This window comes from Podarcis gaigeae (assembly GCF_964106915.1).
Source record: "Podarcis gaigeae genome assembly, chromosome: 1".
NCBI classification, from domain to species: domain Eukaryota; kingdom Metazoa; phylum Chordata; class Lepidosauria; order Squamata; family Lacertidae; genus Podarcis; species Podarcis gaigeae.
The window spans coordinates 77,726,202-78,265,840 of NC_139678.1; the positions used below are offsets into that span (position 1 = coordinate 77,726,202).

The following is a 539,639-nucleotide window of genomic DNA, read 5'->3' on the forward strand; positions in this document are numbered from 1 at the left end:
GGCGCCGGAGGGATTTTTGCACCACTGCGCCGGATATGCTTAAGACGGCCCTAGCCGGCATGCAGCGGCGCAGGTCGTTGGCAAAGTTTTCTTGTGCAGTGAGGTGGCTGCTTGCCAGCAGAAGTGAAATCATTCCAGCCCTTCTTTGAGGGCGCATTTGTGGTCCTCCTGTACAGCAGCTAGACTCTCTCCTTCCAAAAAAAGAACCTATGTGCTTTCTAAAGGGCGACCAGCAGGCAAGCCACGTGGCCCGCCAAGATGCTCCTCAGAAATGAAACTTAAGTTTTCGTTGATATCATGTGATTTACAGGGACGGAAACCGCCGTATATGGTCAGGGGAGACGAGAAACGCCGGTTTCGTAATAGGGAGCGGTGTAATGCGCTCCGGCGAGGATTTTGTTTGGGAGGAAAGAAAACACTCCGTGGGGCGGGGCGCGCCCGTGCGCCCGTTCGAAAGGCGGCTGCCTCTGATTGGCCGACGCTGACGGCCTCGGAGCCATTCCGAGCCAATGAAATGCGTCCCGGCTTCTCTTATAAGCCGTCGCCGGAGGGGGCGTGAGCGTATTGATGTCGCCAGAATTCTACTACCTGCCGCGCAATAGAAAACACCTGGTAGCAGTACAGGTAACGCACCTTTATATTGGGCGTCTGGAACCGGGGGTGAGGGTCGCTGAGGTAGAGCAGCTTCAGTGCAGAGCGAGGGAGGAATGACTTGCATCATTTTCTGTCTCCCTCGTTTTAATCATAACATGCACACTTACCTGAGAGTAAGTCCCGGGGAGGTCAGTGGGATTTGCTGCTGAGTGTAGGATTGCAGCAGCGAACCTGTCGAAGGGCAGCTCATAGTTTTGCGCAGGCTTTCTAGTGTTGCTCGCGCGAGCACTGCCTCGCTCTTGAGAACCATTTATAAGGCTGTTTGGTAAACCGTATTATTTACCCCGTGGAAGCCCCCGTAGTTGAGTTTTATGCTGACATTATCTGTTGTTTGCGCGCCTGACCCGAGGAGCAGCTCCCTGCGTGCCTGCGCTGGTCGAACATATTCAAAGTTAGCATGCTCGTGCAATCCCCACCTGCCCGATGTGCACACTGTCAAATGGCTTGTAAGGACTTTCTATCTGGAGGCTACACGTGTAGGCAACTTTGGGGCAGCACGTGTTGGTCAGACGAGCACACAGTGGACAGCAGTTGCTGCTGCGATCACTGTCTTCCCCCCATCCCCAGGGGGGTAAGAAAAATTACATCTGCGCAGACATAGATGTACAGGAGTGGTAAAATAGCTCCTGGGGTGTAGGGAAAGACATACCTTCTATAGAGGAAATTCACCAAGGGTAGCCAATGCTACCCTTGGGATGTTGTTGTTGAGCTACACTACAGCTACCAGTGCCAGCCAGCACGGCCAGTGATTAGGGATAAGAGTTGTCCTGCAGTAGCACCTGGAGGGTAATGTCCTGGCTAGGCCAGAGATATTCTATGCCTCGTCCCTGGTACAGAACAGGTTGTAGGAATGAGAATCCCTGGCACAAATTAAGCCTTGCATCATGTGTACCAGCACTGATGCAGTAGTTCCCTGGTCAGACTTAAGTTGCCTTTTAAAATGCCTAGCAGTATAGGTTGCTTCTGTATTTTTGCAAGAGGGATCATAATTCCTCAGAAGAGGACATTGACACTGAACTGCAGAACTGCTGTGTCAATAGGAAGAAAATATTGCAACAGAAGTCAACCAGGACAGTGGCATGAGAATCCCTGGCACAAATTAAGCCTTGCATCATGTGTACCAGCACTGATGCAGCAAGATATCTTCATCCTAAACTGCTGAAAATGTTGTTAGGAGGTGCACTTTTGTGCAATAAGTGAGGCTGAAATGTGTGGCTATGGCTGTTTGGAAAATTACTATAAGTTTTAGGGTTGGGAGTAGTTTAGATTTTTGCAGTTCTCAAGCAGGCTGAATTAGGCAGCACATTAGTAAATGAAATGATTGCAAAGACACTGACTGTCTAGTCATAATAATAGACTATGGTGTAATGTTTTTAAGCAGATGTGAACTTTGGGGTGCATCTGTGGTGGGGGGATTTTTTAATTTTATTTTTTGCCTCAAGTGGCAAATATCCCCAGCTTGCCCTGACAGGACTCCTTTTTTGCTCTTGGACCACATTGCAGCTTTTTTTTGCCATTATATGCTTCTGCATCTAGTATGTGGGTGGGGAAGCACTTTTGTAGTGGTTCTGCTCTTATATTGCCAGATTAGTTCCATAGACCAGTGTTTCCCAACCTTGTGCCTCCAGATGTTTTTGGCCTACAACTCCCATCATCCCTGACCACTGGTCTTGCTAGCTAGGGATGATGGGAGTTGTAGGCCAAAAACATCTGGAGGCACAAGGTTGGGAAACACTGCCATAGACATTCGCTCTAAGTCCCACAGGGATCTTATTTACTCTCTCACACATGCTTCTTCACAGCTGCAGGGAATTAGGTCATCATTGGAATATGAAGGGACAGTTAATTTTATTTCTCCTTTCCATCTGAAGCAGCTGTGGAGGCTTTTCTGCCCTGGAAAGTGGCTGGGTGAGGTCAGATAAGTTGAAACTCATCGCAGACAAGAAAACGGCTGATGGTTTGATAAAGGAGAAGTAGTGCAAGTCGTTATTCTGGGTGGTGTTGGCGCACTTCCTGAAGTGCAGCACTCCTATTTTTCTCCTGAATTCTCAAGTAGATGCTGTTCAAGGATGTGTTTATCAGCCCTGATTAATATGCCAGTTGCACCTTGTATTGTAGAAGAGCAACTTTATTGTGGGAGGGGGAGTGGAAGTTCTGGTAATAATTCTGAGAGATTGTGATAGTTGCTGGTGGTTCATGTTGCTGTTATTATGGTATTTAGCCTCATAGAGGACCATCAGATTTTGCACAACCTAATGCAGAGCTTTCCAGACTTTTCATGTTGGTGACACACTTTTTAGACATGCATCATTTCACGACACAGTAATTCAGTTTTACTAGCAAACCAGAGTTGTACTAGCAAACCAGTTTTACTAGCAAACCAGAGGTTAAACTAACCCCTTTCCAGCCCTGGGAGGAGTGTGGGGAGCGTTTGCACGACATACCTACACACTGCAGCTGGCACAGTGATGTGTCGCAACACACAGTTTGGAAAGCTCTGACCTAATGAATATATCCTGTGCTAACTTGGTGGCAACTCAACCATACAGTAGCTCCGTTTTCTAACATGTAATAAAACCTATCAAAATGACCAAGTCTGCTGACATGGCTTCCACCTTTTTATTTTCTCTGGTCTGTACAGATTCTGCCTCATGATCTTCCATTAGTCCACAAGACATTAAGCAGTACAAGATTCAGTGTGTGTAGCTGTCATATTTCAACTTGCCACGAGGCATATTTAAAGACTTATTTGACTCCAGAATGGCTGCACCAGCAAATGAGAGGTGAGTGTTCTTGTGGCAATCAGAGGCATGCAGGCATGGGCGGAGAGGGAGAACTGGGTACGTGCAAACACACACTTCTACACAATAACTCCTGAAGCTGTGTTGGTTGAGTTTGTCAGCCAAAACTGACAATTCTGTCTGCTTGATATAGGATGGCATTTCACACACACACATTGCATTTATTTATTTATTTATTTAGTAGCAGCCCATATTAACTAGAACATGCTCAATCGAGTCCTACACGTTTACTTGGAAGTAAGCCAATGTGTTCAGTAGGGCTTACTAGTAGTAATTGAGTTTTGGGAATGCAGACCTTACTGCATGAGATGCCAATGACCAAACAGTAGCGCCATTGAGGGTAGCTAAAATTGAGGTAAAACTTAATATAATATGTCCAGTGTTTGTTCTGCTACACTTTTTTTGAGGTTGCTCCTTTGGTTTCTTGCTCCAGTTAGTTTTAGTTTCTCTTGAGTGTCAAAATCCACTTTATGGTGAGCCTGCGCTTTGGAGTTTGGGCTTAGCCAACTACAGCCCTCACCTGTGGTGAGTAGATATGTACAAGTTTCATGATTATTGCGCAAGAATCCAAGCGCACCTTCTTTACCCCAGCCTTGTGAGAATAATAATTAATCCAAGCAGTTTTCTCATCAATGCGAATCACCCTTATTTTCATGGTTCAAATGGTAGACAAGCTCAGGTTCAGACTGAAGTCCACATCCAACTCAACTGTTGCCCTCCAGCTGCTGATTTGTTGACCCTCTTCACTCTCACGTCTCTTAATGAATTATATTGCTGGGCTGTCCTGTCCTGGGGGTATCCAGGAAGCTGATGCTTTAAAAGTATTTTTGACATTTGTATGAGGAAAAGTGTTGACTTCCAAGACCAGAGCAACCTGTTGTTTATTAAGAAGTTGCTATGGTAATCGGCATCTGTTTTTGTGTAGGATCCATGTCTTTTTCTTTTTCCTAGAGGTCTGACACAAGTGATTTCTGGGGCCATTGTGCCACCTGTGCATCCATCATAATTGACGCTGCTGCTGCATGTTGTGGTGATATCTAGGCTACATTCCTCCAGTATTTTTGAACCTCCAGTTCAGTATTTCTCTTTGCTGTTTCAGGGGTCGTCAAAAGGTCCGTTTCTTTGACTGGTTGATCAATGAGATCAACAGTGGAAGATATAAAGAAAGCGTGGCCTGGACTGATGACACCCACACAACCTTTCGTATCCTTTGGAAGCACAATTCAAGGAAGAACCTCGTGGCAAGTGATTACAAGATTTTCCAGGTAATACTCTTGTTCTACTAAGGCTGACTTCTTGCATGTATTTGCCATGGCCAGATTCAGCTAATGGGTTGTGCCGTTTAAGAACTTTGGTAGTGCAATTGGGAAGTCCCCTCTCTCCTGCACCCCCACCAAATTGGCTCTGAGGGGGTTCAGGAGACACCAACCCCAGAACAGCACCAGGAGTGGGGAAGGAGAAGAGAGATCATTCCATCAGGCAAGCAGAATGATCTCTTTAATGCTACGTTGACTTCCTCCAACTCTCTAGTATAAAAGCCATTTCTGGCACCTTAAAAAGACTAACAAATGTATTGTGGCATAAGCTTTCACAGACTGGAGTACAATTTACTAGAGGCTGTAGCTGAATAATAAGGCAGATTCTCTTTTAGGCATGCAGGGTGCCCATTTCTGCAAACATGCAATGTACCCTGCCTCTGAATGCACCCTGCAACTGCTATAATTTCCATAGTGGTTGCACAGTCAATCCCTCTTCCTAGGGAACTTGGAATTGTAGCTCTCTGAGGGTCACCTAACAACTCTCAGTACTCTTAACAAACTACAGCTCCCAGAATTCTTTGGGGGAAGCCATGGCTGTTTAAAGAGGTATGATAGTGCTTTAAAAACGTGGTGTGAATGCGGTCTTCATCAGAATAGTTCTTTCACACTTTTCCATCTTTTCTTCTCCCATGTTTCTGTGTGGAAAGGCGTGGGCTATGGTCAGCGGAAAGTACAATGAAGGTGTACCAGACCCAGCCAGATGGAAAACCAACTTCCGCTGTGCCTTAAACAGTACAAAAAGATTTGAAGAAGTTGAATCTGAATACCCTGACTACCACGTGTACCGAATCATCCCCCGCAGCCGCAACTCTACATCGCCTGTTAATCCTCCTGCCAACACAAGTAAAGACAGAAAAGGGATGCAGGGTTAAGGGCTGCAAAACTTTCTTTAACACAAAGTGCTTGATAAATTGAAGGAAGTGTGGGCATCCACCACAGGCTTTCTTTATTCATGCTTCAAGGGAATTCCAGTGTCTGAAAAGATAGTAATCTCTTTTAAAAGGGATCAATTGTTAAATCACTCCAGGAATTGTAGGACTGAGAGGGAAATAAGGGTCTCCTAAAAACTCCGTGCGCTGTGCTGGTGCTGGCTCGCCAGAGCAGCTTCGTCACGCTGGCCACGTGACCCGGAAGTGTCTTCGGACAGCGCTGGCTCCTGGCCTCTTAAGCGAGATGAGCACGCAACCCCAGAGTCGGTCACGACTGGTCCGTACGGGCAGGGGTACCTTTACCTTTTAACAACTCTTAGCACCCTTAACAAAAGTTTCCAGGCTTCTCTGGGGAAAGCCATGACTGCTCAAAGTGGTATTATACTGCTTTAAATGTATAGTGCAGATGGGGCCATAGTTCTCTGCAACCAGGTCATGAAATTATGTATCATCTCATATTTGCATTTCATCCTGTAACTGTTGTTCACTGTGTCTTTTTTCCTGTGTGTCTCCTCTTCTCCAAGTCAATGAAAGTAACCATGAAGTTGATCAGTTGCATATGAGCCCCTGCAGTGAGGGATCCCCAGCTCTACACCAGTCTACATCCCAGGTACAATACAGTTGGGCACAATAGATTTGAGAGGGCTGTGGAACAATTTGAAAGCTATTCAGTTTGGAGCTGGTCAACGCATTGGTGTAGGACTCTAGACCAGGGAGTTTCTAATGAATAAACATCCAATAAGTAAGTCAATGTGAATGCAAAAATTATTGGTGGGTGAGGTGTGTTCCTTTTCCTGTTTCAACAACTCCTTGAGCAAGGGAGAACATTGCTGAAGAACTAATGGAAGGACAGGCATCTCAAGTGGTGGCAGACACATGAAGAGTCCCTGTCTGTAGGAATTCAGTCTGTTAGAGGCAGTTTCTCAGTCAACTTAAAGGTTTTTAAATTGATTAATTCGTAAACAGTGTTTGTTTCTTAATTTTTTCCAAATTTTACGTATATAAAAATAACAAAGATTATCCAGCAGCTTCAATATATGAACACATGTTCATGATGTTTTCATGGGAAGTGTATTGCAGCAAAACAGTTTATGGAGCTGCTGGTGATAATGATGTCATTGCCATGTGGCAGGAAAGAAGGAGATATGCCTGTCTTTGTGCTCCGGTGCACTAGCAAATAGTATTTGTGCAAAGAGTATTGGTCCCATTGCTGGCCAACTTTGTGCAGCTGATTACAGGAGTAAATCCAACAGACTTTCCAGACTTAATACGTACTGGACATTTTCACAGGGGATGGTTATGTTGCAATTAAGCACAAGCCACTTTAGCAGTGCATTCCTATGCAGGCTGACTCCATAATAGACATGCTTAGGAATGGATCCCAAATTTTGTATTTGAAAACGTACATTACTTTAAATATGTGTGAGAGACTCAAAACGATTGAAACCTTGCATATGAGAAATGCTCTTGAGGTTGTAGCTCTGAGGGAAGCTTCCCTCAGTACTAGGCATGCACAGCTGGTGTGAGGGAGCCTTTGCCCCCAGATGTTGCTGAACCACAACATCTGGCTGAACCACTGGCCATGCTGATGGGAGTTGTAGTTCAGCAACATCTGCAGGGCCAAAATGCTTCCCAATCCTGAACGTAAGACAGTTTGGAAGGCCCAGACTAGTTCTTTTCTTTGTTTGGCCTAACTTCAATTTTTGCAAATTAAAAGGCAAGGCTGTTGCTCTGAATCACAAGAGTTGAAAGACGACTGATTACTAAAAATGTTGAAAGTTCCTGGGATAAGCTGCAATAGTATCATTTCAAGATGCTGAAAACAGCATCTTTTGTATGTATGGTCGTCTTGGAGAAAACTTTATTTTTCTGGTTTACAGCAGGAGATCGATGATATTTTTAAATCCCTGTCACTGGAAAATCCATGCCCAGGTAAGCTGTCAAAACTTGAATGCTCTTTTTCTGGTTTACAAACATAAATTTGGAGTAGATGCTTAGAACATATTTTTGCTATATTTATTCATTTATCACATTTGCATTCCAACTTTCTTCAAGAGAGCATACATGGTTCTCTTCGTCCCCATGTTGTCACCCAGTGAGTTTTATAGTTGGGCAAGACTTTGAACTGTGTTGTCCTAGTCCGGTACTCTAACCACTACACCACATCGGAATGAAACATGCTACCATTGGGAAGCAAGCCTATCCCTGTAGGATCACAACACACCCAGCACAGCAATTGAAAAATATCAGTTGATATTGGAAGATCCACTGGAAGTTCTAAAAAAATGAAAACCCGCACATGAATCCCTCATCCAGCCATTTGGAATTAGGGGCTGCTCATGCAATTTTCCAAGCCTGGCATATGGCTTGCATCAAGCCATTTTGCCCACCTCATTAAAAGAAATAATGACCAGAGAAACTAGAGAGAGAGAAAGAAGCTTCACAAATGAGTGATTACTTTTGGAACTGTTTCAATAAAAGGATTTTGAATATGTATACACTTTAAGCTTTAACATGGAAACGAAAACAAACAGCATCACCACTGTGCAGTTTCCTGCTGGGCACTGGCCTTTACATATCACTTTTTAAAAAGCTTTGGCAGATGCACAGACAGTTCCCTAGCCCCTGTGGCAACTGAAAAAATCAAGGCATCCCCTTGTTCTTCTGACAAATGGGAAACCGCTACCCTATCTTGTCCAGAGAGGCGCTTTCCAGGGGCGTTTTGCTGGCAGTTGTTGGAGGTGATGCTGAACTAGATGTGACTCTGATTGGATTCAGAACGGTGCTGTTTTGGTAGCTTGCTGAAAACACATGGCAGTCATTCATGCCTTGATAATCTTACAGCTTAATTCTTGTAATGTGCTCTGTGTGGGGCTGCCTTGGGTTCAGTCCAGAAGCTGCACTTGGTGCAGAATTAGCTACTAAGCTGCTAATGGAACTTAATTGTCTGCAGTACGTAACACTTGTTTTTTAGGATTGTGCACTACTATGCTACTAGTCCTAAAAAAAAAGGACTAGTAGCATAGTAGTGCACAATCCTAAAAAAAAAAAAAAAAAGGTCTAAAGGTCGGCGGTTCGAATCCCTGCGGCGGGGTGCGCTCCTGCTGCTCGGTCCCAGCGCCTGCCAACCTAGCAGTTCGAAAGCACCTCCGGGTGCAAGTAGATAAATAGGGACCGCTTACCAGCGGGAAGGTAAACGGCGTTTCCGTGTGCGGCTCTGGCTCGCCAGAGCAGCGATGTCACGCTGGCCACGTGACCCGGAAGTGTCTCCGGACAGCGCTGGCCCCTGGCCTCTTAAGTGAGATGGGCGCACAACCCCAGAGTCTGGCAAGACTGGCCCGTACAGGCAGGGGTACCTTTACCTTTACCTTTATGCTACTAGTCCAGGTTTAAGTATTGGTCTATAAAACCTTGCCCCCTATATACAGGTGTGGTCGGGGTGGAGTGTATGCCCGCACTGCCCAGGGCGGGCACGAAGACTGCACCCCCGAGGGGGGAGGGGCGTGGAGTACACCCTTCCATGCACCACAGTTCAGGGTTGGAGATGGGCGGGGAAGCTGCTGCCCACTCTCCTCCTGCTCTCTGCCACCAAGTCAGGCCTTGCAGCAAAGGAGGGTGGGCATTGACGCCAACTCTCCTGCTATCTGCTGCCGGGTCAGATTTGACCCAGCCACAGAGCCACTACAGCTGGGTGACCAAGGAGCCACTACAGAGCCACTACAACTGGGTGACCAGAAGAGCTGCCGCTGCCAGGTTTGAGGTGTGCCACGGCCAAGGAGGGGTGGGCGGCAGCGCTGCCATCCACTCGCCTGCTCTCCTCCCCCGGGTCAGGCCCAGGGAGCGGAGCTGCACCAGCCACAGGCGGCGCAGTCAAGGCGCAGCTCCTCTAGAGTGGATTTGATAGTTGGTTTGATTTTTATGAGCTCATATTCTGGAGGGCAAGGGACACACACTGAACCTGGGGGTGGGCATACAAAAGAGATACAAAAGGATGGGGGGTTATTTATCACATACTTGGCACTGGCTTCCGTTTTGTGGGCTCTGTCAGCATATCCTCCTCCTCTAAACTTGCATGAGAAAAAGAGAGAATTTCAAAGGCGTTAAACGCTTTAAAATTAGGTCTGGTGCAGCATCCACATCAACATCGTTCTGAACCAGTATAGACTTCATCTGCCCAAATGCATCACTGCTCATGCCTGTTTTACCATCTAGATGTGCTCCAGTGGGTTTTGCAGCAAGCTGACATGGATGAAGTTTCACAAGTCTCCTGGGCCCCTGTTCCAGAACATCCTCTAGGTAGGTCTGGCTGTGGGCTTGGCAAAATCACCTTGCATCTCTTCCTCAGCCTCTGAGTCCTAAGGATGGCTACACATTTCTGTTTCTGGCTGCTGCTCAGATACTTTTAATAACAAATGTGATCTCATGCTCAGGGGCTTTAATGGGCAATATTTCGTGTGTGTATGTGATGGGGAGTGAGCCGGTGCAGATAGAACCTATATATCCCTACATCTTTCAAAATTTGTTCAAAAGGCATGGCATACAAATTTCACATTGTCTTGTGCTTAATTTGTTATAAAGGCTAGTGTGTTCTCTTGAGTTGCATTACTACTACTACTACTACTACTACTATTTTATTTATACCCCATCCATCTGGCTAGTTACTCTGGGCAGCTTCCATCATCTCCCTTCCATTGATTTGTTTCTTTTCTACCCCCAATACAGCAGGGGAAGTTGCACATACAATCCCTTGTATCGACCAAAACAGCTGCTTGCCTCTGGTGCCTGGAGTAGTGAGTGAACCACTGGCAAATAACTGTTGTAAAGTAGCAGATGGCTGGCTGGCTGCACATCCACCAAATGTGAATTCCCAGCCAATTGCCGTTCATCCACTGCAGCATCCTCAACAAAATAGACCTCCTGGGATAAATCAAGCTAACCATGTGGGTGAGTAGAGTTACTCTGCAGTCTGCATGTTTGAAATTGTTCCAAAATGAATAATTGTGCTAAAAAGAAATTTTACTGAGCTGCACAGTGGTTTTTGGAGCACTGGAGAGATTGATTCATTGGATCGCCATTTGATTCCTGGCACTTGCATATGATAAACTATTTTAAGATTTTCAGCCTGCTTGAATTAGTATCAGATGTCCAAAGCAAATATGGTAGTTCCTAATGAACAAAAAATCCAGAACGGACAAGGTGTAGCAAAGCCCCTGATTTGCTTTAGCAACAAGCAGAAGACTGTGCTTACCTCCAGACTGCCAGTAGTTTGCCCCAGGGATTCAATTGCATACCAGAAATTTAAGTTTGTGCCATTAAAGTGAATTAAAGCACTCTAGTGCAAATAATAATAATAATAATAATAATAATAATAATAATCCACTTTAAAGAGAAACCTTGACTTTTTGCAAGTAGGAAACTGAGGGGGAAATGCACTAAAAGTGTTGGGCTAAGAGGGCACCAGGTCAGCAAGGGCTGAGCTAGGGCATGCATAACATTTGTTAGAATTCCCAAGGTGTTCCTCTTCTGTGCTAGGAGAAGCCCTGTATAATAACAACTTCATTGAACACGTTTTCCTGAATGAAGAACCTCAGGGAAATGGAGTGATGAACAACCTGTCGAGAAATGACTGCCATCTGTTTCCAAACCAGCAAGCCATGGTGGAACAGAACACATTTGCACCTCCAATTGCCCCCTTTCCACTAGAGCAACCCCCCCTTCATGCTGCTCCACTGCAGAACAATGCAGGTTAGTGAATGCATTCTATTTTTGAGCAAGTCCAAAACAAATGTGGAATCATGAGGGGAGCGGGTGTAGGTCTCTGGGCAGCAAGGTCTTAAAGAAGAGGGCCAAACCTCTACAGCACTGTAGGGAATATATGCTGTTTGCTTAGCTATAGCTTATGTGCAGCAGAGCTGTACTGCTAACTGCCTTAATTTAGCCACGCGGATGATAATATAGCTTCCTTTCTGTTGGATATGATGGTTCTATCAATGTACCTGCCGCTACCACCAAATAGCATTTTTCCTCTGTCGGTGTAAGTGTTGTGCTGCGCTGCAGATGGCTTGTCAGCCTGCACCCCTTAGCAGGCATGGAGCTAGTAAGCTTCCCCCACTGGATTAAGCATGTCCTTGTCTCTTTCAGGATGTGCCCCTCTCAATCTGGATGTCTCTATCTACTACCGCGGGAAGCTGCTGCACGAAGCAGGAGTAGAATTTAATAGCTGTATGTTCACATACAACCCATCCTATGAAATTGGAGGAAACCCGCAGATACAACATGTTCTATTTCCAAACCCGGAGATCCTTCCTGATCAAAAGCAAGTTAATCATACCTTGACACTACTGAAGAATGCGGGTCTGCTGCTGTACCAGAAGAACAATAAGATCTGTGCCTGGCGAATTGGTCGATGTAAGGTCTTCTGGGCTTTCTCCAAAGAATTGGAACACACAGCACTGCGTCCTCCACCCAGGCTGTTGGGACGGGAGGAAGAAACTGACATCTTCAACTATGAAAGATTCTGTCAAGGTGATTCTCTAGGAACATGGTATTTCCTCTGTGGGCACGAAATTAAACTGTGTGTTAATGCATGACTCATTTAAAAACAGGCGCATGATGATACAGTTGTGAAACTGCTTTTGTTGAGTCATGGAGAAAACACCTGAGACAAGGGTCAGGCCCAGAGGCTTTGATTTGGAACCCTTATGTGCATTAAAACCTCCCCAGTGTCATAAAAGGCCTCCCTTAGGGAGCAGTAAGACTTTTTGCTTAGCTGTAATTTGGCCATAATACGGTATTTCAAAAGTGCTTTGTGCAATGAATGGTGTTGGGTGTTATCAGTAGCCTGTGACTTTCATCCTACCCAGGCTTTACCATTTCAGCTTTTATGGATATGAGTGAGATGAGGCTGTTATTGGGTGCAGAATGTATCATTCTCAGAATCTCTGCTCCCCACCCCTTTTTTGAAAGGAACGTTCTAGTCCACAAAGCTTCAGAACTTGGAGCAATAAGCAACAGGTATGGTGAGTTGAGGAGCATGTCTTGACACACAGTTTTGACTGCTTACTGCAAGGTACACATGGCACTAATTGTGGCCCATTTTCATTACGCCTGTCAAGCTTCTGGCAGTGCCGAAGTGAAGGAGAACAGTAATGCTGCTTAATATTTTTGGAGTGGTTTAGAGAATATGAGGCAGTTCACAATACCCTATTTTAGTAATTCTTACAGTGAGCCAATAAGGTAGGTCAGTGTTGTAGGGGCTAAGAACTGAGCATCTGACCCTAAGGTCAGGGGTGAAGAACCTCTTAGCCTGCCAGGAGGTCCCCTTTCACCCACAAGACCTTACCCTAAGCTACACCTGCCCACCCATCAGCTGACACCACATCGTCTGATGGGTGCAAAGGCAGGGTTAAATCCTGCATTGACTACACATACCTGTTCACAGCAGAGAGCAACAGCACACAGCCAGATTGAAACCAATTCAGTGAGGGGTTTGAATCACAGTCCCCTGCTTAAAACAGAGATGGCTTCCCCTATTGTATTAGCAGAGGTTACAAAGTTAACCTGCTATTCCCTCTGCTTGAGCAGGAGATCTCCACTGTTCAGTCTCCGCTGTTTTTGTTATTAAACTATGTTAACAGAACTCATCCACACTTCTGCTTGTCCCTTGCTAGGAAGCACGTGTCGGAGCAGTTTTATGCTTGACCCATACTTTCTAGGCATGGATCAGAGCAGTTTTGCCTTTGCCCCACTCCTTTCCCAGGGAATACCCGCTCTTTAGTGCTAAGTCAGAGCAAATGTCAATCCAGAGAAAATCTGGATTGCCATCTGCTCCGATTGAGTGCTAAACAGTGGGTTTCCTGTGGAAAGAGGAAGTGTGGATAAACCCACAGTTCAGACTCAGTTGTCACCTGTGTATAGAAGTCCAGTCCTACACGTTAAATCTCTATATGCTGTTGCAGTTGCAAATTGACACTTGCAAACTTGGGTGAAGAGCTTATTGATTAACTGAAAATCACTTCTGCCTATATCCTCCTGTTATTCCAAAGTTATTTTCACATAGAAGGCTTATATTGATTTCTTCTTAAACTGGCCTATAATGCAATGCAAACATGTCTAAATCTATATTGCCTAGAGCAGGGATAGCAATATGATGCTGTCAGGACTGCCGCTAGGTCCCAGCTCACAGAGGACCAACGCCCAGTGGATGTTATATACAAAAATCTTTATTAAAGTTTAGTTTCCATTTCCAAGCTCTGGGCGCGCAGCCCCACGTCTCGACGCTAGACCGGCTAAGTCCCCTCTGACTCACTGCTCCACCCACACCAGTTTAAGATTCTAGCCCGGCTCCACCTCCTACGCTGCTCTTTCCTTCGCTGGGTCTTTCTGCCCTCTGGGGTTCCCTCCTTCCTGGACTCCTCTGACGCTGAGCCTCCTGAGTCTTGCCCCTCCCTCCGGCGGGCTTTAGGACCTGGCTCCCTTCCCGGGCTCCCCGCTGTGCCGCGCTCCTGTACATTTGAACTTGGCGCGCGCGCCCAGCCGGTTACTTTCCTTCTGACCGTTTCCCCGCTTCCTGATGTGGGCGTTGCCAAACCTGACTCCTCTCCTCCCTCTGGTGGTGAGGACACTGGTCCCGACTCCTGGGACTCCCCCTCCCCACTGCGCTCTGGTGGAGAAGCTGGTCCTGATTTCCAGCTGCTGCTCAGGGACTCCCCGCTAGCCCCTTCCTCCTGGGGCTTCCCCCCTGGAGTCCCCTTCGCTCTGGCCACCGGCGCTCCCTTCTGTGAGTCCTCCGATTCGCTAGAGAGGCTTGTGGAATAACTCTGGCCACTGTCACTGCCTGCGCCCCCCTCGTACTCCTCCTCCTCACTCTCCATTTGCTCCCCCTCCTGTGTCTCTCCTTCTGAACCCCTGACAGATGCCCTCCAGATGTTACTGAACTACAGCTTCCTTCATCCCTGACCATTGGGCTGGGCTGATGAGATTTGGGAGTCCAGTATTATTAATTAACCTTCACACATGACACAAGTAGCTGTTTACCAAGACAAGTGAAAACACCTTTGCTTTTTTTATTGCCCTTTCTGTTCATGGATCCCCAAAGTGACTTAGAAGAGCCTTGGATCTTTCTCTTTTGTAACAGAACTGAGGGCTTTCCGCGATGGTCAGAGATGTTCCTCTCCTGACTACACCATCTACCTGTGCTTTGGCCAGTCCTTTGCATCTGACAAACCCAAGGAATCCAAGCTCATCTTGGTGAAGGTGAGCAGAAAGCAGTCCTCTGAAGTTAACAGTGCACAGTACTGCCTTTAGGAATAAAATGACTTTCTAGTCCACTTGTCCAGACAAAATCTGAAGGCCATTTCCACCACTGGTATGGTAGCAAAGCTGGCTTGCTTTCAGAAAAGGAACCACGGTTACTCTGGACTCCCTAGCAAGCATACCTGTGTGATGCATGTGTTCACAAGGACCTTTGGAGGCAGTGCAAAGTAATGTATCCTCCAAGTAGATTAAGGTGCTGTGCATAATTGTTGCACCTTCCCATCCCCCAAAAAAGTATTTTATTCTTGTAACAACTGTGTGAAGTGGCTTAAGCAGAATGACAAGGTTGCCCAGTGGATTTTAAAATACCATATTCCAACATTTGCCAACTTGGTGCCCTCTAGATATTTTGGACTTCTACTCACATCAGCTCCCAGCTAGAAAGCATGTGGCCAGCAGAAAACCCCTTGGACCTGTGCTTTCTTGCCATCGAACAAGTGGAAGTGTGAATGAGCACTCCATGTACTTCTAAAGAAGCAGTAGCTTGGGTTTGACCAGTCCCCTGTCTTTTAGTCCTATACCTGTTCCCCTCATGACCCTTCATATTAGTGGCTTTTGACTTAATTCAAGCTCTGATGTATTCATTAACCTACATTTTTCCTGCAACAGGGGAGTGTTCAAAACGGGTTGTTCGGTGTGCATGCACACACACTAACACGCTTCTTACTACGTCTCATTGGCTTGTTGACGGCTGGCAGACATCTCTTGTTGCACTGTCTTGTCCCCCCTCCTGGAGGGAAACCAGCTCTATTTTTAGTACCTTGATATCTGTTGGAACATAATGCTGGATCCTTGGCTCACATTCTTGTTGTTGTTGTTTAGTCGTTTAGTCGTGTCTGACTCTTCATGACCCCATGGACCACAGCACGGCAGGCACTCCTGTGCCAGGCTCACATTCTTATAAGTACCTAAAACGTAAAGGTAAAGGGACCCCTGACCATTAGGTCCAGTCACAAACGACTCTGGGGTTGCGGCGCTCATCTCGCTTTACTGGCTGAGGGAGCCGGCGTACAGCTTCCGGGTCATGTGGCCAGCATGACTAAGCTGCATCTGGCGAATCAGAGCAGTGCACGGAAACGCCATTTACCTTCCCGCTGGAGCGGTACCTATTTAACTACTTGCACTTTGACGTGCTTTCAAACTGCTAGATTGGCAGGAGCAGGGACCGAGCAATGGGAGCTCACCTTGTCATGGGGATTCGAACCGCCAACCTTCTGATCCGCAAGCCCAAGGGGCTCAGTGGTTTAGACCACAGCGCCACCTGCGTCCTTGTTAGGTACTTATAAGTACCTAGTAGGTACCAAAGGGAGATTCTTATCGCTCTGCTGTTTTTGGCTTACCTGGTTGTAGGATGGAGGCAGGTAGTGGTTTTTTAGAGGGTTGGAGATGGTCTGGGAGGGGCATCCTTCTTTTCAATCCTGCTATCTCCTTTGATCAAGCAGGTTTTGAAGGCCCCCAATCCTCTCTGCCAGAAGTGCCATTTGGAGAGGAGTGTAGACATTTGGCTCTTGAAAGAATTGCAGGCAGTCTGTCTTTTGTTTTGTTTGCTGTTGGGTGTGCATATATTTTGGGGGGTTTTGAGGACAGCTGCATAGCAAGAAGGTATCTTGGAATAAGTAGGCAAGCCTTAACGAGCTTTTTTATGTCTTGCAGTTGGTGCCGATGGTTTGTAAGCAGTGGCATGAAGACCTGCAGAGGCAAGGCTTCTCATCCTTGAACAGTGAAAACTTGAGCCTGCAACTCTCCAACAGCCTGTTTGATATGATAGAGCAGCTGACTACCATGATGGAGATGGATTAGTTCATGTTTCTTGTCAAGATTTCAAATAGTAAGACTGGAGTGTGTGGGTTTGTATGTGTGTTCACATTCGCAAGGGGTCACTTCCACATTTGGCTTGCATGAGGAGCTACAGTAAAACCCACTTTTTTGGTCTCTGTATTCTGTCACCCTGCATAACTTCTGCTTTTTATCTGAGGTTGGAACTAACAGGTGCACATCACCATAGTAGTGCACTTCATAAAGCTTTTGGGAACAGGGTTACAATCAGGGTTGAATTTGCATCCTGCCCTTCAGCCCAAAAGATTCTAGGAAGGTATGTTGCAATTATAAAATAAAAATAAAAATAAACTAACAACATAAAAGTAAATATTGGGAAACAGATCATAAAAATAACAAAGCCAAAATGGCAATCTAGCAGTGTTCCAGTTCTCAGCCAGTTATATATACACCTGACAAAACAAATGCACTGTCTGTACACCATGCTAAAAACAGGGCTGTGTGTACTCCATGCTAAACAGGGGGGGAAATCTGCACCATGAGATGCAAATTCTGTGTCCTGTAGAAATTGTGCAGGTTAATCTGATTAGCACAACTTGTTCACATTTTGCATGTCTTCATGGGTAAAGCAAGATTGCTAAAGCCCTGCTCCAAACTGCTAAAAAATATTTACCCAGCCACGTCTCTGGCTTCTAAGGGTTCATCAGGCACACTTTAAATCATCTTCATGTCAAGAAAGAGAAGGTGAAAGCTGATATTCTCAGGAAGCAGAGTTCTGAGCTCAAACCACAACCTGCAGATTTCCCCCTCTTGGATGCCTTCGACGTGCGCACAGCCCTGTTTACCATGCATCTTCAAGTGAAGGAAGATGAGTTTCTCTTCCCCCGTCTCAAAGTTGTAGCTCAGTGGTAGAGCATCTGCTTTGCATGCAGAAGGTCCCAGGTTCGATCCCTGGCATCTCAAAGTAGGACTGGGAGAGAACCATGCCTGGAACCCTGGAGAGCTGCTGCCAGTCAGTGTAGACAGTACTGAACTTGATATACAGTGTCAGACCACTGGTCTAAGGCAGCTTCTTATGTTCCTATTGCCTTTTTTTTTTACCCTTAAAAAACAACAACCCAATTACTCCTTGCCCTCCACCCAGCCCTATTGGTAATGTATTGGTAAATTGTCTGAAACCGGTATGGTGTTCAGATCATGATACCGGTTTCAGACATTTTTAGCTGGTAATCCATTGCACCAGCTGAAATTGCCTGCAGACGGCAAAGTCACAGGCAGACAGTGCCTGAGAAAGGTCTGGGTGAGCACCTTCTCATGATCTACCTGCCTGCGCCTTTGAGGAAGTCCCCCACCCCTCCAGCTTCCATGAGCCAGGCTGGTATGGGGGCTCACTCAGCTAGGAGGTGGGAGGCTTCCCATCCCCCAAACTGAGCAGTTTAACGAAGCCCCGGTGCCCCTCCCGCTCACCTGAGCGGTATGGGGGCTTCGGCTGGGCAATTTATCTCGGCTGCTTCGATACATTCCAGACACCATGATAGATCAGCATATTGTGGTATTTAGCTGCTGATATATCACAGGGATACGGGTGGCGCTGTGGGTAAAACCTCAGCGCCTAGGACTTGCCGATCACATGTTCGGCGGTTCGAATGCCTGCGGCGGGGTGTGCTCCCGTCGTTCGGTCCCAGCGCCTGCCAACCTAGCAGTTCGAAAACACCTCCGGGTGCAAGTAGATAAATAGGGACCGATTACTAGCGGGAAGGTAAACTGCGTTCCGTGTGCTGTACTGGCTCTCCAGATGCAGCTTCGTCACGCTGGCCACGTGACCCGGAAGTGTCTGCGGACAGCGCTGGCTCCCGGCCTATAGAGTGAGATGAGCGCACAACCCTAGAGTCTGGCAAGACTGGCCCGAACGGGCAGGGGTACCTTTACCTTTATATCACAGTGTTGAAAACCAGGTGTTGCCCAGCCCTAGCCCTAAGGCACAGAGTGCAAAAAGAATTCGCAATAATGGTATAGTAGTTGGGGTGGGCTGTTCCCTTCATAAGTGAACTATTCCAGTCAGTTTGGCTTGCTGGGACTGAGAAGAGCTCACAGTGTGCATTATATAAAGGGTCAACGGGGCTTTTTCTGAGTTTTTTTACTTTTCTTACCTACCTACCCACCCTCCTTACCCAGGGTGCTTCTGGGTTTGCTGCAAAAAAATAAATGCAGCCATCCAGGCACCCCACTCTTGTGTTCCTTTCCCCAGAATGCTTTTCAGTGTGATCAGAAGGTGGCAGACTGCCTGAAGGCCAAGCTTTGATTTTTAGCTTTACACTCCTCCTCTCCTTCCTGAGAGGTTTCAGATGGATACTTTAAGCTGCCTGGTAGTTTGAAGGAGGGGGAGCAAACCAGTCTTCCCAGCCCCCTTTTTTTAGGTGCAAGGAGAAGTGTTTTTAGGTATTTATGATGTATGTTTTGCCTGCTCTTGGTTTTAACTATTTGTTTAGGAGAAACTCTTTGGTGCTTTGCCTGTTTTTGAAGTGGGAAGAAGGTTCTGAGCATCTCCAATTTTCCTTTTGCAGTATAGAAATTTTGTGGTGCCCATGACAGGTTCTTAGCTTTCCATATGTGCCCCAGGGCCCCCAAAAGATATGGAACCCCTGGCTCTATGGGGTAGCAGTGTAATTTGAGAAGTGAATCTCCTGCAATCTTGGTGAGATATAGGCTCAGAGAGGTGCATGCCAGCACTGTGTGTGACACAACGAGGCATCCTGAAGTGCCCACTGATATTTATACAGAGCAGTTCTTTGATGTGGGATGATGACCTCTGTCTGTCTAGCCAATTGCACATCTCGAGGGGCAAAGCAGCTCCTCCATCCACTTACGTTTGTGTCTACAAAGGAAGTGGGTGTGTCTTCAGCTGGGCAGTTTTACCTCAAATAGTTAAGATGGTTAAGATTGTGAGGGTTGCAAGCCTAGTCATGGGCAGCTGTGTAAGACATAGCTGTGCAACAAATGTGCATTGGTTTGAACTGGTGTTCTCAGCTCTGGCAGTGTAACTCTTCTATGAGGGGCTTGGGAGCCAGGGCAGGTCTTGGTGATGACAGAAAACTTACCTTGCTATATTAGTTTAAACTGCCTTCATTTGAATAGCTCCCAGGGGGCTTCCGCACAGTTGTTTTTATCTGGAGAAGGATGTCCCACACTCTTCGCTCACTTCCAGTTTAGAGGAAGTGTGTAGCAGCAGTTCTTGATGGCTAAAATCAAGACCTGCTCTTCCCTTTTGATATGATTTGGCAGTCATGTAATAACTTTACCCTAATGTTCTTATGAAGGGAATCTTATTTAAATATCTCTGCAGTTTTGTGCCTCCTGCTTTAGGAGTTAGAGAGCTCTTGCATGGATGTGTCCTAAGATGCTCGAGGAGTGGAAAACATAAATTTAGCCTTTTGCTCTGGCCATCAGCGTCCTAAAATACAATGGGATATGACATTGCCCCAGTATAAGCAACATGGCATATGAGATGGGGTCATGAAGTGTTTGTAAGTACTATGGTGTGTGGTGGAGCAGTGAGACATTGCAGAAAAGATAGATTTTTTTCTTTCACTCTTAAGACAAGTTGCTGGCATACTATTTCATATTACGTAAGTTTTATGGGAAAGGGAAGATACTGGTCTCTGCTTCCATAGTCAGTTTGATGTCACCTGCTTTTAGTTCAGATCTGTGACAAGAGCCAGATTGCTATTCCTGCTTAATATTCAACATAGGTTTTGCATTCTGTGAAAAGATGTGAGCATGTCACTCTTACACAGGGCTGCCTTAAGCATATGTGGTGCCAGGGTGCAAAGATCCGCCCAGCGCCACCCCCACCCCCCAGTCCCAGGTACGCAGGAGGGCAGAGCTGGCCGGCCGCCTCAGCGTCTCACTGGCTGAGTCACCCCCGAACTTGCGACGCAGAGCCCATCATGGTGCTCCAACCGACGGGCAGGCTCTGCCTCGGACTCAACTCTCAGGTCCCGGACTCTCGCATTGCCGCCCCTGAGAGCCCAGCACCTGGTGCCCTGCCCCCTAGCGCCTCTGGGTAAGACGTCCCTGCACTTACAGAATCCATGTTGAACATTACCCACAACTAGTAAGCAGGATCCTATCACTGGCCACTTATGTGGACAAGTGAAATTAAAGGGACTGTAGAGGGCTCCTCAGTTTTGGAAGTGGGCTGCAGGCAGAAGTTGAATATGAAAACTCTATCCAAATCATAGCACAAAAAGCGCGCTCGTAAAATTCACAGCCCTTGAAGTGACAAAACCAAGAGCGGAGCCAGCTATAAGCAGAGCACTTGGTTGCCTACAGTGAATGAAGGGAGGGAGGATACTAATAAGATCTGGAATGAAGCCTATGCCCCTCCCAGTTATAACACTATTTTCTCTGTACAACAAAATTCCCCACAACACAAAAATCTAAAAGCTTGAAAATTCAATATGTGTTTATGGTTGTTTTTTATAGGGGAGGTGTAGGAGAGTTTGTTTCTGGCCCTCTTTATATGACATTGTTATTTATTTATTATTTTTATTATTTATATACTGCCCTTTATCAAAAGATCCCAGGAAAGTGTACATCATTAAGAAGACATTTTGCAGGGCATAGTAAGAGACAGCATAATAAAGTAATCAGAATAATATTTCAAATGTACTGTACGCAGTGCTGAATCAGAGGACTTATTTCTTGAGCAAAGAGGCACCAGCATTACTCCGTTAACTCTTGTGAAACTACACTTGTCATTGATGCAGGTATTGAATAGAGTGTACTTTTTGTCTTGCTACCTGTCCAGATCCCTTGAGAATGGGCAGCTCAAACACTCCAGCTAATGTGCTTCTGACACGCCTTAACTTTCCTGTTACAGTAATAGTGTATCTGAAAGTTCTATTGTTACTATAATTGCATTCCCTACTGTTAACATTTTTTTGTGGGAGGGGGGGTCTCTGTGAGCACTTTGGGGTCTCCCTGCCTGTTGATACCAAGCACTGTATTGTGGCACTTGCTAAAACATTATTGTGTAGACAAATTTACCTAGATGCTTAGAAAGCTGCAGGGGATTTTTAACTTTTTTAACTCGGAGGTGTTTTTTACAAAAACGTGGTATATAAATGTTATGAAACAAATAAATGATTTTTTTAAAAAAATTGCATATAATCAACTTAAAGTGAATGATGAATCATGCTGAAGAATCCCTGCAAATTGTTCTGTAACTTATGGTAGAAGTTTATTAGATTGCATACTTGTACTTCTGTTCACATATATCTGTAAATAAATTGGCATTCTACCATGGAATTTGCATTTCATTTTCAACCTATGGTGGTCAACAGTCAGTTAGAATGAAGCATTTCTAAGGTCCCACATGAACCAAACATGTCTCTGAAAATCTCTGAAAATGTTGCTGGCAATTTTTATTGCATGGTTCTTGTCATTTGTCCAGGATATTCTGCAACAAAACAGGTAAGGGATAAAGTTACAGAAGTGGCCATTTTGTTAGAAGAAGACAATTTAAAATGTGTCAGAATTATTTAATAACATCTTATGCAAGGATACTCTGGGTCCCTTCACACCATGCATTTAAAGCACCGTGGTACCTCTTTAAACCAGTCATGGGTGCTGAGGGGTTGTTAGGCGACACCTATTCCCCTCCAAAAGCTTGCAGTTTCCCATTCAATCCGTTTTACTAGGGAATTGTACTTCTGTGAGTAGAATAGGGATCTGCCTTTGAGTGTAGAGCAAGCAGAGGGGTAATCTCCAACCATAGCACTAGGGTCCTTAGAAGGATTTCCTCTCCATATTAGTACTGTCAAGATTTCTCTTTCATTATTGCAAATTGCAAATAAATATTGGGGGTGTTTTAAGCTGTGCTAATAGTCAAATAAACATGCTATATTCGGTCACTCTCTAGGAGGAGTAACCAACATGGTGCCCTCCAGCTGTGTTGGACTACAACTCCCATAATTTCTGGTAAGTGGCCTTGCTGCCTGGTGCTGGTGGGAGTTGGCATCCAGACCTCTCTGGAGGGCACTGTATTGGTTACCCTGCTCTAAGGAATTGCAGTCTGAATTTCCCTAATTGGCATAGGGAATTTTGGGGAAACACTCCAGCACTTTTGGGGAGAAAGTGATGAAGATAATATAATAATACACCTTTTAAAGCTATATGGTACACTCCAACAGGACTCATCAAGACCGCCTAGACAAAAGTATAAATCCCCAAGAACAAAGCACAGTAAACAGCAGCCCATACATACATGCATACCTGACTTTCCACGTGGACAGTGCTGGATCCAAAGGTGGCGTTGCCATAGCTGGTGACATAATACTGTGCAGGGGCCTGGGCAATGCTCCGTTCACTTGGGACTAAAACAATAACATGGTTAGTTATCCAGCTAGTAAATGTGACTACTGACTGGGTGCATATTCCCCTCCTTCATACTCTTAGTTTTGCATTACTATTTCATATTTCCAGTGGGGTTTTTTTGTGGTACTCACTGATAATCGCACACCAGTACTTCTTTCTTTTTTATGCTGCCCATGGCAGCCAATTTTTGCTGACACCCCACAGTATTTTTATTGATATAAGAGTGCCAGAAACTTTTCCTTTCTTTCATTCTTTTTAACTAAAAAAGCACTGTGTTTTATGATGCTTTGAGCAAGTAGAGGAGGCAGCCAAAGCACAAACTCTGGGCAGTATGCTAAAATGATAGCCGTAATGGAAATTATGAAGGCCTGAGGGGAGGGGAGCAAGGACACACTAGGCCAGCGGTGCCAACTTGAATAAAATATTGGGGAGGGGGACCAGGTAAACCCCTACCCAAATAATCGATCACATGACACTGTGCACACACACACACACCATGCCCATCAACTTGGGAGGGGGGCAGTCCCCTCAAATATTTTATCGGGGGGGTCCTGAAGGGACTGCAGTGCCTAGGAGTTGACATGAGTCAAGAGATGGAAAGCTCCCACCAATCACCTCCTTGCTGTACTTTGGCAAGATCCTCTGATTCAAAACACCCCATGATACTACAATACCAGCAATTACAGTAGCTCCTGTTTTGGCCACAATCCAGTGAAGATGTAAATGTGCTTAAACCCACTGAAATCAATCACTTAACTATTAGTTGTTGTCTATATCACCCTCCAACACACTCACAAAACGAAACAGAAGAAGCAACGGGTGCACTTTAGAGGGCAATACAGTCATACCTTGGTTCCAGAACAGAATCCGTTCCGGAAGTCCGTTTGACTTTTAAAACCCAAGGTGTGGCTTCCAATTGGCTGCACTCAATCAGAAGCAGCAGAAGCTGCATCAGATGTTCAGCTTCCAAAAAAAGTTTGCAAACCGGAACACTTACTTCCAGGTTTGAGGCATTCAGGAGCCAAAACGTTTGAGTCGCAAGGTGTTGGACAACCGAGGTACGACTGTACTTGACAGTCTCTCCTCAGTTCCTGCCCCACACCAGCCAGGTTTAAATGTGTCTACAGTTGAATGAAACCTGAAATCTCTGGTCTCACCTTTTGGTAACAGCAGCTCAGTTTCAAATCGAAAGGCACAAGTTCCACATGTTTTGATTTCTTCTTTGGTCCTTTGAAGAAGGGAAGGAATACAAAGGCAAGAGTAAACAGATTTTGCAATCAAAATATTTATTTATTTTTGGTAACTCTTCAACTTGAAGGATGGCGACACAAAGGCTGTGTACACACTACAGCACATTTGAAGTACATTTCCCCCCCTGAAAATAATTCTGGTTTGTTAAGTGCTGCTGGGAATTGTACCTCTGTGAACAATAAATTGTCAGTGTCCATAATTCTTTGGGTGAAAGCATGGGCTTTAGGGGTACAGTATGTACACAGCCTAAGGCAGGGAGGTGGCATCTATGACCCTCCAGATCAGATAATTGCTGGACTACAGTTTCCATCATTCCCGACAACTCACGATGCTGGCTGGCACTGATGGGAGTTGAGTTCAACTACCAGTGCACTAGAGGTTGTATTCCCACATTGGTCATACTCAAGAGTACACCCCCTGAAATTTATGCACATAACTTAGGTACATTAATTCAAATGTGCTGATTCTGAGTAAAACAATCCTAGAATGCTGGACATACAAAAGCCTATTCAAATCTCACCAAACCACTGCTAAGCTCTTGGGGGGGGGGTACACAATGACTGGTCTGACTGGCGAAATCTGCCCATTTGTGTTGAACTATAGTAGAAATGTTCCAAAAGGCTTGCAAATACCATCTTGGTAGTCAAGGTAACCCCAGACTAATTGGTGGTTGTTGCAAAAATGAGCTCGTATATATCTATATTCCCTTCCTTTGATGTACAGTGGTACCTCGGAAGTCGAACGGAATCCATTCCGTTTGACTTCCAAAACGTTCCGACTTCCAAAGCGTGGCTTCCAATTGGCTGCAGGAAGCTCCTGCAGCCAATTGGAAGCCATGGAAGCCCCATCGGACGTTCAGCTTCCAGAAGAACGTTCGGAAACCGGGAACATTCACTTCTGGTTTTCGATCGGGAGCCAAAACGTACGAGTTCCAGGGTGTTTGAGAACCAAGGTACGACTGTGTGCTAATTGGTTTGCTTTGCTGTTGTGCTTATCTGCGGATCTTGGGATGCTGGGCTCTAGGCCCAGAGGCAGGAGAAGCTCTGGAGAGCTGCCTCACCATCCAGGTGTGATGGGGTGTTCTGGGCAAACCAACCTATGCTGCTTTGTGCATGAAGGCTGCATGAACGTTTGCTTGGGTGTGGACACCCAGAGCAGAAAGAAGGAGGAACATCAATGTCCCACTTCCCCCATCTCTGTTGGACATCAGAATAGGGGAACATCAGAATAGGGGAAGGAGAGAGTGGCCTATGTGAGAATGTTTGTGGCTGGCTCAAAGGAGGCTGGCTGCTATTTCTGGAACTTGGCAGCTTTGAGAAACTTGCTGCTGGTTACACTATTCATAAAAACCTGATAGCACCTGAGAGTTTTAGCCTATCTGGTTTAAATATTTTCAAACATAAATGTTTATATTTTACATATGCCTTAGATCATGGGTAGGCAAACCTAAGGCCCAGGGGCTGGATCTGGCCCAATTGCCTTCTAAATCTGGCCCACAGATGGTCCGGGAATCAGCGTGTTTTTACATGAGTAGAATGTGTCATTTTATTTAAAATGCATCTCTGTTATTTGCGGGGCATAGGGATTTGTTCATTTTCCCCCCCAAAATATAGTCCGTCCCCCCATGAGGTTGGAAGGACAGTGGACCGGCCCCCTGCTGAAAAAGTTTGCTGACCCCTGCCTTAGATATTTTAAACATCATCTACTGATAACTTTTTTTAATGGTCAATATTGCCTATTTTATCATGAATTTAAAATATTATAGCAATATTTTTATGTTTATTTGCTTTGACATGTTTTGAAATGAATTGGTATTAAGACTGTTGTAATTATGTGTTCTTCCTTCCCCCCCCCCCTTTGCTCTTGTGTGGTATGAGTGGATTTAGACATACTTATGTGGAAAAGAGACATGCAAACTGAAAGAACAACAATAAAAAAGAACTTGCCTGGCCTATCTCACAGGGTTGTTGTGAACATAAAGAAGTATTTGAAATGAGATAACTTAACATGTTATGTGTTGCCTATGGTCTCTTTGTGGGAGAAAGAAAAGCTTGATAGATAACTTGTCTGATTTATATATTGTGCAAATTACACCCCTGAGGTCTAGCTAGAAGAATGTGAAGCCTAAAGGAAAAGAAAAAATCAAAACACAACACATCACACATCACACATCAAATAAGAGGTGATAAGAAAGATGGACAGTTAATTTGTTTCTTGATATCACTAGTGGAATATGGTGGAGCAAAACAAAATGGCCCATTGGAAATATATGAAAGTTCTTAAATTGACTTTGATGGGTACAGAGCCATCTTCCTAGTTGCTTTGAATTCAGAGCACTTTGCCTCTGGGCCAACATCAGGGCTTTGTTTGAAATACACTATGTGTGCTCAGGGTATGGCCAAAGCTACTGTAGTTGTCACTTAAACATTATGCAAATAACAAAAGGTACCTGTGTTGGCCTATAGGAAAAAAATCAAAATCCATATTAAGGCAATACCTTTATTAGGCTAACCAAAATGTGCTAAACAGTGTGCAAGATTTCAAGTTCTCCAGAAGCCTTCATCATTGAAGATGGAATTTGCTGTTTTTACTGCTGAAAAGTTAGGAAACTTCATGCTCTCAGGGCAGGGGAGCAGAGGGGTGAGATACTTACACTGTGCTTTTGTCATCCACATCTGGCCAGACAAATTCTGCAGGGCAGCCAGCTGTCCGACAAGGTGTCTTCACACAAAGATGGAGACCAGGCCACTCCTCCAAGAGTTTATTGCTGATGGAGATTATTGTCATAACAAAGTCCCACACCAACTGGAATCCTTTAAAAGACAACAGAGAAACGGAACTAAGTGGGATTTTCTGTCTAGATAGTTGGCTAAAGGGAAATGTTGACAGATGCATCTTTTTAGCCAACAGAAGTTGCCGGCAAAGCAATTTATCAGCAAAAAATAAATAAATTACCAAAAACAACAAAGCCTCCTGCAGTACCCTAAAGGCAGCAAATCTAGCTTTCATAGACTACAGTCCACTTCATCAGATGCATTAAGTGTTACCCCAACTTGCAGGCGTATTTGTACATCATTGGGGAGGAAACTGTAAACAGTGAGATCAGAAGGGAAGAAATGCAGAAAACTGCAGGCATAATTCCTTATTAAGAGAGACTGTTCACAAAACATGTGGTTAATGCAAGCATCCTGGCATCAGCAAGGGCAGAGCCACAGCACACATATAAAGTGCATTCAACCCACATTTAAACCACGTGGTTTCCCCAAAGAATCCTGGGGACTCTAGTTTCTCCCCACAGATACAATTCCCAGTATCCTTTGCAAACTACCGTTCCCAGGATTCTCTGGAGAAAGTTATGTGCTTTAAAAGGCGTGTTGGGTGTACTTTAAATGTATGGTGTGGGTCTTCCCTCAGCTAATCAACACATCATCAAATAACCCATTACGCTTATTTAATCCACAAGTGAATAGAACTGAAACCAAACAAGTCCCAAAGTTTTGCACTCGTTTTGCACTTAAAATACCCCACGTTTTGTACCACTCTCCAAACTGAGGAATTGATACAGCAAACCATGGTTCCCAGTTAACACCCAAAAACATTGTCTGATTCACTCCACACTGGTGCAAAATGCAGGGTTTGTGGTGCAAAAAGCTTGGCACTGGTTTGGATGGGACCCCAAATTTCAGGGCACGTGGTTCATGAAGCTTTCCATTGAATTACATTTAAAAGTTGATTATTATCACTTGTGGGGTTGAATTGGCACAATTTTTAATCACACTACATGTTGGCTCACCAATGCTAGGATGTTTATGTTATCAACTGCTGCCACAGTTAGTAAGGTATTTATCTTCATCTGTGCTTTTCCAAATTTCCTTTCCCCCCTGACCTCATTGTTTACAAATCCCTCCCCCCAATCATGTATAAATCTACCTGCAACTCAGGATAACACTACATGCATCTGAAACTGCCAAATTTAACCTACGCAAAAGTTTTCTGCTGTTTGTGCCTGAGTTTGGTGCTGCCACCATCGGGTCTGTGTTGGCACATCAAATCAAGCTTCAGATTAACGCCCTAAACCAAGCATGATCCCATCTGCTCCAATTTCTCATAAAAGCTTTGTGCTTGATATATGATAATGCTGGCTTTTCAGGTGAAAGACAAAGGAAGGAGATCATTTCTAACATCCAACAAAGTGAGTCAAAGTTTGTCCTTCTGTGGTACCTGCCCTCTCAGCTGGTTTTCTGCACCTGAGTTCAATGTAGCTATATCCTTTCTGGTTGTTCGCTTTGATCAGTAAAGGTTTGCCACTGCAGATGAGCAGGCATATCGCTTTTGCAACCCAGTGGGTTGAGAAGAAAGAGCAAGCTTTAACCATGAGCCTGGAAAGAGAGAAACAACAGTCAATGCCTTCAGATCCCATCATGGATGTGAACAACGGATTTCCTGGGGTGTGCAGCCAGGGAATATATGAATATACAGATAGATAGATGATAGATGATAGATAGATAGATAGATAGATAGATAGATAGATAGATAGATACTCATTCTTGGTTGTAAATGATATTGGTTTAATTTATCAAACAAACAAAAGAAACTAAAACTTAACTAAATGTAACTTTTTAAATTAAACTTTACTTAAATAATACAAACTGATCAAAAGACACACAAAATACCAAAATTTTGCTGTAGTGCAATTTTTGCTTGAAAATTTCTGTGGGAAATGTATGTATCTTTGTGGCTGCCCCAGGTTATGCAAATCATTCTAAGAGGAGGGAGGTGTTCTTGGTAAGTTCTGGCACCTTTTTTCCTAAAAAAATAGCACTTTGTTTAACTACCTTTTGAAGAATCCCTCTGGGATCTCCGGGGAAAAGTAGACATGGATATGAAGGTCTTCTTTGTGGTCTCCTCCCCACATTTTGGAAACCTCCTCACTCTGGTTGAGATAAGTGGGAAATAAGTAGTGAGTTTCCTCATGGCCTTGTGCGGCTTCCCACGGCAATCCTGGCACGAACACTCGGGCTCTTGGATTGAGCCCCTCTGTATTTCTGACCTCCAGACAGATCTCAAAGTGCTCCAGCAGGCTAAAGAGCTTCCCCTTCTGAGATCTGCTGCCCACCATTTCCTCAAAGACGTCTCTCATGCCGTCCAAGTAGAGCTGGTGTTTGAGCAAAGCTCTCATGGCCTTCTGGCACAACATGGCCTTTGACTTGAATGCCCACACCCAGTTGGCCCGGTCTCGAATGGTGGCATGTTCTGCTATCAAGATGTCCACAGCAATGCTCTCCAGCTGCTGCGTCAGGCCATACCGGACAAGAGTCTGGAAGAACAGAAGCATTATAAAAAATACAGGCATAGAAAAATTAAGCCTTAAATACGCGACAGGTAAGGCTCACACTTTCCCTAGATCAGGCGTAGCAAATACATTCTTCAGATGTTTTGGACCACAACTCCCATCAGCCCAAGCCAGCATGATCAGTAGACAGTGATGATGGGAGTTGTAGTTAAAAATATTTGAAAGCACCAAGTTGGGGAAGCCTGCCTAACCCTCTTAGCATATGCTGCAGCTATTAGGAGTCATTGAAAGAAAATGGCTTCCAGCAAAGATGTGGTTGGCAGGCGGGAATTCAGAACTGGTCTCTCTCAGTAGCTGATATGCACAGGTGAATCAACACACATGCCTAGCTAGTCCATCCCGCTGTATTATCTGCATTCCTATTGTGAGATGCAATGCCGACACTGATGCAGTGTTTCAAAGATGGCAAGGGGGGCGGGGGGGCAGACTGTTCCTATAGTCCATTCTTTGCTTTCTTTCCATAGCCTATTGATAAACCCTTTTGGAGCAAGTGGTCTCATTTAGACAGTAATGACCTGAAATCCCCATTTTGTGCTAGAACACAACCAAGAAGGTCATAAAAGTCTTGCCTTCGCCTCTACAGCTTGCAGTGTGAACATGCTGATCTGAAGGACGTGCCTGCCTTTGGAATGCAAGGGATCAGGCGTGGTGAAGATGGATTACTACTTTCCTCGATCAGGTTCAAACTAGATGTGGTTAGTGGGGACAAGAAGATGGTGGGCATAACTCCCTCCTGTAATGAGGCATTAACCACTCCCTGGACCCATCTAGCCAATTCCCACCTACTAGATTTTATAGTAGTGTATAAATAAAAGGCACAGAACATCCGTCTGTAAAGCAGTTGGCAACCTCAGGCTGAGCCTTGGCACTCTAAAGGAGTCTGTTGATCTCCTAGAAAACTTTCTGTTGTGACATGGTAAATAAATAAATGCTACACGCTTGTGTGGCACCTCCATTTTCATTCCCCTTCTAGCTAACTTCAGAGAATCAATGTCTCTACAGCATAAAGAGATCTGGTGTGGAAGCAGCCAAGGACACCTGGCACTCACTTTGAAGATGGTTATGAGAATGTCCGGGCATAGAAACACCGTGCTCTCTAGCTGCTTGACCTCTTCGTACCACACGATTAGCCCAATGCGGTGAAGGTATCTCAGGATATCCCGCAGAAGTTCTACATCAAGGTGGGTCAGGCGATACTGATGGGAAAGCTCTCTATGTAACAGACTGAGATCCATCATACCTAAAGGACCATTAGAAGAAGACTTGTTTCTAGTGACTGCAAGGGAGCCACAGAACGAAATACTTTGAGTAAGCAGGTTTGGGATCAGCCTGTCCGTAGAATGGGATGGATGGATTTGTCAAATTTGGATTCTCTCCGTTTCTCATATTTCCACCCCTAAACCCATTTATCCACATTTCCACATGACTTGGCTATTTATTTATAAATTTTGAAGAACAGCTGTCTGTCTTTCAGTTTGCGTATTGTTTCAGAAAGTGTGAATTACCGTATTTTTTTGCTCTATAAGATGCACCAGACCACAAGATGCACCTAGTTTTCGGAGGAGGAAAACAAAAAAACAAATATTCTGAATCTCAGAAGCCAGAACAGCAAGAGAGATCACTGCGCAGTGAAAGCAGCAATCCCTCTTGCTGTTCTGGCTTTTGGGATAGCTGCGCAGCCTGCATTCGCTCCGTAAGACGAACACACATTACCCTTTCCCCTTACTTTTTAGGAGGGAAAAAGTGAGTCTTATAGAGCAAAAAATATGGTAGGTAAGGTTCGCCTCTAGATGTGATCTGAAAGTCTTCCCCATACCTTTCTATAAATGATTGAAATGCTGTAGTTCTGCTGTTGGAGCAGAACTAGAGGAGGACAGTAAATACTAAAGAGGTGAGTGCTAATGAAGAATCACATCCTTACTTAAGCTGGCTCCTCCAGGTGGTTAACAACTATTTTGGAATTCATTGTAGATCTGGGAATGTGAAAATGTCCCCATAGTTTTAAATTTGAATGTTTGGGGAGTTTTCTCTGTGGTCTTGCTGCAGAAGGGGATCAGGGCCATCAACCAGTGATCATTTTATTTTATTTTATATGCTTTATGCTTGGTTCAAATGTTATTATGCTTTAATTGGATTTTTATGCTTTTACTGGATTTTTATTATGTTTAAAACAGGGGCCTGCCCAACTTTTCAGGCTGAGTGGACTATAAAAATAAGCAAATTGACCACAGAAGAGAAGCCAATATCAGCCTCCTGCTATTGTCCTGAGGGACAGCTGTCTAAGAGACTGCCTCAGAGACTTTGGTTCTCCCCCAAGCAATCTAGAGGTCATCACCCTTATTGCAAGTGTTTATGAGGAGGCTGTGATGGTGGCTGTGTATTTCAGCGAAATACACTCTGTACATAGAAAACTGCCATCTACTGAGTCTGACTATTGGTCCATCTTGCTCAGTTTTCATCTATGCTGATGATCTCCAGGGTTTCAAGGCAAGGGAGTCTTTCCCAAGAGATGCTGGGGAATGAACTGGGAACCTTCCACATGCAACGAAAGCAGATATACTACCCCAAGCGATGTCTCTTCCCAAATGTTCAGAAGGACCCTGTTCTGCATCATGACTCACCTATTCAAGGGCTAGGCTCTCGCATTTAAAAGAGGGAAGAGAGGGGAGGCGCAAAATGTCCATTCATAACAGTTACTTGCCATGCTCTGCCAACTCTTCATTTTTTTGCACAATATTCACAATTGCAGCTTCTACTTGCTTATAGATAGGGGGCAGCACTTGGATGACATTCGGGAAGACAGCTTCATTCTTGACGTGCTTCAGAATTGTGCCTTCGAGTGTTTTGATGTCCTCGTAATCCATGCAATTGACGGGAACAAGGTCCAAAACCTGGGGCAAAAAAATATACAGATGCCACAAACAAACAAACCAAAACTCCAAACAGTTTACAAGCAAGCAATAGATGCAAACGACCAAAGACTGGCATTTTGTTATTCTGGTGGGCAGTCTATGGTTTATGCATCTGGTGGCCATAGAACATGAGATTCCTACAATCAAACTAAATCTATAGATGGACATGAGATTCAGAACAGATGAAAGGAAGTATCTTATTCATAAGTGAACGGAGTCATTTGTCAGTGGTGGTTGGATGCATCCTCCCAGATCTGAAGATTTAGGCCTCAAAGAATCAACTGCTGGGGAACAATAACTTCAGGTTCCACTTGTGGGATGCCCACAGGCACAAGGCTAGCCACTACTGGAAGCAGGTCGCTGGGCATGGCCAGAGGAAAAACAGGGTGGATCAACTCATAAATTTTACCTTTGTACAGCAGGATAGCTTGTAATTCACTCACACACTGCTCTCGGTCCTGCATTCAGGCAAGTGAGAGACATTATCAAAGATCAAGGACACATTCCAGCCGGGCCGAAGCACTCGTGGAAGGTGTAAAAGTAAGGCCAGTGAGTGGTGTGGGCTGGCAAAAGGGGGATGTGCTTAGGGCAGGTCTCAATGGCCTGCAGCATTAGCTTCAAGGGCCATTGAGAGTGACCTGGTGGGACATATTTGGCCCCTAGATCGGAGGTTTCCACCCCTGGAATGAATGGACTTTTGGTCTGCTCTAGGCACCTTCTTTTGTTATTAAGGTTCAATGTCCCAGCCTCCAAAATTTCTATATACCCCCCCAACAAAGATGCTGCTTGTTCACATCCTACTTTTGACTAAGGAGTTGACAAATTGGGGGCCAGATGGCACCACTCACAAGAGAGCCATGTTACTGCCTGTGCTTTCTGACTGCTGTATGGAAAAGCACATGAATCTGACCTTTGAATAGTTTGTAAGTAAACTATTTTTAACTTCCCAAACATGTTTTCCCCCGTGTGATGGGGAAATGGGAAGTTTTGGAACTCACAAGGACATATTTTAAAGGTCCAACAGTCTATTTTTACACATTTCACTTTGCTGCATATTTTGTGATTTTAAATCTCTGCTCACCCAAGGGTACTTGTCCCAAACCTGAATCTTGGCATCCAGGGAATTTATCTACTTATCTCTTTTTATCTACTTAATTTTTCTTTCCCAACCAACACACTCTTGGGAGTTTACATTACATCATATTCTGTAATGCAGGGACTGGAAACTTGGGCCCTCTAGATGTTGTTGGACTCCTAACTCAGGTCAAGCCACAGCCATTGTAACTGATGGTCAGGGAGTTCTGTCCAACATCTGACGGGCCACAGGTTTCCCACCCCTGATGTAGGTCATCCTAAATATTCAAAATACATCACATTTTCCTCACCGTAAGGGTGCATTGCTCCATTTCCTTCAGCCTATTCCACTGGTCCACAAAGAACTCTGATTCCTCATTGTCCTCCAGGTTGGCAATGAGATGGGCTAAGGTGCTCTTTCTCTCATCCAGCATGTCCTGGATCTTGCTCATTATATCCTCTTTCTTTTCTCTAACCTCCTGCTCACAACAAACATCTATGTGAGTTCCAACGGGAAGGACCACAGAGTTGGGCACTCGCATAAAGAGGTTGTTGATCCAAAATCCAACAAGCTCCTTGAAGGAGTCATCGCTCCGCTGATACCTGAAAAAGGGAAGTTCCAGATCACTCACAGATGCTGCCCTGACATTGTGTGGGTAAACAAATTTGTTTCTCTAATATTGGTAGCTCACAAAGAGAATGAGGTCACATTCACAATATGCACTTAAAGCACATGATTTCCCCCAAAGAGTCCCGGGAACTGTGGTTTGTTGGGGTGCTGGGAATTGTAGTTCTCTGTGGTTAAAGTACAGCTCCCAATATTCTTTCAGGGAAAAATAAATGCTTTAAATATATGGCGTGGATGTGACCGGAGCTTAATACAGATATTAAGAAGTGGCCTCTGCTATGAGAAAAGTATATTCTTCTCAGCTTGCAATTGTGGCACTTGTGAAAATATCCATAAAAATAGAGTAATGATGATTATCCATAAAGGTAATATTAATTGACTGGTGGTGGCCAAGCAAAAAAGATTTCACTCAGTGAATAATGGAAAGCATGCTTTGTTGTCGTCTTTTTTTAATTTAGATTGGGTGCAATGATAAGTAGTGCACCTCAATGTCTAGCTAAGGCCTCTGCAGTAGGCTTTAGCCACCTCCAATTTAGAAGAATAGCTTGCAGTGCAAGAGCCTATGCAAGTTTGCTTGGAAGTGTTCAGTGGAGCTTACTTCCAAGTGTGCATAAGATTTAAGACTTCATTAGTTCACTGCTCTCTGATGGGCATACAGTACTAGCAGGGATAAAACTCCTGCAATTATAATGTTTCTGGCTGACAAAAAAAAGCTAACTTCATACACAGGAGTACAAATTTAGCCAAAGATAACACATTTAAATTCCATTCACTTATAAATAAGAATGTGAAGCACACATGTAAATCGACCCCGCTGGTGCCAACAGGACTTAAAAGCCACGCTCCCCTTTGCCCTCCCTTCACAAGGTAAGCAAGATGACACTTACTGCTGAAAGTTAATGACCAAGATGACCAGAGCCTGTGGGGTGATGAACATGTGGTGAGTCATATAGTATTCCAGTTGGCCAGCAAAGTCCCAGAAGAGAAAAGTGAAGCCTTGGATCTGGAACTCGCTGATCTCAATCCCAACGGTCCGCTCTTCCTCGGACATTCGAACTATTTGCCTTTGCTTCAGGCTTTTGCAAATGGTGGACTTCCCTGCTAAGGACATCCCCAGGAACATGGTCTTGACTCGCCTGTCCTCTTCCGCTCGGCTGTTTTGAAGCTGGTCAAAGTAGCTGATGATCTGCCTGAGGCCTCCTGCACAGACCTCATAGGGAGGCTCCCGAAGAGGATTCCCGCTGACCTTGAACATCTTCAGAGGCAGCTCCTTGAACATCTTCATGGGAAGCTGGCGCAGCTTGTTGTTATACAGGTAGAGCTCTTGCAAACATTTCAGCTCCAAGACCGCCAAAGGGATAGCTAGGAACAAGTTGTTGGACAGGTTGAGGTACTGGAGGCTGCTGCAACAGACTGCCAGGTCCTTGGGAAGCCTGTCTAAGCGGTTGTTGTTCAGTCGAAGATGTCTCAACTTTGGAAGGCAGGAAAAGACTCCCTCTGGGATAACACGGATTTGGTTCTGATTGAGTTCCAGCTTCTCCAGATGGACCAAGCTCCTGATTTCCTCTGGGAAGTCTATGATATCATTTTTAGACAAAACCAGCTTTTTCAGGTTGCAAAGTTTTGCAATCCCAGGGAGCTGTTTCAGCTTGTTCCGGTCTAAATTCAGGCTTTCTATGCCATTATTTTGCAGGACCTCAGGTGGAACCACTCGGAGCCTAAGTCTGGAAAGTGTCACTTCATTGGGGTAGTCTTCTTGTCCTTGATCTGATGAACAGAGGGCACAAGATACTGTGATTTATCATCAAGAAAAAGGACCATTGTTTCCAAGCGAGTAGCTTGCCAGACATTCTGCTCAAATTATTTCATGCCACACACACACATAAGTTAACGCTCCAGCTCTTAACCGTGTAATGCTAAACACTTTTACTAGGGACAAAACCTAATTGTTTAGAGAGGGAATTATTTCTGACAAACATACAGAGAATTTTTCCATACATCACTTCATCTGGAATTAACCTTTTTCTACTGTTTAGCTGACTGGTTCTGAGTATAGGAGGGTAGTTAAATTATAACCAGGTTGCTGTAACTGTATGTGCACATAAATGCAAGAGAAATTGGAGACAGGATGGGGTAGGATTTATGGTGTGCTTAAGGTCCTACATAGCCCACTCTTTTATTTTATGTTTGCATGTGTGTATGTATTTTATTTATATCCTGCCTTACCACTAAGGAGCTCAAGGTGGCAGACATGGTTTTCTTCCTCCCTACTGTATCCTCACAACAACCCTGTGAGGTAGGTTAAGACTAAGAAGCTGTGACTGGTCCAAGACCACCCAGTGAATTTTTGTATTTTCAGTCAGAAGTCATTCACACAGAGCTCGACGAATGAGGCAGGATTTAAAATATAAGTATGCCCCCCTACAACCAGCTCTCATTTCAATACAGTTCCTCCAATACTCATTTCAATACAGTTCCTCTAACCAGGCCTACTTCTGAACACATTATTTGAAAAAAGATCCACTGCGTTGAACACAAAGGGCATAATAAAAGGGACAGGAGCAGCCTGTGCTGTTGGGGGCTTCCTCTGGCCTTTTCATTGCTGCAGCTCCCGTAGCTGAGGAGTTAAGCAGCGGAGTGGAACAGGTCAGCTTTAAAACATCTTGCCTCTTCTGTCTGTCAGTGTTGCAATGAGAAGGACTGAGAAAGTTATGATTCTATGCACAGCCTGTGCCAAAACCTGAACATATGTCTCTTGGCACAGGATTACTATTTTAAAGATGGCAAGTTCTCTCTCTCATCCTAACAAATGGCAGGTAGGCCCAGCATCAGCACCCAGCACCTGACCAAGCCCTCCTCCAGCACTGCCCCTTCCATTGTTTTTCTACTCCACTCCAAGCAGCAGCAATCAGTAGGAATCAAAGCAGGTACTCACTAGATCCATGCTGGGCCATGTTGTTGTCCTGCTGCTCCCTGCTTCACAAGCCACGGCTATATCCTTCTGACGTAACCATCTGCTTTCATTTCCTCAATTCTCTCTTTCAAAAGCCTTTACCTCCTTCTTCTTCCCACAATTAATTGTGCAAGATGTGAAACTTTGTGTGGGGCAAAATTGAAGGCTCAACACAGTTAAAATCACCACAGCCGTTTCCCCAGTATATGATTGCCAGTGAAATGGGATATATACATACAAACACACACACATATATATATATATATATATATTCCTTCACTCGCAGGTGTGACTATGGCCCTTTCTTGCAGGGCTGGCCCAAGACATGTTGCTGCCTGAAGCAAAGGACAAAATGGCACACCCCTCATTTAAGGTTCTGAAGCCAAGTGGGGAGGTGGTCAAATCTTACTTCAACACCATTGAAAGGATAGCCTCCTCTGTTGCCCGAGGGCAGCAGGCTAGCACAGGGCAGGCCATGTGGGGCGTAGCAGAGGGGAATAGTTAGGAGGGGGCTCAAGAGGAACAGTTGGGGGCCTGCAACCTTTGGCCCCCAACCCAGCATCTGCCACCTGAGGCAGTTGCTTCCCTCTGCTTAAGGCCAGCCCTGCTTTCTTAGGATTGTGATGTTGCTCTCTAGAGCAGTCAAACTCCACTTTCAGTTAATAACATCCTCTTATCTGGGGTGAAAGTAGACAAAGACCCATACATGTAGCTATCTTTGTGGCCTTCAGAATGGAGGGAGAGGATCTTGTCCCCAGCGAAAGCTTTTTGGCAGGCCTAACAGACAAAACCTTGACAATGTGTTATCCTCTTGCTGATAAAGACAGACATGCAATTCATAAAGTAGTCCTTTTTGCAAAAGGTTAGAAACAAAACTGTCGCTGGGTATTATGGTGGCCATCTTATCTAATGGCTTATAGGCAGAGCCCATCATCCGTCAGTTTTCATTCAAAGTTGCTTTTGTGTTTTAATTTGTATGTTGGATACTCTTCATAGTATTGCAAATCTATAACTTGTTTCACTGTTTTAATAAAGGGCAGGTGATGAACCTACTGGTCATCCCAGTTTGGGGAGGGGTGGGGAGAAGAGAAGAGAACAATGACAGCAGATTACTTCAAACAGGTAAATCTCAAGACTGACTTGTGCATGTGAAGCCAAACCCAGATGGAAAGGTGGGGAAACGGGTGCAAGCTCACAACCTGTTTCTGATCCCCAAGTCTTGGAAACTGTATCTTTGACTACCCCCACCCCAGTCTCTGTACTTAACTAATAAATACTAATAATGATACCACAACCAAAGAACCACTATGAACCACAAACAATTCAAAATAACTTTATAAACTGTCACATTTCTCCTTTGTACATCCTTTTTGCTGCATACCTCAGGTTTGTTATTGAAAGTCTGCAAATGGTGCTTCTCTGCCTCCACTCCCCCCACCCTCCCTGTTCAGTGAAAGGCAGCTTGTTGATTGCAAAACTACTCAAAACCAGCCTTCAGCACATTATTCACAAGAGCTTCAACATAGTTCAAATCCCCTTCCACCAATTTCCACCCCCGCCCTTTCAAAATGAAGTTCCTCATTTGAGATATTTCAACAAAATGGGAAATGAATGCCAACTCTGGAGCAGTGTTTTCAGGAGTGGATTTAGAAAGGGTAGCAAACGTCTGCAACTCCCATAAGACAGAGCGAGTCAAAGTTTATCACAGAATAGGCTAGAAACACTGTGGTTCAAGTATTAAACCAAATTTCTGAGAAATCGCTAAAGAATCCACATTTCTGATAAATAAGAAGACAGTGGGAGCAAGTATACATTGCTGTACACTGCATATAAAAGTGTCTGTTTTAAACTAGAAAGACAGGTGCAGAGACCAAAGGGGGGGGCAATCAAAGCCATGAAAATTGATAGTGTGTCCTCTCCCCAACACACACATACTTTTCTTTGCCCAGCTACTCCACAAGCTGAGTGGGATCTGCTGACATTTGGCTCTTGAACTGCAGTCCAATCCATGCCCATCCCTGTGTGAGAATGGGTCACCCTGCAGGAAGGCCCGACCACGTTCGGCTGCTGAGTGGGGAGGGGTGTCTTGCAACATGCAATTGCATTATCCCTGCTTTCCTCTGCAGAAGAAGAAAATCCTTGGCTAGAAAAGCCTCCACTTGTTTCATCTTTGGGGCTTGGCCTTTTTCAGTTCCCTGTTTCAAGGGGCTCTTCTTCAGCGTCAGCCTTCTTGTGTTTCCTTATATGTTTGTACTTCTCAACATAAGCCTTCACAAGATTAGCCACTTTCACCGGGTTAATTTCACCACTTTTGCTGTGGCAGATCTAGGAAAGGTAAAAGGGGATTGAGTTAGTTTCTGTGAACCTAGCATTAAGTCACCCTGCCTTTTTTTGACTTCAAATTCACTACCTGAAAGAGAAGGAAAGTCTTGTGCCAGCAGCTAATATTCAGTTTACAGAGCATGACTTAAATGGGGCTTTTCACAGCCATTTGCCTAAGTTTAAAATAAGATATTCCCTCTCGTTACCTTTTGCACCGCCTTCCGAAGAATATCTTTGTATTCCTCCTTAGTGATTTCCCTCTTCTGGTAAAAGGGCTTAATTGCGAGTTTCACTTCTTCCACAGCCCTCTCTTGCATGTGAAGTTTCTTCATGTACTATAAAGGGCAAAAAAAGCAGTTAACCAAAAAGCTGCCTGCAAGTAGGGTTTTCAAACTAAGTTATCAGAGCAGTGGTTTTTAAATTACAGGAGGAAGATATGCTGCTTCCCCTGTGGCAGTCCTAGTTGTGATGAAATGGGGGTTGGGGATCAAGTGGGATATTCAGACATCGTATTATTTCAGGTCTCCTCAGGAAGTACAACAGGTTCAGGGAAAGCCTATTAATAAACTGCACTGTTAATTTACTGAATGCCTTGCTACAAATTACAGTGACTGTGAATAGCTTAGACCAGGTATCTTCAACCTTTTCAAATCCAGAACCCGCTTTTAACCGAAGCATACATTTAGGGACCAATTTCTTGATCTTCAACCATATATTTGCATGTTTATAGTGCTCCTGTTGCAACCCACCTAGGATCCGGCTAGGACCCACTAGCTGAACCAGTGTCTTAGGTGTATCTAAAAAGCATCAGACACATTCATAAAGGACAGGTCTATCAACAAAATAGTTTAATGTTTCACCAAAATAGTTAAATGCTCAGTGGTGATTTACTTCTAGCAACCAAGGGTTGGGGACAGCTCTCTCCATGAAGCATCTGTTGACTGTTCTGAAAAACTAGATGGTCTGATGCAGCAGAAGAATTCTTAGATTTTATGGGAGAGATCCTATGCAGTTTGAGAGTTGATGTTGTGCAAGCAGTAGCACAAGAGGTAGTAAACAAAGCTTAAATGTCACCAAGTAGAATAGTAGTTGCACTAAGACAGGCACTGGACTTGGCTGTTGTGCTGTGCTAAGAATGGGGCTCCCACGAGCGCAATGGCTGTTGTGCGAGTGTGCTGCTCCATTTGGGTTTTGCCCATGAGTTCAACTTCATCATCTTAGCGAGCCATCTACCGTATTTTTCACCCCATAAGACGCACTTTTTCCCCTCCAAAAATGAAGGGGAAATCTGGGTGCGTCCTATGGGGCGAATGCAGGCTTTCGCTGAAGCTTGGAGAGCGAGAGGGGTGGGTGCGCACTGACCCCTCTCGCTCTCCAGGCTTCAGGAAGACATCCGCAGCCTGGGCAGCCCTGGAGAAGGTCAGGCAGGGATGTCTAGGCTGCGGATAGCAGCCTGCTTCCTGGAGCGTTGGGTGCCCTGAAAGCAGAGCGCCCGGCGCTTCGGGAGCGCATCCGCAGCCTGGGCAGCCCTGCAGGAGGTCCAGCAGGGCTGTCTAGGCTGCGGATAGCAGCCTGCTTCCTGGAGCGTCGGGCGCCCTGAAAGCAGAGCGCCCGGCGCTTCGGGAGCACATCCGTAGCCCAGGCAGCCCTGCAGGAGGTCCAGCAGGGCTGTCTAGGCTGCGGATAGCAGCCTGCTTCCCGGAGCGTCGGGCGCCCTGAAAGCAGAGCGCCCGGCGCTTCAGGAGCGCATCCGCAGCCCGGGCAGCCCTGCAGGAGGTCCGGCAGGGATGTCAAGGCTGCGGATAGCAGCCTGCTTCCCGGAGCGTCGGGCGCCCTGAAAGCAGAGCGCCCTGCACGCCGGACAGACATCCGCAGCGTGGGGAGCCCTGCAGGGGTTCCCCGCAGGGCTCCCCACGCTGCGGATAGCAGCCTGCCGCCGGGCGGGCGGAGCACCCTGAAGCAGAGCGCCCCGCGCGCCGGACAGATAGCAGCCTGCCTCCCGGCGGGTGGGGCGCCCTGAAGCAGAGCGCCCCGCGCGCCGGACAGACAACCGCAGCGTGGGGAACCCTGCGGGAAACCCCTGCAGGACTCCCCACGCTGCGGATAGCAGCCTGCCTCCCGGCGGGTGGGGCGCCCTGAAGCAGAGCGCCCCACGCGCTGGACAGACATCCGCAGCATGGGGAGCCCTGCAGGGGTTCCCCGCAGGGCTCCCCACGCTGCGGATAGCAGCCTGCCGCCTGAGGCAGACATCGGCCAGCCCCACAAGCTCAGGGAGGTGCAGCGCCCTTCCTCGACCTGGTTTGGTTTCCCCGACCTGCTTTTGGGGGGGAAATAAAGGGGGGGAAATTTCCTTTATTTCCCCCCTAAAAAACTAGGTGCGTCCTATGGGACGGAGCGTCCTATGGGACGAAAAATACGGTACCTCCACTCACCTCCTCATTTTTTGATTTATCCACAGGGGACTTAGGTGCTTTGACTTTCTCCTCTGTATCTCCTGTGGAAGCTGCCTGAATTCCTGGTTCTGAAGCTGTTGCCAGATTGCCAGGCTCCGGAGTCAATCCTTGTCCCGCCACACAGCTAAGCAGAGGGAGACTCCCCTGCATGATGAACTGGACGGTGGGCTGACTAACAGGCGCATAGGGGGGCAGACTCGAGGGCAGTGGTGCTGTTAGAGGCAGGTTTTGGTTGTAAACCTGAAAAGAAAAGAAAAGGATCACAGACCACTTCTCATATCACAACATGTTCTCTACTTCTGAATGCCACTGAATACCAGTTGCCAGGAATCACAGGAGAGGACAATACTGGTGGGGCAGGTCCTGTTTTTAGGCTTCCCTGGCTGGCTACAGGGAGAAAAGGATGCTGTACTCACTGGAACACTGGCCTGATCCATCAGACTATTCTTATGTTCTGAACAAATGAGGGTGGGGATATGATCCATAGGGATTACAAGAACAGCTTTCATTTAAAGGGACACATATATTACTTTCTGCTTATTCTAAAAGGGAAAAGTTTGTTTTAAATTGTTGTAACCTATCCTGGGATCTTAGGGGGAAAGGAGGGTAATATATTAAGATAATACTGGGCTCACATCAGCCCCACTGGTGAGCAGTGGGTGGTCTTCAATAAGCATGTTTGTATGCAGTCTAATAGCTGGTTTTAAGATGTCTTTAAAAAACCCACACATATTTAATAAGCTATTGGAAATTAGAAATCACAAGCCCATTGCAAAGCAGCAGGACACAGTTTCAATTTTTAAGTAGGGGAATGCCAAAGTCAGAAAAATTATTGCAGTACATGGGCTGAATGAAATGTACTACATGTGGGTGGGGGGGGGGGAGGAGGAAGAAGACTGTTCCACAATGAAGTCAAGTTGGGGGCACAAGTTTAGAGATGGAGTGGAATGGCCTCCCATGACACTTGTCTTAAGGTGTGGGAACCAACCTGAGAGGAATCTAGATCAGGAAACATAGGCTCAGGAATCATATAATTGGTTGGAGGAGGCTCAGTTAACTGCACCTGATTTAATGTCTGGGTCAAATCCTCTGCTTTCCAGACCCCTTCTTTCGTTCTCTGCTGTTTGCAGAATGGCACCCCTGAAAGATCCCCAGGAAGAAAAGCATATCAGAACAAAACATCTAGACGATCACAGCAGATAAAAACACTTCAAGTTATCAAACTTCATGACAACCTCAGAAGAATTCAGTACAGATGGTTTAACAAGCTTCCCCAACTTCTTAAAATGAGATTTTAGTCTGCAAGCACAAACATGTCTCTAAGTTCCTAGAAATACCTAGCAAAGCTGAATTCATAGCTTAAAGCTCCTTAAAATTGGCACAATTAGTTTATGAAGTGTGATCCAGGATGAGGGTGGAAGAGTTATGCTTGTTTATAAGTTAGTTATGTTTTTAGGATGCACATACCCATGTTATATTCTTCAAACCACACATGTAACAAGTGTAACAAGAGGAATCAAGTCTCTCTTTAAATAACTCTAGCTGCTTTAGAAAGTTTTAAAGAATTCCCTGCAGTACTAAACACTGCTTAAGTACACATGCATATATGCTAGAGAGAACTCCATGGCTTACTTAACAAAAACAAGCAGTGTCTGCTATTACATAAGAAATGGTAAACCATAGTTTAAGCTTCCTCTCCAACCCCCCCAAAAAATCTTGCTTTGGAATTCTGCTTTCTGGGAAAGAGAAAACCAGTTTGCCAGGTTAGAGGTAATGGCAAAATGGATTGCCACCAAAAAAAGGCAATGTCAGAGGGCATGAAGGAAGGAGAGAGCATGCAAGGTGAACGTAAGTGCCAAACTACAGCGAAACTGCACCCCTTATTTTTAACATAACCTGAGGCTCTCATTTAGTGGGACCAATCCAACCTTGAACCATGACAAACAACTACATTCCGTCTCACTTCTAATGAGAAAAGTAGCTCCTATACTCATTGCATCGACTTTTGCCATTTTGAAGATTTACCAGGCACTTACTTGCTGCTTTGTCTGCAGTCCCTGCATCACTTTCTTCCTCTTGAAGATTCCACGTAACTCTTTTCACTGGTGCTTTAGATTTCAACACAGGACCTTGAGCTACTGCTTCCGGTTCATGTTTATTTACATCAGTGGCATTCTCACCCAATGTAAGGCCCCCGCCTTTAGCCTCTGTTGGCGTTTTGATTTCAGGCAAAACTTTAATTGGCATTGGCTCGTCATGCTCCTGTACAAGTTCCTCCTTCACTGGAAGACAGTCTGATAAAAACGGGCACACATCATCAATATATTCGTTTCTAGCTTCAGTTTCTTCCAGTTGCTCACTACTTTGGCTAGCAAGTCCTGGTGACTCATAGCCTGCTGCCAATTCCTTCCCAGTGGAAGAATCTATAGTGTCAGGTAGCACTCCAGAACTTGCAGACTCTGCCTGAGAAGTTATTACAGTTACAAGTTTCTTGCAGATTTGCTCCTTTACAATGGCCTCTTCTAAATCAACTTTCATTGCTATCTCTTTTGGAGGGCTCTCCTGTACAGGCATCAGGTCTAGATGAACATTCAGTGATTCTTGTGTTGAATCTTCCAAGTCTTGGGTCCAAGGAGGAGCATGATCAAGAGAACTGCCCAGGTTATCATCTGAGGATTTCTGGCCTTTCTGGTCCTTCTCTTGAAGAGGTAGCATTGGCATCTCTTTCGGCTTATGTTTCCTTTCTTTGGAGTGTGACCTAGGTTGCAGTTGTTTCTCCCTAGACTTAGGCCCTTTGGACTCCCGGGGTCTTGATGGTGAGGATGACCTTGATCTCCTCTTTCGCTTCTCCCGGGATCTAGATCTAGATCTCTTTCTCTCTCGGGACCTTGAGGTTCTCTCCTTCTTGTACCTGTCATGGCTTCGCTCTCTTCTGTGCTTCTTTTTCTTCATTCTCTCAGCACTGTTTGATGGGGAACATTCCCTCCCCCTTCCTCTAGTGGCAGAGTGCTTTTTCTTTTTCCGACTTTCATACAACTCAAAAGAAGAGTTGCCTGGACTACCAGATCGTGATCTAGATCTCTTGTGTTCTTTTGCCCAGGAGCTTTTTGCCCTTTTGTCTTTCGTCTTATCCTTTGCTTTCTTTTTCTTCAATCGCTCATAACTACTGGAGCGGTCACTTGAAGAATGCCGAGTCTTTGATTTAGTCCTGTGGCTTTTGCTGTATTTTTCTTCAATGGAGCGAGAAGTAGATCTGGAGCTTCTATCTCTTGAACACGTTCTTGATCTAGATCTTGATCGTGTGCTTTTGTAGTCTTTTGTAGCTGCCTTTTTTCTTTTTAATGTGTTCTGGCTTCGAGAACTGGAATTTGATGGGGATCTTGAAAAAGATCGCTTTTCCGTTTGCTCATTTTTGGGTAATATCTGTAGACTGTTTTCTCTTACGGAACTGTCCACCTCAATTTTCGCTCTAGCCTTACCTAGGTCATCTTCAAAAACTACCCTAGGACCATTCTCATCCTCCTCATTTAAGTGCTCTACATCTGTGACTTGCTTGATGGCAGAGGATGTACAGGGTAGACTTGACAATTCCTCCTCCTCAGCTTTCTCTTGTTCTGCGTCAGATACCTGCTCCACAAGCCTCTCCTTTATCATATCATCATGAGACTCTGTGTTACTTGATGGCACATCTGATGATTCGGCCCCTGATCCAAATACATTTTCCAGTGTGTAAGGGGTAATGCGGCGCACTGTTTGGAATGTCTGGACTTTTGGACTCGCTATGGATATTGTTCTGGTGATATTAGCAAGGGGCAATCTTTCCGGACTGCTATTTGTTGAGCTTGAATCAGAGCCTGTTGGATCAAAAGGATCATATATTTCACTTTTGACTGGTTTAGTCTTTTTCAGCGAAAAGAGGGGCGACGGATTCTCCTTTTGCTGTACTTTATTGTCCACAGGCCGGAAAGTATTGCAAAACCCAGGATTAGACAGTCTGCTGGAATGTCCCACATTTCCAGGGATGTTGATTTTAAAGCTCTCAAATGATGAGCTTCCAACGTTCCCCCTTGAAGGAGGAAAGGTGCAACTGGCATGGGCAGCAGCAGAGCCTCCACTTGTGTGCGCTTGTCTCTGAGGAGCACGCGACTTGCTGCTCTCCATTTTACTATCACCAGCTGGTTGGTTTGTACTCCCTTTGCCAGTCAACTGTGTTACACAGGAGCTGGGAATATCACTGTTTCGGTCACTGGCCGGCTGCAATCCCAAATGTCCACTAGTCGATTCCTTTTTAATCTTTGGTATCCTGGGGAGTTCAGAGATATCAAGCCTTTTAGGGGACAATTTCAGAGGCTGCCGCACAGGTACGGGTTTTGAGAGTGAACTCGAGTTATTGGACAATAATTTAGAAGATACAGAAAGAGGAGCCCCAGGCAGTTTAGAGCCTCCATTAAATCTGAATACTTCACCCAGTTTGGGGCCACATCTATTCAGATTTGCTAAACTCTGAGCCTGAACAGACCTTGGAGTCATTGAGTATTCAAATCTAATGGGAGCCCTTCCAGATGTAATCTGCAATGGATTCACTGCTTTGTTTGCTAGGCTTAGTGAAGAAGAGGACAAGGCGCAAGTATTTGAGACAGCAGATTTGGAGTTCGAATTCAGTTGTGAAGAAACCAAAGATTCAGCAGCAGAGCTGCCACTAACTGGAGTCCCCAGTTGGGAAGCCCCCTGCTGGGCACTTTCCTCCAAGCCTTCCTCCACTCTTGAATTGCTTGCTGAATTGTCATGCAGCAATGAGACTGAAAGAGACACGAGAAAAACCCATGAAAGTTTTCCCACTCATTTGCTTGTACTATTCTATACCGACAATAACATCCCATAATTTTAATATGAAGTAAACACGGGACAACAGAATTGGGGTTTTAGCAACTAATTAACACTATGCAAGTGAACTGTCAGCTGTGCCAGCTAGCACAATTTCCAGTATGACAGTAAGTTACACCTCCAAGTGTCAACACTTAAAAAATAAAAGGGTTGGTCATTGCACCCTAAGCTCTCTCATACTAATTCCGTATAACCTCTGATCACTTACATATATTGCTTACCAAATCAAATGTGGGCAATCAATTGGTCTATTTTATGAAATTCAGATTAATGTGATACATTCTAGAAAGCACAACAGCAGTACAATGTCAATAGTCCTATACTGTTCTCTTCTATTGCTGTGTTTTGACAAATAAACAAAATACTGATATGTCCTGATTTTGTAGCTCAGTTGGTTAGAGCGTGCTGCTGATAATGCGAAGGTTGCAGGTTCGATCACCGTAAGGGACAGTTGCATATTCCTGTAGTGCAGGAGGTTGGACTAGATAATCCTCAGGGTCCCTTCCAACTCTATGATTCTATGATACTCTATGAATAACTCTGGCTACCAATTCAAGACATACTATTACAGGCTGCAACATGGCATTTGCTTGCCTGCTGCTTGCAAGGATTATAAAGTGCTTGTGCGCATAACATGCTAACAAACTTCAGATCAGTCTAACTAAGCATTACCTGCTTTCTTTGCTGTCAACGATCCATCTCTATTAATGACGACGTCAGAACCACTCATCATAAGGAGGCTCTGTCCAGTCAGGATGCTCCCCAACAGGTCGGGCACAGGGGCTGGACCAGCTTCTGGCTCAGGTGTCAAGGCAGGAACACTCCTCCTATAAATTACACAAGGCATGCCTTCTGATTTCACACTATACAGAACTATACTGGTTACATCATAAGGAACAAAGGATCTTTGACATCCTATTAATATAGGTTTGAGAATGTAGCACATCTCCACAAACCTGAGGCAGCTACATAGGTTAAAGATGAGCCATCCCCAACCAGTCCTATTGCTACCAGTGTTTTCAGAAGAAACAGCCTACCTTGAGTTGATGGCATACAAAATAACTACAGCTAGTGGGATAAGAAAATAAATGGCCAAGTATTATTTTCTTTATAGAGGGCTGAAAATACTATGAAAAGCCTTGCTATTGGGGGTGGGGGTGGGGCGGAAACCCGGTAATATGCAGAGTTGTCTGTACTCCACAATCCAATGCAAGTGTAGAAAACCTGCAGAATCTCATTCTCATTTCGTTTAATGTTTGCACCCACTTTTCCTTCCAAAAATGAAGCCTGAAACAGCTAATATAATGAAACACATATAATATGGAAACCAAAGCAATATAAAAAATGCTGCAATAATTGTTTTCAATCCAATACTTGTCCACAGCTGGATAAGCTATGTGAACATTTACCAAGACCAGGGAGGGGGTGGGTGTTCCAACTGGTATTTCTGAAACCCAGAACCTTCAGATAACACAACATTTGTAGTACCATCTTGGCTTTCTGCCTACTACACACTTATAACATTCTCTAAGTCTGAGACAGCAAGAAAGAACATGGAGCACAATCCAGTCATAAGTTGAGCACTTGTTGATTTCAACTGGAGAACGGAACGCGTGCTTAAGAGTGCAATCCTCTGCAAATCTACTCAGAAGTAAGGCCAACTGAGTTCAATGGCATTTGCTCTCAGGTTAAGAGCATATAGAAATGGAGCCTAAATCTGCTCCACCAAAACCCAATGGCCTTAAAATGTTTTAGTCTGGCCCATCCATACCAGTGGGCAGCTGCAGTTTTGTTTTGTTTTGAATCATTTTGGTCCTGTGCACTGTGTATAAGCAGCCTGCTCAGCCTGTGTAAGTCTTTTGCAGCAGCAGTGTTTCTTTGCTTTGCTGCAGCCTAACAGATTCTTCCTGCTGCTCTTGAAGCAGTTCTTTCTTTTTTAAAAAAGCAAATTATAACAGCTTTCAATTATCCAAATGAACACAATAAAAACACCCCATCTCACCCACATTTTTATTTAAAGAGATACGAGTAGCAAAGAAATAAAGGAAAAACTCAGTGTATAGAACAAACTTCATTAGTGAAACAACTCAGCCGACCTCTGCCAAATAAAAGGTGAGTTTTATTCACACCTCTGCTTTGATACTGTGAGCTTGAGCTTTCCGCCTGCCTACTGCAAAACACGGGAGTTAAAAGAAGAGCCCCTAGTATTTCAGGTATCAGTGTCTTTGCACCCAAGAAGCTCACTAAACTCAACCATCTCATTAGAAGGTGCCCCAAAATTACAAAATGGGACTCCAAACCAGAAGACTGGAGGAAAACAATGCAGACATTCCATAAAAAAAGAAGTGAGACAAATAAGATGCTCCACTGATGTTTTGAAATGGCTCCAAAACATGTACCTCTTGTGGATTCCTAGATCCATAACTCCTTCTTCTTAGCCAAGGCCACATCTGAGAGAAAAGCTAGCTGCCTCTACACTCAACCTGCTTTGCAGCTGAGCTAACAGGCTTCACACCTATTGCAGAACCATTAACTCTGCCTGCAACTCCACACATACTAATCCTACAAACACTTACTCTCAAATAACACCAATGTTACAGAATAAGCAGAAGGACTTCTAGTCACTCTTGCTTTTCACAGTAAGCATTCTATACATCACACTTCCCTCCCATTGTTACTTTTAAAATCAAGGGCATTGTGCAATTGTCAAGAATGTGGAGAGCTAAGAAATACTGATCTAAAATATATGGAGTCACTATATATCATGCATTTAAAATGCGGCAAAGCAGTGTAACTATACCAAGTGTTGCCTGCATAATATGGAAATACGCCCACTGCTATAAGCCAAGCAGGTATAACCAGATCTGGCTGCAATTGTTCATGCTTTAGAATGCACACTGACCTGGGAGGAAGGCCTACTGAACTCAGTGAGGCTTACTTATGCGTAAGTTGCATAGGAATTCACAACTGGTCACCTCCAGGTTGGCTTACTATAATGTGCTTTTTAATGAGGCTGCTTTTGAAGACAGTTCAGACACTTCAGTTTGTCCAGAATACTGTTGCTAGGATGCTGGATGATGCAAGCCAAGTGCAGCATACCACTTGCACCTTACACTTTCTGCACTGGTTATCAATTCATTAGGATATTTATAAACCACTAGAGATCCCCGCACCACAATAATGATATAAAATAAAAACTAAATAAGTAAGAACAAATAAAGCAGTTCTAAACAACAACAAAAGACTGCCTTCTGGAAAAGCCTGTGATTTTTTTTAAAAAAAAGGTTTTTATTAAGGTTTTAAAAAGGAGTTGTATGCATTTCAACTGCAACGGGCAGCATGCTGCACAGGGCAGCTGCTACTGCATTGAAAGATTAAGTCTAAGCTGACATGAAACCAAGTTCTGATGCATGAGGTTCTACTATGTGGGCACCCATAGACAGTGCTTTTTCTTTTTTTAAGGAAAAAAATGGTGCTGGGACTAAGTTGTTACAGTAAGTGCTGCACTTTAACATTTTTTTATGGGGGGCGGTTAAGGTGCCAGTACTGTGTATCCTTGAGTCTCCCCAGAAATAAAGCACTGCCCATAGATCACCTTAGTCAACAGATAGGTATATAGGGAAGTAAGGCAATCCCTCACTTATCAGTTGTTGGCTTTTGACCTTGAAAACTCTAAACAAGCTCAAATCATAGTACATGAAGAATCACTGTTGCCCATATGAATTTTCTAGTAGAACATCTACTGAAGCCCTGCCCTGAACTCTTCTGTTAGGGAGGGGTTTTCTGGGATAGTGCCAAGAATATACAATGCCCTGCCAAAGGAAATATGTCCAGCCTATTACTGCTTTTCAAAGAGTAGTGGAGGCACATTGTCCAGCAAGATTTTTTAGGCCCACTTAAAAAAAAAAATCTGACTGTTTTCAATGGAGTTTTTTTATTGTTTACTTTTAAAATTGATGATAGCTATACTGTTTAATATATTGCTTTAAATTCCGTTGTGGTGTTGCCACCATGATCACTTCTTAGAAAGGCAAGATAGATACACAGTACTGAAATAAATAAAAAATATTAATATATTAAGTGTCCAAACTGGAATGGCCATAGCATCAGACATACATCTAAAATATGCTTTTGGTATTCCCCAGGAGCCTTATCCTGAATACACACACACAAACACCCCTTAAGCTAAGTGCTCTGAAAAGTCCAAACTGCTGCAACAAGCTACTTCCCATTTTGGAACTCCAATTTGCTTTTGCCTTACCTGTAATAACTCACCTGGAACTTGCCTTCTTTGGAAGCAAACATTTGGCTGCATTCCTGCTCTTTTGTAGATTCTCCCCTAATTCTCAATGAGCTTTGGCCCTCTTTGGCTCTAGAAAGAACATCTGTGATTTCGGCTTACGCTTTGGCTCCTAATAAAAAGGAAGCAGAAAGCTCCCTAAACCTTAAAGCATTTTTTAAAAATTTGACAGGCATGGATCCACAAGACAGAAGCTTCAGTTTTGGTAGTCTCTTGGGGAGAGGAGCAGGAATCCAGTCAAATGACCCTGTTCAAATCTGAAGTAAGGAAAATGATTCTTTTTCCTCTCAGAAAACTTAGTATGCAAACCTTGAGCTATCTCTCGGCCTAACCTTCCTCACAGGGTCATTGAGATAACAAAATGGGGCCAGGGAGAGAACCACTAAGCAACTTAGTAGTAATGAATTAATAACAAAACTAACGAAAGCGAAAAGAAATGAAACTGCTTTACATAACTGTCTCAAAAGAGCCCACAGAATTTGTGAATCATGAAATATGTCATCCATACACCCCTTCTGATGCAGTGAACAGACCCCTACGAACCATCATTTATATCGTGAACCAAAACAGACATGTGAACACAAGACAAAACAGCTGCTTCTTATCATGCTTAGTTGTAGTCTGAGTCTTCAGCCTCAGGGACAAAGCCAGGCACCAAGTTCCCATGATGCTGCCTCCCTCACTTCCTCAAAATCCACCTTTTCAAAATCCCATTCCTCAAGTCTCCATTCCCTATTGTAACTGAGCCCAATTTCATATTCTTCCCCTCTGTACCCCCGGCCTCCATCAACCCCCTTGTACCATTTTCTAGCACAACAAACTGTAAGCCCTTTGGGGCAGGGATTGGTTCCCTCATTCTTTCTAACACACCATGTAAATTTAATTTTCTTAAAGCAACAACCACAACCGAAAACAGGGCTGTGATAAAGCAGGGCTGTGATAACCTCCACCCAACGCCAAAGAAAACCCTCCAGATTACCCATGTTGAAAATCCCCTAATATTTGTCCTATTCCGTTTGTTGTCTTCCCCTTTTTCTGCTTACTCACACATTTACTCCTCCTTGCTTGGCAAATTTCCCAGTCGCCCACCCTTTCCCTCCAGTTTGTTTAGGGCTCTCCGCTCCCAACTGCAAGAGAACCTCCCAGCTCCAACATTCCACCTCATGCCCCAGTTAAAGGGAAACTGCCTCAAAACACTCTACCAGCTGGCAGATGCCTGATCTGAACTGGACATTGGGCATCCTTGAACAAAACAGACCAAAACAGGGTTCCCAGGTACTCAGCACTGTAGGCAGCAGCAATGTTAGCATGCCAAGGATCAGTAGCCCAGGACTGCATGAACCTGGCAGCCTAAGGGCTCCTTTAGAAACACATCGCTGAACATGTGGAACACTGCATGGGTAAGCTTGCTGGGCATTTTATTATTATTATTATTATTATTATTATTATTATTATTATTATTATTATTATTTTAGCATGTTTCCAAAATGAGGCCTGAATAAGCAGGGAATGGGGATAAGCATGCAGTAAGGCATTCTTCGCACAGGAGGCAAGCTCAATGGAGAGCCTCTCTCGTTAGCCCTCTCCCGTGACGGAAGCAGCAGGGATGTCTCACTGGAATAAAGGACAGCGAGAGACTCCACCCACAAGCAAATATTTCCTTCTCCACCACTACAAAAAAAATCAGGGTGAGCTAACAGTCTAAAGAAGGAATATGGATGTGCTATGTGTGAAGAAACAATTGGGCAGATGGTGCTTTTCCCTTTCCCACTCTCAGCTTCCTCCCTCAAATTTGATGACAATTTGATCTCAAGAATATGCTTGCTTAGGATTTCACGGTGGCCAGCGGAATCTCCCGCTCCCCTAATTTGACAATTTCCGACTAATTTTAGGGGTGTTTCATAAGCTTTCCTAAGAATTCCAGAGTCTTGAGTGACATTTGTTATCAAATGCTTCCCTTCCACCTGTCTGGTGGAATGAGAGAATCAAACTAGTGGGAATGAGTGTATGAGTGTGTTTGTTTGAGTGAGTGAGAGAGAGAGAGAGAGAGAGGGAGAGAGAGATGGAATATTTAGAGGTATATGGTTGCTATTTCTAATTGCTCACTGAGAGTCATCACCTTAGTAATTTTAGGAATAGTGACCTATTCAGCAAACTGAGAACTGAAAGGAAAAGATTGTAGCTTCTTCAAGCCACCTACAACTAAGACAGGATTTGAACTGTCTTTCTATCTGTCGTGGATGCTTTAGCAAAGATTCCTGCATTGCAGGGGTTTGGCCTAGATGACCCTTAGGGTCACTTCCAACTGTACAATCTTATGATTCTCCACATATACACATATGACACACACTATGCTATGGTCTGTAGCACTGAGCATGAATCCTTGAAGACTGAAGAAAGGGCTTGAGGTTTCAACGCAGTGTGCAAAACAGGAGAGACCACAGACTAGAAGAGAACTTTGTGCACCTCACTTCTCTTGCTGCTGTGTTGTATAATAAAGCAACATGTGGCTGGCCTTACCCAGGAAGCCCCATAGCGACTGGTCGAGCGACAGGACGATGTGATCTTAGTGCTGATTGAGAAAGACCTCTTCTTTTGTTGCTCACAGGTGAGGCTGAATTTACAGGAAGCTCTTCATTGCTAGGAGAGAGAAAATTTTGAAGATCACAACCAACTTCCATCTTATCTGAGCTTTGCCTATTTTCTTAAATGAAATATTCAAACTGAGAAGATCAAATTCTGTCTTCTGGTATACTATAGTTTATATACTATACTATAGTTTCTGAAATAGCAGTGAACATGGGTTAAGGAACATATAGAGTAGGCAGACTTAAAAGATTAGCTTCAACCTGAATAAGCTTTATAATCTAATTTGGATTTAGCCCCATTTTTCTTCTTTCCTGCCTATCACAGAAAAAGTCTCCATGTATTTCTGAACTGCAGTTCTTTGTTTCCTTCCCATTTGTCATATTTCATACCTGTTATAAGGATCCAGTTCAAAAGGATCTCCAAACACAGAGAGAGAGGCTGCTCCAATATCTGCTCTCATAAGGCCAAGAGAGGGTTCCATTGGTTTGTACATGGAAGGGATTGAAATGCCACGTACAGGCTTGCCAAGACGAAGGGTTTTTGCGATTCGGGAACGAGATGTCAGCTCAGTTTTCACCTGGGTAGAAGGAGAGCAGGTTAACTTTATGCTCAGAACAGGATTCCCACCAAACACTATGAAAATAGAAAACATGACTACATATCACAGAAATATGAGGGGTTGCATTCTCTACTCTGAAACCCTCTTAAAGGGGATCATAGAAAGTAGGTGAAAACCTTGGCCAGTAGGCCCGGAGACTGTCTGAGTATATGAAATAAAGTAATAATTACTCCTAAATAAATAATGCTGTATTACAAGAAAATTGTAACAATGCTCTATTACAAGAAAAGCATAAACAATAGAAAAATTTCTGCATTGGTGAAAAATCCAGGAGCATACTTTTATTTTTTTTCCCTTCCTCCGCCTTGCTCGGCGTTTGCGTCTCTTAATCCAAGTTCCAGCACTCTTTTTTCCAGCAGATGACTTGGTATGAGGTTTTTTACCTGCCGATTTCTTTCTCCGCCCTGTATTAGGTAAAATATAGAAAGATTTTGGAGTTGGAGATCAGCAAATACAGGCTCTAACCTGAATCACTTCTGCAATCTGCATGCTAAATACAATACGTTCGCAAAAGGAAAAGAAACACGTGTCAGAAACACCACAGCCTAAATTTAAAAAGACATGCCCTTCAGGAGAGAATAAATGGAGAGTATTCCAGAGGTGTTCACTCTCTGTTGACCTCTCATTTTCTGTGGCTTCAACAAACTGGGATTAAGTCAGATGGCCCTGCCGACACTGGTCAGGTTCATATGTCATGGAAAGCCATAGTCTAAAACAAACTAGTATTTATCACGAATAAGCAAAATGATTGTGCTCTCTGCTGCTTTGCACCACCTTTTTTCTCAAGCTGGGAAAAACAAGCCACCACACTTGGCTTTGGTTACACAAGAACCAGTGCTTGTGGTTTCTCTCCGACCAAACCATGAGCAAGTCAAGGTTTGTTCTTGACCTACAGCTTATTTAGAGGGTCACCAACCACAAGCACTGGTTTCACATCTAAAACTAGGTCAGCCACTCTGTGGTCTGTTTCCTATCTCCAGGTGGGGTGAAGGGAAGCAGGCACAACCGAGCAGCACACTGCTCGCTCACAGCAAACCATAGCTTATTTCAGACTATTTTTTGCTTTTATGTGTGAACAAAGCCACTGTAAAGCCACCAGAGGTTACAGACCATATGAAACTAATGGCTGGTCACTTGAATGCCTGGAGCATGTCTGGTGCAAGACCCTCCAACCCTGGCACATCTGAGGGTCCATAAAATGGCTAGTTACCTCACCAAAAGAAAATCTGTAAGGCGTTACTATGTCAAAACAAACATTTGAATCAATCCACCAGGTTCAAGTGCAGCTGCCAACTGAATATTCATTAATATGCCACACACTTGGTAGCGGCTCTGTTTTTCCCTAGAGTTATTGACAGCTACATAGGGCCTGCTGCACCCACATGAACCAGGCCATACACTTCAATCTTCAGAGAAGGCTCTGCTGCGTGTTCTGCCTTTCTTAGCTGCCTGCTGGTTTTATTGGTGCTGCTCATATTCTGGGCCTTTTGATTGTTGTTTTACGCTTGTTTATTTTGTTTAGCTGCCATGGAGGCTTCACTGTGGAGGCTAAAAGGAGGCACAGAAAGAGTTTACCAATAAATAAATGAAATCCACTGACAGCTTGAGTATTGAAACAGTTAGTGATGTCATACTGGGGGAAGCCAGGGAGACAAAGGTTCAAATCCACTGTGAGCCATGAAGCACACATGGTGATTCCTGTGCCTATCATACAGCTTCACCCTAACCTACCTCACAGAATTATTTTAAGATGAAAGGGTGGAAAGAGAGCTGTGTAAACCTCATAAAAAATTAACTAAGAACTATCACCACCATTCTTAGCAAATTACCTCCTCTTCGTTTTTTCTTGGTTGTAGTTCGAGGAGCCAGTGGTCTCTGATACACAGCTGTGCTCAGCCCTGCTGCGACTGCATCAATGGTTTCATCAAGAAGGGAAGACATAAGGTATCTTGGTACATGCTAAAAATCAAGATGGGAAATCACAATTGTTGATTTACTACAAAATTAAGGAAGTAGAAAAGCCGCCCCCGCCCCAAGCCCAGATTTCTTCCTAAATCAAACTGTCTCTTTGCTACAATTAGGAGCTTTCTCCACTCAAAATCCTCCCCTCAGAATGTGCAGTACCTGAATTCGCTGTGCAGTTGTTATGCGATTCCTGTTCACTGTTGCCCGCACACGCTCACTCTGACGTGTTCTGGCTATAGCTCGAGTTCGGACACTGGGACGTAGTCGACTGGTGGTAGGGACGACATCAGCTATGAGGGAAGCAACTTCCTCTTCACTCACATGATCTGTTTCTTAAAACAAGATCAGTTGTCAGCTGTGTTTCAACCAGCACCTGAACACCTTTCTAGAGACCTAAATCCAGGCATTCTGCTAAGCCTCCAGAACAAAACTGGCAAGGGTTCTGGAAAAAAAGAAAGCTCCTTAAATCCCTTTGCTTTAGAATTCCCCATGGACAGTGCAATGTTTTCCCTTCCAAGGCAACTACCAGATCCAAACACCAGTTTAGATAAAGAGACGGTTATGGAGCAATTTACTGTTCACACCAATGCAATGGTGTGGCTGACTCTAGGTGTAACAGGCTTGTACAATGGACATCAACATTAGCTGAAGAGGTAGTGAGATAAAAATGTTGTTTTGTTACCAGTTTTTAACACTGAATGAGTTTTCCTTCAATTAGAGCAATATTGATTGGTTTATATGGGAAAATCCTATCTCAATAAAAGTCATGTTGCATAAGCTGTGGGAAAGTCCTGTTTTCTTGAAAAACAGCTCTCTACAATACAAAGCTAAGCTACTAAAGAAAATACTTGCCAGCGTCAACAGATACAGCATTTGCTGGTGCACATGGTGGGCAGAACCATTCATCGACAGGTATCTCACTCAACGGAGGATTAAGGCATTCCATGTGGTATCTTTTAAAAAGAAAGAAAGTGTAACATGTTCTTACAGAGCAAGAGGGTGCAAAGCATGTAATATGTAGCTGGCCAGACAAACATGTTTTTTTCTCTAAGATGATACATGCAGGAGCTTCCTAACAACAGTAGCGCAGGCACTTGTAGAGACATATATAATTCTTTTGAGTGCAAAGGAAGTTCTGCAACTCTTTGAAACCTCCTCATCTCACAAGCCTGGCTGCTTATACAAATCTTCAATCATAGCATGGCTCCAAGTACCTCATGGTTCTAGAATAGCACAGCATAGGACATACATTATGATTGCTCCTATGGAGGTATCTCCCAAACAAGGCCAACTTGTGCCCTATGTTGTATTCATTGACCTTCTTCTATCCTCTTCTTATAGGCTTTGAGCGGTTCCTTCATCTAGGCACATTAAGGACCACCTCCCACTTAGCTTTAAGTAATGGGCACCTAAATAACAAAAATCCCTAGAGAAAACAAAGCAGGTTTTCTTTTGAGCCTACAATAACAAAAATTCATTTTTCTTTTATAGCACGTAAATATCTGGTGGCTGTTTTCACACCTTAAATTGTTTTATAATTTATTATTGCACACTCTGTTTTTATGGTATAAGCTACCTTATCTCAGTACTGAAGGGGAAAAAACCCTACATTTTCAAGTTCTGCCTAAGAAAAATGAAGATCTTCTAGCAACAATGATTTGCTAGCATTCCCCCCTGCAAGACGAAAAAAGGCAGCATACTCGTCAAACATGTCAACCTAGCGGGGTAGAGGGGGTGGTGAGAAGAAGAAATTATGCTATATATTTTTGTGTTTTTATATTGTGAACTGCCCTGTGATCTTCAGATGAAGGGTGGTATAGAAAATTAATAACATAAAATACAGGCAGCATACAAGAGAAAGAAGCATCTACAGGCCTAATATAGTGTGAAAGCATCAGGCAAAAGTAGCATACCCAAGGAGGGTTTTTAAAGGCAGAACTCCTTACCCATGATCACAGCCATCGCACAGCAACAGGCGATCTTCTCGGTCGCTTCGGCCACACACTTCACAAAAGGTAGGGTCCTCCTCCAGATTATCCTCCTCAGATTTTGCATTCTCAACAGGAATCTGAGCAAAGTTGCACATTTTTAGGAAGTTTTACACTATCATGTTAATAGCTACACTAAGCATAGCCACTATTGCAAACTCAATAGTGTTTGCACCTGGCCAAGCACCAGTCAACTTCATTATCCGCTTTAGTGCAATGGGGCACAACATTCCTGTTCCCCTATGCTCTCTACATAAAAGCATGCTTCACTGGTATTTCACCTGCAATACAAGCCACAATGTTCTTAGGCAAGGACTAGAAGACCCATCCCACAGAAAGCCACCATAAAGAGAGCACACACGGATTGGGCTGTGTATAGAAAGGCCCTTCTACGCATACACATATAAGCCAGATCTCTAAGTGACAGCTGTAGCCTACCCAAAAAACATTACAGTGGTGCCCTGCAAGACGAATGCCTCGCAAGACGGAAAACCTGCTAGACGAAAGGGTTTTCCGTTTTGGAGGCGCTTCGCAAAACGAATTTCCCTATGGGCTTGCTTCGCAAGACGAAAATGTCTTGCGAGTTATTCCGACTTTTTCTCCCTTCTCCCCCCCCTTTTTCTAAGCCGCTAAGCCGCTTATCAGATGATCTGCTAAGCCGCTAAGCCGCTAAAAGCCGCTAAGCCGCTAATAGCGCTAATCCGCTAAGCCGTCAATGGGCTTGCTTCGCAAGACGAAAATGTCTTGCGAGTTTTTTCGACTTTTTCCCACTTTCCCCCCTTTTTCTAAGCCGCTAAGCCGCTTATCAGCTGATCCACTAAGCCAAATAGCCGCTAAAAGCCGTTAACCCGCTAATAGCGCTAATCCGCTAAGCCGTCAATGGGCTTGCTTCGCCAGACGAAAAAACCGCTAGACGAAGAGACTCGCGGAACGGATTAATTTCGTCTTGCGAGGCACCACTGTACTTCTGAAAATCAGTGTTGGAAAAATTGCATATTCCAAAACCACAACCATTCATTCAAGTGAGCAATTCCCATCAACAGTGCCATTAAGGAAAGGTTTCAAAGCTTTAGGATGGTATCCAGGAAGGGAAAAATTGCTATGAATTACGAGTTGAAGGAGAAAGCGGACACAAAAAGTTTTACAAAAACTGCATGAAACATGGATTCTGAGTTTTAACTTTTCTTAAGTCAATGGAAAACCTACTTTCTTCAATATTTCTCCACCCAGGTGCACTCGAACACAGATAGACTTAAAAAGTTTGCGATCTACTGGACAAGAGTTGGCATTCTGCAAAAAGAAGTAGGGGATGTGTTATTTATTTGATTTCTTACCCGCCATTTACCATAAAGTACCAGAAAGGGTACAACAATAAAATATGCAATTATAAAACAATGAAAACAGCTAAAAATGAAAAATAAAAGTAATTAAAACAGTCCATACATAAAACCATTAAAAACAATACTAAGGTAAGGGGACCGCAGCAAGCACAATTTTTAGCTAAGGTAAGCCAAAATCTGCCAGATTATGCCAGAGTAGCAATTTTGGTTTTTATATTACCCAAATAACAAGACTGAGAGCAACTAATATTATTGGTATTATAGAAAAAGAGAACAAGGTAATGAACGCATGCACTTTTTAAGGTCTACTGGGTTCACATTATTACTGCAAAAACTAAATGAAGGTTGGGCTCTAGTAGTTCAGGATAATAACTAAAATGCATAATGGTAGATTCTACTGGTCTAGTTCTTCTTAGCCAGTGACTGTAAATCTGCATTATAACTTGATCCCATACAATGAATCTCTACAAAAATCACAAAGCATTTTGCACAGGATGATCTGAAAATTGCCTCAGGTCTGGTATTATTTTTATCAGGTCACATCAAATTATACTGCTTATTGCCTTTGCAAAAAAAATGTAAACAAACTGAGTAAGATAAATTATGCAACAAATTTCTCTAAAGAGTTCTTACTTTAGACCACTCGACTATACAATCCAAGCAGAAGTAATGGGCACAGTTTTCAGGCGTTCCAACAGCCTGGTCCCTGAATGTGTTGAGGCATATTGGGCAGTTTTCAGCATCTTCATCAGAGGAAGAAAGAAAGCCTCCATTAAGTTGCGGCTTTGCTTTAACCAAATGTGCTGATTGCGTAGCAGCCATTTCCATTTCCTCCTCCTCCTCTTCTTCCTCCTCCTCCTCCGAGTCTTACAAAACAATGAAATAATTCCTTAGTATTTATTTCCACATAATGCATTTTGGATTGAAGTGCCCTATGATCCTGAAGAGAAACAACAGTCAAATAGATTCCTGGAAGACCAGGAACCAGCACTCTACAGCTATCCCATCTATTTCCATGATTCAACACCAGTGGGCGCACAGTAGCCCAATGCTATATTAAAATTTCAGTTAACTAGCTGTCATCATATGTATGGCTTGCTTGATAGGAAAAACTGGTCTCACTGGTCCAGCTCTGCGCTCTCCTCTAGTGATTTTACCTGTCCTTGAATTGTGACAATACTGCTTGCTTGGATAAAAGAATGGCACACAATCACTTAGGAAACACACACCACTGGTATGCAAACCCCGGGAGAAAGCTGCCCACTAGGTAATGTGGCCTTCTGGCTGAAAAGGGTTCCCTGCACCTGGATCAAAATGTTGAGATTGAAGACCAGGGTATTCAAATTCCTGCTCACCCACAAAGCGGATGATTTCAGTCTAGGTTGTTATAACCATTCCACTCACATAGAGCATTAATGCTGCTTGAGATCTTTGGAAGAATGGAGAGATAAATATGCTAATGACGGTTTACATTCTATCTCATCGCATCTCATGTGTGAACCATGGCCCAACATGCTATGTCCAGTTAAATAGCTGCTGGAGACAACTTGATTCCATAAAATAGTAATGATCATAACATTGAGCTGTTTTTTTATCATCACCTTCTAGATCTTCATCTTCACCTTCTTCATCCTCTTCACCTCCATCTTCATCAGTATCACCTTCCTCCTCACTGCCCGTGTCATCAGAGTCCCCACTATTTCCATCACTGCTTTCTTTTGAACAAGAGGAACATAAGAGGGACAGAAAAGGGAAGAACATGAGTGCTCAGGGCCAACTATCATGTAAGGCAAAGAAAAAGCAAAGTCTTTACAAAAAAATCCAACCACCCATTAACATGTAGTACTGATGGTATTGTGCGCACCATTCCATATATCGTACGATTGTGGGGTTGTGCGTACCATTCCATATATCGGAAGTGTTTATCTCTTGCCAACATCAAGTAACTACATCTCCACCACCAGGGAGGGACTCATGAAGAAAATAATAGGCAGTAGTAGTGGCCAGTCCCCCTTATAGGAGTTTGTATTAGGAGCTATCCAAGACCATTGGTATTTAGTTTCTGTTTGCATATTACATATGCACACACAAAACTGTATAATCAGTAAATCTATACAAAAACATGGCATTGGTATCAGAAACAAAATTATTCTGAGAGTCTATCTCTATTTTTATTTTCCAACCAGAAAAGAATAGATTTCTAGTTCTCATGGCTGAAAATGTGTGTTCAGTGAGCTGCGAAATCTCAAAAACAAAAAGGAAGGGTGTGAGCAGGACTTCAAGCAAACAGGGACTGAAGCGTCATTGGCTGCATATTGTTTATCATCCCTCCACCATGCATAGCTGAAACAAAATAAAAGGCCAAACAAAGTGTGTAACATTAACAAATTCACATAGTTATTCTTATCAGGGTATTTGGTTTTCTAAGGAAAAAAAGATAGCTGTTGTTCCCTTACTTCCTCTGCTAAAAAAACCCCAATAGTTGTATTGCACCACACACTAACATGCATGAGAGTTTTAACGGCTAATGCTTGCAATAGCATTTGGCTGTGTAGGGAATTCTAGCCATCAGTGTTAGCTAAATAAGGAGCCATGTATATGAAGCTTCAGATTGCTAAACATAAGAAAATCTGGAATGATGTAAACAGCCTTCCCCAGGTTGGCACCTTGTTGCTGGAGTACAACTCCCACTCTCTTTGCCCAATGGCCATCCTGACTGAGGCTGATGGGAGCTGTAGTCCAAAACATTTGGAGGGCCTCAAGTTAGGGAAGGCAGATGGTTTCTAAAAAAGACCACCAAGTTGCTTTATGTAGAAATGTCTTAACATTTATAGAGTAAAACTGCAAACCTCACTCACATCCAAGTTTGAAGTGACTAGGAAATAAATTATGCCTATGCCTAGAGATGTACAGTTGTGAAGCCATGAAGAATATCTCCAAACACAAAACCACAGACCAGTTTTCTCTTGTAAATGCCTTAAGGTTCAGAAGCTCCAGCAGTTTTAAGAATAAGGCTCCGACTAGTTTCAGTTACCTGCGTCGCTGAAGAGCAGTGCAGTCGTTCTTTTGACTTTGCCTACTGCAGCATTCTTGTTAATGAGCTCGTCCTGACTGTCCTCATCCATTGCAGGGCATCTGGAATTGGCTCCCTAACAAGAAACAAGATTCAAATTGAAGGCAAACTTTTGCAAACGACACAAAATGCTGAATACATTGTTTTTGACTTTGTACGTGCAACCTGGACCATGTCATTCTCTGGGTGACATACAGAAAAAAATTATTATTAGGGAACATTTAAGTTACAGAAAGAGAGAGAGAGGCAGTTAAACAGGGTATATCTTTTGCAGGAGATGTGGGCAACAGTAATAATTTGTATATATTTTTGTGCGACATCATTTCCATGGTGATAGAATGACAGTTGTCAAGATAAAGGTAAAGGGACCCCTGACCATTAGGTCCAATCGTGGCCGACTCTGGGGTTGCGGCGCTCATCTCGCTTTATTGGCCGAGGGAGCCAGCGTACAGCTTCCGGGTCATGTGGCCAGCATGACTGAGCCGCTTCTGGCGAACCAGAGCAGCGCACGGAAACGTCGTTTACCTTCCCTCCGGAGCATTACCTATTTATCTACTTGAACTCTGACGTGCTTTTGAACTGCTAGGTTGGCAGGAGTTGTCAAGATAGTGGGTGTCTAAAGACAGTGAGTAGGGCAGGTCCAGTTTTACCTTGTATGTGACCAGGTCAGTCTTCTTCCACTGATTATTAAAACACTTTACAGACAACTGCACACCTGTAATGTTTTCACCACATATCAACAAGTAGAAGGCATGTCATATTTCCTAACAAGATTGGAGAACCAGTTAGGCAATAAAAATATTCTTCCAAGAAAGTCTCCTGTCCCACAATTGACCACCCCTGCCCCACAATTGAATTGGATTTGAAAACAAATTGATTCTGCCATGCTATCTGAGAGCAAGCCTGGACCTCCAAGTCATGTTTTATCTGCATCTAGGAAAAGACCAATTGCACAGAAATGTTATGCTAATACGTAGAAATATAGGATATTTATTAATCTATAATTAATTTATTTAGTAGGTGCTAATAAATATGAAATAATTTTCCCCACATCAGGCTGCAGTTACTGGAATAAAGCAAGCAATGCTGAATTTTTTAAGGGCTTCACACATGACAAACTCAATCTAGGACAGCTATGAGGATCGGTTCTGTTGGTACAGGAGTCAGTTTTGTACAGTTCGGAAACATTGTTTGTTCCTTTATTGATACTAAGCTTCAACTGGGTTGGACCTCAGCCTAACCCTATATCCAAGACTCCATTAACAGGTTGGAACACATTAACAGTCTATATGAATTGGGGCATGGGTATCTGATGGACCACCTACTTCCACATGAACCGACCCACTTACTCAAGCCCAATAGCACCTGCCTCCAGAGGTCAGAAGGGGTGGCAGACAGAGGCAGCATTTTCTGTTACGGCACCCCATTCATGGAGTGGTCATCAGTTATGGCATGTCACTGATGCAATGCTATCCCTCTGGTCTGGCACTTACACTTTTATCTTTTCCACTGCCGGGCAGACGTTTTTCTTCACCTTTCTTTAAAATAATAATAAAAAAGATTGCCTGAATTGGATTTCACCCTACTGTGCTGAGTTGTTGAGGTATTTTAACCACTATTTTGCTATTTTATTGTTTCAATGTATCTGGGGGTAGCAACACTGAAGGATGAGATTTGTAAAAGTCCTCCAAGCAAACAAAATACATACTTTATACCCGACTAGTCAGCAAACAGTGGTATCAGTCCTTCCCATGTTACCTTTTCCCTCATAGTGTGGTAGTGGCCTAAGGAGCGGCAAATCAAGTACAGTGGTACCTCGGGTTAAGTACTTAATTCGTTCCGGAGGTCCGTTCTTAACCTGAAACTGTTCTTAACCTGAAGCACCACTTTAGCTAATAGGGCCTCCTGCTGCCGCCGCACCACCAGAGCCTGATTTCTGTTCTTATCCTGAAGCAAAGTTCTTAACCCGAGGTTAGCGGAGTGTGTAACCAGAAGTGTATGTAACCTGAAGCGTATGTAACCCGAGGTACCACTGTACACACCAATAAAGCAAAATAAATACAGAAAATAAGTCTTTGGCGAGAATGCCATCAGGTGCAATGCAAGACTGTTGCACCACGCAGAAACGGGCCACTCATTTTTGAATTCTAGTACCGGTACTTATGCCTGGGATGGGGGGGAGGGGCGCTCCAAATATTTTTGGACTTCAGCTCCCAGCTTTCCCACACTACGGGGCCACTGGGAACCCAGTAACAACTGGAAGGCCGCCGGCTCCCCATCCTTGACATAGGCCACCCACCGGACTGGGAAAACAGAAAAGCGGAACGCATCTTAAAATAGAGAAGGAAGCGCGGAATTCTCCAGCGAGCAGCCCAGCGCAGCCGCCTTCCTCGCCCGTCACCGGGTCGTCGGTTCCGGGCAGCGGGTGCCTCTCAAAGACCACCATCCCGGAAATGGGCGCCACCTCCGCTCGCCCAGCCAGGCTCCCTGGTCTGGCCTGGAGGCCCCAAAGGATCCTTCCCTCCCCCCCTCCGCTCACCTGCCAGGAGGGGACCCCACAAGGCTATGTAGACCGGAACAGGAGAGGAATGCGCACGCGCACCGGCTGCTTTTTTACACCCCCCCCCCCCTTTTCCCGCAAAGGAACGCAAAGCGGAGCGCGGGGCAGGGGGAGACAGACGCCGCGTCGCAAAGCAGGACCGCTGTGAAGGCCGAGAACGCCTCCGGAGCCGACCCGGAAGGGAACGCGCAGATGTTCCGGGTTACCTGACGCGGCAGGCGGCGAGAAGGGCTGTTCCATTTCGAGGCAAAACGCGGGGGGAGCAAGGGCGGAAGAAGAGGCGAAGTAGAGCGGAAGCCCCACGGAGCTGCGGCGCAGTGTGAGCGCCCGGATTCTGCTCCAGTGCAGTGGCTGCGATGGGGCGGCGCTGTTTCGCCGGGGCGAGTTCCCGACACAGCGAAACGGTGGGCGCAACGCGGGCTCGCTGCCTGCGAAACTGCTCATCGCAGAACCGGGTCATTTTCAATCTCGGGTCTCGGGAAAGACCCTTGTTGACTTGAGATTTCTGGCTTGGGACCTCCTCAACCCGGGCATTTTTGCATTGATTCGTTGATCGAATCTATGCACCGCCTTTCATCCGAAGATCACAGGGCGGCTCAAAACATGATACACAGTGAAAATGTGTTCAAAGCATTTTCTCTCTCGCTGAGGTGTCGCCTCCTAAACTATTACTTACTGAACAGTGGAGGAACTAGAGAGGCCCCCCATCTTAGAAAATGAAACCATGCAAAGCAACTCCTCCGCTAGTGGGGATGGCCCTTTGCACGCTCTCCAGGGCGCTCTTTCGCCGCGCCTCTGTGGCAAAGCTGTCAACTTTCCCCTTTTCTTGCGAGGAATCCTATTCGGAAAAAGGGAATTTCCCTTTAAAAAAGGGAAACTTTGACAGCTATGCTCTGTGGCGACCTAGCGCCTGCACCTTGGGCAGCCCGATTTTGTGCCTGTTGGCTCAGAGGCCGACGTCAGTGGGATTTACAGATGCGGGCTTTCTCTGGTCCAAACACTTGAAGGGGGGGTTCCCTTTTGGCGACTGCAACTTGTCATGCAGGGCTGAGAAAAGGTTTGCCTGCCAAAATTCCCTCTTGAAGCCGGCAGAGTGATGGCAAATGCCGAGGTGCGGGAGCTCTTCATGCTCCCCCCCCCCCCTCCAACGACGCCCTTCTAGTACAATGCGCAAACAAAAACTAACTTTTTAACTAGTGCAGACGTTATGACTTAAATACCAATCCAGCTCTCTTTTTATCCGATCTCTTTGTTTAACATCCAATCGGACGAAGAGTTCTGGTGGACTCAGAAGCTTGCTCACCGCTTTGGCTGGCCAGAAAGGAATTTTGATTTATATAGAGATGGGGTTATTTTTAAATATATATATATATAACGCCCTGCCGTGAAATAAGTTGTCCTCCCCGCTCGCCACCTCGTCATAGCTGTCAACTTTTCCCTTTTCTTGCGAGGAATCCTATTCGGAATAAGGGAATTTCCCTTTAAAAAAAGGAAAACGTTGACAGCTATGCACCTCGTAAATTACGGGAACTGTTAACCTTACACACAGTTTAGAAGGCGGCGCATCTGCACGGGCTAAATAAACGGATATCAAGCTCGATGGAAGGCAGGGACGTGTCTGAATTTTCAACACCGTAAGGAATCAGGAATTGCAAGTCTGAGCTTTCCTTTCTTTAAAACCATTGTGTGCGCCTAGGTCACGAAAGAAGCGCCTGGCTTCTCCAGACAGAGATTCCCACGCACGTACGCATTCCTGGCTTTCTGCAAGGCCCCTTCGGAATCGGAAGCGTTGCTCTACTAACTTGGCGGGTTCCTTAAAGCAGGCTTGAAGCAAAAACGTCTGTTTGATTTGCTGAAAGTTAAAGCAGTATCCGCGTAATTCGGCTTAGTGTTGCCACTTGTGACAGCGGTCCCAAGCACGCTCACTACACAGAGTGAGACCTATTGAACTAAGCAGAGGCTTCGTGCCTCAGCACGTTCAGGATTGTGCTCTTTCAGTGGAACGTGCTTTGAATGAATCCCAACAACGTCTGTGCAGAGCGTTTCCCTCTTTTATCTGGCAGTTTTAAGAGATGGGGACCTCCGCGCTTCTGCACCAAGCGGCAGTTCCGCAGTTCTGCCGCAAGAGGTCTCTGGAGCACCCATCCCCGCCGCCGCACCCTGCAGTCGAATGCGAGCGAGCCGTGCGTGTTAAACCCCGCGGAACGGATGGGCAGGACTGCATGCCAGTATTCTCTTGCTAAAGAGTTCGGGATTATAAGGATTATACTGCTAGCGCAAGCGGGAAGCCCGGTGTTATTAATGCTCCAGCTAGCCCAGCGAGACAAAACAAAACGCGCTCGTGGAAGCGAAGAGCAAGAGCCAGACTGAGAAAGGTTAATCGCTTATTTTCGCTGCATTAAATGTGTCGTTATCCGAACGGGGAATGTAAATTCACATACAGACACACACACACAAATGCTTCCTGCAAATGCATGGAGTGCGCTTTATGGCTGCTATGGCTGACAGGGCAATCCTAACCGCGACTATTCGGAAGAAAGTCCTGATGAATGCTCTTAGGAAAAGGGGGTAGAATTGCAACCTTTGCTAGTGGCCCTCGTCGTCTCTGATTTCTTTATTTAGATCAGAGCTTTCCAAACTGCGTGTGGCGACACATTAGCGTGTTGGCTGCAGTGTGTAGGTGTGTCACGCAAACACCCTTATAAGGGGTTAGTTTAACCTCTGGTTTGCTAGTAAAACTAAATTACTGTATCACGAAATGATGTAAAACTGAATTACTGTGTCACGAAATAATACATGTCTAAAAAGTGTGTCACCAACATGAAAATTTTTGAAAGCTCTGATTTAGATTATTTGTACCTGGCTCTTCAGCCAAAAGAGCTCCCGGAGTAGCTTTGAAACAATCAATTAAAACAAGACGGTCCTTACCTGGAGACTAAAAAAAAAGGGGGGGGACACACAGGGAAAAAGGGACATGGAATGAAGAAGAAAATCACTCTGGTACAACAAATTCTTACAATGACCAGGTGGCACAGTTCAGGGGCAGGAGGTGCTGATGGAGCTGGTCTTTTGGCATCTCTCCCACTGTGGAATGGCTGCCCCTGGTGACAGGTGAGGGAGAGGAGGCCTGATGGCAGCGAACTCCACACATTTATCATGCACTGTTTGTGAAGGTCTGCCTGAAATCTCCTGCCAGTCAGTTTCATTGGGTAGTTCTAGTATAACATCCCATTCTTCTCCCCCAAAACCACTCATAATTGTATAGTCTTCCTCAAGTCCCCCACTAGTTATCTTATTTACGATTTTCCTCCGTTATGAGAACTGCCTGTTTAATCTAGGCTCTTGTTCCTGAATACAGTGGTACCTCTGGATGCGAATGGGATCCATTCCGGAGCCCCGCCCGCATCCCGAAGCGAACGCAACCCGTGTCCGCACGGGTCGCGATTCGCCACTTCCGCGCATGTGTGTGATGTCATTTTGACTGTCTGCGCATGTGCAAGCGGCAAAACCTGGAAGTAACGCACTTTGTTACTTGCAGGTCACCGCAGCGCGCAACCCAAAAATACTCATCCCAAAGCTACTTCAACGTATGACTGTACATTGATCCCCCCGCCCCATCTTACTAAGTTTACTCAGGGCCTCTGGTGAGGGACTTAAGCAAAAACTTTTGGAAGTCCAAGCATACAACCTGGGGCTTGTTGGAAGTTTTGCTTGATGCGTTGCAAGAATGCCCAAAGCAATGCATACACACCAATTCTGCATGCAATTAAAGCTACCGTTCTCAGATCATTTGCAGTGTAGTCCTTTTAAAGCCAATGTGACTACTTAAGAAAAAAACAAATAGGCCGTGCGCTTAGTACGAATTTGCACTACCACAGTAAGAATTGCACCTCCCAGTGGTACCTCTGTTACTATGTTCAGTTTAGTGACCGCTGGAAAAAATGAGCAATTGTTTCAAAAAACCCTGGGGAAATGGTAGGGTTGCCTAACTTCCACACCGTTTCAGTGCCATAGCTGTGATGTAAGTGGAAACGAAGCCAGTGAAACTTGCCATGATGGGGGAAGCTACTGCTGCTCAATTCCTGTTTGCTATGTGACAGTTTAAGCAGTTTTGTAAATAAGCCCACAAAAGTTACTAGCCTGCCCCCACCCAATGTACCAGCCTGCTGGGGTCTCACTAAGGACAGGCAGAGTGCTCCACCAGCCTCCTCACTCACCTGCACGCAATTCCTTGTCACCTATGGCTACCAGGCTAGTGCTTAAACGCAAGGCTGAGTAAAAGGCATAGTAGTTCTCTCAAGAAAATTAGAGTGGCAACTCAAGCTACCTGTGGGGACGAATCGAGACATGACCCAGAAGATAAGCAATTAGGATCTCCTGTATCTGCCCCCCCCCCCATTTAACAGCTTCATCTTTTCCCATCCAGATATTTATTTATTTTTCTATGCCACCTATTCTCCAAGGAGCTCCTTCCCATTTTATCCTCACAACAACCCTATGAGGGAGTTTAGGCACTGCAGGTGGAGACAGTGACTGGCCTAATGCCACTCAGTGACAGCTTCATGACAGAGTGGGGATTTGAACCCGGGTCTCCCAGGTCCTAGTCCAACAATTTGATCACTATAGCAGAGTTTGGGACTGCGATGCTGGTGGGGGATGGAGAGGATTATTTCCCCACCACCACCAGCTCCTGGGCAAATGTTTTCCAAATAAAATTGCTTCCCCAAGCTATTTTTGGCCTTATAGGGGAAATGTACGGGTATTTGCCCTTCCTCTACAGAATAGCAACTTGGAGGGTGGGATTTTAATTGGGAAAACAAGGGGGCGGTTATCTCCCCCTCCCATCACATTTTGGTGCGAGTACCATCTGCCCACAGTAGCTGCTGTTAATCGATGCTTAAAAAACAAACGGTCTGGGAGATCCTAACACCAAATCCCCAGGCTGCATCTGGCTGGGCCTCTAACTCCCACCCCATCCAGCAGCTGACCAGCCCTGTGAGAGTGCCTGGACTGGGAAGCTACTGGGGTGATGCAGTGGGACCAGGGAGGAGTGGGAGAGGAAGCTTCGTCTGGCAGTCTCTGTCTCCCCAATGCCTGGCCCACTGCGACCAGATCAGGTACTCCCACTCTCCACTCCTAGTCTGCAAAGGATTGGGCCTAAGCTTCCCAGAACCCTGGGAGTTTTTCTTTCCACGTGCTTCTGGGCCTGTTCTGGGGAGGGCAGGATGGTCAGCAGGCAGCATGCAACAGGACCAAGGTGGATGGAGAATAGCATGTTCTCTGGTGTGCCCTTAGGGCTGCAATCTGGTGACATGCATATGTGGCTGCAAGCTCCATTGAATTCAGTGGGGCTTACTTCTGAGTAGGCACGCAGAGAATCAGACTGACCTTTGAGTTTATCTGCAAGGAGAGGCAGTTTGTTGAAAGCATAAGATTCCCAAGGAAACTGGGAAACGTACGGAGCAATCTCTCTCCCTTATACATAACACGTACTCATGAATCATGTAGGTTTCTTGCTCAGCCTTGGGATGGAATCTTGTCAGAAACCAGGGGAGGGTAGAGAGTGCCTTTCCCTGGTAAGACTAAAAAAACCAAAGCGAAGCAAGCACGACACCAGCCTCAGCTGTCCCTTTCTAGCAACGCTGAGAATGAAACGAAGCAAAAGTAGGAAACGGCCTTTCCAGCTATAATTCATGAGACGCTGAATGTTGAGGAGGAAAACAAGGCCTCCGCTATGAATGGAAGCCCGCCCAGATGCAATCTGAAGCACTCTTTTGGAACAAAGCAGGATTTGTTGATGTTTGGGGCTGTTCTTAGCAGAGAATACAGTTCCAGGGGGGGGGGTCAGAGGAAGAGGGAAGGGGGGGCTGGAATTAGAGAAGTTAGTTTAGTGCTCCTAAACCCCAAATGCTAGTCTTTCATCTACAGCAGAGTCCCTGTGTAATCACCTGATGTTTCCTACTTGTCCTTGTGCCTGTGCCGGCACCTTGAAATGCAGAAATGTAGCAGACAAAGCTTTTCCTGGCTTGGAGAGAAGAAATCTCTACCTGTGGAATTTCAGCCTGTTGGGCTGGTTAAAAAAAAGTAGGAATACATTCAACTTCAGCTGGTAATCTCTAAATACTTCAAAGATATCTCAACCATTTTAATTCTTAAGATGCTGGAGCTGTAAAACAAGGGGAACAAAATGCCATACCCTTCAACATTTCTCCAATGAAAATAGGGACGTCCTGTTCCATAATAATAATTTTACTATTTATACCCCACACATCTTATTGGGTTGCCCCAGGACTCTGGGTAGCTTCCAACATACACAAAAACTTCATAAAACATTAAACTCTTTTAAAAAAAACCTTCCCTATACAAGATTGCCTTCAGACAGCTCTATACCTTCCAACATTTCAATGAAAATAGGGACATCCTAAGGAAAAGCAGGACATGCCGGGATCAAATCAGAAACCGGGATGGCCTCTCTAAACCAGGGACATCCCTGGAAAATAGGGACACTTGGAGGGTCTGCAGTGCTGACAAGTCAAGTCATAAAAAGCTCCTGGCAAAGTAAAACAAGGAAGATCTGACTCTGAAGTTGGTTCAGAAACTGTGGAATACTGCTGCTGTGCTTCTAAACGGGATCAGACATTACAAGCATTTATCATTCCAGTTTAAGGTCTTAATGTTGAAAGGGCTTCGAGACTTGGAGCAAAGGACCTGATTCCAAACCTGCCTTCCCATAGTCTGGAATCACTGTCAGAGCCGCCCCCCCCCCCGCCCCCATATGAAGTGCAGAGAAAAGGGCCTTTTCTGTGGTGCTGCTTCGGCCTTGGAATGATCATCTCATAAAACTTTGCCAGACACCCACTTTTCAGTGGCAAATACCACCAGGCTTTTCCTTGCTTGGTTTTATCTGGGTTATTTTGATGCTCCTTTTGTATGCTTCCTTTTTTTTTTTAGCTTATTTTTATGTATTCGTTATTTTATAGTGCTTTCATCATTTTATCGTAAGCTGATTACGTATCCAAAGAGTGTTGCATACAAAGTCATGATACAGTGGTACCTCGGGTTAAGTACTTAATTCGTTCCGGAGGTCTGTTCTTAACCTGAAACTGTTCTTAACCTGAAGCACCACTTTAGCTAATGGGGCCTCCTGCTGCCGCCGCAGCCCAATTTCTGTTCTTATCCTGAAGCAAAGTTCTTAACCTGAAGCACTATTTCTGGGTTAGCGGAGTGTGTAACCTGAAGCGTATGTAACCTGAAGCCTATGTAACCCGAGGCACCACTGTATATAAATAACTAAAACAATTCATATTGGCTTCGGTACAGCTCTAATCACATACACTGTTCTGTGACTAGTGGCCCCAGTTTAGGGGTGCATTTCCCCATCACTAAACTCATCCATCAAATTCATGCTTGAGAGAGGGAAGTCAGTGGTAGAGGTCACATTTTGCATCCAAAGCAGTGGCATAGTGTGGGGGGTGCAGGGGGGGCCGGCCGCACCGGGCGCAACATCTGGGAGTTAGGGTTAGGGGGCGCAAATCCACGGGTTAGGGGGCGCAAATCCACAGGTTAGGGGGCGCAAATTACTTGCCTTGCCCTGGGTGCTGATAACCCACGCTATGCCACTGATCCAAAGGTCCCGGGTTTAAACCTTGGCATCTCCGGATAGGGCTGGGAAATACTCCGGCCTGCAACATCGAGAAGCTCCTGGAAGCCAGTGAAGAGTAAACAATGCTGATCTAAATAAACCAAAGGTCTGACTCAGTATAAGGCAGCTTCCTAGAATAAGTGGATTAGTTGCCACTAACACTTGGGCTGTTTGACTTCTCAGGAAACACAGGAAGCTGTGAGCTTTCAGAGCCACATGATGACAAAGCATATTGCTGTGCTGAGCTGCAAGAAATGCCCGAGATCAGTGATGGCGAACCTTTTATAGACTGAGTGCCCAAACTGCAACCCAAAGCCCACTTATTTATCGCAAAGTGCCAACACGGCAATTTAACCTGAATACTGAGGCTTTAGTTTAGAAAAAACAACCCATACATAAACATATTTTGTCTTAAAAGAAAAACACAATAACAGAGCTTTGAATGACACAACTTGTAAAAGTTTGCATTAAGATGATCCAAACTAAGTAAGGAAAGCAATCCCAAGTGCTTTCATTGACTTAAAATTATTTGGCAGAGAATTCCACTTTAAGGATTCCCTGCTTTTAAGCTCCAGCCCGAGCAAGCAAGCATTTTTGGCGTGACCCTCTGAGCGTGTGCAGAGCGGTGACCCCCATCGCACTACTGTTTTCTGAATGGGCCCCACGTGCTAGCCCCGCTCCCTCGCCCAGCCCCAACTGGCCCCTACGCAGGGTGTCCGGCGTGGCCAGAGGGGGTGTAAAGCCTCAACCTCACAGCAAGAGGAGGCAGCATGCCTCTGAGCATGTGCAGAGCGCTGTGCCCTCCCCACCCACAACAGAAGCTCCCCAAGGGAAAACACGTGCCTTGGGGGTTGTGGCTCTGTTTTGCACCACCCTGACGTCCCATCCGAGGCGCTTCTACTCAGACACAAGTCCTAGGATCCACGCCCAGCCTCTGAAAACAACATGAGCGCCTGCTTGGGGATAGCGTCATGTATCCAAATGGGACCAATGCCCCACCCGGCCCTTCTCTTTGCGCCTCCCTAGCCACGAGGGCGCCTTCTCGGTCTGGGCATCCCGCGTGGAGCAGCTGAGCAAAAGGAGCCCTAAAGGCGCTGCAGCAGCCGGGCCAGTTTGGGGATTTTGGCTCTTTACTGTCCTGCTTGAGCAGCATCCGAAACTGAGGGCCCACCATAATAATTGCCAGTGCTATTTTGCAACCCACTTGAACAAAATAATAATCGCCACAATATGCTCCAGAAGCCTCTCCGCAATGGGGCGCAATGAACTCAGGCCAAAGAATAGCTGTGACCCCCATTTTGGAGAGAGCCAACACCCTGACGGGCATCACATCCCACTCCTGCTGCACAGTTTCCTGCGCCAACCCTCCACGCACATGGCGCTCTGGCCACCCAAGTTGAGCTAAGGGCTCAACGCGCCACGCTTGCCTTCTGCCGGCTCTGTGCTGGGGCGACGGCCTGCGTGCCCCCTCTGGCATGCGTGGCATAGGTTCAACCACCACTGCCCTAGATTGACACTGGTTTATCAGCAGTGATTGACTTAACTAAAAATATATTATGGGAAACATTTAGCAAGGTGCCCACATACATGTTAAAAATCATTTATACGTTATTGCTTTCTAAACAAAAAATATATGTTACAATGCTGGAAACCTGATCAAAATCTGGAGAATGTACACGAATATCTTGCTAAATAAATCGTGTTTTTAATCTGACTTAAAAGAATGAAATATAATCCAGCAATTATTTCATTTCCTCTTTGTAGTGAGAAATAAAATAATAATAATAATGATATCGTCATCTACTCTTCCTCAAAAAGCCCCAGGAGGCTACCACCACAAGTCAGAAGTGTAAGTTATCCATTTTAAGTACAGTTTGAAGACAACAACAATAAATACAATAAAGCAACCATAAAACACTAAAACATCAGAGACAGAAAAGATAAAAGACAGACCACCATCTCAATTATTTCTTGGACATTACAGCCACTGATGTCTGTGGTCCCTGACTGTAAGATATACTTTGGCTCTGACTGAAAAACACCCCATTGTCTTCACATAGAGGATTTGAATCCACTCCAGCCTCCGATGTGCTCTCCAGTGTATGGTCACGCACAGCTAAACACTGGGATAATTAGAACTACAGACACATTTCCCACGTAAAGCCAGCCATGGACTGTTCATTTTTATTGCTGAGCTGTAAAAGTGTTTCTGTGAGTCACAGAAAGGCAAATAAAGGCTCGACCAGTTTAGATTGTTAAGGGAGATCTCCACAGTAGATCGGACTGAAATTCAAAGAACACTAACTTGGAAAGCTATCCTTGTTCTCCCAGGCTTCCATCATATGATCCCAGGCCAGCCACCAAGCTCTCTGTGTGGTCTCATGCAAGTCACTCTCCCTCTCTCAGCCTTCAAACTACCTCACAAGGTCATTGTTTGGGTCAATGAGGAAAGAGCTGTCAACTATTATAAAAACTGGGGAAAGCTAAGCATGACAAATCATAAGCCTTATGTCGGGAGTGGGGGGTGGACTGGATATTTAAAAAATCATTTTGAAGCAAACTGGGATCTTGGGACTTTCAATATTTTACACAAACTATCCAAAGCCGTGATTTCCAATGCCCCCACAGGGGGGCAATTTGATTTTTAAGGAGGGCAATTTGGAAGCTTGTTTAGACCAAGTTAATGGCCTTTTAGGCTTCCTTCACGTGAACAGGAGTTCACTTTTTGAATAATAAGAATTATATGTCTTGGGGGGCAGCAGGATTTTAGAGGTGCTTAGGTGGGGCGTGGCTAAAAAAAGGTTGGGAACCACTGATCTAGAGTCTCTGTGAAAAACGGGTGTATGAAATTCTCATCACTTCTCCATTCCACTTGACACACATCAATTTTGTTATTGGATTTCAACTAATTCAGTCTGAGGAAAAGGCTGTCGCTAAGAGGCCAGTCTCATGCTTTGTATGTGGAAGGTTTCACACCCCTCAACTCCAAATGATCGAAGAGCTGGGAAAGGCTTTCCTTTGAGCTGTTGAAGAGCATCTGTCCGTCTCACTGTCTGTCTCACTTTGAGACAGTTCTGGGCTACATGAACCAAGAAGTCTACCTAATATAAGGCAGCTTTGTATGGTCCGTTTATCCTCCTTGACTTCAACTGTGGGGCAGGCTGAATATAAACTGTGCAAACGTCTAGGTGTGTCTGTGAGCTATAAACAGACGTGGTTTTATTGAAGGGCATTACCAGCAATGTGCATATATATGTGTGTGTGTGTGTGTGTGTGTGTGTGTGTGTGTAGTATAACCAGTATCTTCAGGCTCACACTGCTGTCATGTATAGGGTCAGGTTCAAGGTGCTGGCTTTGACCTTTAAAGCCCTTTGTGGCTTAGGGCCCTCGTATTTACGGGACCGCCTCTCCTGGTATGCCCTGCAGAGGACCTTAAGGTCCACGAATAACCATAGTTTAGAGGTCCCAGGTCCTAAGGAAGTCAGACTATCCTCCACCAGGGCCAGGGCCTTTTCAGTGATGGCTCCGACCTGGTAGAATACTCTGTCCCATGAGACTAGGGCCCTTCAGGATTTAACCTCCTTCCGTCAGGCCTGTAAGACAGAGCTATTCCACCTGGCGTTTAATTTGAATTCAACCTGATCTTTTATTTCCCTTCTCTTCCCTCCCCCTTCCCTTTTATGAAGATTACCCACTCTGAGACCCCACAGCTAATTCTCCCCTGGCCTCCTCGCTGGCCCAAGTAGGATTAATTCAGCCAGCTAGCCCTGGCTGATGCTTATTAGATGGATTTCCCCCAAATTGATTTTTGAACTTTGAATTTTATTGTTATTCATGTTTTTATACTGTATTTTATGCTGCTTCTACAATTAAGTGTTTTAAATTTGTTGTTAGCTGCCCTGAGCCTGGTTTTCTGAATTGGGAAGGGCGGGGTATAAATAAATAAATAAATAAATAAATAAATAAATAAATGGCCATGGAACCACCCATTAGAACAAAGTAAATCTGCAGAAAATGTTTTACTTTGATTTTTAAAAGATGGTATTTCTCCTTTCTCCAGGGAAAAACTGTACAAGAACTTCTAGAGGTATAGCAGAAAATGCAGGAAGGTACAGACAGGGATAATGACCACAATTAGTAACATAATTATCAGCCTACACGTCTCTGCATTTTATTTTATTTATTTATTTATTTTATACTGCTCTTCATCACAAGATCTCAGGGCGGTTCACAAGATAAAAATAAGGGATAAAAGCACAAATAAACAGTTAGAACAAACACGACAAAACAATAACCCCCACCTCCCACAAACACATTCAAAAGCTTTACAATTTAAAATATTTACACACAAAAAACCCCATATGTATACCTGCAATTCAAAATAACACTTCATGTATCTGATGACATGAGTGTAATATGGGAAAGCTTACATCATAATAAAATGGTTGGTCTTTAAGTTGTCTGTCACAAGTTTCTTTTGTCCACTATAATGTAATGGGTGCTATTCCTCCCATTCCGCAGGGCAAGGGAACTTCAGTTGCCCTCAAATAGTCCTTTCTCACCCTCAGACCTCTCTCCTAGGCCATTCCTCTAATTGGCCCTGCTTCACACCTGATATTTTTGCCTGGCTGGAATGTGTCCTTCAACTCCTACAATGCCTCATGCTTTGCGAATAGAGGAGGTGTGGCCAGTGGCCTACAGCATGAGAACATTTGCATTTGTTGCTCCGCCCACTTTTGACTCTAGCCCCATCCACCCCTGGCGTTTGGTCCTCAGTCTGAAAATGGTTCCCCACCCCTGCTTTTTGGGATGCTTCTCTTTTGATACCTAACTATTTGGGAGGGGCAAGTCCTTATTGGTTTCTATGGAGTTTACTCTAAGCCTCCATGTATTGCCCCATTGCTCTCAAGCATGTGGTTCAGCATGGGGCAGTAGGGAGCTACAGTTCACAGATCACCTAACTGCCGCAATCCAGTGGTAGCAGACACGGGTAAAGTGACCCACTGCTCATGAAAGAAACCGCACGACAACCTGTTCTTGTGCCTTCAGCAGCAGCCTGGGTCTGCAAAAACCAGGAAATACTTTTCACAACACAGCTAAAAACATGCATCACATGCTAATCTTTGCCACAATGGCACCTGAAAAAATGATTACCCATCACCCTTGGACAAAACCAGTTCCTTTTCTTTACTGGTATGTATTGGAAGACCTTGTGTACAAGTATTAAAACTGTGTAAACTCATGCAAAGAGATCTAAGTCTTTAGGGCTTAGTTACTGCAAATCCCTGCAAGAGACAATTAGCCTGAGTCTAATCTCATTTACAGTGGTTCTAAACCACTGTAATTCCATGACTTCATTGGTATTGCTCTGCATGTATGCCAGCAGCACTAGATTAACCAATGAGCTTACTACACTCCAGTAAAGGAGGTTAGTCCATGCTGTTTGTACACGTGCTGGTCTGCTGTGTAAGTAGACTAGAAATATTTTCAGCCTATCAAGTTGCCAACACCAGAGACAGCTTGCTCCAGTGAAATTGGCATATGAAGTAAGCAAAAAGCCACCCAAAGAAATGGAAAGCAGCAGTTTTCTAGTGCTGTTGTGGGACAGCTAGAAACACAGATTCAAGTATTACCAAGCAAAGTTAGATGGAATACCAGGAAACATGTCTTAACTGTATGAATAGGCAGGCAACATGGAACACGAGAGGCAGGGAAGTTGTAGAGCATCGCAGGTTGACGATTTTCTTTTTCTGGTTCATGTAACACCAGTGTTTGCTAAAAATCCCAAACTCTTTGAAACACTTCCTCTTGGGAGCAGAATGAATGCTCTGAAATGTACTTAATTTGGCTAATTCATTCTGGTTGCAGAACTCCACTTTCCTTGGCACTGAATCTACATTAGATTGGCAGCTAGTATGTATGCCAGTCACATCTGACATATGAAAGCAATGCTGTTTCTAAAGGCAGAAAAGGATATGTGTTAAAAGCAGCCGATTAACTGGCTCAGAGGGGCAAACATACAGCTTAAAAAGCAGTGAGCAAGTGTGGAATTAACTGAGTAATCCAGAGAGAGGGGGGTGAATGCAAAGCAGAATATGATTAGCCCTCCCTCTGTTTTTGCACAGATGCTTGTCAGAGAATAAGGGGGGGGGGTTGCCTAGTCCAGATGCTCCTATACCTTTCGGTTGCCTAAAAATATTTCACCACAGTTCCTACTGATAGGAGCGGCAACTGGTGGAATTTCCCCTTCTACACAATTCCTAAATTGATCTCTCTGGGGTCCTCTGAAAGCTCACCAGCTGAGCACCCCTAGGGCTCCTTCTGCCTTAGTGGTGGCTAGGAAAAACCCCTCACTACTATCTACCAGGGAAAGGAGCTATGGAAAGACCCAGGGTGACTGACTGAGGATGTTTGCTGAGGGTTTATTCGGGGCTGCTCATCATTAGGGGAGCGCAGGGTCCCACCAAGCACAAATGCTGAACTCTGGCAAGATGCTCCAGGTCCAACACAAACTCTAGATGCAGAGTGGGAAGAAAGAGCAAGATAGGAAAGAACTAAATGGAGGGAGGGAGCGGCAAGTTGGGGCACTGGTGAGAGGAGAGGGAGGGAAGAAAAAGGGGAAATGCGGGGGAGGGGTGTGGAAGGTGGAGAAATGGCAAAGGAGTACGGTAAATCTGGGCAGAAGTGAGTGGGGGTAGGAGGGCGATGATTGACAGGGAAACGGTAGCAGTAAGATCAATGCCTTTTTAATTGGCATCATCCCAGTGTCCCTATTCAGCATGGTCACCCGTGCCCCATTCCTATGCAGTGAGGTAAGGGGACAGTAGTCCGTAGCCATTCCCCTCCATGCCTGCATAAGTTGTGCACAAATCCCTTATGCATCGTTGCTCTTTTGGCCTGAAAGCTTCCTGCCCTGCATTCCCGTCCTCTGGACTGCAGCCTCCGCCGCCGCTATAGGCTGAGTCTCTCCTCTTATGTAACACTTTTGCCACACTGTTATTTGAGGCTGAGCCGGGAGTGAGAGCGCTGAAGGCGTTCGACACGCTCCTCCTCCCAAGGATTCTTGTTCTTAGTTGACACCAATTTTGTAAATCCCATCGTAAAATTCGGGTGGGGAGTCAGAAAGAGGTTTTACAAATTACTTGGAAGGATTGCTGTAGTAGTGCATTGTCATTGCCATTTCTGCACTTTATCCTTTGCCCATACTTGATCGAGTCATAGAATTGTAAAGTTGGAAGGGACGGCCGGGGGGCGGGCGGGATACTGCTAGCCTACATTTAACAAAAACAATTGTGTAATTAAGAAAAATATGTCAAACATAATCTATGTGCAAACATGTGCACGTGTTGTGTGTGCGTTCTAGGGCCATGCCACTAGATACCCTTTCTGGAATGCAAGAGGGAGCTTGCTATAATAACGTTTAGGCGTTATGTGATCGGCTGAGAGACCTCCATTGTCATGCAAGTCTTTTGCCCTAACTCCTGCACAAAGTGCCATGCAGTTCATAAAAGGTCACATTGTACTAAAAGTCCACCCTGAGAATTCCTGCAGTGGAAGATGATGAAACAGCATCTCAAAATCGCATCAAGGTAGACATAACGGGGCTTGAAAGCAATACATTCAGATGCCCCTTCATGTGTTCTGTGCATCACTTAAGAAAAATTCAAATGCAACTCTCCGGCTATGGTTCTATACACTTTTTAAAAAAGAAAAAAAAACTACGAAAGTGTCCTAAAGGAGCCATGCAATCCATGGACGCCAAGGAACCCAACTTGGAAGTACGAGGCTCAGGTGCACAAATGCCTTCGATTTGCACCACCACCACCCCAGGCAGCGTGCAAGATTTGTAGCGTTTGCCGCACAGTCTTGAATGTACTGTTCCCGTGCTAAAGATAAACCAGATCCCTTGGGCTTTTTGCACGCACACAAACACGCACACGCGCGCGCATCCTTTAAAGAAGCAAATGAGGTAAAAGAGCAGGGCGGGGTTTCTTTCGCTCCGTCTACCTTTTTGGAGAGGTGGAGGGGGGGATAGAGCAGGAGCGGCCGGGCTGCGCTCGAAAGAGCCTTTGAGGACAGCGCGCGCCAGCTGCAAACAGCAGCTGCCTCGGCGGCCGCGCGGGGAAACATCTCGCGGCGCGCGCCCGCCCCTGCCGGCACCGCGCGCCGCTTGGGACCCGGCCTTCTGCCGCTCCTGCGCTTGCTACGTGCGCACTGACACTGTCCTCATGGCAAAGCCCAGGCTGGGCTGTACCACTCGGCACCCCCGAGGAGGGGAGGGGCGGCCGAGGGGAGCCGAACCGCGCCAACTGAGAAAGGCGGCGGACGCGACGCCGCGGGCTCGACCCCGCCCGGCCCTTTCGCCAGCCGCGTTCCTGGAAAGGAGCCTGGCCGGCGGCAACCATTGCGGGAAAGGGAGCGGGGGGGGAGGGAGGCGGGCGGGCGGGCGGGAGGAGAGCGGCATCGACGCTCGGGCAAGTACAGTTGGTTCCTCCCTAAAGTAAGGACGTGCAGAACCGAACGCGCCGCACCCCGCGCTGTAACTCCCGGGGCAGGGCGAAGGAGGGAGCTGCCTAGCCCCGCGCGAGGAGGGGGTCTCCGCCGATTGGCGGGCGCGGCGGGAGGCGTGGCTGGCCGGCAGCCGGGCGCAGCCTCCATTGGCGGACCCGCCGCGCGACGTCACCAGCCTCGATTTGCATGTAGCCAGGGCGGGGTAGGGGAGCGAAAGAGAAGGCAGGTTGCGCGGCAGCGGCGTGGGCTGGGTAGCGCAGCGCAACGCCGGGAAGGAGAAGTTTCCGCTGCCGCTGCCTCTGCTTCGCTCGCGCTCTCCCTCCTGCCCGTGGAAAGTGGGCAGCGCAGGCTGCCGAAAGGAGCCCGAAGGAAAGTGCCCGAGGAGAGGCGGCGCCTGCGAAGTTCAGGTAAGTGGGGTAACTAGGGAGAGAGGTGGGTGCTGGGGCTTCGGGGTAGGGCTTGGTTTCCGGCTGGGTGTTTTAAGGTTGAGCAGTTAAGGGAAAGCATTAAAAAAGAGGGGGGGACAGCATTTCTTGGTTTCACTTTCAGCGTGCGGCATAGAGCATCCCCCCCCCCTTTCCCGGCCAAGTCAATTAAAAGGCGCATCCGTGCTCAGGGAAGAAATTAAGTCGTCAAAGCCAAATGTAGATGTTAGCCGAGGAACGAACGGAAGCAAGTTCGTACCAGGTCATTGACAGTCCTCGATTCCCCCCCCCCCCCAAGCTCTGGGAAAGGGCTCTGAACTTCCATTTAACTTTTTTCCTCCCCTTCTTAATATTATTTCGAAACGCTTCGTTGCCTAATGAAATTGCAGCTGATCCATTGAGGAGGAAAGAAGCAGTTTCACTTTTGTCGCAAATTAGCCAGCCGATTAATTGGTCGGCCAGGTTTCCACACTCGCTCCGCTTCAGGGTGTGCAAGGAAAGGAACGGGGCTTCTTGCTTCGTTTTGGTTTGCGATCAGTATAACTTGATTCTGAGCAGACTTGCAAAAAGGGGTTGTTGCGCTGTTCGGTTGCCTGTGCTTGTATAAACACCAAGTGGGGTGGCGGAGGATGTAACTCATATCCAGTTAAGTCAGTGGGTAAAAGTGGCGGCGGGGAATTGTCCTCCAGGTGGAAACGGAACTTCCTTATTGCTCCAACTTCTACAGCAAGATCTCTTCCTTTCTTTTCTGTGAATTAGCTGGGGGGTCTGACTGCACTGACCTGTTTCTTCCAAGTTGACATGTTGTTTTGTGTTGGGTAAGTGCAGTACAGAATTAAGCAAAAAGTGGCCAAAGGGAGAGACTTCAAAACGCTTGCAGCTGACGCCTTGCCCTGTGTTGTAGAAAGTCCCTCTGGTGTGCTCTGCATCTGTCTTGCACATGTTGGAATGGCCCAGGGGTGTTGAAACAGAAGCTTTCTGGGCTTATTTTTGTATGCGTTGAAATAAGGGAAGTAGTGTGGCCGAATATATTGGGGCTTAGGGAGTGCTGGTGGTGACTCTGCTGCTGATCTATTTCTTGTGTATTTCAGATCCATGTTGGTAGGGGCAGGGGTGGTGGTAGTGGGGTGTCTGTTGCTGACATCTTAGAAGAGCCAGCCTGCCTGTGGTTGGTCTAACTCTCCAGAAGCAGGTGAGCCACTGACTAACGCACATTGTGCTGCTAGTGCCCCCACTGTGCGTGTGACAGCGGCTAACCTGCTTTTCGGGCATCACTGTGTCTCCTTCTGCTACCTCCTGCCCCTTCCCCAAGAAGAAACAACGCATTGGAGCCTGGTGACTTCTTCCATTCTGAGTGCAGTTGGAGAAAAGAATCCTTCAAGAGCTGGACATCAACCACTAACACGTCCATGGCTGTTGCAGAAGAGCAGAGTTGACGTTTGCACACTCATGGGCATGTATGTTCCTTCCTTTGAGGATGTATGGAAGACTCAAAATAAATTGTGTTGGATCCGCTATTAAATAGGTTGTGTTTTCCCTCGGGAAGGCGTGCAATTGGCAACGACTACTTGGCTTGGACTCTCTTGGGTTTTCCCATAAAATCAATGAAGTGGAATGCATACAGAATGAAGCAGAGCGCCATGTGGGAAGATAGTAAATGTATGATGGTCAGTCTAAGGGATTGAACACCCTTGCCAAAATAAAATAAAATTATACACTTCTAAAAAGTTGCTTAGTGGAGATCGTACTGAACCATAGAATCTGCCTCCTGTCACGGTATAGTAATGAGTGAGTGAGTGAGTCAGGCAGTTGAGAAATTACAAGTGTGAGGGGCGCTCTCTGATCTTCTGAGCATCAATTGCAACCATTCTCTCTCTCCCCCCCCCCCCGCCTTCCTCAGAGATCTTTGTGGTTTCTTGCTCCTTTCTCCGCTTACTTGTCCTGTAGGTGCAGATCAGGACAGGACAAGGGGTTAAGCAATGGCCTGTAATCTCAGACACATGGACCACTTAGAAGTCCTTGGCATATGAGACCACTGCATTGCTGAAGCTGATCTGATCTAGGTCAGATGGATGAGTGACCCTCTCCCACAGAGCTATCTGTGTGCCACCTTGAATTCCATAATGGACGAAAGGCAGGATATAAATGTAGGAAAACAAACACTTACAAACCTCTCTCCTGCATGAAAGGTAGAAATGCAGTTTTTATGTGCACTGTCAGGGTTTTAAAATGATTGGCCATGCAGGAAAGTATATTTACAACTGCATTTCAATCTTCTTTCATTTTCATGAAACCTGTGAAGAGGTGTTCTACCTGAAGTGCTTTTTTGTTTTTCAGTCTGCCATTTCACATTTTTTACATTTTCCCTGCAGAAAAGTGATGGGAGGAAAAGCTTTTTCAATTTCACCAATATTGGGAACAGCTTCACCCACTCTTCCTTTCCCTGCTGCTCCATAGCTGCTGCTGCTTCAAGAAAGAGAAGAGGGGAGTTTCCTCTTCAAAAGGGCATGTGGGGGATGCATACTGATTCCCCCCCCCCCCCCCCCGAACTGTCAAGGCCCTGTTTCCCTAGAGAGCAGAGAAAAGGACAGTAAAGAAAATAGTTGAGCAAGCTCGGAGGATATCTGTGGGGTTGCATCATAGTCTAAACCAGAGCAAGGTGGAGTAGGCAAATGCCCTTGAGGGGTGTCTTCTCCCACGGCACCTGGGATGGTTATGGTATAACATTTAAAGAGGTGAAAACACAACCTGTGAATAGTGAAAATGTGGCATTAACAGGTAACTATCATTTTACCATTTGTGTCCAGTGGAAGGAATCTAGGATGGCCAAATTATTACTTTTTTATGTCTGGCTATGAAATAATTTTGCTTGAAGGAATTTTCTTGTAGGTCATTCTGTTCATGATGTAAAAACTGCCAGATTACCGTGGTTTTGTATCACTTCTGTTGGTTCTGTCTAACACTAGTTTTATGTGCAATGTTGTACAATCATTATTCTATTCCTCCTAATCACAATCTTATTAAGCAGGTCATTGCACTCCTTCCCAACTAAAATTGTGAGGGAGATACTCTTGGCAGTGATACCTAAGGAATCCATGGTGACAACTGGAATTTGGACCCAAATTTCCCTAGGTAGTCAAGCAATCCACTTTGTTGCATTGGCTCATTGTTCAGATGTGTTTATTTTCACAGTGAGGTTCCAGGAAAATGAAGGTGTAGTTACTGACAAAGCAGTATGCAAACACTAAAGGAGATGCTATATATGCCTCCCCAGCTATACAAATGTGGAACCATAAAACTGCTTCAAATATTAATTGTGTACTAGCCCAAAGAGCTATGGTAGTGCTCAACGTCCTGCTAGCATGATTTGTGGAATGTGTATTGCCAAAATAGATATGATTTCCTTACATATACTTTGCAGCTTCTGATTGTAACACAGATCTATCTACCTGGCCTCTGTAGGTTAGGTTAACAACATAGTTGCCTTAGTTTAATTCAGATGCCCAGACAGAAAGGAAAGCGATACTGACAGCTGTTGGTTGATGAATGTTCTTAGGTTGTCTTTGGTTTGTGTGCTGTGCTCCTCCAGACTCTGGAAGTGCTCCAGTACACCTTACAATGTACACCTCATTGCAATTCACTGGGTGTCTTTTTCATCAGAGAGGTTTTGAACTAAGTAAGCTAGAGGGAATTTCCTAGAGAGATGTGTCTTCTGCAGTACCAACAACATAGATGAAATGGCCAGCTTTGCTTGTTACCAATTCCCTTGACAACACACATATACTTCTGTCTTATAGGCAGGCAGGCACACTCATCCAGGCATGCTCCTCAGTTGATATACTGGAAGATCAAATAGCATGTGTGAATGAGCAATCGAAGACATGAAATAATCTTATCACCTCATTTTAAAAGAAGTCAGTGGAACTGGTTTACATATTCAGCTGTGAGTAATCAAGTGATGTATGTGAATGTGAGAACCAGCTTTAGTGATGAAACCTAGAGAAATATTCATTATGTATTAACGTGATCCTCTAAATGGAAAGTGGATGACTTCTTCTAACAAAACAGATCCATTAGCCACCAACAGTCAACTTACCTACAATTTGTTGTTCGTTCTCAACTTTAACTGTGTGTAAATTACCTATCCGATACTCCTCAAAAATACCGGTAAGCAAGATTTTATATAGCATCACATTCACTGTAAGGAAGATTTACTTTTTTCAGTGTACCCCACCAGTAAATTTCCCATTGCAATGGCTCATGAACTCGTATGCTTATCTGTAAAATGGGAATAATTATGACCTAATGCAGGTTTGTGGCAAGGCTGAATAAGAGTTTGTAAAGCATTATATAACATAAGAAATTCATCATATAATCTACTGGAAGGTTGTTGGCATTGGCAAATATCATTTGTCACTTCATCTTTGTCATATTGTTAAATCAGTAAACATTTGCAACCAAAATGTGTGTGTGTGTTACTTTTGGGGTGGAAATAGGCTTTACTATGAGCCACATTTGATAATCCTCAGTTACTCAAAATGAGCTGACCTGTAGATATGTACAGGAACAATAAGAAATATTAGTCCTCATCAAGACTATGGAATAGATCTCAAGAGGAGATAGATCTATGGAATAGATCTCAAGACCTTTAATGCTAAACAATGCAAACTCTGCACATTTCTGATGAGAAAAATCAATTTATTTGTTGTGAATCTCTTCCCCCCCCCCCCCAAACATAGGGCATGAATCTTAAATGGTAACTTTCAGGTATTTCCATTTTGATGAAGAATGTTATGGGTTAAAAGTCAAATTATCTTAATTCTTGCTTTGCTACCAGTACATACATACTGAGAATTGAGATCCATGGTCGTGCATGATTAAAACATGTAACTATGAAAGCAAAGATACCAGAATTCAAATGCAAGCTACTTAAGCAAAGTATGAAGGCTTTGCATTAAAAAAAAATACAAGATTAGATGCTCAAGTGCTGTAAAGTTTTGCTAAATATAAAATAACCAAGCACATAGGAGAACAAGTCTTGCTTACACAGCCAGCATAACTTCTGCAAGGGCGAGTCCTGTCTCACAACCGATTATAAGTTATTTGGGAGTTTTAAGTATACTGATAGCTGTTTCAGCTTGCAGAGTATACTTGGACTTTCAAAAAGACTCCTGAGGTAAGCTTAGTTGAGTAAAAAGATGCGAGGTTCTGTGATTCAAGGGGACGGAGCAATTCCCTATGAGGAAAGCATTCAGGACCTTTTAGAGAAAAGGCAAGGAAGTGGTGACTTGCATGCATGCAAGGAATTGTTCATGGCTTGGAGAAAGTGCATGAAGTCTGCCTCCTCAACACTAGAACTCGGGGACATCTCATGAATCGGAATTTTGGAAGGTTCAGGAAAGGTGATAATACCTCTCCAAGCATTGGTGGCCATCTACTTAGGTGGCTTTAAAAGAAGATTAGACGAATTCATGGAGATAAGGCTATCAATGGCTGCTAGCTACAATGGCTGTGCTGTGCCTCTAGTTTCTGAGGCAGTAAAGTTCTGAATACCAGGAGTCAGAAACCATAGGAGGGAAGAGTGGTCTTGTGCCTGGCTCCTACTTACTGGTTTCCCACAGGCATCTGGTTGGCCACCGTGAGAACAGGATACTGGATGCATCAGGCTGTTATGTTCTGATGCATAACACTATTCGATTGGAGAAATAGCCACGATGGTACTGTAGTGCTGTAAGAATTGCCAATGAAGGCCGTTTAACTTCTTAAGAATGCTTTTGACTAAGATACAGTGGTACCTCGGGTTAAGAACTTAATTTGTTCTGGAGGTCCGTTCTTAACCTGAAACTGTTCCTAACCTGAGGTACCACTTTAGCTAATGGGGCTTCCTGCTGCTGCCGTGCTGCATCCTGAAGCAAAGTTCTTAACCCGAGGTACTATTTCTGGGTTAGTGGAGTCTGTAACCTGAAGTGTCTGTAACCCGAGGTACCACTGTGCTCTGATTTATTATTCTTCCTTTTGTCATTTTGGAGAAGGCAGGTTGAGACACCCTGCCCTGCTCCTAATGTGCGCCAGAGTCTCTTGACTATGCCAGTGGGATCCTAGAAGAATGTAAATAGCATTTGGGGCTGAGAGCAGTATGTTTCTGAAGCACCGGAAGAGCACATGTTACTTTCACATCAATGTAAGCAGAGGCTTACATAATGCTTCTTAAAATCAGTTGGCAGGAAATTCCACTGGGATAGAGAACTTGCTCATCCAGAAACAGTCAGAATCTTTTGATACAGAACAAGAGCCACTGAAAAAATAATAAGGCGAATCCTAAACTCTTGTCTCCCTGCTATTAAGTGTCTGTTGCATAGGACATGCGTCCTTATGGATTTCTTGGGTTTTGAAGTTACACTGCTTGACTCATTTGCAGTACCCTAAGCATGAGACTGTTTGAGAGCAGCTTTGCTTATCTGGATGGCCTGGTGTGTGTGGGTGTGTTGACACAAGGCAGCGGCAGAGATAACAGGCTTGTATTGTGTGTTACTGAGTCTTACTTCCCTGATTGAAATGCTCTTGTTTAACTTGATTGCAAGCCATCTGCCCAAAGATGATGAGCCCTCTTGGCTAAAGCAGCACCTTCTAGTATATAAAAAACTCCTGTTTGCACATCACCTGGAAAGGTGCTGGAGTCAGCCAGGTCTCTTCCTCCTGTACTTTAGACCTTGGATTTATGTAACAGGCAATTCCTGAAAAAAGACTTGGGAAAGCTGGTTGCAAGAAACCCAACATACAGAAATTTGCACTGCTGCTACATAGTCTACCTTTTGGTTTGTCCTAGATTACACGGGAAGGCCAAGCCACATTCTTGGCTGGGGTGGGTGCTCTCTGGTCTTCCAGATGTTGCGGGACTACAACATCCATCATCCCTGCTGGCTGGCTGAGGCTGATAGAAGGCCAACAGCATCTGGAGGGCCACAGTTTCTCCTTTGATTGTGGCCTCAATTTTAACTCAGTATTTTGAGTTCTGGACCTTGCAGAAATGGCAGGTATGTAATACATGGAGGTGCCCAGCTGGCGAGGGAGGAGGATTAAGCTGGGTGAGTTGGAAAAGAACTTGAACTTGAACTTCCATTTTCAAATTTTTCTAGCTGCTGCAGGAAGAGCAAACTGGCCACCTCCACATAAAGAGCAAGCAACATCAGGCAACCACCACACTTTATAGCATGCTTGTTCTCTGTAGGGTTCTTCTCTCCCATTGGCTAGATTTCCCTCTGTGATGTGTAGGGAGATCTGTTGGCCCTCTCTTCCCCGCCCCGCCATATCTCCACATTGTGTTTAGTAATGCTGGCATAATGCGTTGCTCACTGCTTCCATGAAATGCGCAGCTTACTGCATTGTTTACTAGGAAAGCATCGAGCGCAATAGAAAGTGACTGAAGTCTGATTGAATCTGAAATAAGCTTACTAATGCTGCTAGGAACTGATGTTTACCATCTTAAAAAAACAAAACTAAAAAAACAACCAAACTGGTGACCTTACCCCTCTGGTATGACTTCATCAGCTATTGGAAATACAACATATCCACCCATGTGATGTTGCTGCTCAACTGTTCTTTGTCTAGCTGGCGGGGGGGATGCCTGATGATGCCCACAAAGAGATGATTTGAAATCCCAGCTTGGACCATGAAAGTTAAATTCTACTCTGTGTAAAGAGAGCAGCCCTTTGCTTGTTCATTAATTTTTTTTCTTTGGATAAGGAATGGCTTTTGAAGAGGAGACACCCCCCTCCATTCCCCATACTCCCTCCCTCACATACATAAAAATCTCCTCAGGCTCCATCTGTGTTCTTCCTGGTATCTTTGGGGCAGCGCAGAAGCTAAAATCAGATGCTGACTCTGTACAAATTATTAAGCTTCTTGTAGCAGGAGGGAATCCAGTTATGAAAGCAGAAGTAAACTCACCTCCTGCTGTGGCCATGATTCCTTCCGAAGGAACCCGTCAGGGGCAAGTTCGTGGCTGCACCCTGCTGGCAGCAAACAGCATCCTTACATGCTTTTGTGAAGAAATCTTGGTTCATTCCCAAAAGGGATTTAGGTGAGAAAGAAGGGGGGGGGGGAAACAAAGCAAAAATAAAATAATAAACTAAATGGCATCTAGCCATTACCCCAACTTGGTAACCTCCAGATGTTTTGGAGTATGGCTCCCATTAATCTTGACCAATGGTTGTGGTGCTGAGGGCTGATGGGGATTGGAGTCCAAAAACCACTGGAGGGGACCACTTTGCTGGCCATGGAGTTCAGTGACCACTGTGAAGCAAGTATGGTGACGGGGAGAGGACCCACGAGAGGTGTCCTTCCTGCACCACCTGCAGTTGCCAACCCAGTTTCCTTTACGCAAGGGTTCATCTTCTAGAATGCTGCAGCAGCCTTTGTACTTCCTGCTCACAAGATTTGGGAAGTTAAAGCTTGTTAGAATGGGCTATGTAGCTCACAGTTCTTTGTCAAGATATATCCGTCCACCATCCAAGGATGTCATCTTTTTGTCCAGACGTCATGTATCCCAGAGGATATATTTAGATGCCAGCTAGCTGTATGCATGATTATTTCCAGGTATGGCTGGTCAAGTGGGATCAAAATGTCTCACAGGGAAGACTCGCACATGGAATTTGCACAAGATATATATGCAGCAATGACTGCATATATAAATAGTTATTCGTTAAATAACTATGAGGTTGAATTCTCAAATATGAAGGAAGCAGAACTATCTCAAACTGGAAATTGTGGGTGTTAAAACTTGTGAGGAAATAATGTGTTAAAAAATGGGAATGATTTTCCAGAGCAAACTCCATTTGAGTCCTAACAGGAAAAGAACGATACAAGGCTTTGTCATAGTTACGTATGTGGTTGTAAATACCTATTTTACCATTGAGTTTCCAGGATGAAGAAAAGTATTAATCTGATGTTGCTTATTAGGGCCTTCACAAATCTAGGACAGGATTTTGGGGGAATTGTGTTGCTTCAGTGCTGAGTTCCAAACAGGCGGACTGTTGCTTTGCCTGAACAAATTTCCATGCTAGGAGGCATGTGGCAAGCCCCATCCCTCTTAGGAACTGTGTGACAGAAGTAGAAAGCTTGAAGCATAACCGTTCTGCAGCACTAGGCCTTTCTCGTTTTTGGCTGAGCATTCAGCCCAATACTTGGCCCAGTGTAGAAAGATGGCGGGGGCGAGGCACGTTTATCAGCTACCAGCCTTCCCACCAATAACATTTGCTAATAACAATGACTTGTAGGGGCTCTTGTGGAGTCTTGTCTCCTTTCCCTTGTGATTACTAGCACTGAACAGCCAAGGGCATTCTGCTCATGTCTAACCCAAAGCACCCTGGTTCTTAGCCTCAGTCAATTAAATCCTCTGCCTTACCAGGCTTTGAAATTTTAATCTGTGATTTGCGAGTTGCTTAAACAAGAATGGCTTGGAGCTGCTGGCCCTCTGACCCATTAATTAGACTACGGCTTCTACTGAAGTCACAAATTTTGACCAAGAGGCAAAGTGGAGAGGAGAGGCCTGTATTATGGGAAGTTCTGAACACCCGTAGAACCTTTTCAAATGTCAATGGCTTGTTCCACTGGGGTTTCTAGAATCAACAATGGATGGATTCAACTAAGGATGAGCACATCATGGACTGCAAGTAAAGTGTTGCGCTGGAGCACCTCGACTTTGGCTGCTGTGGCCGATGCCCACATGGAGAAGCACAATTGGGCTTGCTGCCACAGAATACCTCAGGAAGGAGCCAGCTGAGGCACTCAGGGCTCAGAATCTTGCTCAAGCCCTTCCTCCTCACGATCTCTTCATTTTCCACACCATGCTTAAGTAATAGTTTGTTGTACGGTGGCCAGCAATTCCTTTCCGCTGCTCTGTAGTGGTTGGGGGGGACGGGACCAGAAGCATCTCCCGTGTAGTGAGGAGGCTTCTCCTGTCAGGCATAAAACTTTAATCAGAAACAGTCATCAGCCTTGAAATGGGAACAGCAAGCTGCAGAAGTCAAATCATCAATAAAATATTAAATGGCAGAAATGTATTATTGACGCCACCTCTACGCAAAGCTCACCCCCCCCTAAAAAACCACACCCAAAGGAGGAGGAATGTAGAACATGGAGATGTTCTGCCTTTTTTGTCATAGATGTGCAGATGCTTTTAAATGAGAGCATATGCCCATTGTTCATTGGCTTTCAGGAATAATAACCATCCATCTAGCCTGCTACTGGTGTGATGAAGTGAGAGCAAGAGATTTGTGAGGCCCACCAGCTAAGGAAAGCTCTTTAACTTGACTGGTGGCATGTCACAAGAAGTACAGCTTCCTCTTTACATAAATAGCAGAGCAGAATGGCTTCAAGATGCTTGGGGCTGAAGTGTTTCTCTCTCTCTCCCTCTGCCTCTCTGCTAAGTGAAGGTATCTTGTTTAAAGGTGATACTGGGCAGAAGCAAAGCGATACTCTACATTCTGTAGAGCAGTCTTCCCTAACCAAACTGAAAGAATGAGAGGAGAGGGCTGCTGTAGAGAATTTTGGGAGTAGGGTATTTGTGGAGGTCTTTCGTGTTCTTCAATGAGATTTTCTCCTACCACTAACATTCACAAGGTAAGACTGCAGTAATGGTATCCTGGGCAAAAAAGGCCCATCTCCCTGTTGAGTGGGGTAGTCCGGCAGCAGCGAGAGCTCCCATGTGCCATTTTGGAGCCCTTGGAGTGGGTTTTTTTCTGGACTTTTGGTTCACTGATGTCCTCTTTGGGCTCTGAGGAGGGTCTCCTTGTGAGGCACAAAGACTTTCAATCTCCCTCCCGCCATTCCAGGTTAGAATTTATTTATTTATTTCCCAGCACAACTGGCAGAGACGCCTGTGCCTGTGCTGTTTCTCATGCCAGAACAGAGGTATTCAAGGGTATTTTATCCTTCTTACCATGTTTATGTGAACATATGCGTCTCTAACTTCCCCCAAACATCATGTGCAGGTGTTTCCCTGAGAAACTAAATTCCAAGTCCACCCAGAAAACTAAATATAAGTCATCTACACGCATATTCAACACTCATTTTAAGTTGCAGCAAGCCTTTAAGTCATCCCAGCATGAAGGTTGCCTACATTTCTAAAGAAATCTGTGTCCCGTCTGACCCAACACGGCAAATAAAAATGGTTTGTAGCAGAGTTAGCTGTTTGCAAACCAAATCCAATTAGCTGGCCTTTGGCACCATTAAAAATGTTGGTTTGAGGATGTGTTGCAGAATGTTCTTGTTTGTACAATGCCTCTAAAAGATAAAACAGTTTAAAAATAAATGTCAGTTTTAGACTTAGTAAAGCTTTTGCATGCATAAATTAAATGTCATAAAATATTCACTGTCAACGTACTATTGATTAGTTGTGATGAGGGGGTGGAAATAGGTGATTACCTTCAACTAATTTGTTTTAGGTATAGGAATGCAGGTTTTTGAGCGGCACAGAATTCATGAGCAGAGAACTAAGGTCTGTCAGTTTCGGGAGGGAGATTCTCTTTAGTCTTATGTGGGCTTACAGGAAAAAAATTAATACCATTTGCAGGAGACCTGAATCAGATCAGGACTATGGTACTGGGGGCACAGAATCCTTTGCAGTGCAGACCCCTACAACTGGACTCCTCAGATGCTGTGTTAGTAGCCCATTGACTTCACAAAGCGTATAGGGAAAGGGAGAAAATAATCTCTTTCATGGAGCCAAAACGGACACATCTTGCATTCTGCTTGGCCCTGGTTCTATTTTTTTTTGTACCAAATGTCATCATAAGGCACCAGCAGCCATTATTCTATGGATTTTATTAGCATATTAAACTCAACTGGCTTTGCAGCTATTCAGCTATGTTTTATAGCTAACCCACAAAATCTCCTAGACAGCAGCAAGAGTAAAATACTAAGTAGATGGCAGTAGTGTAAACACCACTTTCAGACTTCCCTGACTGAGGGAATTTCAGAAAGGCAAAATAGTAGCTATAATATCCTGAAGGGTTCATTAACAAATCCTGTCCCATAGGACAGATTTGAAGTTGATTTTACTTTCTCTAATTTAGAGGATCCCACCCACCCCCCAGGCAGGTAATGTCTATTGTGCTGCTGCCACAACAGGTTCGCAGAATCCATTTTGTCAGAAATCATTAACACTGCAGCCAGTGCTTTTTCTGGGGGTACTCAAGGATATGCAGTACTAGCACCTCCCCTCCCTCATGTTGAAAGTGTGGCACTTATTATAACAACTTCATGGTGCATACAGGGACATAGTTTTTTCTAAACAAAAAAATCACTGACTGCAGCCATCTCAAAATGCACACAATGAAGGAAAATTAGACATTGATGTGATGTTTTCTTGGAATTTCCATATTACTGGGGATAAAGCCTTCAAAAGTTAAAATAAAATAAATGGGGGGGGGGGGGACACAAAACACATGGCACATAATGTGGACTCTATCCTTGGTGGCTTATGAATACATATGAGCAGAAGCCCGTGATGTGTGCTGTTAACCATCAATACTTTCTGTGACATTCTTTACAAAGAGTTATTGAGCTTTGTTTCCCACTGCAACAGCAATGGAGCTGTAGGAGGGTACGTGTAAGACAAGACGGTTTTATTTCTAGAACAGTTTGATGGGCTGGATCGATAGTCAGGAATTGCAAGCATCTTAACTGTCTTGTGTGCAAAAGCCAAACAATGGCATCAGAAGCTGACTTGATATTGTTGGTGGAGTGGCTCAGTGGCACTGTTCTTAAAGCAATTTATCCATTTGATGTGCTTACAAAGGAGATTATTTTGTGGCCCTATTTTGAACTGGAAAACCAGTGTAAAGCACAAAGGGAAGATCCAACACATTGCAGGACACTGTGGAATTTGAATGGCTTATATTGGCCTCAAAACAATACAGGATGGAAGGGCTATGCAGACAGGAGCATGCCCAATTTGCAGTAGTTCGTACTGAGTTGTATGGTTTCAGCTGGGAGACTTTGAAGTTTTTCTCTTGCTCCTGGCACTACTGCCAGGGATGCTTACATACTTCTTCTGACCCCATTTGGTATGATACTTGCGGTGTTCATTAGAGACCATACTGTTTTCAAGTGGACATGCTAGGATTTGAGTATGGGACAAAGCTTTTTCTCTGCTACTGAGCCATGGCCCCTTCTATTTCAAGATCTTTGTTTTTTTTCCCACTGCATCTTGGTAAAAGTTGGATCTAGTAGAATTAAAATGGATCCTGCTTAATTTACATTTTGGTCTTCAATAAATTACAATCTAGAGCCATTTCACTCGGGGTTCAGGCCCAGTTTTGACACAGAAACTGCTTTGGTTGCCTGGTATGGTAACTTCTGTTGGGAGAGAGAAGGGTAATGTGTCTCTGTTAATTCTCTTTGACCTCTCAGCAGCTTTCCATACCATCAGCCATGGTATACTTCTGGAGGAAGTGGTGGTTCCCGTCCTACTTGAATGGTTGTTTCCAGAGGGTGGTGCTTGGTGAATGCTCTTTGGCCCCATTGAACCATCAATGTGGGGTTCCTCAGAGTTCATTTTTATCCTCAATCTACATGGAACTGCTGAGTGGGGTTATCCAGAGTTTTGGAGTATGCTGCCAGCAATATGTGATGACACACAGCTCTGCTTATCCTTTACATCTGCAGGTGTGGCAGTGGATATGCTGGACCATTGTGGTGCCTCTGGGTTAGATTACTGCAATGGGTTATATGTGGGGCTGACTCTGAAGATGGTTTGGAAACTTCAGTTACTGCAGAATCAGGTGGCCAGCAAGATGGTTTGAGCATATTACAGTGTACTGGCTGCCTATTAGTTTCCATGCCCAATTCTAAGTATAGGTTTTGACCTATAAAGTAATAAATGGCTCAAGACCGCTATACCTGAAGGACCGCCTCCCCCCATATAAACTGTCCCAGATTCTGCATTCATCTTCTGAGGCCCTTCTTTGTATGCCTCCTCCACATGAGATCTGGAGGGTGGCAACACAAGAATGGCCTTTTCTGTGGTGGCTCCCCATTTGTGGAATGCTCTGGCCAGAGGCTCACCTGATGCCATGTAAAGAGTGGGCTCCACTGGTGGCACTGGCATGTAGAAACAAATATTTGTGAAAATAAAAGAATTATTTGAGCAGCTGTTTAACACAGCACCATGAAATCCACCCAGACTCTCCTCCCACTGGGTTTCTGGACCTGCTATTTAGTGCACTTTTTTTTTTTTGCTTTTTAAAAATTCCTTTCATATTATTTTACTCCCTCCCAAGTAACCAAGTGAGTGCCTCCAGGTTGACAATACAATGGTACCCTCAGGTTAAGTACTTAATTCATTCCGGAGGTCCGTACTTAACCTGAAACTGTTCTTAACCTGAAGCACCACTTCAGCTAATGGGGCCTCCCGCTGCTGCCGCGCCGCCGGAGCATGATTTTTGTTCTCATTCTGAAGCAAGGTTTTTAATCTGAAGCACTATTTCTGGGTTAGCAGAGTCTGTAATCTGAAGCGTATGTAACCTGAAACATATGTAACCTGAGGTACCACTGTAATGGAGTCCAAATAGGGCCCTCGAAAACAAAAGAGCAAGCTCCAGTAACCCAAAGTGTGCCGAAGTACAAAAGGTGGCTCTATGAGGCAAAACCTCCCAAATGCAGCCCAAGCATGCTCAGGAGCCACAAAGTGTTTCTGAAAAATTAAAACTGAGTGCAGAGTGTTAATTTGTTTGCTTGTGCCCCTAACAGCAGAAAGGGCGGAGCAGTCCTCCCCACCAGAGAAGAATGGCAAATTAAACTATTGGACTATGCTGAAATGGCAAGACTGATTGGGAAGCTCAGGAACCAAAAAGACCAAAACTTTAACAAAGAATGGAAAAAAAATATATAATTTATCTTGGAGACCACTGTAAGCAGATAGAAACATTAGCAGGATTACAATAACACTTTCAATGTAGCAAGTACTATGAAGTTAATGGAGTTATATAAAATATGGTCTATTGAAAAATATGCAGTTGAAAAGGTTAATAATAGGACCCATGGAGGGGAAATTGGGAAGTCCAGAGATTTGGAGGAATTTCCAAATGTGTATGTGTATGGTTGTATTGTTATAATTTTATATTTTAAAATCAAATAAAAATTATTTCAAAAAAGAAAGGGTGGAGCAGTCCTATGGAAGGGCAAGGATCTAATGCACCTTTTTGTTGCACTTCCCACTTGTGTGTCTTCTTGCCAACATACCACTCCAACAGTGAGGCTACTTCATACATTTCTTTTGATGGGATTTAGCACCATTGTCACTAGATGATTCTACCATTTCTTCACTGCTTGGAATGCAAGCCTCATTTATTGGTTGCTGGAAAGGGCCCCCAAGAGACCACCTTTCTACTGTCATCTGTCCATCAGTCCTGGATTGCTGGAGCCATAGTAGCAGATGGAGTTCCAGTGTTGATTGACAGAGTTGGGGAGAGGATAGAATTAGGAAAGAAAAAGATGCTTAAATTTAACCATTAACGATGGCAAAGTCCTTTTGCAGAAACAGACCAACTTGATTAGATTACTTTTGAAAAAGGAGCCTGCAGAGATTATTAGCTTTGCTTTTGGGGGGGGGGGGAGAGGCACGTAATGTGCTCTGCAGGAGGAGCCTGCAGAACAGGGAGGTTGTTTAGTGGGAATGCAGTTAAACACAGCATCTGTATTTGAGCAGGGTGAACCAATGTTGATTCAAATGGCCTGCTGTCTCTTAGAACACAGAATGGTGTCAGATAAGATCACATTGCCTTCTCTGCACTGCAATACAGCTGATAGGACCTAATCTGAACCAGGGTTCTTGACAGTATAAGCCCAGAGGCGGAACTCTGAGACGGAAACATCTAAAGCAAGCAAGAGTACCTTTGAGAACGTACAGCCTGCATTTTCATCACTCTAGAATAGATCATGGGTAGGCAAATAAAGGCCCGGCGGTCAGATCTGGCCCAATTGCCTTCTAAATCCGTCCTTTGGATGGTCCAGGAATCAGCATGTTTTTACATGAGTAGAATGTGTCCTTTTATTTAAAATGCATCTCTGGGTTATTTGTGGGACGTAGGAATCCATTCATCCCCCCAAAAAAATAGTCCAGCCCCCCCACAAGATCTGAGGGACAGTGGACCACCCCCCTGCTGAAAATGTTTGCTGACCCCTGCTCTAGATAGCTACAACTATTCTACATATTCTTGAGCAGTAAGGTATTTTGGGGTAAAGGTGGCAACCTACATGGACTACTAAACAAGCCAACAGCTGTGCCTACATTTCTGGCCAACACCCTTGTTTCTGCATACTGTAGAGGCATCTATGTGTTAGAGACACATCACCATCCTTGTGCTAAAAGGAGATGAGGCTCTGGGAGTGACTGACCTGAAAAGTGCTACAGCTATGAGGTTTGTAAAAGTAACCACAATGTGTTTTGTTTTTGCAATTCATCTAGATCTAAAATCTTGCTTCTCATCCCAAGATCTTAACCGGCACCCGAATTTTATCATATATTTTTTTAGACTGGGGAAGGTAAGCCACCCCAACAAGAGGAGTGTTCTACTTTCATTCTTTTCTAACCCACCTGCAATTGTGTTAATAGATGCCACATGGCAGTGTGATCACCACTCATGCTGATAGGGATTGTTGGACGCAGGCCATTCTGCAAGTGGCAGTGCTGCAATGATATCTTACTCCTCCACTGCATTTCCAGCTCAGAGCTATAATGAAATGTGTGGATGGGCTGGTTGTGACATTCAGGTGGAGTCATCGCCCAGGAACAAGGGTGGGGAACTCTCTTTGGTACGCAAAGACACACCTTAGAGCAAAATATTTTCAGGAATTTTATTACAATTTGAAACCAGACAATGCCAGTGCATGGGATATACATTCATACAAGGATTTTTTTTCCTAATCAGAAAACAAGTCATATTTCTTATATAATACACAAAAGACATTTTAAAACAAGATCAGGGCTCCCAGAGCCATTCACAGCCTCCCACTCAAACATCCATTCAACCCTCCCATGCCAATTTGCCTCTCTTGGTTTCACAGTGAGAATGCACATCAGCTTTGGACATTATAAATACACAAAAGATGCACCTTAACTGGCCAAATAAAGAGTTCAGCAAGTAATGCTACCAATAATTGTTATTTCATTCTCTCCATCATACTCCAATACACGGCTGTTAAAAAGCAGCTTCCATCACACACTTTGAAAATTGGAGTTAAAAGTTTATCCTTTTTTTATTTGAAGACCAAATTAATGTATGTTAAATAGACTCAAACCTATACAAATGAAAGGGGTTCTATCTGGTTCCATCAATGCAACAGTCTAGGATGTTCGGTGCTACTGTCCTAGAAAATGTGGAATGTGTTTGGAAGCAACTTGGGTTTGCAACATAAAAGTGTTAGTAAAAATTCATTACTGGTTCCACTCAGACCTGGTAAAAAAATGAGCAACAGCTCTCTTTTTAAAATGTAAGCACCAAAACAACAAGGGTTTTAAAAATGTTGAAAGTATTTTCCAACTAGTTTGTAAGAAGATAGGGTTATTTTTATTGGCTGCACCTTTCACCACTGAATCTAAGGAATGTCTCTGCATTTTTTGTTCTTAATTTTGAACTTATGCAGGACAGAAGCTTTATGGGTGCAGCTTAAGTTGCAAATGGAGAAATGATAGCATTCCATCCATGTCCAAGTAATTAAGAAGATAGTAAAACAGAAGACTACATTATATTGGGAATTGTTCTATCAGACCTCTGAGGTCCCACCTAGTAGGCTGAATATTTAACAAGGTGGGTTTCTTCCACATAACTTTACATGCTTCGGCTGATTATTTGCAGTAGTATATGATCAGCCTCATAAAGGGAAGGTGTTCAACATAGCAGTTCTGAAGCTATCCTTTCTTTTCTTAGGATTCTGAATAACCAGCATCAACATGATGTGAAAATGCCACTTCATGTATGAAGCTTCTCCAGGGATGTATTGGGGGCAGGGGGAGCGGCATTCTAACTTGTATAAAGTCTCCCATTTTTATTTTTAAAGAAGTCTTAGATAAAGAGAGTGTTTAAAAAAAGCAGTTAAATTACAGCAACATACTGCATGCCCATATTGAAGTTAATGCTTCACAGTCTACTCTGATCACCCAACCAAGTCATATTAACTAACAATGCAAGAAGCTACTAACTAAGAGTGTGGGAGATGCGGGTGGGAAGAATCTTTCCCCTTTCAGCAACCAGAATGCCAATTTTTACATTGGCAATCTGACACACACACACATGCAAGCATGCATATATTAACGTACATCAATACATGCTCTCCTGCACTCTCACCTCTCACCCTCTCTCTCTCTCTCTCTCTCTCTCTCTCTCTCTCTCTCACACACACACACACACACACACACACAGAGTTTTCTACTTTCCCCAGATTAAGCTCAACAGCATGTCCTGTGTAATGTAACTTGAAAGGAAATTCCTGTTGTGAATTGTAAGGGAAAGATAAACTCATTACTGCCACTACTGCTTTGCGTTTCCCTCCTCCCTGCCCTCAAAATCCTTGAACAGGGACTCCACACCCATCTGATAAGGCCCACAACAAGCAGAGGCCAATGTACAGGAGATGTGGGGCACTGGCATAAATGTGAAAAGGGGTATAGACCTAGGGTTCTCATTTTTTAATTTATAGCAGATGCCTTGAGCATCTTAAGCCACACTTAATCGAACCTTGAGCTTACAATGTGTGTTCTCTCCGGACGACATAGAGGCTTTTGCCAAAGCAGAGGCCACTACAGGTAAGTCATTTGAAGAGCAGCATTGGGCTGATCTCATATGCAACACAAAAAAGCAGCCTTGCAGAAGCTACTTTGCAAAGGAGAAATATCAAGATACACAAACCCAGGAATTGGCCACTCAACAACAAAGGAGAACTCTCTTAGTTTGCAGTCCCCACTGGAGTAATTTCACAGTTATCAACAATTGGAAAAAATCTGGGAAAACCCGCTTGGAAAAGTTTAGTTTTGCCATATGGGCCTTGGAACAGTTTAGAACAGAGGACTACTATACATTCCTTCACCAAACTAGGCAGAGAAATATACCTGGACAGGATAAAGAGAGTCGATTCTCTTTGTGTAATAGTGGATGGTGCAATACTTGGCACGAGGCACAAATGGCAAGATACTGCTAGCACCTGAATCCCATTTTACCAGATCTGAAAGGTCCTTAGTATGAAAGGGACCTGTTGATGGCCACAAATTCTGTCTCAGGGCAACATTTCTTCATCTTTATATGTTCACCAAGAATAGAACAGTTTGTTTATCCCATTCCAACTTAAAAAAGAAAGCAAGATGTGCATCTTCACAAAATACCAAACATACAAGGTAAAAACTGCTATCATGCACACGTGGCAGCACTATAGTGCGTTGGTTCAGTCCAGTAAAGACGTCTGGCTGATAAAATACCCTTTCACTGTATGGTAGTAGCTTGCGGTATAACCTTCTGAATGGACACAGAGGACTCGTGAGTATATACTCTGGATAGTTTTGTCTCCAGCAGGTTTCACACCCTTCCAGGGCAGCTGCCATTTAGTCCTCTTGTGTGATGAAGTTTTGAAATAGAAAGGTTATATAAATTTTCAGAGAAGCCACAAACAGCATCTTCATTTTAAATGATAACAAACAGGGTAGTAGTGATAAAAAATACAACCGGTCTGTTTCTTCCAATGCGTTAAGTTCTTTTTTTAAAAAGTCTGTAAAAATATTTTGCACAACCTTCTATATCCATCCATTCATGATAAAAAGTCAAATACATGAAATAGGGTTTTATTTCTATACAGTTATACTCGCAAGGCAATCAGTCCTCCTTGGCTGGCCTTTTTACCTCCAGATGCTCTGCTTTGCTGACATGACTGCAAGACATATAAAAATAAATGAAGTGACCCCATTATGATGGCTTAGTGTTTGATAAACCAGAAGACGAAGACAGAGAGGAAGGCAGGGGTGGGGAGGGAGGATATGCTATTCCATGCAATTGCAGATTCAAACATAAATAGCGACAGATTCTTCATGAAAGCATGATCAAATTGAAATGATCACACAAGAAAATTTCAGAGGTGTACCTTACTGTAGTATCACAAAATGGGAAAGCCCACCTAATCTGTACCATAAGCATAGAAAATTAGTTTAAGTCAACAGAGAATTTCATGATCATTTGCTCCGATATTCAAAGCAAAGTATCAGCATTCTCAGAAGCCATTCTCACCATTAAAATATGCAGAACTCTCCAAGAACAGAATACCAGCTTGAGAAAACCAACTCTGATTTAATATAGCACAGCCAAGAAAATAGATAGAAAGGCTGTTGTGATGCTATAACTGTAAAGGATTCCTAGCTCTTTGTTGTGATAAGACTAAGATTCCATAGCCATCAAAAATGGTTATGGGGGTGGGAGGGAACTGCAAGCTATAGTCAAGATAATTTAAAGCCCCAAAAACTGCACCTAGATCGCTTCTGAAATAACTTCTGATCCGGCTTTTAATTTTAACCCTCTCTATAGACTCAGTCAAGAAGGTTGCCCACAAAGTGAAGGTTGCTGGGATGAGGACCACCACCACACTCTAGTGGAGCATTCCACAGGAATCCTTTTTAAAAAGAGAACCCACTCAAACAAATGGGACCTGCCCAGGACAAGTTAACAAGATATAAATCTATTTGCATAGATAAAAACGTTCAAACTGGATATTGGGCCCATCATCATTGGCCAATTAGATCACCAAACTATTATTCCATGGGTTGGGTCCTAATTCCCACAAAGTGATATCTTCACCAGCATCACCATTCAAGGGTTTAAAAACTGGTCTGGAAAGACAACGTGGACATACTGCATTACTTGCCTTGCTGTGACTCAAAGTTGCTTTGACTAAGGTCCATAGGGACAACACTGTGGAATACACGGATTGCATTACAAAACACTAAATGTTCTGTCTGTCTGTCTCTGTCTCTCTCCCTCTCTCTCATATGACACCACTTCACAGGATGTGAGTGGCAACCTTATACTTTGTGCTGGTTTTCAGCCAGGCTGTCTAAAATTACCATTTGTTTCCTTCAGAGCTAAAATAGTTCTTGGCATCCACCTGTCTTGAGAGACAATGGAGTGCACCTCTGGGGGTGAAGTCAAACCACTGCAATAGCAGCACCAAAGTGACCTCCCTAGGGCACAAGTCTGGGCAGTGTGCATGAAGATCCTGGGCTGGGGTCTGTGGGGCATTAGGGGAGGGGTAGCTCCGGTGGGGGACACATCATGCTCCTTCCAGGGTAATTTGTTCACCTTTGGTTCCCAACATGTACTCATGTGCTCACCTGTGGCTCTTAGAAGCTGTCAGCATGCAACAACAGCCATAACCCAGGAAATGGCTTCAACTGACCAGCTAAACCAGGAAGCTAAAACTGTGTCTTATTAAAACAAGGAATGGGAACTTCTGGTCCTGACGTCATATGCGGGGAACTCGATCACACAGCCGATCCATGCAGAATGCAGGGTAGAACTCACTGCTGGACAGCAAGTACAGACTAGCATTTTAAAATTGTACAGACCAGTTCTGGTGCACTTTGAAGCAAGATATTTCATATCCTCAGCATACGGGATTAAAATTTACATTTGTCAAATGAAACTAACAATGGTGGATGAAGAAAGGGGTGCAATTAATCCATCAGGGATATCCAGCCACACATTCTGTAAGAGTTTATAAAAGAGAAAAGATCCCCTTGCAATCAACTCTTTAGGAATCTAAGCTGCTAACTAAAATATGAGACATTAAAGGAATTTGGCAGAATGACCTTGGGTGAAGGACAAGCGAATTGCATATGCAGGGCTTTTGTCTTTGCTAGTGAAGTTTTAAATAGGCTTGAACTAGCAAACATCCTCAGCTGAGTAAGCAATACTGCACTGTGTAGCTAAAGCAACTGCTCCGAGACAAAATGCCATCCTGCAAGCGATCAGACTGTTACTGGTGAGTGTCTATTGATCTCTCAGCCACTGCACAGTGGAGCAGTCTTGGCCCAAGCCTATCATGTCATATGGCAGGCATAACTTCCTGTTATTCTCTGCTTACTCCCACCCTCAGCTTCTCTTCCCTTCTCTTTGGTTACTGCTGGCCCCAACATGCTACAGTTTATGGGTACCCCCTGCAAAACAACCAAGCTACTAGCTGCTGATTCAGGGAGCAGGGAGAGAGGAGGAGGAGGAGCACAGAAGGCAGGAGAGAAAAACTGAGGAGTAGAAGAAGAGTTTGTAGTAACAGCCACCTCCTTGCAGATGAAAGCTGCCCCCCACTATAGCAAGATTAGGATGTCTGGAGGACTGCTTGACAAGACCAGGTTTTCAGCACACAAGAGGCTTAGGGCAGTTCAAACATACACACCCTCAGGGTTCAAGCTGGACACCAGGGGGTTCTGAAGGTTTCGTGGATTGCCGAGGAACTGCTTGGCTGTGGCTCGGGGAGGTGAATCTGTGCTGGGCTCAAGTAGATCTAGGGAAAATAATCACGGTGACAGTTCAGTTATCCAAAAGTACAACAAAATAGCCTGAATTTTCAGGAGCAGCACTTCAATACACATTTCCTTAAGCTCAGCCTTTCTGGAGTCATACCTCCTTACATTCTTTGGGTTTCTGAACTTTGGGTATATATATGTAACTGGACTTTATGCAATGCACTGGAGTTACACCTTTGGTTTTGTTCTCCACCACCACCACCACCCTGCCCCATTTGTAGCATAATCAGTACACTGTAAGTACACACAATGCTCCCAATTCGTTAACCAGAGTTAAGAGGTCAAGAGATGGCCATGTGATTCAAGTTCCCTTTCCTGTCCAGTACATGGCAATGAATCTGAACATATGCAACTGAGTATTGCTTCCCTGTTTATCCCTCCCTCCCTTTCCTCTGTGATGAATTTCAGATAGCAAGCTGCTCAGGGCAGATACCTTCTCTCTTATACTCTGTACAAACAAACAACAACAACCAATGTTTGCATAAACTCACGCTACAGCATTACCATGGTCTGCTTCTGCTGATTTGGCTGGCTATGCAGCCATGGAAACACTGCTTACCACATAACTAAACAACAGACTGTTGTCTCCCCCCCCCCCAAAAAAAAAACACCCCACCATTATGGTAAACTTTAAAGCTGCTTAATTGGTATGTGGCAATATGCTTTCTTCTGGCAAAGGATCTCAGACTTTTTAAGGCACCCTTCCCCCTCATCAGTGGTGCCCAACATGCGTCCTGTGCTGCCACTTCTAACCCACATTTGCAGTTGGTATCTCTGCTATTTCATCCCAATTCAGCTTTCTCTGGCTGGATAAATCACTATCGATCGTGGAGTACTAGTGGACCCAATTTCTGTGACCAGGCAGGCAGGCAGGCACCAGCATTTGCCATTGATTGATTTTGTGGAAGGCCACACCTTATTCTGACACCACATCAGTGTGAAAAATCAGTAATAATTGTGTATTGGTGCAAAAAGAAAAACAACAACACCCAAGCCTGTTCCATACATGCACGCTGTCAACTTCAAGATTTTTCTTGGAAACTAGAAAAATTTATACCTGAGGTGGTGCTGCATTGTGCAGGTCATGCCAAGACAGACCCAGGGAACTACACTGCTGCAATTGCTGTCCACATTCCACAGCAAGAGCTTCCGCACAGGTGGGTCCCCCCCCCCCCAAAAAAATGAGCTGTATTCAGCTAAGTCTTACTCAGAATAGACCCACTGAAATTAATGAACCTAAGTTGGTAATGTCCATTAGAGTCAATGAGGCTGCCTGGAGGAGGGCAAGTGTTGAATATCATCCAGTTAGTTTCTCATTTAGGCTGGCCTGTATGCAGCGGCTGCAAAGTTATGGGAAGGCTAACATATCTTCAAAGACTGGGCTAGCTAGCTAAAATACCATAGGATGCTGGGCTTTGAGAATGCCAGATCTCAGTAGAACCCCTCTCTCTGCCCATGAAAGCGTAAATCTGTAGCATTTAAGATGTCACAATACTCTGTGTTGTTTTCCCCCTGAAGCTGAGATAGGCAACTAGCAGAACAGACCTCTAGTCCAGACCATTTCCCGGAGGCTGCCCACCCAGATACTATGTTAAAGGAAATATTCTTGAATAAGTGGGAAGGGGACCATATTTCAGTTGACACCATCACTGCTGTAGTTGTGGACCTTTGTAGTGCTTAACGGCTTGATGCTACCTTACCACACAAGGCAAATTCAAAATCTATATAAATGCTTTTAGACATCTACCCTGTTTAAGCTGTGTTGCACTTCTTGTAATATGTGGGAATCCAGAGTTTAACATGGAGCAAGTTCAACAATCAGAAATTGACTTTTTCCTTTCTTAAATAGTTGTGCTAAATGTCCCACTTTGAACTTCCAGTTTTTCTTCACATTCATTTTTAGGTATATTTTCAGAGGAAGCTCTACCTAGCACAGTGTTTGGATGCAAGATCCATACAGCAGAGTTCAGGCAGATGCCCAGAAACCTATCCACCTTCTCCCCCCACCCCAACTGCTATTCCCTGCTACTGCAGTATAGATTTATGGATAAGTTGTATCTGCTGTCCATTTGTTTCTCCAGCCAGATAATTTTAAAGGGAGGCTTCAAAGAAAGCCACACCAATGCATTTCCATGGGTTGCTGATTGTTTGCTGATGTCACAACTAGAGGCCAGAAAACTGGGGATATTGACATTCCCTACCAGCTTACATGAGAGGAAGCACAGTAGGAGGCCTCAACTAAAGTGAGGTCTCCTGCCTCCCCTCTCCCCCCAACTTTGCCCACCCTTTGACTTGTGTTCCAACCTCCGGTTCTCTGGTGAGCCAGCAGCTCAGAGCTGGTTTCATCCAGCTGGGGTTCCGCTTCTGATCTGGGCTGTGGGGAAGTCACCATGGCTCCTGTCTGCTGGATGAACTGCTGCAAGTTACACTGCCTCAGCTCCTTATTTAGCTCCTCCAGCTCTTGGTTCTGGGCCTGCAAGATATAGGAGGAACAGGCAGAGTGAACTTATCTTCATCTGAGATATGAAGCTGCAGAAGAAGGGCTTCTGATCCCACCCCAGCCTCCTCCAGCTCGCTTCTCTCTGCTTCTTGACCATTAGCAGAAATCTACCAGAAACTACATGAGCTGACAGGAATAATATGGTAGGTGGCTAGATATTCATTCCTGGATGCTTACACATTCCAAAAGCTTCTTTATCATGAAGTCAGCATCTGCTGGCAATCTGGTGTGGGTCTTTGTGGTGGGTGTTGGGGTGCAACTGAAGATCTATCCACCAGTTCTAGACAACTTGCTAGCAAAGCATCTAACCCCAAACAATCTCAAGCACACCCCCACCCCACTCAGGTGGCCCATTTTCCTCTTTGCTAACAGAATGACAATATTTTCTCTTCCTTCTAAATGTGGCTGAAGATGGAGACTGAAACATAAGAGCAAGATAACCCTTGTATTCTGACCGTGCTATAAAGACTGAGCATAGACTGAGAAAAGCACAGACCTGCAGACAAACAATCTATCTGATTCTCGTAATGGCTCTTGTATGTTACGGTAGTCTATTTATTTAGCTCTCAGACAGTGAGCGTGCTGCTTAATTGCTCCCACTTCATTGTGCCCTGCCTGCAGCCAGGAGAAACAAACCCACAGATGTGCATGGGCCTATTATTATTCTTACAGTTTGGAATTATTTTAATGGGTCCCCCACAAACCCATACACGATCATGTCCTTATAATCAGAGTCTGACAGAGGCAAAAGAAAAAAAAGTACAGTACAGTACACAGAATTTCCTCTACTTGGCCATAAGATGGCACCAACGTCTAGGCAACAATTAAACAAGAACCAGGAGAAGACTCGGGACTATTACTGCTGCTTAAAGCAAAGAACAGAAAAGAAGCAACAGCTGCCTGTGTTTTGAAGATGCACATAATTAACATGTTGCTATAACACCTTCAAACACAGATTTCTAATAGCTAAATTAAACTAGAAGCAAACACGAGGATACAGTACTTTGCTTTCCCCGGCAATGTTCCTGAGCAAAATCACAGTTCTGAGCTTCCCTCCTCCAAAGGCAAATAATTCTGCTTGTGTTGCTGCTGCTGCAACGGAAGTGACTAAGCTGGGTGAAACACACCTGATGTATTGAATGACATGCCTGCAGTGCAAGCAGGAAAAATCAGAGAAGTGATTCATGCAGGGATACAGCAGGCTGGTTCTGCTTTGGGCTCACAGACGACTAATTTTTATTTCAAATATTATTATTTTTACCACACAGTAGTGTGCTTGGTGCACAGTTTGCATACCCTCCATCATTTCTCTAATGAAAATAGGGATAATGATAAATAATGATAAATTATACTATTTATACCCCATACATCTCACTGGGTTGCCCCCAGCTGCTTTGGGTGGCTTCAAACATATATAAAAACAAAATACAACATTAAACATTTTAAAAACCCTTCCCAATACAGGATTGCCTTCAGACGGCTCAGGGGTTGGATAACTTCATACCCTCCAACCTTTCTCCAATGAAAATAGGGACGTCCTAAGGAAAAGCAGGACATTCCGGGATCAAATCAGAAACTGGGACAGCTTCTCTAAATCAGCGACGTCCCTAGAAAATAGGGACACTTGGAGGGTATGGAGTTTGGGGATTACTCTACAAATACAGTGGTAGCTGGTTTGATGTTGGCAAACAAGTAGCCGTTACCATTATTTAATGGTTTTATTTCTACATTTGTTCCAAAGCAATGTTCCTTTTACTGTAGGATGCTTTCAGGGTTAGATTACATGCAAATGACCATTTTGCACACTCAAAGTGTGTGCACACAAATGCCCACAAATATAATTCCTATGTAAACCAACACATCACAGTACTATGCCTGAAGGACTGCACACCTCATAACCAGGTTCAATTCATGTCTGCAAGAGTTGCAGTATAACTTTATTAGGCCCATTCTATCAATTCGGGCACAGAACAGCTTTAATTCCTTTGGGTTTGATGATCTTGCAAGATGCTAATCTCCCTCGTTCCATCCCAGCTAAACCACATGATAATCCTCATGGGAAGAGTCCTCAACTAAGTTCAACAGAAACAACCAAGAGCTTAGTGCCCCATCTCAGAACATACAACATTGTGCAAGATCATTTCCATTTGGTTGATGTAACAGCTACACATTCTATTAAGATTCCAGAACTCACCTAATCTACTGCTAAACGCCTGGAAGGGTAGAATTCTAAGGAAGTCCAAGGCTGCAAAGGAGATCCCAACACAGATTTCCTGTAGCATTTTGTCTTATGGGGATGTACTTTTTTTTGCAACTAGACCTAGTATCCTAGTCTAACAGATATACTATTAACTGATCCTTATTCTGCGCCCAAGTAATTTAAATTGCAAAACAAGTAAAAACAATGCTCAACTGCATTCTGAAAAACATTTAGAGGCCTAAAAACATGGGTATGCAATCATGCATCATGGAATGCAACCACCCATCTAGGGATCCCCTCAGAAAAAGAACATTATTGTGAAGTGCATACATACCTGAAGGCTTTGCTCTGCTTCCTCCAAGGCCTTTGCCACAGTTTCCAGGCTGCTCTCCAGGTGGGCACTCTGCTTGGCCTTAGCTTCCAGATCCCTTTTCATTTTAGCTGCCATTTCTTCTAGTTCACTCGGGCTCTGCCTCGGGGCTTCCTTGGCCCTCTTGGAAATCTCCCACTGAATTTCTCTCTCCAAGGCCTCCGTTTTCACCATAAGCTCGTGTATTTTTTGCGTGTACTCCTCCATGGTAGCCCGCAGGGTGTGGACTTTCTCCTGGCGCTCCCTTTCGCACTCCTTCTCTGAGCGCAGTTCACTCTGCCAAAAGCCTTCCTCACCCAGCTCACTCTCGTTTTGCCGAATCAGCTGCTCCAGGTGCAGGATCTCGTCCTCCTGGCAGGAGCCTCTGTTGTGTTCCCAGTGCCGGAGGTCCATTTCCAAGGCATCCCCCTGCATCTCCAGGGAGTAGAGATGCTCCTGTTGGTGCAGTATGGTCTTGAACAGTTCCTCCTTGGAAAGCAGACCCCCACTAGCACCTTCCCTCCAGCCCACGCTGTCCTTCTTGTGTTGCTTCAGCTTGTTCTTGGCAAGCAGGTCACTGGAGGCCATAGGGCCCAGGTTGAAGGTTAAGGATTTTTTGGGCTGCCTGGGCCTGGGCACTTCTGTGCCGACCAGCCTGGGTTTGATGGGCAGGCTAGCCCTGACAAACGTCCTCTCGGGTACCTGGGGAGCACTGTCTGAAGAAGGTCTCTCGGTGAGGCTGGGGCCCGTGCGCTGCAATATGAACTGCACGTCATTGGCATACTGTCCGCACTTGGCCATGGACTCCACAGGGCATTCATGTGGGAGAAGCTGCCTCTCTTTCTCACGTAGTCTTTGGATGAGAACATAGCGACCTGTTTGACCTGAGAAGAGGAACAGGCGTAAGTGGGGAGCATTTCTTCACTACAGAAACACCAATAACCCTTCCTGCCCCGTTCTAGCTGCATCACACTCACATTCCACCCTAATATCCCTCTCACAAGGACAAGTCCATTACACCAGAAGGCTAGATGTTTTTGGGGTGGGTGGATGCTGATCATTTATAAAAACTGATAGATCTGTCAACAACTTAAACAATAGGCAGTCTTGCCAGTGACCCTCAGCCCACGCAGCTCCCATTCCAAGTTGGGCCACATGTTTTTAGCTCAACATTTAACATGGAAATTCTATCCTTGAGAACTAGTTTTACCCTACTGCTCCATCAGAAAGCAGTTCTGGTTTAGAAGGTAGCTTGGACATTCACACCAATTTATCTTCTTATAACTCAAGGTTAGGCATGAACTTTATCATTTACACCTCAATGTTTACACCCACTAGGGGAGGAAGTAGGAAGCATTCCAAATGCAGCAGTTCCGCCTCCATTTGTACCCTGAGCTAGGCTTTGAGGATCATTTCCACACATGACAAGCTAGCAACATGCTTAAACCTCTTGCTAAAATAGACTCCTTTGGGAGTGATGGGGAAGATGTGCCTTTTGGGGAGTGTGGGCAGGATTCGGCTAAGTGGCCGAGCCTCACTTCTTCACTCTGGAGGGTTGGAGAAAACCCCAGAACAGTGGGGTGCTATGTGAATGGACCTCATTCCCCATTTCAAAGCCCTTTTACCGCAACACTGAATCCCATACCCTGTGTTTGATCACCTTTCAAAAATCATGAAACAACCAGTTCCACAAGTCCTCCTCTTTGACCCTGTCAATAGGTCCCCAGGCAAGGAAGCAATTAGTTTTCTCCTGGCAGCTGACAGGCTGATGACACCAGGTGGCTGGAAATCTTCTTCAGACTTTTCCTTGGACAATTGGTGCAGCCCAATTTAGTGCTTAGCGCTATCTGAGAAGTTAACCCATGCTGTCAGGTAGGCAAAGGGTCAGTCTCAACCAGAGGTGTTCTGACACTGTTTGGTTCCTACTCATACCATTTATTAATCCATTGAGGGAATGTAACCACCAAATTCTCAGAAGGGTTTTTGGAGAGATGCTTTATGTTGAGGAGCATCATATCTGTGGATTCTATCTAGTTGGAACTCCCTGACCATCCTTGCTCAGGGTATTTGCAAATAATTCAGTGTGAGACCTTTAGCTGTTTATTTCACTGTTAGTTTTGTCATTTGTTATACATTTTTGGGGGGGAACCAGAAAGGGTTCTTTATCTTCTCCCACACTTGCTATATTGCCTGCCTCCCAAGGCCTCCTCTCCTCTCCACAATCTAACATTTTAATGCACACACTTAGTATCTGGAATGACTTTGGAAGATTTATTTCAAATTCCATTAACATTTTTTCTGGCTGCAGTTCTTGGGAGCATTTTAATGCAGGAACCTAAACCCTTTTAGGCAAAGTTATCATTAGCAAGATTTTGTGAGCTCCAACAGCTTCCAGTAGTGAGTCAATAAGCTGCTAGCCCACAAGGTTTTTGCCTTAAAAGCCCTGATGATTCCTTACCAGCTCATGGAGTACTTACATAAGCTGAAACTGAAACCCTATCTTGCAGAGTCAGGACACAAGTACCCCTAAATCTAGTTAAAGGGCAAAAGTGGAGGCTAATACAAGCTTCACTTGCTGTTCCTAGCACATTTCCACATCAGAAAACACAGCGTAAGCCTGAGTACTGATCTGCCCAGAAAACAGTTAAGGGGAAAACAAACATGCAGGCTCTGAGTCATCCTTGTATGTTGCAAATGTAAATTAAGGTTGTGCTCTGACCATGTGAAATGCAGTATGACTGCTGAACGTGGGAGGTGACAAACAATACCCAAGCTTCTTGTATATGGCAGAAGGCTTCATGAACAAACACCAGAGCTGCCCAATCACTACTTTAGTGCATCACTCATTATCTACTCGGGAAAATGTGTTATGGGAATTGAAAGCCAATTGTCTCACAAAGGACTTAAAAAGACGTATGAGGATAAATGAAATGCAGAACATCCTACTATGCAGAAATAGCAACCCAACTATAATTTGAGGGAAAGGGGCATCAGATAGCATTTGTCCTCACTAGCAACTTGCACATGCACACACACTCACTCACATTTCATAAATTCCTCAGGCACATGCAGAACATTTCAGGAAAAGGCAGAGATTTCTCTTCTTTGCACTGAGTTATAGGGAAAGTTAAGAAAGAGCAGGAATTTGCAAGGGAGTACCCATATGAGAGACTGGCTCTTCAAATCTCCCTCCAACTCATTTCCCCCTTCCATGTATTCTCTGACAGTTTTTATTTGTTATATGCTCCTGCAGTGCAACTCCCCGCTCCCCAGAATTAGAAGTAAGTGCCAGGGGTCAGCAACCTTTTTCAGCCGTGGGCCAGTCCACTATCCCTCAGACCTTGTGGTGGGCCAGACTATATTTTTTTTGGGGGGGGGGGAATGAACGAATTCCTATGTCCCACAAATAACTCAGAGATGCATTTTAAATAAAAGGACACATTCTACTCATGTAAAAACACGCTGATTCCCGGACCGTCCATTGGCCAGATTGAGAAGGCGATTGGGCCGCATCCGGCCCCCGGGCCTTAGGTTGCCTACCACTGAGTAAGCCCATTTCAGGTGGAGGCTGCTTAGGAGGAATTGGCAGTGGAGAAGTGGCCAGAAGGGGTAAGCTACTCTTAATCAACCCCCTCACCACCCAAAAGCCTCTTCTACACCTGCATTAGTTCAGCAAATGTGGTTTTTGGAAGTGCGAGTTTGCTGAACAATGTATAAGCAGTGACAATATGAAGCGCTTTATTAGCTTCATTAGTGATTGTAGTGGAGCCAGCTGTCTGTCCCTATTTTCTCCTTACCCCAGTGCAAACTTGTGTCCAATCCCCCTTTACCTGTATTTCTTCCTCCCCCCATCCACCAAGCCCACTAGCTTCCCCAAATGAACCCAAGAGTGCTTAGAAGTCAAAAAAAATAATGCAAAAATACAAGAGGGAAGGAGTGAGTGGGGAAAATGGAGGGAAGGTTTATTTTTTCAGCATAAATCTGGGAAACAAGCCTACCTGTATGCCCAGACACACAAATGATTTTCACACAAAGCTTTGTAATATCCCTTCTATAAAAAAAAATGAACGTAGTGACAAAAAAGGTAGCTGGAAGCTATGCATATCAAACATGGCAACATTCATGTATCTCCCATGTATTACAAAACAATGGCCATCCTTATTAGCATAAGCTCCATTAACTTCATTTGATCTTGCTTCCAATGAAACTTGTAAAGGATTAAACTGCAAGCTTACTTTTAGACCAAGCAAGTGTAACGATTACTTACCAATGGCACGTGCCAATGCTATGACAACCTCCTGGCATGTGGTCTGTTCGGAGACACCGCATACAACCCGCTGGACACCATCCACCCAGACCTTTAGCTCCATCACCAAAACAGTAGATTAAACTTTCTGGATCATTGCAGTAGGTCTTCCCTGCAAAGATGTTTAAAGAAAGAGGAGTTTAAGCTTGCTGTCTGATTTCATTTTCTTGCTCCAGATTGCTCCAAGAGCAAAAATGCTAATTGGCTGACATTCAAGGAAGTTCTGAGGTGTCTATACCTCTTCTTCCCACCTCTCCAATTTCTAGCCCATCTGCTCCAACAGACGGTTCTAGGTTTTCTTAGAAAAAGCTTCTGGCTCAAAAAGAAATGGCAAACAATTCCCCCCCCCCCTTTTTTCAGTTTCACAGCTTCCGAGATCATCTATCCCATCTATCCAAAATGAAATACGACAGTTAGGACAGGACAATTCAGAATGCAGATGTGACATTTCACCACTCCAGATAGGTCAGCAATAGCCCCCTGCTAATCACGAACTTCAGAAACCAATAAATTTATGTAGCTAACTACAGTTTATCCTGTTCATGTTTCTGCTTGAGTTTCCAAAGATGGACTGTATGGGGTAGCTTGCATGAATGAAGAATAACAGGAGTCTAAAGCATAGTTCTGTTTTATAACAGGGTTGCCATATTTCAAAAAGTGAAAATCTGGACACAAATGTTGTTGAGCTTGGCATTGCAACAACAATCCTAACACATTGCCTAGATGTAGCCAACCAGCACGAGAAAACCTAGATGAGATCAGAGATGGTGCTCAGTTTAAGACTGTGCGGGACACAAGAGGGTAGAACTGCTACCAGAGCATCCATAAGAAATCGTACAAACATATGCGTATAGTAAATTCACCTTCTATCTGCTTTAGCTAATACAGTATTCAGATAAGCAAAGTCTGCAATCATATGATAAGCCGCAGCATATAAAGCAGCGAGGTCATACAGTTTGAATCATATGAATAGAAATACAGATCTGCATTAGGCCATGTGTCATTAATGGACTAAAACAGGTTCCTGGAGATAATAGGTTAGGCTAACCGGCTAAGAGATTAGTGAAAATTGCTTTGCCCTTTTCAAAAATTGCCTGACTGAAGTGGTATGCTGCACACACATTAATCAGCTCCTGTTCCTTCTACTTCTCACTTCATCAACATGATGAAGTCTTTTCAGAGTTATTCAAGATACATCACTTAAGTCTTTAGAGAAGCATAGTTCTGTTTATCAGGATTCCGGATAAATCAGAGGATAACTACATTTACTGTTGTATTTCTGACATGAAACTTAAATGGAGATGAATATTAACATTTGGGTAAGTCAGAGAACAAGCTATTTTATTTTAAAAGCATTTTGGAAATTGTATGTTTGTATGTTTAACCCAAAGTCTCTGCAAGTCACATTTCCTCATTTTTTAGTGGTGTGCAACAAGCCTGAAGAACGCAGCTGGCAATGCTTCAGCAGCCCAGATACCAGAGAACAAGAATGCTGCAAGTTAAATATTAAACAGTGCTAATCTGGTGTTAATCAGCTGCCTACCAGAACTATGAAAAGAATGAAGGGTTGTGGCTTACTGGCTGGATATCAGCCTCTTGGATTCCAGCCCTTCTTACAAAGTCACCTTTGGCTGACAGTGCCACACCTGAAAAATGTTCTTTTCTCCCAGCCAGAGTGAAGTGCAAAAGTACATCACCCGGAAAAAGGAAAAGAAAAGAACACCCACCCCATAATATCACTACAACATGCCAAAGAGCAGGTTAGTTTTGACATTGTTAGTGGTGCATTTCAGATTTCTCAACTCACACCTAAGATTTACATGGAGTTCTCCTTATAGTGCTAAGAGAAAAACATTAACCATTTCAGGTGTTGTTGCACAGAATAGTAGAACAAAAGAATATGAGAAAAGGAGGATCAACCATAACTTTTTTTTCAGCCCAGCACAACCCCATTTCATACATACATTCTCATGAGTCATGAAAATAAAACGTATTTTAATTTTAAAATTATACCACAACCCACGCTGGGGCTCTTCTCTTACACAAGAATCTCTGGGACTGCTAATTGTTGGGAGCTTGTCACCTTTTGCTGCATGGGGCAGATGGGGGGGGGGCGTGACAACTCCCTGATAGTCCACATTCAGAACTCAATGAGTCTGGCAATTGAATATGACTTCACCACTAGTAATATACAGTGCCCTCTACCATACTTGAAGGCAGAGACCTAACTTTGGTAGGGCAAAGGGGAAGTTGCATGGCACACAGTGCCATGCAACCTCATTGCTGTTCCCCAGCATGTTGTCTGAGGTGGTTGCCTCACTCTACCTAATAAGAGGGCTGGCCCCAAGCAAAGATTCAGTGCAGTGGGACACACAGCAATTAACCTCAACCCACCAGGGTCTTGGCTTGGCTATCTGCTTCTAGAGCAATGGGTATGGGTAGGTAGGATCAGGTAGGGTCGCTCAATCCAAGCCATGATACATCTCTGTGTCCCAGTGCTCCACCACTGGCGCTCCACCACTGGACCAAAGAACGTGTGCTCAGCACCTGCTACTATCATCAGACTGAAAACCCTAAAAGTATAGCCCATCCACATTGGCAACAAATTGCTAGAGAGTTTCAAGCAAAACATGAAGCAGGCATATGTTTTCACATCTCGGTTTTCCACAAATATGTAAACTAAACATTTCAGGAATGTTCTGTTTTTAAAAGTGTAATGCTTATATGCAGTAATTATTGAACTATTTTTTTTTTTTTTTTTTGGTAGAGATTTCCAGTATAAACATATCCCTGCCAACATTTCACAGATGAAAACTCCTGCATATTAAAGGGTGGGGCTAGGGGCTAAATCCAGCAGTGTGGCTGGGAGACAAATGGTACATGCAAACTCCAGATGACAAAAGCAGCAAGGCAAGCCAGATACAACAAGGCAAGAAAAAAGGCACGTATACTGTACTGCATTTATACTATTTAGATAGGACATACAAATAGGCTCCATTTCCCCTGTCTTCCCCGTTCCACACCCCTGCAAGCTTCAGCTGCCATTCTGACTGGCTCATCTTTTCTAACAGTTGCTATTTCATTCTCTGTCCCTCCACCTCTTCCAGGTGCAGGTATTTTCCAATCTCAGCAGGCCAGGAGAACAAAACAGACACATCTAATCTGCATTTAGTGCTGCACCTTTGAGTAGAAAGTATCAGATGAAAAGGGCGGAAATCATTTTAATATAAAAGAATACATTTTATGTCAGTTTCTCTGCCTGCATCCGTAAAAAAAAAAGTGAAAATAAATTATGATTTCTCAACAAGGATGTTTTAGTCACTAATGGGGATTTCCATTCAATCCAATTGCCTGTGTGGAAAGCGGCCATTATTTCTTCATCAGATTAAAAAACAATCCAGGAAGCAAATGCAACACAGATGCTGAAGTGATTGATCCTGTTCCAGAAACAGATGTAACTTAGAAATATTTCCATCAGTAATATTGAACTGATATTGTTTGATCTTGGTACATGCTCTGTTATAAATATTGAAAGTAGCTTCAGTTCATATTAAGTGCTTGTATCGCAGAGTTAAATACCAAATTACTAGAAGGACTTGAAAGGGATTGATTATTCATAATTTATTGTTCATGATGGCATGTCAAAACCCAATCCTGGTCTAAAATTCAGCACATAGCAGCAGCTGGCACAAACACAACTGGCTCAGCATGGCTCAACATGACTGAAGTCATCATGGGATGACTTGCAGACATCTGCCAAGGTCTAAGAGAGTTGTGCAAATGGCCCCTAATCAATAAACTTTATTTGATTACTGTATCTCTAGTTGTTGTGTTATGTATAAAAACATGCTACAAAAAGAAGGAACCAGTTCACATTTCTCTAAACCTCCATCAATTCATCACAGCTATTTCTTTTTGAAACTCAAGTCCTAGTCCTGGAAACTTCTTATGTTGGAATTTTAAGATTTTAGGTCTTTGATAATTTTGTTTTCTACCAGGTTACTGTTTTAAGAGCACTGTGCTTGAAGGCAGCTCACTTATCTGGACTTTTCCAACAAAACACATAGAATCATAGAATCACAGAACCATAGAACTGTATATTTGGAAGGGACCCCATGGGTCATCTAGTCCCATGTTGTTTTTGCTGTGTTTGCAGCACTGAAGTGACCCCTCTGGGTTGCGAGCATCGACAGTGTATATGGAGGTCCTGGGCTGCCTCGCTAATGTGATCCAAAGGAAAGCAGAGCAATATGTTTGGCACCAACTTGGCTGCAGGAGTTGCCGGAAGGAGGCATACAAGACATCGTCTAACCACCTTAGGGACTCCACTCCAGATTTGTGTAAGGTTTGCTTCTTAGCCTTTTCTTCTCCCGAAGATGTTCCACAAGGCAGTGGGTACAGATTGTTCCCCAGGATTTGCTGCCATGAATGAGTATAGCCACAAGGCAGTGGAGGTTTAGGATCAGAGTTTTCCTTCTCTTAGGCAGGCTACCTTCCCAGGTTGACGAGCCCCATCTGCCCCTCACTTCCCTGTGCAGCGCTTGCAGAAACCACCTTCTTGACCACTGGACCCACTATTGGGTCTCATCCGTTTAATCTGCTGGAGTCTGTCTTCACATGCAGGGGATAGAAAAGTCCCTAACATACCAAGGGATCAAGACCCATTGGCTACCCTCACCTGGTCAAAACCGTTACCTGGGGGTGTGGCCACTGTTGCAGATTGACAGCTTCTAGGAGCCACAGATAACAGCTGATCACAGGGACCAATGGTGGACGAACTACCCAGAAGAAGCACGATATATGCCCCACCAAAGATACCACCCCTCCCCTAACAGCCCATAATGCAATCCAGGAATCTCAGCTAAAGCATCCATGACAGATGGCCGTTCAACATTTTGCTTCAAAACTTCCAATGAAGGAGAGTCCATAACCTCCTGAGGGAAAGTTCTTTCTGATATTTAGTTGTAAGGCAATTTAGATGGTTCAGCATGTAAAACTGCTTATTGTTGAAAAATGCTTCTTTGTGTATCTGTCTTATTCATAGCAGCAAGCATGCAACATCAGTGAAGAACCGCACCACCTTATTCACTTGCAGACTCTCCAGGCAAGAGAAATACTACTTGCCACTCTTAGGGGAAATATAGCATTCTTTGCAAAATGGCCCAGCTTAAACTCTATCACAGAAATGTGACAAAACATTTAAAATTTCCTGGGATTGGTAGACTTAAATGCTGCCTCGGGCTGCATTACGGATTGGCATCAGTGGCGCCATAAGCACGCCAGCTGTTAAAGAGGTTGACATTATATGAAGTGGTGGCTTTCAGGTGCTATAATTTAGGTTTGGCTGTAAATCCTGACATGTCTGACTTAGTAACTGTGCTTATTTTTGTCTACAGATGAGGTCTAAATGTCTGGATGAAATAAGGCACTTCCTGAGAAATATAAAAAGGCAACTGTAGGGAGGAGGAGGGATGTGTGGGGCACTTATGAATCTCCCCATTCTCCCCCATTTCAAATATTTCATGAAGCTTTCAGTAAGGTGGATATTAAGCAATAAACAGGAAGCACCAATAATGAACCGCACTATGAGCTGCAGAGCACCACATAAAGTTATTTATGGTGGTTTTGCTCTTTTAAAGATGTACTTCCGTTTTATTATTTTTTAACACACTAGTGTTTCAATAACTCACTGTATGGATTCTATGGTAATACAGCTATTCTTCACAAGAGTGACTTCAGACAGTTTTGACAAGTGAAGTGAGGAGGAAGTAGTTCTATAAATCATCAGTGGCAGGGGGAAAGCTGGTGGATTTCAACGAGTAAGTAAGAATAATCCCTTTTTTGCAGTCAGATTTGACTTTTATGATGCATTTTTTAAAATGTTCTTTCAATCCTAGTACATAGCTAATATATAGTATGCAAAAAGCTTTTTAAAGCTGCACATGGTGAAGAAAGAAGTAACAGGAGGCAAGACAACTGCGACTATAAAAAGAAACATTTATTTCCTGAAGGAGTGGGGGAAGGGACAGCATCTACTAAGCAGCAACAATCAAGTAATGCACGGACCATAAAGTTGCTGGATGCTTGCTAATTCAAAATTGGGACATACATTGAAAATATCTGGTAAGTTAGTAAGGCCTAGGATATCATCTTCAGAAGTGTTATTAACTTTAACTCTACCTTTAATACCTGAAGGAGAGTCTCGGGAACCAGGAAGAGGGCCTTCTTGGTAGTGGTGCCCTCCCTGTGGAACACTCTCCCTTCAAATATCAAGGAAATAAACAACTATCTGACTTTTAGAACACATCTGAAGGCAGCCCTGTACTGGAAAGTTTTTAATCTTTGATGTTTTAGTATGTTCTGATATGTGCTGTGAGGTGCCCAGAATGGCTGGGGAAACCCAGCCAGATGGGCAGGGTATTATTATTATTATTATTACTAAGACTACGACTACTACAAGGGCAGCATTGCTGTAATATGAAAGTGCTAAGTCGCAATCTTCTGAGTGAGACTATTCACTCTTCCTTAGCAGGAACAAAGGCAACTAGATTCCCTGCTATTCCCCTCCTGAATAAATTCAATAGTACTAATCCCTTCTTTGTACTGGTAATCAAGATTTCCCAAGGGTATGATGTCTTCAAATAAGCCAATATGAATAGCCTGATATATTCAGATAACCATCTGAAGACAATTCCCATGCTCTCCTTCATATTGTTGCAAGGCACAGTATCTTGTAAATCAAGGATGCATCTTGCACACTTCAGTCTCCCTTGTTAAGTGCCCAGCTTTTAAAAGGCACCTGCATAAGTAGGTTGGGGGAGGGGGATTCCCTTAAAGGCTCCTTATCAAAGACCTGTATGTTCAGCACCACAACCTGACAGTAAGCACCCTTTTACCACAGCAGGAGGATAGCATTCTCGATATCAGCAGTATAATAAAGAATCCATAAACTCTGTAAATCATCTGCTTTCCAATAAAGTTGAAACAGCCACATTTCACAACAGTCTTCAGGCAGAGTGAACAGACTGTGCGTGGACCGCAGTTGTCAGACACAGCAGCTGAGGCCTCTTTACACAAGCAATTTTGACATTAATAATCCAATTCTTCTCCAAGACCACAAATTTAAAAGGTCTGATGCATGGGCAGACAGGCTTAATTGCAACCATGTGTGTAAAAACGGCATAGTTATTCTTTTGGTGAGTTGCACAGAGAAACAGAACCTGCAGTCAATATCTAAGGCTTTGTACTCCTAGTTAACAGGAGTCAAAGTAATCCCATGCCAGCACCCTGACTGGCCTAGGTCAGCTATAAGACTGCAGGATTCAATCATGTAAGAGCAAGTTCAGGGCGCACAATTAAAGTTTATTTGGAGTTTTTGCATAGCAAACCTGCTTCCCCTGCACGTGCACATACACAAACCAGACTTTTTTCCAATAAGGGTAAAACACTGAAAATGTGGGGTAAAACTTTCATGACACAACATCATCTAACCTCCCTGCAAACAAATTAGAATGACCACTTAATCAATTGCTGGCATCATCTAACCTCTCCACAAACTTTGAGCAAACAATTTTGGATGAATGCTCAATTAACAGGTCATCCAGAAACAACCTAAGATAAATACGTTTGCACTGCATTTGTACACAGACAGTTCTTCATCTTTATAAGGCGTTTAAGTAATATTCTTAAATCAATGAAGCTGAATGCTGGAAAGTCCAGGATAGACCAAAGATCACTCATAAGTTCTGCTCCAGTGGTGCCTACCTAGAATTCACGGGTTGAATCCAAGGAAGACGTTGCGTGAGTAAAACAGCTTCCCAAGCACAACAGAATCTCCTACACATATGAACCTCAAATGTGTTTTGGAGGGTTTTTTGGCGGCAGGCAGAACCCAGAACAGATTTAAGAGGGTGCATCAGGAGTTGTTCTGTAGTGCTTGTGAAGCTGCTCCACTTGTGCAGTGATTTAGTTTGATATGACTCGTGGTCTCTAGCATGTCTACAGTTCTAACCATTAATGGGCAGTTTTAGAAAGCTGCATACGTTTAAGTCAACTAACTTGCAAGACAGAGGGCAGAGACTGAGAATCAGCAACTTGCCCAAAGCTCCAAAAACCACTTTGAGGGTTGTTGTTGTTTTAAAAATCAAACGGCATATAAATTTTATTAAATAAATTATGACTGCTGCTCTCACCTTCTAAGTAGTAATTTTTCCTATTAAATTCTTTCATAAAATCAGATCACATCCTTATCTCACTATGGGTTTGTGAGCAGTGGGGAAAATCATCATGCAGAAGGTAGGGTTGCCATGTGTCTGGAATTTCCTGGACATATCTGAAATTCTGCAATCAGCAGCAGTGTCTGGCCAGAAGTCAGAAAAAAATGTCCAGGAAAATCTGGACATATGGCAGCCCATGGCAGCAGTTTCGTTTCTGCCAATTTCCCATTAATAAAGCTCCAAAATGAATTCCTGCCTCCATGTTTTTGCCGAAAACTGTTCCGGATTTTCACTGTTTGAAATATGACAACCCTACATAAGGAATCTATGAATTCAAAAAAGGGTAACTTGACAAGTTCAAGGTAGAAAGGAGAAAAATTATAACATTTAGTATCTGGAACATAGAGGAGTAGAAACCCCCATAGGTTTTGCCTGAGCTCTCATATGGAACAGTATGCTGGCCACAAGACCCGGAAAAACTGTCTGCGGACAAATGCCGACTCCCTCAGCCAGTAAAGCGAGATGAGTGCCGCAACCCCAGAGTTGTCCGCGACTGGACTTAACGGTCAGGGGTCCCTTTATCTAACATCTTTGTAATTTGTGGATCTTACGAAATCTATCTTAGCAAAGCTTAACAAGCTTGCCATTAAAACAACATAGTAACCAGCCCTGTCATTAAGTTACTGTCCTAAATTTGTTTTGCCAGCAGTGAAATAAAATTTAGCTGAAATATTATAATGAACTATTGCTGCTGTTTTGTCAATTAAAAAAAACAGACTAAGCATAAAATATAGTTTAAAGTTGCTTGTGCAATCTTATGAGGCAAACAAGAGGCATTTTTGTTGGTGTTAAGAAGTATTCGTATTCTGAGGAGGATCTAATTTCTCAAATTAATCTAACTTGCACAAAACAATTCAGATAGACAGCTTTTTACTTCCTCCGGCCTACTTGTCACCAGCTAATCCAGCATTTAAATCAACCTCCTCTGAGGTGCAGGTAATGTTCTTAAACAATTTTTGCACACTCAAATCAAGAACACCTACGTGTCCAGAAAGCAAAAGGAAGAGGTCATTTAGAAGTTACAAACCACTGCCTCTTACTATTTTTATTGGAGAAGTAACATAAATGGCTTGGAGAAAACCTCCACTAAACAGCACAAACACTGCAGCAAAGTGCAGCTAAGCCTTTTGTATGTTCAGGCATGAAAAAATAACACAGTCATGCCTCAGGTTAAATGTGCTTCAGGTTGAGTGTTTTCAGGTTACACTCCGCGGCAACCCAGAAGTAGCGAGGCGCCACTCGTGCATGCGCAGGCGCTCAAAATGACGTCACACACATACGTGGAAGCGGCGAATCGCGCAGTCGCAGGTTGTGTTCACTTCAGGATGCAAACGGGGCTCCGGAACGGATCCCGTTCGCATCCAGCAGTACCACTGTACATTTTTGAATGCTTGCCAAGTTTGTTCCAGGTACAGTGGTACCTCAGGTTAAGAACTTGATTTGTTCTGGAGGTCCGTTCTAAACCTGAAACTGTTCTTAACCTGAGGTACCATTTTAGCTAATGGGGCCTCCCACTGCCGCCGCACAATTTCTGTTCTCATCCTGAAGCAAAGTTCTTAACCCGAGGTACTATTTCTGAGTTAGCGGTCTGTAACCTGAAGCGTCTGTAACCCAAGGTACCACTGTATTTTTTTTTTTTTGAGGGGGGGAGAAACCCACTTGACTGCTGCTTGCTGCTGCCCTGCCCTGCTTATTTACCCTTGGCAATCATTAATCAGCAGCTCCTCTATAGTACTTTCTGCAAGTACAATGTAGGAAAAACAATTTAACCAACAGCTATGTTTCACATAGTTGTTCTTACTCCTTAATTGTGGGTGGGGGGACACCCTATATACACTGGGGAAAGGGTGCAGGGAAAGTGGTAGCTCTAATTAACTTTATGATTTAAAAGAACCACATGCCATTATATATTTTTCGTTATTTGCCCTTGTAGATTCTTAAATGGGTAGCAGCAAACAGCTACCATTAAGTACCACTAGCAAAGCTGTGCTTGCCCCCCTCTCCTCCTGCTGCACCCCCTCCCCATTTGGCTTGGGCAGTGTAGTAGGAGAACCCCCAGAACAACACGCAGGGGGAGGAAAGGGGAGATTGTTCTATCTGGCAAGCATAAACGTTTGCACTGAGGGAATAATTGTAATAGCACAATGCTGAACTTCTCCCATACCTTAAATCCTGTAAAGTAAAGCTGCAACTTAAGAGAGAATTACGAAAAATGATTACGATATGTGGCTTCCATTCTGCCTTATCCTTCCACTACCCAGAAAACTGATTAAGTTGCACAAAACGTATAGTGAATATCCAAAATTATTACAGACATGCGAGGCATTACAATAGAGTTTAGTCTGCTACCACAGTTTTCTTTTTGCTTTATCTAGATAGGGATTTTCAGAGAACTTCTAACAGGCTATTGCGGTCCCGCCTCTCCCCCCCCCCCCCCATTTCTCCCTCTCCTTTGTAACCAAAAGCAGCAGAACAATTAGAATACAAGGCCCATTAATCCCTTTGTAAGCGTGTGCAGAGTTTATCTTCAAATTTCTATCACTGGGGTTTAATTAAAAGACTCCCAAAAGGCAGGAAAAGCCATACCAACATTCCCCACATGTACATTATGTTGTGATTCTTAGCAGCAGGTCACATTGACAGCTGGATAAGGGGAAGTATTACTCAAACCAGATGAGCTAGTGTGTTTACATTTAAACAGGTTCTTACATAGATAAAAGCCTACAACCCTGCTTCAAAGAACAGGTATTTCAGGTTGCTAGGAAACATCAAGTCATCTCAGATAGGCTCTGGTGTGTGTGTTTGTGTGTTTTATAAACCACCAGATCACAGACAACACAAACCTCTTTATGTTGCCCAGCTGTGTTGCTTTCTGTTTACTTAATCCCTAATCCCTAGAGAGGTTCACCCATTATACTAATGTACTTTCCCACCTTTAAAAGGTGCACTTTAAAAGTAAATTAAAGATTATTGTCTTTTCAGATTGGTAAATACATCACACACTCCTGTTTCCGTCTTCATGGTGTGCTCAGAGATTATTATTAGACAGCACTTCTTTAAAAATACATACTGAAGAAGGATATTGCCTATACAGATTCAGGAGAGAACAACGGGTAACCTACTGTTTGAGTCTCAAAGGCAAACATGGCCCCCATCAAGATGCTTAAGATGTAGGAAATGGGCCTTTAGTGTTGCAGGACCTACCCTTTGAAACTCCCTCCAATTACTTGTCAGAAGAAGAAGAAGGTTCTCTATTGTCTTTTGGGCACCTATCAAAGAACTTCTTTTTTCAATTAGCCTTTTAAGTTAATGTTTTTATATCAGTCTGATTTGTATTGGATTTGAAAAAAGTTTCCATATATGAAATTGTTTTATATGTGTTTTTATTTTTTAGACTGCTTCAAGATGTTTCATAGGCAGTGATTCCTAAGTGGAATGGGGGGGGGGGAGCCTGCCTTATTCTGCCTGTAAAGAAAGAAAAATCTCATTGTACCATTATAACAACCCCATTATAACAAGAGTCCTTATTCTTTGAAAAAAGTTTCCATATATGAAATTGTTTTATATGTGTTTTTATTTTTTAGACTGCTTCAAGATGTTTCATAGGCAGTGATTCCTAAGTGGAATGGGGGGGGGGGGAGCCTGCCTTATTCTGCCTGTAAAGAAAGAAAAATCTCATTGTACCATTATAACAACTCCATTATAACAAGAGTCCTTATTCTGTCATGGCAAATTGACCTGCATAATTGCTAGATCCCTGGATGAGGTAGTGCCCCCCAACTGAAAAAGGTGGGCCCACCTGACAAGAACCATTGATGCCCGAGATTTGGTATGGTATACTAAATACAGTGGTACCTCGGGTTAAGTATTTAATTCGTTCCGGAGGTCCGTTCTTAACCTGAAGCACCACTTTAGCTAATAGGGCTTCCTGCTGCTGCGGCCGCGCCGCCGGAGCACGATTTCTGTTCTCATCCTGAAGCAAAGTTCTTAACCCGAGGTACTATTTCTGGGTTAGCAGAGTCTTTAACCTGAAGCGTACGTAACCTGAGGTACCACTGTATAGTATCTGGAAAGAAACTAGATCAAGAGGAAGCCTCCTGTTTCAATTTTTCTATTGTTTCCTTGCCCCGTCCCCCCTTTTTTTGAAGCCTGGGCATCTGGGCATTCCATTAACAGTTGATTTGGCTTTGAGTGGGAAGTCTCCATTATTAAGGAGACAGTTTATCATTTGGGGGAATAGCTGAGTTTGGAGAAACAATACATTTTTACAGAGTCTTCGGTTCAGGTACAGAAACCTTTTCAAAACATGATTAGAGAATACACACTAAAGCACATTCAAATCATAGTCTTCCTCACAAATAATTCCAGACGCTGTGGTTTACAAATCCCAGCAACCCATAACAAACTACAGTTCCCAGAATTCAGGACACAGTCTCAATCATTCTCTCTAATGCAAATCATCAACATATTAACACAAGAAGAGTACAAAAACTAAGGTGGCTGTGTTGATTCATTCTTGCACACATACCAGCAGCTGATAGCATAAACACCCATTCCTTAGGATCAGTATAACTGCAACCCTAGCACAGCTTCCTAGGATTAAGCTCCACTGAATTCAGTGCTGCTGAATTCTACTGCAAAGGTTCAATTTGTAAAGCCTGTTGAGCTTTAACCAAAGATTTTCACCCTTTGGTTTTTAAATTAGAAATGCAAACAATCTTTCAAAGAAATATTACCATTTAAACTAGAAACTCCATAAAAGAAAAATAAGAAAGGATCTGACCTCTGCTTATTTCCCATATTCTCTTACTTTCTTTAAGCTAATATGTCACAAAAAAAAATTTCTTCCAGTAGCACCTTAAAGACCAACTAAGTTAGTTCTTGGTATGAGCATGCACACGAAAGCTCATACCAAGAACTAACTTAGTTGGTCTTTAAGGTGCTACTGGAAGGAATTGTTTTTGTTATGTCACAAAAAGTGCCTCATCGTCAGCTTATTCACTTGCAAAAGTGAGGAAGGTCCAGTCCATTATAGCTGGGAGCTGAGACAATAGTACAATCACACCTGCTCTGAAAAAACACACCCCAGGCCTGCATCCCTTCCAAGATAACATTGCATAGGGAGGCCTGAATCTTAGCCAAGCAATATGGCAATAAGAATGGTCTGATTTTGGGTACTCCCAAAAAGTCTCTTTAAAACTATTCCAGTTTGAATTCTAGCCGATAATCTACAACTACCAATAAATTCAAGATAATTTTACTAGGCCAGGCAAAAACATCAATATGCATCCCTAATGCTGACCTTAAGAAGCCAGTGAAACAAAGGAGGCTAAATATCCCTGAACTCCATTTTTATTTGGTCTAACCTTGAGCATAGCCTTAGAGCTGGTTTTACTTTGGAAGAATTCCGGTGACAATGACATTAAGGAGAATTCCAGTCCGTCTTTTACTCTGCTGAACTGGAATTTAACATAAGCCCAACACTACAGTTCATTAGAAAAGCAAACTTCAGACGTAAACAATCCCAAAACTTGTAAAATCATATTCACGTTCACAGTGACTACACTTCTGCTGCCAGACAGCCCACTCTCGTAAAATCTATGTGCATCACGTAGCCAGTTCAGTTTAAGATAGCTGCTCAGTCATCATTTTAGCTTAATAAAAAGGCTATGGGCATGTGGCCATGACCATTTGGTGCTAAGCATAACTATTTTGAAGAGATTGTGTATAATAAAGTTAGACAGAACTGTCAAATTTTGGCTCAGCCTCCCATACAAGCAGCATTCCAGATTGCTGACGTGTAAGATAAAATGGGAGAAAGGCTTTAGCTATTTGGTTTCATTCTGCTAGAATGCAGTGTCTGGAAGTGGAATGGTTGTCAACACCAACAGCAATAGGAGGAAGCAAGTTTCATTTTGTCTGTTAACTGCAGCTTCCTTTTTTCATGAAGTGGTGTTTGGAGCCCACATCAAAGGCTTCCACAGATGGGGAAAATGTTTACACCTGAAGGCATTAATAATACCTGTGCATTCAGTTTCCAAGCAGAGCCAAAGCTAACCCCAAAATAACAGTATTCTTGTTCTGAATCCAGAAATCATGTGGGGGGGGGCATACTGGTTTGTTTGTTTTTTTGCTATGTAAGCCAATTATATCAAGAAGCACATTTTTGTTTTTCAAAATCCCAAAATATGGATACTTAGGACAGGGAGAGCTGAGACAGATGGCAAGATGGCACAATCTTCTGGATGATGTTTTCACATGGCCTCCTAATAAAATGGAAAAACAAATGGGTGTGTGCATGTGCAGTGTTCACACAAACTATGGGTAAGAAAACATATAAAAAGCATTTACTGTGATATCATTCCTATGTGAAAATTCAAAATAGCAAGATTCCCCATTTTACTGCTATCACTCCACACAAAGGACTGATGTGTTATTCAGAAGGCTTGCAATGTATAGTTTTAGCATTCTTCTGTTATTTTAGTGTTCTTGGTGTTTGCATGTATTATGCTAGTCTGTCTAAATTAATTGTTTGAATAGTCTGGTGTTTGTTATAAAATGAGGACTGAGAAATTAATAAAATGTAGGGTAGCAGCCTATCTTTCAGAATATTACATGCTTTAAAGAACAGAAATATAGATTAATTTAGTGGTAGTACCAATCAAGCCTGTGCCAGCATAGAAAATACCTTATTTATTTGCTGAGGTGCTACTGCATCCTAATACTGCTATTGGGAAAATAACTAATAATGTAGAGCGATTGTGAGCTTGACCAAGGTCTGAATTAAATTAGTTATAAAATTGGAAATTTATTTGAGAAACAGAAATTGTGTGTGTGTGTGTGTGTGTGTGTGTGTGTGTGTGTGTGTGTGTGTAAAAAAGAAATCTGCTTTTGAGCACAATTCAAAGTGTTGGTGCTGACCTTTAAAGTCCTAAATGGCCTTGGTACTGTATACCTGAAGGAGCATCTCCTCCCCCATCGTCCAGCCCGGACACTGAGGTCCAGTGCCAAGGGCCTTCTGGTGGTTCCCTCACTGCGAGAAGTAAGGTTACAGGGAACCAGGCAAAGGACCTTCTTGGTAGTGGCGCCTGTCCTGTGGAACACCCTCCCAGCAGATGTCAAGGCAATAAGCAACTATTTTACTTTTAAAAGACAACTGAAGGCGGCCCTGTTTAGGGAAGTTTTTAATGTTTGATGCTGTATTGTTTTTAATATTCGGTTGGAAGCAGCCCAGAGTGGCTGGGTAAACCCAGCCATATGGGTGGGGTATAAATAATACATTATGATTATGATAATGATGATGACGACTGAAAAGAATTATGTAAATCTAGTACAGTAATACTTTACACAGCGGAAGTATATTCACAGGGTTTTTTTTCTGCTATTGGAGACCAGGAGTTACAGTGTCCAAACCAAGATAATATGATTACCTTGGTCAGGATCCAACTCACTGGTCTGATTCACACACCACTTAAACCATAGTAAAAATCAGCTATAGTTTAAAGTGAATGAGCAGTGTGTTGGTACATGTTGCTGAAATCTCAGGTACTTCTCTACAATACCTGAGCTGCTGGAAAAAACCAAGCCACATAGTCAGATTTAACTAAACTTAACTGCTAGCACAAACATAACCCAGTCTCCTCCCCTGCCCCCTCAAATTGGTTGGAGGAGGCAGAAGAACCCCCAGAAGAGTGCGGGTGGGGGGATAGTTCCATCTGGCAAAAACAAATGCTTGTGATGGTGGAATTATCATAACAGTATGGTGCTGAATTCCTCCCATAGTCTGGTTTGTTGCGTCCTTCCAAGCCCAGGATCATGGGTTGTTTCTCTCCAGACAAACCACAAGCAGAAACAGAGGTGTGTTCTTGGTTTGCCACCTGCAGTTTGTTTGGGGAAGCAAGTCAAGGTTTTATTTTAACTATGGCTTAATGCAGAGGTAAGAATCTGTCTATGCTGTCCATGCCCTCCTTGCAATGGGTCCTGTGATGCTGTATTCTGCTTGCCAGCATAAAGGATGGAAAGGTATGTGTGGTGCCAACGTGTGTGGAAATCCTTGACATTGGCCTGGCTAAAATGAACCCTACTGTACTATTGCTCTCCCACCATTTTACTATCTTCTTGCCTTTCCTAGCAAGCACAATTTTCATCTTGCATTATTTTCTCTAATCCATTTAAGGCAACCGTTTTGGCTAACTACTATTTGGACTATTTTAAAAAGCTTGGGAAATTCAAAGCTTTATTGGATCCACAATGTACACATTTCCCACAAAGTTGTATATGTTTCTTTATCCTCCATTTAAACAACTGGGAATTATTGCATTAACTTACCCTATTTAATTATGGAAAATTTCAAAATTTGGAGAAAAGAGCTGCAATGACTAGTCTCTCTGTGTGTGGCTGATCACAAACATTTTAAATCCCCTTCCCTCTACTTCTCTTTTGTAAAACATGTCCTCATGAATGTCAACAAAATGTATGCCCTCCTGAACAGCCAGCTACAGAAAGACTGTTTACTTAAAGGCTCTATATGGAATGGACATATCTGTCCTACAAAAATTAAAATCCTAAAATCCAAAAGCTGATACCTACATTCGGCATAAAGTATGCAAACGAACCAATTTGCATAATTTCTCAATTTTATTTTGCAATTTTTACTGTTTAATTTCTCTTAAGTCTTAATTTTGCTGTATCACCCCATGAAGGATCAAAATATGCTAGAAAACTACTGCCTCAAATTGTGGTCAGCAGAAGCAGAGCACCTTTTTAAATCTTTATGTCGTTTCTTACAATATAAATAGCAATTATATAGCCACACTGAAAGGGTATTGGCTTGATTATTTCAAATTTTCATCTTGGAAAAGATTGGGAGAAACCTGTAATTTTCATGCGGCAGAAGATTAGCTGCTAAATTGACTTTCAGGGTCAACAGCCTCACAAACTCAGAAATCCACTATCTTGGCCCAGAATTGTTATGATTACATTTACTGGGGTTTTTAAAAAATGCATTTGCTAGGATCATTATTATAAATGAAACTGGCATTCTCAGTCATTTCTGTCATCAAGATTGAGCAACAGTCACACCAAAATTGCAAACCCTTCAAAATCTCTGTGCAAAACCCTCCTATACTGTATTTGCAAGCACACCGGGTAAAAAACCAGCTACAGTATGCTGCTCCAAAAGGATAAGCACAGAAGTGAGAATCTAGTTTCAACTTCAGTGTTTACTTCAATTTCCATTATTTGTTGTGGAGAGTTGGACTGTTCTGCACTGTTAATATACACATGGATAACTTTGCGGCATAAATACTTGAATTATTATCACCCCTTATGCATTTGTCGGTTTTACTGCATTCTCTGAATGAATAATATAATATAAGCAAAAGAAATATTCCTATATGTGCTCACACAGAGCAAACAGAATACAAGCTTGGCTGCTGTGGGGAAAGAGAAAGGGTGCTCCAAGAAGCATGTTAGCAGTCAGGGTTCCTCCAATCTGTCACTCCAAGAGCAACTGATTTTGTGTTGTTCAATGTATGTTGTGAACTGCCCTGAGATCTATGGATGAAGGGCGTTATATACATTTAATAAATGAATAAAAATAAAATAAATAGAAAGGCAGCAGTCCTGTTTCGCATACCATACTTAGAAGAAACAAAGGTCTACAGTTGTGAAACGGCTACTGTTGTGATTATTTTTACACTTCAAAAGTGTAGGTCCCTGTCTCAAGGATCTCACCATCTAATATGACCACAGAAGACACAGGAAAGGCAGGAGCAAATAGAATAAGAATGCAGGACTATTTGAGTTGCATTTGCTGAGTTACAGAGGTGCTTGAAAACTATCACAGCAGAATTTATTCAGAGAGTGGCTCGTGCACAAAACTTTATTTTCCACGACACCAGTTCATTCCAAACTTCCTTCTTACTGTACTTTCAAAGCAGGAGAAGCCACAGCTTGTAATGAACAAAATAAAGCTGAAACTGCTACAGTGAGTGGTTACACTATACAGAACGTTTCTTTCTGTGTAGGAGATCCAAATAAACACTGCCTTTTAAACCCCTACTGCAACTTTACCCAGCAACATAATCCAAGAAACTGATTAAATGTGCATGTACTTGTATATGCAATCTCCCATATATACACACAAACTTCCGGTTTTAAAGCTGTACTTGTCTTTTAAAGCTCAGACAGCACATGCAGATTCTGTAATGTTGCATTTGATTCAATTAGAAACAGCAGTGGCTGGGTGGACAGGTTCCATAGTCCAAATTTCTTGAGACTATATTAGATGGCAGACGATTAATAGACAAAAGGTAAGATAGTTGATTAACAAGTCTGTGTTAATTATTTGAGAAACCATCTACATTTTTTGTTGCAGTGATGTTGCATACATATGTATAAGGCCAGAAAGCAGGCTGCAAAAATGTTTCCGTACACCCTATATGTGTATATTATCATCTTGCTCATATGCTGGAAAGTCAGCATGACTCCTTTTCAGACAAAGTGTCCTTTCATTCAGCTCATGTTCACTCCAGTTTATCTGGTTACTCAAGCGGAAGGTTAATTCTACCTGGCCATTCTCTCGTGTAACAATGGCTGTTTATGTGAACACAAATAGGGCTTCAGCAGCAGATTCTGGGAAAGTTCAAAGCCAATGGAGTTGTTGTACTGCATTGGTTCCCTATACTGTATGGGTTTTTACTTTAAAAGCAGGGGTAACTTTCTTTCAATTCAGGTAATATAACAAGTAGTCATTCCGCATCCTCTTGAAGAAAAAAACAGGGCTCCTGCACCTTTAATAGTTGTGCAAAAGAGCAAATTTAATCAGGTATATCTTACATGACAAGTTCTACCTGCTGAAATCTGCTCTTCTACATCAAAGGTGTAGGAGCCCTGTCCTCTTGAACTAGTTGGATATGTTGTGGCTGAACCACAGCTCCTATTACAAGAATGTATTGGCATACTGAAGCATAATGTCACACAACTTCAATTATAAAAGGAACAGAGGTAGCCACATTTTAGAAAATGACATAATGTCTCTCTGTAATGATTCTGACAGTTGCTTAGGCCTAACTATTAAATACTTATTTCCACATTAGGAAAAGGAGTGGTATATATAATTAACAAACCAATTTTCTCAGTGCAAAACAGGCAGACCTCCATCAGCTTAGCTAAAATTCTACTATACACTTTAAGAAACGTTAGCTCCCATTTTAAACGGTGTTTCCGTGAGCTGCTCTGGTTCGCCAGAAGCGGCTTAGTCATGCTGGCCACATGACCCGGAAGCTGTACGCCGGCTCCCTCGGCCAATAAAGTGAGATGAGCGCCGCAACCCCAGTCGTCCACAAGTGGGCCTAATGATCAGGGGTCCCTTTACTTTTACCTAGAATTCTGCCTAGTTTACTGTTATAAGATGGTGCAAAGTTTTCCTAAAATTAGGCATGTTTTAAATTCCTTAACACAAAGAACACACATTTAGCTTAAGCCCAATTTGTGAAAATACCTCAGGAAAACCCCATGAAATCAGGGTAAATTAAGCTACCAGACATAATACACATCAAATGAAAATGACAAGTGAGCTGTCATAATAATTATCTACTGACTTTCACTAACATTTGTTGGCCTGATCCTGGAAGCTAGTTACATCCACAGATAGCTATTCTTCCCACGACAACCCACCAACTCTTCAACACCTCTGCTTGGGCTCCTCACATAGCGGGAAATGATGGCAGGAAGAAGAGAAAGGGCATTTATGAAAACATAGCTAATACTTGTGCCATATTTATTACTCCTGGGGATCTTATGATAAATGTATTTGGAAGAATCATACTGAGACAGAGTAGTATTGTTTTGGTAAAATAAATCAGCAGAGACAATGAGAAAACAAGGATTCAAAGGTAAAAGTATGATCCAGTGATAAAATGCACTTCGGCTATTCCAGGTGATATTGACAGGATAAACAACTACCAGAATGAGAACAGAATGAGTTGGTAATGAAAGGCTGTATGCCAAAATCCTGAATGTGCACTACCAGGAATAGTGACTCACGGGTCTGTTCTCTTCTGTGATCAGTGACATGCTAGAAACTATTTAAAGACTTTCACAAACCTTTATATAGAAGCCACTAAGCAGTGGCTGCTATGGACCACATTTGGTTCATGTGTGCAATGTTCTCTCCAGGATCAAGCTCAGGAGACCAATTTGCAGCAGAAACCAATTGCAAAATGAGGATGAGCTAGTTAGTGCCTGTGACTTCAAACCTCCCCTCCTTTCTTTGCAATTTTTTCCGTTTCAAAAAATTCATAGTTAGGATCACCCTGCAAACATGGAGGCTTCCAAATGTTGTTGGGACTCCCAACTCCTTTCAGCCCAAGCTAGAATGGCCAAAGCCCAGGGATGATGGGAGTTGCAGTCCAGTTTCAATTACCTTCTGCTTTTTGAGCCTTTCAAGAATTCATTATATGGCCCAGACAGTTACTACAACAAATCCTATGGACAAAAAAAAAAAAATGCCCCTGAGCTGTGTCTGACTAAACATCTGTATTTCTAAATGTATTAAATCTGCAAGTCACAGGTTAGATCAGAGTATCCTGCCTGCAGAGAAGGAAAGATAGAGAAGCAGCAACTCTACATTTGACTTGACCACACATACTTAATGCCCAGAAACCATAGATGGTATAAAGAAAGCTCATGACTAGTGCTCACCCATAAGAGAGATCTACTTCTGATTCCGATCAGAAATTATCTTCAAAAAGGGTTGAGAGAAGCAGCAGCTCTCAGTTTTCATGTCATCCTCTTCCTGGGGTTTGACACTGCAACATTGTGTGCCCTTGCAACAATGGGAGAGCACCATTTTATACTTGGTGGTAGGAAACTGTCTTAGCTGGAGCTCTCCATAGTTATTTTAGCAATCCCGCCATGATGCAAGTGTGTTTGAAGCCAGATCACAGTTAACTGTATGAGGACAAATGCTTTCAGTTGGAGAATCACTCCCCTCTCAATAGATAAAGATGACAAACCATCACAACCACTCAATCAGTGTCATAGCTCCTCCACTTCGGAAAGCGGTTCCACAATATCTTGCATATCATCACCCCTCTTTTATTTCCGAAACCTTGGGAAAAGTTGTCTGACTAAGACAGAGGGATGCTAGTAATAGATAACAAATATCCAGGGACTACAAGATCTCAGGTATAGTAAATGAGAATTTGTGGAGAATTGCTAAACCTCTTGAGTTTATTTCTTTCAGTTTATTCAGGTTTATTTCCTCCCTATTTATTTCAACTGAATCTACAAGACAAGGTTGTGGGTTCTGAATCTGCTGAGCCCCTGGTAGATGGGAACTGACATCCCAGTTCTTCTTTCATCTCCTTTTCCTAGTTTGTAATAAACATTCTGAATCACCCCAAGACACTCACTGAACCAGAAGCAGACCCTGCCCAGCCTGGATGGCTCCTGACTGGTAGAATTCCATTGATCTGCCAATCATTCCCCTATCTAGTCACCCTGATGGGGAGGGCTATTTACTGTGTTATGTCATCTCTTATGGATCACTAGGGAGAGGCCCTTGCATCTGGCAAGCCTGATGCTGATCTTATGTAAGTCAACGTAAGTATACAATTTAGAATTCTGTATGTTCTTTCATTAGTCTCTTTTATTGCTATCTTTTATTGCTTTTAAATACACTTTGTTAATTTAAACTCTGGGGTTGGGTGGATTTGCTTACCCACCAGATTGGCTAGGCAAGCAGGTGGAGCAGTCTTGGGATCACATGCAAGGCTTAAAAGGACAGGTAAATGGGAGGAACAGGATTGTGCCCTGATTTGCAGTGACCAGTTGTTTTCTTCCTCTCAGGTGACTAGACTACCCTCGAGTCCAGAGGTTATCCTTGACTTACTGCTATGGTGCACAGAGGAATGGCTGTAACAAAAAGGTCCTGATCTCTGTCCTCCATGTCTTAGGAAGAAAGGCTTGTCTTTTTCCAAATCCATGGGTTACAGATTAGAATGCCTAGCAGAGAGGCAGGGAAAACCCAGTGGTAATTAGCTGGAAACCACCAGTGGTCACTCAAGGCTAACTGGGATACAGAACATTTTAAAATGTGCTGTGCCCATACAGTCTTTGTCCCCCACCATCAGAAAACCTGCAACTAACCATCTGTGTTGTTTTACTTATGAGGAGACCAGAAGTCTGTTTTAATTAGAGAAGGAAAGAATAGCTAGATGGTTCTTTTTGGTTTTTTCACCTTGAAACAACACTCTGCTTTGTGCCTATTGTCATCTTCTTCCTTGTTTATTTTTTTAATAAATTTTATATAAATTGGCTGTGGGGTTCTTGGCTGTGTTAATGCAATAATCCATAGAACTGGCAATCTCCCACATGCCTACACACTGGACGCATACTAGTGGTGTGAATGAGTGTGGCCTGACCAGGGGTTGTGGGGAGCAGGCTGCTCTGATCTCTGGGATGGGAGCTAGCCCTGCTTTCCCAATAAGTTGAGAAGAATTTGCCCAGGAAGCACAGCTGTCATTTTAAACATACATGCTTTGGACTGCAAGAAATCACTTCCACCTGGGTGCAGAGGGTACTAAAGGGGAGTGTGGTGGCAGCAAACCAGGTAGCTTAATTGACAGTTGTGCAAAGAAGGCCATAAGCAGACACTCTTTGCCTCCACTTTCATTACAGTAGAAAACTTACTTGTGAATAAATTCACAAAGCACTTCCAGTCTGGCTTGCATCACAGGGTGGGTGGAATGGTGTTCATGACAATATTGCTCAAATACCACATGAAAGTTGTTGTTACTCCTGCTATTGTCCATTTAGCCTGTCTCAGCTGGAACTGTTTATTATTATCATCACACCACCATCTTTAATAGTAAGAGACGCATATTGTACAAACATAGAATATGTTTTTTAAAAAAAATACTGCTAGTCCAGAGTGTGAGTTACAATTCAGAACATTAAAAGGAGATACGATCTTGCCTTTTGAAGTACACTACCTGGAACCTAAGAGATATGCCACCATTTTCAACTCAGAGTGCGGATTGTATGATCCTGAGCAGATTTATTGTTCTGCAATTGTGTAAAGTTAGTTAAATAGGTAACAGCACTCTGGAAAAAGGGATTTCAAAACTCTATAAACAAGACAAATCCTTTAAAATAAGGAGGTATCCATCAATTCCAAGATGAGAAAAAGAAAGGTTAGAAATATCCTCCAGTTGAAACAGACCCTACATGGCAAACCAGTGAATGCAATTACAACCATTTTGGGTTTGAATCTGCACTTTGTTCTCTCCCCACTGCACCCCATGATAAAAGTTTTCATCAAATACTGTACTGGAAGCTTACAAGCTGCAGAAACTCATCTCTCAAACTCTACTCTAAACATGGTGCAGTCTTTAAATGTTATCTTTACTGAATTCAAGCCAAATACAGTACCCAAAAAACAGAAGCTGCTGTACACTTCTTCTGTCTTTTTTTGGAACTGATCAAAAACACAGGCATGGTTCTGATTCCCAAACATGTAAAAATTTGGCAAGCATTTGAACAGTGAGCAGCACTAGCAATGTATCTTTTTATTTATTTACTTTTTCCACTTTCAACAAACAAGCATAAGGACAGGGGAGGGAAAATAATGTAATCTAGTGGAAATTGCACATCTTTATCATGAATCATTCTGATAAAGTAATGAGTCAAGAAAGTAGTTTTGTGTTGCTCCATATAACTAATCTTTGCAGCAATTCTAGGAATCACAATGTTCTTGCCATTTAAGAATCAGGCAAATAAATGACTGGCTATTTCTTGCCAGGTTAAAGATAGCAGCTGTTTGGGGACCCTGAAAGCCACAGCTGACCAGGGAATAATGCTGCAACTACAATAAATTGCTTCTGAAATCTAACAGGTACAGGTGTTAAATAGTAATTTACAACCAGAAAAAGCAAGATACATAAATAAAATACCCCATTCAGCATTCTCCCCACCATTTGCCAAAAAAACGGTTCTGAATATTTGACTCATTGTTACTATTAAACCAGATTTGAAGGCCCTGGAGGGATTGGCTGCACTACAGAATTCCTTGCTGGAAAAAGGTGCACATACAGTTATTGTTTTCAAAAGTGAAATTGGGTAACTTATTAGAGGGAAATTTAAACATTATCAAACAGAATTTTAAAACACTGCCAATATATATATTGTCTGAATTGACCTCTAACAATGCTGTGGCCCACACACTGTTTTGCGCTCCCCAGGCTAACAAAGAAACTTTGTTCTAACAACCCACATTTTAGCCAGCAATGCACACATGCGCCCCTGCTACAGCAAACAAGATACAAAATCACTTGGACATAAATTTAAATATGATAATTCCGCCCTAAGGAAGAACTAGCTATAATCAATTAGTAATTAATAGCAAAGGATGAAAAGGCCACATGTCAAATCAGACTTCTCACACAGGTCAATAAAGAAATAGGACGAGGGAGAGACCCAGACTTTTTATGCCAGACTAGCAGGGTGATGGCATGGCTAGGTAAAGGTAAAGGGTAAAGGGACCCCTGGACCATTAGTTCCAGTCGTGACCGACTCTGGGGTTGCGGGGGCTCATCTCGCTTTATTGGCCAAGGGAGCCAGCGTACAGCTTCCGGGTCATGTGGCCAGCATGACTAAGCCACTTCTGGCGAACCAGAGCAGCGCACGGAAACGCCGTTTACCTTCCTGCCGGAGCAGTACCTATTTATCTACTTGCTAGGTTGGCAGGAGCTGGGACAGAGAAACGGGAGCTCACCGCGTCGCGGGGATTTGAACCGCCGACCTTCTGATTGGGAAGTCCTAGGCTCAGTGGTTTAGACCACAGCGCCACCCGCGTCCCTTGGCATGCCTACAAGGTACCAATAAGGCACCTTCTCCATGTTAGAAGGATAAGCATAATAGCTTCAGCCACTCACTAAGGCTTGATGTTTATGCAAGACTACTTGAGATGTAGTAAGCATCCAGGGCAGAAGTGAGGGAAGCAGATGACAGTGTGTCTTTCACCCTCCTCTTATGCATCTGCCTCCAGCAGTGGTTGTAGCTCTTGCGGACCCCTGCTTAAGAGCATGTGCCACTGAGCTCTGTGGTACCTCTGAGGTAAATGTGCATAGAGTCAAGCTTTCAAGGTGACAGTGTAGTTAGGCATTAGTTTTGTGGTGTGAGGTTTTTGTTTAATCGATCACTTTTAATAGTTACCATATTCCCATGTAGGGTTTTGTTTTGTAGGAACACAAATTTCACATATGTGTATTCAACAAGCCTTCAGGAACTCTTTAAGAATCATAGAGAGAGAATGTTTCTTAACAAATCCAAGTTTCATGTATGCTTGAAGGTTTTTGCTACATTTTTTCCAGTAATGGTGTGCAAACACTTTCATTAATATTCATTTACAACAAGAAGTTTTAAAATCCGTAAAAACCAACCCTTTCAGAGGACTGAACAAGTAGCCAATCATTCATTCAAGGCTGAAATATTTGGTCAGGATACTGGTGTGTTTTGCAAGTGCCCACTTTTGGGAGCAGTGTATGTTATTAATTAGTCGGGGGGGGGGTCATAAATCCTAATCAGAAAACATTCATAATGGGTCTCTCCCCACCCCCCCACCCCCGCTCAAACTGAGCCATGCCTGCAGTTAAGCAATTCAGTCTGTTATCTTTCAGAAAAACTCACAGCGTTATCTCACCCTTCACAAGCTAAGCAGCTTGTGTTCAGCTGCCAAAGTACAAATCATTGCTTCTCAGCAGGTGGTCTTTTTAAATTGAACAGAGAGGAAAGGTATCACAGAATAGCTCCGAGTAATCATGTCAATGCTGCCGTTATCAGATACATTTATTTTACCTGTGCTCTTCATACTTATGCAACAGCAACAGGGAAAGATGTTTCAAGCATAATGCATAGCACGTCTCCCATCTCCTAGGACTTGGCTTGCATTTTCCCCAAAAATAAACAAACTGGTTCTGGTCAGTGTCTACCTGTCACATTAGGGCTTAATGCTCAACTGACATTATGTTGCAATTCAACTGAGTGGAGGTAGAAGCCTATGTGCAGATCAAATGCTACACAGCTTGTTTTAATGGTGTCCAGCTATACAGCCATAACCATAGTTCTATCTATATTGGCTGATGTGTTGAATTGGCTTTTAACACCCAATCACAATCTGTTGGAGTGGGAGGGTCAGCAACTGACACCAGGTGTCAAAAACCAATCTGGACTTCATCAGCATACAAATATCAGCTCAGCTTGCAATACAACATGGTGAGAAAAAAATAATCATATGATGGCCAGAAGGACTGTGCAGATAAAACTGACATGGTAGTGCCCATCTTCACAAATATTAAAATCCTAAAGAGATTTAGTGACCACTTCAGCAGTCTAGTAATCAGACAATGAACCAACCCCTCGCATTCCCAGTTCTAAGATACCGACATAACGTCATCTATGCACAAACCTATACCAACTATCTTTACATTAAAAAGTCACTGCATTGATTCACAGCATCCCAAATACCTGATAGTGCAGCAAAACCACTTTGGATCCTAAAATAGCACTTTATCATATTATTCAGAAAGTGTTCAACAACTTTCCCACTAAGATCTCAATCTCATTACTCACCTGATGACTGCTATGTGGCTTATTATTGCAAGGTATTGGAAGACTCTAAATACATACTTGTTTGAGATATGAATCACACAACTCTGCGACTTAATATTAACTGACAAACTGACAACCCATGTCCAAGAGTCAAACAGACAAGAAAAGTCCCAGAAAAGGGTCGTAATCAACATAGTGGAATGCAATCATTTACAAGTATTCTGAGTTAAGACAATGCTCCTTTCTCTGCCTCAGCTTCCCCTTCTACACTTTGCACATCTGCCTCATCTAGCTACAAACACAGCTGCTGTCAGTATTATATCCAGATGGTGGAGTGTTACCTTGATATTTTCAAACATTATGTTATAAGCTCAGAGAAAATGTCAACATGGAACTGAAGGGAACAATTTCTTTTCCCTTAGAGGGGAGAAATATTTATCCATTATAGGGGAAGGGTGGGAAGCCAGGGATTTCGGTTCTCAATAGCCTCTTGAAACAAAAATATATTCCTCAGACAGGCGTTTAGCATAGATATACCCTCATACAATAACGGCTCTCCAGTACTGATCTTTTAACCAAATCACAACACTGCAACAAACTATTCACGGAGAGACGAAGATACTACTTCGCACACCAGGTTCCCTTCAGACATTTTGGACTACAAGTTCCATCAGCTCCAGCCATCACAGTGCTGGCTGGCATAGTCAACAGCCAGAGTCCAACAGCATGTAGGGGGCCACTTGGTCCCCATCCCTGCTGTACAGAGTGTCACCTGGTTGCCATTACTTCATACTGAAAGAAAAGCTCTTCTGCATAAATCCACAACCATTCTTATTTTCTAGTACTTCATAACTTTGAGGACTGAACACTAGCAATGAAAGAGGTTCATTGCTCTCTAGCAACATAGGCTCCAGACCCAATATTTTGAGGGTGGTAGTCAACGAAATCTTACCCACTGAAATTATGATAGTTAGCTCTGTCATGTTTATTAATTTCAATGGGTCCACTCTTGAGTAAAACGAAGTTGAATTACCACCCTTAATCACCAGTGGCAATTTGTGCTCTTGATTAGATCACTTCCATATCAGGAGCAAGGCATGCTGGTTTTGTTCCATGGGGAAAGGAAACAAACCTCTACTTTTTGGTATATCAGGAATTAAACAGTCAGCTACAACCTGAAGATCATAATTAACGTATTGTGATTTGGCAGCATACCCAAGCTACTCCCACATATTTCACTGAAGTGAAATCCTTATCTCCCTGCGCCTATTTCTCACTGAAGCATAAGGGAAAACTCACAAGAGCCAAACACGTATAACATCCAGATAAGCAAAGAAATCAATTGTTCTAATCCGATATATTTAACAGCAATCTTTTGAGATGCAAGGACTACCTTCAACATGACACCCACATTTATTTCATTTTTTTTTAAGTTTCTGTCTCCCATTTTGACTTTCATTTGAAGCAGCCTAGTCAATGACTTCTGCATCAATACTCACTTTAGCTTTTCTTTTCTTTTCCCCTAGCATGTATAAGCTCCTTTTCCTTTGGGCCTGTGTGTCATTCATAACAAATCAGCAGCTAACAAAAGTGGTGGCAGATTGACACTTCCTGAGAAAAGCAACTTTCATGGTGTCTAACATGTTTTGGAAAGGATTCCCTCTTTCACCAGGGGCTGTTCTATAAAGAGTCAGTTTTTCTCTCCTGTTTTTGTGAGAACCACATGCAGACCACACAGGGCCACTCATGAGTGACCCAGTGACTGATCACAACCCACCAGTTGACATATTTTAATAGCATCCTACCCAATTTAAAATTTAGTGTAATAGAGATTAGTGCTTCTTTTTAATGATTTAGCCCAATTCAAATCTGTATTCATGGAATGAAATGAACAACACTGTCTGTCAAATGATGACCTTAGCATGTACATTCTGCAGCAAAACATTGACAGCCATGTTTCCCAACCAAGACTCCACCTACAACTTGCTAGTTAGTTCAAGTATCTTTAATCTTTTCACACACAAGCTTTTACATAACTTATATTCCTCAGCGCACAAACCAAGTACACACACACATGCTTCTCTCCCACACCTCTACATATCCCAAATGTTGTAATTAGTAACTGCTAGTCAAAACTACAGTTTTTGGACTACAGATGTAGTGGGCACACAAATCTTGATGATGACAAAGTGTACTCAAAGCATATGCAATCAAAGAGAGCTTGCCTATTTACACCATATTCATTAATCATCAAAGGATATCTTCATATTTTTAGCAAAATAAATAATTCTAACAGTTACAGATTCTAGGGCAACATCCTGGAGCTTCATCTTTCACTTTGCTATATTCTGCAATCAGACAGTAGCCAATTTAAAATGGTATTGTTAAGTCAATACAATTCTGAGCAAATGGTTCAATATGAACAGTATGTGCATGCTAACTGAGAATGCATTCTCAACTCTGCCTTGTATGCAGATGGTAAATAAAGAAGCTTTCTCACCTCTGTCCTGTAATAGCTTTGTTATGGACTTTCATTATGAGACATACTTTGCATGTTAAGCATGCCTAGTCCCACAGAACACCACTCATCTTAAATGCTCAACTGCACTTACCGTATTTTTCGCTCTATAAGATGCACCAGACCGTAAGACGAACCTAGTTTTTGGAGGAGGAAAACAAGAAAAAAAAGATTCTGAATCTCAGAAGCCAGAACAACAAGAGGGATCGCTGCTCAGAGAAAGCAGCGATCCCTCTTGCTGTTCTGGCTTCTGGGATAGCTGTGCAGCCTGCATTCGCTCCATAAGATGCACACACATTTCCCCTTACTTTTTAGGAGGGAAAAAGTGAGTCTAATAGAGCAAAAAATACGGTAAATCCTACAAATGTCAAGAAGGCACATATACATAATGAAATAGTTTTAACAGCATTCTAAAGGAACTTAATTTTTCTAGCAACACATGTCAAGTGGTAGTTTCAATGGTAATTAAGACTGAATCCTACAATTACTTTCCTCAATTACTTCTGAGTAAACTACATTTAACATGAATATCTAACAGATACTTTGAACATCGGGGGGGGGGGAAGCATCAGAAGCCAAGGCTCAGTAATCGTAACCCTATTTACCAGAGATTAAATCCCCTGCATTCAATAGGCCTTGCTTCTGAGTAGACATGGTTAGGAATGTGTTGTGATGGCACTTAAATCCCACAACACTTCAGAGATACATATCATCAGCATTAAGCAAATCTATGTGAACTTGGAGTAGCTTTTTGCCATTAGTAAATAGACTTGGACCTACTGGCAGTCTATCAGATACAACAGATTACTGTCTTATTCCATAAGGACTTCCATTAAACATACCAAGGTAAATACATCCATCCCACAGTGGTCACTGAAAAGACTTCACCAACGCATGTTGCTCCCTTTTGTGAATCCCCATCAGAATTCTTCTCACGCACTAATCCAATCTCATGTAGAGGGGTAGTAACACTAAGGACTCAGCTACACAGCTGCAAATAAAACGTTTTAAATCTGTTGTAAAGTGCAATATACAAATGTGACACTAGATGGTGACAGTGAGTTATGCAAAATTCAATGTATTTTTCAAAAAAAAAATTATAAAAGCATTTTGATACATGCTGTGGCTTGGTCTAGACATAAAATTTCCTGTTCCTTGAGCATGACTGAAGCATATGAAAAAGGCCACATAGATACAGTGTAGCATTTTGCTATAACCTGTTAAAGATAAACTCCATATCTATTATATCTATCATACTGTTGTAATAAAAAATAGAATTACAGTGCTACCTTGGTTTACAACCATAATCCGTTCCGGAGGTCCGGTTGTAAACTAAAATAGGCTGTAACCTAAGGCGTGCTTTTGCCAATGGGGCCTCCAAAAAATGGGTTGTAATTTAAAAAAAAGAAAAAAGATTGTAATCCAAAAAAAGGGACACACACTTCTGAGTTTGACATGGTTGTAATCCAAAACGATTGTAATCCAAAACGGTTGCAAACCAAGGTACCACTGTACTGTTCCTTTAGACAAGGAGGACAAAAAATGTAAGGCATTCCCTGTTTAAGTGTTTGTACTATCAAATCAGAATATATTTTAATACCTTTTCATTCAGCAATTTCTTACAGCTTTGAGTAATCTACATACAATGTATACAACAAATTATTTAAAGATAGTATTCCTTTTCATTAGATTCTGCTTATACATTAGAAAATATTAAAGTTGGAGCCATGGTTTATCCTTTCAATATTGCATATGCCCCATATTGCCTTCTAGGCTTTTTACTTCAACTGTCTATCTTTGAACAGTGTTGTTGGATAGCTGGAGTTGGAGAGAACGTTTTGCTATAGCCTTTGTAGTACATTAGACAGTGATGCAGCCCAGAGCCATAGCTGGGAGGGGTAGCTGGGGGTTTTTTGCAGGTGATGCAGCCAGCGCCACCACTCAATACCTATGATTTCCTTATCTCAAGGAATCCTGTACTCATTTGAGTTTGAACAGTGCACATAAAACTCAACATATGGTGAGCTCTGGAATACATTCACTGCATTACCCACCTGGAACTTGCTCATCTCCATAAGGTCAGGATAGTATTTGCCTCATTTTAATTCCTTCCTTCATGCTTTTTTTTAAATTAAAATGTCTACTGCATGTTGCACTGAGGCTTTCACTGACCAAACCTTCCATAACAACCGCCAAGCCTCTTCTGGGTGATTATAATTAGAACCCAATAAGGTGCATGAGTAAATCAAATGAATCCTTTTGATGTACGCTACCTTGCTTTTGTCAACAGAAGAGTAATTTGTGTAAGGTCACAACCCAAGTCAGTAACGAAACTCCGCACAAACCCCCAGAGGGTTCCAACCCAGGGTCACATGATCCAACAATGCCACCTAATACAGGAAGTCACTTGGGGAAAGGGGTTGAGCACAGGACAAGCCCAAGGGGAGCAGCCAGATTTACACAACAGGCATAGCTGTTTATGGCAGATTCACACATGTTTACCTTATCCAGAGAATCTGCTTATAGGTATCACTTCTAAAGGGGCTTATTCTACTCCATGGACTGACTAGTGAAGCTGCTGCGTGTCTGCATCAGGAAAAGGGAAGCACATGCAAATTGGTCTCTGCTGAAAAGTCGCAAATATTACATTGTTAGCCAAGCTCTACAAGATGCCTTCCTTCTACTCTCAGTTTATTATGTCTGAAAGTCAAAGCAAATGCAAAGCAACTGGCAGTTCAGCATTGGTTGCAAAGGGATTTATTAATGCAGGGAAGTGTATAAAGTTACATAATGGAAAAGGCTGTTTGTTTCATCTCCTTAACTTTAGATGGAGCCTCGCGGAAAAGCAGAAAACCTGTTGCCAGGCTGAGTGTAAACACAACAAGTGCAATTAAAACGAAGTCTGCTGCACTGTTGGTGCCACCTGTGCCTACTCATCCTCGCCTCCTACCAATCACTTTGATAGTTGCTTGGTACAGTAAAATGTTTCTAATACAAGATGTTCTTGAGCAGATAGAGAACTGTGTTGGGGGGAAACAATTACATTTTCAGAAGAAAGGAGGAGGAGAAAATATTGCACCAAAGTCTTAAACACTGTACTTCCAAATAAGTACAGAGGATTGCAGTCTTCTAGCCTACTGTTATGCACGTTTACTGATAAGAGGTTTCTGGTACAGCTCACATGCATTCACAGACTGGTTTCTTTTTTTATAGCTGTTGATACATGCTCTGAGCCTTAGGGGTAGGGTGGGTCAAATAGCAGAGTTCAAGGAAGAGGCCACATGCTTATAAATCTAGCGCAACAAGGAACATGTATGCATAGCTGAGCCTCAGCTGACTGTAAATCACAATACATTGCGGTGCATTTGGTGGGTGTTTGCGGTTCAAGCTTCAATGGCCAATGCGTGCTTCAGTTTCAACATCGCAATGAGATCTTCTCACGGTTTGGGGGGGGTAGGAAAAAAATCAACTAACTTTACATAGGGAGAGGGAAGCCCATCCCGCCGCGCCGCCAGAAGAATTAAGCCCGCAAGGCCATATAATCTGATTTTACGGCAGGCTGAGCATCTTCTGAAAAGCCCAGGAGCCAATAGGCAAACGGCGGAGCCAGAGACTCGGTCCTCAAATATGTGCGACTCTCGGGGGCCGAAGCAAAGAGACGCGAGCAGGTTGAACAGGCTAAGCCGCTCCGCCGAAGGCTGCGAGCGAGTGGATTTTCCCCAAGGAATGGAAACGGCAGGCAGATCGCGAGGTGGCCCCACCCTCCCCCAGTAGGGGACCAGCAGGGGGAAATAAAAGTGCCGGGTGATTCGCCCAGCGGCTGAGTCCCAACTTGTGGAAGGCGCTGCCCATGGCAGGAGGGGGCCCACAATACAAAGGTCCAAGGAAACCAAGGGAGAGCGAGAGACGTTCCCGGCGACCAGCGGGAGAAAAGAAGAGGCATCTGTTGCGGCTCCCGCGAGGGAAGCGGGCGGAGGGGGGTATAATTGTGTGAAGAGGCGGGACTGGAGAGAAGGGGGTTCTGGGGCTCCAAAAGTAAAGGCAGGAGGCGGGTAAATCGCACGGGACAACACGGAAACGGTGTCCGTGTGGGAGGCAGGGAGAAAGAGCGACCCGAGAGTCCATGGCGCGCACACTCCCTTACCTGGCCGAGTCTCCGCTCGCTTAAGCCGGGACAGAAACAGCCGAGCAAATCCTCTTTCCCGAGTCCAGCCCCTCCGGCGGCGGCTGTGCGGCTTCTTTCCGCCTTCTCTCGGCGCTGGCAGAACTGCTCCTGCCTCCCGCGGCGCAAGGTCACCCGCTCCCCTCCAGTGGGCGAGCTGGCCCCTCGGTGTCGTCGTGCAGCATTCCGCTTCGCTCTTCTGGCTCCGGGTTTCGTAAAGCGCCCCCCACGGCCACGGCCCCCCGCGAGGGTTGCAGCAAGTTGCTGGCTCGCTCGCTCGCTCGCGCACTAGGAGCCTCGGCTGGCACGGCGCGCGCGCGCACTTCTCCCAGCTGAGCTCCTGGCAGAAGAAATGCGACGCTTCGCTTGGTCTCCGCAACCTGCAGCCTCGCCTCAGCGCACCGGCCCGGAGCGCCCGGCTCGCGCTCCTCCCATTGGCCAGCCCCGCCTCCCCAGCCCCGGGCTCCGCCCCGCCCCCCGCTATGCCAGGTATGGGCAGAAGTACAAGAGAGCAGCGGGGGAGAGCAGGAAGCGCCGTTTGCTCTCCTTCCGCTGCCAGCCAGCAGATTCCCAAAGTTTGGAGGAAGACGAGCTTGCGATTCTTTTTGAAATCGATATCCGTGGCAGAAGGCGGGTTTTGGAATCGTTCCCTAGCTCTAGGAGAGCTTTCCCCTGAGGCCAATCACGTTGCATCCAGAGCATTGCCAAGTTTTCCTGGGCCTTTCCCCATAGCTTTTAGGTAAACAAACACCTGACCAAAGCCAACGCTTACCTCTTCCAAGGCCACTTCGTTGGGAGTTTGGGACTCTTAACTACCTGGTGACAAATGAGGCTGCCGCTCGCACCAGGAATCCTGGCTCTACAGCACCGGCAGATCCACTTGGTAGGTTGAATCAGGAATCTGCACTTCCTTGTTCGAAGGTTTTGAAGTTATTTTCATAAGTGACTCAGCAGAAAGAATATAACAGAAGTCGGGAGCTTTCCATGGACCTAATTGGCAGGAGTCCTATTTCGGTCGGGAGGGGCTGTGCTCCCCAAGCCACAACCACCCATCCCACACCTGGTGTCCTACATGGTCAGGCATGGGGCAGGTAAAGACACCACTGCAAAAGTGTTGTTATTCGGTGACATTTAAACTTTGCATGTGCAAGCCCCACAGATTCATTCCAAAAAAATTTTGGTTGGATGTTCCACTGAAATTAGTGGGACTTTATACTTACCATAATGTATGTTTACAGTTGGGATATTAATGTTATAGTCTTAGCTTTGTCTCTATCTCAAACTGAATTACCTAATCCAGTTCCACCCCATACTCCTGCAATAAGTCATGGCAAATATTTGCCCTTGCATTAATCAGAGCTGGATCAAATCCATTTCTCATTCTTCCTCCTCTTATTGCTAGAAATTGCAATGCATTCCAGGAGCTCTAGAGTAGTACATTTAACCTAGTTTAACAAAACAAGGGCAAATTTAGTAAAAAGAGACAATGACTTGTTGAATGGCATAGGTCTGCATAGCCATAGTACTCTATATTACTAGCTACATAATTAGCTGCTAACACTTACGTATGAAGTCACCATCTTATGTGATGATAATAACAAGAGGCAGGGCTGGAAGCTGAGTTGCATATATGTTGCAGTTGTTTAATGCAGCCTTCCCTTCAGATGTTTTTGGACTCCCAACTCTCTTCACCCTGACTGTTGGCCCTGTCAGCTGGGGCCCAGTTACGTGGGCTTTCCAGGGGAAAAAAATGGTGCAAATTAGGCTATTATGTAAAGGGAACTTTTGCACTGAAAAATTCTCAGTTTGCATCAGAAAAAATCTGATATCAGAAACCACAGGAAGTGAGCTAATCTAGCATGTTTAAGTTACTTTTATTTAGCGGACAAGGTTAAAAACGTGGAAACTGCCAAACTTGCCTAATATTGGATTTGCAATTTGTGTCTGTCCATTGTTACTAATGAATGTATGAAATGGGAAAAATTCCACAGGAAAATTCAGCACTCTAAAAATTTCCACCCCAAATCACTACGGAGGCTTCTGTAAGTTGTTACCAAAACATCTGTAGAGCACCAGATTGTGAAATCTAGTGTAATCCAATCTAGTACTTGCTTACTTGGAAGTAAATCTGAGATCAATATGATATTTTGCATACTAAGTGTACTTAGGTGTGCAGTCTCACAGTACAGGATTTTTTATACAAGTGACAAATTGCAGTTAAAATACAATTAAAAAATCATCCATGAAAGCATTTATTGAAAGATATGCACAAGTTGAGCATAGTACTGTAGCCTTAGTTTTCTTCCCATTATGTTAAACAAGTGCCACCTTCACATTAGCAGCCCCAAGCACTGGACAGTGAATATAGATCCACTCCACTAGATGATGATGATTATTATTATTATATTTCCCAAAGTAACAAAAGTACATTCAGTGTCTGTTTTCAAATTGAAGAATCCTTCATACAAGTAAATTACAGTCAATTTGAAACACTTTTTGTGAAAGGGGAAAGAGAGGTGGAGGGGGGAAGGGGAAAGAGCGAGGTAGGTGAGGGAGACATTAAGCTTTCATTCTTTACATAGTATATGAGTGGCACATTTTTTTGTCAGCATCACGTGGACAGGTGTCTTATTTTTGCTGGCAGAGTAAGAGATCACAGGAGCCCAGGGTGTGGTGGGTTGTAGTTGAATGGTTGCAGTGTGTTTTGTTGATGTGTGTGAGGTGGAGGTGTTGCTGGGTTAATTTAGCCATATTGATTCATATGATGTTGGGGAGGATCAGTCACTGTCTTGTTGGCCTGTGTATGTAATAAAAAGGAGCCACGCCAAGGTGAAGGCACCTTCCTTTGTTTGTCCTTGTGATTGTTTGTTTGTTAGTTAGCTTTTCTAGTAGGGTGGTTTTCCATACAGTTTGGTACCAGTGGTCCATGGACACTCCTGATAGTTTCCTCCAGTGTCTGGTTATGACACTCCTAGCTGCTGAGAGAATGTGACTTATGAGTTCTCTGTCATGTAAGTGTGCATTATTAGTATAGTATGGCCTATGCTAGAATTGCTTCTATTACCTGTTTTGTTGTTTTGCAGATTTCTTGTAAGACGATACCCAAAAGGATTGAATTTTAGGGCATTCCCACCACATGTGGAGGTGTGTTCTCATGGTGGTGCATCCTCTCCAGAACCTAGGTGAAGTTCCTGGGTGCATCACTGCCAGCTCATGTGGTGTTAGGCAGTGGTGAAGTGGCATGCTACAGCACGAGGGGCGGAGACCAGGTGAGGGCATGGCATGGCACTCCTGGGGGTGTGGTATGCTGCCCATGGGGGTGTGGCATGCGTCCTGGGGGCATGGCGTGCTGCTTGCAGGGGCGTGGTGCCCAGCACAGTGGGGGGTGCGCGGTGCATGTCCGGGAAGCAGCTGTGATGGTACTCCCTTCCCCAATGGTGCCTGGGGCAGTGCGCTCCCCCCAGCCCCCCCCCATTCCTCTGCCAGTGGTGCTAGGTACTATCTGTAGATAAGTTTCAAAGTAAGTTCCCTCCTCTTGCCTGAGAAGGGTTTAACGGGTGGGTTAGTGCACAGTTTCGACCATTGGGTTGGGTTTATTCATACCCTATGTCGTGTTCCCATTGGTCTTTCACTCCACTAGCATTTTAAAGTAAAATATCATCATTTTTTCCCCTTTGGAGCGAGTCCCAGCTTGTTCTATTTATGGCACAAATATTGCTGGCTTTCAGTTTTGTTTAATATCACTAACAGCTTTTTAAAAGCCTCACAAGGAAAAAACAAACCAATAGTACAGATCTTTCAGTACTTCAGAGAGATTAAAGCTGCAATCCAAACTCCCTTACACTGACTGTGGGGTTCTTGGATTGAGCAGAGGCTTCCTTCTGCTCACTTCTGCCAGCTCAGCTGCATTTCCACTGGTGCAGATCTCCCATTCCTTTCAGTCTTCAAACAGGAAGGCAGGTGGAAATTGCACTAGCAGTATTCCTGCAAAGAAGAAGCCCCAAAATAGCATGGTCCGAGGGTGAGCCTGGGTTGCCCTGAGATCTGCTAGAACTAAGTTGCTGCCACAACTGGTGCTGGCTAATGTAGGAACCAATCCTGGCCTGGAGCTACCTAGGGATTGGGTCCAATCTGTCTTCCCTCCCACCCTTTTCATCACTGAGTGGCCAGGCTGTTCATGGGACACTAGCTCTGTTGCTCTGCAGAGCCTCAGAAGCAGCAGAAAATTCAAATTTCTCTGTAAGTTACAGAGTGATTGCTCTGAGAAGTCCTCAGGGCAAAGTATATAGGTCTGAAATTGTTCAGATGATACACAGTTGTTCCAGTTAAGAACATTAAGAACATTTTGGCCCATATTTGAATACTGACATGGTTTGGCATCTCATTTTCTGCTCTGGGGACTTTTTATTTCTGAGAGAAGTCGAATAAGACGTTACATGATAGAAGCTCATAAAATGATGCATGGCATGGGAAAATTAAATAGAGAAAAGTTTTTCTCCCTCTCTCATCACACTGGAACTCATGCACATCAAATGATGCTGAATGTTGGAAGATTCAGAAAAAAATCAGGACAGATAAGAGAAAGTACTTTTTCATGCAGCACATAGTTAAACTATGGAACTCACCACCCCAGGAGGCACTGATGGCCACCAATTAAGATGGCTTTAAAAGAGGTTTAGGCAAATTCATGGAGGATAAGCCTATTAAGAGCTACTAGCCAAGATGCCTATGCTCTGTTTCCACAATCAGAGGCAGTAATGCTTCTGAACACCAGTTGCAGACCTCGGGAGAAAGTGCTTGGGTCCTTTTTGGGAGTTTCCCATAGGTGTTTGGTGGACCACATTGAGAACAGGATGCTGGACTCGATCGGCCATTGGCCTGATCCAGTAGGCTCTTCTTATGCTATTACACTCTGTACCTTTAGCTGCATGCAGGAATAAATAAGCAGGTAAAGGCAGATTTTCCCAGCATGGAAATAGTGCAAAGAAGGAGAAACTATCCCTTGTTGACTTTTGCCTCTCATGCCACAGTTTAAGGCATAGAGTCTCCTGTGTCCATAAAAATAGATTACAACCCTCAGTTCCCTTTAAACAAAGCACCTCTAAAACAATGATAAATGTTAAGTTGCGCACACAACTAAGGCTAAGTATTCCATTGGCAACAGAATGACACTGTAATTGGAGTTGATGTGAGCTGACACATGGAGAGTGCTTTGCTGTAATCCTACCAGCATCTGCAAGAAAACAACCTGATATACCACCTGAGCAGCAGCTGAGACCTTTATTTTTACCTGAGTCAAAAGTACACTTCCTGAGTTTGATCCAGTTTCTATCTAAGCTAGTAGCAAAACAAGGAAGTGACTCAGTGGCCTATTCAAAGAATCAATCAGTTACTTATGCGAGTATTATTTGGATGTAATAAGCAATTATAGGATTCCCTACCACTAGAGAAAAGTCCGTTTTCAGAGCAGAAGACTTTGAACCAAACCAGGTGTGGTGAAGAATATCAGAATTCCCTTTTTTATTTTTTAAACTAAAGGGAATGAGGAGAATTGGATTAGGTGATAATGTTTAACCCCATGCTGTTTTCCTAAACCAAATTCCCCTCCCAAAGCTGTTATTTGTCCTATATGGGGAGAAAAACATACAGGTACTTGAATGGTGTTTGCATGTTTTCCCCCATGGGAGACAGAGCAGCTTTTGGGAGGGTTGATTAAAAATAGCTTAGCAGATTGTGGTTTTGCTATTGGTTTTAAGCATCTTGTGCAAATGTTATTTCCCTGATGTGGAGAAAATCTTTATCTCAGTCAACACTTCCCCCACCCTATAGACCTGCTTTGATCTGTAAAAAAGAAAAAGCTGTGGGATATCTTGATCATGGATCTCCTGTATCAAAGTGTAACTTGTAAATGTCTGCTTGATGCAATCCACTTCCTATTCTTCATTATCCCTAAATTTGGGCTTTGCGAACAGAACAGGCATTTGCAGGGAGAATTCCTAGACTTACCATCTTGCTCTAATACAGTTCAGAAATACTGTTCTTCATTTGCACTACTGCTACTTGTTTGCCAGCTTCTAAAACTACAATAGGGACGCGGGTGGCACTGTGGGTTAAACCACAGAGCCTAGGGCTTGCCGATCAGAAGGTTGGCGGTTCAAATCTCTGCGAAGGAGTGAGGTCCCGTTGCTCGGTCCCTGTTCCTGCCATCCTAGCAGTTTGAAAGCACGTCAAAGTGCAAATAGATAATTAGGTACCGCTCCAGCGGGAAGGTAAACGGCGTTTCCATGCACTGCTCTGATTCGCCAGAAGTGGCTTAGTCATGCTGGCCACATTACACAGAAGCTGTATGCCGGCTTCCTTGGCCAGTAAAGCGAGATGAGCACCGCAACCCCAGAGTCGTCCGCAACTGGACCTAATGGTCAGGGGTCCCTTTACATTTACCTTTACAACTACAATGCTTACACTCCAAAAAATACGTGCATGTGTATGAGGCAGTGACCAGCTCAGGGGCAGGGTCTCTTTTGGTTCTTTAGACCACATTGTTTATTTCCATGGAGGGAAGGAGCAAGCCTGTTTTACCAAAATTGTTTGGAATAGCCACTTGAACAAGAGAATGTCAAAATGTCAGAATGATTAAATCATTCTGGTTTATATGATTCTAGGTTGTAGATTTTTTTCCCAAGGGGAAATCCTTGCTGCACATTGATTTGGATTATAATCAAAAGGAAAAGCCAACAGGGAGTTTTTGTTGAATGCAGCAAGATAAACCTGCTTCATAAAAATAATTAAAAGCCTGTGTTTCGCTGACGATAAGGCGGTGCCATAAAACTGTCGCCTTTCTTGGCAGCAATCAACATGGGGGCTTGAAAAAATAATCTCTGTTTAGAGAACTGCCAGGAATGAAATGTGTCTACTTGATGTTTTCTAAACTCCAGTCATTTGCTAAAGCCTTTAAAGATTAGGGTTTTTAAGAAGCTGAGCCCCTGTCTCAAAAGATTTTGGGCTGGTCCTTAAATTCAGGTACGTGTATTCCGAAATCTAAATCATACAAGCTAAAGAAAGAAGCAGGTAGGGAGGCAGTAAGAACAAGCTTCGAGAAAATGCAGGATCCTTCCCACTATGGCAAAGGACTAAAATAGTTTCCCTGTCATAGCAAGTGGACAACTGTCCTCTGCTTGATCCTTTGGAAGACTGAGTGTGGTCTGCCAGTTACAACACATAAGGCTATAAGGCAAAAAAAGGACAGATTTTTTTTTCCTAGCCATTCTTTGTTATGTGTTCCTACTATTTGTTTGTTTGTTTTGTTTATATATCACCCTTCATCATAAGATCTCAGGCCGGTTCAGATACACATACTACTACTACTACTACTACTACTACTACTACTACTACTACTAAACACACACAGGTTCAGATCTACATGTTTCAAGGCTTAGAGTATCTGGGAGGAACGGCCATTAAATAGGTAAACGGCTATGAAAGGTTGAGAATTGCTCCATTTATCCTCTAGACAGATCATATATTTGATGGAGCCCTATTGGTACATTGGGTGAAAGTAGGCCGGCAGTACACTCATTTCTGCACCGATCAATATACAGTACACAAAGGGAAGTTCCAGGAGAATTCATGACGTTCTAGGAAACAGTCCCAAGTGAAGCCCACCATCTAGTCTGAGAATCACTTCCTCAAGTCAAAGTACTGTATTAGGATAGGTCACATCCACACCATACAGCACATTTAAAATGCATGGCTTTCCCCAATGAATTATGGGAACCATGCTGGGAATTGTAGTTTTGTACAATTGTAGTTTTGGCTAATCTACAATTCCCCAGATTCTTTGAGGGAAGCCATGTGATTTAGTGCAGATGTTTGGGTCTGGCTAATAGCTAAATGTGATCTCTTGGAGCCATTGGTCTTGATGGCAACTTTATGAAAGGGCAGGATACAAATATATCAGATAAATAAATAGATAACAAGCTGTGAGAGAGATTTTTCACAGACATTCTGGTAATTCAGTGAAGGAGGTGGTAGAAACTCTAGGTGGTTTTTGAAAAACAATTCTGTGCTTTGTTTCTCAGATGACTGGTTAGGCCACTTTTTCTGGGATTGCATGTCACACAAATGCAATATGCCATTTGCACTAATTAAAATAAATATATTTGCTGTGTGGGCACTGTCAGGCTTATATTATGCTTTAGGGAGCGTCTTTCCTTGTTTTAAATGCTTACGTTGCAAAATGTGTATACAATGTCACTCAACTACCTTAATTGTTCTTTTAATTAATTTTTTCTTTACTAGTTATTTTTTAAGTAACGTATGTAGCACCCTAGAAGACATCATTCTTCTTGAAAGAGAATACAGTCTAGAAATGCATTCGGATTGATCTGCGGAGAACACGAAGCCCTTTTTCACTCTCCTTACAGAACTGAACTTGAATGGGTTTAAACCTCTCTGCCCAGCCCAGCATCATGAGGAGGAGGAAAATTTCACTTTGTCTGCCCTTCAGATGTTTGATCAGAAAAACAGAGGTGGAATTTTCCTCCCCATTGCAGTACTCGGCTAGGACTGGCTTAAAGGCCAGTGCCACAATGTTACCTGCTGCAGATTCTACTGTTGCTAGCAAAGCTGGAGTGTTGGCAGGCCTTTAAAAAAGGCTTTGGAAGGCAGTTTTGGCCTACTGTATTTGTTTGTACATTTTGCATACCGCTTAATCATTCACCACCAAGTGGTGTACAGAAGACCTAATGGAGTAAGACTAAAGATGAGTTAAATCAGAATTAAATTAAGAAGCCTGCTGGAATAGAAACAAAAGTATTTGGTTAGCACCAGATGTTCAACCTCTACTGGACATTCCACAAATGTGAATGCCCACAATACTGAATGCAAAGCTCCTTGTGGATATGAGTCGTGCATCCAAGTCACGGGAAACCAAAACAAGTGACTCCAAAGACCTCAGTGACTGAGCAGGGATATAAGGGATCAGGCAGTTCCTCACATATCCCGGTCCCAAGATGCTAATACAAGAACCTGCAATCTAGCCTTGTAGTATATGGGCAGCCAGTGCAAGCACTGGAGTTATGTGGTGGTGATACCCTGTTCCTGTTAACAGTCTAGCTGCAGCATTTTACAACAACTAAAACCTGCAGACCAGGCCCAAAGATAGCCTCACATACAGCATATTTCAACAATTGAGGTTACCAATGAATGAATCATTATGGTCATTCTATCCTTGTCCAAGAATTACCGTAGTTGGTGTACCAGCCATAGCTGATAAAAAGAACTCCTAGCTACTTAGTTGAGCCACTAGAGGCGACGACAGATCCAGCAACATCCCCAAAATCCAAACCTGTTCTTTCAGAGGAAGTGCAACCCAATCCAGAACAGGCAACTGGCCAAACTCCCAGACATAAGAACCATCAACCCACAGTTCTTCCGTCTTCCCAGGATTCAAGCTCAGTTTATTGGCCCACATCCACACCACCAGTCCAACCATACAATGGTCCAGAACACTAGAAGTGGAGCTTGCTTGGCTTGCTTAGCATTATGTCTGAACCTGAACTAACCAGACTCATTTCAAACTATCCACGAACTTTACAAACCATAAACAGTAGACCAAGAACAAATCCATGTTAAAGATCGTGGATCTCTGAAGTTCAGCTGTTTAGTCCAGGTTCATACATAATGCTAAGGCAGAGGAGTCCAGAACAGACCCAATCCATAGCAGCTTCCTCCACTTACCCAACTAGCTGGGCAGGTCTCATTTCTGATTTGTTGAAGTACTGAAGGCCACACTGAAAGTTGCCACAGAATTCTGTCTGCTTCTGTCTTCCAAGGATCAGCCTAACCCAAAGATTCTCTGGAGTTAATTTCATGCAGATTAAATGCAAAGGAGAAACATATATTAAGTATGTGAATGGCTGATGGCCAGGTGGTGAAATTGGTGGTTGATTCTGTCGTACAATGAACTTCACTTCCCAGTTGTTAAGAATTATATTTGTTTATAATGCTTATTGAGTACACAAAATATGCATTGGTGGCTCTGTTATTCAGCTGATCTACAGCTAATTTAATTATCTTGCACACAAAGTGCCTGTCCTCCAAAGCATTACCTAAACATTTAAATGCTGGTACCTGGGATTCAATACATATTTGAGTCCTGGTTTAAATTAAGTTTTGCTGCCTTGTGAAAGTAAGTTTGCCTAAACAACCCTCCAAGTGGTTACTTGATCTGACATCTACAGCCACAAAGCTTCTTCTGAATTTTTAACTTTGTTGCTCCCTAGCAATGCCTTCTGGTTTATTCCATGACCCTGGTGACCTGGTGATGGACCACCTCAGCCCCACACCCTTCTTTCTCATCCCTTTGGCCTGATAATTGAGTAAACAAATCTTCTAAGGAAAGGTAGGCTCCTTCTTACTGCTACTTAAGTGTAACTGGAGCACCACAGATACTTTTCAGAGGCAGGAAGAAACTGCAGCTCTCATTGATCTTAGCAGAGAAGTGTTTGATCAGCACTTGTAAACACACACACACACACACACACACAAGCCCCAGGTGCTCATCACCTGCAGCTGCACAATGTTATCAGTAAATGGGTCCTTTTGTTCATATTTACCCACTCATTGAAGGACTAAGGGGTAAAGAATAGGATTTTAAGTACAGATTTCAAATTATTTTGCATACATCGGAACATTTTCTATTTTAAAATTGCTTTTAGTATTCCTGCCAATTCATATCTTAACTGGAATTTATCCTATTTCACTCCCCTTTCTGGGTTTTTAAAGGGTTTTTCTCTTCTTGAAAAGTAATGCATTATGTATAAGTTTATTCATCTGGACAATTAAATGCCAACATTATCTTGCTGCAAAGTTATAAATGGAAAGTTTTATGTATGTATTTATTTAAAATGTCCCTAAACATATGTCTTGAACTTGGGAATTTACTGCATGATTTGTTTAAGCTTTGAGAAACTGTGGGCAACTGACTGCAGTTTTTTCCTCACCCAGACCCCAGCAGCAGCAGAAAAAAGAAAGAAGGGGGGGAAGCAGATAAGTTACATTGTATGGTGGACTCCTGGCTGACCACACACAGAAGATATTCTCACAAGGAAGTTTCTCTTTCTGGACAGGGCTTGTATCAATGGGTGATTGTCAAAAGCTGTGCAGCATGTTGACACTGACATTCTCCTACTGGCAAAAGTCCCATGGCTGCTGCAGCCTGTTGTCAGAAGTGATAATGTTGACCCTGGGTGTTACAATGCACGTTGCAACTTGCACTCACCATGCAGCAAACTAGATGACCCCCGGGGTCCCTTCCAATGCTATGATTCCATTTTATGAAATATGGGAAGCAAAAGGCAGCCAGGTAAGAAAAATCTCACAGGTATTTTCTTTAACACCACCCTAACTGCAGAGATGCTTTCATTGCTAAAGCTCTGTAGAGCACCATGAAAATGGATGGCGTTGCATGGATAACTTTTTTTTGTTTTACATGCTCACGTTGAAAACACAAGGACTATTTCATGGTAAAAACAAAAAAAAAATTCCTTCCAGTAGCACCTTAAAGACCAACTAAGTTAGTTCTTGGTATGAGCTTTCGTGTGCATGCCCACTTCTTCAGATAGGACTTCAGATAGGACTTCGTATCTGAAGAAGTGTGCATGCACACGAAAGCTCATACCAAGAACTAACTTAGTTGGTCTTTAAGGTGCTACTGGAAGGAATTTTTTTTGTTTTGACTATGGCAGACCAACACGGCTACCTATCTGTAACTATTTCATGGTAGTCTCTACTGTAAGAAAACCCTGAGGTTTGATCCAAGAGCCGATGAAGTTACATAGAATACCATTTTCAGGTCACACATTTCTTTTGTGGAGCGATCCCATGCATGCCTAAACAAATATGTATTGCAAGGGAATCATAATGACCCCTAGACTTCTGTTGGTTTGTCCTACTTATATACTGGGATTTCTTAAAAAAAGTTATGCTTTAACAAATTGAGTGAATGGGAACCTTTTCAAAGGTTACTCTTTGGAGGCAAACTGCCATGTTGAAAGAGGGCCTAGGGCTGCAATCCTATATCCACAAACCTGTGAATAAGCACTATTGAAATCAACAGGCCTTGCTTCTAAGTATAGATGTATAGGCTGGTCATGTGAGACTTTAAGTGGAAGCATACATAGAATTGCAGTGTAAAAGGAATGCTTTACAGCGCATTTCTAACCACGTCTACACAAAAGTCAGTCCTAGTTAATTCAGTGAGGCCTACTCCTTGGTAAATGGGGTTAGGATTGCAGCCTTAGACGTTAAATGCAATAAGGTCACCACTTTCAGTGAAGCTTGTTTTCACTTAGATGTGTTTAGGATTGTAGCCTGTGCTATAAAACCAGTTTGTGAAGAAAAACAAAGCTGAAGCAACAGAGCTGGTAACAATCCACCCCCACACAGGGCCCACCAGTGTTGGTTTTTCACAGGTACCAACCAGCATGCATTCCCGCCACCCCCCTTCCTGGGACATAGCAGGATTCATTATGTTACTGAGTATGGGAATGCAAACAGCTTCAGTGTGTCTGCCTGCAAGGAAGCTGATGACCTTAGCCATCTGGATCTTTTAAGCAGTTAGCAATGCAGTCACACTAATTTAGTTAACGTTTTTAAAAGACTCTCCAGGAGAAGCTTCCTCCTTCCCAGGGGCACTGACAACAGTGACCCACTGACCCTCTCTTGTACAGCTAGGTTCAAAAGCATAAAGCTGCAGCTGTTCAGAGTTTTTCTTCCCTCCCTAGTGACAGTGTTATGGGAGGACTAGGGCTACTGGAACAGCGTTACTGTTTATCTAGCACTGACCTCTCTTCTCCAAACATGAAGAAGCCACTTCAGCACAGCACAGCACAAGCCTGTCTTGGCACTTGCTTAGATACCTTCCCTGATTCTCAAAACGCTTCTCTGCTCTCAAGTTCTAGTACCAAGTCTTGCATAAGGATAGAGTTGATAATTCAGATCCTGGGTGTGTATCCCAGAAGTGAGCCATGAGAAATGCTGCCTGTTTTGAAGCTGTACTGCGCCACAAAACATTTTACAAAAGCATGCTGTGTTGTGGTAAAGGTAAAAAGGTAAAGGGACCCCTGACCATTAGGTCCAGTCGCGCACGACTCTGGGGTTGCAGCGCTCATCTCGCTTTATTGGCCGAGGGAGCCGGCGTACAGCTTCTGGGTCATGTGGCCAGCATGACTAAGCCACTTCTGGCGAACCAGAGCAGCGCATGGAAATGGTGTTTACCTTCCCGCCGGAGCGGTACCTATTTATCTACTTGCACTTTGGCGTGCTTTCGAACTGCTAGGTTGGCAGGAGCAGGGACCGAGCAAGTCCTAGGCAAGTCCTAGGCTCTGTGGTTTAACCTACAGCGCCACCCATCTGTTGTGGTACAGTATACTGAATCCTTCTTAAGGGGCTTTTAATAGAACAGGCCTCTCATACTTGCCTAGTGTGGTTTAGTCCCATGGGCTGGGCCTAAATAACAACAACAACAACAACAACAACAACAACAACAACAACAACAACAACAACTGCTTATAAAACTTTCTGTCTCTACTGAGTGCTGACCTGAGATAGGAAAAATAAAAAAGTACTCTATCCCTGGAACCCAAAGGTAAAGAGAGAGTATTATACCATCCAACCATGGGCGTAGCCAGGATTTTTGTTAGGGGGGACCAGGACTTTTGTTGGGGGGGGGCAGAACTGATGTGATTGGTCAGTTAAGTATTTCTGTTGTTTTACTTGATCTAGGGGGGCAGCTGCCCCCCTGGCTATGTCCATGCATCCAACATTATTTGCTGCCCATGTCTTGTGCTAGTTAGTAGTATTCCAGTCCTTAAAGCTTCTGTAGCATTAATGGGCAAGTACACAGCAGTGAACCAGGAAATCTTGAAGGCCCATCTCACCTTTGCTATGAGCTCATTAAGTAGATTTAGTCAAGCCTCTTTCTCATATTCAGTCCAACTCCACCTGCAATTAAGAATAATACTGACTTAGCTTTCTGGGTTGTTGTAACTCTTGGAAAACTACTGGAGGATACTTGTCTTAGCTCTTCTAGTGTGGATGTCTGTTTTATCCTTCTCAGCCATGAGCCTATGAGTCGGTTGCAACAGCTGGAAAGCCACCTGCCATGTTGTATTGGGAACAGTGGTTCCCAACTGGTGGTACGTGTAGCCCACCCAGGGGGTCCATGGCACCACTGGGATAACAAAAAGGTATTCTTTGTTACCAAATACCAAAGTTAGTTTCAAACATGCAGTATGTGCTTAATCTTGGCAACAGAATTCCCAGACTCCACCTTTTTAAGCAGGTTGTAATTATTTACAACAGGATTCATCTAATGAGGCCCATCAGTGAAAGCAGTGCACAGAGACTTCCGCTTATGCAACAGTGCTTTTCCATCCTCACCTTCCTATGTGCCCTTGTGCTTCAAAAATTGGATGAGGGTGGAATCCTCCATAACAAAACAGGGGGGGGGGTGGAAGGGGTAGTTCCATTGGGCATCGTGATATGGAAAATTCAACACCACACAATTTTGAATTCGTTCCTGAGTTTCTAAATAGCGTCTATCATCAAAAGTCTTTTCAAAATGGTTTGCATATAACGTTTTAATATAATAAAGCACATTGTTGAAAGAGTTGTAGAAACTAAAACGGAATCTTAAAAAGTCAGCTATCTAAGATCTTAGCTCCCTTAAAGCATGAAAGAACACACAAAGTTTTTTTACCTGTCTCTGAAAACAGAAGGAGGATGTAAAATGACCTACCTACCCAGGGAAGGCATTCTCTAAATCCAGGGCCACCACAGAATAGCTCTGATCTTAGTTAATGGCAATCTAATACTGAAATAAAGAAATCATACCTGACTGATTGTAAAGTTTGGGGGGGGGTGAAATTCAGATCTGGTAGCCAATAAAGTAGTTTCAAAACTGGCACAATATTTTATGCTGCCTCTGCCTAACAACAATTGGGCACCTGCATTTAGAAGTACATAGAGCATTGTTGAACACTGACCCCAGAGAGGTTTGCTGGTGCCCTACTTTATTTTGGTGTCAGGCACAGATCTTTTTTATTTTCCAGGATGTTTTAGATGAAGTTTTAATCCTACTAGTTGTTTTATGCTGCTTCTCTAATGTTGCAGCTTTTAGCTTATTTTTGTTTGTTTACATTTTTTTAAAAGTCCTTATGTAAACTGCCCTGGGAGTGTAATTGAAGTACAGTATAAAAATATTTTAAATATTAGAGAGAACCAATCTGGAAGATGACTAAGGAATGGCATTTACCATTTAATGACATCCCTCACATGCCCTGCTCCAGGTTCCTCCTCTGTCAGGAAGTTTACCTGGGACATACCCACCTAAGGAAGGTTTACCTTCTCTCTCCTGATACTTAGATGCCATGCAATGGCTAGACTTTTACAAACTGCTTTTGGGATTCTCTCTTCGGTATTTCTTGATTTGCTGGTCCTATTTGTTTTTCTTGACACTGAATGTAATAGTTATGAAACTGTGTATTGTGAATGTTTATGTAAACAACCAAATGGTTCCAGTAATTTAAAAATACACTTATGAGAAGCATCAATACTTTTTGCAACATTAAAACAACAGCAAACAACCAAGTTCCAAAGAAATAAAATTAATTCCAGGAATAGTAGTAGTAAGAAGAAGAAGAAGAAGAAGAAGAAGAAGAAGAAGAAGAAGAAGAATTTATTATTTATACCCCGCCCATCTGGCTGGGCCTCCCCAGCCACTCTGGGCGGCTTCCATAGAAACCAAAAATACACTAAAATATCACACGTTAAAAACTTCCCTGAACAGGGCTGCCTTAAGATGTCTTCTGAATGTCAGGTAGTTGTTTATCGCTTTGACATCTCATGGGAGGGCGTTCCACAGGGCGGGCGCCACTACCGAGAAGGCCCTCTGCCTGGTTCCCTGTAGCTTTGCTTCTCACAATGAGGGAACTGCCAGAAGGCCCTCAGCGCTGGACCTCAGCGTCCGGGCAGAACGATGGGGGTGGAGACGCTCCTTCAGGTATACTGGACCGAGGCCGTTTAGGGCTTTAAAGGTCAGCACCAACACTTTGAATTGTGCTCGGAAACGTACTGGGAGCCAATGTACCGGTAGGTCTTTCAAGACTGGTGTTATATGGTCTTGGCGGCCGCCCCCAGTCACCAGTCTAGCTGCCGCATTCTGGATTAGTTGTAGTTTCCGAGTCACCTTCAAAGGTAGCCCCACGTAGAGCGCATTGCAGTAGTCCAAGTGGGAGATAACCAGAGCATGCACCACTCTAGTGAGACAGTCCGCAGGCAGATAGGGTCTCAGCCTACGTACCAGATGGAGCTGGTAAACAGCTGCCCTGGACACAGATTTGACCTGTGCTTCCATGGACAGCTGTGAGTCCAAAATGACTCCCAGGCTGCGCATCTGGTCCTTCAGGGGCACAGTTACCCATTCAGGACCAAGGAATCCTTCACACCTGCCCGCCTCCTGTCCCCCAAAAACAGTACTTCTGTCTTGTCAGGATCCAACCTCAATCTGTTAGCTGCCATCCATCCTCCAACCGCCTCCAGACATTCACACAGGACCTTCGCCGCCTTCACTGGTTCTGATTTAAAAGAGAGGTAGAGCTGGGTATCATCTGCATACTGATGAACACCCAGCCCAAACCTCCTGATGATCTCTCCCAGTGGCTGCATGTAAATGTTGAAAAGTATGGGGGAGAGGACAGAACCCTGAGGCACCCCACAAATGAGAGCCCAGGCGTCTGAACACTCATCCCCCACCACCACTTTCTGAACACGGCCCAGGAGGAAGGAGCGGAACCACTGTATGACAGTGCCCCCAGCTCCCAGCCCCTCAAGACGGTCCAGAAGGATGTTATGGTCGGTGGAATCAAACGTCGCTGAGAGATCCAGCAGAACTAGGAAACAGCTCTCACCTTTGTCCCTAGCCCGCCGGAGATCATCAACCAGTGCGACCAAGGCAGTTTCAGTCCCATGATGAGGCCTGAATCCCGACTGGAAGGGATCCAAATGGTCCGCTTCTTCCAGGCGTGCCTGGAGTTGTTCAGCAACCACTCGCTCAATCACCTTGCCCAAGAATGGACGATTTGAGACTGGGCGATAGTTGGCCATCATGGCCGCATCTAAAGGTGGTTTTTTAAGAAGCGGTTTAATAACCGCCTGAAATTAGACCCGCTGAAAAAGCCTCCCTCATGGAGGGAAGCATTCACCACCCCACGAAGTCCATCGCCCAGTCCTTCCCGGCTAGCTTTTATAAGCCAGGATGGGCAAGGATCCAGGAGACAGGTGGTTGGCTTCATTCGTCCAAGCAGCCTGTCCACATAGGATAAAAAAACACCAATATCTGATGAACTGAGGAAAATAATAAAATAAGAAAAGATGGCTTCAGAACACCCTGCTCTAAATGTAACTGTACTGTTCCTCTCCCCCTGCCCCTTTTAGCTTTAGTCTGTGCTTTGGGTGCTACAGTGATGTCATGTTTTACAGACCTAGTTAATAGTCTCTGAAATGATGGCCTACACCCTGTGTTTATGTTTGATTCATTCTTTCAAATTGCTGCATGAAAGGACAAGGTTATTATTATTTCTGTGGGAGGGGAGGTGGGGGAATTAGTTGCCTAAAGTCAACCAGACATTTGAGACAGGGTAAAGAATAGAATCTAGACCTTTTTACTTTTAAATCTACTATGATTGACCTATAGTTAGCAGCATTAGCATACCTTCTAGTCATTCAGTTCATACTTGTTTCAAGCACAAGATGGGAAGAAGCAACCTGCTCATAAGCAATTGTATTCTTGCCAACTTATTTTTAAAATGAACTACATTTTCCTATTGATGGCAGCAGCCAGGACAGGCCTGTGGCCAAGGAGTGGCCTCCCTCCTTGCCATTACATCGCTGGCCCTCTCAGCAATATATTTATTGGCTCCTTCATGTACAACCCCAACACTAATTACCACCAAAGCTAAAATGCCAATTCACATTTACTTTAAAACAGAGGCACAAGTTTCCTCTGTTCTGGTAAATGGCAGCATGAGCTGCAGTTTAGTCCATTGGATCATTTAGTTATATACACAGATCAACTCCCTTGCCTGCATGTGAGCTAGCACTGAGTTTTGTTGTTGTTGTTGTTGTTTAGTCGTTTAGTCATGTCCGACACTTCGTGACCCCATGGACCAGAGCACGCCAGGCACTCCTGTCTTCCATTGCCTCCCGCAGTTTGGTCAAACTCATGCTGGTAGGTTCGAGAACACTATCCAACCATTTCGTCCTCTGTTGTCCCCTTCTCCTTGTGCCCTCCATCTTTCCCAACATCAGGGTTTTTCCAGGGAGAGAATTGGAGCAATTCACTTGCCATCTTTGCTCTCCAGATGAGCCCCTAAAACCCATCTTCCCCATCCCTGCCTTTCTGCCACACTCTGCCATACTCCCTGACTCCAAACTGTGGCATAACTCCTTCCTATGCCTTTCAAAGACACCTAACCTAGATTATATCATCCCTTAGGGGTAGGGGATGGGCAGAGAGGTATGCTACTGCCCTCTTCACCACCCCCCCATTCAGAATATCCCAGAGTGGCCCTGTACCAAGCAGCCATGTTCTACCACTAGCTCCTATTGAGATACTCTCTTATATAGCGGTAAGTCCAAGACCTGAGCTAGGTATTGCCCTAAGGTAGGGTTGCCATATGTCCTCTTTTTCCAGGACATGTCCTCTATAACATTTCTGTTCCAGTGGACTTTTTGAATTTGCCAAAATGTCCGGAGGTATGGGAGGGGGCTACCTTATATGTTGGATACGCAGTACTAGACAACCAAGTGCAAAACATATACATAATGTGTGAGTTTTGCATGGTGCAGGAAAGGACCAAGTCCTTGTTTTTGTATATTTTGAAGGGACACTGCAGAATGTACCTGCTCCTGCACCCCCTCCCCTCCCCCCCCGCCCCAGGCACCGGCAAATGTGTCCTCTTTTTCGCTCTTCAAAATATGGCAACCCTGCGAGGCAACCCTATAATGATAGTTTTATTGTCAGAAAACTGACACCAAAATCCTAAACAGCAGAGTTGACCTAATGTCTTAGATGATATTTGAGCCTCTTACATTACAAGAGAAGAACTAAGGTCTCAATTATTAACTATGTATGGTTTTGAATTTTAAATATAACAATGAATTCTAATTTCCAGCAACTTCTTTTAAAATTGCACCAATTTTATTTTCAGATGGAGTGCAAGCATTCCGAGATGAAGCAGCTATGCTGGAAGGAGATCTCCCATTAAAAATGCAGGAGACTGTACTAAGTGAGATCATTATTTGACTGAGGTCAGTCTACTTATCTATAAAATGAGTATGATACTGATCTCACTTGTTGGGGTGCGGACAGAGAACAATGTGAAGATATTTTGAGGAGAAGCCAAAGGGTTGTTATTCTTACATTGCAAGGCAGGCTACTGATTGTTAATAATAAGCAAGCAGATGATACATAGTAGTTATTTCAGTCATATCTGATTTCTAACCCTCTGTTAATGACATTTTATCTTCTTGTTCTTTGAGAGATATGCCTTCTACCCCAACAGCTTCTTACATCCACTTTCTGGCCTGTAGTAATTTAGGGTGGAACCCTACATGCTTACCTGGGAGTAAGGCCTATTACTTTGTTCTTCTGAGTATACAAGCCCTTTGGAAGGGAACTCTGGAAGGAGACTTTCCAGCTGTTGTTAAAGCATAGCCAAGAGTCACAGATGATGGTAGTAAGAGTCCCGGCAACACGTTAGCCATTTGTGCACATTAAATTGCATGACTGACTGGTTCACAAAAAAATCATGCGCAGCACTACCCAGCAAGGAGAAGAGATCCACATTAAGGGTGTAAAATAACTTTTCCATAATCAGATTGATCACAGATGGGATGTGAAAAAGGGATGTCCATCAGCGTCATTGGGAAATGTGTCTGACTGACAGTTGATTTAGTCTGGTTTAAACACAAGACTGCACATCTTCAGTTTGAGCTGTATTGATATACCTAGCCGAGCAAGGTCTCTCTGAAGTGCCTACTGACAGAATCCAGATGTTTCTGCATGCAGAGCCAAGGAGGACAGCAGGGTCACCAACAGAGCAGGCAAGAGCTGGGGTAGAAACAAACCTGTTCAGTTTCATAATTGGGGGAGTAAGCTGGGACACATAAATCTTCTCTGCAACTCTGTCTATGAAGCTTTTGAGTTCTGCAATAAGCAACAGTCATCGCACTATAATATTGTTTAATAAGAGGCACTCTTATGTTGCTTTATTTATTGTCATTGAATTGAGGACACCAAACACTGGGAAATTTTAATTTATGACTTACCCACCTGGCCACCTGGCATGGGGGGCGGGTGCATATGCAGAAATTATCCAAGGGTGAAGATGCTAGGCCTACTTTGTTTTTTTCTTTAAAATAAAACAATTCCTGATGACTGGTGGCTATGAATTCTTGGAAGAAAAACGGCTAATTTATGTGCAACTACAGGAGATAATATACCTACTATGTTATAATGTTTTAACTAACTAAATATTTAGAATTTAGAATTCATCAAAAATTCTTAAGTTTTAGAATTCACTCTAGTGGCTAATTCTGTAAACTGTAGATCCATATTAAGGATGAAACCTCAGCTACAAGCAATAAATAAAACCTTCTAAAATCTAGAAGGACAATATTTCTGCTAAGACAGAAGCAATGTCAGGGACAGGACTAAGGGGCACCAGTATATGTCCTAGGAGCTGTGAAACAGGATTAAAGAGAAGATCTTCAATAGAGAGTGATAAAATTTATTTTTTCAGTCTTCTGTTCCTTAACTCCTCCTCCTTACTTTTAAAGCCCTAAATGGCTTGGGACCCAAATATCTGAAGTGCCTGATCACATACCAATCTTGCACATGTTGTAGTTTGTTTTGAAGTTGTGAAGAATTATTTGCTGTTTTCTTGTCTTTTGTCTTATATGTTGTATGTTGTACAACACCCCATAATCTGATATTATTATGAAGAATTATAAAAAATGTTCAAAACAACCAAGCTCTAGAGATGAGAGAAAGTGATGACAAACATGCCAGTCGAGTTGCTGTCAAATTCTGTTCCAGATAGAATCTGGCAGTGAAACAACAGTTCTATTCATGATGTAGTGGCAAAACAAACAAACTGGCACTTACTAGAATCCAGTACTGTTCTATCAAAAGACATCCATGTCATGCTAAGTGCTGCATATGTACAAGGAAGCTTCTTTACTGATGTGGCAATGTTGTGTTGGCAAAGAGGCCTGAAGTACAGGACTGAGGTGAGATTGCAGAGCTGTGCACCACACTCATTCAGGAAGGCTTTGCATGGCCTAGGATGATCTTCACTCTCACTGCACGTGTGCAGAGCCCACCAGAACACTGCATGTCAATGTTGGTAATATCATTGACCAGTTGCCAGAAGTCTCCGTGCATCTTCACTGATGCTTAGCAGTCCTTTACAGGTCCTGGAACAGTAATTCCAGAATCTTGCTGAGCTTTGGATCAAATACGGGAGTTGGTGTAGAATTAATTAGAATAAAAATCTGGTTTTGACAAAAACTTTGTCCGGTGCAGAATCTGCCTACTTGTAAGTAACATTCATAAGGTCAGATAAAGTGAAGAAGGCGGCACCAGGTGATGCCTTGATACAGAGACCAGTTATTGCTTCCAAGTACTTCAGTAAGAGGACTCAGTAAGTTGCAAAAAGACTGATTTGCTGGTCCTTTCAACAATTCTTCTTCTTCTTCTTCCTCCTCCTCCACTACTACTACTACCACTACTGCTACTCTGATCTCGCTTTACTGGCCGAGGGAGCTGACGTTTGTCCGCAGACAGTTTTTCCGGGTCATTTGGCCAGCATGACTAAGCCGCTTCTGGCGAACCAGTGCAGCGCACGGAAACGCCGTTTACCTTCCTGCTGGAGCGGTACCTATTTATCTACTTGCACTTTGATGTGCTTTCGAACTGCTAGGATGGCAGGACCTGCGACAGAGCAATGGGACCTCACTCCATCGTGGGGATTCAAACCGCTGACCTTCTGATCAGCAAGCCCAATGCTTGGTGGTTTACACCACAGCGCCACCCTCATCCTTAATGAAAGTGTAGGCACCCTGAAAATGTTTCTGGCACAGAAGATGTACTTCCTCATGAATGGAAGAGAAGAAGGGCTCTAGAGGGATCATCAGACCTGAACTCTTGTGATGAAACTGCAATGGTTTAATTATTCTCACACACTTCCAAAAGGAGCAATGTGCTGTTGCTACTCTGAGAGATGCTACATGCATTGTATTTTTTTCAGTACACACACGAAACATTCATTAACTACATACACCTAGGTGTGAACCTAATAAATATGTGCTTGCACAACTATGTAACACTCAGACAGAAGCAAGGTCAAGGAGCTAGGACTGGCAGTGGCTTCCTGCCAGCTCCAATCTAAACTACACATGACCATGGAAGATTCATGTCTTTAAACATGGATCTACCTTTTTTAAAATGTAAAGCAGGGATAAGGAAATGGAGCTGCTTAGAATCCATTTTAACAGCATTTTCCATCCAAAAGCAGCTTAATCCATCATTAACTTAAGCATCTGTCTGACAGGTAGAGTGGCTTGGGACAATTATTTTCCAGCCTTGCTGAATGCATAATATGAAAAAAAAGGATGTAATAAATACACAGCATTCATGATAGATACCCCAGGGCATAGGACAATGTTATTCTCACAAAGAGCTGGTGTTTGTCTCCCTGTTGCATTTGGATGAGCAATCAAAAGGGAAGGAACAAGCACAAGATGCCATTGCTTCCTTTTAGTCACATCTTCAAAAGCTTTTGTGCATGTATAATCAGCAAAACAAAGTAAAAGAAGAAGAAATAGGTTGGCTACGACCACGATCAGAAGGCTGATCGCCGAAGAATTGATGCTTTTGAATTATGGTGCTGGAGGAGACTCTTGCTGGAGTCCCATGGACTGCAAGAAGATCAAACGTATCCATTCTTAAGGAAATCAGCCCTGAGTGCTCACTGGAAGGACAGATTCTGAAGCTGAGGCTCCAATACTTTGGCCACCTCATGAGAAGAGAAGACTCCCTGGAAAAGACCCTGATGTTGGGAAAGATGGAGGGCACAAGGAGAAGGGGACGACGGAGGATGAGATGGTTGGACAGTGTTCTTGAAGCTACCAGCATGAGTTTGACCAAACTGTGGGAGGCAGTGGAAGACAGGAGTGCCTGGCGTGCTCTGGTCCATGGGGTCACGAAGAGTCGGACAAACGACTAAACAACAACATGACCACAATCCAGGGGGCTGTTTTAGGTGGGGAACCATTATACTCAACAGAGGAGGGCTTAGTTGTTGGCCTGTTATGAAGATTTCACTGCCTCACGGAAATCTCATTCCAGCAAAGAAGAAACATTGATTAAAATCTATAAATGCTTGAGGGGTTGCTATCTTTGTCACCTAACTCCTCCTGATCACAAGATGAAGCAGAAGACTAGTTCTTATTATAATTTCCCTTCTACAAAAGGACAACACAGGGGTGTAGAACCTTTTTGTGTTCAAGGGCCATATTCATCTCTGGGTAATCTTCCAGGGGCCATATGCCATTGGGTGGGGCCAAAAGCATATGTGAGTATATTTACATAAAATGTAAATTTTAACTTTATACCTCAGGCTAGTTCCTACACATCCACCCACCCCTCTGTGCCCTCCAGCCATGCAAGTGACAGACATTAACAGAGTTTAAGACATACTCCAGCCAGACAGAACCATTCAAGGATGGTGCAAAGCCAAGTCAGTGAGGGGTGTGGTCTGAGGACGAGTCCTGCGGGCCATCAAGAGAGACCGGGAAAGCTACATTTGGCTCCCCGTTCCTAGGATAGCAGATTTTAGATTCAGAATAAGAATTTGGGAATTAATTTATCATGAACTTTCATTTCTTCTGGAAGCCACTGGGAACGGTAATCTAAGTTTTTCCAGAAGAACTTCTCAAGCATGCTTGAGCATAGTGCAGAAGGCAAGGGAACCTGCTGGGACTTGAAGCACAGTAGAAATGGAGGTTTCAGATGCAAAAGGTGGAGTTTCCACATGGTTTTGAAGACGACTTGTTCTGCTGTTGGCACTGCATGATTACCCATGAAAGCATGAAGAAAAGATGCATTTCCTATTACAGCTGGAGCAAAATGCCATGCAGTTGTGAAGAAGCAACTGATCTCCACTCAGTTTGAATTTACTTCTGAGTAAATATGCATAGTGTCAAACCTTCAGGCCAACAATCCTATATTATCAAAACTTTAATTTGGTTTGGTGGGGGGTTGCCTTCTGTTGTACAGGTAGTTTCGCGGGTCCTCAGTTAAAACAGAAAGGCACATTTAGGCATTTTTTGCATCTGTTGAGAAAAGTGTATAGAACTATCAAAGTGAATAAAGAATGCACCCATCACATTGAAATACCCAAATAGGCATTTTGTTAAAAATAATGTATTTCAATGCATATAAAAATGCTGAAGTTCCTCTTGAATCACTTTACTCCCACTGGGATGCATATTTGGGCAAATCTGTTAGTGCAAAGGAGAATTGGCCTGGTTGTCACAGCAATGGAGACATCCTTTCTCCCTCACCCAATGTGCCAGAAGTTTATTGGAACAATGGCTGCAAACAGGAGCAGGGGGGAAAGCACGAAAAAGTGGAAGGTAAGGAATTTTTCAATAACACTTTTACATTTCCGACAAAACATCAGGAAGAACTTTCTGACAGTAAGAGCTGTTCCCCAATGGAATGGACTTGCTTGGAAGGCTGTAGATTCCCCTTCATTGGAGGTTTTTGAGCAGAGGTTGGATGGCCATCTGTCATTAATGCTTTGGTTGAGATGCCAGCATTGCAGGGGGTTGGACTAGATGACCCTTGGTACTCCTTCCAACTGCCCTTGAAAAATTAAAACAATTGGTAGCTACATTTTGTGCGCTCATTTGCTACTACTATTACAGGATTACAGTCCTGAAGTTCCAGGCTTCTCATATCTATTTCCGAGCTTGAAAAATCTATTTGCTGAAGGCAAACAGGATTGCACTGGAAGAAACCATCTATGGAATTGAGAAATAATTCCCCAGTGGAATTAAGTCCATAGCTCTTGTAGTTTGAGGCAAAGATAAGCATTGGCCAATCATCGCTTAAAGGTTTAACAATGCTTGCTTTGCTCTAAATGTGGACATAATTGCATATACTTCCATCAGATCTTCAGTGTTGCTTTCAAATATGTTATAATGTCAGTACAGTACATCTTTTTTGCTAATGTTCAATTAACCAGGTCGTCTTCAATCCACTAGTTCATCATTAGCAACTATACCCTTATCTTTCAAATCACTGCACCCTAATCAACCTTGCTACAGATTTACGCTCCCATAAATAATAAATAGCATATATCACTATTAAACTCTGTGAGAGGAAATTTACTACTACCTCTGCTCTTATTGCAGTAATTACTTGTAGGAGTAATTTATACCAACCAAACAATCTAGTGCAGTGCAGGATTGCAGATAATGATCTTCATTCCACCGGAATTAAATCAAGTTTAATTACTGATCAATAGTATTTTACTACATACATCACAAGGAAAGAAAAGTATGCAAAGGTGGTTGTACCACCTTATTTTGTTTCACATGATTCTCCACTGGTAATAGCTCACTTCACCCACAAGCACAGCATGGGGGGCAGGGGGGCCGTGAACCATGCGCCCAGCATGCAAGCGCCTGCCCATTAACGGCGGGGACTGGGTGAGTGTAGAGGGCTGTAACCAAGTCCAAGTGCATGTAACTTCCAGCAGATCCACACCACACATTTATGCACATTCAATGTACATGATTTCTGTCAGGGAATCCTGGTAACTGCAGCTTGTTAAGAGTTCTGGGAACTGTAGCTTTGTGTGTGGCAAACTACAGTTCCCACAGTTCTTGTGCGGGGAGTCACATGCTTTAAATATGTGTTGTGCTTTAAACCTATGGTGTGAATCTGCCCCTAATTAGGTATGTATTCTTTCCTTGTTTACCTCTGCCTCCATGTACCTCAATTTCCACTGTTGTTTTGCATATTGAATTTTAGATAGCAAGTTCCTCAAGGCAGGGACCTATACACTTTTATCCTGTAAAAAAACCTATGCACACTGAGTAGCCTTCAGCTGTTGGGTCATAAGTCAGGACCCAGAAGTGGGCTGCCATCTGACCAAAGTTTTATGCATCTATGTTTTTCACACCAATTTCTATTTCTTTTCTAGGCTTTGATACTGATTTCTGGCAAGGGAGGAAAGTCATGCATTATATTTGTGTGTGCAATGTCATCTAAGATGGTGGCTTTTGGACACATGTACATCAGCAGCTGGTGAAAAAGGGCTGGCTAGGCTGCATGAAGGGTGAAACAGAAAAGGGCTGAGAGAGAAAATAAGAGGAGTAAACTTAATGGTGGGTCCCATGTCAAAGCTTGGATTAAAGTTAGTAGGTATACAAAAGATTAAAGTCACTGATATATAAAACACACCCAACCCTGCTATCAGCAATGGACTTCTTCCAGAATGGTTGTACTCAACACCCAGAATTGTCCTCAGCATCTGGAAATGTACATTATAGTATTTTTCTGCGGCAAAGAGAATAAATAAAATACAGCCTGATCTATATGACATTGTAAATTAATTATCCCTGACCATCAGCCCGTGAACCAACCACCTAGAGAAGGAGCTCTGGAACCAGTCTAGGCTATTATGCTGATTACACTCATTGGAAGGGTTGCAGGTAGGCAACATTTCTGAGTGTGATGAGCAACAAGCTAAGACAGGAGAGCTGAGCAATAACTCTCCATAGGGTGATTGTCTATTCTTCTGCTATGCTTGGCTGAAAATGAAGGTTTGGTACTACAGATACTGACTGCACTCCATTACTCTCATCTTTGGAAATAATCTCAAATGTCAACTTCTACAGATGCAGGCTAACAAATTATTTGTGTACAACTTAACCTCACCCAAAACTGAGGTAACAATGAGTAACACAGGATTGCACCCTGAGGTGCAAATTCAAGCAACCAGTTGCTCAGAGCAAGGAGTGTGGAGCCAACTACAATAATTGATCTTTACATTCCAGAATAACTTCTGCACTTTTAATTTTCCCTGTTTGCAAAGGCATTGTTTTGGCTTGTCAACAACTTGCCTGAAATTCAGTAACATCACATCCTTGAAGATCTTTCTCCAAATTAACTCTCGGATTCCTACACAGCAGCAGCAGCTCCCAGCCTTTCTTTAAAGTGAGCTCCCCTCAACCAGTGGTTCCTGTTCTTGGATTAACCAAGCACCCCCACCCTCAGAACTCGCTCCTCTGCTGGCCTGAAGGGGAACAGAGGACAGCTTTGTGCTGACAGGTTTCTCTTTAGCATTAAAGGCAGGATATTTTAGAAGCAGCGTACTTCCTTATGCTGCTGTAATTTGTTTAGCAGCCCTGGATCAGCCGCGTGATAATTTCAGTTGTTCTTTTCATTACCGAGAGTAGTCTAACATAAAACAAACAAATAAAAATAAGGTGCATTTTAAAGCACCTTTAAAGGAACCCTGCCTGGGCTGTTACAAAGCCTTGTGAAAATCGTTTTAACATAGCCACATAGAAGGTCTGCTCCTCCAATTGGGAATTACCGTAATTTTGGACATGGTCATTCATTATCTTACAACTGTATGTTAGGCTGGAATACTATAAAGGCCACTTGATGTGGAAATAAAGGCCACAGTCCTGTACACATAGCCCCTCACAGAGAATACTTCTTACAGTTGGACTTGCTTCTGACTAAATATACATAGGGTTGTGCTGTTGCAACTCCTATTAAAAAGCAAAAGAACTTGTTTCCAAGGAGATGCTTAGATCAGGTTATTACAGCAAGATCCCAAGCATGCTTACTCAGAAGTAAGTGGGATGGTAGCCTTAGGGCTAAATGAGAAAAGACAGGGCAGCCACATTCATTTATTCATGTGCCCTCTTTGTTCAGATATATTAAAAAAAACATGAAATACATGTATTTGTAATGTTATGCCGAGAGCTGGTGTGGAGCAGCAAAACCATTCTCCCTCCCCTTCCTTACCTCACTCAGTTCCATTGCTCAAATGACTTTTCTTCCAACCCAGCTTTGCTACCAGATGTGAGCAAGGTGGGGGAGAAAAGTGTTTCAAGCAACAAAGTGCAGTCAGGTGACACATGGAATGGCCCCCTTACTTGCACATAGAATCATAAAATTGTAGAGTTGGAAGGGACTCCGAGGGTCATCTTGTTCAACCTCTTGCAATGCAGGATTCTCAACTTGAGAATCACTGCACATACCTTGCGTGTAAAAGAGGGGGGGAAGGGGGGACCTCCACCCTCTACTTATATGAGAATATGACAAATGCATGCATACATACATGTGGCTGCCCACATCTAGTTTCTCCCTAAGATGCTTGAGTTTCTGGCCACTGTTTTCTACCAATTCAGAGAGAGTTGATGTGTTTCAAGAGGCCAACAGAAAAAAAAGTTTATTTTTCCATATAGTTGAGCATCCAATCCTAAGCAAGCATACTTGGAAGAAAATTCAGCTGAACTCCATGTTGTAGTAGGTCAGGTGTTATTTCCAAATTCTGTACTGTATATGTGCTTCAGATTAAACTGTAACTCGAATGCCCTTAGGGAATTTCTAATGCTACATTTGAAAGACGCTAGGACCCCACTGAGAGTTAAACTGGTGTCTAAACATCTATGAAAAGCGCTAATGCACACATTTAATTTTTGACGAACAGTGAGAAAAATTCTGGAAGCAGAAACAGGGTTGTGGCACGTGTAATACAACTCCAACATAATACTTATTTTCACAGATTTTTTTATAACAGGTGCAACTCCCAAGAGTCTTGTAAAACAGCTCATATAAAAAGCAGGGATGCATTCAGCGAGGCTTTGGGAAGAATGATAACACCTCACTTGGAAATACTGCTAAGTTCACCCACACAATTATTTGCCATACAAAAAGTTTGACTAGAAATAAATAAATAACCCATTCACCCACCCCCCCAAAACAGCCAATAGGTACCTGAAGAAAGTCCTGCTGGCTGCTGTGGTCCTGTGTGCTGCTGATCTTTCTTCTGTCCGTGCTGCACTCCTCTCAGAGCCCAGGAAAGTATGGCTGATCTGCTTCTCGTTGCCACGGACACCTAGGCTTTCAAAAAAGGAGCCACTGACCAATCAGGCCTCAGGGCTAGAATGGCTCTCAGCCCTAGGTCATGTGACACGTCCGTGTCTGTCTGAGTGAAAAGCATGACAATATCCATAAGGACCAAAGGGAGCTTGTCTTTGTATGGCTCCAACGCTTTCCACCACCACCCCCAGCCGCTCCTGCAGAGCCCCTCTTGACGGGAATCCTATTTAAGCCCTGTCCCACAAAGCTGCAAGTGGGAGGGGAGGGGGGAGAAAGGGCCCACAAGAGGAGAATGGATGAGGCTGAGTCAATGCAAAGAACCTGCCTTCCACTTCCCGCAAATCTGATTTTAAAACTTTTTATCTTTTATCTGACCGTCATTTCACATCTGACTCTAACTGCTGGTTTCATGTTGAAAGTTACTGACTCAGCTAACCTGACCAGAAATTGAAGGGCACTCAGTCGAGGCCCGAGGAGGCAAGTGCCAGGGGCTTTCCACACAGCCAGTCCAAGTGTGCTCCAACTGCATCTCTTCCTTTGCACGATATTCCCTCGAGTCCCACTCACGAGGATAACAGCGCAATTTCACAGCTACAACTAGATAAGAAGATATCTGTGTGGCTGTCCACATACATCAACCCTTTATTTTAAAAAGCCAAAAAAGATGTGTGCTCCACAATGAAGCAGCGAATTATGTCAATTCCAAAAAATACAAATATTCACAAAATGGAGAGATATTGTTTAGGAGAGGAGAAAAGGTGTGGCTTCGCTAATGCTCAGCCTCCTCCCTTTCAATAATATAATTACATGAGAAGGACTACCCACAGGATTTTCTGGGCCCTGTACAAAATTTCTATCTGGCACCCCTGACCCAAATTGTTTAATTTGGAGCTCTTGGGAGAAGAAATCGGAATAACAAGTTTAGCGAGCTGCAAAAGGGATGGTGCAGGAAAGAAACCACAGTTATGTACACTAGATGGTCAGAGCCTGAGCATTCCAAGCCCCCTCACTCTCTGCTGCTAATGCATCACCATGACTACACCACAACATTGTTGTAAGAAGTTCACATACTGGCTCAGGGTTGTCATGTGGGGGGGTAGCTTTCCTACAAGTTGCAGAGCTCCATAGAGTTCCATCTCCATACATCTGTTAATTAGTGCTCCTATTGGGAGGTAGGGCCAGCCCAAGACATTTTGCAGCCTGAGGCAAATTATTATTATTATTAATTTGCTGGGTTACCCCAGCCATTCTGGGTAGCTTCCAACACAATAAAAACACAGCAAAACAGCAAACATTAAAGGTAGCATCCCGCACCCCTTGCACAGAAGCTGACTGAAAGTTGACTCTTCTTTCAAAAATGAAGATGGTATAGTTAGCTCACTGCAGTTGAAGGCAGCAGACTAGCCTAGGAAACATTTAACAGGCCTTGTGGGACACGCAATTGTTTTCCAACAGCTTTCCAATGCTCCCCTGACCTCCATGCAGCAGTTGCCTGATGGTCCTGCTTGAAGCACATAACCTCTAAATAATTCCCGCATACAAAATAAGAACCAATAAAATGTAGCTGAATTTGGCTGTGGGCAACAAGGGATGGGGCATTATGCAAACACACCAATGGCACTTGGATAACCACTTTCTATTCATCAATAATTTCAACTGCAAAAAATGCAGTGAATAGCAGAAGGGTGGAGAGGGAGAGAAACAAACTTTCCCCATATATTGCTATGTGAAGTACACAGCATAACCATATTCCCACAGCAGAAGCACAGCCTTGAAGGAAGGTTTATGGTGTGTATACAATAAACTGTGTGGGAAAGGGCCCTAGTCTCACTCAGCACAATTGAATAATGAGCAGGGGCCACCTACTGTGCATGTAGCTCCTGTATATCCACCTACAAATATTTCTGCCCCATCAGCTCCACTGCGTATAAATTATATGTTTTCTCTCTGTATCTGTCTTGCCCTTGGGACATAGAGAGCATATTGCATAACCAAACAGGTTACCTGTTGCTATGTCATATCACTCCTTCAAATAGCAAACTCAGGCTGCCAAAACAGAGTGGGGGAGGGGGAGAGAGGTACCAGCATGCTTGAGGGCATGAACATCTGCAGTAATTTTTCCAGATGACAATATCCTTTTGGAAGTGAGGCAACCCACACTGTACCTACTGCTCCAACTGTGGTCTCCCCATAGGTTATGATATAGTATAAATCATAGTATAGCTATGTTTTGATATTGGCAGTTTTGTTTTCTTTTTATCCGTTCCTTAATGATCCCTAACATGGAATTCACCATTTTTCACAGCTGGTGCACGCTGGGTTGACGTCTTCATCATGCTATCCACTATGGCCCTGAGGTCTTGTTCCTTGTGAGTCAATACCAGTTCAGATGCCAGTAATTTATATGAGAGATTTGGATTCTTTTGCCACAGTGTCCATCACTTGACATTATTGTGAAAAGATGGAGGAGGGGTTTAGAAGCAGCTGTTTTATAACCCAGACGGGGTTGTATTTCACTGTGATAATCACATCTCCACATTTGGGGGGGGGAGTTTCTAATTATCTGAATGCATATTAAATGAGAAATGTAATTCAAGCTCTTCTAATTGATGCAATGGAAAGGTGCTGACATGACAACCGAATTTGTGCCTTTGGCACAAGCCGAAGCTTTTACAGCTTTAACTAAAGGCTATGTGTGTGGCTTTTGGTTTTCGTTTTTCTAACTCTGCAAAACAAGCTACAGTGGTACCTCGGGTTACAGACGCTTCAGGTTACAGACTCCACTAACCCAGAAATAATAACTTGGATTAAGAACTTTACCTCAGGATGAGAACAGAAATCGTGCGGTGGCAGTAAGGCAGCAGCGGGAGGCCCAATTAGCTAAAGTGGTACCTCAGGTTAAGAACAGTTTCAGGTTAAGAACGGACCTCCAGAACGAATTAAGTTCTTAACCTGAGGTACCACTGTATAAGAGTCCATTGCATGCTGCACTGTTAGTGCAGCTGATTTGCTTTGGGTTTGTGTCTGAAAGCATAAGCCAGCTCATAAAGCTCTTATGTGGACCAGCTACTATATAATTAAACAGAGGCACACACGACTCTCGGGATGAATTACATTACCACTACTTGCTACTGAATTTAGTATCCTGAAAAAAACAACCATGCCTCAAATTTGTATTTAGAGCACAGTAAATCCCAGGGCATTGTAGCTTCAAATCTCCTGCTCACAGTTTTGGATTATTGCGTGTGGTTTCTGTGTATTGTGACTGTGCCGAGATCCAGCATCACATATTACGTATTCATTTACCCTGCCACTGCCACAGAGGAGAGCAAAATGGCCTTAATTATTCATTCCGAATGTGGATTTTCTTCTTGACTACGTAAATTCATTTGCAAAATGAAGTGAACCAAGAAATAATTGTGATTTACTGTGAATGCGGAGTTTCTAGCTCATCATCTTGAGCTTGTTTCTCAGATAACTTTTTAAATATTGGAGAAGTCAGAAGAGAGGTATCAGGCTTCTACTGCTCTTCAGAAGCCTCCTGTACTTCATGCAGATAAAGGCTATGAAGAAGTGTTGGAAGTGGAAGATAAACACAAGCAGGGTCAGGTTTGAGTCAGAAAACTGCATTGCAGTGGACTCCCTCCACAGAGCCAGAGCTATGGGGGTTGGGAGTGGACTAACTTTTTTTTTTGCCCCAGGCAAAGCCTCCAGAGGGGGCGCCATTGAGACTCCCAGCCTGTGTGTTGGTGTATGAAATGTGTGTGTGGGGGGGTGTTTCAAACTGAGTCTTTGACCCGGGTTAAATAAAGCCTAGTTTCGCCCCTGTGGTCCTGGAAGTGGCAATAAACAGCACACTGAGTTTGTGGCCATTTTACTTTTCTACAGTGTCCCAGAGCACTATGGGAAATAGTTGCTCCAAACTGCCTGGCATTGAGGGTCCCAGAAAGGCTTCACTTTCCCAAAGTTGGCACATGCTGACATCGGGCTTAGATTTAGGCACATACAGAGAAAGCCTTGGTTCTTTGTATAAAAGATCTCCTGTGTAAAGAGCTGAAAGCATACTCATGAGCTATGTAAATATTTCACCCAGATAAACTCAGCCTGCTTATTTTGAGTTACCATGAAAGTTCATGCAAAATCAAGAGTAATACCAGTGCCACCAATATGCATCTTCAACTCAAGCAAGTTCCCCAAGGTTCAATATTTGTTGCTACTTCCCACATAGAACTGATTACACACTGGCCCTAGCATAAGCAATATAGCAGAGAACATAGCAAGGACGTACTCTCACAGTTTAATTCACACACAATGTGAATGTTTAATGTGAATGTTTAATAAACCATAAGTTGCCTCACAGACCAGCAAACATGATATGCCTTGATTCTCCAAAGCTTGGTTTTCCAGCTGCTTGTCTCATTTATTTGTAGCCTTATGAGCAGGGAGGTGGCTCCACACAAATTGATTAGGCAAAGTTGTTGGAATCAAGCATAATACCAAACTACAGTTAAAAACAAGCCATGCTTTGTCAGCCAAAAACAAACCATGGCCGCATATCATGGTTTGCCATTAGGGAAAAAAACCATGATTAATCTGCTAGGCTAGGTTCAAACATTTAACCAAAGCATAGTTAAGCTAAACAAGCCATGGTTTGGTGTTATGTGCAAATGAGACCACTGAAATAGCATGAGGCAAACTTTGCAATATTTTAGTTCAGCATTATAGACTTTGTTTGAAAGATATTATTCCAAAAAAGAATACCAAGCAAAATTATGTAAGAACAAGGCAACTAGAGAAGTGGGACTGCGTAGATGAAGTGCATTGTACACCTCAGGTCTTGGATGTGGGCCCAGAAGTATTGATTTACTTTTTAATGTAATGCATGTTTATGTGAAGTAATTCAAAATTGTTCTATCAATGCAAGCTTGTATAATATTATTAAGCTCCAAAATTCAAGAACTCTGTCAGCTTTCTGTAGAAGATATATTATTCTGATCCAATTTATAAGTAACAAGGTTAGAATAATTAGGGTCCAAGAAAACTATTCTTGGACGTACTTTCCCTAAATTAAAACAACTCAACAGAAAAAGGCCTCCGTTCACTGTTTGCCTTGGGTTGTGGTACTGGCTTTCACCAGTGCAAAGATGTTGCACTGGTTGCATTAAAACAAGTGTATAAGGGCTGCCCCTGGATGTCTTATCGTTAGAGGCAAAACAGAAAATGCTGCACCTGCCGTGTACCCACACATCCACTGCCTGCAGCAGCGGCAATGGGCATGAGGGCAATGGACATGCAGCAGAGCAGGCGGCCAACAATTGCCAGAGGCAGTGAGCAGCATGTTGTTCAAGAACTGGATTTGCCACCGCTCTCAGCTATCTGGAACCAGCAGCCCTGAGACAACTGCCTCACCTCATGGGCAGGCTGGCCCTGCAGTGTATGTATTGCAAACACTAACCGTTTATGTAAATAGCTCTCACATGTGCCCAAAGAGTTATTTCTGAACGAACCAGCAGTAAATCACACGAAGTAAGTGAAGTGAACTCTTTATTAGTAAATCACACGAAGTAAGTGAAGTGAACTCTTTATTAGAAAACAAACCAGGATCTCCATAGGAGTATCAGGCCTAATGAGCACAGCAACTCTTCTTCAGTAGGACTTGCCCCCATTAAGCAGTTGCTAAGACTGAAGGTCCCCTCCTCCCCAAAGCGGCCTAAGTCCCCACCTTTCCAATTTGAGACTGTGCCTGTGTGCCTGTCTTTGCTCCTCCCACTTTATGACTCTCCTGGTTCTGGGAGACTGGGGAGAAGAGCTTGTCGCGGAAGAAGGGGGAGACACCCATGCCTCTTCACCAGCCTGACTCATCTCTCTGCCTCTTGACCTCCCTCATCACACTCTCCTATGGCTTTAACCTCTGATTCTGGACTGTTCACTTCACTAAGCCCTGTTAGCTCTTCAGCTTCTGACATGTCTTCCCAATCTTCTCCTCCTTCTCCCTCAGACCACTCATTGTTGTCTCACCACCAATCCCTGGGCTCTTAGCCTTCTTCCTTTGAGGGTTCCCCAGCTGCTTCCTCCCACCATTTCTCTGTGTCCAGCCAGTCCATGACAATTCTTCAGAAGGGTTTGCTGTCAGGCTTCTGTTGTTTGAGACAGCCATAGCAGTTGCAGATATACTGTGGTTTCTGGTAATGGTGGACATCTGGTTGGCAGTGTATGGGCTTCCCAAATTTTCATGCTCCTGAGTCCTCATTGTGATGCTGGGGAGAAGGAGCACACCCAGAGATGGGTCCAGGATCCCCTTCCCCAACAAATTATCATAGCACTATTCCTTCAGGTTCTACTATCACTATGCTGATCCATTATTAACTTACGAGTATCTAGAATTAGCTTGCATGCTTCCTAACAGATTTGCAATGCTGCTCTCACAGTCCTGCCCACTAGAGAAGAGTGTTGCCAAAAGGCGAATGTATTCAGAATGGAATGTCATTATTTCTTTTTCTCACATTTTCAAATACTAACACCCCCATAAAAGTCAAACCTCTCAATTTGTTGGTTGTGTGATAATGCCCTTTATCTCATTCCTAAAGGATTCCTTCCTACCATCCAGTTGATCAAAGCACACAATGCTGATCAAATAAAACATGTGCTGTTAGGAAAGCCAGTAGTCACAAACATGTTGTAAATGCTAAGTTCAGTATCTAAAATCCATACCACCCCACTTTCTCCATGTTAACTTCAAACCCCTTGAATTCTAATGGATCCTATCCTATCCTATCCTATCCTATCCTATCCTGTCCTGTCCTGTCCTGTCCTGTCCTGTCCTGTCCTGTCCTGTCCTATCCTATCCATAGCAGTGGGTCTCTTTCCCTGAAACTGTTGTCAACATTATAGCTAGTGAGCAGAAAGGTACCCAATGCAGATAGCTATATATAGCTGCAGATAAAAATGCTGTTGTGAATCGCATCCATAGCAACACACTACCATGCTGCAAAGTACAAAATCAGTAAGGTCACAAAGATTTAAAAATGGAGACTACAAGAGCTTAGGTTGGACAGTTACATGAGAAAAACTGATAGAAAAAATAAAACCACTGGATTGGATTGAGACTTATTCATGTTTAAAGTAGAGCCATTAAAATCAATGATTGGTTTACTCCAAGCATGAATGCCAGAATCCCACCCATTGGCCGCATTCAAGTGTCATAATAAACCATGGTTTATTGTGAGGGGAATGGACCATGCTCAGGCTTACACAACTCCCATTCATCCCTGCTTCTGGCACAGCTACAAGAAGGTATTCAGAAACTTTTGGGTGCATTTTTGATTAACCACAGGTTGCCATTTCATCCAGCTACAACAAACTGTAGTGTAAAAATAACAGCCTACACAACTACTCATACTGCTGGGGAAAACAATGCAGAGAAATAAGAAAAACAATCAACTACAGTGGTACCTCGGGTTACAGACGCTTCAGGTTACCCATTGCTTCAGGATGAGAACAGAAATCACGTGACAGAAGCGGGAGGCCCCATTAGCTAAAGTGATACCTCAGGTTAAGAACAGTTTCAGGTTAAGAATGGATCTCCAGAACGAATTAAGTTCTTAACTCGAGGTACCACTGTATTTTGTACATTACAAAAGCTTGCATTGCTGCTGGTCTGGAGATTATTCCTCCTTGTCACAGGCTACTGTGCAAGTACAAATTTACAAATTTGTAGCGAACAAGCGTAAAGTGGTAGTGATAGTGACTTGATATTATGTTCAGCTAGGGCCAACCTGAGATACATTAAAACATGAAAAAAGAGGAGTTTTGATTATTTTGTGTTTAAAACACACTGATCGCTATACCACCGCACAGGCTGTAAATAGCAAAGAAGATTAGAACACACTGGAACACAGAGTAGAATGAGATTAGAAATGACATTACAGGTTTAAAGGCCCTTACCTTGCCACCTGTCAAAGAGACACACACAATACCAATTCTCCCAAAAGAGTTGCAACAGACTAGAGAAACCAGTACAAGGCTCTTTTATGAGGCCAGAGACTGCAGTGCTCAGGTGGATGTGTTATTAGAACAAGAACCAGAGTTGGGAGGGTGCTAGGTTGGGTTAAAGGTTCATACTGTATATTCACAGGAGACTAAATAGATTGTAAAGTAAAAATCCAATTAGCAAGTCTAACTGTAAGAAGTTGGGCTTTGAAACAGCATCAACAAATTGTATTAGCAACCAAGGAAGGGATCAGAGCAAAAATTTGAAAAAAGCCTATTTATGCAATTGATGGATAAACAAAATGCAAACATTTTAGCTGCAAAACATTTAAGATTTTGCCTATACTTTATCTCAACTTAGTTTGTCCCCAATCATTGCCTATTTTTAGAAAATATTACAACAGGATATAAAATGTTACCCACAACCACATTTTACACACAGGCAATTAAAACAGCCCTTAAACGTTGAAAACAGTCCCCATTTCACCTTACCTTAAACAAATAAAGCAAAATATGTCATGATGCTTGGCTTTCCCTTCTCTTTGTCCAAAGTATCATCAATTCACAGTACAAAAAGTAAGTAACAGAAATGAAGGGAGCAATTATGCCCCCCACTGGATTCTCCCTCAACCCCCTACCAAGACAATATTAGTCTTATAATCAATTCCTTGGAGGGGGGTGCAAAAGCAACAAAATTCTAATTACAGGAAAGACACTTGATTTTCTTTGCTCTGCAGTCATAAGATGTCAAAATGTCTAGACAGCTTGAAAAAGAAACTTTGACACAGCACCCTTTCTTGACAGAGTGGGGGGAGGAAGAAAGATAACAAGCTTCTTACACATAAGTCATCCCTCATTACTTAAATTGAGCAGAAACATGCAAACTGGTCTGCAGCTGGAGTGAAATGGGAAGCTTGGGACATATTGAAGAATTGTCAACAGCCCATGTTATACTGATCGTGACTTATTTTATTGCTTCTAGACAGCTGTATTTCCCAATTTCAATCAATAGTGGCCTGAAGTTAGACTGCATTTGCACATGTGAACCAAATTATGCAGCAAGTAAATGCACATTCTGTGCTTTGAATAAATTTTGCAATATATTACAAAATTTGTCCAAAGTTACTGAGTTTGATCAGAACCATTAGCATGGGGAGCCTTGAAGGCTTGAATCCTGACCACAAAATATCCTATTCAAAGCCCACTTTGGTTTCCATGCATTTATGTGATTTTCTACACATTCCTTGGCAGAGAGGGGATAAAAGCACTTGGGCACTTTTTGCCTCCAGCATTTATCTCTAGCAATGATTACTATATTTAAAAAAGAAAAAGAAAGTCATCCTGCTTAAGAAGCCAAATCAAATGTCAGATTCTTTGGCAGGTCACAAGGCAGAGATGAAGAGCATGCTGAACATTTTTCTGACTGCAATTCCTAAAAGCATAGAATTCTAACAGCCAGATTTCCTTCCTTCAATAAGTAGTAGCAATAGTCAACATTTGTGAAACACTCAGATGCACTGTAAAGACTGCACTGCACAACAAGCTAAAATTATGATGCGGAAATCTGTGGTCAACAAGAGGGATTTAAACTTCTATTGTTGTACACACAAAAGCAGGTAAAGCCCCATTCAAGCTGAATGTAAATTGGATGACAAATCTCTACAAATATGCTTTTTTGTATCTTCTTCCCTAAGTCTAAAAGAAAAGGATATAAAGATAAGGAGGCTAAAAGTTAACTTTAGGTCAACAAACCCATTGAGTTTTGAGGCCAAAACAAAGTCAAGAAACACCAAAGGAAAAAGACTATAATAGATAAGTTGGAACTAACCTCCAGGGGTCATCCATTCTAACCTACTCTGTAAGGGTGGGATTCTAACTCAGGAAGCTTTAACCAGCCAGGAGGCAAGACAAATAAACCAAAAATAAAATAAAATGAGACATTAGGGAGCCAGCTGTCGTCTATTTAATGGTATGTATGTTTTTGTTTATATGTGTGTGCATGTATTTATATTTGTGTGTGCATACAAGAAAAACCCTTTTTATTAATTTGTTTAATTTTTATTTTAAACAATAAAGCCAATTTTCTCAATATCTTTATTTCTTTCTGTTTAGCTAGCACAAGTAAAAGGTTAAATACTGAGCCCCCAAAATAATCATATCTAGGTAGGCTGGGCCCATTCCTTGGTTCCATCCCTGTGTTAAACAGACTCATAATATTTCAGCCAGATAGTTCTGCCATGTAGGAGTTTCCAACTTCTGTAGAAAATTATCCTCATCTAACACTATGACTGTGTGCAAACGTAACTCTAAACCATGGTTTAGCACTATATGCAGAAGCGGAAACAAAATGCAAGTTACAACACAGGAACAATGAGAGAAAGGCAGTATCAGAGTAGTATGACCCTAAATGTCCCTTGCTAGGGATCACCAACAGGAGGGTGCTATTGCACATGTGTCCAGGAGCAGATGGCTCCTACTGCACTCCTAGTATAACTGGGAGCACCACGATCCCTGACATAGCATCATGTCCACACCAGGGACTGAGGTTCACTCCAAATAAATTATGGTGCTAAGCCAAAGCTTGTTCTTGACTTACCATTTGTGGTTTGGAACAAAACTACCCTCAACCCCCAGTTCTGATATAATACTAAGCCAGGAAGCATGGTTTGTCAGTCCCATTCCCACTAGTGGAAGAGTGAAGCAGCAACCATCTCTGTATTCATAGTAAACTATGGCTTACTGTGACATGTGAACTGGGCCTAGAAAGACTGAAAGAGATGAAGGAGTAACAAATACAAAAAAGGGAGATTTTCTATATATATACTTTCTGCTCCGTTTGAGAAGTTGGCATGTTTTATGCCTCTGCCTTTACAGACAAACTCTTAATAATTTATTGCCTTTGCTGCTTTGTCAATATGACACACTCCATTTGCAAACTCAACAAAATGATCTGTCTTGGGAACTCAGCCAACAAGTGTTTTATGAAGGCTTCAAGCAGAGAAGCCAACTCTGTTAAAACAGCATCCTGTTGATAAATCCTATCCATATAGGTAGAGAGTGTAATGTGAGCAGGAGCTAAAGTGATCAGATCCAGCTATAATAGTGTTAGAAAACCTTTGTTGTTCTTTCAAAGGTTGTGGGTTCACTTGCCATATTTTGTGGTCTAGTAGGCTTACACGATTATTTCTTTTCCATGTTACCTTCTTTGTCCCATGAATTATCAATCCATTCTGTTTGAGTCTGTGTGCCCAGAGTCTTAACATACCCTGCCTGACTTCCATCTTCACTTTGCCCTTGCCTAAACTTCTTGTGGATTTCTCCTATGTAGAATAAGTGAATGGTTACATGGTTGGTTGGTATTTAAGAACTATGTGAAAGCATTGGTGTCCCTTTCTTGGGGTGCCATGCTTCACGTTGTCAATCCACATAAGCTTGCTCACGGCATGAAGTGCTGCATATGAGAATGAACCATCAAGATTGAACTACATATGCACACTATTTCTCAATGGAATCAGTTCACATATTTTTCAGCAATGAGAAACCACAGGTGTACATATATACACAAACCAAAATCTCACTTTTGTACTCCCTTCTCCCTCTTTTCCCGTTCATTCTTTTTCTGTCGCAGTTTTCTCAATTATAATGGCATGTGTTTGTGTGGGGTATGTTGTGTTGTGCGTGGAGGAGTTAAGTGTGGAAACACAGTATGAGCAATATGTCAATACAAAGCTGATGATTTCAAGAATCCATAATCTAAACTAACATTGCTTCGTATGAAAAAGAAGTTACATACAGGGGAAATGTTCTCCTCCTTCTAAATCACTTCTGTGACTTACGGATTTTTCAGGAAGGCCCAAGATAACACCCTCCTCAATGGGTCTTTTTCCTTCTGGTCTCCCTCTCTGCATCATACTTCATTGTCTTCCACTCCTTTACTACGTTACTATGGTGACCTCAACAAAGACTTTGCTAGGCCTCTGGGGCAGAGACATAACCAACAGTACTAGGATCACAAAGTTCACCCCTAAGTGCAACAGCAGAGGAAAGATAGCCATGTGAGTTATGGGGGTTATGGGGCAGGGAGGGGATAAGCAACTATTTGATTGAGAAAACATAAGCAAGCAAACCTAGTTATTGGATCCCATTATTTTGGTGGTGGCGGTAGTGAGGAAGAATAACTGAAGAGACCATCTTGAAGTGGTGGTGCTTCCTATGTGTTACTGTGCTTGCCTTTACAACAATCCTGTAAACACAGCCAGCAGTGGTTGTTGCTCATTGGGGCTGGTGGGGCAGAAGGGCGGGACACCAGTAGGAGTAGCAGGAGCTCGAGCCAATTACAGGCAGAGAGGAATAATTCTGTTTTCATTCCTATTCTCATCCATGCTGAGTTCTACGAGGGAAACAATGGGCCTAAGGAGGAGGAAGCTGACAAGCAGTGCCACCCCCTGGGCTGGTTGTCAGTAAGAAGGCAGGCAGGCAGGCAGGCAGGCAGGCAGGCAGGCAGGCAGGCAGGCAGGCAGGCAAGGTCTTAATAATCATAGAAAAATAATCATAAAATCGTCAAGTTGAAAGGGACCACAAGGTTGGTCCTCTAGTCCAACCCCACTGCAACGCAGGCTTGCAGAGAGCAGGCTGGGGGCACAGTACCCCATTTTCCTAAACAGAAGTCTCCCTTGGGTCACTTTCCATCTCCATTTTATCCATTTAGAATAAAGGTGAGGGAAAGTGGCTTATCTAGGGCTATGCAAAAAAAGAATTTCAACCCATCTCCCAGACCAAGTGCATCAAATATCACCTGAATGTCTGAATAGGCCATCTTAAATGCAACCCCGCAAAGAGAACTTTGATTTGTTTTCAAGCACAATATTTGTAATTGAGTCAATTTACTTCACACATTTAGCTGCCAGGCATAGTGTGGGGGGAAATGTACATTCATGTGTAGACCAGCCTGTGAATGGATTTAGAGCCCACCTGGACCTGGGAAGACAATGCTGGATCTGGGAGACTTTGTACCTGCTCCATTAAGGGGAGTTCAACCCCTTCAGAACAGGCTACACAGTTAATTCCAGGACATGAGAACTACTTACTCCCAGTGTCTCTGTCTTGTCAGGATTCAGCTTTTGTTTATTATCCCTCATCCAGAACACTGGCATATTAAATCCCTGCCCAGCCTCGCATGGCTCAGAAGAGAGAAATAGCAAAGAGCGTTGTCCATGTTCTGAGGGCACCTCGCTCCAAACCCTTCTCATTATTCTCATCTTCTCACAACATTCTTTGCTTCTTTGTGATACCTGAATTGTTCTCAGTGTTTTGATAAAAGTAAATATTTAAATGCATGAATAATAAACCAAATACTACATGCTTGCTCAAAGTGTTTTGAACAAAATCTATTTCTTTTTAGTAGTTAGCTTTCCCCCCATTAACAACATATTAAATATTTTTCTGGAATGCATTGTTACAGTGTTTATTCAAGGTGTTGTAAACTTTCACTGGTCTACTGTTGCATTTCCATATATTCACAAAATTTGCCTGGTTGCTGTTGTTTGCATTCCCGTGCAATTGTCAATAAGTTCATGACTGAATATTCACACAACATAACTGGGACTGTCAGTGCTCCCACATGACAGGCAATAACAATTTATGATATTTGCTGCAATATATGCATATGGTAGTGAGTTTTATAGATGCACTCATTGTGCGTGTAATGAAAAGCGTATCAGTTCCCAAATATATTGGATAACAAACGTTTATTGTTGTATCTCTCCTCCCATTTCTTCTCAGATACACAATCTCAGATTTTTTTTACCCACACAGGGAAATTTTAGAAAAGAAATATATGTGAAACAATATCAGAAAAGGGGAGGGAAGAATGTGGATTTTGCAATAAGTGATGCATACGAAGGAGGATGGACTGCTGCCCACACATGTTCAGAGATATTTCTTGCAGAATTCACATAGATTTTGCACTCTGATACCTTGTTTGTAAGTGTATGGTCAAAACTGTAATGTTTTATGCCATCTCTCTAAGTAGGAAGCTCTCTAGAGCAATCCTTTTTTTCTGCCAAGGACCTCATTCTCTCAGGGGTAAATTGCTGGGGCCTACATGCCACCAATGGCTGGTGGTCCACAGCCAATTATTGACTGTGCCAGAGCCAAAGTATGTAGGGCATCCCCTTTTCTTTCTCACCCCTCTCTGCCATCCCACAATTCCATCCTTGCCAACTGCATGTAATTGACCATAGGCTACCCACAACAGCTCTAGATGAAGACTATAACTGGGAGAGTGACAGGACAACACACAAAGAAGAATCACACAGGGAGGGGCTTCACATGCTGCACTTTAAGGTACATACCTAGCATTTTAATCAACTATCATTAAAAGGTATGATATTAAAGTGGCTAAAAGTAGGATGGCAAAAGCATGCACGCATCATATAGGTACACTGATCAAGAAGCTAACTTTGGCCGAGGCTCTCTGTCAAGTCAAGGGCACATTAAGCAGTAAATTCAGCTTTGTTCGTATGCTATGTGTAAAATGGCTGGTGGTTGCAATTCATAGGAAGAGTAAAAGAGTAAAGAATGTTTTGATTTGCAGAGAATCTATGCTGCACAGTTATTTCTGTTTTTTCACAGGGAAAAGAAATCCAGCATGAAACAAGTCATTGTGGAAGAAGATGAAAATGAAATAGATAGGGATGCCGCTAACAGCCAGCTCGTGGGGGTAAAGGAGAAGGATTCTCCTGTCCTCAAACTCAGTGTGATGTTCAGCCCCAATCTGGACAGTGAAAGAGTTGACAGCTCCAGTCCTTCCCCTTCTCCTGTTGAATCCCTGAAGAAACAGAGTGTGTAAGCATTGTTCACAAATGGATTCCTTCATAACCTTTAGAGCAGCCTTCGCCAAATTGGTGTCCTCTGGATGTTTTGGGCTACAAGTCCTCTCAGCTCCAGCATGCAGAGCCAACGCTCAGAGACGATAAGAGTAGAGTCCAACACCATCTCAAGGGCATCTAGCTAGGGAAGGCTGCTTCGCCATTTCTTATATGTAGCTGGCACAGCACAATTTTGCTCCCATGTCATTTTTTTAGAGCCTTTTATAGACCCAAGTGAACATAAGTATCCTAACACCTGCTGGTTAGACATGAGCTTTATTCTACTGTACCCACACACCTGCAAAGGTTTTACATCGTTAACGTAAAATTGTGCAGTTTGCCATCTGAATGGCTGACACCTCAATCATGTTTGCATTTACTTTTGGGGACTGTTCCTCCACTGAAATAACGAAATCCACCCCTTCCTGGGTATATAACTGAAGTTGATGAATTGCCTCGTTCCCTTTGTCTTTTAAGAATGGGACTGTGAGGCAGCCATATGCCCTTTGTCTCATAATGGGGTAGAATAAAAAAAAGGGGCAGAATAAACAAAAGTAAACTGGGAATGATGTTTGTTGGGCTCACAAGGAGGGATGCTAACCCGAAAAGATGATGTAAAGGAAGCCGCAGTTCGTGCACCTGTGCAGCTCAGGAGCATATCTCTCTATTTAGTAGGTCCCGTTTTATCTAAACAGCTTTCTTTCCAAGCATGCACTGATGGAATTGCAGCCTCAGTAATCAAGCAGGAGAAGGAATATCAGCTGGTGTAGTTTGTCATTTTATGATGCTAGAGGAAGGCTTTGGAAATGAGAAAAACTCCCAGATTCCTTCTGCTATGCAACTACTAAACTTAACCTTACCTTTCAGAAGTTACTTGTAAAGAAGTTAGGAGTGATTGGCTTTAGCAGGGGTTTGCCTGCAAAAGCTCAGCTTCCAGCCATGCTTGTAACCTTTGGGTTGAAATGCAAAATATGCTTTCTATTTCTGAAGGTTTTTAGCAAGAGTTCAAAATTATTGGTTCTACCACCCCTTTATTTGCCTTTATCTAAGAGATAACATGGCATATTTTTGCTGTTTACACCTCCCCCCCACCTAGCAACCAAAGGCTATTGAGCACAAACAAAACCACTCAACTTGCTGTTTGTGAGATCAAGTGGAATAAATGAGAGACAGATGGAGGCAGGTAGAAAAACCTCTTAATCTTAGAAGAGCCAAGATATCATAGGAATCCCTGAATGCTGGAGCCAAAATAAGCTGACCCCTGAGTTGTGAGGAGGAGGAGTAAGAAGGAGGAAAAGAGACTGGAGGCTATCGAACAGAGGCCAGAATAGCAGGCCATCTGTAATTATTCCAACCTAGGAAGAGTCAAGATGGGCTCTGGGGAAACTGTATTGATGCAAGAACAACAAGACATTTGGGTGCATTAGACTGCAGGTGAACATCTCAAAGAATAAGGGGTGAATGCATTCATTTCAAAGCTGAATTATGGAGACTGGTTTACAGCCAACCTTCTTCCTAAGGGATAAGGAAAGAGAGGGCATTTTCGGTCATTGTGTCCCATCTGTAGAATACCCTCACCAGAAAATCCTGTCTGATGCCAACTTTGATGTAATTCCCTCCAGTCCCCTGCAAAATTATTTTTATTTGCCTGCGGCATGCAGTCTAAACTGGGTTTGATTTTGGCTTTATCTGTCTGCTGAATTCATATGGTTCTATTTCATTGCTGCTTCTGATATTTTAACTTGCTTTAATTATATACTTTTAACGTGATAGCATAAGCGCCGGTTGGGCCCTCCAATTAAAATGTTCCTCCTCAGTACCAAAAATAATCATAGACATATAAATTGGATTCCAGGGATAAAACTGAACTAGAATCCCTTCCCCTTTGACGTCTACTTTTTTGTGCAGAGGGGAGTGTATGTGTTTGAAGGAAAAGGAGGAGCATTCAACCATGCTAAAGATTCCCCACTTGCAGCCATCCAGCCCACACACAGGTTTAATATTTGGGTGAGAACCAGACCCATCTGATGGCCAGTCCTAGATACTAAGGCCCCAAAGTGGAGCAGCAGCCACATGCAAACTGTTTCCTCTAGTAGCTGGTGAACGGAATGTGTGGGCCGGGAGTGGCTAACCTGTGGTCTTCCAGATGTGGTTGGATTCCAACTCCCATCAGCTCAAGGCAGCATAGCCAAAGATCAGGGATGATGGTAGTTGTAGTTCAGCAGCATCTGGAGGATCATAGGCTCCTACACTTGATGCAGACTGAACTTTAGAGACAGTGGTTGTCAGGGACTGGGCAGAGGAGGAATGGTAGAGACTGCCTCCCCAGCCTGACCCTTCCAGAGAAGAAGACAGTTCAGAATCAGGGGTGTGAGGGAGATCACAGCTCAGAGGCAGATGAGGGGGAAAGCTGGGAAATAATGGGAGAGGAGGAGGAAGAAGCACCAGAGGGCGACAGCTGAGGGACACAGTGTCTTTAGAAAGCATTCCAGACGCCCCCTCTCCCACAACCCGGCAGGCGTTAAAAGTAGGAGAGCAGAGAGCTCAGAAGCAGAGGGCACATCTCAGCACCTGTAGTGATGACACATGATGGGAGAGAGGGAGCGGGTGGAGACTCACTCGGAGCAATGCCATTTTCCAAGAGGCTGCATTTCTAAGCCTCTCTCTGTGAATATTTAATAAAAGGCAATTTGGTAAGAAAATTTCCTTGTCATATCTATTCCTGGCAACCCACTGTTGGTGTTGGATCCTCTGATGCATGGCCGTGGTATAGAAAAGAGAAGAGTGCAAATAAAGGCTCCTCCTGGCATCCTTTTTATTGGGTATTCATGATTTATGCCCATGGTGGCATTAGGATTCGACAGATACCCGACCCCACTTTTAATGCTGTTTGTGCATGCAAACATTTTGGGGTAGACATGCTGTTCTGTAGCCACTTCCAACTCTACAGTTCTATGATTTTGTTGCACTCTAGCACAAGAGTGCCTCTCCAGGTAGCAATAATGTGTTAGCACTGGGGAAGCATAACAGAATAATGAGGAAGGGTGTGTGGATGGGCCAGTATAAATCCACCACTACTGTTCTACTGCTACATCAGAGACTTGTTTCAGAATACCAGGGAAAAACTGCACCACTCTGGCTCTAAGAGAGACGGGCAGGTAAGTAAGAATTCTGACCCATAGTTATAGATGTATTTTACTCCTCAAATGGCATGTTTGAACTGGAAACCTCCAGATAACCAGCAAAGATTTATTACGGTACAGATCCAGCAGGAGGGATAACAAAGCACTGCTTGTGGCTCACAACAAAAACTCTTATTTCACATGTCTTTAAATCACCTATGCATAACCAACCTGGAAAAATGACAGTTTCTTCGCTGGAGACAGCCAACAATTTTGCGAAAGGTTTTTGCATATAAACAGTACTTTTGCCCCACCCTCTGTTCAAGCAGGTTTCTGAAAGAATTCAAACCGGCTTAGAAAAGACAAGAAGTGGCCTTCCTTGCGGGATACATCATACAAACCATAGCATTCTGTTTCCTTTGCAGGGCAACCCATTCTCCGCAGCTGAGCCCTGACCTGATGGAAAATCCACGAACGCTGCTCATGCTGTTGCGTCAGAGGGATCTGGAAATCATGGCACTGAAAAATGCTAACCGGAGAGATCAATCGGACCGGCTTGGCTGTATTTTGCAGCAACTTGTGAAGTCAAGGCAAAAACTGCCACTTAGGAGGTGAGCAACATAAAGCTTTACAAAACTGGAGCATGTGCCTACTGAAAAGCACTTGCAAAATTACAGGTGAAAAAGAAGGGCCGTGGCTGTCAGGTAACACCTAGGGCAAGGGCTGCTTTGCTGGAAGGGGCAGGATTTATTCTGTGATGGGCAAAGGGTATTGCGCAGGTGCGCCCGTAGGAAGCAAGGTTCAACACCTTTCGCAAAGGTAGGATTAAAAACTTGATTTACAGATTAAAGTCATTTATTGAAGGTTAACATGTTGGGTGGATTCAACTAAATTGTTGCATGTGCAGAACATGGTCCACTCATGCAATGGGACTTTCTCCCTTCTCCCCATCACATCCTCTAAAGTTGCTCTGGAGGGTTGGGGAAACCACTACAACGGGTTGGAGGATACGGAGAGGAGATGGTGTGGAAGTTTACTTGTGCAAGCAGACGTCATTCCCCATGCACATACCCACCTTCCTGCTAGTGCTACGCTCTTCCAAACTTTTAAGGATACATCTCTCTAACAGATTATTGTAATGTGTAGGATCATTAAGCTGTTTCTGTATTGGGATTTTTTGAATAATTTGACACTGGCTCCATTCTGGTGTGTTGACAGACCTGTGAGATTCCCCACTACACCAGAGATGAGTTGCACATTGGTGTACAACTGAGCCACAAAAGTCACACAGTAATCTGGATGCAAGCCATTTGCAACATGAGGTGCATGGGAGGGAGAGGGGGAAGACTTCCCACCTTTGATCTGAAATGGTACAATCCACAATTACTAATTAATTAATTCATAAAATGTATATACCTACACACACACACACACACACACACACACACACACACACACCAAACTTGTAAGCGGTTTGCAAAAGGATAAAACAAGACATTAAAATTATCGGTGAAAATGGTTAAAAACAAGCATATGAAAGCATGGAAAAGATATAGTAAAATCAACACTTGCTAAAAGGAGAGAAAATGCATGTAACCTCTACATGTTGGATGGCCATTTGTCATGGATGCTTTAGCTGAGATTCCTACATTGCATGGGGATGACTAGATGACCCTTGGGGTCCCTTCTCACTCTGCAATTCTATGATTCTATATCTATATAGACTTGAACAAAGCTATTTTAAGCAGGTGGAATAAAGAGTACAGTGAAGGTGCCTGATGTCCTTAGGCAGGGAGTTCCAAAGTATAAGTGCTCCCACATTAGAATAGAATATCAATTTCTTAAGTGTGGAATGGATATTACAAGGCACCTGTAACAGTGCCAGTTCTGAATTCTACTATCCCAGTCTACTGCTTTCTTCTATGTGTGGTGTCTCAGACTCAGAGAATGGCTCTGAGTCAGAATTATGACTCATCAGACTTAGTTCCCCAGGTGAAATCCCTATTTGTCCTGTATCTTGCTACGCAGAGAACTGTCTGTGTACGAAATTTGCAAGTCTCCTCTCCAGCAGAAACAGTTACTCCTGTATTGAGTTTTCTCCTTGTTTTCAGGAGAGAGAGAGTGGAAGGGAGTGTTATACTTTTGCAATCCATCCCATGATTCACTGGACAAACAATGCCATTCTCCCTCCGCAAAGGAAGCAAGGGAAACAAAGCACCCATTCAAACCTAGTGATCCAGAACATGAATAATCTGCATGTGGCAAAGGGCAGCCACAATGCCTGTTATAAGAATAGCCTTTTTTAATGGTAGGATTCCAGGACATCTATTGTGCTATGAAACTCTGACTAAGGTCCCTTTTGATCTGGCCCATAAGAAGTAAGTCCAGCGTGGTGGTAGTATAGAATCACTAGTATCTGAAATGCTTAGCTATTAAAGCACTCTTACCTCCAGCTTTAAAAATGACTTGATCTGTAAAACATGAACAGGAGATCATACTTCTCTCTGTGCCATGATAAGCTTTGGTTACTGTTTTCTGCAGATCTGGTGCAGTTGATAGCACAGGTAATTTTTATTTTGTTTGGGTGCCAATCATAAGTCAAATGAAATAAAGTTATTTTAAAAATAAATAATGCAACCATTAGTAAACGTGCATACAGATATGCCACTCAGTGAAATCAGTTAAAAACTTTATGCTTTGCTGGGCAGAAACAGGCAAGTTCTGTTTACCATCGGGATAGCTCAGTTGGTTAGAGTGTGGTGCTGAGAATGCCAAGGTTGCAGGTTCGATCCCCATAAGGGACAGCTGCTCTGCATTGCAGAGCATTGGACTAGATGATCCTCAGGGTCCCTTCCAAATCTTATGATTCTAACACAAATGGAGTAGTCAATTGAAGAAAACCCGCCACACCAGAATGTTGTAGGCATTTTAATGTCTCCGACGAGTGACGAGGAGATTGTCATCTAAATGATGGAAGGATGGAGCTCAGGCAAGGGATCTCTTCTGGGAGGTAGTTCCCAGGATATAGCACTACCATTAAGCTCCTGCTCTGTGCTCTGACAGAGGACAGCTTCACTTTGTAAGCAGGAAGAACCAGGTATGCATATCTACTCCCATTCATCTTAATGATTCAAGGAAGTTGTACAGGAGAAGACGGTCCCTAAAGTATTTTGATAGCTAGACTGCTCTTTCTAACCATGAAAAGTTTAGAATTCATGATATATATATATATATTTTAAAAATCTGGTTTAGGCTATAAACGAACAAACAACCAGCATGGGTTGTAGTTCAGTAGCAGAGCACCTGCTCTGCACACAGAAGATTCTGGGTTCAATCCCTAGCAACTTCAGGTAGGATTAAGATTGCCCCCAGTCTGAAACCCTGGAAAGCTTCTGCCAGTCAGTGCAGAGAGTACTTGGGTAGATGCACCAATGGTCTGACTCAATATAAGGCAACTTCCTTTGTTCCGCAGTTTTTTAAAAAAAAAACCAAAAGAACACCACACCTAAAAAGTAAAAGCTCACAAAATGGGTTGGGTGTGAGGGAGTTGTGCTGCTCATCACCAGTCACGACAAAGGTACTATTCAACAGCCTCCATGACCCTTCCACAAACACATTCTATATGGTTGTTGGTAAGGGACGCGGGTGGCGCTGTGGGTTAAACCACAGAGCCTAGGACTTGCCGATCAGAAGGTTGGCGGTTCGAATCCCCACAACGGGGTGAGCTCCCGTTGCTCGGTCCCTGCTCCTGCCAACCTAGCAGTTCGAAACCACGTCAAAGTGCAAGTAGATCAATAGGTACCACTTCAGCAGAAAGGTAAACGGCATTTCCGTGCGCTGCTCTGGTTCACCAGAAGCGGCTTAGTCATGCTGGCCACATGACCTGGAAGCTGTACGCCAGCTCCCTTGGCCAATAAAGCAAGATGAGCGCCGCAACCCCAAAGTCGGTCACGACTGGACCTAATGGTCAGGGGTCCCTTTACCTTTACCTTAAGAGCACTGAATGCACCAGCTAAGGCAAGAATCGCATTTCCCAGCAACATAACTTACATTTGAGTGCTGGCTGGGGAATTGTGATAATCCATAAAACAGAAGTTCTGCTGTGAAGGAAGCCCATCAGATTTCCACACAGCAAATGTGTAACAGCCCTACATCTACTACTCCTCAAGATTGTTTTCTGGCTTTGCTTATCAATACCGTTAATCCTGCTGGTTTCCTTCTTTGCTTTTCTGAATTTAAGTTGATGCTTGAGTTTAAGCTGTGCAGTTAAGAACTGACAGCCAAGGAAGAGTTAATCTTGCCTTGAAGCAATGTTCCTATATAAATTGTAGGCTGCTATCCCACAAGGCATGACATCAGTCCTGGAGAGGGGATGTCAAGAGGAGGCAAGCCACAACCGGTGCAGGGAGCAACCAGAGCAAGGTTCTCAGAAGAGAAAATGTGCTCAGACTTCAATTTTTATCAACTTGGTATGCTCATCAGTATCAGATCAGAGAAAGGACAGGCAGGTTATATCAAACCTCACCTTGTTTATGGATCACAAGCAGCCACTCACAGCCTTTTCAATTTCAAGCAATTTCATGCAAGTGCACAATGACCTGGAACACAACCCCTGCACAAATGGGGAGTTGCCTGTATTTCAGTAGTACAAATCAAAGGTTTCCCTTTATCCTATTATATAATTCTGATTGCCATGGATTATGCTGTTGCCTTTGTCATCACTCTTCCACACGCACACACCCATTTAAATGTATTTCTAATGCTCCATTTTGTGAACGCAAACTGCTGTTTTTATTTAGTTTTTAATTATATCCTGCCATATTTAGTAGGATCTTGAGGATCCAGGGAAAACTCAGTTTCACAGGGACTTCAGTTTCAGGGCAGAATATCATTAGGGTTTCTAAGAAGAGTCTCTTCATTAAGAAGTATAGATCACAGAGCATAGGAAACTATTAGTTTCTGAGATAAGCTAATGTGTATGTTAGTGGATTTCTTTTTCTCCAAACACAGCTGAAAAATTGAAGCAAAGTTTTAATTCCGCTTGTTTGCAGGAGCCCAAAGGAAGAAGGTCTTCAAGCAGAAGTTGACCAGCTGAATGATGAGATGAAGACCATCAAGAAGAACCATGAGAAGGTGAATGAGTAACAGACACAGTAACACTGGGTGGCCTTTTTGACAGGCCAGATGTCACAAACACCTCCAAATGGCAATTTAAAGAACAAAGTAAACAAACAGCGATATTGAAAAATGGACCAGAAGATAGGCAAATCTTGCTGGGTCAGGGATCATCCTGTTGATTCCCAGGATTCCTCCTGGATTCTTTTTTTAAAAAAAATATCCAGCTTTCAGGTGGATGCTGACTGCACCTAGTAATTTGCTAATTTTTAATTTGTTAGTAAGGCCTATGTCTTTTCATGTCTATTTGAGTCAGTTCTTAAGGACTTTGCCCTGAAAATGTCAGTTCAGGAGTAGGTATCTGTGTTATATTTTCTCTAGAGACGATGGATGTAAATTTTAGATTCTATGCAATCTCCTTCAGTACACCTTTCACTCTCTTGTCAATTTAGGGTTCAATCTCCTCCCTGGCATATTTTCATAATTTCTCATGGTTGATTTTAATATTTCTGGCAATGTGCTTCCCAAATTCCTTTTTCACTTGCTTTATTGTCAACATACATTTGTTTTGCCAGAGTGTGTGCTCATTTGGGCATTACACTTACGATGGTTTTTTGTATTTCACATATTCATAAAAATAATGAGAAACAGATGTCGACGATTGTACTCTTGATCCAAAACTGCCTTTCTTTGACCTTCTAGCTCTCATTAACAGCCATGTGAGACCTATTCCAGAGTCACTTATGAAAAGGCCTTATATCTCCAATGTAAACAAGTATCAAGTGATGTATGTTGGAGCAAAAAAATATATAAATTTCAAGTAGATTCTCATGGGGTCTGAACTGGAGGAGACAGACCTGTTCTGTGAACCGCCCTGAGACCTCCGGGTATAGGGCAGTATATAAATTCAATAAATAAAAATAATTAAATAATTTTAAAAACTGGATGTATTAACACTCTGCTTTGTACACACGGTGTGGAAATTGGGCTGCATTCCTATGTTCACTTGCCTAGGTGTAAACCCTATAGAACTTGGTGAAACTTACTTCAGAATAAATATGCATAGCACCAGGCTGTTAATTGCAGGCTCCTGGCCTAGTATTTCATGAGTTTAACATCTGCTGAAATCCCAAGAATCTTTAAGCAGAAATACGACCATTTTATCTGTGATCATGCAGACTCATCTCAGTAGCTGGGAATATTAGTGAAATCAGTGGAACAAGAAAAGAAGCATTATCCTGGAATAAACTTTAAATGAGGCCTGTCTTTTGCTGGTTTTTCTATTGCTGGCAGATAATTTGGGCCTTTGCTTTTTGATAAGCCTCTAATTTCCATTATTTCTCTTGTCCATCATTCCCTTTATTTTTTTATTTTTCAAAAGGAGATAAAAGTGATGGAAGATAAACTTGCAAAGACAAAAATGCAGGTTATGTATTTGCAAAAGGCAGCAAAACCCCCCTCAAGAAAGACGGATGACGAATCAGACACCGAGTCTAGCACTTCATTGGATGAAGGGGCCAAATTAGCATGCGAGTGCTTCGAGGTAGGAGCTACAATGCATACTTTCTGATGCACTGTACTGAAAATCGGTAGAATGCAGTGTTTTTATTTTACATTTAATAATAATTAAGTCACAGAAGTATAATCATTCGGTGATATCCAGCTAAGGCATACTTGAAGTAGGCTCACAGATTTCATGGCTTCTACTGAGTGTGACTAACATCGGATATAACCCACTGCAAATATTCTTGCTGCTGCTTCTGGTTTTACAAGTTGCTGATGTAAGGCAACAGTTTTTGAAAGAGACGAAGGTGGTACGCAGAGCTGTACCTACGGGGTGCGCATAGACATTTCTTGTGTCCCACACAATTATTTATGTTCAAACAGATTTTTGAAGCAAGAAATACGTATGTAGCTCATCATCACTTCCTCCATTCCACTTCAAATTATTTTCTGTTTCCAGCCACGGGCTGAATTTTTATCCAATCCTGAACCTTATCCTACCACATGTATATTTTTCTTCGGCAAGAATGCTGCCTGTTGCCTCACTACTTTGCTGGTGTGTTGTCAGCATAGTAATTCTGAAAAATGCCGGTACATTGGGGGGGACGGGACGTGATGCTAGGACAGGGGTAGGCAACCTAAGTCCCGGGGGCCAGATGTGGCCCAATCGCCTTCTAAATCTGGCCTGCGGATGGTCTGGGAATCATTTTACATGAATAGAATGTGTCCTTTTATTTAAAATATATCTCTGGGCTATTTGTGGGGCCTGCCTGGTATTTTTACATGAGTAGAATGTGTGCTTTTATTTCAAATGCATCTCTGGGTTATTTATGGGGCATAGGAATTCGTTCATCCCCCCCCCCCCAGAATATAGTCTGGCCCACTACATGGTCTGAGGGATGGTAGACCGGCCCATGGCTGAAAAAGGTTGCTGACCCCTGAGCTATGAGGCATTTATAGCATGCAACTGGCATTTATGATGCCTAACCCTGGGGAAGAAAGGCTTTTGGAGACTGCTACAAAAAGTAATATTTTGAAGGCTTTTCGGGGTGTGTGTTTTTTAAACTGGCTCACACTGCACCATAAATCCCTTGTTTAATGCAAGTGTGTGCCTCCTGTCAATCACCAGAAGGGAGGGAGGCAATGGGAAGCAGTGGATTGGTGCAGTGTTGGTATGCTAGCTAGGGGGTTGGCTAGATGCTGGGAAAACATTTGAGGCCAGAAACAGAATACTAGACATTCTTCATGCATCAGGATTCAAATGAGATTAAACTGCATGAGCTGCAAATGGACTCACTAGCTGGTGATTTATTAGTGCAGTTAGCAGGGAAAAGTCCTGGCTGTGCTAGATGCAGAATGATATCCCAAGGAACTGGAACAGAGCTGGAAGCCACTTGCGCGCTCTCTCTCTCTCTCTCTCTCTCTCTCTCTCTCTCTCTCTCGCTCTCTCTTTTACAGTATTTCCTAATGTTCCTTTCACAACAGACCTGCCTTCCTCTATCAGCAAATGACTGTACAGTTTATATGTAAACAACTGAAGAAAATGTAGAAGAGCTAAACCACTTTTAGAAAGAAAGAAAGCACAGGACAGCAGCAGCAAGACCCAAAACTAGTCAAAACCACCATGTGACATCAGTGGTAGCAGCGTATTGACAGTTTGCACTTACGGCAAATGCCCCTCTTAAACAGCAAGCCCACGTTGCTTAAATGGCCCCCCTGGCAGGAACTCCCATGCACCCATTGGTTAGGGTGTTGGACTAGGACTTGCGAAAACAGGCTTCAAATCCCCACTCAGCCCTGAAGCTCTTGGGCCAGTCCCCATCTCTTTGCCGAACCAACCTCACTGGGTTGTTGTGAGGATGAAATGGGAAGGAGGAGAACCACGTACAGTGGTACCTCGGGTTACATACGCTTCAGGTTACATACGCTTCAGGTTACAGACTCCGCTAACCCAGAACTAGTGCTTCAGGTTAAGAACTTTGCTTCAGGATGAGAACAGAAATCATGCTCCGGTGGTGCGGCGGCAGCAGGAGGCCCCATTAGCTAAACTGGTGCTTCAGGTTAAGAACAGTTTCGGGTTAAGTACGGACCTCCAGAACGAATTAAGTACTTAACCCGAGGTACCACTGTACATCACCTTGAGATCCTTGTATATAAAGGTTGTATATAAATGTAATAAAATAATAAATGGTGGTAGCTGGGATGCCACTGAAGCTTTTCATATCAAGTGCACCACAAACCCACAAAGGAGAGTGCATGCAGTGGTGGAGCTTCATGCTCCAGCACCGGGGGGGGGGGGGAGAGACCAGGCGGGGGCGGGGCTGGGCACACCACCTGTGGGGGTGGGGCGCCCAGCACGGGTGGGGGGGACAGCTGCGATGGAACCCCACCAGGATCACATTGCCGGGGGTGGTGCGCTCCCCCCACGCTCCTCTTCCTCCGCCAGTGAGTGCATGCAGTCCCATGAGAAGGACTGAAACCAAGAAAAATATAGCTCCATCTCGGCACTCTCCTTTGTGTGTCTATTGTGAGCATCAATTAGAGATCAGGGGGCAGAACTCTTTGCCCTTCTCCCAGCCTATGACTCGCTCTTGTTGCTCATGGCTGCCTGGGCAATGCTGAGCTGTAGAAAGCTCATGTGAGAAACAGGAAAAGCTCCTGAGCCAAAGTGAAGCTTTGTCCCTCAGAGATGTCAGTAACTCAAAGCTCAGAGGAAAGCCTAAGCAGCTCCGCAATGGCAGCTTAACAGGAAAGGTTAGGAGAGGTGTGAGATTGGGTCAAAGCAATTACTTCATTATCTTGACATCATTTCAGAGAGAGAGAGAGGTGTGCACAGAGCAGCCAAGTGGCTAAGGGGAGGAGAGGGAGAGGAGAGGGAGCAGAGCGGGCGAGAGCAAACCCATATTTTACAAATCATGTGCCCAGGGACACCGCAGGCTCTTGTGCAGAGAGCCTCCAAGCTTCTTCAGAGTGCGCTGTAAAGAAAAAGACCACCACCCCAGCACCATACTTCTTAATGAGGATGATGATTCCTGGATGGAGACTTTGTAAGCCAACTTAGTAAGAGAAATGAGTTTTAAAAGATTCAGAAAAAGTCCAGAACTTACATAACTGCTTACATAAGCTGCAGCATCAAAGCAAGGCAAGAGAAGGAGGACACCTTGAGGCTGCAGCTGAGCTGAAGGGGCACTGAATAAGAGCATAAGAAGAGCCCTGCTCAAGGTTCATCAAATTCAGCATCAAATTTCATAGGCTGGCCCATGAGAAGCTTCTAAGCAGTCAAAAGAGCTGGATTCTGCATGTTCACCCTGTGCAAACCCCTCTGCCTTGCATAATCCCTTCCCTGATTTGGGGTAGCTCAGTCGGTAGAGCATGAGTCTCTCAAACTCAGGGTTGTGGGTTTGATCCCCATGTTGGGCAAACGATTCATGCATTGCAGAGGGTTGGACTAGTTGACCCTCGTGGTACCTTCTGAATCTACAGTTCTATGATTCTGTTGCTATTCATGCATTTGGGACCAAGTGTGCAGAGAGGCAGACTGCTGAATGTGTGTTGGCAATCTCCATGACCCACAACCCTCACCCTGCTGAAGGCATGCTCCTAATGCATCAATAGCATTGGAGATGGGCCTGTGTGGGGCATGAGCATGCATATCTCCACAAGACTATAATTTTTGGGTTTCTGGAGGAGGACACATTTGATAGGCTGTCTGGAATCTTGAAAAGAAGCACCTCTATCACAGCAGTCTTCTCCACCTAGTACCCTTCAAATGTTTCAGACTACAACTCCAACTATCCCGGCTGTTGGCCCTGCTTGTTAGGGCTGATGGGAATTCCAAAGCACACAAACTTTGTGAATGCCTTTCATAAGGTCAGTGCCATGAAGACAAGAGAACCCAGAAGAGTGTGAGGGCTAGATACTTGACTCCTCAAAACCCACATACAGAAACACCACCATCTAGCACATTACTATATAGTCCATCTCAGTTGAATGAAGCAGCCTCAGAAGCATACCATCTTAGTATAATAAGTTAATAAGGGTTCATAAGTATAACCGCCTTCTGAGGCAAATCCTTGTTTAATGGGTTTTCCTGAAAAATAAAGGCTGAGGGATTATGACTTGTCAAAGGGCACTTGGGTTCAACTGCTGAACTGAGCTGTGATAGGAACTCAGATCCAAGTTCAACACTTTTAACATAGTGACTGTAAGCCACATTCATTTTCACAGTTATAGTGTCTATATATCAAATCAGGGAGCTGCCTTGGTTAATATGTTGTAAAAGGGCTAAGTAGACCAATAGACTGGCTTTATGCTCTCTCTCTCTCTCTCTCTCTCTCTCTCTCTCTCTGTGTGTGTGTGTGTGTGTGTTGTGCTTGAACAGTGTTTGAACTACTCAGGTTTTGTTATGGCAGCGTGGCATCCTTCATTTTAAAAACAAAAACAGCTGCCCCACCCTGCCTGGGTTAAAACTTCTGTTATTTTCTATGTATATGCACATTAAAGTAACTTGTCCTAGAACTAACACTCTCTCACACACACTTATATCCCACTTTTCTCAATTTGTGTCTGTATCAGTACTAATACCCCTCTCTCTTTCTCAGGTGATGGCAACCCATCTTTAAAAGTACAGTACTGTTACTGTAGACCCAAGATTAATTGCAATAACTGGCCAGTAGGGGGCACTCACTGCTTGCAAAAAGTCTGATGCCTGTTTTTCTTCTCTAAAGCGAACCCATCAAAGCCCCAGATTATGCAGAGAGCTGACATATGCTATTTCACTTGTATTTTGTTTCAATATATAGCCTGCTTCATCGCAAATGATCAGAATAAAATATTTTTTAAAAAGACAAAATATAAAGTAACTGCAGTCACAAAACATCACCACTAATAAGATCCCGAGCATTTGCCAAAAATATTTGATTCTGCTCTATGATGGCTGTTGAGTCCCAGGCCTTACAGATTGGTTGCATTTACAACTGAATCAGTCTTTTCCCTCTGGCCAAGCTCTGCTAAGGCATTGCCCTTGCCTTTTCTGTCGCTTATTGTCTCCTACTACCTCTTTTGTCCCATCCTTGCTTCCCATGTGCCCCCGCCCCCATCACTGCAGAGACGTATGGCTTATCCCATTGTTCTTTTCACTCTTTTCAGTCTTAAAAGGACTGGTCTACCAGGTGGATTGAGGATTAGTCCTAGCACCTTTATACAAATATAAGGTGGAACTGGGAATACAGTATACAGCTCTGATCACACCATCTAAAAAAAAAAGAAAGAAAGAAAAAGAAAAATATATACCGTATTTTTCGCTCTATAGGAAGCACCCAACCATAGGACGCACCTTGTTTTAGAGGGGGAGAACAAGGGAAAAAAATCTCCCCCTCTCTGCTCAGTGCCCCTTCAGCGAAGCGGCAGGAGAAACGGAGCCCCTTTCATTTCTCCTCCCGCTTCGCTGAAGGGGCGCTACGCAGCTCTCCCTCTCTGCTGAAGCCAGGAGAGTCTTGCTCTCCCGGCTTCAGCAAAAGGAACCCGAAGCCTCTGAAGAAACCCTCTCGCTCTCCAGGCTTCAGCAAAAGCAACGTGAAGCCTCCAGAGTGCGAAGGGAGCACTCCCTCTGTGCTTTGGAGGCTTCATGTTGCTATCGCTGAAGCCAAGGAGCCTGCATTCACTCCATAGGACGCACACACATTTCCCCTTAATTTTTGGAGGGGGAAAAGTGCGTCCTATAGAGCGAAAAATACGGTACATTGCAGAGCTGGAAACACTACAAAATAGGGCAGCCAGAATGATCAGGGAACTAGACCACATCCTCCGAAAGGAAAGTCTAAAATGCTTGGAGCTTTTAAGATTAGAATACAAGGTGACTAAGATGGGACTTAGGAAAGATGGGACTTAGGCACACTGTGGAGAAAGTAGATGCTTTTTCTCTCCCTCCCACATCATGGTAGAGGTTTGGTCATACAGTAAAAGATGAAAGGAAGTACTTCATTGCACAATGCATAATTGATTTCTGGAGGTTGCTGCCCTAATGTGTTGTGATGGTCACTGGCTTAGATGCCTTTTAAAAGGGACTAGACAAATTCATGAAAGGCTGATCTATCAATAGCTGGAAAATGCAACAAATAAATTCTAACTTGAGGGATTGGCAGGCCCTAATAGTATCTGACTCCCCCCCCCCCCTCTTGTGTAGCTCTGGTCAGAGACAGGAACAAAGGTAACATCAGAAACAAGTGATCTACGGCTTCGGAGAATTCCAAAGCACACAAGCTTTGTGGATGCCTTTCATAAGGTCAGTGCCATGAAGACAAGAGAACCCAGAAGAGTGTGAGGGCTAGATACTTGACTCTTCAAAACCCACATACAGAAACTCTGAGATCTAGCACAATACTATATAGCCCATCTCGGTTGAATGGGGCAGCCTTAGAAGCAACCAGTACGATCTTATTAAGTGTACCATCTTAGTATAATAAGTTTGCCTGCTTAGTTTGCCTTTGTATCACACTTTGCACTTGTTATTGTTCAAGTTCCCTTATTCCAGTGAAATTCAGAGGAAGATAGACTTTTGATTAGGTGTTAATGGCTCTGAAATGAGAACAGACTGAACTATGAACCCCTAAATTTGGGATCTGCTCCAAACTAGTGCCAAACCTTTGCAGTTGTTTTGCAGCACTTGGTAGCAAAAAACCCATGTTTTGCAGCACCCCCCCCCCAACTGAGCAATTGCTACTCAAAGCTAGGGTCATAGCTATCACCCCAAAACGCAATTGCAGGAAGCACATCAAGAAATACTTCAAGCCTGGGTTCCAAGTTAATGCCAGAGTTTTGCTATTGTTTTGCAAACTTTTTGAAGTGAAACCCTCACATTTTGTCACACCCCCCAACCGTGGGTCACTGCCTTACTCAGTGTGGGTTGGGGCCATAATGGACTTACTCCCGACAAGCACTGTTTCTGGGAGAGAAATTTTGGGGTTCGTAGTAGTTATTGGTGCTGGGACAATATTTCCCTATTTTAAAATAGGACCTGACACAATGGAACCCACGGTCTGTGTATGTGCACGCGCACAATTAAGTGTATACACACATACTTCAACACAAGTAATTCCCCCCCCAGGAGCAGACAATGCCTTCAAGAGGTAATCTGGCAGTCCTACATAAGGAATATACTTCTGGGTGGTCCCTTGTTTGGGCATGGGTTTGCTTCATGGAGGGAATATAGCTTTCACTTCACAGAATTACTGTATTTTCCCATGTATAAAACGCCCCCATGTAGAAGACAATCCCTATTTTTTGAGCCCAAAATTAAGAAATAAATAATTGCAACATTCTGTGTGTAAGAAGACCCCCAATTTTAAACTTAATTTTTTTTGGGGGAAATATAGTCTTAAACACGGGAAAATACAGTATTGTTACCTTTCCTTAATCAGGTGTTTATCGGTGTCATCACTCTTCCTGCTTTTTAGTTTGGAAGTATTTCGCTGAGTGAAGAGGAAAAAGATGAAATAATCCTGAAATTAGAGAAGGCACACAATGGTGCGCTGGAGGGAAGCTCACAGGAAAGGTAATTGCAAACCACAGGCTTTCTGACAGAAAGGACCAAAAGGGGCTTGGTAGAAAAACAGCAGCCTGTCTGAGGTAAGTTGGTATCTGAATACACCTGAGAATGTAGTAGAAGCATCCAAGGCAGCCCGTCGTCCTCTGTTTATTGCTTTGCATCCTCTCAGCAGTGCTATAGGGCAGGGTCAAAGGAACCTTTTTCAAGCAGAAGGCTGCATACTTTTGGAACAGGGATAGCTCAGTCAGTAGAGCATAAGACTCTTCATCTCTGGGTCATGGGTTGGAGCCCCACATTGGGGGGTGAACTAGATGACCCTTGAGGTAAATTCCAGCCCTACAACTCTATGATTCTATGAAAAGTGAGCGGATCAACGATTCTAGCAATGAGAAGGCTAGATTCTATACACACTCGCATACCCCTCTCTGTCCTCCATCCAAGAAAGCGACAGTTCACAACATGCTGCAGCCAAAGAAAAATATGCAAGCAGTGTGAGAAGCAGGGTCAGTAGGGAGTAAGGCTGGGGAGGGGATGAGGCATGGGGAGAGTCCTGGGGGCCAGTTAGAGAGGCTTGAGGGGCACATTCACCCACTGGGTCTGAAGTTCCCCGCCTCTGTTATGGGGAAATCAGTACTTCCCTACATATTTCCTCTTGTGAGGAGGTGGAGGGGGGACACAAGCAAGGAGTTGTATAGCATGGCAGCCACCATGGATCCCCCCCCCCAACCTAGTGTCCCTGCTATGCCCCCTTTTTGAAGCTGTCAGTTTCTGTCCTCTTTAAAGTGAATGTGGGAAGTAGAGAGAGAAGATGCCTCTGCTCCAGCAGGCAGGGAGTGTGAAATATCCGTAAAGTACCACCCTGCAGAAATAGTAAATCCAGATTAAATTAGGGTGGCAGTGGGGTGGGGTGGGGTGGGATATAGGGTGACATTTTTATGAGGACGATGTCAAGTGACTGCTACAAAAAAAACTTGCACGCACAAACTGTACCAAGTCCACAGTAAACTTCCATGCGGCAAGTGCCGTGTAAAGCAGAAAAGGCTAGCAAAGTCCCTTTCCTCATGCAGCAGTCCCGCTATCTTTTTGATGAAGATGTACTCCCCACTCCAGTGCTAGAACACAAATTTTCCATTAGTTCTTTTGCAAGAACAAGCAAATAGGTTATGCACTTTGTGCCACAGCACCCCATTATGTGTGGATAGGATATCACACTGCTCCTAATGTATTGGGTATTCACCTGAATACAGCACTAAGAAGAATATGTGGGTTTGTTTGTTGAAAATTCTGGATTAGCCCAAAGGATGCATGTCAAACTCCCCACCCCCACTTTACAGTTCACCTTCTGAACCATCTTCGTTGGCTGTCCTCACCTCTCAGAAATCAGACATCTTTTCAGTGCCTGACGCCAAAATGGTAGAATCGTCTTCCTTCAATACGGCACCATCTTCAGAGAAAATGCCCGTGGGGAAAAGTAAGTTCAAATTCTTCCTCTTTAAAAATAGTCTGGCATTGGCTAGTTGATCAAAAAGTCGTACATGCAATGCATACTCAGCCACACACATGTGCAATGCACATAGGCCCAATGTAATCTAGGTTAATCTCTTGGATTGTTCCATGTATGCTAAAGCATTGACTTTACTGACAGAGCCCCTCCAGACTTGTGGGTTGGGTTTTTTCCTAATGTATTCTGTAACAGTGTCATTGCCACAATTATGACAGAATGCGAGCATCTTACACCCCTTCCTCACACAACTGATGCCCACCTGGGGTTGGCCAGTTGTGCCTCACTTAGCCATTAGTCTCCTCCACCACTTCCCTATGAGCTCACAACCCTTTCCCCAGACAAGAAGAAATCTGGGGATGCTCAATTAAATATAGGATCCCCAGAACCTAGAATAAGCCACCCTGCATCACTTACAGTTCACTCAGAGAGTAAAGCAAACCCACAGCTCCCTACATCTGCCAGTGAACAGATTAACTTTTTGGTCTTTAACAACCCCGATCCTAGACTCCTGAAGCAGGAATCCAAACATTCTAGGCGCATGTAGAATTACAAGAATCATTGATACTGGCAAACACATGCACCTCTGACCCCACTAACCAAATCACAAAGCTTTATAAAGAAGAGGAGGGGAGATGACAAATAGACAAAGCAGTTTAAAAGAAAAGAGCACTGTGGCTCAGAGCTATGTAGGTTGACCTAAGCAACAACAGGCTTCTCAGTCTACTCACAAGTAACAGAACATAGATGATCAGTTGCAGGTCCTCCCCACCTCCCCCAGGAGCAGTAAGGGACAGCATGAACCCCTGATGAAGGGGTGGGGGGTAAAGGCTTGCCTTCAACAGCTCACTCTTAAGAACTCTATACCCCACCATTTGTTGCCATTCAGTGACCAATCAGCCATGTCATGTTTTGGAGGTAAAAAGAAAATCTACACGTTTGGGGGGAATAATAGAATGCAAGGGGCAGAGGAAACTAGTTACAGTATATAGTTTAACAAATTAGTGTTAGTAAAACTAACTAGTGTTAGTTAATGCCAGTATTTCTCACCACCTCATTGAGCTTCCCCCTTTTGAGGCTATGACTACAATCCTACACACACTTACTTGAGAGTAGGTCTCACTGAACTCCATTGGGCATACTTCTGAGTGGACATTCATAGGACTGCATTGTTTATTTCCCATGTCCGTGGATGACTTTCCTGCAGTAAAATAAAACTTATGGATGAATCATCATCATGCTATAGGAGCACAATCCTGCAAACACGTAATTATGGAAGAATTAACAGAATTTCTATGTGGTGAGATTTCTCTGTAAAACAAAACACGTATTTACTCTTTAGCTATGCTATTCACCAGTGTTCTTGCAGGAACACAAACCAAAAGCCCTAAAGCTGCCACCCTATGCTCATAACCCACCCAAACAAGGCTGGCAGAGGCAACCTTCCCTTTTGCCATGACAAGAGAAAACTGTTGTAAAGCCGGCTACCAGTGGTTACTCCTTCTCTGTCCCCATGGTCTTCTAAAGCATAATAAGCACGGCTTTACCTCCAAACTTCCCTTGCCTGTCCCTGCTGACACATAAAATCTTTTCTCAAGCCCTCCATGGAATTGATAACATGGACACCATACTGAGCTGCTTGAAAGCTTGCCTTCTTTTTCCCTCCCTTTCTCCTGGCCCAGCGCCACCTAGTGGTCCTTGTGTTTATACAGCTACCTCACACCATATGTTGTTTCCTCGTCTTGCCCCTCCTTCTCTCAAGACAGTTTCCCCTTCAGGCTATGGCTCCCTAGCCTGACTTCTCCAGCCCCTTCCTTAAACTACTTTTCTCTGGGCCTTGTGTCCTTCCCTACACTTCCTGAGGGAATCTCTTCCTCAGGAGCATTATCATCTGCCCTGCCTGCGGCCTTCCCTCTGTCTCTCCTTACAGCAGTCTGATCCTAGACTCAACTCATGAACATTTGGCCTTTCACTTGTGTACAAGAAGGTGTACAACAAATAATCTTGTAGCATTTTCAAGAGTAACACATCCATAATGGCGTAAGCTTTGGGGACCACAGTCCACAATTGTATGTCATTATCTGTCTGTTAGGTTTTTAAAAATCAATTATTCCCCTCTCCTCCCCGATAACATGGCAAGCAAAACAAACTAGGGCCTAGTGCTGGCACATTCTTTCTGAGCAACTAAACTATTTTAACTTTTCATAGCACAGTGACTCAGCTAGTCGCTGAGCAGGCGTATTGATTGATTAAGTGAGGTAATTCTACTTTTCAGTTAGATAAATTATCCAATACATATGACATGGAGGTAACAGTTGTTGTTTTTTTAAAGCAACTCTACAATGTTCATAAGTTATTAAAAATTAGCATTCATGATCCTGCTTGGTACAGACGCAGGAGACTTTGGAATTCCCTCCCTAGTGAAGCTAGACTGCTTCCCGCCTTGTTGTCTTTCCCCAGCAGGGCTTTTTTGTTTCAACAGGCTTTTGGGTACGGACTGCTTTTTATGAAAGGGCTAGTTCCGTGTTGTTTTTACTGTAATTATTTGTATGGGTTTTTTATACATGTTATATATGTATATAGTTTTACTTCCATCAGTGTTTAATTGCTTTTTAATGCTTGTTCTTTTCCATGTTTTTGGCGGTTCTCATTTTTATATGTAAGCAGCCTTGTGTTCCGTCAGGGGGGAAAGGCGTGTCTAAATAAATAAACAAATATTCATAAACACAGTTAACTTATTTGTATAATGTATTTATTTATTATTGGATTTACATCCCACCTTTCAGCCAAAGCACCCAAGGCAGTTGATAAGTTGAAAACATAAAGTGATATGTAAGAAAGAACAGAGAGACTTCTCTCGGACCCACTAAGGGTCATTTCTGGAGCTAATGGCCAGTGCTCTGTGGCCTGGGCTTCCTATCTGCCTTCCCCCAGGGCACACAGGCCTTTTCTAATGCAGCTAATATCACCACAATGTAATGTCTGACTTTCAGCTACAGTGTTTTTCCCTGGAAGTTTTCATTAGTTTTCATTCATATGCCATATGAGTATATTATGTTTCAACTTTTGAAAGCTCCTTCCCTGGATCATTGGAGCCTTGCACAGTCTCGTCTCACTCTTGGACAGCTGTCAGAGGAAGAAATGCACACTCACATTTTGGCCTGCCCCTTCGTAGAAGAATGCAGGAGGTAAGTACCTTCAGAGCTCAACTCTGGTGGGAGCATTTGCTGCCATTTCTCTGTGACTCAGGAGAAGAGTGATAAGCCTCTGCCTTGCAGTTTCACTGGACGTAAGGAGAGACTCCTGCATGCTTTCTACTACTTTCCATTTTGAAGCAAACATTATTCCTTCCTCCTGGATGGTCTGCACGCTACTCCACTGTGTGTGAAATTCTCAGTAAAAGCCCAGCCAGTAAAAGACAGGGTGCACCCACCCAGTAGCAACCCAGTTCACTGCTGGTAAAGAAGATGGGGTAGGGTGAGGTGGCAGGGATGTTGGCACAGTGTGGGCACAGTGGAGGGAGTGTTTGATGGGCTCCACTTAAGTTACTGGCAGCGGCCTCTGCCATGGGAAGCCAGATGACCAATGCCAACCTATGCTGCTGTGCCCTGCTGACCACTCCTGGCTGAACCTGTGTCCACCTGTACACTGAAAGCTGTGCCCAGCGGCCACCCACCCCATCCTCTCATAGTGCAATAGTAGTTCTGCCTTCAAATGAGGAGGTAGGCTTTTTCAGAGCAGGGAGCAAAGACCTTTCTTTGCAAGTTTCACTTGGCACACTTTGAGACAACAGTGCAGAACAACAGTGAGACAATAGTGCAGAACCCACTTTCAGCTTTTTAGTGTGTTGCTGCCCAACTTCAGAGCGCTTTTTGAGGATCTGTATCATTCATCAGTTTGCCCATCCTTTTGTGTAGTGCTCCTTTTCTGAGACAATGTTCTGGGCCTACCTGCTGTCCATCACTGATCAACATGAAGGAGGCCCTCAGCAATGCAGGGTAGGGTCCACCCTTAGGCACCCTCCGCCATTCTGTCAGACAGGTGTCTGGTGGATCTGGAGCTGCCAAAGAATCGTAAGTTATAAAGACCCAGAGAAGCAAAGTTGGGAAGAAGTTGGGCTTTTCACATTATGTGGATAACGGTGTGCTTAAATCAGCTAGCTAGACTTACAAGTCCACTACAGTGGTACCTCAGGATGCGAACGGGATCCGTTCTGGAGTCCCATTCGCATCCTGAACAGAACGTAAGACGTGACTGCACGTCTGTGCATGTGCGGGTCGCCTTTAGCCGCTTCTGTGCATGCGCGTGATGTCATTTTGACCGTCTGCGCATGTGTGAGCAGCGAAACCCGGATGTAAGCGTTCTGTTACTTCCAGGTCGCCGTGGAGTACAACCCGAAAATACTTATCCTGAAGTGTATTTATCCCGAGGTATGACTGTACTAGCACCTCCACCCTCACCTTCAGCTCACAAAGCAGCAAATCTGTAACCACTTTGTGTAGTGTGCAAACATTTGCTCAACTCATGACTACATGCCCCTGCGTGAGTGTGTGCACACGCACACACACACACACACACACAGCCAACATCCTGCCAACGATCTCTTCATGTTTACCCCACAAACCTCATTGTTTAAGGAATGGCTGTTAGAATCACTTCACCTCAGATGAAGTGACTTTACCAGCACCACTTCTCTCTCACATCCACTCTAAATCCATGTGCTTTAATTACCTTCGTATGTGCCTCCCCTCCCCCCCCCCACATCTTTTTGGCTTTTAACCTCCCCAGTTGGCTTCTTATTTTTTATTGCTTTTGCCATCCTCCTGGAATATGTAATGGAAGTGGAGCGAATATGATCTCTGACAGGATGTGCTATTTTGCCTGTTCATCTGTGACACAGCTTCTTGTCAGGCTCTTCTGCTCCTCCTCCACAGACCTGGTATTCACTAGGAAACTGCAAATGGCCAATCTGCATATGGCAAATGTTTAATAATATTGGAAGTATAATAAAAATATTTCTGTTGAAGATAAACATGTATATCTGTAGTTAACCCAAGAAACTATAGCTGTTTATACCTTAAAAGCACATTCAAAGCACAGTCTTTTCCTCAAAGAATTCTGGGCACTGTAGTTTCCCCCTCACAGAGTTACAATTCACATCCACATGTTAACAAACAGCAGTGCGCAGAATTCTTTGAGGAGAAAAATGCTATTCGAATGTGCTTTGAAGGCATAGAGTGTATGTAATCTAGACTTTGTATAGATGTGGTCTCTCCCACCCCCAAATATAGTTTACCCCAGGATTGTCAGGGTGGTGCTCGTGGGTGCAGTTGCACATGCAGAGGCATTCACTGGTTCTCAGAGGCTTGCTTCCCCTGCTGAAATTAGGCTTGTGAAAAGTATTTTGTTGCAGCCAATAGAAAGATTACAGAGTGTGCTTGGCCATTGTGTGCATGTAGTGCTCATGAGAGTTTGTCCAATTTGCAAATGCACCCATGAGCAAGAAAAGGTTGGTGATCCGTGCTTTGCCCTAAATAATCCTTTTCTAATTCTATTATGTTTCCAGACAAATTCACAACTGTCTCAGCTGCTACTACTCTTGTAGCTTCAGACCGCCATTTTCCTTATACTGGAAACTAAGTGCAGTGGAACCTTGGTTTTTGAATGTAATCCATTCTGGAAGACCGTTCGACTTCTGAAACGTTCAAAAACTGAAGCATGCATTTCTGGAAGCATTTGCTTATGGAAAATTCAATACGGAAGCCGTGTGGCACATTTGACTTCTGAAAAGCGTTCGAAAACCGAAGCAGTTACTTTCAGGTTTTTGGCATTCGGAAACTGAAACCATCGACTTCCAAGATGTTCAGAAACCAAACTTCCACTGTACTTGAGTTAGAGATGACTAAGTTGGTCTGTGAGAAGACTTGTTCTCTTCACAACTGCCTGTGCTTCTCTCAGTTGACTTTTAACCCACTACCTGTCTGGATTTTCACTTTTTGAAATATGGCAGCCCTAGATACCTCCCCTCTCCCATATCTCTTACCTTACTTCTTTTGTCTGCCTTACATTTTAAGAACCCAGAAGTATTCCGTCACAGGCCCATAAGCAGCATAGCTCATACCAATTGTTTCTAAATCAGTCATACCTAACCCATCTTTTTTCTCCTCTTCCCATTTTCTTCCCCTAGATGCCATATTGGTTCAGGACCGTTAAGGATTGTGAGTGTACAAAACACAGGCAAATTTGTCCGAATCTTCAATACATTATTGAACAAGGAAATAGATTTAAGTGGCTACATCATCCAGCAGTGGGTTAAAGACTTCCCAGTGTCTATCTATCGTTTCCCGAATGGCACCATTCTGCCTGCACAGCATCACATCACAGTAAGCAGCAGGGACCTCTCCTGCTTCCAAATCCTGAGTGTGATATAGATATAGATACCGTATTTTTCCATATATAAGATGCCCCCATGTATAAGCCACCTCCTATTTTTGAGGACTAAATTTAAAGAAAATGAGGGGAGATGGCCCAAAGTTGTTGAGCTTTTTTAAGGGGGAATTGCACTTGTGCCATCACCCCAGCAGGGCCGTTGCTAGGTTGGCAAAGAAGTAGGCAGCCACTCGCCCCACGCCACTGAGGGCGGGAAGCTCCCTGGAGCATGACTGCCAACCAACTGGCTGGCAGTGCGCAGCTCCCCACCACCACCACTATCCGTGTATAGGACAACCCCAGTTTTTTTACATGATTTTTGAGTCAAAAAACCTCGTCTAATACATGGAAAAATACGGTATATAAGATATTATCTTGCTGAAGAATAATTTCATGCCACAGGTAGTCCAAAACATTTTGCTTCAAACAGATGACATCAATATGAACTGAAAGTTAGCCCACTGGATTTAAGAACTCTAAAAAGTTATTTTTGCTACAAAAAAAATCTATATCCTAAAAAAAGTTGAGTTTGAGCAAAGAAAGAAAGAGGGAATCAATTGTCTCTATCTTAAATATTTCTAAATTGTACTATGCACTTATGAGTACAAAAATATTTTTAAAAAGCAAAATGGTTGTATGGGAAGTGTTGCTGCTTTCCCAGAAACGTGTAATTCTGACCAACAAAACAGAATGTATTTCTACCAGCATTACAGGGAAATAATAGAATATATATGGGTGGAATTTAACATCGTGCTAACTTGCTCCATCAGCACAAGCATTTATGTTTGCCAGACCAGGGTTTTTTTAAAGCAGATTTCCTGACTGCACAGGAATTTAATGAGCAAAGCCAAAAGGGATTAACAAATTAATAGTAGTTTTCTGGACTGGCTCACTTACTGGATCTCCTCTTCATTCCAAATTGTCTTTCCAAGTAGCTTTTCTCCCCATGAGGTCTGCAAAAACAGGGCACCAGGCTACAGTTACAGATGAAAATGGGAGGTACTGTAGGTCATACATTAATGTTGTGTCTCATCCATTTGCACTATATTTTATAGGTGTGGGCTGCAGGGGCCAACCTAGCTCATGAGCAAGCTTCAAACATGCCACTAAGCAGGCAACATTTTTTCAGAACGGGTCCAGAATGCACGACCTGCCTCTGTGACTACCATGGCCAGGTGAATTGCTTTGTTTAATAGTCTGGAGGGGAAGGGATGTACAGTGTGTTATAATTTTCTTAGTTTTAAAAATTAAAAAGGGGGGAAAGCCCAAAAGGTTGACCATCCTAAGGTAATGATAGCCAACAGGTTAATGGGAATCGTAGGGGTTGATGGGAATCGTTGTCCAACAACACCTGCAGGGCACCACATTGGCTATCCATGACGTAGGGTGGCATTGTATCAGAGTAAACTTAAGCATAGATTTGTAATATGAAACAGTATTTGAGTGTGGTGGAGCTCATGAATATACATGAAATGGCTGTTATGCACACTGTAAACAGTGAGATGTTTATGTGAACCCAAAGTGTGCCTTGGGGTTGGTTTCTGTTGAATGAGGTCACCAAAGACCTATGGCATTTCTGTGACTTAAGGTGTTGTTTACATGGCGAGTGAAGCTGCAATTGGCTTCCCACATTCAGGGAACAGTGTATCTCTGCGTGTTTATTTTGTGTGTCAGTTATAGTACCCCTGCCCCGAAGAGAACATCATGTGCAGCCACCAAATGGCATCACAGCTTGTTTGGAGCAGAGCATTAGTAGTTATAAGCCAGCAGCTAAATATTAATGGCCACTTCTAAAATTTTGAATAAATGAATATAAACCTAAGTATGTGATCCTAGATTGAAATTTCTGGATCAACAGCTGATACACATTTATGGCTGTTGGGAATGAAGGACATGCTAAAGGACTTGCATGCCCTGAGGGGAAAGCAAAAGAGGGAATGTCTACCATCCACTTCTGAATAGATCCTGAGAGAATCCGTCCTTTTCTCATGCATTGATGTAACAAATTGTCAACTACCATGGGAGCATTGAAAAGCAGTACTGTATTATATAAATGTTGAAGTCTGGTGAATAACTTTATTTTCCTTTCACTTTCATCTTCTAAGATTATCTCACAATATAGAGGTCCTCAGCACTTCATGGCAGCTGCAGATGCCTATAGCGATAATGTGGACCTTTCAGTGGACAAATTTCCCCTCAGTGAAGATGATGAAACTTTTGAGTCCTTGCCTTCGAGGCCAGACGTAGCTTTGTCCCAACGAATTCGCAGAACTTCAGGCATCTTGGTAAACAAAAGGTAGAGATTCAATCTAGGAGTGTGCTGGTGAAAAACAGGTAGAAGGAATGGAGTACAGTCAGTATCATGCAATGGTTTGCACATAACACTAAGCCATGGTTTATTAAACCATAGCTTAGTGTTATGCATGACCCCTTTTGAGCTACTTAACTATAGTTTGCTTACTGCATACAAACCACAAGCTGAATGCATTATTTGTTATTGGCTCACAAATCCTGGTTTATTTTACATGTTTGGTGTTATATGTGAACCTAGCACCTTTCCTTAACCATGGCTTGTTTGACACTCCCTGTCTTCTATAAATTCACAAAACTAGAAAGGCATGAGGCAAGATTAGCTCAAAAACCAAACAAATGTTGGAGAAACAAGTCATGTTTCGTTTGATTGTCTGTAAGGCAACTTGTGGTTAACTCACGTTTTGTTAAACAAAGCATGGTTTAAAACAAACTATGGTTTAGTGTTAAGTGCAAATCATAACATTACTATCACACTGCTAATATCAAACTCATGCCCTCTGAAGACTGTGGCTCTGAATCTTTAGATGCCAGCACCGATTTTTAGAACAGTGCAGTCTTGAAAGGATTGATCTGCCATTTTAATTCAAAATGGCATCCAGTTGTATCCAAAGAGACGAAAACCTGCTGCATGATCTCAGGAAGCATTATGCAAAATTATGACAGAGGTGTCCAAATATGCTGCGTACAAACAACTTTCCAAAATATAAAGTAGATCTGATTGATCACTTTCAGTGCCCAGATGCACCAGTGTGAAGTGTTTGCAGCTGCCCTGCAGTTGTTTGAAATGGATAGTGTTGGTTGCAAGGAGCTGATGCTTATTCCGACTCTTTTAACAGGGTGAGCTTCCTCTTGGGTCAATCTTCTTTTTTTCCTGTTCAGGTTCCATGGACACTTTTCTTTTGATTCTGCACAAAGTAGCAAAATGCTGCTTAGTCGTGCCACAGGTATCAGGACGAAAATCAGTGATGCAAGCAGCGAAACTTCCAGCTTATATTCAGTTTCCTCAAAAAGTTTGCTTCCACTCATGGGTATGCAAGTCAACATAAGGATCTCTGTTTTAACTATATCTGTTGTTGAATATAATCTGTGTACTGCTATGTGCATTAAGGAAGAATTTTATGCTGTATTTGTCAAAATAAATAAAAAATAATTTCAGAAGCATAACTTAATTCAATGTATTCATAACTGGAACTAACTACACGTCACATGCAAATGGATGGTATGGAGCCCTGATGCCTTCTTAAAAAAAGAAAAAGGAAAAATAACTCTAGGAGGGAGTGTTTTGAGCAGAGCATCAGCAAAGATAGGTTGGTTGGTTGCTTGCTTAGCTCTTTCCTGTCCATCATTTCCCAGCTCTGTACCACCTTCTAAGCAGTTCACCACTCCCATTCCCTGCTGCTTTGGCAGACAAATGTGAAGCACAAAAAGGGTAGCTACTGAAAGAGAGAAGCATTCCCTCTTTTTGTCCTCCCTACTCTGTTCAAAATACTTCCTCCCCCCTCCAAAGTTTTATTCCTTTCAGAATGATGTTGGGCCTCCATTCGGTTTGTGTACACATACCATATAGTTAGCCCATTAGGACAATTCTACACTAGGGACCTAAATACAGTGGTACCTCGGGTTAAGAACTTAATTTGTTCGTTCTTAAGCTGAAACTGTTCTGAAGACCACTTTAGCTAATGGGGCCTCCTGCTGCCACCGCTGTGTGATTTTTGTTCTCATCCTGAAGCAAAGTTCTTAACCCGAGGTACTCTTTCTGGGTTAGTGGAGTTTGTAACCTGAAGTATATGTAACCTGAAGCGTCTGTAACCCGAGGTACCAATGTATGGGTAATAAAAATGTTTCCCCTCCCACCTAATATCCTAGAAGCTGAATGGAGGGAGGACAGAAATCTCTCAACATCTCACAAAACACAGCCTCAGGTTCATTTAGTGTAGAAGCACACTAAGAAACAATACCAATGTGCAGTGAGCAATCTAATTACAGTACCTAAATCTGTGGTCATGGGCACAGTGGCACCCTTGAGGATTTCCCCTGGTGCCCACAAAACCATTGAGCACCCTATTCACTGCCTCCCCGACATGACATGGCAAAGGTGGGTATTTCCCCCCCCCCCAAAGTACATAGAGCTGAAGGAGGAGGTTTCAAAGAGTGACACTCTTTCCTACTTTCTCGTTCAGTGCAATGTGTTTTTCATGTCTCAGACTGGCAGTGGAGCAATGAAGAGGAAGGAAAGGGGTATGAACTGGAAGACAGCAGAGGAAAAGGAAGTGGCAGGAGGCAGAATGAGAAAGTGAAGTGCCACAGGGGATGAGGGCCAGTGAATGCTGCAGTCTGGGAAGGAGATAAGGAGTGTCCCGAGGGCCACATAGAGGCACCCAGAGAGCCACATTTGGCCTCTGAGTCTGAGGTTTCCTGCCCCTGCTCTGAATCATTTAGGTCAAGGTTACCTGAAGCGCCCTTATTTTACTGTTAGATATTGTTTTCTAATTGGAAATTGTAAACAACTTCGTGGAAGAAGTTACTCAAAAAGTAGGATATACATTTTTAAATGAACAAGCATGGCTATGTCTCGCTCCCCCATCATTTGATGGTACCAAACACATGAACACGTTCTCCCCACTAACATTCCCAGTTGCTCTGTTCTTTCTGCAGTGTGTGGAATCATGTGCTAAGAAGTTAAATGGGGTGTGTGGTAAGACAGGGATAAATTGTGAGCCCTACTTGCTATTGTGTGAGTTCCAAAACACATTGTGCTCAGCAATTGCTCTGTGGGTCTAGATAAAGGTGCTCAATTGTTTATGATTCTTCTAAAGTGGGGAAGGGGTGTTTTAGACACCATCTTCAGTTTAGATTAAATTGCAAAGTGCATGTGGGGGCGAATTTTAGTGCTAATAAGGCACTCTGCTTTTATTGTTCTTTGGCAGAAAAGAATAGCAGTTCTTCAACCAGCGAGGGAGATTTTGCTTTTCAGACATGGCAGCCTCAAATTATGGAACCAGAAGCTAGAGTAAGTATGTTCTTTAGTAACAAATACATGGAGAGGTTAGTGGCCTCCCCAGAGTCGTACTGTAAATGCTGTGTAGGCACCTCTGAGCCCAAGGTTGCTGGATAATCAGACATTGGAATAAAGAAACAGGAAACAGAGGTTTCCTTCTCCAAAGCATAGTACAAGTACAACTAGCAGAAAGTGCCCAGCGCTGTCTGGGAATTCTAAGAAACCCAAACATACTGTGATTTTTAAATGGATAGTATGATTTGTGAGTTTGGCTGCTGTGCGTGCCCTCCCCCCCCCCCCCCGATGCAGGGCTCAATGCATCCAATGGTATCCAAACATAGACAAAATATACCTCTTCCACCTTAGGAAATCTCATTTGCACTTATCACACCAAATTGGATGAAGGCATGTCAAAGTCATTTTCGGTCTGCCCTCTTGATTCAAAATTGTGTCTAGCCTCCAAACATAGAGCAGAATGACCATCTCCATCTTGGAACCAAATTGGGGGTCAGTAACTTCAAATCATCCAAATTGGCATAGTTTGGACTCATGATACTAAATTGGGCAAAGTGACATCAAATTGGGCAACAATATCTTCAGGGGTGTCCACATTGGCACCGTTTGGACCCATAACCAAAACTGAGTGAAGTCACATCAAAGTCACATTTTGGTCCACTGTCTTGATTCAAAATAGCACCCAGCATCAAAACATAGATGAAGTTCGCTGCTTCCTCCCTCAGGAAATCTCATGCTGAGTTGACCAATGTCTTCAGAGGCATCCACATTGGCACAAGTTGGCCTGCCATGCCAAATTTGCTAAATAGTGAAATGATATATTCCAAGGTGTCCAAATTGGTGCAGGTTGGACACATCACACCAAAAACTGGACAATGACACACCCAAGTCACATTTCAGTCTGCCATCTTGATTCAAAATGGCAGTCGGTGGCCCAACATCAATGAAAATTGCTGCCCCCACTTCAGCAGCCCTCATGTAGAGTTTGAAATAAGCATAGTTTGGACCTGTCCCACCAAAAATTGGGCAGTCATGCCAAAGACATGTTTCAGTCTGCCAATGTCCAATCAATGGCAGCTGATGTCAAACATTGATGAAGACTGCCACCCCCACTTTAGGAACCCTCATGACAAATTTGTAAACAATATCTTGAGATGCATCGTATAGGAAACTTTCCAAAATATACAGTAGATAAATTAGTGCTAAAACAGTTTTTTAAAATAAAGAATAAAAAAGAGCACTATAGCATGTCACACCATAATAATGCTATAATGCTTTAAAAAATTTTTTAAAGCATTCTGGCCACTGGCATTTATGCAGCAGGGTTAATGGCAATGACCAGAAAGCTTCTTATTTCTTATTTTTAGACAGCATTATGGTGTTAAGCACACTAACATTATTTTTTTTGTTTGTTTTTTTAAATAGCTGGAAAAACTTTAGCTCTGGTTAAGAGATCAATTAAATAAATAAACAGGGTGATAAAAGGCACTTAACGCAAAGGTTATGGTGAATGTATGCAGAGTTTTGACAAGTTCACATGCACAATAGATCTCTGCCCATCTAATCTCCCTGCCTCTTTAAACAGCTGGAAGTAGCACCAAGGGCATGTACACCTAGTGAGACTGTGCTCTTATTTTGGGGGGGGAAACCAAAACAGACTTTCTACACTTTGAGAAATGATGGAAGAACCAAAAAGGGATGGTGTTGGATAGATTCCTCATAAAAAGGGAATGAATGAAACATAGCTTAGTATAGACTGTAGAATCATCCAGGGGTTCCTTTAAATAACAGAGTTGGAGGAGCAGGGGTTAGTTTAGCTATCTGTATAAAAGCTCCTTTGATGATTTGAAGCTTTTAGTGTATTTTTGGTATCTGTGGAAGCCGCCCAGAGTGGCTGGGAAAACCCAGCCAGATAGGCGGGGTACAAATAAATTATTGTTGTTGTTGTTGTTGTTGTTGCTGTTGTTGTTGTAGGTGGCAGACAGAGGGAGAATTTAGCTCAAGGAGAATAAGTACTTCTGTTCTGCTAACCTGCAAGGGTTGGGTGTTTTAGAAGGAACATCTGGACCTTTTCCAATCCCCATCCTTTGTTTAGCTCTAATCCAGGATAAACTGATAATATAGGCGAGTCCCAAGAGAAGGAATAGGAGAAACAGAAAGAAGAGTACATGGTGGCAGGGTGAATACCTAAGTCTCAACATTGACTCACTGGGCACTTCAGCTGGAAAGCCCTCTTTTTGTGCTAAATTGGAAATCTATTTTCTTTACCTCTTGCTTGCTTAGATACATATCAGTGTGTCTACTTAAATAACAATTTCACAGTGCGCAGCAAATCCCATTAACTCCAAAAAAGATTGAAAGAAGCAGTGGTTATTGCATAGCGTGAGGATAGCAGCGCTATAAGATGCCAGCATTTTAACTAGACCCAGGGACTGTGCTAAGGTTAATATGAGTAGAATGGGCAACGGCAGAAGGACAAAGATGCTGGCCCTTATAAACAGCCCCTGCCCCCTAAATGCCAGTGCCAGTGCCAGACTATGATTATGGAAAAGCACACAGAAAGAGCCACAGTGAATGCTGCTCATGCAAATGCAGTCCTGGAACTGTTTTACATTAAAGGGCAGGAAATATTATAAAATAAGTACATGCATGCATGCATTCTGGGTTGTAGCCAACTAAGTTTTACTCAGAGTAGACACATTGAAATCAATGGACACAAGACAGTCATGCCTCTTATCTTCAGTTGGTCAACTCTAAGTAGGACTAGCATTGGATACCTTGGGTTCACATCACGTGAGGGATCAGTTATTATTTTGTGATTACACAAGTAAAAAGTATCCTAACTGAACCCGCTATAATTTCAAGTCTTCCTACACACCTGCCACTTCCAAGTTATTAATTCATTAGGTCAGTGTTGATGACTGAAATTATGACTTGCTGTAGCATCCATCTGCAGCAGAGGAAGAGGCGCCTCCCAAAGTCTTGCACATTTTCAGGCCTTGAGTAATTTCCTTTATTTAAAGATGAGGCTTCCTGCTATTACATTCTGTCATTTATGTAGCCCCACAAGTCACATTAAAACCAATGTAAAAAAAAGCCTTGCTTGTAATGTGCCTTTTCCAGGAACCTTGAAAATTAGATGAACAGAGAGGCTGTTTGGCAGACCTTATATTAGGGAAAAAATGTTACTGCTAATCCTTAGTGGAGGAATTAAATTGCTCTGCTTCCCTGTCTCCCCATGCACAACCAGTTAGTATTTTAGTAGAATTAAGGTGGCCATTTTTTCAAAGGCAAATAAATAAATGGCATTTAGATTCCTAACTTCTAGTGAGTTAAGTGAATGTTTTTGCCTCTAGCTTGTGTCACAGATCTGTTGTGCGACTTTGACAAATATGTTCCTCTTTTCTCTGCCAAATTTGAAAAAGGATAAATCTTTATCCTCCTTTGGGCAGAGGTCTTGGATATATTTAAGAGTGGGAAAGGCTTTGATACTTTCAACACTTCCACAAAAGGGCAGATGTTAATAGATTTCACTGCCGCTAGCACATCATACATATGGAGCATTCATCCTATAATAACAGGTTATGGACTGTGCTTGCTGATTTGAGTAGTATGCTATACTAAGGTAAAGGTAAAGGACCCCTGGGCAGTTAAGTCCACTCAAAGGTGACTATGGGGTAAAGCACTCATCTCACTTCAGGCCAAAGGAGCCGGCATTTGTCCACAGACAGCTTTCCAGGTCATGTGGCCAGCATGACTAAACTGCTACTGGTGCAACGGAACACCGTGACAGAAGGACGGAAACAGCATTGCGGCGGACGTGGGTGGTGCTGTGGTCTGAACTACTGAGCCTCTTGGACTTGCCAATCAGAAGCTTGACGGTTTGAATCCCTGGGACTGGGTGAGCTTGCATTGCTCTGCCCCAGCTTCTGCCAACCTAGCAGTTCGAAGCACACCAGTGCAAGTAGATAAATGGTACTGCTGCGGCGGGAAGGGTATGCTGTACTAAAATCACATCCAGGTAACATATGTGCGCTCTCTCTCTCTCTCTCTCTGTGTGTGACAGATAGACAGACAGACAGACAGACAGGGATAATGAGGTGCAACACAAGGTTGCTTGATCTGATTCCCCCCTCTCTGTCGTGCTTGTGAAGCTCACCTTTTTCTGTTTAGATGACACACCAAAAGTCACAAAACAGACAACAATGAAACAATCACAACACCAAACAGTGCTATGCCCAAGATTTCTCTTTAGAGTTTCTATGACTGTTACGTGTAATTTAGTTTTAGTAGCAGAGTATTGGGCTTGGATAAAGTGTATAATTATATTTAACAAAGTACTGAAGGCAAACGCCAGCCACACACACCTGCTTTTAAACGCTGCTATCTTTTGGTAACAGCAGTGTCCTTTTTTCAGGAATTCAAGACTACGCTGGATACTACACTTCCCATGGTGTCCCTGATAGGACAGAGGAGTGCTCGCTCAAGATATGGCTTCAAGCATATGACTTACATGCCCACTATCACTGATCTGCACTTAAGGAGGTACTGTCCTGCTAGATGACATGCTGATGAATGTCAGCAGCAAAGGTGGTTTGCATGGCTTTAAATACACAGCACAACTCTGCAGTTTGCCTGGCATGTATCTTTGTGACTTTCCCTTCCAATTCCGAGGCAGTTCTTTGTGCCAGCATAACTATCTTGGAAGGCGTAAGACAAGAAGCACCACATTAATGGTGATGGGAAAGGAGGCAGAGAAAAGAAGTAAAGCTACATATTGCTACATAATTTGGCAGACTCCCCATTATCTTAAATTTAGCAAAGGGGTAGAATTTACCCCTAATTTTTTGAAGTATGAAGGAAAGATGCCAGGCGAGTGAAAAAACTCATGCTGAACCAGTTCAGGAGACTGCTGATAGCATCGATGCCATTAAGAACAGGAGAACTGTTTTTATGTTGTGAACCACTCTCAGGTCTATGGATAGAGGGCAGTATACAAATTTAATAAATAAAATAACTAAGTACCAGTCCATTAAGAACAATTGATCATCCAGATGGTGTCCTTTCCCCCAGCCGTGTATTGAGTTAGCAGAAGACAATAGCAAAGTTGAGAGGGGGAGGTCCCCAGGGTAACAGTGGGGCGTGATGTCAGCACAGGAGGAGAGGGCATCCTTTTGCCACAGGCATTTTGGGGTTTCTGGGAAGAAGGGGCAGGAAGTGGGCAGAACAGCAGGCTGTTAGAAAGAGACATGGGGAAGGCGCTTGGGATGCCTCTGAATCCAAGGCTGCACTGCTGGGAAGGACAAGTCCCTCTTGTGATGTAAATGCCATGAACTCTCTCTTCATCAAAACCCAGGTGTAGAATAAACCACATTTCATAAAGACACTAGTCTCCGCTGCGCCTTGATTTCCCAACAGAAACACAACCTTGGTTAAATGCCAAATCCCCTGAAATCTCTTACTATCACTTGGCAGAGATTGGGGTGGCCCAAACAATATTGTTAGTTGGCTATGGAGCAACATAAAACTCACACATTAACTGGGGACTGGGAAAATAATTTGGCATTTGGGGCAATCTAGGCATGTCTTTCAACATAGATTACCACATAAAAAGAGACAGATTGGAAGTAAGCCCAGCTGGAAGAAAACATTTGGGAGGATGGCTGCAGTACATCATGGTTTAGGTATACGATGCAGCACCTCTCTCCCATATGCTTTTTTCCTATTAAAATTAGATGTGATTGGGTAATTTTGCCCAGAATTATTGTGCTACTTGGGGGTACTGTGTGTCAGACTTGCTGGTCTCCCCCATACCAAGGGTAGCGAAAGTGGTGCCCTCTAGATGTTGCTGAATTTTAATGCCCACCATTGGCCATGATGAGGGTTGGAGTCTAACATCTGGAGTGCACCATATTGGCTACCCCTGCTCTCTCACCATTTATATACAGAGGATAATTTTAATTATGATTGCAAAGTGAGAGAGGAAGGAAGCTGACTTAAATGGTGCATGTTTTGCCAAGGCCAATTTTACACATTTTCTGGGAACGACCATTCTATGAATTTTGATTTTACTCCTACAACCCCTGCTCCATTTACTGCAGAAATGCAAGTCTTCTAAGGGTGTGAATGTCCCAAATCCTCTTATATTCTTTAAATGTTTTGGCTTCAAAGGACAAGTTGACGATATGGTGTGAACATTCTTGGTTTCAGCTCCATTATGCATTTCAAACATTCAACTAGAAAGAAATGACCTACAGATTGGGATGCTGCATAATTCATGTATTATAAATAGTCTTCCAGAAAATAATTTAAACAATTACAGTACTTAGTTTCAAAATATTCACAATAATTGTTGAAATATATCTGTCTTGAGTGCCAGTTCATACATAGCGAGATGGTTGGGAATCAACCTTGTCCACTGCAAATACATTTACAACGGACATCTGGCTTGGAGAAAACACAGCCCACCCAATTCAGGTATATCTGCATGACAGCATTCTGGATCCAATTCAGGTATATCTGTATGACAGCATTCTGGATGAGCATCAGGAGTTCCTTCCAAGTACAAAAAAAAGTGATGTGCTCAATCCCCCTCTCCCAAACTCCTTCTGAACTACTGAGTTTTTCCCTGCTAAAAAGAATAGAGAAGAATGATTTCAAGCAAGATGGAGTGTTTCTACAAGTTCGTGCCTGAATCAGGGATGTGCTTTGAAAGCGAGAATCCTGCTCAAAGCACACTCAATTCCATTCTACACAGCTTTCCCAGTCTGTTGTATGATTTCACAAGAGGGAATACGTCCCTTTGACAGCAGTTGGACACATGGAATTGGCTGCAGCTGGATACCTGAGGGAATGCTGAAGGATGGTCTGTACCTTCCTCCCACTGGATGAGTCAAAGGGGCCACCCTGGCCATGAGGCCAGGCATGCAGCTGCTGTAAACATCAGGCATACAGTCACTTGAAAGGGCTATGGCAGCACAAGCTTTCATTCCTCCTTTTGCAGAAGCTGCCAAAATGGTTGATAGGGGAGTTGCAGATTCTCCATTCGCAGCAGCAGTTTTGTTTGAGGTCAATCAAATTGTTTATTTAAACTGCTTTGCTTACCTAGGGCACTGCTGTGTTCAGAGATCGCGATGAGTCAGAGAAGCCAGCCTGTGTTGCTCATAGGAAGATGGGAAACACAGAAAGCAGCTGAAAGCGTCTGTGACTTGGCAACAACATACGCACAGCTGCTGAGGGCATTTCCTACAATTTGGGAGTCTTGCTTTGAGCCGTCATTGAGATATTTGGCTTGCTCGGCAACCTCTGCAGGGCAGCCTTGGCAGTCAGAGGGCGGACCACGTTCAGAACTGCAAGTCCCTCTGGCATTTTTGTGCATGAGCGAACAGCAGGTTGATGAGAGTTGATCATCTTGAGGAGCTTTCTATCTACAGAGGCTCTGAAAACAAGAAACACCAGAGTACAGTGAGTTGGCACAAATATGTTTCAGAGACTAGGCTAGAATTGCATAGTCACTTAAACCTCCTGCGCTGGATGCAACAAAGAGGGATAAAACCTCTTCTGTACCCCCTATGTCCCACCTCATTAGCATGGAGAACAACACACCACTCAGTTACAGAGATACAGTATATAGCATGCAGCTTGGGGGTACCTGTGGACCCATTACTGTCACTGGAAGCACAAGTGGCCTTGGTGGCACAGAGTACCTTCCATCAGCTTTGACTGGTGGCCCAGCTGCAGCCCTCTCTGGACTGGGATAGCCTTGCTTCTGTAGTCTATGATATGATAGATTACTGCAATGTGTTTTATCATACATGCGGCTACCTTTGAAGATAATTTGTAAACTGCAGCTAGTGCAGAATTCAGAACCCAGGTTGTCAACTGGGAGTAGAAGGCATACAACACTGATCCTGCCCAAAATGCATTGGCTGCCCTGCCCATTAGTTTTTAGCCTCAATTTGAAGTGCTGGTTTTCATCTACAAAGACTGATGTAACTCAGACCTCAGTACCTTAGAGACTGTCTCTCCTCATATGAGCCTATCCAGAGTCTGTGAATGTGTGGAATGTGGCAATGTGAGAACAGGTCTTTTCAGTGATGGTTATGCAATCTTCTCCCTAGGGAGATATGACAGATGCCATCATTGTTAACTTTTAGGTGCCAGCCAAAGGCATTGTTTACCCTAGCATTTGGTTCTTAACTGGGCTCATATGGCACCTAGCTGTTTTTGGTGTTTGTCATTTCGCTGGGTGGTGTAGGATTCATATCTTTATATAATACTGCAGGATGAGCACTTTGGGTAAATAATGTTGTTTTATTCTTTTGGTGTTGTTTTAAATACTTGCCTTTGTATGTTTTTTCCAACTGTGAGTTGCTTTGAGACATATGGATAAATGTAATAATAATAATAATAAGAAGAAGAATAAGAATAAGAAGAAGAAGAAGAAGAAGAAGAAGAAGAAGAAATAATAATAAGGGAGAATATGTTGCAAGAGTCAGGTGCAACTTAGCTTGAACTATAGGCTGATGTGTCTGCAAGAGGAAGAGTATATAGAGGAACCTCCAAACCTCCCAGATGCTGACCTGTTGAGACAATTTTTTCTGAAAAGCAGGGTAGATAGATAGATAGATAGATAGATAGATAGATAGATCTATTGTTAATCTATGAAAGGGAGATGTGCAGTGGACAGGTGCTGAACAGCTGAAGCTAATCTTAGATGCAAGTTGTCAATGAAGCTTCTTGGAACTCATTTTGAGAAGGATAACACCACCCAAAACAGAAAACCAAGCAGTAAGTATAAGATCAAAAGCCTGCAATCACACTCTTGAGAGAGAGAGTTAGGTATGCTTAAAACCAAAGCCAATGGGTTAAACTTTAAAGCACAGTTCATCCTGGATGTTATGAAGCAGCCTTTATGTGGATTTTGTTCCATTTGGTTTAGCAATCCTAGTGAAAGAGCTACCTAGGTATCCCAACCTGATGTTTGTTGGTCCAATTGTTGCTGGTCCTGAAACAGGTCTCTTGGTCTGCTTGCTGTCGGGGCCAAAAGTCCTATGCCTCTGACTTAAGATAGATGTATCAGATAAGGAGAAATCAGGTTTTCTGCTGAGACTCTGAACAGTAGTCTTCTCAAACACATTCTGCACTGTATCACTGTTCTGAGTTGATGAAGGCTGTGGTTTCGGTAGAACTGCCTTTTCTGAACTGTGCACTTTCAGGCGTCTAGCTCCAACAAACTCAGTTCTCACTCGCTGTATGAATGCAGGCGAGGGACTTTTTGGAGGAGAAGGTACAACAGAGCGCTTTATAATGGTGGGCAATGAATTTTCCTGGACGTGCAATGAATCTGAAATGCAAAGGGAAAGCACAGCAATTTAGAAGCAGAGCATGTAACTTCACTCCCATCCACTTGAGAGCGTAAATCAGCAAACACAGGTGCTGTAACCTTCCAACAGTTTGAGTTTGACTTCACCCCCAAAGGCGAACTCCTCCATTGTCTCCTGAGACAGACAGATGTCGACAACAACAAGAACAACAACTGTAGTTAAGAGGCTTTCATGAACTGAGGTGGGTTTAGACCAGGAACTCTTGTTCTTATTAGAATGGCCTGAATTTCCACCTATTTAGCTATGAGAGGTTTCAAAATATTAAAGGACTGATAGTATAATTCAGTGCACATTTACACAGAAATAAGTCCCACTAAATTGAATGGCACTCACTCCCTATGCAGTGTACACAGAACGTCAGTATGAGTTGAACTCTATCATTCAAGTTACAAAGATTGAATGGGAAAAGCTCTCTGTTCCACACTATACGTTCTACTTGGTACAGCTTCTAAAGAATCTTGGTATTTGTTACAAAACCCAATAGTTACTGTGGAAAGTTGGAAAGTAGGCAGGCATTCAATCATGTGAAATCAAAGGAAATCTTGATCTCCTATGGCTCGTAGTAGTTTAAATTATCAGAATTGCTTTTTCCCATGCACCTCCCTGTCATGCTCTATAACTTCTGGTCTCTGGAACTTTGCCATCACAACCTGCTTTCTCTCTCTTTCTTCCTTGCCTTCATATTCTGAAATCGGGAGGCAGGGACAAAAATATTGTAATCTGAATGCAAATAAAATGTTGATACAAGTTAGCATTATTTCTCTTCTGAGCACATACTTTGGGTCTTGTGATTCTTTTAAGCATAGGTATCTCAAATTGAAAGTTTGCTAAAATAATTACTCAAGCCAATCTGTGCTTATTTTGTTAGCCAGAAAAATCCCCATGTGTGTATCTCAGAAGAAAATGATAGGAAAGATAACTCCATGCACATATTTTTGACAGAGAAAATGGAAATTTGCCAAAGATACATACATATCACAGGAACTTTAGAACTACAAAACCTAAGGCAGGCATATAATTGCTGTTACTTGTCAGTAACAAGGGGTGCATTAATCATTTGGATAATGTACCTGATGATGATTGAGAAAGACGGGACTGGCAAGAAGAATCTGATGATGTGATTTCCATGATCTCCTCCTGAGTGGCTTCTTTCAGATCTTCATCACAGCTGTCACTCAAGCTGTAGTGTTCCTCCTCCTCACTTAAAGTTGGTGTTGTTTTTAGCTCCTGGGGAGAATTTGCCCTTTGGAGAGCTTGTAGGTGCCTGCCAGAAATTTGATGCTAGTAAGTTTGACTTTCTTCCTGCTCTATCCAAACCACATGTTCCAAAACATTAAAAAACATAATGCACTATACACCAGAATCTATAGATTTCAGATAATATAATGACCCTATCTAAGTAAGAGTAAAATACTCCATGTTACAATACTCCTTCGGAGACAAGCTTTAACCCTGGCACTGTATTCTCACAATTTTAGATGTTCAGATTTGAGCTTTGGCAAGTCTCTTTTGGGAAGAAATGCCACAAAGAGAAAGCTTCCACCAAAAACTCTTCTGAAAGCTTTGGAACTCACTTCTGGGAGCTGTTCATCTGGCTCCCTCTCATGGCATTATAGAAATGGATGGAGACTATTCCGTGCTTTTGAAAATTAGCCCCATTTTATGTGTTTTTATTTTTAGCTTTGATATGAATTTTCATAGGATGGATTCAAGAGGCTTTATTTCGTTGCTTGGTTAACTGCTTTTGGAGCAGCAGTTGTAAAGCAATTTAAAATTTTTGTGAATAAATTAACACAATTTTTAAAAAATGGGTGTGGGTGTAGGTGTGTGGTCCCATCACACAGATAGACACAGGAACTCCCCATTGCACTTTAATGCTAAATTTGAAACATAGGACAAAAACCCTGAAAGAAAGATTGATGAGATGGAGGAAAAGCCTTGCCTACACCATTCCTTCCAGACATACAGCAATCATGCTGGCACGACAATTTTCCAAGGTGAGCAGCAAAGTTGACTGACGGCAACGATGTGAGCCAAAGATGTACAGCAGGGAATTGTTCCTTGGTGCCCTCTAGATGTTTGCTGCACTATAATGCTCATTGTGCCAACTACTGGCCATTCTGGCTGGAGATGATGGGAGTTGTACCCCAACAGTTGGAGGGCTATAGGTTCCCTATTCCTGATGTACAACATAGTCTGCAGGGAATCTCTGTTAGTACAACCTTTGTTTTCCAATCTGTAAAAAGAGACTACCTCATCCGTGGGAAGAACATCTTGACTTAACAGGTGACAAATCAGTTCTGGGAACAGATTACATCAGAATTTAAGCGTGAAGGGCATTTCCTCAGAACTGCCACAAGGTGGCTTAAGTGCTTATCTTATCACAGTGAGAAGAAACAGGCAGAGAACTAAACTTTCATATGCTAATTTAGAGAACAGGATAATCTAGTGAGCAAGGGTCCTTAAAAATGGGATAGATGTGCTGGGTCACAAAAGTTTCCATAGTTCACATGCCTTAAGATTTGTGTGTGTTTAGAATGGTCAAAGAGATGCAGCACAGAGCATCTTGGAGCAGGACAGGTTTTCTGAAAAGAAGCTAAGGGTTGATATTAAAGGTAAAGGTAAAGGTACCCCTGCCCGTACGGGCCAGTCTTGACAGACTCTGGGGTTGTGCGCCCATCTCACTCAAGAGGCCAGGGGCCAGCGCTGTCCGAAGACACTTCCGGGTCACGTGGCCAGCGTGACATCGCTGCTCTGGCAAGCCAGAGCCGCACACGGAAACGCCGTTTACCTTCCCGCTAGAAAGCGGTCCCTATTTATCTACTTGCACCCAAGGGTGCTTTCGAACTGCTAGGTTGGCAGGCGCTGGGACTGAGCAACGGGAGCGCACCCCGCCGCGGGGATTCGAACCGCCGACCTTTCGATCGGCAAGCCCTAGGTGCTGAGGCATTTACCCACAGCGCCACCCGCGTCCCTCCAAGGGTTGATATCAAGGGTTGATATTACCAGCTTCTTTATTCCATTTGGCATTTTGAAATGTTTATTTAATAATTTTAATCAGAATATATATTTAAATATTTATATTCTGCCCTTCTAGTGCTTATACATCGCTGAGGGTAGATAGCAACAATTAATACTGCTATAAAATCCAATACTATTTTTAAAAAAACCCCACACAATTAAAAACAGACATGTGCAACAGATGGAACAGAAAAAGCTGGTAAAAAAAAGTCAATAAAAATCAAATACAGTAAAGTTTTGGCCAAGGCAAAATACCATGAGAAGGGGCCAACTGAGCCTCATGGGACAAAGTATTCCACTATTTAGGTACAACCCCTTAGAATTCCCTCTCTCTTATCCCCAACAACAGTACCTCCGCTACAACAGAGACATAGAGAAGGGGCTCTCCATCAGATCTTAGGCAGCACTCAGGCTTGTATAGGAGGAGGTGATCCTTAAGGTATCCTGCGCCTAGGTCATGGCCTGGACAGAAGCAAGTCAGCTTACAGATGAGTGTTCATTCCATACAGTGCTCACTGGTTGCTTTATCTGGAGAGTAGCTCACTTGACAAACTGTCTTAATAAGACTAAATTTGAACTCTTACTGGAGGTGATGCTCTTTCAGGAGTTTCAGCTCAGCGTAGATGTCATCCGTATTTACATGATCAGTTTCTTCAATGCCAAAGGGAGGTACTGCCGGCTGACTTGGTGGCTGAAACAGGTTCATTACTGTAGGCTACAACATAGGTGAAATAATGTCAGAACACATCTGCTGTTCACTATATATTTGACTGAAAACTTCTCATTTCTCCAGGACCACAGATTGTTTGTTTTTTACAAGTTAATTTTCCTCTCGCAACCATTTTCTGAGGTAAAGAATTCCTCTTATTGCGGCCAGTGCATGCGACACCACCGGGCTACTGCTGTGGAGCCACAAAAGATGGGGTGGGGTGCATAGACTGGTGGACAACTGCAGGATGAAGGAGCAGCAGGGCCAGGCAGGCTGCTTCCATGACAATTCCACCTGTTGCTTGTTTAATGGTGGTGTCCTAGCAGTGTCCTTTCCTTCATCAGCACCCATCATTATTCAAGGAACTGAGGAGAGGCAGGGCACCCTGCTGTAATTCTCCCCTCAGCAATGCCCCTATCAGCTTTCACAGTGGGCTTCCATCCTGCGCAAGGCCGCTCTGAAGCCCAGCCTGACCAAGACACAAGGTAGCTTTTATATAATAACTTGTAAAATGCCCATATTTATGAGGCAAGGTTTGTATGAAGGATGATGTCTATACTGAAGAACCAGAATATGTTATGTGTGGCAAACAAAAAACAAAAACCCACTCCATGTGTACTTCTAGGTGTTCTTTAAAATAAATAAATCAAGACTTTATGAAGTTAAAATAACTACCCAGTAGAAGATATAAAATAAAGGACTCAGAACACACTTCTATGTGTTCTGAGCACAGATACACATACCTGTTATAAACCCCTTCACTGCAACAATGGGCTTATCCACACTTTCCAGGCACAGGTCCAGACTTAAAAGTTCTGTGTCCAAGTGTTGTTGTGTTTGCCCTGGAGCTTTCCCCATTGGAGCAAACATCAATTCGGTTTTTAAGTGGATTGCCATTTGCTCCAATTGAGCTTCAGAGAGCGGGTTTTCACAGGGAAATCTCTGAAGTAAAAAAAGGACACTCAGACATGCAGCTTTAAAGTGTGGACTGCACCTGGAAGGAGAGGAGGAAACGTAACTGCGGAGAAGCCCAGCGTCTTGAAGCACAATGTTTTATTTTCTCCATTAAAGTAGACAGCAGTTTAGTGGGATGCAGTGATAGTTTAGATAGATGTCTGTCACTTCTCTATGTTCTCATGTGCTGGCATCCCACCCCACAATGGAAGGCCCTACACCGCCTTGCAGCTTGAGCTGTACAGACCTGCAATTAACTTTTTTCAAAGTTTGTTTCTTCTCATAATGGTCTTCTGCACAGTAGAAATCTATGGAATTCTATAGAACTCTTCAGCTTTTATCTCCCTAGAATTAATGACATGCTGGCTTGCCAAGAAAAAAAAAAGGGAAAAAAAAGAAATTACATATGAAAGAAAACCTACACCTAGTTTCTGTCTCCGTGCATGAAGAGCTTTGATGGGGTTCCCACAAATAACTCTGCTGACACCTGGAAAAAGAAAAGTAAGAGGGTTTGTTCCAGTTTACCATCTCACAGCCACAGAAATCCTTCTATACCGTCATCCCATTTGCTTATATACCGGTATGTTAAGGGGAATGCAAGTTGTATGGTTAATGTGCATAACAACCAGCCATTGAGCACATTCACCAAGTGTCATGGAGAATGTGTCCATAATCTTTCCATGAATAGGGAGTTGTGCACAATTCCTGGTCTTCTTCTTCTTCTTTGGCAATCACTCGTAGCCGAGTAAGATTGTCTTCCATGAACACGGTATTAACAGTGAGTCTGTAAGTGACTGTGGAGGCCAATTCTGGATCCACACATCCTTCCACAGTGGGGACATAGGTTTCCGGGCGGGAGTTGATCATGGTGAGGGTTTGCCAAGTGTGCCTTCCTCTTAGCATGTTTCTCCCTTTCGTCCGCAGTTCAAGCATCTTCAAAGTCCATGACACCTTTGGTAAAGACTGTTCTCCAACTGGAGCGCTTGCAGGCCAGTGTTTCCCATTGTTGGTGTTTATACTACATTTTTAAAGATTTGCCTTGAGAGAGTCTTTAAACCTCTTTTGTTGACCACCACAGCTTTCCATTTTTAAGTTTGGAATAGAGTAGTTGCTCAAACAACATGGCCAGTCCAATGAAGCTGATGTTGAAGAATCATTTCTTCAACACTGGTAAATTTATACATATTCTCCCAACAGGCCTTGAGAAATGTAACTGAAATTTTTTTTATATTCTTGACCACATTCTTTGGTCAATACGCATAATCTCTAAGAAACATGCATTTTTTTCCTATGTCTTGTCCAGAAGTGGGCAATTTGCATTCCCTGGATTGCTTCTGACCCACTGCATAATCTTACATGGTCTGCAATGTACTCTCCTACTGATCAGCAGAGCAGCAGGAAGGGAGAGAGTTACAGATAAAGATCAACTTTTTTCTTCAGTTTAACCCCCTTTTCACCATTCTCACTGGTTTCCCAGGCAGCTGAGCAGCATAAGCGCAGTGGGGGGGGGGGGTTTCAGGGAGAGAAAATTCTCCCACGATTCAGGTGAAAATTGGTCCCCCAAGGGAAAAGCTTAATAGCAGCATAGGATCAAGCATCATGGGAATCGCAAGGGAGTGAATATTTAGCCAGCTGAAGAAGGGTTATGAGCAGGCAAAAGAGGACTGCAAGAGAAAGAACAATGGCTGGCTGTTACACATGCTATCTGCCCATGCCCTTTAACATATTCAACAATACAGCTGGCTCATTCACTGCTTTTCATATTTAGGGAAAGGAAGTAGTAGGCTTTCCCATTTTGGTTTAACTATTGGTGCACAGCTACTGCTTCGACACCACTGAATAGCATGCAAAGGTGAGCTGAGGTGGAGATAGTAATAATGGGCAAATCTCATCTTGCTCAGCTGAAGACAACATAATAGTCAAGTGGTCTCTTTACATCTAGTAAGGCAGAAGTTTGTCTATCTGTATGGCAAGACAGCTGGGGACAAACTTACTATGACATAGTGGATCATCCTACTGAAGAGCAGCAATAATATAAAGAATGGCACCAGGTATTCCATTACCATGTGTCAAGTCACTGGCGTCATCTTCAGGCAACATCTCATCACAGATGGTAGCCTCCAGGAGGGTGCTACTACCAGAGAGCAAATGGGCGCTAAGTGGTCTTTGTGGAACCTGAGGTCGAGAAGCTGACAAGAGCTGAGTTATGGCAGGTCTCACAGCAGAGCCGGGCCTTCTTGCTAGAGGTCCTAAATAAGAATCTAAACAGGGTGATATGGGGGGGGGGGGGAATTCAGTGAGATATTGCAACACATAATAAGATGGTATAAAAGTTCAGTTTAGCAAAGCAGTGATAATGAGCAGAGCAAAGGAAATTCTTTTCTGTATTCTAAGGTAATGTTGGCGCTTGTGCGCTCTCCTGTTGGAGCCTCGAGAGTGCTAGCTTTCTTCATTGTCAGTGTCATCTTCCAGCCACCCTGGTTCTGTAGAGATGTAAATAGCTGACAGCAAGGTATAGAAAGAAGCTTAGAATGCAATTATGGAAGCAGGTATTCAGAACCAACTTTGAAATGGTAATGACTTAAATAACAGTTGAAGTTTTTTTGGATCCAGCTATGGGGTTTCCACATTTAGGTAAAATTATGGAATGGGAGTCTAGCAAAACATATACCACCAGTTCTGGTTTGGCATCAACTGGTCTCTGATTTTTTATATATATTTCAGGATGGCCCCAAACAAAATTGTCATCTATGTCATAATTTCAGCAGTGGTGTGTGTTGGTACACCATTATTGTATTTTCAAAGCTAAAATTTCTCATCATCTCCCGAAGGTCTCGTGAAAAGAGCAGGAACTGTTTAATCAAAGAACACAGCACAATACTAGGTCATTAACTTCTGAATGGAACAAAAGACAAAGTACTTTGGAGCCTTAATGAGTTATTTTGGAAATGCATTAGCATTTAAAATAAATACAGTAATAATCCATAATTTTCAGGATGTCTGACTCCTGGGAAACGAATTTCACTGCAAGCAGTATAATCAATAAACTTCAAAACTTCATCAAGAAGTCAGTATAGGTTCATTGTTCCTGTTCTGGACCAAATGGACCAAGTGGAACGCCCTCCCACCCAATGTCAAAGAGAACAACAACTACCAGACTTTTAGAAGACATCTGAAGGCAGCCCTGTTTAGGGAAGTGTTTAATGTTTGATGGATTACTGTATTTTAGTATTTTGTTGAAAGTCGCCCAGAGTGGCTGGGGAAGCCCAGCCAGGTGGGCTGGAAATAAATAAAAAAAGTAAAATAAAATAAAATAAAATAAAAATATCATCTCCCTCAGGGTAGTATTCAGCTGAACCTTGATGTTAACAGTGACAGACCAAAGTTTTCAAATGCTGTCTGCTGCTGGTGAGGTGAGGTGGACAATTTCAAACATGGCAAAGCAGCAGGTGGGAGGCTTTTGAACTCTTTCACTGCCTGCAGCTTGTTTCACTATCTCTAGCCACCTTTCCCCTAGCAAATCTTGAGAAGAAAAACAGTGTGAGAGCAGAGGGGGTGGGGAGCCGGACGTGGAGGCCTTTGAAGCTCCTTTCCCACCTACCACACAAGAGGACCCACACCTATCTCTCTCTGTCTTACAGCTGTTTAGAGTGTTCTGTGTGAAGACACACTTCTGCTGCGATCACATCTAACTCTACCCGTACACTCTTGCAAAAGCTACTGCCCATTCTTATCCCTGATAACCAGGCCTGGCTTTGGTGCATACAAGAGAGTGTACATGGATCTATGTACGTACACATTATTTCCCCCTGAAACCTTGTCCCCAGCAAAAATGGATCCTTAGGAAATAATTTGGCCTGCCTGAACAAGATGCCTCTTCAACTAAACTTCCATCTTTGATGGATTCCTTGACAAGTAGCCACTCCTTGTTCATCTTGCATGGGAAAGGAAGATCAGTTTGGTCTGCTGGTATTTCATCCAAATACTTTAAATGAGGGATGAGTTTTTTCACCTCAGCTCTGTAGTTGTAGTCTGGGACCTGAGAGGGAAAAACCCAAAGCAGAAATTTCTCAGTGTAGTCATTTCAAACACATTTTGACAAGGGAAAGGGGAGGGAAATCTGAGAAGTGGGCAGGAACCACATAAAGACACTATGAAGCCAAGTCCACTAGCTCATCTAGTCCAGGGGTGGGTAGAATGTAGACCGTAACCTATTGGTAGAGTCCTGGATTATTTACAGTAGATTTGCAAGAGTTTCTAAACCCCCCCCCTTTTTTTACCATCCCTAGTTTATCTAGGAAGGCAGGAGTGCCTGGCGTGCTCTGGTCCATGGGGTCACGAAGAGTCAGACATGACTAAACAACAAAGTTTATCTAGGCCAAACTAGCAGGCGCAGAGAGCTTGATTCTGACTAGAACTGTGGTGTGGAGACTAGAGTGTAAAATCCCTTTTCTCCATCACTTTACATCTAGATGGGCCTTACAACTAGTCTGCTGAAAAGAAGAAACCTTACAGAAAAACTAGGAGTGGGATGTTGTGTGACAGGACTAATTTGGTTAGTTCTGGTGCTGAAGAAAATCCAGGGCTGAGCACATGTTCAGAAGCACCTTTGTTCCTTAATTTTAAGTGTATGGCTGTCTGTGGTTCTCAGGGTTCTAGTAAAAAAGCAAAGTAGATCCTGCAGACCTGAACTGCACACACTCTAGATCTAGACTACAGAAGCTGCCTCTCACTCCACTTTCTATATGACCTTTTTCTTTTGCACTTTAAGATATAGGAATCTAGAACCTGGTCAGCAACTACTGGGCTACATCTACTTTCTTCCTACTAACCGATTCCTATGCAAGCTTAAGGCAAGGCAAAGTGTGATCAGCCAGAGAGGTTTTTCTAGTGTCCCCCCCTTTATGCACCTCACCTACTGCCTCCTGTGACTCAGCCATGGCCAAGCAAAGAGGGAGCAGCTGGGGTCCATAAAGGGAGGACTCCCCCAAGCCTCCTCTGCTGCACATGCTGGAGAGGAGGAGGTCAGAGTTCTTTGCTTATGACTCATCTTGTGTAGGAGAAATGACAAGCTGCATTATGAGGCATCCTTGAGATCAGGCACTAAGCTAGGACCAGATGGGAAGCCCCTAGGGACTGGACTAAGCCCCCAGGCCACAGTTGCTGGTTACTAACAGATGGCTTTAGACACATGAATTAAAACTGTATCTTCTGGAGCAGCCTTTAGATTGCATGATTCTGGGAGGGTGCATCACCCCTAGATTTTGTATAGTGTTACAAGAGAACTTCAGCAAAGTAGCAGTAGTGGTAAATATATGCACCTGGAATATTTCCCCCACTTTCAATGAACTACAAACTGCTACTCCATCTGTATAATGTCAAGACTGGCCGATGAACTTTTGGCCTATATTCTTTCCCACAATAGGGTAATGACCTAGTACAGAAGACAAAATAATCTTTTTACATAGTGCATTTGCTTTCTGTTATATGGAAGCTATAGGTTTTCCAGTCTGCAAGTCTGTAATGGTTGAGGGGTGCATCACATTACATGTACACACACACATATATGGACAGAGAGTGCTATTGAAACAGCTGTGATAGAGACCACCACATTCATCATTAGATTGTTGCTTTGGGTTTTAATGTCTGGAAGAGATGAGCTCATCTGGAAATCAAATTACACTGAGCAAACAGACAGCCTGTAGAGAGAGCTGTAAATTTAGCCGAATCAGTATATGTAATTTTATTTTTATTTTACATAGAAAGGGCCAGGCAGAATTATAAGCTATCCTTGTTTGGATGAAGTCTAGAAGATATATTTGTATTATTTCTACATTTGAAGGTGGTATGCAAATATGAAGCATGGCCTTAGATGCAACAGTGCAAGGGGGGGAAATCTCCAGCTTGCAGGTCTAATTCGGACTGCGAGGCTGTTCCTTGTAAACAACACCCACCTGCCACTCACCAGGCATCATATGGGATATAAGGTGTAGGACAGGTACCCGTGTGGCTATAAAGGAACAACCATGAGCATAAAGAGAGCTCCTGCTTGCTTTTTGATGGGGAAGACATGCTCCCAATCCATTTGTGAGTGGTGGGAGCGTGCCTTGCTTCAACAGCACAAGGAGGTTTTCATAGAAAGCGCTGCTAAAACGGAGGGAGAAAGTCTTGTTTTAGCAGTGGTTTCAATTATTTTATTTTATTTTTTTAAAAAACACCAACAACTGTCCAGTACAATACTGAACGCCAATAAATAATTATAGCTGAAACCAATTCAACTCGGCAGGCCAATAAATCTTATTTAAGCAAATGTGGCTGAGAATAAATAAGTCTTTGGGGCTCCTCTAAAGGCCTTTGTTGATGGGGCATGTGCAGTATTCCAGGAGTTAGCATGTTCCCTACTGCTGAAAAAGCCTTCTCTGTTGTGGTAGGCATGTGTCTAGGATTTTGGCTGCTGATCTTAAACTGCCACAAGCGCAATCAATACAAGACTGCCCATGCACCAGGGGAACACATTTTTGACCGTCTACGCCGCAAGGATCTTACTTACACAGTAGACCTCCATTACACAACAAATTGGCTTTGAATCTCTTGAGAATTCCAAAAGTGGCCTGCAAGAGGGATTCCTGTACTAGAAATGAACAAAACTGACATGGAGGATAGGTTCTGAACTGCAGCCACCAACAAGGGTGTTTCAGAAAGCTGTGGCCATTCTTAATATACAAACCAGGCAGCCATTATTATTTCTTTCTTTTCTGAAACATCTTCATATAAACACATCCCACTGATTTCAACAGAACTCCCTTCAAATACGCTTTGGGTTGCACAGTGCTTAAGTCAGTTGTCATTTATTTATTTATTTCATAAAATTTATAGACTGCTTGATTGTAAAAACCCGCTCTGGCCGAGCACGAGGTGATGTTCCTAGAGACAACAGCTACTTAGCTATTCACTTGGAGTGGGTAGCATTTGCCTCCCTTGGTAAGCATTCACATGGTAAACTATGCTGTGCTAAACAGTATCTTCTTGTAATCAGATTAAAACATAGATGCACGTTTTTAAACGAAATCTAAAAGCAAGCAAAGTTACCTCTGGAGAGTGTGGGCTTGGCTTCAAGCAAATAAGATTTCCTTCCACTGTAAGGGCAGACAGAGTAACACAGAGCCCCAGATACTGGATCTGACTGAGGTCCTCCACGTTGTTTCCTTCTAGGTCTAGAATCTCAAGGTGCTCCAACAGGCTAAGTTGACTTAAGTCAGCAATATTGTTATATGCTATATAGAGCTCCTAAAGGAAACCAAAGGGACCTTATCAACATGAAGTTTTAACCACTGCACATTAAGTAATGACAATGAACCCATGGCTTGCAGTTTGATATATGGCACAATACTGAACTTTAGACCCCCTCAAGACCCAGAATTGCCAAGCACAATACATGATAAATTATGATGGAAGTACCTTTTAAGTACAAGGAATGGCACTGATTTTTATCAGACCTAAAATTAATTTTTAAAAGGCTCCAGCATCAATTTAAGAAAGAAAGAAAATGAACAAGAACTTAAGGTTCTCTGCCTCATAAATGCTTCATAAAAAGAAGCTGAACATTAAGTAAACAGGGCAACTGAAGAAATATTTCAAATGTGTCCTACCTTCAAAGAGCAGCAGGAAGAGATACCATCTAAATCTGGAAGCCCACAGCGAGCCATCCAGAGGACTTGAAGATTAGACAATGCTGTTCCAAGGTCCCTTAAGGAAAGTTGACACTGTAAGTTCCAAGGGTTATGTATTCAGTTCATTTTAATATTTTTCATCTTTGGCAAAGCAATAGAGATTTGGATTGAGGGTCAAATTCACCCATTATGTTTCACAGTAGCACTCTTATATTCCAGAGCTCATACTCATGAGTAATGTAACATGTAATTTTATTACGTATATTTATTTTTAAATTGCTAAATTTATCTATATTTTGATCAGTTTTATGTCCAGTTGTTTTTAAAGACAGGTTTTATCCTTATCTTTTATGCATATTTTATATGGTTTTATGTAATAAACTATTTAGGGTTTTTGGTTAATGAAGTGGTATATAAATCTAGTTGGATAAATAAATAACAGGAGATTTACAGAAAGCACATTTCAGCTTCTGTCGCAGGGATTTCTGATGTTGCGGTTTATCCTGCTCAGGTTCAAAAGCTGATGACAACATACACTCACATTGTTTCTTCCTTGGCAGCTGGAGAGAGAAGATATTAGAGTAACCCGGCTGGAAAGAAGCTCTGCTTGGATTGGAACATGTATTGGTGTCACTGGGCCCCAGGCAATGAAGCTGGAGTAGGCAGCCCCATCACACCCACTGATTTTTTCAGAGATACAAATTCATCCATATACCCATCACACACATGCAAAACCACATATGTGCACCCAAAGACAGATACAGGATATAAGCCTGGGACAGCCAATGTGGTGCTCTCCAGATGACAACAGCGCCATTCCTTCCTAATCATTGACCATGCTGACTGGGGCTGGTGGTAGCTGGAGTGAAACATCTGGATGCACCGGTTTGGCTTCCCCTGGTGTATCCTTTTTCAGTTCTGCTCCGATTCCCCATGTGTCAAAACAATATTCTGCCCTATTAATTTTCAAACTAAGTGCCAGAGATAAATGCTATAATAAGGGTCACATATATATTAATTGATTAAAAGGAAAGTGTCAGCGATCCCAAAGTAACTGCCCACTGAGTTGGGTGTTCAACAATCCAAAACTAACTTGAATTAATTCATACCTGAGAGCTTGGCTTGGATAATTTTGCACTGCAGTATTTGAAAGTGAACCCAAAAGCTTTAAACTGAGTGTTTTCTCCAAGCAATGAAGGAATCTTTGGAGATGAAGTCATAGAAGCATAAAAGTGACTAACAACAAAATTCTATGCATGTTTACTTAGAAATCATTTCCACTGTGTTCACTTGAGCTTTCTCCCTGGTAAGTGTAGCTAGGATTGTTGTCTAAAAGGATTAGTAAAGTAAAATTGATCACTAATGATTTTCCAGAACTCAACATATCATTATGCATTGCAAAAATCCTTTTTTTACACACATCCTTCCATAGTACACATTCATAACATCCAATTCTTTGAGTTGAGGACACTTCTTGAAAACAAAGGAGAAAGCCAGTGTAGTTTGGCACAAAGTGGCATTTTGAGAGAACCACAATTTACTCAATAAATTCTTTATTCAAAACTATTGGGAATAGGTTCATTTGAGCCAAAAACTTATTGGATAGATACCAGAAGAAGGCTCCCTTTGGCTTCACCAGTTTAAACCTAAAGTAATTCCAGATGTCATGTCAAAGATCCTGAAAGAAAATAAATAGTGGTAGCCCAGCCTCAAAGCACTTCACATCAGCAACCCCCTGAAACTAATAGGAATTGCTGCCAATCACATAGAATCATAGAGTTGTAAGCGACCCTGAGGATCATCTAGTCCAATCCCAGCAATGCAGGAATATGCAGCTGTCCCATATGGGAATCAAACTTGCAACCTTGGTGTTATCAGCACCATGCTCTAACCAACTGAGCTAACTTGAAGGTCTCAAAAATGTGTCTTTTTCAAATACAGATTAAACTTTGTGGTTGCAATTCTGCTTTTGCCATGTAGTGGAGAAGGGTGTAAAGGGGCTCCTCGTAGGATTCCAGTATAACCCTCCCTCCCTTGGCATGTTGCCCCAAGCACCTTTGGCATGCTGCCCCAGCACTTTTAAGCTGATGTCTTCTACCCCTCCAAGAGCCCAGGGTCTGGCCCTCCTAAATGGAGCAGTGAGCAGGATGAGATCAGAGAATAGGTGCAAGAGGTCTCCATTTGATGTGAATGTTCTGGTGCTTTCTCAGGATCTCTATGGGAGCACTTGTGCAAATTCAGGGCTTGGCCACATTTGGCTTTAGTATGGATTGGAATCTGCTTGTCTTCTCTCATTAAATCAAAAGTCATCCACATGATATTACCTTCAATCAGCTGCAACTATGCTTATTTCCCCATCTGAATCTGAACTACCTCAATCTAGAGATACTTCAATAAGTGGTGAAACATCCAAAACAAAACCACTCCACTCCAGGGAGCAGGCAGATTGCATTGGTTTTATATAGCTGGGTCAGTTCTTGGTTCTACTAACCACCTTTCCACACCCTGTACTTCCCCTTTTAACTTTTCATTTCTTGCAGGTCTGGCACTAATCTCCTATGGCTCCTCAAATGTCTACTAATTTTCTAAATAAAATAAAATAAAAAAATCCTTCCAGTAGCACCTTAGAGACCATACCAATAGCTAACTTAGTTGGTCTCTACTACTGGAAGGAATTTTTTATTTACTTCTCTGGGAATTTTTTATTTTATTTATTTTGTTTTGTTTTGCTTCGACTACAGCAGACCAACACGGCTACCTACCTGTAACTAGTACTAATTTTCTGTTTTGTTTTAACACTGTTGAGCACAAAAGCATAAATCTGCACAAGCACTACCACAGCAGAAAACTCCATTTAATTTGCACAGATCCATGCTTCAGATTTGCCTATTTTTCTAATACACTTCTTTTCCACTAGCAATATGTGTTTGTGTTCTTCTGTTTATCAACTTTGACTACATATACATACAAATATATTTCTTATATTTGGAATTGAAGGTTTGTAATAATAAATGGAGAAGAAATAGCTGGTATCACTCCATTTTTATGGCTAACTTGTTTGATTTCCTTTTGGAAGAAGAAGAAGAAGAAGAAGAAGAAGAAGAAGAAGAAGAAGAAGAAGAAGAAGTAGTAGTTCACTTAGTATAGCTTCCAAACTATACTAAGGGATGTAAACAATGGCCTCCATGACCCTCTGCTGGGCAGTTTCTGCACATGCCCAGTTTCTGCTTGAATGGAGGGTGTGGAATAAAGAAATTAGAAGGCAGGGAGAAACAACTGGCTGAGCCGTGCTAGAGAATGAGAAAGTCTGTGGTGCCAGGGGGTGGAAAAGTCACTTTTTGCCAACCCCTTTCTGCCAGCACTTCTCTTGAGTCCATGCCAGTATAGTTTACAATGCAAGATAATTACAAGAGCTATGTTTACATTTATTACCCTTTAAAACATGAATAAAGAGAAGGGAAGATAAACTTGTACAGCACTAAAATAAAAGACTGATTCTGCAAAATCTAAAAAACACAGGGCGGTACATACTAGCAGGTACAGTACTTCCAATGTGAAAAGATAGCCATGGGAACTCCTTCAGTACAAATTAGTATTTCTAGTTTGCAGCCTCTGTACAAGTAGGCACTTTTGATCATATTGTTTAATAGTTATTAATATTCCTATGCCTAATAAGTTGTTTAGACCTCCCTCCTAACTCACATATTAATGACCATTACTTCGATTCCTGTTGTAGTGTGTTCTTGAGATGCATGAAAGATTTTTTTTGGTAAGCTTGCTGCATACATGGGCCTTTTAGCATTAAAGAATACATTTTATAATGTTAATCTATACCTGTGTCTCAAAAGTATCTTTGCCCTAAACTGAAACTTATCCTTTTGGCAATATTTCTAACAAAAGAATAATATATCATTTTTCTAGAAAATAAACAAAATAAAATAATGATTTGTAGACTGTGACCAACTTATGAAAATACATTGTATAAACTGCAAGTTTCAAGTTTCAAGCTCTGAATTCATTGTATATTTGCCAATGAGATAATAAGCAATGCAGATTAATTTACTGTCCTTAAGCCACTTTTCTCTTAGTCTGATATTGGAGGGTAATTGTCTTAGAAAACAGATAAGTGACAGACAAGAGTGAAAAACTAACTCTTTATAGATCTCATCTTTCTTGCTGAAGATTATGTTCTACTCCTCGCTGTAACTGATGACTCTTTGGACCACTGTTGCCATGGAGACGGATAAGGATGGGCAACTCTCCTGCCAGCTGCCTAATTACACTATTATCTCCCAACATTCAATTCTTTGCGTTTTCTCAACGGTTGATGATAATTGTTCCTCTCTCATTTCTGACTAAATCACTTAGAACCTACATAACCGCTGGGAGCAACGTGTTGCAGGTGCATTTCAAATTGGTTAGATATGTACGTATCTGTTTTCAGACAGACAACATCATTTGAGATACTGGGTTCCTGAATAGAAATCTGGAGGCTTTCAAACTGAGATTAGACCTCTGGTTTGCTGCAAACAGCCATATTTCTAAATATCGCAACCAAAAATGAGGGCAAGAAGGAGGAAAATATAATATCAAGTATCCATCACATTAAATCAGGTGTGGAGAACCTTTGGACCTCCAGATGCTGTTGAACTACAGCTTCCATTGGCAATGCTTGCAGGGACTGATGGGAGTTGTAGTTCAGCAATGTCTGGAAGGCCAAAGGTTCCCCACACCTGCACTGAATGGAATGGAAAATGATGAAGATATTGGATTTTTCATAAAGAAGAGAACAATCCTTACTACCAGGTTTGATGAAAACCAACCATCTGCCTGCTAAAAGTCCCAGCAGCACAATTCTTTACATTACTCAAAAGTAAAATCCACTGGATTCAATGGGAATTACTCCCATGTTTGTGGATATAGGACTGCAGCCTGATTATGGGACCAAGATGTTGCAGCAAGGGTGGGCTCTTCACATAGTTTTCAACCTCTGGGCTCTACATAAAGAGACAGGTCACATAATTTCGAAATCTGATACATAATAAGGCCATCCGAGGTGGTGGCCATCACTATGTCTTTGAGAGCAGAATTCACAGTTGAATTATGTGCCTTGTGACAAATTACTTTTGGGGGGTCTGCCCTCAATCTTCCAACATTCAGCTTTACTGGATGGTCCCGGATTCTAGTATTATGAGAAAAACTTATCTCTATCCAGTTTCTCCATACAATTCATAATCATACACACCTCTACCATGTTCCCTGGTAGAGTCCTGGTAGGACAACAAGACTCCCTTCACTCTCCAAATTTGCTCAGGAAGGTCAGGCGAACCCTCAGAACAGTGTGTGGGGAGAGGAGAGATCATTCTCTCTGGCAAGGAGAATGGTTCTCTCCGGTTTGCATTGTCAGAACGATCCATCTACTACAATGTTAGATTCCACCTCTGTACTGTATGTTTACTGGCATTCCTACCTTAGCCCTCCAGGCAAATGGCAGCCACTGTACATTAACTGATAAAGCAGTGCAAAGGTGACTCAAAACAAATAGATGGTTTTGTGATATAGTACTCTGAAAATGACAGGTCACTTAATAGTTGAGGATTACTGCATATGCCAAAAGCACAGCTACGGATGCTGCATCTAATAGAACAGCCTACGTTTTAAGAAAGTATTTATCTAGGATTTTACATATATCCTTTTACTCATCCCTGAAATTAGAAAGCAGAAGCAATTAGATTAAAAACGGTGGCTGTTAGCCAGACTAGAACGAATACCCCATTAGCTTTGAAATATAGTCCTTTTTGCCAGAATCATTAGGGAGATAAGTAACATATGTCATCATGCAAGAGTAAAAGATAGTTTTTTAACTTGCTCTCTTCAGAGAGTGTTCCATGTTTCTCCCTCAATTATTACTTCATAAATCTGATATTACTTGGCTGGAGAGAGATGGATGGAAGCAATAGAGTAAAAGCCTCATAAAATAAGTGTAAAGTAGGAAATTAACAAGGACCTAAAGCAATACCTTTTTATCACATTCTGTGTACAAAGTCTCCCTACTGACCGCACAAAAATAAGTAGGCCAACCTCTAGATATTTGAGAAATAAACACACAAATATTGAGAGACTTTGCTGCAATTGAAATGGGAAAAGCGTGGGCTCTCACCCTTGAGATAGGAGAAATAAGGTCACTTTGGTCTTGGCATTAAAAAGAGAGGATAAAGAGTGTAACAGGTTCAAAAAGGTTTTGTAGTGAGTTCCAAATATGGTTTCACACAAACACTGCCTCCTGCAGGCTGGAGAAGAAAATTTGGTGTTTCTCACAATTGCTCTCTGACAGGAAGGTTTTCAGGCCCTTGGTATAATTGTGCCTACTATCTTGTTGCCAAACTCAGCCATAAGCTCTGCTTGCTGTGTTATATGGTCACAGTAGTGCTTTCGCAATTCACCACCACATACTGTATAACAATATTGCGTGGAACGACTTACTGTCACTTGGAAAACCACGTGTGGTTCTGTTATTTACAGATCGTCAGTAGTGCTTATGTCTTTCTAAAAGGTATCGAGATATATTTGCTCTTTCCATGTGATTTTTTGAGATACAGAAATTTATTAAGATTGCAAAAGCATTCCACTTCATCCAGTAAAAAATAAAATAAAAGTAGAAACCTCACATTTTTCATTTCCAAAGCAGTGCAAAACACACTTAAACACTATGAAAATAACTTGGCCAGTGGAGTTGTAGTCAAATAACATATGGAGGGCCACAAGTTCCCTATTACTGCAATAGAACAACAGTAAGATTTTCCCTGTATATAGCAGATTCAGAACTAGCTCACTCTGGATTATTGAGAGGTGCTGCTATGGGGTAGGGACAGAGAGTAAAAGCGTACTCTGGACTTTGTGTACTATAGCTCCTTACCTCACTGACATAAGCATGCTGCTATTCAGTTTCAGTTGTTTTAGATTAGGCAGATAAGCACCTATAAGAACAGGGAAGAAAAGGAACAATTTGCAGTTTGGTAAAAGTAGTCTGTGTGTGATCCTCTTAGACATATAATGTCATAACTGAAGTGTTTTAATGGTACAGCTTATATATTTGTTCACCATAATTTCTGATTGATTCCTGTGGTGAAACGTATCTTCTCTGACTAATGCCGTATGAAGAATCCCTACCAAGAGAAGGCTTGCCTGGAAGTGATCACATACTGTCAGATTATATTTTACATCACTAGTAACTTGACATTTTAAAAGTTAACTTTGAGAACCTCTCCCTGTGTCCTACATCTGTTTCTGCTGGGAACTATTCCCCTCACCTCTCAGATTTAAAGAAGATTTGAAAGAAGGATTGTTGTTGTGGTGTGCACACTCTTCCCATTTTCACCGCTGGTCAAACAGGTTCTGCAGAATGTTGTATTTTTGTATGTGTATATATTACAGGAAGCAAAGCCTTTTCAACACTCTCCCAAGGACTCCTGCTTGTATCCAGCCAATGTTTCCTGACTTATCCATGTCCCCCTCTTTTCAGATTTATCCACAGAACCTTAGTTTGTTTGTTTTAAAAGAACTGGGTATTCAGCTAAGTTTTACTCAGAGCAGACTCACTGACTTAATGAACATGACTAAGCTGCATTAATTTCAGTGGGCCTACTCTGAGTAAAACTTAATTAAATACCACCCACTGTATTATCTAGAAATAATTCATAGTTGTGACCATTCACACTTTCAAACAAGATTTTTCTTATTCTGTATGTTACGAATCATTAGGGCCACAACATCTAGTCAAACCATTAATTAAAAACTATTAAAATTAATTAAAAACTATTAAAAATCTTTCAATTAATTAACACCCTCTAGCACTTGCAAAAACAAAGATAAGCAATAAGAGTGAAATGTTATTGGGTGTACATGTGTTCTGTATTCTTTTCTGTTCCACCCATATGCAAGTGGGGTGGGGAGTCTCCATTTTGATCTTACAATGCAGTTACGGTAGAAAATAAGATTCAAATTAATTGTCAAGTTTCTGAATCATTCAATAAGTCTTAAAGTTTTTGTAGCACAAGCATTTTCTTACTGCTGCTAATGTAGATTATTGTTATGCATAGTTTATATGAGCCCATTTCTAGGTCATAATCAGTATTACAAAGCAAATTATTACAGGATAAAGTTCTGTAAGTAATAGACTTCATGAAACAGATGCACTCAAAATGCTTTCCCCTACGTATGCATATTTAACGAAGGCTATTTTCTTTTTGTCAGAAATCTTCAAGTTCATTTTCTTTCATTAAACTGTTTCTTCACCCAGAGAAGAAGGCAGCCTCAGACAGACAATCAACTTAGTGTGCCTGCCAGCAGGCAAAAATCAAATAAATAAGGGTGTGCCACGGGTAACCTGATTTGTGGCTCTTCCATAAAGAAACCTGGTAGCATAAGGGATGAGTTTACCAACCAGTATTTTCAAATAAGAGCTCATTCAGCTTGCTTTGAATGTAAATCCTGTCAGTATTTAGAAATGAAATCTTTATAAATGCCACCTCCCTCAAGAAAAACCCCAGAAAGAAAGCTGCTCCATTTGGAACTTTTCTACCTCTTTAATATTAAAGAGATTTTCTTTAGCTCCAATGGACATAAGAACAACCTGCTGGATCAGGCCAATGGCTCATCTAGTCCAGCATCACATTCTCACAGTGACCAACCAGATGGCTGTGGGAAACCCACAAGCGGAACCTAGGTGCAACCATACGCTCCTCACTAGTGATTACCAGCAATGGACATTCAGCAGCAGTCCATCATTGACAGCCTTTCCTTCCATGAATTTGTCTAATCGTCTTTTAAAGCTAACCACTTGGTGGCCATCACTCTTTCTTGTGGGAAAGAATGCCAACATTTACCATATTTTTTGCTCTATAAGACTCACCTTTTCCCTCCTAAAAAATAAGGGAAAATGTGTGTGCGTCTTATGGAGCGAATGCAGGCTGTGCAGCTATCCCAGAAGCCAGAACAGCAAGAGGGATTGCTGCTTTCACTGCGTAGCGATCCCTCTTGCTGTTCTGGCTTCTGAGATTCAGAATCTTTTTTTTCTTGTTTTCCTCCTCCAAAAACTATGTGCGTCTTGTGGTCTGGTGCGTCTTATAGAGCGAAAAATACGGTAATTATCTGGTGTGTGTGAAGAAGTACTTGCTTTTGTTTGCTCTGAATCTTACAACATTCATCTTCATGGGATGTCCATCAGTTCTAGCATTATGAGAGAGAGAAAAGATTTCTCTATTGACTTTCTCCACACCATGAATGATTTTATGACTCCCTTTAACTCTAAACTGAAAAGCTCCATGTGTCATACCCTCTTCTCATAGGGCAGTTGCTCCATCCCCTTGATCATGTGGGTTGACTTTTCTGAACTTTTTCCAGCTCTACAATACCCTTTTTGAGATGACGCAGCCAGAACTTTGCACAGCATTCCAAATGTGGTTACACCATAGATTTGTATAATGGCATTGTGATACGGCAGTTATATTTTTAGTTCCTTTCTAATAACCCTGAGCATGGAATTTACCTTTTTCACAGCTGCAGCACAATGGGCTCTAATAAAAGGCTAAGAGGGTCTGAGCCAAAATAAAATGTTTTCTCACCAAAGTTTCCAAGGCTGTTCTCTCTTGTGTCTACATGCATCTCTAGAGCTTTCACTTGACGCAGATCATCTAGCCCAGTCAGTGTTTTCTACAACAATAAGCAAAGAGTATGAAACTTGTATCCTTTATCATAATATTCTACAAAGAAATTAGTATTCTGCTAGTAATGCAGTCCTACACAAAGGCCCCAAACTTGATGTTTAGCTTCTGTGCTAAACATCCATACAGCTTTGGCTTTCTACAGAAGGGTGGGAAATATGTAGCAATACAACAGAGAATTAGAAAGAGAAAGAAAAACAGCTGAGATGCTTGGGTAAAGTCTAAGTTTCCCAGAACTGATGGGAAGTTGGTAATGCTCAACTTGAAACCTCTTTCGAGAGACAAACAGCACAATCTTAACAGTGTTAAAATCTACTAAGAAGAAAGTTATATTGAATTCAATGAGGTTTACTCCCAGAGAAGTGTGGTTAGCATTGCAGTTTAAAATAGGAAAATATAGTCACTAGAGATAAGAAGTAGACAAAAGTTGTTTCCTTTTTTCCTTTATATGGCACCTTAGACCTGCAGTCAATGTTTAAGGCTTTGCAAGAACCATGTAGGACACCACCTATTTAGCATACCATTCTGAAGGGCTCCTAAAGCCCTCGCAGTCAACATATATATATTAATGTAAGACTTCTGCTCTATAACTAAAGAGGCAGAACTCTATTAAAAGATTAATATTAGTATAAATGTTTTTAAATGTATAAATGTTCAATTAAAAAAGAATTAACAAAGTGGAAAAAGGAAAGGGAAAGCACATAGATGGGATAGCATCTCCTCTTAGATTGCATATGTCATGCAATACAAAAGTTTCAACAGGGAACAAAATTCTCCTCCTCACATCACCTTTCTATAAAACTTCAACAACTGTCTGAAATGTTTTTCAACTGGTTCATTCTGTCTGTGGCCTCCCTGTCAAATGCATTTATCTCAACTTTGAAAAGTAATCATCTGCCAAGAAAAAAGGAAGTAATTCTGTCTTAAAAATATTAGTTACAGATAGGTAGCCGTGTTGGTCTGCCATAGTCAAAACAAAACAAAATCCTTCCAATAGCACCTTAAAGTCAGTTCTTGGTATGAGCTTTCGTGTGCATGCACACTTCTTCAGATACACTGAAACAGAAGTTTCCAGACCCTTCTATATAGTGAGAAGGTGGGGAGGGGTATTACTCAGAAGGGTGGTGGGAATGGGTGATTGGCAGATAGCTGTGATGAGCCTGTTGACGACTCTTAACGACTGCAATAGGTCTTACAGGAAGAATATTAAAAATATTAGATAGAACCCACTAACTTTAGTTTTCTGTGAAAAACAGTACAGTTAAGTGCATATCCCCAGATGCCATCAAATCTATTATTCAGAGAAAAGCATTTCTTCTATCATCTGTTTGCATATGCATATATGTGCACATTCCAGTCCTAAAAATAAATGACCACAATTTATGAAAATCAGCAATCCGGGTACTAAAAGTTAGTTACTGAACAAAATATAATTTACAATTATATTAATTGAAACACCACATTCTCAATTGTGCGTACTAATAAATCAAATTTAATAATGGAAAGTTAATGAGGGTAGGCACACTGTCATGGCTCCATGGAAAAAGGCAGGAAGCTATGCAGAGCAAAAAAATCCTAAGCACTAGAAGACTTAATAGACTCAGAATAACCAACACTTTTTCAAGCTTATTTCATAGAATCGTAGAATCATTCTACAACCATGAGGACTAGAAACTTGCTTTTTACTACAAACTTATACACTGTCCAGCACTAGCTGTTGTAGTACAATACTGACTGTATGCTCAATGCATGACTCATACTGGACTCATCTTCTGTTTTCAGAGAGGACAGAAAAAGATATAAATGCATAAGGATACGCACAAGGAAATACGCTCACTGCAGTAATAAATATGCTGAGCAAACTGGTTTGAAACTGTCTATACACTACCACACCCAAGAGTAAGTAGGATATGGACCTATAGTTTTGAAAGAGGAAAGGAAAAGTCAGGCATGCACAGCTGCAATTTTAAAATAGTGTCTTCTTTCTGAAAGGCTAACAGAGTCTTCTCCCAGCTATAAAAAATGCTAAGACTGTGTAAGTGTGTTGGTGAGAAAATGATTTCCTGCTACTGTTCCGTTAAAGAGTTCTAAACACTAAAAAGGACATAATGGAAATTTGTTTCTAATCAATTAGTTGAACAGCAGTGCTATTTTTAAACTTGAAAAAGCAAAAGGAAGTTAACAGTATGGAAGCAGCTGCTTCAACCTGAGCAACAAGAGGTCAAATAATAGTTACATTAGACTTGTTATTAAAGCGTGCTGCAAACATAGTTAGCGTTTCCTTGGCAATATTGTATATCTATATTTTAAAAATCAGGAAGCGACTGCTCCAACAATGCCCACTCAAAACTTTCAGGCCAAAGGAAAGTCCCTATTAGGCAAAAAAGAATGCAACTGTCAAAGGTAAGTACCGCATTACAAAAATCTTGACACATGAAAACTCGAAGAGTTTGAGTTGGTGCTGAAACCAAATTAGTTCTTTTCAGTGCTTTTTTTCTATTAAAAAAATGTTCAAAGGTACTCTCATTTTCCTACTCATATTGAAATACTGCCCCTCAATGAGGCCAAACTTAGATTCACAAAATGTTTAGGGGTATGCGTACCCCTGCATAGCCCTAGAAAAAAGCACTGTTTTTTATTTATTTATAATATTTCTTATCCACGCTTTATCATAACATCCCATAACAGGCCACAACAATATATTATACAACTATAAACACAGATAAAACTGTTGCTGCTATAAACAAGCAAGACCATTCTAAATGGAACAGAACAATATACATTCAACAAAATGAAATGCCTTAACTGTCAAAGACCAGGGTAAAGAGGTGTTTCTTCAGAATAGGGCAAAAGCTGTGCAATGAAGGGGCTGTTAACACTCCTGTGGGAAAGAGTTCCACAGTTTAGGAACTGCCACAGATAAAACTCCCTCCTGAACTGCAATTCCCTACACTTCTGAGAAAGGTGGAACTACCACGAGACCAAGAAGGTCAGCAGGGATGGAAACAGGCCCCAAATATTTGAAGGGCTAAATTGTTTAGGACTGAAGCCTCACCAGGCATGGGTCTTGCTGGGCTGTTTCATTTCAGACTGCAGATAGGGGATCAAACTAATTTTACTAGCTCTGTATGTAAAATGAGATGCTTTTGGGTTTTTTTAATGTAGGAGAGCATTAAACATTTCATCTCCCATCCCTGCAACAGTGAGATCAGATTGGACATTTGCTAATCTGTTACAGTATGTTGATCAGGGCAAGGACATCCTGATGGTTTTACATCCTACACTTTCCAAATAAAATGCTTTCACTCTAAAAACAATTCCTGTTTTGATAAAGATGTCAACCCTCCTACGCCTTTGCTTCTATTACATCTCTTAGTGAAATTTCACTTGATAGTCTGCTTCTCACTGACAGAGGCATGGCGTCTGAAGGGAAAAGTCTATGCGCTGAAATCCCCAAATTTCATTTAAAATCAAAGTTTCCCTTCCTTCAATTGCCACACAGAAAGAAAAGGAAATGGCCCACAAGCAGCCTTGCTGAAGCTCCTTTCGCACAGAAAGCCCTGTCTACCATTGCATGTCGCTGCCTGTTTTCTATCATCTTCATCCCATCAAAATGCAGCCTATTGTCTAGCTATCCCCCTGCCAGCAGATGTGAGCCATTTCCAGTGCACCCCAGGCCTTTCCCAGCCCTTAATTAGTAACCGAGTAAATAATGCATGCTACAACATAAAAACTCCATAGTCACAAGGGAATCCAGACTCATACCCTTTCCTACAGCACAATTATTTTACCAACACAAAACATTATTCAAATATTAACAAAATTTGAAAGTTTATCTCCTTTGCACAACACACAGGAAGCAGTGTTTTACATTGGCTCTTCTGTGGACAATGAAAGGTGGATGAAGGGATGCTTCAGGTCAGCGGTAGGTCTCAGGACCAGTCCATGCAGTTATTGCTTTTAAAACTATCAGGTAGCAACAAGCAAGCCTCAAAGAATGTGAGTGAGATGCTGGGCAAACTGCACTTACATTCAAGGTTGACAATACCATGCTAGAGGAAGCCCACTAGCATAACAAATTGAGTGATTTATATGTGCCAAATGTATGACCCATATACTGAGGCAGCTCTCTGCTTCTCTTATTCAGGGATGTTAATCATATCTGTGATGTTAGAATATAGACTGTTCTAATCCTTTTGCTATTAAACAGAAATAAGGTTACTGTAAAATAGGATCTTTTAACCCTCCTCTGTAGGATCTGATTAATACTCATGTTGGTCATATTTGTTTATGGAAGTGCCTGAGAGATAGCCAGGAGTACCAAAAGCATCTTCCAGTAGTTCAATTTAACTGGAAGTCCATCAGATATGCCACATTAATGCAATGTATATCAGCAAGCCTAATTTGATTGTTTTCATTCCAGAAATCTTATTCCAGATGCATTAAATTGGTAGCTACATACCAGTTTGTTGGGGGAAAGATATTCATTCACAAGTAGTTCTTCATCATCATCTTTAATTGATGGACTGGGATTCAGGAGACCTTGCCGACCCAAATCTGTGACCCGAACTGTAGCAGAACCTGGTCTTGAGACTCGACCTAATTTCCAGCTTAGCTCCATCCCAGAATGTCCTAAACATTAACCACAGGAAGAGAAACTTGTTTGGTTTCAGCACTTACTTCTTACATTCTTAAGTCAAAGTCTGTCTGATGCATCTAGATAGTGTGGTGTTAAAATTGCAATGACATTGAAACAGGTATAAAATATTCCACCTATACACCCTGAATTTCACATTTCATTTCACATATATGTAACTGTGATACATTACTGTTTCTGGGCAAAAAAATAAATAAATAAAATTCAACCCCCACTGTTCCTTTTAGATTATATTCACCCACAAATGCTTAGTCATTACAAGAACCAATAACAAACAAAGTTGTCAATTAATAACCATAAAAAACTATAAAACTACTATGAAAGAGTGATATTCAACCCAGAAATAAAAGTAGCACTAAAAACTTTACTTATTTAGAGAAAAATGAAAGAAATTCAACTAGTTCATTTATTTAAAAAGTAAAGGGTTTATACAGCCTCATCATGGGAACCCTGAAATTACATAACAATGTGAAAGCATAAGAAGAGCTCTGCTGGATCAGATCCATCTAGTCCAGCATACTATTTTTACAGTGTTCAAACAGATACTTATAGGAAGGCGACAAGCTGCAGCTGAGTACAATAGCAACTCTCTCCACTTGTGATTCCCAGCAACAGAGAAATAGTAGAACACAGTCCTCATGGTTAGTATTAGTTGAGAGCCCCATCCTTCATGAATTTGTCTAATTCTCTTCAAAGTCATCCAAGTTCACTCTGTCTTGTAAGAACACATTCCAAAGTTTAACTATGCACTGTATAAACTGCATGCTCTGAATCTCCCAACATCAGTTTTGCTGGAAGACCCTGCATTCTAGTCTAATGATACCCACTTCTTGCAAACCATGTAGAAATCGGACACACCTTTAATATGCAGTGTTCGAAATTCCCATGGTTCTAGGCACATTTTGCCACAGGGAATTTCATTAGTGCGAGCAGTTTCTGAGCTTGGTGCAGTACTGCGCCTAAGATTTCAGATTAAGACTGCAGAGTGGAAGGAAAGGAGGACCCTTTTCTGCCTCCCCACTTCCATCTACTCTCTGAAGCCTGGAGAATAGACCCTCTTAAGAATATTAGGGGGGTGGGCGGGGGAAGGACTAGACCATGTGGAAAATGAACATAATATTTTAGCTGCAGTTCATTCATTTTCAGCTTTGTATTCATTATAAAAAAATGCACCTAGACATTCTGTTGTTGCGCCCATAACCTAGGTTTAAGGTGCCATTTAGCTCCTAGCTTTCATATTTCAGTTTCTAACACTGCCGCATACCAGGCTGACATTTTCATGAGAAACTCAAGTGCTCTTTCCTGGTCAATCACCAGTTACCACAAATTCAAACCTATAGGGTCATAAAGTGAACTGCCCTGAGACCTCCTGGTATAGGCTGGTATATAAATTTAATAAATAATAAATATATAAATTATGAATGGGAGCAAGATCTTACCATTTTGTCTCCTGATGGGTGAAAAAGCATTGAATTTATTTAAATTGGGAGAAGTGGTAAAACAATCCTATATAACCAAATGCAATGGTGAGAATGCATTAATCACTATATGGTGCGCCTAAAGAATTAATCAACACACGAGAAATAAAATGATTTATTTCACTGCTTCCAAATACTACAGTTGCCGTGCAAAATGCCCTCTTATCTCTGAAACATGTATTAGAGCAACACTTACTTATGGTTTGACAAGAAAATCAATTCGTGGTTTAATATCTGAAGTTACGCTCCTGATTTTATACTTCCCAATATCGATCTGGAACTTGTAATTGCTTTACAACTGAATTAGCAAGCAGAACAACATTTTCAATTTTCATGCCCAGCTCCATATGTGTAAAATGCAATAAAATTAACAGTGGAGCAATTAAAAGATAGCCCAAATTAGAATCTTTTTGTGTAGCAAAACCGCTGCACAAAAGGACCACACCCATGGTAGCTTTATAGAGAGACCACTTCCCCCTTTTCATTGCAACTAGATTGCAGGCAAGAAGAGAAACATTTCAAGTGCCTAATGACCTGAGCTTCTCATGGCCAAAAAAGATCTTTCTGTCATAGGCTGTAATACAACAGTAGAACTCTTGAAACGAGTAACAGGGTTCAATGAGAGCAATTAGTAGAGTTACTGAACTGTAAAGGGGCAAAGAAGAGATTTAAGTACTGTTATTGAAAACTGCTAAACTGGTGTAGTGCCACAGATTCATTGTTAAATCTGTATGAATCTATGGAAGTGGCTTGGGCAGGGCGGAGATAGTGATGTCCTCCATCTGGGGGCAGCAGTATTGTGCTTATTGAAATGTGGCTATGGGTGAAGTGGTGGCAACAAAGATGGAGGACTTCCAGGTTGGCAGCTGCAGTTTTGAATGAGTGTGTGCAGCTGCTGGCCTGCAACCACCTTGGAGCACTCCTAATTTTGCCATCTCACCACCTTCCTTTCCCAATGAGTGCAATGCGACTGGAAGCATGCCGCCACCCACTGTGAATATGCAGTTCAATATTTTATGATATATTGGATTTTTCAATTTCAACTATACAACAGTACTTCTAAACTGCTCTTAGTTCTGACATAGGATAGACAAAATAGTAGCATCTTTTGTTGGAACGTCAAGTTGAGAAGCTGCCAACCTTTTTGGGTCGCTGGGAACATTTGGGATTCTGATAAAGTATGCCAAATGCCAGTCACATAATAGTCGCTATGAGGATACGGCATAACACAAAATGGCTGCCAGATCTAAAAGAGCAGAAAAAAGACAGGACCACAATATTGTGAGGACATGCCGCACCCCCTGCTCCCCAACAACTGGATAAAAGACCCCTACATCCATCACCACACTCACACATAAGTTCTTTGCACCTCTCCTTTGTTCAAATGGAGAAAGAGGATGAGCACTGAGTTCTGGCATCCAATTAAATGTGTTCATTTTTAAGGGGCGAGGTCAATGTAGGAGAGGCTGAGCCAGTGCAAACACAAGCTGAGCATCAAAAGCAAACAATTGCCCATGCAATGTAGATTTTTAGGGGATATTTATGGAGACCTTTTGCAGGTGCCATAGGAAATACTGGTGGGCACACAAGTGTCTGTAACCTCAGAAGTGTTGCTATAGAATCACAGAATCATAGAACTGTTGGAAGAGACCACAAGGGTCATCTAGTCACTTTGTACATACTCTGTGGTACAACTTGCTTTTTATGTTTCTTCTTTGTTTTTGTATTAGAAAAATATGATTTAGTTGTTATAGAAATCTCAGCTTAAAGTATTCAAAAATAAATAAATAAATTATACCAGCAGTTAAAATAGCATCATAAAATTATACCAGCAACAGCAAGCCAAAAACATCAGCAGAGGCTCTAACCACAACAAAGCCAAATGGAATAAGGTAAAAGCCTACTTAAAATCTGGCAAAGAGCAGGTCTCCCTAATGAGCCTATTCCATAGTTTAGGCACAATGGAAAAGGCCACTCTCTTGTTCTCCGCCAGCTCTACTTCCATAGGCCAAGGGAAGACAAGGAGAGTCTGAGAACCTGAGTGCTTGGCTTGAGCTGGTTCATAAAGGCAGAAGTGGTTGCTGAGATATGCTGTTCTCAGGTCACTTAGAGGCTTTGCAGGACAAAGCCAATACAGTGGTGCCTCGCAAGACGAAATTAATCCATTCCGCGAGTTTGCGGTTTTTTCGTCTTGCGAAGCAGGGCTATTAGCGGCTTAGCGGCTTTTAGCGGCTTTGCGGCTATTAACGGCTTAGCGGCTATTAATGGCTTAGCGGCTTTAAGAAAAAGGAAACAAACTTGCAAGAACTCGCAAGACGTTTCGTCTTGCAAAGCAAACCCATAGGGAAATTCGTCTTGCGGAACGACTAAAAAAACGGAAAACTCTTTCGTCTTGCGCGTTTTTTGTCTTGCGAGGCATTCGTCTTGCGAGGTACCACTGTACCATGAATTGAGCCCAGAAGCAAACTGAAAGTGGAACAGACTTGGCCTAATATGATCCATCCTGCTGACTCCAGGCACAAATCTGGCCACAATGTTCTCAGCCAACTGAAGTTTCCAATATTATCTTCAAGAGCAGCCCACACATAAGTGTGTTTTAGTGACTAACCTGGAAGTAACTGGAGTGTTGCACTTGTCATCCACTACAAGATTCTACAAATGAAGCATGTGAAGAACTAAAGGAGTGTAACGGATATAGCACTGTCCAGCAAGCAGGTCAGTTTGCAAGCACTCTTTCCATTTTCAGTACAAATATGTTTTCTCTCTCTCTGGTGTTAATCTGTGGAAAAAAGCAATTTATAATTGTATCAGTTTAACTATCAATCCAATTACCACCACCACCACCTCTGCACCTCAGAGTATCACGACAACTGCCAAATTTGGACATTCAAGAAATTATTGCTCTAAATGCCCTTAGACCTGAAGCTTTTTGTAAAAAAAAAAAAGCATTGATATCCAATATATTTCAATAACTTTCCCCCTTCCTCTTCCCTTCCTGAAGCTTGAAGCACATTTAAATACATAATTTGTCCACTTGACAATATAACACCCATTCTGACACATATTTCTATTAACAATCAAACTTATCCTTTCTACATTTCAGCTCCAAAATATAACTTTGATGAAAATCTTGGTACAGTGTCTAAATTAATCAATAGACTTTTGCTACAGTCCACACTCCCAGGCAATAGCAGTTGTTTAAGCACTACTAAATAAAAAGTAAGAAAATCTATGCAAGCTATAGACTGTATATAGGGTTTGGCTCCTCAGGAAGCTGTGAATGCCATTTTAAGTGTAATTTAGCAAAAAGTGCCCTGTAGCCTCTTCTGGAAAAAAAATCTTTTCACAGCTAAGATTTACTATGATGTCACCAGGAAACTGCTATTACACCAATCAGTCCCTAATGTTAAAAACTATTTTTGCCCACATTTATGTATCAGGCTGCATTCTATACAATCTAATCCTGCAATGTCAGAACTGTTATTTGAATACAATTCTAAAAGGTAAGGGAAAACAAAGGTAGGGAGGGCTTTTACGTTATGAATATCATAGTGAACTGTTTCACAAGCTGGCCCATTACTGAATATATATTTGCTGATGGCAGATGTCCTTCCTGGCTTACTCCCATCTTTAAGATCAAGGTGGGCAAGCTGCAGGCCACATTTTATGCAGCCCCAATGCTTCCTTAAACTGCCTCATTCTTCCATCACATCAGAGGTCTTTCCTCTCCATTCCTTTCCTCCTTATTTTTCCTGACTTTTAAGTGCCCCACCTATTATGTCATTTCAGAACACAGGATAGGGTTTTTTATAGATAATTGATGAGTTTTTTATTTTTTAAAAAAACCTTTTCATAGTTGTTTGGTTTCCAGAAAAGAAGTTTTCCCCACCTCACTATCAAATATCAAATTACTATGCTTCTGAATACACTCGCGCACACACCAGAATCACAAAGGAATTTTTTCACTTGCTTTCCAGAACATTAGCTATATTGGTCTGTTGTACTAAATAAATAAATAAATCCTCTGCATTTAAGAATAATCCCATCAAACACAGTGGGGCTTACTTCTGAGTAGACCTGTAAGGGATTAGGAATTTTTATTTTGAGGTAGCCAGTGAAAATTGAAACAGAGTAGTCTTTATTCTGAATTAATGTCCATCATAAGCACCAGTAATTCTGGCTCTGCCCACTCCCAGGAGATTAGCAGTCCAAGGGAATGTGGCCCTTGACAGAAAAAAGGTTGCCCATCTGTTTTAGGAGCAGTGAGGAGGAGTTCCAGGGTGAGAGAGAACAGAAGGTGGGAGAAGGTGGAGGAAGAGAAAGACTAATTGAAACTCTCTCCTGAGGGTTCCCCTCCCTGGTTTAGGCTGTAATCCTATGTACATCCTTTGTACCTGGGAATAAGCCCCTTAATAGACACTTTTAATAAACATTCACAAAAGCGGGCTGTTAGGGTTTGTTTTTGGCAGCGTAGCTCAGTCAACTAGATCAGAAAATCCAAACCCAACTTTAAAATTTGCAGAGGAAGCAGCAAAGTATTTTACATATTGCTTTAGTACATGAAAAGTACTTCACATACATTATTATCATGCTTGGGACCTAAATTGTATGGCTTTTGTTGCATGCTGAAGAGGCATCTCTTTACCCTGGCCTTTGACATCTGATATGTTTGTTTTAGGACCCACCCCATCCCTCTGGAGGCTGCCACATCCCATCCTATGTTGCTTGAAGATGTCTCCTAGCCCATCAGTGAGGCTTTTCAAGGGGCACAGTTGGTTGCAGAGGGGCAGTGCCACAGTAGGGACAGGAAATTTCCTTTTGCAAACTTCAGGTAACGTACATTAGAATCTAAGGCCAAGTCAGTCTGCAAAACATGTATGTTTAAATGCCATTATGCATTTTGCAACTTTTTCTGTTGCATTTTAGAAACAAGAAATAAAATGGTATGAGGAATAGTTTGTATAAATAATATGAAGGCAGTTGCCTCATCAGTAATGCATTTGTCCAGAATTTCCTGAATTGCATTTACCTCCAGTTATTTCTTCTTGCTGTTCATAATGGCAATGTCACCAATATGATGGCAAGTATTTATGTCAAATATGCTTTGGGCTTCAAACACAAAGCTGTTTTTTCTATCACAAGTGTTATGGTTTCTGTCTGTCTTTATCCGTTGTCTAACATTTTTGATGCTTTTGAATTATTATTCTATTTCCATTTATTTGTCATCCATTCAATCTTCTCTAAGCAAATCCACTGGTTTATTATTTATTACTGTTTATCTTCCTGATAAATTTTTCCTGCAATAAATAAAAGAGGCAAATGCTAAAAGACAGATAATTCTGTGTACAAAGGGACAGACAGCTCTGAAGGTACTGTATTTTTCGCTCTATAACACACACCCGACCATAACACTCACATAGTTTTTAGAGGAGGAAAATCCGTAGGCATGCCACCCGTAGGCATTCCCTCCATAACACGCACAGACATTTCCCCTTACTTTCTAGAAGGAAAAAAGTGAGTGTTATGGTGCAAAAAATACGGTACATCAGAAACACACAAACATTATTAAGTTATTCAAAACATATTTATCCGCTGGCATCTAATACAATTTCCCAAAAGTAAACCTATGGGTTTTTGATCACTCAGACTAACTGATGCCAAATCTAAAGTCAAAAAGGACTGTCTTAGTGACCCCAAGGAAGGATGTTTGTGCTTGCCTTACTTTTACAGCATGGCTTGTTTGCTTGAGCCATAGAATCATGGAATTGTAGAGTTGGAAGTGACTCCGAGGGTCATCAAGTCCAACCTCCTACAATGCAGGAATCTCAACTAGGTCATACATGACAAATGGTATCCAACCTCTGCTTTAAAAGTAAGGTGAGAGTCCACCACCTCTTGTGGGAGTCTATTCCACTGTCAAACAGATCTTGCTGTCAGAAAGTTCTTCTTGATGTAGCTATATGAACTGCAAGCATATATCAACTCCATCACAAACAAGAAGTAAACAATAACTTGCTTATTTGGAAGCAAGCCTTACCATTTGCAACATCCTTACTAAAAAGTATGCACACTTAAGATTCCACCTGAATCCACTTGGAATTAAACCAGTGAACTAAGCCATTTTCTCCCAAAGCAATGGATTCAAGTTACAAGAAATGACATTCCCACCTGGATAGCTCGGTCAGTAGACCATGAGACTCTTAATCTCAGGGTTAGGGGTTTGAGCCCCACGTTGGGCAAAGGGATTCCTGTATTGCAGGGGGCTGGACTAGACGACCCTCATGGGCCCTTCCAACTCTATGATTCGATCTAAACATCCTAGGCAAGCGATCAAAGGATTCTAGCCATGCAGTGTTATCCCTTGCATGTTTACTCAGAAGGAAACCCCGCTGGGTTCAATGCGGTTGCTCCCCAACAAGCATGCTAGCAGAGGACCCCCCCACAAAATAAGCATGACTACTCGGCCCCAGTAAGGATGCTCGCCGCGAATATGCAGAGTACATGTCCCTTATCAAGTCTTAGTGGCAAAGCTTCCAGGTAATACTGAAACCAAGAGTTGTTAAAACAGTGCAGGGGGCGGCGGCACCTTCTTCCTGTCCCTTCCCGCCTCTCACCCACCTGGGTGGAGTCTCTCGCCTACCGGCTTCTTGTCTCCTCGGGCTGCAAAAACCCTTTCCCTTACCCCCAGAGTAAGAGGAGCAAAGAGAGAGAAGGGGCTGCTCCCGCCAAAAAAAGCCCCAACGAAGCAGAGAGCCCTGGGTTCCCTCCGGTGCTTCCTCAGGTACTTCCAGGGATTCGCGTGAGTAACAGGGCCTTGAGTTGCCTCGGCAACGGCTCGATTTGAATACTCGTATTACATAGTCATGAGCACGGCGGGCCCCGGAGCCAGTCACCGCCTCGGGGCCGGATTGGTGGCGAGGGCGCCGCTTTGCGCGTGAGGGGGAGGAGGAGCTGCGGAGAAGGTTTGGGGGCTTCTGCCCGCCCCGAAGGTGTTGCGTGGAGGAGGTTAGCTATGGGTAGGTCACGTCTGAAGCGTGTTCCCTCGGAAGAAAGTTGCGCTGGTGCAACCGGGATAGTCCTGGTCCGGATAAGTGTGCAGTCGAGTTGCAAGCTTTAAATCGGAGGGGTTGTGTATTTGTCCTTTTTCTCCAGGAAGATCTTTCCTGCGGCCTACGAAAAGCTGATCAAGAATCTTCTGTATGGAAACCGCATGATTGAGACGATTAGGTGGGCAGTTTGGGTGCTGGGAATAGGGAGCTGTACGTTGCTTGAAGGAAATGAATGGTCTAATATGAGAGTCTGTAAAACGCGGTAAGGGAAAATCCCCACAGGCTTGTAGGAGTGCCTTTTTCCTCAATAGCAGTTGGCTATCCTGGTACACGTGCTCCAAATGTGTGGTCGTGCGTGTAAGGTTGTACTTACACTTTAGATCAAATGCACAAGCCTAAATTTACAGCCTGGAAGGTTGTACTATTATTTTCTCTCCACATATACCTACTGGGAAGCCATTCTCTATACAACATCCATTCCCTAGCATGCATTGAAGCAAGCTAGGGTATGTGTGGTTGTTTACACATACATAAATGGGTGCCTGCATGTACAAAAATGTAATACAGAAATTGACCGTGAAACCCCTATCCACAGCCTTAAAGGAGAAGAAATCTCTGAGTAAAATCACACTTTATGTTGGAACAACTCTTTCAGAGTGCTCACAAACAAGCATTAAGATATGCTTTCTTTTTCCTGCTCTTTTTCTCTGTGCGTGTTCATGCAGCCTATTAAAGAAACAGCTGTAACTTGCTAGCACAGCATCCCAGAAGAGTCATTTAGACTCTGAATTATTGCCACTGTGTAATACCACAGGGAGGTGTTTTCCAAGGGAATGCAGAAGCCTGTAAGATCTGTAGACAGTAAAGCTGTACGATGATAAAGCAAATTCCCTCTGGAGCTGCAATAGAGGACAAATTATGTCACGCTCAGATGACTGAATAAGATAGGCATGGCCTGAGAAAGCTAAAGAGCCGATTCTAAATTTCTGAAAACAATAAGATAGTGAGAGAAGATAGTGACTTGAAAATAAGAGTGTGTTTGTGTGTATATATAGCATGATTAACCAACCCAGACCCTGCAGCCATCATCTGAGGCCCTTTGTGTGCCTCCTCTGTGAGAGGTCCAGAGGACAGCAACACAAGAATGGGCCTTTTCTGTGGTGGCTCCCCACTGTCCCCATGTATGCTTGCCTGGCACCTTTATTACATATCTCTAGATAGCCTGAAACACACAACATTGCTGAGGGTGAATGGTTAAATGCTTTGTCATGTGTTCTGTGGAATGAGTGCAATGTTAGGTTAATAGATGCAGAGTGGGACTCGCATAACACCATTGTAAAATCCTTCCTAATATTACATGGATACCAAGTCTGAAATTCATATCTATATGTCTTACTTTATGGGAATCCAGCAGCCTCAGTCTCCTTCTATAATATATCATTTAGCAGGATACAGAGCAAGTGTGATGCATTTAATTCTCTTTGTGATCATATAAGCTACTCCACAAATCCCTCTGCCAGTAAGCTGTGATGATTAAAGAGCTTACTGCGGGGAAACTATAGCTAATACTTTCTTTTCTTAAATAAAAAAAGTGTTACTAATGAGTGCTGGGAAATTACTCAGTGTTAGTGCCTCAGCATCAGATGAACATCTTAGTCATACGTTTTATATGGGGCAGCAATCCAATCATTACCTGAATTGACAAAGTTCCTTTTCGTGTCAAGGAGTTTTGCTGATCAGGAGAAATTCAAAAAACATGGTTTAGAGTGTAATGGCTGCTGTGATGCATTACCTATTGCTGATCTCTTCCTTACTCACAGGAAAGAGCCTCTGGCATTATGGTCTGGATGGGAGATAGGGCAGGGTTGGGGAACCTCAAGCCTGATGGCTGAATGTGGTCCTTTGGGCCTCTCTCTGGCCCTCAAATCTTTTTCCTCAGGTCACATACTCCACTGCCCTGCTTTACATTCAGACATGAAGCTCATTGCGTGACCTTAGGCCAGTTGCTGTCTCTCAGCTTAACCAACCTCAAAGTGTTGTTGTGGGGCTTGCATGAGAAGAGTGTATGCTACTTTGAGCTCCTTGGAGAAAAAAGGTGGGATATAAATGCAATAATAAATAAGGGCATTTTTGTGCTACAGTGCAACAAAAGTGGGAGATCTCCCCCAGACAAAGGGAAGGGGGTTTGTTGTGGGGAAGGGGGATTTGGCAAGAAAAGTGAACATAGACAGGGATGGGGAGCATAGGCAGCGGAGTTGAAGGCCATTAAATGCAAGAGATGCAGAGGATCTGTTACTTTTCTATGCAGAAGTCATATATATATACAGGATAAGCATTATAACAACATTTGTGATTGGTGGGAAACATTTTAGAGGGTTCGGATGTGTTGCATAATGTGAAGTAGGCTTAAGTTAACTTGTTCCTGCCTACAAACAGTGTTTGCCCAGGACTGTGTATAGCTTTCAACATAAATCCAAGTTACACAGTTCTGCATTGCACCCTGCACCCAGCCTGCACTGCAATGAGTTGCTGTTGTTTCATCACAGTGAGTAGATTCTATGTTCACAAACAGAACATCACACAGGATTTTCCCGTGCCACATCACACCTGCTCATGAATAATTTTTTTCCCCTAACTTCTGATTAAGCCTAAATTCTTTCCAGAAGTTGGAGAAATTATTAATTGCTGGCTGCGGAGATGTGTGCTAAAAGCTCTGCACTTTACCCATCCTTGTCTCTTGTTGGTAACTAGCCTTTTAGCTTGACCCCTATCTCTGGTGCATCCTGGCAAGGGCTCTTATTGGCACAAACCTGGCTTGCTAGATGATGCAAAGCTCCAGTCTCAGCTTTACTCACCATAGCAACCTATACCTTATGATCAACATTATTCTGTTTCATGAGCTGGGTTGCCATGGCAAAGTCCTTGTATCATATTGCAAGGTGATTATAAAAGGAAGCACTTTGCTTTTCCTATAATATATATATGACAAAATGATCAATTTTGATATCTGCAGCAGATCAGCTTTTGGGCTGCTTTGAAGCAATCTGTAAAGAGTTGCTAAAAGTTTTCTTGGTAAAGTAGCCACAGGTAACATATCACACACCAAGTGGATATGTGAAAAGAAAAGGCTGGAGAGGCTGAGAGCATTTTCACACATTACAAGGAGCATTAATTCAGCTTCTTCACTCTGTACATTTTGACACTTGTAGACGTAGCTCAGTGGGGAGATGACATGTGCACACGAATCTAAATTAATGGGGGATATGCTTTTAACTTCACTGGTGAAAATAGTGTTAAGTGTTAGGGATCTGTCCCACGGAGAACCCACAGAGGGGCTGCTGGGGAATCTGATAGAGTCATGGAGATGCTAGGACCCAATCAGAAAATCAAATTATAATTTGTCATAGACCCTGCACATGCTCAGAGTAGGGCCACTTGAACAAGTCAGATGAGGACAGGAAACCTGAGCAAATCAACAAACATTTTCACAATGGTAGTGGTTGTTACTCCTGTTGTGTGGCATTCACAGTTCTGTAGAGAAGCATGTTGATCTGTGGTTGAAATACTCTGGAAGGAGTTTGTGTTCATCATGAAGTTGTTTTTATACCAGGGTAATGGCCTTGAAATAACAATCTATTGAGCTTTGATTATTTATTTATTATTACATTTATATTTATATTCCATTTACCTTTGCTCCAAGGAGTTCAAGGTGACGTTCATGGTTCTCTTCCTCCCCATTTTGTCCCCACAGCAGCCCTGTGAGGTGGGTTAGACTGAGAGATGGGTGACTGGCCCAACTTCACTCAGTGAGCTTCACGGCTGGATTTTGAAAACGATCCTTCATTAGGTTTATCAATCTGAAAGTCTTAAATTTGGTTTTAGAAAAACAGGTGGAATTCTGACAGGAATGGTTTATATAAAGTATAGAAATGGCTGGTAATTAGAACTAAAAGTAACTCTTGCTCCAATGATTTGTCTTCTAATGAAAGTTCAGACCTGCTGTTCTGTCCTAGCAACCTTGTTTGTGGTGTGTGTGTTATAGCCCTTTAAATGAGTTGACTCACACTATCAGTGTGTGTTACCATAACCAGACAATGCGAGATGTACTTATTTATTTGAATCCTTTTTGCAGTCAACGCCAATAGATCAACCAAGAGCCAGACTTGGGACATTTCTCCTTCCTCTAGAATACATTGATATTCCTCTATCCTATTCATCATCTTCCTCTTTGTCAAACATGACTAGCTAAAATAGCTATGTGTTGATGTCATTTTCCAATTGCCCTGGAGAAGTTGTGTATGGCAACCTAAATGCTCACAATAAATAGCTAGGACAAGGCTGGACTGGAATAAGAGCAAAGTGGTATGACATACATGCATGTGCTTGTGAAGAAACACCACCCTTGGCATTGCTCAGCAGAAATTTACAGCAGCATCTCTCTAAGAAAGCTCTTTGGGAAGCTGTTGTACCATTGTGACTGATTTCTAAGATAGTAAGTCCTTAATTCAGCTCTTGCCTTGGCCATGAACTCATAAGGTAGCCTGCGTTTAATCCTGTTCTCTCAGGATTCTCCAAGTGAGTTCAAAACTATTCCCTTAAAATGTTTCTTTCAAAAAAAAAATCCCTCTTTTGCCAGCATAGGAAAAGACCAGCCTTTTGGTAAGTTAAAAACTTACAAACTCTCTAAATTCATATGCTTCAGAAAAGTTGCATATGCAGTAAAACCTACCTTAATTACAAAGTGATGAAAGTTCCTAAACCATTGGTATAGGAACTGAAGAGTGGCTTGTGAGAGCCATGTGACTGAGCTGGAGCGACCAGCTCAAACCTCATTCCATGCTAAGCTTCTCAGACTCTGGGAAAATAAAGCCTTGATTACCTAACTCCTCCCAAGGTGAGGGGAAGTGGACATAGCTAAGCCTGGCAGCACAGCTTACTCTATGGTATTAACCCCTTCATGCATTAATAAGACTTAAGCATGTTGGTTATATGAGGCTGGTTATCTCACAGGCATGACCCACACTTTCTTAGCCATACTCCTGCCCTCTACAATATGGGTATAATAGTGATAGATTTTATCTGCATTGATATTAGTATAGTAAGTTTTAAAATGTTTACAGTAAAGAATAAACATTTGGGTATGGAAAGACCTTGAATGGGAAAAATCATGGACTATTGTCTTTGCTGCTTCCTCTTTTGGGGAGGCGGCGGAGGTTACAATCACAGCGACACTAAAATCCTGGATTCCAGGACTGCTTTTTTATGGGGCAGCAATTACTTCTGCACCTAGAAAGATCATCATAAAAAGCTTAAAAACAAATAAAGACAATGTCGTCTACAGGTGTTTCACTCTAGCATCCGTCTTGTTTAATTGACTAGATCTGCTTTCTTAAATGTCGATCACTGCTCTGACTTAATTAATTGGTTAAAAGACTGAAAGCGTTAAGCAGACTGGTGTATCCCAAGACTAATGAGAGTAGTGCATGCACATTTTGTCTCGTATATTGGGTTCCTCAAGTGCTAGAGACCTCCTTTTCTTTGTCTTTTCTTTAGTGAAAGCTGGGAATCTAGGGACTATGGTTTATCTAAGCATGTGTGCAGACACTGACCTCTACCCGCAGATGCCCATGTGAAATGATTTAAACATTTATCATGTGCTATAAAAATTAAATGCATGAAAGTCAAAAAGAATTTGATTTATTTGTTAAGGGCCAATTCACTTTGACCTTATTATTTTTGTTAGATTCCTAAGGGACAGTTCTGAAAACACTCTGCTTGGTTTCAGAGCGAAAAGCATGTGTCCCATCTGTGAAACATTATGGATAAATGCTGCAGGACTGTAAAAGTATATCCTTCAGCAGAGGCGTGTGTTTGTATTTTGTGGGTGGGTGTGGGTGTTTAAATCAAAACAGAATAAGGATTCCTATGGACTATTACTATTTTCCAAGAGGGTTTCAAGCACATACCAGAACTTTAGGTTTATGTAGTTAAAGTGGACTAAAGAATTCTGTCACCCTAATGCATCAAATTTTCTTTAAAAAATAATCTGGCTTCTTGCAGTTTGTAAAGTGATGGGGAAATGCATTGAAAAGTGTGGGATGAACAAATGTCTGATGAGAAGACGTTTAAGCACTCTGCAGGCATATCAGAGTGAATGCAGGATGAATCCTCATTGTAGTATAATGCCTTTGCAAGCAAATCTGAACAAATGCTCAGTAAAGACCGAATACTGTATAATATAACCTCCATGTAAGCTTTGTGCAAGCAAGTCAGGATGAATGCTCAACAAGCAGGGCATCCAGAGTGGCCTTAAAATAATTCTGTGCAAATTTGATTCAAATTTTATATTCAGACACCTAAATTCTGTAACCTGTACAAATTATGCAAACTATCAATATTTGCATGGGCTTCCTATATTTAGATAACTAACAGTGCTCTCCTGTGTGTGCCTGTTCATAAAATGCAAATCCCATTGATTTCAATGGGGCTTATTCCCAGATAAGTGTTTAATAGTATTACAGCCCAAGCTGCAGTCATATGCAAACTTACTGTATCTGAACATAAGTCTCATTGAACTCAATAGGATTTACTTCTGAGAAGTTATACACAGGATTGCACAGTAATTTTGTTAGCCTTTTGGCAGAACAAGGAAGTAAAATCAGTTCCCCAGTCCTGCCCCAGCTGCTGAGATTTTGTCAGGCATCACTCACAAACTTTCATGCCAATCTTCCCAGCCCAGAGGGTTGGAAACACACTTTGAATGAATGATGAAAGACAAGGAAAGAAAACCTGAGTTTCTCTGTGACTGAGTTCTACAACCAATGCCATATCTCATGCTCCTACGGCAATTATGCAGGATTGTGAGATATCTTTTAGTGAAAAGATTGGATTGTAAGCTCCTAGGTTGCAGTCCTATGTATAATTACCTGGGAGTGAGCCCCATTAAACACAGTGGGACTTGCTTCTGAATAGCCTTTACACTATATGAGAGCAGGGACTATCTCCTTTAAAGATACATGGTTGGTGTTGAACCAATACAGCCTGATCTGTACCAAGGACTTCAAACAGCACTGTAGTATAGTGACTGACGATGTCAGCGGTGAAGGGGTCCAGTTCAAAACCTGGTTTGGGCCACAATTTCCTTAGGTGACTTTAACCAAGCCATTACATTTTAATTTCAGTTCCTTCCTCCATCTGTAATAGAAGATAACAAGTGGAACCTCGTAAAAAAATATTCATGGATGAAGGGTTGGAATTGACTTGGTGGGAGCACATCCTCTGCAAATAACCAGCCATCCTTTACATTGCAGTCCCCTCCTCAGAATGTGAAAGGGCCCTTTCTTGAGAAGGAATTGGGCTCAGAAGATGCAGTTCACTCCACAGTTTGAAAGAAGATGTGTTATTCTGTGGCAGCTCATCGCTCCCTTAAGCTCAATATGGTCTTCCCCAAAGGTAAGGAATCCTTTTCCAGACGAAGAACCACATTCTCTTCAAGGCAATCCAGCAGCAGCTGGAAGCAAAAGCAAATGGGGCAAGAAGCAAACGTGGACAAGAGGAGCAGATTTGCCACTTAGGTTTGTATTGTCGGCTACTTTTCAGACATGCAAAAGCCAGAGATCTCTACACACACAGCCTCTCTATCTATGACGTCTTATCAGCTCAAGGAACAGAGAATCATTTCTAGAGGGTATTCTCACATCCCTTCAAAAAGAAACAAACCCAAACCCCCAAACACAACTTTCATTAAAAGCTAGTGTGGGATGTATTATTACTAGAGCCATTAAGTACAACATTTTCCTGTTGGCAAGAATGGACACACAGGGGAATGTGGCTCCAGACAGGGAGGACTTCCTGTCAAACCTGCTCTGGAGCTTCTCCCTGTGTGTGACCAGGTAGATGGGCATGACCCTTGCTGTCCAGATAAAAGGGCTGGCCATGCAACCATCTCTCTCTTGGACTCTTACTCTCCTGACTCTTAGCCAGTGCATTGCTCAACCTTCACAAAGGATGGAGCCCACAAGCAGAAAGTCTGAGATATGTAGCTCAGATTTCTTTTCACTGTAACCACAAGATAAAGCCTGCCTTCAGATTACTGCTGTGAACTGAATGTGAGTAAAATTTTATTCTTACTTTTAAAGAAGATGGTGTTGTGTTGTTATTATTTTAAGAGGGAAATAAAGGGGACGCGGGTGGTGCTGTGGTCTAAACCACAGAGCCTAGGCCTTGCTGATCAGAAGGTCGGCGGTTCGAATCCCTGCAATGGGGTGAGCTCCCGTTGCTCAGTCCCTGCTCCTGCCAACCTAGCAGTTCGAAAGCACGTCAAAGTGCAAGTAGATAAATAGGTACTGCTCCGGCGGGAAGGTAAATGGCGTTTCCGTGCACTGCTCTGGTTCTCCAGAGGTGGCTTAGTCATGCTGGCCACATGACCCGGAAGCTGTACGCCGGCTCCCTCGGCCATAAAGCAAGGTGAGGGCCGCAGCCCCAGAGTTGTCCGTGACTGGACCTAATGGTCAGGGGTCCCTTTACCTTTACCTAACAAATCATCAACTTGCTTCCAATAAGTTGCAATGGGAATGTGCTTTGCTGTTTACTCACTAGCATGAGTGAGGAGAGATAATATCAAAACCATATATCCTCTCCTACCTTCCTTACAGTCCCACAACTAGATGAAGTAAAGTACTAATTACCCTGATATATCTGTTCCACACAAAAAATAACACTAGTTTTAGAATCACAGAGCTTCACAAATTCCTGGTTCAGGGCCAAATACTTTTTAAGGGAAATTTTTGTTTGCATGATTGAGCCTTGAATAGTCACTAGGAAAGGGTCTGATGCTGTCTACTACATCAGACTCTCTGGGACTGTTTTCAAATTAGTATTAGCAGTAGTAGTCATATTTCATATTACATAGTACAGTGGTACCTCGGGTTACAGACGCTTCAGGTTACAGACTCCGCTAACCCAGAAATAGTACCTCTGGTTAAGAACTTTGCTTCAGAATGAGAACAGAAATCGTGCTCCGGTGGTGTGGCAGCAGCGGGAGGCCCTATTAGCTAAAGTGGTACCTCAGGTTAAGAACAGTTTCAGGTTAAGAACAGACCTCCAGAACAAATTAAGTTCTTAACCCGAGGTACTAATGTATTATCTTTCTGGCAAATATACTTCTGTATATTCATGCCACCTCACAAGAAATATATGCTCAGAATTTAGCAAAACCTGTGTGATGAGGTTTTGTAGTTTTAAGATCCCCTGATTTGTCGTCAGCATGCATTCCTGTAATTTGGGCATATGTGATATTTTATGCGCTCCTTAGGGATGCAAAGAGAATCACTGTGAGTAGCATGCAGGAGGGGAATCAGCTCAAGCAAGCAAATTCTGCAACCTCCCTCTCTTATTAGCAAGGCTTAGGGGAGCCCCAAAGTGACTGAACCAAACAGTCCCTACTACACTAGCTAATAAAAGAGTTTGTAAAATTATATAGAGATGAGTCTAGTGTATACTGTGAAGCTTCGGGAGTTCATTTCATAAACTGTTCCTAAATCTTTCTTATGTAGCCCTAGGAGTGTTTGTCACAGATTAAACAGCTGTTACCTCACTTGTTGTATTTTCACTAGGCTGAACTCTTGCTGATTATGAGCCCCATAAGATTTGGTTAAAGTCATTAGTTCTCTTTTGTGATTCTGTTTCACCCAATCTGGTATCTAGCAATCTGTGCCTTTGTAAATATGACTGTTGCCTTAAGACCCAGCTTTCAAAAAACAAAGCAAGTTTCTAGCTCTCATGGTTGCAAACCTATATAGGAGATCATGATGTGTCTGACAAAAGTGCCATTGTTCATTGAAGTCTTGCATGGCTATCATTTTCTATAGCCTCTAGCAATGTTCCTCTACCCAAGCATCTTTGCTGTTCATCAGATCTTTCCTTTGTAAACTACAGTAGTGCTTAAAAGAAACCAACAAACCAACAAAAACAAAGATAAAAAATGTTTAAGCATAAGTTCTACAAATCAAGCAAGTTTAGGCAAATCCAGATAATTTGCACAAAGTGGATTAATTTGCATAGGTTATTACATGTTCCCTTGGCATAGAAGGAACAAAAGCTCAAGTATGAAACCCTTACTTTCAGCCTGTAATAATTGGAATAGCCTGCAGTGTAATACTGAGGCATGATTAACAGATTATTGTACTACATCATATAATAATTACATGAAATGTGTCATATAAAAGTATAGCCTACTTTAACGTAAGAGGTTCATGGAACTCAATAAACCTTATCATGCAATAAAGTGAAGAAGGCTGGTTTGACTTTATTTCATTTGCATATATACAAAGGAATGTGGCTACCAACCATGAGCAACAGTGGCAGACTATGGACAGACACCTTCATTTAATTATTTTATTGGGTACTCTCGATGTGACTATTCATTTATATTTTGTGTGAGGATCTGTTCCATCAGTGGGTGGGAGGAAGAGTGAATTTACAGGGTGTTCCTGTTTGCACAAGACTTGAAAAAGAAACTTTTTTTTAAGGCTGCAGTTTACAGAAAGGGTGCTGTTTCCCTTTCTCCAGTACTGTACATGGGTGTAGCCAGGGGTGCAGCTGCCCCTCTAAATAAAGTAATTAAATAAAAATACTTAACTGACCAATTGTGTCGCAGATAACTTGGTTCTCCCCCCACTAACATAAAGCCTGCCCCCCCATAAATCCTGGCTATGTCTATGCTCCAGTCTCCATCTTTCTATAGCACTATGCAGATATTTTATTTGTACACAGGTTGTTGTTGTTGGTGGGTATGACTCTGCTAATCTTACCCCATTGGAGAGCCCAATGGCCATATGTTAGAAATCACATGTGCACAGGTCCGCCCCACTGCATAGCTCTCAACATGAGTGAAGCCTATACACATTGGTTTGAGTTGGCCCCTGTTGTAATGGAATGTCCAATGTATAAATTTAAACATTTGTGTTTAAGGCTCTACATGTCTTAGGCACAAAATATCTGAAAGAATGCTCTGTCACAAGAGACTAGGGCCCTGCGGGACTTGACATCTTTCCGCAGGGCCTGCAAGACAGAGCTGTTCCACCAGACCTTTGGCCAAGGCACAGCCTGACCCACCCTTTTGGTAATCCTCGCAGAACTCTAGCCCAATGGTTGCCATTAATTTGATTTCGAATTGATTTTAGAATGAATTGATTTTAGAATGCTGTATTACTTTTACTGTTGTTAGCCGCTCTGAGCCCGGCTTTGGCTGGGGAGGGCGGGATATAAATAAAATTTTATTATTTTATTATTTATTATTCCCTTTTAAGTGCTGAGATCAGCAAAGGGGGCAGTCTCTGTGGCAGCTCCTTGGTTATGGAATTCCTTCCCCAGAGGTGTGTCTGGAACCTTGCATTATATAGCTTCCATCACATGCTGAAGACACACATTTTTACCCTGGGCTTTGACATCTTAAATATGTGTTTCCAGGACCCAACTCCATTCCTGTGACTGTAATTCATTTTAATTTGTTTTTAACATTGAATTTTAACCCACCCTGGTATCTGATGTTAAAGGGTGGGTAATAAGACAACAGCAGCCTCTAATATGCTGAGGGGCTGGGGGCCAGCTAGCATGTATATAATTAGAATGTCTGCATAGGGCTTGTATGCAATTAAGAACATGTGGGAAAGGTATCGTTTTGACTTTTTGCTTCATGTGTGAAAACAAATGCAGCTGGCACTAAAATTTAAGAGCGGTGGATTCGTTATCTGGTGAACCGGGTTCGCTTCCCTGCTCCTCCACATGCAGCTGCTGGGTGACCTTGGGCTAGTCACACTTCTCTGAAGTCTCTCAGCCTCACTCACCTCACAGAGTGTTTGTTGTGGGGGAGGAAGGGAAAGGAGATTGTTAGCCGCTTTGAGACTCCTTAGGGTAGTGATAAAGCGGGATATCAAATCCAAACTCTTCTTCTTCTTAATCACTTACACCTAACAATGGTTCTCTGGCTCTCTCCAATGGCCATACTGCCCTTCTGGAACCCTGCAGCCCCCTACAGGCAGCTACAAACCGCTATCTAGGTTGTTGTCTTGCAGTGCATGCCACAATGGTTCAAGTGCACATGATACAACCGCATTGCTGAAACTAAGCATGCCTGAATCTGATCAGTTTGTCCCATGTACACTGCAATGAATTCCATGATGGAAGAGAATTGGGTATAATTTTACTGAAATAAATAATATGCTGTATAATTTTTAAAAAGTACATTGCAATTCATTATCTCTGTCCCTCAGCTGTTATAATAGTGGTCATCACTCTGCCACTCAATGTATAAAAACTGAAGCCAGTTCTTGAGTTATGACACTTTAGCGTGGCCAAAAAACAGAACAGAGGGTAGACCTTATGCAGAACAAGAGTACAGTACAATTAGTTCCCCCTAGCTGCTATGGGACAGTGTAAAGTGTTGGCAATCTGGGCCCTGGTTGAAAAGCAGAAAAATTTGACCCACACCCTGGGCACTGGGAGTAGAGGACAACTTAAGCCTCCATCCCAATGCCAGACCATCAAGTGTTAGGCTATCAACCACTTCCATGGGAAGAGAAAAAATCCGTACCTGCTACACACATTCACTGAAGCAGAGTAAGAGCAATCATGTTGCTGAGTTCTCATGATTCCGCAGGCTTAACTATCTATCTATCCATATGTACTCAACTTTAAGCGGTAGCCTGAATGCGAAGTCCATGGATGTGTAATAATGGCCTCCCTCTGCTCACACTATGACCAACTTGCTGGGCATTCTGCATATGTTTGGTGAGCATATTTACATAAACATGCTTTGAAAGAATACACCTCCCTCCGCCCTAGTGCTTTAATTTAACCACGCTTGAATGCTCACACTCAAGGTTATGGGAATTAATTCAGAATCTTATGTTTTCAGGAGTAGGGTGGAGGTTACGGCAAAACGAAAGCTTCAGGGGGGGAAAACAAACTTAAATATTGATTACTTTTGAGAATGTCCTCTAAAGAATCACTGGAACCTGCGCTTTCGTGCAGGGGAACGTTTTAATTAATTGACTTGGGCCAATATTGGGAGAACACGACGAGTTTGTAACAGACCCCTTTGTGCGACCCCCACTACGACTTTCCCCCAGGGCGGAGGCGGTCTTCCCGCGCCCTGTTTATTTCACAGCCTGGCACTCATGCCGTCCACCCCTGAGCAGGGAAAACAGACAACAGCGCAGGGACAGGCGCCCAATGGAAGCAGCAACGGCGGCGGCAGGATAAGAGAAAAGGCGGGGAGAGCGGAGAAACTGTTACGGGAAAAATCCGAGGGCTCTCTTGGACAAACAAGACACCGACCAGGGCAAGTCAGAGCAAAACAGCAGCCAGGAGGCCAGGCCACGTACAGAAAGCGGGCCTTTTGGGGTGGGGGAAGCAAACGCGGAGCCTGCTGAGTGGAGACTAAGGCGGGGGTAGCCAGGGATGGAAGGAAGCGCTTTGCTGAGCGGGAAAGGGAGAGAGCTGCACCCGGAAGAAAGGAGAGGAGGCTTCATTTGACTGGAGGAAGCGGAGAGCTCTAAAAATAAGCGTGGCAAAAGAAGAGGCAATTCCCCGCTCCCCGCTCGCGACGCCCGTTTCCTCTCCAAGCCCCTTCAGAACTCGCCGCGCGCCCAGGCCAAAGCAGTAGCAGCGCGGCCGGCAGGCGGGGCCCGGGGAGAAGGGAGCGCGGGGCGTGATTGACAGGCCCCGCAGCCCACCACGAGGTCGGAGGAGCGGAGAGGCCGCGGCGGGGGGCGCCGAGGTTCAGCCCAAGCGCCTATCGGCTGCTCCGGGAGGAGGTTGTGAGTGACGAGGGGGCGGAGAGCGAGCGGAGTTTGGGCGTGTGCTGCTCGCTGCCTGGGGCTCGCCTCGCGCGCACACACACATTGTCCAGGCTGACGACGCCGACGCCGTAGCAGCCGCCGCTCCCCGCCCTCCCGCAGCACAGAGAGCGCCTGGATGCTGGGTGCCAATGCGGGGAGGGCGCTGCAAGAAGGGGGCTCCGCCGCCACCACCGCCTAGGTGGAAAGTTCACCACTGCATCGAGCCAGCGGGGAACTGACTTGGAGCAGCCAGCCGCCTGCAGGCAAAGGGACACAAGGATCTGTGGATCTATCCCGGGGGGCTGATCCTCCCCCCATGCAAATTTTGCATCGCTCCCCACGCTGCCTTTAAAAGAAAAAAGCCCCACTGAGAAAAGCGCAGCTTTACTCTACTGTCTTTGCAAGAAAAGTAGCCTCGTGGTGGGGGGAACAGCAGACGGTGAGTAAAACCCCTTCCCGCTCCGATTTATTCTGCTCTTTTGCGGGTGGGCGGGAGTAGTGCATTCCCCGAACCGCCTTCCTCGGAAAAGTAATTTGTTGGCAGCAGCAAAAGAACAGGAAAGGCAACCGAGTGGTCTGTGGGGCGAGCGTCGCCCGTCTCTCCTCGCAGCAGCAAGCACTGCAGTGGCTCCGGCGGCGTGTCCCAGGGAGCGTGTGTGGGGAGAGCTGCAGCCTGGCGTCGCAGAGCTGGGCTTTGCCGGCCAGCAAAAAGGCGCGCTCGCCTGCCACGGACGCGCTCTCTTCCTGGAACGCAGCTGAAGCTGCTGCAGCTGTAATCCGAGTTTCCAAAGTGAGCGGGGAAGTCCAGCTCTGCGCCCCCCCCCCCCGCGCTCCCCACGGTAGCATTTTAAACGCCCAAGTATAAGAGTCGGTCAGGGACATAAGTGAGTGTGTGTGTGTGTGTGTGTGTGTCGGGGTGGGTTGTTGTCGGTAAGTTTGGGAGGCGTCCCTGGGAAAGAAGAGCCTTGAGGGAAGCGTGAGGTCATACATTCTGACAAGGAAGCAACAGTGGATGTGTGTATGTGTATTGGGAAAATGGCCTCGTGTGCGTTTCTCTCTCTCTCTCTCTCTCTCTCTCTCTCTCTCACACACACACACACACAGAATATCAGCCTGCAGTGGGGTGCGCCTGTCTCCATGTAGATGGGGAGGGCAGGGGTGACAGCATTACGTTCGAGGGTGAGGGGTGTAGCCTCTTGTATTCTTCAGGCATGTGGTTGTATTCTTCATTCTGAGGTTTCTGACTCCTCCCCTTTGTTGTTAGCCCTTCACTTGTTACTAGCTGAACCTTTCGTAAAGATGCTTGCGTATCCATGCTTTAGGGATCCCCACATAGAGATTTGCAGGTGCGTGGTGTGATGCTTGTGTGCAGCTGAAGGGGTAACGGGGCAATACTGTCACCCCCTGTCCTAGTCTAGTAGCCACCTCGTACCACAAGCTCTAAAAGCTGTGGACCTGCACATCTTGTTTGCACACAAGGAAGTAGGCGATGTGATCTCTTTCTCTCTTCGCTCCCCCTCCGCCCCAGCACAGTGTGCTTGTTGTCCTCCAGTCTGACGTGTTTGGGGCTAATGGAGGGTTAAGAATCACCTGCTTGCCTGCCTGCCTCCCTGCCTAGGTTTGCGTGGTCTCTGCTTTCTGTAAACACTTCCTGCCAGCCAAGCAAAGGGGGATATGGGAGGGGCGTTGCATCTTCCAGAAAAAAACAAAACCAGAAGCCTGCTCTGACTCTTCCTTTGCCTGCTTGTTTCCTCCTTCCAGAGTCTTTTGCTCTATGGCTTGCTTATTTATTTATTTTGCTAGGACTCTGAGTACCTCTGTGTTTGTTCTCGCATACTCTTCTGGCATCCATCTGCAATTTAGGGAGTGGTCGGAGATGATATGAAGTAAGTTTGTTCACAGCCGCAGATCTAGGTGGCTGCTGTTCTTTTGGCAAGTGCATAGATTAGCAGTGCCCCTGATTCCCTTGTTATAGTTTTGAAAGACTTTAAGGGAGGAGGGTCATGGAGGCGGCAGCAGTGAGGGGTTTTTTTTGCATAGAACGATGAGTGCTTTATATTCTTACCCCTTTGGGGACCCCTAATCCTTCCCTTTGATCCTGTGTTGCTTTCTAGCCTGTAGTAGCCTCCTAGTATGACTGTGCACTGATTGAGGAGGGGTTAACATGGCTTCCTTCCTTGCTAGTTTATGCCACTCCCAGTGCTGCAAGCTGTCACTTGAGAATAGTTGCTGGGGGACTCTGGCTCTCCGAGTTAATGGTGGGCAAAATCCCAGGAGCCTGATGGCCCAAGATCTTAGAAATTCCATGCTGTGTGCCTAGGAATGTGACCCCCCCGCAATCCTCACCACCCCAAAAAAAGAAGGGGGGAGCCCTGTGCTAAACACTAGCAGCCAGATTTTGAAATTCGCCACTGCCAAATCATTTTAAGCATGTTTCTGTCCTTGCTTGGGCTAATCAGTAATGTCAGCCTGTACTGAGCTATAGTCGGAATGAGTTTATTCCCTCTAGAAGCAGGGTGGGAGAGGTTCACATCCTGTTGTTAAAGACAAAAGTCATTCCAGACAGTGAGATCTGGCCACTGACTAAGTGTGTAGTAGCTCCCTGTGGGAGCTACTCAGAACCCACCTGTGAACTCCACCCATGGAAGCGGAAGGCACTGCTCCCTTGTGCCTTGTTGTTCTCTCTGAACACTTGACTTAATATCATTCTCATCAGTCAGGTGACCCTGTTGGTGGGAGCCTACTAATATTGGGGAATCAACAATGATTTATCATACTAAATAACAACAGTTGTAGCAGGGGGTGGAGAGAATGTAAGCTACACTAATGGCTCAAAAGCATGTGTGTCCTATTGCAGCTTCTTGTTGGAGATGGACTGATGTTTCACCCCTGTGCACTCTTCTTGGACCAAGTGGGACTTTTGAGAAAACGTGCATCGGATTGTGTTTGAATCTAGTCTAGCATTTGTGTTAATTTGGAAAAAAAATGTCCTCTCTGCTTAGGACAGTCTTTTCTCTGGAAAATAACTGATTCATGGGGAAATGGTTGAAAATAAACAGTTCAAATCACGGCTTTCTGCTTGGTGACTGAAATAATTTAAATCACCAGCAAATCAGTAATTCCTCCTGATGCTGTCAAGTGGTGCTGGTGACAAATTGCTCGGCATCACAAAGTTAGAACTTTGCCTGGGCATAGTGGCTTATTTTAAGAGAGAGAAGCTGGCTCTCACATCTATCTGAAAACCAAGTCATCTGCCCTCAAAAATTTACCTCTTATTTCTAGATGGTGACTACTAGCTGTAGTTTCTCAGATGTGAACCAACACCTTTCTATTCATGACTCTTTATCTGGATGTTGTTGTATGATGTTGTATGATGGTATGACCAAGCTGGTTCTCTCTCTGAGCCCTGGTTGAGATTAGGTCATGTACAGGCAGTGGAAGTTCTACCTTTGGTAAACAGGACTGAAAAATACAAATGGACTTTTTAATGCGGGGGGTGGTGGTGGTGGTAGGTGGGGTTGGAGTTGAGTTGAGTTGGGGAAAGCATTTTATTCTAATAACTTTGTGCATTGACACTACTTTGAGGACTGCTTCCCAGATATATAAATGTGGAAAATATGGGGGTGTGCACTTGTGGTGTAATAGGGAAGGAAATGAATTTGTCACTCTTTGCTGGCTCAAGGCTTGGAAAATGTAAGTTTCTTCACCAAGGTGGACATGATACACCATGCATGCACAAACATAAACAGTGGTTACGTGTGAGTGTGTGAATATATAGAGAGTTCATGACAAAACTTTAATAAAGAGGAACTTTTATGGAAGGCTCAATCCAGGTAACTTTCAAACAACTCATTACTTAATGATAATTTCATGTTGAAATATAATACAGTATTTTATTATTGTTATACAGGTTTGTCATATAGGATTGTTATTAATGAACAAAGAGATTGGGGTTATTTACCATACTCAGTGTCCTTTCTTGGAATCAGTCCAGGAGTCTCCTGAAATTTAATGAGGTCTTGGTATTTGCCTAGATACGTAGGGTTTCACTTCTTTTAGCCTGCACTACTGAGTGCAGAAGTGCCTGGCGTGCTCTGGTCCATGGGGTCACGAAGAGTCGGACACGACTAAACAACAACAACAACTGAGTGCATTTACTAGGTAACAACTCCCAGTTGGACTTCCTTCTGAGTAGATATGTTTAAGGATTGCACCATCATTCTTTCACTTGCTCATATTCTTTTCATCAGAGTTGTGGAGCTGCAATTATGAATCTGGACAGGAATTGAAAGTGATAGAAATATTCTCCTTGACTCTTGGTTTATCTAATAAACTTGTTGGTAGCATTACTGTTAAAAACAATTTCCCAAAGTGACATAAAAATTCTTACATTCAGGTTCTTGTTTCCTGTACCTAAGACTGCACCTATTGTTAAATATGTTATTAAGAATGTAACTGACCTATAGAAAAGATTCTATGAACTGAAAATATAGGCACTATCTGTACATTTGTTATCCAGGAAAATCTTTCAATAAAAAACAATTAAAAACATGTTATTGAAGATATGTTAGTAAAACCTGTTTGCATATGAGTAATGAATAAGCATATGTTCTATATTCATACTCTATTGCAAGTTTTCAGTGAGGAAGTAAAGTGAAAGGAAAAAGAGGGGAAATAAAAAATACTTAAAATTGTGATTACAATATGGCCCATCATCAAACCCCTTATAGTTGGTATATAGTTTCAAGTAATATTATCATCAGTCAATTTTAAATATTTTCCTAATGTAGTATTTATGCATCCTAGTACTTTCCTCCACAAATTTGTAAGTGTCAGACATTTCATAAACATGTGCTTCAAAGAAGCATTTCCCTTATTACATCTCCAGCAGCATGTTGTCGACGTAGGTAGTCCTGTTCTATACAAATGTTGTATAAAATGTAATTTATAATCTAATGACACATTTGTTACAGAAGCTAAAACATTGTCCCACTACTTAGGTAAAACAGGGTTTGTTACATTTTGAGCAATGTTAATATAAATAGGGTTTTATGGATTGTTTCTTTGTTAAAAATATAGCTGCATGGAACTGTGTACAGTACTGGGAAAGAACAAAGAACTTTAATTTCCTAAAAAAGAAAAGATGGAGGTATTTATAGTAAGCGTTGTTGACAAGTGGTCATGTTTGCAACCCTTCCTTGCTGCTTTCTTGTGCATTTTAAAACATAGGGGTGTGCATATTTTTTTTAGAACAGTGGCCTGAAGTGAACTTTCTAGTTGGTAATTAAACATCAGACATGGCTCTGAGCACTAGTTGTTGGGGTGCAAGCAACAGAGGAGGGCTGTTGGCTGTTTGCTAGCTATGTTTAGTCAGTTGTTGCTACAGTAATATTATCAGTAGCATTTGACAGTTTTACATGCCGGCAAATTGTGAAAGCAGTGTCCTAGACTGGCACGATAAAGGTCTGGAAAAGATCACCATTTCTAACTGAAGAGTAATCTAGACATTTGATTTAGAAAGTCGTCGTCCCCCCTTCATTCTTTGTTTCTGTTTGGTTCCTTTACTTTCCCCTCTTTTTCAGTATAAATTTGAATTGTCCATGAATGGAATTTCAAAGTATTTTCTGTCTTCGATTCCATACCTTTGAGGGCCTTGTCAAAAGGTGGAGGGGTGTGTCTATGTGTGGACTAAATAAACACTTGGAAGAGCTTTGTAGAACACTACTTTCAGGAACACCATTTGAATGTTTTAATTTTATATTGTTCGCCTTTATGCATCTGTAAACCAGCAATAGGCAGCCCTATCACATAAGTTAAGGACAGTTTAGATTTTGAAAGCGCCTCTAATTTTCAAACTGCTTCATAGAAATCCAAACAAAAGCCCCCCTTCTGCCTTCCTTTACAGCACTTAGTTTCTCCTCAGACATAATATTTTCTCATGCTTCTTAACTTATTTAACCCTAATGCCACTGAATTACATACTTATTTATTGATAAATGGAGTACCACTATTATACATAGGGTAAATTCCAGAGGTGTCCATCAAATTGTAATCCTCATGTGATTCTCTTAAGAAATGAATTTATGCAGTAAGGAAGTGTGGGAAATTGCAGTCAAAAATAACTGTGCATGACAGCTAGTTAGTTGCGTGGTTAAGATCATAGTTCAAGTCCTCTCAGGCTTGCCTAGATCACACCCCCTGTCCTTGGGAGGAAGGGATTGGCAAAGCAGCCTTTGTCATGCCCCCTCACTGTGGAAGGAAGTAGGGCTGGGTGATATATTGATATATCTTCCAAAACCGGTTTGAAGTTCACATCATGATAATTGTTTCATAAGATTTGAGCTGGCAATATATCACAAATCACAATGTGTGTAAGGGCTAGGCTATATCTTGTTTTCAACCATGATAACTCACCAGCTAAACACTGCAATGTTATCACCAGATAAACATTGCAATCTACCATGATGTCTGAAATAAGTATGGAACTGTACAGAGGTGAACAGGACAATATTCTGGCAATGGCTACTACTTAGAGGTCTAAAACAGATAAATGACAATGTTATCAATCATCACACACTCAGTTTCATCAGCAGGCAAGCCAAAATGCATCCCACCAGGACTTTTGGTGTAGGGCTTGGCTACCAAAGGGCGGTATTCAGGACAATCCAAAGTACAGTACGGTGATGAGTCTCTCCAAAGGCAGAGACAGTCGTGGGAGCAAATAGAAGGACTGATGGATGATAAATCTCTGCCTTTGGAAAGCTTTGATTCCTGGCCTCCTGCATAGCCTGTTGTTACAAGAGATGGAAAGGGAATCCTGGCTTCAAGAACAATGGTTGTAGGGTGTGTTTCTGGGGGTGGGAGAAAACAGGTGGAAATGACTGACTTGATTAGCATAATGCATAGGAAATAAAAGTCATTTGCAGCCTGATGGGCAATGGCCTGCCCCACCCCTTCTCTCATCTTTTGTTCCTTCAGATGAGGCCCTGACTATTTGGTTTTATCACCCTGAACAACGCTGTCGGGAAGAACACTGCTATATTTGTTTTTGTTATTGCTCATGGTTACGTGTACTGCATATATACTTGTCTAAGTACTTTTTTAAAAAAGATTTGTGGTTTCTAATACATTTAGCATTTGCATTAAAATGCAAGTTGATGCAGCCATGGAATGGTATCTTTGGAATCTCTACTATTGTGTATTCAGAGAGATGACATCATATGCTAGTTTTTACACAATAGAACTTTATATTTGAAAACTGAAGGAGTGTTGGGAAGCTACATGTATCTCGAATGTCTTTTCCTTGTCATAGCCACATGTTCTCCCCTCCTCCCACCCCCAGTCTTAGGTGCATGTATGATGTTGCCTTTTTGCAAATACAGGCTACTTCTAGGCATGTCTATTTGGAAGTAAGCCACACAGTGTTTTTAGTGGGACTTACTTCCTGATAAGTGTGCATAGGATTGCAGGCAGTGCAGTTAATAGCTTTGTAGGTGATAAAATATTCCATAGTTTCACATGTTCCCAACAAGGATTCTAGTGAACGAGATGGATGTTTGAGTGGTAAACAATGAATGCTTTGGATGGCAGGGACACTGTTAACATGAAATGTATATTGTATATCCAATACTTATGTGCATGTCGGTTTTAAAACTGTGGTTAGATAAAAATTGGAGAAAAGTCAAGCATTTTTAAATTTCACTTGCTTTAATACACTGATCCTTGTAAAATGACATTTTGATAAACTTTCAGAGAATATTGAAAGTTGCAAACCCATTTTGTCTCCTTTATATGATCCAATAATATAGAGAATACAATCCTGTTTTGTTACAGTATAGTCAACAGTGGTGGATAATTGTGTGTGTTTTCCAGTGAGAATGTGCCATATTAAATTACAGGTTTGGGAGACTATTCTCTCATATTCTGGTAACCTCCATCTTCCTCACATTGTAATTTTTATTGCTCTTGTGTGCTTTCTCTCTTCTTTCCTTTAGTGTTTCTTGAAAACCTCTTTCCTTTATTTACTTCCTTTGCTTTTAAAAATCCTATATATTTAATAATTACATGGCATTTCCTCTAGGTACAACAGAGTCAGAGAAAGTTTACCTTGGTATGGGTATAAAATGGTGATGGACTGGGGTGGATTAATTTCATGCATGCTATTCAGTTTGTTAGAGTTTTCCAAGTTAGTTGTGTGGAATCCATCAGACCTTTGTTAACATGATTGTTTCCCAATTATTATTGGAGAATGTATTGTATTGTATTTGATAAGAATCTTGTTGAATTTGCACTCCTGGTTTCAACAGTGAATGGGGAAGCTATGACCCAATAGATGTTTAACTCCCAACTCCCTTCAACCTGAGCTAGCAGGGCCAAAGTCCAGGAACAAAGGTAGTTGGAGTCCCACAATACATTGGGAGTGGAGTGAAGGGAGAGATTCCTCATACCATCAACTTCATAACCCATTGTGTAAAGCTGGACTTGTTTTGAAACTGATGGATTACCTAAGGGCTGGCCAGGATTAGTAAAAATGGAAGCTAGATACTAGTGAAGTCCTTCTAGCCGTATACAAAGAGAGGAGGGGGAGTGTATAAGCCTGAGACTTTGCTTAGCCTCTTACTAGTTCAGGCACATGTGTGTGAACCAGTCCATTGAGTGTCTACTGGGTGGCAAAGAAGGCCTAACAACTGGGACCAGGGGACAGAAATCTAAGTATCACTGTAGTGAAGTATCAGCCCTTAAGTTTTTGTTTTGCTTTTGCTAAACTCCAAGCATTTCTGTTATCTTCAATCTGTGAGCATCATTGGAACACATAAAAATTATTTTGTCTTGCGACATTTTCTCTCGGGCTGCATAAGTAAATACAGTATAGTTAACTAGGAACCAAGTCCTATTTAACTTGTTAGAACTTGATTCTATGTAAACACGTAGAGTGATATTTTACAACTCTAAAAAAAGCACATTTTAACCCCTCTTGGTCTGTTTTCTGTTGCGTCTGAATGTTGTTACTGCAGAATAGAGTTCTGAAGAGCAAGTAAATGTACATTCTACCCAATGTAGGTTTGACACTTGCAGACTTGAGCATAAACTCTTTTAAGCCTTGTGTGAAAATGGCCAAAGTGTCTATCACTTTGTCTATTCTCATGTACTGTAAGCTGAACAATTTCTGCTCACGGAAATTATGTCTTTCTCTGGGTTGAATTTGCTCCCATAAAGGCATGGAGGATGATAGATGCTTTTCTTAAGTCCTTCCTGCTGCTTAGTTGCAAAGCTTTTGAACTTTGCTTGTTGGGGATGGCAGTGGCAATTTATGCTGTTTGTTGGTGGGCTCTCAGCGTTTTAATAATATAGGCAAAAAAGTGTTGACCCTCTTTTTCCTCTTGGCAAAGATCAGTAGTGATGAAGAAACAATAAACCCTTTCAAAATGGAGACCTACGTGTGAAGTCGCTCTACTCCTAGAACCTTTATTTCTGCTTTCTGTAAGGATGCCAAGGTGTTGTAGGGGGTGAAAATGTTAGAGGCAAGTAGCACAAATCTTAAACCTGGTTACGTAGACTTTAAACAATATCTCTTCTCCTTTCACCTGGGAGAAATGGTATGATTGATTCTACCATGCTGTCAGTCTTGGCTTCAATCTACTTCAAGCATAAAATAAGCGTTTGATCTGTATGAGCATTATAGCCATGTTGCGGCTTCACTGTAAACAATACATTGGTGTAGTCACATTTTGTCTGTTTGGATATTTGCTGCTAGCAGTGTACTATATCAACCTGTGCTATATTCATTATTGACCTTAAAGGTTGGTGATGGGAAGGGTTTTTTTGGGAACATTTTGCATTGAATCCAGGTTGTTGGTACTGCTAGGATGTGTCACGTTCTGGTTCTCATTGTCTCCAAATTGCTCTATTTACTCAGAGTTGTGCATTTACCCGCACTACTACTCCAAGTTAGAACTTCGGTCACCTAACCAGGGCCTGGCACAGGAACTATCAGAATATGTGTGATGTAATCCATTGCGTGAACTCAGTCATTGCTTAAAAACAGCTGGTCTGCCATCAAACCTGAGCAGAAACAGCTGTCTGGCCTCTGCAAGTTGACCCAAATACATAACATCTCTGAGGGCCTTTGATTACTTTGTGGACTTGGTGCTGTTGAAGGATTGCACAATGGATATTGGAGTTGGGGAATGTGAAGAAATTCTCTCTGTGTATAAATGTCTGTATATGTGTGTCCTCAATGTTCTGTGGCAGTTCGAGGCTTTGTACCGTTATGTACAAACCTGTGTAGCAATAGACCTTGGTAACAAGTTCTGACAGAGAAGAGTGAGACTACCACTTTGAGATTTTATTAGGTGGAGCTTAGAACAGGTAAATTCCCTCTGATTGGCCTGGATGGGAGCAAGACAGGTAGTCAGGTTTAATTAGATGGGATTTTGACAGTTGGATGGAAAAAGGGAGTTGATTAGCACAGTGTGAGGGTTAAGACCACAGAATAGCTGAGGGGGGAAACTGACGTGTATATTCATAAACAGGGTGTTATTAACAGTTGTCCAGAGTAGATCAAGGAAGAGAGCCAGTGGCTGAGAGGCTGCTCTGGGCAAAGACCTTAAGAGTGGAAGTTTCTTTTTTAAAAAACTGGTGGTTTGGAAGCTCTTTAGCATCAGCAAAGGAGGCCTTATTTACTCCAGAGCACAAACTTTTTAATCAATGTGACTCTTCTTTCAAGTGAACTATCACTTTAGACAGAGTGACATACAAGGGAAAGATATGGAAGAGCGCATTTGCTAATGATTTGTCAGTTCTCTGCTCTTTGGACAAAAGGATTTTTTACAATCTCTTCAAAGATTTATCATTTAAGCAAATGATTAATAGGCTTGGATACAACTAGTTAGGGTACTTCAGTGTTGCTCCTGTGAGAATACAGGCATTCTGCATTGCAGGTATGCCAATCAGCTATTCCCATATTCATGAGGTCCAGTGCCGAGGGTCTTCTGGCGGTTCCCTCACCACAAGAAGTGAGGTTGCAGGGAACCAGGCAGAGGGCCTTCTCGGTGGTGGCACCTGCCCTCTGGAATGCCCTCCCATCAGATGTCAAGGAAATAAACAACTACCTGACTTTTAGAAAGCATCTGAAGGCAGCCCTGTTTAGGGAAGTTTTTAACGTTTGCTGTATTTATCGTGTTTTTAATATTCTATTGGGAGCTGCCCAGAGTGGCTGGGGAAACCCAGCCAGATGGGCGGGGTATAAATGATTAATAATAATAATAAATTATTAGACATTCACATGCCCTACGCTTAACTTTTGAGGTGAGCTTAATATTGGATAGATAAATAAATGGCAACTGCAGTTGCTAAGTATGGTATTTTTTGTTAGTCATGTGCCCTCAAATTTGCCTTTGGTATCTTGGGAGTGATTTCACTATGCATCTACTGCTAGGCATCTTTGCTAGAATCTTAAGTTCATTTCAGTAGTACTGCAACCATACACACACTGTAGAACAAGCCCAGGTTCACCTGTTAGGACCTTTGAGTGGAAGCAGACATAGGGCTGGATTGTAAAAAATACAGAGTTCAGTCCTTCCACATTGAAGTAAGTTTAAAATCTTGCAGAAAACTCACATCGTGGGGCCTGGGCAAGTAATTGGAATATGTTACTAGCAGGTAGCTGTTGAATCTGGATAATCCTGCCATTCCTCTTCTTCAACCCCCACAGTTGGCTAATAGTCTGTAGGATGAGAACAGCAATCCCTGAAGCTTTTGTGAAGCATGACTAATCACAGACTTCAGCACATACAGAGCACACCCAGGCCAACAGCCAACATCTTTCCACAGCATAATCCTGCCCCCATAGCTTTGCACGTCTTTCAGTACATTTGAGCACTCATAAAATTTCTACTTGCTGTGCTAGGTTTGTGAGAAACTGGCAAGCTGCTTTATAGAAAGGGCTGTAATGCATTTGTATGAAGGTGAAAAGAGTTTTGATGCCCACTTTTTGCTCAGTGTCTAGTTAAAAGACTTAAAGGGTGGATATACACTTAATACCCCCAGTACTTAATCATAATTGTACCTCTCTTATAGTGTGTGAATTTTGCCTGTCCTCCCCACGGTGGCATTACATATGATACAGCTGGATTGATGCTGACCACAGTTAAGGCTAACTGGTGTGCATTCTCTTCACTTATAAAATGATGTCACCCATATACACTGAGGATGGGACAGGCTGCTTTGGTTACAGCTCTGTCTATAGCCCTCTTACGTCATACAGGGTTGGGTGAGACTGCTGCCAAAAGTAAAAGGAGCAGCTCTGTAGGCACAGATAACTCCAACCAGCATTTGAAATTACCGGGCACCAGTCACATCTCCGCCTGCCTGGCTGCAGTCAGCTGGTCTGGCGGATCCTCTATCCCTGTCAAACACCTGATTTGCCCAGCAGGAAAAGACAAGTCCTTTTTTTTTTTTTTTGCTGCTGCACTGCCAGGTGAATCAGGTGTTTGGCGGGGTAGAACAGTAGCAAAAGAGCATCTTTTGCTGGCGCACTATGTTGCAGACCCCCTGATTCATTGTCTAGACATTTTGTTTTGGTGCCTACAATGGCTCCTAGCATTCTTCTCAGTTTCTAACACTGCTCCAACCTTTTCCGATAGCGAGCCTCTACAGCTGTGATAGTTGGATGTGGCCTTGCATGAAGCCTTTTCCACAGACTCCTTCCAGGGATCTTCTTGTTCTGATGTCCAAACTAATGTCCTTTTTCTTCCCCCATCTCCAGCTTGTCTGTTCCTGGACTTGTTTCTGTACAAATCTGAAATAGTATTGATGCTGCTTTCAGTCTTTAAGTTGGAGACAGGTGCCTCATTGGAGGGATCCGCTGTCGGCTTGCTTTGTGTCTGGCTCAGGTTGGTTTTTCTTCCCAAAACCTGAAAAGTTACAAACCTATTAATTTATCCACACTGTTGTAGTGTCTGGAACCAGCCCTTAGCCAGTGCGCAGGAGCCATTTTATGAAACAGAATCCATCTTAGGGTGCTGAAAATGTACAGCAGTAGCTGCACCTCATGCTCTCAAACCAATGAGATGGAAGACAAAGGTACCTATGCTATAAGACAAGGATGGGGAACCTTGGGCCCTGGGGCTGAATGCAGTCCTCCAGGCCTCTCTATCTGATTCTTGTGATTCTCCCTGGCCAAGTCACATTTCCCAGGTTTCACCCCTCACCAGTCCTATTTTTCACCATCCTTGCGTGTTTGCATGACTGGAAAGTATCACTGAACACTGATAATAACTCCTGCTTGCTTGAATGGAGGATTGACAAGGGTGTGTGAGCCTTTGTCGAAAGTTACCTATTTTTGAGAGGTAAAATCTACATGTGTTTCACCGCTCACTTTTGCATGGGGCCCCTGGAGGGTGCCCAGAAGGAATCGCAGCCCTTCAACTGAAAGAAGTTCCCAACCCTTCATAAAAGGAAATGGCTACAATATCAAAGTTTCATAGCTGTAACACAGATAGGGATTATGATATTGTGCCATCTTTATGTTCTGTAGCATTGTATTGAGAACCTACCCATTCTAGACTGGTTATGAAACCTCTAATTGCTGTCACTATGGGAAGATCCAGGGGGTGGTGCTGAGGTCTTAAATATAGGTGTAAAGTCTAGCAAGTTTTGGGGTTTGTTGGGTTGGTTTTTTTTTTTTTTTGTTCTTCTTCATGTTTGCCAGTTGTTGTGAACACTTGCAAACTAGTTTGTTTCCCCTCTCCTGCTACATTCCCTTTTGCTGTTGCGGTAGGAGAAGATCCTTGGAAGACTCTGCCACCTGCATTGATGTTTTTCCTTGTGAACAAGTCTGAGCAAATTAGCTTCACTAGCATAGCAATTTCTAAATGCATTCCTGTGGGTTTTTAATAAGACACCCTCTTTTGGGCACCTCATTGATATCATGGAACTACGAAGAGTGAACAAGAGGTGTGAGAGTATGTTGGACTTGAACTGGAGAGATCCTGTTCAGCCATGAAACTTGTTGGGTGGGGAGCAATTGAATGAAGCAAGACAATGATCTCTCTTTGTATGCATGTCTTTTTACTAAACATGTTGTATTAAGGAAATCAGTGAGGTTTTGGAACCTCTTAACCTATTTCAGGAGTTGCTGGCTTCTGCTCATGATAGCCTATATGGATTTGCTCTATGGCACTGTTTATAAACCATTACTGCTGTAAGCAAGATTTAAGGCACCAGGATTCCAAGTGTTTGCAAATTCTCATTGGAATGGCACCATCCCATAGTTACCAACATCTGGCCTGTTTTGCTACAAACTCTTTTTTTATTATTACATTCTTTTTGGATCCATTTTCCTGGACAGCAGAAGCACAAAGTGATTTACAAAATCAGTATAATACTTGAAATAACCATATGCCCAATACATAAACATTCTACCAGAAGATAGGACACCGGGTAAATAAAATATGGCAGAAGATCCATATTGGTTGTTGAATGCTTAACATTCCTGATCTTTATAGCAAATATGCAGAATAACTGAAGAGTAGGTTTCATATTTTGCTTTTGTATTGAAGTCAAATCTTATTAATATTCTTCTTCTTTGGCGACCACCCGTATCTGAGTAAGATTCTCTTCCATGACCACGGTCTTAACAGTGAGTGCATAAGTGACTGTGGACACCAGTTCTGGAGCCACACGTCCTTCCACAGTGAAGACATAGGTTTCCGGGTGGCAGTTGATCACAGTGAGGGGTTGCCAAGCATGCCTTCCTCTTAGCTCTTTTCTCCTTTTTGCCCTGAGTTCATGCTTCTTCAAAGTCCATGTTCTCCAATTGGAGTGCTCGCAGGCCAGAGTTTCCCAGTTATCAGTGCTTATGTTACATTTTTTTTATTTGCCTTGAGAGCATATTTAAACCTCTTTTGTTGTCCACCGGTATTTTGCTTTCCATTCTTGAGTTGGGAATAGAGTAGTTGCTTTGAAAGACGATAATGAGGCATCTGAACAACATGACCAGTCCAACAAAGTTGATGTTGAAGAATCATTGCTTTGACACTGGTGATCTTTGCTTCTTCCAGTACGCTGACATAAGTTCACCTCTCTTCCCAAGTGATGTGTAAAAATTTTCGGAGACACCATTGATGGAATCTGTCAAGGAGTTGGAAATGGAGTTTATAAGTGGTCCATGTTTCACAAGCATAAAGTTGGTAGTACAATAGCTTTGTAAACAAGCATTTTGGTTTCCCTGCACATGTCCTGGTCCTCAAACACTCTGCGCTTCAGTCGGAAGCAAGCTGCACTTGCAGAGTTCAGGCGATGCTGGATTTCGGCATTGGTGTCGGCCCTTGTGGAAAGATTGGAAAAGTGATTGACACTTTCCAATATCACACCATTAAGTTGGATTTGTGGTGCTGCAGAGGGGTTGTTTTTTCTTGTTGGTACACCACTTTGGTTTTTGGGATATTGAGTGATAGGCCAAGTTTTTCATAAGCTTCTATGAAGATATTTAGGATAGTTTGGAGGTCATCCTCTGAGTGTGCACACATTACAGCTTCACAGGCTGCTGATTATTGTGCCAGGCTGCTGCTGCTTCTGCCCCCCACCCCCCCAGCTGTTGTTGATCCTACCACCACCAGGCTGCTGCCACTTCTGCTGCCTAGCAGGCCTGCTGGCAGTCCCAGATTATTTGTATGCATTGTGACTCATCACCATACTTTGGATTGTCTGGAATACCACCCTTTGGTAGCCAAGCCCAAAACCAAAAGTCCTGTTGGGATGCATTTTGGCTTACCTGCTGCTGAAAGTACCCATGAAGTGATTGATAATAACATTGAAAACCAGCCCAGCCCTGGTTTTAACTTCTGCCTTGGTGAACAGCTTCTTGGGGGTGGGTAATATTTAAAAATCATTCAGTAGATAAAGTTGTTGAAGAAGATTTCATTTCTTAATCAAGACTTTGGTCCTGCGCTACCATAATCAAAAAGGTATTTGTCATAAGTGTTGTAGGAGAGTCTCTTGCTGAAATGCTATCATTGAGCACAGATGGTGATAATTCGTTGGGAGAGGAAATAAATGATACTGAAATTTTGGATCATGAGGCGAGTCGTTGCTTAGCAAATGTGTTGTTCCCAATAAAACACTTTGTGAAGTACAACTGTACTGAAGGATAGCTAATATCATACTCTGCTTTGCCATATGACTTTGATACCAAGTTTGGGTACTTAAAATCTGAATAGTCCAAACACTTTCCACAGTGCCTGAAATTGTAGAAGCCTGACACTCAGAATATCCCAGATGCACGATTCTCCTGCCATTCAATAAAGATGGAACTTAGAAAGTTATCTATAATCCAACATTTAATATCTTTCAGGGGTCATAGAGCTCTGCTAGGAAGGAGAAACAGGAAAAGAAACCTGGGGAATCACATTGAACCAACGTTTCTTTATAGCTTATGCTGAAAAGAGCACCAGCATCTTATTGAGGGGTGGTATTAAATTGTGACACTAAAATCTCTGATCCCAACTTTCCACACCTAATGGACAGTGTGTCACTATAATGCTCCCACTTCTTTCCAGCAGAGGTTGGCAGTGTTATGTCTGCTCTTGGCCACATTGCTAATACTCTAACCATCATAGTTGTCTGGAAGCACCTTGTTTTTCTAATCAGATTGTCATATTTTGCAAAAATGTTGAAGGCTGTAAACTTCAGGATTTGGAATGTAGGACAGCGTCTCACCCAGTATGGGGATAGCTTTAGAGAAAACTGAAACATAGGTTTTTAAACTGGAGTTGGGGTTGAGGAAGTGCTGTGCTCTAGAGTTCCAAGTACAGTGGTGCCTCGCAAGACGAAATTAATTCGTTCCGCAAGTCTTTTCGTCTTGCGAGTTTTTCGTCTTGCGAAGCACGGTTTCCCATAGGAATGCATTGAAAATCAATCAATGCGTTCCTATGGAAACCGCCTTCAGACCAGGTCCGGGGAAAGTCTGTCCCCCGACCTCTTCTGAAGGCGGGGGGGGGGAGTCTTTGCTTCCCCCCCTTCCCGGGACAGCGGAGACTTCTCCGCTGTCCTGGGGCGATTTTAAAATGCTGGTGGGCGGCAGCGAAGCCTTCGCTGCCGCCCGCCAGCATTTTAAAAACCCCGGGACAGCGGAGGACTTCTCCGCTGTCTGGGGCGATCTTAAAATGCTGGCGGGCGGCAGCGCTGCCGCCCGCCAGCATTTTAAAATCCCCCGGGAAGGCAGGCAGGGGGGACAAAGACTTTTGCCCCCCACCCGCCTTCAGAAGAGGTCCAGAGGGCTCTCCAAGCTGCGGATAGCAGCCTGCTGCCCCGCGCGAGGGGCAGACATTCGCAGCTTGGGGAGCCCTGCAAGACTTCCCCTGCAGGGCTCCACAAGCGGCGAATGTCTGCCCCGCGCACGGGGCGCTCTGCTTAAGAGCGCCCCTCGTGCGGGGCAGCAGGCTGCTATCCGCAGCCTAGGCAGGAAATCTTCTGAAGGCTGGGGGGAGAAGGGCTTTTCTTCCCACCGCCAGCCTTCAGAACAGCCTTCTGAATGTTGGCGGTGGGGAGGAATACCTTCTTCCCACTGCAAGTCCTCAAGACAGGTCCGGGAACAGAGGAGAAGCGCTGCGCACCTTCCCCTCTGTTCCCGGACCTGTCCTGAAGGCTTGCGGTGGGAGGAGGGCTTTCCTCCCCACTGCCAACATTCAGAATGCTGTTCTGAATGTTGGCGGTGGGGAGGAAAAACCTTCCTCCCACCGCAAGCCCCGGGAACAGAGGAGAAGCGCTGCGCACCTTCCCCTCTGTTCCCGGACCTGTCCTGAAGGCTTGTGGTGGGAGGAGGGCTTTCCTCCCCACCGCCAACATTCAGAATGCTGTTCTGAATGTTGGCGGTGGGGAGGAAAAACCCTCCTCCCACCGCAAGCCCCGGGAACAGAGGAGAAGCGCTGCGCACCTTCCCCTCTGTTCCCGGACCTGTCCTGAAGGCTTGCGGTGGGAGGAGGGCTTTCCTCCCCACCGCCAACATTCAGAATGCTGTTCTGAATGTTGGCGGTGGGGAGGAAAAACCTTTCTCCCACCGCAAGCCCCGGGAACAGAGGAGAAGCGCTGCGCACCTTCCCCTCTGTTCCCGGACCTGTCCTGAAGGCTTGCGGTGGGAGGAGGGCTTTCCTCCCCACTGCCAACATTCAGAATGCTGTTCTGAATGTTGGCGGTGGGGAGGAAAAACCCTCCTCCCACCGCAAGCCCCGGGAACAGAGGAGAAGCCCTTCGCGCCTTGTCCTCTGTTCCCAGACTTCCCACCGCAAGCCTTAGGACAGGTCCAGGAACAGAGGAGAAGGCGCGCTGCGCTTCCCCCGCTGTCCCCGGAGATTTCCCTATGGGCTTTCGTCTTGCGAAGCAAGCCCATAGGGAAATTCGTCTTGCGAAGCCGCTAAAAAATCGGAAAACCCTTTCGTCTTGCGGGTTTTTCGTTTAGCGAGGTATTCGTCTTGCGGGGCACCACTGTAGTATAGTGATGGTATGATAACTATATAGAGTCTGGTTGTGCAGAGGTTTTTTTGATCAGTAGAGAAGCAGGCAAGGAAGTGAAATGTCTTTACTCATGATGGTGTGCACATTAAATGTGCCCTGAGGCACACTTTGTCCTTTTGCCCGCCTGGAATGCGGTTGCATGTTAGCACATGCATACACACACACCTTTTTCATAAGGCGAAATCGTTTTAACATCTCTTCGTGGAAAGTATGATATGGGTTTTAATTATGTCATGATGTTACACTTTATTATCACGTGAGATGTTTAAGGATTATCAGTGCATGTCCTAAGGTTTATCTGCCAGTGTTTTGCAGTCCTTACAGCTCCTCCTCTCCAAGGAGCATGGTTCTCTCTCCATCCCCATTCATTTTATCCTAATGCAACCCTATGAGGGTAGACATATGAGATGTGTCTCTTACTGCATATGCCTGAAGGATGAAGCAGAGAAAAGGAGGACTCACAATGGACTAGCATCAGGAGCATAATAGAACTGGAATGTGCTGGTGGCTCAGTCTGTAGGGCAAGTTCATGTTAACACTCAAGAAGTGTTGATTCTTGTATACAGTACACATAAGTTTTGGAACTGTTTGCTTTCTGCACAACTTCCTGCCCCTCCTCTGTGCCCTGAATGCCCATATCCATACCTCTCTAGTACAAGAAGTGTCTTTGCAAATCCGCTACTTAGTGTGCAGTTATGTTTTTCAGCAAAAGAAAACATGTAAAACAGGCAAGCATCCAGTATACCTTCTTTTCTAAGAAGTGCTTAATATTGTTTTGCAGGAAACATTAAATTTAGATGGTTGCTCTAGGAAAAAGAGCATTTGAATGTTAAAGATATTTTTATAGGAGGGGCTGAGGTCCCTCTACCCCCCCAAAAATATTTGAGCTCCCCCCCGTTGATGGGCATTGCCCTTCAAATGGTATGCATACACCGCATCATGTAATCGATTATGCAGGGTTGGGCTTACCTCCCCCCCCCCAATATTTTAGACAGTTTGGTACCCCAAAGCAGAGACATCACCTTGCTGACAAAGGTCTGTATAGTTAAAGCTATGGTTTTCCCAGTAGTGATGTATGGAAGTGAGAACTGGACCATAAAGAAGGCTGATTGCCGAAGAATTGATGCTTTTGAATTATGGTGCTGAAGGAGACTCTTGAGAGTCCCATGGACTGCAAGAAGATCAAACATATCCATTCTGAAGGGAATCAACCCGGAGTGCTCACTGAAAGGACAGATCCTGAAGCTGAGGCTCCAATACTTTGGCCACCTCATGAGAAGAGAAGACTCCCTGGAAAAGACCCTGATGTTGGGAAAGATGGAGGGCACAAGGAGAAGGGGACGACAGAGGACGAGATGGTTGGACAGTGTTATCGAAGATACTAACATGAGTTTGACCAAACTGCGGGAGGCAGGGGAAGACAGGAGTGCCTGGTGTGCTCTGGTCCATGGGGTCACAAAGAGTCGGACACGACTAAACAACAACAACCCCTGTTATTTTTCTAACATGAAAAAAATCAGAGTTGCAAGCTGTCCCTTGTTCATTGGCTGATCTCAGTCTTGAAGATTTCTCACAATGCCCAGTTTGGGGGAGGGAGATGGAGCTCTGAGAATGGTTCACAGATGAGTGAGCTATTAAGATCACTTTCCACTCAAATAAAGTGTGCTGGCTCATAGACTTGCTGTAGCTCTTTCTGAGATCCTGGATGCTCTGCTGTGTACGGAAAGGACAGCTCAGGATGTAAACAAATGCAGTCAAGGAGTCTAGAGGCTGAATCTGAGATGGGGCCACAATGGCTCCAGCCCTGCTGCACAGACGAAAACCTGCCTATGAATTTAAAGATTTAAAGTACAGCCCTTAAGTTCAGCATATCAGATTCTGCTTAATTTATTGCCTTGTTGCCAGATTAATTAACCCATGCCTCTGCTAATGCTTCATATAGGCAGACATTAGCTGGGTTGCAGTTTAGGAGCATCTTTAGCATATCCATATTTTCTGTGTGCTTACCCTGGAAGTTTGTGCTCCAGCTGGCAAGATAAGAAAAAGTAGCTATGGCTAAGAGATGAACCTCTTATACCATGGGTCGGCAAACTAAGGCCCGTGGGCCAGATCAGGTCCAATTGCCTTCTAAATCTGGCCTGCAGATGGTCCGGGAATCGCTGCGTGGATCGCTAGCACGCACACTCTTTCCCTCTCCCTCTATCCCCCTCACGTGGCACCGCTGCCGCTCCCCCCCTTCCTCCTGGCTTCTCCCCGCCCTGCTTAGAGGAGGAAGGGGGCTGGGCTTTATTGGCGCCAGCCCCTCTCCGGAGCTCTTTCGCACGCCACTCATCGTCCCACAGCCAGCCCCTGCCACTTGCAAGACACAGAAGCTGCGGTTGGCTGAGCGTTCCTCTCAAGCGGCCGCCATTTAAAGCAGCCCCTCTCCGGAGCCCTTTCACGTGCCACTCATCATCCCTCGTTCATTTTTCCCCCTTCAAAATATGGTCCGGCCCCCCCACAAGGTCTGAGGGACAGTGGACAGGTCCCCTGCTGAAAAAGTTTGAGGACCCCTGCCTTATACAAAGCTTTGCTGTTTTCCAAAAATCTCTCACTAACCCAGGGCACACATATTTTTGTGAGACTGAACTTAAACAGTCAATTTTCATAGGAAAACAAGGTGATAAATACATTTAATTCGTTGGTGGTTCCTTCCCAATGAATGCACATTGTGTGGTAAAAGAAGTAGAATGCTTCCATTGATAGCATTCCATTTTCCTTATATATGTATAAAGAAACATAATTTCTCCAGGTGTGTTTTGGCTCTGCATTTATAAGAATAGGCAAATGAGGAAGTATTAAAGGATTTTTTTCCTTCATCGATATAGGCAGAACTGTAACACTGTCAAATGAGACTATGTGAGGATGGGCTCCTTAGTTTAGTGGTTGCTCTTTTTAAGTTGCTCGTAGTCACATACTCCTGAGGTTTCCTACAAGTGCAGATGGTTCTGGGTGCAACTTGATACTTTCTACTGCTGCAGATAGGAGAAGTTGTATCCACAGTTTCTGGGTTGCTGGGGAGCTCATCAGAAGGATGGTGACAAAGCTGGTGTATCCTGAATGCAAGAAGGATTGCATGTAAACATTTAGCTAACTGACAGATGAGACTGACCTAAAATGTCATGATTCAAGAAGTGTTCATGTAAGAATGGTGTGTGTGTGTTTCATGTCGGACAATGCCAGCAGTTCTGTTCCTTTGTAGTTTATATTATCTCTTGCTTTTGAGGGGGACTGTGTCATTTCCAAAGGATTCAGACTAGCTTAGCTTGTCAACAGAGTGAGTTGCCACCTAGATTTATATCTTATCCTGCACAGAAGGCATACATAGACAAACTCCTTAATGCCCCCCAAAGTCTCATTCTGTAGTTGAGAGATGTCAGGGCAAAGGATGGCTTTGCACCTGTGTGATTAGACCTGGCTGAAAGCACATACTACCTTTCTTACTTTCCACTGAGAAAGAAAACCCTAGATTGATTCTTGCAAAATTTTATTTATGTATTTAAATATTTATAGACTGTGCTTTCATATAAAATATTGCAAGATACTAATAAAAAGTAATTGTCTACAGCAGTTTTTTATACCTTTCAGAATATATTTTTAATGACTAAAATATTTCTTCTTTTTTAAAAAAATAAATAAATCAAAATAACCTTTGAATAGCTTCCACTTTGGAAGAACACATCTTACTCCTTTCCATGAAGAAGTTGCATGTTAAGTCAAAAAAGGCTATATACAGAATGGAACTAAAACATCTGAAAATGAGACTGCGTACACACCATACATTTGAAGTACATTATCCCCCCCCCCAAGAATCTTGGGAATTATAATTTACCCCCAGTGCTACAATTCTCAGCACCAAATAACAAGCTACAGTTCCAAGGATTATTTGGGGGAAATAATGTGCTTTAAAAATATGGTGCACACACCGTCTGAGTTTGCTTTGCAGAGAGAAAGGGTTAATTTGAATGTATGTTTCTCTTATTGAGCACTGGTCAGTTTTCAGCGGACAATATAGCATCGCTTCATGCTCTCTGACTATCAGGCTTGAATTCTGTTCACTAGTGCAAATCTAGAAGGTGGTGGTTTTGACCATCTCTGTTCCTGAAGTGAAGTCTGAAAGAGGCGGAATGAATGGAGAATGGCCCACCGGATTAGACAGAGTATCTGAAAATGGGCTTCCCAGCAGATATTAGAGCAAGAGTAGCCAATATGTCCTTAGACTACAGTTCCCATCATCCCTGACCGCTGATCCTGTTAGTTGAGGCTGATGTTGTGATCCAACAACATCTGGAGGGCACCACATTGACTATTGCAGTGCCAGAGGGAGTACATTAATATTTGTGCATTAAAAGCCTTAGCAGCTCACTGATTATTAAAACATTTATTACTGTGCATGATGTGAAAGATTGTGGTGGAGCATATAGTGTTGAACTTGAAGGACTGCAGAGAACTAGGTTCAATTCTAAGCCATGAAGTTCACAGGGTGACTTTTAGCAAGTGAAGTTGCTATCTTGTGGACTAATCTGTCTTTCAGGGTTTTGAGGATAAAACAGAATAATGCCATGTTTGCAGCCCAGAGTTTCTTGAAGAAAGGGTAGGAACCAGGTCTGACTATTTAAATAATGTGATTTAAGGCACATCAAGTTTCAATATTTCAGTGGGAGAGTTGAACATATGTTTATTTCTTGTTGATATCAGTGGAATTTTAAAGCTGCTTAACTTTGGCTGCATTATGCCCTGGGTGTGTTTTTGAAATTTACTTTGTTACTTCTGCAATCTGCCATGGGATGATGGGTCACAGCAGTGGAGGATGTTTTGAGGCAATTTGGCACAGCTGGCTTACTACATAATAAATGTACCTTTTGTTTCTCATTTTCCACATAGTCTGTCTTGCTTTCTTCAAGGATGAGATGCAGTTGTGGAGATATCTTGTGGGTAGTTCAAGCGCGTGGAAAATATTTTGTACATCAAGGCTGCTATTGCTACCTGAAATCTGGTTGCATGAGGGTCACAGGTGCCAGTTTTCTGCACATGCACACAGTATGACTAATAATGAGGAATGGCTCTTTATAATCACCCACTCCTTTTCAGAGTTTGTCTTTTAAAATAACACTTTTTTTCTGTGCTTGAGCACATCTGTCAAAATGGACCAGATTGCATTGAAGATCACTCCTTGCAGAAAAGTTGGTCTGCCCCCATCCCCCGCCATGGTCTGAAATCAATTAGATAGTTGCTGGCTTGTTGGCAACAATCATGAACATTTATGGTGATTATCTCTAGCTAGGAGCCCAGCATAATGTGGAAGAACCCGGCCTCAGTTTCTCCCATGGAAAACTGAGGGGGAGGAGTCTCCCATCCTGCTAGGTGGGAGAAACAGATTCTGTTCCTCCTCTAAGAGGAGAATTCAAAGGAAGGGGAGGGTTCAGCCTCACTTTGCACCACACTTTGACAATACTTGGAAACTGTTCATTTTTTTTTCATCACTACAGTGGTACCTTGTTTAAGAACAGCCCTGTTTACGAACTATTCAGTTTATGAACTCCACAAAACCAGAGGTAGTGTCCCGGTTTGCAAATTTTACTTCGGTTTAAGAATGGAAGCTGAACGGTGGAAGGGCACTGGCGGCGGGAGGCCTCATTAGGGAAAGTGTTCCTTGGTTTAAGAACGGACTTTGAGAACAGATTAAGTTTGAAAACCGAGGTATCACTGTACTTAGTATATCTAAAGTATGGTATGAAATGGAAAACTGACCTCTTCTTTTCCCACCTTCTTTGTGTTCTTTGGGCAGAAGTGGATCTCCGCCACTGGATATCAGACTTTTGTAACTGAAAATAAACTGTAAGAAGTACTGATTATATGTTAGGATATTATTAGAATAGTGTTGTTTCCCCAGTTAAATGGCTACTGGATGTTCCATTGGTTATAGCTTCTGATTCTTGCTTCTAGCTCATATATTTCTCCCACCACACGGCCCCCCTCCCCCTTAGTTCCATAAACACATCCCCTGTGCCCCTCTATCCTACCTTATAAAAAGGCATTATTCAGAAAAGTGCTTTGCACAACCCACTAAGGAAAATAATAACACAATAACATTCAACAGTAGCAATTAATTGCACATGTAAGTCAAAATAGTATTTAAATTGTTTAGTTTAATTAATTCGACAAAAGTGATGAACTTGATCTAATGATACCAGCTTTCCAAAATCTGATAGTCATTCACACCTCCAGCAGCTTTTGTCACCCCCATGCCTCTTAGTGCCCCCACCCGTAACCCCGCTGCTCCCCAGGAAGCTGTACCCCCCACTTTGGGAACCCCTGCTGTACTACATATTTTTCTTGCTGCTCCTTAACTCTTGAGTGGTAGCGCCAGTCCTGTGTGCCTGCCTGCTTGCAAGGCTCACTTGTGTTCCCTTTGTGACAAGGTGATGATCTGATTGGAGTAATTGGAGAGCAGTGGGCTTATCCTCAGCATGGGCATTGTGTTACCTCCATCGGAAAGGGAAGCTTAGCACTGTAGGGATGCTGTGGGTTCCAAGGAGACAGAAACAAACTGCTTTCCGTGCATATGGGGGGGCCTTTTTGTGCAAGATGGCTGTGTGTACAGCATGGATGAACATCAAAAGAGAATTCAGGATCCTAAAACCTTCCTCTGTGTGCCACTAATTAGGCCATTAATGTGACCGTTTTCCTCTGCATAAAGGAGACTGTTATGGGACTATAGGCACCGCTGTGCCAGTTGCCTCTAATGCTGATCAGTACATAATCTGCGTGAATGAAATTAATTGCTGAATCACAGCAGAGTTAAAACCAAAGTTTGAAGTGGGTTTCAGGTTGAAACAAAACCTGGTTGCCCCTGATGTAACATTCCGTCTGCATAACCACTTGATTGTGGAATTGGCATGGGAGAATTGAGCCAGGAGCACACGGCAATCTTCCAATCTCCTAACCATGAGAACGAGTGATGTTACACCTGCACAGGAGACAGGTTCCCACATATTGAAATCAGAAGTTGTCACATCCTGGAAATAATAGAGAATTAGTGAACTGCAAAATGTTGCCATGTGGGGCTTTGGCAAAGGTTGTTTAGGAGGGTATTTTTGTGTGTAGGAAGGGCTCACAACCTTTTTATCTTTCAAACCATGCAAAGAGTAGTCAGCTCATGTTCTTCTCCCCAACCCAAAACTAATTACACCATCCAGTGTTAAGATACTTACGAACAACAGGCTACACTTGATAAAAAATGTGTTGTAATAGGGATGGGCAAGAACCTTGCATATGTGTATATCCTCTTATATTGGTGGGTGTGCATATGTCTGAAATAAAAACACCACTTGGAAGTTCTAATACAAGTCATTATTTTTAATTTTACAGCTGTGCATGATTTCACATGATTTTTTCTCCCCCCCCCCAAAAAGAGGAAATGGCATGAGGCTGTTTGGAGCAGTGAGAGGGGGCATTACCGTGCTGTAGAAAGATGGGGCCAATATGAATTTGTAAAAATATTGATGCCAGGGCTTAAGCCTACCTGAGCCATGCTTATCAGTTTCAAAATCAACATCGGTGCATGAAAAGCTACAGCTTACATGTCCTTAGGAATTGTGTGCTGCATACTGGGATGAAACTGTTCTGCAATGTTATTTCACATATCTAAATCTCCCCCTTCCCATTCAGGGAAGCCTATCTTGCCTCCTCTCTCTACTGGACTTCCAATATGGCAAAGGCTTTTCTATTCTGCAGGCCAGACGTATCCTATCCTGAGGTATGGTGTTATGGCTGTATTGCTCTTAGTTTTTCAGCTGGCTGCCTGTTTTTACCATTTCTTTGAAATTGCATGTATTTGTGTTTTAACCGTTAACTACTTTGGTTTCTTTTGACAAGTAGTGTATACATATATCGTAAACTGAAATAAAACATTGCCACCACATGTTAGAAGATAGCTGTTCAGAGGTGGTGTGGTAGCTGAGGGTGTGAAATCCACAAATCAGCTCTTTCAAGAGGCTGCTTTGGCCTGCCTGTTGCAGTCAGCACTTGCCTTGTGGGGATGGATACAAGCCTGCCTTACGGAGCTGCTGTAAGGATTATGGAACTAGTGTTTATGAAGTTTTTGTAAAATTTAAAGTGCAATATAAACGTTAAGTATCATAACAGGAGTCGGCTCAGATACCGAGGTGAAGCCCTACTCAAGTGTTAAGCCCCTGGATGAGAGCAGGCACATGTCTACTTTTAAACAATTTTCTGTCCCTTCGGCAAAAAGATTTTGTTAGCAACTGTCAAGAGGTGTGATCCTCTACTCTGTTTAAGATTTGATGGCTCCCTCCACGCTGATTTGCCTTCTCAGTCCATTATATCTGTGCACAGCAGTAGGAGGCAAAGCAGTTGAAGAAGCCTGACCTTGTCCTATAACAATGAACCTGTGTGCAGAGGTAGCATTCCAGAGAAAAGGACCCTGAATAAGTAACAAGCTTGTGTTTTGTAGGTAGCAACTTTTGCAGTGGAAACATTCCAGTAGGCCTTGGAAGTTTTCCTGAAGCTGAGAAGGCAAGGAACCTCTTCTGTTATATCTATCTATCTAAAAGACTTGGTGAAAAATTAAGCTAAGATCATCATCATCATCAACAACAACAACAACAACAACAACAATCAAAGTACATAATGGAAAGTCTGTGGGATCTTGATGCCTGTGCTTCTAGGCCAGGGGCCACCTGCACTGGTCATATACCGTATTTTTCGCTCTATAAGACGCACCAGTTTTTGGAGGAGGAAAACAAGGGGGAAAAAATTCTGAATCTCAGAAGCCAGAACAGCAAGAGGGATCACTACGCAGTGAAAACAGCAATCCCTCTTGCTATTCTGGCTTCTGGGATAGCTGTGCAGCCTGCATTCGCTCCATAAGACGCACACACATTTCCCCTTACTTTTTAGGAGGGAAAAAGTGAGTCTTATAGAGCAAAAAATACGGTATTTTTGCTGAGCCTGAACAAAGATGAAAACAGGACCAGCTCCTCCCTGTGAGCAGTTCCAACCAGTGAGAGGAAATGGAAGCAGCCGTGCAACAGGCACACACAGTTTCAGATCATTAGCATTTGACCCTTTTTGTTGGCTTCTGGCAGGCAGAAGCTAGGGATGATGATGGGCTGCTTTTCTTTTTTCAATACTCAGGGTTTTAGGGGTCCCCCCCTCCATCTGCTTAGACATGACTGTTCTTTTTTTCCATAGAAGTATTGTGAAGTAGCTAAAGCTTGGGGGTGGAATCCTGCTGATAATGGCAGGGCAAATTTGAAAAACACTTTCTGCTTCTCCCTCCCCCAGATACACAGCAGAGGTTGTGAATCTTCCAGCTGGCATGGGGGGCTCCTCATTACAATGTCTCTCATTCTGAAATTGGGGAGTATCCCGTGGAGAATTAATTAGTTCCGTGTTGCCCGCTCTTCTGTGACAATTGAGCTGAGGAGAGTAGGCAGAAGGAGCAGGGATGTGGCCCCACTGAAGCCTTGCGTCAGGGATGTGGAGGTTAGGAAGAAGACAAGCATAGAAAACTGCCGTATGCTGAGTGAGACCTTTGGTCCATCTAACTCAGTGTTGTTTACACTGACCAGCAACGGCTCCAGAATTTCTGACTAGGATCTCCCTCATCCTTGCCTGAAGTTGCCAGGAATTAAGACTAGGACCTTCCATATACACAGAAGATGCTGTGCCACTGAGGTGTGGCCCTTTCCCAAATGGACCATAAACAGATGCTGTTGAACTACAGCTCCTGTCAACCTCAGCCAGTGGCCAGGGATGATGGGAGTTGTGGCCTTCCAGGTATTGCTGCAGCTTGTAAGTTTCCCATCTCGGCTTTAAGCTAACCAGAGAAGCACTGTTGCATCCCCATGACATTTGGAGTTTCTGGTAGGAAATACGAGGGGCTTTTCTCTTTGGAACCCCGGAGAATTTTCATTGAGAATGTTCTGGAAGAGTGGTGCCACCTAATGTGAGCAAGCCCCCTGCTTTATTTATTTAAAAGTGGACCTCTTAATTGTTTCTGCTTCTCTGTTGTGTCTGTAGTTTTAGTAAGTTAAATTGATATTTGTACTGTTCCTACATTTTTGTTATCAAGTTACATAAGCCGCCCTGAGGGCACTCTGGGGCCATATGGCGGGGGTATCAGTATAATAAATGATAAAGGAGAAATGGGATAAAAGGCACTTTGCTGCTGTTTTTCAGTTCTGCTACTGAGTGCCTGTGTCTGATCTTAATGCCATTAATGGAAACTTGCCATCAAAAGGCATAATGCAGAGTATCAAGAGAAAAATTGAATTGTTTTTTTCTGCCCATGGAAAATGTATGCAATTCCCATAGCGTTAAAGTAATAGTAATAGTAATTTATTATTTGTACCCCGCCCAACAAAGATTAAAAATGCATTAAAATGTCACACATTAAAAACTTCCCTGCCTTCAGATGTCTTCTAAATGTCAGGTAGGTGTTTATCTCTTTGACATCTGATGGGAGGGCGTTCCACAGGGAGGGCGCCACTACCGAGAAGGCCCTCTGCCTGGTTCCTTGTAGCTTAGCTTCTCGCAGTGAAGGAACCGCCAGAAGGCCCTCGGCGCTGGACCTCAGTATTTCCGGGCAGAACGATGGGGGTGGAAACGCTACTTCAGGTATACTGGGCAGAGGCTGTGTAGGCCTTTAAAGGTCAACACCAACACTTTGAATTGTGTTCGGAAACGTACTGCAAATTTAAAGACAATTCCTCTCAAAAATATGACATGAAAAAGAGCTGGAGAAAATGGAAGCTGTTACGAATAAGGACCAGTTCACAGAACATATCTTATCTACATATGAGCAGTCAGAATCATCTCCAGCCACATGCTTGCAATGGACAAGCATATTGTGTGACCATACAGCTGGCACCAGGTCCCTTAATTATGGCAGCACTTATTTCAGTCACTGTAGTTGTAGGAATTGCTGCTAATTCTCTCCATGATTTACCCCCTTTTTACATTGCATTACATTTGCATGAATGGTGGGGGAGGGTCGTTGCTGTTATTGATGTTAATTTTTTGTATCTTTATTTTAGATCTTATTATTTATGTGGAAATAATTCACCTTGGTTGTATATTTTTTGATATTTTGCTTATTGATTTTGACCACTTTTGTTATGCTGTAATTATGTATTTTTTCCTGTTTGTTGTAAGCCTCCTTGAGTGTGGTTTGGCCTATGGAAAGGCAGCATACAAATAAAATTATGTCTTTATGCATACAAGAAGTGATCAGGACTTGTAGCAGCAGCATCAAAAAAGTATTTTATGAATCTCCTTCCTTGTTAGTCTGTAGACCATTTAAATAAAAAATACCTTTAAAAACAATGCGAAAAACTGATAACTGAAGATAGGTGTGTGTGTTCTGTATTGTTTTTAAACCTAAGGCAGCCATGTTGAAAGCCTTGCTCCAAGTAACTATAGAGCAGGCTTCTAAAAAATTAGAATCTTCAGGGAGAAACTCTCTTGCAGTGACCTTCTGAGAATACAAGGGGTAAGATGGTCTCTCAAATAATTGGGTAATATGTAAATAATGTGAATTGGCCCCCAAAATGTCTATGAAATTGCTCAGCAATGACAGTTAATTTTCAACATTGATAATCATTCTTCATTGTTGAGAGAGAGAATTTCATCATAACGCACGAAAGAGCAAAGCAGGCATTCTGTGCTGCTAGTAGTAGCCCATTTTTTCGTGTGCGAAGTGTTTATCTAATTTTGTCTTTTTTTGCGTTGGCCATGTGAAGGGCTAAGTTAGTCCAAGACAGAGAGGGGTGGGGTTTGAAGCCTGTCCAAACTACACTCTTCATCATCTGCACTGTTCTGACAATGTATTTTAAAGCAAACTACTCAGCATTGATTTAACTGGGCCTGAATAATGAATATCCATTTCTTGCTTCGTGCCTGTGCTTCGCTTTGCCTGCTCATTGTTTATATAATTCCTTAAAAGGGCTCTAATAAGAGGGCTTTAATCCCCTTCAGGGCTTCTGGGTGGATGTTGAGGGCTGTCCGCATTCCTGTAATGGCAGCAATCTGCAACTAGCTGGGTCTTGTATCAGCAGAAGAATAGACCGTTGACCTTGACTGCCAGGTGCCTTTGCTGTAGCTGCTTTTGCTTTGCTCCAGAGGCTCTTGCGTCGTCATGCTGTGATGCTGTTAACTGTGCCATGGTGTCAAGTAGCATTAATGGCAAATAGTTGTGTTAAGGGTGGGGCTGAGGAGCTCATCCACTATTCATGTGGTTTATATCCAATTCTCTTCTCTTTCAGGCCGCTGTGTTTTGAGGGAACCCTGAACCGGGGTTGACCAGAAGATGACCGAGTACAAGCTGGTGGTAGTTGGGGCAGGAGGCGTAGGGAAAAGTGCTTTGACCATTCAGCTTATCCAGAACCATTTTGTTGATGAGTATGATCCCACGATAGAGGTAAGCAACCTGCTCGTGTTCAAAGCTAACCCATAGACATTTATTTTTTATCTCCCTCCCCCTTTAGCCTTGGTTGTCTTTGCATCCATCATGGACTCCTACAAAAGCGGTCAAATACAAAGCTTAACCCAACTTCAGAAGCAATTTATAGAAGAAAAGCAAAAGCTCTCTTTCCTTGCAGAGTGGCAGGCCCTCAATGGAATAATAAGCACAGTAGGAGAGATGCTGTGGAGGAGACACAAAGTCAATTTGAAATCAATCCTACTTGAAAGAGAATGGCTGGTAAAAAAAATATTTACAAGCCACCATGAGCTCCACCACTTTTTGAGCTTGTAGCGACTTTAATTATTGCCATGCTTTATCCTTGTGGATGAGGCACTAGCCAGAGAGTTTGCAAACCTGAGTCACCTCTGGTGAAAGTTTTGTATGTTAATTTACACATTCAATAAATTCACAAGACAGTCATTCTGAAACAGTACAACTTCAGGTTGTCAGTGGGAGATTGCAAGAGTTTTTTAATGGTCTCCATGGGAAAAATCTCTGCATGTGAGAAATCAGGGAGGGGTGTGTGTGTGTGTGTGTGTGTGTGTGTGTGTGTGTGTGTGTTTGCAGTGGCGGGTATTGTGATTGTCCCTTTCACCTGCAGCCATTGCTCTTGGCATGCTGTTCATAAAACACATATGGTTGGTTGACTGACCAAACCCAAAGAGTGCTCATCCTGGAAAAAAGTGACAAGTGGGGTTCTGCCTCAGGGTCCTATCCTGGGCCTGGTGTTGTTCAATGTCTTTATAAACGACTTGGATGAAGTTATAATTGAGGGGATGCTTAATCAGATTTGCAGATGATGCCAAACTGGGAGGGGTAGCCAATGCCACAAAAGACAGAATTGGGATTCAAGATGACCTGAACAGATTAGAGAAGCTATACCGATGGCTTCAAGTTGTAAGAAAGGAGATTCCAACTAAACATCAGGAAGAACTTTCCGATGGCAAGAGCTATTCGACAGTGGAACAGCATCCCACGAGAGATGGTGGCCTCTCCTTCCTTGGAGGTTTTTAAGCAGAGGTTGGATGCCAATCTGTCATGGATGCCTTAGTTGAGATTCTTGCATTGCAGGCGGTTGGACTCAGAGTCCCTTCCAATTCTACGGTTCTATGAGATACATACCCACACCTACTTAGGTGGAATATAAATAGCTTAAATAAATACATTTTAATATACACACCCACTCACACCTCCAAACTCTACACACACACACACACACACACACACACACACGTACATGTGTATGCTACATGTGTGCACACCTGCATATAACCTTTGGGCTTCCTTCAGCAATCTCATGTGGCGTCTGTCCCTGATTTTCCTTGCAAAGAGAGAAGTTGAAAGATTGCTTTTGCATCACCCTGCTACAGAATGTTTCCCTCCATAGCCTTGAGGGGCTCCATTTCCCTCCATAACCCAGAAGCTCTTTTTCTCCTCCCCCCCCTCCATACGTTGTCTGGGGAAGAACCATTGGGGGTACAATAAAATGGGAACAAAGAGACCTGGGAGTTGTAGTTCTTATAAATAAATTCTGCTAATGCAAAATTAAGTGAGAATTGGTGACTTGTTTGAGGCCTCTTGCATTCATTCACATTTGCTAAGGTCATTCCACCAGCATTTAAGGATTCCAAAGGTGCTTAACCAGGCATAAGCAGACTCCAGCCCTCCAGATGTTTGGGACTACAACTCCCATCATCCCTAGCTAGCAGGACCAATGGTCAGGGATGATAGTGGGAATTGTAGTCCCAAACATCTGGAGGGCCGGAGTTTGCCTATGCCTGTGCTTAACTTTCAAAGCTAAGCAGATGAGAACAAATAGAGTGAGTTTTCTGTTGTATCGACTTGGAGTTAGCAATAAGCCCAGACAACTTCCTTCCCATATACGCAATTAGATTTATTTTGTCTGTTAAGTTTTTCGGTTTTTCTCTTCATTTCCCAGACCTTAAATATGGTCCTCAAAACCTGAGACCTCATCAGCATTTTTAAGGTTCTAATTGTTCATTTAATGAGGTGTTGATATCAGTAGTGTAAAGCAGCACATTTTCAGAATTTGTACTTACAGAACTGATTTATATAGACCATCTCAGAGATGATCTCATCAGCAGACTTTCCATTCTTTACAACTTTTGGTCCTTTTGTTGTTGGGGTGGGGGGATGTATTTTTTTCTTCAGATTTCTGAACTTGGAACTTTCTTTAGCTGTCAGCATTATTAAAGTTTGCTTTTTGACTAAGAGAAACATTAAAATACTTTTCTTTTTGGTAGGGAGTTGGTTTTGCTTCCTCTGTGTCTCCCAGTTTAGCTTTCTCTTTTCTTACTTTGCTTTCATTTACTACTTGCAGTTCTTCCAGTGCAATGAAAACGTGCTGAGTAAAGCTTCTTCATATAACCCCAACCACTGCCTAGCATCAGGCATTTTGATTAGGGGAAGGAGGGAGGGAATGGGATGGGCACTGTGACACAGTCACTGACCATGTTGCTTTAAGTTCCGGTGTCACAGCAGCGTTGGGAAACTGGATCCAGCGGGTGGGTGGAACCTTTATCTCCCCTGGGGGCCAAGTTTAACATCAGGTGACATGTTTTTGCATGTGTGGGTTAGCAGCTGATTGTCTGGGCTTGCAAAGCACCTCCCTTGGAGCTGTGCAGGCCCCAACTGTCAGTTGATTGGCCACGCTTGCAAGCGCTCCTTTGGCCCAGTTGTGTCTTTACTTCTCCCACCCAAGTGTAGGGCAGGTGGTTGTGGTTTGACCAAAGCAGCCTCATGGCCCAAATTGGGGAGGCCTGGTGGTCTCAGAATATAACATCTGGTTGTAAGGCATGGGGGTGTGACTTGGCCAAAACTACCTTGTGGGCCTGATTACTTTTGCAGATCGGAGCTTCCCTCAGGGATCTTCTCTTCCTTATGAGCTCCTTGACTAGCGTGAGCTGATGTTCCCTTTTGGTTTGTTTTTAAAACATCTGTGCTCTTGCTGCGCTTCCAAGCAGTCTAATCAGTCGCAGGATTCCAAGGCAGGATTCTCCTACCATGCTGAATCCCAGTTAGTCTTTTAACTGCAAAAATGGTGGCTGAGAAGAACTGAGCTGGCCGAGAAGACAATCCAAATGCATCTGGCTAATAATGACAAAATGGACAAACTGGATACGTGTGCATGTTTACTAAAAAATAAGTCCCTTTTTGTGAATTGATACATACTCCCAGGTAACTGCATAGGATTGCAGCCTTACTCAGATATTTTTGGAATTTAAAAGTGCAGTGCTAAGGATCTGTATATGCATTGGTTCTGTTTTCCTTGTGAGAAGTTGATGTAAATGCAAACATGCAATTATTATGCAATTACATTATGATGTGAATTATGCAATTAAATTATGATGTAAATGCAAACATCTTCTACGGAAACAATTAACAGGATAAGACTATCATGTAATTAGTGATCTAGTAATATGGGATATGTCTGCAAATGATTGTCTTGTGCATTGTAGAATTGAATATTTCAGGTGCAGCTGCAGAATCCTGAGAACCTTTACTTAATTAAAAAAGGACCACATTTCTAGCCTTTTGGTTGTGAAGAATGCTTTGAAAACATGCTCATTTAGCCTGCTTACAGATTAAGGGCTGGTTGTGCAATGACTGGGAGCTAAATGTGTAAACTGTTTTATGTGGTGTGTGTAATCTGTGTTAGAAAAAGTTTCACATGAACACATCATTAGGTACTAAACCAGTTGACAGATGAATGTGCAGGTGGGAACTTGCCCTTAGAAGCCAGAAAGGGTCTGTGAAGGTTTCTATACTGTGATCTAATTGAATATCCTTTATTTTGATTGTGGGGATTGGGGTATTTTTTTGGAGAGGTTTCCTCCCCTCCCTCAAAAGTAGATGTACCCTCAGACTGAGCCACACTGAAGCAAACTGCATCTGTATACAAAGATGAGAACACAGTGCTGGAGCAACCAAAGAGACCATTTCCATTACGCTTCTGAAAAGCCATTGGGGAGGCAGCTGATACATTATTGATGGGGTTATATAAATGCCTCTCTCTCTCCCCCTCTCTCATGAAAGAGTGAGATGCCAGTCACCTTGAAAGCAGCTGGCACCAAGCCAAGCAATCACTCAATGTTCTTGGGCTTTTCAGTTATTGTTCTGTCTCCCAAGGTCCCCCTTGGAGAGTTAGTTACTAGGATGGTCACAGTGAAGCATATTTTAGGCTTGCATTGGTAGTAGTCTGGGCAGTTTCTGAATATTTAAAGAGTGGACTGTGGGATTCAGCAGCTGATTTTATATATATATATATATATACCTTTGTTTGTGTCAGAACAGTAACACTCTACTGAATTAATACGCCTACTTCTGGTTTCCAAAGGAATTTGGAGGCCCCTTCTTAATGTTTGGCTCTTTTTGGAGATCAAGCCATTCACTTCCTTGCCCCTTGGTTTTCCTCCAGGAGCAAGGGGCAGCTATGCACAGTTTACACTATTCAGATAGTTCTGGGGTAGCGAGGTATATGGTGGAAGTGTACATGTGCCTTATTCCTGGTGTTGCCTTCTTCCCTCAGTTCTAGCAAGCACAGTTTCACTTTTCAGGTTGCTAGGCAGAAAGTTGAAAACCAGAACCTCCAAGGTAGTGTACTAAAGGAGGAAAAGGAGATTGCATAGAAGCTGAATGAATTTATTTGCCTCTGACTTCACTGTGGAAGATAAGGGCGGATGAACTGTGCGTGAACTCACTTTTTCAGGGAGTCCATAGCCTTTCAAAAGTTGTCGTCACAGAAGTACCTGGCAAATTACTGTATCCCATTTAGAAGTCTTGCTCAGAACAGCTAATGCCACAAATGAGTTGGGATTGTTAAAACTGTTGGGGATTTTAGGGACAATTCTCTCAGAATTTGAGAGAAGATGGGTTCTTGGCCTTTGGGAATGGAAGGAAGCCTTTCCAGTCAGTGTATTTTATAGCCATGCAGAATGGAATGCTAGAATAGACCTGTTGGGTGTTCTCATAGGTGTGACTTAGTCATGATGTGCTGTATTGTGGATATAGGCACACAGAAAATGCTTATGCTGCACATGAACTCCATTCAGTGCTTGCCCACGATATATTTACTCACTGGCCTGTATGTGGTGTGACCACAGGAGATGATTGTGACTCTCCCTTGAGCAAAGCTGCTTTTAGAAGGATTAGTATACACTAAATACAGCTAAGAAAATAGGTGTGTTAAGGCTGGGCAGCTCTGGTGTCAAAGGCATACCTTGTCTGTCCTGAGGCAGCCCTGTCAGTTCCAAGAACAGGGCCTTGGCTGTATTAGTTGCTACTCTGGCACCAGAGGTGTCACCTCTTCAAATGTTCCTCTTTCCATTTTAAGAGACTGGCTTTAACCAGCAGGGTAATTGAATCGAAATCCACTCAGACTGAGACGGCTTCCTGACCTGTTAACACCCTCCTGCTCTTTAAATTAAAGTGTAAGAATTGCTTTTTGCTAGATAAAAAGTCCATACCCCCCTCCTGCCACCAGGAAGTTTAAAGCCAGGCCCACCAACAACCTTAGACCTGTGAGATGGTTCCTCTGGAGGAAAAGAACATAATGGCTATAGTATTATGTTCAATAAAGTCCTCCCTTTCTGCTAATTTCCCCTTTATTACTATGTGATTCTCTTTATTTTTGAAGGTACTGATGCTGGCAGGCTAACAGAATATGTCCTGCATTCCCTGGGACATTTGAGCATCCTCTTCCACAGCAATTCATGAGTTGAATTTTAAGTGGAAACAGAGCTCCTGTCCCAAAACAGGATGGCCAGTGCTGCTCAGAAGTGTCCATATGCAGAAGGGCTTAACGTGGTCATTAGGCAGACTCAGCATGGACTTAACAATGGATAGATTTTGATGGCACAGGAGTGAGATCAGATTCAAGAAGAAAGAGACTTTGATAAGAAATGAGTCTTGTGTAGGAACCTGGAGGAGGAGGTGGCAGTGGCAAGATAAAGAGAAAGCTAAAATGACCTAAATTCACCCCTCTTTAAAATTCCTGTTCACTAGATTTGGGTGAGTCCAGCAGTTGAGCAACATCTCAGTTGTGTTTTTCAGATGAGTGCCTTCTAATCTAATTGGCTGCATCAGTAGCTAGGGAAAGTAAGCTAGGACTATACATTCAAGAGCAAGGGAGGACCCCAGCTGAGATGATGTCTCAGCCCAGTGATGAAAATATCAAGTCAAGGTAACAAGCAAGTTAAGCAGCTGGGGTGGGGGGTCGGGTTGGCAGCAGAGCAAGGAGACCAGGGCATGCTACTCTTCCATTGGTTCCGTCACTAAGGAGAGGAGCAGAAGAAAAACCAAATGGTAGGATTCAGGATTGCCATAGGCGAAGTAAATGAAACACAGATAGAGGAGATACGCTGGTGCTTGCTTGATTGCTCCTCTTCTAATGCCTCTTAATTCTCCTATGCCCTCAGGATTCCTACAGAAAGCAAGTCGTCATTGATGGAGAGACCTGTTTGTTAGACATCTTGGACACAGCAGGCCAAGAAGAGTACAGTGCCATGCGAGACCAGTACATGCGGACAGGAGAAGGCTTCCTTTGTGTCTTTGCTATTAACAACACCAAGTCCTTTGAAGACATTCATCAGTACAGGTCAGTAGAAGTGAGCTGAGCAGCAGAGGGCATTGTATCATCTTCCTTTTGAAAAGGAAGACCTGGAGGGGAGGGACCACGCTGACCCCACTTTCAGATTGTGCTGTGCTACAATTCACCACTCGAAAAATGGAGCTTTTACCCGATGATCAAGTTCAGCAGCTGGCTAATAGCAGTTGTTATTATCCCAAGGAGACTGCTGATAGGGCAGGGTGAGAGCTCAGTAATGTAGCATTTTAATGTTTCTGGGGGGTTAAAAGGAGAAGCAGCTTCTCTGCTAATTAATGGAGCAGTAGTTTTCGTGAAAGGGATCTTGTGGTGTCTTAGCCTTGAGATCCATGCTTTTTCTTTCTGGCCTGCTATCTATCTATCTATCTATCTATCTATCTATCTATCTATCTATCATCTATATATATATTGGTCAGACAATGCAGATTTTGCACTAGAAAACCTGGTTCCCACATGAACTGTGCAAATTAAGCACATTAGTTTGCACAATTTATTCTGCTTCCCCCTTTCTTACTAGACTTGGGGTAGGACAAGGAACTCCTGAGCAATGAAGTTCTGTTCCCAGCTTCTGTTTAAAAGTTAACCTGCTCTTTCTCTAGGTTTCAAGATTTCAGATGGCATTGCCTATATATATTTAAGCATATTTATGCAACTATAATGGCTTCTCTTCTGCCTTGTATTTGAAACGGCTCAGAGGATCTCTTTTTCTCGATCTGGAAAGACTCTGCTATGGCAATGTTTGAGAGCTGTGACTGTAGAGTGGCAAACAGGGTCCCACTGTGCTGAGCAGGAAGAACATCGCTCAGGGTGTGAGCACAGACCCTTTGTCAACAACAGACTACAACCAGGCTCAGGGCCATACATCTCCCCAAGCCACCGGGCTGCTGTCCAGGTGCAGGATGTTTCCATGTGTCCCTAGGGAAAGAGCCAGGCCTCTGTTACTCAAACAGATGACTGCTCAACTCCCTACTTCAAAAGATGTAAACACTGAGGGACATTGACTCAAGAGATGCACGACGGCTTTTCCAAATCACTCTATCCTCAGATTCTTGATGAGTTTGCTACAAAGCATTCCTTCAAGAAATGCCTCGTGCACACGCACATAAGCACTAACCTCTTGCTCAATTCTCAGTGCTGAACATCAGAAAAACAGGGATACCTTGAGTCATTTCTGACCATAAGAAAAATACAGTGAAATACTCACTTCTATTTGCACAAATATTTTATACACATCATCCTGCATATTCCCCACTCCCCTTGTAGGTTAACAAAGCTACGCTTTTGTTTGTAAATTATTATCATTATTGTTATTGGCTGTTTGTGTCTGCTGAAAGCTCAGAACCCCAAGCATGTTTGGCAGTGGTTCTGCACTTGGGTTGATACCAGGAGACCTCTGGTATAGCTCCCTTGCTGTTCTGTCCTGGCCCCTGTTTCATTTGCCTCCTGTCCCTCCATTTTGTTCCGAAGCCCCACACCTTTCTGTGATAGGCCTGTTCCTTTTTTTTTGCATCAAGACCATGGGTTTTAATTTGTTGGCAGATGTGTGTGGATTGGTAATGTTCCTGGCATTCTTTGAGGGGTGGGGAGGGATTAGACTTGAGCTGCCTTCTGGTGTTTTTCAAATCTGCGGTTCTGCGAGTTCTCACCTTCTACCACTTCAGTGTTTGCTCAAACGCCACCAAGTTCTGCATAAACAAATATTGTGCTAAATTAAATTATGCAAGACATATTTCTCTTGGGGCACGAGGCTCTTCCAGTAGTAGCAAGATGCCTTAATGCTGAACAAACACTGCTGAAGTGTCATCGCTACTGTGGAAGAGATGTTGTAGTAAATGGCCAGTGTGAACCTTGGCCTTGATAAACTTCCTTCTGTGTAGAGAATTTGAGTTTATTTAGCCTATAACTTTTCAAAAGGGGCAGGACACAGATTGCAACCTATATATCTTCACTGTACTGTTTTTGGTGCTTGCTAAAAACTTGTTTATTTAGGCAAGGCTAGAGCGCGCAACCCCAGAGTCATCCGCGACTGGTCAGGGGTACCTTTACCTTTACCATTTTTACCCAGAGATGTAAAGTTGAGGTGTGTTTTAAGAGGCTTTTTAAAGTATACTTTAAATTCCTGGTTTTATTTACATTTTGAAATGTTTTGATCCATTTTTTTTTAACTTTTGCCTTTATAATCAACAATTTTCAGGCATATTTTATTTAAACCGCTTAGATATTTTTTATGATGAAGTGGTATACAAATTTTGTTAAATAAAATAAACGCAGTATGTAACCCTACTTGCAAAATTGGGAGGCAGAGAGTGTCTATAGCAACATTCTGCTTTGCTTCATCGTCTCTGATCAGGATCTTAAAAATGCAGAAAATGGTGGCTTTTCCTTCATTTGCTCAACTTCTGCTTTCTCCTCTGCAGGGAGCAGATCAAGAGGGTGAAGGACTCTGATGATGTCCCAATGGTATTGGTGGGAAATAAGTGTGACCTTCCAGCCCGGACTGTGGAAACCCGGCAAGCCCAGGAGCTGGCTCGGAGCTATGGGATTCCCTACATAGAGACATCGGCCAAGACTAGACAGGTATGTAGCGGGCAGGTGTGCAATTACTTTCCACCTTTGGAACGAAGAGAAGAATCCAGTCTGTACTCCCAAGAAATCGTTTTTTAATGTGTTCTTCTAGCTCTCTCCTATGAAAACTGAGCTATACCTTCAGTAGAGGATTTCTAAAGCTTTGGGCATGTGAACCAGATGGGGATTCTGCTATCCTGATATCACATCTCAGCAAGTTGCAGATTTGGTGTGTCAAATTATTGAGACTGAATGAGCGTTTGGCCCCAATTTTCAGGAAGAGCACAATTTTCATAGTGTGGCCTTCCAAGTTTAGAAGCCTGCTTTGAATGTTTTTCTGCCATTTCTCTGGCTCGGAGAAACCGTCCAGCTGTTGTGGTAATGGCAGAAAGCCCTGTCTCCCCACCCTTCTCTTCCACTCCCTTCCTGGTAGCCTGCTTACCTTCATGTGTTGTACAGAAGGATGGATGTTGGGCTTTCCTTTTCCTTTGTATAAGACTGCTGCATGATTGACAGCAGTGAGGCTGGCACGTAGCCCCACTGAGCAAACGCCACACATGTGCTGTCGGTCTCCCAGTGCTCCAGCTGCTAATTACGCAGCAGGTTGTGTGGCCTCTGCTGATGGCCCCTGAGCGCTGGGGAACATAAGTGTGAATTACAGAGGCTGGGATTGAGAATGATTTTTCCATTAAGGCGATGCTTGGATAAAGCTGGCAAGTAGCCTGGTTCAGCTACTGGCTGCAGTCTTCTAAGTGACAGCGAAGACAAGGATTCAGCCGGAGGCAGTGGTTCTCTAGGGACTCTCACTCTGCTGTTCTCTACAAGCCATTTCCTGTGCCCAAGTTTAGGCACCTATGCTCAGTTAATGGTCTCGCATTGGAGGCATGAGGTCAGATAAAGAATACACAGAAAGTGCTGCTGTGCTCATGGGAATAACCAGTGCTATTTTTCCAGAAAAAGAGGTGACAGAACTCACCTCTTGTTCTCTTACAATGGCAATGGCACCCACCTGAGAGGTGCGTTCTGGCTGGGGGCAAAAAGCACAGGGAAATAGCAGTTTGCCATATCCTTGTATGGCCTGTAGTTTATACCTGGCTCTCTCCATGTGATTACAGACCCACAGGCAGTACAGGTGTTTGTGTGAAGACATAGGTCAGTCTGTGAACCAGTCGCTGGTTGAACTGGTGTGTTACTAGTTCACAACAACAGGGTATTGTGTGTGTCCTCGATTTCTGGAATCTAACATCCATATTTCCAAGTACTCATCTATACTATAAAAGAAGTAGTGTTTTTTTCTTCACTAGTGTCCATGCATTCAGAACCAACCCCATTGACAGCAGAAAATGGATTCTCAGCAACTCTTTTGGGTGGACATTTGGTGTTGGTGAATATGTATGTGCGTGAGAGAGAGGGTTTGTTCTCAAGACACTTTGTTGCTCTCTCACAGGGAGTTGAAGATGCCTTCTATACTTTAGTGCGGGAGATCCGGCAGCACAAACTACGCAAATTGAATCCCCCAGATGAAAGTGGCCCAGGCTGCATGAATTGTAAATGTGTGATATCATGACTAAGGTAAGATGGTGGGGAAATGAACAAAGCATGTAGGGGAAATGCCCACTTCCCCAAATCATCGGCTGCAACTTAAGTGCTTGAAGAGTTCCTTTTACCTCCTGAATGGGGCAAAACCAGAAGCAATGAGCATTAAAGGCACTGTGCTGAGTTCCTCAGTCTTGTTCGCAGTTGTTCTTATTTATGAACTAGATCAGGCATCCCCAAACTCGGCCCTCCAGATGTTTTGGGACTACAGTTCCCATCATCCCTGACCATTGGTTCTATTAGCTAGGGATGGTGGGAGTTGTAGTCCCAAAACATCTGCAGGGCCGAGTTTGGGAATGCCTGAACTAGATGGTGTCCCTGAAGCATTTCGGAAGGTAGGGTGTGGCTGGTGCAGTTTGCAGCCTGTGTTTTACAGTTCTAAAAGTGTGTTTTGATCACAGTTACTGGGGGAGATGCTTCAGACTAGACTGGCTTACTGTCAAAGATGAGTATGAATATCTACATTCACTCTATGGAACTGAATGTATAATCTACCCTTCCTGTGTAGCTGAGCAGTAAGCAGAGCTTTTCCCTTCTCTATGGAAGCAGCAGCTTGTGTGTTGCTTTATATATAAAAAAACGACACTTAATTCTACTCTGCCTGAAAAAGAAGAGTGAATGGATGTCAAGTCAGTTGGGATCTCCCAGCAGACCCCATTCTTGAGCTGTACCTAGGGCAGCTATTGTTGTTTTAAAGGGGGTTTCCAGATGTGCAAATAATCCAGATGTCTGAGAGCATTTCCTCTGGCCGGGGTTGTGAGTTTGGTTGGGTGGGGGGCCATTTCCTGTTCTTTTGCTGCTGAAAGTGCACAGATGAATCCCAAACGCTCCTTAAACTGCCTGCCCTGAGAGAGATGCTACTGCCAACAGCTTGTGGGGAGGAGAAAGCCCTGTTCTTGCCAAATGTGTGTTCATTTCAACACCCCCATTCACTACCCTCGTTGTTTGTGGAATGTCAAGGTCTGGCCTTCCTGAACTCCTCTCTTTCTCTCTCTTACTAGAAAGCTGCGCCAGTGGGGAGTGCATAACTTGGCAATATGCTTATAGGTGTGGTCCCAGCTCTTTTGTGGAGGAAATGGGAGCTGGCTTTCCCGTAATTATCTGCAGTGCAAATGGGATCCAGCTTTATGTTGGACAGCATCTTTCTGAAAAAGCAAGCTGTCCCCATAAGACTTTGGAGAATTGCATAAGCAGGGGTAAAGCTACAGGAAGTGTGATGTCTAGGATTCATAAAAGGGGAGCAGTGGAGTGACAGGGTCATGCAAAAGAATAGCTTTCCAGCTATAGAAAGCTTCTTGCAAGTTTTTATCCCACCACCATAGCTCCTATCTTTACAGAAGGCGAATTCCCTTTTTTGGGTTGCCATGCTGTATGTTCATGTAGCATTTGTTTCTTGTAATCCCCTATCTTCCAGCGTTGCCTATTATGTTTAATGCTGGGAACAGTGTTTGGGCGCTGTGGCTATATTTCCTTCCTCTTTGTCCTAATGATGGCCAAAAAAAATAATTTGAGTTTGAGCCATTTCTGTCCACATGACCTGTGTCCAGCCTCATCTTATATCTGCTTTGAGAAAAGCAGCTTAACACTGAATGCTAGACCCAGAAGGATGAATATATATTATGATAGCCAGGCCTTAGCCTTCTTCATAGATAGCTCAGTTGGTAGAGCATGAGACTCTTAATCTCAGGGTCGTGGGTTCAAGCCAAAAGGATTTCCTGCATTGCAGGGGTTGGACTAGATGATCGTAATTTTCCCTTCCAATTCTGCAGTTCTATGATTCTAAGCCGCCCCACGTGTATGCAGAGTTTAAGTCTGCCTTCTGAGTTTCCAGAAGGGAGGTACTTCAAGGAAATGAGAGGGCAGCCACACATGCATTCATCTCTTCATTGCCCAACACAAAGCAGAGCTGAGATCATAGTGGACTTAAAGCCTCCTTCTGTCTTCTAGTATCAAAGTAGTAGTAGCTGTGAGACAGCAGAGCCATTCCCAGTGCTGTAACTGTGAAGGGAGCAGCAGACAGTAGCCGTCCATCCTTTGGATAGTTATTTACAAGGCTGGTGTTATGCACTAAAAACAGGTGATGGTACTGTTACTGCTAAAGCACGTGATCGAAGGCATCACAGATTGGGCCATGCATTCTCTCCAGATTTGCCTATATTGGAATCCCATGGCTAGGCCAATATCCACATGCAGCAAACACTGTATGCTCAGTGGATGGGTAAATCAGAGAACTTGGGTAATGGACTTTAAGAGTCACAGCATCATCCTGAGGATACTAAAGAGTACTGCACCCATTTTTCCTGCAAGAAATGGAACCTCAATGAGAAGTTCAGCATTACCAAATATTCTACAATTACTGACACAAACATTCTTCCTTCATATTCCTAGTTAAACATTGATACTATTTTTATACTGTTTTTTAAATTTGCTATGCTTCTTAAAACAGCACAGCTCAATGGTAGCGAAAGATGAGATAGGCATGGCCAAGTGACTGGAAATTAAAGCAGTTTTGATGCTTTCTGTGGCCAGCTGGTGTTGTAAGTTGACTGACAAAGAGTCTCCACTGTGACATCATATATAAGCCAACCTGTCACCACCAGCAGCAGGTATTGAATGTCACACATGGGAAGCTTTTAAGCCATTGCAGCCAATGCCATTCTTTTTCAAGGGAGACCATTCACACAGTCTGCCTGTAAATCATTGAGGGGCAAGACACCCTGTGTTATATACATGAACATGGGAATCTGGATTTAAATCTGGTTTAGGAAGAAACTAAATTCAGACCTCTTCCCAGAAGAGAGCCATTGCTATTAAAATGCTGGCAAAATTTAGTGAACTTCGGATTGTGTTCGTATTATTCCCTGCTGCTCTCCCATCCCACTGACCCAACCCTTCTTAGCTTCTTCGCGGTTGCTGTGTCATGTGCTTTCAAACCATGCCATGAAAAGTTGGAAGGAACTAGAGTCAGTAAAAGTGGGGGGGGGGGAGAGAGAAGAGAATTCTCTGTAGCTATTAAGTTCAACACCCCAAAATGCACTTGGCACTAAGCAATTTGCCCTGTTGTGTAGTAGGTAGCTTTTTAGCAGCTGCATGAACTTACTGCTCTACTTGTCAAGAGTCAGCTGTAACAGAGCACCATCTTCTTATTCTAAGCATTAGCTGTTTGCTGCAGAAAGGCCGCTCCATGAGTGGTAACATGCCTCAGAGTTGCTGCACCCACAGAGTCCACACCATCAAACCTCGAGAAAAGAGCACACTGGAGAAAACCGTGTCATAGAGCTGCTTTCTCCAAAGCAAACTGTCCCCCCTTTGGATTTCTCTTATTCTGCAAAGTTATTTTCTGTGTCTTTTGGCATTGTTTAAAACAGTGTGGTAGGAAGAATGCAAAGTGTCCATTTAAAGGTTCCTGAAGTGTGTTATATATTGGGAAACCATGTGTGCTTAAGGAAATGGTGAGCTGTTCTAATATCTGTCTTCTCTGCTCACCAGCTGACCAGACTGTGACTTGGAGGGATTTCCACTGTGTAGTGCAGAGACAGAGGCGACATGAAAGAAGAATCAAGTGGATTCAAGGGAAGGGGACAGATGAGATGGTGTCTGCAGGCCCCAAGAGCTCTGCACAGACTGTCTCAAAACTTCACCAAGGCCTGCAATGAACTATTTTTAATTTTTATTTTTGAAACGCTCCTCTCCTCTCCTTGCCTCCCTCCCCCTCCTGGCAACTTGTACAAAGCCACAGATGGAAGTAAATTATTGTATGATGGTCTTGACACTGGTTTCTGCATCTCTGTCCCTATTCCCGAGGATTGACTGGCATTGCCTGTTCTTCTGGAGCAGGCACTGGCAGAGGGGAGGGGGAGGCCCATGCAGATTCAGCCTCTTTGAGCTCGCCTCCTTGGCTGGGGCCAAAGCCTAGTTGGAGCTGTGGCTGTGCCCTGGCCTGTTTTTCTTTCAAGAAGCCTTTTACAGAAAGGGAGCAAATGTGGGTTGAATGGCTCCATCACTGTCAGAAAGAGAGTTAGCTGTGGCCTGCAGAAGATCATACCTCTTCAGAAAGCATTGCCAAGAAATTCCACCCACTGACACTCTGCCATTCTATAGTGGTAGGGAAACTCTCTACGGGTCTCAGCCATTTCTGGGGGTGAGGTGGGGGAAGACATATAAACATACCTCCTTTATGAATGGATTCTAAGCCAATTCTCAAACTGCTGTTCCCAGAGTTGGGTTTCATTTACCTTTGCTCCTGTTGGTTTACATTGGCATAAACATGGAAGACGGTTCCTACTCGTTGTTCTTGGCAATTGTTAATTCTCCCCTGTCCTAAAACAACCCAGTGAGTTTTCTCTGTGGAGAGTAGTACTGCCTGGTGAAAGTTCCCTTCAGGCCTGGAGTGGGGGGTGGGGGAAGAAGGGGGTGTTCCTTTGCAGCATGTCACTCCCCCCCCCCCTTTTGTGGTGTTGGGAGGACTTGTGTGTATGTGTAAATATATAAATGACTATACAGCAGCTTGTTGATTGCAACTGAAGGATGTTTGATTCTCCGTTTTAGTCGCTGTGTTTCACTGAGCCCAACTTCTGTTTCATCCATTAATTTACCTGATGGAGTTTGAAGGAGAACAGCTCTTTCTTGTCCCTTTTGTGGGGGGGGGGGGGCATTGGGAGCTGTGTTGTCTTTCTTCCCCTGGAACCATTGTGTCTTATGAAGGGGTGGGGAGGGGTGCCTAATGGACAAGAAATGGTCACTTGTTGGCTTTCTTCTTTGTTGTAAGTTTGGCCATTTCCTGAGCAGTTTTTTATGCTTGTTGCCTGTGCTGGGGCTGACTGCATTGATGTGCTTGTTGCAAATCTTGTGAACTTCCTGGAGGGGCAGCTGGTCTCTGGAGGCACAGGAGTGTGTTTCCTTGTTCCTGCTCTGACCTCTTCTTTCCTTTGCAGCCGCTGTGCCTATGCTGCTGCATGCACAGCTCAAATTCCTGCTCTTCAGGTAGCAGCTCCTCTGTATTAATGTGACTGTACCAATTATACTTGCTGTTTTGTTAAAGGTTTTGCCAGTAAGATAGTCAAGCCAGGTGCTCGGCCCTAGCTGAGCTAAGGGAAACAAGTTCCTTCCAATAATTAGGTGACTGGTGTGGATTTTTAAAGGGGGGGGGGTCGATCCAATGTTGGAGGTGTAAACGAGAACCCAAATCTAGCCTTAAATGTTATTAAAAAGTGTTGTTCTCAAAGGTGTGTTTATTTTTGAAGTTGAGTATTTGCATGTTGCATCTCGCTGGTTTGATGCCTTTTTTCTAAAGTTTGCAGAGTATTAAGTCACCTTTTTGTGCTGCATCTGAAGATAGGACTACACGCTCTCACTCTTGAAAACAAATGCTCAGAAATCTGTCCTATCTTAGTCCCACCTCCATGGTTGATCTTCTTGAACCGAGGCTGTCTTTGGGAGAGGGATAGCTGTTGCTTGGTAACAAAGATGACTCAATACAGTTGCATACTCTCTTGACAAATTATTATTATTCCTACCTTTGTGGATAACTTCTATTCTCTACAGCAGGGGCAGAGAACTTGTGGCCATCTACAGTTCCCATCAGCATGGCCAGTAGCAAATAGTTCAGCAACATGGAGAAAGCTAGTTTCCTCACCCCGTGCTACAGGTTTGTTGGATCATGCAACCTTAACAAGGCTACAAATGAACACTTGCTTGAGGCTACTACAAAAGCAGAAATGGTGAGCAGGATCTCCTATGGGGCTCTTTGCAATTACTTCTCATTATCTCAGTTTGGCATGGCATTTGGTGGGGAAAGCATCTTTGTACATAGGTCTGCTGTTATAGACTGAGATACATGGGCACATAGGTGTGTACACATACCTGGACAGCAGATAGTGGCTAGATATCCAACTACTGATTCAGAGCTGAGGACAGAGGCAGCCTCTATAGTTCTGCCATTTGTTAAACAAGCACCTGTAGCAGGGGTATGATGATGGGAGAAATAAATATGGCACAAAGCTGCTATTGTTCCTTGAATACTTTTTTTGGTTCCTTGAATACCTTTTTTACAGTGAGGTAAGCATGATGTGAGGTTGTCTAAACTGCTATATCACCACAGTCCCACCACAACAGATGTGCAGAAGGAGGCATGACTAATCTGACAAGGCGAACGTTAGTTTTGCCCTGATGGTGGTTTTCATGCAGGCAGCTGGCACCAGGATTCTGAAGACAACAAATGGGACACGGCCCTTATGCCTTCCTGTTTTCTAAAGGTCTGCTAGTACAGTACTATTCCAACCCATAATTGAAGTTTGAGGGTGAAAGAGTCCCCCGCACTTAGGGAAGAGGGGTTACTGCATGTGAATCCAAGTGAGTGACTTTTTTTCTTTATGGAACTGATGCTGGATCCCTTTAGAGAGCAGAAGAAATTCCTTTCTGTCAAGGATAGCCTGCCTTGCTCCTGAATTCAACCAAGCTGGAGAAATCCACCTAAGAGCTGGCATAGGGAACTGGCTCATTTGTTACTGCCAAGCTTCAAAAGAACCCCCTAAAAGATGAGTGAGAAAACCCACATTTAAATCTAAATCACAGGCTTGGAACAGCCGCAACCTTCATCTGTGAATTTTTCCTCCTTGCTATATGCAGTTCTAGCCTGTTATGATAGAAATGTATCTAACAGAACAGACTAATGATAGGTTGAAATTGTCCAAGCTAAAGGAAAAACATAGGTTCTACAGCTGGGCTGATGAACAGGCTTCACTATTGTTCTGTTTTCCCTGCTGTTGCGTTTAAGTTAAAAATAGGACAAAGAGCCATGCTTGGGCCTAAGTCCACTCCAGGCCCTACTTAGCAGCCATTATTCAGGACTGACTCATTGACTGATTAGCAACACAGGCAGGAACTCTTCACAAAGGGCGGGGGGAAACATTGGCTACCACTAAAAAAAAATAATTGGAGCACCAGGTTGCAAAACTCATGTGAACAACGGATGTACAAGTCTTGAGGGCCTCCAGTGCAGTTAGCACCTTCCCTCTGAACCAGTTCAGAATGTTGCTGCTGTTGTCCAAAGTCTCTTGTTCAAACTCAGTAGTGCTTAGTCTAAAAGAGAGGACTTCTCTTACCCCGCCGAAAAAAGAGGTGTGTGTACTCATGCTTATTCCAGATGTTCTGGTTTGCTTGAAAACAATATATTGCGAACTTGAAGACAAGTCATAACATGGAAAAACTATTTTAAAAATCCAAAATGTCTAAGCAGGGTGGGGTAGTGCCCTCTTGTGGCTGCAGCAGTCTCTGCCTTCATCTTCCTTTGGTAAGGGAAGTCTCTCTGCAAGTTGTCTCCTGTTCCACTTTCTATGTAAACATTTGTGAGGAGGGAGGACTGACTGGGCACAGAGAAGTTAAATTTGCACTTTGGTCCTAGCCCAGTGAGAGCATTTCTTGATCAAAGCTTAAAGGAATGAATTGTAAGGAGCACCTCTTGCTTTCAAGGGAGCTGATATGTAGGAGAACGTCATGGCACACAGTGTGCTTATTAAGAGAAGGCGAATGTAACGACACTTCCAGCTGGTTCTGCAAAAGTAGAAGCTAGCTTATTAAGCAAGCAATGCTAATTAAGTACTAGCTAAAACACTCCTGTGATACATAAAATCAGTGAGCACAGCAAGAATTCTTAAGTTATATCTTTTCATTTAAACTAGCAGGATATTTCCGTTAACCTAAACACATTCTCTGGATGTTTAGTTGCGAAGTCCCCCCCCCCTTTTTCAGCCAACTAAGACAGTAAACCTGCACCTGGAATATCCCACTTCAGCCACAAAGACAGACTTACATGCTGGAACTCCTCCATAGGAAAAAGTTGCACAGATGGAGGGAAAGATTGTAACCTAGCCTTCTTCCCAACTCCCTAGTTTCTGTGCAGTGAATTAAACCACTGGCTATGTCTGAACTGCAGACACAGCAGTGGTTGGTTGTGGCAACTAGGCCTACATTAAACTCAAAGTTTTTTTTTTAAATTACCCTATCCTTAGAACCAAATAGTCCATTCAACACAAGTATCTGATGATTGCTGTTCTGAGAATCAATAAAGATTTCAGTCTCCCCAAGCAGCTTAGTGTGTTTCAAACACCTGTGCCCTTCCTCTCAGATTGCTTCCACGTGGTTCCTCTCTCACATAGCAAGCAATTCAGAGGCGAATACCTGCTTGTGGAGCCTCCTCTGTGGTTCACACCCACACTTTAAAAAGCTGTCAGCACAAGTGGCGACAGTGTGAAGACACCCACACTGTGAGCACAGAAATGTCTCAAAGCATTTCAAAAGCAGCCTTCATCGATGGCACTTGAAATATGCAAACTTCCAAGGTTCACAAGGTGCTGCATCAGGCTGCAGAAAAAGAGCAGCAATGGCAGTGATTTTCACAGCCCATTCAGTAATATACCGTAAACATTGCAGTTGCTGTTTCCCCACTGCACTTGCATACAGTTCCAGTAACTTAAAACTGAGGGGAAAAGATATGCATTATTTAACTGATTTTGATTTTCCTCGCTTGAGACCAACATAGCAACCAATAACACCATAGGCATCTTCGAGTACCCGCATGTTGTACACATCTTTTGCATCGGCTACTATTGCCTAAGAACATTAGAGCAGACATGTATCAGACATGAGGACTATCAAGTCCAGCATCCTCTTCTCACAATGGTCAATCAGATGAATATGATGAAGAAGATAAGAGTTTGGATTTGATATCCCTCTTTATCACTGCCCCAAGGAGTCTCAAAGCGGCTAACAATCTCCTTTCCCTCCCTCCCCCACAACAAACACTCTGTGAGGTGAGTGGGGCTGAGAGACTTTAGAGAAGTGTGACTGGCCCAAGGTCACCCAGCAGCTGCATGTGGAGGAGCGGAGACGCGAACCCGGTTCACCAGATTACGAGTCTACCGCTCTTAACCACTACACCACACTGGCTCTCTTGTAGATGCCTACAAGAGACCTAGAAGCAGCACGGGAACCCAGCAGCACTCTCCACACTGCTGCTCCCCATTAAGTAGTATGCAGAGGCATAACGTCACCAATACGGGTGATAGTACACAGCTACCATGGCATTAATAGCTTTATCCTTGATGAAATTACCCAGCTCCCTTTTAAAGCCATCAGTCTTGCTGACCATTGCTAACAATACCTTGTGGTAGTGGATTCCGTTTATGTCCTTTTGTCTTGAACCTTCCCATATTCCGTTTCATTGGATGATCTCATGTTCTAGTATTAACAAGGGAGAAAAAACTTACTCACTTTCTCCCTGCCATGAATAATTTTATAGACCTTTACGTATCAGCAACAAAGAGCAAAGCTGGAATTAGCTGCTTATGGAAGAAAACACAATCCATCTGAGATGCATGTGATTGACATCTGATCTGCACTGTAGAGGGGAATAATCTGTAAAACTGAAGAATTTGCAAATTATTGCCATCCTTGTAAATTATTGCTGTACTTTAAGTAGTGTTCTACCTTTTCAGAACCAGAAGCTCAATTGTGCATTTAGGGGCCCATTCCTTTGTCTTTTTAAAGGCTATATATATGTGGTTCTGTTGTGACCCAAGTTCAGTCAGGCTGTTATGCAGCAGTGAGTCATGACCCACGACTTGCAGACAAGTTTTAGTTTATCAGGTCACAGGCCACAGCCTACAACTATTGCATATTCCTAGCGTGAAGTACTATAGAAGCAGAAAACTAGAATTTGCCTGCCATTAGCCCAGAAAGGATATTAACCATCCCAGGACACACACACACACACACACACACACACACACACACACACACACACACTACTGTCCACATGAAGGCAACTCCAAAGTTTTGGCGCCATCCCAGCAAAAGATTACCTGAAATCATTGCTCCCCAGCTACTACAGAGTGTCTCCAAGCAAAATACATCCTTAGCCAAGGGAATAGTGCTGACAAGCAGTGATCTAGCAGTGTTCCATGTTGGATACAAATATTACCTTTCAGGCTTGGCATACCTGGTGCTGCAATAGTTAGGCCAAATTTATTCTAAGTAAGATTCATAGGATGAACAATGGTGAATAACTTCTAGTTCCCCTCCTCTCCACATCTAACTTCTTCCAGCAGCCATAGGAAGAGGCCCAGTGCCCATGGGAACTCTTGGTGCTCTCTAGCTGAGTGGCTTAGCCCAGCCCAGCCCAGCCCAAGAGCTCAGCACAAGAAGGGATGTGAGAAATAAATCCACACGTGTCAAATTACAGAATCAATTTGCAGCCGTTTGTGCTAAAATTTAACTGTTATTACAACCATGTAAAACACAGCATTTGAACACTGTACAGTCCTTCTGGATCAGAATAAAAAAAGTGAATGGTTTTTGTTTTGCCCTCCCACCCGCCCAGCCCAAGCATATACATAAAAAGGCATGAAAGCAATAATACAATACACGGAGTTACAGAGGAAGCTCTCAAGAAGTGTAAACAAGAATAGCAATTAAAATGTAATAATAAAAAAGACAATGGCAGCAGAGCGATCAAAGTGCACCAAAGGACCAATCTACTGAACTGCAGAGGTTACAAGTTTCAACAATGGAAGAGTTTCCAGAACCTCCATGCTGAATTTCTGCCACATGGCTGTACTGTTTCTGCTCAAGTGTTGGATCTGATCCAACCCCTAGCTGAACATTAAAACAATACATCTTGGCTACATGCACACCATTTGGGGATTGGGGTGGGGGGGAGGGAGTATTTTCCTGAGTTCCTAAAGAAATACCGGCTCCATTCCCCTTACTTAGGAAGGCTGTAGGAGCCATTCATTGTTTGCTATAGAGCAGGTGAAGTTGCTGTTTGCCTACTTGCACAAGTAAGCGTCTTTGCACTGAATATTCCACAGCCCCCACCAAGCACACACATTATTTTCAAGGGAGATATTGTACTTGTCCTGTCTTGACTTACAGTGGGCATGCTCCTATAGCAAAAGGTGGCAAACCTGAATAGGAAATAATGGCGCCAAAAGAAAAATACCACTAGCAAACCTCTCTAGAGCTCTTTGCAACTAGACGTGGTAAATGCATTGTTGTCCAAAAGTAGGAAGCATTAAGCGTACAAAACATCATGTAAAATAGTGCCTAAACTAGATACCGTTGAAATCCAATTAGCTTTCTGCATATGGCAGCCTAGTTTGTACAAGGGCATCCCTAATATTGCTAGAATACTGGACAAAAAGTTGCTCCTTTTCTAACTCCTCACTAGTCCTCTCCAGTTAAATACCCTCTCTTACCTTTCCACATAAGATGCACTGTACTAGTCCCTCTTGCATCCTATTTGGAGTCTGTTTTACACTCTTGCATTACCTAATCCTCTCTTTTTGCTGCAGGCACCCCAGCTGAATTCTTTAGCATTCTGGTCCACTTCCATAATGTCTCAAAGGTCTTTCATCAGGAAATTTAATTGTGCTGTTAGAGCAGAATCAAATTGGTTTCCTATCTGCACGTGACACTGAATTAAAATTTAGGGTGGATAATTTCAGGCATGCGCACCAAGGTAAGCTCTCTTATGCCCCTTGTCACTCTCACATTTGCTTTGGTCCCAGTGCCATTTCCAAGAGAGAGGTTGGTCGGATTTGAGGGAATTTCGGGGGGGGGGGGATAAATAAGCAAGGGAAACCAAGTACCATGCCCTCCTTTCTACTGTTCCAGTTTGAAACATCAGCTTCCAAACTAGAATTGGAACAGGCCACTGGCAGAGAAGAATGTTTGCATGAGCTTGACAACAAAGTCCCTCAACAAAGAGATTTAGACAATAACTGCAGATAGAGAATGCTTCCACCTGGGTTTTAACATGAGAATGCTGCACACAGGGAATGTTGCACATATGAACATCAGAGATCCTACTGGGTAGGCAATGTTTATCAGTTTTTACCTGGGTGGCTGTACTGCCTAGGGAAATCGTACATTTTAAATACATCTAACATTAATTACTATTTCATCCAGGTTTTACTAATACCTGCACAACTGTTATTATCTGAATGCCTTTTCAAAGCACAATATGCACTGTGACCAACTTCTATATGTAAAGTTACATTTTACATTTCTAATGTAAATAAGACAGTTACACCTCTAAAGCATTAGAAAGATGGGTGGATAGCCTGCCTTATCCTCTAGGTCAGTGTTCCCCAACCTTGGGCCTCCAGCTGTTTTTGAACTACAATTCCCATCATCCCTGACCACTGGTCTTGCTAGCTAGGGATGATGGGAGTTGTAGTCCAAAAACAGCTGGAGGCCCAAGGTTGGGAAACACTGCTCTAGGTATCTACCTAACTTTGGGTAGGACCAGAGAGTTGATTTATACATTTTCCTAGTAACCTTACACATGGTTAATGTCTGCTGCAACTCCTCACAGAGGTCCCCCCCTTGCAGTGATCTGTGGGTTGCTCAAATTATTGGCTTGAGAAGTGTCATACCTTGAGAAGGTGATACAAAGTCTGCTCCTCTTTGGGGATTTGCCCCTTTTTAAGAAGCACGCTGGTTAAATAAAACTCTAGACTTTTTTTGGATTTTGCTGTGTTTCAAGGAGACTAGCCCAGCAAAGAATCCTGCATCTTTTGGTCAATTGCATGGAGAAAAATGACTTGTCCTCCTTGGTTCGCAGCAAATCAGGCCATGATACTGTCATTTTTAGAACTCCTTTACCCTTAACTCACATTTGTACTCCCTCCCATTGTAAGGAAAAGTTGAAAGTGTCAGAGCTTTCCTGCAAGGTCAGTTTAGTGAGTCATACATGCATTGCAATTGAAGAATGCAAACAATCTGATCAGCATATGCAATCAATATAAAGGCAAAAAGTAACCCAAGATTCTTAAGGAAGCCCTTAAGAGAAGCAGCTCATTGCCACGGGCTTATGATGGGGGGGGGGGCAGAGGGACCATGAATGCCCCAGTATGAATGAAGAGAAAAGGAAAGGCTCCAAAAGAAAGAGCTGGAAAGCCAATGGGCTGGAGGAAAGCGATTAGTTTGTAGAGTATATTTGGTCCAGAGCCTGCTCTGCTACAGTTCATTTTGTTTCAAGTGTCCCTTGGTTCCTGTGCAGTTCTTTGGGAGTTTGCAGTAGACAGGGGCACAAAAAAAGCTAGGACAACGAAACAACAACAGCCAGCTTGGTTCTGCTGCTTGAAAAAGGACATGCACACAGATAGGCACCGTGGCTCGTCATCGTACCAGTCTATTACTGAACCATACAGTGCTCCAGAAATTAAACAGCTGATTTTGAGACCACACGTATAGCACACCTGCAGCCCAGGAAACAGATGAACATTTTGAAGCCAGGAGTTGTACAATGAAGAGTGTGGCATGCATTCCTAATAATTTTTGAAAAATAATCTTAAACTTTAATTGGGCCACAGTCCTGCTCTCTGGCTGTCTGGTAGCCAAAGATCTAATTGAGGCAACATCTGCTGTTTCCACTAGGGCACAGTGCTCTAAAGCTCAGCAGGGGCCTGGAATGTCACCTTTCCTTAAGGTAACTATTGGCTGTCCTACTGCAATTAGCTAGAGCATATATTGTCCATTAGCAATTCTTTTTGTGGAAAATGTGCGTCACAAGTTCAAGGCATGTAGGTGCTAACTGGGATGTGCATTTGACAGCTGTGAAATATTTCTGGATAAGCACCTTTAAAACGAATGTATTGCATGATGACCTTAATTCTGATCGTACCTTGTTAGACTGAAAATAAAAAAAGATACAGAAATTGGAAGATCAGGCTGGTAGAATGAATACATATTTGACTAAACAGGATCCCATCTTTTTCCTATTAATCTTTGCTCCAACTACAGCAAACAGGAGTCTTGTGCGCATTGAGGGAAATCTAACCTAGATATCAACTGTTTTTCAACACTTTTCTTTCTGTTCTAGAAGCCAATGAGCAAAATGAAGACTTATCAGTCATTACCCTTGAAATACTACACTGGAACGATTGATATACACAAACATTTTTCAACAACTGTGCAGCAGTTAGGGAAGTAAAATGTAAAATTCCACACAAGCACAATCTTTGTCTTCCCCCATCGCCATTCTTCTTTTTCTTCAAGAACACTGCAAGAACTAACTAATCATTAGGCCTCACATCACCCCATGAGGTAAGAATTAAGGATTATTATTCCCTCTTCCCCATCTCACCAAAGGAAGAGGCAGACAAGAAGTTATACAAGCCCCTAAAATCATAAACAAAGCTACTGTGACATTAGAAGAATTCCTGGCTCCCAAGGCTAAACAAGTAACCTCTTCTTGTGGTTAGCAAAGGGACGTTAGGATTGCCAGCTGCAGACTGCTTGCTTTGCTCCCTCACTTCTAGATAAAAATATTAAAAAGCAATAGACCATTCAAACAAGCAACTGTGCACTATCCAGTCCTTCACTTCAAACCAGACATCTGTTTAAGGAGGCATTTCTTGGATAATCCATTGGAAAGGCTGGGGGCAAATACTGATGGACAACAGCTCTGGAAAGGAGGTCGGGCATGAAGTAAAAGCTTGTATTTGAAGAAGCAGGCCTTAGGAAAGCTCCCTTCTAAAGCTATAGTTTTTAGGACTATACACGTTCTTAAAGCACACCTTACGTTCCTAGAAAAGGCTATCTTCTAAAGCTATGTTTTCTGTCTTGGCCACTTTGCATTTTGTTGACAGACAAATGGGCAAAGAATGGCATCAAGGATCTAGGAAAGTAAAGGCTGCAGTCCTATGCACACTTACTTAGCAGTCAGCTCCAATGAACTCAGTGGGCTTATGTCTGTGTAAACATTCACAAGAATTGTGATGACTTTCCTATCATCTCCAACATGCTTTCCAGAGGGCTAGGCTGGAAATGGTATCGTTAGTGTCAATTCCACGGGACTCTTGTGGTTTGCCAACAGCCTAAGAATAACAGAGCAGTTCTAGTTTTTGCACAAGTGCACAGCTCCTCTTTACAGAAGCTTTTTTGAGTCACTTGCATGGTTGTGAGCCAGCTCACTTCCAGAATCTGCACAGGAAAAATACAGAGGGAGAGATGGGTAGACAGACCCTCCTACAGTTCTTCTGTCTGCCACAATCACCCCTCCTGGTGATGCAAGTGGTCCAAGGACATGAACCCATCCCTGGTGGGCATGGAATCCAGCCCACCACCTTGGCTTCTTTCAGAAACTACTCTTGCTCTCTATGTGCAGCACATCACACAGGTCAACTGAACAGAAAAGCATTCCTCCGCATGAAATATTTTACTAATCTTTGAGAATCCTCATCAGTGCAAACAAGTGAGGGAGCTAAAGAACAGGCATGCTGAGTCGCCTGGTTTCACTGCAAGAGAACACACACATGAACAATGTGTGCTGGATATTGCATAGATGCTGTAAAAGCTAACTTTCCTAACATGAATCATCCACTGCTTAATTTACAGGACTACACTGGCTGCTAGACTGAAACAGAAGAGCCACACCACTATTGCTACTGAAAAGATGTGCTATAGGCCCAAACCTACAGCTGAGTGGTCCGTCTGCTTCCTTAAATGACTCCTTCCACCTCCCTGGTGTTCTAATGCTCACCTTAAATTTTCAGCTGTAAGGGTTTGGAAAGAAATAGTTCAAATGGTTTTGTCAGGTTAAATCTGTTAGACATCTACTCGGGTGTGAAAGAGGAGATGAAAAGCCGGGTTCAAAAGCACATTGGGAGCTGTCTGAAGAGGAGAACCCAAATTTGTAAAGAATCCATCTACAGGCATTGTCTACTGGCCTGTATTCTAAGCTCCATCCTGAATTATTGGCATACAGTATGACTCGCAATGCAGTTGCCTCCTTAGGCTGTGCTTTCTCATTCCAAACCTCTCATGAATAAGCGCTGTGAAACCTTAATCTCCTCATTCTCAGCTCTACTAGAATGTGACTGACTTAGACATTTGCACCATTGGAGGGCAGCCAGGGTAGAAATTGTTATCTGAATGAGTTTTGAAAACCTTGGTTGGGATTTTTGGCTTTGGCCTTTGAAGGGCAGGTGAACCACTCAAAGTGTTCCGAGACTTCTGGTCACAGTCCCTGGCATCCCCACCCAGAGTTTCCATAGCTACAGGAGGAAGTGTGTCAGCATCACCTGCATCATGGCAGCTGGCTTCTGGCAAGGGCAGAGCCACTTGCTTTTTGCTTGAGAAGTCTTGCTCAGTAGCATGAGCCAAGTGAAGCGGGGTGGTAGTCTTTACTATTCTGAAGGGGCTGTGCTGCTCCTGCAGCACCGGGGATGAAGTGGGCCGGGCTTGGAAGCCTTCTGACAGCAACGGCATCTCGGAGTCCAGCTCAGATAAGATTGGCACACTGCCCCCACCAGGGTGGTTCTTGTGAGGATACAGCACCGCAAATGAAATGGGCTGGCTGTATTCGTTGGGCTGTTGCATCAAATCTACCGTTTCCCAATTTTGCCTCTGCAGATTTTCTAGCTCCCCAACTGATGCAGACTTGGGCACTGTACACTTTAACACAGGAGCACAGAGCTCAGTCTGTGGTATTAAAACTGCCAGTTTCTTAGAACCGGGCACCTGTACAGGAGATTTCTCTTCTCCATTGTCACCTTCAGACAGGTTATCATACTGAGATGCATTAGAAGGTCGCCGTTGTCCATCCTGAAATGGGAGAAGAAGAGCAGCAAGTGCTTTGGTCGGACATGGAGCAGCTGTGCTTTCTGACAAGTCACATGTTGTGGACTGGTTATGTTCTGCCATAGAAGACAAGTCTGGACTTGGAGGCTGATACAGGTGATCTGGAAGCAGCACAACATCTTCAGATAATAAATCCTCAGAGGAGCAGGTGATGCTCCCATCTTGAAGAGCTGCATCACTGCACACAGATGATGCCAACTCTGAGGTTCTTTTCTCTTCAAGAGATGGAAGCAATGGCACTTGGCAGAATATCTCCGACTCTGATACTGTCTCTGTACTATTGAGGGTGATAGACAGGTCTGCTTCTAAGGTCTGGCTCTGCAAGTGAGACTCCTCCCAGAGAGAGTTGTCCATTGGCAATCCATCTGTCTCAACTTGAAGCCGCTGGGGAGCAGCATGGTCTATATCATCTATAAAAAGACAGGGGTTATTTTCCTGTAAACTATACCTCTCTACACCACTACTCTCCAATGATTCAGCCACCTTACAGACCATCACAACATCCTGACTTTCTCCAATAACCTCAATATCATCCAGCATTATAGGACCATCCTCCAATGGGATTTCATTGGCATTTTCTTCTACTTGTTTCTCTTCCATTTCAAACTTTTGGCTTGGCTGATGATGATTCTGGAATGGATTTTGGTGCACATCAGCTGGTTCAGCTTGGATGGGTGGTCCATTGGGTTGTGGAACAGAGACTATCTCATGCATTGCCTTATTTGAATTAACTATTGTTTCGTTCAAGTAAGTCGGACTTTTATCTGGAGAAGGTTGCATTACAACATCTTTGTCATGGTTGAGGTCCCCGGCCGCCTTTTTCTGGCCGTTAGCTGCAACATTAGGCTTCACTGACACCGGATTGAGAGAGAGCTCCAGCCCCAGAGGTTTCTTGGGGAATTCTTCAGATTTTGCTGTAAAGAAAAGCCACACATTAGTTTCTTATTTTGAATCCAAGTGCAACAATGAAGGGCAGCTGAAAGAAACCCAAACTTTCTGTAGCCCAATTTAACGAGTGGTCAGGAAAGGAACAACAGCCTGTCAGTCTAGTGCATCTAATTCATATATATTCTCCCCCCCACACACACCAAATTCATGGTGATATTTGCAGCTCTCACCTTATCTGATTTAAATGGAGTTCTTTCTTTTTTTAATCCTGCATTAACATTCATGCACATATGCAAACAGCTCAAGTAGGGCTCAGAATATATTTTCAGTGACATACGTGAGAATGCCTTATACACACACAATGCCATATTTTGTAGAACGTTCCCTGTGAGGAACAACTCAAGAGCTCTGGAGATATTTAGTTTAGGGGGGGAAATATGACTAAAGGGAGGGACATGATTGAAGTTTATAAAATGATGCATGATGCATGAGGTGGAGGAAATGGAGAGATAAAATTCTCTCCCTCTCATAATACTAGAGCTAAGGGTCATCCAATCAGTAGACTCAGTTGCAGGTGAGGGCCATTGCCTCCATGCTCTGCTTCAGAGCTTCCTAGAGGCAGCTAGTTGGCTGCTGGCTACTGGGCTATTAGATGGACCTTAGGAAGAGCCCTGCTGGATCATGCTCATGTTCATACTGTACATATAACCTGACAGAGCTTTCCCCCAAAGGCTAGGAATTGCTGACACCAAGCACTCTATTTAGAACTCCTGGGCTTCTTCTAGAACCACAGTTCCTAGTGTGTTTAATGAGAACTCATATATACTCCCCTAATTGCATGCCACCACAGCACCACACCATTTTGATGTAGTGCATGGTTTGTAGTGTCCCACTATCAACAGATAAGGTCAAATACCACCCCTTCCCCACACGGAGCAAATACACTGAATCATGGGTGTGTTGGACCAATGACCATAACCATTTGAGACAGGCCCATGAACTCCTGAGCCAGACCTGAAGCAACATCATCTTGGATGTTGAAGTCACACAAAACCACATTTCTGGGTTCCTCCAACATCACACCCAAGACAAACTCGGCTGGCTTGGTCAGGGTGGGCAGTACACCAACAGAATCCCTAGTCGTGTCTCTTTGCCCCAAGATCAGATGCAGGCCCCCCAGTCCCACTTCAAGAGAGGAGAGGGGCTTCCCAATGGTGGCAAGTGAACTCTAATGGAGTACAGCAACACTTCCCCAGACCCTGCCTCTCAAGTCTTGGATTTTGAAAGGGCTTTGTGTTTGTGCTAATCGTTCCTCATCTAGCTTCTAACTGGAATTGGAGGCTAGTCCAATTGAATTCTGCTCAGACAGAGAGATGGGGAGGTGAAGGGAGTGTGCTTGGGTTCATAGCAGATGATAAAAATATTACACATATTCTGCTTACCCGGGGGTGGCAGGTCAAATTTCATTTTGCGCAGTTCAGCCATGGACGCTTGCAATTGCTCAATTACAATATCATCTTCAAAATGCAAGGAGCCAGCAATTTTTTCTTGCAGGAATTCCCTTAGATCCTCTAGGGTCATTTTCAACAAGCGTTCTGGCAGGCAGCAGAAAATGCAGCACAATAAAGATACCATGAGAGTTCAGACATATAGTTTCCACTGAATAGTGCTGATCTCAATAAAATAACAACTATCAATGCAGACAATAAAAAGGTAAAAATTGCCATGTGTGATTCATTGATACTTTACTCTTTGTATGCCTTTACATGCCTTCTATACTTACAGCTTACTCTGTCTCTAATTAATACCCTTAGATCTAGCCTGGCAAAAATTTATAGTGTTGCATAACTTCATCATTGTGGCATTTAGATTAATCAGAACCTCTTGCCTGAATAAAGCAATGTCTGGCACACTGCTGTCTGCAGCCATATGCAGAACGGTTCAGACTCAGACTCAGCATAACACCTCTAGGGGGAGTAAAGCTGCACTCTATTACCTGGTACTGTTTGCATCAGATCAGCTTCTGACAATGTTGTTTGGTCATGAAAATGCTCAATCCTCAGGAATTAAATTCTATGTGTTCAGAATAACTTCACAGAAAAGCATCTGTATTTACATATCTAATGTCAGTCATAATTTGCGTGCAGAAATCTGTTCCTTTTCATTCCGCCTTTGAGGCCAATGTAAATGAATTTTTGGCATATACATTGCTATAATACATACACAGAAATACTACATATAAACACTACATTATAACAGTGCAATGCATTTATTCTGTCCATCTTGCTCACACTGCCCACATATTCTTGTCCTGAGGATTGTGCATGAACAAATAGCTTTCTTTGCATGACCAACAGGCTGGGTTATGGCCTACCAAGTGAATGCCACTTACAAAAACTTCTAACAATGCATTACAGTAAGTGCAATGGTCTTTAGAGTGCCATCAGACTCTTCTTTGTGTGTGTGTGTTTTATAACAGACTAAAACGACTACCTCCTCTGGAATTTGTCAGAAAAGCATTTCAATATTGCCCTTCCCTTTTTTTCTTCCACATGCACATGCTCTAACAAAGAAAAGAAAAATATGTCCTAGAAGAAAAGAAACCACTTAAAACCAAATTCAGAACAGACATTTAGTTTTCTGCACACAATTTCCTTTTAACCCTTGAACATGTTCAAGATGCTAGACTTAAGGCAGTTTTTTCCCCTTGCACAAAGTAGCAGCTAGCTAAAGCCATCTGGTAACCTTTATTGACTGTCTAGACACAAGTGAGCTCCACCCAAACTGTGGTTCACTCAGACAGTTTTCACACAGATATATGGATATTCCAGCTTATTCCTTAGTGCAGCAGACACAGAATGCATTTGCAAGGCATACTATGAGGACTCCTCATAGGGTTGGCAGTTCTCGTCTGTTATACACAAGACAACCTACATGCAAAAGCAAAGTTTTGTTGAACAAATCAGATAGACAAATTTTTAAAAAATAAAATAAAAATAAAAATGGTTAAGTAATCTGAAACCTCTCTGTTCACAGCAGTGCAATGGTGGGGCTCAGCAGGCTGTGGGTCCACATATACATGCCTCTGTGATCACCCACTTGTTTTCAATGGCTCACTGCATCAATCAGATGAGTTCCTCCCCAAAACAACAAATGATTAAATATCCACAGTGGCATAGGAACGGATGGAAGAAGAGAACACTAAGACTGCACATTGGACTGCTGCACATCTAGCTAGCTGTATAGTTTATATATCTCCATTTGGTGGCTTACAGAGAACGTCACTACATGGGAGTAATATAAGTGACTTCCAGGTACACTTGGCACTCGGTCAATGCCCTAATAGTTGGGTTAATATGCAGCATAGCAGCCAAACAAGCCAGTACTACCCCTTATAAAGTAAGTTCTGTAACAGTATATAAGATTTTCCGGAACATATGTAAGAAAAGAACTGTGGTTTCGGCTTGTTTTGAGTTCATCTGACCTACAATGCATTCAGCTCCGTGTTGGTAAATATTTGGTTAACAGATCCAGCTTGAGTCACTGGATGGTGAAATGAAGAGCTTTTCTGCAGGCTCAGAAAGAGTTGAATTAGGTCATTAGTTTTCCTGCTTGCTTTCACTGTGGCTTCAAGGAAGGCCTGGAAGATGCATCACAAAATGCCACTTGCAAGAGTTGGTGTGGAAGTGCACGCTAACAGAGCCTGTGATGCAGATGAGCAACTTATCACGATACCCATTTAGTAAAGAGGCTAACCATTTAAACACGAACAAATGCAATATGAAGTCCAAGAATTGCCATTTTTATATTTGAGCCAATGAAAGGAGAACAAAATATTTTGGGAAACTGCATGATTCTTGCCCATAAAAATTGGCTCTCTTTTTATAAAGTTACATTCCCATGTTCTTAGCACCATTCAGACTGAACAGTCAAGAGAAACAACTTACTTTTATGCAACTTGAGGATAGTGTAGGCCATGGCTGTCAGAACCCTCTCTCCTTCTAGAATGTAGATATCCCATAGCCGCAGAGTTAAAGTAAATGGGGTCTGTTTATAATATTAGAAAATTTAGATGTTATACATTTGTACATAAACCACAATGCACAGCCACAGTAGCAAAATGTCCTTTATCAAATCAATACATATCTTCAAGCCAGAGTCAAGTCTATTTGTGCTTTGGTATTAATTATCTTTCCAGCAAGTAAATTCAGACAGATTTGATTCCCATTTGGGCACTTTAACGCTAAAGAGCAAATTAGTCCAACTGACAATCCTATGTATAACAGGACTTTTTGCGTACCAGTCCCATCTTAATTTAGATCACTATCCTAATTAATGAAAATACAAGCAGAATACAATATTAATTTTGATCAGACACTATCCTAATTAATGAAAATACAAGCAGAATACAATATTAATTTTGATCAGACACAAATTATATGGTGCAAGGAAAAAGGACACTGAAGTCATAAGCACGTTGAACACCTCGTTCCTCAAGACCCATACCCGGTCAATGAAGCACTGAAGGAACCACTTCGTTGTATAAATCCCTGTAGACATCTGTTCCTTGTCCTAAGGGAGAGAGCAAATGAGGAAAATGTTCACTGAGCGGAGGGTTGCAAACAATATTTCTTTTAACTCTGAAAACTGGCATTCTTGAAATATTATTGTATTTCCCCTCAAATGTTAAATGGCACAATAACCATGTACTGTATTATGTTTGAATTTGATAGCCATGTCCTGTCAGTGGCTGAATTACTCTCTCATTTTACCTTGAAAGTGCTGCCTGCTTCTAGCTTTCCTATAAAATTATCCAGATTTTTAAAAGTTCCTCATTCTGTTCAGCCATAATTGCAGAATAAATTGTTGAGATAAATGGCACATTCTCCATTAACAGGAGCAATAAAGGTTTAAAAAGGAAGTGGTGCATGATGAAAAATGTGCTTGTGAAGATGTGAACAGATGATGATACTTCAATAGCTCTATATTTAGATGGTTGTTACCCTGGACTCCATTAGGATAAAGAGTAGGGTATACAAATAAGCACACACACATAGCAAATTTTCACTTAACCACATAAATTTTTACCATGTGCTTCTTCAGCTTTGGAAAGAGTTTGCTTAAGATTGCCTCATGATGGGCTTGGAATCTCTGTAGCTTTGGGAATCCAGGAATGAAAAATCCTTGGAAGGAAAAAGGAGGAAAAGCACAGAGTCAGAAGGAATTAGAAAGAGAAAGAGCAGCACAACATCTGATCTGGGTGCAATAATGGGGACCTTTCCTAAAATGCCCAAATACCAGCAGTTCCAAGCAAGGTGAATGTCACATGTGCATATAAAACTCTAGTGTTTTGTCCATAAAACAGAGTTTTACAGTTTCATATTTGGACAAGATCTGCAACTCTGCCCATGGATGCTGTGGCAGACCAGAACATCCAAAAGCTTGAGTAATTTTTATTCTCCAAAAATACCTTGTACTTAGCCAAGGCTGCTCATAAGACTGTGATTTGAGTTTCTTTGGGCCAGGCCTTGTTCATCCCTGATAGGGTTACTGCTAGTTACAGCAGTAGAATGCAACATGGCACCACAAACTTCTAATATCACTAAAATGCAGCTGATTCCTTTAAACCCAAGTTGTTGTTTTTTAAGGAGAGCTGGAGGACTCTTTTGGTCCTCTTTACAAGCCACGACATACGCAGAGGGATCAAGGCGCTGGTCAAAGCGACCTCTCAAACTTTAATCTCCTGTTACTTACAGGATTATACAAACTACCCTCCCTTTTTCAATAAAATACAGTCTGCACAGAGATTATTCTTCTCTGCTCCTTCCCAAAGCTTCGGCATGATAAAGGAGCTTAAATGTGGCCAAGTTTCAAACAGACCAACATTTTCTGGATGCGTTGGAACAGTTGCAGTTAATAATTATATTTTGCTACATATTTAAAGCAAAGTACAAGGGCCTACCCTTGTTCCATTAAGAGACTTCTCTGTACACCAGTAGTAAATGCATATACTGGTAATGAGAGAGTTATGAGGAAAAAAGAAAGTGATGACAGCCTAATTCCCAAGTCCAGTAAATCAGAACCTATTGTAAAGTGCCCTGGGAATATGATTGAAGGATGGTACAAACGTTGGCTCCCTTGGCCATTAAAGCAAGATGAGTGCCGCAACCCCAGAGTCGTTCGCGACTAGACTTAACTGTCAGGGTTCCTTTATCTTTACCTTTTTACAATATTTATGATAAAGGAAACAAACAAACAAAATATTGCAAAGGTGGTAGGGAAGAGTAAGAGTGTTTTCAGCTGAACCTTACCATGCATTGCGTGCCTCTGATTGGTAAGTAGCTGTGCCAGTGCCCAAAAGGCATCCTCTTCGTTTAAGTACATCAGGAGGATAGCTGCAATCTGACTCATTCCTTGGCAGTAGCTCACTTCCTGAAAGATCCAAAGATGCAGACACACATTACACAAGATCAGCTTTACAGGAAAGTAGACATTACACACAAAAACAAAAGGCAACTTTCCCATAAGTACATTGAATGGGACACAAGTTTTATCCAAACTATTCAGGCAAGGGGGTGACTGGTGATCCTTGGACATGGGAGTCTGCAGTAATTTTTCCGGGGCTGCAGGCCCTTCTGGGAGCAGAGGACTGAGTAGACCTGGTCCCTGAGAAGCTTGCATGTTAGATCTACCCCTCCTATTGTTTCTCAGTGGGTAGACCTGCCATCTGCCTATGTGTAAACCAGGCATCCAAAAACATCCCCATTCACCACTGAAATTCTCCATTCTTTCCCTGGCTCACTTCAATCACTCCAGCCCTTAATCAATTGCACTGGTGTTCAAGTCAGCTTCACAGCACCCCTCTGCCCCCTCCAATAAAATCCCCAATATGCCACAATGAACTAAGCTTCAAGGTTGCCATACACTATACTTCTACCCAGCAAAATGCATGTAACGCTTGGCTGGTGTAATTCACTCTTTCCCTATTACAGTCCTGCTCCCTGCATTATAGGCATAATAATGATGGACTTTTATCTGCCTTGGCATTTGCAGAGTAATAAAAGTAATTCCTTACTTTTGCTATAAATGAATTCAGATATCACAACCATTATAGGCAGCACTGCATGAAACAGAAACACTGCACACATGCCACTTTAAATTCTTGCTGGATAGCCAATTCAAAGAATAGGACAAGCATCTTCTGTTAAAGGGGGTGGGGATGAATCTCCCCATGCTCATGGAAACAGTAAATTCTGTAGCTAATTTAAGCATATTCTCTCTTCTCTGCCCTGTGGCTGGAAGTGACTTAACTGACTGTAACAAATTGGAGTCTTCAGCTGTGAAGCTGCCACTGAATGCAGCAAAAGAAGTCACAAAGAGAATTGACCAATATCTTCCATTCAGATAGTAGGTCAGAGTCACAGAAAAGCTACTCAGAAAATATGATGATAGCAAGGCCCAAATATGCGGCTATGTCTTTCTTTGTATAAAAACAGAGCTATCACGGCACGGTTGAAATCTGCAGAATTTCCAGTTTCATGAACAACCCCCATTAATTGTTTTGGTTTTTGCTTCCAGCATCATGAATGTTGCTAGCAGCACCTGGAGTTAAAGATATGAATGCAATTTTATAAATATACCATCCAAGGAAATGATATACATTGAATCAAGTACTTTTTCTGTATTTAATGACCCTGGGCTCTTCAAGATAACCTCATTTTGCATTCCTCTCCATTTGCTTCTGCCAAATTTGTGTGTAGGTTATACATTGTCACTGTTTATTGAGCATTCATCCTGATCTGTTTGTGTGGATGTTATGTGACATCATCTGACCCTGCTGTTATCCCACAATTTTCAGTGCACTTCCCCATCATTTTTCTATGCCACTCAATACTTTCTGTACACTCATTTCTTGTACAAGAGCAGTATGTTTTGCCAGCACAGAAACTAAATTCTTATTTTAAGCTAAACAAAACATTATTGCCATATAACACTTTTCAGTTTCCTGCTGAATCTCTTAACAGCTTACCGTGTTGTAAACTGAGTAGGCTGACAGGACATGAAACAAGGCTTGTTGCCTATTAAAGAAAAAAGAAAAAAAGGATGAGTAAAAACAACAAAGAGTGGGATCTGCCCTTTTTTGGTATTTTATTTTTATTTTTTTACCAGTTAAGGTCTCATTATTTGTAGTGCTTCAGAAGAAGGATATTGTAACCGTATGAGAAACTAAGCAGTAGAACTGGCACACTGCACAATGGTAACATGTGCAGTGTGTCTCCCCATATGGAGAATGCTCTCCCAAAGGAAGCTTGCCTGGCAATTTCACCAGGCAAAATCATTCCGCTTCTCCCAGGACTTTAGCTAATTAAACAATATATGGCCCTTTAAACTGGGCAGGGGGTATTGTTTTTGTTTGTTACTATGGTGTGTATTCTTGTGCTTTTATAGTGTGAAATGCCCTGTGATCTTCGGATGAAGGGCAGTAGAGAAATTTCATTAATAAATAAATGGGTTGTGGAATCCAATGAACACACAAACAGGTTGCAATATTCTCAAGGGTGCGCTAGCAAGAGGGAGACTCTGTCCTCCTGTCAAACATTATCTCTAAACAACATCAAGATGATTCTGTAGTCTTGCCTTCCACCTTATCCACTGAAGGTTGGAACTTAACATCCTAAGCATGTTTAGGAAGAGGGAGGAATGGAGAATAGATTTGGAATGAGAAAAGGTGTGCCCCCCTCCCTCTGAAAGCAATGGGGTGATGTCTCGTTCTTCAGTAGTCTTTCATGGGGCAATATTTATTTGCTACCATTTCTTTCCTTTGCTTAAATTTTCTTGGAATCAAAATGTACTCTATTTTTTCTTAATTACTCTTACATAATCATCTCCCTGGAGACTTACTTGATCTCTGTTCATTATGTTTTACACTCTTCCTTGACATTTTCCAGGAACTAGAAGCTTTCATTAAGCACATGAAGCAGCTGGACAAAGGATCACAGATAATATATATTTAAAATAGGAGGGAAGATCCATGAGAAACTCACTTTACTCCATAGCGATCCCGGAACATGATGTGATTTCGAAAGGTGCGATTGACATCAAGGTCTATCTGCTTGATTTCTGATGAGAAACTCTTGGCTTGTTCTTTCATTTTCTGCATGAAGGAAGATGGATTAAAGCATTAAGGAAATATTTTGAAGTATCTAGAGGTATCTGAACCTCTGCTTTTACGTGGCTTAACAACATAGACAACAGAAAACACTAACTGAAGTTGATGCACATAATTTGGAATATTATAGCAGTGAGATTAGAGGTGTTACTGGTAAGGAAAATCTACTTATGTATGTGGTTTAACTAACTGTTAGAGCGGGTATAGCTAACTTTTTTGGCCAGAGGACCATATTCACCCTTGAGTAACCCTCTGGGGGCTCCATACCAGTTGTAGGTGTAGCCAGCCCACACTCTCACAAACATGAGAGTGAACCCATAAATAGCACACAGCCAATTTGTGCAGATCAGTTGAAGGGGGGACGTTAATCATCCCCTTGGCTCTCAGCAAATGTTTGGCCAGGAAGGAAGCAATTTGCATCCTTACTAGGGTGCTGGGGCTCTAGTGTGTCTATTTCCCCACTTTTTTCCCTAATGCCACCAATAATATCTTGTGGGGTCTTGGGAGAGTTAGAAAAAAATGCTCCAAGAGCCGGATCAGAACCCTGAATGCAGGATTAAAGAGTTTGACTAGGACCAGGGTTAAAATCTCCACTCAACTATTAAGTTAACTGGGTGATTTTGGGCCCGTCACTATCTCTCAACCAAACCAACCTCACAAGGTGTTTGTGAGGATAAAATGGGAAAGGGGAAAACCTTGACCTCTTTGGAGGAAATGTGGGATATAAGTGTAATAACAACTAATTAACCAAATAACTCAAAAGAGGCTTTTCTATTGTTCAGTTATCTGGGGTTATCAAGCTATGACAATATTCAAACGCAGACAAACATTCTGAAATACTTTACAGTTATCTCTTACACTAACTGTCTTGATGTAACAAAAGTCCCACCCCATAAATCTTCGCAATCTTCCCAGAGTCTTTTTCAAACTGCAGGTCACTTATGTTATTCTTTTTACTCAAGGGAACATGCTGGGAAGTTCATCATATTCTATATAAGCCAGTCTACTTGCATGCCAGACACTCCTGCTTTTCAACATAACCTTCTGTGTTTGCCCTCAAAGAAGCACATGGATAATGCATTACACTTTCATTGATGGAAGCAACACACAGATGCCCTTTGTGAAAAATCAAACTGAAGGAAATAGTCCTGAGTTGGCAAAATGGATTGCTGACAGAGAAGGAAGAGTGTGTGCACACACTTTGGTCAGACACATAAACTCCAATCTAGAGGGGCATATGGAATGTATTTTGCATAGATGAAGGCGTGCTGGATTTGGATATGAAGCTGTAGCCAAAGCAAGCATGAATCTTTCTTTCTAGTAGCAAGATGCTTAAAATAGTTTGGACGACAAAGGCCCATAGATTTTATTGGAAATCAATCCTTTCACATTCCCTTATGAAAATCTGGCTCCGACTTTCTTTGAGATCACGAAGAGCTAATTTCTGGCCTCAGGTGGCACGAAGGATGAGGAGGATTATGAAGAGCCGATTTCCTGGATTTATGTTCATGAAAAGCCTATTATACAGTGAGTCTCTTGTTTATTGCAGACCCCTCAGGAGCTTAGTTAAACTGCTTGTGACTTTTGTTTATTCTAATCACTTGCTGTGTGACATGGCTAGGTGGGAACATCCCCTGAACAGGATGCAGAGGCAATAGTTGAGATAATTCTCTTGATAACCCTGCCTCAGAAGTACAGCTGTTTTAGTTAGTGGAAGTAGTTACTGGGAAATGTTGGGATCGGTGACACGCCAGTCATATGTTCATAGGCAGCATGTAATAACTTTATACTATGCAACTATCTGGATGTTTTGAAAGAACTGATTTAGTTACGCTCTTTTGTAACCAACTGGAGTCTTATGTCCATACTTCCAAGTTCCATGGATAGGCTGACAAAACATTGTTTATGGGACTCAATGGCTCAACAAAATAAGAAACTGACAGATTCTCAAGGATGAAGCACTCTCCTCATTCCTATGTTCTGAGGAAAGAAACTGTCTGAATTATTAAACATTGCACATCAAACATTTCTGAGGACTCCAGGAAAAGAGGATGAGGGTTCTACTGAGAATTATTTGTAGACCCTGTTGTTAACTCCACTCTGGCTTCAGAGAGCATGTGGCAATCACATGTTCTCTCTGAAGTTTTGGCCCATACTAACTGTGGCATATGCATATAATTTGGGACATGACAGGGCCATTTGAATCCCCCCCCCTTCAAAATGCTTTTGCTTTTCTTAATAAACACCACTCTCATTTACAGTACAGAACTGGCTGTATAAATGGTGCCTCTGCTTTCAAAAGAAGCACCTTTGTGGCTTTTATATTATGAGACACAAGACTGGCTGTGGAAAGAACCTTGGAGAAAACATGACAGCTCAAAAAATTTCAGAAGACAGGAAATCTCTTGCATCTGTGACAAGCCTGCTTTTAGAAATGGAATTCTTCCAGTGGTGTCAGTGACAAATCATTGTTGATCAGGTGCTTACTACCATGGAAAAAATCCCTAAAACTGAGATTAAACTGAGGTAGGGAGATACTGCTAAAGCAAATACTGTTATATACACTTTTGTTTAAATGATACTTACAGTACTTAATTTATTTTTTATATATAAAAAAGGCTAAAAATCATAAATAGTATATTATTCGGGATTCAGCCGCCCATCCCCGCACACCACTAGCATTTAAAATTGTATCACCACACCCACTAACAGGATGGAACTACATTAGGCCCTCATACTATTTTGCTGTAATTTACATGATCATTCTATTTTCACAGCAGTTGGGAATCACTCAGAGCAGTGGCATAGCTCAGGTGCCCAGGGAAGTGCACACACGCCCTGTGCCCAGGTGAGCTGTCCATGGGGGCGGGGCAAGCCTCCCATTGGGTGGGGCAAGCAAATACTGTTATATACACTTTTGTTTAAATGATACTTACAGTACTTAATTTATTTTTTAAATATAAAAAAGGCTAAAAATCATAAATAGTATATGGGGGAAATCTCCAGGAAAAAACATGATAGATAAGTAAAAGTAACATATAAAATGAAGGTTGGTGTTTAGTCTGATTATTCTGTCTCTCTTCACAAGTTCCATATTATGCAGCACACAGTTCCCAATATGTTGGTCATTGATGCAGATTATGCTGTTTTTATTAAAAGGAAGAGCAGCCTAGAAATCAATGGATAGAATCCTTAGATAAACAAAACTCTGCTCGTGCAGTAGAGCTTTCCTGGTTCCTCTCCTACTACCCTTGCCTGCCCTCAAGCTGTTCCAGAGAGTCAATGAGCCCCTGGAATGGTACACAATGCGATTCAAGAGGCTACAAGAAGATAGAGGAAAACTAAGATAATTTGGTGGGGCTGCCTTGCACAAGGAAATTTCTGTTCCTGCAAGATATCTCTGGACCCAAGAATATGAATTGAATAGCTTTTTAGCAGTCAAATATACTTTGTTTCACAGAAGTGCAGATATCTTTTACAATCTTAGGTTTTCACACCCATATTTTTCATTTATCGCATACAGTCTGCGTGTTTCTCAAGACTGTGCTTTTGTATTGGGGATATGGCAGGTTTTCAGCATTAGGGTTCGCAAAGTCTTGTGTTTGGGAAATGATATTCTTCTTTCTGGGAGTGATTCATTGCCGTGTGGAATATGATTGCAAAAGTATCATGGTCATTGACTGGAGAACTTTGGTCACATACCGGTAACTAATTAGGACAATTTAGCATTTGATAAGCATTTTTAAAAAACATTTTTTCTCTCGTTCGTTCATTCATTCATTCATTTATTGGAGGGTATGCATTCTCCTATTGTACAATTATGCACGGGAGAGCTCATTTACTCTCTATCTTTTTTTAAACAGAGAAGGGAAGCATTGAACATTGTGCACACCATATTTCTGACAGTCAAATGCCTTCCTTCACTTTTGAATTAAAGTAAGTTAAAGTGCTAAAATATGAGGAAGAAAAAAGTGAGCTGAAAAACTTACTGAACTGAAAGGGGGGGGGGGGAGCAGTTGAGCAGTTGGCTCGTTAGTGTCCCACCATACCATGAACTTCTTTGTTGTATGAAACCAAATATGACTTACCTCATACTTTCCTTCATTCTCCATCTTAATGTTTTCAATATCCAGCAGGAGTGACCAGACTTGGCCTCGCACCTGGAGGGGAATCCCTTTATAAACTCTGCGGAACATCTACACAGTTTTAAAAGAAAAGTAAATTAAATTAGCACAAACTGCTGAGAGGTGTGTGTGTGTGTCTCAAATGTACCAAAACTTGTAGCAGGTTGGCAGTGCTTATGCAGATTATCTAGTAGTCATTCTGAAACGAAATGTCCCAGTCAGATATCCCTTGGGAGAAGCAGAGGGGAGGAAGTTCCACTGCACTAGCAGGACTCGTCGTGCTGACTTCAACTAGTGCAACAACTTAGTTGAATCCTGCCCGTGTGTGTACATATATATAATGGCAGTGATCTATTTAATTTTTGCTCAAGAAGCTCCAAGAATCTTGAAACAAGTGACTGTCAATTCAGCAAAGCATTTTTTTTTACTTATTCCTCCTCTCCATTTCACTCCCCTCAAATTCTCTAGGGAATAATAAGATGAATAAGGCATTCTAGAGAAGGCCAGGCCTTTAAACAAAAAACAACAAAAAAACACCAAGCATTGGCTCTTTCATTATAGACCAGCAATGGGAAAGACTCTGCAGTACAGTCACAGAAATAAGTGAGTGCTGTTATGACTAGCACCAGTGCATTAAGTTTCACTTATATTCTTTGTTGAATCATGATTGTTTTAATAAGGTACCTGAATACACAAATGTGTGCGTACGCACGCACGCACGCACGCGCACGCACACACACACACACACAAATGTAGCAGCAACGTAACACAAATTCTGTATCAGGAACAGAAGCATTTTAAGACATGTATAGAATCGTACAATTACCTCTTTTTACATAATTATTTTTACTTCTGAACAGGAAAAAGAGGAACTATGCAAAGCACTGAAGCCTTTACCAAATGCTCAGTAGAAATCCTATTCTCCCCATTCCACACCACCCAGCTTCTATGGTTTCACCAGAACTTGTTCAGATATTAAAATGCTTATTTGTGTATCCATAAAAGCTATACATTTTTCAAACAGAGAGATTTTTAGGGTACCATATTCCCCGCTCACAAAAAAATTCCATGTTTATACAGTGTGATATCTGAATACTACAGTATTCCTAACTGGACTGGAATGTACTGATTTAATGAGAAAAAGAAAATAAAAGGTATGGGGGATATTCTATGAGCATAGGAAAGATTAAGCCACAATAAATACCAGTAGATCATTAAATCAGGGTACAATGGCAGTACAAAAAATTATATGATACCCAGGATTCCAGGCCATCCCAGACTAGTTAAATTCCTTTCCACATTGCTTCAGAGATCAGTAGTAACTGCATTTTCTTGTACAATTAAGAAATCTACAGAGAACGGAGCAGATTTTTGCTATGGTTCTAAAAGTTAGATTTTTAATTAGTGCAAACCCAACAGCATGTAGAGTAAATAGCTTTCAGCACTACTTCTCTGCCAATATTTCATTTCAGAGCATTGCGGGGAGCAAGTGCCCAACAAGATAAAATTATAATGAACAAACTGCCTCTAGTTTATCTATCTGAAGTTCTCATCCACTTAAAATCAAAGTTGTAAAATGCCTCAGTGCCCTGAGAATCGCTAATCACAGAAGGGCAGCCATTTCACTTTGAAACAAACTGTTTTAGGAAACAATAATCCACCCTGAGAAAGCAATTCCCTCTTTCCCTTCGTGTTTTTCTCTGACTCTTAACGTTTTGAAATAAGGAAGGATTTCCAAAGGCAACTGAAAGGATTTGCTCTGGATATTTTATTATGTTCATATATTTTTTTTTTATTCCGTATTTTTATTGCTATCTTATTGTTGATAAATGCTTTGAGACCATTTGGTGAAAATGTAGAAGACAAATTGAAACAAACCAACCTCTGGGAGCTCAATAATTTTACATGGTATTCCAGAGCTGCTCACCTACTTCTTAGAAGAAGGTGCTTACAAGAAGGAAGCATTTTAACTTTCCTTCATTTAGGTTAGGGGCCATACACTCTTAAAAATACAGTACAACCAACTCTGCAAATAACTGCTTGCCAAATGCCACTGATCATAATCCAGGCCTCTCTCTCCCATCCTTTTCTCTGAAACCTGCAATTCAAGCAAAACTAGTGCACGTTGTTGAACAACTCTGACTAGGAGCACTGATATTTGGGCTCTTTTTCCAGCATGATAAGATGCTTTAAGGCTGGTGGACTTTTTTAAGCCTTAGGCACAGTTGACTAAATGATCCATTTTTACAATTATTATTATATTTATATCCTGCTTTTTCCCTAGTCAAGGAGACTTACACAGATAAAATAGAACAAGCTAAAAACACAGAAAAGACCATTATTAAAATGCAACCGAACACTAATTACAATGGGACAGTTGTGGCACTAAGCATTTGAGATTTCATATGTAGGGTGAATGACACAAAATGAACACTCCACCATTCCGTAATTGCTCTGTTGGGTCTAGTATGCTTCTTTCTGTAGTGAGCTAGCCATTCCCAGAATGTGCAGAGTCCTAATTCCACAACACCAAATTTGCTAATAAATTCCAATTCAATTTGAGAGTCTCCTTTTGCTTATTCTTATTCTTTAGTCTGAGTATGACAGAGCATTATTCACCACAGAATGTTACTGAACAGTCAAACTCGGCAACTGGGATAAAGTACTGCTGTACTCAGAGGCCCAAACAATCTTCTTGAAAAATGTACACACATTTCTCATTCACATAGCTGAAAGTGGCCAGAGGACAGAAACAAAGCCTTCAATGGCCTACTCAGTTTTTGGCACCACAATTGTGAAAAGAAAGGACACAATACACCCATGCTTTTCAACATTTACATGCAGCCACTGGGAGAGATCATCAGGAGGTTTGGGCTGGGCGTTCATCAGTATGCAGATGATACCCAGCTCTACCTCTCTTTTAAATCAGAACCAGTGAAGGCGGTGAAGGTCCTGTGTGAGTGGAGGTTGGAGGATGGATGGCAGCTAACAGATTGAGGTTGAATCCTGACAAGACAGAAGTACTGTTTTTGGGGGACAGGAGGCGGGCAGGTGTGGAGGATTCCCTGGTCCTGAATGGGGTAACTGTGCCCCTGAAGGACCAGGTGCGCAGCCTGGGAGTCATTTTGGACTCACAGCTGTCCATGGAGGCACAGGTCAAATCTGTATCCAGGGCAGCTGTGTACCAGCTCCATCTGGTACATAGGCTGAGACCCTATCTGCCTGCAGACTGTCTCGCCAGAGTGGTACATGCTCTGGTCATCTCCCGCTTGGACTACTGCAATGCGCTCTACGTGGGGCTACCTTTGAAGGTGACCCGGAAACTACAACTAATCCAGAATGCGGCAGCTAGACTGGTGACTGGGAGCGGCCACCGAGACCATATAACACCTGTCTTGAAAGACCTACATTGGCTCCCAGTACGTTTCCGAGCACAATTCAAAGTGTTGGTGCTGACCTTTAAAGCCCTAAACGGCCTCGGTCCAGTATATCAGAAGGAGCGTCTCCTCCCCCATCGTCTTGCCCGGACACTGAGGTCCAGCTCCGAGGGCCTTCTGGCGGTTCCCTCACTGTGAGAGGCCAAGTTACAAGGAACCAGGCAGAGGGCCTTCTCGGTAGTGTCGCCCGCCCTGTGGAACACCCTCCCATCAGATGTCAAAGCGATAAACATCTACCTGACATTCAGAAGACATCTGAAGGCAGCCCTGTTCAGGGAAGTTTTTAATATGTGACATTTCAGTGTATCTTTTATCTTTGTTGGAAGCCGCCCAGAGTGGCTGGGGAAACCCAACCAGATGTGCGAGGTACAAATAATAAATTGTTGTTGCTGTTGTTATTATTATTATTATTATTATTATTATTATTATTATTATTATTAAGTCTTCCATTTTCTTAAAATAAAGGCTAGAATAATGCTACTAAAATGTGTTACAATTCCGCACCTTTTCACTGTTTCTGTATTTTCCCCATTTTCTTAACATCTTCAGCCATTTGTCCACTCGTTCAATCTCCTGAAGTTTTTGCTGGAACAGAATTTTGAAAGTGTAGTTTAGAGGGTTTATTTCCAATTTGTGTGAGCAAGAAAGGAGGGAGAGCTAGAAATCCAAGCCATCAGAATATAGAGTCATATGGTACATGTAAGACATTAGATTTAAATATTTTAGCTTTAAACAGACAAGAAGGAATTTCCCCAACTGCATTCATTCCTTATGCTAGAAATAAGTAGGTTCCAAATAAAATTTTAGCTCATATGCTACTTTAGGGGTAGAAAACCATTAGTTCTCCAGATATTACTGGACTACAACTCCCATCATCCTTGAATATTGGCCATGTTGGCTGAAAAGGATGGGAGCTGGAGTCCAACAGGATCTAGAGAGCTTGAGGTTAGGCATTCCTGTGCTATTCCTTCAGTATTATTATCTTGAATCTCATCCAAACTGTACAACGTATGATATGGCTTAACACAATGCTGTACAGCTAGGGTTGCATAAACCTACTCTGAGCATGGCAAATGCTCTTTCATTCAACTGCAACAGCACATATGACCCACAAGCAAGATACTGAATGATTTGATGGATGATGGACTTGACCCTAAAAATGACAGGAAGAACAGAGAGTGGGGTGTTTTCCCTCAATCAATTAGGTTTGCAGATCTAATGACTACAGTGCCACACTTTCTCATCTCTAATTTATCCATAATGCCCAACCATCCTTCTAATTATTGCCAGCAAAATTTACAAGAATTCAGCAGCTGACCATTCTTCCTCAGGTCAAGCTAAGCTGCAGCAAGCAGCCTCCCAGTTTTGCATGTGAAGCTTTGGTGCTGCATTTTAGAATCTACAGAGGAAATATAATCAAACCTTCCTTGTGATGAAGTTCCATTATCTTCATAGCTGACTAAGGCCTAAACACAGTCATCTGGAAGTCTAATTGAAATCAGCAGGACTTGCTTCCAAGCAAGCGTGTTTAAGTTGGGATGAAGAGCTATTATTATTTATCCAGAGAGCTAAGATTCTTATGTTAATAATTGCAGTGTCTTTCATCACTTGCTACTGAAAAACAAACACAGCAGCAGCAGCTGCCACCTCCCCCCAATTACTCCAGAGAAGGAAAAGCTCCCAGTTCCTACCTTCTCCTCCAGAGCACTGCGGGTTGGTAGCTCATGCTCACTGAAAGATGAAAAATTCTAAATGAACCAATGCATAATGCAAGAAGTGTACAAGCAAAGTGATCCTGTACAGAAAGGAGGTCTGACAGTATGCTTCAAATGATTGGGGGGGGGACACATAGGATTGTATATAAAGTAGCACTAAGTGACTCATTCCACCAGTGCAAGGATTTCTGCTTTTGCAATGGAACATTTCACCGCTCTTCTCTCCCTTTACTGCCCAAAAATCTGTTATAGGGGCTCCTCCAACCCTCCACAGCAGATCTGGAGAGGCTACAGGGTGTGTATGAGTGAAGAAGGGAGGAAGTTCCACTGTGTAGGTGAAAATTCTTGCACTGATGGGATGCATTAGGTGGAGACTACCCATAGCAGCTTACTGGTCTACTACTTGGCTAAGGAGGTTCTTATTAACTTGACCATTTCTTTATTTCACATTTGATCAATGATGCCTGGCCCCAGAAAATGTGGAAACAGTGTCAGAAGGGAGATCTCCCTTGGGCTCCTGTTCACAGATGGATACAATACATAAAATAAAAAGCTATAAATCTGCATAAACCAGCATAATAGAGGTGGCAAAAAAGAGGGGTTAAAATGCTACCCACTCTGAACACTTGAATCCCTCTAAAGGGCAGCTGTAGAAAGCTGAAACACTGCTGCATTTCCATGCTTTTCAGAAACTGTTTACATCCTAAGTATATAATCTGTCCCGTATAAAGGAAACACAAATATTGATTTCCAAGGACCAAGCCCTCTCATAGCTTAGCTGTTCCTTATCATGGCAGGAGTTTTCATAAGCATCAAAAAGTAATTTCCTCTCTGCTTCTGACTTGCACAAGTGGACAAAAGTACTAGTAAAGGCACTTGGCTGAGGTACAGTGGTGGAGGACCCAACAATGACAGTGAAAGGGATGCAACTTCGGCCTTCAGCACTAGTTTCAGCAAAATGAAGAGCACAAGAAAAGGGGAACTTACTGCAAAAACCCAAATCTGTCAGTGACTTTGTAGAGAGTGAAGTCAGCATCTTCCCATGGATCAATCTGAGCTCCTTCCTGCCTTCCCTGTAAAGAAGGTTGCACAATAGTTTACACTATGGTGACTAACAGGTGATATCATTTTGAGAAGAAATGGAGAAAATTTATGATGCCATCTGTTCTTACGTCATTTTTACTCACCCAAGACTAGCCATGGGTTGATTTTGTGTCTTTTATAAGCTGTAAGCGTAAAGCAGGGCAGCAAAGTGTTGGGTGGGTATGAAATAATATTTGTACAATGGCAGCTGTCTTGCCTATGATATGCACTGGGCACAAATATGTTGTTTTTGGTTGCAAGTATCTCACTTCTACAATGACTGCAGTATCACTGTCCTTCTTTGCCTGTGGCTCAGCATGAAACTGGAGGGGACCATTTAAAAGATTATACATTATGGACAAGAAGGACTAAGGATGGGAAATGAAAATGTAGCACTTATAGCTTGCCTTATCATTGTGTTTTGAGACCTTGAAACCTTTACTGAAGTTTCTGCTTTCTGCAGAATGTTGGGGAAATACATGTCTGGCTGCAGAACCAGAGGGCACACAGCGAAAACAAGCTGCATAGTATATAGTCAATATACTGGGGCCAATTAATCCCTCACTTGCTAGGACCCCATGGTCCCTTCATCCCTCCAAAATGTATGAAAAACCAAATAATAAGGATGATTTAAAGATGGATGGCATTGATCAAGGGAAAATTGAATATCCCATATTGCTATTTTCTGTATCTGGTTGACTTACTGCAAGTTCCTGTGTTCTGTAGACAGTTAAGGCAAAAGAAATCTTTGGTTGGTAGCATATTAAGTGGGAGGAAAGCAAGGTTCTTACCTTCTCATACTTAGCAATGATTTCTGCCCTTTCCTCTGCTATTAAGGCATCTATATCTTTCTTCATGTCAAAGGCTGTAAGAAAAGGAAAAGGTGAACAATGACATTATAAGCAGCAGTCATAGCGGGGCGGGGAGGAGGCAAATGTGCTAATAGAAAAAGACTTCACTTACAACTAAAAGCCATAAACCCTATCCTAAAGCTAAATAACAGGCTTAAGCTGCAAAATCCCAATAAAATATATACTGAGTTCATATTGCACAACTCAAGCTTTTTGGAGAGGGAAATCATCACCAGCAAGAAAAAGACAGGCAACTAAAGGTAATTATTGCAAGAAGCAGCACCTTCAAAATCTTTCCAGGTTTTCAATCACATTTATCAAATTTTCTACAGATAGGAATATACATATAGTATTTTGATTTACAATAAAAATTATATTCCATTATATATAATAATATGCCAACTTAAGTCCACTTACAACAGTATAAAATAAACATAGCAAAAATATAAGATAACCAAAGCAACTACAAAAGCAATAAAACAACAGGAAAGGGTTGACTTGAAACTGTGATTCATACTTGTGATGACAAGGGGAATGCAACTGCAATCCTAGACACTCTCCTAATCAAACATGTTGATAATGCTTTTTAAATAGAGACAGAAAGCTACCAGTCCAGAATTGTTCAAGATAAAAACCAGAGTTAATTTATCCTGTCGTTCACTTATACCAGTCTAACTGCATGAGACGACAGCGCAACCACTGTGTTAGAATACAGACCACACCAAATTCCCATAATGCAGAGGTCAGGATTGAAGGGCAATTAAAAATAAAGAAGAATGGAGAGTGCTGAACACCTCTCTCAACTAAAATTTAGTCCTAAGCCCATTTCTTTTGGCTATTTTTCATTTTGCATGGGTTACTTATAGTCTTGGGATACCTAGGGCAAGAAAAATGTCCCTGAAGGGGTGGGTGGTACTGAAGATATATTTTAGCACCTATTCTGCATTTATGAAATCCCCTGTGCACCTTACAGGAATTTAATGGTAACCAGATACTAAAATACAAGACTGCCATCGGTTCATGAAGGAGGGTAGTGGATGCACCTCCATCTTCTGTTGGAATATCTGGCACCACTGGGGTGGGGGTGTCTTCTGATAAGACTACTCGGGCCTCTCCCAAACAACAAGCTTATCCTCTTATCCTATTTCTCCTCTCTTTCTGATTAGTCATGCCAAGAGGTCTCTGTAGGGCTCATGACAGGTACACTCCCGTATGCACAATAAATTTGGTTGGAAAAAACAGATAGTTAACATCAGGAGTAAGTTCTTCCACCTAACCCGATCCATGGAATAGGTTAAGCAGAACATTATGAAATGGCGGCCAACTCTGTATGGTACAAATGCTGCCAGGATTGTGAAGGATGACAGCTGATCACAGAACATGGAGGTGTTTCAGAACTGGTTTCAAGCCTCCGGGGGTAGACCTCCCCAGCAGAAAAAGGCATGCAAATTGGGTGAAAAACTGTAGAGCAGCAAAAACCTGGGTCTTTTTCATCACGAGATTCCACCTGCACTGAAAAAGTCCAGGAATAGCAGAAGTCTCAGCCTTTTGAGTCTCCCTTTCTTTCTTTAGAGTATACTAAGTAGGCCAGTACACAAGGTGGAAGCCCTAAATAATGGTAACCCTTTATTTAGCCTCAGCATTTATTCTGCTCTGTCAAAAGCACTAAATCTACATAAGCATTCACAGGAAATGAAACAAGTGAATGCTGCAAATGAAACACGGAAGGCCTTACCTGAGATGGTCCTTATGTCTCACGCTGCACGTCCTGAGGCTGGGGTGGCCTCTCCCTCCTTGATGCTACCTGACAGAAAACATTCCAAGTGCTCAATGTGCCTCTTTGCATCCACCTCTTCCGTCCGCAGCTGGCACGTTCAGGCAGTCCTTAGCATGGTCCCTCTCAGCCTTGCCCACCAAACTCCATAGTCAGTGAAAACTTTTCTGCTTTTTTCTACACAACTGATGATCATTGGTCAGGTTGAAAGAAATACTGCTTTTCCGTTTTATGCAGATGATCTCCTTCTTCCACTGGATTGACTGAGGGAAAATTAAAAAACAAATATAACTTTTTAAGCCTCAAAAGCTATGACCCCCCCCCCCAATAATTGAAATGCCTTCATCACAAACTAAGTTCTCATATTACTTAGAGTAAGGAAGCAGATATGTAAAATCCCAGAGCAAAAATCATGGTCACTGTGCTAGCTAAAACCATTGTTTAGTTTAGCATTATGTGTGAACCTGCACTCATGGCTTACCTCACTCTAGAATAACCATGAGGTTTCTCCTTCATTTATTCCTAATGACTTGTTTGGGGTAGACAAATCTCAAGCCTGGGTCTGCCAGTGGGTAGCCACCAATTAAGGGATTTCAGGAAGGGGCTGAATTTGTATAAGATAATATGTGCAGAAGTGTTCACAGAGACAAACTATTCCTTATGCAAAACACACTGTATGCTTTAGATAGTACATAACTTTGGGTACCTCTGATTTAGCCCAACCTAACAGCATTGTGTATTTTGTGATACCAGTTATACTTTTTGCTGAGCTAGCAAAAAAATTTATTCTGAACAGTAAATAGTTGTTCATGCTGTACTGCATTTTTTTTTAGGAGTGGAATTTTGCTGTCACTTTACAAGGCACTCATGATTAAGTTTTTAAAATGAATGAAAGAGAGAGAGGGTGAGAGAGTATGAAGCAGAGGAGTTAGTATTTCTATAGTAGCATGATGTCATTTGTCGACAATTTGCTTATGTAAGGGAGCTCAGTTTAAAGGCAACATCTGATTTTAATCAGCCTTTCATTTTCTGACATGGCCGATTGGCTCTCAAAATCAGTTGTGTTAAGCACCAGTATCTTCAGGTCATTGAGGCTTCAAAGAAATGCTATGTATCAGATACCCATAAAACTCATCAAAAAAACCCTGCCCGCCTCTCAGCAAGGCTTTGCTCATGCCAGCAGAAACGAGATGTTAGTATTCTTTAATGGGACAGATTGAGTTGGATTTCTAGATTTCTGGAAACAACTAAGAAAGAACGTAAAGAAGTAGCACACAGCACAGCACCCTAGCATAGGATGGTAATCACAACACCAGTTGTTAAACTGATTCTTTTTAACCAGTTTGATTAGAGAAGAGGGAGCAATGAGATAGAGCTATATGACAACAATCGAAATGGCATGCAATGGCCATAGATCAGTGTCTCTATAAGCAGATCTGCTGCAAGCTGGGATAGAGAGGGAAATTCAGTTCTGTTCACATTTCATGAGGACTTTTTGAAAGAAAAGAAAATCACAAACGAATGCAGAAATTTGGAGATCTGAAGATTGGAAAAATGTGAAACTGAGATATTCCTCCATCCTTAGCACCAAGGAAGTGCAAAGCAAGGGATGGAGGTATAATTTGGAATACAAAAAGTGGGAGACCAGGCAAGATGTGCTAAACTCACCCGCGCTCCTCTCAAGAGTGGGCTCCAGTACTGAAAGCAAGTCCAACTGGATAAAAGCAGTTGCAAGGGGATTATTCGGGATTCAGCCGCCCATACCCGCACACCACTAGCATTTAAAATTGTATCACCACACCCACTAACAGGATGGAACTACGTTAGGCCCTCATACTATTTTGCTGTAATTTACATGATCATTCTATTTTCACAGCAGTTGGGAATCACTCAGAGCAGTGGCATAGCTCAGGTGTCCAGGGAAGTGCACACACACCCTGTGCCCAGGTGAGCTGTCCATGGGGGCGGGGCAAGCCTCCCATTGGGTGGGGCAAGCCGGGGCAGGGTGCGCTGCGCAGAGCCTTGCCACTGCCTCCCCCTCAGCTGTAGGGCAGCTGAGGGAGAGATGGCAGGCAGGCACTAGCCCCTCACTGTGAGCCTGCAGGCGCCCGAGCCACCGTGTCACTCCCACATGCCACATGCCACAGTGTGGCAGCCACTGCTCCCCCTAGCTACGCCTCTGACTCAGAGCACACTCCTATTTGTTTTTTCTCCATGAGACTGGTGCCATTTTGGTACAAAGTGACATTTCAGCTTGAAATTGACAATTTTTTCAACTTTTAGAATGAAGAGCACATATGAAATAACTCTGTTCCACCCATGACCCCATCCACTCAAAGCATGCTCTTAGAAGGATGATTCACTACCTGTACAGTAATCCAGGCATTCACTCGGTCTTAGCAACCTGACCATGCAATGGTCAAACCTATTTGTGTTGTCAAGCAACGAAGTAGTTATAGTGCTTACTGTGGAAATGATATTTCCTGTGATCTCTATGCTAACTAAGAGTGGTGCTCAAGCTATGTCTTCAGGGTTAACCTGGCACCTTCCTAGCCTGATAGAAAATGTAACAGAATGATGGAAGCTACTTTGATTTCACATTGTCATGAAACCTGTTCTGCTTAGTGTTATATAGGTATACCCTATGGCTTGGCATAAGGCCAGTTCGACTAAATTACCGGTGACCTCCCCTTCCCACCATCCCAGATAAAAGTTTAAAATATACTTTTGGATGAGCCGTATCAGCAAAAGGAGTTGACAGAAAATAAGTGGGAGGATATTTTTGTAGTGAGCAGTAAAGACTTGATAGGACAGGTTGTACTCCCAACTCCTACTTTCTATAGACTTGATGGACAGCTTAGTGTTGCTTCTGCATGTTAGAAGTATACTTTGCTTTAGTTTAAAATGAAGAAACAAGATGTTAATAAGTAGGTGTGATACTAGCGGAGACAAACTTCTTTAAATAGAAACTAAACTCTTCAGTGTCAACATTTTCTTCCAAGACTTCTACAGCAATTCTTCATCTGCTATTTTTAGATCTTGCAGAGGATAATTAAGACAAACATTTGTTTTGCTTCAGCCTAGAACTCATCTGCCAGATGATGGAAGCTAAAGAAACAAGAGTTTCTTTTTTGGTCTTGGTTTAAAACAAACAAACAAACAAACAAAAAATCCTTTTACTTGACACATACAGTATTAAATTGTACAGACCACACCAGAAAAAGTAGACAAACTGAAGAAAAATCTTTGACGCATGCATATATTTCTTAAGCCCCTCTCTCAAGGATTTTACAAACAAATTAATCATTCTTATGTTCCATACAGGATCAAATACGTGCAGCCGTGCCTTTGGAAGTGTTTTGTACACACACAAATATGTCCTGTTCCAAAACTGCCAACCACTTTCTCCTGCATTTTATTTTCATGCTTGCCATTAAACCTGATTAAAATAGTTCCTTTAAACACCCCTGAAATCAAGAAGAAAAGCATCTGTGGCCAATTCAGTCTTGATTTGTGGTTTGTTAAACTGTGGCTTGGTGTCATGTGCAAGCCAGGCCAGTGCTGTAATATCTTGTTGTCCCTTAATCTCTCATAGAACTTGGTTAAATATGGTTGCTAACTATCTCTGCACTCTGTTTTAAACATTAAGCAGCCACAGCATGTAACCTAGTATTTCATGGCCAGAAGGGGGTAATCTTATTGGTTCTGACTGATAATTTCTTAGCCCAAACCAAACAATAACCCTCTTCTTAAAAGTCCCATAACCTGTATGTTGCATTTAAGCTGGAAATGACTTCTAATTCTGGAAAAATTCATCAGGCACACTTTAATATTACAAACAGTTTATCTTAAATCCCTGCAATGACTTTTGTATAAGGCTGCAGATCTCTGCAATCCACTGTGTCCATGGGGTTTTATGCCTTAAATTCACTTTACATAATGTCCCAGAGGTGTGTCAATTAACATTAACAGTTGGAATTTTTTCTGATGTTTATAAGTAACAACTCACATTCTGCAAATATGTTCTAAGATGTTTTTTGTTTTGTTTTCTAAATGAAAGGAAGGGATGGCTTCCTCCCCCCGCCCTTTTCTGTGGGACACTGAACACTGGAAGAGATGCTTTCTACACTTACTGGATATCAATAATTCAATAATGGTATTTAAATAAAACTGAGGGATAATGAGGTTCTGAGACTGTCTGAAGCCAAACCCTCGAGAATAGAAGCTCAAGAGAGTCCTTGAGCTGTTCTTCACAGCAGGAAGCACTGAGAAAATTAGCTGTCACCGTGCCCTGACTGAACACACATACTGCATGAGGTTTACTGGCCTGCTAACTTCCATTGATGCTCTTTCTGCTTGGCCTATATTTGTGCATGTATGAGGCACATGGTTTTTCTTTTTCATCTAACCTAAAGGCTGAGGACCAGTTATAATAGGAATTGGGAACCTGTGGTCCTCCAGATGATGTTGGATGAAAACTCCCATCAGCTTGAACCATTGGCAATACAGGCTGGGGCTGACTGTAATGTGGTTCAACAATGTGGTCTAATAACCACCTTTTATTCTTCCTGCTATTCTGTGAAGTTGGTTAAAAATATATATGTCTTTTTCAAAGTAACTACAGTGAGCTACACAGCCAAATAAGACTTTGTCCCTTTCCTTACTGAAACGCACCTCTATCTACTTGATCATACATAAATAAAATTGGCAGAATATGATCTGGTTGCAGTTTTGAACTGAGTCTTGGGGACAAACATCCTTTAGCATCTCTGCTGTTAGAGGTAGTGTGTGAGAGAGAGAGAGACAGAGGTGGGGCAGATATTTCATCCATCTCTGCAAAGAGAAATACCACATTTTCAACTTGCTTAAATGCAATATTGCCTCTCATTGGCATACTGTGGTACCTCGGGTTAAGTACTTAATTCGTTCCAGAGGTCCGTTCTTAACCTGAAACTGTACTTAACCTGAAGCACCACTTTAGCTAATGGGGCCTCCTGCTGCCGCCGCGCCGCAGGAACATGATTTCTGTTCTCATCCTGAAGCAAAGTTCTTAACCTGAAGCACTATTTCTGGGTTAGCGGAGTCTGTAACCTGAAGCGGATGTAACCTGAAGCGTATGTAACCCGAGGTACCACTGTATTCTGCTTAACAAAACATGGCTTAGTAGTCCAGGATATTGTCTCCAACATCAGTGATGCATAGCATGACTCTCCCTCTGCCCTAACCCATGACAACTCATCAGGTTTTTTTAAATTATAATAATAAATTTATTTGGTAGCTGTGCTTTCCCTGCTATGCACACCCAGTCTAGACTGATCGTCAAGGCACAATTCACTACCCCCTAAAAATCTGGATAAACAGCCGTTAAAACCCCTCCTTCCATTAGCTGTCTGAGGTCTGTGTTTCCTGCTACTGGTTCACAGACATACCACATTATGGATAAAAGGTGGCTGGGACTCAATTGATTTGTTAGAAAGAACCACACAATTGACACATGGCATAGGTATAATATGCATGATAGCCCTAAATAGGTAACACAACTGTAAAAAATAGAGTTATTTTTATTTGATTATTTCTTACCCTGAGATTTTGTAACTCATATTCATAAGAACTGGATAAAAATGAGAGTTCTGGTATCAGAAAGAAATTCAGCCACACAAAGCAAGGCACACTTATTCATACAAACAGCACCAGTCATAGAATGCCATGAAAAGTTCTTTGGTAAGGGTGGAAGAAGACAAGAAATATTTTACAGATCACAAACACATTCTCTCGTAGCTTTTGCATCAGATGAATCACTGTATATTATATATATATAATGAATAAAAAGAGAGTTAGATTAGAACAAGTGTGTGAGAAAGAAGACCAAACTTATAAAACATATTAGTGATGAGTATGAAAAAAGTAACAGCTACTGTATACTAATTAATTTGGAATGAAAATATTTAACCTTTTATATATTCACAATCTAACACACTCCAAATAATTTGCATATAATAAGAAGTATTCCATGTTTATAAAATTGCAGAATATTCAGATATTGCTATCTAAACCACACTTCCTCAACCGCGGCCCTCCAGATGCTTTGAGACTACAATTCCCATCACCCCTGACCACTGGTCCTGCTAGCTAGGGATCATGGGAGTTGTAGGCCAAAAACATCTGGAGGGCAGAGGTTAAGGAAGCCTGATCTAAACGATAAATGGTATGGCCATCTTTTATTTACAATAAATGTCTATGCTTTATTAATAAATTATATATCATATATAATTTATTAACCACACCTACATGTACTCAGCACATGAATCTCTTATCCCTTTACACATTTTGAAGAGCAGAACGTAAGGGGCACTTTTCTTTAACTAGCAGGACAGCACCATTAAACCTTGATCACTCCAAGGGGGAGGGGAAATAAGTCATGGATCTGAGAGGGGATCCCCCCCCCCGCCACTTTCCCTAGAAAAACCTGCTGTTTACTGCTGAATTGGAACAAACATCAATCAGGTTTTCTGTGGATTGATGTTTGCTCTGATTCAGCAGTAAACAGCGGGTTTTCTCAGGGAAAGAGGAGGGACACACACAAAAATCCTCTCCAACCTGTGACTTGAAATCACGGGATTTCAAATCCAACTAAAGTATGGATGGGGCCCTAAATTGAAGCATTAAGCTGTGGAAAATTAACAGCAGGAGGAAATGAAGGGAGGCAGGGAAAGAACTGAGGGTTTCTGTTGCCGTAGAAAGTCTGTCATCTGGATGCCAGTTCTCCTAATATATGAACAGCAGTTTCACCCAGTGAGAAACTATGGAGACAACCGGCCTGGAAACAAGTTACTCAGAGACCATGTTTACCCACTTCAGTAGATCTGGTGCCCAAACCTTGTAATCACACAGTGGCCAGAACTTGTGGAGCTTTTCTCTGTTGTTCGGGGTGGGTGGGTGGGTGAATGGGTGGGTGGGTGATCATCCCATCCACACCTCCTTAGGGAACTCCTGCAAACACCCATAACAATAGTACTTGCCTTTTAAACAAGCTGAATTTATAAAGGAGCTCTCAGAAATAGCATGGGAAAAACCCTATCTGTGTACTGTAGAACCTGGTAAAAATAAGGCTGTAAGAAAATATAGGGTGGTTGTTGTTCGAAGAACGTGATCACTTTGTGCTTACCTCTACTCAATTGCATTTATGGTTTAATATGGCAAATACTTAAAACATTTGGATAAATCAGAGCTTAAATGGAAAGGGGCCAGAAGAGGCTGCCCCCAACCACCCACACTGCTCTATTGACAAAGTTATGGGGAACACAAATTATCCAACACAGTGGGAGTTGTTGAGGGATTATGAGGCTTGTGGATTTACTTAACATCTTCTACCCTTTGCCCCATAATGCAAGCACTGAGACCGATCTAAATATATCATAAAAGGAAAACGCCAACTATGAAATGCAGGGACACCATGCATCTTATGCCATGGTGAAGAAGATGCCTTTAGGCAATTCTACTTGGTCACACACATAGAGTTTTAGGCAGATACCTCCCCTTCTCCAAATGTACTGCTCAAATAAAATTAGCTTGCCTCAAATTGGGAACAATTGTTTGCTTTGTAGAATATCTGTATGGACACCCTGTTCCAACTGCACACAGTATGTTATTCAACAATTAATCATCAAGGTGCTTTTTCTAGCTGAAGACAGATGTCTGAAGTTAGCTGTCTGTTGGGGGGCTGGGGAGAAACCAGGGAAGGGAAGAGTGCTCTTCTCCTTGCCTTACTCTTTAAGCATTTTGGAACTGACTGGCCAGAGAGGCATTTCCAAGGGCAGTCAATCACCAGGGCTACGTTTGTAGCTCTCTGACATGAAATAAGATTTCCTATTTAGTTTATTCACATTGTTGCCAGCTTCCAGGAACTAAAGGTGTCAAAATAGCATACTGCCTGTCACCTAAAGAGCTCCTTCAATTGCCATGGACTGGAGACAGATGCAGGGGAATTCTGCTATTTTCAGGAGGCTTTATATTATCAACAGCTACCTAACAAGTAAAGTTACTGATGATAATAGGTGAGGTTTTGCTTGGCAGCCTAAAAGGAAGCACGGGATTAAAAAAAAAAATGAGGCCCAAGAGCTGGGGACAAACTCTGTCCTTTGTGTTAGAACAAAGAGTCTAAGCTTTGAATTAGGACTGGACAGGTTTTTCTTTTAAGTTCTCCAGGCACATTAGAAAGCATCAAGGCAGGAAAACACCCATGGAGAATGAAAAAGAAAACCTCTTTTGTTCTTTTAGTACTAATAAGAATCAGCTTGGAGGAGACTTCTAAACAGAGCTACAGCTCTCAATTCTCATAGTACTTTAAAAATAAGAAAGGTGATGTCAAAGGCAAAGCAATTCCAAAGTTTTTCTGGTACAGACAAGGCTTTTAGCCTAGTTGTGTACAGTGATGCTGAGTGATCAAAATGCAAACATAAAATGTGCCACAAATGACATTCTCAAATGTTTTTAAACCCAAGACAGACTTATATTCAAGAGAAATTTAAATGTGTTGTGAACACATTTAGCTCTTATTAAAAAAAGAAAGAAGTTTGTGCATCTACAGGATACCAGTGAATACAATGCTGTGAAATGCAGCAGGCACTCTCTGGCTGCTTCTTTGCTTTCCTCTGCTCCTCCCCACTCCTCCTGTTGGGAGAACTAGGGAAGAAGTTGCAACTATCCCAGGAGGTACTTTAGTGGTGGCGGCACAGCAGTAGAGGGCAGTCTAGGGAGCTGCTTCCTCCCATTCTACCTCTTCTTCCCCCTCCTGTTGCACCTGCAAAAGGAAGTGCCCTGAAGTTACAACCTCCTCCCATCCTAGGGAAACAACTGCAGGCTGCTTTGCTCCCCAACATGGGGAATGGTGAGCAATGAGCCAACATTTGCAGCAGCAGATCAGTGATGATGTGATACAGACTCATATACTTGTTTGTTTCACTTTAAGTTATATATCCTGCCTTTCCTCCAAGGAACTCAAGCAGCACACATGGTTCGCCATCTATGCCTCACAAAAAACCTGTTACAGATAGGTAGCCGTGTTGGTCTGCCATAGTCAAAACAAAAAAAAATTCTTCCAGTAGCACCTTAAAGACCAACTAAGTTAGTTCTTGGTATAAAAAAACCTGTGAGGTGGTTTAGGCTACGACACTGTGCCTGTCTCCAAGGTCACCCAGTGAGCTTCATGGCTGAGTAGGGATTTGAACTTTGGACAACCAGTTCTAGTGCGACTTTCATGGCTTCTCACACATTCATGGCAATCTGAGCCTCTTTTAAATAAGTGCCAGTCTTGCAAAAAGTGCAGGACTTGTGTTATTACATCCAGAATCAAAAGCAGCTTTTTAAAAAAGCAACTGTACATATAAGCTGCTGGGGGGCAGGGTACATTCAAACTGGCTATTATGTGTTCTGCAATCACAGAGTGTGATTAGAAATCTCTCCATTATACAGCTCTCGACTCAAAACCAAAATTAGAATTTTGAGTCAGGAACCTGCTGTTTAATAGGACAGAACATACTGTCCTATTTCCCCCTAACTCTGCCAATGCAGTGAGGAGAGAGGAGAACCAAGGGTCTCATTCCTTATTAGGCTTACTAAGTCACAATCCAGAGATTAGTGGACAACCTTTAAATTCCCTACTGCAGTCAGCAATGAGGCAGCTGTAGTTTCTACCACCTGTTCCTCCCCAAACCCAAGCAACCATGTGGGGGCACAGCCTGCTCTACAGCACACTTGTAGTCAGGCACTTAAAAGCAAAAGGAACTTTATATCCAGGTTACTAAGTTTAAATTTCTGGTGTGAAACACAACTATTTATTTCCTTTTAAGAAACCACAAACAGAAGGTCAGGAGGACTTGCATACAAAATAAACAAATGCAACATTTAGAGTTAGTATACACACCACAAAGTTTGCAAAACTGCTTGGGCTCCTGCAAGGGACTTGGCTATGCCAATAGAATTTCTGACATTTCCCACATTGCTAACCTGATCTCCATGCCACACTGCAAACTTTTTCCAAGTTCCTTCAGTCAGGCCTCATAAGTGGTCCCTGTAGGGCTTCTAGGAAGACTGTAAGCAGCTTTACCTATACTCAACAGCAGGCTGGTCAAACTAAGGAGCAAGACCATTCTATAAAACCAGGTGGGATGTTATTTGTGTCTCAGACCACCTGATCTTGTTGGGCTCAGAAGTAGCAGTATATCTTTGAGCCAGCTATAACCATGCTGCAGAGCAGCAGGATCTGTACCTGCAAGTTTCTCTGCTACAAAAGGCAACCCATTATTAGAAAAAAAAAACAGCCATAGTCAATAACCATTCAATAACAAATATGCATCAAGTCAGCTTTCTTAGGAAAGTGGATCCACTGTTCAAGAGTGAGCTTTAATGAAAACTTAACAATACATAATATTAAGCACACAAGCAGTTACTATGGAGGCAGAGTAGCTGTATTATTAAGCACGGTTTTCCTTTCTGTTTGATGTACAACTATTTCCTGTAAAATAACCACAGACTGATAAGAACAGGGCTCATAGTTTGACAGCAAATAACATAAGAATAAAAACCAGAAGGTAATAGGAAAGGGTGGAGAGCAAGTCTACATCAAATGAATGGAGTCTGAGATCATTTATTTTTGTTCATTTACTATATCCACTTTAAGTGCCATTTAATTTTTTATACGATATTAGCACCCACATCCGCTACCCACAATCTGTTACTAGTACAACTACTACTATTTTTTATATATTTATTACATGTATATCTTACCCTTCCTCACAAAGGAGCTCAGGGCAGCAAACAAGCAATAAAACATTGTTAGAACAATTTCAATACAGATGCAGACAGGGAAATATCTCAACTTAAAAGGCTTGTTGATAAGCCTATTTATATTCATAAAATTAAACAGGAAGAATTAAACAAAAGTGTACTGAACAGAATGCCCAACATATTTATCTCAAAAGCAACCAGCGGAATTTTGATTGGGGTTGCAGGGCAAGGAGAAAAATCAACTCTGACCACCCCCTCCACTGACCTGATACAAACTGCCCTCCAACACAGATATTATAGCTGCAAGGGGTTGGCATATAGGTCCCTGAATCAGATGTTGTATAAAGGGCATATCCATCTCCTTTCATCCACACCTGTCCACCTACAGCAACTTGCAAACCTATGCCACTTGCAGACTGCTGCTATGTCACAGGTGAGATTCATACAAGCAACTTCAGATTGCGCTACTGAAGTGGATTTGGCACTCTTGCACAACCACCTGCTATTTTTTAAAAAACTGGACTTTTTATCGTAAGAAAAGCAATAGGAAAATGCACTGGGAAGTGTTACATAACAATTGCTTGATGTGGTGTTGTACAAATCCGCTCCGCTTCCAAGCAGGGCGGGGTTGCAGTCTGACCGCATGGCTGCCTGCTGGCGTCGGGACGTGAAGAACATCCCGCGTCATCGGGGGGACCCAGCCACATCATTGCCTGGCTGCCAATCCGGCTGGCCAGGGTGTGTGGCCGGCTGCATTTAATCACTGGCGCGAGCCAAGGAGCTTCCTCTGGCTCACATCCTCGGATCTCCCTCCCTCCCCTTTTCCAGGTTTTTCAGTTTTGGCCTTGCTATGGACTGCGGTTGGTTGCCGCTGAGGGGCCTGGTAGGAATTTTTTCCATCTGGCAAATTGGCACTGGCCATTTGGTTTTCACCTACCACATAGCAACCATCACAACTTTGTAAGGTTTGGCAGTTAGGCATTGGTATGACTCTGTTGGGGGAGGGGAAGTGTGGCCATCACCTGCCCCTCCATGTTGAAGGGTATTCCGATAAAGGAGTCCGGGAGTGTGGATCTTGTCCACGGAGGGGCTAGGGCCATGCCACGACCCCATTGGGAACCATGGGGGAGTTCGAGTCGATGCACATCGGGAGGCTCCCCCTATTGGTGGTTTACCCTTACAGGACTCCCTGCACGGCGGGCAGGAGTCAGATAGAGTTTGTTCATTTTCCAGTGCCTAAGCCAATGCCACTCACATTCTGTAACCAATAAAGTTGTGGCCTAAATTTTGCCCAATAACCATTAACCTAATATACTGTGTACATGTGTCATTATTCTTCATGGGGGGGGGGAGGCCTTGGGGTCTTGACACACAACTTCCTCACATACAAATCAGAACAAATGCTCAAAATGTGGTCATTGTATGACACACACATACACACATCAGAATAAATGCTCAGCAGATCATGTGGAAGTGACTCAGCTGGGATAGCTCAGTTGTAATCTCAGGGTAATGGGTTCGATTCCCACGTTGGGCATAAGATTCCTGCAGGGGGTTGTACTACATGACCCTCATGGTCCCTTCCAACTTATCTCTCTGAGGGCTAGCTAGAGCACTCTGTGGCACAACCCTCCTTTGCATCCAACACAAGGTAAAAGCCGAAGCATATTTTATGTTCATCATTTGAAGAGGGAGACACAAGAAAGCAGATAACGTGTTATATAGGAAAGTCAAGGGGCCAAGCTTACATGTTTCTATATGGATGACAACTAATATAACAAAAAGATTCATGGCACCTTAAAGAAAATCAAATTTAACACAAAATCAAATTTAACACAGCATGAATTTTTGTGGAATACAGTTAATTTTATCAGATACATGAAGTGATACATTTGGAACAGTAAACCCCCAAGAGGACAAATTTCTACTAGTTAACATGTAAAGGTCTTTGGTCCTTAATTGCGTTCTTCTCACTCTTCCAAAATATAAAGTTTTGCATCACCTACATTGCTACTGCTACTGCTACCTCTGTCTCATTCAGTCAAACCAATGACTGAATGCTTACGTAATTATACAGTGCAGATCTGCAGCTTTCAATGCACAATGAAGCAATACAGCCCAAGAGGAGGCTGTGGTAACCTGTGGCATACATGATCTTGTCTAGCTGCTTTCTCAATTTTAATTAAGATGATTTTAACTGTATTCTATTTTTGCAGTGACTGCTGCGTAGTTTTCATTATTGTTGTAAACTGCTTTGAGTGCCAAAAGCTCATAATTTTAAATAAACAAAAAATTAAATACAATTATCCATTGAAGAACATGGTAAGATTTCCCACCAGATAAGAAACTGTGAGGCATTCCTCTTTCCATTTGAAACGTACACAACAGTTTTGCTATAAGTCATAAGCCCTAGTTTGCTCTTTCCCTTCCCTGTTCCCTTTTTTATGCTTACCCCACATCCGGTGACAGTATCAAATTGCACACATTGATTCATGCGAATGCTAAGGAAAATAAAACGATCATTAGACCAACATGTTCTGTATCATAAGCCAAGCTATCCTGGGCTGCTCCCAGATGGGTGGCTCCTAGCATGATTAAATCACTGTTCTTCCACTGAACTATCAGCAGATTTGCAGTGGATTTTCCACACTAATAGACATATTGCACTTTTCATTTATATTCATCCCACTATGATCAGTGGGCATGAAATAGCTACTGGGGATCAGAAAGGCCTCTAAGCAATCATGGGGGGAGGGGGGCAGAGAATCTAAATGATCCCTAAAAAAAGTAAATTATTGTCCTCATTTAAGCATGATTACCCATTACTACCCAGGAAATTTCAAGAAACATGTTTAAAGTTTGTTTTGGACCGAAAGTGTAGATTTTATAGGTGGAAGAGCATATTTCTAAAATAGTGGCAAACCAGAAAGATTGTTTTCTCTCTACTTTTTAAACTGGCATTATATTATAACATTATATAACTACTGTAGAGCACTCTTATTTAAGAAGTATTTTACTAACAATTTAATACGTGAAAAAGAGATTTATCCAGGTAAGTGCTTGGGGTGTTATTTGAGGGAAAGATTAAACAATGTTATTAAATGATGCCTACCACTAAGGTTATAGTGTATGCATGCCAAGTTGTGGTATCTCAAAACGCCCCCTCTTAAAGATGGAAGAGTAGCACTAAGGACATGTGTGGTGATTGAGAAGACTGGAAGAGCAGTCGATAGATGTCAAACTTTCTGTGATAATAAAAAAGATAGAAGCACTGGGAAAACATGGGGTGATTAGAAGTGGATGATGACACCATGTGGAGTCTCTGCAAACTGTGAGTGATAAAAGCAAGGCAATTCCATACCGGATGAAATAATGTTTTCTATATTCCAATTACAAATTACTTAATATTAGAGGAATTGGAGACAGTGGTAGACAGAAGAAGAAGAGGAGGAGGAGGAAGAAGAGTTTGGATTTGATATCCCGCTTTATCACTACCCGAAGGAGTCTCAAAGCGGCTAACATTCTCCTTTCCCTTCCTCCCCCACAACAAACACTCTGTGAGATGAGTGGGGCTGAGAGACTTCAGAGAAGTGTGACTAGCCCAAGGTCACCCAGCAGTTGCATGTGGAGGAGCGGAGACGCGAACCCGGTTCACCAGATTACGAGTCTACCGCTCTTAACCACTACACCACACTGGCTCTCAACCAAAAACCAAATTTCATTGTGAAATATTCATTTTTTTAAAAAAAATTGTATTATCATGCGTTTTCTCCTGCTCCAGAATTCTGTGGTTAAACTTCACTTGCAGCAAAATCTTCATGCCTAAGTACTACCTCCAAAACTAAACCTAATTAAGACATACAAATAGAAACAGAATGCATGTGTGTGAGACAAGTTTCAAATTCTTACAGCATATCATAAACATTTGATCCGAGTCCAAAGACAAAGGGGCATTCTTAAAAGACAAGAGGTGTCTATTTTAAGTGTGTTGATTAACACTAACTGTTGTAATATTGCGAGCTGTGAGAGAAAGGATGAAAAAAGCCAGACAAGGATTCAGATTCATGTTAACTACTATTCAAAGACAGTTAAAGGGGATAGTGTTCTTTGAGCATCATATTCAAATGGAAATGGTTACATTTTCCAAGAAGGAAGGTATTTTTAGTATTTCACACAGTAGAGATTAAATTCATCTATTGTCTTGGGTTGTGAACTGTTGCCAAGAGGTGCGTTTTTTCATTCCAAGGTGGGGTTAGATGGAGAAAAACAGTCATTTTAAAGCTGGATTTTATAAAAATCATTTCACTAGCCTATGACCACTTCTTCCTATTTCCCCCTCTTTCTCCCTTTCCACCCACATTAACCAGCATAGATTCTTATAGTAATGTTAATGGGACAACCACCAGAGCTCAGAAACTGTTTCAGCAGCCAAGTGAATCATGCTGAAGTAATGTGGGTGGGAAAAATCCCATGCCCAATTTCTAAGGACACAGCCTTTTATGGTATTTTTAGAGGAGAAGCTGTTCAAGTATCTTGCAGCACTTTGCGGTTCAGTGTACCAGTGAAAGCAGAACAGACTTTTCAGGATGCACAGTGTTACTAAACAGCTTGTATGAGCCACAAGAACACAACACATTTCAATTTCTTCTGTAAAGAAGCATCATGAAGTGTAAATACTACAATATGTTTAATATAAAGAAAATTGCTCTAATGTTACTGTAAAATTAGCCCTGGCATCCCTGTGCTCAACACAGTGCACTAGAGTAAATGCCATGGAAATCAATGGGACATACACACTAATTCAAAAGACATTTGGAAGCAAGTACAAGCTGAGTGCGTTTTGAAATCTAATGAAAAAAGACAGTGGGATCACATACAAGCTCTAATAGAGCAAACACCAATGAAATTTAGACTTCAAACAAATCATTTCATTACACCCTTCCAAGTAACTATTTAGAGTGTAATACCCCATCTCCCACTGCTTTTCTTCCATGCTACTACTGACTGTATCTGGATTTTCCCTCCATCTCCTAGGAAGCAACCTTCTGTTAGAAACAGCTTGGATTCTCCCTTGAAACATGCATTTGAAAAACAGACTAAAGGCAACACAGTGATAGTGAGCAGGAAGAGAACAAGGCATTCACGTATACACACTCAGGTGCTTTTCTGTTTCTTATTGGCTCCTCCCAAAGTTGCTTTATAAGATGAAAAAGGTCTGTGTGTGTGTGTGTGTGTGTGTGTGTCTGTCTGTCTTGAGAAACAATCAAACTTTAAATCTGCTTTCTCACGGATTTAAAGTGAACAAAAACAAAACGAAATTATTAGTGAAAAATATGGAACAGCGGGGAAAACAGGAGTTACAAGATAAGACGGGTTTATCAATAGTAAAAAATAAATCAAATATCTAGGAATTTGGGTCACTACAAAAAATATAAATTTGTTTAATGATGATTATGTGAAAGTATGGAGGGAGATAAAAAACGTTTTAGAAATTTGGGGTAGATTAAATTTATCATTATGAGGAAGAATCTTGACCATTAAGACATGCGTGCTACCCAAAATGCTATTTTTATTTCAGATGATTCCAACAATAGGTGGAACAAGTTGATTCAAGGAGTGGCAAAAAGAATTGGCAAAGTTTATATGGCAAAGCAATAAACCGAGAATAAAGTATAAATTATTAACAGAGGTAAAGGATAGAGGAGGTTTCACATTACCAGATCTTAAATTATATTATAAGTCTGTATGTATTTGTTGGATGAAAGATTGGATGATTTTGAAAAATACTAATATATTGGATATGGAGGGCTGGGATAATAGATTCAGCTGGCATGAATATCTGGAGTATAATAAAGTAAAGGTACACAGAGGCTTCCTCAATCATATAATGAGAAAATTATTATAGACAGTTTGGAAAAGATATAAAAAATTACTAGAGCCAAAGACACCTTGGTGGCTATCACCCTTGGAGGTTATTGTGGTTAAAAAGAAAAACATGGACAGCAACTGGGCAACATAGAAACACATATTAGAAGAGGAAAGTAATCAATTAAAAATTCTGAAGAACTCAAACAATTAGATTTGGATTGGCTACATTCAATTAAATGAAATATTCAAATTAGACCAAAAAAATGTATTTGAGACACAGATATCAAAATTAGGGGGAAAATATTATTAATAAATAATAAGAAAATATTATCAAAAACATATACCGGTAGATTATTATTATATTGGGAACTCAAAGATTAAGAAGTGAAGGAGGTAATGGTTAAATGGGCACAAGATTTTGGATACCCAATCCTAATGGAAGATTGGGAGAGATTGTGGAAAACAGTTTTAAAATTTACAGCCTGTTATTTAATAAAAGAAAACTTCATGAAGATGATTTACTGGTGGTATATAACGCATGTAAATTGGCTAAAATATATAAAAACAACATGAACATATGTTGGAAATGCAAACAAAAAGAAGGAACCTTATTCCATATGTGTTGGACCTGTCCCCACCTCTTCATATAGTAATTTGGATTACTGTAATTCAAATAAGAACTTCAGTTGTAAACACATCAGAAGAACAAACAACAGAATGCATGTACTTAATGCCAGATTATAGTATGTTGTATGATGTTTTATAGGGAATCAGAAAGAGAGCATAGGAATAGAAACATAAAGGAAAAACATATTTCTCATTTGCATTCGTTTGATTTTGGATTAGAATAGATCCACATTATTTTAGAACAGAAAGCAAACTTGGCAGGAAGCTTTAAGCATTTCTCACTCAATCCAACACTAAAACATTAGCAGAAGTACCCAAGACATGTGTTCTAGACAGATCATAAAAATACAGCAAGCAGTTATCAGCAGTTCCCAATGGCTTTATGAAAAAGCAATGTTTTTACCAACCTCCAGAGGTAGAGGAGGGAGGAAGCTAAATAATTTTTGCTACAAACATAGCTCCAGATGACCCTGGTGCTCAGATACAGAAAAAGGCATTCTCCAAGGTAAGGGTCTGAGTGCTGATCAAGTACCAGCACTCTGAACTGGGTCCAGAAATGAATTAGCAGCCAATGACACTCACCTCACAGTAAAGCAGGGATGAGAAACCTGTAATCCTCCAGATGTTGCTGAACTCCAATTCTCACCAGCTTCAGGAAGTTGCATCCAACCACATCTGGAGGGCTACAGGTTCTTCATCTCTGCAATATAATATCTAAATATAGAGCATTTCCTAGCAGCACATTGTGTTTGGCTGAAAAGGCAAATACAAAAGTTTAGGTAACATAAAAATACATGATTCTTCTCCTTTACTAAAAGCATGTAGAAGTAATGCCCAGAGAGATCACTATCACTGGGCTCTGAAAATGTAAGGAGAATAGCAGGCAACAGAAGTGGGTGAGTAATCGTATTTGATGACTCTCTCTGTGATTCTCTAATATAGGGAGTAGCTAAACAAACTATTTGTCTTATGGAGGTGGGGAGGGGACAGAAAGTGAAACCCACGCCAGGTGTTAATGAGCTACTATTACCCTTAGCAATTGTCTACATTAATGCTGCCCTAGGCTATCAAAGTGTGTCACTTTTGGTATAATAGCTGGATTTGTGCCTTGGCATCTGGAGAGAGACTGGTGATCCTCAGAAGCAATGTATTCTATAATTAATTATTGGGGGAAGGGATGAGGCACTGACAATCTACACAGAGACAGTAGCAGGCACTGAATGCAGATAACTCATCTGAGACATTAGTTCATTGTTGGCATCTCAGAGGAATAATTTGCTTTACTTGTCACCAAATGTGCCTGATACAGAGTAAGCTAATTTGAATGTTTCTGTGGTCAGATCTGCACAGTCAAATCACCCTTAACTTTGCAGTACATATTAGAGACCTTTCAAATTAGCAACTGTGGAGCAGTTTTCCTATAGATGGATAGAAGAGCACAAATATCTCCTTTCTTGCACTTTTGGGGTATGGGGAAACCATTTTTAAAAATGGACCAGAGCACACTACCACACACCACCTCATGTATGATTTACTCTTGCATTCCTACTAATTTTTGCAATAACATATTTACTAGTTTGGTAAATGTACCACACTGAGCTCTTCTTTTCAGGGAGCTATCCACAACAACTACAAAATCTCTCTGTACTAACCACCATAGAAGACAGATGATATTAGCAAGGCAAAAAGCCCAGTGACTGAAACACATGTGTGACTAGCTGTGCAGTCTGAATAATGCAAGTAAATTCTAGTTGTGGAAATCTACTTTACTACACACTAGTGAATGAACACTCATAGCTGAATGGAACAGCAGTACACTTCAAACCAAAGTTGTTCCCCCCCCCCCCAATTTGGTATGTCTATACAAAAAAACAAAAAGCATTGATAAGATAGGCAAGGAAAAGAATCAATCGTGCCCATGGTTAAAAACAGGTGTAGGCTGAGCTTTGCCTTAAAAACAGAAATGAAAAGAAAGCATTACTCTTGGGGCTACATCACAGATGATGAAAAATAGTGTTTAAGTTCTCAATTATACATACACATTCATCTTCTTTCTTTGGCAATCACTCGTAGCTGAGTAAGATTGTCTTCCATAAACACGGTTTTAACAATGAGTCCGTAAGTGACTGTGGAGGCCAATTCTGGATCCACACGCCCTTCCACAGTGGGGACATTGGTTTCCGGGTGGGAGTTGATCACGGTGTGGATTTGTCAAGCGTGCCTTCCTCTTAGCACGTTTCTCCCTTGCGTCCTGAGTTCGAGTGTCTTCAAAGCCCATGACACCTTTGTAAAGGCTGTTCTCCAACTGGAGCGCTTGCAGGCCAGTGTTTCCCAGTTGTTAGTGTTTATACTACATTTTTTTAGATTTGCCTTGAGACAGGCTTTAAATCTCTTTTGTTGACCACCAGCATTACACTTTCCATTTTTAAGTTTGGAATAGAATAGTTGCTTTGGAAGACGATAATCTAGCATCTGTACAAGTTGATGTTGAAGAATCATTGCTTCAACACTGGTGATTTTTGCTTCTTCCATATTAGTTCGCCCTTCTTCCCAAGTGATGTGTAAAAATTTTCGGAGACACTGTTGATGGAATCTTTCGAGGAGTTGGAGATGGCATTTATAAGTGGTCCATGTTTCACAAGCATATAGTAAGGTTGGTAGTACAAAAGCTTTGTAAACAAGCATTTTGTTTTCCCTGCAAATGTCCCTGACCTCAAACACTCTGCACTTCAATCGGGAGAAAGACACACTTGCAGACCTCAGGCGATACTGGATTTCAGCATCAATGTTGGCCCTTGTGGAAAGTTAACTGCCTAGGTAGGAGAAGTGGTCGACATTTTCCAACATTATACCACTGAGTTGGATTTGTGGCGCTGCAGAGGGGTTATTTTGTACTTGTTGGTGGCACACTTTGGCTTTTTGGATATTGAGTGATAGGCCAGGCTTTTCGTAAGCTTCTGCAAAGATATTTAGGATGGTTTGGAGGTCATCCTCTGAGTGTGCGCACACTCGTTCCAATATAAATAGTATGTGAAAGCTCGTCTAATAAAATATCTTTGTCAACATTTTATAAAAGAAACAATTCCTGTACTTGCGTGTAATGCTAAACTAAAGTTCAATGTTACATGCACCAGACTCATGCTCTTATTCTGCTCCCCTTCTCTGATGTGGATGCAAAACTAGAAGCATTTGCTTTTGTTTTCAATGAACCCTGGTTTCTTATGTGCAAATCTGGTTAGCGTTAACAATGGTTTAGTGAAATAAGCCAATACCAGCACAAGGTTAATTATTTGCAAAAGTCCCCATCTACTTGGTGGATGGATAATATTTTAGAAGGACAGTATCCCTTGTCTCTATCATCCTTCACTACAATCCTCCAAAACCTAAGAGGGCAGCTAAGCAACCACAAAGTTTCAAGTTGTGTATATACATATATGCAGAAACATACACATCTACAGATTGCTTACAGTTAGTCAAGAACCTCTCTAAGTTTCCTGTGGGAACTTTAGCTCTGACTTACACTGGATGGATTTTCCACTATGTCATCACTTTGCCTAATATATCCAAAACCATAAAAAGCTATCACAGCTTGAACAGATCACAGTTCTCAGAAAGGCTGATCTGGCAGCCTAAGGTAAATTGTGGAAATTGTTTTTTGTAAAAGCATTCAATATTTTTATGAAGTGATTACCAAAAAATACAGCTTGTTTTTAATTTTTAATCTGTACATATTGGGATTCTAAGGATGATGTGGAAAAAGGGTGCCCAGATTGGATACCAACCTGACCGCAACAGAATCTGCTTCTTCAGTACAGCCAATTAAGCGGGGCAGCTTCTTTTATACAGTAAACTCACACACAAACACATACACTCAAACTAAATTGGTGTGCTATTGGTGTAGATAGGACGTATCTGAGGGTTATAGCCAACTTGTAAATGACTATGATGAAGGAGTTTTGGCTCTTGCAATCCTTATAGAAATTAATGAATGCGAATTCCACCCCCCACCCCCATAAATCTATAAAGCATGGTTGACGTCTGTGCTTGGGGGGGGCCAAATCAGATAATGTGCAAATTCTCAATTCATCAAAATGTAGTGTGAATTGGCTCGAATACAGGAAGAAGCTGAGAACCTGATATAAAGTGGTTCTGAACAAAATGCAGTGAATTAAAACTGCATACACAAAAAAGAAAATAAGCCTGGGGTATAGACAGACAGGGCTTTCATAATGACTGCACTGGTTGATTCACATGAAGACTTACATTACATCATTCTAGCCTCCACTCCCCAACAATTGAGCCCCTTCAACCCTGTAGCGCTCTTCTCACATTTGGGGCCCTGTTGCCTGCAATTTTCACTCAGGATAACTGAGACTAGCATGCCATTTGCTCTTATCAGGGGTTTCAGGTAGTGTCCCTCACCATAAACACCACACTTTGAAAACTGACTATGTTGTTACTGCACTTGGTGTCCTGGTACATTTTGTTCCCTGAAATTGAACAGAATATCCCATACAATATAGAATGTTTTGAATAAAACACACAGATTCCCAGAAATACTTGTCTTTCAAAGACACATGGACAAATCCTCTTAAACCCACTTACACCCTAAAAGACAATACCACCCCAAACCAACACAAGCATCACTTATTTCCCATCAACTGACTGGTCAAGACTCTTAATGGCTAATAATTTATTTTTCTATCCTAAAGGAAAAGTCAAATTAAAATCTACTTGTACAGAAGATGAGCTTGATGTTATGGCATACAGATAAAATATTTATTTATAGCCCAAAGGAAGGTAAGATTACCTTAATCTGTAAAGTGATCATGAACAGCATGTATATAGAATGTCATTTAACATCCAGGAAGTACCAGACTAAAACTACAGGATATCTGTAGGGATTGCAAATTCATGGTGATAGCTATACCCTATTGTATGTTTATGCATTCAACTATCCATTCAGTAGTTGTAGGTGATACAGAAGTAGAGACAAACTATACCTTTCCTGTATGCCTCATATATATATATATATAAGGTCTCTTGCCCTGTTGTAAAGGGCAGGATGCAACCCAAGTACACTGTGCTTAACAAAAGATCTAGCACATTTCTTCAATAAAAGCAGCTTGAATCTAGCACAAGAACTTATTTTAGTGCGATGGATCTGAATACTGCATATCCCATTCTGTGCTAATAAACTCTTATCTGGGCTCCTTCTGGAGAAACAGCTTGCATGGTGCACTTCCAAGAAGAAGCGCCAGGTGTGGAGAACCTCAAGCACAGAAAATGTCAATTGATAGCCTTCATTATTTCTGCCAGTCTCAGGAGCTAGTTTTGCATAACTTCATTCCTGACATACAAACAAAACTAAGTTAGATGTCTGTCAATTGAATATACTATTTCTGCCCCCACCCACGCCACATCAGTGAGTAAACCTCAGCCCCCAAACCAAGAAATCATATCCCTCCTTGCTCTTTAACACTTTGGAACAGACCACACACAAGCATCTCAGGATAATGCACAAAGGTCAAAGCCCTTAAATTCATTTCTATGAGGCTTGCCTCTGCAGCAAAACCAAGAAGTGAAGGGCTAGAGAAAAACACAGGCTTGAACCAGGGAATTTCCTTGGACTCAATGGGTGTGGGGATGCAGTAGTGGACTGGATGAGGGCCAATAAACTATGTTTGAATCCTGGGAAGATGAAGCCTCTTTGGGTGAGTGCTTCCCATGTTTGGGAAATTGGCAAGTTACCTCTTCTGGGTGGGGTTGCACTCTCCCTGAAGGAGCAAGTGTGTCGTTTGGGGGCATTTCTGGATACATCTGTGTCACTAGAGGGCCAAGGGTCCTCCTGTGGCTAGGAGTGCCTTTTACCAGACTCGTCTCATTCACCAATTATGACCATTCCTGGGACAGGGATAATCTTGACCACTGTAGTCCATACATTTATAGAATCATAGAGCTGGAAGGGACCCAGAGGGTAATGTATGTAGCCAAAACCCCTGCAATGCAGGAATCTCTCTCTCTTTTTTAAAAAGTGCTCTTTATTGATTTATTAAGTATTAAAACTGCAATGGTACCTCAGGTTACAGACACTTCAGATTACAGAGGCTTCAGGTTACAGACTCCGCTAACCCAGAAATAGTACCTCGGGTTAAGAACTTTGCTTCAGGATGAGAACAGAAATCATGCGGCGGCAGCGGGAGGCCCTATTAGCTAAAATGGTACCTCAGGTTAAGAACAGTTTCAGGTTAAGAATGGACCTCCGGGGGGGCCACTAGGGGGCGCATTGGAAGATGGCCGACAATACCATCTCTCCGACCCACACGGGGTAATTAAGAGGCTGTTATGGGAGTAGGCAGCCTCCCTTGTTGCCCCAAGGAAATGGGGAACACTGCCCTTGCCTGCTGTGCCCATAAATCACCCCCTAATTCGAAAGAAGGGGGTGAGGGCCCTAGGCAGAATGCCCCCGTGTGGACCTCGGCTCTCCTGGACGCTGTCTCTGATCGCGCACTAGCTGCAGCAATTTGGAATAATTAATTACAAAAGAAGCAAATGCACATATTTCAAGTGAAGAAGGGGAGTGAAGTCTGCTAATTTAAGTGACCTCTGCGAAAGAAGACGACGGGTTGGAGAAACAGGAATATTTTACGATGAAGATACACCAAAGACTGGGTATGTTGACAACGGGACTGAATGGGGGGACGGGACCTTTTTTACTTTCCTTCTATGTGATTTACAAGAACCCCTCCTCATTAGAATCGTCGGTTGAACTGACCCAAGCAGGATGATTAAGGTCTGTGTGGAGATAAACTTTAACCAAAAGTATGCTTTATGGAGATCAAGAAGCAATAAGAGCTTTTGGAATGGCACAGCAATTAATTTGGAGTTGCCATCTTGCCAAAGGATTTATAGCCGAGAGAAGGAACGGACTTGTTTTCAGACTGCATTCCTGATGAATCTCCTCAGAGGTTTTGAGAAAGGAGGCAGATTGGTGAAGATTAATGACGCTAAGACTGTTTTGATGTATGGAAGTGATGTTACATGGAAAACGTCTGGATATGGCTACTGGATAAAAAATAATAATATCCACGCAGGATTACAAACTGTCTAACCAGCTTGTGGAGACTATCAGAGGTCACAAAGAGAAAGGAAAAATATATGAAAATAACAACAAGAGATGTGGAAAAATAAGAAGAAAGGACTGGATAGTACTGCGAACATTATAAGGTTAGATTTGTGGGCATTAAAACAGCAGTAAGAAGCAAGAAGCTGATTGGATCCCCTTCAGAACTTGAAATATGGGTACCCCCAACAAAAATTTAAAATTCGGCTGTGTAATTTGGAATTTATGTAATTTGGTTTGATTTGATGTGATTGGTCGGTTAATAAAAAATGATTCTTAAAAAAAAAGAACAGAGCTCCAGAATGAATTAAGTTCTTAACCAGAGGTACCACTGTATTCCATTCATTGTTAAAAATTAAAAAATTTAAAAAACAAGAAAAAAATGGGGGAAAACGAGATCATGCACGGCAGATGACCATCTAACCTCTGCTTAAAAACCTCCAAGGAAGGAGAGCCCACCACCTTCTGGGGAAGGACATTCTACTGGCAAACAGCTCTTACTGTCAGAAAACACCTCCTGATCTTTAGCTGGAATCTCCTTTCTTGTTACTTGAATCCACTGCTTTGGGTCCTACCCTCTGGAGCAGGAGAAACTCTGGAGTGTTAGCAACTTCAAGGCTAGATCACTGTAATGTGCTCTATGTGCGGCTGCCCTTGGGTCTGGTTCAGAAGCTCCAGCTGGTGCAAAATGCTGTGGCCAGATTGCTGATGGTCAAGAACATGTCACACCATTGTTAAATAGTTGCACTGGCTGCCCATCTGCTACTTAGTCAGGTTGAAGGACCTTATATTGATTTACAAGCATTGAACAACTTGGGTCCAGGATACCTCAGGGATAGCCTGAAACCTTTACATTCACCAAAATCATCTGCAGGAGCATCTTTGGTCATTCCCCAAGTTGCTGAGACATGTTTGACAACAGCAAGAAACTGAGCCTTTAGTGTCATGGCCTTTAGTGTAAATTGCCTCGGACCTGTATACCTGAAGGGCCGTCTCCGCCCCCATCGTCCAGCCCGAACACTGAAGTCCAGCGCCAAAGGCCTTCTGGCGGTTCCCTCACTGCGAGAAGTGAGGTTACAGGGAACCAGGCAGAGGGCCTTCACGGTAGTGGCACCTGCCCTGTGGAATGCCCTCCCAGCAGATGTCAAGGCAATAAGCAACTATTTTACCTTTAAAAGACAACTGAAGACGGCCCTGATTGGGGAAGTTTTTAATGTTTGATGCTGTATTGTATTTAATATTCGGTTAGAAGCTGCCCAGAGTGGCCCAGACAAATGAGTGGGGTATAAATAATAAATTATAATATTATTATTATTATGGTCTCAATTCTGTGGAACACCCTGCCAATAGACATTCAATGGGCACCTGAGGTGCCAGCTTTTAAACGCCTGCAGGCAATTAAGAGTACATTTCCCACAATGGTCTATGAATGTGAGCTTTTAATTTCTTTTTGCTTTTAACTTGTTTTTAACTTCTTATAATTTAATCATTTGGTTTTATGTTTTTATATTGTTGTAAACCGCTGTGATGTATTTTTATGATACAGTTGTATAGAACTATGTTTATAAATAAATAAATAAATAAATAACAAGTTTACAAACTGTTCTGAGGTTTTTTTCAGCAGTCAAGTGCTATATAAATTTTATGAAATAAATAAATGCCAAACCATTAACACAGAAGTGCTTCTACTGTTGCATGAAAGGATGGGCACTAAAATGGAATCAATGGAATTCCCTCTGCAAATGCCCAATATGCAAAGCATCTCAGTGCCTCAGGTCAGACACCGCTCCCATCTGAAACTGTTAAAACCAGGACATCCTGCCAGTGGCGGTCTGTTTTATTTATGGTCTCTGAGCTGTGTGAAAATGAGAGCTGACAGAAGAGCCAATACAAGCCGTCTGTCCTGTACAATAAAATCCCATGTGCTGGCACTATATTACACTGGCAGATCAAACAAACTTCTCTTTAAAAGGAATACTTAGTGTTTTAGCACATACTTCAACACTAGTGTTATACTTCTCTCATTTCCTCCCATTTGCTATATTCTATAGCTAGGATGGGGAAACAGAATATGAACAATTGGTTTTTTGTTGTTGCTCTGCTTACTATGTAGTAATGAGTATGTTATCCAGGAATAAACAGTCCTCTTAAAAAGAGAGAGAGAGAACAAACCATGGCTTTGTTTAAAAAACCCCTACCAAGTCTACCTTTAAAACCTGAAGCATGTAATCTAAGCTACATACTGCATTTACTGCCAGCACTCAGCTCCCAGGCAGACCTTGCACACAGCAAGCACAAGAAAGGCCAGTGCAACACTTGCCTGCCTGCCCAGCCTCCCACTTGTCTGTCCTTTCCCAACAGCAAGGGCTGGCAGGCTGGTGAGCTGGGCTCCCTCACCCGCTTGCTTGCTTGCTTGCTCTGAGGCCATCTCAGCTTCTGTCAGCCAGCTCTCCCTGGCCAGCCCCAGAGGCACCATTTGCCTGGGGAGCTTGTAGCCAGTGTTGCTGCAACAAACAGCTGTGCAAGCCTTTGGGAGGCAGAGATGTGAGAGGGCATCAGAGGAGGGAGGGAAGGGAAGAGGGACAGAGGTCAGTGTTGTCGTGGCACCCCTGACCATCATTCAAGGCACCCCAGAGTGCCATGACACACTGGTTGAAAACCACTGTCTTAACCCATAAGAAGTTCAGCAACTACAAGCAAGGTTCTCAAGACACATCCACTTCTTTCTTCCCCTTATTTATAGTTTACAATGCTGACCAATGTCTAAAATTCTGACATATTGGCAGGTAACTTGATAATACAGCCCTTTTGATGAGCTTTGGTTATTATCTGACACCACTAAACTTTGTCTGCTTAGCAGATGTTCTCTTCTCTCTTTTTAAACCTATTGTTAAGGTCTGGCAAACTGTCTGTTCTGTTAACAGTGGGGTGTTTTCAGTCACATTGGCTGCAGAAGATGATAAGAATCTTTTTTTGAATTTACACTGATGCTTAAAAAAAAAAAAAGACAAGCCTTTTGTGGACTGCATCTGTGAGATTCTTTCAGGATTCATGGTACCAAAAGGTCTGCCATTCTTTAAAAGGCTTACTACAACTACATTGGAGCAAAATGAAAAAGCGCCCGGAAAGCTACTTGGCCAATGGGGAAGAGTTTCATTGAAAACATACATTTCAGAAAATTCCAGGCACCACCCACCACCCATCATTCAGAGAGAGGTAAACAAGGGAATGTGGCATTTCAATTAGACTTAAGGGGTAAGATATGCCAGTGGTGGAGCTATAGGATACAGTGGCCACTTCACTGAAATAGCCACAATGAAGCTCAAATACCTCCTCAAAATTAACATTTTTCACCAATTCTTTTGTGCCATCTCCCAGCTGCCTTTCTCTACTACAGTGGTACAGTACCTCGGGTTAATATAGTACAGTAACAACAACAACAACAACAACAACAACAACAACAACAACAACAACAATTTATTATTTATACCCCACCCATCTGGCTGAGTCTTCCCAGCCACTGTGGGTGGCTCCCAATCAAATGTTAAAACCAGTGATTCTTTCCTTGCACAATGGAACAATCTACTCCTCTTCTCACACTGTGCACCTCCAAAATCTTTTCTGGGTTTTACCCCAACCCACCAGAGCAGACCTGGGGACAGCACAGGGTACACAGGGGGGGGGGGTGAGTGGAGGGAATCCCTAGCCTTAGAGCAAAAATGTAGTTGACTACCATGCACTCAGTGTGTTTTCCCAGAGGAGATGTATGCTGCTAGAAGCCACTTTAGCAACTCAGTGAATGTATTGTTGGTTGGTAACCCCTTGCAGTTTTCCCCAAGCACCATCCAACCCCAGCTAAAGTTAACTAGATCAGCTGTTCAAAAATGATAGTTTTTTTGGAATGGTGGTGGTAGCAACAGCAGCAGCAGCAGCAGCAGCAGCAGCAGTAGTATCAGAACTGAACTCCAACAACATGGAATAGGTCATAAATGGTCAACTTAAGGACTGTCTCTAAAAAATAAGATTTTATCCTAGTCTGCATCTCAGGAGAAGAGAACTGCAAACAAGTCAAGAAGGTGATTGTAAGTTAAAATAACATGGGTAAAGTTCCCTGTTGGCATGCATCTGTCTCAGCAGACAATGGAGGAGTGCGCCTTTGGGGGTGTAGTCAAACTGAAGAGTTATAGTGCCTACTGTGGATGTAGAAGCTGATATGAGAGAGACATGTTGTTTTTTTGCAGCTGGGGCAGATGAAGGCATCTGTTTTTTGCTGCCACAGATGCATCACAGTGTTTCTTCTCTCTGCATTCCTTCCAGTGGTCATACCTCCTCTGGTCACTGCTATGGATACACGACCTGAGAGGTTATCTCTCTCTTTATATTCATGGTAATTAATGCAATAATGCATATGAACAGACAGTTATCTGGATAAAAATGTAAATACACATGACTAATACTGACTTTCTTTGAAGTACATAATTAAAAGAGATTGTGTTAGAGCTCTGAACTTGCAGTAAACTGTAGGACTAATTATGACCTGACAATACATGGAACATCTGTTAGCCTAATTGTTCTGCAATAAGTACATGCAGCATGAAACAAGCAAGGATATCAAAAATATAAAAGCATGCACTGCCAATATTAGGGGATCGCCTGTTTTAAATGACCGTGAAGGTGAAAAAGCTAAATCAAACTTATTAGCAACGCACTATTGCAATTCTCAGTTTTAGGATGTACAGTGTTGTTACACTAGACGCATGCATGGCCAAACGTGACCCTCTAGCTGGTTTGGGACTACAGTTCCCATCATCCCTGACCACTGGTCCTGTTAGCTAGGGATGATGGGAGTTGTAGTCCCAAAACATCTGGAGGGCCGAGTTTGGGAATGCCTTCACTGGAGCCTTTTAGAATTACATAGTCCTGCTCTACTGCAATCAGCTGGATACGGAATTTTAAGTGTGTTACACATTGCTAAATATAGCACTATTATCTTCATTAACAATGCCAGTCTTAACTACAACTGTGGGTGGCACGGTATTGATGGGCCTTTTTCACACAGATGGGCAATATCCTCAACCCTCTTGGTACCTGAAAAGTGCAACATGCACAAAAGTGGCCCTGTACCGTTGCATTTTAATGCATTAACAGGTTCCCCCACCCTTGCTGATGTTGGATTTTTGAGCTCCTGCAGAAAGACATTTTTTAAATGGGAAATGCAATGGCAGAAGGAACTACGCTGCTTTAAAGTACATGGCAGAGGAGCATGCAATACAGAATACATGTATTCGTCACCAGCCACATCAGTGTAGAAAGTTAGACAATGACATCAGTCTACACTGTAATCTTGAATATATTTAAAGTCCCACAAATCAAGGTAAGTGAGCACTTGAGAAAAACACGGGAAAACAGAGAAAACATGGAAGTAATCTTGTCTGGTTTCTCCAGAATAACTGAGTAAGCAAATGGGATTAGAAAATGCTACACTGTCAAGGTACCTGGAATGTTTTTTACAGCTTTTTGAAAGCAATGCTGAATTTTCAATTAACCATTATGCATAAATTTATGCTAGAGGCCATATACATTCCAAAGAGCACTAAGACACAGTCTGTCCCACTAAAACACTACTAAAAGTATTAGCCTCACATACAATAATGCCTTTGAATGCACAAACTGCCAGAAAATTCTAAGCTGGGGACACAGTGCCACTCACTTCTGGTAAGCATGCCTCATACTTCCACCCTCTGTACCATATGCTGCTATGGTAGGAATAAAGGACACCCATCTATGCTAAGAAGCGGAAATGGAGAAGACAATAAAAGGGGAGGCCCTGTAAAAGAAATCTCTCCCAGCTGCTTCAGTAAGATTCAGCAAGTAACCAGCTGCTCGGGAGAACCAAGCCTTTTCAGCAGATGGGCTAAAACTCAAGAACTAACATATTCATCCAAATCTTTCCAGCTGTTTGGTTATCTATTCTAGGACCTTTCCTGGTATCAATGTCAAGCTCACCGGTCAACAGTTATCTTGGTCTTCCTTTCCCCCCTTTTATGTATTTTATATATTTATACAGAATGATACACTGATGGAATCACAGAATTGTAGAGTTAGAAGGGACCCTGATGGTCATCTAGTCCAACCCCCTGCAATGCAGGAATCTCAACACACAGTCCCCCAACCAATTTGAAACCATACTGGCCTGCGCTTTGCATTGCAAATGTATTAGCAATTTTATTGTTGCACCACTAGGGAACTATAAAAATTTATTTATATATTTATATTTAATGGGGTAGCATACACTGGCTTACTGAAAGAACAAGAGCTGTCACCAGTGTTTACAGACCTTGTTGAAAGCAATACTAAAATATATCCATAGCACATAGATGGGAGAGCATTGTGACTTCAGAAGACAACACACTCATATCTTGTCCTCTCCAGGATCTCTGCATATACAATCAGAGCTGTGAGCCACAGAGATGTACCTCTTCTTACCACGTTGTATGCTACAATACACTTAGAACACACTCCCAGGTGCACAGAGGAATGGGAAGTTTGGGGTGTCAAGAAAAGGATAGGCAATTCATTTTCCTCCTCTGCAATATGGCGCAAGCTCTATAAAGATGCCTCAAAATAGGAGTTTTTTTTTTTTTAAGTATTAAATTAATGGGGTTGCTGTTACAAACCCTAAATTCAGCCCCCGTTTTTTGTTATTTGAAAGCTTTTGCTAAACAACCAATAAAGGCATTTTATTGGAATTGTTAATTTGTGTTCCTTTTCTACCACTCTCAGGATCCTGTTCCTAGGATTAATGTCCAAGATCAAATTAATGCAATTACCTGCAAATAATTTATCTTTTTGCTTCCTTCCTGGAAACATTTAAACTATTTAGATCAGCTTAAAGGACTTGTGATGCATGTCTCCTTCACTGTTTACACTCAGGAGGGCTGTTCAATTGTTGTTTTAAATCAGACTCTGGAGCCTTCCTTGTTTCTTGAGATTGTCCAAGTTTCACAGTTTTCTATCATTTGTTTACATTTTATATTGCTTTTACTGTTTTACTATATACTCCTCTGATCTCCTTGGGGAGGAAGAGCAGGATATACATTATTGAAAATAAAAATAAATAAGATATCAATTCATTCTGGCTTTCCACGCTACTTCAGTGATGACTCAGAATGCTGTGTTTTTCTGTCTGTTTTCTCTGCTACATGCTTATTAGGCTGTCATATGGTTCCTCCTTTCAAGTGTACAGCCTTAAGGGATCAAACGGCATTAGAACAACAAAACCACAAGTATTGTTTCTTAGGAAAAATACATGTTAGCAATAATATTTGCAGGTGAACATGGTATCTTCCCTATTTAAGCTGCAGCTCATCTTAAAGCCATGGGGTCCAGGCAGAGCACTATAACATACTGGAAGTCTAGGCTTTGTACCTGGTGACTGGAAAAACACATTCTCAAATAAGGGCCTTTCCCTTATCTCCTATTACATAGAGAGTCGGATTCTATTTATCATCCCATGTCTACAGGATGGTGCAGGAGGCACTGAGTAACAATGTAGTCATTGTTTAGTATTAAAATACCGTTTTTATTAGAAATTTTAAAACAGTGCATAAAACATTTTCTCAGTAACCTTTACAATATTATAAAGGTTGATCAGTATGATTTTCCCTGCACCACAGATGAGGGTTAAGATTAAGAGGTGGTGGTTTGACTAAAGCAACTTAAAGACCCAGTTTGCTCAAAACACTAAGCCAAACCATGGCTTCATACAAGTGAGCAAATGTGGGCTTCCAGAGTGAAGATCACAGTTGCTGCATTCCTCTAATGGTCCTGCTGCTAAGCCATGGTCTGACTTAGCACTATCCAAACCTAGACTCATAGTTTGTCTCCTTCAGACAAACACAAGCAATAAAACAATAGCAAAACCTTGGCTATAGTTCATGGCCTGACAAACTTGGTATAGGCAGTAGAAGCATATTCAATTAATATTGGAGGCAACTACAGGGGTCCTGGTTTGCTTCTGTGCACAATCTGAGGTGCTGATTCTGACCTTCAACTTGTCATCTATTGTATTATACATAAACAACACTGGTAAATTTTATTTGAAGTACTGCAGAAAAATCTACTGAAGTTTAACACTGTCTGGGTCCAACACAAAGAGGGAAGCTCTTCTGACAGGCCCTGAATTTAGAAAAAATCATAATACCTACTTGTTCTGCAAGACATTTCCTGGTTAACTGCTAGACAACATGATTATGAAATTTTATTTGTGACTGACAGTATTAGTAATTTTGTGAGGCTTTTGTGTTTTCATTATAGCCATTGCAATTTTATTCTGAATGTTTTTATTTTGCCATACACTGCAAAGCATGATTTAACAACCCAAATCACCATGCACTGAACACAGTATATCCCTCTTCTCACACACTACAACTTGTGTAAGACAGGTTATATAATCTCCCAGTGATCTATGTTGCATTACAAGGAAAAAGAATAATTCATCAGCACTAAAGGCAACAACAATCCATCAGCTGCAGTGGCAATATTCTCAGTAATAGATTGATGTTCATTTATATACAATCTATAAATATATGTTACATGAAGACCACACAATTTTGCTAGAGTTGTTTCATGCAAAAAGGAGATATCTAGACACCAGACTTCAGAAATACAAGTGACCTCACTGTACATTTCAGTGTTCCACAACAGCCTTTTAAAAACCCTAATTACAACATCAATTGCCCCCGACATTTGGCAGTCTGGTAGTGATAAAGTTTCAGACGAGAGGTTTTACCTTTTGATGAAAGAACTTGCAGCTAAAATGAAAGAGACTGTAGAAAAGTCAGCTTTCATGTTGTGTCATTTAAAAAAAAACCAGTCTTCTTTGCCCCTTGAAAATGAAAATGTAATGCGCTCAATGTGTGCATTTTGCCTTTAAGCAGTCTCATAAAAAGGTTTATTCCTGTAAGTATATTGGACTCTTATGAACCTGCTTTGACTGAAAGAGCCATCACCAGTATTTCATAGGAATACTTTACGGAAAAGCTATAGTAGGTTGATAGAAATCCAAGAATGTACATGGAAGCAATAGCTTTGAAAAGAAATAGCATATGGGTCTTATCAGACAAACTATTGCCACTGCTGAGAAGTCTACACATTTCTTGGCACTATGCCTATAAAGCATTGTTTATTTTTTATATTTAGAGGCTGCCTTATAACAAAGGTTCTCCAGGAGCCTTACAGAATAAAAACAAAGCAGCTAAAAGGCAACAATAAAAAGAGTAATACAAAACAGTCGACACAGATCTAAACTAAACTAAACTTTGACTAAAACAAGTCCCAAATTAAGACCAAAAACGAAGAGCAGAGAATAAAACATAAAAAGCTATATTTAATTTAAAAGCTACAGAAAGATTTTTAAAACCATGGGAACAAAAATGGTTTTGCCTGGAGCCAAAATAAATTTGAGCCAGGACAGGAGCCAGGTGAGCCTCCCTGAGGAAGGCATTCCATAACCTGGATGCTACTACTGAAAATACCAGCCTCCTTACCTGAGGACCAGAAAGTGGCCAATCTAACACCAATTCTTAAAAAGAATTGCTAGGTTGGCAGGAGCTGGGACCGAGCAACAGGAGCTCACCCCGTCATGGGGATTCAAACCGCCGACCTTCCAATCAGCCCTGGACTCAATGGTTTACACCACAGCACCACCCGCATCCCAATGATGAAGAATTAGTATTGCTCAAAAACTCAAATGGGTTAGACATACAGTGGTACCTTGGTTTACAACAATAATCCGTTCCAAAGGTTCGGTTGTAAACCAAAACAGGTTGTAACCCAAGGTGCGCTTTCGCCAATGGGGCCTCACCCCCCCAAAATTGGTTGTAATCCAAAACAGTTGTAATTCAAAGAGGTAGCAAAGTGTTAGCATGTGGATAGAGGTGATCTAGTAGACTCTGTATTTTTGAAAAGCTTTTGATAAAGTGCTTCACCAAAGATTGTCAAATAAGCTTAGTAGTAACTAGAGGAGAGTTCCTCTTATTGATCAGGATGCAGAGATTAGGAGGAAATGGGCAATCCTCACAATGGAAGGATACATGTAGTGAGTATTAAGATTTATGCCTTTTTACTCATTCATAAATAATATTGGGCTAAGGGTGCATGCAAAGTGATCACAGCGGTAATAACAAAAGGGATTGGAAGGAATTCCAAAAAGATCGTTCCAAAATAGCAATGTCCTATTCTTCCTTTTGTTAACATGCACAGTAGGAAACAACTGCTTTTCCTATTTAAAGCCACACTGTTGCAAATTTTGGCCTATTCAGCACAAGTTAAATACTTAAAACCTTCCAGCTGTTATGCCAAGAGCTATGGAGAACATGCCTCAGTTTAACAACTATCTTCCTGGCTATAGTGGAAAAAAGGTTTTGGCCTAAGCAGGTCTTGTTTAAAAAGAACATGAATGTAACTATGTGCAAGCCTTTTAAGTCGTAAATGGTTTGGGCCTAGGATATCTGAAAGACCCCAAATAAGAGCTTGCCAATCACTCAGATCATTATAAGACCCTTGCTCCATGTTTCTTGGCCCTCAAAGAGGGGTCAGATGACCACACAGGAGTGAACTCGCTGAGCAATTGACCCTAGGATTCAAAATTCTTTGCCTTGGAAGACCCATTTGTTTTTCTCTCTACTTACGTTTTGGTGGAGAGAAAATGATGTTATTATTCCAAAAGGCATTTGAAAGTGCGTTACTTTAGCGACCTGCTACTTATTGCTCCTGCACATATAATCAATCTGCAGCTACCTTTTTTACTTTTAAATAATTTTGCTGTTATGTCTTTGGCTTTTTATGCTTATGGTTTATTGCTAATTTTATGAGAGATCTATTGATTGTGCATGGGTTTTGGTTTTTGCCATCTTGGGTATCTTGTTGATATAACGGTGGAACAGAAATATTTTTGAACAACATCATATACACTATTTCAGATACAAGATAACTACAAAGCAAAATGCTGGAAAGCTGCTCTGGCAGCGAGGCATCTTCTCTCCAAACACATGTAGGATCCTCCCAACATAATGTGGAATCTTTATATATATGGAATTGTTAGGCAAATGGAAAAGACTCCTGAGAGTGAACTATTTTTCCTAAAGTAATCTGATTAAGGTAAAATGGGTGGGAGGATATAAACCAGCAAGTAATAATATCCAAGTAATGCCCACTTTCTGATTTTAATATATATATTTCCTTGAAGAAAAGCATATGTTCTGCTGGAAACCTGTAATTGTCTCCTAAATGTAATAAGCATTTTGATTTTTAATTCAGGAAATGGGCTCGGTTTTTAGCCTATGCATCATTAAACTTGTCTGGATGTAGTAATGCTCCTTTGAACAATGTTCTGCTTATGAAATTAAGATGGCATGACAGAGTTTAAAGGGCAGTCATTGCACAGCTGATGTAATGAAAATCATTCACCTTCAGATGCTATTGAAACATGTTATGGTCCCTTCTTATCCAGCCCCACAACCACTTGTTACACCTACTGCTATTCAAGGTGAAGAATTAATTAGGAGTATAATTTTGGAGCAGAGGTGCTAAATTCTACTTCCCAGTCTATCAAGTCAATATAGTTTTTTTAAAAAACAAAAACATACAACTCCCTAGATCATTATTTCTTATGTAAGTATGAAAGGGAGCAATAACAACACAGCAATTCAGACAATACTGTAGTGGGCCCCAAGCTGGTGGTCCAAATATACATGGACATGTTTGACAAGAAAAAAAATTAAAGATGGTTCACTTAAACATGTCTCATTTTTCAATCTGTAATCCAATCTAGCACAACAGTTTTTCAGGTTAATAGTAGATTCCCTTTTAATAGTAAGAATGATTAAAGAGGGAGAAAAGGCAGAATTGTTCCCTCTGGCAAGCTGAAATGCTTGTCCAGACAGAACAATCATCTTAGCACAAGTTTGAATTTCTCCCTATATCCACTAGAAGGCAGAAAGCTGATCAACCAACAACTTGTTAATTCTATCTGTAGGAAACTCAGTTCAGTGTTGGTAAAACATTGTATTTGGGGGGGAGGGTGTTCCAAATTTCAACAAATTCCTCCATTGTCTTGCTGATAATTTCATTTCCCAGAAGGTGGAAGCAGCAACAAGGAAGATCGTCTATCTTGCACCTAGACCTCACCAGCACGGAGGAACTGAACGTACAAAATGAAGTACTGGAATCCTTAGGAGCAAGTGATCATGTCCTCTTGGGTTTCATGATACAGAGGCAAGGGAAAGCTGAATGTAGTCAGACATGCCTCCACACTTTAAGCAGGCTGATTTCAATAAGCTTAAGGAACTACTGGGTAAGATTCCATGGTCAGAAATATTCAAAGAGAAGGGAGTCCAAGAAGGATGGGAGTTTCTTAAAGGTGAAACATTGAAGGCATTAATGCAAACAAATCCAACAAGAAAGAAAAATGGGAGGCATTTAAAGATACTGGTCTGGCTGCATAAGAAACTTATAGATGAGCTGAGATTTAAGAAAGGCATGTTTAAGAAATGGAAGAAAGGGGAATTCAGGACAGAAGCCAACAGTGAGTAGCCAACAGCTGTAGCGAGAAGGTCAGGTGGACCAAAGCTCAGAATGAACTCAGACTTGCAAGAGAGGTTAAAAATAATAATAGTATCATAGTATTCTAGAGTTGGAAGGGGCCTCGAGGATCATTTAGTCCAACCTCCAATGCAGGAATCTTAACTAAAACATCCATGACAGATAGCCATCCAGTCTCTGCTTAAAAACCTCCAGGGAAGGAGAGTCCACCACCTCTCATGTGAGTCTGTTCCACTGTTGAACAACTAACAATGGAACAATCTCATCTGACTTTACCATTTTGCTAGCCAGTGAAAAGAAAATAATGCTATTCTCATAGCTTAGAAGGAATATAACAACTGGGGAACATAAATAGTATTTCAAAGCCCCTTTGTTATATGCCAAAAATTATTGTTATCATGACTCCATTTGGCAGAAAAAAGATTTATCCATGATTCGAACATAGCCTCTCTTTTCTTATTATTCAATAAGGCTTTAAAAGTTTGGTCTAACTGGACAAAAGAACCAGATGCCATATCAGGATTATCCTTTTTATATTGGCAGCATGTGCCACCAACTTGGTTTTTTAAAATTTCTACATTCCCTTTCAAGCCTATTATTACCCTTGTATCTGTTGAGGGGGCTGTTGATGTATTTGAAACACCTGCAAGGAACTTGAAAATTACACATTTTTATCCTATTCTAGCTTTAAGGCCCAGCTAACTATATGATTGTCTTTTAGTGCTGGCTCTCAGTATCATAAATATATTGTTCAAATGGCCCCCAACAACTTTTAGAATGAGGTTTGTTTAGAATTGGAGGAACATATACATCAACCAATATTAGGCTAAATAGCTTAAATTTTAGTAGCATTACCAAAGCAATAAGACTCACAAGATGAGAAGCCTGCAGAGAGGAAGATATGAGGCATACACTATATTCCTGTGACTTCTCCTTGCGATAATTGCTTTCAGAAACCTAAGTAGTACAAAGTTTCCAGGTCAGATCTAGACACTGACTACACAGGGAGAATTCCATCTTATGGATCTAGGGAGATGGATCTAGATTTCCCTTTTCACAAATGAATAGACTACTTCTGCTTGTAGAAAGCACCTATAGCCAGCAAGGGCAAGACTGAAGGATGGAAGGGAGGCAATTTGTACCAGGTCCACCTTACCACTGCAACTCCCAGCATCACTTCCCATGCTGTTATGGGAGACACAGGATCCTGCAGGGGAAAGGAGGAACTGGCAAATAACTCACTCCCCCTAAAGTGGGAGAGTCTATGGGTGGAGTTCGGCCAACCTGACATCTGTATACAACCCAAGTTCTACACTAAAGCTTCCCAAAGGCTGAAATAACCAGCATACACTGTGAGATTTGTCCATGTTGCCAACATTAATGGTTTTTGTGCTGTTCTTGCCTCCTTTCAGAGAGAAAGAAAAAGCAGCTCCACTGGCACCATGCTTCAATTCTATCTCTGCTTCGTACCATGTGAGACTGAACACAGAAAAATGATGAATGCTCATCTACCAGAAATGGAAGAGAAACATCTTCTCTTTGCTGTGTGTATGATGGCAACATGCTTTCCGTTAGCAATATGGCATCGTATTTGAGCCTAAATAATGGTAACCAAACTTGGATTTGATTGCACAAATGAAAAGCAATGTGCAAAATTCAAAACACACAAGAAATTAGCATAGAGAATTCTTTCCTAGAAATTAGACATGAGTGGAGCTTTTAAGTGCTGACTACTCTAGAGGAAAAAGTTTCAGTTCTGTAACCAATTACAGCATACACCCTGCTGTATGCACTTAGGATTCATTCACATCTTGTGAATTTCTAATTAACGTAAGTAGTTCAATGTGTCCCAGAACCCAAATTGCTTTTTCTACTTTAATAAACATCCAGAAATCCCCCTACGACTGGAAGATTATCAGACTGATGAAGGAAAAATCTAGCCACACTGTTCAAATGAACAGTCAAAGTAGGCTTTGCACCAGAGAGATCAACTACCATTAAAGCAAAGAGGAGGAGGACAGAGTTGGAAATTATATTTGTGAGCATTTTAATACAAATAAAAAAATATTCAAACCAAAAGTGCAACTTTTATTCTTTGAGAACAAGTAGTGGAAAATAGCTTGGCATTATAGTAATGCATTTTGCTTCTCTGCATTCTGTAAAAAAAATGGTAAACTCCAAATGTGTCACTGTGCGACTGAGCCAGACATCTGATATTACAATGGGACTTCACCTACTTTTCCTCCCCTAGCAACCGCCCCCCATGTGCCCTCAAAATGTATTTGAGGGTAGTGGGATCCTCAGAAGCAGATTTGGAGGTTGCATAAGGGAGAGAAGGAAGGGGAAAACTTACGTGATGAGAGAGCTTTTCAGTGGAAGCACCCAGGGTTTGGAATTCCCTTTCCCATCAAGTACAACTGGCATTAACTTTATTTATTTTTAGGCACCTGTTAGAAACTCAGCAATTTATCTAGACTTGTAGAGGGGAAGTGCAGCCAGTGTTGGTTGTGTTGTTGGAGGAACAGTTATTTTTGTTCATGTGGTATGACAGTTATGTATAACATCATTTTTAAAATTATTATGTGACCCGCTCTAGGGTCACTGCACTATGAAAATCAAGACAGAATATTCAATAAAATAGTTTAATTGTAATCTGTATTTTGTCTTGAAGTAATCTTGCAAGAAATTATTACAAATATACAAAATATCTTGCAATGTGTTTTTGAAACCTACCATGACCCATTTGTTGCAGTTCATACTGCAACTTGGAAAAGTACAAAAAACTGCTTTCCCTGTGCAGTGTGAGACAATATTCAAGGAGGATAAGCCACAATGAGGTTATGGCAAGGGCAGCCATAAGGCAAAAACTTATCTTCACATTAGGAACCAATTCCGTTACTTATTGGATTGAATGATTTACAGTGGTACATTCAGTAACATACGCTTCAGGTTACATATGCTTCAGGTTACAGACTCCACTAACCCAGAAATAGTACCTCGGGTTAAGAACTTTGCTTCAGGATGAGAACAGAAATCGTGCTCCGGCAGCACGGCAGCAGCAGGAGGCCCCATTAGCTAAAGTGGTGCTTCAGGTTAAGAACAGTTTCAGGTTAAGAACGGACCTCCAGAATGAATTAAGTACTTAAGCCGAGGTACCACTGTATAAACACACAAACAAACTGACACACAGTCACATTTTGATACCACGGATTCAGGTTTTGGTAAATTTTAAACCACACTGAAGACTCTAACACATTATGGTGGAAGTTTATTGAAACTGTAGGAAGAGGGAAGTTGTGTTTTAAAACAAGAACAGTCAGTGCTGATGAGATATTGAGCTTCTAAGAAGAAATAGACAGTTGTGAACCTTGCCTTTGGTTCAAGAATGTGAAATCATCAAGAGGTCATAGAGGGACCATATCCACAGGGAAGCAGCTGAAAACATTTGTGGCGAATTTCTACATTTCTTTCATTCTCTGATTGAACATATTCTTAGACAGATGCATGTAGTCTGCCACGTTTGACATTAAATTAAAGAGCTTCAACACATCCAGAATACACGCTAATGTTTCATGCTAGACATGTCAATGCAAGGAAGGGCTCTATACAACTAGAGGGCTAAATTAAATGCTACATTAATTGCATGAGTGCAATTTACATGTACATTTTAAAGTGAAACACATTAAAAGCTATTATTTGACAATGGAAGGAATCCTCCAACAGCTCCTTAATCCTTCTAAACGTAAATAGCAGCTTCAGAAACGACATTTTTGTAGAGACCGTGTGAGGAGGGTTATAGAGTTTAATGGCTCCCCTCCTTCTCTTTAATCCTGCTGCTACTATAAACTTAAAAAAGAAAAACCTGGATATTAATGGCAATCACACTATTAAATGGTCACATGTACGGTAGTTTGTTCCTCATTGGTCAAAGTATATGCAATGCTATATTGTACATATTTTTGTAACAGCACTTTAGAAAAACTCCTATAAATAAATAAAGCAAAATGTCATGATTCCAGCTTCAGAGGACTTACCTTGAATGATAGAAACACAGGTCTTTCCCTTTAGGTTACATCAGGGAAAATAGAACATAAATAGGAAGTGCTTAAAGGTTCTATCAAGGAACCAAGTTAACATCTGCTTCAGAGAACTTTCTATCCACGGTAATCTCTGCAGCCATGTTCCCATCCATAGCTATTTAACTAAAAACCCTTTAAGTTAGTTTTAACTTAACTACTCTTGATTTTAAGAAGCAAATTCAAGCAAAGAGGGCACAGTCTCCTTATATAGGATACATGTGTCTATTTCTGAATATTCTGGTCCACAACAGAGGGTTACCAAAGAAAAGTGATGACTCTTGTCACCAGAGAGGGGTGGCTATTTCAGTATAGGTTGCAACGTTATGGAAGTAGATTTAACTGTAGACAGAATGTGGAGACACATTGCAAAGAACCAAGGTTATGGAAACAAATTAATACCATTTTCGAGGAGATACACACAGCTTTAACAAACAGGAAAGCAGTCCATAGAATTAGCAAGAACTAAACTACACTTTTATTGAGAATTCTATGTAAGTTTCCACATTTTTAAATAAATTAAAAGCAGCTGTTAAAGGCTGCAAGTGGGAGTGGAAAAAGAGTATAGGCTTCTTCACCCTTCCATGCTACCAAGTTTGTATGAACCTATCTTCTATGCCACAAAACAGAAAGGTGATTTGGTGGCAATCTGGGGAGGAAAAACAATATAAAAAAAGGAAAGGATTGACTCTCCACAGCCAGTGCATCTACTTTTCCTCATCTCCCGGATGCCAACTCCAAAAAAAAAAAAAAAAAAAAAAGCCAAGGGAAAGTCACATGGAGCTCTGCATAATGTTTAATTTGGCCATGAGTGAGGGAGAACACTACAGAAACAAGGTAATAAATGCTGAATAACTTTAAGTGAAGGACCTAATGTTCTTTACTTTTTCATCAGTTGAATGCAAGAGGACGGAGCAGGAATTTCCGTTCCTTAACAAGTCTCTCCCGATGAAGTTTTTGGCATGAGAACATTGCCATAACATGAATCTTGCAACTCTTTCTATGGGTGCCTCTGTCCTTTATAGAAAAGATTACTACTGTGAAGAAAAGATAAATTATAGAATATCAATACAGGACAACATTGACCATTGTTTCTTTGGGCAGCGGGGGGAGACTTTGAAATAGCTATTTATTCTCATATTAGCATCCCAGCATGGTATTGAGACATTTGTTCCCATAGTCTCTCATATAATACTTTTGGTTGCTTTTGTTAATGGTAAAATTTCATCCTCAGCTGCCTCCTAAAATACAGTGACATACACACATTCTTGGGAATAACTGGGTAATTCCACGGAGCTTAGTTTTTAAGCTAACTGGATTCTAACAACATTTTATGTAGAACAAAGCATGCTTGATTCACTTAGCACTGCAGCTGTGTAAGGCTGAGCAGTTAAATCCTGGTGACTAAAGCACAGCAGTCGCCAAATCCCTGCCTTCCACTTAGTTTTGTTCACATGTGGTCCTAAAAACATACAGTACATCCATTACAGTAATACCTCCGCAAACGTCCGCCTTGTCTAGCATCCATACCAGCGAACGTCCGCAGCAAACCCTGAAGTACTGGAATGGGTTACTTCCGGGTTTGCTGCTCGCGCATGCGCAGAAGCGCGAACCGCTCCACACGCAGATGTGGCGCTTTGCCCTGCATCCTTTTCGGCTAGCGGCTGGAGCTCCACAACAGATCCTGGCCGCAAAACGAGGTACGACTGTACTTGACTGGCCAATAGGCATCATGTAATTTACCTGCTTAATGAAAATTATGTGCATCATTATTTAAATGTGATCTGTAAGGGAATGATCTAATTTTTTTCCCAAGACAACAGTAGTGAACTCTTGGTGCACGTAGGAATTCTCCTGTCTTGACAGCAACCAACATTTCAGTGGTCTCTTGGTGATGCTTCTGACTGGCACACTATGAAGAATGTGTGGCAAATATGTAGCCATGCAAATATCAGGACAGCTTTGATTACAAGTAATGTAGTACAGTACAAAAGAGAAACTGCAAATAGCATTAGCCGAGGTTCTGAAAGAGAAAAAAGCAACCGGAATTAACAAGTGACACACAGCTATCTTTTCCTTCAGTTTCTACACACATCTGTGTCTGAAGTTATAAATAAGTTACACTGAAGACATGTTAATAAGAAGCATCAGCTAACATATGTAAGTTTCATGCTATTGTTTCTCTTTTTTTACAGTATTTTTCATATTTACTCAAGAGTAAGTCTGATCAAGTTCAATGTGGCTTACTCCTAGGTGAGCGGTACAAGGCAGCTACAAATGAAAAATATAAAACCTCTCCTCCATAGCCAAGGTTTCCCGTTCAACTCATGTTTCATATATGCAAAGCAGTCCATATTTGAGTTTACATGTTCTAGCTATTTTATGGTATTTCCCCTCTCTGTAAATTAAGTGTAAATAGTGCAGGTTTATAATCTCAGATGACAAATATTAAACCTTTCTCCCCCTCACCAACCCTACCACTTGCTTGATTTCATTCCACCACCATAAAATGTGCCTATGATCTAAAGAGCTATTGTATACTTTATATTTTGCAGCATTTCTTCAAGCTAGTCCTCACCTGTCCCCATAGTATACTAGAGGAGGGTGTAGTACTCCCTGGTAGATTCTCATGAATTACCTCTAGCTGCTTTAGAGGACACCTTGCCAGAACTACTAAAGTAAAGCAATTTAGCCATTGACAAGCTGAGCAACCATGAGTCTTGCAGGGCTCATTGTAGATCAATCTACTGTATGGCTGTGTAATTATACTATCTTAAAACACAGCTAGCTCAATCTTTTTCTCAATATGGATCGATGCTGGGGGGGGGGGGATGCAACAAAATGAAGCATTCCATCAGAAGCAACATGATAGGTATGGATTGTGGCCATCATATGAACACTGCTTTACAAACCAGCATTGGGAGTACTTTGGGTGCAGTACCTTGGGTAAACAGAAATGTGTACAGAGCCAACTTTTAAAAAGTTTAGTTTTAAAAACCTAATTGTTCTTTTTATTGACATTGGTAGAGCCATTTCAGCTAAACAATTTGTGCCGTGTAGCTTAAGAAAGCTACTGGAGGAATGAAACAGTGATGCAATTTGGACATAAATTCAAGTTGATGTTGACACCTGGAAAAATATGTACTTGTGGATTCTGAAATATTTCTATTATAGTTGTTTTCTTAAATCCACATCAAATAATTCACAAAATGTGTTCTTTCCCACTCTTTGGGGCTGACCTGTTGGTTCAGACTGTTTTCAGACTCCTGCTGGTTCAGCTCTTAGAATAAACCCCAAGCTTAGCACATTAAGATTGACACAGAATACTGAACCACATTTAGAACTGAGTGAGAACAGACACACCCTGCTCCTACTCTTCATAAGAAATTGCAACAAAACAAACCTCAGTGCCCTACACCATTTCTAACCAAACCAGGTTTACAAGAAATATTGCTTCACTTAATCATCATCATCTAGCTTTAGGGAACATTAATACAGGATTAGAAGTATCCCACGCTGTATGGAATTCTTTTCCATACAACATTAAAGAACCAGGTTGCATAAATTGGAGTCAATGAGAACCTTTTTCTTCATCAACATGAAGCCATTCACCTCAAATACAGAAAATTGAATGGATCTTTCACAAGTTCACTGGTGCAGCATACAATTTGTTAGTAAGCTGACCATACTGGTAAAATGAATATGAAGTCGTCCTACAGCATTGCACAATTGCAACAGTTTTGATTGCAAAAAAATCTATTGTGGACTTCAGCCAAATATGATGCTGGCGTTTAGGGACATGCAAACTTTAATTATTATTTTTTATGTTTTCAGATTGAACTGTGTTTCAAACTATTGTAGAAACAAGGAACAGGGAACTAGTAACCAACTTCAACACTGTTTGCCACTAGCTTCAGTGGAACTGGGGCAAGGACTTCCAGTAATCAACAGGAATTGCACTCCAAGTGCAAAGAGACTTGAACTTTTCAATCATTTGAGGAGCAACCATTTCCAGCTACCTCCAAACAAAGCAACTGCAACATGTGTTTCACTTTACTTTTTTATTCACTGCACATTTTGCTTGCAAAAGTATGTTCTATTTGTGGATACTTCTAGGCTTCATCCGATGCCGCATCAAGTTCAGTTGCTACATCCTGTTCAAAAGTATACAAAACCACAAAAGTGTAACCAGGAGGCTAAGAACCAAGAAAAAAAACTGTTTTGTGCATGCTAAGACACATTTATCAAATGAAAGATAAAGAGACACTTCAAAGTGTTGCACTGTGTTAAGAAATCGTGACAAAGCTGTTTCAAGTGGCAGATCAGTTTAGTAGAGGGAATGTAGGGCCACTTCAAACATTTTAAATACAGCAATACTATACTTATGGGTGAATGGCAAATTTCCATGTGTGCACTCCACTCCACAACACAATATACAGTGGTACCTCAGGTTAAGTACTTAATTTGTTCTGGAGGTCCGTTCTTAACCTGAAACTGTTCTTAACCTGAAGCACCACTTTAGCTAATGGGGCCTCCTCCTGCTGCTGAGGCACCGCCGCTGAACGATTTCTGTTCTCATCCTGAAGCAAAGTTCTTAACCCGAGGTACTATTTCTGGGTTATCAGAGTCTGTAACCTGAAGTGCCTGTAACCTGAAGCGTATGTAACCCGAGGTACCACTGTAACAGGAAAGATGAGACATACACATGTACCCTCATTACTTGCATACCTCTGATTTCTGTGTTACTAAACAATAAATTGAAGCAGGGATACTTGTAATATCATATGGGAAGCAGAGTGTATGTCCAGCCCCACCACAACTACAAGATTGCTACATTTTCAAATGTCTGAATCGATGCAAATTTCCACATAACAAAAGTATTCACAATCTGCACATTTGCTTTAGTCCAATCCTACAAATGTCAGCTCAGAGTTAAACTCCAGTAAGTTCAATGGGGCTTACTTCCTGGTAAATGTGTATAGAAAAGCAGCCTACTTCAGGATTCATTCACGTGTTACAACATGCAAAGTAAGCAAACATGCAAGTGAACCAACACTTTTGCATTCACTGTATGCTGGAACATGCAAAAGCCAACCTGAGAAAGCGCAAGTCTGTAAACCAAAATGTAAATGACCAGTTGTGGCCAGGCCCAGACCAAGACATGCTGCTGCTGCAAGCCATGTGCACTCATGGCCAGCCAAGTTATTTTGGCATTTTAAGCAGAAAATCCGACAATCATATCTCCCTCTCACTAGCAGTAAAAATAAAACAAATTAAATAATTTATCCATTTGCTGCCTTTTTATGACATTCAAAAGCAGCTGCCTGAGGAAGTTATCTCACCATGCCTAATGCTAGGGTTGTCCTTGGTTACAACAGTAGGAATCAAAAGTCAATTACAACCAATGACTTCACCTCTGAAGACAACAGCGTTCATATGTTACAATCACAAGACCCATTACCGTATTTTTCGTTCTATAGGACACACTTTTTCCCCTCCAAAAATTAAGGGAAAATGTGTGTGTGTCCTATAGAGCGAATGCAGGCTGCGCAGCTAAGCTCAAAGCCAGAACAGGGAGACAGAGCACTGCGGAGCTCTCTGTATCGCTGTTCTAGCTTGGGGATGGCTGCGTGCAAAGCCTCTGCAGGGCAGCGGGGTGCCTTCACCCTGCTGGCCTGCAGAGGCTAGCAAGGCTGTTCCCAAGCCAGAACAGCGAGACGGAAAGCAGTGCTTCCCCCCACCGCCAGCCCCACAAGCTCGGGTGAATGCACCTTGAAAGCATCTTGTTTTAGAGGGGGAGAACAAGAAAAAAAAAATCCCCCCCTGTTCTCCCCCTCCTATGGTCCAGTGCGTCCTATAGAGTGAAAAATACGGTATATACAAACAGGCAGCGTTCGAAACTCCCATTGTTCTAGGCACATTTTGTGACTGGGAATTTCATTAGCGTGAGCAATTTCTGAGCTCAGGGTGCAGTACTGTGCCTATGATTTCAAATTAAAACTGCCACTGCTGACGCTGAGGGTGTGGGAGGAGAAATTCCTGCCTGCTTGACTTCCAAGAAATCACTGCAGCATCAGGCAAGCTGATAGGTTCTGCCTCTAGGCTGGCTTTACAGAAAGGCAGCAGTTTGAGGGACCCTCATAAGAATATCAAGGGGGCACGCAGGGGAAGCATGGCTTTGTTTTTTGCAGTCTTCAGATGAGGACTAGATCATGTGAAAAATGAACATAAGATTTTAGCTGCAGTTCATTCATTTTAAGCTTTGTATTCTTGTTATAAAAAGTGTGCCTAGACATTCCATTGTGGTGCCCATAACCTAGGTTTAAGGTGCCATTTACCTCCTAGCTTTTATATCTCAGTTTCTAACACTGCAAACAGGTTATCCAGCGAAGTTGCCCCACTCACACAAGGACTTCTGCTTGCACATCAGAACTTACCCTCTCCCCACATGCCACCATCCAAATCTGCTCAGAAGGCTTGGGGGAAACCACAGAACAAATCTGGGAGGCACGTGTGGGGAAGAGAAGTTGGCAAAGTTCTGTTGCACAGGTGAAAGTCCTGGTGCAAACAAAATGACTGTTGGATACAACCCAATCAATTTGTTACATGAAAGTAGTAATTATCACATGACAAACATGGTTATGGAAGCAACTGAAAAGCTTCAGAGAAAAGTTGCATAAGAATAGTCAGGTTATTTCAATTCTTATATAACTGCTAGAACCCTATGGAAGGGTTCTATGCCCCCTACTACTACTTCTTGGCTACCTCACGAAAAATGGAGGCCTTCTCACTAAAACTGCCTCTGCATATTTTTCCATGATCCTCAGTTAGCCCGCCTTATTCAGGAAGATTCCCTGGCCCTCAGGACAGAATTTTCAGAATGCTCAGCAAGAATGAGAAAGTCACCCTCTGCCCACTCCTTCTTCTGTCACTTCTCAGGATCTAAGCAAAAAAGTTTACATTAAGACCTTATTCTATTCCAATTCTTTCAACAGAGATACACTACCCCCCACAAAAACACTTTTATATATTGTAGACATCATGAATGTATCATTGTCTCGTGGATTAGAAGGAGTATGGAAAGCTACAAGCTACAGCATGTAAGACTTAAGTGCAAACTTAAGTGACTGCACACTCCAAAGTGAGACTAATCACTTTACTGAGAATGAGTCAGACACATATACACACAGTGAACATGAAAATAATAGGATGACAAATCCACTTCAGTGGCAAATTGTTTCTTTTTCTGCAGAAATCCAATTTGCTTTAGTGTCAGTGAAATGAGTATCTCTTTGTTGATGTTACGCTTAATGGTGGAAACATTCCACACTTTGGAAATGGGTGCATTAAAACAGTATGTTGTCTAATGCACCAAGATTAAAACAATACTAACTATGCAGCTGAGTGCAAGTTTCTCCTGCGTCCCAAAAAGACCAGATTTCCAATTATGTTGAAGAAAAAGTAGTGAAAGTGACCACCAAGGGAAATAAAATGTTCCTAATATTTCCTCTGCCTCCCATATAATTCACCCAAGAGCTTTAATGATGTTAACATTAACAAATGGCACAAACAGAAAAGGTATTGCTAAAACTGAAACTACACCTGGAGAACCAGCTGCAATACTTGAAGATTCTCCATGCATCACTAGTAAATCTGAAAACAAGGCTCATACATAAAACTGTAGTTTGATGGTGTCCCCTTCCTAACACATCCACATATATTGCAGGAATTTTCCTTTAATGGACAGCTTGGGGGGGGGGATTAAATAGCAACCCCAAATGGCACAGTGTGTTCTTCTAAGAGCACAAAATAGCACCACTCTACAGTTTAATATCAGGGGTGATACTGAGAATATGTTCTTAGGCAGCATCTGATCTAAGTGCCTGGCATCCATTGGCACAATTCAAACTATTTCAGGATATGGCACTAACACAGTTGTCTCCATCCCCCAACACTCCTTCCACCTGAGAAACTGTGATTGTAGACAGATTGTAGATTGTGATTTCTCCCTCTACCCCCAATGTCAGCCACTACACTGTAGGAGTTTGATTATTAGAAATGTGTTGCTTCCCCACCCCCCAATACACAGAAGTCCAATACACAGGCCTTGCACTAATAGGACAACTTTGTTGAATATAACACAGTGTTGTCATCTAACTTCAGATGAAGCAGTGCCTCTGCTGCAGTGGAATAGGCCCTCATAATGGGAACTAGGAAGTGAATTAAACTAAATGAAATGGGATGTATCACAGATGCAGGTTGAAAAGACATCATTTCCTTGCCATCATCAAAAGCACAATCCAAGCATCACAGGTGATGTAGTTATAAAACATCACAGGTGAATCCTGCTGAGATGGTTCAGGCTAGAAAGAAAGGTTCTGAAAATCATGAAGTTATTTGGGTGGGTTTTTAATAACAGATTTGCATTAACTGTTTAATAACTGCAGTACATTCTAGCTCTCTATGCCACATAAACGCTTTCTCCCCTATACCACTTTCTAACAATATTCCCTTCAGTAGAAGGGAACTTACTTTCTACTAATTCACTGTATAGCTGACCCTCCCCCAAAACATCAGCTAACTTTTAAACTTAACTTTAATTTCAATTAAAATCCTCTAGATTTTAACATGTGCTCCTGTAATCTTCCATTCTCTTTATACCTAACAGTTATTCAACTAGGGAGAGATTAATATTAACACATAATGTAGCAGAAACTTGTCACCTGGAGAAAGTATCACATGTTATTTATGCAGAGAGAATTCTGTTTTATATATTCTATAGGACTCTTAAACAAATCTCATGACATTATCATTGAAGGAAGTCTGCTCAATACGTTTTTTTGCAATGGTATTAAATATTATTGTCAAATACCTCTATAAGACACACAACTTTTTAAAAGGTGCTAAAAGTACATATCTCTAGTCCCAAATGAAATTGAGGCAGTACATGTGCTCTTTTAGATAACAGAGGACAATGATACAACAGCAAATATGTTACTTTTCAAAATGAGAACTTGGAATTCCAACCCCATGAATCTGATACCATAATCCTGACAGAGGCAGATTTAGGGGAGAGCAGCTGGTTCAGTTGCACTGAGCACGGAGCCTCAGGGGCACCACAACTATGATGTAGAATGGAAGGTGCAGGGGGCCGAATGTTGGTGTTGCACAGGGTACTGCTGAAATTTGAGACCCCAAGGTTCGCCACTGACCTGATCTCTCTTACTCTAACATTACATTTGTTCTCAGATTATTTGCAATTCTTATATATACGTGCACCTTTATTGGCAATCACCCAAACAAATCTCTGTGCATACCACTTCAAGATACCATTCACAAAGATGCTCTTAGAACTGAAGCTACTTCTTCCCTTTATCTCCATTGGTGATAACTGGAGAAAAGCACTGTTCAAATGGATATATACACTTTTCTCTTTCTTCATTTGTATTCACTCTTCTGTGTGTGAGCAGTACAGAGATGAAATAATTATGCCTGGATAATTTCTGCATGAGTACTTAATGTGCTTTGCCAATATTTTCAGTGAAAGTAGCCTAGGAATTACTCTGTGGCATGATTAAGTACCTCATATATGCACGTTTATAAGACCCAAGTAATATGAAGGCCTAAGTACTGCATTGTGTAATTTATGTTATCATGGTTGTAGTTTTGACTGTTCTTTAGCACCAAGAGAATAAATCTCACAACCTTTCTCCCTACTGCAGCAGATGAGGAATCACTTAAAAACAGTGGAAAAGGCAACAATGATTGCCACTGCCAGATATACAGTGCTTCCCAGATTTCAACAGAATGTAATTTAAAAGTAACTCTGAAATATGCTACTGATCACCTTCTCAGGCAGGAATGGTCTTAATACACAGGGGTGGCTAATTCATGACCCTCCAGATGTTGTTGAACTCCAGCTCTCATCAGTGACAGGTAACATGGCCAATAGTCAGGGATGGTTGAAGTTGTAGCCTGTCATCATTTGGAGAGTGATAGGTTTCCCATCACTGCATATACTCTGTGTGGCTCTTAGAACCACAGAGGTCTGGCACCTAGGGTATTTGACTTGGGGGCATTGGCGGGGAGAGACACCAATCCTTGCTCAGCAGCAAAGCTCATTGAATGACTTTGTAGAAATAGCTCCCTAACCCTACCTGCAGATTTGTCAGGAGGATTTATTTAAAAGCATACTATGCATGCTTGGAAGAGGAAGGGGGTCAAAATTAATAAACAGAAGTAAAAACCAACATCATGAGGCATGCCTAAGCCAGATTCAGTTCTTGCCAAATGATACTTTTATTCTGAAGGGAGAGATCAGATAAATCAGCCAGCTTTCAAGCATAGCACTGATCAGTTCTGTTAACATTTGAACTATATCTGACATTACTTCTTACTCTTGCATTTACTATGTGCATTATGTACAGAGGACCATTTCAATAAAAAGTGTATAAATATTGAAAACAGTGTGGGATCATTTATCAGAATTCAGGCAACTCCTCTCTCATGCACATGTGACTTGTGCATGCTGTTTTTGGCACCAACAGGGGGGAGGGTGGGGACAGAATGGGGAAATCCCCACTTGCATGCGCCCCAGTGATGTGTGCAGTGGCTGGGAAAGGAACCCCTGCATAACTGGCAATTCCCATGTATAGCAAACCGATTTCAGAAGTCAGGCTTTCATAACAAAATAAAGTAAATGCAATGTTTTCTTTTAATGGAAGTGCAACACATAAGAAGAAGAAGAGTTTGGATTTGATATCCTGCTTTATCACTACCCGAAGGAGTCTCAAAGCGGCTAACATTCTCCTTTCCCTTCCTCCCCCACAACAAACACTCTGTGAGGTGAGTGGGGCTGAGAGACTTCAGAGAAGTGTGACTAGCCCAAGGTCACCCAGCAGCTGCATGTGGAGGAGCGGAGACGCGAACCCGGTTCCCCAGATTATGAATCTACCGCTCCTAACCACAACACCACACAATTTTGCCCTATGCAACCAGCCATAAGAAGACAACAGTTGAAGCCACTGGCCCTCAGAAGTGAAGAGCTCCATGCTAATAAAAAGCAAGCAGAAAAGATTTGGCTCCAGCCACCCTCTGGATGAGTCTCTATTAAGAATTAATTTGGTTGAACACACAAATGTACCCGTAACTTAGAGAGCATCAAAAACACAGCTTTAGTTGTAGAAAATTCAGTTGGCAAGCTTGACCTCAATCCTGAATCTCTAAATTCTGTGAGAATGAAGAGTGCCCTGTCACAAGATTTTGTAGTTTAATCCTTTTGCACTGTCAAGTCAGTGGGTGACCTTTCATTCAGCAAAGAGACTCTACAGAAAGGAGTTAAGAAGAGTCAGATATCATATAAAAAATAAGAAATGAGGAACTAGCTAAATTTAGATAAGCTAAAACATCTCCAGAGCTGTAGTTCATGTAGCTGTAGCAGTTCCTGCAACTATTTTTATCAGATATGTAGCCAAATATTTCCACTTCCTATAGCCCTCTCTAGTATGAAGCATGCAACATGTGATTTAGGTGCAACTAATAACTTGTGTTACATAAACCACCTCCAATATTTAAGCCTTACACTCAAGAGCCTAACATTCGCAGACAAACTAGCTCAAAAACTATTCATCCTGAAGCACTTACGCACTGCAAGCATGTAGGACTGAATGAACAGAAAACGAAATGTTATTCACTGTTGTCTGCACTCCACATATACCATAGTAGTTTGGCAAGTCATAGTTTATGACCTCCCAAGTCTATATTGAGAATTTACACAGCAAGCTTAGATAGCCAAAAGGACAGTGTTACTAGATTCTAGTCACTAAACCCCCCCAAAATAATGAATGTGGAAAGATGAAAGCAGGCAGGCAACATTTATATTGAAGTCTTGAAAACCAATGCAGCAGTTTTAATTCCTCCAAAACATCTGGTTTCAAAGGGAAAATATAAGACATTTAATTACATGCCTTCAGAAAAGTTAAGAAATTGCATGCACTGTTGATCATGTTACTATTCAACATAAGTAAAACTAAACTAAACCTCCTACATAAACACATTCACCAGCTGCCATCTCAAACTTCTTAGAGCCTGGCCTTTGGGAGCAACTAAGAGACAGGCGTTATGTAGTTGTGAGCAAGCCACTGAGAAGTCCTGTCTCCGCAACCAGCAGAGATGAAATAATCAAAGAGGACATTCTTGGTTGATCTGAGAGAGAACAACAGGAGATAACAGTTGTTCCCTAAAGAAGGAAGAGGTTAAGCCATCCAGGCACAATTTTGTAGCCATCTGTTACTTCCCTAGTTTCAGTAAAGTCAAAATCAAAAATGCTATCAGAATGTATACTGATATTCATATTGGGGGTTTTGTTTTTGTTTTATGATGTATTTTGTATTCTCATTCTGTATTTTTTTTTGTTCTGTGATTTTCAGATATATGAATTTAATAATAAAAATAAAAAGTGTACAAACAAGAAGGAATTTGTATAATTTCAGATCAATGGAGGCAGATTCAGAAGTTCACAGATCCACACGACTGAAAAAGAAAGTCCTGTGCATAGCTGATGATGTTGCTATCCATTACACAGTACAACCTCAATCTTCACCATCCTCTCCCACCAAAGCCTGTGTCTTAGAGGGCTGGAAGTGGCTTGAGTTCATGCACCAAGTCCCAGTCCACTCAATTACAGAATTATATAGTATTTTTTCACCATATTAGCTACAGAATTCACCCAGCGGAGTGGGAGCAGCATCTATCTTGCACAACGAAAGAGTCAGAATTCCCCCCCTCCCCCATGATCTGTGAACAGCATGTTGGCTTTATCCCTGAAGCTCTATGAACATGACATTTGTTTAACAAGCTCCAGAGCTATGATCTTAACAAGTTTCTAGTCTGATGTACTTTAGAACTGGAAATGTTCAAGAATTCCCACATGTCAAGCTCTAAATTGAAATACCAAACTACAGCAGTAGTTAGACCCAGTGAGAGAGCTTCAGCAGTTGGAAAGCAGGGCACATTTCCCATTAGTTCAGTAGCTGACTGAAATTTATGTGTAGAGTTGGCTTTGTCCCTTTTGTCTCCTGATTTTCTAAGGAATAGAATAATAATTTTTAATATATAAAGAGAGGAAAACTGGGTGGTGGGGAAGAGAGAGAGACCAGTTTTCCTTTTTGAACAACAGGGCAGAAACAACCTGGAGGGGAGCTAGACTGAGCAGTACGTTATACAGGAGTATATTTGGCAGTAGCTAGACCTGCATTAAATGATGGTGTTAATATCAAGGAAAACTGGCTCGAAAAATAAGGCTGGGTTCTGTCCATCCAGAACCACAATCAAGACTATATTCCTTTGTTTTGTCTGAAGAAATTTTGTATAGACGATAACTCCATCTGGGATTTATATATCCTTTGGGCCTCTTGCAATGGATACCACATGCTTCAAGGACAATTTCCCTGGATTAAAGCCAAGTAACTTCCAATACAGGGAAACTCTGTACTGCACTAAAAGGAACGAGTGCTTAATCTGCTCAACAGTGGAGGGTCCTGCTGGTTCATGTGTACACCCTTGTCAAGATTTGCTTTGAGTGAAAGCTATTAATGGTTTGCAAAAGGGCTAGAATAAAATTCTAAATCAAATTATTCTGACAAAGAGAAGAATGCTCCACTTTTATTTCCAGGACTAAGACAATGCTTTTAAATTTTTACATTTCCTAACTCCTCTGGAATAGTCAAACTGCCACAAAAGACTAGCAATTACAAACGTGCAGAGGGAAGATGTATAGTTGTGCTGTGTGTTACTCTAACTCCCATTTATTATGGAAAAAATATAGCTAATTGCTCTATGTATTTATGCAATTCAAGACTTCATAGTATTGTGGATTCATAAGGACATTCACAATAAATCCAAGTCAGGCATTCTCTCAATGCTTATTTTCTTAAAGCCATTTCCCTTAAATATCTGCTAGTCATGTAAAATACACTCATGTATTTAATTTCTTTAATTCTTAAACTCCGAAAAACCCTCCTTTTCATTACTAAAAATAATTGTCAACTGAACTGTGGATTCATAATTCAATAAATTCAATGCTAGTATTTTTTTCAAAGCTAACACTTATACCCAAACTCAGGTTTCACAAATTCCTTCACAGTTATCCTCTATTAACACCAGACCACAAGCAGGCAGATAATTTCAGTTTGAGTCCAAGTATTAACTTCATCCTGGAAATAAGTCTTGTATCATTCAGAATACAGTGCCATTAATAGAATTAGCAGACACTTTAAAAAAACACACACAAAAACTGTTGTACAGATTTAGCACTTCAGGCTGATATTTGCTGGAATCGTGTCAACTATGCTCATATCCTTATTACTCATTTTTGTGGATAGTTTTAAATATGTTATAAAACCAGGGCAGAAAGAAAGGAAACAAAACAGACATGCTGCCCAAATCCATTAGTACACTTTTAGGAATAAGTAAACTTTAGGAATGGGACGCAGGTGGCGCTGTGGGGTAAAGCCTCAGCGCCTAGGACTTGCCGATCGAAAGGTCGGCGGTTCGAATCCCTGCGGCGTGGTGCGCTCCCGCTGCTCGGTCCCAGCGCCTGCCAACCTAGCAGTTCGAAAGCACCTCCAGGTGCAAGTAGATAAATAGGGACCGCTTACCAGCGGGAAGGTAAACGGCGTTTCCGTGTGCGGCTCTGGCTCGCCAGATGCAGCTTTGTCACGCTGGCCACGTGACCCGGAAGTGTCTCTGGACAGTGCTGGCCCCTGGCCTCTTGAGTGAGATGGGCGCACAACCCCAGAGTCTGTCAAGACTGGCCCGTACGGGCAGGGGTACCTTTACCTTTACCTTTAAACTTTAGGAATATGTTCTTTACTGAACTAAAACAAAATTTCAAGCAGTGCTGGGCTTGGAACAGTGGGATGTGTTGTGCTCATCCCCAGTGATGCCAGAGTCACCGTCTAACACATGCTTGTAACACTAGTAATACAGATTTATGTGGAGCAGTGCTGATAGTTCTTTTAATAACTTTGTTTCTGGTTTCAACTGCCTCCCAAGATACTGATTTATATATATATTATAGGGTGAAATCCATTTATTGCAATACATGGTACAGTATTCATCTAAATAGCTGTGTAAGCACAAGGAATAGCACCAGGATTTCCTCACTTTCCTCCCCCTGCACATGCCCCAAACAATCCCCAAATCTGCTCTGGAGAGTTAGAAAACGCCCAGAACAGATTTTGTAGGGTGAGGGGAAAGAGATGGAGAGATCATCCTGTCACATAAGGAGAAATTATTGCGCTGGCCTAACGTTCTCGATAGTACTTTGGATAGAACCCAATGGGTCTAACTCTGAGTAGGTCTAAGTTGAATATATCACCCACCCATGATTATTATTACTATTGCCAGGGATCATCACACAACAGGAAAAAATACAATTGTACCCCATACAATTAGAGGGCAAGGAGGCTTCCACATCTCTGAAATTTTCTCATCTAAGGAAGCCTCTATCAGTGAGCAGCAAGAACCAAGCAAAGACAATTCTAGGGAGTTGCAATGTCATATATTTGTCAGAAACACAAGGCCACAAATGGTCCACCATTGCAAGAGCTCTGCTGTTCTCATTATGCACAGCCAGAGCCGGCATCAGCATTAGACACACTGAGGCAATTGCCTCAGGCGGCAGGATCCCAATGGAGTCCAGGGGTGGCAGTTCCCGCAGCTGTGCCTCCCTGCCACTGAGCTCACACACTGCCATCACCAGAGAAGGGAGGAGAAGCAGTGGCAAGCTCTTGCTGTTGCTCCAGCAACAGGAGAGGGTGGGAGGCACCCATGGCTGCACTGAAGTTCCACAGGCACCTCCATCCCCCCCGCCCCGCCACCAGCAAAGCAAGGAGAGGCAACAGCAGCACCCTGGCTTCAGTGGGGAAGCGGCAGCAACTTTCTGTTTCACCTCACGTGGCAAAAATGGGACAGTCATCTCCTGTGCACAGTGCACCAAGAGCATTTGGAAGCAGCATGAGAGTATTCTTGGCTGGCACAGCTTTCCTTTTCGAGATTAAAAACCCCCACTGAGTGCACCTTTACCAAGGTTCCCAAGAATCTCGGATATGACACTCCTCATGCATGTAAATTGTTACAGCATCCACACGTTACTGTCACCCAAATGTCAACCTGTATCCCCCCACAGTTTAATCCAATTTATCCTTTCAATGGGAAATCTGATGTTTGGGTGGCGAGGGGGGAGCTGCTAACAACCTGGCCTGTTTGTAGAATTAAGCCTTCATTTGGAAGGATCCTAAAAAGATAACCATGACCTATAAAATGAACACAAAACTCGCACGAAAATTGAAGACAATGCCTTTTAAAAAAACTTCTAGTAATGAGATAACAAACTTTCACCAGCTTTTGCTGATCCAGCAAGATACCTCACCACAACCATTTTGAATGCCTCATTCTTTGGGACCACTTTTCTTAACTAAGCCACTAATGATTAGGAGCCTCATTCATTCATTTTTGAACAACAGAGACTGGCAATAGGGTAGCAGTCTTTTATTGTTACTCCTACCTGTGAAAGAAGTCCAGAGAGTGGACTCTGTGCAGAATAATCCATGTTTTAACTCATGTATGTGCACATGCTGTGATGTAAAAGGCAATTTCTACAAACAAGCAGCTTGTCTCCAACAGTAAAACTAATCGAGACAGTGGTCTACCAGGAATGTTATGACATCAAAATGATTATTGCTTTCCTCCAATTACATTTCCTTCTACAGAAAGCAGCATTTTTATATAAATCAAGCATATAACAGAGGCTATAAAGCTGCATCACATAATGCAAAAGGACGCTGCAAGTCCAAAGGCAGAGGAGTCGCCATATATGTACAGAGGCAACAGCATGATAAGAGTAAGCTAATCCCTTCAAAGTCCCCTGCCACATTTACAGTTCATCATTTACAGTAATTCATGTAACTGGTTTTGACTTCAGAACTCCTAGTGACAGAAAACACACATATTATGCAGTAATTACCTAATGCCTCTTAATCCAATATTGTTCAAGCAAAATGGATCCAAAGTGCTCATGGCTACTTAGAGTTCAAAGAGTTCCTTCATTAAACATAAAGCTATTTTAGGTGATTTGAAAACATCAGAGAAACATTACCCAGGTACGGTATAGTTATCACCATGCACAATAAAAGTAAGAAGATGTAGGAAATGCTCTGATGCATCAGAAGAAAAACATATGCACATAAATCGATAAGGTTTTCCACATGAACAAGGGAGGGAAGATAAAAGGGAACAAGAAGATTGCTAGGATGTTAATGGAATGAAGCCTGCACAATTTTTCAAAACCAATTGCCAAGAATACTTTTGCACAGCAGGGATGACTTCTTAAGAAGTTGGAGAAATGATTAAATGCAGAATCCATTATCAAAACGCAAGGTAAGAAAACACAAAGCAGAACACTCAGCAACATGTAGACTTTTGGCTAATGAGAATTGCTACAAATGCCAACCAAAATCCAGTTGCTTGGGGTAAATAAGTGCACAGGCCCAAAGCAATGTTGTTATGAAAGGAAATATGTTTGATGACCTCATAATCAAAGAGATGTGTCTGAATGCAAACAGCTAGATGTATGCATGTGGACTGCTTCACACACTCAAAACTTTTAAGTCCCCCATAAGTAAGTCTCAAAATGTGCGAAATCAATGCATGATATTCACACTTAACTTGTCTCACAGATCCGGACAACTAAAATTCACGGGATTATTATTCACTGGATTTGGTACCTATCATATTACTGTGTATTGTACTCCATGTTTTTAAGGATTTCATTAATAAATAACCCTTGGTTCATGAGCTCAAATATTCCATATCATTACCTCCAGTGCTTATTCCATTATTAAAGTAATAATGTATCAAAAAGACCTCAGTCACAATAAAGTACGTGAGATGTCCTCAACTCAAATCTTCTCTTAAGTGTCCTCAGTGTGTTTTCCCTCCAATTTACAAGCTTTGCCCACCCTGGTTTATACAATTCTTAACTATTTGACACCATACTGCAACAGTGCCCTATAATAAAATGGTTTGCAGTGGATGAGTACCATTATTTGTTTTTCTATGCAACTATTCCAACCACAGAAAAAAGAACTGTATAATGTAGGTTCCATTACTTAGCAATGTCTCAACTAAAGCCAGAGCCTACTATTAGTCAAAGGAAGAAATGAAAGCCCCACTAAGGCATCAAAATAGACAATGAGCCATTTTAAAGTTTCCACTGCTTGAATGTATGTATTCATACTGACTTGGACTTTTCTGGCACAGAGACAAACACCTGGACCAAGCCCTCTCACATAGCAGGAGGGTTTGATTACCCACTGCAGTTTGCTGGTCTTTGCAAAAAGGTAACAAATAACAATTCACCTATGGCTGTAGAAATGTGCTTTACATGGAACCCTGCACATTTGAGGGGAACGGTCACTACATATTATTTTCTGGGTGTTCAGAGAAGAGAATGCAGTCTCTTTTTTATGCTCTGAAAACCCCATTCATGCCTTCCCTCCAAGGGAAAATTAGCAGATTATACTTCTGCTTTCTTATCTACCCCTGACAAATCATTCCTGTAATAAGAGTTTAATAAACTCAGTACAACCCCTTCTAGATGTGCCAACTACAGCACAGAAAAGGTCACAACTCGACGGGGAAAACTAGAGGTCCTTCTAGCTGTCTCCTCCTCGCTCATGCTGCATGTAGTCACAAGCATCTACTTAAGAAAAGAGCAGTTCGTCCCTGAACATCATCTGCCTTTCGTCCATTCATAGCCTCCCGGGACAATAATACAATGAACTTATATTCCTTCCACTTTACCCCCAATCCCGGCTTCTTTCCACTCTCCACAGCCCAAGCCAGATGAGACCTACCCACAATTCCCACAAAAGCTCTCCAAGCCCCGGGACTGCGCTCCACATGCACAATAGCACAACACACCCAAGTCCGCCAACATCCAGATAACACAAATTCCATCCTCCCACTATGGAAGCGCACACCCTCCTAGCCTCGCGTGCACCCGACTCCCCACCCCCACCCAACAACAACAACACACACACACACACACATGTAAACACGCGCTCTGGTCGCCGGGCACAACTAAAACACGAGACCCGTTCACTATTATATGACATCCACCCTATAGCACACACAGGCGCAGGGAAGGGAGCAGCCGGCCCCGCACAGTCCTCCCCTCGCCTGTCAACCAAGACCACCCCCCTCCCGCTTCCATACAAACGATAATGCATTTATCCCGCTAAGTCCTTTCTCCCCTCGACAGACCCCGCGCGCACGCCTCCTGCCCTCATCCCCGCACAGCCCGCCCTTCGTAGCGGCGAACACACACAGCACACACACCCGTCGCCTTCCCTCGGAGCCCGCGGGACGGCGGCTCCCGCGCCCCTCTCTGCGAGGGACGGCAGCGGCAGGAGGACCCAGCGACATCTCCCTCGCTCGCCCCCGAACGAGAGAGCGAGCGGCGCCGGCTCCCCTCTTCTTACCTCAGAGCGGTGGGGCGGTGGGCGCGCGCCGAACCGGCTGCTGGAATCCGTTCCTCCTCCTTCGCCACGCTCCTCATCCTCCTCTGGCAGAGGATGCTGCTGCTGCTGCTGCCGCCGCCGCTGTGTGTTGTGTGTGTGTGTGTGTGTGTGTGTGTGTGTGTGTGTGCGCGCGCGCGCGCCAAGAGGAGCGGCAGCACTAACAGTCCCCGCCTCGCACAATGCGAAGCAGCTGCTCCACACACGCGCACGCGCCCCCGTTTCTCTGTCTAACTGAAGGAACTCGCCGCCGGGGCCTAGAACCTGCGCGTGCGAGCTAAAGGAAAACGTTACGCATGCGCGCTGTGAGGTTTCATGGGAAATGTAGTCCTTTCCCTCACAGACCGTTCCTTCTTATTCCGCCCCCGCCCGCCCCGCGTGGCTTCTCCCCACTGGGTGACAGAACTTACCTATCTCTGCTTTTCGTTTGTTTTAACTAGGCTTAAGTTTGGCGAGGAAGTTCGTTTCCCGCAAGAACAAGTCGGATAAAACGTTATATCTAGCGCACTCACAGTTGAGTAATAATCTATAATGGCGGAAAGGAAAGCTTGCAGCGCGAGGGGGAATTAGCTCAAATGGTAGAGCGCTCGCTTAGCATGCGAGAGGTAGCGGGATCGATGCCCGCATTCTCCAGTTACACTTTTGCCTGCTTCGTCCTCTAGTACTCAATTATTGTTGCAGCCCCTCTAACAATCCTATATCAATGGTCAAGCCTACAGTTGTAGGAAATAGCCTTCTATTGAGAGATTGAGGGGACTGCTATTGTTCATGTTAGTCATGTTTTTGTTGTATGTTATGTTACAGCTGGTTATGATTTTCCCTGGTTGTGGAAAATTCAAAGCAAACACAAAGAAAAACATGCTCTGCAAGCGAAAAGAAGGCAGTCTGCTTCCTTGGAAACAAAATAAAATAAAATAAATCTAGACCTCGTGACTAGTTCTATTAATCCCAGTGCATATATTATTATTTCATCAGACTTCAGCCTCATAGTTTACAAATACAGAACTGGCGCCACTGTGCTTCAAATGTATGCTGATTAATAAATGCAGTTAGCAAGCATTGCACGTTATGCTCAGTTGCAGCAAATTATTAAATCTTAAATGCAATTCTAAGATCATCAGTCAATTATAACGCCTTGCATTTAAATATAAAAATGAATACCTCCGTGACATATGTAATCCTTCATCTGCCAAAATATATAGTCCGAAGTTCATTATTTCTTCCTCATATGATTATTTCGAATTAGCCAATCACGAAGCTTTGGTCATGAGCTATCCAGAAGACACCTCAAACATCACGCTGGTCCAGGGTATCTTGTACGCCCTCTGCTGGACAACTCGGCAACGTTTCTCTTGACATGGTGTGCGTAGGGTAGGGGGCTGAGCCCTCCCCAATGTTGAGGGAGCTGCCATCCCCCGAAGTTTGCCGCCACCGGGCAGCGCTCGTGTGCTGGTGGGGGCAGGACCTACAGATCAAAGATTTTATTCATCCTATGTAGAACTTTAATTTACTGTGGCTAAATTCAGGTAGGTAGCATTGTTGGTCTGATACAGTCGAAAATTTTTTTAAAAATTAAAAATTGTCCAGTAGCACCTTGTTGTTGTTGTTGTTTAGTTGTTTAGTCGTGTCCGACTCTTTGTGACCCCATGGAGCAGAGCACGCCAGGCACTCCTGTCTTCCACTGCCTCCCACAGTTTGGTCAAACTCATGCTGGTAGCTTCAAGAACACTGTCCAACCATCTTGTCCTCTGTCGCCCCCTTCTCCTTGTGCCCTCCATCGTTCCCAACACCAGGGTCTTTTCAAGGGGGTCTTCTCTTCTCATGAGGTGGCCAAAGTATTGGAGCCTCAGCTTCAGGATCTGTCCTTCCAGTGAGCACTCAGGGCTGATTTCTTTAAGAATGGATAGGTTTGATCTTCTTGCAGTCCATGGGACTCTCAAGAGTCTCCTCCAGCACCATAATTCAAAAGCATCAATTCTTTGGCGATCAGCTCTCACTTCCATACATCACTACTGGGGAAACCAGTAGCACCTTAGAGACCAACTAAGTTTGTTCTGGGTATAAGCTTTCGTGTGCATGCACACTGCTTCAGATAGTATCTGAGTATCTTCAGATAGAAGAGTATCTGAAGAAGTGTGCATGCACACGAAAGCTTATACCCAGAACAAACTTAGTTGGTCTCTAAGGTGCTACTGTACTGGACATTTTAATTTTTATTTTACTGTGGCTAATAACTGTGGCAGCAAATAGAGTTGTATAAATATTTGGGTGGGGTAGGGTGTGTGTGTGCCTGCTACCTCTTACTACTCCTTGGAGTCATTCCTGGTGTGGATATGTGTGTAAACATTTAAATTCGTATTCAGCAATGCAAAGGAGAACTCATCCTTCATTGGCCTAGCGAGGTGAAGTTCTAACTTTCTTGATAAGTTCTCAGAAATCATAGGCAGGTTCCCAGACTGGTTACAGAGTTTCTTTTTCCATTGGTCAGCTATTATTTTTTTTACTGGATTTGTACCTTTCTCCCAAGGCACACAAGGCGATTTACCATTTTAAAATGCTAAAACAGATACATTAGATAAAATGTAAAGGGACTGAGTCCTTTCAGGCCAGCTGGGAGCTGATGGGAAGAACTCCCTTGCCTGGGCTCCCTCACTCTTCCCTTCTCTCAGGGAAGACAGAGCTCCAGGGAAGATAGGAAAAGCGATGCTTCACTGTCTCTCTCAGGGTTTTTTATGGTTCCTTCAGGAGCTGATGGTATGTGTATAGAGCTTTGTTTTTTTCTGGCATTGGGTTCCTGTTTGTTTTCCTTGCTTATTTGCTAAAGAAGTCGAAGCTGAATTTGATGTCAAGATCTTGCTATCTGTTTCTACTTTGAGCTCAAAATGTAGCAAACAGTAGAGACACCAACCCATCTAACAACTCAGAACACACTGCTTCTTCAGTAACATTTTACAACACAAATCAGACAGCTCTCTGGATAAATCAAAATAAATGCTGGAACAAATGAATTGCTATTCACTTAGCAGAGATAATCATAACTCTTCCACAAAAACAATACAGACCATCAGTTGCTGTCTCAAGGTGAAGCATAACCTTGGCAGGATTTCCATTTCAAAGGTTACACCTGGACTGGCTACTGATTTATTAGCGAGCCATATTCAATGTGTTAGTATTCATATATGAAGCCCTTAACAGCTTGTGACCAGTTTACTTGAAGGCTCACTCACCCACTTTAATAGTTGTCTTTGTTATGCCTAAAATTAATAATAATAATAATAATAATAATAATAATAATAATAATAATAATAATAAATTTTATTTATATCCCGCCCTCCCCAGCCGAAGCCAGGCTCAGGGCGGCTAACAACAATCAACAATCAAACAATCAGATATTCACACATTATAAAAATATTTCATTATAAAAATCAATTAAAATCAAATCAATGGCAACTAATTAAGCAAGATTCTAAGCAGGTTGCCAGAGGAGGGAGTCAGGCTGCGCCCTGACCAAAGGCCTGGTGGAACAACTCTGTCTTGCAGGCCCTGCGGAAGGATGTCAGGTCCCGCAGGGCCCTAGTCTCTTGTGACAGAGCGTTCCACCAGATTGGAGCCGCAGCCAAGAAGGCCCTGGCTCTAGTTGAGGCCAGCCTAACCTCTCTGAGGCCTGGGACCTTGAGGATGTTATTATTTGCAGACCGTAGGTTTCTCTGTGGGGCATACCAGGAGAGGCGGTCCCGTAGGTACGAGGGTCCTAGGCCGTATAGGGCTTTAAAGGTTAAAACCAGCACCTTAAACCTGATCCTGTACTCCACCGGGAGCCAGTGCAGCTGGTATAGTACCGGATGAATGTGATCTCGCAGCGAAGACCCCATAAGGAGTCTCGCCGCGGCATTCTGCACCCGCTGGAGTTTCTGGGTCAGTCTTAAGGGCAGCCCCACGTAGAGCGAGTTACAATAATCCAGTCTGGAGGTGACCGTCGCATGGATCACAGTGGCTAGGTCAGGGCGAGAGAGATAAGGGGCCAACTGCTTAGCTTGGCGGAGATGAAAAAATGCCGCCTTTGTTATAGCTGTAATCTGCGCCTCCATAGAGAGGGAGGTATCGAAGATTACACCCAAACTCTTAACGGACGGTGCTGGCACTAATTGCACCCCCGCAAGAGATGGGAGTTGCCCCCTCAATCCCATATCGTCCCGCCCCAGCCAGAGGACCTCTGTCTTCGAAGGATTTAACTTCAACCGGCTCCCACGTAACCATCCAGCCACAGCTTCCAGACATCTCGCCAGTGTATCGGGGGCCGAGTGAGGATGGCCATCCATCAACAGATAGAGTTGGGTGTCATCGGCATACTGATGGCAACCCAGCCCAAAACTCCGGACAAGCTGGGCGAGGGGGCGCATAAAGATGTTAAAAAGCATCGGGGAGAGAATCGCACCCTGAGGCACTCCACACACCAAGGAATGGCGCGATGACAATTCCCCCCCGAGTGCCACCCTCTGTCCCCGACCAGAGAGAAACGAGCGCAGCCATTGAAGGACTGTGCCCTGGATCCCCACGTCGGCAAGGCGGTGGTCCAGGAGTTCGTGATCGACCATGTCGAAGGCTGCTGACAGATCTAGAAGAATCAGAAGAATTGCTAGGCACTGTAACAAAAATTAAAAATCATACATGCCATTCCCACAGGCTTATGGTCTAAAGATTCCATGTGTGCGCTGTCTGCTTGGTAAGTGACTGTAGGACTCCAGAGGTCCAGGGTCAAGTCTGTTTTCAGCCCAGAAGTTCACTGAGAAGACTTGAACTGGCAATTGTCTCTCAGCCTTATTGGGCAGGTGAGAACCATGTCCTTGGAGTTCCTTGGGTCAAAAAATGAATGAATAAAACACAACACCGCTGGGATTGCTGCTCACAAGAGCCAACTCCTAGGGGTTGAGGGAGCTTTGTCTCTGCCCCAATAACATATTTGGGGGTGGGATCCTAAATTGATGGGCATTGCCCTCCAAATGGTATGTGTGCACCGCATCATGTGATCGATTATGTGGAGCGGGGGTTTCCTGCCCTGCCAAATATTTTATATACGTGTTGGCACCCTGCTGCTGCTTATAGACATATTATGCAAAAATCCGCTTTCACTGTCTGGACAGCACCTGCTGCAGAGCGGCTGGATGACAGGAAGGTGGTGTTGCTCTTTTGAATAGGAAACTGGATGCCGAGGAGGAAAGGCTGCTGGTAGCTGCGCATTCCAGACGCCCGCATGAGGAAATTGCAGCCTTCAGAGGAGAATTCCAAATAAACAGTCCAACACTCTCCCTTTCCTACAAGCAGCCAATTACATTTTGAATCGCTGCCGTTCCAACCAATCAGGAGTTGTCGTGGAGCTGTAACTAAGCCTGGCGCGTGACTGGAAGGGTAGATAAAACCCTCGACTGTGTCAGTGCGGGCCACGCAAGGGGCGGGCCGGAGAAAGCTGCACGCTGCCACCTTGCGGCAGTTTTACAACATTCCAGCAGCAGGACTGGACCAGCTTGTGCGCATGCGCCCTGCCTTTCCGCGGCTGTCGGTAGGTAGCAAAAGTGTCTGTAAAGGGTTGACGTTGCTTCCAGTACTCGGAATCAGGGCGCATCAGTGATCGCGCGGAATCAGTGTGGTGTAGTGGTTAGAGTGTCGGACCGGAAAACCACTGGGGGAGACCAGGGTTCAAAGCCACCCTCGGCCGTGAAGCTCACACTGGGTGACCTTGGGCCAATCACAGCCTCGCAGCCTAACCTACCTCGCAGGGTTGTTGCGGGGATTAAATGAGCAAGGGGAGAACCATGCGCGCCCCCTCGAGAAAGTGGTCGGGTATAAATGCAATAAATACCTAACAGCGGGGGCTTCCAGTCCCTTTACTTTCCCGCATACATTTCTTAACCCTCGCTTCTTTTAAAGAAATATACTTGTTCATACACACTAGCCACCCTTGCTGCGTGTCTCTTGCTGATCCGCCCCCCCCAACACGTGTAGGAAGGAAGGATCGGGGGCATACATCCGTTAGAAAACCAAGCAAGCTTACACGCCCAATCCAAGGCGTTTCCTCGCGATTTGGCAATGCGGAAGCGCGCGGAGCCGAAACTCTGGCGGTTGCGCGGCTACCAGCAGGCGGAGAGTAGGAAGTATCCGGCTGACGTTTCCCAGCAGCTTCCTTGCCAAGGCAGATCCGCGCAGTAAGTATGGCAGGCCGGGCAAGCTGGGGTTGCTTAAAGGCGCTTTGGGCGGCTGGCTTGGAGAGGGATGCGCGCAGAGAGTCGATCTGAGGGCCAAGGCGGTCATAAAAGGGCGCGATGACGCTTCTTTGTGCAAAAAAGAAAGGCTCTCTGTTCGGTTGTTGACCTCAAGCACAGGCCGCCGCTAGAGGAACGCGGATGCTTTCGCGCAGTTTGCTGCTACGCCGTGGCTTAGGGCGCTGCGTCTTTGGGATTTCTCCAACTAGGGATGCAAGCGCTTAGGAGTTTCGGTAGCGAATGCAAGAAGGGCGCGGTCAGCAAGCCGCCTGCAGCAGCCGGGGATGGCGCACTATTTTCCAGTGCCAGCTCATGATGAGGCTGGAGAAGTGGATTGGGATGGATGAGTCATTAGAAAGCGAGGACGCCGTTTCCTGCTTCGTGGATTAGCGCTCGGAATAAGTCAGAGAAGGAGAAGCCCCGCCCCCCGCAAGTTCTGTGGGGTGGGGAGCATCTGCTCTGCTTGTAGGACAGTGGTTCTCAACCTTTTTTTGGCCACGCCCCACCTAAAATCCTGATTACCGCCCCCCCCCCCGCGCGACATATAATTCTTATTATTCAAAAAGTGAACTCCGATTCACGTGGAGGAAGCCTAAAGGGCCATTAACTTGGTCTAACACATTCTTGAATTGCCCCTCTTAAAAATCAAATTGCCCCCCTGTGGGGCGTGTGCCCCATATTGGGAACCATAGTTGTAAAAGGTCAATTCCCAGCATCTCTAAGTAGGGCTGGGAGAGAACCGTGTCTGAAGCCCTGGAGAGTAGCTGCCAGTCAGTGTGGGCAGTATTGAGCAAGATGGACCAATGGTCTGAGTAGGTTAAAGGTAGCTTCCTAATGTTTCTTAAGGCCACCACCTCATACCCACTGTGATGCAGGACACAGGGAACATTTGCCTGCTTTGTTTATTTAAAAGAGTTGTACCCCACTACTCAGCAGATTTGCCAGGACAGTTTTTCAATAGCAATTGCCCCAGTCTAGAAAAAAAAGTAAGAGCCAAAGCCCCATTTATTCCAAAGGGACTGGATTTATCTGAGTAGAGCCCTGCTGGGCCAACATCCTGTTCCCCACCGTGGCCAACCAGGTGCCTATGGCAAGGATGGAAACCTGGGGCCTGAATGTGGCCCCTAGGCTTCTTCAGAATTGTTGCCAGGCCGCCGCCACTCTTTGACATCTGACAGCAGGACATTCCATAGAATGGGTGTAGCTACTGAGAAGGTCTTCTGTCTGATTCCCTGTAACTTCACGTCTCACAAGGAGGGAACTGCCAGAAGGCCCTCAGAGCTGGACTTCATTGTCCAGGCAGAATGATTGGGTGGCTGCTACAGCCCAACACAAAGGAGGAGCAAGATGCAAGCAGAATAACATCCACCCACTCTCTCGCACCAGCCAGTCACTGCCACAAAGAGCTTCAGGTTGCTCAATAATAGACTTCTTGGTGCAAGTCAATTCCATGGGACTTATTCTCAGTGTGCATAGGCACAGCCACGCTAAAATCAATATAGCACTGACACACCAAAGCAGTGGCGTAGCGTGGGGGATGCAGGGGGGGCCGGCCGCACCGGGCGCAACATTTGGGGGTTAGGGTTAGGGGGCGCAAATCCACGGGTTAGGGGGCGCAAATTACTTGCCTTGCCCCGGGTGCTGACAACCCACGCTACGCCACTGCACCAAAGCAAGAAGTTTAGTATGTAAAATCAAGTCCTCCAATTTAGATGGTTTGAATAATCATAAGGCTTTTGAATGGGTTGGGATGACCTTATCAGTCAGAGCCTTGTGAGTCTACATACACTGCAGCAAGAAGTTTACCATCCGTGCTATGATGCAATGTCTTTTGTCAAGAAACTGGCCAAAGTTCATAAGTCTCGGTGTTAAGTACATAAATATGTTGGTGTTTCAGAGCTGAGGTGCATAGCCTTCATTACTGGAGCCAAACAGGTATTCCACAAACATGTAGCAGTTTCCCCTCCCCTGGTGAAACATAATCTCCAGATCCCCAGTTATCATTTAAAATGAGCAAGTTTCTAGAATTGTAGAACCTGAGCTAGGGGGCAAAATTCTGCTCAGGCTTTTGTTGTTGTTGTTTTTGGTGAGAGACTAGGCAGGGGTCAGCAAACTTTTTCAGCAGGGGGCCAGTTCACTGTCCCTCAGACCTTGTGGGGGGCCGGACTATATTTTTTTAGGGGGAAATGAATGAATTCCTGTGCCCCACAAATAACCCAGAGATGCATTTTAAATAAAAGGACACTTTCTACTCATGTAAAAACACACAGATTCCTGGACCATCCGCGGGCCGGATTTAGAAGGCGATTGGGCCAGATCCGGCCCCCGGGGCTTAGTTTGCCTACCCATGGACTAGGGTTTTCCCCCTTTCAATGCTTTATTTTGGTTTCCCCACCCCTAAAAAAGCCCATGGACATGCATACTCACAGAACCTTTCTCTCTGTATCTGCCTCCCTAACAGACTCTCCTGTAGCTCTTTAGATTTCTTCCTTTTGCACTAAGAGCTCATCCACACTTCTGCTTATTCTGTGCCTAGAAGAAAACACGGGTCTGAGAGGTTTTCCATTTGCCCCATTGCTTCCTCCAGGAAAATCCGCTGCTTACTGCTGAATCAGAACAAATGTCAATCCATAGAAAAACTGATTGATGTATGTTTTAATTTGGCAGTAAACGGTGGGGTTTCCTGGAGGAAAGTGGCAGGACAAGTGGAAGTGTGGAAGAGCATCATGTCTCACAACTCCCATTCCTCCATCACTCCTGTTTCACACTCCCCAAGAAGGTTGCGCAGACAGATTGTTCAATATAATGCAACACTGAATTCCACCCGGTACCTGTTTCAAACTGCAAAGCTGAAGAACAGCCCTTTGCTTCTCCTTAGGTCAGGCGGTTGTAGGAGGAACTAGAACTTGTGAAATCAGAGAACAAAGTAATCTTTGCTGGAGGCATTTACGAAAAGAGGAAACTGGAATTTCCTTCATAGGCAGTTGTCTTTTAAAAGGATGTCAGGAATTACTTAAGACTAATGAAGGTCACCACACTGTTGAACAGGTATGGACAGAGGAGCAGTCCAAGGCTGTGGGAGGATACACCAGGACAGAATATGGGATTCATGAATGGCCAGAAACAAATTCAACTGGAAGAACCTTCTGGTAAAAAGCTAGGTGCTTCCAGAGGGGACAAAGTGTAGGGCACTTAATTAATTGAGGATTTCTGAAAGAGGCTTGTATGAAAAGACCTGGCAGCCTTGGGCTAGGTCTGAAATTGATTACATAAGCAGAAGGAGTAGAGAAGGGAGAAGACAGACAATTATCAGTGTTCCCTGGCCCACATCAGCTCTGTCTCCATCTTTTTGTAGGTTTGTGGACAAACAAGAACAGCTGATTTTTACCTACATGTATGGATGCCCATGGGGACAAGGGGTGGCAGTTGCCAGGGCCTCCTCTCCCATTTATCAGTGTGAGGCAGCCACCTCAGGTTCTAGATTTTGAATGTCATAAATGGGTAGCAAATTGTTAGTTATTTAGGTTGTTGTTATATTTTTGTTGCTATGGAAGAGGAGAGATGCTTCTAGGACTTTATGCGTCAGGTATGAACATAACATTATTTGCCTCATAACATGAATTGTGCTTATCTGAGGTACTCCTAGAAATTGTCTTTGGCATTATGCCATATATTGGGTGGGATTTTTTTTTAAATCCCCTTTACACACCCTGCTATACCTCTTCTGGGCAAGAGTACACTTCTAGCTATTTTTCAGAAATGGTGAACAGCAGCAATGCTCTCTCAGCACAGCAGCGCCTTCCCATTTTGAAAACCTTATTTAGTTGTATGTGTTCATGAAAATGTTTTGGCTGCCATGCTCCTCTGCTCTACTTACTATTCCTCTGTGGGAGCATCTCCAGGGCACACTTGCAGCCTGATCCTATACTGATCCTATACATGTTTACTTAGGAGTAAGGCCTGCTGAGTTCAAAGAGGCATCCTTCCAGTGTGTATACTAGGATAAGCTATCAATCACCCCTAGCCAGTTAGAGGAGATGAACAGCATGGCCCCTTCCTCCTCAATGCAGAAGGTTATCACTGGACCTATTTTGTACAGATGGGATATATTGCAGTGTTGTGGGTGAAAATTCATGCTTGGAAGTATAAGACAGTGGGCAAAAGTTTGCTTATTGCACACGCTCATCTGTTTGCAGAAAAGCATAAAGACACGCTTTCAAAAGTAACCTGTGGAGAAAATTGTGAAAAGGTCAGCCTTCCAGAATCAGGTTCTTAAAACATGAACCTTGTTTGCTTGGACTTCTTAAAAAATAAATAAAATCTCAGGGTGTGTGTGACAAATTTATAAGTTTTGAATTTTGGCAATTTGGCAACCTGGGATAGAATTCCTGCTTTTTGCTCTGGGAGGTCTCCAGGCAGCCAACAGGCACAGCATCTTCTCCCAGTGTGGCAATGCAGACATGGGGGAATCTGCACCTCTTGAATGTCACACTGCTGGTCGAAAGCAAGGCTGTGACAACCTAATCGAGAGGTAGATTTACAGAGTCTGAGCAAGTCAGAGCAAAAGTGCTATCCCAGATCTTCTTAGCAAAGGCGTTCGCACCTCTGGTATTGTAAAAACAAGGAGACTTGTAGAAAACCAGCAAGACTCCCTTCCGCCTGTGGCTGCTGTGATGACTCTTCCAAAGGGGAGACTGATGCGTCACCGCACATTTGGGAAAGCCTCATGCGGCGCCCTGGGAGTCGAGCTTGCCCAAACAGAATCGGCTCGGTCTTGGTTGAGGGGAAAGCAGAGCCCATCTAATTACTACAATCGGCACTGTAAACGAGCGATCCCGCCCAGAAGGAGGCGCGGCTAGGCAGATTAGTTCCAGCGCTTCCCGTTAGGGGCGGGTTGGCCGAGAAGCTATTTATTGCGTTTCGGGCGGCGGCGGCGCTGGCGCTTGGCTTCGGCAGAGCTGTATTTGGGTTGGTTCTCCGCGCGGGCCGAAGATCGGGTAAGTAAGCGCCGACCTCGCTCTCTTTTCAAGGTATTGGGGTTGGCCAGCAAGTACTGCGTGGTCGGGTGGTTGTTTTTCGTTTTAAACCAGGTGTCATAGGTGCCTGAGATGCGCGCAAATAATGGATTTCTAGTTTAGGCAGCGGGGTTGGAAAGCAAGGCTGGTTTTGAGTTCCTGTTTTTAATTAACCCGCTTCTGACGCGTTTGTGTCGCAAGGAAAGAGGGAGGCACTCCAGCCTCTTCCTTGCTGAGCCTGACACTGCAGAAAGTGGCCGATCGGGGCTGGGAAAATGGTTCCTAGCTAGGAATGAATACTTGCTCTCGGGCTTCTGTGAAATAAACCCAATTCATTGTCATTTGTATGCTGTAATAGCCGCCCTCCCCGATTTAAAATAGCATGACTTTAATGAGGCGTCAGCTAATTTCCCCGGAAGTTCTGCCCCTTTACTATGGTAGAAAGTGTGTAGCGGTGGCTCAGTTTCTTAATAATAACAACATATAGAAAGCTTTGTGCTGGAAAAACTCGCACTTGGGTAGGTATATGGAGGATTCCTCCCTCCCATTTGCAAAGGACAGTGGTGGCATTTCAAAGTAGCAACACAGTAAGAAGTGGATGGGTTTTGTTGCTTTCCCCGCTCTCATCCTTTGAGAGTGATCTGTGTGTTTTGTGTGTTTGGAAGTTGTCATGGAAACCTTCCGCTGCCAACTTGTGGAGCTGAAGTTGGAGGGTGTCAGAACTTGGTTAGGTGAGCTGGCTGGGGCTGAAGGGAGCTGTATTCCAGCAAGACCCAGAGGCCACCAGGTTAGCAAAGGCTGGTCTGAGGGAAGGCAGGGTCTGTCTCTTTCACGCAGAGGCCAGACTCCCAGGTCTGTTTGGGGATGCTCCCGCTCTGGGTTTTCTGCATAGAGCAGAGGGCTGGGCCCAGTGGCTTTGCAAGGCCCTTGCCCAAGCTCTATGAATCTGGTACTTATATGGTTCCAAAAGAATGTTGGTTTTCTCTGTGAACAGCATTTTATGTTTCATTAGCTAGCTTTGCTCAACTGCTGGCATCAGGCTGTTTTGTGACCTGAGGTTTTGTGCGTTTTGCAGTGCGCTTCAGTTTTGAAAAGCATGTGGTTGGCATTCCCCCGTGTTGCCTATTGTCAGCTGCTGTTCATGCTCTAACACAGGAATCAAACTCGCTGAATTTCCTTTTAATTGTTCATGGCATCTAGATAAAAAGCAACTCACAACTACTAGGCAATTTACAACCAGCCTCCCAATGCTTGCTTTGGTTTCTCTCCCCACCCCGCAAGCTGGAGCTCTTGACTGTTCAGTTGAGAGGCATAAAGTATGAGCTGATTTCACAAGTAGGTCTGTGGCAACTCTTAATCTCAGGGTCATGGGTTCGAACCCCACACTGGGCAAAAAGATCCCTGCATTGCAGGAGATTGGACTAGATCAGTGTTTCCCAACCTTGGGCCTCCAGCTGTTTTTGGACTACAATTGCCATCATCCCTTGCCACTGGTCTTGCTAGTCAGGGATGATGGGAGTTGTAGCTCAAAAACAGCTTGAGGCCCAGGGTTGGGAAACACTGGACTAGATGACCCTCATGGTCCCTTCCAACTCTACAATTCTATGATAAACCTCTATGATCGTATCATATTAGATAGGACCATATAGGCCAGCTCTTTGTTGGTATAAGTTAGAGATGAGGAACTCGTGGCTCCCTGGATGCCAATTCCCATCAGTCCCAGTCAGCATTGCCAGTGGTTAAGGGTGGTAGGAGGTAGCCAACAGCCAAAGAGAAGGACACCCACACATTTCCCATCCCTGGAACAAGTGAAGGACCATCGTTTGTGCCATTGTAAAATAATGGCTGTCAAAAACCAGCAGCTTCCTTTGAGTGAAGCCTATCAACCTGGTATGTTTTTCTCTTAACGACTGGGAGTTGGCAGGCATTGCATATGTTGTATTTGCATACATGATGTAAACGGGAAAGGGAATAGAGTTGCAAGGATGGAAAATCCCTAGATGCCTCATTATCCAAAAGGGTGTGTTCAACTATAAATAGCTGATGTCTAGAAACTAGTGGTCTCTTCCAGCCATCGCAGTAGGGGGTAGAAAAGAGAACAGGCTTCAGGTGTCCTTTTTATTGTGTATTCATTACGATTTGGGCTCATGATGGTATAGGGCTGATGATACATGACTCCACTTTCAATATGGTTTGTGCCTGCTGAGATTTCGGGGTAGGCATACTGCTTCATTTCCAATTGGTTCTTCTTCCTGAAATCCTGCTACTTTCCACACCTCAAATGCTCCATGTGTGAGCGCATGCTTTCATTGTGCTATAGTGCAAGAGTGTCCCTCCAGAAGGCAATAAAACGGTAACATTGGAGAAGCATTGAATCTGTGCCCCGAGTTCTGGGAATCTGCAGATATGGTCCTTTTCCTTTTTCTAGTTGGAAGCCACCAGAGCTTTATATACACATTGCCATGTTTTGACAGATGAAACAACAAAGTGCACAAATTGAGGTACAAAGTTACCTGGAGAGAGGCAAACGTTCAGCTGTGCAAAGTGGGAGGATATGATGTGGTTTGAAAGCTCCATCAGTAGAGCCTGAGGCTCTTGATCTCAGGGTCGTGGGTTCGAGCCCCATGTTGGGTGGAAGATTCCGGCATTGCAGGGGGTTGGACTAGATGACCCCCTTGGTCCCTTGCAACTCTATGAATGGAAGGAACTGTCAATTTCTAGTGACATTGGAATTTGCAAGGTTCTTGCAGGCAGATGGTTTAAGCCGGAAGCATTGTGTGGGGCACAGTTGGTGATCTCTAGGGAACACTTCCTTCTTTGATATGCCCAGCAACAGGCTGACAATGTGGTCTGTTACTTTAAAGGTGATCAGTAGAAACTGGTTACTCAGACTTTTCTAGTGGAACTACTTGGAAGTGAATATGATATGGCCAAATACCTCCCCAAGACTTGAGAGTTTCTCCGTGCAGTTTATCAGCCTACAAAAAGAATATGCGGCACAGGTCGATTTTATGTGTGTGTGTGTGTGTGTGTGTGTGTATAAATGAGAGTGGATGTCATTTGATGGCCAAACCAGGCAGATAATTTGTGAACTATTACTTAGGCGTTTTTTTTGTGTGTGTTTTTTTGCCCCCAGACAGTTTCAGAATCTGTGATCAGGCACAGAAAAAGTGTCGTAGGTAGGTAACCCTGTCTCCTTCTACTATTTCTACTCAAAATCATCCCACGCCCATTTGGGAGAAAGATATAGGCTCCCCGCCACATATCTTTTCTAGCTCTTTTTCTATCCAGAGCTGGTGGAAAATAATTTGAGTGGACAAATGACAGGGTATGGAAGGGTTAAGCACCATTAGCTCACCTGTCCTACTTCCCTTCCTGGCTGCAGTATCCAGTGTCTGCTTTGTACTATGAAAAGGGAGGTGAGAGGGAGTTGCACATAGGTGAGTGCTTTGTTAAAACTGTTTAATGTTGCTAGCTTCTGAGGCACGGCAATATTAATACCAGGTAACTTGCTTGACAAGTATTCACAGAGTCTGTTTCTGTGTTGTTTCCAGGAAAAGATATTGGGAAGATCCAGTCGTTAGGTTGGGCATTTGGGTTGGGTTTTCTGGAGCTGATGGAAACGTGCTTTCTCTGCCAGCTCACTGGTGAATCAGCTTTCAGAAATGTCTCGTAACAGCTCTTCAACCCAGAATAATTAAGCTCAGTGATTTTTTTCCTGGAGATACTGAAAGGTACATAGTACCAGCACCATTTCCCCCTAAAAGGCTAAAAGTGTGACACTTATTGTAACAACTTCATTGTGAGTACCGGCACCCTTTTTCTATAGAAAAAAAGTACTGGTTAACCTTATATCAAATTTCACTTGGAAATTTCAAAAGGGGGGGGGAAACCCCAAGGGTACCAAATGCCTGGAGTTCAGGGGAGTGGTTTATAACGTGTACCCCTTGGAGAGAATGATAGAATAGTTATATCACTTTGCAAAGTGATATCAGAAATCCTGGCCTAACCTTGGGACCAAACCAAGTGTGATGTGGGAGGTTTATGAGAAGATCTCATGAAGTTTTTTCTTTTTTAAAGCCATCTCTCCCAAGGAATATAGGGAGTCATACTTACAGCAGGCCAAGATCTTGTGGCCACCAGGTGAGAGAAATAACATGAAGCAGAGCAAGTATCAGGAAAGAAAAGAAGAAAAAAACACTCACCCTGAAAAAAACACTTTCAAAATGAATCAACTGACATCACAGTATGGTTCTCAATACACCTTTTATATCTATTGAGAACTGGAACAGAAGGTGGAATTTTCCATCTTTTGTATTAATTTTATTGCTCATACGGGCAGAGCTACATAAGATGTAGATCATGAATTACCAAATAAATGGCGTATCTAATACCAAATAAATGGCGTATCGTGGCTGCTGTGCTGTGTGTGTTAAATCCAGTGCAGTTGCTGGTGCTGCAGGCCTAGAAGGGTCCAGATTAACAGTACAGTGGTACCTTGGTTTAAGAACAGATTATTTTATGAACAACTTGGATTAAGAACGCTGCAAACCCGGAAGTAGGTGTTTTGGTTTGTGAACTTTGCCTTGGAAGTAGAACATGTTCTGCTTCCTGCTGAGTGTGTTCCATTTGTAAATTGAGTCCCCCACTGCTGTGGGAAAGCATGCCTTGGTTTAAGAATGCTTTGATTTAAGAACGGACTTCCAGAACGGATTAAGTTCGTAAACCAAGGTACCACTGTACCAAATACTGGAGTTGCAGAGTACACGTAGTGCCAGCTCCATTTAATAAAGGGCCCTCTCTAAACTCGCATCTTCACTACAAATGTAGGCTGTGCAGATCAGGAATGTAGTCGCCTTCAGAATGGGGCTAAAGTTTACAAATGTTGAAACATTGCCCTTCAGAGGTTCACTTCTAGTAAATGTGGTTAAGACCGGCTGTCGGCAGAGAGACAGAAGCGTTGCATGATTCATGTGTGTGCTTTCGGGCTGTTGCATCAGCTCTTGTTAAGACGGGGCCTCTTTGGGTTAAGTTGCAAGCGGCCACAAACAGTACCTTTCAGCAGGGGGCTAGTTCTTGAGCAAGTGCAGGAGTCTTTTGAGAAATTCTTGCTTGCAACTGAGATAGCTGCAAATGCTGTAGACCAGGGATAGCCAGCAGTGAGGCCGCCAGCTGCTGTTGGGCTGCCAGCACTCATCATTTTTGGTGGCAGAGGCTGGTGGGAGTTGGAGTTCATCAACATGTGGAGGGCAGCATAGTGGCTTCTGCTATAGAAAAGCAAACAAAAATGCTGTAGTTTGAATGGGAACAATAGCCTTCCCCTTGACCCTTGTTGTAGGAAAATAATACCTCTCTCTCTCTCCCCTTTCTCTCCAGCTGTTGCATCAAAAATGGACCTTGACATCCAGTCCAAAGAGCTCAGTGGGTCCAGCTGGAAGGAACTTCTTCCAACCTTGAGCCAGTACAAAACCATCAGGTAAGTAAAATGTCAGCGAAACCCATGTATGTTAAGGTCTCACAACTGCAAGGGCTCCATTCCGATGGAACTTGAGCTGGTGTAGTTATTGCTTGAAAACATTGTCCTGGCCCCAAAATACCTAGAGATGCTCCTCACAACCAGATTTCACATTGTCATTTATCAGTTACCAAGTTTTGTTCTTGGTTAACTGCTCATGGTTTGTCTGGGAGAGACAAGCCCAAGTTCACTGTGGCGGCAGCAGCGCACAGAGGCGAAGGAGCAAGTCATATATGATTTTGGCTTGTTCCTGTAAACCAGTGATGGCCAAACTTGGCCCTCCAGCTTTTTTGGGACTACAACTCCCATCATCCCTAGCTAACAGGACCAGGGATGATGGGAATTGCAGTCCCAAAACAGCTGGAGGGCCAAGTTTGGCCATCACTGCTGTAAGCCATGGTTTGGCATAGAGCTGCATGGGAATGAAAGCAATGTCTAACTTAATTGTTTCAAACCAGCAGTCATTTTTGTCTGCTCTTGTTTCATTTGAAAATCATATTGCTTGTTGAATTATTTTATTGTTGCAGATTTATTTTGTGAGTGCTTGGGAGGCTTAAGGGCAGTGCTTTTTTTTCTGGGGAGGATGCAGAGGTACACATACCCCTAAACATTTTGTGAATCTTTGTACTTTTGTCAAAAAAAATTTCCTGATTTGAACTATAAAATTGTGGTTTTGAGTCAAAATGAGAGTACCACAAACATTTTTTTTAGAGAAAAAGCACTGCTTAAGAGTATATGGCGAATCTGCTGTAATAAAGGTTCCAGTTTGCTGATAGACAGACAATGTTGGATTTCACCTTTTGTTGTTCAAATATTCTGGAAGTCTTCCAATCAGGTTGGAAGGGAAAAAAGAATTCTGTAGAGGAGAAATGTTTCTCTCAGCTGGTTTGTTTGAGCTAACACCCGGCTCCTCTTCCCCTTCATTCTCAGGTTGGATGACTGTAGTCTATCAGCTAGCCATTGTAAAGATCTCTGTGCCTTTCTGAGCACAAAGCAAACATTGACTGAACTGAAATTGAACAACAATGAACTGGGAGATGCTGCTGTAGAGCTGCTGTGCAAAGGATTGCTGAGTCCAAGCTGTAACCTTCAGAAACTATGGTAAATCTGCTACAATCTGTCATGGCTTAAGTTTTGTTAGCCGAAGGTCTCCACAGATGGAAATGTCCACAGTAGGAAGGTTGTCTGTGATAAATTCCCTTCTGGCTAAGAAAGTGGCTCAGAATTCCTTTTGGGCTTAAACTATTTTTGCTATTGTTGAACTGTGGTCTCTGCTTCTTATATTCTTCCCATCAAGTTACCACTGTATGAGTTTTTCCTGGAGCAGCTGGACTGGGGGACCTCTGCTAACCTATAATCAAACCATTTGCTTAGGCTGGCATACAAGTAGGTGGGGAAATCAATAATAATAATAATTTATTAATTTATTACTTATACCCCACCCATTTGGCTGGGCTTCCCCAGCCACTCTGGGAGGCTTCCAACAGGAGATTAAAAATACATTAAAATGTCTTTCCCCCCAACATTGCCCAGAAGTAGTGGTGCTGTTTTGCATGCTCTAAAACAACTGCCACACCTTGATTCACCTTCACAGTGATCCAATAGGTTAGATTGCAGAACTTGGGCTCCTGTCTGTCTGTCTGTCTGTCTGTCTACCTATTTGGGGTTAGATGCTGAGTTCTTCCAGCTCTCACACCTTCCAAAGCTCACATGTGCTTATTGGCTTCATATGGGACAAGGAACGGATCTCTGTGACTACTGAATTGGGTGAAGTGAACCTGGGCACCTGGGAATATGAAACTAGTAGCAGATCAAAGAACATCTCAAGTGTCAAGAGGGCTTTGTGTTCATTATCTCATCCTGACAACTGAAACAATGTGTTTCGGTTTTAGTGCCAGCACCCCAGAGAGCAGTCCAGAAAGTGGCTTCTAGTAAAATGTGGCTGGTCTTCAAATGGCAATTACGGCCTTCCTGATCATATGGCTTTATGGCTTCATGACTTAAATGGCCCCTGTCAGTCTGGGCTGCACTAGTGCAGTGCAGTGCAGTCCCTGATATTGTAGGCTGTTTTCTCCTACCACAGTTTGCAGTTATAACACATGGCTTGAAGATATAGAAAATATCACTGTGGAGGGGATGGTGTCTCTAGTTACATGACTGAGAAGAGGAGTGCAGAGGGTTGGCTCCTCTGTTTTTCCTCTTGAAAACTCTGTAAAGTGTTATGACTTGTTAGGCAGCATTTTTTCTACATACCTGCTGGGCTGGTACTGCTTGAAACACACTGTATAGGGATTCTTTTTCTGCTGTGGGATTCCTTGTGTTGCATCGGACAAAAGCCAACAAACATTTCTAAGCCAGTCCGTAAACCTATAAGGCAGGCAAAAATCAAGGGGGGCAGGGGGTCTATAGCATAAAGGAGCTGTGGTGGGAGAAGCTTTGCCTGTCTTTGTGCCCTTGAGATAACTCTTAAGGGACATACATGGCCTTTGCCTACTCAAAAGACAGCAGCATTAATATTTGGTTCCCCGTGGGCATCAGTATCATCTGCAGAGAATTTATAGATGTAAGCTTAGGTTATAGTCTTATGCAAACACAGAATTGTACAGTATATTTCAAATAATATTTCAATTACCTAGGTGTCAAGGTAAAACAGTAAATGAGGAGTTTTAGGGAGGCTGACTTAACTCTGCCTTGTTCTTCCAGGCTGCAGAACTGCAACCTCACCAAAGGCTGCTGCGAGAGTCTCCGTTCTGTGCTCAGCAGCAAGCCATCCCTGACTGAGCTTCACCTGGGAGACAACAGTTTGGGCACAGCAGGAGTTAAGATATTGTGCCAGGGACTTTTGGATCCCAACTGCCAGCTGGAAAAGCTTCAGTAAGTGACTACTAGATTTGTTAGCAAAGATCTCTTGTCTGAGAAGATTTGTCAAGTTAGAAAGCATCTCTTTTCGAACTCAGATGCATCTTGCCATGGTCGTGGGTTACTCTCAAGGAGTTGGATGAAAACAGCTGAGGCTGATGGTGAACAATTCCTCCCCACCCCCCAGTTGCTTGTAAAAAGTCATACAAAGTGTGTTTTGTACAGTGTCTTTTCTCAGATCTACACACACTTTCTGATAACAATATCCAAGAGAGATTGAGAGATCAGAGCTGGTACGGGTGAAAATATTCACTATTAATAATAATTAATATATCGCTTAATGCCAAAATAAGCTTATTTAGCAACAGGTATACAAACTAACAACACAAACCTTAAAGTATAAACTACACATTAGAACAATTCCATGAACAATCATTGTGTCTAGGTCAGCTTTCCCCAACCTGGGAGTCTCCAGTTGTTTTTTGGACTATAGGTCTCATCATGCCTGGTTATTAACCATACAGGGTGGGAATGATGGACAACGGAGCTCCCCCAAACCTCTGGAGGCACCAGGTTGTGGAGGGCTGGTCCAGATGTGTGTTCAGAAGGAGGAAGCTTTGTGCTTGAAAATGCCAGACTGTTTGAGCCTCCTTCTTATCTATTGGGGGGGGGGGTTTCTTTCTGCTCTTCTCCTGTAGGCTGGAGTACTGTGAGCTCTCAGCAGAGAACGTGGAGGCTCTCAGCTCTGTCCTGCGCACCAAGCCATCCCTGAAGGAACTCAACCTGAGCAACAACAAACTGGGGGATGCCGCAGTGAAGCAGCTTTGCCAGGGCGTGCTGGACGACAACTGTAACCTGCAATCACTGCAGTAAGGCCTCTCTTTCCAACCCCTGGCTCTCTCCCCAGGCTCAGCCCCTCTTGCTTAGGCTGCACCCGCTTCACTGCACCTGCCACACATCCTTCACCAGCATCCATGGTCTCTTCTGCAACTTTCATGGCTGCTCTGGAAGCGCTCACCTCTTTGGTTCTGTCAGTGCTGCCTGCAAACTCCTCGTGGCTCTCTTGAGCCTTCAGAGTGAGGGGCACCATTAAGAAGAAAAGTCTGGTTATCTGCCAAGTGAAGCAAGCTTCAATGGGAGCTCCCCCCTCAATGCATGTGGAGGGCTTTGATGCAACAAATTGCAGAAGGAGCAGCTCTCTGTAACTGCTCAGCTGGTTCCTGGGTAACTTGGGGGGAGAAATTGGTTTGGGTGGGGTGTAACAATGGCTACTTGCTGCAACCGCTGTAATTGTGGCCCTTAAAGCAGAAGTCTTGGCAGTGTGTGTGACATGTTACAGTTGTACCTTGGTTTTCGAACAGCTTAGTTCACGAACAACTTGGAACTCGAACGCCGCAAAGCCGGAAGTAGGTGTTCCAGTTTGCGAACTTTGCCCTGGAAGCCGAACGTCCAGCGCGGCTTCCACAGCTTCTGATTGGCTGCAGGACGCTCCTGCAACTAGTTGGAAGCCGTGCCTTGGTTTCTGAATGTTTCAGAAGTCAAACGGACCTCTGGAATGCATTCTGTTCAAAAGCCAAGATACGACTGTATATGCAATTTTACAGTGCATTGGAATCTTCCTTTAAGATTTATGTGATGCCACTTCTAAATAAAACCAATTGAAGGTTTTCTTTTCTCCTAAAACCATCTTATGGCATAGAAATACACACACTGCATATTCCACTGCATTTCTTGATGCACAATCATTTCGATAAGCATTTTTTTTTGGGGGGGGGAGCTTGCAGTGCTCAATAAGCCTCTAAGGCGTTTCACTACTGGCCAATAAAACTGCAGTTTTGGCAAAATTGAAATAATGTGTGTGTCTGCTAGTGTGTGGCAGCAGCTGTGGGCAGGGTTGCTGAACGGAACGTAATTTGTGCTTTGGCTTCTTGCTTTCCTGCAGACTGGAGAGCTGTGACATCACACCTGCCAGCTGTCGGGACCTCAGCGCTGTGCTAAGTTCAAAGCCGTCCTTGACTGAGCTCTGCATAGGCGAGAACAAGATTGGTAACGCAGGTGTATCCCTCTTGTGCCAGGGGGCCTTGAATCCCAACTGCAAAATACGCAAGCTGTGGTAAGTGGCTTTATCTAGAGCAGGTGTAGCTTGTCAACTAGACTGTCACAAGAGCAGACTATTTTCTAAAAATATATATATAATCTTTCTTGGTTTTCGAATAGTGTCACTGTAGTTGCAGTATTTTGGTGTCCCTATGTGAATGTTAATGTGTCTTTTTACTATGCACCTTTTAAAGAATTCCTGTGCCACTTAAATAAATTCTGTGTAATTCAAATATTTCCCATGTACCTTTTTGATAATATCTTTATAAGCCCCTTGTAATTTTTTTACCTCCTTTTCTACTTTTTTCTAAATGTGTACCTTTTTGTAATGCAATATATAGTGGGTTGTGTTGTGCTGGTGGATACTGAATTGTGTGTTGTAGGAGTCAGATCTGTTTAACTACATGCCTGATCCTGAAAGCTGCTCATGTTACAAAACGTGCAGAATTCAGTCTCATAAACTTCATTCCTGCAAGCCTGTACATTTCCCAGCCCTGGAAAACATGCTTTTTAAAACTCTTGCAGTGCCAATAGGAATCAATGGTAAAAGCTCTGTCCTCCGTAAATCATTTTTTTCACCAATGTGCATTCCTAGGACTCCAAGTAAATGTTTGCCAAACAAGTTTTGCAGATGGAACTCTAAATGTTTCATATCCAGTGTTGCTCTTCTTGCTAGTGCAATAGACTTCTGCTTGTGCAACAGAAGTTACCTCCTCTGCAGCCTTCTGCAAATGCTCAAAATCTGTTCTAGAGGGTTGGAGGACAGGGATGACCTGTTGCATCAGTAGAACTCTGGATGTGCAACACTGGCTGCTTCTTTCACTGGTGAATTTTCCAGGGGAGAAAATGTGGAGGTTTATGTGAATAAGGGTCATATATCCAAATTGCATGCACACTTATTGACATAATCAAGGGCAGGGAGCCTGTGGTTTTCCAGTATTGTTGGACCACATCCCTGACCAGTGACCATCCTGGCTGGGACTGATGACCATTGAATTCCAACAGCAGCTGGACTACAGGTTAGCCATCCCTGCCCTAAGGAGTTATTGGACCTTTCAGGCTTAGACACATTGGTAAATGCACTTCGCTTCTAGTAGGTGTCTGTTTGGCTGACATGGGGTTTACATTGTAGGCCGCACACGCATTTGGTTGGAGATGTCTGTTGCTCCTGCTTAATGCAGGAGGGAAACTTTGTGTATGAGGATTTGTCTTAGTACAACAAACGGTCTCGCTCATGTGGACTCCAGGGGTTCCAAACGGCACACACAGCTTGAAGTTTCTATAACACACTCTTCAGATCTTGCCAGTGACTAAAGACAGTGACTTGATTATTATTTCAGGTTATGGGAATGCAATATCTCAGCACCTGGCTGCAAGGACCTCTCCAGTGTCATTGGTACCAAAGAGACTCTCAAGGAGATGAGCCTGATTGGAAATAATCTAAAAGATGCAGGGATGGAGTTCTTATGCCAAGGACTGAAGGACCCAAAATCTAAACTTGAGTCATTGTGGTAAGGAGCTGGAGGCTTATTTTTCTGTTGTGGCTTTTTTTGCAGGTGTAACAAGGAAGTCATGAGTAAACAGGATGGGTCTGTGACTATTAAGGATATTTATCAAGAGGCTCAGTCTGACTCCAAGGACTTTCAGCATGACACAGTATTCCAGCTTCTGATCATAAGGATCCCTTTAAACTTTTGTCCACCAAGTCAAGTTGCAGTGAACAATAACAGCTGTCTTTCATGAGAAAATCAGCAGACCAAAACCAAATAGAGAAGGGGGAGGGGGAACCCGTAAAATATTAAACTACTCCTACTAAGGGGGTGAGTGCAGCAACCACACTCTTCAAATAAGTCTATGAGTCAGGTGTTTCAAGTTGGCCAAAGCTTGTTTGAGTTCTCCTGCGAGGTCAGCCAAGGCAAGGAAAGTGCCCAGGTCATCAGGGCTGCTAGGAAATGGCTGAGTAGATGGATTGGATAGCCTTTTGCCTGCTCCTAGACTCCTCACCACTGGTCAGCAGTCTGGCAGGACAGCATCTCCCACACCACACAGTTTATGACCTCGGCCAGCCTACTTTCACTTCTGGCCCTCTCCTTCTTGGATTTGCAACTCCCCCCAGCCCCAGCCAGCAGGACCAAAGGTCAGGATGATGGGAGTTGCAGTCTGAAACAGCTGGAGGATGTCAGGTGCAAGAAGGCTTAACTTGGGCCATACGGGTATAATAAGTGAATGATACATATGAAAAGTTGGGCTATTCCTAAGAGGAGAAGAAAGTGATTTGTCATCTAGGCCCATGTGGGAGCAATTGAGTGGGGCAAAGGTTGCTGACCCTTCAGCCTTCTGTTCAGTTCAAAATATAGCCCCTGCTGAAAAACCACCATGGAGAACTGATGCATGAGTTTTTAAATATATATAAACAAATATTTTTATTAAAAGTTGGTAACCTCAAGACTTGATTATTGCAATGCTGTCTATATGGGGCTGCCCTTGTGCCTTGTCTTTTAGATCCAAGCCTGCTTGATATAATTCCCAGCTGATTTAGCTTAGTGTCCCTTCAGAGGGAGCCATAAGTCAAGGGTGGCTCTGTTGAAGAATCTGCTCCAGAGGAGAAGGAACTAAATAATTCCATTCCAAAATTGTCAGCCCATCCTCCTGCCTTCTTCAGTCAGTCTATTAATTTCTCTGCTGGAGCGATTTGCCTGATGTTGATCTACTATCTGTTTATGGTTACAAGTTGCCTAACAGACACCATTTAAAGAAGTTATAATGGATGTGTATTGAGTCCATTTCTCATATTGTTTTGGTCAGATATGATTGAATCCACAGAAAGGAAAAGTAACCCTAGATGGCCTATTGCACTGCAGAGTTGTCAGAGATATTCTTATTTGTCTACCATAGGCTAAGAGAATGTGGTTTGACTTCAGCCTGTTGCAAGAGCCTTGGCTCTGCTCTCAGCGTGAACGGGACTTTGAAAGAGCTGCATATCGGTGGAAATAATCTGTGTGATGCAGGGGTGACTGATCTCTGTGAAGGAGTTCTGAGCCCCAGCTGTAACCTGCAATCCCTCTGGTAAGTCACCTTAGACATTTGTTGCTCTCTTGAAAACAATGTGTTAAGGTTTTTCTAAAACGTTATTGAGCTTAGAACTCTTGTGTTATTGCTGTAAATACGGAGGGGAGGGGGCTGCCCTGTTTGGCATTCTGGTGCCTCTTTGTTTTGCCTTAAGGCAGGCTTCCTCAACCTCGGCCCTACAGATGTTTTTGGCCTACAACTCCCATAATCCCTAGCTAGGAAGACCAATGGTCAGGGATGATGGGAATTGTAGTCTCAAAAAACGTCTGGAGGGCCGAGGTTGAGGAAGCCTGCCTTAAGGCTTGGCAGCAGATCTCTTCCATGACTATGTTTCATCTATGGTGACAGCCTGCCATACTTGAAAAGAAGGGCATGTGATGTGAAATACCCAATTACAAGTTTTACAATTAATAAAAATAAATTTGCCAGTTTGGAACATGTTTTAATGCTGGAACACTTGGGTAAACTAAAGGGTGAACTACGTTTTTCCTGGGCCGAGACTTGTTCCTCTTCACATTAGCTGAATGCCTGCTTGAAAGGCAGCAGTGTGAAATTTGTTTGTGGGTTCAGCAGAGGAGACATCTTGAGAGAGATTCCTCCCTTGTGGATATGTCTGGTGCTTATTCTGCCCTTCTTCTTAGGCTGGGACAATCGGAACTCACAGAGGTTTGCTGCGATAAGCTTGCCGAAGTCATCGTTGGAAAACCCTGCCTACAAGAACTGGATGTAAGCTACAGCCATATAGGAGATGAGGGTGTGCGTAAGCTCTGCGAAGCAGTGAGAAGTCCCAACTGTAACCTGAAGTACCTGATGTAAGTGACTCTTTCGTGCTGTAATAGGCTCAGGGAGTGAGGTTGGGGAAGGCGTCTCAAAGATGTGGGTCTGATGACGAAGTCAATAAGTGCACCCCAATTAAAATGGCATCTGAACCCCTAAGAGCAGATAGAATGAAACCTGCATGATGACCCATTTTCAGTCGATTCCTCTGACATCCATAACTACAACCCCTTACACTTGCTGTGCTGTCTGGGACTAATGGGAGATGGAGCAGTTCAGCAACACCTGGAAGCACACAGGTTCTGTACCCCTGAACGAAAAGTCTATGGATCCTAGACTTCCTTCTTTGGAAACATGGGTCTGTTCATCAGGAACAGCCTCTGTCTAGTTTTAATATTGAAGGAAGTTTTACTTCCATTGGTGGCAGGCGTAGTAGCCAGACTACTTGTCTCTGTACAAATGGAAGTTAACAATCGGAAGCCCTTTCACCTTGGGGAAATAGAGTGTTGTGTGTGCTGCTTCTTTCTTTCAGATAAGGAAGGTTACCTGCTTTGCATGACTTCTCAGTACCATTAATGTCTGAACTCTCATCTCTTGCAGTTTGTACGACACTTACTGGACTGCTGACGTGGATAATGAGCTGAAGGCCCTGGAAGAATCAAAGCCTGGATTTAAAGTTGTTACATGAGTGGTGCAACATTGCTGTGGCCACTTCGACTGCCTTTTCTTCTGTTGGGATTCGTTTTGTATACCAAGTCACCAGACCATATGATGATGGACTTTTATGATTCCAGGTTTCGTGGAGCTGTGATATGCCTAGAAACCACATTCAAAGCTAGGAATGTGTTGGTACCTCAGTGGTGAGGTAGCATGGGGAAAGTTCTGGAATTATCTGCTGAGTCCAAAATGCATATGCTGGTGGGTTTTCTGCCTTTTGGGAAATACTAAGATCAGCACAAAGTAGAATATGTCTCCTGCCAGCTGCCATAAAGCAATAATGGTTACTTGCAGATGACTTGAAACTCTTCCCTTGGGAAGAACTATATTGGAGACTTTTAGAAAAATTGGGGAATAATGCCCATTTTTTAATTGCCAAAAATTAGGATGCAACTGCCCCTCCCCTTAAGTATCTCTGATATTAATATTTTCTGCTGAGAATGCAAGGAGTGAACTTTTTGTATCTTGATCAACAAATCTAGCCCTGTAGGAATATAAAATAAAGTTTGATTGCAAAGAGACTATCTTTCTGATTTTATGGTTTTGGTTTATGGCCTTATGGTTTTGATGGTGAAGAACACCAAAAGCTCACATCTTGGTCCCTTTGGATATTCAGAAGCTCAGACCTGAAGTACCATTTCATGAGTGTCTCAAAGCCCATATACACAGCCAAGTTAAAAAGAAAATATTACCTATACAGTATGGCTCTGTGCAACACCAGTGGTATACTATTTTTCTTCTTGACTGATTGTAGTTAATCATGAATATATCATTAGTGTAGCTGGACTTGTAGTAAGGTAATACTAGGTTTACGTGAAGGTTGATGCTCTGGGTGTTGTTCATTCTCATTGTTCAGAAACTGTCTTGAGACACTAAAGATGACAGTTCACCTGAATAAATGGTTAAAGGTAAAGGTAAAGGTACCCCTGCCCGTACGGGCCAGTCTTGACAGACTCTAGGGTTGTGTGCTCATCTCACTTTAGAGGCCGGGAGCCAGCGCTGTCCGCAGACACTTCCAGGTCATGTGGCCAGCGTGACAAAGCTGCTCTGGCGAACCGGCACCAGAGCAGCACATGGAAACGCCATTTACCTTCCCGCTATAAAGCGGTACCTATTTATCTACTTGCACTTAGGGGTGCTTTCAAACTGCTAGGTGGGCAGGAGCTGGGACCGAATGACGGGTGCTCACCCCGCCGCAGGGATTCGAACCGCCGACCATGCGATCGGCAAGTCCTAGGCACTGAGGTTTTACCCACAGCGCCACCCGGTTAATGTGCCTTAATTCCTTGGCAGCCTACAGGATTCTTCCTCATTCCAATTTTATCCTTACCATAACCTTGTGAGTGGCTTAGGCTGAGGCATGGTGACAAGTCCAAGGTCACCCAGTGGACTTCATAACTGATAGGGGGATTCGAACCCTGGTCTCAGCTCAGCACTCTAACCACTTCACCATGTGCTCTTCAAAGCCTTGGGCTGGACAAGAGGGGGCGAAAGGAGTCAAGCCTGAGGCTATGGAGGAGAAGAGGGGAAATTGATCACTCACAGTGAGATTTTGCTCTCCTTTGCAGAGAGTCTATGAGTGGGGAAGGGCCTGGGAAGGCAAAGCTCCATCTAGCAAGGTGGACAAGGAGGAGAAGCATCCCAAGGGTACAATGATGAGGAAGGAAAAGGATGGCTCTGCTACCCCAGAGGGACTGGAGCAGCTCCATTGCTGGCAAGGAGGAACATAACACCAAGGTCCTAGATCAAAGGAATATAGGAAGCTGCCTTAAATAGTGTCAGGCCATTAGTCCATCTAGCTCAGCATTGCCTGTTCTGACTGGCAGCCGAGCTCTACAGGGTCTCAGGTGGGACATTCCCAGCCCTACTAGAGGCGGCAGAAGTTGAATCTGGGACCTTCTTGCACGCAACACAAATGCTCTAACACTGAGGTATGCACCACCACCAAAAAAAAGTTTATTCCTGGTCTGTTGGTAGGATGTTGGAGTAGAATTGCGCTGTTCTAATAATCTTAAAATATTTACTCAGGAAGTGCATCTCCCCTACATAATCTTCAGAAACGTGCATCATTTCCTTTTTGCATTATGGGTGAGCATTGTAGGTTTTCAGGAGAAGATTGTGCTCTGTTTGGAGTCAGGCAAAATGATCCTGTTTTTCTGGATTAGGGGTTAATTTGAAAAAAAGAGGCATTGCCAGCAACTCCCCCCCCCCCCCATCAGATTTTCCCTGGAAAAGGGTAAATCTGCATTAAATGGGGAGGTGGGTGGGGTGATTTGGGCTGGCATGTGCACATTACCTGCATGTGCGGCACTGATCCCACAATAAACATGCCTGGAAGCACTCATAGTTTTAATTCATCTTCCAATGGATAATAGAATGTGAAGAGGTGCTAATGTTTGGTTTTCTGTTTGACTGAGCTACCTTTTGTGGAACCAACCACTAGGTGTCGTATGACACCTTAAAACTTCATGCCCAGAATCAAGATGGAAACCAATGGTTACATTTCCTCATGCCATTAGCTGCTTTGTTTAAAACTTCTGTATAAACTTGGGCTTCTGAAATTCTGTTTAATATTTGCTTCCAGCTGTTTTGTTTGTTTCTGCTGAATTGTTTCATATTCTGCCTGATGATTTGCTTTGCTAGTGTAAATGGGATGGCCACTTTTGGAGGGCAATCCATAAGAGTACACAGACTTGCATATGTTCGTGTGTGTGTGTGTGTGTGTGTGTGTGTGTGTGTGTGTGGATGTATGGCAATGAATCTCACCATAGTGGGGAACACTGGGCCTAGACAAGCAGCAACACACTTTTCTTAGGGTCCTTTGTCTTTCATGCTGATCTGGACCATACAGCTCTTCAAAGGGAGGCCCTGCTCTGTAAAGTAGAAACACAGCCACCCTAGCTGTATACTGCCCTGATAATTTATTTTTAATGGAAGGGTGGTGTATAACTCAGGCATCTGTAAACTTTTACCTGAAGCCCATGTTACACCCAGAACATAACACAGGCTACCATACTAAAACACATAAATCCAAACAAAAACGGGTTGCTAAAAACTTTCTTGGATGTCCACAAAGAATAAACAAGCAGGCACAGTTCAAATATTCTTGCAACACTTCCAAACAGGATCTTGAGTTCTAGCAAGTCTTTGGTGGTTTTAACATGGGTAGGAAGTTAAGTTGCTAATCTGCAGACTGTCTGGGTCATTTTTCCCCCTGGTGAAAGCAAACAGGGGCCTGGATACACGCAACCATGTTATGTCTAAGATGGGCTCCACAATATGTTTAAGACTTAGGGTTCCTCCCTGCAACCTCTTTGTTGAGCATTCATTCTGATTGGTTTGCTGGGAAGTTAGATGACGTGGTATCAAAGCTTTCAATGCTCTCATGCTGCCGTAGTCTCAACAAGGGGACAAGTGCCAGCACTCCCTCTCTCAATACAGGCTAGGCTTCCATGACAAAGGAATGTACTGGCCCCCCACACCTTGTTCTCTGAACCTTGAAATGTCTTTTGGCATTCCTGGCAGGAATCTTCTTGTGTTCAGTATTTGCTCTGGGATATGGCCAGCCTGAAGGCATATGAGCTTTGTGTTCAGTGGTGCAGAATAACCTGATGGGAAGGCTGCTCCTTACTCATTTGCCTTTGTGGTTACAATTGATAATGAGGGAATAATTTCACTAAGTCCACTCCAGAATAATAGGTAGTGCTAGTTGACTTGGCTGCCTATATAGGAAAAAAACGTAAAGCTAAAGGATCCCTGGATGGTTAAGACCAGTCAAAGGAGACTATGCGGTTGTGGCGTTCATCTTGCTTTCAGACCAAGGGAGCCAGTGTTTGTCCACAGCTTTCCGGGTCATGTGGCCAGCATGACTAAGCCATTTCTGTGCAATGGGACACCGTGAAGGAAGCCAGAGCATTTACCTTCCTGCCACAGTAGTACCTATTTATTTATTTACTTGCACTGGTGTGCTTTCGAACTGCTAGTTTAGCAGGAGCTGGGACAGAGCAAAGGGAGCTCACTCCATCATGGGGATTCAGACTGCCGACCTTCCAATCTGCAAGCCCAGGAGGCTCAGTGGTTTAGACCACAGCGCCACCTGCTGCCTATATAGTGACTGTCTCAAGGCAAATCTAAAAAAAAAGTAGTATAAACACCAACAACTGGGAAACACTGGCCTGCAAGTGCTCCAGTTGGAGAACAGCCTTTACCAAAGGTGTCATGGACTTTGAAGACACTCGAACTCAGAACGCAAGGGAGAAACGTGCTAGGAGGAAGGCACGCTTGGCAAACCCTCACCGGGATCGACTCCCACCCGGGAACCAATGTCCCCACTGTGGAAGGACGTGTGGGTCCAGAATTGGCCTCCACAGTCACGGTCTCATTGTTAAAACCGTGTTTATGGAAGACAATCTTACTCGGCTATGATTGATCACCAAAGATACAGTGCAATGCAATGTAGCACAACAAGGATTACTCTGCATCATGCTTATTCTCCAATAGGAGTCTTGTACCCGGTGTAGCTCAAAATTCCCAAATCAGTTAAGTTTTGCAATTGGTGGTTCAAATCAGTGCGGTTTTGAAAGGTTTGATGCACCATCTTGATTCAAAATGGCATCCAGTTGTATATTCAAACATAGATGAAAACCTGTTCCTTGATGTGAGGAAACACTGCGCAAAATTTGGTAATGATATCTTAAGAGGTGTCCCCAAACTCATAGCAAATGAACAAGCAAATTTCCCAAACATATAGCAGATTAAATACAGATATGTTTGTCCCCTATTTACGTGGGGGTTGTGTTCAGGGCCCCTGTGTGCATAAGTGAAATTGTGTAAAGTGGGGAGCACCCTTTAAACACCCTTTGTACTGCTTTCTCTTTGATCCATGCCAAAAACACTGTATCCAAAAATATTCACAACAAGAACTGAAGCTCTGCTTCTTGCTGGAGGACGCTTGGAAAATGGCTGCTACTGCTGCACTGCCAGACACACCAGCTGTTAGGCGGGGAGGCTGAGCAGCCTAAACAAAGCCCTGCCATGCCTCCAGTCTCTTCTCTGCCCTCAATGAGGTCCTCTTTGGGCTCTGGGGAAGGTCTTCTCATGAGCCACAAGGGACTCTCAAGCTCTTTCCTGCCATTTCCAGGTATGAATTGAATTATTTAGTTATTTCTCAGTGCCACGCATATATGCAGTCACGCATGAGATGATCACATGTAAGTGAGGGGAACACCTCTAATGATGTGTATTTTTCCTTTAGCAAATGCCTTAGATGGGCAAGAGTCAGTGTGGCACAGTGGTTAAAAGTGTGGGACTACAATGTGGGAAACCAGGTTCAAATCCCTCCTCTCCCATGAAGCTTACTGGGTGACATTGGGCCAGTCAAACTAACCTACTTCACAGGGAGGTTGTGAGGATAAACCACATATGCTTCCGTGAGTATCTCAGAAGATGTGTAATTGTGATAACTAGAGGGCTGACGAAAGGCATTTTGCCTTCTGAGGCAAAGGTCAGAATGGCACCCTCATTTCAAATTCTGAAGATGATTGGACTAACAATTGAAACTTACTCAAAATTGGTAACAGGGTAGCATCCTCCACTACATCTGAGGTTAGTAAGCTAGACAATGTGACGTATTTCAGAATTCAAGGGCTGCCCTCCCACATGAGCCCAGCTGTTGCACTGTTCTTGGTATGGCCAGGAAGCCCATGCACCCCTGATCCCTCTGTTGCATGAGAAATCTGGGGGTGCCCTCTTGGTTTATATGGGAATACCTTTCCCCCTGCTTAGGGCTACGAAATACTACTGTACTTTGTTAGCCCTCTTTACATGCTATTTCTATTGTTCCATTCTATTTGAATTTGTTTCCTTTGCTCTTGTGCCAAACCCTCTGCAAAATATCAGTTGGCTTTTTAACAGGTGAGGAACTGGCAGTCTACTTTATATGGGATCAGCTATGCTGCAGAAGATGCTGCGCAACAGGGAGCTCTATGTGGGTAGACACAATACTGGAATATAATAAGCAAACTAGCGCAACTGCTTTTTAAAAATGTCTGCTGAATTTTTCTTTGTTTTCCTTGCTAGCCTAAAAAGAGGTGCAATTGGCACACCATGGCATCATTAATAGCTTCCGAATTCTGGCATTTGTGATAATTTCAAAGTATTTCTGAATTCAGAAGGCCTGAAACAGGCACGTGTCTATCAGTGCAGCTGCAGATTTTGCATGTGTGAAACATTCCTTCTGATACACTTCGGTCCAGTGTGTAGAGAGCTGAGTTAGATCTGGGAGAATGGAATTTTAAAATATTCTGTCGCGTTCTGGAAAGTGGGACTATGGCAATTCAATCTAGCTATGCTGAAAAACTCTCTTACCTATAGGAATGATGATGTGTGCATGTCTCTCTGAGCACACATTGCCCAGTTGGCCCCTGTTAGGACACTTGCATCCAAATTTCCATGGAATCCTATATTTCTAATCAGAATTCTGGAGTAATCTGTTACTTTTAGGAAAACACAAAGCCACCCCAGTTTAGTTACTCTTGTCCTAAAGATGTACAATACTGGTTTCATGGTGACTGAACACACCTATTAAAATGTACGGTGCAATAGCTCTAGGAAGTTGGTTCCGTGTTGGCCAAGTACAAAATGCTTTGGGGCAACATAAATCAGGGGAGTGCAGATGCTCTATGTTTAGCAAGAAGGTAGCTGATACATTTGGTGTCATCTGAAAGCAGTCCCAGATGCTGATCCTGAGCCTTAAAAGAGATCTGGGCACCTGGGCACATGCACTTTGTTCTAGGAAAAGGAGATAAAGATCTTATTTATCAGCTCTGCAGAATGAATCCAGATCAGTTGTATCCCAGTTTTCTTGCTGTATGAGGCAGAACTTGTTTTTCTGGTGACGCATGCCAGCCCTTTCTGCACTGGAAGTCCTACACCACTTTTTTTTGCAGCAAGCACCAGGATCTCCCTTCTCAAGCAGGCGTCTGAAAAGGTATGATTCGAAGTTGTGGCTTGTGGGTGAGTGGGTGGGTGGGTGTGTTGTGGCAAGTGGAGGTGGTAGGTTCACAGTGTGCCAGGAGCTTGAGACACCTGTTGTAGGATAATCATAAGCAAATTGGCTCTCCTGTGGATTCCCACTGAGACATGATAACATGGAATATGCCTTTCTACTCTGGAGGACAATCAGAATTGTGGAAAGAGGTGCTTGCAAAGAGGAGGCACGGTGTGGCATGTGGCTGCACTTTGCCAGCACTGGCATCTCCTCCTGAGTTCCAATGACTGAACATCCTGTGCACCGTCTGAGATTGTCTGCATCCAGCAAATCTGCAGATTGCCCATCCATTCACATGAACTAAGCAGCATAGCTTCTGGGAATTGGGTGCACTGAATCAGCATACCTGAGATCCCTCTCCCCTGTTGTTGTGGCGGCAGCAGCCACAACAGGGAGAGTCAAGTAAGCATGAATAACAAGGCATGACTGACTCATCATTGTTTTGGTTTTTAAAGTTGGGGTACATGATATCTGGAAAAGAATGGATAAATATATGTGCGTAAAATATTTTGAAGAGATAATATTTTGTTAATATTTTGCACAGTACGATTGCTAAGCTGCAGATCCCATAATTCAGGACTGTAACTCAGGCAACCGCTTCCCCCCCGTTAGTGTTCACCTTATTTGGCACAGTTAAGGTTTTCACGTTGGCTTCTTTGGATCTTGTCTAAACTCTGCTTTCGCAGCGGTGACATGTCTGCATGTTGGCTTGAAGAACTGTATTTATCCGCACTGCTTATTTTTATTAATAAGCAAGCTACTCAAAACAGGGTTAAAGAGATGGCCCCATAATATATAGGTTCCAGTGGAGAATGTAAGGCTCATACAGGTCACCGGCCTGGCCTTCACAAGCTGGTTAGCTTGGGAATGCAGCTTGAAGGAAAGGGCAATAAGCCTAATGGAAAACTAAATTCTGGCCATGTAGATATCGTGTTATTTCACCTGCGGTTACATATTCAGGCATTTTGCAACACTTGCCCATTTGCTTTTGCTTGTTACATATTTAAAAGTTGAAACCTCTTATCTGAGTGATGGGTCTAGGGACAGGGGATTTTCCTCCCCAGTACAAAGCTGTGGTTCTCCATTCATGGTAGAGACCAGCCTTCAGTGGGGGGAAAAAAGAGGGTTAGCAGCCACATCAAATCCATTGCCTAGCTAGATCCTGGACTGCAGGCTTGCCAACCTTGTTTTAGGCCAGGGATTACCAATGTGGTACCCTCCAGATGTTCATTGGCTATACTTGCTAGGAATGATGAGGATTGGGAGCCCAACATCTGGAGGACATTGTTCCATGTGGTTCCATTTCCATGGTACAGATTGAACATGATGTGACTGCTAGTAGTCTTGAAGGGCATCCATTCTGTTTCCAGCAGGGAGCTATGACCCAACCAAAGCTCAGCCTACTTCAGCTGCCCTTCCCCGATATCTGGAAATATGGCATGTTGGCACTGTCTGTTCTCCTGCTGGTGGTGGCATTAATCATTCTGACTTGCCAACTGAGCAGATGCCGGAAGTCCAGCAGATTATGGGAAGGTACGTTACAGAGAACATTGTGGATAAGAAGCATGTGTTCCTTTGGGTTGAACAATTACAGGACTAAGCCAAATTAGGCGGAAAATCACGATGACCTATCACAAAAAGACAAGGCTTGTTGGAGTGTGACTTGAATAAGCCTCACTCTCCTGGGCTTGCTTCTTACTCTTGTCAGGAACACTTGCAGCCTAACTAGGAAAGAACTGAAGGCAATGCAAGAGCTGCAACTGCTCTCTAGAAGAGCTTCCCCATTCATGTCAATGGAGGCATAGCTCTGCGAGCGGATCCCCTTTCCACATCCCCTCTCCTTCCATTAATCTGAATGGGGGGAGTTGCAAGCATGGAAGCTGCACAGGTGCATGAAAACACAAAGAGGGCATTATATCTAGGTGCATGATGACAAATGTGTGGCTCAGGTGCTGCATGATACCTATGTGAGCAGCTTTTCATTTTATTGTACAATACTCTAATGCAAAACTTGGTAGGAGGTATCATTTCCTTACGACCTCATTACTTTGTAATAAAAAGTTTCAATGGGTTCCTCCAACCAAGCAGAGGCTGGTCCATCCAGGAGAATGGGGCACTGCCCACCAACCTTGGTCTGCTCTCAGCCAGCCCCCACCTACCTGCTTTCTTCCCTCCACTTCAGCCTCCTCCTTAGTCTCAGTGCTACATAACTCAGAAGGGAGGAGGGTGGGGATGAAACTGATATTAGTTGGCTCTGCCTATCATTCACCCTAGCTCTGCCTATTACCCTTTCTGTCTTCTGCCCAACCAGGGCCAATGGATACCACCCTTTCCTGCTCCGACCCATCAAGGATCCTTTTTGAAAAATATTTGTTCCTTCCCTCCTTATATTCATGTATGGACCTACTTGTCTCTGATGATGTGCACTCAGCTATGTTTGTTCTTGCAGAAAGAAAATTTGCCAATGAAGCCCGGAGAAGGATAGCAGAAGAGAATGCCTTCGAGGGGGAAAGATCGCAGACACCTCTTCTTGGCATCGCTCGAGAGTATGTTCAAGAGGTCAAGGCAAGTATAATAATCCCCAGTTGCAACCATACGTGGAATTACCTGCCTGGGATTGAGTTTGGGGTAAATTGGTTGTGCCAGTGTGCAGCTGTGCATAGCAGTGATAACACCAGAACCCCACCCTCCAATGCCTGAAGAGTTTTCCAACTCTTTTAAATGGTTTTTTGTTTTGTTTTTTGTTATTTTAATCAACTGAACCTATATAATTAATTTAACATCTATATGAAGCTATTGGGAGCACTCTTTAGGAGTCTTGGAGCAAGGTGTCACTGGTATGCTGATGACATGCAGTTCTACTACTCCATAACATTTGAATCAGGAGTGGTTATGCAAGCTCTGGACTGGTGTCCGAATGCAGTGCTGGATTAGATGGGGGCCAATAAACTGTTTAAATCCTGGAAAAATAGAAGCTCTTTGAGAGGGCGATTCCCATGTCTGGGAGGTAGGCAAGTTACCCATTCTGGACAGGGTCACACTTCCTCTGGAAGTGCAGATGTGTAAGCTTGGGTACTCTTGGGTACATTCCTGTCAGCAGAAGCCAAAGTGTGGTTGGTCAGCTACAACCTTTCCTGGACAGGAATAGCCTAACCACTGTAGTTCATGCACTGGGGCTGGTTTACTGCAATGTGCTCTATGGATGTCTGTTCTTTGGGAGCTCCAGCTGCTGCAGAAAGTGGCGGCCAGACTGCTGATGGGGACACATGGCTGTCAACATGTGGCATCACCATTATAACATCTGCAGTGGCTGCCCATCCACTACTGAGCTGGGTTCTGGGCCCTTGTATTAATTTATCTTAGGTTCAAGATACCTTAGGGGCTGCCTGAACACTTCTTCCCCTGCTTGATCACTGAGATCATCCTTAGGAACGTCGCTGGTTGTTCCACAAGCTGGTGAAACACCTTGAACATCCACATGAAACTTTCATTGGCCCAGCCCTGTAGAATATAGATTCAGTAGGCATCTTCTGCATTAACCTTTAAACATTTGCCGAAGACTTTTCTTCTGCCAGGCCTATACAATTAAGAAAAACATTTTCTGTAATAGCTAGTGATCTGTGTTTTTTAATTGTGTATATATAATTGTTGTAAACCCCCATTTGTTCCTTTTAAAATGATGGTATACAAGTATTTTTTATGAATAAATAAATACGCCTATAAACAGTTCAACCCAATGTTTGTTTACTTAGAAGTCAGTCACTTTTAAGAGCACACTTTTCTCATTTTGTCCAGATCCAAAAAATCCAAAAGGAGCTCAAGAAGCTTGGGATCTGCTTTTCACCACCAGCTTCAGAAAATAGCCACGAAATGGGCAACTTGAGTAGCGATGCAGTTGTTTCTGATGAGTATCCAGGCAAACTGAAGTTCTCGCTTCTCTACAACAAAGAGCAGCTGGAGCTCCTCTTGACTGTCACAGGAGCCCTGGGCCTACCCACCCAACAGTGCACCAACACCTTTGTCAAGGTTAGGCTGCTGAGCTGGGCTTCCTCCCAGTCTCCTGATCTCCAGTATATTGTCCACGAATGGCAAACCCACGTGGCAAAGAACTCCAGCAGCCCAGACTTTGGAGATCAGTTTACTTGTACCCTGCAGGAGGCCGAACTGACAAGGAGCAGCATCAAGTTACAGGTGAGAGCGATAGTGGGTAGTCTTCTATAGTTTTACAGAGGGGCGCATTTACAGAAGAGCTTCCCACATTCCTGGTTCAGTGTTTTAGCACTAAAGTTATGTTCCCAGAAAAAAGCAGGCTAGATGATATGGGTGAGTCCCATGCTAGTGTGTCTTAGAGGATGGTAATGGAGTCTTGGCTAGCCTGGTTGTTGCTGCAGTGCAAGCAGGTGGGGGCTCGGGTGAATTAGTGGCATGTGGCTTCAAGGGAGTGGATATGCCCCAGAATATTAAGGATGTCAGCATGGATAGCTCAGTTGGTTAGAGCATGGTGCTAATAACTCCAAGGTTGCAGGTTCAATCCCAGTATGAGACAGCTGCATATTCCTGCATTGCAAGGGGTTGGACTAGATGATCCTCAGCATCCCTTCTCATGCTTCTGTTATACTGATTCCTCTCCTCGGTAGCCCAGAGACCTGCTTCACCCAAGGTTCCTCTCTTCCATTCCTCTTCCCCACATATTTTTTTAAATAGACTTTTAAAATATTTTCTAATAATATTTTTATTATTTTTTCAATTACAATCCAATAATAGCCTCATTATAACAATACTAAATTATAATACAATTTCTAATACCATTCATTCAAATACAGTGGTACCTCGGTTTAAGAACAGCCCTGTTTACAAACAATTCGGTTTACGAACTCCACAAAACCGGAATTAGTGTCCCAGTTTGCAAACTTTACCTCAGTCTAAGAACGGGATCTGAACGGTGAAAGGGCAACGGCGGCAGGAGGCCTCATTAGGGAAAGTTTTATCTTGTGAAGTGTGGATTGGCTGGGGCATACAGTGGTTCCTTGGTTCTCAAACTTAATCCGTTAATGGAAGTCCGTTCCAAAACCAAAGTGTTCCAAAACCAAGGTGCGCTTTTCCCATAGAAAGTAATGCAAAATGGATGAATCCATTCCAGACTTCTAAAAACAACCCCTAAAACAGCAATTCAACATGATTTTTACTATCTAACAAGACCATTGATCCCTGAAATGAAAGCAATAATCAATGTATAAAATACATAAGACAGTATTGTAGATGATAATAATGAATTTTTTTCTTCTAGTCATTGTGTGGATGGGGGGCTTTTATCCATTTCCATGGTCACACAATCAATCAATCAGTAGCTGAACTGGGTTCCACACAGTCACAAAAACAAATTAACCGAAAAAGCCTCAAAAACAAAAACGCAAAGTAAATAGCAAAAACAAAAGCACCAAACTTAATCTGTTCCAGAAGTCCGTTTGACTTCCAAATTGTTTGAAAACCAAGGCACAGCTTCTGATTGGTGCAGGCGCCCCAGAAACAATAGCCAACAGCTGCATCAGACGTTCGGTTTCCGAAAAACATTCGAAAACTGGAACACTTCTGGGTTTTTGGCATTTGGGAACCAAGGCGTTTGAGAACCAAGGTACTTCATTGGGAATCTGATATAAGATTCACACACAGTGAAAGTGTGGATCTTGCTTGCAGTACCAGCCACCATACAGAAGCAGAAAAAGGTCCAGATCTGCTGTATAAATAATAGGCTTAGAAAACAACTCTGGATGAAGTTATACACAAAACAGAAAGTTTCAGCTTGGTAGGCTTTTCATATACAGTGGTACCTCAGGTTAAGTACTTAATTCGTTCCGGAGGTCCGTACTTAACCTGAAACTGTTCTTAACCTGAAGCACCAGTTTAGCTAATGGGGCCTCCTGCTGCCGCTTCACCTCCGAAGCACGATTTCTGTTCTCATCCTGAAGCAAAGTTCTTAACCTGAAGCACTATTTCTGGGTTAGCGGAGTCTGTAACCTGAAGCCTATGTAACCCGAGGTACCACTGTACATACAGATGCGAAGCATCACTGTTGCCCTAACACCAACTAACTAAGCTGCAACACTGAACCACTGAACTAGCTGACATCTTCTTTCAACCATCATACAAAGACTGAGACTTGCAAGCTGAAGTTTTATGGCATTTCATACATGAAGCAGCTGTTCTCAAAATGAGGCAAGAAATCACCTCAAAGAAACACAGGGCTTTAGTCATGTGGTTTGAGGGGTGGGGTGGGGCAGAAAACCCTTTCAAAGCATGTAACAATATAATTTCAAATTGTAAATAAAAAACTAGGTGCATCATAGATCTGAACTGCCGATCTTTCAGCTGCCTATGGAGCAATGCCTCCATCTTGTGGAAATCTCCAATAAGTGCATGTCTTTCCTGCAACCATGGGGTACATGCGGTTGCCCTCTGTTCCACTTTGTTCAATTTCCTTTTGCTTGGCTTGACACATGGTGTCCCATTACTGCTATTTGTGCATTTCCTGTCAGCGTATGTTTCCTTTTTTCTCAATATATTGGGCTCTTTAGCCAACTTTTTTTTTAAAAAAAATATCCTCCCCCAAGCTTCTCAGGCTGCTTGGTGGTGGTTTATACCTACATTTTATCTTCCATGTAGGGGAAACTATTTTTGTGAGCTACACAAAAAAGCAAATGGATAAAAATTTTATGTGTTCATTGATGAGGTGAACGAAATAGTGCTTTTATCAACCTCAGTGTGAAAAGGAGGCAGCAACTGAACAAATCAGATAATGGGAAAAGCAACAGCATGGAACTTGTGTTATAATAAGGAATATGGTGGGATGTCTGTTCAAATAAGTGTAAGATAGTTATGAAGATTATTTCCCAGAAAACCAGTGTTGGGTAGTGGTTGTACTGCTGTACTAAGGCCTGGAAGGCCAGGGTTCAAATCCACACCGAGCCTTGAAGTACAATGGGTGACCTTGGGCCAGTCACTTTCTCTGACTAACTTTACCTCACAAAGTTGTTGTGAGGAAAAAACGGGGTGGGGGAGAACCATATATGCCACCTTGAGCCCTTGGAGAAAAAGTGGGATATAAATGTAATATTAATTAATTAATTAATGGAGTGCAAACTTTTGCACTCGCCCTTCCCTCCCAGTACTAACCAAGAAGGAATACAGAATGAAAAGCAAAATATTCATGTGGAAATCACATTAATAACACCTGAACTGAGAAACAGCATCTAGGGTCAACTTACGTGACACAGGAAAATGTTCTTTAAGCAATTTGCGTGAGCAGAGTAAGGCCTGGAATTTCAACACCATGTTTCATATCTGAGTGGAAATTCCCCTGAGGTCTTATGACCTTTGCAGGAAATATTGGGCTGTATTCAACTACAGGTGGTGCTGGTGGCGCTGTGGGTTAAAGCCTCAGCGTCTAGGACTTGCCGATCGAAAGGTCGGCGGTTCGAATCCCTGCAGCGGGGTGCGCTCCTGCTGCTCGGTCCCAGCGCCTGCCAACCTAGCAGTTCGAAAGCACCCTCGGGTGCAAGTAGATAAATAGGGACCGCTTACCAGCGGGAAGGTAAACGGCGTTTCCGTGTGCGGCTCTGGCTCGCCAGAGCAGCGATGTCACGCTGGCCACGTGACCTGGAAGTGTCTTCGGACAGCGCTGGCCCCTGGCCTCTTAAGTGAGATGGGCGCACAACCCCAGAGTCTGTCAAGACTGGCCCGTACGGGCAGGGGTACCTTTACCTTTACCTTTACCTATTCAACTACGGTAACTCAGGCTTCCTCAACCTCGGCCCTCCAGATGTTTTTGGCCTACAACTCCCATGATCCCTAGCTAGCAGGACCAGTGGTCAGGGATGATGGGAACTGTAGTCTCAAAACATCTGGAGGGCCAAGGTTGAACTGTTTCTCAGAGTACACTCGGTTAGTCATGTCCACTAATTTTAATGGGTCTACTCTGAGTAAAGATTAATTGACTATCACCTACTGATTTGTCTTTTCAAACTTCATATACTATGGTGGTCTATGTGTAGAAATCTTCAGTTTAAATATCGCCTCACTTTTGAGCTCTTTGTGTGGCTTTAAGCAAACCACTATCTCTCTTCAGTCCACCATCCATAGGGATAATACTGTCGGCCTAATTTATAGGGCCATTGTATATTATTATCATCATCATCATCATCATCATCATCATCATCATCATCATTTCTATGATATATGAATTGCAGGGATAAATGCATGTGAAGCATTTCAGGAATAAACACCTTAAATCAATACAGATTATTTTTGTTATTGTTATTATTTTATGATGTCAATTATTCCATAGGTTAAACACTTTGACAGATATTCCCGGCATATACCTCTGGGGGAAGTGAGAATAGCTCTGAATGCACTTAATACTTCCAGAAAGATCGAATTCTGTGAAGAATTACAGAAGGCGACAAAGGTAGCTGTGGGTTTTCTTCATTACTTTGGGAGAATTCTCAAAATCCTACATTAAATTTTTTATTACAAAATAAAAATTCCAGGTTATTGATACAGAAGGTGAGATCATGAGTAGTGCAAGCAGCCACTTGCTCTTGGAACGGGGCATCTACTTCCCTTTCTCACCCCTGCAGCCTTCAATTCACCCACAAAATCTGCTCCCAAGTGTTGAGGGAATACTCCAGAAATGATTTTGAGGGTGCCTGGTGGGGAGGGGTTAGAGGGGAGTGGAAAAAGAGAAATAGTAAGTCCCTTTGTGCAAGTGGATTTCTGTCACACAAGCAGACTGCCACATAGAGAGATCACCCAGAAAATTCTCAAAATTATGAAGACATGTTTCGTGCATTACCAGAGCTGCAGAGCTCCCATTTATAGATGGGATGCTTATAAATTTACAGATGACACAAAGCTGGAAGGAATAGCTAACACCATAAAAGACAGAATTAAGATTTAATGTAATTTTGGCAAACTAGAAAACCAGGCTGAAACCAACAAGATGAAATGTAAAAGACAACAGGCCCGAGGGATTTCAATATCCATGCTGAGTCTTACCAAATCAAATAAACAAGAAATTAACTATTCTGTTGTAGGGAAAACAAGCAAAAGTACGACAAAAATTAAGCCCGTTTAACCAAATACCTGGGTAGAACACAAACATGCACACAATACATTTGAACAGATTAAACAACCAATGGCCTTAGTAATAGTTCCTACCCTGTTTTTCACTTAGAGTAGCCCACTCTGTGCCAAGTAAACTTTCACTCTGTGGCTTTTGAACAACTTAATACCTTTCACCACCAAGAATTGTTGCCCACAAGCATCTACTGGAAGAAACTGCCACCCTGTTATGTACTGAGTCGAATAGGATCCAAACTGCAGCAGTCTGATTGGTCCTAGAACAATAGGATCCAAAAGGCAGCAGTCTGATTCGTCCTAGAACAATAGGATTCAGAATGCAGCAGTCGGATTGGTCCTAGAACAATGCAGCAGTATGATTGGTTGGCAGGAACCACCCAATCATGCTCCAGATTTAAGTGAATCCACAACCTGATTGGCTTACAGTAGAATTCCGGAATTAGCCAATCATGTGCAGCCCATTGTGTAAATAATGTATATAAAGCAGATACCTTGAGGGGACTTTCATTCATTCCTCCTCACCACTATGAGCTGAATAAAGAGCATGAAATCACTTTGCGACTCTGAGTATATTTCACTGGCGACGAGGATGGGATCCCGCTGAGCTGACTGCCACACACAGCACCGCAGCACCGCCACCTGCCGCACCGCTGCCTCGCACCGTGTATCCAGGCTTCAGCTCCGGGACACAAGGAACTCAGAATGGCAACCGACAGCAGCTTCTCGCCGTTCAACCCAGCAACGGGAGACTGGGAAGCGTACGCCTCCCGTTTCACTTTCCTCCTAGAAGCCAAAGGGGTCACCGATGAAGAAGACGCCAAGAAGAGGGCGATATTCTTCAGCGTCTGCGGAGAGGAGACGTTTGAAATCGCCCGGGCTCTCCTTGCGCCTGAAGACGTCGCTACTGTTCCATACAAAACAATAATGGAACAGCTGAAGGGGCACTTTTCGCCGCAACCCTCAGTGGTGGCTCGTCGAAATGCCTTCTATGCAAAGCGGCAAGCCCCTGGGGAAACCATAACTGGGTTTGTGACCTCTCTCCGCCAAGCCGCCCGGTTCTGCAACTTCTCAGAGCTGGAGAACATGCTTCGTGACCGCCTCGTCGGTGGCCTGAGGGATGAGAAACTGCAACAACGACTCTACGCTAAGAAGGACCTAACGTTCCAGGTCGCTCTGGAGGAGGCCCTGGCAACGGAAGCTGCCAAGAGGTCGACGCAAGAGGCACGGCCGAGCCTGCCATCCCAACCGAGGGTCCACCACGAAGACCTCACTGACGACTCAGGATCTGACAGGGAGGAGGTGCACCGAGTACAGCAGCGCACTCAAGCAGCCCACATACCACAGCTGCCTCGACGAGAAGGAGGGAACTGCGCAAGCTGCGGGGAAAGTCACGAGAGGAGGACCTGCCGTTTCCGCAATGCAGAGTGCAGGCAGTGCAGAAAATTGGGACACATCGCCCGGGTGTGTCGGGCTCGGCCCACCCGACGCCAGGCATCAGATGACCAATCCAAGAGCCCCAGGTCCCGGGGCCCAACGCACCAAGGCAACTCGACGGAGCTCACGGACTTCCAGGTATACCAGTTGCCCTACCCCAACATAGAGAAAATTTATGTAGAGGTACGGATAGAGGGGGCCCCATGCCGCATGGAGCTTGACACGGGTTCAAATCTATCCATAATCTCGGCAAGGACCTTAAGGAAACTGTGTCCTACTGGGGGTCCCAAACTCAGGCCGGCCCCATTCACCCTCCGGGACTTCCAGAAACGTAAGGTCCCCACAATGGGGGTGGGGACCTTCAGGGTGCAATACCGAGGGCGGACGCGGCAACTGGACTTGCTTGTGGTCAAGGGCCCCTACATTAGCTTACTGGGATTGGCATGGTTTGGACCACTGGGACTAGCCATCACCGGAGTGAACCACACTACCTTACAAGTGGATGTGGACGCTATATGCAAGGAATTTCCAGGGGTTTTCGATGGGAAATTGGGACAGTATACGGGCCCCCCCATTGCTCTACAGCTTGACCCCGCAGTACGACCAGTCAGGCTCAAGGCCCGCCGGGTCCCGTTCGCCCTGAAACCACGTATAGACGAGGAATTGGACCGGCTAGTGGAGCAAGGAGTGCTGGAGCCGGTGCCTAATGCCCCCTGGGAAACCCCAATCGTCACACCCGTCAAGCCTAATGGTTCGGTCCGCATCTGCGCAGACTACAAATGTACTATAAACAAGGCCCTCACGGCCCATGCATACCCAGTGCCAGTGGTCAGCCATGTCCTTGCTACCCTGGCTGGGTCGAAAATTTTTGGCAAGCTGGACTTGGCCCAAGCATATCAACAGCTGCCAGTAGATGAGGCCACAGCAGAGGCACAGACGATTGTGACGCACAGAGGAGCGTTCAGGGTAAAGCGGCTGCAATTCGGTGTCAGCGTGGCACCAGGCATATTCCAGAATCTAATGGACTCGCTCCTTAAAGGGATTCCTGGCGTCACCCCCTTCTTCGATGATGTGTTGATTGCCGGGCCCACACCAGAGGAGTTTGAGGACCGCCTCCGCACCGTTCTGCACCGTTTCCAGACAGCGGGTCTCAAGGTGAAGCGGGAAAAATGTCTACTAGGAGTGCCTCAGGTGGACTTTCTGGGATTTATGGTGGACGCAGAAGGGGTCCACCCGACTGGGGACAAGGTATGGGCCATTTGTGATGCCCCTGCGCCCAAGAGCAAGACTGAACTTCAGGCCTTCTTGGGACTATTGAACTTTTACCATTCCTTCCTTCCCCACAAGGCGGCGGTAGCGGAGCCCCTACACAGACTCCTGGACAAGCGGGCCCCTTGGGTGTGGGGCCAGCGCCAGGAGGCTGCATTCCAGGCAGTCAAGGACCTGCTTGTCTCAAACTCGGTCTTGGCACACTTCGACGAGAGGCTGCCGGTGGTGCTAGCATGCGACGCCTCGCCCTATGGCATTGGCGCTGTCCTGGGACACCAACTCCCGGATGGGAGAGAGGTACCGGTGGCATACTTTTCCCAGACACTCAACGCAACCGAGCGGAACTACTCACAAATCGACAAGGAGGGTCTGGCAATTGTGAAGGGAGTAAAAAAATTCCATGATTTCTTGTACGGGCGGCCCTTCACCGTGGTGACTGACCACAAACCGTTGCTTGGCTTGTTTGCCCCCGAAAAGCAGACCCCCCAAGTGCTGTCTCCTCGTGTCCTCAGGTGGTCAATTTTCCTTGCCAGCTACCAGTATGCGCTGATTCACCGCCCGGGGAAGGCGATGGGCCATGCGGACGCCCTCAGCAGGCTACCACTACCAGAAACAGGCCCCGACCCAGCACCTGCACAAGAGGTTATGAGCCTGGAGCTGCTTCCCGACCGCCCCATTCAGGCACAAGAAGTGGCACACCACTCCAAGAAAGATAGGGTCATCTCCCGGGTCCTGGACTGGGTGTGGAGGGGATGGCCCAGCAGCAGGCCTGGGCCAGAATTCGCTGGCTACACAACCCGCAAACATGAACTGTCGGCCCACAAGGGGTGCCTTTTATGGGGAAGCAGGGTCGTTGTTCCCCAGCCCCTCCGCAAAAGGGTCCTCACAGCCCTACATGAGACACACCCAGGGGTAGTAAGAATGAAGGCCCTTGCCAGGAGTTATGTGTGGTGGCCGGGGATCGACGGAGAGATAGAGGCCTGGGTCAAACACTGCCAGGCCTGCCAAGAATCCCGCCCAGATCCCCCAAGGGCCCCAGTCCAGTCCTGGGAGTCCGCCCGAGCACCATGGTCACGCCTGCATGTGGACTTCGCTGGCCCCTTTCAGGGGAAAACATTCTTCATAGTGGTGGACTCCTACACCAAATGGCTGGAAGTCGCACTGGTACCGTCCACTTCTACGTCCGCAGCCATCCGGGTACTACGCAGGCTGTTTGCAACCCACGGGCTCCCTGACACTCTCGTCTCAGACAACGGGACTGCATTTACGTCAGGAGAATTCCAAACCTTCACAGCGCAGAACGCCATCCGCCACATCCGTTCGGCGCCATTCCACCCTGCCACCAATGGCCAAGCAGAACGCATGGTGCGGACCACCAAGGACACCCTTCGCCGCATGACGCAAGGGGATTGGGAGTACCGCCTTGCCACATTCCTCCTAGCACAGCACAGCACCCCCAGCTCAACGACTGGCCGGAGCCCCGCTGAACTACTAATGGGTCGGCGCCTTGCAATCAGATTGGACCGTCTTCACCCCGATAGAGCTCAGGATGAGGTAGTGGTGGGGGAAGGCAGGAACCCCCGGACCTTCGAGGCCCAGGACCCAGTGTACGCAAAGAATTTTGGGGCAGGCCCAGCATGGGTACCCGCCACAGTCACCAGGGTCACTGGCCCTGTGTCGTACGAGGTGCTAACGGATGGAGGGCAATGCTGGCGCCGCCACTGCGACCAGATACGGCGACGATTCCCGGGAGAAACCCAGGAGGAGGAAAGGGCAGAGGAGTCCCAAGGGAACAGTGGGGCAGTGAGGCCCATAGAGCAGCAGGGGCCAGCAGGAGAGGCAGAATCAGTAAATACAGAGAGGACCCGTGAGGCCGAAAAGACACCGGAACCAGAACCACGACTGAGCGAGCCGGTTGCGCCAGACCAAACAGCCCCATCACAGCCAGCCTCCTTGGAACACGAGCCAGAACCTGAACACCGGACCAGGGAACACCACAGGCCGCAACGGACACGTAGGCCGCCAGCGTACCTTGAGGACTATGAATGCGACCTCCCGGGCAGGACTGGAACTTAGAGGGGAGGGGTGTTATGTACTGAGTCGAATAGGATCCAAACTGCAGCAGTCTGATTGGTCCTAGAACAATAGGATCCAAAAGGCAGCAGTCTGATTCGTCCTAGAACAATAGGATTCAGAATGCAGCAGTCGGATTGGTCCTAGAACAATGCAGCAGTATGATTGGTTGGCAGGAACCACCCAATCATGCTCCAGATTTAAGTGAATCCACAACCTGATTGGCTTACAGTAGAATTCCGGAATTAGCCAATCATGTGCAGCCCATTGTGTAAATAATGTATATAAAGCAGATACCTTGAGGGGACTTTCATTCATTCCTCCTCACCACTATGAGCTGAATAAAGAGCATGAAATCACTTTGCGACTCTGAGTATATTTCACACCCCTTGCTCATAGAAGCAACAGAGTAAGAAACAGTCGCAAAATAAAAAGCGGGTGGCAATAAGCCATAGCTAATTTCTCTCTCCCCCATTCCAATCCTAAGGAAATTCCTGAGCCTCAAGGTTGGTAAGGCTGAAGGAGATTTGCAAGTGGATTTGCTGGCCTTCCCCTCCAGCATTTCCCTTACATCTTTTCACAGGACACAGTTGGAGAGGTTCTTGTGTCACTGAAGTGTCTTCCGATCTCTCAGAAGATAGAGGTTGGGCTACTGAAAGTGAAAACTGCCTTCTTGTACAACAGTCCAGAGAAACGTAAATATATCTGTTTTCTTGTTCTTTGCCTGATGTTTGGGTGCTGCCTCCTTCTGACCTGCTGTCCCACCTGCAAAGAGGTGACTCACAAGAGAGGTGTATTCTTGAATATGTTGATAAAAACTGACCCAGAGATGTAGAGTCTTGGTATCATTAGAGCCAGATTAAAGTTCTACAGACACTGTAGCAGTAATAGTTGAAGGTGGAGAGTGTCTTGGGAAATGATCATTTTCTCCTCACCCCATGCATTAAAAGCATAAAGTCAATATTGAAATCCCAGCTTAATATCTCTGTCCCCTTGAAGTTGCTTCAGGCTGTAGTGCAGGAAGTGGTCCAAAGGTGTGACTGAAGAGAATGGATGTAGCATATTGCTGAAAGGCAATAGAGCACAAAAACTGAGATAGGTGGGCTGGAGAAATGACCAAAAAATAATAATTGAAGGGAGTGGGGGAACTATATAGGGACCCGGACCCTCATCTTCTGATAAATGGAAGTCCAGCTTTGATCTCTGACACCAGCAGATACAAAACTACAAGGCTTTTCCATACAGAGATGAGGACTACAGGCTTGCTTTTTTTGTTTTACTGGAATATGACTTTCATGTTTATCTAAATTTCCAAAAGATCTCTAGAACTAGGGCTACCATACATCCTTATTTTCATGGACATTACTGGGATTTCGAAGGTGGGGTGAATTTCTGAAAAATGATACTTTGCCCTTTCAGGTTTTCCTTAAAAAAAAAAACAACTCAAGAATTTTGGGGTCTTCCTTAAAGAAAGCTTTCGAGGTATCCTGGTTTTTACTTTTTGAAATATGGCAACCCTACTAAAACCCTTGTTTTATATTCTGTAGTTGCTTTCTTGCGACCCAGTTAGAGATTAATATGCATATCCAGTTTGCTCCAAAGTATGTTGTTCTTAGTGCCTCTGAAGCCTTAGCACATTATATCTCATTTGCAGTGTTTGATTCTTCCTCCTTTTGCCTTTCCTGTATGGCTGTGTCACAGACATTTGTAGTCCTTCCTCTCACAGATATAGAAGGTATTGCTTCTTCCAATAATCATCAAATTCCTTCCTCTCAGCCTCAATGCAAGGAAAAGATAAATTATTAAATCTCTGCCCAGTTCAGAAGAATAGTTGTAATCTTGGGACAATAACTGTTCATGTTGCCACTCCTTCTGATGCTCTTTCTGTTCCAGGTATATATGCAAGGATCGATGTCTTCTGCAATCTCCATAAGCAGAAGCATCAGAAATCCAAGCCCAAGACCCTCACATCAATTACTGTCTTCAATGAAACGTTCCTGTTCCACCTGCCTCAGCCTATAGTTTGGGATTGTGCTCTCCTCATTTCCATTTATGAGCTGCGTCCCAGAAGCAAGCAGCTTGTAGGACAGGCTGTGCTGGGGAAACGAGGACCCAACGATATGAATGACCACTGGCATCGCATGGCACAGTCCATCCAGCACCCTGTAGCTAAGTGGCACCCTTTGCTCATTTAAAAGGAGGATTTTGCAGTTATGTGGATGTGCCCAAACTTTCCTCCTTAACATTGGAGCTTCAGCATCCAAGCAAGCCCTCTTAAGCAGAGGTGAATAATGACAGGCAGAGTTTGGTCAGAGCAGCAGTAGTAGAGGCCACGTGGCTTCTTTCATGCAAAACTTATTTCTTTTCATTCTCACAGGTGTTTCCATTGAAGAAAAGGATTTCCCCCATCACTGCTACTGTGCCATTGTACTTTATAGCAAACAAGGATACTGGGCTGAGGGGCATAGATGGAAATCAAAGAAACTGTTGTGGGCACCAAAAAATACCCATTTCACAGAAGAAAAACTGGCAATGTTCAGAACCCAGCCCCCACAAAAAAACAGAGCAAACAGCCACATGTGCCCCATGACACTAAGAAAAAAGCAGGCAACTCTCCTGCCAAACAAACAAGCAAGCAAAAAGCCAAAATAACTGTGTATTTTTTATTGGTGCCAAAGGTGGGTGTTCTTAGGGCTCCATTTGTGCTCACAGGCACTGCATTGGGGAACCTAATGACAGCATTGTGTGGCTGCAACTGGGGCTTAAACACACTAAGAAAACATAGACACCCCCTTGCCATTAAAATAGTCAAGGGATGAATTGGACACTGAGAGGAAGAGAAATGGGATGCCTAGGATTGCATAGGAAACCTGTGTTCATTCTCCATTTTGAACTGAAGTTCTTTTGCCACATTTTCTGCCACTTGGCCTACAGCTGGGAAGAGGCTATAGCTCAGTGTCAGAGCACACACTTTGTGTGCAGAAGATCCCATGTAGGATCCCTGACATTTCCAGTTAAAAAGATCACAGCTAACATATGTGGGGAAGACCTCTGCATGAGGGCCTGCATAGTTGCTGTAGAATAGTGGGTAGACATGGCAGATGACACAGTGATGTCTCCAAGCAGCTCTTTATTTTGTAAGCTGGAACAGCAAACTGAACAGCAAACAGCTCAGCCGGCCTGCTTTTATAGGCAGCCGGCTGTCAACATTGTAGCAACAACAACCCAGGGTTTCCCGCCTAAATAACTGACGTGGACCTGAGTGAAAACTACATACACAATACTCCTGGTGGCCAGGGTGAGAACTTCAATACATAACAGTTGCCAGCATAGTAGTGAAGGGAGAGCTGTGGCTCAGGGGTAGACAGCTCCAACTCCCTGGCAACTCCAAGTCAGGCTCCCGTCTGAAAACTCTGAAGCTGCTGCCAGTTAGTGTAGACAATGCTGGGCTTGGTAGGAAGCAGCTGCCTGTGTTCCTGACAGTTCCTGAGTTCCTGAACAGCCCTGACACTTCCGGGTATAGGGCAGTATATAAATTCAAGAAATAATGATATATAAGGGAGCATCTAATACAGATGAAAGCAAAGCTAAAGACACTTTTTTCATCATGAGTGATGAAAACCCACTGTGTGCCCACCCCACGCTGCCTCTACACTTCCAGTTCATGCTAGCAGATTGACCAGCTCCCAATGGGATTCAGAGTCCGTTCAACTTGTGGGTACTGAGATTTGAAGCCCTACATAGTTTAGTGGACAGATGTTTGTTTGACTGTCTTCCTCCCTAGTGGTCTGCTCAGTCACTGTGATGTTAACATGAATTGGGGTGTCCTAGTCATTCAAAGTAAGTGATGACCGGAGAAAGTCTTTTTGCTTCTGGTACGCCACCTCTGCAGTGTTCTCAGGGGTGCTTGCAAAGTGCCTGTGTTTATATCATTTCAGTGCCAGACAAAGATCTTTTAAATGTTCCCACGCTTGATTCATTCTCTCTCTCTCTCTCTCCCCCCCCCCCAACACATCCGTATATATCTATCGTGGTTGTCTGCTGAGTTTTCATTATTAAGATGTGCCATTTTATTGTGCTTTTTCATGTTTGGATGGAAATGGGTTTTGTATTCTTTTTATTATTATTATTAAATCTTTTCTTGATTTACAAAATTGTGTGCAATGTCTCTCTCTCATACTTTCCCCCCATGTAACATTTTAACAAGTCAGTTTCATTTGTTGAGACATTAGGAAGAAAAGGGGGAAAGAGGTGGAGGGGTGGGAGATGGGTGGGGGTGGGGTCGGGTGGCGATGTTTCTATTTTACTTACTATATGTAGGGTTTGGTGTCAGCATTGCTTGTGCAGGTTCTTTGCTGTTCACTTGTGTTCCTTTTGGTGGTGAGAGAGATTGGGGTTGGCCTAGGGTGTGGATATTCATTTGTGGTTGGCTGTGGTGGTCTTTGTTTTCATGTGTGAGTGGGGTGGGTGGGTGTTTTGGATCAGGTTAGCCATATTGATTTGTATGCTGTTGGTGGGTTTTTGTCATTGACTTGTTGGGCTGTGTATGGGATAAAGGGGAGCCATACCTGGGTGAAGGTGTCTTCTATTTGTCCTCCTGTCAGTATCAGTTGGTTTTTGTATTCTAGTTTTGCTTTTATTGTATTATTATTGTTGCTGTGCCCTGCCCTCAGAGCCTTTGTTGCTGAATGGGGTGCCATAAAGAAAGAAAGAAAGAAAGAAAGAAAGAAAGAAAGAAAGAAGATAGAAGCCGTGTCAATTTTAATAAGCAGCACCCATTTGAGATAGAATGTCAGTGAATCTCATTTGGATTCTGAATGAGTGCAGAATATGTAACAGCCGCTGACTTCTATTGCAAATACCTATCCCAGATATAATTGTTGACTTTTCAACTGGGCCCTAAAGCCTGTATGCTTAATAATAATAATAATAATAATAATAATAATAATAATAATAATTGTATACTGCCCTTCATCCAAAGATCACAGGGCGGTCTACAACATAAAAACTTAAAATGAGAACACAAAATAGATCACAAAGCAAAAAACAAGCACAAACTAATAACCCTCCTCCCACAAACACATTTAAAAGGCCACAGAATGTTAATCAGCCAATATTGAATAAAATATTGTGTGTGGGGGGGGAGATAAACCCTGCTCCTCATAATCAATCATGTGACACAGCACACACACCATTTGAATGGGAATTCCCCTCAACTGTGGGGGGCCCCTCAAATATTTTATGGGGGGGGCAAAGGGACCTTGGCCCCTAGGAGTTGGCTCCTAGGCCCCTAGATGCTATTTGTGCACATTACAACAGTACAGTAATCTAAAAGATTACATTTTTCCATGCAGATTTGGGAGAAAGAGGAATTGGAGATTAGATTAAGTCTCCACTACCAAAGTGATGAGCCACAGTATTTGAACCTCTTGTCCCTTTGCCATTATGTACCTTGTAGTCCGTTCCCTTCTCCCATTGCTTTTCAATAACTGGAATTTGCCTTTTCTCTCTCTCTCTTTTAATTGTTTTGATTTTGTGTTAAAAAAACAAAAAGCATGCAAATGAAAGTTAAAGGACAAAATACAAACTTGCTTTAGTGTTTACCCTGGGGGTGGTGAGCATTGCTAGATTGTAATGGGGGATTGTTACGGTAAAATCTGGGTTCGAGGCTGCTCTGCCACCCAGCTCGTCGGACTATGTCCGCGGGTCCCTGTGGAGGAAAAAGAGCTCAGCCGGAGACAGGAGCAAGCTGCAGAAGATCCAAGTTTATTGCGCAACAGGTTCAAGGCGAGATTGAACAGTGAGAAAGGGGTGACATGAACTTTTAAAACTTCCCTCCATGTCCCAGAATACAGTGCAAAATACATCCCAATTACATCATGAATACATTAAGGAGAGGTTGGGTTACACAGATTACATATGGAGGAGGAATATGCAGAGCTGGAGATATGCATAGATAAGTACATCCTGAGTACCGGTGATGAGAAGACAATGGTCCATGTATGCATAGTCTGCCACCTGGCATTGCCTGGAGGAAAGGCTTGGCAGAGTGATTTGACAGGATTAGGGTCTTGACACCTTGCTTGAGGGATTATGGAGGACAGGGGAGGTGTCATGGAGTCCTAGAGAAATTGAGCAAATTGGCACGTTGATTTTCTATGAATTTTATAGATTTTAGTCCCTTTTGACATTGACAATTGGACTCGGAAATAAATGGATATATTGTAGCGAAGAAGAAGGTGAATAAGGCATGCCCCCCCTTCCGTATCAGGGATATTACGCTACGTTAAATGCTGTGTGGAATCTCAGGAACAGATCTGCTTCCCGCTGAATGTGGAAGCTAAATGTCCTAGTGTGCCTATCAGGGATCTTTTGCTTAGCAATTCAAGAAGTTAAAAATAAACATGCAGTATTTGAATTCAGACTTTTGTGACCCTGGGGCAGGCTAAATGTGGAAGTACAGCATAAGTGAATGAACGGTAAGGAGGCTGATCTCTGAGTTATGTGAACTCCTTGCCCTGCTGCTGCTTTGCCAGAAGCAGATAGAAAACTGAATGGCTAAGTAAAAAGAAATTGCTGTGTGACCGCTGACCCTCCATAGTAAATGTGTAAGCATGTCAGCAAACCCCTGGTTTACTGATCTGATTGCTTTTAACATAAAGCCAACTGACACACATATATATCCCCCTTTCACAAGAAAAACTGCTATGAATTTTCTGGCACCTTCCACTGTGTGATTTTGTATCCTCTCAGACTCTTCTACTACTCAGGTTAGGGGTGCCCAATGTGGTGCCCTTTAGATGATCTTGGAATATAACCCCCATCAGCCTCAGCTGGCAAGGCTGTTGGTTGGTGGTAATGAGTTGTAGCCCAGCAATATCTCTACCCCTGCCTTAGTTAATCCTTTTTATTTCTCCTGTAGAATGTGGGGTGGCTCACTTTCTTGAGCTATCTGGAGCTGGCTAATTTGAAGGTCCTCTGATGTGGTGCTTAACCTTGTTTGCTCTGATTCCTTGCATTATGCACTACACTGTGGACAGGATTATGGGGTATGTGTGTTGTGGTAAGCAATCTTCCCTGGGGCCTGGCAGAGCTGGACTTGGAAGGCTTTGGCTCCCTCCTGAACCTACAATTTAATAAAATCATTGTGGGGTGGAAATGAGAAACGGGATCTTCATACTGGATGTTAATCACTGCTGCTTGAGTGAAGTCGGTAGGTGAGGATTCTTACATCAATATACTCTTTCTGCATCATTTATTGGAGTAAATGGGTAGTTTTCTATTCATGTTTGCTTCCTAGGGAAAAGGAACTAGGAACAGAATATCAAAACCATTAACATTCCCCATTATGAAACCTTTAATTCATGCTACAGCTCTGCTGGTGACTAAACTGTTAAGGTGGACTTGAGTATCCAGTGGTATATCTACAAAGAACTCTGAGGATATTGAATCCTTCTAGAGATAAATATGGTAATTCCATGATGCTGTGTAGGATGACTGCCTTCAAATAGTGGACCATTCGTATGGTGTGCTGGTCTGATTGTCCCAGAACAGTATGTTCTTGACTGAGAATCATGGAGCATGTATAAACCCTGGCAGTGCCTTCCATTTTGCTTCACCTTGTGCCTTCATTATAACTTGCACTGGAGTGCTGAAGGGGCAGAATTTTAACTCAATATTCAGCCCTGTTTGTTCATGTAACGGCTGTGGGGTCCCTTATTATATTTGTTGTCCTCTAGTATAGCACCCTGAAGACCACTAGTGAAATCAACAGGAAGTCTTTTGGCACCTTAAAGATGGCTTGCTTGCTTCCTGACAGCCTGTTTCTTGAGCATTCATCCTGATTTATTTGCAAGGAGGTTATATGACAGAGCAATTGTTGTCCCATACTTTCTAGTGCATTTTCCCTTCAGTTTCCTTTCAGCAAAAAATATCCTTTTTGCCGGGAACCGGAGTTGCACCCGTGTTCCAAATCAACTTCAATTATGCAGTCTGAATTTGCTGATATGTGACTGGATCCCACCTCCAAATCACAATAGTTTGGAAATGCCCATGGGCTTATATTGGCATAAGTGTTTGTGGGCTAGGGTCTACTTCATGATCAATTGTGTTTTGATCATTGTCCACAAAAGCTTATGCCAATGTAAATTTGGTAGAGTTTCATTTCATTTCGCTTTTAATTTGTAAACCGCCTTGCTGTATTATTATACACAAGGCGGTTTACAAAGCTGAAGAAACAACAGAGATTATGCACCGTATAACAAGGATGACCAGTGAACAGGGATTGTTCTAGTTCAGCAACATTTGGCAGGCCAAGAGTTCCCCACACACCTGATGCAGACCTAGTGCCCTGATGGAGATGAAAATTGCCCTCTTCCGAGCTATTGGTTCAACCATGAGATGATATATCATGCAGATTAGCTGAGGAGAAGGCCCTGTGTGTGTATACACAAGTGTGTGTGTGGCTAACACCATTGCTGGCACTGGAAACAAACGTCAAATTCCTAAAGCACCCCCTAAGAAAAACTTCAGGCTATTTTCAAAGTGTTTGTTGTTGGGATTGTCCATTCTTTAAAGGATTCCCATGGGGAGGATACACACTGCATTTGGGTTTGCCTGGTTGGCATCATGGCAGTAGCATTAGGGTTAAACAGGTTCTGTTCTTGGAGAAATACAAATAGTGGGCTCTACTATGGGTGCCCCATGCATGCTTGCATTTCTCTTGCTGTTATGTTCTTATCTCACAGTGAAACAAGCCTTAGGGCTGATTCACACATGCACATACAGAGCTGTGGTAAGCCATGAAAAATGGGATGGCGTGGAGGCTGCACTTTTTGGCAATCTGCATCTGAAAAATGGTTCCCTGCACAATTTAGGTGAATTTAATTCAGCGAGAAACCAAGTTACAAATGGAAGCTGTTAATATCACAGTGCAGGGTGGGCTGATTGTTCTCTGTTTGCTGCTAGCCTCATGTCGTTGCTGAGAATTATTTCATAGAACTGGGTGTGGATCTACACTCTTGGTGGGCTTCACTTTTGATTTACTTGTTTATGCTCAGGATGATGTCAAGAACATGGTGCGACATGTATTTCAGCTAAAAAAAAACCCCAGCAGCCTGAAGAACATAAAATCCAAGCGCACTTTTGTATCATAGCCATTAAGGTTCCTGCCAAGTCTTGTTTCCTATGGTAACCGATTTCAAGGAATTTTCAGGCTCTTGCGTTGATGAACTTTAAACTATTTAGCTTCTCACTGACATTAGGGAGATTTCTCTCTGTATTTGGCCTTGCGTAGAGACACTGCAAAAGTGCAACTAAGTGTGCTCCTTAAATCATTCTGTGAAGGCTGGCAAGGCAAATGAAGTTTATTCAGTGAGCTATTTATGGGCTATGTTGGCCAGAATTGTGACACTGGATATAATCTCTTCAGCTTCTGGGGGAATGTAAACTCTGCCAGGCCTACCCACCCACTGGTCACACGTCCTTCTCGACTCAGGCATTAATAGTATGGCCCGAAGCCTCTGTTTATTTCTTACCTTCTGTGGCACGTGCTGTTCTGGAGCTGGGACACTGGACAAAATAGATGGTTCACTGCACGTCCCGTTTTGCTTCTCACTTTGCTGGAAACCAACGCAAACCTATTGCCTCTCCTTACATGACTGACAAAGAGAGCAAAACCATTATGGGTGCAATGCTCAGGGACTCGCAGTGTAGGTTGCAGGATGGCAACCTACACTGTAGGAAGCTTCCTGCTTTAGTTGTTTAGCGTAGGGCTTGCTAAGTCCCCGTTTGAGGGAGCTCCTCTGGCAAATTTCTATGTCCCACTCCCTGCTGATTTTGGCAGCAGACACAAAAATAAAATAGACACAGAGCTGGGGTGGGTGCTGCCCATTTCCCTGATGGGAATGCCAAGTACTCCTTTCCTAGTTGTTCAAATTGTCATTTGGTAAGGAAAGATGGGGTGATAACCCACCTCTTCTGATCTGCATAGATAAGCTGTGGAGGGAGGGATCCATTCCTATGTGTGTACCGGTATCTTCCTGCAAGAGTGTGTGAGCGAGAGCAAATGTGAAGTGGTCACACCCACTACTGGCACATTCTCTCTCTCCCCCCCCCCCATGGTTCTTTGGCCAAGAAACGTTAGCCATCCCTGTATTACTGCCCTGCAAGACAAGGCATTGTGTTGAAGTACTCTTGTAGCCCACTTGGTATGAAATGTTGGACTGCCCTGCCTTGTAGGCTTTTCACTCTCTTGCACAGTGCCACACTGCATATCTTTTGTTCCGTTACAGAGGCAGGCTCAGGAACACCTGACCTGGCACAATTGCATTTAGCTAGACCAGAGACACCATTGAATTGGCCAAAGAAGTCTGTATTCTCTCAAGCCCAAATTCAACCACTGGCTCTGTGATTTTGAAAGGGTTTGAACGTAGTCTTGATTCTACCTGAAAGGCAATCGTTGGTAATGGCTTTGGCTAGACTCTATCTATCTATCTATCTATCTATCTATCTATCTATCTATCTATAGAAATCAGAATGCATGGAGCATAGAGCCCCAGCTCCCTAGAGCTCTACAGATTAAACACAAAAGAACTCATCCGGTCCTGTAATGTTGCTCTTGTCGCACAGATCTGTAAAACTCATCCCTGGGCTGTAGCAGCCCTGCCATGCACTGTGGACATTCTTATCCCCCACCAAGGTTTTTTGTTTCCCAACTTGCTGTGCCCCAGGATGGGATGAAACAGGGCAGAATTCCTTACAAGCCTTTGCTACTTGCACACAGAAATCTGCCATGGCTGTGCAAGTTCCAGCTCAGAGGAGGCAAAAGTAACAGCAAAAGACAAAAGATATAAAGAGTATGTGTTGTGCATCCCAATTTGACACCCCCCCCCTTTCCACTTCTCCTTCCCACGCTCCTCGTGCTATTTATTCCCAACACTGACTTCACTTTGGCAGCAGGGCAAGTGATCATGGATTGCATTTTGAATAGCAGGGCTAGTGTGCTGTAGCCTCAGAGCCAGGCTGTGCTGCCACTGGGCCTTGTGACAAAGCAGTTGGCATTGTGCATAGAAAGGAAGAGCAGCGATCTGGCAAAGCTTGCTGAAGAAATCTTTCCTCCTCCTCCTCCTCTCCCATCTCTGTGTCATGAGCTTCCTCACAAACACACCTCAAAAGACCTTGCCCAAAGGGAAAGAAAAGGGTCAGGGTGGAGGGAATGATTCCCTCCGAATCTTTAGTGCTGAAGTGATATTTATAGAAGCCCATCAAACTCATTAAAGATGGGAAGCTGGGTGGAGAAACTGCTGGCTATCGGCCATTTTCTGTGCTTTAAAATGGCTACCAGACTTGAGGGGAGCTTCCCTGAAACATCGCCAAACAAGAGGAAATGCACCACCAAAAAAGAGGAGTTATTTGCACTTGCTAATTAAACATATAGATGCCAATTTAGAAACAATTTCTATAATTTCTATAGAAATGCAATACTTTTCAGTCTGCTGTCAAGTGTAATGTGAGCGGGAATTAAGACTTTTAGAAATGGTTGCATGGGGGAATTCTGGGTGAGACCAGCAGGAAAAGCTGACTAGTTTCAGTTTTTTTGTATACTAATTTGGTAGCAGCTCATTGCTAAGTAAAGTTTGTTCCTCCTAACCCAGTCTCTATGGTTCATTTGCAGGGCCAGCAAGGAGAGACACAAAATGGCACAGACACTCTGGCCAGGGAAGAAGGGGTGAGTGAAGAGCTAAATAGGGAACATGGGGCAGGGGATCAAATCAACCTCATCCGATGGCCGAAGTGAGAATCAAAGGCCCTCATGGGGGAGGAAAGAGGGACCACTGTGGATCATGCTGTTCTTAGACTGGCTAGCTCTTCAAACAGATGGTGCCTTCATATAAGAGGATTGTCATGTTCAATAAGATGCTCCACTCATTCATTTTCATGCTGGCTGGGGGCTGATTATAATGGCATCTGTATTTAACACTGAACAAGTCACAATCATGGGCCATCTGGGAAGTTTTAAATTCAAGCTTCATTCTGAGCATTAGGGAACCTCATACAGTGGTACCTCAAATTACAAATGCCTCAGGTTACAAACTCTGCTAACCTGGAAGAGTTACCTCGAGTTGAGAACTTTGCCCCAGCGGCAGCTAGAGGCCCCATTAGCAAAAGCATGCCTCTAGTTAAGAACAGTTTCGGGTAAAGAATGGACCTCCAGAACAAATTAAGTTCGTAACTAGAGGTATCACTGTACTTAGTAGGTACAGTGTGCTCCGAGACAGATTTGAGGAAAACTTTAAATCCATTTCATGTCCAGGAAGCTCCTGCCTGCTGACGCACAGGGAGTTCAGAGAGCTCAGTGTTCAGCCAGCAACGTCTTGTGGTTTACAGTGGAAGGAAGGCTGTGAATTCCTGCCACAAGCAGTGAAGTCCATAGGCATTTGTTGCTTCAGAGGACGTAGACAGAGGCAACACCAGGGAAGACAAGGACGATGGCAGGAAAAAACAACTGAATAACCCTGGTCCCATAGGAACACTGCGTTGTTTCTGGTACCAGATTTCAATGTGATTCTTTTATGATGAGACATCTTTTGTGAACAAATTTGAGAACCTCTTGGGCTTATTTAAGTGCGATAAAAGCATTATGAACATACATGCTCTGTGTGGTGGGAAGAAGTATTTCTGGATACACGGATTAATGCAATTTTCTAGGGAACATTGAATTTAATCTGAGAACGTGGTTATTCTGGGGAAACATTTAGCTACAGAATTGGGCGTTAGGTAGGTGAAGAATTAAGGGTCTACCCAGCCTGCAGTATGCCTGCCAAAGCACCATGTAGGCTGGAAGACTTTAGATGTTCCTTACAGATTTGAGTGCAGGCACAGAGGCAGTAACAAGTGTGCTGCTAGGGGTGTATGTATAACGGATCTTGGGTCAAAATAAAATTAAATGTGAAATGTAAAGCACTCATGCAGGGAGCACAGTACTGAGGCTTTTAAACCCTTAACATGTTTCTATATGCCTCTCTGCCCCAAAGTGCAGTGTGTCTATATGTTTTCTCCAGCATGGAAAATAGCAGCTGGAGACAGGGCAGGAACAAGTTTAAATCAGGAAAATGGTGAGGAAGGTTAAACCTCACTTTCTCCAGTACTTATTCTGCTCCCCCCCCCCCCACAAAATGCTTTTTTAGATGATAGATAGGAAGATCCTGATGGCTCTCCCACATTTCATCTACTTGCATCCTTGGTTTGCCTTATTCCAGCTCAAGGTCATTTAATTTAGATGGCTGCAGGAGGCAATTTACTCTCTACTAACTGCAGGGGGGAAGGGAATTGACTTGTCTTCAGCCAGACAAAGGTCTGTTGAGCAAGCGAAGACCTTGTGCAGAGCTTACGCCAGGGGTAGGCAACCTAAGGCCCGTGGGCCAGATGCGGCCCAATCGCCTTCTCGATCTGGCCCATGGACAGTTCGGGAATCAGTGTGTTTTTACATGAGTAGAATGTGTCCTTATATTTAAAATGCATCTCTGGGTTATTTGTGGGGCATAGGAATTCGTTTCTTCCCCCGCCCCCAAATATAGTCCAGGCCACCATATGGTCTGAAGCCCACGGCTGAAAAAGGTTGCTGACCCCCGGCTTACGCTGACACGACTTGTTAGGTGAACTCCACCGTTTCAACAACTACCATTATATTGATTCCTCATCTGTATTTTTGTTCAGCTAGCTGAGAAATTATTTACCATGGCCCTTTCTTGTAATCTTCTACTTTAAGAGGTTTTTGTTGTTATTGGTCATGAATGATTGAGTTGATCACAGTATTCACATTTTGGGAAGTAATCTTTAATTTAGATGACAGTTCAATTTACTTTCCCTGAGTTTAAGGTAAATTTTCAGCAGCTGCTGTTGTGCTTCTTGTTGATTTGTAAAATTAAAGTATTGCCATACAGCAAAGAAATCCGTACTCCCTGATTGCCCCTTGTCCAAATGTATTTGAAGTTATCGTTTTTCTGCAGAAGCCACGAACCAGAATTTGGCATACTTTTGCTCCGACATCACATTTTTGGTTGCTCTCCAAAATCATGCTACCACCAATCTGACTGCTCCCAGCATGAATTCAACCCATTCTTTCAGTAACAGATGTTCATTTTCCCCATCACAAACATTTTGTAGAGCCAATTTAGGAATATTTTATTTGTTCACCAAATTTTTGCAATTTATCACACTTTTCCTCCAAGGAACTCAAGGTGGTGTGCATAGTTTTCCTCCTCCCCATTTCTTCCTCACAACAACCCTGTGAGGTCATTTAGACTGAGAAACAGTGACTCGATTAAGGTCACCCAGTGAGCTTCCTAACACAGCGTAATATGTCATGTGTTGTTGCTCATCTGAGGTTGTATTGTATTTATCTAATTTTAACGCCTGCTAAGGAACAAATTATTGCTATTATGTCCTGATACAAAAAATTGAATTCTGTGGTTTTATATGTCATTTCCCCCAAACACTGAGGATACTTTTTAAGAGTTGATTACTTGCTCAATTTATTTAAGTGCTTAAGGTAGAAAAGCCACAACTTCTATAAGGAGATGTTTTCCATTTGCTGCTTCAATTTGTGTCCAAGGCTCATCATTTATAAAAGGGGGGGGGGGGGAAATCAGATGACTTACCTTTACTTTGCCTATTTTTTGTAGAATCCCTTTGCTTATTAACGTCTGTGTTGTTAATCTCACCAAACTAAGTAGTAGCGGTAGCACCACTTATGCAAGTGTTGATGCAGCTAAATCCAGATGAGGCCTAGATGGCCAATCACCCTCAAGCGCCTTTTTATGTTTAAAACTCATCACCTTGTGAACTTCCTTGTTCATCAGACTTGAAAACAAATTGTGTTCCGTTCCTTTTGATTCAGGAAGAAGTCTATTATTAGAGTTTCCTCTCCCTTGCTGGGCTTGATAATTAGTACAACCACTTGCATTTGGAAACATGTTCCATTCTCACTGCAGTGTTCTTTTATCTACATGTGCCTGCTCTGAGTGACATACAGCTAGATGACTCACTGTGTTGTTCAGACAAAACTACTGGTGAGAGCAAACTGGATTCACTGCAACACCTGGGCCAGAGGAAGTTGCCTAGTGTGTGCAAGGAGCTAATGTAGAATGTGGCTAATATTAACCACTTCAGAGATAGTAGACTTGAGGTGGTAGCATTCTGGAGTGTATCCCTTGATTGCAGTTGCCAGGGGGTGGAGGAACAGGGGCCACATCACTAAATGCTCTCCCATCTACAAAAATGTCCAACATGCAGCAAAACTATTATAGTAAATCTCAAAGGCTGCATTAAACCTTTCTATGACCTGCAAGCTTTTGACATGCAAAGCTTGTTTTTTAAAAAAGAGAGCATTAAAAATATGACGCCTGCTTCAAGGCTTCCACTAACGGGGCTGGTTACGTGAATCCCACTCTGGGTTAACAAAGGAATATACAGCACAGTTCTCATGAATACAGTGGATGATGGAATTTTCCTACGATCCATGCAGGTTTACTTGCATACTGTATATCATTTCATCCTTCCAGAAAATAGAGCACGCTGCTGAAGTATGAAACACAATCCCTCCTGCAACCCAACAAGGCCAGCAATTAATCATCTTTATTGCTGCATTTCCCCCTAACTACCAGAACCTTCTTACCATTACATTTTGTCACCTGGCTATTTCTTATTAAGAGGCATTATTATTTTAGTTCCCACCTTTTGGGTTGTATCTGGCTCAAATTCAACACAGGACTTGAGATCAACATAGCCCACCATGAGGAATCTTTCATTTCTGTGCTATTACAAGTTCACACTTAACACCATAAAAGCCTCAAGCTCGCTTTCATTTGTGGCATGCTACAATATCCATATATACCATACCTTTCATTCAGAGAATTTGGTAAAATTTAAATGACATGTGCCACATAGTAAGAATCAAAGAGAGCAAAAGGTTAAAGACTTTAAAAAAGTTTATTTGTACAATACATGTTAGCAGAAAGCACAAGTCAAATAAGGATGGTAAAAGATATGTTTCTAGAAGCTCTCAAAGTAACATACACTTATTGTAAAGTTCACGTATATATTTTAATGTCTTTTCTGCACAAGAAACATCCACTTATCTGATGGGGAAAGCAGCAGGGTTTTAAACAAGGAGCCATGTGCCCCCACAAGGCACCAGCATGCCACAATTGGTCAAATGTTCCTCGCTTGCTCCCCATCTCATTTGCCCCTCTCTTCCTCCCTCAGGCCAGAGAGGGGCAGGTAGAGGAATTCAAGGCACTCATCCCAGTGCTGCCTGCGCAGGGAACATCCTGTACAACAATGCAATACTGCAGGACTGTTGCTGGGCAGTGAATGCACATCCTTGGTCAGAGATGTGGAATGAGCTAACCGGACAGCAATTTGTGCGTTCCAGTTGAAGATGCAGCTGTTGTACCTTGTTCTACTGAGATATCAGAATGTGAAAGCTACCTTAGTCTGCATGGAAAGAGAAGCCAGAATGCACCCTTTCGTTGGTTTTTAGCCATTATGTTTTAGTGTTAGTTCACCAGTAGTTTTCTGGAGATGAATGGCTTGACCTATCCCATAAGAACAGCCTCTGTTCAAATGGGTTTTCAGCCAAAATTCACAGTATATCAACTTCCCCTAAACAGAATTGTGGTTTTCCCATTGATGCTAGAAATGTAGAATGCATTAAGATAATTTGATAAAAATATCTTACTTAAAATAGGTACCCACAGTTAACACTGTTTACTCTTGAAGTATGGGATGGTTCACATTAAAACTCAAGGTTTCCCTCATAATACCTTCTAGATTAAAAAGCTTGATATTGCACTGTTATATTATACTTCAGCTGTCAATTCTCGTTCCAAGGACTTATGAAACTGTAAAAAAAAAAGTAAACTTAGCCATTTTGTGCAGTCTTCAGCATTGCATCCGAGTAGTTGGAATTTGCAAAACCTTCATTACAACTACAGTAGCCTAAGCACAGTGGAATTTCTGCCCAGCTGCCTTCCTTATACAGTACAGAAACAGATTGTCCAGTCTTCAACCTTCACACTTTCAGCTTCCTCTTTTGGTCGAAGTAGGCATCAAATCTTGAGAGTGCATAGTCCTAAGTGACGTAAAAGTATTATCGTTGAGCCATTTTGTATTCTGTCCTAATGCCAGAGCAATTAAAGAATGCCATACTATCACATTTCGCATGAAATGCCAGAAACCTGCCTTGAATGCAGCTGTCACATATGTTAAATCTTTACTGATACAATATGGATGCAAAGGATAACTACATTTACATTTCCACTCCAAGTCTTCTCACTGAATATTACAGGCATATTTTTCAAAATAAGTCAAAGAGCAATAATAAGATGGGAGAAATCAAACTGATGAGATAACTGAAGCAAGGCATCTGTAATGTCAATGGACAGCTCTTTGGGGTGTTAAGAACAGCATCCATAAAGGCAGAGATGGTGAGCCTCTGGGTCCAGTGAATATTTTTATCTGGGCAGGTAGACCTTCCCTCCCCTCCTCCTCAAGATTGTCTCTGGAGAGACGCCTGTCTCCCTTGCCAGCTCAGAAATGCAGCAAATTCAGGCGACTAACGTTTTTCTCTCTCCACTCTGGCTTTAAAACTAGAGCAGGCACCCCAAACCTGCAATTTACAGTGGGGGGAAACTACCACTAGAACAAATGGGAGCTCTCTCTCCCAAGACAAATTACAGGGGGGAAGTATTATCTATCCAACCATCCTGAATCCATTCATGTTTACATGCATGCACACCTGTGACCTCCCCACTTTTGCCTCCGGCCCCCGACACATTATGCCTAAGGGAATGTGGCTTTTTTGTGGAGGAAGTTCTTGCCCCTTCATTAAGGTCTTGTATACACTACCTACTCCAGTATTGCACCAACAAAGATCAGTCCTGGCTGGCTGGCAGTTAGACTGAATGATGTACAAACATAGGCTTGGTAGGGGATAATTATCAGGTAGAGTAATCTAGATTACATGGACATAGTAATCACACTGCTGAGCATTAAGAATTTAAAGTTTGAAGACCTACCATGTACCCAAACTCAATAGATGATATCTTTGCCTGTATAATGGACCACAGACCCCAGAAGAAATGAGATGCAAGGGCAAACCTGTCAAGACACAATGTATTTTTTTAGACGTTCTAGTATATAATGTAAAATTCACCCTTGCCTCTTTTAACCAAAGTGATGTAGTCTAGGATTTGTTACATCAACAGCATGCTCATTTCAACCATACAGGATACATAAGAAATGCAACTTCTCAAAGAGGACAACTCTGGATGTGTTCTCACTCTGCCTCCGGAGTGATTTGTTTATTGTAGAAAACTTATGCTCTACCCTTCCAGAACATATGCACTACTCAAGGCAGCTTCTAACAGCTAAAACCACAGTCATAAAAATAAAGTAAAAGCATGAAAAACAGAAATCAGGTTCATAGAATCGTAGAATGGTAGAGTTGGAAGGGATCCTAAGGGTCATCCATTCCAACCCCCTGCAATGCAGGAATCTGCCATGCAGGTTCAGCAGATAAACGTTCTAAAAGTGAGGGTCCGTCCCCTAAAACTCTCATGCCCAGCAAGACAAATGCTTACCAGGACAGGGAACTTTTAACCAGTCATTGAAAAAGCAGGATGTCCAAACAGATCTCATGGGGAAAGGTACTCTAAAATCTGGGTGCAGTCACTGAGAAAGCCCTCATGCCAACCAATGTTACCTCAGCCTCTCCACAGAAGGGCCTCTTAGGGCACAGGAAGGCTGGAATGAGAGAAAATGGCCCCTAAGGTATCCTAGAACCGTCATTTAGGGCTTTCAAGATCAACAACAATACTTTGAATTGCTGTTTAGAACTAAAAATGTCCCTGAGTGAATGCTTTTTTGTGATTTTAACCATTGGATGCCCCCGCTGCTTCAGTTCTAGGAAATCGGAGCAGCTGTTCTCAAAGCAGGCAGCAAATGAGCTCAACCAGTCAGGACAAATGATTATGGGTAATATTCCATATGGGTCTCCACTTGTCCTACTTTAAGGATATATAGCTTCTAGATGTTCAATGCTGAAAATTAACCATTTTAGAGCACAGGCTAGATTAAACACTGCTAAGATTTCTGAAGAGAGCATGAACAATTTACATTTTCACTGAAAGCAAGATTCAGCAACAGGATCACATACAGTAAATCCAGAATGAAGTTACCTGTTTACTTCAACCAACATTTCTTCTTCTATTTTGGACTTATCTTCATTGCTCAGATTTTCAAACCCACTTTGAGATGCAACTAGGTAATTGGAGATGAAGTGGAGCTGAAAAGCACAGAAAGCAGTCAGAACAGTGGCTCAGTCATTTGGGCAAATAGGTATTTTCAGCTATTAAATCACTGGCACAGTTCCAAAGAAGTTTTTATACCTGCAGTCACATTTGTTTTTAGCTAACTATTGGTCCTAGTAGAGTTCTGTATTCCAGTTTTGCTTTTAACAAATTTCCATGAGGCCAAACAAGTTGCTCAGTCTTTACGATTGTGGGATGCTCATCCCAGAGAGGCTCACCTGGTGCATTTGTTACATTATTTTTAGGCGCCAAGCAAAAACACACCTTTTCTCCCAGGCCTTTGGCTAAATAATCTATGGCCTTTATGCTGGAGTGGTTATTGTTTTCGTTTCTTACTACATTATGTATTTTTGTGTTATACTGTAAACCAAGCTGTGATCCTTGAAGAGTGATGTGGAAATTTAATTACCATTTTTTTTGTGTATAACACGACCCCTATTAAAGTAAGAAATTTATCACTGATTTTCCCCCAGAAAAAATGTCATAATATATAGAAAAATATGGTAACAATAATAATCTAAATGTGATTTAGTGTTATAATGAAAACAATTACTAACTGGCCATGTATAAAATGGGACATGAGTACTGAAGTTAACAAAAGATATCCTGTATGTAATAAACATTGCCTCCAACTCTAGATGCTCTTCAAGCAAACACTGAAATTCAGAAACTTTATTCCAGAGGACTTGAAATTTTGGGACTACTCTGGGGCAACATGAACGGCTGCTACTGAGGTCATGTTACAAAATTTTACAATGTCAAAAAATTGAGTATGACAAGTTGTAAAGTTAAAGCTGAAGATACAGCAAATTATGTTTGCCTGTCAGTGAAATGGACTTTGGCTACATAATAAGACTTCACCCTTGCATGCCCCTCAAAACCTGCTTGGGGTTGGGTGGCGCTGTAGAGCAGACTTTGAGGGACCTGCAAGGAGCAGGAGTGGAAGGGGAGGTCCAGATGTATGATTAGAAATCTGCTTGTGCAACATTGGCTTCAACACTGGCTACAATCACCCACAGACTAAGCTCTGAAATGAAATCCCTTTCACATCCAGATAGTTAGAAATCGAATTGGAAGCCAGAAGACCTCAAAATTCAAGGTAATTGTTTTACTGCTCACCTGTTGCTTCCTTGAGGGATACTTCAGGAAGTTCGCTTTAAAGAATGGGTATTTTTCATACACATAGTCATACATCCATTCACAGAAATGATTTCCAATGTCAAACCCTCTAGAGTGAAGAATATTCAAAATATAAGGAATTTTTTTAAGCTTTGCAAAAAAAAACCTAAAATACATTCTATTGCTTGTTCCCAAATTAACATTTCATGGCTACTTATTACTGGTCCACAAACATAGAAATCCATGTCATATATATTAATAACAAGTTTCAATCCAATATCTGAGATCAGGCTGCTCCTAGAAGCTTATTTTTTTGCAAATATGATTACACAGTAAATGTGGGTAGATGTTAAAGAATCCCACCTTCCAACCACAGGCAAAAGTGAAAACTTTGGAATGAGGCTTAGGCATGTCTCTGCTGTGCAGGAGGTAAAGACCAGACATTCACTAAGAATACACTGTATAGGGAATTCACAGTAATATGGTATACTTTTTTTTTTTAGGAGCAGGATTCAAGTAGCATCATTATTACCACCAATTTGATTGTTCCCAATGTGTTTGGGGAAGGGAGATCACAGTACAATGGCAGAAAAATTATCACTACCATCTCATGCACACCTAATTTTGAGAAGCTTGTAGATGCTATTTGGCATCAAATATCACATTAGTCTAGGCCAGTATTGTTCAACTCTTACGCCAAGGACGTTCACCTGGCACCATCATTATATATCTTTAGGCTCCAGGCAAAACCTTTCCTCTATAATGAGGTTTTTGGTCATTAACTATCTGTGACCTTTTAGAAGTGAGGAGGATGTTTTTAATATATTATTTTTTCCTCTTGGTTTAATGTATCTCTGTTGAGGATTTAAGTGGCTTTGGGTTACCTTATGCAAGATAAAGCAACAAACAAATTTAACCAACAAACAACTGCTGTAACTGAAAATACAAACAAGTGAACTGGGGATGTTATACATGTAAAGCATGAGCTTTACCATAAACATTATCAGTGGATGTTATTTCTATTTGTAACAACACCAGTAAGTTAGCCAGGTACCGTCGAGACAGCATGTTAGAAGAAAACAAAATGCTGCAGCTACATTTTACTAACTGAAAGTGAGTACATACAGGCAATTTTTAATGCTACTGTCTAGCATAAACACAATCAAAATATATCTAGCAAAAACTTTCAAAATCCTTCCAGTATTTAGCAAAGTAGTCTGATTTTCAAGCATTAGATGCAAACACAAAGTTATTTTATTAAACTTGGGAAACACTGGAAATCTCAATAAAACAATAAAAGGCCAAGTACAGAAATACAGTTGAGGAAAACTAAGCTGGAAAACTAAGATGGAAATTTCATTTTTGAAAAAATACAAAGGTCCAACATTTACCTATAATTGTAGCTGCTGTACTCAAAGTCAATAAGCATCAATTTTTGCTTCTCAGAATCCTCTCTACCTTCAAGAAGCAAAATATTTCCTGGGAGAAGAGAGATATAAAGTAATAAGCACTGGGAAAGACTGAAATAACCTATCCCTACTTCTATTCAACTTAGGTTCCATTTCTTGTGATGGGATATTGGCAACTTGCTGTAGAACAGCACTGTCCATGCCGTATTATTTTATCACAGTATACAATATAAGCAGGAGCTACTGCTTTAATACAGCCCAGATTATTCTTCACTGTAACCTGCAACAACTGAAGATACAACATGGTTTGCATCACTACTTAGCCTGTCTCGCTCCAGCCTTAAGACCTTTCCCCAGTAAAAACCAGTTCTAGATTCTAAACAGAATATTCCTTCAATTATGATATGGTATTTATCTCAAACTAATGACTTTAATTTGTAACAGACCAACATTCGGGCAAAGTTATTACATTTTTAAAATAATGCAACAGTGTTATGGTACCTTCTTGGCAGTCATTATGGCAAAACACAACTGGAGATGAAGTAGCTTCAAGCAAGGACCTGGAAGAGAGAGAGAAAAAGAGCTAAATTGAATAGTAGTTCTAATGTCAACTGTTCCCTCACTTAAGCAGTAAAAGACAAGCAAGAAAAGTGTGTTGAAAGTGTACGGCAAATAAGAATACTTTTCAGCTCTCTGCTGCCTACCTCCACTGAAGAACCTCAGGAGCAGACATTACAACGCTTCTCAATCAAAACTCCTCAAGTTGTGTGTCCACTAAAGCTGCTTTTTCTTGTACCTACTCCTACTCCCAAGTAAAAGGCAAAGCACTGCAAATAAGTGCATTTAGGCACTTGCTGGCTTTCCTTTTCCCCACTCTAGGAACAGTGATGGTCTGTCTGGAGGGCTTAAGAGATTCTAATGTATCAAATTATTTTTCTCCCTTTAGTATGCTTATTGTGGATGGTGGGGCAGAGGAACCACGTGGTGCCTCCAGAATTATTATTTTTAACAAGTCTACATTCCGTCATAGAGACCTACTAGAGATTCCTTTACTGCCTGTGTGTGGACAGCAAAGCTGACATTATAAGAGTCTCTTGTTAAAATATTTCCAAGGAAGAAGCAGCTTTCATTTCTAAAGCATCTAATCATTTATTTCACTCACTGGAGAACTAGGTTAAAGACTTCTGCTATACCACAGTATGGAACCCAAATTACCTTGACTATCTCTATGGATCCAAGTTGCAATGGACAACACTCTGCAGAAGTGACCTACAGTGGTACCTCGCAAGACGAATGCCTCGCAAGACGAAAAACTTTTCCGTTTTTTGAGTCGTTCCGCAAGACAAATTTCCCTATGGGCTTGCTTCGCAAGACGAAACGTCTTGCGAGTTTGTTTCCTTTTTCTTAAAGCCGCTAAGCCGTTAATAGCCGCTAATAGCCGTGCTTCGCAAGACGAAAAAACCGCAAGATGAAGAGACTCGCGGAACGGATTAATTTCATTTTGCGAGGCACCACTGTAACTTGCTGAAACATTGTGCACAGACCCAATGAACGCTAGACCATTTGACTATATTGGAATTTCATTGTGTGGTGCACTAAAAAGGAAACTTCCAAGCTAAGCAATCAAAACACTGTTGTCTGAATCGACTACAATGTAATTATATACTTAGATGTTTAGGAATATCCACTGACAATAATAAAATGCAAGTCAAGGAAGTGTTTGCTCGTTTCTTTAGTTAACGTTATGTTTGACTGAAAATGTCTGCAGTCACTTGAGAGTTGAAAAAAAAAGGAAAATTGTCAAGAGTTAGAACGCTACCGTAGATTTTTCATTTCTTGAGGCAGGTTGTAACTGAGGATCTTGTTCAGTTTTCTAACACGTGACTCTCTGGTAAACTTGATTCTCATCACTTGGTTTAAGTACCTGCACAAAGATTTTGTTGAACAGTTAGTATTTCTACACTTCCCCCGCCTCTCCCCATAACCATCACAAAGTAATTGTATAATAAAAATAAAACAGAAACTTTATAAAGGACTTTCTGGCAACCGCAAATTAGCCCAAGGAAAGATACCTTCCACACCATAAAAAAGGAGGCAAGCTTCCAATAAACCCCTTCTTTGAGCTGAAATAAGTGGCATTAAACTTCATTATACACCTTTAGGCACCAGGCAAAAACGTTCCTATTTAACCAGGCCTTGGGCTGATCAACATCTAATGCCCTTTTTAACATGTGTGGGGTTATATATATACACATATACAGTGTTTTTATGTTGTGATTTTATGTTGTAGCCACCCTAAGATCTGTGGGTATACAGCGGTATACACATTTAATAATGTAATATAACAATTTTTATTTTTATTTTATTATTAAATAAATAATCTCTTAGTTATCTAACATGATAAGACAATAAAATTACAATTGCTTACTTCTCCATGGTTCCAAAGAGCCACTTTGGTTCTTTATTAAATGGCATTTTCATACCATGAAACCTAGCCATTTTCTCAGCTATTTCTGCTGATATTTCAGGCAAGCCCAGTTCATCCGTATCCAACTTCCTGCTCTGAAACATATAGCATGGATATTAATTAGGAGGAATACAAGCATTGGAAATTTCAATATCAACTTTATTGTTGAAACAGCCAACCTATAATGATGAAAAACAAATATAAGGAACCTAGGAAGTGAGTGGGGTGCACTTTGGTTTCCCACTGCTATAGTTTACCACAGGTTCCTCTACTACTGAGTAGGGTACAGTACACTCTGCTCCATTTAATTAAGAGCTATAAGGAGTTAAATCCAAAAACTGAGACAGCAGCTTCCGTTCTCCTTATGCCAAATCAAACTACAGAAAGCTACACACTAGCAGATATCCCACATTTATCTTTGCTAGCACACAAGGAAGGACACAGTCCTATTCAGTTACAACTACCACATACTAATAGTTGGCACTCACAGGAATGAATTCCTCCAGCCGGCCTTGTGGAAAGATTCCATAGAGCTTTGGTCCAAGAGCTCTCTCTGCAAGAATGGCAAACATAACACTCTCCAGAACCACAGCTTCTGCACCCTAAAGAAAACAAAGTAACTGAAACAGGTACTTATATAATATATATAATATGAAGGGAGATACAGTTGAGGACATTAACAAAAAGAAATTTACAACTATCAGTTAGATTCAGATATAGAATCGGATACTGAATATTGCAGTATTCAAACTACAGTATTGCAAAACATGCAATAAAAACTGTGTAAGACTTAGGTTATGCTATCACAGTATTAGAATTTATTACTGACTACCTGTTGACCAACTGGGTGGGTTGTAATACTAGTTTCCAGTCTAAGAATGAGAACAAGTGGCTTAAAAAATAATAAATGAGTACCATTTGAGTTTACAAACAAAAGTTCCCTGTTATGAGAGTTAATACGCCTCTTTAAGTTTGTCTAAGCATTCACCAATCTAGTGTCTTCCAGATGTTTGGACTACTACTTTCACCAGCCATAAGACCATAGCACAAATCCAGCTGGAAAAGAAACAAACCAGGAGCACACTTTTAAGATACCCCATTATTCATTTGCAGCTGCATCTTTTACTGCCCTACACCTGATGTTGCATATGCTGCCAGGTGGGCAAGAATGGGGAGGAAACAACCTTGCAAGCTAAATATGGACCTTTGGCAAGGTAATCTGGCCCATAGGCCAGAGGCTGCTCACAACTGCTCAAGAGAAAGTCCCCCCCCCCATTTTTAATTGGACCTGAACAGCACCAGCTGATTAAGAATCTTATTCTGTTCAGTAAGGCCATCTACACTGAATACTTTCCTCCTTAACCAAAACTATCCAAATCTGTATCTGTATTAATTTCTTAAACTGTAATTTATTACTAACAGAAGACAGCTGTTTTCATCCTTCACAATATATAGTCAATGAAGACATGGAATTCTAAATATTTAACTGTTTGTGTTGCGTACTGATTATTTTTTGCACTGAATATAAAAATAAAATACAACAATTTAAGTTATGAGGTTGGTTAAAAATTATCCTTGATTTTGCTATTACCTTTGCAGTTCTAAAACTAGTGATTACATTAGATTTGGGATACCATATTAATTCCAATCCAATGTATGGTTTTATACCATACATTGTTTTATACCATACAAGTTTTATACAAAGTAGACCTACAGCACACATTCCACTACACTAAATACCAATATATACTGTTCTACTGACCGTCTTTTAAGCAGAATGCTGGTGTGAATCATTGAGTGATTCTAGAAATGATGTTTGTTTGTAGTCTGCATAAGTTTGCTAGTTCAAAGAGGCATACTAGAAAGTACTGCCATATACTTTGGATCCAAGATCTAATTGTTTAGTTCAGATGTACTTCAGTAAAAATACACTAGTTTCAATTCAGTTTTATCTTTATCTTATGAATGATTCATTGCACCTTTAGAAATAAAGGCTTTTATAATTACCAATGATTTACTCAAAGAACTCTTGAAAGCAATTTGATAATAAGCTTTAGGCAATGAATGGTGTTAATTTTTAACTTCAAAATTATTGGACTAATTCAAATGGAGACTTTCAAGGTTAATCCTTCAGAGTTTTAGTTAGGCATTTACGAAAATGTAGATTCAGGATTCAGAGATAGGATCCATGTTTAAGTAGTTATTTTAAGATGCATTCTTATTCCTCAAAGGTCTCCCCCTATGAGTAATTTGCTTATGGGGAACATTTTGGTAGGCTGCAGTGCTTTCTCTGCAGCAGGTCTGTGCTGGATCAGGCAGCAAGTTGCAACCTTTTTTCTTAAACAGATTTGCTTATGAAGAACTGCTGTACCTTGCAGTGTGAATTACGGTACTACATAATTATATACAAACACAGCTGCAGGGTTACACAATGTGACAGGACAGAAGAATAGCCTAGGTCACCTCAGAAGTTTTGCATGCTTTACTGTTAACAACGCTTAAAGCGAATAAATTGTATGAACCCATAGGATGAAATGTTACACTTCAAATCTGTTTACAAACTGTAATATCAGTCATGCGTGTCATGTATTTGCTACTGAAACCTATTTTATGCAGGGGAACCATGCAGACCCCTCTAGACTAGAATTACAGAACGTAAGAACCCAAAGACAGGTGGGGAAAGCACTGTTTTTGAAACACTGGAGCAAACAAACAGGACCTAGACATGAGCAAATTGGTTATAAAAAAACACAGATCTAAGAGTATAAAAAAGCAAATACATATTGCACTTTATAGCAGCAGCCTGATATGGTAACAAAAAAAAGATAATACTTACTTGTAAATCATTTTCTTTCTGAGCCTGTCCAGATCCTCCTTTATTACAGGACCTCTATGAATGAGAAAAGTCAACATTTACAATGAGATGTTGAAAATCAACATAAGCAATAAGTTGCAGCCATCACAATTAGGAGGGTTCGGAAAGTCTTACAGCTATTTACTTGATATTCATCTGACCGAGTATTAGGCTGAGAAATGCAACTTCACACGAGGCATCACTCACTTAAAAAAAGGATGTGCCATTGAAACCTAATATATCAGCTTGCCTATAGAGACAAAACATACAAGACCACTAGCACGAGATGTGGTCTTCTGTATGACTACAGCAGCTGGGAGCCCAAAATTCCTAGTACCGTACACAGAAGCATCCAAATATGGAAGGACCAAGTGAAGCTTTACTATAAACTCAGTTTTGCAACAAAGATGCAAGCTAGCAAGCCAGTAGAACAGTGGAAACAAGTTAAAGGAAATATAGCAATATTCACAAACTATTTAGACATAATACTTTATCTAGTTTTACACATAAAGGAGGCACTCACTTATCCCAGTTACAACTTGTTGACAGATCTCTTTTCTACTGTAAAGTAACAACAATATTTAAGGCATTTTAGATATAATCTTACGTCATTTCTCAAAGCAATATAAGCAAGCAAAGCAATTTTCAGTTCCAGACCTAGTGAACTGAAGCGTGCTTGTTCTGACCTATCGCAAAGCATTTTTTTCTAAGGTCCCAAGTTGTGCTTTAGCTTCTGGACTCAATGGCACATGCTTTTACTATAATTGCAGAAATAAAATCTTTGTAGTTCATTAAGAACTTCAAAGCTATAAGGCCTATTCCACTTTGCAGTTCCTGTAAGCAGTAGTTTACTATGGCTACTAATGATGCAAATCTGCAACGCTACTTTAGAGGCTCCTAAAGGAAGCCTTCAATTAAAATTATTAAAATTAAATGAGGACAATGGAACTGAGGATACTTTTTCTGCTCGAATATTCCTTAACCAAGAACCAAATGGACAAATAACCAATACCAATTGTTTAAAGGCCTATGAATTTCTCACAGCTGCCTTGCTCCAACTTGAAATAAATGGCTTTCCATAAATAATAATTATTTCCATTAGAATGCTATAATTAAGAATAAGTATATGCTACAGTAAAACTACATCCCTTTCAATGAACACACATATCTTGAATATTCACAAGGGCAAGTTTACAACTGCATATTAAAATAGCAATGTTATACAAATAATGTTTCAGTGCCCCCATTTTCTCCTTTACTACTTCTTGAATAGCAGTCAAAGCTGCTTATCACCCAGAAGTAGTTATTGCTTGATGCTCCCCTGTGATGGTATAATCTATCAGAAGCAAATTGGATTAGAGAGGTTTTTCCCAGGATCATAGAAAGTACCCACCTAATGTACTTGGATTACACACTGAAAAGACTGGTCGGTATTTTTTCATTAGTACTCTTCAAACACTTCGCTAAAAAACTCAGTTGTCCAAATTGGTTTGTTAGCTTGAAGTGAAAGAAAATGTTATGGATATGATATCCAAATATCATCATTAAAGAATTCTATATTACACTTGACTGTATCAACCAAAAAAAGAGTGGGCCTGGAAAGCATTAAAGCTAAAAGTATATTCAGGTATTTGCTTCATGAACTTTGAAGCAAAAACCACCAGACTAATTTGCCCACATTCCAGATACCTGCTTAGATAGTGACCCAGTACATTCTTAAAACAGGACTCTTATTGTGTGGACAATGGCCAATTTCCAAGGAGATAACAGGAAACCTATTGTATAGCTTCTACCAAAAACTAAGCTAACAGGATTGTGTTGCTGGAAAAAAAGCTGTTGTAGCTGTTTGATATCCTGCAGAGGCTTGAGATGAGCAGGCATCTAATACATCATCTTTGTGTAATCATGCTGTCAGACTCCTTCCTGCTTGTTGGCAAGACCTGCTTAATAGAATAAGCTAGTTGGTCTCTTAAACATGAAGAGATGCTACCACCTCTGTCTCTCAAGGCCATAGTAGTCTGATGAAGCAAGTGACTAGAGAATAATGTAGTCATTTTCCAATTTAATACTATAAAATGCACAAACCGCTATTGTGCAGATCTTCCATATAAAATTGAAGTGATGGGGATACCATTTTCACTGTTGTGGCCCAAACTTTCTTTTGTAGTACAATTTGATTTTTTAAAAATGAAAATAGGGTGCAAGGCTAATTTAACAGCAAAATTTAACTAGTAATACTGATTATCATACATTACTGCACTTTAGGCTGAACATTATGTTTTGATTTTCACAGTTTCTATTTATATATAACAGATGAGAGGCGAGAATGTAATTCCATGATAATATGAATCCAGTTGAGACAGGACATCCAAAATATGAAGCTGGTCATATTTGTACTGGGTTGTCATGTAATAACAATAAGTTCTGAAGTTTAGCCCTAGAAAAGCTACCAGTATAAACTGAAATGTGGCCTGGAAAACTAAGGTTCAGTTTTACAATGTCAATACCCAAATACAGACTTTAGTAATAAAATGACAGAGTGGCAATTCCTCTGCCATCATAAAAGCTAGCAAGAGTTTGGCATTATTTATCATCCCGACCAGTTCTGCAGGTCATGCACCTAACCTTTACAAGATGAAATTACTTATCTCTGGTAGTTTTGTACCCAACTGTATTCCAGGCTTAAAATATAAGTACAAAAGTTGCAACGCTGAGACTACAGAGGGAGGTTTCTCAAGACTGAGAAACATCAAAACAGGTGGTGTCAACTATTTTTAATAAAATATGCTAAAGCAGAAAGAGTAAGAGATGTTATTACAACAGTCCTACTAACACCAAGAACATCCCTAATCCTTTTTACTTCTGATCAAGTTACCATTCTTTAAAAGGAGCAAAAGGAAGGTGGGGTGTTTAATGCACTATTTTGGTAGTCAGTTCTCAACAGTTTGGACATTATAAAAATGTGAATAAGGCAAGCATTTTCATGATAACTTCACACTCTGAGTCATAAAGAAATGAAACCCGTAGAGAATGCTCCAACTTCAGAGATCTCATACTATACCGTGAATCGTGTCTGTCACCTGGAAACCAGAGTGCTCTAGGCACGATCGCATGGACAAGCCTGCAGCAGAGAACACATGCACATACAACTAAAATGGTACATCACCCCCAGAAGACCCTTAATGCCACCCAACAAAACAAGTGTCCCCTTAACAGGAGTGCAGCTATCAAATTATCTGCCACTAAGAGGCATTTGTGGTTATTGCTTGCTACAAGACATTAAGAGCAAGAATCACATCAGTAAAGGAGTTTTACAATTGCAGAATTCTATATATTTGTTTAGTTACAAGCAGAAAAAGTAGGTATACAATACCACAGAATTGCAGTCAGTACTCACAACCTTCTTCTCAAAATGACTGTGAATGATAGACTATAGGAAGATTAAGTAGTCTTAAATGCTTCCTTTATTATGAAATATTGTGATTTTACAGTTAGTAATAGCAAAACCAAGTTTTATACCTGGCCATCAAAAATAGGGCATGGGCCCTTATCGCCAGCTCTTCCTTTAATTGGGATATATGGGTATTAAGTACTAGTTTGAAACAATGAACAATTCTGCAAAGTAGTTTGTGTCAGTGTACAGAAGCAAGAACTTGTATTTGAACTCCAAATTCAAATTGCTTTGTTCGACCAACATTAGTTTCTTTGTTACAAGGAAATCATTTCTAAAAAAGAATCCTTTTAAAGCTAAGCACTGGTGTCAACAACTACTCTAGTTTTCGTGTGTGTGTGTGTGTAAAATAGGATTGAACTGCTATTAAGACATCCTTTCAGTTTTTTGGAGGGCAATCCTACATATAGCATGTGCATTTGCCTTTCAAACACACCAATGTTTAATTAGAATAGCAATTCCACAAAAGCACAAATATTCAGCTTGTTTAAAAAGTAGCTCACCTATGTGATTGGAGACTATAGTAATCTCAACCAGGCTTTCAAGTTTTACACAGATCAACCCAACTAAGCTCACTTCCTGCCTTCATATCATGCATGCATAAAATGTGGCTTAAAATAACAGCTATAACTAAGGGAGGCCCCATGCAATTTTTGCATGGTAAATTTAGCCAACCTGAAACAATTTATATTGAACAGTATGTACTGACATTTGTGTCTTCCAGAATTTATGTGACAAGCAAACTGGAGTCATTGTTAGCTTGTAAATAATAGTGTTTGTTTTTAAAGAAGGCTTTAGTTGAAATTTACTGGACTGGTTTTCTATGGTAAATTTTTCAACGAATGGTGGGGCGGGACAAAACTTTGAACCTCAGATTACATGTGTATTTGATAATGATACTATTATTTTCTGCATGCAGGCATAAACAAAGAAGAATTAAGTTATAATCAAAATGTCATCTGTTTCAACTAGTGATGGGGAAGACATGGCCCTCCAGATGTTGTTAGACTACAACTCTTATCACTCCGATGATTGCTAATGCTGGCCGGAATTGTTGGTAGCTATATTTCTGTCTTAAGCCATACAGATGGATATTGAGGGTAAGTAATAGTGCAAGAAAATTATACATATGTGCATCAGTATTTAAAACCAGCATCCCTGGAACTTTTAAAATATCAGCATCACTGAAATTCTTTTTCTTCTAATTTATTCCTGTTTTGTACAAGGAAGTTCCTTAAGATCTCAGATGAAGATCTAAAACTATAGCACAATCAGTTTGCTTATGCATTGAAGATTGATCTGGAAAAGACAAATGCTTATACTGAAACCCTCAATATAATCTGAAAGTTTTACCTTGGGACTGTCTCTGCTTACTTAACCCTTAGTGAACTGCACCAACAAGAGCAGTCATTTCACTGCCACTATGGAAATAAAGGAAGTTAGAAATCTCAAAAGATCTTAAATACCAAGACAAAAAAGGTTAGGATATTAACACTCAAATAATTGGCCAAACTAGATCTTGGAGAAAAAGTCTGAGCTCCAGTTCTATTTTCTTCATATAAGGACACAAAAGGTTTTGTTTAAAAAGTGGGTATTGAGGGAAAGCAGTATGTGCCCATGTTCTGGTTTAGGATTCTCCAAACTTGGATATTCATAGGAAAATTTCTTCAGAGTACTATGATTACAACAGATATGATGGAAATTACTACTGAGATCCTGAAAACGCTGCCTTATTTTTTTCAGATGAAAACATTAGCAAATCACTGATGCCCTAATTTCTACAAACTACTTTGTACAGGCAGCCTGTACAAATAAAGGTTACTTATAATATGAAATCAGCTCATACACTGAAGATTTTATAAAGCCAGGGGTGTGGCTTAAATAATTTGTTAAAATAAAACATTCAGTGTAACTATCGCTGGACTGTTAGTTTAATTGATAGTTCTAGTGCCAATGGTTCAAGCCACTGTTTCTTTGCAATACATTGCTAAGATGGACCAGAGAAAGACATTGCAGCAGTAACTTGCTTACATATTTCCAATCCAAGTATTTTGCATACTGCAATACACAATCCGAGCTTCATACTTACAAGCACCAACTGATGCCCCAGTAATCTCATTGTTCTCAGTTATATGAAGGCATGCAGAACACTTCAATTCAATATATGGAAATAGCATGTATATCAGTTTTATAACATGGAGTACAAGCAAGTGGAGATACTTTGGGGGCTAACCATATGTTTACAATGAGGAAGCTCCATAGGAATGGGAACTCTACCCCACTGCTATAATCATTTGGATATGTGAATGTATTTTCTTTATCCCTTTATCCATAATGCATCAGCTGTTCAGTGTTACAGCAGAACTCATTTTGCCACCCTTGGAGAGTGCAAGGAGAAAATCTTCCTTTTACTAGCCATAGATTACCTGTATTTTGCCAATGAGTTCAACACTCTCTAGCAAGATTACTACATCATTAATGCTTTAATGCACAGTTGTTGATAAATCTAGATTCAAAATAGCTGGTCAGAAAGCAATTCAGGATACGTTAAATCTAAATTGCTTGGTCGTTTTCTAAATGATAATGTGTTGTGTATAAAACACAGAAGTGACAACAATCTTGTACGTGTGTTCATTTCACAAATGGAAATTCAGGAGTATGTCAATGTCTACATGGACATATTGTTTTAATACAGACCTACCAAGATCTATACCTAGGACCTAAGGCCATTTCCTGCTCAATGGAAAACTTACTCAGAGGCACATTACAACTCTTGTCAGACATGCCACAGTGAATCGTATGTCTAAAAGAAATAAACAGACTTGCATTTTTGTGTGTAAATTCTGTGGCTAAACACAACCATTACATAAAAATATGTGGCATGATTCAGTCCACTGCTGGTGCAGTACCTGTGTGTGAAGGATTCCCACAGGATCAACAGAGAAGTCCAAGAGGTGCTCCTCTGCGACACAAAGTGTTTTTCATCTACTTAAGACTGTTATGGCAGCTGCAGTCTCATTCTAGACAGGAATAGCATGACCATACCCTGGTAACCTCTAGGATTAGCTTGGAAAACTAATATAGCTTGGAAAACTCCAACCCACCAACATCCTGTGACGTCAGGTGTACAGCAGATACAGCCACAGCTGCGAAACAACAATCAGGAGTGTTATAGTGCACTCCTAAGTGCTCCTCTTCAAGCAAGGCCTTCATTCAGCACCTTTTAAATTTGGTGCAAAATAAAAGCTCTGTGGGATTGATTCCACTTGGGAGCTCCTAGCTGCACTCAACTCCTGCCCCAAGCTGGACTTGTTTTTGTTGCCAAACAGAAAACCTATTTTCATTAGGGAAAGCTGAGCAAGCCTCCCATTTTTGCAACGGAAGCATTAATGTTACTTTGCAGTCCAGCCAGGGCTAGAAAGGAAGAATCAGAAACACACTTTGATTAGACTCCCAATTATTCCGACTGACAAGCGGGCTAGATCTAATTTGCCATCCCTGAGCTATTGTAATGAACTGTATGTGTGGCTCCCTTTGAAGACTGCTTGGAATCTGCAACTGGCTCAAAATATTCCTATTAACTGGGATCTATCCTCACAGGCAATTAAAGAATACTGGTTTCTAGTCCATTTCCAAGTACAATTCAAAGTGCTGATGCTTACCTTTAAAGGCTTACATAGCTTGAGACTTGGGTACCAGAAGTAAGGCCCACCTCCATGTCAGCATGTCCATTATTGGAGGTCATCTCTGGAGGTACTCCTCCAGGCATCCTTATCATCAGAAACAAGTGGATGGCAACTAAAGAAACTGCCTACTTGGTGTTGCATTTAGAATTCCCTTTCCAGGGAAGCTTGTCTGATGCACACAATGTTATTTTTTTTTCAGCACCAAGCACAGACATGTTTTAAGTTCAATTGCTTTTAGTTGCAGCTATGCATATCACAATTCTGGGTTTTGTATTTTTATCCTGTCATTTATATATTGTGAATCATGCCGGAAATGTGGCTGAAGCATAACGTAAAACCCTGACATAAATAAACAGGAGCACTATTGGATCTATGGGAATCCTTTGTCCATAGGTACGGCACCAGTGAATTGATCATGGCCTCAATTTTCAATTTCCATCTGCATGCATCCAGAGTGATGCACTTGGAAGCAACAAAATGGGAAAAGGGAAAATGAAGTGCTTCTACCAAATGCTGTTAGATTACTGACAGTAAAAGCTTGGTACATGTTTCCTGGAAGGAATTTTGGGGAAAGACTTGAAGCTGCTATATGCTTGTAGTTAATGATTTAACGAAATTCTAGACAGTTATCAGATTTACCATGAATGTTGTTTCTCAGTTTAAGTTTGCAAAGCACAAAGAGGGTAATAAGTGACAATTTTTCTGAATAGTAAAACTCCAGGAAACGTCCGCATGCATACTGACAAGACAGTGCAAAACTAACTAAAAAAAACTATACATCCGAGATCTGCATAGAAAGCAATTTTTAGGCAATAAGAAATGAACAAATCTAAACTGAAGAGCTCTCAAATCACAGAGTATGCATGTGCAATAAAATCTAATTTTAATATTTTCAAGCCTATTCTAATGCAAGATGTTTAAACATCAGCCCACTCCCCCACACCAAATACTCACCATTTGTAGAATGGCACCATATAAGCGAAGAAGAACTGTGCGTGGTTCATCTGCAACAGTCTCCATGGTATCAGGTAATGAGCACTGGAACAACATGTTGCTGAGGCCTCCCCTAAGAAGGAAAGAATTATGAGTTACACATATGAACACTTGCACTTCTCACATGACTGAAGTTCAGATTCCAATACCCTGAATTAGACAACTGGACATGAAAGAGCTATTCTACACAGCCTAACTTTCTATTTTTTCAGCACTGACTATATTATGTCTACATTTACATTTCACATTTCCTCCATGCAACAACCCTCTGAGGTAGAGTTACTTCATGGCAGAGTACGGATTTAAACCCTGGTCTTCCAGGTTCTACTCTTAACACTAACTTTATTAAAACATAGCTTGAATTTCATTCCCAAATCTGTATTTAAATATAAGTTAGAACAATTAGGAAGAAATTTATGTTTAATAGTACTTTGCATTTATGCCTCCGAAGTCACTGTTTAAGGTAGAACAGCTAATAAATAATTTTGGACAATGGGAAAGACCATAATATGTGACTAGAGGCAAAGCATGTTTGTTAGATTATTTATAACAATGAGCACAAGTACTTAACATACAGGATCAGTTTGATCCAGTTCTCTACACTGATAAAATGCTACTGTATATAAGAGTCCTGAGCTTATAAAGCGTATTCTCATATATCCTGCACTTCTAAGACATTCACTCAGGGCACTCTACATTGAGTTATCCGATTTTATCACAACACCACCATGAGGTATACAATACTGAGGTATAGTGAATGGGCTGACCACAATTAGTCCTTCTCAGTCAAGTTAAGCAGTCTGCATTTTTTCCTATAATGACGATTGATATTCACATCAGCTTTGAGGGAACATCTATTTTATCTGCTTCCTTAAAAGAGTTATTGGGTTGGGCATGGCTCCTACCTTAGTGATGCATTGCCTCTCTCCTCACCCACCCACCCCACCCCATTTTGAAATGAGTTTTTGGGCTGGTGAAGTCATCTGGGTGTTGGGCCCTGTTCAGTCCAGGATGTATTCTACTCTGAGAACAGGTGGAGGTGAAGAAAAGCTGGGATGACTACCTCTTGGAACAAAGTGGCATAACACATTCTTCCTTGCAGTGCAAATGTGGTGCACAGCAGCATTTGAGGTCCTAGCGACAAGGTGCTGAAGGAGAAGTTGCAAGCAGCTTGACTGTGGTGCAGAGGATGCAAGAGAAACTACCTCCCACCTCATTAAAAGCCTCTAGTGTGCTCTTACAATTTCACAGATCATCATCTAGGAGAGCAATAAAACATATCCTTATTGAGAACTAATTCTATATTTTAAGTTTAAAAAGCTAGCCTAATCCATCCAGTTATTGTAAAACCAAAGACATTTACAGCAGGAGCATGAAAAGTGAAAACTGCTGTGCTATGGCGGAACTTCATGGACATTTCTGAAAGCTCAGAAGAGAGAATATAGTTATAGACGGCTGGGGTGTGTATATGACCAATGAGTGCTGTAATGGAGTTAATTTGATACTTTAAGATATTCTGCCATTGGTTCAGCTTAACCCCTTAGTCTTTATTCCTAACTGACAATCTACATAAGGGCAATACCAAGGGCAAAGTCACAAAATGGCTGCTACCAGAGGTGTTGCCTAATACAAAATGACTACCATCTCCAAAAGAGCAGAAAAAGGAGACACACAGGAACAAAACTTGTTCCAATTAGGAAAAATCCATTCAAATTTTTTTGGTAAACAAAAAATGTTTGAAAAACTTCCTTTTCCACACAATTTTAAGTCTTGGTTGTTATGCTACGTGTTGCTATACATTAGAGCTAGAAAATAAAATATAACTGAATCCAGGAATAATTTTCAATTGCTATAGTCAGCCATACAGAGGTATAGTTAGAAATACAAACGCATATTATCTTTATTGAATTAAAAAAGGAAAAAACCACAGAAAATGAATTAAATAAATCACCAGAGTTGAGCAATACTGGCCCAAACTAGTGTAACGTTTGAGGCTGAATATGACCTACAAGCTTCTCAAAATTTTTAAATTTCGTACGATGAGAAGATAATGCTCTCCACTTCCCAAGCAATTTGAGAACAATCCCAGGCAGAGGAAAAGGTGATGAAGATAATGTTTCTTACATGGGTCCACTCCCCCCCCCCACATGGGAACAACCAGGGGAAATGTTATAATTATTATGGGTTGTAATAAACTTTTACTCAGAGTAGACCAATTGAAATTAATGGCCATGACTAATTTAGGTCATTACCTCAACTCACATCTTTTTTAAAGTCTCTGAAGGAGCTGCCTGCTCCATGTAGCTGATGGGCAGCAAAACAAAATAAGCAGAGCAGCAAATGGGTGGACTCAAGGACTAGAAAATAAGACAGAAGCAGGAAAGGTGCACCCAAGTGTAGGGGGAAATAGTAATTATTTAGGACCCCAGGGACTCCTACTGCCTTGTGTCCAGACAACTCACTGATTGGCTAAAAAATGACAGGGAGTAGGCGGACTCATTTCACAGAAATTGCTTAGAATGATAGCTGCACACTTTGCTTCATTACTTTCTTTCTAGGAGGGCTAGAGACTTACTTTTTTAAAAGAAAGCTTTGAATCTGAGGCCCTTGCCATGGACACTATTGTGGGTGCCTCCAACATGCACTGATTCTATAATGTGTTCATTTCATGTACATATAAGCCCACCTTTCTCCCAAATTGGGTGGCACCATATAAATAAAATATTATTCTTAAGTGATGCCTCTTGAAGCTTTAATTTCAACTGTCAAAGTGCAATTGTCATGACAAACTACAAAGGGTGAAGCAATTCAAGGCACAACTCCTTTGATACACAGTTATAAAGGAATGTTCCATTAGGGTATCTGCTCTGTGTAATAGGAAGGGTTGCAGCTCAGTGCCTGCTTTGCAAGATGAAATCTCAAGATTCAATCCCTGGCATTTCCAGGAAGGGAAAAGAACCTGCTTTAAGGCCCCTAGACTAGAGCATCACTGCCAGACAGTGCTGACAATATGGAATTAGATAGGCCAATGGTCCAACTTGATATAAAAGCAGCTTCCTGTGATGCCCCCTGCTTAGCATTCATTCTTTCTAAATTTAAGACGCGGGTGGCGCTGTGGGTAAAAGCCTCAGCGCCTAGGGCTTGCCGATCGAAAGGTCGGCGGTTCGAATCCCCGCGGCGGGGTGCGCTCCCGTTGCTCGGTCCCAGCGCCTGCCAACCTAGCAGTTTGAAAGCATCCTCGGGTGCAAGTAGATAAATAGGGACCGCTTTCTAGCGGGAAGGTAAACGGCGTTTCCGTGTGCAGCTCTGGCTCGCCAGAGCAGTGATGTCACGCTGGCCATGTGACCCGGAAGTGTCTTCGGACAGCGCTGGCCCCTGGCCTCTTGAGTGAGATGGGCGCACAACCCCAGAGTCTGTCAAGACTGGCCCGTACGGGCAGGGGTACCTTTACCTTACTAAACAGAAGAATGCAGATAGTTTTGCACATAGCTTTGACACCACCCGCTTCTTATTTAAGAGGCAGGCAGGACCATCCCTCATCTGAGGGGCACATTAGTGATGTGCTCCTCTACACAATGTATAGCTAACAAGGCTCCTCTCACACACAACTTCAGCAATGCTGCCTGTGTGTTGAACAGGGCTGCCCTGTGGGAACTGTGGCAGGCAGAACTTTCTCTTTCGTGAAGAAGAAAGAGAAAGAACTCTAGCTTGCAATCCAAAACAGACCAGCTGATGATGATGTAGCCTTGCTTCTAAGCAAGTCTAAAAGGGTGGAATTTCCTGGCTGAAGTTCTCAAGTACTAGAAGAAACTTAAACGAATTCATATTGATGCAATTTGCTACTCATTTATTTCATAAATGGACTGGGCTGCCAACACATCTATTTGTTGGGGGAGGGGGAACCTTCAGCAAGAATGTGCCTATGCAAAGCATCTGCTGCCTTATTCGTTTTAATAAAGCACCAGTTGAACACCAAGGAACCTTACAGTTTCTTGTGCTGCTGAAGTAGTAGCAGCAAAAAATCTGAAAGCAAGCCCTGTTGTGCACTTCCATCCAGGAGGAAAAGCACACCATCATAACTGGTTTATGAAGCTAAATGAAGAAATATGTATGAAGCTAAATGAACAAACATTTGAGATAGGCAGCATTTGCTAGTTTGGATTATTTTTCCTAGATGCAGAATAGTCCAATTTAATAATTAAACCACAAAAAGCTACTCTCAATCTGTGTCCAGAGCATCAAATTGCACAAAGATAACACAACAGAAAGGAGTACAGTACCAGAAACTACTCTCTGCCAAGTTAGCCCATCTTTCTACTACCCTATGACTACCTTTGGAGTTATTCCCCGCTCCTAATCTTTTACAAGAAACCCAGTACTGAAGTGCAGCTGGGACACTTTTTTTTTTCAATTGCAAAGAAAAGCCCTTGATTTGTTATCACTAAGAACCTTAAGACTACACGGAGAATACTCAAGCTATATACCAGAAAAAGATGACAAAGCAGCAGAAAATAAAAACTTTCAACCAGCACTTTAAGGATGAACTGAATGCTATATTGAAAAACCTGACATATCTTTCTGAGAGAAAAGCAGCTTGAGCAGGGGAAGGTTCGGACTAGAAAACAGGTGTGTGCACCCACTCTTTCAACAGTTTTCTGTGTTTACCCTAACAAACCTATAGTACCAGAAAAACAGGTAGGCAAAATTAAGCACCTCCCTCCACAACATACTTCTTTATTCTTCAGGTACAAGTGAACGTTTACAGTAGCAGAAAAACAATGCTTTAGCACCTTTTAAACAAAACTTTATAGAAGAAACCTAAATTTGTGTTTAGTCATGCCCACATTTTAAACATTTGGAGGATGTGAAGGGTCTTCAGTGCGGCACTTGCACCTGTGTATGCACCCACAGAAGCCTTCCCTGGCACACACAAGGTCCTCCCCCCGCAACTGCTAAAATTAGGGTTGAAAGAAGGACCTATTGTTAAATAGATCTAACAACTGCTTCTCTGGTTTTCAAATGTGCCTAAAGGCCCCATAAAGTTTACAACCCCCAAGACTTGGGTACTTCAGAACAGCCTTCAACAACCTGTTGCCCTCCCGATGTTTTCAACTACAACTCCCATCAGACCAAGCTAGAATTGGCAAAGGCTGCTCCAGAAGTGAAGGGTTTTCCCCCCACTCCGGTATGAGGCTCCACACAAAGATAAGCAGCAAGGAACTATTCCCAGGTGTGTGGTTGTTGTTGGTTTTTTTTGGGGGGGGTGTTTTTGCAAGAGTAAAGTCTTTATTGCAGGGCATGTGAGACGGAAGAGATAAAAACCGTGTGGGTCTATTCTCAGTTGAAGCTTAAGCAGACTTGCTCAGAAACAAAAGCACTGCCGATGCTGAGGATCATGGCTCAACAGATAGGCAGCAGTCCGAGATTATTTTAAATACAGCTATATCAGTATCTAAAAGAATTGTATTCTGATGTATTTATACAGTATATAACCCATAGAAAAGTAAAGATATCCTAGAAGCTGGTTTCTGGTTTTGATACCACAAGGGGAGCTTTATGCACCCATCTTTTTCATCCATGTTTTGATAGAACAAGACCACTTCTCAAAGTTACCGGTAACTAAAAATGGGTTATTTGGATAGTTTTAGTATATTTGAAGCAAATTTAATCACAATTCCTGATTGTTCCTAAAACATATTCAGGCTGAAATCCTATACACATTTTCCTAGGAGGAAATCACATTAAATTCAATTGGACTTACTTCTGAGTAGGCATGTATTGGATTGTACACTAAAGTAATGTGTATACAAAATAGGGATTCAGATGAGTTTTATAAATGGCAGCTCCAAGAATAGATACAATGCTGCTAAGATTATTAACGTTCAACAGCAGGAACTGCATGCTAAAAGTTGCAAACAGTTGTGTGTTTAAGAAAGTGTCTATTTTAAATAAACTATAGAGATATTAAAGCTACATTCCTAAGCATACTTAAAAGGAAATTTAAGTTCTACTAAGTTCAGTAGTATTCCATATTTCTAAGTCAACATACAGTATTTAGAATTGGGCTGTAATAATATTCAACACTATTATATTGTGACCTCTTGGGTTACATTATGACCTCTTTTACACACCAGTGTGATTCTGCCAAATGCCCTTAAAATATACAAGTAGTCCAGCTACTTGTGAACATTCTGGAACTATGGCTTTAAGAGTTCAGTTTAACTATTAAAATTCTAAACATGTTAAATGGGGAAATGCTATATGTATATGTATTCCCATGGATTTGTTCTAGTTTTTCAAAATTAATGTTACTTGTCCATGGATCTGGGATAAAGGACAGGACAAATATTTAAAACAAAGCATTTTAAATAAAAAAATTACAAGGCAATAAATCCCTCACTGACATATCTGGTATGAGTATTAACTGTCGGGCATTCTAGGAAAATTAAAGTGATTAGAAAAGGTTTTTGTTTTACTTATTTTCTTCAGAGGCAATTATACAAAATCTAAAAAACTTTCCATTCCTGATTACTTACCCATACTATACCCAAGCCAGTTATCTACTCATTGCTGGCATTGAGAGTCAGAGCAAGGCACCTGATACTACAGTAACTTGTTGCCAAAAAATGACTCATACTGCTGAGCAGTCTCATTCAAAAAAAATCACAGGGTAGAATACACATTTCATTGTTCAGAAACCATCTTACAAGTTAAGTTTGACTCACATTTTTTAAATATTGCCTTAAACTTTTCATCACCTCTGAAGCTTTTTTGAATAGTACATTCCCATTTAATGGCTACTAGACAATCAGTGAAGTCAACTTAGTAGTGTACTTAAAGAGTTTTTTAAAAATGGATTTTCCTTTCTGACTATGGGCTAATGTAAGCAAACAAAAACCTCCAGAAATATCATCAGCTCAAATCGTAGAACACAAGCAATTCCTGTATAGAAATCAATTCAAAATAGTAAACTGAATAAATCAAACTTGTGAAGTGCAAGACATTTTTGGCACAAACCTACATATCTATTTAGCCACACATGTACTGGAATTCATTTAATTTCCTAGATCAGGGTTTAACAAACTTGAGCTTCCAGATGTTTTTTGGACTACAATTCCCATCATCCCTGACCACTGCTCCTGCTAGCTAGGGGTGATGGGAGTTGTAGTTCAACAGCAGCTGGAGACCAAAGATTGGGAAACTCTGTGCTAGATGAAAGTAACTTCTGAGTTCAACAAAACAGCTCAAGGCTTAACAGAGACAACAACCTTATCACTGTGGGATGGCTTGAAAGATGTATGCACACCCTACTCTTGCTTGTGGTCAAAAATCTGTCTCATACTGTACTATACTACAGAGAGATAAAAGATGTGCTCCCAAAAGTTAATGGACGTCCACACATTACTTTCTATTCTTATCCCATTTGTGTCAAAGGTTCTGAAGAGTGGATAATGGCATAATTCACTAACTATGGTTCATAAATTATCCAGTAAACTGGGGGGAGAGGAAACAAACTATGTCTTAAAATGGGCTTGTTAACCATAAGCTTTGCCAACTGTATATGGTTGTGATGTCTGAATTCACAGTTGGGGCCACTGCTCTATCTCCATAGGAGTGCAAAAGAGAAACAAAAGCAGTCAAGCTAGACTACAATATTCCTATACATTTTTAAGCTTGAACCATTGTTAGGATTCTAAACCATGGTTAGTGCAAACAATGGCCTAGGAAGGTATCAGGAATGAGTCAATCATTCATTTAACTATTTTATCTATTGAGATACCTTCAAATGTTCTCACACAAGAAGGCAACAGTATGTTTGCAATATACAGAAACATCTCTAGATACATATAGGCACCGACAGGTCCTTGGCAGCAGTGAAGCTGCCATCCCCCCAAAACACAGGTCTCCTTCTGCCCTTCCATTACTCTTGGGAGGTCAGTGGCTTGCCCTTGGTAGAAAACGGCAGTACCACCATATGGACAATGGTTTCCCTGTAACATTTCAGCGCGTATAGATCCGATATGAAGCCTTAAGGACTCCCCTCCATAACGTCGTTATCAGTAAGACTGTGGGAGACAAAAGGTGCCAGGTCCGACAAGAGCCAACAGCCCCACCCCTTCCCCTCATTTCAGGTTTGAAGGGGCCGCACCGTCATGGAAACCTGATGCCAAATGTGGTTGCTTCGTGGCGACGAGAACGCACTTTGTACACGCTCAGAGACACCCAGCTCTTAATCTCATTCACCCTAGAAGGCTGATCCCTTGATGTTCCCACTCCCCACCCCTCCCCCGTATGTGGCTGACCTGATGGGCGTGATGCGCAGCTGATCTTCCCGCAACCCCCGCCACGCCCCCCGCAGGAACTCCCTGCACCAAAAATACGCCTTGCGGCGGGTGCGGGGGTCGGGCTGCTCCTCCGCCGGCGGGGAGGGAGGGGTCGGCGGCGTCGGCGGCAAGGCGAGGGGCTGCTGCTTGGCTTCGGCCTCGGCGTGAGAGGAAGGCGGCAGCGCCGGCGACGAGGGAGACTGGGTGAGGGCGGGCAAGACCGGGCCCTGGGCGCACCCCAGCAGGAGCCCCAGCGGGGAAGGGTCGGCCTCGCCGCCGTTACAGAACTTGGTCTTCATGGCCGACGAGCGAGAGGAGAGCGAGCTCGGGAGGCAGAAGGAACAACGGCAGCGCCACACGCACACGCAGGAAAAGCCTCGCTACGCACCTCCTGCCTTCGAGCCCCGCAGACGGTATGCGGCGCGCGGCGCTCGCGAGGGTTCTTATAGCCGCTCGCACGCGGACCTCGTGCGCGCGTTCACCTCGCGCTCATCAGCCTTGCCCCCTCCCACCCGCTCGCATCCGCACCACCAACCCCCCCCCCCCGTCCCTCTCTCTCCGTCTCTATTGATTGGCTACGTGCCCGAGCCAACCGCAAGGTTGCGGCCGCGCCTCTCCCTGATTGGTCCAGAGGGAAGACGCGGCGCGGGAAGTCCATTGGCTGCCTTCCCCGTTGCTCTGGTTATCCGGCGCTGCCTAGGCTCTCGCGCGTATCCCTGCGATACGCATAGACTGAAATGCAGAGGAGAGAACCTTGGGGTTGTGGGGGAGGGGAAGGAGGGAGCAAGGTGGCGGCAAGCGGCGGCTGCTCTCCCCGCTTCCTCCCTCCTGCCCCTCTCGGCGCGCACAAAAGGAGTGGCGGCTGTGCCCAGACTCCCTCCCTCCCCCACCCCGCGAGCCCAGCCTGCAGCTCTTCCTCCGATTTCCATCATCCAGCGGTTCTCTGCACGCTCCCTCTCTCGCCGCCAGTTGTGTATTCCCCCTCGCACACACCGCACTTCTTTATTTCCACTCCCTTGTTTGTATTGTAGACTCCATTTTCTTTTCTTGATCCATTCAGCCAGCCTCCTCCCTTTCCCCTGGCAAGTGGACCAGGGGTGATTTTATTCAGGATTCACATCTCAAACTAAACCTAAATAAAAGTAATCGGAAACGGAGGCAGGTGGGATGGGGATGAAAATGCACCGCATCATTGGAGGAAACGCGAGAAGACACGAGTTGGCTTCCCTCCCCCTCCTCGATGTGGTTCAAGGTATCAACATCGCTGGGGCTGCAAAGACGACGCAATTCTGCCGCATTCCGTTCGGTATTTAATCTTTGCAGCATTGTTTGTCGCGAGGTTGGCGGCAACAAAGTCTCCTTTGAAGGCGACGGCTGTGCCACCGCTCCGAGTGCCAAGTAATCGGCAGCAGTGCAAAACTGAAGCATTTTCATTTTGGACGCACCAACAATTTAGGGAAAACGGGGAGGGGGAAGGTTACCGCTCACTTTAGCATCTGGAAAGTTAACGGCTGAAAAAAAGTCCCAAGTGCTGACTCATAGTGTAATTAATTGAACGTAATGTGACATCAGTGGTTAGGGGAAATGGATGGTTTTGTTTATTATCCTTAAGTCCACTCCCTTCTGCAATAAAAGAATCCGCTCAGGTTGGGATTCATTTTGATTCTCCCTAGAACGGGCAATTTCTTGGCGTGGTGACATCATAATCATGTGATGCCACATACCAGTGTGTCAGCTTTGCAGGTTGTGAAAGAGCCTCTTTTGTCATAAAGGAATAAGCAAAGAAGCTACATTTCAAACCCACAAATCACAAAAAGCTCTTCAGATCTTGAGTCTGTGCTGCTTCTGTATTGAGCCTAAAACCATGCCCCCTCCCCCTTTTAATTCATCCACATAAGAGACAAATGAAAACAAGAATAATCAAAATCACTATTCCTCACCCTCCTGTATCTATGTCATCTTGGATGCAATCCTCTTTCCTTGTCACATAACAAAAGGTTTGTTGTTGCTCAACTAAGGGAAGAAGGATGGGCTTCCTGGAGTAATAACTATGATCTATGTTTGCTCAAGAGTTCTGACTAGTTTTGGGGTGGAGGTTCTTTCTTAAAATACTGTACATTATTTTAATCTAGCGTGTCTCACTAATGGTCTGCTGGGACCAGAATCTGTTCTCGCCTTCTATTTCTTCTTTAAGGCCCAGAAGCTGCTTCACACATTATTTGCTTCCTGCAGAAGAGTATGAAGTATGATTTAAAATGTCAGGGTCTGCTGTCATTGGAGGAAGCAGGCTGGGTCAAATGGATAATATTTGTGTTACAGAGAATTTCTCCACTGAGTTCAGATAAATAGATATTCAGAGGTTTGTAGAATGATGCCATTATTTTCCAAAAGTATAGCATGGCTCTTTAGTGTGGAATTCAGATAACAGTGCAAAGGAGCAAAGGGCTACACCTGTCCCAGGTACAGCAAGTCATGAGATAAAAGGCTTAGATGGCACCAATCCCAGAAAACTAAGCTCTGTTCCCTGGCAACACTGACTATGGCAATGGTTATGTAAGAAGTGACTCAATATATGTTACAGCATATTGGTTTCCATCCACTTCATGGACTTACTGGCTTGGATTGAAGCAGTTTTCATATTGCCTCAGATGTTCTTTGCCAGCTCACTGGCGTATGAAAAAATTAACTTCCTGTTACTATGGATGCTAAATTTGCTAGGGTTGTTTTTAAGGGGAAAGGTCAAAATGTACAAACCACAATGGAACTGCTGATACATGCTAGAAATGTTCCATAGGTGAACACTGTTCAGATTCAGCAGCGTTGCTGGATTCTGGTAGTGCTGGAAGAATTTTGGTTGGTTGAAAACACACCTAGCCTTCCAGCCAAAAAGGCTTCCAAGGTGGCTGACAATGACAGTTGAGATTACATCTTCAAACAATGACATAATGATATAAAAAAGAGCATAGCAAGCACAAAGCAGAGACATCAAACCAACAGACACAGCAGAAAGGACTGTGTCCCTATGTACCCACCAATTTCAATACTGTTCAAAGACCCCAAATATCACTTACATAAAGCATGACTCCATGTGGTCAACTTGCCTTTAATGCAAATACTGGGTTTTCTTTGAGCAGAATTCAAGTGCAAGGGAAAGGTGGGGGGTAGGGGAACCCATCTCCAGCATAATGGAACTTTGTTCAGTAGTGAAACACTCAATGAATAGTGTGAATGCCTAGCACAAAAAACTGTTTCATGATGACTCAGACCATTGGTCCATTAAGCTCAGTGATGTCTGCACGAACTGGCAGCAAGGGTTTCAAAAGGGGACATTCCCAGCCCTGTCTGAGGATGCTGGGGACTGAAACAGAGATCTTCTGCACTCAAAGCGGATGCTCCAGTGTCCCTTGGGCCCTTTTTGCTTCTCCCTATTCCCAGGCTTCCCTCAGCTTTCTGCTGCACGCGCGCACACACACACACATACCGCCTTTCATAGCCTGAAGCTGAACTGTGAGATAGCATATGGCTGCCACTCACACCTCCCTCATAACACCTAAGGAAAGATGATATGTGGTTTGATGTTGCACTGCTCAGTGTTTCCCCTGCTCCCAGAAGTAGTGGTCAGTGAAGTGTGCTGGTGATGTGCTGGGCATGAGGAAGTCATAATACGCATCTTCCTTCATTAGACATCCCTGGGAAGACCTCTCCCATGGTGGCTAGTTTGGGCCTACTCTTTCAAGGAGTAGTTTAGAAAATAAAAAAATGTTATTCATTACTTTCTATGTTTGACACACACAAAAAATAAAGATAATATATTCCATCACGGCAGGCATAAAATATTTTACTGGTAGGGGTGTAGTGATACCTGTGGCTTACTTTCTGATGGGTCTGTACTACACTGAAAAATGGCAGCAAGGGAAAAAGGTGCTCTGGAAGGTTTCTAAAAGTGCAATTAATATAATTTATGGACAGTCCCATTAACGACTGAATATTACACCTCTCCCAATTCCTAGCTGAAATTTAACGGATCATTATGTTTTGCTGGGTAAAACATCTGGTTGATTTGATACGACGTGTTCCCTCTGTTTTTCTTTATTCTTTGCCAAAGTGAAAGCTCCTGAACCTTGAAGAAAACACAAGGAAGAGAAATGTCAAACACAGCAGGCATTTTATTCCTTGGTAACAGCAGGCGGCAGACAGACTATTGCTTGTTCTCGTCAAAAGGTAAGTCCTAGTGCAAAGAAACTTGAATTGTTCCAAGATTGGGACTTGCTGTACATACTCAAATTTTGCTATTACAGCAAATTTTGCAATTTTGCTATTGCATCAGATATAAGTGGTTCCCCAATTTTGGTTGTTTCATAAAACTCATACATCGTGTGGTTGTAAAAAACCCTCAAAGCAGTCTACAATAAGATAAAACAAGAAAATCAAGAAAAAAAATTACAACTACAGTGGAAAATGGGCTGGTGGAATAGATAACCCAATATGGTGCCATCCAGATGCTGTGGACTACAACTACCATCAGCTCCAGCCCACACTGACTATGCTCAGGGATAATAGGAGTTGTGGTTCACGTGTGAAGAGACCACATTGGCTAGTCCTTAGGTAGGCCTTTCGTTTGATCTAGAAGAGCTCTTAAGTTCTTATGTTGACCAAGAAGTACATCACTGCATAACTGAGGTGGATGTAGTTAGTCTCCAGTTCCAAATCCTGTGAACATACCAGCAAATTCAGATGGCACAATCAAAGTGGATTTTGCCCTCTTGCACAACAAATCCACTTCCAAAAATGAAAGGGTCAGGAAAATGCACTGGAAACTGTGGCAATAACAGTTGTCTGACTTGACGGTGGATAACCGCCAAACAAATCAGAATGAATGCTCAGTAACTAGCAGGTGCTGCATACCTCCCCCTGCAAACTTTGTGCAAGCAAGCCAGGATAAATTTTCAATAAACAGGTCATTCGGAAGTGATCTTGGTGACCTTTTTTAAAAAAACAAGTTTGTATTGGTTTTTAAATAGATACAAAAACAAGAAGCGTTAAACATTTACCCAGCAGTACATCTAATGGTGTCCTATTCTCTGACTTTAAACATAATCTCACACATTCAATAGTCAAACACATTAACTAATATAATCTCTCCACTGAGAAGACCGAGCACTTTGTACAACAAAGTCTTGATTTTGGTCGTTAACATGGTTCAAGAAAAGGGTTCAGGTTTCCTGAAAGGTGTCTCTTTTGGTCATGCATTTGGTGAGTCTCCTATGTAGAGTGACTAGGGACGAACTTTAGTCTTTCACATTTCAGCAGCATCCTGTGCAAGGCCAAAATTCAGCCCCCACCCTTGCCTTCCATTCTGCTCAATTCACTATGTCATAGTTGCAATGCTCCACAGCGCCCCTAGGCTTGGCACCCAGTGTTGTGGAACTAGTCACACTGCCCTAAATCCATTTCTGTAGTGTAGTGAGACCCTCAGACATTGCTGTATCCAGATATTGTTTCCCCTATGTTCAGGGCTATTTCAGACTGGTTTTTCTACTGTTGTGCTGTTGCTAGTCGTGCTGCAATCAGTAAAAAGCCTACTAGTTCTCTGTACTGCAAGCTGGAGCCAAAGTCTATGTCTAGTGTTAGTAGGGCTAAGGCAGGATTTGGAGAGAGGTTGGTTTGTAATTATGGATATGATTTTTTAAAAAAAGCATCGGGGCATTCCCACCAAACATGAACAATTGAACCAAGTTTTCCACAACCCTTCCAACATAAAGGGGAGAGGGGGGGATTGATTTTAGCAAGTCTGACAAGTCTAGTGGCAGTGCAAGATTACCTTCAGCAAGGTCTTCTGTAAGTGGGTGGTCAATTTCTGATTCCCATACGATTTGGAGGCCTCCAGCATCCCCTACTGTACGATCTAATATATTGCTGTATATTAGGGAAGCATATAACCCTTCAGGTCATATGCTGGCCTGTTGCATAAGGATTCCAACAAGGTAAGTGTGCCTAGGCCCTCTCCCCTGCACCCCAGGGTGGAAGCAACCCATGGAGCCAGAGTCCCATTTAGAAAAGTCCTTGAGATGAAACCATTCAATGTACAGGGCTGGATTTAAAGTACTACCTCAATCCACTGCTAGCTGGGTCTAGCTGTTCCTGTGGATATGGTAGATGGAACCAACCTTTCACACTTCCTGAACATATATGGAATGCTGCCCCCAGTGAGGCCTACCAGGAGCCTACATTAACATCTCTCTAGCACAAGGTTAATCACCTTTCTCTTTTCCCAGGCATTTGATGGGACAAGATGAGCTAGGATGAGCTCACCTGCTTTGAGTTGCTATGTTGTTTTTAGTACAGTATTGCTTTATGAAGGATTTGGTGATACTTTATGATGCTGAATAACTGCAGGTTGTTTATATTTTAATTTTTTGTATTGCTTTTCAATTTGTTGTCAGTTGGCTAGGGACTGCAGTGTTTTCGGTGACTGACAAATTGAAATCACCATAATGAGGGATATCACTTCAACTGTTTATACTGGTCGGGGTAAATCAATTTTAATAGTTTGCTCGAATAACAGGTTTGCTCTTCAAAGACAAAATGGTTGGTATAGTCAATTGCTCCCTCTGCTTGACGTGTTTGATAAAAAGGTGCATGCAGTAATTCTGACTCAGAAGTATTTGTATTTGTTCAGTTTTATGAGGACCAAGCTTATCTTGCATCTAGAGGCATAAGAACTTCTATGAGCAAATATTTGGACCAGCTTCTGTGTCAGCCAGTCCACTTGGTTCATTCCTAATCACAGGCTAGGGGGAAAACCAGTTTAAGACAGGGGTTGGGAAACACCTTCAATAGACAGTGAGATTATTGTAAGAACAGTTTGCTATGTGTAGAGGTCACCAAGTTGCAAAAGGCTTAAGGGGGTCATGGCAATCCAGGGTGGTATTGCTATGCTGTGCCTACACAATTAAAGGCATAGGAGAAGCTGCAATATAAAGTCACTAATTGCTAAACTTCAAACAAAGAATCAGGCATGTGTTTTTACATTGGGCTAATTAGAATGAATGTGTAGGATACAATTCAGGTATTATATCTGAAGTCTTCTCCCATTAACACAAATTCAAGAAACTATAACAATCCTTGAACAAATTTTATTATCCTAACTTCTTTCTTTATATCTCCCTGCATCACCTCCATAAACCTATGCCAATGGAACCTTACATTTTGGATTTCCCCAGGCCAATTCCATTAATGAGATTCCACTAATGAGATTGCACTCCAGGGCAATTTGTAATTTAATAGTTCGGTTCTTATTTGCTTGCATTTTGCTGTGTAGTAAAATGTCATTGTTGGGACTTGGTACTGAAAGACATGACTAGGCAAAAAAAGACTGTCTTGATAATTTATTGCTTCAGTAACAATGAAAACACTCTACATCCCCCTAATCTTTATCAGAACAGAACCCCAAGGTAAGCTTGCTCTCAGATCTCTCTCTGATGAACGATTCACAGGACGTGACTTTCCTCAGCTCCTTCTCACTTGTTACCTTGGGACTTGTTTACAATATTTACAATTACAAGAACTAGTGCGTATGGGGCGACCACACTTGCTTTCTACCTCATTAATTAAGCCTAAAAATGAATAATATTTATCTATCTAAAAACAGATAATATCAGCTTATGGAGTAAGGAAATCAAGTATAAAAATTATGAAGACAATCCTACAAAATATAGATATAAACAAATTGTGGTATTCTAACCATTTCACTTCTCACCATTGCACTTTGATAATATTGTGAACCTGATGAACTTACAGATGCGGCCTGTCATTTATTAACCAGATATCTGAGAATCCAAATGAGTAACGTGGGAGTTGTTGCAACATAACTCCCATATAAATCACCATTAGGCTTTAGGCAAATATTGGCTTAAGCTAGGGACGGAACCACTGCTCTTAGCATGCACTGCCTTACATATCGCCTCTTTTTATGCTTAAGCAAACTGAACAGCAACAGTCCCTTCAGGCTGTACTCTTGGGCACCGGCAGAGTCAATTGCTGCTGAATATGGCAGGCCCAGTCCAGAGAGAAAATCCTGGTAAAGTTTACAAAACAAGCTGAACAAAATAGTGTACTACCTGAGCAGGAAAAAACAAAAGGGTGTTGCCCTTCTGATTGTTGGTGCAAGGAAAAAAATGGGCATAAAAAGGAGTACTTGTGGATGCCAAGATCCAAGTTTGGGGTAAGTTCTCTTTGATGAGAGAACCCCAGCAGAGATTTAAAATCACAAAATATGCAGCAAAGTAAAGTGTGGAAATACAGGCTTGTTAGACGTTTAAAAGATGACCTTGAGAGTTCCAAAACTTCCCTCTTTCCCCAGCATAGAAAAAGACCACATACAGTACAGTGTGGTACCTTGGTTCTCAAATGCATTGGTTCCCAAACGCCGAAAACCAGCCCCAGTGGCAAAGCTCTAGTACTGCCAGTATTTATTTCATAAAATTTATAAAGTGCTTGATTGTAAAACAAAACAAAACCTTCAGACCTCCAGGCTGGGTTTTGAACCTCCTCATTCTCTCAAAAGCAGTACACACAAGGGAAAAAGAAGACATATAACACAGACAACCACATAGCTCCCAGGGCTGGAGGCTTGCAGAGAGCACTGATAGGCCTCCTGAAACAAGGATTCAAGACCCATTCAGAAAGAAAAACACTCTCTTGACAAAAAGCTACAGAAACCATTTGGGAAGCAGGAGGTATAAATACAGACCCCATCAGACCGAAGGCAAAGACAACTCGAGTGAGAAAGTGTATGGATTTTAATCTTTGCCTCAACCTCTTGTTTCTGGGTGGACATGCTACTGCCCGATCACAGCTAAGGGCTCAGTCCATATAAGAACTGGCTCTCATATATTAATCTACCCCACAAAGTTGTTGGATAATATGTTCCTCCAAATGCCCCTGAGGGTGGGATACAAGTGTAACCAACAAATAAGTGAATTTTATTTCTAGCAAGTTCCACATGAAAACAAGAGGCTCTTCACACAGCCCACCTCCCTTTTCCTGCCTAGCTTGCTGGACAGAGCTGTGCTGCATTTTCTAGTGCCACCAACAGACCAACGATGGTCCTCGTGACATCTGTGGAGCAGCGAGCAGCAGTAAAGGAATGTGGGTGGGCTAGTGAGCATCCAATGTAGATGGAGGCTGGTTCATGCAGGACCAAAGCCCTGTTTGGGAAGAAATGTCTACTGCTATCCCAAATGTCTACTGCTATCCCAAATGTCTACTGCTATCCCAAAGTTGGGGGGAATTGTCTTGTGTGCACTCCACCGCCTTGATGCACTTACAAGGAGAATGCACCTTGTTCAGCACAGCTGTAATGCTTGTGTTGCCACCTAAATTTGGAAAACTTGGGTTGTTTAAAAGGAGAACAAAGAAGAAACAGACATTAAGAATATAGTAACCAAATTCCTGCAGCCATCTGGATAGAGTTTGCTGTTGACATTCAAAAGTTCACATACTGGAATTTCTTGAACTCTAATGCACTTACCATTTGTACAAGCTATGTAGCACTCATGTACAGCATGTGCTAATTTGCTGACAGTATGCACAACAGACCAAGGGACTTTTGGGGCAACTGGGATGAGATGAGCTAAAACTATGTACTTCTGGTTTCGTTATATATCTTTCTCTGTAAACTTCTGTTTTGCAATAAAAAGTTGTCAACATTTTCGCAAGGGGGAAATGTTCAAGCCCTGGGCATATTTATTATTTGCTTACTACTTTTCTACAGTGCACTATATCCAAAATATTTTAAAGCAAACTATTTCAGACCTATTATCAAACTACAATAAATTCTTGGAGACTGTTGACTCCACTGTTATGAGCAGTGCTTTGTCTTGAAGGAGTGTTAAGTGTCTTTTTTCAGTCAATGTGTATGGGGGGAAATTCTTCCCATCTGGATATGCATATTTGTGCAAACAAGTAAATGTGTTAAATTTCAGATCAGCACTGGTTCTATCCTGGAGGCACTGGAATGATCTCCTCTTCCAGGCTTGGGATCTTCTAAACACCCCCTCCAGCGTAAAGACCTTCCTTTCTTCTCAAGCAGAGACCAAGAGGAAGATTAGGCTTGCAGTCATCCATTCATTTTATCACCCGAGGCCCAGGGCAGGTAGATCTTGTGACTGGGAGGAAAGTGTGACAGTTGTTATTGTGTTCAAGCTGGAGGAATTTAGGCAGAGCCATGGGGTTAAAGGCTAGAGGAGTGGAGGTCTTAGGATGGGAAGGTAATGAAGCTAGATGAGTGGTCATGTAAGTACTATTTGGTTAGAAGAAAGACTGAAGGTGGGAAGGATGGGAAATAGGGGAAGATGAGGTAATGGATTTTGGAAGCTCATTATATAGAAGAATGTGGGGGGGAACAAATGATTCGGAAGTAGGTTTTGGAAATTATATTGAATTATTTGGACAAGCACTGAAACATGAAGGGTAGTATTCAACTAAGTTTTCCTGAAGGAGCATCTCCACCCCTATCGTCCAGCCCAGACACTGAGGTCCAGCACCGAGGGCCTTCTGGTAGATCTCTCACTGAGAGAAGAAGAAGTGTGCATGCACACGAAAGCTCATACCAAGAACTGACTTAGTTGGTCTTTAAGGTGCTACTGGAAGGAATTTTTTTGTTTTGACTATGGCAGACCAACACGGCTACCTATCTGTAACTGTGAGAGAAGTGAGGTTACAGGGAACCAGGCAGAGGGCCTTCTCGGTAGTTGTACCTGCCCTTTGGAACGCCCTCCCATCAGATGTCAAGGAAATAAACATCTATCTGACTTTTAGAAGACATCTGAAGGCAGCCCTGTTTTTAATGTTTGATGTTTTATTATCTTTTTAATATTCTGTTGGGAGCCACCCAGAGTGGCCAGATGGGTGGGGTATAAATTATTATTATTATTTTCTTCAGAATAAACAAAAATGGCTCTAATATGGTCATGTTCATTCATTTCAGTGTGTCTATTCTGCATAAAACTTGGCTGAATATCACCTAGTGTCCTAAAAAAAACCTACAACTTAGTTAAACTTTAATCAGAATACAATATTCTGAATTATTTCTATGGAAGCTCTTGGTTTAGAAGCAGAGTCATGGGAAGTGTGGGGTCCTCTCTGATCCTTCCCAGACCAGCTTCTGCCTCGTTACTGGTTCAGTTAACAACAGGGTTGCTGGCGTTCCAAACCTGCCAGAAGAGGTGTGTGTGATGACTCTGTGTCCCTTGAAATGATTGGCGGTGCTTAAGAACACTGGGGCAATCCATTATTTGTTGCAAGTACATTTACTTCCCTGCCCACTTGGCTTGTGATGAGCAGAAGTGCTACCAGCTAAACCATTTGCCTTAATTGCATTATGGAACTCACCCCCCCCCCCCCGCTGCCCATCAGGAAAAAAAGAAAAGAAAAATATATGGTAGCAGTAGCACTGCTGTAATTAAACTTCGGTCCAGTTATGACTCATCAAGTGAATATCAGTTGTGATTTACAACAATAAAAACCATAATGGGGCAATGTTTTTTTCTGCTAACAAAAATCAAAATCAAATGCTGTACCAAGAAAAGCAGAATCTTAGCAGAGTTCTCCATGGCAATAAGAAGACCTCCAGGGTCTAAACTAGACATTGTTGTTGTTGTTGTTGTTGTTGTTGTTGTTGTTATTTACATTTGTATATGAAGAGCTCTTGTGTGAGTGAAGGAAACAGAAGTTTCTTCTACCTCTGCTTTTGTTATAAAAATTGGATACTCTCTCTTCTCCCTGTTTTATAAATTAATGAGGGAGACAAGTAAAGAACAAATATGGCTACCCCCAGGTATGTTTAGCTTGGCTCTGAGTGATGGAGCCTAAAATGCAGGTTGCCTCTTGTCAGAAAACAGCTGAGGTTTCTTATAAGCATTTGCTAGTGCTGATGCAGGCTTGGGCAAACTGAGGAAATGCCAGGTTTTACAGCACCAGGCTGCTAGAAGCAATGTTCAGATGCCATCTGCTTTCTGAGGCTGGTGGTCATGGCTTCAGTTTCCATGCTGTAGTCACGAGGGATAGAAACTAACTACAGATAAAGAGATACTGAGACAAGATAAAAAAATGTTCTTCTATGCAACAACTGCGGCAAGAATTTTGTTAGCCCCAAAATGGAAACATGAAGTACCAACAAAAGAAGACTGGCAGATGAAACTAATGGACTTTGCAAAACTGGCTAAACTGACGGGAAGAATCCGGAACCAGCAAGATCAAGCATTCCAAAAAGACTGGAATAAATTTATATTATATTTGAAAGAAAACTGTAAGCAACTAACATTACTAGCAGGGTTGTCTGAAGATTTGTAAGATGAAATTGCTACCTAGTCAGGTTGAGTAATTTAATATATTAGGCAATGATATAACAAGAGTAGGAAAGGAAGCGAAATCCAAAGATGCAAAATTTAATTTTGAAAACCATTAGGCGGGAGGGAGGGAAGTCGACAGGCTCAGTAGAGCCAAAGAGATTTAATAAGAGGATACAGTGTTACGCAATGTGATTATATGTAAAACTAATACAACGCTGAGGTCCAAAACCGAGGGCCTTCTGGCAGTTCCCTCATTGCGAGAAGCAAAGCTACAGGGAACCAGGCAGAGGGCCTTCTCGGTAGTGGCACCCACCCTGTGGAACGTCCTCCCATCAGATGTCAAAGCGATAAACAACTACCTGACATTCAGAAGACATCTTAAGGCAACCCTGTTCAGGGAAGTTTTTAATATGTGATATTTTAGTGTTTTTTGGTTTCTATGGAAGCCGCCCAGAGTGGCTGGGGAAACCCAGCCAGATGGGCGGGGTACAAATAATAAATTATTATTATTAATAATAAAAATTATTATAAGAAACATAAAACTACAGTTGTATCTTGGAAGTCGAATGGAATCCATTCTGGAAGTCCGTTCAATTTCCAAAATGTTCGAAAACCAAAGCGTGGCTTCTGATTGGCTGCAGGAAGCTCCTGCAGCCAATCAGAAGATGTGGAAGCCCTGTTGGACGTTCAGCTTCCAAAAATAGTTCACAAACCAGAACACTCACTTCCGGGTTTGCGGTGTTCAGGCGCCAAAACATTCGAGAACTAAGCTGTTCAAAAACCAAGGTACAACTGTATCCTATAGTACACAATCGCAATTCCCAATATTCTGTCAAGGTAAGGGATGGCTGGTGAGGTTAATGCCTTCCTTTTGGTTAGACTTTGAATGTTGTTCTGAAAATAAAGCTAACTTTTACCAGAAGTGCTTGGGAGGAAACCCTGGGGAGAGGAGAAATAAGAGTCCAAATTTTTAAACCTTGCCTTCATATTGTACATACATATAGCTGATTAACACATACCTAGGGAAAGAAAATTGCCACCTTCTTTTTCAGTGACTGGCAAGCCAGTCCTGCAAACTAATTCGGATCATGTGCTGAAATGTTTTCACAGAGGAAAGGAGAGATGTGCAGCACAAAGTAAGCAGCGTTTTCAGGGAACTTTCCTTCCCACCCACTCACTCACTCACTCACTCACTCACTCACTCACTACTCTAGCCTTGAGGAGGCCACTCCACCAGCATGCCACTTCACACACTGTTTGTTTTAGTAGCTCTTACTCAAGGCTTTTTATCTTGGGTTCCTGTTTGCACAGCTTGTTCAGAGCCAAGTCCCTCAATGTCAATTCCTCCAAATTAGCTTTGCTCATCAGAGCACAGTGGCCTGTTGTTGAAAGATTTACAGGCTTGCTGCTCGGGGGCCAACTCTTTGTCAGAATTTTTATTTTTAGAGCACGTACCATGAAAGTCATCCATAATCGGTGCAAGGGCTTTCTGAAAGCTGCATTTCCGGCTAGAGTGACCAGATGCAAAAGACAAAGGGGCTCCTGCACCTTTTAATAGCTGCATAGAAGAGGGAGTTTCACCATGTGAACTATGGCTGCTGAAATTCCTCTGCCACACAACAGGTGAAGGAGCTCTCCTCTTCTTTTCATCTGGCTGCTCTATTTCAAGCACTGGATAGACCAGCAGTCTTCCATTGCTGTTTATCCAGATTTTGACTCCAGCCTTCAATAGGGGCTCTATTTTGTAGAAGAAGAAGAAGAATTTGGATTTGATATCCCGCTTTATCACTACCCAAAGGAGTCTCAAAGCGGCTAACATTCTCCTTTCCCTCCCTCCCCCACAACAAACACTCTGTGAGGTGAGTGGGGCTGAGAGACTTCAAAGAAGTGTGACTAGCCCAAGGTCACCCAGCAGCTGCATGTGGAGGAGCAGGGAAGCGAACCTGCTTCTCCAGATTGCGAGACTAACGCTCTTAACCACTACACCACACTGTAACCTCCCGCACCCTCACTTTCTTCTACTTTCCCATCTCTCCAACTTTCTGATGCTTCTCTTCTCCTGCATGCCGTACTTGCTCAACAGACTGAAGTGGAAGTGCCTACAAATAGCTGCCTCACCTTGAATCAGATTGCAGCCCACTTGCCGTGGGCTATGATGACCCCCAGCTGATGACCAATAGTGTCTACAGCACTGAAAATCTTACAGGAAGCATGTCCACTCTGTGCTTAAAATAACTGTCCAGATTCTACAATGAGAAAAGCAAAGGTTTGAAAACAGAATTAATTACAAATGGTCTACATCAGGGGCAGCCAACATGGTGCAGTACAGATTTTGTTGGACCACCAGTGGCAGATTTATAGGTATGCACAGAATCAGGGCACTGAAGCTGCCTCCATCCCCCTTCATTGTTCTAATCGATTGTGAACTGAGAGGATACCTTTGAAACAGGACACCAAGCAATAAAGTGCCATGGCTGAATTCTAGCTTGCTGCATTGTTTCGCTCTTCATTTCTCTTGTTCTTCAGTTAAAGTCAGCAGAAGCCAGCCCATTAGGGCAGGTTTTGCCAGCCCAGCACCCATGAAGGTCTTCATCGGCTCCCCCAAACAGCCCCCAACTTTGAGCTTTCTTTAAAAAAGAAAATGTAGCCCTTCTGAAAATAATAATAGAATCATAGAATTGTAGAGTTGGAAGGATTCCAAGATCGTCCAGTCCAATCCCCTGCAATGCAGGAATCTCAACATCATCATACATGACGGATGTTTAGTTGGAATCTCCTTTCTTGTAACTTGAATCCATTTGTTCAGCCCCTGAATCAGGAGAAGACAAGCCTTCTTCATCTTCCATGTGATAGCCCTTTAGATATTTGAAGATATCATCTCATCTGTCTCCTCTTTACCAGACTGAACATACCCAAATCCCTCAACTGTTCCTCATAAGGCTTGGTTTCCAGAACCCTTTGTCATATTGGTCACCTTCCTCTGCACACATTCCAGCTTGTCAATATATCCTTCTTAAATTGTGGTGCCCAGAACTGGACACAGTGTTCCCAGTGTGGCCTAACCATGGCAGAATAGAGCAGGACTATTACTTCCCTTGATCTGGACACTATACTTCTGTTGATGCAGCCTAGCACAGCATTAGCCTTTTTTGCTGCTGCGTCATGTTAAGCTTGTGGTCTGCTAAGACTCCTAGATCCTTTTCACATGTACTGCTGGCAAGCCAGATGTCCCTCACCTTATATTTGTGCAGCTGGTTCTTCCTGCCTAAGTGCGGAACCTTTCATTTGTCCCTACTGAAATTCATTTTGTTAGTTTTGGCCCCGTTTTGCAATCTGTTAAGGTCATCTTGAATCCCGATTCTGTCTTCTGCGGCATTGGCTACTCCTCCCAGTTTGGTGTCACCTGCAATGTTACGAAACACATTGTGTAGGTACCATTCTAACCAGTTTCTGTTACATGAGCCAGCTTGGCTGCTGCTGCCCATCAGTGTTTTTAACCAGTGAGCGAAGTCAGAATTCTGATTGATATCTAAGTTGTTTGGACTGGACACTAGGCAATAGCATTTCCTGGAGTCCAGCAGAACTGAATTCATAATGGTACAAAAAGATTAACTGCAGCAGGGCCTATGCCAGCAGAGGACTCAGCTTACATTTATTTTTTTTGAAAAGTATTTAGCCCTTCTGGAAAGAAAGTTATGAAGCTTAATATACAGGCAAGCATCTAACCTGGGGGTTGCCAACCTGATGCAAGTTGGCATAATGCTTCTTCTGGCTCTGCAGCATGGAGCTGGAAAAGCTTGCCTACTTCCATCACCATTTGGCCATGATGTCAATGCCTCACCTCCTTTTTGCAGCACAGATTTGCCTGAGCAGCCAAAGATGGAGAGGAGTGGTAGGATAGTTGCCACCTCTTGGGTTTTTGGAGGGTGTTGTGCTGGTCCAGGGGGGAGGTTACCGTGGGGTGAGGTCCAGGACCTGAGTTGAGGGTCGGCAGACAGTCCTCCTCGTGCGAAGCGGGGTCCACAGCGAGAAGCCGGGCAAGGACAGGAACTCTGGGGGAACAGGACTGGATCCTGGCCGAAACAGCTCTTCAATGACGTTGCTCCCGCAACCTGGGACCGGGCTAACTGGCCTTTATCTTCTCTGAGGCCAGGGGCGGTCCCGGCCCCCAGGAGACCCGCCTCTCCTGGCCTTAAGCAAGCACTCCTCCTGGGAGAAACCAGTTCCCTTCGCCTCTCTGCCCTGAGCCTCTGCAGTTCAGGAGAGGCTGAAGGGTTACTGGACCCAGGGGGAGACTCACCTGTAGGCACTGAGTCCTCAACCACCTCCAGAGCCAGAGTGGATTCACCTGGTGCCTGCTCCTGAGGATCCGGCACAGGTGCAGGCGCTTCAGAATCAAGGCCTTGCCCCAGTTCAGTCGGCCCTGGAGGTGGGGACTCATGTGCAGGCTGGGGTTCCTCCGGTTCAGCCTCTGAATCGGATTCCCAGGCCATCACAGGTGTTGTGGATGGGGGAAGTGCCAATGCTATTCCACTTCCTGCACTTTGTCTGCCCTTGGAAGGGTTGTTTTTTTTTTTAAGGGTGGGGGGACGGTGTGCATTGGTTCCACCTGCAGTGTCATCCAAGCCCTGGCGCAAGGTGTTTGCATGTTGTTTGCAGATGGAGCAGTGCAGGTGCATTATGCCAATGCAGTGCACTAGCAAGTGCAGAGCCTTGCAAATCACAATTCCCACCACTGTGGACCACAACTCCCACCATCCCCAACCACTGGCCATGTTGGCCGAGGCTAATAGCCCACAGCATGTGGAGGGCGCCATGTTGATGCCCCCCCTGGCTTCCCTTGACGTATTTTGCCAAAGGTGTGCAAAATAAATAAAGAATACTGCATCTCCCAACCATGGGGAGCGTTCAGGAGCTGTGCAGCATAATAAATCCTCCCTCCCCACAACTGCTGAAGGCCGCGTCTGACATTAAACGTCTGATAGAATAATTGTTCCCATTAATAAATTGGATGCGAACTAAGACTGGGCAAAATAAAACTGCATGTATAAAGACAAGGCAGTGGGAAGAATTTGATCTTGCATCTTCCACACCAGATACTCAGATTAGGAAATGCTTTGACCAAGGCAGAAAACTAGACCTCCCTGAATTAATTAATCTAGTTTTGAAGCATGGACATAGACACAACAAAGTCTTAGAAATGTTGCAGAAGAGATACCAGCTTCTTCCTAATAACAGTAGCCCAAGGCTAACATTATGGTTATAGTTGCATTATGATGTATCATCAAATACATAGGAGTAAATACATTTGCTTAAGATCATACCATACTTCTAGTCTTAACATGATGATGCAACTGAAAACCTATTCATTATTCCTAAAACAGCTTGAATAAGAGCAAACATGCCACCTGGTTGTGGATTTTATGTGCCCAAATCAGTGAAGGTTTTTGCCCCTTGTTTTGTGGCAAAGCAGCTGCCTGCATCTCCAGAGTGTTGGGCCCTTCCTTCCCTTTCCAAGGTCTTCCCATCCTGAGATCAGCCGCTTATCTGCCTCCTCCTGTTTTACCTCCTCCTGACTTCATCACACTCCTGCTGCTGCTGTTGCCTTTGACACTTTCCCACTCCAGATGTCCTTGCTTTCCTCCTCCTCTATTTCCCTTCGGTGTCCTTCCATTGATAATTGTTACCTGTCAATAAATGCATGCCAATAAAACTCACAAAACGGGGTGATGCTAAATATCTAAACCAATTTGGTTGAGACCAGGGAAACAGATAGATGGTGAAGCAGAGTTACTTTGGCTTCTGCTGCAGACAGACAAGACACTGAAGGCCAGACCAGGCTAACATACACCTAGCACTGTAAAACACACCTGCTGGCAATTTAAATAAGAATATGGGCATGCATCTGCTTCCACTCTTAGCCATGGCACCTTCTGGCAGAGCTAGCCACCTCTTCTGTGCCCTGTGGTTCTGAGCAATGGGGCTTGTGGGGATGGCATTTACTTAGGACCACCAATACAATTTGCTACTGTGGCAGCCTGGATGTGGAACGTCTTCCCCATGGAGATTACAGTTGTTTTTTGCACTAGTTTTGGCACATTTTTTCTCTTCATGTCTATAGTTGACCTAAGCTGCTGCTGGATTTCCTGTTGACTTCCTTATTTTATTCTAAATTTCCGTTTCATTTATATTATTGGTTTCATTATATTTGTATAGCTAGATTTAAATTTTAATCACTGTCAGCTACCCTGGGAAGCTTTGGCTGAAGGTCAGGATGTGAATTACATCAAGGAAGAAAAGTTGAACAAATCCAAATTCTGACACATTTATACTGGAGTGGGAAACCTCTTCTGGGGTCCTTCAGTTGAAGGGGAAAGCATGCCTTGGTCCAGTAACACAAAGTGGTTTGCATTGAATCTGCTGCTAAAATGAGGCGAGGGCCTTCAGTTTTAGCAGCAGTTTCAATGCACACTGCTTCATGCTGCTGGAGGGGTGCTTACTTCAGCAAAAGGGCTCACTTTAGCTCCTGATAGTACCTTTGTAGCCATGTTGGTATCTGCCCCATACCTTACATCATATACAATGTCGAGTATGAGGCAAATAGGTGTAACTTGTGAGGAATGGCCTCGTGGGCTAAATTGGGATCCCTCCCAGGCCAAATTTGGCCCACAGGTGGAGATTCTCCACCCCTGATTTGGACAAAAGTGCTTTTTTATATAGAATTTATTCCATTTCTATTAGCCACAGGGTGGGGCAAGGTGTGATTCTGAGCCCTGCCTCTCTCTTACAGCAGCTTCTGGAAATCTTACTTGGCTTCAGTCCAGTGTGTGAGATTTCACAGGGCATTGCTTATACATTTTCAAGCCTATATTCAGAGGCATATGTGTTGGAAACCTGTTGGCTTTAAAATAAATGAATACGTTTAGATTATCATGACTCTGCACCCAGGCCCTAATATCAACTTATTTCATGCTTGCGTGACAAAATCATGGAATACTCACACAGCTCTGGATTTGGCTTTCCCTCATTCTCCCTTTTAAGTAGACAAAACCGCCCAGACTGTTTTCACACATGAGCCTCAGAGTGATTCGTGCTTCAGTTTGTAATATGAACTCAGCAAGAGTTACGGTACTTCTGAGCAGATACGTTTAGGACTGAGAAATCCTATACGTTAGTAAAGTAAAACCTACACTGGCCAAAATTCTCCTCCGCACTTCAAATGCGTCTCTCCCGAATTGCCAATTTTCAAAACCTTGTGTATTAAAATGCCCTGCACAAAGTTAGTTCCAAGTCATTTCTTCCAGGGCTGGCCCCAATATACAAAAAGCTTCCCTTTACCCCTGGAGCATATCTGCTTGGCAGCTGCTAGCAACTTTTGTGGACACTCCGATGAAAGCACATGAATAATCCTCGGAAAAAGCAAACACTTTCCCTCCAGGAGACTCTTGCCTGTTTGCCAAGAGTAGAAACCTGTCTGGGTAGATAGTTCTAGGCCAGCAATTATCCATGGGTGTAGCCAGGGGGGCAGCAGGTCCCCCCTCCCATCAAGCAAAACAATTTGTTGTTGTTTAGTCGTTTTGTCGTGTCCGACTCTTTGGGACCCCATGGACCAGAGCACTCCAGGCACTCCTGTCTTCAGCAAAACAATAGAAATACTTAACTGACCCATCACGTCAGTTCTGCTCCCCCCCCCTAAATCCTGTCTACGCCCATGGAGGCCAGCATGGGCTAATATTCCTGGTATGTGTGGAACAGGTTGTACTCCAGCAGCACAGCTGGTCCCTTAAGAAGGACTGTCTAGATCTGCCCTCGGCAAGAACCTGGAAAGGGGGGCAAAGACAGCCTTAGCAAATGAGTGAGTGGCGCTGTAGCTAGAAATTGGCTGCACCTACGGTAGTTCAAGCATCTGTGCCGTCTCATCTGTGGGGAGAGGCAGGAGGATGAACAGTTCCTATTCTCTGGGTTAACTTGGTAGGTTAACCTCCTTTTCTATATTTTCCATGGGCCAAACAGAGGCGTAACTAGGGGTGGGCTCCTGTTTCCTGTGCACTAACCTCATTTCCAGTGCCGTTTTACAATCCGTGTTCACTCAACGTTATCCAAAATTCATATGTATCCTGTACTTTGTTATAGCATGCTATTGCTTGATGCGTTGTTCAGTCCTTAAGGCATTCCTAATTCATCTCTAGCCAAGGTGGATGAACCTGTGCCTCGAGTGAAGACATCCCACCCCGTCAGTGCCCCTTGGTCAGAATATAATTGAAGCCCTGCTGATGTGAACAGCTAAGGGGTAAATAGCTGTGAAGCAGGTAATGCAAACACACCCTGTCTCCAGAATGTTGCTTGTTTTGCCCCAACACCGCTTCCAATTGGCTGCTACAACAATCTCACAAGACCCAGAGAGCAGGGCCACTGAGGTCACATTCCCACAAATATTCTCAAGGATGACCTTCAGCATTCTTCTCCTCGGTTGCAGCTGGATCTTTCTCCCAACAGCAACAGCCTGTGCACTCCTACGAGACAGAAGAACCGCTATCTCATATCAGGCATCCTACACCTGAAGATCCGTCTAGCTTTTTGCTCGCAACTCATCCCACCCACAATCTCTCTTTCCCCCTGTTTATCAAACTGCTTCTGCTTCCACTGCTTCTGCTTCTTGCCTGCCCCCATCAGCAGCGAAGGTTATTTTCTCAAAGCTCCTTCACATTCCAGAGATGATCTCTGTAATTCTCCCAGTCATCACCTTCCATAAAGGAAACATTCCCCTACTCCTCCTGGGCCATTAAAGGATAAAGTCAGGTTGCTGAGTCACAGTAACAATGCCATTATTTGGGGCGAATTGGGGACCTAATTGGCAACCCTGTCCAGTGCAGCAGTGTTAACTGGCAATTACACCTCTTCTGCTGTTGGTGAGTTTGGTACTGAATATCTTTATCCCACTGGATGACGCCAGCAGTAAATATAAGTGACAGGCAATTATACAGCATCAGCTTTTAAAATGAATCAGAAATCCCAATGGTTCTTTAATGCTTTATACAACTAATCCAGAATGCGGCAGCTGGACTGGTGACTGGGAACAGCCACCGAGACCATATAACTCCAGTCCATATAACACTGATCTTGAAAGACCTTCATTGGCTCCCAGTACGTTTCTCAGCCCAATTCCAAGTATTGGTGCTGACCTGTAAAGCCCTAAACGGCCTTGGTCCTGTATACCTGAAGGAGCATCTCTACCCCATCGTTCAGCCCGGACACTGAGCTCCATCTCACTGTGAGAAGCCAAGTTACAGGGAACCAGGCAGAGGGTCATCTCAGTAGTGGCACCCTCCCTGTGGAATGCCCTTCCTTCAGATGTCAAGGAGATAGAGAATTACACAAATGTTAGAAGACATCTGAAGGCAGCCCTGTATCACGACCAGCTTTTTTGCATTGTCTTACGCCGGTATCACCAGCTACACCTGCTTTGAGCTTCTTCAGGGAATTTGGCTTCAAGCCCTATCATTTCCATAATTTCATTAAAACAGAATGAACTCATAAATAAATGAACACCAGCACCATCATTAAAGAGTTTAATCATTTTTGTTTAGGGCTGAAAAAAGACCAAGCATTCTTGTCCCACTGCAGGTGTACGTCAACAAAGCAAACTGGGCATGACTGCTCTTGTGGTCACTTTCCTTACCTTACATTTTTTATAGAACTGTCACAGGCTCTCCTTGCTTGCACTGTCATTCAGCCCCATAGAGGGAGAGGGACAGAGGGACAGATGCCGTGATAAATTTTGAAGGAGCACACCACCCCAGCCCCCATACCCCCCCACCCTCATGGAGAGCCCATAACCGTGTCAGCTCTGTTAACCCAAAGAAGCAGCAGAGCACAACATAACATCCAGTTGACAGTCATGGATCAGTTGACAGTTGTGCAATACTGAGCTGGCAACCTGGACTTTGACCGGCGAGACTTCGATTCACATCTTTGATCATGCATGAGCCATTAGGTGACCTTGGGCCAGACATCGCCTGGCGTGTCCCAAGCAAAGACTGCTCTGCCATGTGGCATCATTGATTCTGCTATGGGGGGGGGGGCAGGGAGGGAGAAGACCAGAGCTGTGCTCCTCCACATTCTTGCAGATGGATACAGATTCATGCCAACAGAGTACAACCTTCCATGCATCTTAATCCATGAAAGCTTGTGCTACAAGTAAGCAGTAAGGGCTAGATCAATTAAGTAGTTCCCCTATCAGGAGCCAGCACAAAGCAGCTCTGGGGGATCAGAGAGCCCCACCCTGGGAAGGAGAGGAAAGGTCATTCCATCAGGCAAGTAGAAATGAACATTTATTTCAGTGCAACATGGAATTTCTCCCTTAATCTTTTAGAGTGCCACAAGACTGATGTTTTCACAACATTAACAGAAGCTAATAGAAATAACATGTCAGACCAGATCACATTCTCTATTCTTCCAAGCAGGATTATTATTCAGTATTATGGTATTTCAAAGCTCCATATCAAGCTGTAGATACAAGCCAAATTATTTGATTGCTGTGACAGCAGATATCTACCCCAAAGTTCAAGTCAACGTTTTGTTTAATGGATGTGTCACTCAGACATTGAAAGGAGGTTTCTGTAGTGTTCTTCCAGAGCTGTGGAGGATCAGAGTCTTAACATCAGCTTGCCATAAAAGAGAACATGCTGTTATGAATGTGGGTTTGTGGAGGGCCAGATTCTCCCCATAATTCCTGGATTTAGTAAAAGCTTTAATTCATCAAGGTTTGATTAAACATAGAACAGGAGTGCCAGTATGACCCCGAGACTGTGGGTGCCCAGGGCTATGGGTGCTGAAATTTGTGGGTGCCAGGTCTCTTCAAGGGGAATTTTGTGGGTGGTTGGGCACCCAGGGCCCCAGCACCGATGCCCTGGATTTAGTTATGATAATGAGCCAAGCCAAGCACAGCAGGGGTAGCTGGATGGGCCATTAGCAGGGGACAAAGTTCCAGTGATGGCCCATCATGGAACCCATCAGAGAGCAAGGCTACCTTCTCTTCTGAGTTCAAGTGGACAGAGGCAAAGGTGAGGTTTAGCCAGGTCTTCCGCTTTGAATGGCATACGCTGGGGGGAGTTCCTGGGAGTCAGCAGCAAGAAGGCAAAGAAGGGCAGAACTTCAAGTGAGCAGGGGATGACAGGCTGGAACCAAGAGACAGAGAGGATGGCTTTTGGTTGCCTTTTGAATCCAGTGCTTTCCATAAGGGGGAAGACAGACCCTCATAGGATGTGAATGCCCTGCAGTCATAGAATCATAGAATCATAGAACTGTAGAGTTGGAAGGGACCCTGAGGATCATCTAGTCCAACCCCCTGCAATGCAGGAATCTGCAGCTGGTCCATACAGTCCATCTAGGCACAAGTTGTGTGTGTGTGTGTGTGTGTGTGTGTGTGTGTGTGTGTGTGTAAATAAAATCAAATATTGTAAAGACACCACAGTATCTGTTGTGCCTCATTGTCCCAAAAGGGAACACAGACCCCAATAAGTATGTCTGCAACCCCTGGAATTTCGCAACATTCATGGAGATTGGAGCGGTGTGTAACAATACAGCCATCTGGCTCCATGCTGCCCTTTGAATGGACACATCAACAATCTGGCAAGACTCCAGCCTCTATATTCCACCCCACCCCCCTCCTTTTTATCAATGAGAACTGGAACATGACAACTCAGCTTGGCTACAGTGAACTTTGGCTGCAGTGTGAACTGTTTACTCTGGTCAGTCAGTGGGAAGCTCTAGCAATCAATCTCCAAAATCAACACTGTGCGTCATCAGAACTCAATGACCTGGTAGGTTAAGAAAATGCTCACTGACACAGACAGGCACACACATATATGTCCCTGCACAGAGTTTCCTGCTCTAGAGCCAATAGGGTGAATGTGGGCTTTTCACAGTTCTTTCCCTGACCTGAATAAGACATGTACACCACTGCCACTCTGCTTTTGGGCTGAACACACAGAGGATCTCTAGAGTTCTGCGCTATAAGATCCAAAGAGTGTAGCAAATCCAGATTCAAACTGTGTCCCAAGCACCCAATTAGTACCGTCTCCCAGCATGATATTAGTAAAAAAGAAAAGAAGAATGGATCAGCTCCTTCCCCATTCTTTTATTATTCTGTTTATGTTTCAAAAGGTACGAATAACACTATCAGAATGTTAGTCAGTGGTAGGATGATTTCTTACATCCATGCTGAAGGAAGGGAGAAAGTGTGTTTGTGTGTGTGATTGCCATATTGATGACACCATGCCCCACATAGCAATTATTTTTATTGTTAGGATTCATTCTGTCACTCTACAACTGAGATTATCTCTTTTTCCTTTTTAGCATCGTACCTCATCGTACAGATACTCTGTTAAAATAGGAAGAATACCAACTGGATCAGCTGTTCTTTCAGAGGACTTCTGGATTCAAAGTTTAATTAGTTGCAGAGTTATAAAGGCTCAGCTTTGGAATGCATTTTCAAAGTTGAGATTATCTCCAGCAATAATAAAGGAACCCGCCCTTCCAATTGGCAGAGTGCCTTCGCCACTGAGCAACGGCAGGCTCTTCCATAGATGTAAGAATGAAGAGAAGGGATTTCAATGTGGACTGACCAGGCAGTTTTGAATGCTGCCAGGCTCTTTTTGGAAGTTAAGCACAGCTACTTTTTTTTCTTTTCTTTTAAGGTGATTATGGGCAATGTTGGGAGAAAGAGCCAGGATTTGGAGTGTTAGCACCACCTGCTGGAGAACCAGGTGATAGAATAATGGATATCATTATTTACTCTTTACTGTCTCTTAGGCAGCTTTTACAAGAGAAGATTCACACTAAGATAACCCTGAGTGTGGGGTTGTGTGGTATCTACATTGCCACTTCTGAAGTGTGATATGTATACATTTGTCACCATGGATCAGAGCTGGCCTGGGGAGCTAGATCCACTGTAACACTTCCAAGGGTGGGTAGATACCCACCCACCTGTCAATCACCTTATGTCACAATGAATTCAGGCAAGCCATTTTTCTGCACTGCAAAGGGGTGGGGTGGGGGTGAAGCCCAGTCAGAGATCTGATAAAAGTGTTGGGCTAAGACTAGGGAGACCTAGGGTCAAATCCTTACTCAGCTATGAAGTTCACTGAGTTATAGTGGGCCTTCCTTACTTTGTTTCTATTGTACTTCACAGGGCTGCTGGGAGGATAAAATGGAAATGGAGGTGTGTGGAGAGAAACACATATGCTGCCTTGAGCTCCTTGGAGGAAAGGCAGGATATAAATGTAGATTGATAGATCATTCAATTATGTATGATAAAATTATTTAAGACTCATAACCAAAAGTTTTCCAGAAGTGGAGACAGTGAAGGAATCAGACAGGCCAATCCACACAGCCGTTTTGCCAAAGGCACCAAGTCATGAGTTCTGTTTGGCACAGTGAAGTGTTGTGAGCGCTTTGATGCATATCGCAGCCCATCAACTTTTGATTCAACCCAGAGTTTACTTCTGGTGGGAGCGCAGTGTAT

At 42.9% G+C, this 539,639-nt stretch overlaps 11 protein-coding genes and 3 long non-coding RNA genes across 45 annotated transcripts; 8 read left to right on the forward strand and 6 right to left on the reverse strand.

Annotated features, from left to right (window-relative positions):
* Positions 1–282: 282 nt before the first annotated feature.
* On the forward strand, positions 283–17,316 carry IRF7 (interferon regulatory factor 7). 3 transcript variants are annotated; one of them, XM_083757032.1, is made up of 12 exons: positions 283–624; positions 3,296–3,437; positions 4,555–4,720; positions 5,422–5,617; positions 6,228–6,313; positions 7,587–7,635; positions 9,916–9,999; positions 10,426–10,647; positions 11,236–11,448; positions 11,845–12,228; positions 14,840–14,958; positions 16,672–17,316. In XM_083757032.1, exons 2-12 carry the CDS (start codon positions 3,415–3,417, stop codon positions 16,816–16,818), a joined length of 1,689 nt encoding a protein of 562 aa, XP_083613158.1. In that variant the 5' UTR covers positions 283–624; positions 3,296–3,414; the 3' UTR covers positions 16,819–17,316. The 3 variants fall into 3 exon arrangements, with proteins under 3 accessions (XP_083613158.1, XP_083613159.1, XP_083613157.1); XM_083757031.1 differs by having other exon boundaries at positions 284–624; positions 7,584–7,635; XM_083757033.1 differs by lacking the exon at positions 10,426–10,647 and having other exon boundaries at positions 7,584–7,635.
* A 4,429-nt stretch (positions 17,317–21,745) lies between these two features.
* LOC310852744 (malignant fibrous histiocytoma-amplified sequence 1 homolog) lies at positions 21,746–38,549 on the reverse strand. 2 transcript variants are annotated; one of them, XR_014568359.1, is made up of 11 exons: positions 37,326–37,581; positions 35,278–36,157; positions 34,074–34,365; positions 32,478–32,667; positions 30,826–31,016; positions 29,259–29,740; positions 28,649–28,802; positions 27,077–27,236; positions 24,330–24,400; positions 23,071–23,171; positions 21,746–22,255 (listed from the first exon to the last, which is right to left on the reverse strand). XR_014568359.1 is itself a non-coding variant. In XM_083756691.1 (11 exons), exons 1-11 carry the CDS (start codon positions 37,342–37,344, stop codon positions 22,238–22,240), a joined length of 2,562 nt encoding a protein of 853 aa, XP_083612817.1. In that variant the 5' UTR covers positions 37,345–38,549; the 3' UTR covers positions 21,746–22,237. The 2 variants fall into 2 exon arrangements, 1 of the variants encoding a protein (XP_083612817.1); XM_083756691.1 differs by having other exon boundaries at positions 28,645–28,802; positions 37,326–38,549.
* A 111-nt stretch (positions 38,550–38,660) lies between these two features.
* Positions 38,661–65,639, reverse strand: PHRF1 (PHD and ring finger domains 1). 2 transcript variants are annotated; one of them, XM_083756084.1, is made up of 18 exons: positions 65,416–65,639; positions 62,838–62,952; positions 61,405–61,518; positions 60,437–60,669; positions 59,670–59,753; positions 58,422–58,543; positions 57,328–57,428; positions 56,635–56,801; positions 56,340–56,469; positions 54,790–54,914; positions 54,281–54,468; positions 53,823–53,942; positions 47,675–47,829; positions 44,155–46,917; positions 43,182–43,258; positions 42,098–42,358; positions 39,872–40,000; positions 38,661–39,668 (listed from the first exon to the last, which is right to left on the reverse strand). In XM_083756084.1, the coding sequence occupies exons 2-18, from the start codon at positions 62,926–62,928 to the stop codon at positions 39,531–39,533; spliced, it is 4,998 nt and encodes a 1,665-aa protein (XP_083612210.1). In that variant the 5' UTR covers positions 62,929–62,952; positions 65,416–65,639; the 3' UTR covers positions 38,661–39,530. The 2 variants fall into 2 exon arrangements, with proteins under 2 accessions (XP_083612210.1, XP_083612209.1); XM_083756083.1 differs by having other exon boundaries at positions 56,635–56,807; positions 65,416–65,625.
* Positions 65,640–81,827: 16,188 nt separating this feature from the next.
* Positions 81,828–86,477, forward strand: LOC310825453. Its single transcript, XR_014555327.1, has 2 exons — positions 81,828–81,996; positions 83,106–86,477. It is a non-coding gene; the product is annotated as an uncharacterized lncRNA (long non-coding RNA).
* Positions 86,478–98,857: 12,380 nt separating this feature from the next.
* Positions 98,858–212,072, reverse strand: RASSF7 (Ras association domain family member 7). Of its 19 annotated transcripts, XR_014568539.1 has the most exons (10): positions 211,948–212,066; positions 211,507–211,601; positions 176,651–176,771; positions 161,439–161,502; positions 113,889–114,039; positions 109,607–110,505; positions 106,877–107,045; positions 104,443–104,550; positions 100,429–101,931; positions 98,858–100,375 (listed from the first exon to the last, which is right to left on the reverse strand). XR_014568539.1 is itself a non-coding variant. In XM_083757270.1 (8 exons), the coding sequence occupies exons 4-8, from the start codon at positions 113,989–113,991 to the stop codon at positions 101,900–101,902; spliced, it is 1,311 nt and encodes a 436-aa protein (XP_083613396.1). In that variant the 5' UTR covers positions 113,992–114,039; positions 176,651–176,771; positions 211,507–211,656; positions 211,948–212,072; the 3' UTR covers positions 101,830–101,899. The 19 variants fall into 19 exon arrangements, 10 of the variants coding, with proteins under 10 accessions (XP_083613391.1, XP_083613390.1, XP_083613396.1 ...); XR_014568538.1 differs by lacking the exon at positions 161,439–161,502; XR_014568537.1 differs by lacking the exons at positions 161,439–161,502; positions 176,651–176,771.
* LMNTD2 (lamin tail domain containing 2) lies at positions 148,176–227,155 on the forward strand. 4 transcript variants are annotated; one of them, XM_083756821.1, is made up of 16 exons: positions 148,176–148,381; positions 166,770–166,869; positions 191,378–191,590; positions 195,161–195,346; positions 199,787–199,868; positions 201,232–201,393; positions 207,538–207,636; positions 208,808–208,905; positions 210,234–210,370; positions 213,474–213,588; positions 216,588–216,783; positions 217,885–218,004; positions 218,935–219,125; positions 220,022–220,170; positions 222,070–222,152; positions 226,573–227,155. In XM_083756821.1, exons 3-16 carry the CDS (start codon positions 191,394–191,396, stop codon positions 226,717–226,719), a joined length of 1,962 nt encoding a protein of 653 aa, XP_083612947.1. In that variant the 5' UTR covers positions 148,176–148,381; positions 166,770–166,869; positions 191,378–191,393; the 3' UTR covers positions 226,720–227,155. The 4 variants fall into 4 exon arrangements, with proteins under 4 accessions (XP_083612947.1, XP_083612945.1, XP_083612946.1 ...); XM_083756819.1 differs by lacking the exons at positions 148,176–148,381; positions 166,770–166,869 and adding an exon at positions 188,675–188,799; XM_083756820.1 differs by lacking the exons at positions 148,176–148,381; positions 166,770–166,869 and adding an exon at positions 188,675–188,799 and having other exon boundaries at positions 220,022–220,152.
* A 2,057-nt stretch (positions 227,156–229,212) lies between these two features.
* On the reverse strand, positions 229,213–262,500 carry LRRC56 (leucine rich repeat containing 56). The gene is made up of 13 exons (XM_083698816.1): positions 262,361–262,500; positions 258,080–258,249; positions 253,519–253,606; positions 250,812–250,872; positions 243,875–243,971; positions 243,315–243,512; positions 240,087–240,264; positions 238,289–238,486; positions 236,648–236,712; positions 235,147–235,277; positions 232,612–232,805; positions 231,132–231,501; positions 229,213–229,593 (listed from the first exon to the last, which is right to left on the reverse strand). The coding sequence occupies exons 1-13, from the start codon at positions 262,389–262,391 to the stop codon at positions 229,401–229,403; spliced, it is 1,974 nt and encodes a 657-aa protein (XP_083554942.1). The 5' UTR covers positions 262,392–262,500; the 3' UTR covers positions 229,213–229,400.
* Positions 262,501–266,746: 4,246 nt separating this feature from the next.
* Positions 266,747–326,240, forward strand: HRAS (HRas proto-oncogene, GTPase). Of its 3 annotated transcripts, XM_083698631.1 has the most exons (7): positions 279,950–280,092; positions 280,153–281,081; positions 311,485–311,639; positions 318,122–318,300; positions 320,727–320,886; positions 322,322–322,446; positions 325,960–326,240. In XM_083698631.1, exons 3-6 carry the CDS (start codon positions 311,529–311,531, stop codon positions 322,439–322,441), a joined length of 570 nt encoding a protein of 189 aa, XP_083554757.1. In that variant the 5' UTR covers positions 279,950–280,092; positions 280,153–281,081; positions 311,485–311,528; the 3' UTR covers positions 322,442–322,446; positions 325,960–326,240. The 3 variants fall into 3 exon arrangements, with proteins under 3 accessions (XP_083554759.1, XP_083554757.1, XP_083554758.1); XM_083698633.1 differs by lacking the exons at positions 279,950–280,092; positions 280,153–281,081 and adding an exon at positions 266,747–266,768; XM_083698632.1 differs by lacking the exons at positions 279,950–280,092; positions 280,153–281,081 and adding an exon at positions 282,383–282,528.
* Positions 298,038–449,647, forward strand: RNH1 (ribonuclease/angiogenin inhibitor 1). 3 transcript variants are annotated; one of them, XM_083757245.1, is made up of 10 exons: positions 298,038–298,041; positions 439,469–439,568; positions 440,538–440,708; positions 442,311–442,481; positions 443,165–443,335; positions 444,409–444,579; positions 445,904–446,074; positions 447,459–447,629; positions 448,274–448,444; positions 449,010–449,647. In XM_083757245.1, the coding sequence occupies exons 2-10, from the start codon at positions 439,483–439,485 to the stop codon at positions 449,095–449,097; spliced, it is 1,371 nt and encodes a 456-aa protein (XP_083613371.1). In that variant the 5' UTR covers positions 298,038–298,041; positions 439,469–439,482; the 3' UTR covers positions 449,098–449,647. The 3 variants fall into 3 exon arrangements, with proteins under 3 accessions (XP_083613371.1, XP_083613370.1, XP_083613369.1); XM_083757244.1 differs by lacking the exon at positions 298,038–298,041 and adding an exon at positions 428,881–429,020; XM_083757243.1 differs by lacking the exon at positions 298,038–298,041 and adding an exon at positions 433,923–434,074.
* LOC310852626 (uncharacterized protein) lies at positions 332,727–423,351 on the reverse strand. Of its 2 annotated transcripts, none has more exons than XM_083756207.1 (16): positions 423,231–423,351; positions 362,120–362,421; positions 360,325–360,398; positions 359,438–359,523; positions 358,427–358,466; positions 357,240–357,320; positions 353,263–353,370; positions 349,050–349,159; positions 348,035–348,083; positions 346,317–346,437; positions 345,094–345,188; positions 344,512–344,577; positions 343,953–344,052; positions 341,448–341,600; positions 334,745–340,031; positions 332,727–334,604 (listed from the first exon to the last, which is right to left on the reverse strand). In XM_083756207.1, exons 3-15 carry the CDS (start codon positions 360,388–360,390, stop codon positions 338,344–338,346), a joined length of 2,763 nt encoding a protein of 920 aa, XP_083612333.1. In that variant the 5' UTR covers positions 360,391–360,398; positions 362,120–362,421; positions 423,231–423,351; the 3' UTR covers positions 332,727–334,604; positions 334,745–338,343. The 2 variants fall into 2 exon arrangements, with proteins under 2 accessions (XP_083612333.1, XP_083612332.1); XM_083756206.1 differs by lacking the exon at positions 423,231–423,351 and adding an exon at positions 422,785–423,052.
* Positions 449,648–454,136: 4,489 nt separating the features above from the next.
* On the forward strand, positions 454,137–458,739 carry LOC310839822. Its single transcript, XR_014561670.1, has 4 exons — positions 454,137–454,266; positions 455,949–456,114; positions 457,545–457,707; positions 458,624–458,739. It is a non-coding gene; the product is annotated as an uncharacterized lncRNA (long non-coding RNA).
* A 761-nt stretch (positions 458,740–459,500) lies between these two features.
* On the forward strand, positions 459,501–473,154 carry LOC310825221 (synaptotagmin-1-like). The gene is made up of 4 exons (XM_083698484.1): positions 459,501–460,365; positions 464,516–464,635; positions 470,669–470,780; positions 471,979–473,154. The coding sequence occupies exons 1-4, from the start codon at positions 460,045–460,047 to the stop codon at positions 472,278–472,280; spliced, it is 855 nt and encodes a 284-aa protein (XP_083554610.1). The 5' UTR covers positions 459,501–460,044; the 3' UTR covers positions 472,281–473,154.
* Positions 473,155–486,056: 12,902 nt separating this feature from the next.
* CHKA (choline kinase alpha) lies at positions 486,057–514,618 on the reverse strand. Its single transcript, XM_083729236.1, has 12 exons — positions 513,741–514,618; positions 505,399–505,510; positions 497,290–497,343; positions 494,942–495,055; positions 494,415–494,548; positions 493,806–493,910; positions 492,488–492,546; positions 491,969–492,056; positions 490,578–490,686; positions 489,327–489,433; positions 488,166–488,247; positions 486,057–487,219 (listed from the first exon to the last, which is right to left on the reverse strand). The coding sequence occupies exons 1-12, from the start codon at positions 514,058–514,060 to the stop codon at positions 487,160–487,162; spliced, it is 1,344 nt and encodes a 447-aa protein (XP_083585362.1). The 5' UTR covers positions 514,061–514,618; the 3' UTR covers positions 486,057–487,159.
* Positions 514,619–515,206: 588 nt separating this feature from the next.
* On the forward strand, positions 515,207–516,874 carry LOC310840068. 2 transcript variants are annotated; one of them, XR_014561782.1, is made up of 2 exons: positions 515,207–515,820; positions 516,571–516,874. It is a non-coding gene; the product is annotated as an uncharacterized lncRNA (long non-coding RNA). The 2 variants fall into 2 exon arrangements; XR_014561783.1 differs by having other exon boundaries at positions 515,207–515,758.
* The last annotated feature ends 22,765 nt before the right edge of the window (positions 516,875–539,639 follow it).

What these genes read in the sequence shown, in the direction of transcription:
- IRF7 (XM_083757031.1), top strand. Translation starts at nt 3,415, where the DNA reads ATGGCTGCACCAGCAAATGAGAG. An exon ending in GTGATTACAAGATTTTCCAG is followed by an intron (nt 4,721 to 5,421) that starts GTAATACTCTTG and finishes CTGTGTGGAAAG; the next exon opens with GCGTGGGCTATGGTCAGCGG. An exon ending in TCCACTGCAGAACAATGCAG is followed by an intron (nt 11,449 to 11,844) that starts GTTAGTGAATGC and finishes TGTCTCTTTCAG; the next exon opens with GATGTGCCCCTCTCAATCTG.
- PHRF1 (XM_083756083.1), bottom strand. Translation starts at nt 62,928, where the DNA reads ATGGATGAGGACAGTCAGGACGAGCTCATTAACAAGAATGCTGCAGTA. An exon ending in GTGGAGAAATATTGAAGAAA is followed by an intron (nt 58,544 to 59,669) that starts GTAGGTTTTCCA and finishes AACTTTGCTCAG; the next exon opens with ATTCCTGTTGAGAATGCAAA. An exon ending in TTCGGAAGGCGGTGCAAAAG is followed by an intron (nt 39,669 to 39,871) that starts GTAACGAGAGGG and finishes TACCTTTCCTAG; the next exon opens with ATCTGCCACAGCAAAAGTGG.
- LMNTD2 (XM_083756819.1), top strand. Translation starts at nt 188,690, where the DNA reads ATGGTGACCTCAACAAAGACTTTGCTAGGCCTCTGGGGCAGAGACATA. An exon ending in TCCCTGAAGAAACAGAGTGT is followed by an intron (nt 191,591 to 195,160) that starts GTAAGCATTGTT and finishes TTTCCTTTGCAG; the next exon opens with GGCAACCCATTCTCCGCAGC. An exon ending in CTGCACAGCATCACATCACA is followed by an intron (nt 216,784 to 217,884) that starts GTAAGCAGCAGG and finishes TATATTTTATAG; the next exon opens with GTGTGGGCTGCAGGGGCCAA.
- RASSF7 (XM_083757270.1), bottom strand. Translation starts at nt 113,991, where the DNA reads ATGGAGCTAAAGGTCTGGGTGGATGGTGTCCAGCGGGTTGTATGCGGT. An exon ending in AGCATTGGCACGTGCCATTG is followed by an intron (nt 110,506 to 113,888) that starts GTAAGTAATCGT and finishes TCCTCTTCTCAG; the next exon opens with GTCAAACAGGTCGCTATGTT. An exon ending in GGCTCACCAGAGAACCGGAG is followed by an intron (nt 104,551 to 106,876) that starts GTTGGAACACAA and finishes TATTTTCCCTAG; the next exon opens with ATCTACTTGAGCCCAGCACA.
- LOC310852744 (XM_083756691.1), bottom strand. An exon ending in TGGAGCAATGCACCCTTACG is followed by an intron (nt 32,668 to 34,073) that starts GTGAGGAAAATG and finishes TTTTTGCCCCAG; the next exon opens with GTTTTGGACCTTGTTCCCGT. An exon ending in AAAACCAGCTGAGAGGGCAG is followed by an intron (nt 27,237 to 28,644) that starts GTACCACAGAAG and finishes TGTCTTTTAAAG; the next exon opens with GATTCCAGTTGGTGTGGGAC.
- RNH1 (XM_083757245.1), top strand. Translation starts at nt 439,483, where the DNA reads ATGGACCTTGACATCCAGTCCAAAGAGCTCAGTGGGTCCAGCTGGAAG. An exon ending in AGCCAGTACAAAACCATCAG is followed by an intron (nt 439,569 to 440,537) that starts GTAAGTAAAATG and finishes CTTCATTCTCAG; the next exon opens with GTTGGATGACTGTAGTCTAT. An exon ending in TGCCAGCTGGAAAAGCTTCA is followed by an intron (nt 442,482 to 443,164) that starts GTAAGTGACTAC and finishes CTTCTCCTGTAG; the next exon opens with GCTGGAGTACTGTGAGCTCT.
- LOC310825221 (XM_083698484.1), top strand. Translation starts at nt 460,045, where the DNA reads ATGGGCAACTTGAGTAGCGATGCAGTTGTTTCTGATGAGTATCCAGGC. An exon ending in AATTACAGAAGGCGACAAAG is followed by an intron (nt 464,636 to 470,668) that starts GTAGCTGTGGGT and finishes ATCTTTTCACAG; the next exon opens with GACACAGTTGGAGAGGTTCT. An exon ending in GTACAACAGTCCAGAGAAAC is followed by an intron (nt 470,781 to 471,978) that starts GTAAATATATCT and finishes TTTCTGTTCCAG; the next exon opens with GTATATATGCAAGGATCGAT.
- HRAS (XM_083698633.1), top strand. Translation starts at nt 311,529, where the DNA reads ATGACCGAGTACAAGCTGGTGGTAGTTGGGGCAGGAGGCGTAGGGAAA. An exon ending in AGTATGATCCCACGATAGAG is followed by an intron (nt 311,640 to 318,121) that starts GTAAGCAACCTG and finishes CTATGCCCTCAG; the next exon opens with GATTCCTACAGAAAGCAAGT. An exon ending in CATCGGCCAAGACTAGACAG is followed by an intron (nt 320,887 to 322,321) that starts GTATGTAGCGGG and finishes GCTCTCTCACAG; the next exon opens with GGAGTTGAAGATGCCTTCTA.
- LOC310852626 (XM_083756207.1), bottom strand. Translation starts at nt 360,390, where the DNA reads ATGAAGAAAGATATAGATGCCTTAATAGCAGAGGAAAGGGCAGAAATC. An exon ending in GACAGATTTGGGTTTTTGCA is followed by an intron (nt 358,467 to 359,437) that starts GTAAGTTCCCCT and finishes TTCATCTTTCAG; the next exon opens with TGAGCATGAGCTACCAACCC. An exon ending in TTCAGTGCTTCATTGACCGG is followed by an intron (nt 344,053 to 344,511) that starts GTATGGGTCTTG and finishes TATTATAAACAG; the next exon opens with ACCCCATTTACTTTAACTCT.
- LRRC56 (XM_083698816.1), bottom strand. Translation starts at nt 262,391, where the DNA reads ATGACAAGTGCAACACTCCAGTTACTTCCAG. An exon ending in GAACAGCCTTGGAAACTTTG is followed by an intron (nt 250,873 to 253,518) that starts GTGAGAAAACAT and finishes CTGTTCTTATAG; the next exon opens with GTGCTTATCTGCCTAATCTA. An exon ending in CTTCCTGCTGCTCTTTGAAG is followed by an intron (nt 243,513 to 243,874) that starts GTAGGACACATT and finishes GGTTTCCTTTAG; the next exon opens with GAGCTCTATATAGCATATAA.
- CHKA (XM_083729236.1), bottom strand. Translation starts at nt 514,060, where the DNA reads ATGAAGACCAAGTTCTGTAACGGCGGCGAGGCCGACCCTTCCCCGCTG. An exon ending in CTGCGCATCACGCCCATCAG is followed by an intron (nt 505,511 to 513,740) that starts GTCAGCCACATA and finishes TTTCCTTCTTAG; the next exon opens with GGGAGGCCTCAGCAACATGT. An exon ending in ATGGTGCCATTCTACAAATG is followed by an intron (nt 497,344 to 505,398) that starts GTGAGTATTTGG and finishes TCTCATTCATAG; the next exon opens with AGGTCCTGTAATAAAGGAGG.